The sequence below is a fragment of the Chrysemys picta genome, chromosome 4 (genome assembly GCF_011386835.1).
Source record: "Chrysemys picta bellii isolate R12L10 chromosome 4, ASM1138683v2, whole genome shotgun sequence".
Lineage (NCBI taxonomy): Eukaryota > Metazoa > Chordata > Testudines > Emydidae > Chrysemys > Chrysemys picta.
This window is the reverse complement of record NC_088794.1, coordinates 32,664,768-33,137,565: the sequence shown is the minus strand read 5'-3', so window position 1 is coordinate 33,137,565 and position 472,798 is coordinate 32,664,768. Positions and strand designations below refer to the sequence as shown.

The window sequence follows — 472,798 nt, the reverse complement described above, 5'->3', positions numbered from 1 at the left end:
TGCTTTTGTTGGTGTAGCTTATTTTGGTTTGGTGAGTGAGCTGTGTTATAGAAGCAAAATCACATTTATGCTGGTATAACTCTGTCTAACTAGGGCTTTTGCTGGTATAGAAATGTCACAAAAAAATCACACCTGCTAACCAGCATTACTATATTAGCAAAAGTTTCTATTGTAGATCTGGCCTAAATGTTAGAGGAGACGTCGGGGTGAGAATGAGAAAGTATGGGCACTGACTAGGCATTGAAAGTGGAAGTCCTAGAATTATGGATCTCTTATTAGAAATGAAATTACCCATCCAAGAACAAGAGGGGACTTTTTATGGTAGAGAATTGTACCATCTTGGGTTTTCTAAGCTCCAAGTTATCACAAGACTTTGCAGCTTTTGACCTGGGACTCTTTCTGTAAGCACAGAATAGCAGTGAAGTATCCAGAGATGTTTGCTCTTAAATGCTGTAACCCAGTGGGAAGGCTGAGTGTTGGGGAACAGAACTGTGAATTGCCATAACCTGGGGCTTTGCTGTCTATGTATATCTAGGTTATTCTGCTCATCTTCACAAATCAACTCACCATACTGAAGGGAGAGCCAGCCAACTGGCAAAGCTGTTCTGAAACCCATCCATCTATCTCAAATGAGTACTCATTTCTGTTACCAAAAGAAAATTACTATGCTTATAATGTATTTCAGCAAGGCCAGATAAGCTTTCCTCAGATTATATAGAGAGATCATTTGAATCAGCAATCAACAACAGCAGGGATCCTGGGATAGGCAATACTGACTCTGTGGGAAGAATTAAGCCTGTTAAATCACTGCCACCTTCCTATTCCTTTTTTTTTTTTTTTTGCTGAAGATCCTCCATTCCAAATGCTGACCAGGTCCAACCTTATTTAGCTGTGATATCTAATGAGAGCACAGTCACAGAGGAAGTGTCACGGGTGCATGCTGCTTGCTGCTCAGTGGCGCCTCCTCATGGCTCAACTGGGGAATTAGCTCTCCATGGTCCATGCCTCTTCCTGCAGTCGCTCAGCCCATTGTCTCAGTCACTCACTCTGCGGCCACTCTCCTGCTAGTTCAGAGCTGCAGTGCTTCTCCTTTGTGGCTTAGCCCTCTAGCCAAGTCACCATCCAGGGTATTATCAGAGTCTCAGGCAGTCTCCACTGTGCTGACTGCGCCACTCCCACAGTAGCTGGTAGGAGAACCCGGGCCTGCCCTCTACACCGGATTTCAATCCAGGGACCCTCAAACCAGCAGTTTAGCTCTATCCCTCTCAGGCCTTACTGCACCTTCCCTGAATGGCTTCCTATCCTCCCCCTTGTATCAGGGATTGCAACTGCTGCCCCCTGCTCTAGCCTCAGCTCCTAGGCTTTATAGAAGCCCCACCTGTTCCTGCCCAGGCGAGCTTCATTCTCAATCAGTCTCATTGCCCCTTAGCTCCCCAGCAGATGCAACCTAAGGCTAGTTGCCCTCTCTTGCCATTTTAACCCCATCTGTGCTTGTGTGGGGTGAACACCCCATTACAGGAAGTTATGGCAGCAGAAAACCTCCCTAGTGATTTTTATATGAAGACAACCTGAAGCCTTTAAGTTTCTTTAAATTACATTAGTGTATTAATCTCTCTATTATAGTAGCATCTAGAGCAGGGGTGGGCAAACTATGTGGCCCGCGGGACTGTTCTACCCAGCCCCTGAGCTCCTGGCCCGGGAGGCTCGCTCCCAGCCTCTCCCCTGCTGTCCCCCCTCCCCCACAGCCTCAGCTCCCTCGCTCCGCTGCCAGCACAATGCTCTGGGCGGTGGGGCTGTGAGCTCCTGGGGCAGAGCAGCACAGCACAGCTGCAGAGCCCGGCCTGACCTGGTCTCTGTGCTGCGTGGTGGCAGTGGCGGTGGCGGCGTGGCCCAACTCCAGCCGAGCGGCGCGGCTGTAGTGCCACCAGCCACCGGTGCTCCAGGCAGCACAGTAAGGGGGCACGGAACAGGGGGGATTGGATAGAGGGCAGGGGAGTTCAGAGTAGTGGTCAGGGGGCAGGGGTGTGGATAGGGGTCGGGGCGGTCGGGGGAAGCGGGGGTTGAATGGGGGCAGGGGTCCCGGGGGGGGCAGTCAGGCAGGAGGGGGGGTTGGATGGGGTGGCAGGGAGCAGTCAGGGGTTCTGGGGGCAGTCAGGGGATAGGGAGAAGGGGTGGTTGGATGGGGCAGGGGTCCCGGGGGGGGGCCATCAGGGAATAGGGGGGTTGAATGGGGCAGGAGTCCCAGGGGGCAGATAGGAGGTGGGGGCCGGTCCACAACCCCCTCCCCTAACTGGCCCTCCATATAATTTCTGAAACCCGATGCGGCCCTCAGGGCAAAAAGTTTGCCCGCCCCTGGACTAGAGGCCCCAACTAAGATCACAACCCCATTGTGCTAGGCGCTGTACAAACACATAGTAAGCGCTGGTTCCTGCATTGCAGAGCTTGGAAAACAGACAAAGGGTGGGATGAGGAACAGAGAGGTGAAATTGTTTGCCAACTAAGGTCACCCAGTGGGGCAGTGACAGAGCCAGGAATGGAAATGGAGGTTACCTGTAACTGGAGGTACTTTGAGAGGGATGGTCCCTACCTGTATTCCACCCAGGAGATACGCATGCACACCATATGCCTGAGTCTGGAATTTTTTGCAAGCAGCATCTATTAACCTGCACATGCACCATACCTCACCTTGTGCTCTGGACCAAGGGCCTACAAGATGGTGCACGCCGATGCCTCTCCAGTTTCCTAGTCTTAGTGTAGTTCAAACAATCCGCAGCAGAGGGGATGGGGTGGATAGTGGAATACAGACAGGGACCACACATCTTGAAGAGCCTCCAGTTATAAGTAAGTAACCTATAATGAAGAGCCTCCATTTCTTCTTCGAGTGATGGGCCCTGTGTGCATTCCACACGTGGGAGATTAACAGGCAGTAGTCAGACAGAATGGGTGCAAGGACGCAGAAGTGATAGCTCTCTGTAACTATAGCTGTCCCCACAGCTGTATCTGCAGTTGATGACTGGACCAAAGTGTAATGTCTCGTGACGGTATGCAAAGAGCTCCAAGAAACTGTCCTATGTATCTCTTGGAGGGGTACATCTTTCAGCCATGCAGCCAAAGTAACTTGCCCTCTAATGGAATGAGCCCGCATCCCCTCAGACTGGAAATATGAGCTAGTTGGTAACAAGAGGTAATGCAACCTGAGATCCATTTTGAAACTCTCTGTGTCAATATAGCTTGACCCATTGATTGCTCTGCTATGGAAAAAAATAGTTTAGGTGTCTTTCTAACATCCTTTGTTTTTTTGCAGATAAAAGGCCGAAACCCTTCAGACTTCTAGAGAATGCAGCAGTGTCTCTTCATCTGGGACATGCAGTTTTCAAAAAAAATACTGGTAAGTGGATTTCCTGACTAATATGAAACTCGGACACTGCTTTAGGATCGAATTTGGGTGGGGTCATAATGAGACCTTTTCTTTATGATGGGTCTGCCATGAGCACTCCCAGCTCACTGACTCTTCTGGCTGACATTATGGCTATTAGAAAGGCCACCTTCATGGACAGATGGGCCATTGATCATGTGACTAGAGGCTCAAAAGGGGAGATTTAGTGAGCGATGATCAAACAAAATTGAGGTCCCACGGAGGTGTGAACTTCACCAATGGTGAAAAGGATCTGAGAATCCCCTTCAGAAATCTAGTTGTGAGAGGATGAGTGAAGGTTGTATGGTTATCCACCGGAGGATGGAAAATGCTGATCGGTGCTAAATGCACTCGCAGAGAACTGAGTCTGAGACCTGAAGACTTAACAACAAGTAGATACTCTAAGATACCAGGGATCCTGATGGATTCTGGAGACAAGCTGTGTCGGTGAGCCCAAGACGAGAAATGCTTCCATTTTGGTAAATAACAGCTTCTTGTAAAGTCTCTTCTGGTTTGGTTAAGGATGGATTGCACCCGTTTAGAACATGAGCACTCTGTTTCTAATGCCCATCCAAATACCAGGCCCTGAGTTGCAGCAATCTTGGATTGGGGTGCTTAAACCTGTGCTTGTGCTCTGTTAGAAGGTCCAGCAATGTAGGGATGTTCATGGCTGGGTGAACTGAGAGCTTCAGCAACTTCGTAAACCAGAACGGTCTCAGCCAGTTGGGTGAAATCAGGATGACTTGAGCTCTGTCTTGGAGGATCTTCTGTAGAACTTGTGGTGTCAATGGGATGGGAGGGAAGGCATACCCCAAGTGACCCTTCTATGATACCAGGAGGACATACCCCATTGAGCCCTTGCCCAGGACTGCTCTAGAGTAGTACCCAAGGTTTCTGTTCTTCTGTGAGGTGGAAAGATCCCAGGCCAGCATTCTGCATTGGGCGAAGAGGGTGTCAAAAATTGAATGGTGATTCTCCCATTTGTGATTTGCAGAAAAATATCTGCTCAGGCAGTCTGCTAGGGAGTTTCGCACTCCTGGTAAATATGCTGCTGATAGGGTTATACGATGGCTGATGCACCAGTTCCAGAGGATGACTGTCTCTATGCACAGAGGGAAAGACCTCGCTCCCTCCGCTTGTTTATATAAAATACCATTGTCATGTTGTCCAACATTGTTTGGAAATGTCTAGATTGAATGATCAAGTATCAGAGGGGTAGCCGTGTTAGTCTGAATCTGTAAAAAGCAACAGAGGGTCCTGTGGCACCTTTGAGACTAACAGAAGTACTGGGAGCATAAGCTTTCGTGGGTAAGAACCTCACTTCTTCAGATGCAAGTAATGGAAATCTCCAGAGGCAGGTATATATCAGTGTGGAGATAACGAGGTTAGTTCAATCAGGGAGGGTGAGGTGCTCTGCTAGCAGTTGAGGTGTGAACACCAAGGGAGGAGAAACTGTTTCTGTAGTTGGACAGCCATTCACAGTCTTTGTTTAATCCTGATCGGATGGTGTCAAATTTGCAAATGAACTGGAGCTCAGCAGTTTCTCTTTGGAGTCTGGTCCTGAAGTTTTTTTGCTGTAAGATGGCAACCTTTACATCTGCTATTGTGTGGCCAGGGAGGTTGAAGTGTTCTCCTACAGGTTTTTGTATATTGCCATTCCTGATATCTGACTTGTGTCCATTTATCCTCTTGCGTAGTGACTGTCCAGTTTGGCCAATGTACATAGCAGAGGGGCATTGCTGGCATATGGTGGCATATATAACATTGGTGGACGTGCAGGTGAATGAGCCGGTGATGTTGTAGCTGATCTGGTTAGGTCCAGTGATGGTGTTGCTGGTGTAGATATGTGGGCAGAGTTGGCATCGAGGTTTGTTGCATGGGTTGGTTCCTGAGTTAGAGTTGTTATGGTGCGGTGCGTGGTTGCTGGTGAGAATATGCTTAAGGTTGGCAGGTTGTCTGTGGGCGAGGACTGGCCTGCCTCCCAAGGTCTGTGAAAGTGAGGGATCATTGTTCAGGATGGGTTGTAGATCACTGATGATGCGTTGGAGAGGTTTAAGCTGAGGACTGTAGGTGATGGCCAGTGGAGTTCTGTTGGTTTCTCTTCTGGGCCTGTCTTGTAACAGGAGGCTTCTGGGTACACGTCTGGCTCTGTTGATTTGTTTCTTTATTTCCTTGTGTGGGTATCGTAGTTTTGAGAATGCTTGGTGAAGATCTTGTAGGTGTTGGTCTCTGTCTGAGGGGTTGGAGCAGATGCGATTGTACCTCAGTGCTTGGCTGTAGACGATGGATCGTGTGGTGTGACCGGGGTGGAAGCTGGAGGCATGAAGGTAGGCGTAGCGGTCGGTGGGTTTTCGGTATAGGGTGGTGTTAATGTGGCCATCGCTTATTTGTACGGTGGTGTCCAGGAAGTGGACCTCCCGTGTAGATTGGTCCAGGCTGAGGTTGATGGTGGGGTGGAAGCTGTTGAAAGCATGGTGGAATTCTTCCAGGGCCTCCTTCCCATGGGTCCAGATGATGAAGATGTCATCAATATAGCGTAGGTAGAGAAGGGGCATGAGTGGACGGGAGCTGAGGAAGCGTTGTTCCAGGTCAGCCATAAAAATGTTGGCATATTGTGGGGCCATGCGGGTGCCCATAGCGGTGCCACTGGTCTGGAGGTATATATTGTCACCAAATTTGAAATAATTGTGTGTGAGGATAAAGTCACAGAGCTCAGCAATAAGTTGTGCTGTGTCATCATCAGGGATACTGTTCCTGACAGCTTGTATTCCATCTGTGTGTGGGATGTTTGTGTAGAGAGCCTCTACATCCATGGTGGCTAGGATGGTGTTTTCTGGGAGGTCACCAATGCATTGTAGTTTCCTCAGGAAATCTGTGGTGTCACGGAGATAGCTGGGAGTGCTGGTGGCGTAGGGTCTGAGTAGGGAGTCCACATATCCAGACAGTCCTGGATAGGACTGAACAGATGGACATCATACCAAATGGACTGAAGGTGAAAAATCCATTGCTATCTACATACTGCACAGACCACAGTGAGAGATTATGCCATACGTTATCAAAGAAACTACCAGAAGGAGGCTGCCAGACAACTCTCCAATACCCAATTCTACAGGCCGCTTTCCTCAGATCCCACTGAGGAATACACTAAGAAACTACACCATCTACTCAGGACACTCCCTACACTAACACAGGAACAAATCAACATACCCTTAGAGCCCCGACCGGGGTTATTCTATCTACTACCTAAGATCCACAAACCTGGAAATCCTGGACGCCCCATCATCTCGGGCATTGGCACTCTCACTGAAGGACTGTCTGGATATGTGGACTCCCTACTCAGACCCTACGCCACCAGCACTCCCAGCTATCTCCGTGACACCACAGATTTCCTGAGGAAACTACAATGCATTGGTGACCTCCCAGAAAACACCATCCTAGCCACCATGGATGTAGAGGCTCTCTACACAAACATCCCACACACAGATGGAATACAAGCTGTCAGGAACAGTATCCCTGATGATGACACAGCACAACTTATTGCTGAGCTCTGTGACTTTATCCTCACACACAATTATTTCAAATTTGGTGACAATATATACCTCCAGACCAGTGGCACCGCTATGGGCACCCGCATGGCCCCACAATATGCCAACATTTTTATGGCTGACCTGGAACAACGCTTCCTCAGCTCCCGTCCACTCATGCCCCTTCTCTACCTACGCTATATTGATGACATCTTCATCATCTGGACCCATGGGAAGGAGGCCCTGGAAGAATTCCACCATGCTTTCAACAGCTTCCACCCCACCATCAACCTCAGCCTGGACCAATCTACACGGGAGGTCCACTTCCTGGACACCACCGTACAAATAAGCGATGGCCACATTAACACCACCCTATACCGAAAACCCACCGACCGCTACGCCTACCTTCATGCCTCCAGCTTCCACCCCGGTCACACCACACGATCCATCGTCTACAGCCAAGCACTGAGGTACAATCGCATCTGCTCCAACCCCTCAGACAGAGACCAACACCTACAAGATCTTCACCAAGCATTCTCAAAACTACGATACCCACACAAGGAAATAAAGAAACAAATCAACAGAGCCAGACGTGTACCCAGAAGCCTCCTGTTACAAGACAGGCCCAGAAGAGAAACCAACAGAACTCCACTGGCCATCACCTACAGTCCTCAGCTTAAACCTCTCCAACGCATCATCAGTGATCTACAACCCATCCTGAACAATGATCCCTCACTTTCACAGACCTTGGGAGGCAGGCCAGTCCTCGCCCACAGACAACCTGCCAACCTTAAGCATATTCTCACCAGCAACCACGCACCGCACCATAACAACTCTAACTCAGGAACCAACCCATGCAACAAACCTCGATGCCAACTCTGCCCACATATCTACACCAGCAACACCATCACTGGACCTAACCAGATCAGCTACAACATCACCGGCTCATTCACCTGCACGTCCACCAATGTTATATATGCCACCATATGCCAGCAATGCCCCTCTGCTATGTACATTGGCCAAACTGGACAGTCACTACGCAAGAGGATAAATGGACACAAGTCAGATATCAGGAATGGCAATATACAAAAACCTGTAGGAGAACACTTCAACCTCCCTGGCCACACAATAGCAGATGTAAAGGTTGCCATCTTACAGCAAAAAAACTTCAGGACCAGACTCCAAAGAGAAACTGCTGAGCTCCAGTTCATTTGCAAATTTGACACCATCCGATCAGGATTAAACAAAGACTGTGAATGGCTGTCCAACTACAGAAACAGTTTCTCCTCCCTTGGTGTTCACACCTCAACTGCTAGCAGAGCACCTCACCCTCCCTGATTGAACTAACCTCGTTATCTCCACACTGATATATACCTGCCTCTGGAGATTTCCATTACTTGCATCTGAAGAAGTGAGGTTCTTACCCACGAAAGCTTATGCTCCCAGTACTTCTGTTAGTCTCAAAGGTGCCACAGGACCCTCTGTAGATTGAGTGAGTGGAAGGAAGGCACAATAGGCTCACTTGACCACCTGGAATTCTAGTGAGTTGATAAGTTTTCTGGATTCCTATATGGTCCAGACATCTTGTACTATATGATCTCCTATTTGAGCACCCCAACCCAAGAGGGAGGCATCCAAATTGATGGTTGCTTCGGGAGTCAGTTTGAGGAAAGGGATTCCCACCCAAAACTACTCTGGTTTTGTCAACCAGATGAGAGAGTCTAAGGCTTGGTGTACACTAAGAAATTAGGTCAGTATAACTGTGTCACTCAGGAATGTGAAAAATCCACACCCCTGAACGATGCAGTTAAACGAACCTAACCCCTTGTGTAGACAGTCCTAAGTTGATCGCAGAATTCTCCCATCAACTTAGCTACTGCCTCTCAGGGAGGTGAAATAACTATGCTGACAAGAGAAGCCCCCACCCCCGTCAGCTTAGGAAATGTCTTCAGTGAAGCGGTACAGCGGTACAGCATTTTAAGTGTAGGCAAGCCCTAAAACTTTGGGCGGAATTGTCACCTTTCCATTTATGTTGCCCTTCTCTGGTGAGTACATGGAGAGAAGCCAGGCATGTGGGCAGTTAAGATGAAGCCTGGTGAACGGCATCATGTGTGTGAATGGAGGCCCTGTGGCCAAGGAGGGAGACAAGTTCTGATTGACGTCCTGGATTTGATAATGATCTGATATATCAGAGCACTCATGGTCTGAAACCTCTTGAGAGGTAGATACAGCGGCGGCTCCAGGCACCAGCACTCTAAGCGCATGCCTGGGGTGGCAAGCTGCGGGGGGCACCCTGCCGGTCCCTGTGAGGGCGGCAGTCAGGCCGCCTTTGGCAGCTTGCCTGCGGGAGGTCCGCCGGTCCCGCGGATTCGGCAGCAGGTACGCTAAAGCTGCGGGACCGGCGGACCTCCCGCAGGCATGCCGCCGAAGGCAGCTTGCCTGCTGTGCTTGGGGCGGCAAAAAAGCTAGAGCCGCCCCTGGGTAGATACACTCTTCCTGTAGTCAAATCCAATGTCGCCCCTATAAAATTTATGAACCTCTTGGGGATCAATGTGGATTTTTCATGACTGATGCAGATACACCCAGGGAAGCAAGAAGGCCAAGTGGAACACTGGTTGCCTGCTGGACTTCCTCATAGGAACTACCCATCAGAAACCAGTTGTTGAGATAAGGGAAGACTGTAAAAGTCCTTCTCTTCTCATCCAAGCTGCTACTACTGAAAAAACATGCTGTAAGCTAAACCAAAGGGGAGGACTCTGAAGTGGTAATGCTCTTGATCAAAGAGTAACCTAAGGAACCTCCTGTGGGTTGGGTGGATGTCTATGTGAAAAATTGCATCTTTCATGTTGAGAGCTGCAAACCATGTGTCCTCCTCTAACAAGGGAATTACTGATGCCAAGAATATCATGCAGAATTTTAGTTTCTTCTTTGAGTGCTGGTCCCTATGTGTATTCCACATATGAGTGCACCTGTGTGCCATGCCCCCGAGTCTGGAGATTCTAATAGGCAATGTCCATTGGTGCACACAGGCACAGTAGATCTCCTCATGCTCCCGACTGAGGGCAGAAGAAGCAGTGTGGGCCGATGCCTCTCCAGTTCCTTCTTACTGCCATATGACCTGAGCTGGAACCCCTGTGTCCACAGATTTCTCCAGCTTTTCTCTTGTGTAAACCTGTAAATAGATTTATAAATAGTTTTTATACTTCATAACTTTCATATTAGTATAGTTAGTATAGCTTGTTTTTGCCCTACTGGGACTTCTTCCCCGTGGTCTGGGACTACGTCCAGAGTCCCAGTGTTCAAGAACTGCATCTCCCACTCTTGCTCCTTTTCCATCACCATCACCAGCTCTACTGCTTGGGCAGGACACATCTCTCTGCAAAGTACAGTATGTCGTATCTTGTCGCTCATTTCCACCAAGAACTCATGAAGCTCATCAGCTTCATCTAAAGAAACACCTTATGGAGAAGGCTATGAGGTCCCACTCTGACATGGGTCGGGAGAACCCTTTTCCTGTACATTGGCCTCCATAGACAAGCAGCAGCCCTCCGAGCACAAGCTTAGAGGAACAGAGTCTGCAGTGTCTAAGCCAAAGGGTTCTTTCTCCAGGGCTTCCCATTGGAGTTGAGTGCACTCTCATGGTCACAAAGACAGATCCCCATCCAGGACTGTCCACAAGAGACATAATCCTTCCCTGAGCCCGTTGAGGTTGGATGAGCCTTTGTGCATGGATCCTAAGAGACCAGCACTGCTGAAAACCACCAGCAGGAGAGTAAAGCACGCAAGAAGAAAGATTTACTGGTTCCATAGATGGCACAGGCTCTGAAACACAAGGACTGTAATGTTCTGGTTCCATCTAGGAGTGCAAGTCCGGTATCATTGGTGCCAGCTCGTTCGTCCAAGGACTGGACTACCTCCCAACACATGTCGGAACCAGGGTCCCAACTGCTGGAACCCCCTATACACCGGGACTTATGGAGACACATACAGCACCAGAGGATATCTTTCCTCCCTCATCTTCAGTATGCCCTCCTCTTTGACTTGGCCCTTCTGAGGGACACTATTACACCAGAGGATGATATTACTTTGGTGTCTCAGGAACTGTCTCATCTCCAGCCATTGGGAAGGAGTGCCCCCACCATTAGAAGGGGAGCAATTTTTGGACTTGGATGAGTCAAATGTTCCAGCCGCTCCGCCATCTCCATGGAGAAAGCCCATCTCTGACGGGCAGTTGAGGAGATCTGGGCACTACCTGTCCAGATATGATTTCCTCAAGGACTGCTAGTACCACATGCCATGGGTTCCTGTTGCAGGGTGGCTACTCACTCCTGCCCTGAAGCGCTTGAAATCAGCCCTGGGAGAGGGCTGAGAATGCAAGAGGGCTGTTGCTAGGAAAGCAGCAAGCCTTGGCTGATTGGGGAAGCGGCTGCAGCTGGGACACGCCCCAATCAGGCCACAGCTGGCCTGTATAAGAGGCTGGGAACCAGGAGCTCAGCAGTCTCTCTATGCGTTCAGAGAGAGAAGGGCCTGGCTGCAGGGAGCTTAACTAAGTGCCTAGAGTGGAGCAGGGCTGGGGAAAGGCCAAGGGAACTGGGGAGCTCCGGCCTAGGAAAGACCCAGGCTGCAGGCCTGGTAAGGCCTATTAGGTACTGGGTTGCAGGGGGCAGCCCAAGGGTAGGCAGAGGCAGCAGGTCCAAACCCCTTTGCCTGTGATGAGTGGCTTACACTGCAGTCTTCCCAAGTGAATGGGGCTAGATAGACTGGGCAGTAGCTTAACACTGAGGCGAAGTGGGGATAGTGGGTGAGGGTTCCCCTGGGAGGGGGAGAACCAGAACTGCTGGGGTACTGCCAGGGGCCCTGGGAGGGACATGGGAGCCAGGAGTGGCAAGGCGGATCACTGGCCTGCAGAGGGCACTCCAAGGCTGAGAGAGCTAATTCCCGAGGACAACCAGCAGGAGGCGCCGCAGGGGTGAGTCCGCATGCTTACAGATTCCCAGAAATGGCTGACCCCTCTTTATTGGGGCCCATCGGTTCTCTATGGCAGATGCCTGGGCCTGGGCAAGGAATCTTACCACACTTCTCCTTCTCGCCCATCAGCTCCATCTGAATATGAGGAGGAGGATGTTGATCTAGATCTGCAGGTACCAATATGAATATCATGCTCATCTCTGGACAGTCACTCCCCCTCCTCTCCATCTCTGCTAAATGATCATAGGCAGTACCAGGAGCTACTACAGAGGATTGCCAATGACCTCCAGATACCGCTGGAAGAGGTCCAGGACCCACAATACCAAGTACTGGATATTTTGCAACCCACGGGCCCAAGTAAGGTGGCACTTCCAGTTAACGAGGTCATCATGGAGCTGGTTAGATTGGGCTGGCATACTCTAGCATCCTGCACCCCCACATCTAAAAGAGCCAAGAGGTGCTATTTTGTCCCCGCCAAGCAAGCTGAATTTATTTTCTGCCACCCCCTTCCCCAGCTCTCTGGTGGTACCGGCAGCTACAGAGAGGGTAGGTCACAACATCAAAGAACCACCCTGACTGACAAAGGCTCAAAGAGGTCAGACCTTCTGGGGAGAAAGGTCTTTTCCTCCACATGTCTGCAGTTCCGTTCCATATCACTAACTATCAGGTCTTATTAGCAAAATATTATTGTAACAGCTATTCCAGCCTGGTGGCCTTCAAGGACGAGCTTCCCCCTGAGAACAGAGCCCAGTTTCACTCCTTTCATAGAGGAGGGCAAATTAGTGGCAAGAACATCCCTTCATGCTGGAGTGGATGCAGCAGATATGTCATCCAGAGGCCTGGCCGCTGGTATAGTCATGAGGAGGAATTCTTGGCTACAGTCTTTGCATTTCCCTAGGGAGGTCCAGAATATCATACAGGACTTTCCCTTCGACGAGCTGAATCTTTTCAGTGAAAAAAATGGATGAGTCCTTACACTGGTTAAGAGTCAAGATTGACTCTGTGCTCCCTGGAGATTTACACTCCAGCCCATGGAGATGACACCAGAGACAAGCCTATAGGCCAAGGTCACCCCCTCCTCAAGCATTCTACCACAAGTATCCAGCTGAGCCTCCATGAAAACAACAGAGGGTTCAGAGGCCTCATTTTTCATCCCCTTTACCACCATGACCTCTACCCATTCCCAGCCACCTGCAAAGGACTACTTTTGACATCTTAGTTTAGGCCTGCGTACCACCACTGATGCCACCCACCTCTACCCCCATTATTTTTGGGGGCCGCCTTGCACTCTTTGCCCACAATTGGGACTTGATCACAACAGACAGTTTGGTCTTGGAAATTATCCATCAAGGATACTCCATTGAGTTCTTCTCCCTCCCACCTCTCAAATCCCTTCAGGGACCACTCTCACGAGGTGATTCTTCATCAAGAAGCAGACTACCTTCTACAACACGGGGCAAAAGAGCACATCTCACCTCAGTATCAAGGGAGAGGGTTTTGTTCCCTGTATTTCCTAGTCCCCAAAAAAGACAGAGGGTGGAGACCCATTCTGGATCTTTGGCAACTAAACACCTATATTTGAAAGTTGAAATTCAGGCTCATTATGTTAGCATCGATAATCCCCTCCCTACAGGAGTGGGTGTGGTTTGTGGCTCCCAACACGAAGGACGCATAGTTTCATGTAGACATTCATCCTTTCCACAAAAGGTTCCTGAGTTTTATGGTGGGCCAAGAACATTTCCAGTTCATAGTCTTTCCCTTTGGGCTAGCAACCAGCACTCAGAGTGTTTACAAAAGTTATCTCTGTGGTGGCTGCCCAATGAGACATCAGAATTACACAGTTTTCCCATATCTGAACGACTGTCTCTTGGTAGAGGGCAAGTCCGTGACGGAGTTTCTGCTTCATCTTCTAGCACCCTTGGGCATCTGCATAAACAAAGAAAAGTCTGTTTTATCACCCACACTGATGATTAACTTCCTTCCTACAGAAAGGTTTCAGTTAATGAGCAGCCTGATAGCATGGATTACTTGCAGATCAAGAACAACGGTCAGACTGTGCCTCTCGCTCATGTACTTAAATGATGCCATTCACCAGGCTTTGTCTATGATGTCTACAGGCCTGGCTCTGGTCGGTCTACTCACCAGACAAAGATCACATCAACTCCAGAGTGACTATTCTGCCAGAGTCATTGCCTCCCTTACCCGGAGAGAGTGAGCGTGGGCATTCCCTTCAACTCTCCCACCACCATTTCCACTTCTGTAACAGGTGCTTCCCTTCTGGAGCACTCACCTGACCAACCACTCTGCACAAGGTACCTGGACCCCATGGGAGGCCAGACTGCAGTATATATCAGTATACTGGAACTGAAAGCGGTCTACTTGGCTTGCAGAGCCTTTCTCCCCCTTATACATTCACTCCATATCCAAGTGATGTCAGACATCACCAGCACGGTCTTTTACATGAGCACACAGGGCAGTGCAAAATCTCTTCCACCTTTGCCTGAAAGCAGTCAGGCTGTGGAACTGGTGCATGAGAAACTGCAACACTATCCAAGCCATTTACCTTCCAGGGGCTCAGATCTCTTTAGCAGACAACCGGAGCAGGCACTTCTCTGCAGACCATAAGTGGGAAATTCATGACCATCCTGAGTGAAATATTCACTCAGTGGGATACACCTCAATGGGATCTCTTTGTGTCCCAAACAAACAGAAAACCTCCCCTGTACTGCTCCAGAGGACATACGGCCACAGCTCCCAGGGTGACACTCTCCTGTTACCTTGGACAAATGACCCCTTTCCTGCCATTCCCCTGCTTCCACATGTCCTGAGAAAGATCTGTCACAACAATCATTCTTCTAGCACCCAATGGGTCCAGTCATCCTGAAAATGTCATCCCACCCCTCAATCAAGATCCACCCATTCCTGAACCTCCTGATGCAGGACTGGGGCAGAATCAGACCCTCCACTCAGGCCTTGCTCCATCTCATGGTCTGGTGGTTTGGATGGGCATCGGAAATGGGACGCTTCTCTTCGGCACCCATTCAGGCTATCCTTACCCAAAGTAGGAAATTTTCAACTACCTGGGTGCAGAATAATCAGCCTTCTTCAAGCACTGCAGATAATCTAAAACAACTAGAGTATCTCCTGTCTCTAAAAACCTCAGGCCTTTCCATTAGCTCACTGTGGGTCCATCTTGCAGCGATTAATCCCTCTGGTTAGATGGATGTTCTGTTTTCACCCACCCAACTACAGTAACATTCATATTGGGCCTGGTCAGGACCTTTCTGCCAGTAGTCAAACCTACACCTCAATGGGACCTCGATCTTATCCTGTCAACACTTACCAGACCACTGTTTGAACCCTTGGTGACATGTTCCATGTCCCACCTGTCCATGACAGTTGCATTTTTAGTTGCTGTCACTTTGGCCAGGAAAGTAGGTGAGTTGGGTGCCCCTGGGGCAGACCCTCTTTATATGGTTCTTCACAAGGAAAAGATATGCTTTTGTCTCCATCCTAAGTTCCTCCCCAAGGTTATGTCTCAATTTTGTTTCAACCAAGTGTCCACTTACCTGATCTTTTTTCTGAAACTCCAGAGTTGGGAGGTATTGCCAATTCGGAGAAGGATCGGGATATCCTGCAGGGAGACTTGGATGACCTTGTAAGTTGGAGTAATAGTAATAGGATGAAATTTAATAGTGAGAAGTGTAAGGTTATGCATTTAGGGATGACTAACAAGAATTTTAGTTATAAGCTGGAGACGCATCGGTTGGAAGTAATGGAGGAGGAGAAGGACCTCAGAGTCCTGGTTGATCGCAGGATGACGATGAGTCGGCAATGTGACGTGGCCGTGAAAAAAGCTAATGCGGTCTTGGGATGCATTAGGCGAGGTATATCTAGTAGGGATAAGGAGGTGCTGCTTCCGTTATACAAGGCACTGGTGAGACCTCATTTGGAGTACTGTGGGCAGTTCTGGTCTCCCATGTTTAAAAAGGATGAAATCAAACTGGAACGGGTACAGAGAAGGGCCACTAGGATGATCCGAGGAATGGAAAACCTGTCGTATGAAAGGAGACTCAAGGAGCTCGGTTTGTTTACCCTAACCAAAAGAAGGCTGAGGCGGGATATGATTGCTCTCTTTAAATATATCAGAGGGATAAATACCAGGGAGGGAGAGGAATTATTTCAGCTCAGTACTAATGTGGACACGAGAACAAATGGATATAAACTGGCCGTCGGAAAGTTTAGGCTTGAAATTAGATGATGGTTTCTAACTGTCAGAGGGATGAAGTTCTGGAACAGCCTTCCGAGGGAAACAGTGGGGGCGAAAGACCTCTCTGGCTTTAAGATTAAGCTTGATAAGTTTATGGAGGGAATGGTTTGATGGGATAACGTGATTTTAGTCAATAGGTCAATAACGTGCCATCGCTGGTAATTAGTATCAATGGTCAATGCGGGTCTGGCTGGAGAATCTTGCCTGCATGCTCGGGGTTCAGCTGATCGCCATATTTGGGGTCAGGAAGGAATTTTCCTCCAGGGTAGATTGGCCGAGGCCCTGGAGGTTTTTCGCCTTCTTCCGCAGCATGGGGCAGGGGTCGCTTGCTGGAGGATTCTCTGCAACTTGAAGTCTTTAAATCACGATCTGGGGACTTCAACAGCTGAGTAAAGGGAAAGTGGGTGGGTCAGCTTTTGTGGCCTGCATCATGCAGGAGGTCAGACTAGATGATCATAATGGTCCCTTCTGACCTTAGAGTCTATGAGTCTATGAGTTTTCTTTGAAACTCCAAAGAAGGAAAAACGTACCTTGTGTCAAACTGCTCATTTCCAAGCAGCCAGGATTCTGCTCAAGGATCCTATGCAATGAACAGGTGTTGCATAACAGTGTGCATTTTAACAGGATTGTATATATAACCAGTCTGTTTTTAAAATGGACAATTTGAACATTGCTGTCACTGTTATTTTTATCCAGAAACTAGACTGATGTAACAGAAGACTGTTATATTTATAGACAAAATAGGGTGACAATATCTCAAGGTGATCAGCAATGGGAAATGGAGCCTGTTCTGTTTCAAATCCAGTTTAGGTTGATAGCAACTCAAAGGGCATTGCCACATGATGGCTCATTTGAAATATATAGGTGACCTCACCCAATTTGCTAGTAGATAGGGGTTCACATTACAAGTGTCACAATTTCTAGTTGGCAATCTCATCAAAGGTGGCCAGGGATTAAATGGGTCTGGAAATTGAACTATTCCTTCACCACTAGTGGTGGGTTCCTCCAGGTCAGGAGTGAGGCACATTGGTGGGTTTGAGAAAGGGTGCAGTGATGCCACTCATTGATGGGAGCAAAGGCACATTTAGGCCTGCTGTGGATTTTAAGAGTCTGTTCTGATAATGTTTAATAGCATAAACAGAACTGTGCATGTGTAAGAATTTGCAGAATAATGCTGTTTGTGAGAACAATAAAAAATAAAGTAACTAGAAAGCTAGAAAGGACCAGTTTGAACTAAAATTAAACTGTACTGAGGCAGGAGGAGAGTTAACATGGAAATTTGAGACTGATACATTGTATAAGAAAAGTTAACTAAATATTATGGATGTTTGTGTAACAAAGGGAGGTTGAAGCTGCATTGTCTGGTGCTGGAGGTGACTGTGATGAGATGGTCCTGATGAGTTTCCTACTTGTGAGTATTTGATCACTACTTGCTGCCTGCTTTGCCTTAGTAAATATTTGTTAGCCCTATCTGCTGAGTAAGTGAATCTCAATCCAACACTCACGATTCCAGTGTCCATGGGCTTTCAGTCTGGTACCAGCCCAGAACTAACAACTCTAAGTGTCTTCTAAAAGATATGCTCTTGTTCACTTAGGTAGTTAGGAAGAATAACTCTCTTCTCTGCAGGAATCACTGGGTGAAATTCTATAGCTTGTGTTACATAGATGGTCAGACTAGCTGATTATAGTGATCCCGTCTGGCCTTAGAATCTGTGAGATTCACTTAAAACCCTTCCCCTTCTCAAAATAGAGTGTGTTGGCAGAAAAATGTGAGACATTCAGTACAACTTCAAAGTTATTTTACTTAAAAAAGATACTCCCTAATCAGTCATCCAAAGTGTTACATGCTTTTGAGACAAGTGCATATGAAATGGAACACACAGGAGAAGGAAAAGGGTGTGACAAAGTGCGGATTTTCCCTTATGTTGTATGTGAGTCTTACTGTTGAGCCTATGTGAGTTTTACTGTTTTGCATGAATGTGTGCCTCAGTTTCCCTCTGTGCTGCATCAATACCTCGGTGGTGGGAATAGGGATGTGTGACTTTGGCTGAGATCTCTGGGGTAGGTGAGGCTGTTCCAGCTGTTTGCATGTATGCTATGACCAGTGCCCTTCGTAACCTGAGACCCAGGAGGGGGATGCAACCAGGTGACGACCAGGTGACTCTTTGCCTGGGAAGCGAGACAAAAACAAGGGGAGGAGCAACAGGGGTGTCTGAGGTCAGTTCACTGGAAGCTGGCAGTGTGCTTGGGGGACTGGAAGAAGGGGAGTCCAGGCCATCTGGCCCAGGACTCCCCAAGATGGACTTGGCTGAAAGTCACTGATTTCTGTGCTAAGAAGTTCTGTTCTACAGTGTGTTCCTGTCAACTAATAAATCTTTTGTTTTACGCTGGCTGAGAGTCCAATGATTAGTTACTCTAATTGTTAAAAAAACTGCACCTTATTTCTAGTCTGAATTTTTCCAGCCATTGGAACTTGTTATATCTTTGCCCGCTAGACTGAAAAGCCCATTATCAAATTTTTGTTCCCCATGTCCATATTTCCAGACTGATCAAGTCACCTGTAATCTTCTTGTTGTTAAACTAAATGGATTGAGCTCCTTGAATCTATCACTATAAAGGCAGGTTTTCCAATCCTTTAATCATTCTCATGGCTCTTCTCTGAAACCTCTCCATTTTATCAACATCCAGCATGAATTTTAGACACCAGAACTGGATACAATATACACGTAGTGGTCGCATTAGTGCCAAATACAGAAGTATTACAACCTCCCCACTCTTATCATTATTGCAATAGGGGAAGGTGAGAAGAAGGTTGTCCCACTGGTTCTGACACTAGTTTGTGACTCAATAAACATGGATTCAATTCCTTACTCTTTACAGGCTTCCTGTGTGATCTTGGGAAAGTCTCATAGTCTCTGTGCCTCAGTCTTCCATCTGTAAATTGGGTACAATAGCACATTTCTACCTCACAGGGGTGTTGAGAGGTGCTCAGATAACAGTGACAGGGACCACATAAGTACTGACTGTGGTATTTCTCGGTCTGCAACCATGATTATTACAATTGACTTATGTCACAGTTACAACATGTCTGTTCCATTTTACACCACTCTTTGTATTGAAAGGGGGAACTTAAAGGTGACCCAGCTAAGGAAAAAATTAAGCTTATGTACTTTTTCCCCCCTATGTGATTTAAGAAGAACTGAAAGGAGAAAGATGGCTGGAGAACTAGTGAAAGATTGATACCACAAAGACAAAGTTGAGCAATTGTGAGAAGGGATTCTTAATAGTTGTTTACTCCAATGTTTAATATACACTTGGGAGAAAGGATGTCATAGTTAAAGCTTTTAAAACCCTGTGTCTTCAATTAAGGTATGACACTTCTCATCTCTATGACCGTCGACATGTGTTCCAGCAAAGCTAGGGGAGACTGAGCTTGACATGCCTGGTATATCTCAGGTAAAATCAGGAAAAAAACCCCACGCCCTTAAAATAAACATCCTTCAATGTTTTCTTAATAAAAGAATACTTAAAGGGCACAAACTCAACATTTTTGAATCTTATTTGCTGTTCATCATTAACCCTTCCCCCCACCCCCCAAACTGCTAGCTACAGCCAGATTTAAACACAGCTGCTCTTTCTAGTGCAGAATGTAGCTGGGTTTCCCCATCTCTTGTGAATGACGTCATTGTATTTTTCTACAGAACCGAGTTAGGCAAATCATGGCATATAGACTATCCCTATTAACTAGTGTGTAGCACAAGTTTAAAATAAAAAAAATCCTTGTTCACCCTTGACATGAAACCCATAGTAATGTGTGTATATCTCTCAACACAATTATAGTTATATCACAGTTCTAATTCAGGTGTGGACCGGGCTATGCTTTTCATGGGTGTCCCTTTCCCTTAGCTTAATATGTTATTGTGAATCTTGAATTTCATACAACATAATGAGTACTACCCTTTACTCAAGTGCTGGGTCATCCAAAGCTGTAAAAATCCAGTCAATTGTCCCATTGGGATTCACTTTTGTCAGCAGATCATGGAGCTGCTAAATAAATCTGTTTTTAAAAATATTTTATTACAAAACAAAATCCACAAAATCTATAATACAAATGCAGAGTTTGTTAACTTTACAGTTATTTATACACAAAACTTCAAACAAAGGTATTGGTATCCTGAAGAAACACCACAACTTGCAATGTCAGGAACTGAAAATGATTAATATTTAAATGGTTTGTTTATTGGCTTTGAAAGCCTTCCACATCAAGTAGTTTTTTGAAAGGCTATTTTTTTCATTATGTTAATGCTAGAAAAACATACTTTGCAGAATAATTTTAATAACTAATTGGTTTCTGATTCAAGGACTTAAATTGTATGGTATTAATGACAAAAACATTTTAGTGACTACCTGAAAATGTTAACTTAGTCAAAAATACCTAAAACAAACTATAGGCATTTGTTTAAATTAACATCATGTATTTTAATAGATAGCATAACTCCTTTATATAAAATTATGGAAATCTGACCTTACAAAAGGGGTAAATAAGTAGCCGAAACTCACTTTAAAAAATGCAATTGAAAAAAAAATCACAGAATATTACAAATTAAGAAATATTTGCTCCAAAAATATCAATGTAATTATCAGAGTCCACATTAAGAAATACAAAATAAATGTAATTTTATTCCGTAATATGGGCATGTCTGTTTGGAATGAAAGGGGCACAAAAGCACACTGTTACACTAATATGCAACATTTTGTAAAAACTAGCCTCTGGGGCACAATCAAGAAATGATACTGGGGCACTTAATTTAAGGTGTTGTTTTCTCCCAGTCAATATGCTGGGCTGTTTAAAATACCCAAGGCACTAAAATGTTGGTTTGGTTTTCTTTTGTGACAATGAATTCTACAAAATGATACAAATATAAAGCTACACTATGTAGGTTGTTTGCAGAATACATATTTTAATATAAATATAAAAGATTGATGTGAGGGACTCTTTTTATCGTAACAATTCTTCGTAATCTTTGTATATTCACGTACATTTACTTTAGCAGCAATTGCGGTATATTTAGATAAGATAAAAAAAGCTGTCTGGGTTAGATTTCTCTTTACAATGCCCTCCAAATTTCACGTACAACAGCAAAGCGCTGCTCCTGCTTTAAGCAATTTTACTTTATCTGCATCAGATTGATATATTCCATTTGATATCACAAGTATTTTGTTTCTAATTGTAACCAAATACTTCAGTACATATTTACAGTGTTCTCCTGCAAATACATTTTACAAATTAAGTTAGAGTACCTCTCTCTCCAACACACACACCCCCTGAAGAAGTACAGATGTTCCTGATCTAGAGACAGGTGCTTCAGTTTTCAGAAATATATAGTGCTGGTGAATTAGTCAGTCACCTACCCGAGGTTTCAAATTTGCTTTCTGTCTCTGAAAACATAATCCAGACATGTCTCCATACCTGATGGTCAATCTAAAAATTCTGCTTGGGATTGATCAGTAAGGTCTTCAGTGTGTTGGCAGTCTGTTTCTTTGCCCACTGAAGTCAATCGTGCAGAATAGGGCCTTAATTCCCCACTGAAATCAGTCAGGATCAGGTGCTTGGTCATTATAGCTCAATAATGTCCATGGACCAACTAAGAGGTGGCAGGGTATTGCCATGAGAGCTTGGAAGTAAATTTGGGATCTTTGGACCTGGGAATGATGGTTTTTAATTTTGGGGGGCAGAGGACTATTGTATCAGACTCATTTCCACCAGCCCTACCATTAGGTCCAACACAGACAAGGGGCGATGGGCCCATTTCAGAGCCTTCTCAGGTGGGGTCATAATGCCACAGAGCTGTTGGCTAGTCTCAAAGAAGAAAAGAATACTAGTTACAACAAGGTATTTACAGAAAGCAGAGCAAGGAAACAAATGACAGGAGCTACAAAATTTTTATGCATATTAGTATTCGTTTCAGATACTTCTTACATTTTAAAATATAAAACTGATATCTTATTGTTAAATAAAATCAGAATAATGGCCCAAGGGTTTTTAATGTAACAACGTAACAAAAAGAAACCAAAATGCAGTATTTGCTATGTCTAAGAGACGAGCTGCATTAGAATTCTTGGGCATCTCACAGTGAGTTTTCTGTAGCCAGGATTATTGGTTATTCAGTGGCCAGTTAAACCTGCCTTCTCTGTAGACAAATTTTCTTTCAATCTTTTGTGTTTGAGTCAAATTTTTACTGAGGAACATATTCAAAATCATTTAAACCTATAAACTGTTGAATAATTGACCATGTAAACCACCATCCCCCTTTGGCTGTGGCTTGCATACAATGCTCTGTCCAAATAAGGATATTATTTATACTATGTCCCTCAGTCCTGCCTAACATCAAAAATGATATTTCAAATTCAGGGCTCCATGCCAAGCACTTTTGTGTGTTTTTAATTATTGGGAACATGCCTGCCTTCTGTTTTCATTTCCTGACATTAACGGATATCAGTTGTAGCTCAATTATAAGCACAGCTACTCACTTGGATTGGCTCAGTGTAATGCCCATCAGAGTAACTGGGATCAGAGGAGACCTTTCAAAATGCTCAGGGCAAACAAGAAGGGCAAATTATACCAGTGGTAACTGGTAAGTGCACTAGGACTGACAACAGACTCTGGTATTATAGAACTCCCCTTCCTAACGTAGTGCCTGATCCAACACTCACTGAAGTCAATGGAAGTCTTTCCACTGCCATCAATGGGCTCTGGATTAGCCTCTAAGTGGGGCTCCGGAGTGTTACTGTTCCCAGCTTCCCATTCACTAGTGTACACTAATCCACCACAGATCTTGGGGATGCACCAAATCCCTGTCTTGAAATGGAAGGACAGGCAGGAGGCACCACCTGGCACAAAGGAAGACAGAAGGCTGGTAGAAGATGGTAGAACTTTCCATAAAGATCGGGGACCAATGGCTTCTATAAATTAGTGCTAGACGTAACAAGGGCCTGGAACTGGGAATTTCCGAAAGATCAATACCAGGAGTGTAAAAGAGAGCGATGGGATCACCATGAGGAAATAAAGCAACACAATACTGGGGTGCTACCGTGAGGCAAACATCACCATTCGCTGGGATATACATGTTTGTATTGTCTTGGCTTTAGTGCTTTTTGGAGGTTTCTCCAGATTGGAGTGAAGCAGAGTTGAAATGGCAGTTGAAATCTCAACGAAGATTTCCAAACATGAACAACTATCTGTGGACTAAAGACCTTATCTTTACTGGGAATTTCAACCATGGGTGGCTGGCCACCCATCTAGCTGAACCAGTATAAAGCCAATGTACGCCACAATTTGCCCTGATGCACCTTAGCCCTGCTTGAAACGGGAGTAACTTCACTGGTGTAAACCATGATTTATAGCAGCTTTGTCTGTCTACACTACGGCATTACCCTGCTCCATCTATATCAACAGTTGTAACCAGGGCAAATCTCAGTGTAGCCACCACATAAGATAGTTCCTTTTACAAGTGTAAATAGAGTCTGTCTCTCTTTCATTCTCTCTCCACTTTCCTAGTACACCTGTCTGTTAAATATGGCACAGGATTAATTACATCCTTTGCCCATTACTAGCTACACACCAGACACAGGTCTGTCTTAGCTTAAACTGGCTGAAGTGCTAACACACTGCAACAGTGAATAATAATGATCACAAGGAAAATGAAAAACACCAGGCTAAATTGATTTAAGACCACAACTGCTCAAACTAAGACAATCCAAACACATGCATCTTCCTGCAGATTTTAAGAGCTCTCTCTCTGCAAACACTGTTGTCATCTTTCCCAAGGCACACTTGGTTAATAAAACTGGACGTACAAACTACCAAAAAACACTCTGCACATTTTATTTTCTGCTTGGTCAATATCCAATGGCCATAACCTATTATTTTCATTTAACAGTATCTCTCCAGTTCTCTGTCAGTCTGATCTGGAGGAAAATAGCACCTATTTTGCTCAGTTGAGGAGCCTGAAATTCAAAAGGCTGGAAGTACATTCACAGGAACAAGTTGCGTCATATTTCCAGGAAGCAGGGGCCCCTCTTACTGAAATAGGACATCTTTTCTAGGATACTGGCAGTGTAGGAAACCTGTGTCAGATGTACACAGTCTCCAGCAATTAGAAGTAATACTTTACATTCCATTTAAACAAAATGTTTAATTCTTAAACAAGTTCTTTTTAGGATCGATAACTAAGTCAATAATAATAATAAAGCAGGGCAGGACTTCTAAAAACACAGTCTCAGATATTGACCATCATCCAGTGTCTCAAAATAAGGTCACTTCTCAGTGAACTGGTCATCACAGCAAAAGGCTCTGCTCTTTCAACTGAAATTTAAAAGCTGTTTTCAAGCACTGTACATGCTTTGTTTATTCATACATATCCAGAAGTGTTTCCCATAGTCAGGTCTGAATTTGATGGTCAAGATAACTGAAAGTCTGAGCAAAATTCCTACAGTTTCCTTAAACTCAACCCCAAACCTCATAATAGGAAATGAGTTTTCAGATAAAGTGGTTACGATTAAAAAAAATGTGGTTCTCTTTTTTAAATGAAGTGGTTTATAAAAAAAAAATTAATGTAATCTTGCATCCAGCATCATCACAAGGACACACGAAATGTAACACTGCATATTTCTAAGCAAGAGCTGTAAAGTGACATTACTAAAATTATGAATTCATTAACAAATGAGGAACAATGATATCACACACTTAAATACAATGATGTGAGAAAAATACATAACTAGACTGTAGTCTCCAACTAGTGTAAGCTCTTCTTTAGACGAGGTATATTTTATGTAAAATATCCCATGGATTTCTATTTACAATCTTGACTGAAACATTATGACATGAAATTTGATCCTCATTCAGCCAAATAAGCTCACACCATTTTCCAGAGATCTGCCAAGAGTCACTCTAAGGTTAATAGACACTATGACCTCCTCTCTCCTGACATACTGCAGAACAACTAATGTTCATGGGAAAAAATCCATTTTGCAGTGTTCTTAGTATAAGGTTGATCTGCAAAATTAAACTCTTAATACTTTGTTCTGTTTTACTCCAGACAAACAAAGGGCCTCTCCTCTGAGCTAAATCCAAATCAGAGAGGCTAGGGATTTTACAAACCAAGCTAACAAACCCAAGCGCCTTCTCAGATTTTTAATAAAATGCCAGTCACAGTGAGCAAAATTCTGTTCTTGGATCCATGTGGATAGGAAGAGCAGACAGTGAGATCTGAGAATGTAGCAGGATCAGAATGTTTGGAGTTTAAATCCACACTGAGGATGCAAGTGAAGAATTTTGGCCCTTAATTGGAGGATTCCCCTTGCTCTTGCTCACTTGGTCTCTCTATCGCTCTCAAAAAAAAAAAAAGGGGGGGGGGGGCAAAAAAAAAAAGCTTGCTAAAATAAAAATCCAACTTGGGAGTTCAAAAACGAAAAGGTTTCATTTCTGTCAATGATGTTAAGTCTGTCAGAGGCTGACGGCATCTGTTCTTCAGCAGCTGTAAAAACAGGTGCAGATGTGTATAGCCAGTTTTTTTCTCAAGTATTTTGACTACATGCCCACATTATGGCTGCCATTGTAAGGACAGTTTCTAAAAGTGCTGTGCAATGGCAGAGCCCTTTTACTATAGCAAGGAGAAATATAGTTAATGTCTGTAAGTTTGGTAAAAGGAACTGATAACCACCCAGCTATCATCTTCTTAAGTCAGTGGTTCTCAAATTTTTGTACTGGTGACCCCTTTCACATAGCAAGCCTCTGAGTTGCGACCCCCCCCCTTATAAATTAAAAACACGTTTTTAAATATTTAACACTATTATAAATGCTGGAGGTGAAGCGGGGTTTGGGGTGGAGGCTGACAGCTCGCGACCCCCTAAGTAATAACCTTGTGACCCCGAGGAGTCCCAACCCCCAGTTTGAGAACCCCTGTGTTAAGTGCTACATGTTAAATGCCTGAAACAGATCTCTTTTGTGGTGTTGTCTTGGCATTACATCAGTTTCTACAATGTGAGAGTTAATTTTAAAAAGGAGAAAAAAATAAAAAAGTCCTTATTTTTGCTGCCTTTTGGTAAAATTAAACTCATTTTAATGTGTGTGGGTTGTTTGGTTGGGTGTGTGTTTGTTTGGGGTTTTTTTTGTTCTACCTCTATACATATTTAATCTTAAAACTTTCCTATTAAAATAAATCTGAGCTGGCATGTCACTGGAACCCCATACTCTGGGATCTGGACATCTGGAACTAAAGCAATTTGCTGAGCTAAATACAGGGGCGGGAGCTACATATACAGAACTGACTATAAATTCCAGACTTCAGGAAAAAGGTGACGGAATAGCTACCATTTTTCAGGAAAGAGGAGACTAACTTAGCTATAACAGACCTTTCCTGGCTGACCCCCACAATCTCTCTGGGAATGGCTCTGTGGCCCCATGCCCACCTAGAGTGAAGTGGCTGCTAGGAAATGATGGAGGAGCTTGTTTCATCACATCAAACTGGCAAGAGTGACTAGTGCTGAGTGAATAGAGGGCAAGGTTCAAAATCCAGGCCTCTTTTAGTGCCTGGGTTCCTCTGGGAAGCAACTGGCTCGTTTGCAAACTGGAACATTCAGGAGGGAGGTTGTTTGTTTGTTTTCATTCAACGCTCTAAACAAAAATATTATTTGGTTATTAATTTTTTGGCAGTGAACAAATTATTTTTTGAAACAAAATTGGTTTTGTTTTCTTTTTTTCGAATAACCTTTCTGTGTGTGTGTGTGTGTGTGTGTGTGTGAGTGTGTGTGTGTGTGAGAGAGAGAGAGAGAGACACACGTTGACATACATTTTACAGACTTAAAAAGGGGACTTTAAAAAACCCACAAAGGCTCAACATCCTCATTCCTCCCCCCCCCCACACCCCGGTCCCTTGGAGGTCTAGTCAGTTTCCTGACTTCAATTAAAAAAAAGGCAATTATGGCACAAAAGAATGGAAATTAAATTAAAAAAATCAAATTTATAAATATTCTTCCACTGTACACATTTTCACAGCCCCACCCCATCCATTTTTATTCACATTTTCTTTTTTTAAATTCCCACCCCTATTTATTTTTAAAATCATAAAATATATTTTAATCTTTGTTCATATTTAAAAATATTTACAGTAAAAGACAAGTTCCTTCTATTAAGGTCATGAGGAGTCTGTACAAGGAGACGGAGGAGGGGGGTAGAGGTGAAAGTAACTTCGCTCTGTGGCGGGAGATGGAGGGCAGCTTTCTTCTGCTGACATATACTGGCTGCGAGGCGTGGGGGGAGGGGGATAAGGGTCTGAGTCTGAATTTAGATCTATGTAGTATTTGTTGGCCTTCCACCGGCTTGTGGTGTAGTCGCTGTCGCACACATCTGTGCTGCATGGTGTCGTGGGTGGAGCTATCCCTCGTATAAGGTAGGGTCTGAAAAGTTAACAGCTCAGTGTTAGTAGTGTTCAAAATTCTTAAAACACAAAAAAAACTTTGCATGAATTTTAAATGTAGATGAAAGGTGCTGGAGTGAAGACCTCCAAAGCACAGGTGTTACAGATGGGATTTTTAAAGGAGCATAAGAGAATTAGGTGCCACAAACTAGAACCACTTTATCTTGTTTTACACAGGGTGCTGAACTGCCGTCAGGTGATAGAGTCTATTTTGGCTGGATAATAACCAGCAACCTAGCAGTGAGAAGCTCTAGACCCGATTTCTAAAGCCCCAACCAATCACTCACATAATGTTTTCATTTTTCAGAAATGAACAGTTGCATTAGGACAAGAGTACAAGCAAATAAAGCGGATGTTTGATATAGTAACAAGAGTAACCACAGTCTGATGTGCCATTTAATCAAAGAGGAAAAAAACAACCCCTTTTTCTCCTTTAAAAGGTGAAGCTTTGAACAAGATTGGGTTTTTTCCTAGGCACAAAACCAAAGAGACCCCAACCTAAGAAAATGCCAAGCTTTCCGTCTGATCTGTACCTGTAAGATCTTGTTGTTGAAGGAATGTTTGATGAATAGAACATCTCTGTGTTATATAAGGAGCGATCAGTGGCTGGGGAAGGAGGTGGGTTCAAAATCTGTGGATGTTAAGAACAAATAAGGCAGAGGTTCAGTTTAATTCATTATAGAACAATACTTAGAAACAGAGAGAAAAACAGTATAAAAATATCTCCCATAGGTTGCTATTATCTCATCCTTAGTCTAGCCTCCTCTCCTTGTTTTCACATGTAGCTTCATAAGGATTCATAGATTTTTTTTTTTTAAGGCCATAAGGGTTCACTGTGATTTTCTAGTCTAGGCATAGCACAGGCCACAGAATTTCAGCCACCGATTCCTGCAGCGGAGGGAATTACGATTCCCTACTACGTAAGTGAGAGGTTAGGTGACTTGTCCAGTGTTACAAAGGAAAGCTGTGGTGGAGCCAGGAACTGAACCCAGTTTTCCAGAGTCTTTACCTAGTGCCTTAATCACAAGAGCTTCCTTTATTTATGATCATATAGACAGATCTCTTCCTTGTCAGACACTAATGGACCTGGAGCCTCCTCCACCCCCAGCTCTTATCCTGTCCCAATCAATGCTACTCAGGAGCCTGAGTTCCTTTACTAGGACCAGTTCACTCCATGTTTTCCCAGTAACTTTTTTTACTACTATTTTGAAAATCACACCAGTTTGACAAGGTCAGCAATGCAAAGAAGCTATTAGCCATGAATGCTTAAAATCTCCCCCCATCCTGCACCCAAAAAATGATTGATTAATTAATTGTTGGCAGCCCTTACAGCCCTTAAGAAAATAGCATTAATTATGCTTCAAGTTTAACACAAACATGCAGTGGAAATCCCCCCACCCACTCCATTTTTTTTTTAAATATTCCAGTCTATTCGTTTTTAGAGGAACAAAGTGAGCAGTAACATTTCATGTATTTCATGTTCTTTCTAGCACAGTTCAATTTAACAACAATACTAATGGGTACATCCTTGCCTCCCAGTGGCGTGACATGCATAAATCACTGATCAGTAAGATGGGAATGTGCCGCTAGGTATTCATTACCCTCTTCAATATACACCCAATCCCTCCTCCCCCACTGTCAGTGGAAAGAGAACTGTGATCTTCAACACCAATAAAACACAGATAAAATAATAACGCTTTGTGCCTTTCATCCAAGGATCTGAAGGTGATTTATAAATATCATGTTAAGCCTCCACACCCTTATAAAGAAGGTAAGGGATCACTGCAGTCACCACTAAAATACAGCTACTTCTGGGGTAAAAGGCAGCAGTTATTTAGCACTGCACCATAGGGAGATGAAGAATGATGTATCCACTGAAACGGCACATTTTATTTGAGCAGGAATTTGATTAACATCTGTATTCTTATTAAAAATGCCAAAGGAACTTTAATTATCACAAGTGGCCAGGACCTCAGTTTTATGCTGCATCTGAAAAACTGAACTTCCACCAGCACAGTGGTCTCAACATTGAGCTGGGGCATGTCATCAGTATTAACTCAGGGGGAAAGTACCACAACAACACTTCCACACTAACCCTACCAACAGTCTTGCATACACATCCAGCAGGAAGGGAGAAAAGACACAGCCCTATGGAGCTCCACACAATTACATCTTAAGGAATGATGAGCGATTGCCCAAGAGTACCCTATGGGAACACTTAGCAAGAAAGGAACAGACCATCCAAGAGCAGCTCCATCCACTCCTATTAGAGTTATCAGCTGAGTCAACAACACTTCACAATTCATATTAAAGTCAGCAGATCTCACTGAGGTTAGCTTTAACACCTGTGGCCAGAACCTCAACTGGTGTAAATTGGTCTAGCCCCATTGACTTCAATGGAACTATGTTGATTTACACCAGATGAAGATCTGGCCCCTGATCTTTATCGATTGCCAGGAGAACATCCATCAACACCACTCGTGTGTCTGTGCAGTAGCCACAATAACTAGGAAGATGACCAGAGACAGCTAGAAGCTCAGAGTTGTCTTGCCACAGCCTTTCTCCATAATCTTAAACTAAAACTGGAGGATTAGCTACCAGATCATAACTGGCCAGAGCGTCAGGGTCAAGTGATGGTTTACTGAGTAAAGGCTGCACAACAGCTTCCTTAACAGAATCTGGCATCTCACCTTCCCTAAGGGAGGCATTCAGTCTCCCTCAGCAATGAACCCTGTTATTCCCCACAGGCCTTCACAAACGTGGGTCCGAAGGAGGTGATGTGTAAAAAGGACCCCCAGCACCTCAATACTTCAGTGCAGAGCACTGGCCTAGCTCAACCAGATATGACCTTACATTTATCCCTTCCATGCTCATAAAACCAGGCATCTTGGCCCAAATCCACTCCATTTTTTCCTCACTGCAACCGGAAATTTCCTCATGTCTGGAGGCACTTGAGTCAGGTACCAAGTGAAGGCAGCTTGGATTAACTAAAATGGCCATAGCTCAAAACAAATCCCGACAATATGGTGGAGGCAAAGTACCTCTTGCTGGCCTCTCTTTGTGCTGCAGCATAATGCTTTTGTTATGCAGTTAACCTGTCAGTGACTTCAGTGAACAGACTCACTAGCTATCTTCCTGCTGCTTCATAGAATGAATGAATGAAACCCAAACTTACACAGTGCGACTCTTTGGTCCCATTTAGTGGCTAGTGAACATAGAGGTTTATGAGTCTGCCACAGCCTCCAAGCTAATGTTCCCGGTCCTTTAGCTCAAGCAGTAAAGGTTCAGATTTTATATCCAGAGAACCCTGCAGATGACTCAACCAAGGACTATGTTACAAATGGTGGCTTGCATTGGGGAGCTCAATTGTTGTGGACCTCTGTGTTAGTGGGAGGTACACAAAGAGCTGCACAATCTGCTATGATTGTCTTGTTTAGGTGGAGCTTGCATTGTGGATGGAGCGGAGCGGAGTGGTGTAGGAGAATACAACCACTTATTTTTTTGTCCAGTCTGCCCCTGCTAGCTAGTGGCAATTTAAATGTTAGCACTGTTCAGTATATCGCTGCTGATCATTTTAGCAGATGTGCCCAGCTACTCTGAAGTGACATGGAGAGATTGGGATCATCAGCAAAACTTAGAGCACACCACACTTCTTCCCCTCTCCACTCATCAGATCTCTGGTCATAACTCTCCATCCCCAGTGCTTCAAATATCAGACCTGTGTTTGCAGCTTATCTCTTTGGTGCTTTTTTATTGACCTCAATTAACACAGTGAAGGATAACAATGAAGTAGGAACAATTAGAGCCTGACTACACACAGGTTTTGTATTGGTCTAACTATATCTGTTTTGAAATGGATATATTTAAAGTGGTACAATCCCTGAAGTTAGAAGAATGAGCTATGCTAATATAAGCACCTTTACACTGATATAACTTTATCCACACTAGAGGTCTGTACCACTTCAACTGTATCAATTTCCAAAACGGTATAGTTACAGCAATATAGAACCTGTTTACAGACCACTTCTTAGGCTTCCTTGCTCATTTAGATTGACATATGTAAACTATTTACATTTTTAATCAGTAGGTGACACCCATGTGTGCACTATTTATCTATTTTAAAGTTGACCAGCAAATCCTGGTGGTTTTCCTGCCCCCACGAATATTGAATTAAAAGGGCTGCTAAGTTGGAGTTCCAAATATCTTTACAGACTCTTGACTCACTCCTTTGTTGTCCTAGTGAGTGGGGAAAAGAAACCAAACCAAGCTTTTCTGTATTGCAGAATCCAATAGACAGTTCAGTTGTATTCACAATTTTTCCTCACCCATCTACCCCCTTAAAAATTAAGAAATAAGATTATTGTTACTGCTAGACACAAGAACAATACATACTGGCTTCCAAATTCTTTTTTGATTTATTATAACGTATTAACTGTTTATATGTAAACATGTGTACACCCACCTCCCTTTACATACTAATTTGGCTCTCAACTGCAGTATGGACCATCTTAATCATTTTTGTCAAAGAACTTCTACTGCTTAGAGAGGCTGGCTCTGAAAGCTCATGTAAACAGAAGCATAAATGCATGTATTGCTTGCTCAGTGATGCTGAGAAGCAGCAAAATAACTGTACAACAAGATGCTGGTGCAAATAATCTCTGCATCCCTCTCCCATAAGTCACCAATGCCCCTTCCTCATTGGGTTTTATCATGCATCTCTCCCTTTTCATTTCCTAACCTCTACAGGCTTATTTCCTCACTGATGGAAATTTGGTTTCGGGACTAAGAATCTCATTTTCTAACAGTAAATCATGTAAAATCCAGAACCAGACAGCTGAAAAACCACAAAATGTTTTAAGCTTCAGCAACATACAATGGTGCCACTTTGTTTTTCTGGTGCTTGCATTTGGTTTTCTGAATTAAAGTTGAACACTTTGGATAAACAGTGAGCCAAGCTTAGTTTTTGAGTGTTTTCTTCCCCCGGCTGTGTTTTGTTGGTTTTCTCACTCCTGTGCATGCTTGATGCTTGTGGGATTATGCAGTGCCAAATGTCATCAGGTCAGTGACAGAGTTCAGCAGAGACAGAGGACTAGATATTTACAAGTACTCGGGATGTAAGAAAACCCATACAAAAAAAAAAAAAAAAAAAAGCACAGGAATGTCCTGGAAGAGCATCTTTTTAATAACACAACATGGTAAAGACCACGAGCACGATGCAATGCTCACTGGAATAAATGGAAGCCATTCTATTGAATTCAGTGAGCACTGGATTGCCCCACTGCTAAATGACATCATCCAAGACAGTCTTTATTAGCATTTCTCTAGTAGCACAAGTTTTAATCTGTCAGTTTTTTGGACAGAAATGGGAGGCCCTTTATCTCCTGTTGGACACATTTTCAAGACTTACCTGTGGGTAGAAAGTGGCTTTAGTGCTAGATGAACTACTAGAAGAGGCTCCAGTAACATGGTTTCTGTCATACAGAGGGGCACCGCTACTTCCTCCCATGAGGCTCATGGAGCTAATCATAGACTTTCCACAAGAGATGCCTGCAAGGAACCAGGACAAGACAAGGATACATGATTAGCTAACTACAATCTTATCTGCCATTGTAACAGAGAGCCAGATCCTCAGCTGATGTGAATCAATGTAGCTCCATTAGCCCTCACTGTCTGAGAAAGTAGTCTTGTTAATTTAAAGCTCATTCCTTTCCTTATTAAGAACAAAATCTTTCTTCTGCTACCAGCCAAGAGTACAACTCCGTTTTATAGCTTCCTCCTCAAGTCTTCTTGCCAATGCATGGATGATTCGGTTTATGATCCTCTACTCACTTTGAAAGTCAAAGGATACGGCCATGTCACAATCCAAAGTCACAATTTTAAAATAAATTAAATTAATGTATCAGTCACTGTTGCCTTGAGCCAGTGACTGACAGCAGCTGGACAATAAAGGAGTCTCCCCAAAGTTTTCTGTTTAAATTGTTTTTTGACCAAAAATTGGGTTTTTGACTAAATTTTTTTGCGAGAAGCATCTGCTTTCTACAGAAGATTTCAGTATTTCATGGAGAAAATAAAAGCTTGAAAACCAAAATATTTCCATTTCGGATATTTTGCCAAAAAAGCCACATTTTCCATGAAAAATGTTGACAAAAGCAAATTTTTTTTTTCAGTTTTGTCAACATTTTCCATGGAAAAAAATCCTATTTTCTGACCAGGTCTTGTCTCCATAAAAACTCAGAGGACTAGTTTCATAATGAGTATATGGTACAATATCAGCCTCTTCGATGATCAGGGAAACATTTGGTTTAGAAGTCACTTTTGAAGGTTTTGCCACACATGAAGTACTCATGGAAAACATGGTGTTTCATTCATAGAGATGCAGCCTACACAACTTATATTATTTTGACAATCAATCATATCAGGTGGCACGAATCCCTTTTGGAGCTGTCATGCTCACAGCCCATGCTGCCTTCTTCCTGCATAGTTCCAACATCTAGGGGCAGATTACCGTTGGTATAAATTGTCACAGCACCACTGGCTTCAACGGAGCCAGGAATTGAGGTATGTCTTCACTAAAGAGTTAGTCCAGGTGATTAGCACCTGGGTCTGAACACTTGGGTTAGTCTATTCCAGGTATAAGCAGTCACACTGCAAAGCCATATCTAATTTACTGTGTCCTCATTGGGGCTGCATTCGCTTGTGTCTCTAGAGGGCTTCTAGGGGTGTACCCTGCGGTTCTATGTGCTGTCGTGAGCTGAGCAGCTCTGCTATTCTTTTCCAGTGAATTGTGGAAGAACTTGTCTGTCCTTCTGGGCACCCAGGGCGATCGTGGGAAGGCACTGGAAGACTATCAGCACTCAAGTGATTTAGGCTGAGTCCTCACTGCAAAGTGGTTGGGTTATCAGTCTGAGTGACAGTGGCGCCTGATCTCTAACCTACACCCCCAGCTGGTCCAGCTAGCCCTGGTTTACGTACCATCAAACTTGGGTAAAAGAGTTGTGTGTGGGGATGGCAGAGGGGTTAGAGGCAATGCCCAAGAACATACCCATGATCTCCATAGTAACTATTAAGGGGAAGATTTAAAAAAAAATTTAGGCATCTCATGGAACTTTCAAAAGCACCCAGGTGTCTAACTTCCACTGAAAGAAACCTATCTGCATCTTTTGGCACCTAAAAACTTTTGCAAACGTGGCCCAATGGGCAGATAAGCACCAAAGTCCCACTGAAAGTCAATGGACGTTTGACATCTAACTTGCTTTGGTGCCTACAAAAACCAGCCCTACAGTTAGTATCCTGTAAAAATAAAATCCAGGTAACATAATAGTACTGATGAAATGCAGGATCCTTACCATCCTTACCAGTAAAAGTGCCATGCTGAGAACTCCCTGGAGCTATAAAATTAAGAGGGACATGAGGGGTTCCGCTGACATATTCATGCGGAAAAGGTCCATTGGGTCCAGCATAGCGCTGACACACCACTCGCTGGCAAACAAAATACATTCCTCCCATGACCAAAAGGGACAGTATGATACCAATGACAGGTCCAATAGCACTAACGTGGGGTTGAGGTTCATCTGAGGATGTGTTTTTTTCTGAAAAAAAGAAAAAAAATTCATTACATTGATGTATATGATGCTACTCTGGAAAAACCTCCATACTTGCTCCTAAAACCCCAGGCCAAGGGGAACAAGATAGAATGATCATACAATCATTCACACAGTGCACTATGCAAATATTTACATTACATTCACACACACACACACACACACACACAGTGTCCCTCAGGCCTTCTACATTCTGAATTATTGAGCAAGATTTTACATCTCCTCTCCTCCACCTATAGTGGCTAGGGACCTTCCGACCTCACCTACACTTTGCCCTCTAATAATTTACTGGAAGCCACTTTTAACTAATTTTTAAAATTGACTAGATTTCAAGCTGAAAGAGTCCCTTTAAAACATGAGACTTTTTCACTGTTGTAACAGCAATGATATAAACTTGTTCGGCTGGAAAAAAGTTAGCTGCCAGAAATATCTTCATACCATATTCATTATATCTATGGGGGAATTCAACCCTAACCCAACCTAAGGTCATGTTTGCTGTACAGTCATGCAAGCATTGAATCACACGTGAATCACTTTACTCATCTGAGTAGTCCCATGCAGGATCAGGTCCCTAATTTATAAAAGAAAAATCAGAGCAGACTGCAGCACAGATTAATATGGAGTACTGCACACTGGGCCTGAGGTCACTGCCATGTTAAAGATGAGAATGGCCAGAGAGCTGCACTGTAGAACTAGATCCTTAGATCTATCAGTGGGCAACCTTGGACATAATAGAGGGAGCACACGAGAGACTTGTGTTATGTGATGGGAAGAAGAGTGTCCTGGTCCATGACTGGGACTCTTAGGGTATGTCTACACTGCAATGTAAGCCGCGAGTTAGCAGAACTCAAGTTATCCCACCTGGGCTTGTTAACCTAGGGCTTGAACAGCTACACTCCTTTGTAACTCTAGATTAGGAATGGTTGAACTCTTGGTCCCACCCTGGGGATCCAGAATCTACACTGCATTATGCGGGCCGGAGTCCAATCACCCAGACTTCCTAGCACCCTCCCAAAGTGTGGCCATTCTATCCCTTTGTTCATGGTGCAGCATGGGAAAACTTGACTGTCCAGAGGACAAAGAAACTCGCCCTGTGGTATTGTGGGCTACTTTTGGTGGATGTCAGAGCACAAGTCCAGAGGGGCTGAGTCTATACTGCAAAGCAGTAGGGATTGAACCCTGACTCCTGGCTTGACTCAGGATAGGACCCTTCATCCCTGTGGGGACCTGGATCCAAGCCCTGGGTTAGCGTGATGTGTGTGTATACGGAAGGGGGTGGAGGGGATTAGGCTTGAACCTGAATGTGAACCCTGGGCTTATATTGCAGTGTAGACATACAATTAGACACTACAATAATACAAATAATAAACAATAACAATAATGCAGTTTATCTTCTGGTCTCTATTTTCATAGAAAGTTATCTGTGTCATTACTAAGTCAGTTTTAACTGAAGAATCAAATCACAGTTGGAATAAAATGAGACCACTTATATTGTAAACCAACACGTGCTCGCTTAGCCAAGAATACCTCCACATGTGCTATGCCTTCTGTTGAACTTATACAATAACATATCATGTTGAAATAAAATTATCATTAAAGGACAGGAAGAAAACCCATTCATTTATAGAGCTGTGAGAATTCTGCCCATCTTATTAACCGATGAACAGTTTAATTATTGAATAATGAATGGGACTGTTGATTGGCTATACACACATTGTTTTGATTTTTCAGTGGTTGAATGTATTATAACCATTAGTTTACTTTCCCTCCTAAAAACAAATAAATCTTTAGGATTTAAAATGTTCATTTTTTTTACATTTTTAGAAAATAACTGTTCTCACTTTTATTCTGAGGGGAGAAAGAGTTTTTCTGTCACATTTGTAAAAGTTTCTTTTTTACTCTTCAATGCAGTATAATGCCAAAGTGACAGCATCATATATGTTTGGTTATTGTTTTAATTACTTTGGTTATTGTTCATTTTTGTCATTGGCAGACACTTTCTTCTTTAAAACATGGTGATAGCTCTCCTGAAATTTTGCCCAACATCCCAAAAATATGTGACTTTCTGATTGAAATAGCCAACACACTAAAATGTATTAATCAGTATCATTAGCTTTCAGAGTTAACAGTGTGTTCTTGAGGCAACGGCGGGGCACGTCACACCTCTCCTTAAATTAATCCTGCACTGGGTCACACCATTGAGTCAAAGACTTATGGCAGGATCTGCAGAGGTGACGTAATCAGGAGCTGATTCGGCTCAGCAAACTCTGGTGTCTTTTTTTAATTAAATGAAATCTTAAATTCTGCAGAATCTCTTAGGTGGCCATGAGGGAAATGCTAGCTCAGCGTACCAACAAGCACAGGCTGAATCAAACCCATTCAGCAAGCTGATAACAATTCCTGCACTGGTTCATCGTTTGTCCTATTCCATTTGGCAAATCAATTATTTTTTTTATCCTTCCTGCGTTTTGAATGCAGCTGAGCATAACACAGCTATTCTGATTTAACAACTACTTCAGATTATATTATCAGCTCATCATGTCATGATAAAAGGATCTTCATGCCCCACTATCAACGACTGATGTCAACACAGCTCAGGGAATAACAGGTTAGTGTAACCATTGCTGCAGAGGCAGTAGGTGAGGGAAGTGTACTTTTTTCTTCCCGTGGTGTTTGTGTATTTTTAATTTCTTTGATGCAGCCAAAGTTAACATACGAAAACTCAGCACAAACTTGGGGCCAGATCCTCAGCTTGTGCAAATCAGATTAGTACCACTGAAAACATTGGCGTTATCCCCAATGTACACCAGCGGAGGATCGATCCAGCCTTCAGAATTAGAGTTTGAACCATTCTACCTATCAGATGATAATTTTAAAGGGGCACTGAATTAGATTTGTTTTAAAATGGCCAATTAAAAAAAAAATCCAGTTTCGATAAAGCATACTTTGAACACTAAGTCCTGAATTTGTAAAAGATTTTGTTGTTGTTCCCCCAATGGACATTTTTCATCAAGCAAGAAACGAACTGAGGATCTGATTGCAGGATCAGGGCCTTGTGTATGCATCCTTGCACTTGCCTGGAGACCAACTGTGGCTGTGCAGATTTAATTGCTGGATCAGGGCCTAACTGAATGCAGAAAAGAAAGAAAACTGGCTATACATAAGATGCTGCCAAATGCACAAAAAAACCTTTTTACTATTATTAAGGAGGAGGAATTGGGTGAGGACTGCAGGAAGGTTAAGGAGACTAGAGAAAAAGGGACAATTGGGGAACAGGAGAATATTCATCCTGAAGTCTCCAGGGTATGAGTTTCCAAATGAATTCATCTTCTATTGCTCTTCTCCTCTCCTAGGCCAACCACCTTTCCTGCTCCCACTTTCTTTTCTCCCCTAATGAGGCTTCTCCTACATTCCCAGCCTTCTCCTGTGCCCCTACTCCTATTGTGCTTTTGAAGAGCTCCCTCTCATATGGTTCGAAAGCCTCATGAGCCCAGCTCATCCTTCCAATGCTGCCCCCTGCTCTCACCTGTTCAACAAGTCCCGGTTGCTAATGAAACATGCCTCCCACTGCTGGTTCCAGCATGAGGAAGGGTGGGTCAGGAACCAACCAGAAAGAGATGGGATGTGTAGGATAATGCAAGCTAGGGGAGGAAGGAGCGAGGTACCCCAACCTGGCTCCTTCTCCCAATCACCCCTCCCCCACCTGGCACAACACCCCTTATCAGCTTCCTCTCACACTTGAGAAACTTGCCGATCCCCAACATATTAAATACCTGGCAATTAGCCAGCACCCTAAGACTGACATTCTTAGATGATCTGTAGCATTCGCTATATAAACTCGTGACTGATTTTGTTTGTTCATATGAGATTCCGAGAAGAGCGGTGTTTACGCTTCTATCCCACAGCAGCACTTCATAGCGAGGAGCTGCAACCATTCAATTAAACAGCCCCCTTTGTAGCTGAAAGTGGCTGTCCTTACTCCTCCCCACTATTCAAAAGCTTCATGAGCTGTATGCCCAGGCATGGAAGGTGGGGGTGGGATGGGAAAAGCGGGGGCAGTTTTGGGTAGAACAGAATGGAATTTGCATTATGCCTTCCATGCTTCTCAAAGCATTTGACAAAATAATGGGTCAACAGCAACTAAGGGCAAAATGGAGTAGTCATTAGATGCTCAGCCATAACTCAGATACAGCTTTGGTCATGAGAACTTCTGATTACAATTCAGCCAGGAAATCAAGGTCTTTCCTATGCTCTCTTGTCCTATCTTCACGGTACCTTGCTGGTGCCCTGGTCACAACATAGTCATCTCTTGACATAATTAGACCTTGATCTTGTAATGCAGATGGGGCTAAGTCTTGTTTTAACAGTGTTCCTGAACTGTGCAGCAGCCCTATGAATTGCAAGGCTACCAGTGAGTTGTAATCAGGCCACCAACAGGGCAGGTGTTACAGTATAGACGGGACTGAGTTTAGCAGCAAGCTAGAGCTTGGTCTATCCCCCTAGACTCAGGGCCAGCCATAGAAGTAACAGTCAATATACACACACTTCAAACCGGGGCAGGAATGTAATTCCTGCATGAATGCGGACAGCTTTAATCTCAAGGAAAGACCTCTCACCACACATGAGTTCATCGGAACCATCGATGCAATCTGGAAAGGAGTCACACTGCTGTTTTATGAGGATGCACTGGCCACTGGCACATCGAAACTGATTTGGGAGACAGATTGCTGCAAGGGAAAAAATAACCGTTTAGTTAGCCCACAAAACCTTAACGTAAATCAAATTATAACCTGCTCTGTGAAGTAACTGAACAGCTCACGAAACCCACATGTAACGCATACAGCACTTGCCGCGTACACTAAACTTTATCCACCTGGAAACTGAATATCTGCGTCACTGTCTAGTACTTAGGAGAAAATTGGTCAGCAAAACACACACCGTTTAGACAGTGTGTAATTCTGGCACGTACGAGCAATTACACAGCTGAAGTACACAAGTGTTGATTAACTTGAAAAAAAATTCCCCCCACAAAACAGAATATGCCATTAAGGCAACAGAATGGGGAGGAAATCTATTTCAGCTCCTGACAGTCCAAGGTCTTAGTCAAATTAGCCCTGTGCGTTTGTTTCCTGTGTTTGCTTTGGATTTCAAATAGACTGTATTTATTTTCCCTAAGGCTTACAAGTAGCTGATCAGATAACTTATGCAGTTATGGAAATGTATACTTTGAGGCATAGTAAAGGGGGTGGGGAGAGATGAAGAGGGAGAGAAGGGCTGAATCAACACGTGTTTTAAGCTTTTCATAACGTATTTTTGCGTTTTTGGTTTCAGAGTAAGAAGAAAGGTCTTTACATCATGGATGGCTGTTTGTTAGAGCCAGGCACGCAGGACAATAAATCTTACTATTGCAATCTGCTTCGTCGGATTTATCTTGGCAGTCAATTTCTCCATTACAGCGCAAGCGGGCATCAATACATTGTCCTTTCTCACACTGAAACTGGGCTGCTAAGCATATAGGACAGCTATCTTCATCACTCCGGTCATCACATTCTGGAAATCCATCACATCGCCATGCCATTGGGATACAGTCTATCTCCCCAGTCGCACAGGTAAACTGATCTGGGGAACAAGTTGGAGGTTCTGGAGAAAAGAAAAACCACGCGTACTCATTTTAGTCCTGATAAAAAGATTATATATAAAAAAGTGAAAGAGACTTTTCACAGATGGAAAACTTGTTACATCCATGCTGAAATTCCTCTGTGAAAATGGCAAGTTTTCATCAAGAGATAATTTACAGTTTTGCCCAGGAAATAAATGTTTCCCAATTTGTAACAAAAAACTGTGTATGCTGACAGAAGAGGCATGGTCTAGTTGTCTGAGAACTGGACTGGTGGCAGGGAACTCTGAATAAGTAACCTCGTGTTAGCAACTTCTTTTTCAAAGAGATTTTCACATGGATTTCATATAAATGAATACTCACGAAATATCAGTTTCCACTTGCAAAGCACAAACTGCTAGCTTCACACAACTCTAATCTCTAAATTACATTATCCTAGGATATTTCTGATCATGGTTTAGTATAATCTTTATAACAAAACTGGCATTTTGGGTGAACCAGTCACTAGTTTACCTAAACCAAATGTAACCCATGCTTACTCAGTATGTCTCTCTGTCCTTGTCTAGTGGCTGGTCTGTGTATAGATGTTTATGAGTCTGCTACAACGGTTTAAGCTAAGGAATCTGGTGTTTCTTTGGCTTGGGCACTAGAGGCTCATGCTCTCTCATCCAGAGGTCCTGGGAGCAATCTCCACCACTGCTGCCTCATCCAGCAGCATCGCATTAAACATCAGTGACTGGGTTAAGAACCAGCTGCCAGCTGTCAGCTGTCAAAGGCACTTAAACATATATTACAACAGAACAGCAAAGCCACTCCCTTTTGAATAATAATAATTAGCTTTCATATAGTACTTTTCAACTTTAGATCTCAAATGCTTTACAAAGGAGGTTAATATCATTATCCCCATTTTACAGATGGGGAAACTGAGGCATAGAGAGGTGATGTGACTTGCTCAAGGTCACCCAACAGGTCAGTGGCAGAGCTGGAGATTGAAAAGATGGTTACCTTTCGTAACTGTTGTTCTTTGAGACGTGTTGCTCATGTCCATTCCATTGTAGGGGTGTGTGCTCGCCACATGCACCAGTGCAGGAAGCTTTTCCTTCAATAGTATCCATAGAGGACCGGCTCTGGAGCCCTCTGGAATGGCGCACGTATGCCACAGAATAAGGGGTGCCACCGGCTCCCCCCTCCCTCAGTTCCTTCTTGCCAGAACTCTGACAGAGGGGCAGGAGGGCGGGTCATGGGATGGACATGAGCAACACAGCTCGAAGAGCAACAGTTACAAAAGGTAACCGTCTTTTCTTCTTTGACTGCTTGCTCATGTCCATTCCACTGTAGATGACTCCCAAGCAGTACCACCAGAGGAGGGTAAGGAGTTCATGGATGTGTCAATTGCATCACAGCTCTGCCAAAGCCACTGTCATCTCTGGCCTGCTGAGTGATGGTGTAATGCGTCGTGAATGTGTGTACCGAAGACCATGTTGCGGCCCTGCAAATGTTCTGGATAGGGACATGCACCAGCAAGGCATCTGAAGACGCCTGTGCCCTCGTCGAGTGAGCCTTCACTACTGGTGGAGGCACAGTCTGCGTCAACTCGTAACAAGTTCGGATGCAGATGGTGATCCAATGCAAAATCCTTTGAAAGGACACCGGAAGGCGCTTCATCCTGTCAGCTATCGCAATAAAGAGCTGGGTGGATCTGCGGAAGGGTTTGGTGTGCTTCAGGTAGAAAGCCTGAGCGCGCCTGACATATAGAGTGTGCAGCCACCTCTTTTCATTGGTCATGTGAGGCTTTGGACAGAACACCAGGAGGAAAATATCCTGGTCGACATGGAAGTTTGATACCACCTTTGGCAGAAAGAACAGATGGGGCCGCAGCTGGACCTTGTCCATGTAGAATACCGTGTATGGGGGCTCTGAAGTGAGGGCTTTAATCTTGGAGACCCGTCTCGCTGAGGTAATAGCTACAAGGAATGCAACCTTCCACAACAAGCGGGAAAGGGAACAAGAAGCCATAGGCTCAAAGGGTGAGCCTGGAGAGGACCAGGTTGAAGTCCCATTGGGGAACCGGGTCCCAGATTGGCGGAAAGAGTCTTTCAAGGCCTTTCAGGAACCCGATCAACATCTCATGCGAGAATACCGATCTACCCTGGATGAGATGATGGAAGGCCAATATGGCTGCCAGGTGCACCTTGACTGAAGAGAAGGCAAGGCCCTGGTGCTTTAAATGAAGCAGGTAATCCAGGATAGACTGCAGAGATGACTGAGTCTGGGAGATATTCTGCTCTGATGCCCAGCAGGAGAAACACTTCCACTTTGCCACGTAAGTTGCTGTGGTTGGGGGCTTTCTGCTCTCCAAGAGAACCTGCTGTACATGACTAAAGCAGGCTTGTTCCTCTGGATTCAGCAATGCAGCATCCAAGCTGTGAGGTGGAGAGAGGCGAGGTTCGGGTGCAGGAGCCAACTGTGCTCCTGAGAGAGAAGGTCTGGGCAGCTGGGAAGTGGCCATGGGGCTGCTATGGCCAGGTCCATGAGCATGCCGAACCAATGCTGGCGAGACCATGCTGGGCAATCATAATGACTCATGCCTTGTCTCTCTTGATTTCTGAGAGGACTTTGCTGATGAGCAAGGGCGGGAAGGCATACATCAGGTCTCCTGACCACAACAGGAGAAAGGCATTGGAAAGTGAGCCTCTGCCAAGGCTTTGGAGAGAGCAGAACTGATGACACTTTCTGTTCTGTCTGGTGGTGAACAGGTCCACTCGGGGAGTTCCCCACTTCTGGAATAGCATTCTGATGACCTCCAACTGAAGGGACCACTTGTGGTGAGAGAAAAAGGACCTGCTGAGGTGATTCGCCAGCATGTTCTGGACGCCGGGGAGGTGCGGGGCTTCCAGGTGGACAACATGCTGAATGCAGAAGTCCCACAGATGGAGGGCCTCCTGGCACAGAGCCAACGAATGAGCTCCCCTCCGGCCTGTTGACATAGAACATGGAGGCCATATTGTCCGTCAACATCTGCACCACCCGACCGGACAGTTGGGGAAGGAAGACACCGCAAGTCAGACGGATGGCTCTGAGGTCCCTGATGTTTATATGTAACGCGAGCTCCTCCCGTGACTATAAACCAAGTCTGTAGTGTACTGAGATGCACTCCCCAACCGAGGTCGGATACATCTGAAATCAGGGAGACCATGGGTCACAGGCTCGCGAACGGCATACCTTCCAACACCAGAATCGTGTTGGACCACGACTGCAGGGAGAGAAGTACCCGCAGCATGATCATGATGACCGTATCTAGGTGATGTCTGGCTGGGGAGTAGACACCCAAGGCAAGGAGACATTGCAGCACCGTCACTGGCAGTAAGAAGGAACTGAGGGAGGGGGGAGCCGGCGGCGCCCCTTATACTGGTGCACATGCGCACCACTCCAAAAGGCACCAGAGGCAGTCCCCTACGTATACCACTGAGGGAAAAACACCTACAATGGAATGGACATGACCAAGCACTCGAAGAACCACCTAGATTTCCTGAGTCCCAGTCCAGGACCTAGCCACTAGATACCACTACCTCCCTAGAATATGTAAATCAGCTGTGTTAAAGAACTACAACGGCTTATCACATTACACATTTGTTATAGTGAATATATAAGGCATCGTCTTATGTTAAGTGGTAGTGTCTGAAAAATCAATGAAATGTTAGAATTCTCATACTGATCTTCCAGGAGGAAGATGTAGCCTTCCTTGGAGGGAGGGATAGCTCAGTTGTTTAAGCATTGGCCTGCTAAACCCAGGGTTGTGAGTTCAATCCTTGAGGGGGCCATTTAGAAATCTGGGGCAAAAATCTGTCTGGGGATTGGTCCTGCTTTGAGCAGGGGGTTGGATAAGATGACCTCCTGAGGTCCCTTCCAACCCTGATATTCTATGATTCTAACAGCAACAATATATTCACATAATGGCTCCATGGTGACAATGTTACTGTACTTGTTGTGTAACAAATGCTGCATAATACAGAAGGGCCCAGCATGGCCATCTTGCAATACAGAATTCTCTTTTAACAGCCAGCATCAGAAAATCTCCCTCTTGGTGACAATGGGAGAAGTAATAATCAATAGGTGTTTTTCTTAAAGCCCCATCTCCCAGAGTCATGCGACTACATGAGAAATCTGATCGTTCATTTAAAATAAAGTTTCTAGCCCTCTTGGTTGTGGAGAAAAGCTTGAAAAAGTGTCCCAAGTGTATCCCAGCTGCTCAAAACCCAAAAGGCAAATAACAAGAACCCAACATTTATTATTTTTAATCTCATGATTTTTTAAGCTAATTTTGATTTTTGAGGTCTGAGTCATGATTTTTGATTGCTTGGAGTTGGCAATACTGAGTAACTCAACTGTAACCAATGAATTAACAGCTCTGAATAAACTAATATGTCACCTACACCAAATAACTGGGAAAACTCAGGAATTAAAACTAATCTGGATTTCCTATTCAGACACAAAATTTCCAGGCAATGCAGAAAATGAGAATGACCGGCTCTTCCCTGGAAGCTGAATTCAGCCATTGAGCTGCATTTAATATTGTACCCCGTTACATTGAGCAGATACAAATTTGGGCCTAAAACTGGTCAAAGCATCTGTGGGCAGACACTCTGCAACCCCTTTTTATCAGGCTACTGAAAGATACTGGCTCAGGGTTGCTAATGCTGCAGACAGGATGTGTCAGAAAGTATTAGCAGGCTCTGGATAAGATAAAAATGAATGAAGACCAAAAGGGAGGCCCTAAATTTGTTAGATTTATAGCAGAAGATAATGAATCAGTGGGAGGTAAGAAATGTCTCGCTGGCAATGTCTTGCAGGAGCAACAGATTGAGAAATATGAGTAGACTGATTTATTTATTTTTTGGCTTCCAGAAGTAACCACTACTGCTCTGAAACCACATAGTGTGTTGTGGTCATGGGAAAGAAAACAGTTTATAATGGAAATGACTTCCCCTGGGGAGGTCAGAGTTCAGCCAGCACATGAAATCTAGAGAGAAATGAATATGTTTTTTAAAAAATCTGGAGTGCAGCGATAAAGCTAAAATACTGAAGATATGAGGCCTCCCAGAAGAAGTGAGTTTGTTTTTTTAATTCCCCCAGCAAGTGCAGTGCTACAAATAGTGAAAACTCCTGGGATTGTGAAAGAGGCAGGAAAGCATAAAGTGAGGGATTAAGAGAGCTACTATAATGAACCGGGTCACTACCCATCTTGGGATCGCCAGAATTGTCTTGATTTTATTAGCAACAGAGTGCATCAAAGTCATGCTCTGACACTAATTTCTGGGTTTGCGAAATGTCGCATATGGTCTTATGACATGTCAGCACTGTCCTGTGGCACACTATGTCATCACAGCCTAATGCAACATGCTCACACTCTACCAAGCAGGTTTACAGCACAACAATCAAATCAGTCACATCAGACAAACTTCAGTAAGTATCAATACAAGTGCTAAATCTTCCGAGGCCCAGAGGGGCATTTTGCTGGCAATGAAGACAGAGACATAGATTCAAAGACCAAAACACCAGACCTTATGGAGTAAGGGCCAAGTTTTGACTATGGATTCACCAGATAAGTCCAGGGGAACTGTTTGTGTGCATCCAAGCACTGAATCTGGGCTCACGTTTCCTACAGAACTGTGTAGATAGCTTTAGTCAGAGCCTACATACATTCAGGAAAGTGCAGGTGAAATGACTAGGTTAAAGTTTATCACAGAGGAACTTGTGACCACACATTGGGAGGAGAGGGGGCAAACATGCATGTGAATAGAGGGGATGAAAGGAAGCACCACTAATGTAAATTAGCAGGAAGGCGAGTACATGAGCCTTTGTGTTCTCCGTTTCCCCATTTCCCCCCTCTCTTCTATTGGTTCTCGGTACTAGGAAAATAAAGCAAAGCAGATCTGAGTTCTCATACTTTGCTCTTCCTTATGAATGCACTTCCTGTTGACACAGATGGAAATTCTGGACATGGATGGAGACTGAAACATGGAAGAAGAGATCCACCATGCAGAGCTAAGACCGGTCTTAACAGAATACCTGTGCAAAAGTTACAAATACATACAGTTTGAGAGGGAGTTTCAGAAGCACTCAGCATTGGCTTAACTGCTCCTCCATTGAAGTCAATGGGAGTTTTACCATTCACTTTAATGAGAGCAGAGTTGACTTCTGAAAATCCCAACCTTTAAAAACAAAGATAGTTAAAAATAAATTCTCATTTGACTATCTGTTAACACTTAATAGCACCTTAAAAATATGACACCATCAAGCCCAAATCTGACTATGCGGCTTCCAGGAGCTCTGAGAGTCTTTATGGATGTGTACCCTATATAAAAAGCCCTATTAAGTTAATTCACTTACCTCCACATGTTAAGAGGTTCTGTAAAAGTACAAGATGATCTGGGCATGAGCATCTTGGGGTTCCATCTCCTTTTGCAATGCAGATGTGTGAACAGCCACCATTGTCACGGGAACATGGATGTGCAGCTGTATAAACAACACATGGAATGGAATACTGTACACTGTCAATAAATAAGGATGTTCAGGTAGTGCAAAGCTGGTTTCTGTAAGAACTACCAACTTTCACTAGACATGAACACAGTAAATGCATGACTTCCCAGGTCACTGCTCAAAAGCTGATTTATAGTCTCTCTAGGAAAATTGCTCCTGAACACCAAGATATATGGACTTCTCAGAAATCCTTTAAATATTTAGAAACTCAGATGCAAAGAAACTAGTTGAAGCTTCTTGTAAAAGACTATACTTAAAGAACGAGTAGACTTCATCTGTATTTCATCTGCGAACTGGACATCAAGAAGAGACGTGATACTTTTGTTTAAACCGAACAAAAGGCCTCTTCAGTACACTTAATCTCGAAGGACCCCAAAATTATTTACAAAACTGAAGTACACATATGTGTACACACAGAAAAATACGTATGTGGGCCAAGATTTAAAAAAAAAAAAAAAAAAAAAAAAAAAAAAAAAGTAGGTACAGTTGGACTTCTAAACCCACATTTAGGCACTTGGGTAAGTAGCCTGATTCTCAAAAGTGCTAAACACCCAGTAGCTCCTCAAATGGGCAACCTAAATAGACAAGACAGACAAAGAGAAGCAGACAGATGGCAGAGCTGGGAATAGAACCCAGGTCTCTTGAGTCCTAGGCCTGGTCTACACTGGGGGGGGGGGGAGGGGGGGGGGGGAAATCGACCTAAGATACGCAACTTCAGCTACAAGAATAGCGTAGCTGAAGTCGACGTATCTTAGTTCGACTTACCTCGTGTTCTCACGGCGCGGGGTTGATTGCCGCGACTTCCCCATCGACTCCGCTTCCGCCTCTTGCCAAGCTGGAGTTCAGCAGTTGACGAGAGAGCGATCGGGGATCGATTTATCGCGTCTACACTACACGCGATAAATCAATCCCCAATAGATCAATTGCTACCCGGGTAGTGTAGACGTACCCCAAGTCTAATGCCCAATCCACTGGATTACATCACTTCCTGTATGTGCTTACACTTAAGCACATGCTGAAGTGTCTTGTTGAAGCAGAGCCCATATTTGTTATGTCACAGAATGATGCATTCTTGGATCCAGTACTAGTAGGTTCTAAGATTTTTACAAAGGTGGGGGGAGTCCATATAAATATAGGTAATTATTTCTGTGCCAAACGTACACTCCATCTGCTCAGACTCGTTAATCAGGCATTTAGCACAGAAATCTGCCTTCACTTTTAACAAACATATAATTTTTATATATAGTCTTAAGATGCCACTGCATGCAGCATGGACTGTTGGAAGAGCAAAAGAAAAAAATTTTTTTTTTTTTTTTAAATTGTTCTGTTGCAACAGAGATTCACCTTTAAAGGACAAGTTTCAGATTTCAGCCCTGAAGGGCGATTCTTTTCAAGTGTGACTCAAAGTAGAAAGCAAGATCCTTGCCATAAACAAAATAAAGCACCCCCTCAATCTTTTTTTTTTTAAACCATTCATGATTTAGCATATGAAAATCATTTCCCAATTCTCTGAATAGTGCTTAAAATAAAAAAATAAAATCCTTTTGTTGCAGTAAAGTAATGGTACCTTTGAAAGACTGGGAGTGGGGAAAGGAGGTGCTAGAGAAAAGGCTAGGAATGGTGAATATTACATATTGTGAAAGAAAAGGGGTTAATCTTTTGCAAAATTCTAGAACAAATGCACTAAAATGGCTCCAATTCCCTTTTTTTTTAAATGATTCCTACACTCTTATTTTCAAAATTTTAGGGTTTCAGTGCTTATAAAACAAGGATTAGCAAGAGTGCAAGCAAACATCACACAGATTTCCCCCTACACAGTTCTGCCAATGCAGCCACCTCCTGCTATTCTAGTTAATGGCTTTTTCAAACGGTAGGGGTAATGGGTAGATGGAAAAAAAGATTTGAAAATATCAGGACATTTCTTTCCATGTGTCTTTCAATCTCCAGAGAAGTTATCAATCATAGTTTATTAGATGAGTAGATAAAAGAAACAGACATGATATCCTAAAATTAAACAAACAGACGCACAACCACCCCCTACTTCAGGTCTCCTTCCCTAGCTCCTTTTGTATTGGGCATATTTTTCCTTTCCCCACCACTCCTTTACTCTCCCTTATTCTGCCATTCTGTCTCTTTCATTCTCTGCATCTTTCCACAGTCTTTTCTTTCTCTCTCTTTTTTAATTCTCTTCCTCTTTGTGGGAGGTTTTCTCGGATCCTTCCCCTCCTCGATCCCCCAGTTAACATCTTCCTCTCTCCTCAATGGCCCTGCACCATCCTTCTTTCAGATGTGGAGAGTTTGACAGAGACCTCCTGTATCTCATCAGCACTTCTCTGTCAGTCAGCCAGAGGGGACCCATTACTACCATCCCTAGGGGCTGAGTGTCTCTACAGTTCTAACATCTGCTAGTTCCTGGAGAAAGAGACCAAATGTGGAACCAGATTATGGTATGTTTCCACTAACCCCTTGGTGCAGCTCCTTGCTCTGCTTGGTCAAGTCTTAGCCTCCTTATTAGTACTTACATAATGACATAAACATGCATGGTGTGTTACAATAACAAAGACAGAATCCCTGCGCTGAAAAGCTTGCAATCTAAATGAAGACAACAAAAAACAAGCAAGCCCAGAAAAACACCCCCTGGAGGGAGATGAAAAGGGAAGGACAAGGCTACAATTAGGTGATCACTTGGAAGGCCAACGCACACATCCTAAAATTAATGAAGGGTGCATCTCCCCCATATTTTTTTCTCTTTCCTCTTCTTTCTGGATCTCTCCCTTCTCCCAGATTATATCTGACCTCTAGTACCGCTCTCTAGGAGAAGCAAAGTAAAACAGACAGTCCTAGCCAGTTTTCACTGTTCCTTTTGTTGCAACCGTGTTTCATGCTGGCATGCCTGCTACTCCAGTATGTTTGTCCACCCTTGTTTCTAAGGTAGGGTAAGCAGGGCAAGCAATACATAGCTTCTCCTCCCTTACGTCTCTCCCCCCAGGATTACCAGGATCAGTGGAGATGTACTTCAGTAAACTATTTTAAAAGGAGCCCCCCTTCCACTCTTTGCAGTTCAACAAAAGCCCCCCTCGCTCCTTGATGCCTCACTCGTTTAGTATATGTAAACCACAGCTATTTTTCTTATAGCTATTCCCCTAATCCTATGTGGAATAACTCCCTTATGGTGCACAGTAAAACATGTTTGATCACAAGTTTGCAATGGTGAAAGGCTAGTGTAATTAACCTCTCTGAATCAAACAGCCTACATCTAGTTTTTCTTTGCGTTTATTTTCTAAGCAGCTTCGGAAGCAAATTTTGTATTATGCCTGTGCATGCTGAATAGATTGCTAACTACTACAACATCAGATAGCCATCTTTCTGTGCAGAGATTATTCATGACAGGAAAAGAGGTTTGCATTACCTTCTCTTCTGGGAGGTCCATCCTGCAAGGTGCTGAGCCCACTGGACTGGCCGCAATCCAGCTAAGAACTTATTTGAAGTCAATGGGGCTGGTCAGATGCTTAAGTGCTTAGCTGGGTTGAGGTGAGAGTGTTCAGCACCCCTCACATTCAAGCCCTAAGCCTGTATTTTGTGTACAAATTGTCATTTATTTACAGCAGAAATCTGTCTTATAAGTCTGTAGAACGCCTGGTGTATTTTTGAGTGCTACATAAATAGTCAATTTATATGTACCATTTTTCATGAGCAAAAACCTCCCTGGTTTCAAACAGTGCTTACTAAAAAACCCGGGTACATTCTGTTTAAGATGAACACAAAAACTAACAACAAGTCAGAAACCGAAGAATCAAAAATTCACATGCTGGGATACACACTGGATTCTAGAGAAACCAGGACCAGAGCAATCAAGAATACATGGCACTGAAATAAACTTACAAAATTCATCCATATCAACTTCTTCCACTGCATGAATGCCTGTCAAGTGAGCAATTCGGCCTTGGATTCTAGTCCTCTTGTATCCACTGGTTTTCTCAACTCTCTCAATCATCTGCTGCTGACGGTCAATCCAGTACAAGTGATTCCCCAACACAGTCAGTCCCATTGGCTGCAGGATGTTGGAGTCCTCCAGTGTCACACGGTTAGCTCCTGAAACAATCAAAAGCTAAAGCAAATATAGGTTTTGCAAAGACAAACTTTTGTCTCACCTTTTCTTTTCTCTTTTATAATAAAGTGCACTTGTTTCCAAAACACGCTTTATCCTTCAAACAATCTTATTATCATGAATGAATTTTGAATAATTTTTTTTTGATCCAGTGCAACTGGAAATGTTTCCACAGGCTAAATTAAAAAAAAAAAAAATTCACTTTCAAGCACTGACAGGCAAGCTCTACTCTCAGACATGTATATATTGAGCTACCAATGGGAACCATCTGTGGGCAGTAGAGGTTAGAATTTTCCCCTACAAGCTAAGGTCTCATAGAAGTTATTTCTTGAGAGAGGTATTCAATTGTTTTAAAATAGTACTTATTGAGTTTTCCAGTAAAAATCTACGTAGAACATTACATGCTTACGCTATTCTTTAACAACAGAAGCTGATAATTCATTGGCATCACAGTGACTGGTGCTATTTAAAAATCCTAGGTACATTTAATATTATATACATAAACACTCATACATAATACACACAGGTACATACATACACACACACACACACCATTAAAATAACTCAGTGTTAAGCACATTAAGGTTGCAAAGTTAAGCATTCAAAAGTTAGAAAATGCCAAATTTGAGGTTGCCCGTGTAATCTTTATTCACCCTGCTGGTGCATATACACTATGATACAGTCTTTAAATAAATGATCACAGTCTTTTTTCTACAGGATCCCTGCCTCATTCTGGGCACAGAGAATGAATCAGGGCTGCGGAGAGAATGAAGCTATTTGTAAGATCCCTGCTTCATTTCCTCTAGAAGCTGGAAGCTCTGTAGGGCACAGCGCAGGGGCCTGCAAATGGCTTTGTTGTTTTTTTCCCCAGTAGTGATTTCCTACAACATTCAGCAGCTCTTCCTATTTCCTGCTTTCTGCCCTGTACACCAGTTGTCAGCAGCAGATACCCCACTCACCCATCAACTTCCCAACTGGGCAAAAGCCAGCTCAGTTGCTGAGATGCAGGGCTTCAAAGCTCCTGCTGCAGAGGGCAGCCTCAGGAACAGAGGAAGGGAGGTACTGAGGGGGAAATGAGGCAGATGGTTTATTCAGGCCACAGTCAGTGCCTTGAAAATGGAGATGAAGAGAAAGTGCTTGATGGAGGAAGGCGGCAAAGCAACAGGCAGTGACAAGATAAGTCTGATCAATGATGGGGCATGAGAGTATAGATGAGCTTGGAAGTGGGGAGAGGCTGAATGGAGAGAGAAGCAGGCTCTAAGACAGGAAGGAGAAAGATGAGGGGACAGTGTGGAAAGAATGGACAAGACAAAGATGGTGAGGGGGAACACACTCATAATACAAAACCAGTGTCAGTATTTCAACAACGATCTCAGACGTCTTACTTCCACAGGAAAGAGATTCTAGGCTCACTTTCCAAGCGCCTGACCCTCATAAAGTAGTAAGAAACGGTGCTGAATTTAAAACTAACATTTCCAGGCATCTAAGGCAGAGCTGTTGTCACCTCTAGAGCATTTTACGGTGTTTGAAAATGGTTACTAAGAAGAACTGAGTTAACTGACTCTACAGACCAGGGCATACCCCGTTAACCATCATGTCAGCTAACCATGACTGAGCCCTCAACGCAGCAGGATTTAATTGTGGTTCGTTGACGTCATGCTGACCATGATTTGTCCTGGTCTGCACTGACAAGTCTGCTGTGGTCAGTGCATGCGAACGCTGTAGCATTTTGTATTGCAGCCCAGTCTACATTTAGACTGTAAGCTCCAAGGGGCAGAGAGAGTCTCTCCCTCTACATTTGTAGAATGCCTTGCATGAAACTGTCCGAGGCTTGGTTTGGGCCTCTACCTACTACGAGAATACAAGTTATTATTTACTACCACTACTACTAATAATAAATGAATGCAGTATACACCTGCAAAGGGAGAGGTAAAGGCACAAATACTGTTGTATGCTAAACAATGTCCATATGGATGCATCTGAAAACTGGCCACATTCTACTTCCTACCTCCATATACCATTTCCTTCATACTTCCTTTCACCTGCCCAATCATCCTAACTTTAGTGTCTGGAAGAAATGGATAAAAATCAAAGTGGTGTTTCACCTCTAAAAAACAACAACAACAACAACAATAAAATCAAATAATCTGTCCTATCATTCAAAACACTCTGAGCTAACATTTAAAATTAGTTAAAAGAAAAATACATTTGTGACTGCTTTTAACCTTTACTGTTGGCAGTCTGATAGTGTTTATTGTACCATTTTTGTGAAAGGTGCTTAAAAAAGTTGTAACTTTTTTTGTATTTTTTTTCCATAATGACAGTCCCTGAATCATTCTCTTACGTCAGAGAAACCACTTGCAGGCAGTTCCTGCCTATGTGCACCAGATGTGTTCCACAAGAAATGACAAGTGTAATGGACAATGTGAGTCAGCGGTATCTCTGCTCTAAGATTGAATTATGGAATAATGATAATTGTGACTAACTTGCTCTTTTCCTCTCTGGCATTTAAACTTTTTTTTTTAATGCCCACAAAATAAGATTACAGACTTTGGATACACAGTAAAAAACATTAATCATCACTAGATTCAAATAATTTGCTGAATAAATTACTTAAGAGCTCAGCCATGCATGCAAATATAACATTTCTTTCAATTACAGCTGCTATTAAATTTGTTCAGAAGATTACAGCACACAAAGACTATTACTATACTGCTAAAAGGAGCACTGACTGATACACGCAGATTATTTTAAATTAAAGGGAAATTATATGGAGGTCAGGAATTTCCAGCTCCTTCTGATTAATTCTCTCACACATTTAGGCAATACTAACTCTCTCCAGTGGGAAATAACTAGTGCTAGTAAGGTTTATGGAAGAAATGCATTCAATCTTTGTCCAGTGTTGACTGCTTCCCTTTGTACTGGGCCACTGAAAATGGGGTGGGGGGAAGGGGACCGCCTGTAATGCTGTAGTACCAGGAGTACATATCACAGTGTTGAGCAGAGAATTGAGAGCATACAGTAAAACCGATTCCAAAACCATGATCCATGGACCAACAGCTGGTGGTCCACAGAGAGCTTAGGGCCTCAATGCAAATAGTAGCCTCTCCATTGATTTCACTGGGGATTGGCTCAGGCTCTGAAGGCTGATCCTTACTTCTGAGGCTTTCCCCCCAAAACATGCAGATTTGAGTGATTTAGAAATGCAAAAGAACAACAAAAAATGGATGGGAAGAAGGTGCTGGACCTGCAGTCTGGGGGGACTAAGCGCTGGGACCTTGATCCTGCAAAACGTGGAACACCCTTAACTCACATTGGAGTCAATGGGACTGGAGTTCTCAGTGCCTCTCAGAAATGCTTGGCACCTTGCAGAACTGGGCCCTGGGTGCTGAGTCAGCACAGTGAGGTTCAGTTATGCTCAGACACCACGGTATTGGCCTACATTATAAACACCCAGATAGACCGATTTCTCAACAGAAGCAGTAATAAATTGAAGGAACCTTTTTATTCCACTAACAATTTTATATTTAAAAACATTAAACATTGGCCAAATTCATTTAAAATTAAAAATAAAGTTGATGTTTCCTGTCCTGAAATGGTTCAAGTTTCACATCATCAACAGCGTCTCCCCCTTTCACAAACAAGTAAGAGGCTGCCTCTCTCCCAGTGACTTACTGCAGCGGTGCCTGAGCTGAAGTCCCAGTGGGGATGCTGGCAGGGTGTTCTTTGCTAGGAGCTGTATAGCCTTTTGGAACTGTTTCCTGTACCCAGGTCTGAGACAGCCTGAGTTTGGTAGCTTGCAGAAGCACTGGAAAACTAAATGTTTTCACTTCCTTGGTAGGACAGAACTGTGTTGGGGATTGTGTGTGGAGGATGACTAATGAGTCTATACATGGTATTCCTTTGACCCCCATCCCTGTGGTATCTGAGGACCTCACAATCTTAACGTATTGATGCTCACAAATATGTCTGTGAGATAGGGAAGTACTATTGTCCTCATTTTATAGATGGAGAACTGAGGCATAGAGAGACTAAGGGGCATGCCCAAGATTACAAAGGAAGTCCATGGCCAAGCAGGGAAATGAAGCTGGGTTTCCCAAGTCCCAGGCTACTGCCCCAACCATAGGACAATACTTACTCCATGTGTGTTACTGTTATATTGTCGCTGGGTTATTTGATCATGGGTCATTTACAGCTCTAGATAGTCATCAGCGATTTTTTAAAAGAGCACCTCAGGGTGCTGAGAGCTCTGGATGGGCACCTCTGTATTGTAGTTTAGAAAATAAAAGAATGAATAAATAAAAATAGTTTCTCAGTAGTGTTCTCCTTCTGGTTAAGTAATAAAAATGATAATGAAAACATGTTACAAGTAAAAGTAGTATCTAATTTCCTTAGTAATTAAACACTTTGATTTCCAGTATGAAATAAATGTGTAATCTTTTTAAGGTGGAAATTAGAATTCAAATTAAAAAAAAAAAACCTTATGAAAAGCTTGAAGGACAAATAATTCCTCTATTTACATTTTCATCGAATACGAAGTATTTGTTCTGACCTCAAATAAAATTTTTCAAACTCTTTCAGCTATTTAAAAATAAAATAAAATAAACAGGTTATATCACCTGGCGGCAGACTGAAGTTGTTTGCGAAGTCTTATGAGATTCCAAAAAGCATCAATAACTCAAAGCTGGTGAGGGAAGGCAGGGCACGGGGGTAAACCCTTGGTTATGAAAACGAAAGTCCTACAGACAAGACCATGTAACACCTTCCCTGAAAGTTAAACACTGGACAGCTTAGTTGCTGTTCTGCCACTTTCAACACCGTGCTGTAAAATATCTGGATTTGGTGAAAGTTTAAAAAATGGGTCATCTCCTTAATTCTGCGAGAGGGAAAGGATACCTAGCACTTCCTAATCAGAATAAAATATACAACACAACCTTTTGATCTGATTTTTCATGATCACCTCAGTTTACAATTAAAATCCTTTTGTGTATGTGTTTTTGTTTTAACGTGTTTTGCCCAATGCACAATTTATTTCTTACGGTCTCATTCAAGCCAAGGTCCTTTTGGCTGTTGATTCTCTTAACGGCTTGCAAAATGAGAATACAAAGCATTTTTAAACACAAAAATGTGCTGTTAAACTTTTCAAAAATCAACAGCTCAATGGATCAAATTACAGTGAGCTCAGCTGGATCAAACATACCCATATCTCTCTGGCTACGAGAGGCATATCCTCTGGTTAATCAACATTACAGATTTTCTTTTATCCCCTTTCATCTTCTCTATAGCATCTTATTTTCTAGCTGTTTCTCCTTAACGTTCATCAAATAAATATATGTTGTAAGCACTGATTCAGGACTAAGCAGAGGAAGTTTAGTTTTTCTTGTAACACGATCCACCTAATTTAAGGTGCTACATCTGTAGTGTTTGGATGAAGTTCTTTAGGGGAACACAGACCAGCTACAATGGAAGCCACAGTGTGCTATCCCCTGCCAAAACTATGACTACTGCATGCTGGTCATCATTCACCTAGTACCACCTGAGTCCTAAGTCACTTCTTATAAACGTACCACTTAGCAAACAAAACAAAAAAAAAAGAAAAAAAATTAACAGATCGCTTTCCTGAGGAACCAACAATGCATTATAATTAGGGCTTCTGTTTTTAAGGGTTTATTAATTTCATTTTTGGTTTTTTGTTGTTTTTTTTAAAGCAATTTTTGAGTTCCATCTAGATGTCAAAAAATTGGGGGCTTTGAGGGCTCTCTCTTTGCATATGCACATAGTACTGGTTCAAAGAACATTACATTAAAGCACATGAGGGAACCCTGACTGGGCACCAGCAGGGTTTATATGGACAATTAATTCTCAGCATGTTGGTGCACTTTAGAAACCCCCTCCCCATAGTTTAGATGGAGCAATAATGCAGACAAGCCCTGAGATACAAACCAGGGAGGTCAAGTATCAGAGGGGTAGCCGTGTTAGTCTGAATCTGTAAAAAGCAACAGAGGGTCCTGTGGCACCTTTGAGACTAACAGAAGTACTGGGAGCATAAGCTTTCGTGGGTAAGAACCTCACTTCTTCAGATGCAAGTAATGGAAATCTCCAGAGGCAGGTATATATCAGTGTGGAGATAACGAGGTTAGTTCAATCAGGGAGGGTGAGGTGTTCTGCTAGCAGGTGAGGTGTGAACACCAAGGGAGGAGAAACTGTTTCTGTAGTTGGATAGCCATTCACAGTCTTTGTTTAATCCTGATCTGATGGTGTCAAATTTGCAAATGAACTGGAGCTCAGCAGTTTCTCTTTGGAGTCTGGTCCTGAAGTTTTTTTTGCTGTAAGATGGCTACCTTTACATCTGCTATTGTGTGGCCAGGGAGGTTGAAGTGTTCACCTACAGGTTTTTGTATATTGCCATTCCTGATATCTGACTTGTGTCCATTTATCCTCTTGTGTAGTGACTGTCCAGTTTGGCCAATGTACATAGCAGAGGGGCATTGTTGGCATATGATGGCATATATAACATTGGTGGACGTGCAGGTGAATGAGCCGGTGATGTTGTAGCTGATCTGGTTAGGTCCAGTGATGGTGTTGCTGGTGTAGATATGTGGGCAGAGTTGGCATCGAGGTTTGTTGCATGGGTTGGTTCCTGAGTTAAGAGTTGTTATGGTGCGGTGCGTGGTTGCTGGTGAGAATATGCTTAAGGTTGGCAGGTTGTCTGTGGGCGAGGACTGGCCTGCCTCCCAAGGTCTGTGAAAGTGAGGGATCATTGTCCAGGATGGGTTGTAGATCACTGATGATGCGTTGGAGAGGTTTAAGCTGAGGACTGTAGGTGATGGCCAGTGGAGTTCTGTTGGTTTCTCTTCTGGGCCTGTCTTGTAGCAGGAGGCTTCTGGGTACACGTCTGGCTCTGTTGATTTGTTTCTTTATTTCCTTGTGTGGGTATCGTAGTTTTGAGAATGCTTGGTGAAGATCTTGTAGGTGTTGGTCTCTGTCTGAGGGGTTGGAGCAGATGCGATTGTACCTCAGTGCTTGGCTGTAGACGATGGATCGTGTGGTGTGACCGGGGTGGAAGCTGGAGGCATGAAGGTAGGCATAGCGGTCGGTGGGTTTTCGGTATAGGGTGGTGTTAATGTGGCCATCGCTTATTTGTACGGTGGTGTCCAGGAAGTGGACCTCCCGTGTAGACTGGTCCAGGCTGAGGTTGATGGTGGGGTGGAAGCTGTTGAAAGCATGGTGGAATTCTTCCAGGGCCTCCTTCCCATGGGTCCAGATGATGAAGATGTCATCAATATAGCGTAGGTAGAGAAGGGGCATGAGTGGATGGGAGCTGAGGAAGCGTTGTTCCAGGTCAGCCATAAAAATGTTGGCATATTGTGGGGCCATGCGGGTGCCCATAGCGGTGCCACTGGTCTGGAGGTATATATTGTCACCAAATTTGAAATAATTGTGCGTGAGGATAAAGTCACAGAGCTCAGCAATAAGTTGTGCTGAGTCATCATCAGGGATACTGTTCCTGACAGCTTGTATTCCATCTGTATGTGGGATGTTTGTGTAGAGAGCCTCTACATCCATGGTGGCTAGGATGGTGTTTTCTGGGAGGTCACCAATGCATTGTAGTTTCCTCAGGAAATCTGTGGTGTCACGGAGATAGCTGGGAGTGCTGGTGGCGTAGGGTCTGAGTAGGGAGTCCACATATCCAGACAGTCCTTCAGTGAGAGTGCCAATGCCCGAGATGATGGGGCGTCCAGGATTTCCAGGTTTGTGGATCTTAGGTAGTAGATAGAATAACCCCGGTCGGGGCTCTAAGGGTATGTTGATTTGTTCCTGTGTTAGTGTAGGGAGTGTCCTGAGTAGATGGTGCAGTGAATGGCTATCCAACTACAGAAACAGTTTCTCCTCCCTTGGTGTTCACACCTCAACTGCTAGCAGAGCACCTCACCCTCCCTGATTGAACTAACCTCGTTATCTCCACACTGATATATACCTGCCTCTGGAGATTTCCATTACTTGCATCTGAAGAAGTGAGGTTCTTACCCACGAAAGCTTATGCTCCCAGTACTTCTGTTAGTCTCAAAGGTGCCACAGGACCCTCTGTTGCTAAACCAGGGAGGAGTGATCACTTACATAAACAAACTGCATTGGGAAAGAGGTGAAGTCAACACAAATTGATTAACCATTTACAATGTTTTTCCAGTGTTTATTGGATAAACGCCCTTTTTTTTTAAATTGGGAGTGTTTTATCGGTGTTTATCAGTTAAAACTGAAAATCGGAAGCCCAAATTATAATTTATGATTTGTATTGCAGTAGCACCTCCTGGCCCCAACGTGATAGGTGCTGACCGTACACAGAGACAGTCCCTGCCTTAAAGAGCTTACAATCCAAAAAGAAAACCTATCTGTCAACTAACTTCAACTCAACACTGCAAACATTCTAAGTCTGGGTATTTTTGGTGAATATTTTATATACGGTATATAAAAATAACAAGGCCCAATTCTTTTGCATAGAGGGGATTTTACAGGTATTAGTCTTGAAGCAGAAACCGAAGTCATGGCTAGGTTTCTTGAATGCTACAAATATAAGCAAGTGCTAATTGACTGGGTCTCCTTTCCCTCTTTAATGGGTGTAGCTGGATTTAGCTTTCTCTTTAGAGGCAATACCAACACAGATTTGTTCACTGCCGTCCTCCCAGGTGCATTCCCCTACAGCCCTATCTCCAACTGATTTTTCTCATGCTTCTTTGGTGCATCTCTGACACTGCCTTCTCCCTCTTCCCCGCCCCACTTTATTACGGTAGGGCCGAAGACCAGCCAAGAGTGGGACCCAATTTTGCTAGGCCCTGTACAAAGAGCAATAGTCAGTCCCTACTTTGATCCCAATGCTTGTGTGTTCTGCCACACGACCCTCTCTCCTTTCACTACTGGCCTACTCCCTCCCTCTCCGTGCATTCTCATCCCAGAGCAGCACTACTCTTTCCACGGGCTAACTAAATGCTCTCCTGACTTCTGGTCTCGCTTCCAGTTCTGACACTTTCTGTGTCTCACCTTTCCAACCCTTCCCTTCCAATCCTGGTGTGATCTATTGCCCAGCCATTCCCACATTTCTATTACTGTCCTCCTACTGTGCACTGTGTACTCTACTCTCTGAACCCTGACTTGGATTCCGCCTCCTATTTATGACTTTGCCTCTAGCTCCTTAGTCCCAAACTCATTGCTCCCCTGACTCCGTCTCCATATGCTGCTTCCTCTAATCCACAGAGGATCAGAAGTGACTGACACTGAACTGGAAGGTAGCAAACATGAATACTTGTTGTACTGGTTCTGCTACTGACTCGCCGAGGGACCTTGACCAAGTAGCCTAACTTCTCTATTCCTCAATGTCCCCAGCTGTACAATGAGAGCCCATAATGCTTATACAGCTTTGTAAAGCACTGAGATCTACAGATAAAGCCATGTCTAAAAGCCAAGTAGTAGGAGTATAATTAAAAGATGTGAAGTAGCATTGCTATAGCGCGAAATGTGATGACTTCATATGACTCCCACTGCTATGCTAAATCGGTATTCCAGACAAGCTATATTGTCACTCAGTTCAGAAGGATTAAAGTTTTTAGTGTGTGGGAAGGGTGCATGTGTGCGTGAATTAAATGACTCTCTTGGTCTTGGCAATGCCCCTTTAAGTTATTGCTACTCCAGTCACCTGCCATTGTCTGCACTGCCACTGATCAGCCTTTGGCGTTTAAAAGTCAGTTGTAACTACAGTAACTCCTCACTTAAAGTCGTCCCGTTTAACGTTGTTTCGTTGTTACCTTGCTGATCAATTAGGGAATATGCTCATTTAAAGTTGTGCAATGCTCCCTTATAACATTGTTTGGCAGCCGCTTGCTTTGTCCACTGTTTGCAGGAAGAGCAGCCCATTGGAGCTAGCTGGTGGGGGCTTGGAACCAGGGTGGACAGGCAGCCCCCATATCAGCTCCCCCCTCCCCTAAGTTCCCTGTGCAGCAGTCGCCCAGCGGGCTACCAATTGCCGGCAGTTCAGCTGTCCCGCCCCCCACTGCCATGTGCTGCTCCTGCCCTCTGCCTTGGAGCTGCTCCCCGAGCCTCCTGCTTGCTGTATGGGGGGAGGGTGCGCAGAAGAAGGGGGCTAATGTCAGGGTGTCCCTCTCCCCCCTGCTCCTGCACCCCGCTTACCCCCATCTCCAAAGAGCAGGGGGGACACACGACAGGGCTCAGGACAGAGGGAGCTTCCTGGCAGCAGCTGCTAATTAAGATCTCAGCTTGCTAATTAACTTAACAAGGCAGTGTACTTAAGAGTGCAGTCAGCATACTTAAAGGGGAAATGCGCATCTCTCTCTCTCTCTCTCTTTCTCTCTCTCTCACACACACACACACACACACACACACACACACACACACACACACACACACAGTGTGTGTCTCTGTCTGCCATGCTGTCACCCCTCCCTCCATTCCTGCTGCCTTGTAGAGCGTGAGGCTACATTAACAACAATGAGTTAACCCTTGAGAGCTCAGCCAATTGCTAGTTCATTATTTAGCAGTGAGGCATTCCCTGGGAAATATCCCACCATCTGACTTCACCACCTCAACCAAGCTTCACAATCATCATTGCTGTGTACAGTATTAAATTATTTAAAACTTAGAGCGAGAGCGAGAGTATATAGTCTTTTGTCTGGCAAAAAAAAAAACATTTCCCTGGAACCTAACCCCCCCTCATTTACATTAATTCTTATGGGGAAACTGGATTCGCTTAATATCGTTTTGCTTAAAGTCGCATTTTTCAGGACCATAACTACAACGTTAAGTGAGGAGTTACTGTACAGTAATTGAAAAAACCAGAACACACAGGTATGGTGCTAATGTCCTTTAAGAGGTTTATAGGCTCTGTCGATGTATGTGCTGCAAAGGAGAGAGCCCGTTACTGATAATTTCTGCAGCAACCTGCAGAAAATAGGCATTGCTAGAGTTAGAAGATGCCCTTCGGGTCTGTGTCAGAGAAGGACTATACACACTATAAATACCCAATGTTCAGCGTGCTTAGCTACCGCGTACCTGACAAATCACAGCTTTCAATGCGTTTGAGATCTGCGTCCACCCAGAAGAGTTTCCCAAGCTTGTTGTCAATTACCAGCGCCACAGGTCGGATCAGCCCGGTACTAAAGAGCACTTCTCGTTCCGTGCCGTCCAGGGCTGCGCGCTCTATCTTCGGGGCTCGCTCTTGCATGTTGGTGAAGTACATGTACCTGATAAAAAATATAGACACCAGCCTCTTAAACCAAGACTTTTGGGGGCAGGGGTTTAATTATAGTTGTATCATAGTTTCTTTTAAACCTAATGAGTGCTATTGAGCCCCTCTTCCCCAGGCTCAGTTCTCAGCAACGCTCACAAAAAATCCTGCCTTCTCTATAAGACTCCTCTCCTTTCACTGCATGAAAAAAATCCCAATAAGATTAACAAGATTGATGCTCCCAGAGGAAGAGAAACACTGCTTAGAATGGTACTTCTCTGAGCAGTTCATTTCACAGGTCAGGAATCACTACTGAATTCAGGTCTCCTGGTAGTCACCATATTCACTGTTCCTTAATCCTTAAGACTTTTTAAAAAAAATTCAAGTATGGATTTATTTTAAAATGGGTTGAAAGCATGGCTGGAAATGTGGAGGCTAATGAGTCAGAGTGTTTCAGGAATCATCCTGGAAAACCAAATTCCCATTTTAATTGCAAAAACACAGACTAAAGATTTCCTTTTCTAACTATGAAATATGTCCTTGCGAATTGGTCCCAATAAAATTGAAGACTTACCTATCTCTAATATCCCCTCCCACACTAGCCTCTAAAATGGGTTAGAGATATTAGGCACTGTATACAAACATACCCTAGTTGAACAGTAAGTCAACAACCCTGAAAATGTTCCACAGATTTTCTCAGAACCGCTGTATCCACATGGATATGGAATATTGTCACTCAACATCTGTCAGACATATGATTCTTAAGCCATTTTAATAGTAGTCAGGAAGTTGGGCATTTAACTTATTAAAGAGAATGGTAAAAGGGCTCATTCTTCACCTATGTCAAGCAAAAGCTAATAATACCCTGCAATAGAGACGTGGTACCCTGAATATAACCAAAACTGCTATGCAGCAAAACAATTCCTTTTATTTCAGCTGCTTGTGGAAAATCTATCCAGCACATCCTCCTGTTTTAAATTTATATCAAAAATTTTTAAAATATAATTGTAAAACATTCTTCAGGCAGAACTGGCCTTAAAATATACAGGTTCAAAATGTAAAGGAATACATCTGCTTTGATCTGATTGCACTAGCTGTTATTGTGATGTTTCCACACAACAGAGGACTGAATTGTTCCTGAACACACTATTTCCTGAAAAACTAAACATTATAGTCCAGATCCTCAGTTGGTGTAAAATCAACAGAGCTCTGCTGATTCAAAGCAACTGAGGATCTGGCCTTAAATGAATAAACACACTATACTTGTGCATACACACACACACACAACTATGGATACACATATGCACTATTCACTCAATCTCAAAGCATGGAAAAAGACTCACCCTCGCTCTGCATTGACTACTATGGCTCTTGGCTTGTCATGATCTCCTTTTAACACCATTCCAATTGGTTCTCCATTAAGTCTGTGAACACTGATTGAATTTGTGGCCTCACAGGTCCAGTACAAGGTATGGCTGTAAATATCAATACTCAGGTCATGCGGCTGCTTCTCTGGATTTTGGCTTTGGTTTGGAGTGCTCATGACAGTGAAAGACTATGGGACAACAAGAACAACAAAAAAAGAATACCCATTAAGACAAGAACTGTGAAAACATGTAATTTTCATTACGGGGTAATTTGATAATCTACAAATATCTGAAACAATCAGGAAGGAAATTATTTAGGGAGGAAAAACGAGAAGAAATAGAATGAAGCTGAGCGAAAAAAAATGTGCTATGGATTAGGGACAATATCTGGACAAAAAGTCATTAAGATTATGCAAAGTTTCCATCACTGGAATTAATCAAAATTAGCCTGAATAGAACAATGGTGAATGTGGCATAGGGAACAGTGTTTTGTATTAGCAGGGGAATGGGCTAGATGACTTAAAGACAAGATGATGCAGAGCCAACAACACTCTCTCTCTCTCTCTCTATATATATATATAAAAAAAAACAGGCAGAGCTTTATTCATAGCCCAAACTGAGTTAATGGAAAAAAGAAACAGCAGGGTTTGGAAAAAAATAAATAAAATACACTGCATTTTTACAATTCGGTTTTAATATTCTGAGATGTGCTTAAAGATAAGGTAAGGAATTATTTTTATGTATATAAATTTTCATCTTGATGGCATGTAATGAAATATAAATAAAAAAAAAAATCAAAGCTATTATTTTCCTTAGCCAAGAAAAGCTTTACCCAGAAATGGAAAAATAATATCCAGTACCTATGCAAAATTCATGGAACAGGAAATAGCAAAATTCAGCAAAACAAAATTAAAGAAAGTTGTAAACTACAAAGCCAAATTTCCGGAGAAGCTGCTGCTTCAAAGACCTTAACACCCTTTAATCAGTGCAATACAAGAGAAAAAACACAGCAAATTAATCTCCAATGCAATTTGCACCTGGGAAGTATCAGGGGGTAGCCGAGTTAGTCTGTATCTACAAAAACAACAAGGAGTCTGGTGGCACCTTAAAGACTAACAGATTTATTTGGGCATAAGCTTTCGTGAGTTAAAACCTCACTTCTTCGGATGCATCCGAAGAAGTGAGGTTTTAACTCACGAAAGCTTATGCCCAAATAAATCTGTTAGTCTTTAAGGTGCCACCAGACTCCTTGTTGTTTTTGCACCTGGGAAGTACCACCAAAGGGAAGGTTTCAGAGTAACAGCCGTGTTAGTCTGTATCCGCAAAAAGAAGAACAGGAGTACTTGTGGCACTTTAGAGACTAACAAATTTATTAGAGCATAAGCTTTCGTGGACTACAGCCCACTTCTTTGGATGCATATAGAATGGAACATATATTGAGGAGATATATATACACACATACAGAGAGCATAAACAGGTGGGAGTTGTCTTACCAACTCTGAGAGGCCAATTAATTAAGAGAAAAAAAACTTTTGAAGTGATAATCAAGCTAGCCCAGTACAGACAGTTTGATAATAAGTGTGAAAAGGGAAGCTACACTCCAACAATTAACACTTAGTGTCATCCAAAGAGCTTGTTCAGCACTTCCTCAAAAGTCCTCCGCCCCCAGCTAGTAATTCATTTTGACAACCCCCCACCTCCCCAAATCAAGGGCATCAATCAAAATAGCTTAGAACGTAAATTTTCTTTCTTGTTCAAAGGACATGAGTAATTTACAATGAGTTCTCTGAAAGCAAGAGAGATATAAGAACAGCCATACTGAATCAGACCAAAGGTCCATCTAGCCCAGTATCCTGTCTTTCTGACAGTGGCCAATGCTAGGTGCCCCAGAGGGAATGAACAGAACAGGTAATCATCAAGTGATTCATCCCCGTCACCAATTCCCAGCTTCTGGCAAACAGAGACTAGGGACACCATCCCTGCTCATCCTGGCTAATAGACATTGATGGATGTATCCTCCATGAATTTATCTAGTTCTTTTTTTTAACCCTGTTATAGTCTTGGCCTTCACAACATCCTCTGGCAAGGAGTTCCACAAGTTGACTGTGCGTTGTGTGAAAAAATACTTCCTTTTGTTTGTTTTAAACCTGCTGCCTATTAATTTCATTTGGTGGCCCCTAGTTCTTGTGTTATGAGAAGGAGTAAATAACACTTCCTTATTTACTTTCTCCACCCCAGTCATGATTTTATAGACCTCTATCATATCCCTCCTTAGTCGTCTCTTTTCCAAACTGAAAAGTCCCAGTCTTATTAATCTCTCCTCATATGGCAGCCATTCCATACCCCTAATCATTTTTGTTGCCTTTTCTGAACCTTTTCCAGTTTCAATACATCTTTTTTGATAGGAGGTGACAAGGGGGATCCAGTGGATATAGTGTATTTAGATTTTCAGAAAGCCTTTGACAAGGTCCCTCACCAAAGGCTCTTAAACAAAGTAAGCAGTATTCAAGATGTAGGCAAACCATGGATTTATATAGAGGCAATATGATATTTTCTGTCTTATTATCTATCCCTTTCTTAATGATTCCCAACATTCTGTTCACTTTTTTGACTGCCGCTGCACATTGAGTGGATGTTTTCAGAGAACTATCCATAATGACTCCAAGATCTCTTTCTTGAGTGGTAATAGCTAGTTTAGACCCCATCATTTTATATGTATAGTTGAGATTATGTTTTCCAATGTGCATTACTTTGCATTTATTAACACTGAATTTCATCTGTCATTTTGTTGCCCAGTCACCCAGTTCTGAGAGATCCTTTGGTAGCTCTTCCCAGTCTGCCTGGGACTTAACTATCTTGAGTAGTTTTGTATCTGCAAATTTTGCCACCTCACCGTTTACCCCCTTTTCCAGATAATTTATGAATATGTTAAATAGGATTGGTGCCAGCACAGACCCCTGGGGCACACCACTATTACCTCTCTCCATTCTGAAAACTGACCATTTATTCCTACCCTTTGTTTCCTATCTTTTAATCAGGTACCAATCCATGAGAGAACCTTCCCTCTTGTCCCATGACTGCTTACTTTGTTTAAGAGCCTTTGGTGAGGGACCTTGTCAAAGGCTTTCTGAAAATCTAAATACACTATATCCACTGGATCCCCCTTGTCCACATGCTTGTTGACCCCCTCAAAGAATTCTAGTAGATTGGTGAGGCATGATTTCCCTTTACAAAAACCATGTTGACTCTTCCCCAACAAATTATGTTCATCTATGTGTCTGACAATTTTGTTCTTTACTATAGTTTCAACCAGTTTACCCAGTACTGAAGTCAGGCTTACCGGCCTGTAATTGCTGGGGTCACCTCTGGGGCCCTTTTTAAAAATTGGTGGCACATTAGCTATCCTTCAGTCATTTGGTACAGAAGCTGATTTAAATGATAGATTACAGACTACAGTTAGTAGTCCTGCTATTTCACATTTGAGTTCCTTCAGAACTCTTGGGTGAATACCATCTGGTCCTGGTGACTTATTCCTGTTTAGTTTATCAATTTGTTACCAAACCTCCTCTAATGACACCTCAATCTGGGACAGTTCCTCAGATTTGTCACCTAAAAAGAATGGCTCAGGTTTGTGAATCTCCCTCACATCCTCAACTGTGAAGACCGATGCAAAGAATCCATTTAGTTTCTCCGCAATGGCCTTATCATCCTTGAGTGCTCCTTTAGCATCTCCATTGTCCAGTGGCCCCACTGGTTGTTTAACAGGCTTCCTGCTTCTGATGTACTTTAAACAATTTTTTTTTGCTATTACAGCTAGCCAAAGACTCAAAAAGTATTTCAAATTCTTTTTTGGCCTTCCTAATTATATTTTTACACTTCATTTGCTAGAGTTTATGCTCCTTTCTATTTTCCTCACTAAGATTTAACTTCTGGTTTTTAAAGGATGCCTTTTTGCCTCTCACTGCTTCTTTTACTTTGTTGTTTAGCCAAGGTGGCTCTTTTTTGGTTCTCTTACTATGTTTTTTAATTTGGCGTATATGTTTAAGTTGAGCCTCTATTATGGTGTCTTTAAAAAGTTTCCATGCAGTTTGCAGGGATTTTACTTTTGGTGATGTACCTGTTAATTTCTGTTTCACTAACCTCTTCATTTTTGTGTAGTTCCCCTTTCTGAAATTAAATGCTAAAGTGTTGGGCCACTGTGGTGTTTCCCCCACCACAGGGATGTTAAATTTAATTATATTATGGTCACTATTACCAAGTGGTCCAGCTATATTCACCTCTTGGACCTGATCCTCTGCTCTACTTAGGACTAAATCAAGAATTGCCTCTCCTCTTGTGGGTTCCAGGACTAGCTGCTCCAAGAATCAGTCATTGAACTTTATCTCTGCATCCAGTCCTGAGGTGATGTACCCAGTCAATATGGGGATAGTTGAAATCCCCCATATAGACAGGCAGTGTCAGCTTCATTTAAATCATGTCATGGAGGTCACAGGAGGCAAAGAACAATGGAAGCTATATCTAGTCTACCTCAAAATTAATTTCATTGTGTATTATTTTAATTATATGTTTTAGGAATCTGTTAAACTCTCAAAACTTGACACCTGTGTAACTGTGGACATTGTCTCTGAGTAGCAACACACTTTATCATCATCGTGCAAGCAATTGGAGTAAGAATTAAAGCCCTGAATGAGCAAAGCACTTAAGCATGTGCTCAAGCCCATCCTTATTCAGCAAAGCACTTGAGTATTTTTACAATTTGACTGCCATATATAAAAAGGGAAATAAAGATGTAGCAGGATACTGCAGGGCCCTCTTGGTTCCTGCCCCTGCTGTGCTGATGAAGTCACTCGGAGACCCTGGGATTCAGTAATGACTGGTGCCATTTATTTACAAGTTGTGCTGCCACCACCTTTTTACCATACACAGATTGAGTTCTAGAGTCTGCACCCAGGAGGGAAGAGCTATCTCTCTGCTTTCACTCCCTCTCCCAGCTTCCTTCCTCCCAGCCTTTTATACAGCCCCTGGCTAACTGGGCAGGAAGCTCTCTCCCTTTCACCAATTAGGTGCAGGTTTTCTCTAGCCAGCTCCAATTTACTTCCTTTAGTGGGAGCTGGCATGACAGAGGGCTGAGTCAGCAGTTCTTGCCCAGCACCCTGTCACAAAAGACAACCTGGGGAATTACAGACCAGTAAGCTTAACTTCTGAGCAAATAATTAAGCAATCAATTTGCAAACACCTAGAAGATAATAAGGTGATAAGTAATAATCACCATGGATTTGTCAAGAACAAATCATGTCAAACCAACCTAATGGCTTTCTTTGACAGGGTAACAAGCCTTGTAGATAGAGGAGAAGCAATAGATGTGGTATGTCTTGACTTTAGTAAGGCTTCTGATCCTGTCTCGCATGACCTTCTCATAAACAAACTAGGGAACTACAATCTAGATGGAGCTACTATAAGGTGGGTGCATAACTGGTTGGGTAACCATTTCCAGAGCGTATTTATTAATGGTTCACAGTCAAGCTAGAAGGGCATATTGAGTGGGGTCCCACAGGGATCTGTTCTGGGTCCAATTCTGTTCAATATCTTCATCAATGATTTAGATAATGGCATAGAGAGTACACTTATAACGTTTGTGGACAATACTAAGCTGGGAGGGGTTGCATGTGCTTTGGAGGATGGGATTAAAATTCAAAACAATCTGTACAAACTGGAGAAATGGTCTGAAGTAAATAGGATGGAATTCAATAAGGACAAATGCAAAGTACTCCACTTAGGAAGGAACAATCAGTTGCACACATACAAAATGGAAAATGACTGCCTAGGAAGGAGTACTGCAGAAAGGGTTCTGGGGTTTATACTGGATCACAAGCTAAATATGAGTCAACAGTATAACGCTATTGGAAAAAAAAATTAGCAGGAGTGTTGTAAGCAAGACACGAGAAGTAATTCTTTTGCTGTACTCGGTGCTGATTAGGCCTCAACTGGAGTATTGTGTCCAGTTCTGGGTGCCACATTTCAGGAAAGATGTGGACAAATTGGAGGAAGTCCACAGAAGAGCAACAAAAATGATTAAAGGTCTAGAAAACATGACCTATGAGGGAAAATTGAAGTACATAAAAGGTTGTTACACGAAGGAGGGAGACAAAATATTCTTCTTAACCTATGAGGATTGGACAAGAAACAAAGGGCTTAAATTGTAGCAAGGGAGGTTTAGGTTGGACATTAGGAAAAACTTCCTGTCAGGGTAGTTAAGCACTGGAATAAATTGCTCAGGGAGGTTGTGGAATCTCCACCATTGGAGATCTTTAAGAGCAAGTTAAACAAAGACCTGTCAAGGATGGTCTAGATAATACTTAGTCCTGCCATGGGTGCAGGGGACTGTAGCAGATGACCTCTTAAGGTCCCTTCCAGTCCTACACTTCTATGATTGTATGTGATGTGGTTTTTATGGCTGAGACTGAGTTCTTAGTCCCAGGAACTTTTATAAGGATATTATGCTCACCAAACTGTCATGTACAACGCTGATTTTTAAAAGTGTAATTACTGTGAAATAAAAAGAGTAAACTAGTGGTACCAGGCTAGAGTTTCTCTGTCTTTGTACAACTATCACAGTTTTGAGGTTTGTAGTTTGTAATATATAAGCCATGTGGCAACACGCCTTATTTGACAGTATTCTGTTATTGTTCTTTGTATACAAATTAAGATCCTGCAAATCCATAGGTACTACTCCCAGTGAGTAAATTTAAACAAGCACATGCGTTTTTGTAGGATCAGGGCTTAAGGTGATGGCTGCCTGGAAAACTTCAAGTATAAAATACATACTAAAAAAGATAATACACTAAATACACACACACACACAATATATATATATATATACACACACACATACACATACACACAAACTTGCCTGGGTACCATCATCTTTGGCTCTTTTAATAATGTTCTGACGTCCATCCACCCAATAAATCAGTTTATCTAAGGGATCATAATCAATGGCCTTGACATTTCTTAGACCATGCACCGGAAGAATGATATCTGGACTTTGCTGGTCATCTGGTATCATCCGACTGATTGCAGACTTCTGGCTAAACAGCAAGAAGCTGGTGGGTGCTGAAACAAGTCCAACAAAATGCATAAGAAAAGAAAATGCAACATAACCCCCAAGTATACAGGTAGCAATCATTAGCCATGTAAAAAAATATTTAAAGGAAAAATTCTACAGGACTGAAGAGAAAAATCTAGAGGTGTGATGAGCCCAACACTATCTCACTGAGATATTATTTCCCTTCACTATCATGGAATACTCAAAATTACATAGGAGGCAACATGTGAATGGCATGATAATGCAGTCAGGCTAATAACAGTGAAGTCAGGAATCACACTACAGTCTTAAATGCAGGTACTCTTATGTGTCATCCCTGGCTTGTTAAAGGTGACATGACATTCCCTTATTGCTTCTTTCTGATTCTGTACTTTTGGTGGTGGGGGAGTTAAGAGCTCGTTTGTTTTTCCCAAGCACATTTTCTTTTCCTGCTTGTTTTTTCATTAGAAACAAGCTGGACGAGCTATATGGACCATTGGATAACTAGCAGGATCATGACATCACACATACAGAGGAAGTGAAACCTGATTAATTGGGACGGGATGGGATTATTACCCAGAGGATTTAAAACCCTGTGTTTTTGTTTTTGCTAACACTTGTTTAACTAAAACACTTGGGAAAAAAAATACTTTTTGTTTAGACTGTCACTCACATCCACCCATGCATTCAATTAAAGGCTGGGAAAGCTTCTAGTACACATCTGAGTCACCCCAGAAACACATCCAGCAAAACAAGACAGACTTGACAGTGCTGCTATTTCTAAGGCTTTAAAAAAACAACCAACCTTTCAGCTCTTCATTATGCATCATAGAAAGGGCACAACCCCTTTTTCCCCCCGTTTGCCAGTCATCTTTAAAACCAATACCCTTGAGATGTATGTATATGAATCCTTCCCTTTCTATAGTAAAAGGCACCTGAAGCAGCAATGAGCTGCAAGTGCTTAAGAATATCATAAGAAATAAAAGGACATACAACTGCAGTTCCTGCTGTTGGGATCCAAGGTATAGTGAGAGGCACACCCACATCTATACCCATTTGGTATGGCAAGGCACAATTGTCCACAGTGCCCATTGTTTTGCATGCAGTCATTCAAGCCATCCTGGCGCGAAGAGTGAAAGACCAATATGTCCATCACAAAATCCAGATGTCCTTGAATTAGTGTCCGGTTCTTCCCATTGGTTTTGTCTGCTCTTTCTATACTATGAAGGTTCCAGTCTGTCCAGTAGATGTAATCACTGTACTGTGTTAGTCCAAATGGATGAGGTAGATCATCTGCTATTATTTCCCTTTCTTGACCTGAAAAAGTAACTTCATACTGTTAGCACTAATCATAAGCAGTAACCGAAACTCAGTTGCAAAAAAAGTGACAAAAGGGTTATTTAATCCTGTGTGACTAAAATGTAATTTTTTAACTCCTTTTATTTTTGAAAGATAATTTGCTACGGGTCAGTATCATGGAATTTGGGGTTCATAATTACACAATATCTTCCTCTGAAGAGGTAGCCACTAAGATCCAAATTCTGATGCCCTTACTCCTACCAAGTAATATTTTACTTCAGAGGTAGTACCACAGGAACTATAAAGTATCAGGGGGTAGCCGTGTGAGTCTGTATCCACAAAAACAACAAGGAGTCCGGTGGTACCTTAAAGACTAACAGATTTATTTGAGCATAAGCTTTCGTGGATGAAAAAACACTTCTTCAGATGCACTGGAACTACTGTCATTTTAAGAAATATTACTTTGTGTCAGAGGCTTAACACCCCAAACGGGATCCTGAGAAAGGTCTTTAAGAACACCCTGATCTCTGATAAATACTTGATCTGGATAAAAAATAAACTTAAAACACATACGAAACGAGTACTGTAAGCAACATGCTCCAAAGCACCATACAGATCATCTGGGGGAGTCAGTGATAAAGCTGATCCAGAGGAATTCTGAAGTTGGATTTAAGTTGTAAAAAACCCACAGTTGCAATTTAAGAAGATGCAGATATTCAAAATGATTTCCTGTATTAATCTGGAAGGAATCCTAACACTCCCACACATGACACTGCTTAATTACTAAAGTCCATAATCTAAGGTTTTATCATCTTCTGGAGCATCAGGTACTGGCCAAGGTGGACTAGATTAACCATTATGGAAAACCCCATAGTACTGCAGTCAATGGAGCACTGACAGTTTACACCAGCTGAGGATGTACTACTAAATGTCTTCATGGTTTAAAATAATCTTTTTGATTTGTGTGTGTGTGTTGGGGGTGGGGGAATTTAAACCACCTCACTCACACACACACACTCCTAAGATCTTTTGAATGCCCTGCTTTTTTTCATGAGTTGGCCTAGGCTAGGGGAGGAAAGAAAAGCTTAGACATGGGAGTACAAAGCCATCTTACTACAATTTTTTTTCTTTTAAATTTACTTACCCTAGGCAGAGAGTTACCAATGAACAAACTTTATTTGATCTAGTTGAGTTGAAATTTATGCTGTTTTTCGCTAGTTCCCAGGTTACATAAACAAAACCCCAAGAAGGGGGTGTTTTTACATGCTGTGTAGTGTCTGAGAGCAGGCTGGGAACACCCCCTGTTCACAAATTTAAGATTGCTTTAGCCACTGCTGCTGTGCACTGGGCAGACATACTTCATCCCACACCTCCTACCCAGATTCTTTTCTGGATAGGATCCTCAGTGTGCATCACTGCATACTGCACGCAATGTTTTGTCACTTTACTTTCATCCAGTAACACTTCCCCTACCCAATGAGTTTGTTAAAATTCCACCCAGAGTTCTTACTAACCTCCTTACATGTCATTAACTATGTGTCACTGTCAACTTCAACAGTTCACTGTCTGCTTCCTTCTCCAAAGTGATCAATGTATTAACTGACCCTAGTCCCAGTGTTAGCACCAGTTTAATTTACCAGAGCTGATTTAATCTCATTCCAGTCTGAGAAGCAGCTACGAGTACTGAATTTCCCCTCAGTACCACAAAAAGTTTTTAATCCATTCCAGAAATCTGCCTCTTGCCCTCTGGCGATTTAGTTCCCTTATCAATCTGATGAGGGATCCTATCGAAAGCTTTTATAAAAAATTTACTTGGAAGAAATAACCATAATAAAAATTTCAAGCAGTGACATACATTTGGTAGGGCATTTCTCATATACTTTCCACAGCGATGAATGTAAGAGTTACAATCACTGAAAGCCATTGGAAAAGCTGTGGATTATGAAAGTCTTTGAGAATCAGAGAGCTATTTTATGATGCTTCAGAGGTTGTCTTCTCTCCCTCCTTCTCCCTGCCCCCCCCCGGTAGCTCATTTACTTACATCCTCTGTAACAGCAGCTCAAGCACTCACTGCCAGCCGACAACGGCAATGCTAATATCACAACCAGGGTACAGCCCATCATGTACGTAAACCAGGGTTGATACTGATCCTAATGATATATAAGTGGTTTCTAGTTTTTCTTTTCCATGTGTTTTTACCTGTGTCCATACAGGATTATTGAAGTAAATGCAGCTATGTTAAATTCAACATGTTTAGCTCAGGCACGGTGCTGGAACAATTTTTATAGTGGGGATGCTGTGAGCCACTGAACCACACTATAAGCCCTATATATGAGGGAAACCACTTCAAGCAGGGGGTGCAGCACCCCCTGCAGCTCTAGCTTCAGCACCTGTGAGCTCAGGAGCGGATATTTGGGGTTCTGCTGCTCAGTACATTGTGAAAAAAAAGAGGCAGTAGAAAGTCACAAAGTACTGCAGCTAGCTACATGGTTTCCTAAAACACATTTCTTCAAGATGTGCCAGGGGCTCTTGTGTCCTTGTTGTCCAAGCCCATGACATGTCTTACAATTTTTATTACTTAAATAAGCAGTGTTTGCGCGTGATCTGAGCACAGAAAAAACATCTAAAACTTTCTTGAAGAAAAATAGATTTCTCATGTCCCCAAAACGCCAAAATAAAGCTTTACAAGTTTCATTCCAAAGTGTAGCTTTTTCATGGAAAATTAAACAAGGCCTGAAAATAAGAGCTTAATATGGAATTACCTGGTTCATCAACAATAATGTCACAGCAGCGACTCTGAAGTAGTTAATATAAATGCCATGATAGGTTTACCTTTTGCCACATACTTTTAATACAGAAATTCTAGCAGTATTAATTCATATCTAACCAAGACAGCATGGTCTATGGAAACGAACATGTGACAGGGAACTCAGGAACTCCTGGATTTTAACTCGGACTGCCATCAATTTGTTGTGTAGCATCAGGCAGTTCATTTAACCTCCCCAAGTCTCAGTGTCCTTGTCTAAAAAATGGAGATAGTTCTGTCTACCTCATCTGGCTTTCTGAGGAATTGTTAACTTTTATAAGGCACTTTAGATGTAAAGATCTGCACAAAGTGCTAAATACAGTATTATCAACTCCCTCCTTTATTCAATTAGCCATCTTGTCAATGTTAATGTAAAGATTTAATAAGCCTTAACTGCAGAAAACCTTTTGAAGTTCTAATAAACTCTCATAGGAAAACACATGTAAATGTTGGGAGATTAATTCTATAGAATGTTTAGCTAACTGTACAGCGTCATTACAACAGCCAAGAATGCAGGTCATAAAGGTGTATTTTGGTTTGAATTCTGATCTAGCAGAGCCAGTCTGTGGCTGGAATCTGCCCTGGATGGGGACAAGGTTGTGGAATTAGGCAACAGAATTAGGTGTGCAGACTCAGAGAATAGGGGCCAATTAAACTGGACCAAAGGCAAAAAGTTGTCCTAACCTGGAGAAATAAAGAGACTGAGACTGTCTCTTTGCTCTGGTAAAAGACATGGGTAATTTAATACCAGCAACAGAAGAAAGAGTAAAATCATCTCTCTGGTATAGGATTTTAGTCAGAAAAATAGAATGTTTGTTGTTTTACTTTCCCTGCATTTATAATTTTTAAAGTGCAGTTTCTCTGTTACCCTATGGGAAATGCTTTAGAAAGCCTGGTTCATTTTTTACCAATGTATTATTACTTTAAAGGTTTACCTCACAATTTTGTTAAACTTGCAAATAAAGTTTATGCATGTTTAATTTCATCATGATGTGTATTTTACTTTACTACTCTCCAAAATATTAATTAGCACACAGTAGAATGGTGGTAGGAAATTTAAGTCTAATTCAACCACTTCCAAAATGCATTAAATTGCTTGGATAAAAAAAAATATCCATGAGTTAACCCTTAGCTGTAAGCCTGTCACGCAAGAAGAATAACGGTTAGTTTGGAGGCAACCAACTCCAATTTTTAATTAAACCCTCTAAAAGAAAAATCTACCAAATTCCCTTACAGGGTGCTCACAGTTCTGTACAAAACACCATGATGTGTGTTTCTTTGAATATAACAGCAGATTACCTAGCATGTTTGATGACTCAATCATACTTGTGTCTAGGTCAGTCCAATATAGTCTTTGGTCTGCATAGTCAATAGTTAAATCATTGGCACGTCCCACTTTATCAACCAAAGTGATGCTGTTTGTCCCATCCATATATGCTCGAACGATCCTTGGTTTACCTCCCCACTCTGTCCAGTACATATAACTGCAATCAAAAACAGAAGAAAAACAGGCACCAGTTTATGATATGGATTCAAATCCAGCTTTGGTACCCAGGGCCCCAGAAACTTTAGCTGCTATGGTAACTGCTATGCTATCAATCAATTAAATTAAATACATAAATATTTAATTTCACTGAATTCAAGTTAAGCATGTGTGTGTGTTTTGATGGATAGGGCCAGAGTGCTTAGCACAGGACTGTGCAGGATCAAGCCCAGTACTCCTTAAGTCTGCTACTGTCCCAACCACTGCATGCCTCCTTGTGACTAATTGCTTAATTCTTTCAGATGAGAGATAAAACCAGGGCCCTGACCACTTGTGGTGCTGAAAGGCACTGTGGAATTTTCACAATCAGTAAGTGTATTAAGCTTCATGTCCTAATCAGATTCAGGTGTTGCAACCTAACTAAATTCCTCTGCAGTTACAACTGAATAGAAGTAAATGCCACTTTACTTCCTGCCATTGATATGAATGTGTTTGACATTTGAATTCCACCCCAGAAGTACTCAGATTTCAGCGGTCAATGAAGTGAATTCAACATGTTTTAAAACAGGGACGTGTCACACAATACATCCCCCGATTTTTCTAATTTACATTTGACTCACACTTACTGCAAGCTGGAATATCCCATGTAACTGTATGCAGCCAATTAGTGTGTGTTAAATTTTGCTTTTGTTTTTTGAAACAATAAAGACAGCAAAAGTTAATTGACAGGGATTTTAAATTTTTCTTTATAGCCCCTATCCATTTCCCAGAGGTACTATGGTGATTACCCCATTAATGGGTATAAAGTGCTTTGAGATTCCCTGATGAAATGGTGCTAGAGAAATACAAAGCATGCTGTAAAAAATATATGTTATTAATTATTGTTATGCTCATCGAACAATAAATAATGCTCCTTACCCTTTAGTAGGATCAAGAGCCAAAGACCTTGGGTTATCCAAATCCTTCCACACAAGAACCTGTCTGTACTGTCCATCCAGGTGCGCTACTTCAATTCGATTGGTTCCAGTATCTGCCCAGTAAAGGTTCTTTCCCATCCAGTCTACTGCCATTCCCTCAGGGTAGTCTAACCCAAACTCAATCACATGCTCAAGAGAGCTCCCATTCATGAATGCCCGGCTTATGGTCTGGAAAACAATGGTGTGAAAATATTACTGTACCTTATGGACACGCATCAAATTAGAGGATCAAAATTCTGACGGTTATTGTTCAACAAAAATTCAAATGTAAATCCCCAAGCATTAAATGCTGAAAGTATTTGCAATTTATATTTATATAATCTATCCTGATAACAGAAACATATTAATTCACAAGATAAAGAAGGCCTGAATTTTCAGAAATGACTACTGATTTTGGACACCCTCTTTGAGATGCATGAAGGGATGTGATTTTCAGAAAGTACTGAGCATGCACCCTCTCAATATCAGGTCCCTTCAAAGAGTTTCAAGGTAGGCACCCAAATATTGAGCCTCCCACCTCACATACCTGTTCACTTTTAAAATTTTGCCCAAATTCTTTTCTCTGTTTATTCTTTGTAGTGTTTTCAACCTATATAGGAATGTATCTTCATTTGGAGAAAAGGGAATTAGCTGATTGGTTTTCTTGTATTACTCAAAGCTTGTCTCAGCACTAATGAGGAATGTGAGTTGTATACACTTAACAGAGCCGGTCATATGCAGCAAGGAATATGTACATAGCACACAAGAAACCAGTGATAACAATGTGCATGTAAAATGGCCACCCCACAGTATCTAGTGATATCATCTGGAGCCAGAATACAATTTTTGCTCTCCATTTAGGGACCAAAGTCCATTCCGAGTAACCACTTTACATAGCTTATGTCTACATCACTATCCAATTTCATGACAACTTGAAAAAACTAATGAATTAACATACTGGGAGATAGGAGGACTCCAGGGAATGCTTTTCATTTCAAGGTGAGCGAGTTGGTGTGCGCGCAAGTGAGAGAGAGTGTGAAGGAAAGATGTTGCCTTCTAGTGGTTGACCGATAAAAAGGATAGCAGTAGAATGTTCTACGAACAGCTAAGGGAACACTAGTTCCATTTCCCAAGGTGCGTTGTTATTTATTTAGTAATTGTGTGTGTGGTCTGGAGAACATGAATTTATTAAATTGGCATAGTTCCTAGTGGAAAGGTGTCCACACACAAAACCCACTACCAGCATTGAACAGACACCCGAGTTAGTCTCAGTAGGGTATGGAAGCTGTGGAAACTGAACTATCCCCATGATCCCTAAAAGCGATCCCTGCCCTGTTACAGCTGAAGCACTCTGGCAGAAGAGCTTCCACAGTCTGTGGTGTACCTATTAAGAAGCTAAACAGAGGAGTTCATTTTCCAGTGATATCAATATGACATTTTCCACCACTGCTAAATTCATGTAAAAGAAAACTAAACAACAGTGATGGATGATACAACACTCTCCTTTGCCTACACCTGGATATAAACCAGAAATGTCACATATCAAATTTCAAACTGCTGCTGAAACACATTGATATTTTTTAGCATGAAAACTTTATAAGCTCCCTCACTGAAACGCAGCAAGTGGGAGCCACAGCTAAGGATAAGAGACCCAAGTTTATTTGCCAAATTTTAATACTTTAACTAGAATGGATTCCAAATCAAAATGAGGGTGGGGTGGGGGGGAGGAGAGATTAGCAAGTTTAGTAGAGTGCCAACCTAGGCATTTAAATTACATGGTATGTGACATGCAGAAAGCACGTCTGAAACAGATTAATTTATGGATTCAATGCATGTGGCAGCCAAGATTTAGACATTCGATATAATATGTGCTATATTATATAACAAACAGATCTTTGTTAGATTAAAGGGACTATACTGTGGCTTCATATTCAGGGAATTCAAATGTTAATAATACCTTTAAGCTAATATCAGTCCAATAGATTCTGTTATCAGACACATCAAAATCCAGAGCAGACGCCTCTTTGACACCAGTTAGAGGAATAGCTACATCATTATTGTTGGTTTCAAGGGAAATCCTATGAATTGCTGCTCTGCTGGTGAAAACAAGGAAGGCTTCAGGAATGATGCAGGTCTTCATGTCGCTCAGCAACTCCAGTCCTATGGGACAAGCACATCTAGTCTCCAGAGGTGTGAAAAAACACAGATGGCTGCAGCCTCCATTATTCTCAGCACAAGGATTGGTTCCTGAAAAGGAGACATTGGTCAATTAAAGATAAAACTGTCTGGGATGGAATCACAGGCAATGTATTTACAGACTTATGAGATAATGTATTACTGTAAATGTCAACGGGGGTCCAAAAACCAACTCAGATCTTTTCCTCTCAACCATGGATTTAAAGGCTAGTATTAGTCTTCTTATAATATCGATAACCTCTCCAAATATTTTCTTCTGTTTTTCTCCACAGATTTCATTCCTGTACTAAAAACACACAGTTGTGTTTGTTTTGTCTGTTTATTTTTGACCAGGCAACTGATCTTCATCTCAGTTGAATTTTTAAATGTGCTTGAGTTCAATGACATGCGCTGGTGAGGACAGAGCTCAACAACTGCAGCTCCTTTTCCCAGCTGTTAAATCCAATCAACTGCTGAGATTAATCATTAAGCATAATTCCAATAAGATCATCACACCCCCCTATTTTGGTCAAGTAAACCAGAGTGCCTATGAACAAATGCTGAGGGGTTGGCAGGAGGTGGGGTGGGGATGGAGATGGGAGCGGAGAGCCAAATGAATGCCCCTCTTCAGCAGTTGCAAACAGAGATATAGCCATTTTTAAAAAATTGCTACTATGGTTAAGTCTCAAAAGTCAGTCCAGTCCAAGTTTAGTTTTCTTTTATAGGGGACAAAGATTCCAGACCTGACCCTCAGCTAGTGTACGTCAGCCTAGCTCCACTGAATTCAGTGGAGCTATGTTGATTCACACCGGCGGATGATCTGGCTCTCCACCATGTATAACTATTTTCTTTGTTATGGTTATTTTGTGTGGCTTCATTGCAGAACTTTGCACCCTTCCAGGCCTATTTAAAGTGAGTGACCTTGATAAATAAGCTAGTATGATGATTTTTTTAAGCTGTATGTAACCAAAGTAAATATTCAGGGGCAAGCCGGAGTGATACTGTAAAATGACCACAAAAATATTTCTATAAATCTATTATCTTTATGCATACACTCATGGGCTTGGGTAGTTTAGCGCGAAATTTAATTTGCAGTGTCTGTCTGATACTGGAGCGTTATGGTATTTGCTGCATTAGGGAATTACCCATTTCACAGCATATTATGTTACAAACTGAGGGCTAAATTACGGTACCTACATGATTCACAGAAGGTATGGAGATCTGTACAAGAGAGGGCATGATATTGCTATATGCTGAGCATCTCCTGAGATGGTGCTCAGTCCTTGACCACTACAGTAGTATCTTCACTCACTCAGGTCAGAGCTCCACTGTGCCAGACAGTGTATACATGCGTGGAGTGAATGAGTTGCTGCCACTAAGAGCTAATGAAGTCAGTAAGAGTTCAGGCTGCTTGGCAACTCACAGGACATGCTCAGCACCTTGCAGGTTTCAAAGCCCCTGCTCTAGGGCCTGAAACCAGTTCCAGTGCTCCTATTCCTACACTGAAGCTCTTCTAGGATGAACTGAGAGTGAGATCAGGTTAGAGAACCCAGTTGCTGTTAAATGTGGCATCGTTCAATTTCTTTTTTAGTGCCATGCCTGGGTCTAGATTTAAGTGCCTCTCTTTGAGTTCAGGTGGCCTTGTTCTGACTGCAAGCCACAGAACAAATTCCTTAGTTGTTCTCCAACTGAACCCAGTACAGAATATTGTCCTACCTTGGGCAGGGCCGGCTCCAGGGTTTTGGCCGCCCCAAGCAGCCAAAACCAGCCGCGATCATGATCTAAAAAAAGCCGCAATCGCGACCTGCGGCGGCAATTTGGCGGGAGGTCCTTCACTCCCAGGCGGAGTGAGGGACCGTCCGCTGAATACCTGGACCTGCCGCCCCTCTCCGGAGCGGCCGCCCCAAGCACCTGCTTGAGAAGCTGGTGCCTGGAGCCGGCCCTGACCTTGGGGGACCCACAGTCTGAAAATCATCAGATGTTTGTGCTGGAAAAACAGGGTGACAATAGGAAAAACAAATGTGTCCCCCAAAGGAAACTGGGTTTTAAATTCAGTGTGCTCCCAAAAGATCTCACAGTGAGCTTCAGCCCACAACTTTTTCTCTGCCTCCCCAAACAAGAGAATCCCACAGGACCACTGGAGTCCTGGCTGGGCCTTCCCTCTGCCCTTTCTCAGCAATTTGAAAGGTGGTTCTTCCTCTCTTCTGTGGCTCTGATGTCACAAGGGCTAGTGTGTACGTCCTGCTTTCCCAGTTCTCAGGCCGTACGAGATAAACTGCCTGCTTGCAAGACTCCCACCTCTTATTCTTCCTCACTGGTCTGCTGCACAGAGCAGCTTCTTGCCTTTCTAGTAGTATGTACAGATTACTATGGATAAAGGCAGCAACAGTGTGACAGACATATGTACACAGTCTGTCACAGCCATGCGTCGGAAGCAAGAGGGGACACAGTGGAAGAGATCCTACTGTGACCAGAGGGGACAGTAAGGGATATGCACAGGGGATGCCAAACTGTATAGGGGTGCAGGTGTAAGAATTGGGGCAGACAGGAGCTTAGTGAGGGAAAACTAGTAGGGCTTAGTGGTAGTACTTGATTTGGATCTCCTCACCATCTCTCCGCTCCCACTAGCAAGAGTATATGAGCAAGTAGACAATTCCTCCTCCGTTAGATATGGAAATTAAATCCCTGTTACATATCACAACATGCGACAGAAGCTCTGCAAAGTATTCATGTTTACTGTCAGTAAGAGGTTAGGAAGACACAGCAGCAGGAACTACAGCATTTTGTGGAATTCTGCATATAAACCAGAGAAATCACGCACATCTTGTCATGTCACTCTTAGCTTGTGGCAGGATACGCCTTAGGTTGACCATTACAGAGGAAAAAGCATGGAAAAGATGTTTGACAAATGTCCATCAATTCACTGAAATGCTGTTAATAGGCTACAAAACCTTGCCTCCTCACTGACACAGTGGATGAATAGTTGCCTATTGTTTAAGAATAGCAGAGCAAGAAAACTGCTTCCATTTTGCTTATTGCATTAATCTGCAATTTCAGAAGAAATTATCGGGTGTATTTTCATACATGGTAGTTTTTTGATGGCAATTGTCATGAAAGCAGGCTTTTCTCTTGTGATATTTTCACTATGCTAGCTTCACAAAAAAAGGGAGTTTCCCTTTAAACAGCATTAGAACATATTAGAGCACGATTATTCCAAAAGGGTTGAATGTTATTGTTTAACAAAAGCAAAACCCTCTGGAAAAAGTGTCTCAATTTCATTTCACGTTGCTCATGCTTACCAAACACTTTGGTCACACTTGCTGCTTTGAGGCCCATTAGGTCTGGCAACTGATCTATGATGATATCCCTGCTTGCTCTTATTTTGTGAACTCTTTCAATACTTCGTCTCTGCCAGTCTGTCCAGTAGATGTAGTCCCCCAGCAAAGTAAACCCAAATATATGAGGAAGCTTATCTTCTAGTAGAGTTTTTCTCATTGTTCCGTCAACATTTATTACCTGTGAGGCAGACAAGAGGAGAGGAAAAACCATCACTTCTAATACAATAGTTGAAACAAATCTGATCATATTTTGACCTGAAGGTGCTCTTGCCACTCCAGCAAGCCTATCTAGAGACCACCTCTCTCTGGAAACAAGAACCTCATGCTCTGTACAAATGTATTTAGGAAATGGTGTAACACAAATTAAGTGCTAACATCTCTAGACAAAGAAGGAACAACTCTTCTACCACATAACATTTAAGGTGAGGAGGCAGACATGCAGTCTATGTCCACTATATTACCTATACATAGAGCTGGTCAGAAAATGGATTTCCATTCCGCAAAAAAAACAAACAAAAATTCATCCCAAATTGGGAAGAAAAGCCAAAATTCCATTATTTTTCTTAAATTAAATTCTGAAAAAAAATTATTTTGGGTCAACTGGAACATTTCATTTAGATAGATTTTAATTGCTTTATTTTTATTTTGATCTATATATCGATCTATAGCTATGTATCTATATAGTAAATTTAAAAAACAAAAAGTAATTTCAAAGTGAAAATTGAAACTTTCCAGTCTGAAAAAGTGTCCAAATGGGATGTTTCAACATTTTTGAACCCCCCCCCTTTTTTTTCTAAACAAAATCTCACAGAAATACACAACTTGGTGAAAAATTCCAGTTTCACTGAAACGGCATTATTGGTCAGAAAATCATTTTGACAAACATTTTTTGAATAATCCTAATTTAAAAATAAAAGGTAAATGGATTTAGTTCAAAGAGCAAATTTCAGATTGACAAGTCTGGAAGTAGTCATTTTCCATTTACCCTCTGAATTGACACAGTATAAGCAACAAGAAGAACAGGAGTACTTGTGGCACCTTAGAGACTAACAAATTTATTAGAGCATAAGCTTTCGTGGACTACAGCCCACTTCTTCGGATGCTTATGCTCTAATAAATTTGTTAGTCTCTAAGGTGCCACAAGTACTCCTGTTCTTCTTTTTGCGGATACAGACTAACACGGCTGCTACTCTGAAACCTGTCAGTATAAGCAATGTAAATCCCATGAATGTCACTCCTGGTCTGAAGTAGCCACCCCCAGGGTAGTTCATTCTTTATGTCCATTCAGTGTGTATTCCATGATTTCATAGCTGTGGAATCTTGCTTCAAAATGTAAGCCTTCACTGTGAAAATAATTGTTTCTAGCTCTTATGGTTGTGAAGATAATCTTCGAGATGTGAAATGAGTGTGAACCGATGCAGAGCTGTCTTCCTAAGATGACAGACAGGTTGAAATCACAGAGGTGAGACACCCCAAGCACCCAACAATGAACATTTAAGTGTCAACACTTAACTATTTCACTTCTGAATGTTTTAGCACAAACCTCCAGTTACGATTAACGTGTTTGTCCATCTTTGCCAGATGCAATGGAAGATACTGGAGCCAGATGGTTGTTGGGGAAGGTGGGGAAATTAGGAGTTTTTGCACGCACGCACACACATACTCACACTCCCCATAGCCACAAACACCTGGCTCGACAAAGTGGAAAGAGAGAGGAAAATGTCAATCATCTCCTGTGTGATCAAACTGCCTCCTATACCTTCTCAGGAATCAAAAGCCCTAGCTATCCCTTTCTATACAGTCGTCAAAGCCTCCAGTTTCCACCTTCTCCCCAATGATTATTATAATGTAAAAAGCAACAGAGGGTCCTGTGGCACCTTTGAGACTAACAGAAGTACTGGGAGCATAAGCTTTCGTGGGTAAGAACCTCACTTCTTCAGATGCAGGTGCAGATACTATTATAATGTAGTTATACATTTTGTAAAATAATTCTGTCTTACCTTGAAAATTTAGTGTGTGGGTGGCATAAAATAAGCTTGTGGTTGTAATATGAAACTAACACAGGGAACACTGTTCTGGCTACTATATATTTTCCAGTGTCATTCAATAAAAAACCTCCATCATTAAATTTAAGTTGTTGCAAAATATCTAGGCTGCCAGAGAAACCACAGAGAACCTTGCCACAGAACTCAGGCACAGCTTGCTGCAGAGTACAGAAGACCCTATATACGTGGCCATCCTACTGCCAATAGATGGTGGTAATGAGTACCTGTGAAACAGTGATCAAGAAGGGACAGACTTTGTATTTCATTATCCATACCCTGGGCCATTCAGTTTCTTTTATGTTCAGTATTTCTGAGATCTATCTAGGTAACTACATGGTCCTTATCACTGTAGCATTTGAGCATCACACAATCATTAGATTTTATTCTCAAGAACACCCCTGTGTGGGAGGAAACTATCCCCATTTTACAAGTGGGGAGGTGAGACATGGGGCAGATTAAATGACTTGTCCTAGGTTACACAGAAAGGCTGTGGCTGAGCTAGAAGTTTAACTCAGGTCTGCTGAGTCTCAGTCCAGTGCCTTATCCACTTGACTATCCCTCCTATACCAGATGGTCCTTTATCTTCTTAAAGTTATTCTATACAGAAGCTCCTTTTTACTATCATTTGGAGATTTTTTCAGCATCAGGATATTAAAATTGTAAAGCATGTGGAGGTAACCATTCTTTGTTTAATTATGTCCATTTTCTTGTGACTCAAAGAAAGATTGCCAAGGTAGATTCAAAATGATTCACTATAATCATTTGGCATCCATAACATGCTAACACCATTGTTGTTCCATTAAATGCCTGATTATATATTGGGGAGCCACAAGGCACCCATAAATTCTATAATAAGTTTCAATGTAAACAGCCTGAAAACAATTAGATGACTAGCTTGAATGCTGTGTGCATACAGCGTAGACACACGCAGACAAGCTTGTAACAGGTTGACTCTCAACTGTCAGGCTCCCATTAAGTTAGAACCTTGAAATTTACTGTACTCATTCTGATGGGCTTCTGAATATACGGAAAAAACTCTCAGATTTAAAAATTGACATTTCTGTCACAGCTCTGCAAAAGACATGCACAAATTTACAAATGTTATATGCATTTCTTTCATGACAAAGTTATGCTGGGCATGAGGCTTCCAGTTTGGAGATATTAAGGTATCCTATGGTCACCAGTTCCAGTTAATGGATTGTAACCAAGAAAATTCTTAAAGGCTAGCAAATGCACAATCTCATCCAGTCAAAGGGTAGAGAGCTGTCAACTACTGTACATATATCTGTACCATATATAGAAATCCCTGCTATAATGCATTGACTCCACCTTGCAGATTATGGTAGGAATTAAAGACATTTTAAAGCATTTTTTAAGTCTGAATGTGAATTTTAAGGCTACCTAACAGCTAAAATTAACTTAAATATACTGCAGTGTGTATTTACTGCTTACTGTATTAAATATTAAGGCAAAGCAATAGACGCCTAAAATCTGTCACACAACCCTAAATGTGTAGCCCCAACAGGAAATCACAATGTTCTGCTGAAGAATTAATGGCATAAACTCTACATGAGGGAGCCAATTATTGCCCATCTCTTCTTTCTGTTTTCTTGAAACAGGAAAGAATCTAAACACTTTTTGAAATTACATTTTTAAAAACAGAAAGGGAAAAGTGTAGAAAAAAGAGGAAGAGCAGACAAGTGGTACACAGGTATCATTTTGAAGCATGGAGATAATCCACTTGTGAGACACCCCGGAGCTATGCAAGAGAGGTAAATCAATGGACTCCTTTCAGATGAAAGTCTCCTGCTTGAGACAGCTAAAAATAACATTACAATTCCTTACACCGGAAAGTTTTGGGGAAGTTTTGTATTAACCATAATTTCCAAGCTACATGAGGTAGCAGAGATTTAAGATTAATGTCTTTATTTAGTTAAGCTAAATACAGAAAATTTCTTTAAAAAAAGAAAAAAAAGCCCACACAAAAAACCCCCCGTTGATGTCTGCGGTTAAAAGCCAAATGGTTCTGCAATTATCTCCATTACATCATGTCCAGGCAAACCTCAAATACTCATTTATTTAAATGAGTATCAATCCCACAGGCAATACTCTGGGCCAAATGCCGGGGGTTCAAAAGTTCATGAGCATACTCAGGTGCTGAAGCCAAGCTGGATGCCATATTAAGTAAATGAGATACAAATTCTCTTTACAAACAGGACAGGACAGTAGAAGACCTTTCAAACTAGCACATCTCAAAACACTTTACAAAGATGAACGGCAAAATGTCATTTAAGTACTGAGATCAGCTAGAATGCACTAGGCTAGGACTGGACCCAGCAGGGAGGGAAAATATATGTATTTTTATATTCACATACATTTCTACAGTCATAATTTACAAAGCCACCACTAAAATTAGAGAAAGAAAACTTGGCAGGCAATCCAGTTCCTTCCTGCTACAATATACAACACATGACACATAATGGAGTGGAGGTTAGAATTGTGATACTGGTCAGACTGCAACAAAGAATAAGTCTTATACCAAGGCTAGAATGGAGATGGAGAAAGTTCTTTCTTCTCTGCATCATAACTTCTACAAAATCATTATCAGAAGAAAAAATCCAGGCAGACAGCCAAGTGAATCCAAGCAGGAGATTGGAAGCAGGAGATTATTTTGGCTTTGAGGAGTTGTCTACTTAGTGGGCAATGTCACTGGTTTCAAACCAGTACAGCCCTGACGGTGACAGCTGATCCATGTCAATAGGTAGGGAGAGGGGGGTGAACAAGCAGTTTGGCCTCCTCTGCTTGATTTTTGCCCAGTTGTACTCATTGAGGTTCTAAATTTATCTGGCAGAACTTACTGGTAGTTGGATTCTAGTCCATTATAGCTGGTAAAGTCCAGCATGGAGGTATTAGGTCCTTTGTTGGTTAGATCCACGCTCAAGAAATCATATCTCAAGCCTGACAGTCTCACCAACTATTTCCCAGACTCCAATCATCTTTTCTTGCATGAGATTATTGAGAAGACTGTGACCAGGGCTGAACTGCTGGGGCTAGCTGGCTGACTGAGGTAATGTTAGAAGCCTGATGGGAAGCAACGGGAAGAGCTGAAGAAGATTGTAGTGGCACCCCGGGACGAGGAAGCATGTCTGAAATTTACAAAACAGGTTTGCAATGTAGGGGTTTTTCTGGGGCTGCTTCCAGATGCTCGGGTAGTAGCGGTGGTAAATTCCATCCACTCCTGAGAATAAGTGTACAAACATTCATCTTGATGTATTTCTTGCTACAGTGATCCAGGCCTTTATTACATCAAGAACAGACTAGTGCAATGTACTCTACATGGGGCTACATCCTAAATCTATGTGGAATACGAGGTGCTGATTTCAATTGTGTCAGGATGACATGCGAAGGGAGGTCATCTCAGGAAACCAGATCCCAAATCATTTCGGCTCTTTATAAGATAAAATCAACATCCGAACTTCCCCAAAAACATACCTATAATACCCATAGAGCCCCCATTCCTTTTGTATCTGAGCATCTTACAATCTTTGATGTGTTTATCCTCACAATACCCCACCAAGGGAGAGCTGTACTATCACCTCTGAGGCACAGAAAGACTGAGTGACAAGAAGATTTTGGTGCAGCAGAGAATTGACCCAGGTCACTCACATCCGAGACTAGTGCCCTAATCACTACACCATTCTTCCTTTAGTGGCAGCTAGTGTAGATCTCAGCTTATTGATGGTGTCATGTTCTGTGTGTGTTCTCCTCTGTTTCATATAGCTACATACATAGTATCTGTGCTGAGGAAGGCCACAGAAACAAGACTAATTAAATGTTGCAGCTAGTCTCCTAAAATAATATGACTCTCCCTTTGAGCATATTGATGCCATGTATTATCTCATGAAATCTGCCATCCTCTGCCTCTACTAGCCTCTTCTCAGACATAACATCTCCTCTGTGGCAACTAATTGAAACAGTGGGGATGTCAAATTAGTTAATCCACAGAGAGGCCAGATGCCAAGTGGCCAGGAAAACATTCATACTAACAGTTGCACAGCTTGTAAAAGCCCTCCATAAAAGGTTTAGAATTACACACTAGTTTGCAGATTGTGAGTGAAGGGGGGCTATTAGCCACAAGAAGCTAATAGTTCTCTCACAGGCTTAAGTATCTATCACTGGTCTAAGAGATAAACCTCTACCTCAATATAACGCTGTCCTCGGGAGCCAAAAAATCTTACCGCGTTATAGGTGAAACCGCATTATATTGAACTTGCTTTGATCCGCCGGAGTGCACAGCCCCGCGGCCCCCCCCCCCCCCCGCCCCCGACCTCCCGGAGCACTGCTTTACCGCGTTTTATTCAAATTCGTGTTATATTGGGTCTAGGGTTACCATACTTCCGGATTTTCCCGGACATGACCGGCTTTTTGGGCCTCAAATCCCCGTCCGGGGGGAAATCCCAAAAAGCCGGACATGTCCGGGAAAATAGGGAGGGAGGGACCGGCGGTGCTCGGTGGGGGGCTGGAGCTGCTGGGGCCGGCGGTGCTCGGCCGGCAGTGCGGGGCCAGGGCTGGGCCGGGGGTGCTCGGCCGGGGGCTGGGGCCAGGGCCGGCGATGCTCGGCTGGGGGCTGGGGCCGGGGGTGCTCGGGCCGGGGGTCGGGCCCGGCGGTGCGGAGCCGGGGCTGGGCGGTGCTTGGCCGGGGGTGCGGGACCAAGCCAAGCCGTGCAGGAGACGCCGGGGCCAGAGCCTCTTGGCCTGGGCCGGCTGACCGCCGGAGGGAGCTGCTCGGCTGGAGGGGCCGGACTGGGCCGTGCCCCCCCCCCCCCCCCGCCCCAGCTTGCCTGCTCTTTCAGGCTTCCCGCGAATCAAATGTTCGTGGGAAGCAGGGGAGGGGGAGGGGGGGCGAAGCGTCCAGGGGAGGGGGCGGAGTTGGGGCGGGGTCGGGGAGGGGCGGAGTTGGGGTGGGGCTGGGGCCCGGGCCCATGGAGTGTCCTCTTTTTGGACCCTTAAAATATGGTAACCCTAATTGGGTCGCGTTATAGCGGGGTAGAGGTGTATTCACCATTACGGAAGCATAATCTTAGTCTAGTCCAGATGGTGCAGGAAGACTGCTTGTAACAGTACTTTTCCATCTTCGTATTACCAAAAACCCCTCAACTGAAATACTCCAAGATGAGAGAGGTGAGCACCGTACAAGGTCAGCAGGGGACAGGGGGAGAATTAAGATCATCCCAGTGACCATGACAAAATTTCCATGCTTTTGATATTCGTCTGAAGCTTTGACTCTGAATCTTCAACCTAGTATTTGTGTCCTTTGAGAACGCTACCATGTCCTAATAAGGGTTTCCCCTTTTAAGTAACTAGATATTTATGGCCATAATTCCAGTGTAATTTTTGTGTGTGCGCATGGGCCTGGAATCAATATTACCGATAGGGTAAATTCACAAAAGGCTGACCACTGACATGCTAATGAAAAAGGAAAATGTGGTATGAATAAACTAAATCCAAATCAACCTATGGACAGTAACTAACTCTGAACTGTCAGTTCATTTTGTAGAGTTACTGTAATCATTTCACCAGACAGCAGAATAAACCGTTCCTCATGAAATGGGACCATGGCTGGACAGATCTCATGACAGTCATATAATGACCGTGTAATTGGGAGAGTTGAGTATAAGAAGTACCCAAAAAGATCACTTAGGAATTAAAAGGAATCAGAGATCACAAAGGTTCCCCCTCCACTCCCGCCACAAAATGCTCTGATGTCAGTTGGATTGTTAGCAACTTTAAGTCCTTACAAATCTGAGCCAAATTCAACCAGTGATAAATAAAAAGCTCTAGGATTCCCACAGCGTATATTTTAACACGAAAATTCAAAGGTCTAATCTCTTCCTGCTGAATGTGCACAGAAGCGAGACGTGGTCATTAGGAGAACCACCCCAGGAGCACTGTGCAAAACGTGTAGGAAAATAGTACAGAAAGTTATTTATGCACTGGCAACTTTACAGTGGGTTGTCGCTGTAACTGCTTCCTGCTTTGGCTCTCCTGATAACAAAGCTAATAATCAGGTATAAGAAACGAGCATCAAATCACAAGTCTGTATCTGCAAGTGCAAGCCAATAGCATAAAAAGTCTGGCTCAATGCACAAGTTCAGATCTAGCACTTTTATTTCCCAAGGAGTTTTTGCTCTGCACCAACTGCATGGCAAGACTGGGTGTGGCCCAAAAAGGTCAAAGAAATTTGGCCACTGTCCAAGAATAAACCCGTGATCCCAGAACCTGCTGTACTTTTTGTTCCTATGTCAGCCCACATGACCTTCTCCATCAGACATACATATTAAAAGCCTGATTATTTTGGAGACTTGAATGGCAAAGCTTTTAATAATGAAGCATCATCAAGCACAGATAAAATCCATCCTGGGTGGCATAAAACTATCAGACATCAAAATGTTTTAATAAACCAAGTTATACAGAAAGCACAATAAGCTGTGATTTTGTTTAGATGCTGCTGTTTCAATGTATGCTAAATGATTTAACAAATATTCCCCAATATAACATTCAAAAGCTCTAGGCTCTTTGAACAAGATTAAAGTAAAACAATGCAATTAAATTCTACGCATCAGTGTGATTCATGCAGTCCGATTACATTTCAGGTGCATCTGTGAAGAACCAAATATTCTGCATATACAGTGTATCTTTTGACATAACAACAAAGAAAAAGACAGAGCACTTGCCCCTATATTTAATTCATTAAGCTGAAACCAATTCATTGATTTGCCACAGACAAAGCTTAGACAACTAGAAACAAATACTTAGCAAGGCAAAATCACTAGCATTACAAAAAGGGCAATGGGCTGGCCTAGGCAGCCTAAAGGCCTGCCGCGCAGGGATCCTAGTTCAGGCTCTGATTTCTCTGAGCTGAATGAGCTTAGGATTGGTTCCTGGAGGGTAAGAGCTCAGCCCTTTGTAGGAGACAGTAATCTGGATCACTTTGAGAAATTCTCCATAGGGGCCCTGGGGAGACATTCTTATGGAACTGTGCCTAGACAAAACATGGGGAGGAGAGGCAAATTCCAAAGGGTCAACACCCTGCCCCGAAAAGAGAAGAGAGGCAGCTGTGAGCAGGCTGTCCTACATTCTATATTCAGCCCAGTTCAGGCCTTTCCAGCAGCTGAAATAGGGCTACCTTTCATCAGTGCTTCAGGATAAAAGCAGATTCCTTTTTTCTTTCTGGAAGGGCTTACTGCCAGGTATGTATTGACAGAAACTGGCACAGAGAAAACAGAATAAATTAAAGAACAGTACCAAAACCATCTACCTCATCTAGCAACATTGAAAAAATACATCTCTGGCCACTACCCACACAAACTGTCTCCTTGAGTCTCTTAGCAATCTGCTGGCTCAAATGGTTGGAGAGAATTGGGAATTTAGAGAGCAGCTCTTCTTTGTTCAGTTAACTTCTTGAGCATACAAATGCTTGTAAAAAAGGCCATCTTGTGACAATTTCAGTGCACCTTGACAAAAGCCAATCCATCTGGTAAAAATAAACTAACCTTTTTCTTTCTTTCACATAACTTATGCATTAGCACTGTCTGCCTGCCAGCGTACAAAACTGTGATCATTCATATTTGTTATTCTAACTTTCACAGATGATTTTAATTCTCCAAACTGTTATTAACAAACAAACCCAGCCATCAGCACCTATTTTATTTGTGAAAGATCTGCAAAGAAGAGCACAGACAGAACACTTAAGGCGTGTCTACACTTACATTTTATAGTGCTGTAACTTGCTGGTTCAGCAAGTCTGAACAAAGCAAGTCTGAGCGCTTTAAAGCGCTAGTGTAGACAGGCTCCGAGTGCTGGGAGCTAATCCCCTTGTGGAGGTGGATTATCAGGAGCGCGGGCACACGACCACACTCGCACCTCAAAGCGCTGCCATGGGAACGATCCCGCAGCAGCGCTTTGAAGTTTCCAGTGTAGACATACCCTTAGGATTAATCCATGAAACACAACTGGAGTAGAAGTCTCTTGTAAGGAGGTAACATATCTGCAGAACATAGTGATGATTGGTAGTATCTCAGCACTGGAAATAAGTTGAGACTGTTTAGTGATGCACCAAATTCTTTTCTGTGGAAGGCCTTCCCCACTTCTAACTTCACAACAGATCATCCTGTCATGCTGATTCACTCCAACAGGACAACATACTTATCTACAGTTGCATATCTGACCTAGGTAAGCTTTCATCCTGTGAAAAAAGCTACTTCTTGTGGCAGTGCTGGACACGAAAATTCTGAAACAGAGAGGATTTTTGGTATGTTTACCTGCATGCCATCACCCAATGTTCACTTCCTAATTGAGAGCTGTTTCATGGCTGGACTCTCACACTCCGAGTAAGCTTGTGGGAGCACTACCAAACAAAAACCACTGTGAAAGGGCCACCACTCAAATACTTTCTAGCATTTAATAAAGCCCTCCCCATTGATCACAGCTGCTGTAGGATCACCCATTTTGGGCTTTACATATCACTTTAAAATTTCACCCAGAAATATTACCAGAGCTGGTTGGGCACCCTGCTAGGGGCTGTGAAGAGAGTGCTTATGCTACCTGACCACATACCCTATTACTTTGTTCTTCATATTCATACTATTGATACAGCAGCTCCTAAATGTTCTCTTCCATGGCTTTAGCCTCACAGATCACCAAAGCTGTGTGTTCAGACCTCACTGATACATAGAATCATAGAATAGAATCATAGAATATCAGGGTTGGAAGGGACCTCAGGAGGTTATCTAGTCCAACCCCCTGCTCAAAGCAAGACCAATCCCCAGACAGATTTTTGCCCCAGATCCCTAAATGGCCCCCTCAAGGATTAAAAACTCACAACCCTGGGTTTAGCAGGCCAATGCTCAAACCACTGAGCTATCCCTCCCCCAAAGAGGGAAGAGTGCAAGACCACTGAGCTATCCCTCCCACATCAGACAAAGAGAGTGCAAGATCCCTGAGGGTAAGGGGTCCTGTTCTGAATCTGACTCTGGCAGAAAGAGTTTCTAAAATATAATGCTGTGGTTCATAGGAGGCAGAGAAGTTTTCTTCACCTTCACCACAGCCTAGCCTAGATGGAGTCGAGTGTTTCTTACCAGGAGTAATTTTCAAATAATCTTGTGAATAAAATCACTTGGATCCAGATGGAGCTCTCTGACCCCATGGTAACAGAATGGACATACAAAGAGGGTGAAACTCTGGCCCCACTGAAGTCAGTAGCAGTTTTGCCATTGACTTCAACAGTGTCTAGTTTTCAATCGGGGATTTTTCTGCTTCAGTTTTGGTCCACTCACTCAATGGAGCTTCTGAGATGCCGGAGGGGTGGGGGTGGGGGAAAGAGATAGATTCCAGCCTGTATGCCTCCTGGCTGGTGGAGGCCAGCAGGAAGATGATGGGGAACACTGCTGGAATCTGTTCTCAATGCCTCTTATAGAAGGCAAGGTGCCAACGTGCGTCAGAGAAGCAATTATTCAACCCTTGGTCATTTGACACAGGTGCTTACTTAGCCCCACTCCAAAGATTATAGAGGAGGCCATGCCCAAACAACTCTAGCAATGTCACAGGCCTCCGTGACCCCAGTCAATTGAATTTAAATCTAGGTACACAACAGAGACTGTATTGGTGGTGATGTTGTCTGATGATCTAGAAATGGATGAAGCTCAGGCATCCATGCCTGTTTTAGATCTATTATAGTATCTTCAGTGCCACTGACCATGAGGTGTTGATGCATATGCGGACCCTAGCAGAGGTTGCCAAGCTACTCGAATGATTCCTTCATTTCTTCCTGAAAATGTCCAAACAGCAGCATTGGGCATTTACCCCACAAGAGAGAGCTCCGAGGTATCACAAAGTTTTTTCTTGTCACCCTCCTCTGCAACTTGTATAAGGGGCAGTTTGAAGAGGCGAGAGATGGTTTATAAGTCTATGTATTCTGACCCTGCTCGTGCAGGAGAATGAATTACACATACAGGCCCAAGAGCCAAGATTTTTAGAACCAATGTATGGTTTTGGTGCCTCAGTTTGAGGCACCTTATAGGATACTGGTTTTTTTTTTTTTTACAGACAAGTGCTCAGCACTTTCTGAAAACTAGGCCCCATCAAAGAGGTTGCAAGCTGGGCACCTGAAAATTAAGATAACAAAAGCTACTTTCTTTGCTATAAAAATCTGTTTGCTTTGAATCCCGCAAAAGTTAGTTTAAGTTCTAAGATTTGTGCAAATTAATTCAGCCACCGCTGCTAAATATACAATCTGACTTTAATATCAAGCAAAATACCACAGTATCTTTCTGATGATTGACTAACTCTCAGTACAGCATCAGCTGCTGGTAGAGGCTCACAGCATGCAACTGTGAGATTCATGGGTAAAACTACATATTAAATCAACAGTGAAGGCAGAGGGGAGCATAGTGGAGATTCCAACAAGTAAAATATGTGGACTCCCTATTGGCACTTTTAAAACATGTGCTACAGTAGCAATGTGCCAAAATAGTTTGGGTTATCAGTTTTCCTCAAATTTCAGTATCAGATTCCACTATTACACTGGATACATGCTAAAGAAAGGGACCAAAATGATGCAGCTTGAAAAAATATATCACTGGAACCCTCTGAGTGTAATGTAAAAGCTCTGCATTAAAGCAAGGATAACCTGAACTGCACAGATTAAATGCTGTCATTTAAATACAAGCACTATCCCTCTCTGGGACACTGCTCTATAGGCATAGATAAACCAAAAGATTAGCAAGATTACAAAACATGCTTCTTCTTTTTAATTAAAGTAGTACTGTATCATTTAATGGGACAAGATTGTCATGGGAAAGTGACGGAAGAAAGAATGTGATGGAGAGAATTTTCTTAACAGCATTTTTTTCAAATATGAGGATAAGTTTAAAAGAACTGAACAAACATAAGCTCCAGCTGACTTTCCAATCTACCACCACTCGAGTCCTAGTCAATTAAACATAATTATAAACTGGATACTTCAAAGCCATGTGTTCAGAACTCACTGACTCCAGAACAATTTATTTCCCAATCTGCTTTTTCTCATATTATTTAAAATCTTAAATTACAAATGGAAACAGGCCATTTTGCTGGTTGCTAGTTTTTTTTTTTTTTTTTTTTAAAGAAGTCCAAATGTACTAGGGATGCATATTACATTTCGAAAAATCTAGTCATATGAAGTATAAAGTGATTTCCTGTTTTTCTGGTTGCTTTTGCAATTGAAGTAACGTTAAGTAGAATGTATTTTGATCAGAGTAGTTATTTCCCCTCAGAATATAAATTACATTAAGATACATATCTAAATAGCTTTTGTGCACATCTTATCACTATCTGAAATAGATGCTTGTATACAATGTAACTCCTTGTCTATAATTTTCATAACATCATGTCATCAAAACTATGACACCTGACGTTTTCCTTGGATTTTACAAACTCTTGGTAGTTCTAGAGAGAATACTGGGTTTCCAATTCAGCTTTTAAAAACAAAACCAACCACAAAATAAACAACAAGCTCTAACAAAGGCTGAACAAATGGGTAATTGCTCTTTTGTTGGAAAAGTTGCACTGACATGATTATGATCTTGAATCTATTTTACGTTCTATAAATCTTATCTAGGAACAGCTAATGTTCTCCATATGAAGCACTGTTACATTAGCCTGACATTTTCCGAACTTTGTTCTGCTTACAGGATATCAAAGGATTAAGGGTGCAGCCAGTCAATTCTGAAACTTCTTTCCTGTCCAGTATAACTGCAACACTATTGAATGCTTCATTCTTTAAAGGGAAAAGAAGTTCTACACAAACTGATTTAAAAACAAAACAAACCAACATATTGCAACTCATCTCTAGACAATATAAGCCATATACGGAGGATGATCTCAATCCTCACTTTTCTTTTATTTTAAATTAAATGTTGTATAAATAAGTAGTAAGTGGAAAATGTGCTGCTATTTATACTTGATACTAAATATCAAAGGACTTCAATTATTCACAAACCACCAACACAAGGATATACAACCAAATAACATAGTTACCATTCTTTAAAAATACAATAATGCCAGAAAGGCTGTTAATGCTCTTACCATATATATATTTCCAACTTTCTGAAGCTCTTAAAACTTAACTAACACCTTGGAAAAGAGGTAGAATTTCAATTTGTTACAATGATGTTAAAAAAAAAAACCACAAAGTCCCTATATGTCTTCACTCTCCTCTTCCTCACCTCCTAAAAAGTGCTTCAAAGTATTAGGGGGAAAATATTTTCCTTACTTTTTTTTGAACTTTAAAAGCATCTGCCAGTCTCATGAAAATACCATATCCTCTAAACATTCATCATGTATGTAATCCAAATTTTACCAGCAGGAGTAGCAAATTTATAAAAATATATCAATAATATTTAAAAAAGGTTCAACCTTTTTTAAATATACAACAAAATAAAATAAAATGATCAGACTTACAAAAAAGGTTTTTAAATCCAAGGATAAAACCAGAGATAGAAAGAACCCATTAAGTCTCATCTACTCTATCTTCTTGCCCATATTGGATTACTCTCTATAGTACCTTCTTAAGTCCTTTGTCTAGTCCAGTTTGAAATCTCTTCCAGGATGAGGTTCCCGCTGCCTCCCCTGGGTTTGGGAATTGCACAGGAAAATTTATCATTCATTTTCATTATCTCATCCTGGTACATCTAGCTGTAGCCCCTTAAATTGCTATGTTCTATTTATACAGAGAGAATTATGCCACACAGACAAAGTCATGAATCCCTGCCTCATAGACCTTACACTTCAAGGACCCAATCCTATAAATGTATGGGATTCCCACTGGAAGCCAAAAGGAGTTAAGAGCACAGAATATTTATAGGAACAGGACTAACCCTAAATTAGCTTAGTTGAAGTACCACTGTAAATGAATTGTCTCCATTCTTGGTGTTTACACCCCTAAATTTTGCAGATGATTTTATGTCCCCAATTAGTAATTGCTTAGACAAGCTATATTTACCTTCCTCATAAGTGAATCCAAACAGCCCTCCTTAAGCAAATAAATATTCATATTAGAAGGGGAGAGGAGATATCTTATAGGCAGGTTTGTTTCTGAGAAGTTAGAACCGTGCGTCTTCCCTCTTTCACTAAAATTTGCTTTTCCCCCTCCTCAATTTCTAAGCAGGGAAGATGAGTAAGTAACTTTCCCTGGAAAAGCCAAAATTACTGGGTGCAGCGAGATCATTGCAGTAACAGTCATGAAAGATTCAATTTGCATGTGTGCTCAAAAAAGAAAAGCCTCAAACATCCATGCACCTCTGTGCTCTCTGGCCCCAATTTAGTATATTGCCCACTTCAGAAAAGCACTTAAGCTTAACTTTTCATGTGCTTAAGTACTTTGCTGAATTGAGGCCACGTAAGGGCAGCACAAATTACACCACACATTGCTTTGGCAGATCCACTGTGACAGGCATTTCCGCATCATCATCTCCACCACATATAGTCAGTGTTGAACCTAAAACTCTGACCACACAAGTTTTGACACTTTATGCTCTTATTTATAAGGTACCTTACTCTGGATGATCAGTAAAAGGTGGGCTTCCTAGCCACTTCTGTACCAGACATAACATGCATTATCACAGTAAAAGCGATACCATTACATGAAAATAAGATTCATTTGAAACTGCAGTATAAAAACAGCTTCTCTAAGACATAATATGTTCTTTCTTTTTAAAATGTAGTATTTATTTTAACACCCTGGGCCACATTCCCTGCTGTGCCCAGGCTCTGCTGGATGCTTTGGGGGTGGTATGTGCATGGTTGTGCGTATGTGCATGCACACACCATCAAGGAACTAGTTGTGACGTCTTGAGCCCCACGCAGGCTCTGTGCTGGCCCTCACAGTTTAGAGCAGCCTTGGGGCTCCCCTAAGACTTCAGCAGCTGGGAACAGCCATCATAGAATCATAGAATATCAGGGTTGGAAGGGACCTCAGGAGGTCATATAGTCCAACCCCCTGCTCAAAGCAGGACCAATCCCCAACTAAATCATCCCAGCCAGGGCTTTGTTAAGCCTGACCTTAAAAACCTCTAAGGAAGGAGATTCCACCACCTCCCTAGGTAACCCATTCCAGTGCTTCACCACCCTCCTAGTGAAAAAGTTTTTCCTAATATCCAACCTAAACCTCCCCCACTGCAACTTGAGACCATTACTCCTTGTTCTGTCATCAGGTACCACTGAGAACAGTCTAGATCCATCCTCTTTGGAACCCCCTTTCAGGTAGTTGAAAGCAGCTATCAAATCCCCCCTCATTCTTCTCTTCTGAAGACTAAACAATCCCAAAAAGAACAGGAGTACTTGTGGCACCTTAGAGACTAACAAATTTATTAGAGCATAAGCTTTCGTGGACTACAGACCTGCGGGTGGCTATATTACAACAGAAAAACTTCAAAAACAGACTCCAACGAGAGACTGCTGAGCTGGAATTGATATGCAAACTAGACACAATCAACTCAGGATTGAATAAGGACTGGGAATGGCTGAGCCATTACAAACATTGAATCTATCTCCCCTTGTAAGTATTCTCACACTTCTTATCAAACTGTCTGTACTGGGCTATCTTGATTATCACTTCAAAAGTTTTTTTTTCTCTTACTTAATTGGCCTCTCAGAGTTGGTAAGACAACTCCCACCTGTTTATGCTCTCTGTATGTGTGTATATATATCTCAATATTTATTCCACTCTGTATGCATCCGAAGAAGTGGGCTGTAGTCCACGAAAGCTTATGCTCTAATAAATTTGTTAGTCTCTAAGGTGCCACAAGTACTCCTGTTCTTTTTGCGGATACAGACTAACACGGCTGAAACCTAAACAATCCCAGTTCCCTCAGCCTCTCCTCATAAGTCATGTGCTCCAGCCCCTAATCATTTTTGTTGCCCTTCGCTGGACTCTTTCTAATTTGTCCACCTCCTTCTTGTAGTGTGGGGCCCAAAACTGGACACAGTACTCCAGATGAGGCCTCACCAATGTCGAATAGAGGGGAACGATCACATCCCTCGGTCTGCTGGCAATGCCCCTACTTATACAGCCCAAAATGCCGTTAGCCTTCTTGGCAACAAGGGCACTCTGTTGACTCATATCCAGCTTCTCGTCCACTGTAACCCCTAGGTCCTTTTCTGCAGAACTGCTTCCTAGCCATTCGGTCCCTAGTCTGTAGCAGTGCATGGGATTCTTCCGTCCTAAGTGCAGGACTCTGCACTTGTCCTTGTTGACCCTCATCAGGTTTCTTTTGGCCCAATCCTCTAATTTGTCTAGGTCCCTCTGTATCCTATTCCTACCCTCCAGCGTATCTACCACTCCTCCCAGTTTAGTGTCATCTGCAAACTTGCTGAGAGTGCAGTCCATGCCATCCTCCAGATCATTAATGAAGATATTGAACAAAACCGGCCCCAGGACCGACCCCTGGGGCACTCCACTTGAAACCGGCTGCCAACTAGACATGGAGCCATTGATCACTACCCGTTGAGCCCAACGATCTAGCCAGCATTCTATCTACCTTATAGTCCATTCATCCAGCCCATACTACTTTAACTTGCTGGCAAGAATACTGTGGGAGACTGTATCAAAAGCTTTGCTAAAGTCAAGGAATAACACATCCACTGCTTTCCCCTCATCCACAGAGTCAGTTATCTCCTCATAGAAGGCAATTAGGTTAGTCAGGCATGACTTGCCCTTGGTGAATCCATGCTGACTGTTCCTGATCACTTTCCTCTCCTCTAAGTGCTTCAGAATTGATTCCTTGAGGATCTGCTCCATGATTTTTCCAGGGACTGAGGTGAGGCTGACTGGGGGCCTACCCTCCAGCTGAGAAAAGCTGGAGACAGCACTCCGGCCACACAACCTCAGTCAGATCCCTGTGTCAGGTGAATAATGTAGGAGTGGCTATGCCAGCTCAGGACGCCCTCACACTGGTGGTGGTTTCAACTAGGGTGATCTGGCCAGTTTCTGGCCCCTTTGCATGCTCAGAACAGTGAAAAAGGTCTGGTCACTAGAACATTCTGACTCTATTTTCCCCCAGAAGCCATGTATCTAACTAATATTTCTAGCAAATCTGAGGTTAATTAAGCTACCCCTTCAATGCAACGCAAGGCATAAGACCCTTTGTTTACGTGCAACATGAGTGAAATGTGCCAGGCTTTTTTTTTTTTAAAGTGTGAAATGTGTCTCATTGCAATGAGAAGGATGCCAGATGTTGTAAAATGGTACCCTCCCCTATGTAGTTTTGGACAACTAGTCCCATCAATTGTGTTTGCTCACTCCTCACACTCTGAAACACTCATGGTACAGAACATTCAAGACGTTTTAAAACTTACATTAGTAACTTGCACTGAATTATGTTTGGATAGCATGACTGACATGGCTATCTCCCGCAATATCCTGGACAAACCTTAGTCAATTAAGTTAAACCTTACTGGATTAAATTTAAGTATCTCAGGAGCTCATTGTAATTAAAAATGTAAATATTACATGTTGTTGTGGGACTGTATGTAACTTCTCGAGGAGACATGACTAATGTAAACCTTCGGAAGAGTAACGAGCTTCAAATGACTCTTTGAAACAACGAACTAGACGAAGGTTAAGTGGTGTTCCTAGCGAATACTTGGGAGGACAGGAAGGCAACTTCTCACTCATGGGAACCATCCTTTTGAAGCTGCACCCTGAGGAGAATTCCACTGTCTGCTGACCTGTTACATGTTACTTGAAGATCAGACCAGAAGCCCAAACTGGATAAAGGAGTGATTTACAGATTCCTGGGTGTACTTGTTCCGAGGCAAGGCCATTATGAACTTGTAAGCCCAGGAAAACCCCTGAAGGACTGTTTACCAACCAGAGCCCTCAGAGTTGGGGAGTGATCTCTCATTAGCTTTGAGCATGCGTGTAGGTTCTTTTATTGTTAATATGTTTTCTCTGTAATGCTTTTACCCTACGAATAAACGTGCTTGCTTAGTGTCCTGCCCGGAGGGGTTAAAAACAGCCCTGGAGAGGGCTGGGGAAAGTCTGATTGGGGAAGCAGCCTCAGCTGGGGCCACTCCCCAATCAGGCCGCAGCTGGCCCTATAAAAGGGCTGCTAGCTGGAGTTCAAGAGTCTCTCTCTAGATGCTGAGAGAGATGAGCCTGGCTGCTGGCAGCTGAGCAGAGTACCTAGAGTGGAGCAGGGCTGGGGAAAGGCCAGAGCTGCTGGGGAGTTCCGGCCTGGAAAACCCACAGGCTGCAGGCCTTGTTAAAGGCTGAGAAGGTATTGGGGTTGCAATGGGGCATCCCAAGGGTAGGCAGAGGCAGCAGGTCCAAACCCTCCTTGCCAATGATGAGTGGCAATTATACTGCAGTCCGCCCCAGTGAACGGGGGCTAGATGGTGACTGGTAGTAGCCAAGACTGAGGTGAGCTGGGGATAGGGGGTTGGGGGTTCCCCAAGGAGAGGAGACTCAGCGAGACTGCAGGGTACTGCAGGGGACAGAACCCCGAGAGAAGGGGCCCAGAGTCCAGGAGGGACACGGGGGCCAGTGGAAAGCGAGACATAGGCCTGCAGAGGTTGCTCCAGAGGCTGGCAAGCTAATTCCCTGGACAACCAGCAGGGGGCGCCGCAGCAGTGAGTCATCACCCATTACATTTAGAAAGAGCTGTGTGCTAACTTAACTGTGGGTACTTATTCTGTTTGTAGCCTCTGAGGAGAAGGCAAAGCAGACCTGCTGAGGCAGTCCATATTGCTGGGGGATTCACAGTGCAGCCAGGGAGCTGCGGTTCTATGATACTCTGAAATATACATACACCATATAATATACGTACACTATTAAAAGCCAATACACAATTTTCTGATCAATGCAACCCACAGACTCCTTTTACCTCCAAATAAAGCTAACATCTATGCCCATCCACATGCAGCAGAAAAAAGTTTGATAATAGAGATGAGCCTTTTAGGATTCTCTGAAAGGCAACTGACTAGGGTCTCTTTGGACCCACTTCTGTTGGAGAGAGAGAAAAGCTTTCCACATGTGATGTACCTCATCCAGTGCACTGAATGCCCCAGTAGCAACTATGTTGGTGAAACCAGACAATCACTACACTCTCGAATGAGCTCACAATGAAAAATGATAAATCACCACCCTGGGGTGAACACTTTTCACAAAAAAATCACTCTATATCTGATCTCTCTATCCTCATCCGAAACCTACACAACACCTTCAGAAGACGAGCCTGGGAGCTTCAATTCATAACTTTACTAGACACTAAAAATCCTGGACTGAATAGAGACACTGGATTTATGGTTTATTACAACTATCTATAATCCATTAACAAGCCCCCTGCCCAGTTTTTCCCCCCCATGACAGAAGATGTGCTGAAGGGTCACTTCACCATGAATGATCCCTTGAAATATGTGTTAACTACTTATGCTAAACAATCTGTTACAACTTGTATTTAGCTGTGACATTCTGAGTACATTTCTCAGACCTGAAGAAGAGCAATGTGTAAGGTCAAAAGCTTGTCTCTCTCGCCAACAAAAGTTTGTCCAATAAAAGATATTACCTCACCCACCTAGTCTCTCTAATACCTTGGGACCAACATTGCAACAACAACAATGCATTAAGTTCTCTTTTGGAAACAAATTCCTGAGCCAAGGGCTCTCCACTGAGAACCTGTATTTCGATATGTTTAAAACGAGGGACTTTGCGATGGTACACAGGGAGAGCGGCAGTTTTTCAGGTGGGCAAAATTCAAACCATATCTGTCATAGTTAAAATTAACAATGAACAGTGTATGCAAGCGTATCCAACCCATAAACCAATGATTAGAGGAGTTCACATCTATTTGATGGACATCCCTGAATACTGCATTCTCCATCTGGATCTTAAAATTAGCTGGATGATGTAAAATTCAATAGGCAGAGAGCATCCTACTTTGGAATGATCATGTATTTGATGAGGTTTGTGTGTAATATTTGGCCCAGCGTTATATGGAAAATATTTGCATATGGTACACAAACAGAGGAGTTGTTGTCAGGAGCATGTAATTGTTAGAACCTCACACTTTTAATCAAAACATGCACCTTTTTGGTGACTTTTCCCCCTAGCACACGTAAGCCAAACAAGCATATCCAGCATCCAAATTCCATAGCGATGAGCACAATACAGACAGATGAGACCTTCAGCAAATTAGTCATAGTTCAGTACAGTCATAGTTTTGAGGCGAGGCTACTACTAGCCTCTCAATTACATTGTGCCATACATCTGCTGATCTGAGATCATAATGGAGGCCTCTGACCTCCAGAGAGCAATGAAGTGTCCATCCGCTGGAAACTTAAATTAACTCTTAAATACTTTGAGCAAGGTTGGTCTTGTGGTTAAAACATTAGACCAGGACTCAGGCAATAGTTTTGCCATACACTCCCTGTGGGACCTTTGGCAAGTCATGAATTTTTTCATGCCTTAGTTCCCCATCTGTAAAATAAGGATAGTAAGTCCTTTCTCCCTTTATCTGTCTTGTCTATTCAGATTGCAAGCTTCATATCACAGGAAGGGATAAGTGGGTGGGTAATGAGCCAGGATTCTCACAGGCACAGTGGAAGATGTAAGGGAAGGAGTCTGTCCACAGCATGCAACGCTGGATGACAGCAGAGGCTCTTTCCTTCGGGGACAGTGGGAGTGATTTTATACTAAAAAAAATAACTATTAAGGGTATGTTTTTAATAATAAAATACATTACATAATTTAATAACTCTGGGCAATAGTTGACAGCTGCCCCTGAGGGTCAATAGTTAATTAGAAATAAAAATTATGAAGCTTATGCTTTCTTAGTCCTGTGTAAGAGCCCAGAGTTATTCCATATTTACATGAAATCCAGAAGAGCTTAAAAAGAGGAAAATGCTGACTAGAAACAGACATAAAGGAGACAAAATACAATAAACCGAATCTGCCTAAGTGACAGAAGTTAGCCACAGGGGCGACTGCAAAGCTATGCAATAAATAAGTATGAGGTGCATGGTCAAAGTATCTCACCTGGACTCTGCCCACTAATCCCTCATGCCTGAGATTACTGACACACCAGAACTCCAGAAGTAGCTTCAAACCACTAAACAAAAAACCTGCCAGAGTGACTTTTCCCTCTTTCACCCATAAAGGTGGAAGTGTCTCTTCCTCCAAAAGCTCCCTTGGCCTGGGACCCAGAATGGGTAATACTGAGGCCTGCACCATTGACAAGTTTAAGATCTGATCTCTTGTGACCCAGTAGGAGTAGAAATCAGGGCTTTATACACTGAGGAGGGTGAGAATCACATCTTTTGAAACGGATATACAGCACTTACTTCTAGCCCTGGAAGGTCCAGCCTAAAACCGGGACATGATTTTATTAGAATTATTTCATTTCATTTATAAAAGGAACTTTGTGAGTCCTCTTCTGTCTCTCTGCCAGGATAGCTACCCAGCCCTTCTAGCTGGAGTGCAACACGACTCTTCCCAGCAGCAACCCCCACAGCGATGGGGGATTGAGGAGCTGTTTACTAATCAACGGTGACACTGCATCATAGAATCATAGAATTGGAAGGGACGTTGAGAGGTCATCTAGTACAGTCCCCCTACATACATGGCAGGACTAAGTATTATCTAGACCATCCCTGACAGGTATTTGTATAACCTGCTCTTAAAAACCTCCAACGATGGAGATTCCACAACCTCACTAGGCAATTTATTCCAGTGCTTAACTACCCTGACAAGAAGATTTTCCTAATGTCCAATCTAAACTGCCCTTGCTGCAATTTAAGCCCATTGCTTCTTGTCCTGTGCTCTTAGGCTAACAAGAACAATTTTTCTCCCTCCTTCTATTAAAAACCTTTTGTGTACTTGAAAACTGTTATGTTCCCCCATCCCTGTCTTCTCTTCTCCAGACTAAACAAACCCAGTTTTTTCAATCTTCCTTCATAGTTCATATTTTCTACCCCTTTAATCATTTTTTGTTGATCTTCTCTGGACTTTCTCCAATTTGTCCACATCTTTCCTGAAATGTGGCACCCAGAACTGGACTCTCCAATTGAGGCCTAATCAGCACGGAGTAGAGTGGAAAAATTACTTTTTTTTTTTTTTTGCACAACAGTGTTACACTGTTGACTCATATTTAGCTTGTGATCCACTATGATCCCCAGATCCCTTTCCATAGTACTCGGTCCTAGGCAGTCATTTCCCATTTTGTATGTGTGGACCTGATTGATCCTTCCTTCCTATTCTATTTGTTTATATCAGCTGAAACTCTAACTGTATAATGTAATAGGAAGCTTTAGTGAGAAGGGAAACTTAAGCAGAAATAAAGGTTATAAAGTTACAAACAGCACTGGAAATGATCATGATTGCAATGTGCCTTCCATCTCCTGACCTATCCTATTTCAGGATTGGGATAATCTCCATATTAGATTCTCCTCTGCCTTTGGGTTGAACTCAAGCATGGTATCAGCTTAGCATCAGCTGCACCCACTTTCAAAAGACTGAGGAGTACTTGTGGCACATGCCCAAATAAATCGGTTAGTCTCTAAGGTGCCACAAGGACGCCTCATTCTTTTTGCTGATACAGACTAACACGGCTACCCCTCTGAAACCTTTCAAAAGACTGTTTTCTGTCTTGGCAAAAGGACAAATCTAGTGATTTAGCAGGTCTTTCCCATCTCTCTTTACTGTAATCCTATTAATACCCCATCAGAGAATTTACATTCTTATGAACATGGCTCTCACTGAAAAATGAAGAACTCTAATCATCAACTAAAATATAAACCTCTTTGCTAATGGCAGTCAGGCAATCAGGATGGAATATCACATTTCTAGTTCATAAGACATATAAAAAGGTGCCTAATGAAGGGTGTTGAGGGTGAGGAATGGGAGAACTAGAAGAAGGCACAAACACTGCAGCATGTTTAAGACTGTAGGGTTACTGTGTTCAAGAAACATTTTTAGAGCATAAGCTCTTTGGGGCAGGGACAGCCCTTCATAATGTGTTTGTACAACACTGAGCGTGACATAACTAGTTGTGACTTTTAGGCATTACTGCATTATAAATATTTAAGATCAACAAGAGCAGCATTGTCATCTAACTTTGTGCGCACGCTGAGATAGCTACAGTGACACAAGCCACCTGCTGAACTTTTCTGGAGGATGCATAAAAGTATGCACCCTTAGTGCAATAAAATAATTAATAATAACAACAACAACTCCTCACATTCCAAGCCCACCACTCCTTGTCCCAACAGAAAATTTACAAATTAAACAGAAACAAGTTTAAGTTTTATTTAAATCTGCTAGATTTTATGACTGCAGAGAAAACACATGTACGCACACGCCCCAATAAGTTTTCTTTGAAATATTATAAAACACTACAGGAAATACCTGGAATAGGCTTTTTTTTTTTTTTAAGTGTAGGATCACTGAAGAGCTGGGTTATTTTTGAACAAAGATATGCAACTCTGAGTAGGCATCTATAGTTCAAACAAAGTGTGCTCTGCAAAATGTAGTCTAAAAAATACAAATTTGTCCAATATCTATTATAGATGTTTTAACCTTGTGAAAAAAGTCAAATTTCACACTGTCAAATTTATAAGCTATAACAAGGCAACAAATCATAAGCCCATTTTTAACTCATACTCTTTCACTGGCCTAATGCATTATATTAAGCATTTAAATTTAATAAAAAAATGACAGCTTTTACTAACATTTCATAAAAATCCCTAGTGATTTTTAATGACAAATCTATTTTGTAAAGTTATAAAATCTTTCCATCTTTTCCTGTAAGATGGACATTATAATTTAAGTCATTTATACCATATTTAAAAAACTATAAAAAAATAATGCAGGAGAGCTGGATGGCTCAGGGGACTGGTTGTGGGATACCAAGTGTTTCACCTATAGCTTATTTTGTTCAGATCCAGCCAAGGTCGGGGCAGGTACCCATGTTAAGGCTTGTTCTGTGAGAAATGAGTTGATGGTCTCAGTACAATAAATGGAACATTTAATTTAGAAGGGAGTGAGCAGCTGGTAGGCTGCTCTCTGAGAATGATTCTCTGTATTGAAATTTGTCCCCGTCTTGGTCCAAAAGATTTAACAACCTTGTGGTACACTGAAGTGCTCACCTTGGCCTTTAGGAAGGCTCTGAGATAATGAATGGGTTTCATTTGGGTTTTTTTTTTTATTTGTCTCATTGCAGTTTATATACATGGGCAGTTCTGTAATATTTGAAAGATTTTAAATTTGGCCTGAAAATCAAGTAAATGCTGTTTCTATAAAGCACCTAAGTATTAAGATAAATAACTGAAGAAAATTATAGAAAAAAAATACTTTCACTCTAGTACCCTCTCCAACTAAGACAACTAAAGGAATGGGAATACAATGGTGCTAATTCTTATTTTTGTTGCTTCCTCTAGATATTAAAAACATTAGAATTCAGAGGTGGTTTTGTTTGTTTTTGGTACAATCTATGAGTTTTCTATTGAGGGGATAGAAGCCACACACTGCAACATTCAGCTATTAACATGTTTCCTGAAAGAAGATTTGTTTAAAAACACTGGGCCTGATTCTCCTCTCACACTAGTATATATTAAGGGCAACGCCACTGAAGCCAGTGGAGATACATAAGCGTCAGGGAGAGGAACACCACGCCCATTTTTAGTGAAGTTGTAGAATTTGGCCTCTACATATTTTAGGAAATCTAAACCAGAGGTAATTGTTTAGGCTGATAAGTTATCTGCCATAACTGGAATGGTTGAATGCGTGGCTAATGGTGCAACTATATTAAAAGTTTGGCAGCACTATCAGTTATTTTACAGATCTGGAAAGCAAGGAAATGAGAGATATGAAGTGATTTGCTATTATCATATAGTGAGACTCCATGTCTCCTGGATCACAGGCCCCTTAGCTCTAACAACTGGACAATGCTGCCCACTTTACCATTCACATAAAAAATGGTAAAATACTACTTAGGTAGACATTATATTTAAGCACAGTATACAATAACATTAGTAGTTTGATTATTTTTGTGAACATGTATATTACAGTCTGAATACAATCCTGTACTGTTGGATAATGCAATCACATAGAATCTGAGGCTGATGTTACATTTCTGTTTTGGGGTTTTTTTTTTTTTGATAATGAAAGTCGTGTTCTCATTTCTACACTGTATCACATACACTTCTATAAAATCTGATAAATGCCTACTGTTCAGTCAACCTCTTCTGCCAATACTGTGATCCTTCAGCCAAAATTAAATTGTATTTGAATGTTTATTGAATATTCACACACAAAATACATCCCCCTGCTGTTCTATCAAGTCTTTTATAAATGGATTTCAGGAGGAGGGGAATAAAAAAAGCAGAGCAGTGTTTCAACCCCCATTATTTACACTCCATCTTGTGCCCTGTAAATTCCTACACAATGTGGTCTCCAGCACATATGGAATGCATTGTGAACAGACAATTTACCAGCTGTGGTGGCCACTGTGAACCACAACATAGTTATAAAACAAGAAACTTCAATCCTAGTTTCAGTGCAATTATGTTAATAAGCCGCAAACATAACCATAACAAAAAATCTACTGTGCATTTGCGTTCTCTTTAGCTTGATATAATTAGTTGAAGGAAAATGCAAACATAGGGAGCTTTCCTAGAATTTGAACAACAAAGCACATTGAACTCTGGTGCAATTTAAATTTAGCTGCACTGTGTCAAATCAAGTTACATCATTTTAAATTTAATTTCCTCGTAGAGATTCCAAGTGTATTTCTGTAGACTTGCATCTGAAGAAGTGAAGTTCTTACCCACGAAAGCTTATGCTCCCAATACTTCTGTTAGTCTTAAAGGTGCCACAGGACCCTCTGTTGCTTTTTACAAGTGTATTTCAACGCCAATTTTATTTAGAATATAAAAAACAACCCCCATTGAAATTTCTAAAACACAGCTTTATTATTAGGACTACTTTAAAATATTATTTAACGACTAATGTGTTAACAAAATGTGGTTTGGGGCTTTTCTTAGCACTACCCAAAGATCATGCTCAGACTGTCTGTAGTTAAAGATTCTCCTACAGGCCACCCATAAGATGCACTGTTTTTATCTGGACAGGAAAAGTTTTCATATTTAAGAACACGCTCAGCAATAGCTCATAACAGATCACAGACTGTGGAAATCTATTTCCTCTTAGTGTTCAGTGACTATTACTAAATGATGCATCACTCACATACCAAACGAGAGGTACTATATGGTATAATCACAAACTTTGTCATGTTTTCCTTGTTCAGTCAGATGTATAGAATTAATTCACCTTTTTGTTTGCCTGCAAACATCACATTACTTAGCATTCACATATAATCATGGGGCCATCCTGCATTCTGAAAGCCAAGACTGTAGGATACTTAAAATCCCAGAATTTCCCTTGCATGATGATGATTGATGTCAGTGTCATCATGCCAAACTATCATCTCCTGACAGTGTCTTGTTGTGAAGAATTTTGTCTGGTGATGCCAAGGAAGCAAGGGGAAGGTGACAAACCCTGAAACCCCTAATATGGAGGAAAGCAGGGAGGAAAGGTAGTTTGTGGTCATCGCTCAGGACTGAGAGCCATGAGAGCTGGCTTCTGAAGGATTTCAATTTTAAGACAGATGTCTACGTAACACATATACTGTGGGGCTGTTACCATTTCCCTTTTGGCCTATTTTAAAAATATTTTCAAGCTGTAAAGATGTCCATTCCAATACTAGGGGTTAGAGAATTCCAAGATCTGTCACTGACTTGGTAGAACACATTGGACAAAAGAACATCCACATGCCTCAGTTTACCTCATTGGTAAAGTACGTCCTTAAAAGACTGTTGCAAGTAATCTCTGCAAAGCATTCTAAGGTCCTTGTATGGAAAGCTTTCTATAATTGTCAAGTATCCACCTCTTTTAGGAGATGTACAAACAAGACCACAGAAAGCAAGGGAAACAAAAGCAACAGACTTCCGTCTTGCTAGCAACATTTCACAATGGACTCAACTACACAGACTCATTTCTGAGAAAATCAATAAATGCCCCTTTTTGCAGAGTCACAAGTGGAAATGACTGAGAAACACAAGCTGAACAGGGTACTCTGGCTGCAACTTAAACTAAAACTCAGTTCTCTCTTTTCCTTGCTCCTCAATGTCAATCCTTTGGGATTTTTTCCTTATGCCCTCTTTTTGAAAGTCCTTATACAAAGAGGATGCTTGACTAATTATTTTTCATATTTTAGATTAAAAATACTACAAGGAACAGAGGCAGAGTGGATAGGCCTTCTGTGTTCTATTCCCAGCTTTGCCACTGACCCACCGTGTGACCTTAAAGCTTATCCTCTCTGGGTGTCAGTTTAACCCATTTTATAGGTGGGTAAATACTTACCTACTTCACAATGGTGTTGTAAGACTTAATGAATATTGTAAAGGGCCTTGAGATCCTTAAATAAAAGCTGGTATGCAGTAGAAGTATTAATGCACAGTTTGGGAAAACCCTGACAAAAGTAATATACTTTGTTCTTATATAGTGCCTTTCATTCATAGACCTGAGAGGGGAATATATAGCAGCAGCAGCCCCATTTTACAGACGGAGAAAGTGAGGCATAGAGCTTTTGTGACTTGCACAAGGCCTCAGAGTCGGTGAGAACCTAGGTTGTCTGCCCCTCCCCTCCTTCCCTCCCGTCTGATGTACTAGTCACTGGACCCTTCAGCATATACCACACAGACACACCCTTTCATATTCATCCACTTACAGACAAGGTTATATTCATATTCACCCCACCCCACAGAAAGTTTGAGAGGGGGCAGAGAAGGGAAGGAGGTAAAGTTTTAGAGAGAAACAAAAAGCATGCATTAATTGTAACCAGCTGTATTTTTGGGTCAGGCTTGCCATGTGCTTTGTGAAGTTTGCCATGTTAGTGTCAAATACCATTTTTCAATATTTAGTCAAAGCCGAATGCAGTCTACTTCAACATACCACTGCTAATATTTCACTCTCTTGCTTCTATTGCCAGCTTTAAAACACTAAAACAAAGCAGCTCATAAAAAAGGCTAGACAGTCTATTTTAGCTACCTTCTGACTGTTCATTTAAGAAGACTCTGCTTTAAAGTGCCATGCCAGCTATTCAGAATGAAACATGGTGCTGTATTCAGACTTCACACGTGCAAATCATTCCCTCCCACATTCCTGCTTCACTGGAGGGTAAAGTGCAACCCTGGAGAAAGTTGGCAAGGCTTCCCCCTCAGGAAATGTGCCTCCTAAAGGGCTGCTCTTGGTATAGGGCTACCAATGCCAGCTGAAAATACATTCATAGGTCTTAGAGCCTAATCTTTGCTGAAGAAACACATGGTAGTAATCACACAATTACCGTACTCTGTAATCAACCATATCTTTCATTACAATGTCCACCAACTTCACAGACATGCAAAAAGACCTGGTTTCAGTTTTCACAACCACAAACATTCAGCCTCTTTTCTACTGTTAGACTTAAATTTTGGCTAAAAGTGTAGGATCTCAACACTTGTGAAGTATTCTATCCTTGTTCCACGAAGGGCTCAATATTTCTTTATGGGCTATAGCCATTCTGTAGAGCTAGTGTCTCACATGGCACTTTTAGCTTCCAAACTGCTCCACTGTTCTAACAGAACGCATGGACTGAAAAAGGATAAAAGCTCTTTCACCAGTCTGATCACTTCATCAAAAGGCAAGGTGCTTGGATCTCTCCCTGTACACAATCGATCAGCTTCCTTTTAATTTACAATTGCCCTACAGGGATTAATTTCAGAGGCTACTTTGACAGCCCAACTCTATTAAAAGGTATTTTCAAACAGCTATTGTAACGTATGACCAAGTATTACTGTAAGACCTTTCAACATGCAATAAAGGAAATGTCCTCAAGGCAATTTTCTCCCATACCAGCCATTCAAAGGGCTTTTTAGCGCCCAGAAAGATGAATAACTTTTGTGCGCGATCAATGTAATGCAAGCCTATTAAACAAAACATCATGCCCACCATCACTGTGAAAAGCTCCCTTGTAAATGAATGAAAGATAAAGCAAATACGAAAGAATATATTTTTATAGCACTAATTTTTCTGTGGGAGTCAATACAACACACAAAGCCAGTTAGATCTTGTTGCAACCCTAACTAATCTTATTGACACTAGGAAAATTAGGACCTGTAATTCACTAGTAGTGCAACCCCAATGGTGAAGTAAGTTTAGCTGACACAGTGGTGAACACACCTGAGTCCTCTCTGAACTATGGCCTCTACTGCTAATACTACAGTCACAGTTGTCCTAGGACAGACATATACTCAGAGATGCGCCTCACTGTCAGAATAGCTGTTATGGACCATTCCATTGTGATTTTATGCTATGTGCCAAGATTCTGAAAGGTAGGATCCCACATGCACGCACAAAGAATATGCAGTAATTATGCAGCCAAATTTGTGTTTTCGAGTGAACGTATATAGTGACATATTATAAGCATGTGCAATTGCAGTAACTACATGAACAGATACAGATCCCTCCCCCCACTCCTTTCCCCATTTCACATGCAGACTTTTGACTCCATTTTATTAAAATGTGGTCCATAAATACATTGGGGCATTGGACAGGGGAAGAGAGAAGTGGACCTATATTGAAGTAAGGCCATGGATGCCCTGTAACACAGTTTACTCATTTTCTGGTGTGTCTTTCTTCACAGTGTACACAGAGTCTTGCATTTTTTTCTAACTAGCTGTGAATCATAATTCCTACCTGGGTGGTTTGGTGCCACAGTGAGTTAGTGGCTTTCACTTTCACTTCTGGAGACATGGGCTCAAATCCTAGTGTCAGTGGTGGAGAGTTTTGTTGCTTTCATGATCCTCACTCTATCAACATGACAAACTGTGGTCTCTGCTCAAGAGAGGCTGGGACAGGAACTGATTAGTTTCCAGGGTTTTCTAGGGATAAGTGAATATGAGTATGCTGTTCCAAGGATGAATGGAAGCTTTCTGCCAACTGGGAGGCATGGCCTGGTCACACCTCTTACATCTGAGCCCAACAGCCAGAAATGCTTTTTCCTCTCCATCAAGCCACACCCCCAAATTACCAACTCCAATCCCTGCACCAGAAGCCAGGACCTAAGCACATCAGCCACACCATCAGAGGCTTGTTCACCTGCACATCTACCAATGTGATATATGCCATCATGTGCCAGCAATGCCCCTCTGCCATGTACATTGGCCAAACCGGACAGTCTCTACGCAAAAGAATAAATGGACACAAATCAGACATCAAGAATTGTAACATTAAAAAAACAGTAGGAGAGCACTTCAATCTCCCTGGACACTCAACAACAGACTTAAAAGTGGCAATTCCTCAACATAAAAACTTCAAAAACAGACTTCAACGAGAAACTGCAGAACTGGAATTAATTTGCAAACTGGACACCATCAAATTAGGCCTGAATAAAAACTGGGAGTGACTGGGTCACTACAAAAAGTAATTTTCCCTCTGCTGATACTCACACCTTCTTGTCTACTGTTGGAAATGAGCAAGGTCCACCTTGATTGCATTGGCCTAGTTAGCACTACAAAAGTAATCAACTGTTGAGAATAGGCCACTTCCACCTTAATTGAATTGGCCTCGTTAGCACTGACCTCCCACTTGGTAAGGCATCTCCTATCTTTTCATGTGCTGTATTATATATATACGGCTTACTGTATTTTTCATGTATTTTGCATCTAATTAAGTGGGTTTTAGCCCACAAAAGCTTATGCCCAAATAAATTTGTTAGTCTCTAAGGTGCCACAGGGACTCCTCGTTTTTTTGCTGATAGAAACTAACATGGCTACAACTCTGAAACATGCCATCCTCAGTTCAGGAACCAGCAAGGATGAAGGAGTCAGGTGGGGGCCTAGAAGAACCATGTCAGAGCCAGCAACATGGAGCAGCAGTGGATTGGGGCTCACAATGCTAAGATGGACAGGAAGAATAAGCGCTCTGATGGAAGCAAGAGGGGGATTGCAACGTGCAGTGGTGGAGCTCACAAGTTCAGAGCAGGGCTGCATTAACCAACTGGGCCATGAGGTCTGGACCAGGAGCATAGCAATTTGGAGTGCGCCATTTTGGAAAGGTTAGCAGGGCATGGAGGAGCAGGAAGGAGAGCTGGGCAAGTTGACGCGGGTGGCTGCCAGACATTCAACACCTGCCAGGCACATCTGAGCTTCTATGTTCCAGTGAGAAGGGCTGCACAACTGGACAGGGAGAGCTGCCTCTGTGAAAACGGCTGCTGCACAGTGGGAGTACTGCAACCTTTGACCACTGAGCAGACGTGGTGCATTGAAACAGTGACACGAATGAACATGGGGCGAGGTACAAAATGTTAGAGTATCCTTACTCACTGGGCTAACAGAGGCCTGTATGGGAGAAGTCTTGTTCACTCTGGAGAAAGGAGGGCACCAGGAGCAGGTAGCAAAACAGCTCTCATGGTGCAATGGAAGGAAGGCAAATACTGAGAATATCTGTTCTCAGTTCATTTTTCTATGAGCACACTAAAACTCATTTAAAAAGTTGCAACTCCCTCATGTGCTTCCCAGCATGCCTACACACACAGCTGCTAAAGCCATTCATATATCCCTTGAGACCTTTTTAAGAGTTACAGTAATAATTATATTTGTATCTAATAGTAGGTAACTAGATAGAGTTTCTGGCCTTGTTCTTTACTTACCAAAGAAAAAAAATTCGGATTAATTTTCCAGTACTACCATACCTAAGTTGTTCCTACTTAGGAAAACAGAAAGGAGCATAAACTCTGGTATATACGTGTAATAGTATAAATTAGGCAAGCCAAAAAGGAATTTGAAGAGCAACTAACAAAGGACATAAAAACTAAAAGTAAATTTTTTTGAAGTACTTCAGAAGCATGAAGCCTACCAAATGATCTGCAGGGCCACTGGACAATCAAGGTGCTAAAGGAGCACTCAAAGAAGACAAGGCCATCATAGAGAAACTAAATACATTTGTTGCATTGGTCTTCACTGCAGAGGATGTGGTGGATGTGACAGTGTACCCCATAAGGCTTTATGGGGAGGGAGTGCTTTTAAATGTATGTATGACATAACTGGAATATGTTTTGTGCTGCCTGTGCCAGGTAACATATCTCCGTAAAGGTTATGGTCTACTATATCTATTCATCTTATTTGTACATATATATATATATATCATTTTCTACTTGAGGTTAAGAATATGGGCTGTATGCTTGCTTGGTTTCTAAGTAAGCTTTGGGAGGCATTTGGTCAGCTTCTTTAGGAAGGAATTCGCCAGGTTAAGTACCTGATCAGGAAACACTTGGAGAACAATGCATCTTGGAATGCTCCAATCCACATAAGAAGTCTTCCTGGAGACATGCAAGATACCATGTGGACAATGGCATCGGCCTGTAAAGACTGAGTCATGCAGGGGCATGTGACTTGCCCAGGTGACTCCAGAACTCCATCTTGGAGCTGGACTTTGCATAGGAGGGAGGAGGGGGGTCCCCACCCACAAGAGTCTATTTAAACCCGTGAGAGACCCTACCATTTTGTCTTCAGCTGGCTAAAGAAGGAGCCTCTCCACCCCCCAGGATACTTGAAGGAGACTGAAACAAAGGACAGTAACTACAGGGGGTGTGAGTGATTGCCGGACCCAGGCTAAAAGGAGATTAGCCTGTAAAAGGGAGCACTCTGGAACTGGTGAGGAAATTATCTGTGTTCAGTTTGATTAGGCATAGATTTGCGCACTTTATTTTATTTTGCTTGGTGACTTACTTTGTTCTGTCTGTTACTACTTTGAACCACTTAAATCTTGCTGTCTGTATTTAATAAAATCACTTTCTATTTAGTAATTTACTCAGAGTATGTATTAATACCTGGGGGAGCAAACAACTGTGCATATCTCTCTATCAGTGTTATAGAGGGCGAACAATTTATGAGTTTGCCCTGCATAAGCTTTATGCAGGGTAAAACGGATTTATTTGGGTTTAGACCCCACTGGGAGTTGGGCATCTGAGTGCTAAAGACAAGCACACTACTGTGAGCTGTTTTCAGGTAAACTTGCAGCTTTGCGACAAGTGATTCAGACCCTGGGTCTGTGTTAGAGCCAGACAGGAGTGGCTGGCTCAGCAAGACAGGGTGCTGGAGTCCTGAGCTGGCAGGGAAAACAGAAGCAGGGGTAGTCTTTGCACATCGGGTGGCAGCTCCCAAGGGGGTTTCTGTGATCCAACCCGTCACAGTGGACATCCCCACAACACAGCCATTGTTTTTAGGTGACATCTCAGGAACTGTCCCAGACTGAGGTGTCAACAGAGGTAGTTTTGGAACAAACTGATAAAACAAACAGTAATAAGTCACCAGGTCCAGATGGTATTCACCCAAGAGTTCTGAAGGAACGTGTCTATGAAATTGCAGAACTACTAACTTTGGTATGTAACCTCTGGCTTAAATCAGTCGCTGCACCAGATGACTGGAGGGGAGCTAATATAAAGCTGTTTTTAAAAAAAAGTCTCCAGAGGCAATCCCTGCAATTAGAGGCTGGTAAGCCTAACTTCTGTACCAGGCAAATTGATTGAAACTATAGTAAAGAACATAGACGAACACAATATAGTGGGGAAGAGTTAACACACATTTTGCTTCACCAATCTAGTAGAATTCTTTGAGGGGGTCAGCAAACATGTGGACAAGAGTGATCCGGTGGATATACTGTATTTAGACTTTTCGAAAGGCTTTGACAAGGTCTCTCACCAAAGGCTCTTAAGTAAAGGAAGCAATCATGGGATAAGAGGGAAGGTCCTCTTATGGATCAATAACCAGTTAAAAGATAGGAAACAAAAGGTAGGAATAAATGGTTCGTTTTCACAGTGGAAAGAGGTAAATAACAGGATGTGTACTGGGACTAGTGCTGTTCAACATATCCATAAATGATCTGGACAAAGGAGTGAACAGTGAGGTGGCAAAATTTGCAGATGATACAAAATTACTCCAGATAGTTTAGTCCAAAGAAGACTGTGTAGAGTTACAAAGGGATCTCACAAAACTGGGTGACTAGGCAACAAACTGACAGATGAAATTCAATGTGAATAAATACAAAGTGATGCGCATTGGAAAACATAGACCCAACATACAAAATGATGGGGTCTAAATGAGCTGCTACCACTCAAGAAAGATCTTGAAGTCACTGTGGATGGGTCTCTGAAAACATCTGTTCAAGGTGCAGTAGCAGTCGAAAAACTAACAGAACATTTGGAACCATTACGAAAGGGATAGATAATAAGACAGAAAATATCATAATGTCTCTATATAAATCCCTGGTACTCGCACACCATAAACATTTCATGTAGTTCTAGTCACCCCATCTCAAAGACGATATATTAGAATTGGAAAAAAGTATAGAGAAGGGCATAGTGAAGTATAGGGCATGGAAAAGGTTCCATAAGGAGAGATTAAAAGAAGGCTGGGTCTGTTCAGCTTAGAAAAAAGATAACGGGGGGCAGGGGATATGATAGAAGTCTATAAAATTGTGCATGGTGTGGAGAAAGTGAATAAGGAAATGTTATTTACCCCTTCATGTAACACAAGTACCAGTGGTCACCCAATGAAATTAACAGGAAGCACGTTTAAAATAAACATAAGGAAGTACTTCTTCACACAACACACAGTCAACCTGTGGAACTTGTTGCCAGCGGATGTTGTGAAGGCCAAAAATATAAAGGCGTTCAAAAAAGAATTAGAGAAGTTCCTGGAGGAGAGGTTCATCGATGGCTATTAGCCATCTGTTTAAAAAAAACAGTGTGAAATTTAAGAAACAAACATGAGAGGATAGTGATACCTGTCTGTTTTTGATCAGGCAGAACAGGGCCAGAGCAGCTTTTATTTTAGCATTTGAATTAAAAATCAGGAATAATTGTTTCACAAACACACCCCAAAATTCAAAGAACCTTGTTGTCAGAGTGGTTGTTTTATCACATCAATTTTTGTTTTTTGGTGGGGTTTTGGGGGGTGGGGGGCGGAATTAATGGCTGGTCCACAGCAAATATTTGGTACCTATCCTACAAACAACTAATCACCAATTTGATCCACATTGGTGACATTTTTTTCTGGGTTCCCCCTTTCGTCCTCCCCAGCAACCTTAGCCTTCCTCCCCTCCAATTCTTCACAAGGCTTCAGGAATGGGGAACATGGTGTATAAACTTTCCAGCAGACTCACCAACACTTATTTCTTTGTGGGATTCTGCAGGTAGAAAACACAGCAGCAGCAGAATCAGATGGTCTATTAAACCTATGGCTTCTGGTTTTAAAAACCTCTGAATCACAGCTATGCCAAAACTATAACCCTCTTCACTGAGAGGAACAGTCTAGCAAATAGAGTGCTGGACTGAGACCGGGGAAACATGGATTCTGTTCCCATCTCTACCACTGACCTTGGGTGAGTCACTTCACTTCTCTCGGCTATTTAGATTGTAAACTTTCAGAGGCAGAAACCACAGTGCTGCCAACTCTCGCAATATCTGGTGTTTTACTTAAATCTCCCACCCAACCTAATGCCTGTAGGAGCTGGAATCTCTGTGTCCATTTTAAAAATACAGTAAGTTTCTAGCCCTGTTGATTATGGAGAAAAGTTTGAAAATGCATCCTGAGTCTACCATAAAGGCTCAAAAATCAGGAGGCCAATGAACAGAACCCAGTTTTTAAGCAAATATTATGATTTTGGGGGGGCCTGTCTCATTTCTGAGTGCTTGGGTTTGGCAATACTTCAACTGTCTCACTATGTTTTCATACAGTGCCTGGCATAATAGCACCCCCCCGCCCTCCCCCACCCCCAAAATCTCAGTTGCAGCGACTAGATGCTACTGGAATACAAAAAGTAGTAGTGGTAGTAGGCTAAATCCAGAAGGTGTCACTCAGTCTTTATTTGGGCACTTTCCCAAGGTAGTTTCCTTTGAGTAAGGACTTCAGGATTTGGCCCTGTATTTATATATAATTTTTTCCCCCAGAAATGGGATTTCCTGATGCAAGATTCAATGACATCAATAACTGACCCATGGACAAATCAGCCACATGTGCACTACTTCTCACGCCAAACCCAATTTTCCCCTTGATAGCTAATAAGATTTATATACTGTGTGTCTCACTGGCTAATTATATCAATGAAGGCAACTCCCCCCTTCACTGCTTGTAGTAGGGACTTTCATTGCCTAGAGCTATACTAGTGCAGTTGCCTTTGCCAAATATTTGGAGATATTGCTAATGGCTTCATCTGAATTTAACACTGCAGCTCATACATACAAAGGGAGTTGTGTATTTTAATCTGTATTGCAAATGCTTTGAAGTTCATGTTTGTGATGAGGAATATGTTTTTATTTATACATACCAGAACTTCTGTAAGCGTTTGTGCTTTCCAAAAGATAAGATTTCCATTATCAAACAAACATGCTGAATAGTTAGAAGGCAGAAACAAAGAGGCTAACTAGAGGTCAGTTATCCTCTCAACCTGCAATGCTTAGCTCTTATATAGCTCTTATCATCCACAGATCCCAAAGCACTGCATAAAGGAGGATATCACTATCCTCATTTTACAGATAGGGAAATTGAGGCTGGGAGAAGTGAAGTGACTTGCCCAAGGACACCCAGGAGGCCAGTGGCAGAACCAGAAATAGAACCAGGATGCCTGAGTTCAGTTCAATGCTCTATTCCACTGAACAATGCTGCCTCACACATAATACAAGAATTTAGGAATCTAGAAAGGAGGGTCTATATTTTTAAAATGGAAGATTGAAGGGACATCTCTGTGTCAATGGCAGGCAGCGCCACAGTAGCCGGAATGAAGGAGTGAGGGGGTTAGACTGAAGTTATTTTGGAAGTGAAGTATCCAGTTGTTCCTTCTGCTCCATGGATGCGGAGGGTGGGGGGGGGTGGGGGGAGGGAAGGGCACAAATCCCAAAGAGCCATAGGCTACACTGCCACCTTCAGTTCCCTTCCCGGGCTGAAAGCCTACTAGTCTCTAAGGTGCCACAAGTACTCCTGTTCTTTTTGCGGATACAGACTAACACGGCTGCTACTCTGAAACCTACACACAAATGGTTACAGATGCCAGAAATCAGAAGTTTATACTAGAACTGGGAACACAACTGTTTAACTATAAAGCAGAGCAAACTGATTTTACTATACTAATCTCTTGGACATGTGAATTTGCTGCAGATTGTTTTGAAACACTGAATTAAAAATACTCCAAACAAGGCAAAATTCAGGCCTCAGATCTGCAAGGCAGAGACAGACTGATTATCAGCTCTCTCTACATGCAGCTCATTTAGGCAAGGAGAACAGAATACTGGAGCCCAGATCTGCCCTGCTGAACAAAGGCCATAATTTTACCTTCAAATTCTTGTTTTGAAGGTGCTGTTCTAGATTCAGTAACTTTCCCAATTTCAACACACCTCTCTATATAACCCACTGAGTGCATTGAAAGAGTTTCTGAGGGTCCCCAACACTGGAATAGCATAGCTGAACAAAGCCAGATTTCTATGCGGCTTACCTGGCACTCAGACCACCAGGATTCTGCTTCCTAGAAAAATGAAGAAAAATTTTGGGGGTGAGAGTGGGTTTTAGCTGTGATCCAATCAGGGGCAAATATTCAACACACTAGTTAGCCACTGAGAAAATTGCATCAATTACTTATTTATCTGTGGTACTTAATTCTGGCTCATCCCAAACAACATTTGATTTAAAACCTCTCCTCATGATCCTGCTGGCCAGGAATAAATTGTATATTATTGTTAGTACAGTACTGCCTAGAGGTTCTACCCAAGATGGAGGCCCCACTGTGCCAAGTGCTTGCCCCCAAGAGCTTACAATTTAAACAAGGCAGACAAAAGATGGATGGAAAACAGACGCAGAGAAGAGAAGCGATTTGTCCAAAGTCAGCCTGCAGGATTATGGCAGAGTCAGGCACAGAACCCAGGTCTCCTGAGTCCCAGTCCAGTCTCTTAGCCACCGGAGCACAGCCTCTCATTGCTTTAGTAAGTATGGGTGAATGTGGGCTGTGCTTGCATGATGTATGTCTGGATCTTACTAGTGCTAGGATGCACTCGCAGATTAGACAAAATCCCCCCCCCCCCCCCAATCCTAATAGTCTGTATTTTCAACTCTTCTTAGTATATCCCACAGCTTTTGCTGAACAGATACGGTGACAACTGCAGAGTATCTATAAACAGAACAAAATACAATTATTGCTTCTTTGAAGCTTGTTGAGCTGGTATGAAAACAACTGCACAATTGAAAACAACTGCACAATATTTCTCGGAGCTAGATTTTTTTAAATTGGTGTTTCATCTCATTTGAGCCTGGGGTCACGGCACCTACGCAGAGGAATTAAGGAGAAGAGACAGCTACAATGACTAGGGAAATATCAGTTTCCTGTTTACATTTGGGGAGGGTATTTAGACTTGACAGTTTGATAGATTTTTTTTCAAAGGTAAGGCAGCTTCCTGCTTTGGACCAAATTGTTTATATTTTAGTATGTTTTCTGTTGATTGAGAATGAAGTAGAATAATTTTAAACAAACCCTGCTCCTAATGCATTGTTCAAGTCCAATTCATTTTTTAAAAAAACATTACTTTCATGTAGAAATATCTGATATTTCTTAGGTAGAAGATGCAGATTATTATGCTGACAAATTATTATTATATGGAAAGGGATTATGTTCAAAAGGCGAAACAGTTACATTGACCAGAATTAGGGATCTTTCCTTGACCTTTCAGTGGATTGGTCCTAATGATGCTATGTGCTCTACTAATCGTATCTGTAAAAGAGATAGCATACAGCTTCGTATCCCCTGGACTCCAAATGGACACATTCCCTCATCTGATCCTTTGGTGAACTTCCGCAAGCAGCTATGGGCAACTATAAGGAAAAAAATTCATGTGAAAATTTTCACTAGTTTGGTAGGGTTTAACACCTTTTGAAAATTCCTCTTCCCCCTCCCCCCGCACTTCCTCGCTCATAATTGGTTTTCACAGCAAAAAATGAGAATATATGACAAGCTTTCTTTGTGAAAGTTTACAGAGGAAGAGGAAAAGGGGAGGTGGGGTGGAGGAGTGCATCTCTTTAAAGTCCATATGATCTCAAGAAATGTGCTTAGTTCTATCTAGATAATTCATTCTACTGTCCATATCATTGTAGTATTGGAGCCCCTAAAATTAATTCTCATGATAGCTCTGTGAGGTGGAAGATGGTGGTTTACCCATTTTACAGGGGGTGGGGCTGAGGGATAGAGAAAGACCAAGCATTTTGCTCAAGGTCACAAAGTTAGTATGTGGAAGAGCTAAGAAATCATCTCAGATCTCCTGAGTCCCAGTCCAATGCCTTAATCACAAGACCATTCAGGATCACTTCTGAGGGAGCTTGGAGGAGGGTATTAGGTGCTTTTTCTAGTTATATTTCCACACTGGTGACGATGATGGCTGGCAATGAAACAGTTATAGTGACCTGCAGGTGATATGCTAAGTTTGGAGTCCTCCCTGAAGACAGAAGAGATTTCTTGTGCATTAACTGCAAGTTAATGGCTCTATTGGAAGATTAGATTCGCAGCTTTTAAAGAACAGCCATTAGCCTGGCATAATGTTACAGAAGCTGAGGAGATTTGGGCAGAATCACTGCAAACTCAACAAGAGAAGGAACAGGCAACAAAACAACAGAGTAGAAATTAGAGAAAAGTATTGACAGTTCATGCCCAACAAAAGAGTAAAAAAACCCAAGAAGGCACATTCAACATGATTAGAAGCAGAAGAAGATGGACTATCTGTGATCAGAGGGAAAACAACCAGGAGGAACTCCACATGCCTGGAAGCATCAAATTTCTATCAGATACACAGTAGGGCAGCTGCAGAGACTGTCTCTGAAGATTCAGTTGGAGGAAAGAAATGGAACTGCCGGGGACTCATCTGAGGAAAGCTGTCCAACCCAACCTACATCAAGCATGCCCAAGGGAGGAAGACTAGGTTCCCAGTGAGAGCTATGTTAAGAAGAGTGGACAGAACGTTCTACAAGGAATGAAAGTACAGCAGGATGGCATGCTGCCTTCCTGGAGCCAAAATAAGAGGTGCGGACGCAAGATTGAAGGCTGTAAGCAAGACCGTGCTGGTGATGATACATATTAGCACAAATGACATCTTCAGGTATCAGATTATTGAAGATTTCAGGGAGCCGAAGGACAGGACAGTCCAGATGATTTTCTCAGAGAGGCTTCTAGTCCCACAAGCATGAGAAGATGTATGGCAGAAGATATGGGAGGTGAGCCATTGTGGTGTAAAGTAGAGGGTTTGGTTCTGTGGGACAAATGGGCCACCCGTTCCCTGGATGAGAGGGCACTGTACTACTTTCAATCTTCCAGGTGACAGACTAACCAGATTTGTCATAAGGGTATTAAACTACACTAAAATGGGAGGGTGTTAATGGTAAATATTGTACAAACGCTCAAACATACAACTCAAACTCAAGGGTGTCAAACACAAGGTGTCAAGAGCCACAAAGAGAAGAATTTTTTTATTTACTGTTTGCAACTGCTAAAAGCCTAGTATTAAACAAGATGAATTAGAAATGCTCATACATGAGAAAAAATGTTGACATAATAGGTATATTACTGAAACTCAGGCTATGTCTACACTGAAGCACAAGGGTTTCTCCTGTCACTGCAGTTAACTCACCTCCCTGAGATGTGGTAGCTAGGTCAATGGAAGAATTCCCAGCACTGTCTACACCGGGCTTAGGTTGGTTTAACAACATCACTCAGAGGTGTGGATTTTTCACAGCTGGATCAATCTAATTTTTTAGTGCAGACCACCCCCAAGTTGAAGGATTCACGAGAATGGAATGTTAAAGCCCCGCAATACGCTGTATTCAGGAAAGAGAGTGTGCAAAAGAAGAGGGGGGTGGCGCTTCTCTATCAAAGATGTCGTGACATTCTCCCTCTTGCACCCATCTCTCCAATTAACTGGCTTTAATAATACTTTGCACTTACATAGCACTTTACAAGCATTAGTCAGTGAGGCCTCACAATACTTCTTTCATGCTGGCAAATGCCACCCCCACTTTCCAGATTTGGAAACAGAGGCAGAGGAAGGTTACATGACATGCCCAAGGTCTCACAGTGAGTCAGCGTAAGAACCTAGGTCTCTGGACTTTCAGTCCCAGAGCACAAAGGGCAAATCGTTAAACTGAGACACAGAGCAATTAAGTGATCTATAAAGTGAGTGGGAATGACACTTACATAGGTACAAGGGCCTGTGGAGTTCTTACATTCTGTATATTTTTGGATTCAGCTATGGTTAACATCGTTTCCCATCTCTAAAAAAGGGTAATGATCTCTACCTTCCTCACAGGGGAGGTCTGAGCCATAATTGAATAGTGACTATAAAATGCTGTATGAGACCAGTTGTATTTAGTTCTCAGTAGGTGCGCAGAAGTGGGAACAGAAGACAGGAGTAAGAATGTAAAAGGTTAAACGGTTAACCATTAACCCCAGCGGTCCCGTGTCATGCTGGCGGGAGGGACCATAGCCCTGACCAGGCTGGAGTGAGCCCAGGCCCGGCCGCGCTGCGCCAGCTGAACCGAGCCAGACCCAAGCCCCGGCCACACCAGGCCCCCTCCCGCCAGCTACCTTGGTTAACAGTTAACCCGTTAAACAAAATATTTTAATCCTTTAACCGGTTAACTTTTTAAACCAATATTTACATCCCTAGTCAAGACATCTGCTTCCTCATCCTGAGCTATTCCCGTAGACCAGCAGTTGTCAACTGAGGGTCTGGGGCCCCCTGGGATCCGTGAGCAGGTTCAGGGGATTTGCCAAGCAGGGCTCGTGTTAGACTTTATGGGGTCCAGAGCAGAAAACCCAAGCCTGAGTCCTGACGTGCAGGGATGAAGCCAAAGCCTGAGCAACTTAGCTTTACTGGGCCCCCTGTGGGATGGGGCTCCGGGAAACTGCACCGCTAATGCTAGCCCAAACTTTTATATGCAAAAAACAGTAGTTGTGGCACAGGTGGGCCATAGAGTTTTTATAGCATGTTTGGGGGGAGGGGTGTCTCAGAAAGAAAAAGGTTGAGAACCTCTGCTGTAGACCATCACCACCTTTTCAACTTTTAGGGAATAGGATGGTTTTGTGATCACAGCATTGGACTGGGCCTAGGGAGACCTGGGTTTAGTTCCCACCTCTGTCTCAGACTCCCCGTGTGACCCTGGGTAAATCACTTAATCTCTGTGCCTCCGTTCTCCATCTGAAAAATGAGGGTAATACTTCCTTTCCCCTGTGTCTTTCTTATTCCGAATGGAAGCTCCTTGGGCCAGGGCCCATCACTTGTGTACGTACAATACCTAGCACAGTGGGGCTGTGATCCTGGTTGGTGCCTCTAAGTGCCACTGTAATATACATATTGTACACTTACAGCTATGAACTTCCCAGCGAAAGTGGTTTTTTATGAGTTTTCACAGATGGTGAAAAATATTTTTGCATTAAATTTGGTAAATTGTATTATTTTTATGGAAATCGTACAAACTCAAAAACCAGACACATGAAAAAAACCCCACAAATATTTCACTCAGCCATACCACTGAGCCACGCTCTTCTGTGCCAGATCCTAGCCCAGCGCCTATTCCATGCCAGTTTATATACTTACTCTGGCATTTAGGTTGAAGCTAATTGTAGCTTTTCTTTAAAGTCTGAATCTTTGACTAGTTTCATTTATCATAATCTCATACCAGCCTATAACAACCATACTCATCTGGAACGGGAAGGAGTTCATTCTGCATTAAAAAAAATTTAAACATCTGACAACAGACACTGATGTTTGCTCTGTATTCAGTGAATGTCTTCAATATGGCCACGATCCAATCAGGTGATCTGTGTTAACAGACCCTGGATCCGTGCAGATCCCTACCAAAGTCAAAGGAGCTTCACACAGCTCCTGAATGGAGGAGCATCTTGCAGGACTTACGTTCTTATGACATCACTCATGATTGCAGGAGAGTCTAGCACTCTCCTTATAGAAAGGGGACAAAACAGTTCTCTATAGGTAGGCTTGGAAGGATTAGACTTTTATCAGTAAAGGTTGGTAAACATAGATTTCACTGTACACACACAAACTGATGGAAAAATATGTCCATCAATAAGAGAAATTTACAGATAGGCCAAGAAAGAAAAATGCCACTGGAGAACTTATTAGAGTTTGATTTAAGGATATTTACTTTATATATTTTGACACATGATATCTGACAATTTATGTTTTAATGGTTATAAAAGCTTTAAACTTTTTGAACTTCAACCGCTCCTGTCATTAAAAAATTATTGCCTGACACATCCCATAAATTCCTTCAACCATGAAATGTAAATAGACAAAATATCAGAAAAAATGCTTAAACCCCATAATTTTGTGTAATCGTGCAAATATAAATCAAAATAAAAAATGCATAAAATAAACATCAATATTATCTGTTGAAATTATAAAAAAACCCACCAAACATTTAATTCTGCCAAGATTATTTTCCAATAAAATAAAACTGGATTTAAAAAACAAAACAACAAAACCCCACTTTAAGTATTAGAAGTCAGCTTTTAAAGTTAGATTGGAGACAGCTAAAACAAAGGAAAACTAAAGAATGTGTAATAAAGTAGTTACTAAAGACACTGGATGACTATAAACTATTGTTTAGAACACCGCATTGTTTTCCTAACCACTCAGGCTATACTGCAATTCCATTGTCAGCCAGTAGTGTTAGCTATAGGTTCTATTTGGGGGGGGGGGGGAAGCCATAACCTTCTGGAGTAGGAACATCTGGGCTTTGGAGCTAGATCAAGATTATACATAAGGGGGAGGGATAGTTCAGTGGTTTGAGCATTGGCCTGCTAAACCCAGGGTTGTGAGTTCAATCCTTGAGGGGACATCTTAGGGATCTCGGGCAAAATCAGTGCTTGGTCCTCTCAATGACCTTTCGGGGTCCTTTCCAGTTCTATGAGATAGGTATAGCTCCATATATTTATTTTTTTTAGGCAGAAGATGGGGTAAATTACTTTGGCCATCTATTTTTCCTACACATTGTCTGTAAATATCACCATTGCCATGAGAGTAAGGTTTTTTATTTTTTCCTGGTAGCTTTTTTGTTTTCTCTTTCTTCAACAAAAACAGCTCTTTCACTGGAGATATTTTATGATCCATTAAAAAGAAAAACTGGAATGTGAACTCTACTATGACTAGACGTGGGTCCTCTCTCTAGTTTAGAAATGAACAAGAATAACTCCACATTTAAATTAAATGTGGGACCCTACAAATATTAGGAATCTGAACAATGTATTTATTAATTTTTCTCATTTCTTCCATCTTTACGCTCTTCATTCGGTTTTCTTCCTCCTGTCTAACTATAAGGACCTCTTGTCCCCTCAACCTATGACTTGTTGGTCTCTCATTGCCTAAGTGTGTGTGGGGTGGGGGGGTGCGAGGGGGTGCTTGCTCAAGTTACAAGTGGGATACAAGTTACAGTGTTGGCCTAACTCTGCTCTCATTAAAGTCAATAATAAAGCATTGACTCCAATTGGAACGGAGTTAGAGCAACATTACGTATTTCTGAAATTAACACCCTTCAGCTCTCTGTTCCATTGAGGCCTATAGGGAGCAAACCGAGGGGGTTGATCCAGAACCATTATATCCCCAAAGTGGGATGGGGGAGGGATCAGTTTCATAGGCTTGAAATTCCACCAACAAAAGATTCTGTTTCTATTTAAATTAGGCATCTGTTGGTGTCCTCCAAGGAGATGGAGACGCAAGCATAATCAGGACAATGTAGACAATGCACGGTCCATTTACTGCTTCTCTATGGTGACAGAGATCATTTCCTTTGGTCAGCCAGACAGTTATTTCTCCCACCTATTTCTCCAAGTCCCTGTCCAAACTAGTGAAAGTAGAAGCTAATGACAAACAAACATTTCTCCACGACAAACCTCAGGAACTGACCAGTCAGGCAGGGAAAAATACAACGATCAATGTCTGCCTTTGGCTCCTCTGAAGTCCTTCCCCAGATGAAATAGCTTATCCCCATATAAGGACTGGGGATTTTCAGTGTTGAGACCTTGACATGATTCTCTGTGGACCAACTGCCATATTTAACTTGGAGAAGGGGCTGGGGGAAACGGCCTAGTCAGGTCTTCTGCAGCTGCTGAAGAAAGAGGATTTCCCTTAACAATTGCAGTTTGCTCTCATGGGTACGTAGAAGGAACTGGCTTCTATGGGCCAGAAGTTGTGCTGGCAATTTTCAGCTGGACAGACTCTTGTGCCACAGTAATTGAAATACACCTCTAACTCGATATAACGCTGTCCTCGGGAGCCAAAAAATCTTACCGTGTTATACGTGAAACCGGGTTATATCAAACTTGCATTGATCCACCGGAGTGTGCAGCCCCCCCCCCGGAGCACTGCTTTACCGCGTTATATCCGAATTCGTGTTATATCGGGTCGTGTTATATCGGGGTAGAGGTGTAATGAAATGTATACAGCGTCTTTTATCCCAAAGCATTTTACAAATGCCCAGCAGCACTGCACCACAGCTTAAAGCCGTAGCCAATTTAGGGACACACAATACCATTACCAACAATGGAATTTGGCCAGAACACTAACCTTAGCACCTCTACTCTTAAGAAAAGTACCAGGAGATTTTTAACAGACAACAAAATGGTCAGAACCTTGGGTTTCATGTCTCATCTAAAAGCAGAACATCACACTCTAGTGCAATCCTGGGGCAGTAGTTTGGGGCTGACTCACAGAAAAGTTTACCAGCTAATGAAGTCACCAACACCACTTCTTATTCCTTGGAAGTCTGTGTAAGTATCACCTATTTTAAATTTTCATATAGTGCCAATCAGTGTAGTAGCTACATGTGTCAACAATACTGCTACAGTCAAATTTAATCTTTTCATAAGTTCAAAGGTTCACTAGAACATTCAATATAATCTTAATAAAAGATAGGAACACCTTATGACTGGAGAAAGGGCGCAGAAGCGTTGCCATTTTAATCACAAGTTCTGTCTTGGAGCCATCTTACAAATTGTATCCCTTAATTTACAGATTTTCCACCTTTTTTTAAAATGAAAATACTTCAATCAAAACTGAGGATACAGTATTCTGTAAGCAGCACTATTATTAAAAATAATTTCAGAGACATTCAATCAGGCATTTTATTTATTTTTTTAAGTTACAAAGAATTTTATAAGTAACATCAACTCAAGCCAAGAAACCAAAGGAAATTCAGACAAACAAACAATTGGCAAAACATGAGTGATTTTTTTAAATTATTTTTTTAAACCATCCAGAAGAGGTTCACAAGGGTAAAATATCCTGTGAAAGAAGGTCAGCTTGGATCAAGAAGTTAAAAAAAATCAGAGTTAAAAAAAAATGTAACAGACGGAGTGGAGCTGTGAATAATCACAGGCAAATTTTACAACCATGAATGGATGGGGGGTGACGTTTACAAAATAAGCCGAAATAATGGACAAAGTAACCAGAGACAAGGCAATGGAAATGACAGAAAAGAATCCAATGTCTTCATACAATGGTTCACAGCAGGCTCCCAAGGGAAAATCAGAAAGGGAAAAGGCAGCAGAAATAAGTACAGTAGCTGCCAATGCAAACGGACAGCAGGGGGCCCCCTTAGGTGAAGGAAGTCATGCAATAAAAGGTGACAAGCAAAACATATGGAGCATCACACTGAAATCAGCATGCATACAAAATGTAAAAGATTTTCATCATCAAAATATCCAACAGGCTAGGATCAAGGGAGGGAAACTACCAATTTAAATGCAACTTCCTAAAAAGCGTGTGACAGAGAGAGAGAGAGCGACCAGAAAATGAAAAATCCAATTAGTGAAATGATGATCATGATTACTGGTCTAATGAGAAATTAAAAATTACAGCCTCCTCTTTTCTTAGCTTACTTGGAAATCCTTTCATCTGCTTTCCTTGGGCTGATGGAGAGAGCATTTTTCAAAAGCGCAGGGTCTTTCGAACTTTGATTTTTTTGTTGTTCAGTTAAAGGGATAACCAACAAATTCATATTATTTTCATGTTTTAATTCCTGTCTGATAGGCCTCTCTCTCTCTCTCTCTCTCTCTCTCACTCTCACTTTTATGTTAGCCCTAATTAAAAGAAAATATATATTTCCAACAGGGACTGTAAAGTTTTTGACCAGATAATGTTGAATTGTAAACTTTCATAATCATAAAAAAGATTAAGGGTAGGAGAACTCAGAAATAATGAACTCACACGAGGGGAATATATAGAACTCTTCTGTCAATATGCTGACTACGGAGAAAGAAGATACACAGAAAACCTGTCCCTGGAACTCACTGGAGGGCATACAAACTGGGAAACAAAAGGTCTGAGTATAAAATGAAAAGGCAACTTTCAAATAATATTTCACAAAACACCAGTGTTAGATACTGAAAACACAGTAACTTTGGCACAAGAGTCTTGAACATTGCCAGCTCTCAAACCAATCAGTTATTCCCCCACACACACTATACTTGGTGTCAAGACTAACAGCACTTCCAAAAGGAGAGAGAAAAAAATCTATGACATTGAATTTGCATAACTACACAACACAGGGGATTTCTGAGCATTTATAACAGCCAAATCAGCCAAAAAATCGTCTGAAGACTGCAACAGTAAGCTATTGGGGTTCTTATGTCGGCAACATCAGAAGTCTGTTGGGAGAACCAAATCTTTTATAATAAAAATCAATCACAATTCCCATTCTGTTTCACAAACCTTAAAAACCTGAGTGCCACTAATTTAGCCTTCTTACTGAAGAATGAATACAAGATAAAAAGGAGCCGACAGCTGGAATAAAGCCAAAAGAAAGCTTTCAGGAACAAAATGCAGGGAACAATGTTTGTTCTGCATTCAGAATTTTACATGAAACTCTGCAGACGAGACAGGCATATCTGGCCACATGGCCAAGAATATACATTTATTATGGAGAATACTGCCTTTAAAAGGAGAAATAAATTAGAGATTAACGCCTTTTATTCAAACTGCAAGGAGAAGAATTCCTGAAGCAATTCAATTCACCACAAGGAACAAGGTTTCTTTCAAAAGTCACCCTTAACTGGGAAGGGCGCTTCTTTACAGGGAGCCTGAGCGGAGAAATACACAGCTCATAGCTTTCTATTTATAGTCATTCAGGCAGTGAATAGTCTCATTCCAAATGCCACAAGGCATACTCACAACCTTTTATCCCGGGGACCTGATTTGTGTTTCATTTCAAAAAGTCCAGGACTATGGGAGGGGTGGGGGGAGGGAGGCAGCAATGCAACAGGCAACAGAAACATTCCCCCCCAAAAAACTTTTTCTGTTAATTTATTAAGCTAGAGTGCTTTACAAACTTTCTTATGGGAAAAAAAAGGGGTGCAGCTTTAGAACTGTGTGCATTTTTGCACATTAACACTGAATACCAGTGCCCTACAATTTAAGCCAATCTGTGAGAAGGAGGGAGGGGGGTGTGAGCATTTCAATTAGTTGGCTTTGAAGGACCCTTCTGAATGCGAAAGAAAGACAGAAAACACTTGTCAAATGCAAGTTCAAGTGAAAGCCACTTCTGCCAATAAAGTGTGCAGATGGCTGTGGGGGTTCCACTAAACCCTAACTAGGCCCCTATTATGTCTTTATTGCTAGCAAAAAAAGGCAAGGGTCACCTCCAGTTTAGAATAAGTTAGCTTCCTTTCCCACAGGATGACTCTGGTCAATCAAACCAGCAAAGGAAGTCTTCCCTTTGAGTGACAGCTATTCCATCAGTGCACCGAAGAACCTTTAGAAGGGCTAGAGAGACACACAAAACTTTGGCTTCATCTACACTAGAGAATTTTTTTTAAAATTTCCCACAGTTGCTAACACTGGTTCTGCCAAACTGGTGTGAGCAAACTTAGGAGCCCTAATATAGGCAGACACAGGCTCCCAGCAGTATTTTTAGCACTGTGTTGATTAGATTTGCTCCCAATGGGGTCAGAGGACATGACACTGAAAGCTGTGTTGACCTGCTTCAGCTTCAAAGATTTCCCTAATGTCGACAAGGCTTTTGGCACTAAGGTTCTTAAGTAACTCTGAACTAAAATGCATGTTACAGGACACCTTTATCCACTTATAATGTGCGTTGTACAGGAACATAGGAATTGCCACACTTGATCAGACTAGTGCCTCTAACAATCAGCTGCTCCCATGGGAAGTTGCAAGAAACCCCAAAGTAGGCAGATGTGAGATAATCTGCCCTTAAAAAAGTGTCTTATCCTACTCCCTAATCATTACAGATTGGCTTAAACCCTGATGCATGAAGTTCTCTCCCCTCCACAAATTCTTAAAGCATTTTCTGTAACTCTGAATGTCCTTACCCATATAACTGTCTAGTCCTTCTTGGACTCTTGCTATGTGTTACATATATACCAGGGGTAGGCAACCTATGGCATGAGTGCCGAAGGCGGCACGCGAGCTGTTTTTCAGTGGCACTCACACTGCCCGGGTCCTGACCACCGGTCCGGGGGGCTCTGCATTTTAATTTAATTTTAAATGAAGCTTCTTAAACATTTTAATAACCTTATTTACTTTACATACAACAATAGTTTAGTTATATATTATAGACTTATAGTAAGAGACCTTCTAAAAACGTTAAAATGTATTACTGGCATGCGAAACCTTAAATTAGAGTGAATAAATGAAGACTCGGCACGCCACTTCTGAAAGGTTGCCAACCCCTGATATATACACTATCTATATTGTGCATCTCTCTATTCCCAGTAAAAAAACCTTCAGTAGTGTTAAAGCTAAGAATTCGTATCAGTAACTTGAAAGTAATATTTGGCCCCTGCAGTTATGCCTGGGAGGAGAGGGGTGAAGAGGGGGGAACATCCTGTGACAATCTTAGACATGTATAACAAAGTGTCAGCTCTGTGATCACAAACACTAGAATACCTTACACTTATAAAAACAATGGCTTTGTTATTGTAACAAAAACAATGGCCTTTGTTCAGGAGCACACTGTAAGATTTTTTAAAATCCTGATTAACAACATACTTAGGGCCCTACCAAATTCACAGTCCATTTTGGTCAATTTCACAGTCATGGGATTTTAAAAATAATAAATTTCATGATTTCAGCTATTTAAATCTGAAATTTCATGGTGTTGTAATTGTAGGAGTCCTGACCCAAAAAAAGAGTTGGGGGGGGGGTTGCAAGGTTATTATGGGGTGAGGGGGTTGTGGTACTACTACTCTTATTTCTGTGCTGCTGCTGGTGGCACTGCTGCCTTCAAAGATGGGCAGCTGGAGAGCGGTGGCTGCTGGCCAGGAGCCCAGCTCTGAAGGCAGAGCCGCCGCCAGCAGCAGCACAGAAGGAAGGATGGCGTGGTATGGTATTGCCACCCTTACTTCTGCGCTGCTGCCTGCAGAGCTGGGCCCTCAGTCAGCAGCCGCCACTCTCCGGCCGCCCAGATCTGAAAGGAGCGCAGAAGTAAGGGTGGCAATACCGTAACCCCCCTAAAATAATCTTGTGACCCTCCTAAAACTCACTTTTGGGTCAGGACCCTCAATTTGAGAAACGCAGGTCTCCCCCGTGAAATCTGTATAGTATGGGGTAAAAGCACACAAAAGACCAGATTTCACTGCATTTTTCATGGCTGTGAATTTGGTAGGGCCATAAACATACCGAAAGTCATCATGCCACATTCTCCATTGAACCTACGTGTAACTTGCTAGCCATCTACATATACAAACCTCCTACATATTTTAGATCATGAAATTACAGCACTTGCATGACAAAAGCAAAGTAAGAGTGATGAAAAAGCCTCACTTACAATGTCATACATACAAGTACAGTGTCTGTTCCTTATTTAAGAAATCTGCTTCCTAGCTTCTTAAATCCCTTATGAAAAAAATGCAAATCAAATGGTGGAAGGATGTCAGTGATGTATATGGCCAGTGAACCAGAACAATAGCTTTTTCAAACTTAAGATACCCACAGCCAGACTATGTACTACATAAAGCCCCTAGAACACAGTCCCTGATCCAAAAACTTCTTTCAATGTAGTGGCCTAACCCTGCAAACTCTTAAGTATACTTCCAAGTATAAGGGCTTCTTTTAAAGTTCAGTCCTAAAACTGAATTTCCTGGGTTTCTATTATCTGTGAAATTTTGTTGTGTTGCTCTTTTCAGTAAGTACTACATTATTGTATTTGGGGTTTTTTTTTTTTTTTTTTTTTTTTTTACACACTCAAATTACTGATAGCTACTCTTACCTTAACCAAAGTTACTGTGATGGGATTTTTCCTACTGCTAGTAAGGGATTCCAGAAGTTTGCATTTGCTATTAACTAAATCCTATATTTGTATAATATCTACACTTTTCACCCCAAACTAACCCCGAACTATCCCAAGCACTATACAAACGGAAATTGTTTTATACCACCCTGAATGGGGTTGGGTGGGAAACTGTTTTCTTGTCCCATGAAAAAAATTGAGATTTCATATGTTCTTCCTGTTGCCCACTGGGACAAAACTGAGACTTTTTGAAATTTTTCACAAAAAACAAAGAAAAAGAGAGACTCCCCTCAGAACAGCAATTCAGAGCAGGGCCTTGAACCTGGGTTGTCCTCCTCCAATGCGAGTGCCCTAACCACTGGGTTTTCAGGGGCAAGTCTGTCCCTCTATTCTAGGCTGAGAAACCTTCCTAATAAAGTTTTATCAAAAATGATATGTTTCTGCGAGTTTCAGTTCTGTCGAAAAACCGCGTGGTGCATTGTTTTGGTGTAAGAGTGGGAGAGGGAATTAGCAACAAATAATGGGAAAAAATTTAGGAAAAAAAATTTAGGAAAATATCTAATTGTGAGTCCTCTACAAAAATGTGGAGTAATGTCCCAAGGGAAATGGCTGAAGCCCTCTCTCTTGAGTCATTAAAAATGAGACTGGACACAGCATTCATGAATACAATTCAGTCCTACTCTGGCAAATTAGTGAGTAGAGACAACCCAATTGGCCTTTTCCAGCTTTTATTTCTAGGATGCTGCAAAATGGCAGTGTGAAATCTAATTTCTAGAAAGATACAGCTGAAACGGCACAAACTCCAAATCTCTGCTCTGAGCCAACACATGAAGCTCATGGCACTGAGTTCTCTATAGCAGTGATTCTCAACCGGGGTACACGTACCCCTGGGGTACACAGAGGTCTTCCAGGAGGTACAGCAACTCAAAGGTAGTTGCCTAATTTTACAACAAGTTACATAAAAAGCACTAGTCAAATCAGTACAAACTAAAATTTCATACGATTACTTGTTTATACTTCTCTATATTCTATACAATGAAATGCAAGTACAATATTTATATTCCAATCAATTTACTTTATAATTATAGGGTAAAATGAGAAAGTCAGCAATTTTTCAGTAATAGTGTGTTGTGACACTTTTGTATTTTTATGTCTGATTTTGTAAGCAAGTTTTTGAGTGCGGTGAAACTTGGGGTATGCCCGACAAATCAAACTCCTGAAAGGGGTACAGTAGTCTGAAAAGACTGAGAGCCATTGATGTATAATTTTACCTTGAAAATCTCTATCTTAGGTATAACGTTAATGTAGCATTTTCCAAAGTGTGGGACTAGCCAGGAAGGGTGCAGAACAATGGCAGAGCAAGTTTCCCCCATCTTGCCCTACTAAAATGGTGTGAGTTAAAGGAGTAACCTGGGGATGGGTTTTTGTTTTACTGCAGGGAGGTTCAGCTTCAATAAATGTGGGACACACTAAAGATGGAAGGTACGTGCACATAGAAAGAACTTGTCCCCAACCTCTTATAAGAGAAATAAATTCCTTGCAGCTCCCTTCCCTCCTGCTGTAAACGTGATTCATGGAGCAACGCTAGCAGCAACTCCTTATCTTTCCTGTGGGTCAGAAGTTAACCGTATGGCAGCATTCTGTATTATTATTGGAAGGGAGAAGGGAAGGTAAGGAAACAGAAGCCAAAAGGGCAAGGGACTTAAAAAAACAAATTAAAAAAGTCCTGACAGCTACTTTGCAAATGATATGGTAAAGAAACACATTAATTAGATTAAGATATTATGAAGTTTAAGCACTAGAAAGTTATTAAATTCAAGTCAAGTTAACTATATTATCTTCTAATCTCATGCAAACCTAAAAAGCTCAAGATTACAAGTCATCTAGAGCAGGCCTGCACAACTCATCAAGTGGCGAGGGGCATATTACTCCAAAGAAAACACCTGAGGGCAGAACTCCCCCCCCGCCCCCCGCCCAAGGCCACCGGAACACCACCTCCCAGACCCCCCCAAAACACCCACACACACACCGGTTCATTGAGGGGCAAATCCCAAAGAGCCTTTATAGACCCTGGGGGCCAGCCGTGCCCAGGGGCTGCTCCCCAGACCAGGTTCCCCACTCCACGCCCCTGAACTCCCCTGGAGGGTGCACAGCCCCCCCGCGAGCCCTCCCCTCCCCTCCCCACCCCATCCTGGCGGCCCCTGCCCCGAGTCCACTCACTGGCTTTGTTGGGCTTGGGCCGCTACAGCAGCTCGGCAGGGAGGAGCCGCCTTCCGGAGGCACCAGAGAGCCAGAGTGTCCCGCTTGCAGCGGTGAGCCCCAGCCATGGAGGAGCCGGCGCAGTGCAGGGGGGCAGCAGCCCTGCAAAGGCGGCGGCGCGGCTAGTGGGGAGCAGCCATGCCCTCCCCCAGAGGGCTCCTGCAAGCTGCAGCAGATGCATGCGGGCGCCGGCCCCGTATGCACCTCCCAGCTGCCCCCTCACCACGCTTGGGCTCTGCGGCTCCGGGAGTGTGAGCCACCACTGCTGCTGCCCCTCCCAGAGCAGGCTCAGGGCCCCGCACCCCAGCGGCTCACATGCCCCGGAGCTGCAAAGCCTGAGCGTGGCGACGGGGGAGCCAGGGGGCGCACGGGGGCTGCCGACCGCATGCATCTGCTGCAGCCTGCAGGAGCCCCCGGGGGGGAGGGCATGCCAGGCCGCAGCCTGGGCAGGATGGTCGGGGGGGGGCGCGGCTGCTCCCTGCTAGCGGTGCCGCCGCCTTTGCAGGGCTGCTGCCCCCGTGCCACGCTGGCTCCTCCATGGCTGGGGCTCGCTGCCGCTGCAAGCCGATGCTCTGGCTCTCCAGTGACTCCGGAAGGCGGCTCCTCCCTGCCAAGCAAGGGCACCGCTTTTTTAGGGTTATCATATTTCAACAATCAAAAAAGAGGACAGGGGGAGAGCCCCACCCGAGCCCCGCCCCCATCCATTCCCTCCCACTTCCCACCCCCCTCAGAACCCCCAACCTCCCCCCACTCCTTGTCTCCTGACTGCCCCCTGCTGACACCTCCCCACCCTAACTGCCCCCCTAGGACCGTCCCCCCTACCTGTCCCCTGGCTGCCCCAAACCTTATCCACACCCCCGCCCCCAGACAGACCCCCGGGACTCCCATGCCTCATCCAACCACTCACCACCCCCTGACAGCCCCCCCACCCAGAACTCCTGACCCATCCAACCTTCTTCCTGCTCCCTGACTGTCCCCTGGGACTCCCCTTACCACCATGCCGCTCCATGTGGAGCTAAACCAAACAAGCTACAGAGCACACGGCCCCTCCCCTGCAGAGTGCTGCGATGCTGAGGTGGGGGGGAGGGGAAGCGGGGGAGTGACTCTGCCTGTTGGAGACCAATGGGAGCAGCTAAATCAGGCCCAGGCGCCCAATCAGCCACGCTGCACTCTGCGTGAGGGGAAGGGAGGGAGGAAAAATCCCGGACGCCCCCAACCACTGGGCGCCCTAGTGGTTGCACCGGCCCTGGGCAGACCCGACAGCCCCACCCCGCTGCTTGCCCGCGGGCCGCACAGTGAGCCCCCGCGGGCCGCATGCGACCCACGGGCCTGATCTAGAGAATGCTTTTTCCTAACCATTGAAAATACTACAGACCCATACCTGACACTTTTTTCAGGTAAGAATATACATGGGCTTCCCATATGGAACAAGGAAATGGGGAACACACACTGAAGATGAAGGAATTCCAACATAATTTCTACACTTAGCAGGCAAAGAAGCGTGGCTATAACCAAAGTAAATGTAAAATTACACTTTTTGAATACAGAAAGCAGCTCTCAATAAGGTAGCAAAGTAGAAGTCTCTCTAAAGGAGTGGAAAAAGGCGACCTGATGTCAGATGAAAATAGGGGTCGAGGAGGGAATGATTACAAAAATTGATTTTTATTTTTTTATATATATATAAAATTTATATATAATTTAAATTAAATATAAACTATTTTTTAAAATAAACCTATTTGAAATTGACAAAATATGTTAAGGCCTAAACTTACTATAATCTATTAAAATAATTTATATTAAATATAAAAATTATGTTAAGCAGTAAATGTTAGCTGCTGAAGTTTTGAAGAAAGTTAAATCACTGAACTGGTGGAAGTCACTGACTAAAGCTAGAATCAGAGTTTGTTGAAGTACTATATCAGTTTTTGACAGCGGTAGCCTCTTTTGCAGTCCACAGAATATTTTCTTCATTTCAATTAATTCAACTAGTTCAGTTCAATAACTAGATCATTCAAAGGTAAGAAATCCATTGGGAGTTGAAAAAGCAGGAACGTTTGTTTTCCTCTTTCAGTCTATGAATAAAAACTTGGTGTGAGGATGAGATCTACTAGTTCTAAAATCTTGAATGATATGGTGACCAGAAAAAATCACTTCAATTCACTTACTACAGATAATAAACAAGTAAAATCTTTATCTAGTAAATATAAAATGCATCATTAACCACTTTCTAACATAAAAATGTAAAAATTCAGAATCTGAATAAATATGAATTAAACTATATAATTGCTTTAATAAATGTGTATAGATATAGTGTATCCCCTTGGTTAGTCTATGGAAGCATCAAGTTTAGTGCAAAGGTTATTTTTAGTTGCAAATCAACATATTTTAATGGTTACCAACCATTGAGAACCAACGTATCTGGAGGAAAATAACTAAAAAGTACAAATGTCAAACTAGATTAAAAGCAATTATTTAAATCCAGGTTTCCTGCTTGCTGATTTAAACCATTATTAAAAGCAGTGATTTAAACCACTGATTTAAGTCAATCCACCCTGTGTCAGAAAGCCTAAAATAATTCTTGATTGAGGAGGGAGAGGCTCAAGAGTGCAATACTCAAATAATTCAACTTTGAAGTTTAATACATCCTCAGGATTTCCTCCTGATAAATATAGTAAAGCTACATATGAAGGAGTAATTCCAGAGGATTCCACAAAGGTCAAATTTAGAAACTGTCAGTGTCAGATGCTCAGGTTTTGATTCAGATTTTTTTTTAATTAAAAAAACCACTATATATTACACACCATGGAAAACTGACAAGAGTTAAAGGTTTTTATGATTTAGACAGTAACACTAACAAAAGTGTAAATTGTCTTCGAGGAAGACAACAACAGACTAGTGTAGATTGTATTGTGGGAAGGTCCAAATAAATCTATAGACCAGCAGTTCCTGAATTTTATTGGTTAACGTACCACCTTCTTAAAAAATTCTTGTAGAGTAGAGTGAACAGATGGAATATCAAGCTCACATACTATCAGCGGTACACTTATCACAGTTAGAGAATCAAGAATCTCTCATCTAGACAGTTCTTTCTCACTAAGCTCCAAATGACCTATGTATGACAGTCTCCTTGCTACATAGTTTGTGGAAGGGAATTGCAACCCCTGTTTCTTTTGACCAGGTGAAACCCATTACCTCACCGCTCACTGAGCCTCCTGTGAGGTCAGAATTCATGTTCTTTCTATTTAAGGCACAGTCTCCCAACAGTCCTCACATCCAATTACAGTTTTCTTAAAATGGAATAAAGTTAATTTAGCACAGGGTTAAAATATTATATATATATATATATATATATATATATATATATATATATATATATATATATATATATATATAAATAAAGAGGAAATCCCCAATTAAGAGAAAGCAGAATATAAACACAGCTAATCAAATAATTAGAAAAAGCAGAGCTAGGCTCTATGCTTGATTACTTAATCATCTAAAACAGGTCAGCCACCGGCGGCACGCGAGCCGATTTTTAGTGGCACTCTGCTGCCAGCCAGAGCCGTCGGCCCTGCTCAGCCCGCTGCCTGCCTGGATGAACGGAACCCTCGGCTGGCAGCGGGCTGAGCGGGGCCAGCAGCCAGGACCCCGGCTGGCAGGAGCCAGCGGACGGAACCGCAGACTGGCAGCGGGCCAAGCCACTCAGCCCGCTGCTGGCCGAGCCACTCAGCCTGCTGCTGGCCTGGATGAACAGAACCTCAGGCCGGCAGTGGGCTGAGCAGGGCCGGCGGCCGGGACCCCGGCTGGCAGGAGCCAACGGACAGAAGGGTCCCAGCCACCGGCCCCGCTGAGCCCGCTGCCAGTCTGGGGTTCTGGCCACTGGCCCCCTACCAGCCGGAGTCCTGGCCACCAACCCCGCTTAGCCGGCAACCTGTCTGGGGTTCTAGCCACTGGCCCCGCTCAGCCCACTGCCAGCCTGGGATACCAGCCGCTGGCCCCGCCCACCTCGCTGCACTATTATTTACTTTACATACAACAATAGTTTAGTTATATAATATAGACTTATATAGAGAGACCTTCTAAAAATGTTAAAATGTATTACTGGCACGCGAAACCTTAAATTACAGTGAATAAATGAAGACTCAGCACCCCACTTCTGAAAGGTTGCCGACCCCTGCTCTAAAAGATGATGAAAACCTTAGGTGTTACAATGTTTTGTCTCTGTAAGTTGCAGCAACAGCCTATCTATCTTTCAGTGTTCCAGAAACGTGCTAGTCTCTCTCAAACAAGGAGGTCCTGTTACCAGGGTTGGTCTTTTTGTTTTACAAGAAAACCAGATTTTTTCATATTCCCAAACATGCCCTCCCTATTCCCTTTGCATCAAAGGTATCCCAAGTTACACCATGTCATTTTTCAAAACTAGCAAGGGTCTGATTTATCCATCCTAACCTTCAACAGGTATTATTCATTATTTAAGCCCCAAGGCCAAGATGTAGCTCCTCCCTGCCCCAAAAAACTTACATTCCAGCAATTTACACTTTGACTGACCCTTCCAGTCCTAATTTGTCATTAATCTTAATGAAGCCAAGAATAGTTCTAATGATCCTCCAATAACATTTTAAGATAGTGATTAGTTTCCCCCAAATGACTCCTAATATTCCTTCTGCAATGCACATCTGGGCATGTTCACTAAGCAAATCTTTGGGAGCATCGCTCCAAAACTACCAGTACAGATTACTCCTATGTATGTTTAACACACAGCTCCTTGAACATAGCTGACTGTCATGGTAATATCTTGCATGGCCTTATTTCAAATAAAAAAAAAAAAACCACTTCTACAAGAAGTTCAATAGCTTGTGGATTCCTTAAGCAAACTATCAAAAGGAACAGCAATAACTGACATAGAAATAAACTAAATCCAAATATTAACCTAGTACACCCTACTACTCCCAACCACATAGGCATATTCCAGCGACAGCAATAGGAGCTGTGTGCATGGACTGAGGACAGTATAGATACATGTACCCACAAACTATATATCCTAGTCCCAGACAGCAGTGTCAGAAAACGCCAACCAGCACGAGAGCTGTAACTGTGCACACTGTGCACCATTAAAAATATCATCCCAGTTCGTAATAGCACATCTTCAAAAAGCCTAATATGGGGGCAGGAGGGAAGGAAAAACAACTACTAGAATAAAATACACAGTCCTATAATTTTTGTTCAGTAGCCAATTCTGAAATATACTATACAAGATTAATTAGTTATATGTTTTAAATATTCAGCATCTGCATTTAAAATATAAAATTTCAAAACCTCTTAACACAGTACTGAGAAATTGTGTTTCATCTTAGGAGAGGAAGTATTAAAACATTGATTTTCAGTTTATTTATAATTTTAATTAGCTGCTATTTTCACAGAACTGATCTTTTTTCCCTAGGGCTAATTTAATTAAAGGTGCACTGGCAAGTTAAAAGTCATTTTAAAAAAACATTATAAAATTCCCTCTACATTACTAACATCTCCTTAAATTAATAAAAGTAAATAATTTACTTATCACCATTTATGCTAACTGTTTGCTTTTTACTTAGCATGGACAATGAAAATAGTCCAATAGGTTTCACATTTCTTCATCAGTTTCTAGTCAATTTAACTTTCATGTTCTCTTGCACATGTATGAAATTTTAGTGTTCCGAGTATAAAGACCAACAGAAATCTTTAATCCCATGGTAATACTTATGTCTTAGGTTTTGTAAAAAATTAGTTTTACATGACAAATATTTTGGTCTGAGTTTTCTCTCTCATTTTAATTAGTATGTTGTTTTAGCTGTTTTAAATAGATTTGCCTCCTTTAACATTAAGAGATCCTTGTCATTCTACATTTTATTTTTATAAATGCATAAAGAATAATTCCAGCATCATTTGGACTACCTTCCATATTTTTAGTGATCCATTGTTTAAAAAAAAAAAAAAAGGGGGGGGGGGAAACAAAACTGATAACTTGATATCAGGAACAATTTCATGTACGAACTAAATAAACATTAATTTTTCAGCCCATCATTATGCAAATAGAAAAATAAGTTCCAATTAGGGATATCTGAAGAATGGTCAGGTTTTGGTTTGTTTTTTTGTTTTGTTTTTTAAAACAGTTTTAAAATATATTAGCAATACAAATGTTTTCAGATGCTACCCTTCTCTGTAAGCCCATTTCCCATATTCCACAGAATTTACATAAATATTTTAAATGTCATACAAAGTAATTCACTACTTTGAATATAAACTGGAACAAAAATCAAATTCTAGTTATCTCTACTTTCCGCTGTTAACAAGTGTGTCTTGGAAAGTTTTCAGGTGGAGGGCAGGACTGTCACCTGACTGTAGTAACTTAGTGTCATGCTTCACAGACTTTTTCAACATCATACAAAACCACAGAAAATTCCTACATATGAAGTGTGATTCTTCTGTGAAGATAAATGCAAGGCATTTGTCAATAAAAAAAGCCGAACAAATATAAAAGCAGAGAGGAAAAAAAAAAAAAGATTCTTCATAGCATTTCATCTAAAAATATGGCCTGACTACAAACTTAAATAAGATGCATACATAACAGGCACCTGAGAGTTCAGTAACTGTTAATTATGCAGTTATACCTTAGGCACTTTAAGTGAATGTTGAAGAAATTGTACACAGGAATCCTGGCTAACCACAAAATTGATTTTAAGGAGAACTAGGAAACTCTACACGTGGATGCCACTGGCTCTTTGCTTCTTTCTCGGCTGGAACCCTGTAATCCTTATTAATCTACTGTTTGTTCCTGGAAAGTACGTTTTTCTCTGTAAATAAAATCCAAAGTTTCCTTTGGATTCATTTACACTCTTTACTTGTGGGAGCTGAATCTGTAGGAATGATTTCAGAAGACAGGATTCACAATTTACTATCTAGCTGCCCTTTTTTTTTTTTCTTTTCTTTTTGCTTGAGACGCTGCCAAACTAACTAAGCAAAAAATTTTAAAAGCTGGAAACAATGTTACCACAGGGTGCCAAATTTGCAGTGAAAGCCCCATAGGCTGCTGTCACGCAAAGTTTGACAAGTCTTGCCAAATGGTTTATTCAGGATATAAACTGCTTGTGAAGTGACTGGGCCCTTTGTATTACAGCTGAATACTGCAGATGGGAAGATTTCTGCCAGGAAAGAGTAACTGCTGTTTTCACCACATGGAGTTTTATACACACAAATAAGAACATATTCTCTTGGTTTACAACACCGTTTGGTATCTTCTGTATAGCTTGGCTTTTTTTTTTTTTTTTTTTAAAGTTGTTTTGTTAACTACAACACCCAAAAGCAATAGCAAACCTGTTGGTAAAAAAATTTAAAATGGGGGGGGGGGGGAGGGACAACCAAAAAAACCCACAGCACATTACGAATCTAAAGCCTAACAAAACAGGACAGATGTTTCTACATGTCAAATTTCCAAGCTGCATGAAGATTAGTCACTGTTTAAGAACTTCGTGTATCATAAGGCCTTCCTAGGGATCATACGATAAGCCCTTGCAAAACTAAAATACTCTACATCAGCAAAGTATACTGAAGACAGAAATACCCATGTTCACTTTTCTTCTTAAAACTAAAAAGCATCTGCATATGTAACAAATTTAAAGCTTCACTTATCTCTTATCTACAGTACTTTTATAAATGCTTACAGACAGAGCTGTGCATGTTTTCAACACAGGACATGACACTGCAAACAACTCTTACTCCCCGGCATAGTACTTAGAACTGAACTCTTCTATGGACTTCAACAGCTTTATTCTCAGTAGTGAGCACTACACTGTATAATAAGTGTTTGCAGGATCATGCCCACAGTTGGAACAGCTGATAGTTTACTTTTAGTCAGGTTTTGTTTCTACACAGCATGACTAGTGTATCTGGGTACATGTGCATATGGATGTATGGAAGAAGAGAAATATTTGAGACATTCACTGTTCCTAAAGCTTAAAAAAGCAGCTGAAAAGAGGAAAGGTATTCTGAAAAATATACCTTTATATAGTCTGGGACACTGGTGTCCAAATAGGTGACTACTGGATGATGGACTGCAAACATCTAACAAAATCCAATTAGCCTCAAAGGAGGAGTGTTTGTTTGCAAAGGGAAGTCATGGCTTAGCAGCCTACTACTCAGATTTAAAGTACCAGGTGTGACGTTCTGTACCTTGGGGGAACACCAAGCACCCCCACGTTCATCCTTATAATATGATTGTATGGTATCCAATGCAAAGTTTGTCATGTTGGGTGTCTTCAAAAGGCTCATGATGCACTGAGCATTGTTCAGTATCAGAGGGGTAGCCGTGTTAGTCTGAATCTGTAAAAAGCAACAGAGGGTCCTGTGGCACGCGTCTTGCGTCTGATGAAGTGGACATTCACCCACGAAAGCTTACGCTCCAATACATCTGTTAGTCTTAAAGGTGCCACAGGACCCTTTGAGCATTGTTGTTATGGTAATGTTATAGGTTGTAATTTCATGTATATAGTTATATAGTTATAAGGCTGAAAAGCAAGCCCAGGCAAAAACTCTCTAAGAGCAGAGGGGCAGTTCACACCTCATCAGGGCATGTATGGGACAAACCCAGCCCAACCTCACAGGAACAAAGGACACTGGCCTAGGCAAAAACAAAGGATCTGTTGGACTCTCGAGTGAGTCACCTCCCTTGATTTGGTCAGTTTGGGACTGCGATGAGGTAATGCTCACCTGACTCTGAAACGTGGGAGCTTAGAGTAAGTTTTGCTTTTATTTCAGTTGACCAAATCTGACTTGGCTTATAATCACTTAAAAATCTATCTTGGTAATTAGTAAATCAATTTGTTTATTCTATCTGAAGTAGTGCATTTGGTTTGAAGCCATTTTGAATTCCCTGGAGAATTACTTTTTGAGTCAAAGATAATATTAATTAATAATAATTATTTAATACCTTTAATTTTCAAACTATTTTCCTAACATTCTTTTGGAAGTAAGCATGTACTTTGTACTGAAGACCCCAAATGATTAGCTGGTGGAACTCACTGGCACAAGATGCCATTGAGGCGAAGAGCATATCAAGACTCAAAAAGGACATTGATATGGCTAGCAAGAATAGCCAGACTTATAAGGATTTTTTAAAAACAAGAATTTTGGAAGGAATATATATTACCATATTTCAGACCATAAACCAATCTTTAATTATTAGGGATTTGGAAGAAATTTTCCCTGGGGCAAGTTATTCCATAGTCGTTACTATATGGTTTCTTGTATTTTCTTCGAAAGCAGCTGGCACCAGCCACTGTTGGAGTCAACATACTGGGAAAGATGGATCATGGGAAGCTGGGAATGGGCAATGGGATGGATCACTTGATGATTACCTGGTCTGTTCATTCCCTCTGGGGCACCTGGCTTTGGCCACTGTCGGAAGACAGGATTACTGGGCTAGATCAGGGGTCTCAAACACACGGCTCGCGGGGTTATTTCCTGCGGCCGCCAAGCTCCCCTCCCCCCGCTCCCCTTCTCCCCAGCGCGCCGCATCCCCGCTCCTCTGCCTACCTCCAGGTGCTTCCCACCTCCAAACAGCTGTTTGGCAGCGCTGAGAGCTTACCAGGAGGGAGGAGTGGGGAGCCACACGCTCAGTGGAGGAGGTGGAGAAGAGGCAGGGCAGAGGCAGGGATTTGGGGCAGGGGTTGGAAGAGGTGGGGCAGGGGTGGGGCCTCATGGAAGGGGTGGAGTGAGGGTGGGGCGGGGGGGGGCTGGCTTTTGTATCTTTATATGAAAAGGTGCCAGTGATGCGGCCCTTGGGCCAATGTACTAGTCCTCATGGGGCTCTCATGGTGATTCGAGTTTGAGATCCCTGGGCTAGTGTCATTCGGTTGCACAATCCAAGGAGCAGTTTATATGCCAGAGGCTGTGCATTGGTCAACCATGTAAGTTACCCATTCTAGGCAAAAAACACATGCACAAGAGAATTAATTCATGTTTTAAAAAAAAAACTGATGTATTTATAGAGAGCAATCATATCTCCCCATAGCCTTCATTTGTTAGGCTAAAAAAGTCAAGTTCCTTAAGTATCCTCTCATAAGGTAGGTTTTCCATTTCTCTAATCATTCTAGTAGCCATTCTCTGCACCTGTTCCAGTCTGAATTCATCTTTATTAAACATGGGAGACCAGAACTGTACACAGTATTCCAGATGAGGTCTCATCAGTGTATTGTATAATGACAATACCACTTTCTTATCTCTACTGGAAATACTTTGCCTGATGCGCCCTAGAATTACATTAGCCTTTTTCACGGCCACATCACATTGGTGGCTCATAGTCATGTTGTGATCAACCTGTACACACAGGTCTTTCTCCTCCTCTGACACTTCCAACTGACACGTCGCCACGTTATAGCAAAAGCTGTTATTGTTAGTTCCTAAGATCATGACCTTGCACTTAGCACTATTAAATTTCATCCTATATCTATTACTCCAGTTTTCAAGGTTGCCCAAATCTTCTCGTAGGATATTCTGGTCCTCTTCTGTACTGGTAATACCTCCCAACTTTGTGACATCCACAAATTTTATTAGCACACTCACTTTTTGTGCCAGGGTCATTAATGAAAACGTTAAATAAGATTGGTCCCAAAACTGATCTTGAGGAACTCCACTAATAACCTCCCTCCAGCTTCACAGTTCATCTTTCAGCATGATCTATTGTAGTCTCTCCTTTAACCATTTCCTTACTCACCTTTCAATTCTCATATTAATCTCCCATCTTCTCCAATGGGGAACTGTATCAAATGCCTTACTGAAATCCACGTAATTTACATTTACTGTATTTCCTTTGTCTAGAAAATCAGTTATCTTCTCAAAGAGATCAGGACGGTCTGGCACGATCTACCTTTCATAAATCTATGTTGTATTTTATCACAATTACACTTTACCATTATGTCCTTAACTACACTCTCTCTCAAAATTTGTTCTAAAACCTTGCATACACTTGAGGTCAAACTAATGGGCCTGTAGTTTTCTGGATCACTTCCCTCCCCCCTTTCTTAAATAGAGGTAATATATTTGTAGTTCTTCAGTCATAGGGTACTATTCCCAAGCTTACAGATTCATTAACAATCCTTACTACTGGGCTTTCAATTTCACGTGCCAGTTCTTTTAATATTCTTGGATGGAGATGATCTGGGACCCCGATTTGGTCCCGTTAAACTGTTTTGAGTTTTACTTCCACCTTAGATGTGATAATTTTTTTTTATTTTTTTTTAATGGAGATATCCCATCTCCTAGAACTGGAAGGGACCTTGAAAGGTCATTGAGTCCAGCCCCCTGCCTTCACTAGCAGGACCAAGTACTGATTTTTCCCCAGATCCCCAAGTGGCCCCCTCAAGGATTGAACTCACAACCATGGGTTTAGGAGGCCAATGCTCAAACCACTGAGCTATCCCTCCCCCCTACTTCTATATTCTTATTCCCATCACCCACCCTGCCACTACCTCCAAGCTCCTCATTACCCTTACGAAAAACCGAGGCAAAGTATATTTTTAGGGGTTAGGCCAGACCTAGATTATCTTTAATCTCCACCCCATCGTCAGTTCTTAGCAGTCCCACTTCTTTCCTCATTTTCTTTTTATTTACATGACTAAGGAAGTTTTTACTATTGGTTTTAATTTCCTTTGCAAGGTCCAGCTTTGCTTGGCTTTTGGCAGTTTTCATTTGTCTCCTACATTTTCTGACTTCCAAGAGGTAGCTTTCCTTGCTGATTCATTCCTTGTAAACTTTCTACTTTTTCTTAATACCTGTTTGACATGCTTGTTCATCCAGTTTGGTTTGCAACCCTTCCCTACAAATTTCCCCCCTTCCTTGGGATGCTGGCTTTAGGCAGTTTTTGCAACGTTGACAAAGTAATTCCAGGCATCCTCCACACTGAGATCCTTGAGTTCTTCAACTGCAGAGAATGTGTCTTGTCTATCCTGTCTCAATCCTGTCTATCTGCAAGCCAAAGCCAATCAACCATGCCTCCTTAGAATCCTGCTTTTACCAATTCTCAAATGTTAAGCAATGATTCTCTGTCTGAAATGATCACTTGTAGGAGTGCTCAGCGGCCTCCTTCCTGGATGGGCTTTTCCTTACAACTGTATATATACACATTACTACACCTTGAACAGAGGTGTCCAAGCTGGCCAAACATAAGCCTTTTCCACTGTATTTAACAGAGTGGGCTGAACGTATTGCATTATTTTTTAATAATGTTGCTTCTTGGAAAAATAATCACACAATAGTTTATCAGTTTCACGTGTTTTCACTATTAAGGAGTCTGTCAAAAATAAACTGCATAATTATTTATATTTCAACGAGGAAGATTTTCCCTTGCTTTCAGTCCCTCCCCACTTGCTGAACTGCTATGGTCTCTGCATGGACTTCTATGTAGCCAGTCAGAAGAATGGATTTTCAAATATCATGGTACATTAGAAACAATCCCTTCTCTAACACTTTCAAATTGGATCAAGTAAAATACACCTGGATACTACAGTCATAGGTGCTGTGAAATATGGCCCATCAAGGCCTTCCATCCACCCTGTGCCACTCAAGTGTTCAGCTAGGCACTCTGCATCTAGTACTTCAAACACAACTATTCCAACAACCAATGCCAACTCAAAAATGTTTTTTATACTCAAGCATGCTTCACTGTTTGCAAGATCCTCAGGCACACCCTCTGACTTTAAAAGCAATGAATTATGCTTATTAAACTGTGTGCACTAGTAGTAAATCCCAGTTTCTTTTCCCTTGCTTGCACGATGATACAGCACTGTGATGGTGTTTGGTACCAGGGTACTTTGCCAGTTCAGAACACAGTTCTCAAAACCAAATATGCAGTTCCTTTTTTAAGGAAAATATAAAGTGTCAATCTCTGTCACAGATATGTTTCCATATCGATGGGACAACGGACCCCCTCCAAAGTCCAAGTCTTAAACTTGTGTGAAAAGATAGTTCTTACCTTAGTTGTCTGGAAATACACAAGTTATGTTTATTACTTACTTCAATTTTGTCTGTCTTTGCATCTCCCCAGTAGAGTTTGTCTTCTTCAAGATCCAGTGCCAAGCCATTAGGCCAACCTAGAGAACTGTTCACTAGGACCCTCCTCTCTGAGCCATCCAGATAAGCACATTCGATCTTTGGATTTTCACCCCAGTCCGTCCAATACATGTAGCTGTAGGAAAAAAGCTTTAAATGCATATTGCATATGATTACAGTATGCCTCTGCTATTAAGATTGGGGATTTGTTCCAGCTGGTGAGAAAACTCTTCCCTATTAGTCTCAGGAGTAGTAATCAGACTAATTAACTCCCCTCGAAGTCAGGTAGTGACATTGACCTAAGGTCTGAGCATTAAAAAAACAGGTTCCTCACAATGGGCAGTGATACCCTTCTTTAGTACGGTCTATAAAACAAGGGGATAAAGGAAAGACTGACACAGTTCAACCAAACAGGCTATGCAAAGTTCTGTGATACAGAAGCTTGTGATGGCTGGTGGTTATGTAAGTGCACATCAAAGGACAGGGAGAAAGGCAATGATTTTGACACGAGACAAGGAGCACTAGCACATATGCTCTTTGGCTAATATGTCCAACATCTAATAATCTGCTATTTGTTATAGTCTCAGAGAACTGAAGATGGGGTTAACAAGCTCTTAGAAAAATCCACCACAGGAGGGGAGGGACAAAAAACAAAAAACTCACCCCATCACAGGATTTAGCACTATTGCTCTAGGTTCATCTAGATTTTCCGATATAAGGATCTTTCTGGATGTCCCATTCAACCGCGTTACTTCAATGCGATCTGTTCCTGTGTCAGTCCAGTACAGGTTCCTTGCCACCCAATCCACTGCTATGCCATCAGGATGATTAATTTCTGTGGTCACTAGGGTCTGTGCTCCAGAACCATCAAGGTAAGCCCGACGAATAGCCCGGACATCATCGTCAGTCCAGTATATGTAGCCCTCAACAGGATCATAGTCTATTGCAATCGCATGCCTGATATTGTCTATCTGCAGAATAATGTCAGTGAAGTCTGGCATGTCCAAGGAGATTCTTCGCAAATCTGTCCTTCTAGCGAGCAGCAAGACTTCCTCTGCACCTGGGAAAGAGCATTAACACTGTAATTTTGCAACTATAGAGTGCTCCTTCATCTGTCACAAGCATATTTAAACCATAATGTAGCAGTCTGATGACAGAGAAGGATTGCCGCACAGAAAACAAAGGAGTACTGCAATTAAAACAATGTGAGGTGTACCTCACTTCAGGGGTGCCCAAATATTGCCCAGGTAAGGGGCACACATTAGTAACTTGCCAGTACCCCTAAGAACTACACCTAATTTGCCTCAGGTTTAAGACAAAGATACAACCCCACATGCCACAGGCTTTAGTTCCATTGAGCACCACATGATGCACTTGAGAACTCAGTGGGACACGGTTTAGGGACTCATGCTGTATGGGTGGATAGAGCGAGGAGTGGTATTGCATTGAGGCTGCTACTACCATCCCTTCCAAACCAAGCTGCATTTCTGAACCGATGCTCCATGGAGCCATCCTTGGAAGTCTGGCTCTTACATCAAATCCTATTTTCCTAAGTGTAACAGACTAACAATTTCCTGAATTAACTTTATTGAATTAGGTTAATACCTTTGGGGTCCATTGTATTAAACATACAATTGTGTATGTGGAAGATGTGAAATTGTATGCATTTCCATGGGAAGGATAAATAGGAGAAGAGCAGGGGGTGATTAGGCCAATTCACTCAGGTTGTAACATCTTCAGAGAAACTACCCCCTTGGAAAGTTCTGCATATACTAGTTTTTGGATAAATAAAGGGTTTTTGGATAAATAATCTGGTTTTAAACTGGTTCAAGGCCTTCTTCCTGGTCCAGCAAATGGACAGGACCCCGGTTCACAGAGAGCGCTAATCCTTAGGGTAGGGTTGAAAGGATTGGGCCTGGCAGAATCCATTTTAGGGTCCGAGCTTAAGTCAAGGTGGGTATGCAGGGTTCGTGCCCTGTTTCTTTGCAGTGTAGACCCAGCTCCACTGGACTCATGCTCTGGGAGTCTGCCAAAAGTATCTCACAGTTCCACAGGCCAACTTTCTTTGTCCTCTGGATAGTCAAGTTTTCCCACACTGCAACATGAATAAAGGGCTAGAGCAGTCAGATTTTGGGAAGACGCTAGTCTGGGATATGGGTGGTTGGACTCAGGTCCGCATAATGGAGTGTAGACACTGGAGCCCCAGGTTGGGACCCAGGGTTCAACAATTCTTAATGGGATTCCAAAGGAGTGTAGACATTCAAGCCCCAGGTTAACAAACCCGGGGTGTGTTACTAACCCTGGGCTTACATTGCAGTGTAGACATACTGTAAGGGGAAATACAGGTGCATTTGCCCTGAACTGTGAGACTAAGTACCAAAATAAATATGAATTTGGGTTTTTCAGACCAGCAAAATGCAATGGCTATCACCTGGAAATCACTTTATTCATTGTCAGGGAAGGAAAAGCACAAGGGGTGGAAAATTTATATATTAAACCAGGTTAATAATGAAAGAGTATTATTTCCTTTGCTAAAACACAATGAAAAAAATCAGGAATATGTCTAGACATTTTATCATATTACACAAAATTCCCAACTGAGCCAGCCTTGTCCTATAGCTGAATGAGTGCATTACACACAGTTTTCACACACGCTACATACTACACAGGAAATGATAGAAGGAACATAAGTCTTGGGATTTCCTAATAAAAGTACAGTACATTAATGCTTTTCTTTGCTTCAGACAGCCAAATGGGAGAGCAAGTCACAACTACTGCAAGGACATCCGACTTGCCTGAAGATGATATGAATCTGACTTTTTAGGCTGCAGGACTGTGTGCGCGCAGGGGCATGCGCAAAGTTTTATTGCTGGTGAAGAAGGAGCCGAAACAGCCACCCTGGAGACTGAACTTCTCCATTTGTCCACAGAACAGGTCAGGAATGTATAGGAGCAGGGCAAACCTCCCCATGTGGCCCCAACAATTCATCTTGATCCAGAGGGACAACTTCGAGGTGAGAGACTGTCTAGTTCCTTCTAAATAACCAGTTCACTGCTTAGTTTTCTGCTGCAGATGCCAATTGTTGAGATGGTTTTCATGTCTTGACGCCTGCCAAATTGGAACTGGCCTGCAACCATCAATTCCATTTCATACAGGCCACTGAAAGACCAATAGATAGTAACCTTCAATCACTACCAGCTGGGGTTGTACTTAAAGTGGCAATCCTAGAAGTGAATCCCCTGAGCCATCCCAGTCCCTCTTGGAAAACGGTACTTCAAATCCTATTCTATACAGGTTCTTATAACATGCTCATCACCATGGTACCTGAGTGCTAATCCTCACAGCTATTCTCTAAGACACAGTTTTACCCTGACATGTGAGGCCAGAACATAAGAAACATGCAATCATTCAAAGGGTATCTGTCACACGTCAAACCAAATGCACAGCCAACTCAGAGCTGCACTGTCACTTGCTTTTGAGTTTGGTAATCAGAATTTGGTACCTGAATGCCCTAGCGAATAAGGTATAAAAGCACTGAGGAGAAAATGCAGTCAAGACTGGGGGTGGATAAAGTGATTTGGGGGGCAGGGGAAGGAAGGCGATAGGGAATATCTCCTCTGACCTCTAAACAACCTCAGAGTTTCGCTGAGGCTCTGAAGGGAGGCCTGGGTTGAAAGAAGGCTTTAATGATTGCGAGCACAATGAAGTGGGGGGAAATAGTAAGCTCAACTGTGGAGAGCTTCTCCTTCCCACCCCAAGACAGACAGACATTTGCCATCAGATTTCCTGAAGACTGATTTTGTTGGCTCCAAAGGCAAGCAAAGCAGAATACAAATATTTCATTGTAACACATGGTAGAATTCTAGCTTCTCAAGTTTTAAGCTTGTGGTAACTTATTAGGACACATTAAAAGGGGTCACTTTTTGGCCAGACCAGGGGAAGAGCAGTTCTAGGTGACGTGTCACCTTAAGAAACCACTTTTTTCCGCTGGACATGGCAAGGAGAAACAGGGTTTTTAAATTTTCCTTCTCTAAAGAAACAATATGTTCTTGTGATGATTAAAAGGGACTGCTGGTGCTGGACACAGTATTCGTTCTTAAATACTTTACCAATCTCCTGGAAAGAGATACCCTTTGCTAAAATAAACACTGAAATATCCTAAAGGTTATTTGATATTATAAATCATGCTTAAAATGGTGGACCACTTGAAACATCAGCAGAGAAAATAAATCAGCAAACCTGTACAAATACAGACCAGCAGCGGATGGAAGTCAAAACTAACTGGTCAAATTAACTGTCTATACATCCTGTACAACTGTTCCTCTTAGCCAGTACTATATATAATGACAAGTTACCTTATGAACATTAACCCCGTATGAGGGCAATGAACATTCATAAAAGGTGCAGTTGTCAAGTATTTCATGGCAATCTTTATACTCCGATATGCAAAGGCATCCAGATTTTAAGTGTTGTTTTAAAAATAAAAGCTTCTATTTTGATAATGGCATCACAAAAAAAAGTCCAAAGTTTGTGATTTTGTTCTCCAATGTCTCAAGGATTACCCAATAAACACCAGTCTTGGAGCTATGCTGACATCTCTGATGTTGGATTAGAAAATAGGTCAACAGTCTTGTTAATTTGAGAAATATGAAAGATTGCCATGTTAAACAGAAATGGAAAAACATCAAAATTGTAAATGAGCCTTATTTACAACGGCAATGGAAAGCAATACTTAAGCGCTTCATGGTTTCTTTTCAAGTCCATATTTTTACATTTCCTGTAACATTTTTGGTTTTATTTTTGTTTATTATTTGTATTACAATAGCACCTACAGGTCCCAACTGAGATCAGGCCCCCGCTGTGCTAGGTGCTGTACAAACAGGTGGTAAAAGACAGTCCTCTGCCTCAAAGAGCTTACAATCTAAATGGATGAGACAAAGGTGGGAGGGGAAAGAGAAACGCACAAAGATGAAACAATTGTGCCAAGATATCTCAGTCTGACAACGGCAGAGTAGGCTATAGAACTCAGGTCTCCCAAGTCCCATACAAAAATTCCAAAACATTTCCCGCCCCCTCCTGTTTCCCTTATTATCCATATTCCCTACAAGTGCTATTTTCGAAATGGAGCCCCCAATCAGTGAGAAATTAAAAACAAGACAGAGAACGGCCCTAAGGCCCACTGTAAAGAAAGTTTGCACCCTGATAGCCAACAAATAAAAGGGTATTAGCACAAAAGACAGCACCCTGTGACACAGGGCAGCAAGCTGTAATAGTGGAGAGCAGAGTGCATGCTTCAATAGCAGAGGCATATAGCTTTGTTTATGTTAGGGTCTAAATCAAGGCACATTTAATTACTTGCTACAAAGTATTGATTTGAAATTTTGACTTGTGGGGAATCAAAAGTAAATACTACATTAAATGTAAGTTAAGTAAAAATCAGGTTTAAAAACTCAACAGTTAGCCTTACAAAATACTAGAATAAATCTGTTTGATTATAATACTGAAATATTACATTTTTATTAAAAAAATTCTCAACTCCACTGCTTCAAAAACCAATAGAGGTTTTTGCCGCAAACATCAGCTGCTCTGTCACACAAAGCCCTTACAAATTCATATCAGAGTCTCTCCATTCCACTTTTAATTACATTAATGTGTCCATAATCAACCTGATCTGCTTAAATAATATTGAAGCATATTTAATGGAAAGCAGAAGGACACTGAATATGCATTTGATAACTGGTCATGTAGTAGAGAGGGATATTATATGCATTTCTAAGATACCCAGAGACTGCAATATTGGACATCATTGTACACAGATATAAACAGACTAGTCTAATCTGGTAGTGTAGCCTCTTCACAGAATTGATTGCATTTTCCCATTAATTCTCTTCTGTTTTTCTCTCTCCACAGTGAACTGGATCAAGGTTGAATGGGCTTGACACAGGAATTTCTGGGAGAAGTTCTCTGGCCAGCATTATGCAGGAGGTCAGGCTAGGGCCAGGTCTATCCAACAGACCTAAAATCCACCCCCCTGAGTGACACAGTTAAACCGACCTAACCCCCCATGTAGACAGAATTATGTTGACGGGAGAGTTTCTCCTGTAGACATAGCTACTTCCTTTTGGGGAGGTGAATTAACTATACTGATAGGAGCAGCTCTCCTGTCAGCGTATTGGCATCTTCACTAAAGCGTTACTGGTGAAGCTGTGTCACTGTAGTGCTGTACATGAAAACAACCACTAGGTGAGCACAATGGTCTCCTTCTGGCCTTAAAATCTATAAACAACACCAAAGCAGTCTTCAGCTCCCCAAGGCAGTGAGGACTCAGTTATTCTCCCAGTCCCAGTTACAGGTTCTTGCCCAGTCTATCCTTTCTCTCACACACATATAGATGCAGTAATGGCTGCATTAACTCTGATTGGATGGGACAGTATTCAGACAGCCACTGCACCTTCATCCCCACCAGCTGCATGACAACTCCAACATGATCGCATGCTTCCAAGAAGGAAAAGGGTCCCTTTCACACTCAACTGCCCGGGCTGTACTATTTATTAAACTCTCAAGATGCTCCACACCAGTTCTGCCACAGGTGGTATTCAGAGAAGGCACGTGAGAAAATAAAAAATTTGGACATTAGAACTTGGACATTAGAACAGTCATGTTCATTACAGTCATGAACATAAGAATATAAGAATGGCCCTACTGGGTCAGACCAAGGGTCCATTTAACACAGTATCCTGTCTTCCAACAGTGGCCAGTGCCAGGTGCCCCAGAGGAAATGAACAGAACAGGTAATCATCAAGTGATCCATCCCGTGTCACTCATTCCCAGCTTCTGGCAAACAGACCCTAGGGACATCATTCCTGTCCATCCTGACTAATAGCCATTGATGGACCTATCCTCCATTAATTTATCTAGTTCTTTTTTGAACCCTGTTATGGTCTTGGCCTTCACAACATCCTCTGGCAAGGAGTTCCACAGGTTGACTGTGTGTTGTGTGAAGAAATACTTCCTTTTATTTGTTTTAAAACTACTGCCTATTAATTTCATTTGGTGACCCCTAGGTTCTTGTGTTATGAGAAGTAGTAAACAACACTTCCTTATCTATTTTCTCTACACCAGTCATGATTTTATAGACCTCAATCATATCTCCCCTTAGCCGTCTCTTTTCTAAGCTGAAAAGTCCCAGTCTTATTAATCTCTTCTCATACGGAAGCCATTCCATACCCCTAATCATTTTTGTTGCCCTTTTCTGAACCTTTTCCAATATATCTTTTTTGAGATTGGGCGACCACATCTGCAGACAGTATTCAAGATGTGGGTGTACCATGGATTTATATAGAGGCAACAAGATATTTTCTGTCCTATTATCTAACCCTTTCTTAATGATTCCCTGCATTCTGTTCACTTTTTTCACTGACGCTGCACATTGAGTGCATGTTTTCAGAGAACTATCAACAATGACTCCAAGATCTCTTTCTTGAGTGGTAACAGCTAACTTAGACCACATCATTTTATATGTATCGTTGGGATTATGCTTTCCAATGTGCATTACTTTGCATTTATCAACATTAAATTTCATCTTGTTGCCCAGTCACCCAGTTTTGAGAGATCCTTTTGTAGCTCTTCGCAGTCTGCCTAGGTCTTAGCTATCTTTAGTAATTTTGTATCATCTGCAAATTTTGCCACCTCACTGTTTACCCCTTTTTCCAGATCATTTATGAATATGTTGAATAGGACTGTGCCCAGTACAGACCCCTGGGGGACACCACTATTTACCTCTCTCCATTCTGAAAACTGACCATTTATTCCTACCCTTTGTTTCCTATCTTTTAACCAGTTACCAACAATCCATGAGAGCACCTTCCCTCTTAACCCATGGCAGCTTACTTTGTATAAGAGCCTTTGTATAAGAGCCTTTGGTGAGGGATCTTGTCAAAGGCTTCCTGAAAATTTAAGTACACTATATCCACTGGATCCCCTTGGTACACATGCTTGTTGACCCGTTCAAAGAATTCTAGTAGATTGGCGAGGCGTGATTTCCTTTTACTAAAACCATGTTGACTCTTCCTCAACAAATTATGTTCATCTATATGTCGGACAATATTGTTCTTTATTATAGTTTCAACCAGTTTACCCAGTACTGAAGTCAGGCTTACAGGCCTGTAATTGCCGGGATCACCTCTGGAGTACTTCTAAAAAAAAATTGCTGTCACATTAGCTATCCTACAGTCATTTGTTACAAAAGCGGATTTAAATGATAGGTTACAGACTACAGTTAGTAGTTCTACAAATTCACATTTGAGTTCCTTCAGAATTCTTGGGTGAATATCATCTGGTCCTGGTGACTTATCGCTGTTTAATTTATCAATTTGTTACAAAACCTCCTCTAATGATACCTCAATCTGGGACAGTTCCTCAGATCTGTTGCCTAAAAAGAATGGCTCAGGTTTGGGAATCTCCCTCACATCCTCAGCCGTGAAGACTGATGCAAAGAATTCATTTAGTTTCTCCGCAATGGTCTTATCGTCCTTGAGAGCTCCTTTAGCATCTCGATCATCCAGTAGCCCCACTGGCTGTTTAGCAGGCTTCCTGCTTCTGATGTACGTAAAAAAAAAATTTGTTATTACTTTTTGAGTCTTTGGCTAGCTGTCCTTCAAATTCTTTTTTGGCCTTCCTAATTATATTTTTACACTTCGTTTGCCAGAGTTTATGCTCCTTTCTATACTCCTCATTAGGATTTTATTTCCATTTTTTAAAGGATGCCTTTTTGCCTCTCACTGCTTCTTTTACTTTGTTGTTTAGCCAGGGCAGCTCTTTTTTGGTTCTCTTACTATGTTTGTTTAATTTGGGGTATACATTTAGGTTGAGCCTCTATTATGGTGTCTTTAAAAAGTTTCCACGCAACTTGCAGAGATTTCACTTTTGGCACTGTACTCTTTAATTTCTGTTTAACTAGCTTCCTCATTTTTGTGTAGTTCCCATTTCCTTTAGCACTGGACTATTTTCTCGTTTACCTAACACTCCACAAAGAACCCCCCTTATCTGATGCAGTACAGTCAAAGCACAACAGTGGCTGATGCTAATACATGCTAGAATTCTGATGCTCTTTAATTTTCTCAGCCTTAGGGTAATGAGAACTAGGTGTCATTATTGAAGTGAACTGCTAGGCCTATATATGTTGGCTGTTTGACAATCCATGCTGCTGTGCTACATCTGTTCTTAATGAAGATACATTGCTCTGTAACCATCCTCCTAACAGCCATGTATCTAGGTCCTTAGACAACAGAGGCATGTGGATGAAGGCAGTGCAGCATGTGCCACTAAAGTTTCTCAATAAGTTATCTACACCGACTGAAAGCTGGTAAAGAATAATCGTTCTTGGCCAGACATTCAGTACTAAGATAGTTACAAAATCTGTGCATACACTGAACATCCTCTGTGAAAAGCTTAGTAGTTGCTATTATGCATGTATTTTGTTTTAATAATAATTTCTGCTAGAAAGAACAGGCGGGAGAGAGGCGTAGCCTAGAGCTTGAAGCACAGGATTAGGAGTAGCAGACTAATCTTAGTCCTGACCCTGGTTACCTCTGTGACCTCATAGACTCATAGACTTTAAGGTCAGAAGTGACCAGTATGATCATCTAATCTGACCTCCCGCATGATGCAGGCCACAAAAGCTGACCCACCCCCTTTCTCTTGACTCAGCTGTTGAAGTCCCCAAATCCTGTGATTTAAGGACTTCAAGTCGCAGAGAATCCTCCAGCAAGCGACCCCCGCCCCATGCTGCGGAGGAAGGCGGAAAACCTCCAGGGCCTCTGCCAATCTACCCTGGGGCAAATTACACCACCTCTTTTCCTCGGTAGTCTTTTCTGTAAAATGGGAGCCTATCCCTTTTACAGAGGCACTTTCAGCATTAACCTCAGAAGAGTGCTTTGAAAATACAAAACACTAAATAAATTTTATAGTATAACATCTCTATTGCAGAATGTGTATTACTAGACATTCTAGAACCTGTCTACACTACTAGAAACAGTCTAAATACATTCAAATGTTACAGCATTTAATCAAATGAATCTTTAAAACCACCATCAAATTAATCACTTTCATAACCATACAAGTAAGAAACCCTTAATAGGAATATCAGCCACTGTAACATGAATGTGTTCAGCATCACACAAACAAAAGCTTTCACATACAAAATGGAAACAACTCAAATATGAGGCTGAAATACAGGCTTAAAGTCGAACACAGCAAGTGAAACCATGGTGTAATGCTATATAAAAAGATCTCTATCAACCAGAGCCCACAGGGAAAAAAAGGAAGGAATGTATGCATACCACCACACACATTTGGTATAGACATTTTACAATGCAAAATCATGTAGGATAACTTTTTTACATTAGAAAAACTGGGATCCCTTTGAAATTTCCACTTTGAAGGAATCTGTAATGCCCTAAGTTCAAATTTCTGTTTTATTTTTCCAACTGGTATAACTTTAAGCTGTTTATTATTCTTGAGTCTCTCTTTTGCTTCCCGCTCCCTGAAGCTTTCTGCAGAAACTTCTGTGCAACTTTTGAGTAAATCTAACATCCATACAAGCCCATGAATTTTAATGGTTTGCATATAGAGGCAAATGCTAACTATACTGGAATTAAAAAAACCCAACACACAGCTCTGGTCATTTATTCTCGTTCCCCAAACACTATATTCTCTCTTTGTAGTTAACAAGAAGCCATGTAGAAACAGACCAGAGGGATCTTTTTTGTTTTATGGATGGAGTTCCACTTCCTCCACTCCTTTAATCCATTAATTTTAAAATTTAACACCCATGCTAGGTATAGTGTTTGCTCGGATTTTTTTCTTTTGTGCTTCTGTTATTATTAAAAATTCATGCTTCAATGCTGAAAATGGCAGCTGCATTCTATCTACAAAATTAATTCCAATCAGAGCCGACAGCAGCGAAGTAGCCCATCTCACCAGCTCGACAAGAGCCTTTTTTATTCTCCCCTTGGCCCACTTCACATTTGACAAGTGACAAGACATCTATAATACAGTAACAAATGCTCCAATTTATTACCCAACCTAAACAAATGTAGACTGCAGTGGTTGCTTTTGCTAATCCATGCCAGAAAACACCATGCTATTCCTTTCCCATTTGTCTGTCTGCTAATCAGGATAGAACAATGCTCCATTGTGGGTCTCTTTTCCCCTAAAATTTTCTTCTCCCTTCCCCTCCAATCTAGTCACTAGGAACTTCTTTTACAACCATGACTTTGCTAGGCAAAACAGAGAACTTGTAAACAGGAAAAACCTTAGTTCTGCATTGACATACAAGAAAGTGACATTTTAAAAATAGTTCATTACAAATACTTAGGTTGTCAGCAAACCTTTTACTAGCCATCTAAGTACAGACACCCCGCCACCCCAGATAAACCAACCAGACTTCAAGAAACCACACACAGATGAGCAAAGGATCTTGTTAGTTCCAGTAACACAATGAATTACCTGGCAAAGTTTCAAAGCATGATGCAGGAGAGAACAAACTTTGTTATTCTGTGTAGATCATGATAAATGTGAAAAAAAAAAGTTGCCGTGCTATTTAATAATCTTGCTTATATTCAAAACAATGACAACATTCAGCACAGTGAAGTTCAGCATTAGCTGCTCTTAACAGTCCAACTGCAGGAAGAGAGAAGTAAGACAGGGATTATGATAGGAGGTTTCATTTTGGTGTTATGATCTATGTGTAGGGCCCCAGTATTGTTGTTCTTAGACTTTTCCACCTAATTGAAAAATGTTTGAGAAACTGAATCAAGCTGTGCTAATAGCTAGGGTCCACATAAAAGGATTTTTTTTTTTTAAACATAAGAGAAAGTCTGCCATGGTGTTTACCAGTAGCTCTACATATCCCTGTACAGAAGATTTGATTTATTTTCAATCTCTGGGTGAACGGAACACTGATTTACTAAATGAAGGTGGCTGATTTGGGCTGGGGACACTCACTGCAGGAGAACTTCCTCTTAGACAACTGGTGGAGCAATAAGAGCACAGAAGACAGGAGATACACTTGCCTGGTTTATCTGACTGAGGAAGAGAGCTGCAGGGGAAAAGTAGTGCATAAAAATTAACAAAAAGTGAGTCCTAAGTGCCCTCATTTGGACTAGACAGGGGTAATCCTGCCTCCTGGATTATAATAGCTTTCCCTTGGTATGAGGGAAGCAGCTTTCTGTCATCTGAGTAAGTCATTCCATGTTGGTGACTTCATCAGATGTAATGTTTGTTGGATACCTTGTTTGTTTTTCTAATGAGTATGTGCCATAACTGTTTCTGAAATGGAATTTGCAGGTTCAGGGAAAATAGCTACCCTAGATGTTTGTTAATGAAGTAGTAAAAGTAACAGTGGACAAGGTTATTCATGTATAACATGCAAACGGAGCAGTTAATGAGCCATGTTTGTGCTCTGTATGTCCTCCTCTTGTCATAAGTGTTAATTTTCCCTGTGCCTACCTACATGTGATTTAGCTATGATCTTTATCGCTATGATCTTTAAATCATTTAATAAAATAAATGGGATACATCTTGTCTTCTTCCATTTTTAGTAATGGACAGAGGCAAAAACCAGAAGACTGTCCAATCATTAATTGGAGGTCTTGAGAATATTCATTAAAACTCATACTAACTAGTATTAATATACCAATCAATTAATATCATTGGTAGAAACCAGACATAGTGATTAGCACAATGTTCATGGCCACAACCATTAACACGTAATTAATCATAACCAAGAGCAATAATACTTTGCACTTCTACAGCACCTTTCATCCAAAGATCTCACAGCACTTAACAAGTAAATTTCAACTCCCTCTGAGTTTGGCTGGTCAATATTACCTCCGCTTTAAAGATGTGGAAACTGACTCCGAGAGATTAAGTGATATACTTGAGGCGACACATCTGGATATATAATTCAAGAGTCCCATCTACAAGTTTTCACTAACCAGGAAATAACATCCCTTCTTAAAGAATTTTAATGACAGTCCTGAACAAATCACGGCAAGAAATCTCCAAAGAAACTTGGGCACCAGAAATGGGGTATGCTCCTTGTCAAGGAAACAGCAAAATCTAAAGATCACCTTCAAGTTCTGCACAGAGATGAAAATTCCCCATCCTTTCCCCATCCTATTGACTCAGAATAAGTAAGCACTGTATTAAAATTGGCCTGACCATCCCCTATCACTAACCACTTGGTGATCAACAGAAGTTTGGTAGTCAAACCCATCAGCATGTAAATCAATAAAAGTACTGCATTAAAGGAAAAAGTCGTTGGGGGGGAAAAGGACAAAAATAGCCACAGAGAAGATATGTAGAGGATACATTCTTGATTCCCTCAGATCAGAACACCCAGGCACTGGGGGCAGATTTACTGGCTTACTGGAATGGATTTACTGGAACTGAGTACTCCTGAATGCTAATCCCAGCTGTCACTGACTCTCTGTGTGGCCTTGGACAAGTCACAATTTCTCTGCACCTTAATTTCCTTCTCTATAAAATGGGAAGAATACTTCCGTACCTCATATGAGCCCTTTGAGGTTAATGTTTATACAGTCCTTTGAAGATAAATTTTGAAGTGTTATCATTATTACATTCCAAGTATTACGCGTCCACAGAAAATTCACTTTGGAGCAAACACCAACCATTAAAAATGTCAATCCAAGAGGGAAACATTATAGAGAAAGTTATAAACAACTGTAAATTGGGGTTAAAAAATAAAAGCAGTGTCTCAACCTTTCTGTAGCTACTTTGACACTGTTAAATAAATTTGCCACAAAGAAAGAAACAGGCTTAAGTCTTCTACACAAAGGCCATACTGGAAAACTACAGGATCATTTCATATACTACTTCCATAAAGTCATCAAAATTGGAGACAAAAAGGACCCGTTTTGGTCATCTAGACCATCCCTTTGTGGGTATTTTCCTTACAGTACATTTTCTACTGACTTTGTTCTCTCAATCCCAGGCTTTTACTGTTCGCCTTTCTCGGTTCAGTAGCTCTTCCTTACTGTTATTTCACGGGGCACTTATTTTCTTCTTGTTTGTGCTGTTGTAATTCCTTGTCTTTGGTTACTATAGAAGAACTTTTGCAGCCTTACTGCATTCCCTGAAGATAGTCTCAGTCTTATTTAAATTTATATTGTAGCAGCGGCCAGAGGCTTCAATCATGTTGGATCCCAATGTTCTAGGCACCGTACACAGTCAAATGACAGACCCTGCAGCCCAAAGAGCTTATGAAATAAAAGGCAGAACAAAGAAGTAGGTGCGTAGTGGGAGATAAAGGGGTGTCTAAGCACATACGAGATGTGTGAATGATTTTTAGCCAATCAGTCACAGTAACCAAATGTATCTCTTCTGGGAGATCATTATGTAATCAAGCCCCCTGGCTCCTAAGAGCTTCCCCCTGGGCAATGTCAGGCATGTTGTCCCAAAGGAGCACAGCTGTCTTGGAAAGTCATGAATGAAGACAGTTTTTGATTAAATCGTGTCCTAAGCTGATGAGGGCCTTAAAGATAAAGACCAGGGCCTGGATTTAGCACTAAAAGACAGTGGCTGGTGAAGTGTGCTGATGTGATATGTCCTTAGTTTTTTCTCACGCCAATGACTCACTTTAGTTCTATTTTATATAACACACTGCTACATTTGTTAAGGCTCTGCTTGAGATACCAAGCATGTGGGCTATTTTAAATTAGACGTAATATAACATGGTAGAAAATGGTTACAAAGTTGAACCTGCCTACAGCTGCTAGGACAAAACCAAATCTATAGGGCCTTCAACAATACGGCCACTCTCACCCTGCCTTGAGCAACAGATCTGTTTCTGCCTTCAGTCACTATAAACAGGGTAAGAATTCTGAAGGCTTTCCATGCAAAGAAGGAGAATAAATAGTATACACTGGACATCCTAGAGTTTGTTTAGGTCAGAGCTTAGACTGCCCAGATAAATACACAGAATTCTTCCTTTGGGGAAATTTTGCACAATATTAAATGAAATACTACGATACCACATTTAACCAAGTATTGACGTTTACCTGGTGATGACTCTGGATTAGTTGGTGTAACAAAAACTCAGAAAGAACTCATTATAAAACAGTATTCATGACAAAACAGGCTCTAGAAATGCAAAAAAGCTTCTAGTCATAGATGGATAGATAAAAAGGAGTGGCAACAAAATTGCCTAATATGAGAGCGCCAAATATGTACATCCTGTAGGATAACAAAAAAACCCCTCATCTTTGAAGAAACCTGAAACTCCCGCTCCTGAAATATCTAGACACAAAAAGAAAGGAATGAATCTTATGTTTACATTAATTTAATAAAACAGATCAAAAACTAATGATATATGTTACAGTTAAGCTGAGCAACGATTGTAATAAAGTTATATGCTTAATACAAATTTTCACAGAAATACTTTAACAAAATAATTTGCTACAGTATTGTTAAACAAAATTCAATGTATCAACTTACTGAAAGTAAAAATAATATTTTAAACTTGTGTTGTAATGTCAAGAAGCTATTTTGACTCTGAGCTAGTTCTCACCTAGTTTTGCTCCACTGAAGTCAATACAGCCATGTTAAGTTATGCCAGCTGAGGATCTGGGCTGTTTTCTAGTTACTACACCTTTAATTTACAAGTTAGTTACAGCCGGAATACAGACTGAGCTGAACAAGCAAACTGGGTAGCAGCTTGTCAAAAGGCCGTTCACTCTGTACTTGATCTATTTTATTATACTTATTATATATAAGTTATATATTATTGTATATAAGTTACTATAGCCTTGGGTTTTTTATTCAATAAAAGTAATTTTAGTTAACTGAAGCTACAATTGGCTTATATGGTATCAGAAGATATAAGAAATTATCTTACAATGAGAATGGGATCCTTCGAAATAGCAAAGCAAGCTTGTGAAAGAAGAGGGCCACTTTGGGGAAGAACAGAAATGAAGACGTTAAAATGACCATTTATGGGGAAAACGGGCTATTCCCACTTTTATGGAATAGATGAAAATTCTCATAGATAACTCATAGACTTTAAGGTCAGAAGGGACCATTATGATCATCTGGTCTGACCCCCTGCATGCTGCAGACCACAAAACCGTCCCTACCCTTTCCTTGACTCTGCTGATGAAGTCCCCAAATCCTGTGTCTTAGTGACTTCAATTGGCAGAGAACCCTCCTGCTAGAGATCCCTGCCCCATGCTGCGGAGGAAGGCGAAAAACCTCCAGGGCCTCAGCCAATCTACCCTGGAGGAAAATTCCTTCCCGACCCCAAATATGGCGATCAGTAAGACCCCGAGCATGTAGGCAAGAGTCTCCAGCCTGACCCTTGTTAGCCATTATACTGTTTACCTACCATTGCTTGGTATTCCTCAGCTAATATGTTTTACCATTAAACCATTCCCTCCATAAACTTGTCTAACTTAATCTTAAAACCAGACAGGTCCCTCGCCCCCACCGTTTCCCTCGGAAGGCTGTTCCAATATTTCACCCCTCTGACGGTCAGAAACCTTCGTCTAATTTCAAGCCTAAACTTCCCCACGGCCAGTTTATATCCATTCGTTCTCGTGTCCACATTAGTACTAAGCTGGAATAAGTTCTAAAGTTTACGTAAAAAGCCAGCAGCAATATTTTTATGCCAACAACACTGAAGACTGCAAAAAAGAAAAGATGCATTTTCCAGAACTGAGAGAGATATAGGCAGCTGAACATTGTTTATAAAAAGGAACCCAATCTTGGAAGGAGATGGGGATATGGCTGTGGCATTTGAGTGTGGGACCCTACTGGGACCAGGGTTTAATCACAATTAGCCGACAATGTTGAAAACGCTATGCCATTATCTACTCTCTTCACAATCACATTTGAACGTCATTAAACTGAGTCATGTGGACAAGCCACAAAAGAAACGTTCAACATTCTGAATGCGCAACTCTGCCTACGTCACATGGAAGAAGGAAGGACCACACTACAAGGACGGACGGCAACAGGAGTCATTATAAGACAACAGCAAACTGGAGCGCCAGAGTGGTAGTAGAAGTGAACATGCAACTCTTGCTTGTCACGCACCACAGCAGGGAAAGCAATTCAGGAGAAGGACGCCTGCAAGGATAAGGAGAAAGAACCCATTCTAAAAAAATGCCTCACTGTATTCAGATGCCTTGTGATTTATACCATTTCTCAGAACTGTTTGCAATACAGAGTAAGAGGGACAAATGGCTCCCCCTATCAGAGACACAACATAAGCCATGAACGTATCTGCTTGGCTTTCTCCTAACATTTTAAACTACTTTTAAGTCAACAAAACAACCTAGTAAAGAGTTTCACCCAGGGACCCTCCGGGGAGTGAGGGAGAGAGAACAGAGGAGAGCTTCTTGAAAGGAATCCTCGGTGATGAATTTGTGACTCAGAGATTATAACACTTTTGTTTCTAAAGAAGGAGATTATAAGTTTGACGTTTTAAATACAAGTATTAAATTCAGCACTGTTGTGATTCAACATAGCACTGAAAGGATCAGGCTGCAAACAGAAAATTACCCAACATTTCTAACTTAAAAACTGAGACAACTCTGCTCATCTTTGCCTTTCCAACAGCCTGTTTGCCACTCTTGGATTGTAGTGGTAATTGATCCAAACTATGCTTTGCTCTGAAGTATAGAATATGTATGTTTATAAAATGTCTCTTAAGAAAAGGGAAAGGAGAACTTGCTTTTCAGGTCTTTAATCATTCATGTCAGAAAGTAACTTAAATAAGGACTTGAAGAGTTAATAAGGCAGACCTAAGATAGGCATGCAATTTGGGTAACTGCATGAGTGAAAGGCTAATTAGATGCAATTATACATGCATTTTGAATCTTTACATCAAGACTGGAACTTTTTCTAAAAGGTATGGTATAGCTCAAGCACATGTTATAGGCTTGACGCAGAAATTACTGGGCGTAATTCTATGGCCTGTGTTATGCAGAAGGTCCGGTTAGATGACAACGATGGCCCCTTCTGCTCAGAAAATTCATATATTTTTAAGGTGAGAATTCCATACTTAACTTGTCTGAAAATTTAACCCAATTTTTCAGTCTTGTGATGTAAAGATATTTACCAAAAACCCCTACCCTACCCATCCCCCACCAAATCTAAAAAAGCTGCTTATTTTAATACAATAAAAGCATTGTGTTGGCTACCGAGGATAAAATATTACTCTATAATAAGTTACGGTGCTTAAATAATTAGTACATCTTTTTAGTCAAGTCAGCCTCTTTGAACTTCTTTTATTACAGCATTTGCTTCTAATAGAATCCACATTCCATAAACTGTTCAAATCCCAGATATAGTTATGGTTGGCATTCCACTCCAAATCCTTTTTTCAGTTGTTCATAACTTGGTTAAAATTGTTCCTTTCGGGCATCAAACGTCTCATACCTGGAAACCAGATTTCAAATACTTTTCAAGCATTGCACATTGTGCTTTTACAATTCCGCTTTTGTGGCCTGGGGTGATGCAGAGGGGGCGAGAGGGAAATCATACCCTTGCAAAAGTTTCAGGTGACTGGGGCTTTGTTTTAACTTTTCAATGTGGCTTTTTTTCCTTTTAAAAACATAAAAACAAACCCTGTTCTTGTATTGCAGACTCTTCTACACAGCGGTTCTCTGGGTGCTAAGAAGCACTTGTCATGTTGTCAATGAATAAAGAAAACACCATACACAAACAAAGCAAAACAGACTTTTATTCTCTTATGCCTGGAATGAGGCAACACCGGAGCAGCAAACACCACTTTAAGCAACTACACTTTCCTGGACAGCTTCTTGTGCTCAGTGTCAGCGTTCCAAACTCTCCCCATATTTTATATTTATTATTATTAATAAATGGCATTCACCACAGAGTTGGAATCTTTTTATGATATTTTGATTTGTCAAATAATGTAACTGTATAGAGCTGGAAATGTAAGAGGAAAACCAGGCTACAAGTACAACACAATACAGAAAGGAAAAACAAGAGAATAATAAACATTTCACCTACTGACTCAGCAGAATAGCAACAGTTATAGATGCACCATAGTATTAATCAAAAAGTTATCAGAGTCTCACTGCATACATGCCATATCTTGTGGGTCTCTATTTTACTTCCATTTCTGTAACATCCAATATTGACTTGTAATTTACCCACTGGCTTTGACTGTGATATTTGGGACAGAGGCATCTACATTTTTTAATCTGTTTAGTAACATCGGCACGAGCAGCATACACAGCATTTTCTCAACAAAGTAGTGACAAAGAACCTAACATAAGTTAATCACAACTTATCCTACCCTTTTGTTGTGACATTACATTACTCACCCACAATTCCAGAATGGTAACATGAGAAAATGGACATTCTAAAGATAAAAATAGCAAGCATGCATATAGCATGTTACATGGACAAAGTACTGAACAGGCATTAACTAGTTAATCCTCACTGGACCTCTGTAAGGTAGGTAGGTAGGTAAAGCAGCATTATCCCCATTTTACTGAAGGGTAAAAACAAAGTTGAAGTAGTTTGCCCAGGGTCACAAGCAAGTCAGTGGCAGAGCCCCCACTTGAACTCAGGATCTACAGATTCCCAACACGGGGCTCATTCCCCCCCAGACAACACCGTCTCAACAAAGAACTGCAGAACCCATAGTTCTCACATACTTGTATTCGCCTAATCTCAAAGGATAAAATCTTTAAGGGTGCTTACGTGATTTAGGAGCCTGTGGGTTTGTCTACATGGGAAAACTTACCAGCATAGCTATACAGTACAACTACATGGCTATAGCTATGCAGTATAACTCCCCATGCAAACACTCTCAGGATTTCAAGTACCATTTTTATCCCAAAAGTACCATTGACCGTGATTGGGACTTCCAGTCTTAAGTGACTTTGGCACTTTTGAAATTTTTACCGAAACTAACAAGCGATAAAACGAAGACATGGTTAATTCTTTCATGTCCGCAGTTCCTGGTACTACCCTTATCTACGCCAAGAATCCATGCAAGGAATAAAAAGTCAGCTTCTTGCCACCAAGGAGTTAATTAATAAGAGTGGAAAGAGAAGCATGTGGATGTTGGCATAAGGCAGACAGGATCACAAAAGATGCAGAGCTTGGGAAAAAAATAATCCATAAAACTGAACCAAAAGGCCACATTCTTATGCAAAATCAAATTTCCTGTTCCCATCCAAATTTTTTGCCCCCTTTTGACAGAAAATCCTTGACAGAGTGTCTGGCCCAACAATGGAAAGATACAAGCATAGGCTAAAAAGTCAGTTATTTTTGTGCCATTAGCCAAAGTGCCAACTGCACAAGGGCTCTGTTTACTACTGCCAAAAACAAATCTGTATGAGTATTTAAAAAAAACATTTGTCTTGAACATTCAGCAATGTTTTTAAATCTTTCTTATACTGCAAGGGGAAAAATAAAGGTCTTTCAGCAGACCCAAGAATTACCTTGGAAGCATTTCAAATACAGCAGGAAGAGTTAATGAAAATGGCCTTTCAACCCTGGAGACTTGGGTTCAAATCCTGCCTTACTTCATGAGTGAAAGGAGTTTGTTGAGCTTACCGTAATGCCAATGGATATTAACCAGCATCAGAAAATGATTGCACTACTGCGTGCATTGGCAAAATATGCTAAAAACCCCCAATTCTATGATAGCAGCAAGTCTTTCAGTCCAGGACTGAGGTTTGGGGGAGGGATAGCTCAGTGGTTTGAGCATTGGCCTGCTAAACCCAGGGTTGTGAGTTCAATCCTTGAGGGGGCCATTTAGGGATCTAGGGAAAAAATCTGTCTGGGGATTGGTCCTGCTTTGAGCAGGGGGTTGGACTAGATGACCTCCTGAGGTCCCTTCCAACCCTGATATTCTATGATTCATTGGCTGAACTGTGCATGCAAGAAGCTAGCACTAAGCACTATTTCTTGGCTCTAGCTAGGAATGTTAATCTCTCATTTTTATAAATATTAAATTCACTTTTTAAAAGTCAAACTTCCTGAATAATAAAATCAAGATTTTTCCCAACAAACTGTGTGACTTATACTTTACTGAAACACTGCTACTGTTGTACTATTAGCCCCCAACTATTGCCTCTTAAGTAAACCTCATATGTGGCATCTCACATCTAACTTTGGAATTTCATCATGAGATCTCTCTCTAGTTTCTTACTTAGATAATTTTCTCTAGTTCACATTGTCTAAGAGAGCAAATTTCACAAGACTTCTGGCACAAAGCCTTGCCTTACTTTTTTTCAATTAAACATAATGCATGAAAACACGAATGAGGCAGAGTGATGAAAATTTCCTAGCATAATTACTTCATACATCTCTCCACAAAGAGCTGTCCCAGAGGGAAGAAAGGGACTATTCATCTTCAGCAGTAGAGAAATGGCATTACTGGTTTAAATCTTAATTTGGCATTTTTCTGTATGGATCATTCCATAATAACTAATTAAATCTGAGGTTGGCACAGTGGCTTAACTGCAGAGTAACACAAAGACCTGGATTCAAGCAACTGTCCCGCCACATGAGTTCCCAAAACACGTCAAAAACATTGTTCTTTAGGATACAGCCAAAAGGTAACAGCTGAGTTGCCCCTCCATCACAGCAGCAACTACTGACCAATGAATACAAGGGAACAAACCTCTACCTTTAAGTCCATTGCCCAGCTGAGAAAAACATGGTCCTGCAATGGCTTCCCTCTAACGGGCCTCATTTCAGAAAAGCACACGTAAGCACTCTGAAGTGCCACTGAAGATGGAATACTGACACAAAAAGTGTGATAGAAGCATCTGCATAGACCACTCAGAAGGGTTCTGTGAATCATTAATAGTCAGCGGGACACAAATTGAGAATCACAGCCTGAACCACTACTCAGAATTACAACAGATATTTCTACACCTCCCACACTAGCAATAAACTAAAGGGAATCATTGGTCTTTACTTCTGCTATGGCAGAAGCATGCCATTTTTGGAAAAGATAGATGCAACACAGCTATGTGGGTACTTACATGTGCAGCATCCCCATAGTACCTGAGGGCGCATTTATTCCCAGTGCCACTGTGAAATAGAGAAGTATTACCATTTCCATTTTACAAGAGGGAAGCTTTGGTCCAAATGGGTGACTTTGGGTGCTCAGTGCTTCTGAAAATCAGGCACAAAAATTGTCTCCTAAATTTGTGAACGCTGAGCCCCTCCACTCCCCAGAGAAATTAGGAAAAATCCGGGAAATTAAACCAATCAAGCCCCTCTTCAACCCTGGTACGTTATTAAGGGTCTACTCAAACTGGTTATTTAGCATGATTTCAAACAGTGAGGCCCTCAGTCAGAGTACATATGTAGACTTTCCACATATGATCCTCTCTCTCCTCCCATTCATGTTTTGAAGAGCAATGGTCTAGTTATCAGTGGCATCTGAATTGGCACCCATTGACTTGAATAAGGTCATTCACACTTCAGAGCTTACATTTCAGACTCTCCAAACTCAGGCAGTTATTACTGCATTTGTTATACTTGGGTGATATTTTCAAGCTTTTTTGTGCAACCATAATAGCTAGAGCCTTTTGTTTTTAACAAAAGCTGAGACTTCTGGAGAACATTTGGGAGGTCCATCTGTGCCCTGTTAACTAACCCTTTACATCCTCTGTTCCTATGCTGGGAAGCATGCCCCACATTTTAGGAATGTCTACACATTAAACTTAACTTGGAATAAGGCAGGGTGTAAATTTAAAGAGGATTAACTAGTCCTGATTAATTTGGAATAAGAGCATCCACACATGGAGTTAATCAGGAATGGTTATTTCAGAATAACTTTCTGTGCAGACAAAGTGTAAGTGACATGACCAAGGTTACACAGGAAATATGTAGCAGAGGCAGGAACTGAATCCAGTTCCCAGTCCAATGCTTTACCTACAAGATACCTAGTTTCTCTTCATACATACCAGACAGAAGGCACTTGAAATGCAGATGTGTGTTTTATAAATGAATAAACAGAATGGTATGGGAGATATTTCCAAGAGTTGGTGCAGCTGCTTATCCAACTATATATATTACTCCATCCATACCCAAAGAGCTGAGCACGTTGTTTATGGAATCATAGAGTCCTTATCTTAAGCATTTTGACTTAGATCTGAGCATCTCAAACAGACCCTCTTTATTCAAACCTTAATATTGAACTATTAAGCAGCCAACGCTGCTACTGTAGAAAGACAAGAAGAGCCTTACCTGCTTTACAGGTCTTGCCATCATCTTCCAGCTGCACTCCAGTGGGACAGGCACAGCTGTAGAAGGGGTCTCTGGGAGACAGCAGGCAAAGGTGAGAGCAGCCTCCATTGTTTTCTTCGCAGGGAGTATGAACTTCAAGAAATCACAAGAACTGGAATTTATTTTACTTCTCTATAGAGTGACAAAGTCCAACCAGACCACTATATACACCTCTACCCCGATATAACGCGACCCGATTTAACACAAATTCGGATATAACGCAGTAAAGTAGTGCTCTGGGGGGAAGGGGGGGAGGCTGCGCACTCCGGCAGATCAAAGCAAGTTCGATATAATGCGGTTTCACCTATAACGCGGTAAGATTTTTTGGCTCCCGAGGACAGCGTTATATCAGGTTAGAGGTGTACTGCAATAAATACCTCCCACACAGACATCACCACTCCCATCTAGTTGTGCCCAGTCTTAGCACTAAAGGATAAATAAGCTATAAAACAGCAATTTTTTAAAAGTGACTGGTGATTGTGGGTGCCTCTACTCCTAGGTGCCCAACTTGAGATAATTAAAAGGGCCTGATTTTCAAAGGGCAGGTGCTCAGCATTTTCTGACTATCAGGTTCCTTAAATGTGTTTTCAGTTGGGCACGAAATAATCAAGGCACCTAACAAAGCCACTTTGGCAAACTAAAAGAACGTTTTTCTATAACCAAACAACATGATATGAGGAGAAGGACTTTTGAGGGAGGGAAGGGGGGGGGTAAATAGAGGTTGCTACATTGTGGTGGTAGTAAAAATCTTTTCAGACCCAAAATCCTTCACAAAGGTGTAGCATTCTAGCATCTCCAAACATCTGACACAGTGGGGGGAAACAGAGGAATATCTTGCATTTTCATTCATTTTAGGAAAAGAGGCTACAAATGTCTGAACCTTTCCCTCTCCCCCTCTTGCCCTGCCACCTTTTTTAAAAAACAGTTTTGAAGATGCAAATGCAATAAATTGAAAAAAAATCTCTTAACTTTAACTGGAATAAATAATACCATAAGAGATACAAACCCCCTATTTAAATAATTCTAGAGAATGTTGCCATGTTTGAATGATTGCAAGCTGCCCAGGACTACCCAGAAATCACCCACATCACACACACACTCTATAGTGTATGTGCATGTGTGCGCATGCGAGCGCAGATATATAATTTGCAGCTATGCACAGCTCAATCCATCATCAAGTTCTGTGAGGTTTTTTGAAGCTGTTAATAAAAGAGCTGGGGTGATTTGGTTTGTTAGTTACTTCCATTGAGAGCCATGCAAAAGAAGAGGAGGAGGAATCTGAACCTGATCCCAGTGAAGTCAATGGCATCTGAGCTATTTCCAGCAGATGCTATTTCCTATGCACCACGTTTTCCTTGCTACTGGTCCAGAAATACTGTGACCCAAGGGTGGGACGTTTTCTCAGCTCAGAGAAATGACAAGAATTCAACACACACACACACACACACACAGCCCCCCCCACCCCACCCCCATCTGGAGCTCTGTGCAGTGGTACTACACATACCTCACAACCGCCACTGAAATCTTACACCTGTTTCTCAACTAAGCAGATCCCAAATTCCTTTGATTTACTTCAAGCCTGTTTACTGCCTTCCTAAAACTACCTTAAAAAACACAGCATTACATTCAGGGAACAAACCTTTCAGTTTGGTTAAATTTAAGAGTAAACCCAGAAGGCAGAGTTTCTGGTGAAGACACATGATACTTATCCCCCGGGCTAAATTACATGCATATTTCCCTTCTGATCTGATTCAATCTGTGCCCTATGTGCTTCGCAACAGGCTCCCCAAACTACTACTCCCAGGACAACGCAGGAAGAACACAGGCTAACAGCTCTGCGAAACAACACATACAATAAAGAGTCCTGTGGCACCTTAGAGACTAACAGACGTATTGGAGCATAAGCATAAATTTCCACCACATGCGTCTGACGAAGTGGGTATTCATCCACGAAAGCTTATGCTCCAATATGTCTGTTAGTCTCTAAGGTGCCACAGGACTCTTTGTTGCTTTTTACAGATCCAGACTAACGCTGCTACCCCTCTGATACTTAACACATACAATGGGACATATTCCCTTCTCCATCCTCTGCACAGAACTCCCACTGATGATATTAATGGGAACTCCACGCATACAGTATAAAGGTAAGAATATGGGCCCCAATGTTTGCTACATACAGCAGCACAGATCTTTCCCTTATGCCCATTCTGGAGCACTAAAGTGGTGATGTTAACTCATGAAATTGTGGTCACACATTGGCAATCAAATCCCCCCTGTAAAAAAAAAAAACCTAGAATCAAATCCCCCCTGTAAAAACAAACAAACCTCTACGTGTTAAATTCCTCTTATTGCTTTTTTTTTATTAAATTACTTATTTTTAAAATAAGATGGACAGAGCTAACATTCCCTGCCATTAATCTCCAGATACCAGAGGTTAAAATCCTAACAAAGGTCACAGGGTAAAATGAGCTTACTGGTCTTACCCCAGAGCCTTACCTTTGTTTGGATAAAAGTTTCTAACAAGCCTCATCTACACTAGGGATTTTTCCAATGTAACATTTAAGCAATGTGTCATAGAGACTTGATACAAGCAGGATGAGCGGACATGGTGTTTAAATACATTGTTGCTTGCCTGGAGCCTTGTCTACACTAGCATTCAGTAATGACTGTGGGAAATGTTGGGCAAAAAACCCGAGTATAGACATACTCTTTGGTCAGCCAGTGTCAATGGAGGAAAAAAAGTTTTAAGAACACATTCTGACCAGACTTAATCCTGGTTTGGCCCTACTCTCACTTGCCAGCCAAATTCTCTTAGAAACCACTGCAGCAGGCGTCACATTTTAAGGAAATTTAAAGCAAGCAAATGAGTTTATGAGGCTGAATTTAAACATCATGAAGGAGCGAAGTGCAAAAACAAAAAGGTTTTGCTTTGCAGCTCCTATTTAACCAAGTTATCCTCCCAACATCCCTCTATGGTAGGTTAAAATAAGTTTCACCTTCATTTTCTAGATGGGGATAACAAGGAAATGTCTATCCAGAGCCACCTAGCAAGACAGCGGCAGAGGATTAGAACTCAGGGAATGCCTAGCCTCCAATCCCACATTCAGTCCACAAGTTACAAATGACTTCCAAATAGTCAAGCTGTTCCACCATGGCTAAGCTTAGGCATCAGAAACTGGTGTGGCCTCACACAAAGGGATCCTCCTCAGATTCTTAATTTATAACAAGAATGATGAACCTGATGGTGAAGTCAATGGGATTTTTACCTACATAGGACTGAAGGTCTGGCTCCAGAATGTTTACTAGCTGCTTTGCTGCCAATCCGACACCCACACTATATATCCCCACAGGTGATATGCCTGTGAAGTCCTTAGATTTACATGACTAGGTCTGTATGTCCCAGATCTAGAAGAGCAATTAACATAAGTAACTAAGCTCATGAGTAGTCCCCACTGACCTCAATGGAACTCACGAATTTAAAATTACACAGTTGCTTAATTGTTCTGCTGGACCTTGGTTTATGTTACCAAAATGTAACATAATTCAAGCTGGGATTTTTGAAGACAACTAAAGGAGCTAAGTACCCTATCCCCCATTACATTTCCTGGAAAGTTTAGCATCTAATTTATTTTGGACCCTTTGAAGCTATCAGACCTAATTCACACTAACATTTTTATTAGTAACATTTTTCTCCACCAAAACCAATAATAATATACAGTGTGTTAGAGAAATTACAGAAAAACCTGAAACATACAGTATGGCTGCCGCTCTGGACTCAATACTTGGATGTCCATCGGTGAGTAAAGTGCATTCAGTATTTCTCTCTTTTTCTCTCCGGTCCTTTTGTCACAGGCATGAATGGAGCGAGTCTGCCAGTCTGTCCAATACAACGTCTCTCCAGACAGTGTCAGCGCAAATGGGTGAGTGAGACTCCCTTCCACAACCTTTTGCCTAGGGTTGTGAAATAGGAGAGAGAGAACATGAAACATTAATAACATCGATTCTGTAAATCACCAGACATGTAGGTATCTGGGCTTTTTAAAAGTCACATTTTTAATTTTATATATTAACCCTTATGCTTTACAACAGCCTCCACTGTTAATCTGCCATCTGTTCATTGCTTCCAACTCAAATCCAAAAAAGTTATCCACCTCATTTTACACATGGTCACTATGGTAGAATCCAGAAAAATGTTTCCAAATTTTTCCAAAACTGTGATACCAGAATGTAAGTTAAGCACAAATTTGACAGAATACAAACTTGACTCTCTTTAAGTGTATATATACATATATATAAATATAATGACCCAGTTTATGGCCAGTTTATGCCATGTAAAATATTCCAGGACACCATAACAGAGGGCACCTTACAAATGTATGCAATAAAAATGTATGCAGGATTTGTAAATGGAAAGTTAGACTATGACTGCTTCATAGCAGTAAATTTGGGAATATTTAGGCAATCAAGAAACAAAAATATATTGTGTTTCATAGCAACAAGAGCTCTGATTCAGTAACAAACTGACCCCCTGCAAGGCAACATCAAGGTTCTCTAACATAGCTGAACAAATGTCCGACAGTAGAGTCTTAGAAGAAATGGAGACTGCAGAACACTCGTCATTATTAAAATGCTAATTATTATTTTTGTCCTCATGCCACATCTGGAATCACTGCCCAGGTCTATACCATCAACTTCCAGTTCTTCTTTTGCCTCTTTATCAAGGCCCCACTCTTCATTACATCAAAGAAATGACTGAGGCAAGTGCCCAGATGTTCTCTTTTTAAATTATCCCACACCATCACTTCCCATCAAGAACAGTTTCTTTAGATCATCAACAGATTATACTTCTCAAGAGAAATTTTTGGATATCAGAGTAAGAACATCTGTGCTGAATCTCACAAAATCATGGGTCATCATTGATGGCATCTGGTATGACATTTTGGGGTGCTAATAAGAGCAAGTGTCTTCGCGACATGAAGACCCACCTCATCTCAGGATTAGGAGGAAGAATCATTACTGGTATTTCTCAAAACCTCTCACCCACTGGAGCGTCAGTAATTTCCTGATCTCCTCTCAAACAGAATTACATCCGTGGGAGCGAACCTTTTAATGCTGGAAATGCTGGTTAGCCATTACTTTCTCAGAGTTCTATACACTTTTTTCCTCTATCAACTGTGGTTTTTCTTGATCAATAGCTTTGTGGACTTTTAATTCTTATATTTCTAATTAAATATTTTATACGCACATGCGTGCTAGTGAGAGGCCTTCTTTATACTGGACTTCTGATATCCCCCATTTACTTGGCATTAAAGTTCTTAGGCCTACAGTAAGAAGAGGTTATACAGCTTGTGCAGTAACTGTGGTTCTTCGAGATGTGTCCCGCTGTGGGTGCTCCATTTCAGGTGCACATGCGCCTGTTGGGCCCTTGATCAGAGATTTTCTGTTAGCAGTGTCCATTTGGTCTGTGCATGCGCTCTACATAACTTTGTGCCATACACCCAGGGTATACAGAGCTGCACAGGTGAACTGCCCTCAGTTCCTTCTCTATCTGAATGTCCAACAAAGAACAGTCCAAAGCAGAGGGGAAGGAGAGAGGGTAGTGAAGCTCCCATAGCAACACACATCTCAAGGAACCACAGTTACTGTACAAGGTGGGTAACCTTCTTCTTCTTCTTCTTCTTCTAGTAGCATCCCTATGACTGCTCCATTTCAAGTGGCTCCCGAGCAGCATCCTCACAGGGAGGAGAGAGCTTTGGAAGCAAGTCCAAGACTGAAAACAATATAGCAGAACCAAGCACCACATCAGATCTGATGGCGTGGACCGAGGCACAGTGTTTAGAAAAAGCATGCACTGAGGCCCATGGAGCAGCTCTGCATATCTCAGACTCGGGGATGTTCTTGAGTAAAGCTCTGGAAGTTGCCTTTGATTTGGTAGAGTGTGTGTGCTATCATCTTTTGGGGGAGGCAGAACACTGGCTGCATCGTAGCAAGTAACGATATACCCAGAGATCCACCTCCAAAGTCTCTGTGTAGAGATCGCTGACTCCTTGGATCTTTCTGAGATTGAGACAAACAGTCTAGGTGATTTCCAAAATTGCTTGGTCCTATCTAGATAAAAGGCCAATGCCCATCTCACATGTAAAGTATGAAAAGAGGTCTCCCATTGAGACTAATGTGGTTTAAGGAAAAAATCTGGTACAAGAATGGCCTAGTTAAGATGAAAATCCAACAGCCCTTTGGGTAAGAATTTAGGGTGTGGCCATAAAGAGACCTTGTCCTTGAAAAATACCATAAATGGGAGGAGAGGGGGTGTCTCCCCTCTAAGCCCCAGTCTCCCCAACCCTGGTGGCCAATGTGATAGCTACTAGAAAGGCCGTCTTCATAGATAAGTGAAGCAAGATGACAAAGGTTCAAACGGCGGTCCCTTGAGGTATCTAAGTACCAGGTTGAGATCCCAAGAAAGAGTAGGATCCTTAACCAAATATGAGCAAATATGGAAAACTCTTCTAATGGGGGATGAAATGCTGATATTACAGCCAAATGAACCTTAATAGAGCTAATTGATAACCCTGATTTTTTCACATCCAGCAGGTAATTCAAGATGATTGGGAGTGAAGAGGATACAGGCACACGACAGTGACACCAGTAGTTGAACCTTTTCCATTTCTGAAGGGAAGTAATTCGAGTAGATTCCCTTCCACTGTTTAGTAATACCTGTTGTACTCCTGTCGAGCATGTGGATTCTAATCCTGTGAACCATCTAAGAGCCATGCTTGGAGGTGGGGGATCCCTAAGGATGAGGTGAAGCATGTAACCTGCATCCTGAGACAGGAGATGAGGGATGGTCAGAAGCTTGAATGCTGGTTGGACACACACATGAAGCAGGTGAGGATACCAAGCCTGTCTCGACCAGACTGGTACTGTCAGAATAACCCTGACCTTGTCCTGTCTGACCTTTTTTTATCACTCTTAGTATTAGAAGTGGTGGATGGAATGCGTGGAAAAGGCCCTTAAGTCCAGGGAAGGAGAAACACATCCCCCAAAGAGTAGTGACCTAGGCTGACTCTTGGGCAGAATAGTGGGCACTTCTGGTTGCTGAATGTGGCAAATAGAACCACCGGTGGAAGTCCCCACCTTTGGAATATCCCATGAAGAATCCGAGTCCAACTCCCATTCGTAGTCCTGGGAGAAACTCCCCGGCTGAGCAGATCAGCTATGACATTCCAGCTTCCAGGAAGGAAAGCAGCTGAGTTCTGAATCTGATGGGCTAACATAACAGTTCCATAACTTTATAGCTTTGGCACACAGAGAGGGGGCTCTTGCTCCTCCTTGTTTGTTGATATAGAACATGCAAGCCACATTGTCCATCATTGATTTGTCCGTGATTGATTTGCCCTTGATTGTGGGGAGGGAGGGGGAGGGAGAACTGAAGGTAGAATTCCTGACCACCTTGAGTTCCAACAGGTTGACCTATAGACTGGCTTCCTGAGGTGACCGTTGTGAGGATATGGAAGTGTGTTCCCCTACCCAACAGCCCATTATCACAGTTACTGCTTGAGCTGGGTGGATGGAAGAGACACCTGTGCAGACACTGAGTTGATTTTTCTAGCAGTCTAGAAAGTTCTTCACCTGGAGGGGAACCGTGACCTGATCTGCTCAAGTTATGAATCTGTCTGTGGGAAGGAAGGCCCTGATTGCCAAAGAATCCAAGTACCCTCCTATGAATTGTATTCTTTGTACAGGAGCTAAGGTGGATTTCTTTTTTATGTTTCGCTGGACAGCCAATCCTTGGAGGAGAGAAAGGCCATCTGAGAGGAAGCCTGTACTGCTTCGTAAGAACAGCCCTTAAGTAGCCAGTCATCGGGATATGGGAAGACTAAACTCACATCTTGACGAAGATAAGCAGATACTACCACTATAACCTTTGAGAACACCCTGGAGCTAAAAAGAGATGGAAGAGAAATACTTCATATTGAAAATGATCCTGGCCCATGTAGATATTTCCTGTGTGCAGGATGTATCGCTGTATGGAAATTGGTTTTCGGCTCTCTACTTACAGGACACCCATCTCCTGCCTCTAGAGAAGGAATTATAGCAGCCAAAGTCACCATCATGAACTTGAGAGTTTACTATCAGAGGGTAGCCATGTTAGTCTGGAGCAGTAAAAAGCGACAAAGAGTCCTGTGGCACCTTATAGAAGTGGGTATTCACCCACGAAAGCTTATGCTCCAATACGTCTGTTAGTCTATAAGGTGCCACAGGACTCTGTCGCTTTTTGAGAGTTTACGAACTTGTTCCGTCTTCTCAGATCTAAGATCGGTCTCCATTCTCCATCCTTCTTTAGCATAAGAAAACACTTTGAGTAAAACCCTTTCCCCCTGTGAGGAGAGAAAGAGTTCACTTCTTGACTCAGTATAGCCTCATGAGAGGGGGCCCTGAAGTAAAGTGGGTGGTACAGCCCAATGTTATAAGCTCCCAGGACCCACTTGTCCATTGTAATATGCCACCAAAACTGTTTGAAATGGGAAAGGTGGTCTCCAAAAGACGGAATATGGGTGAATGATGGCAGCTTGCAAACTAGAGGTGAGGGAGGAACTGAACCCTTGACAAACCCGTCAAAATTATTGTTTCAATGATGACTGGGTACTCGCAGAAGGAGGGTGAGGAGCTCTCTTCCTCTGGAATCTGTCTCTCTTTCTAGAGGGTTCAGTGGTTTCGTCAAATCCAGAGAAATGGGCAGGGTGCAATCTATGGGCAGTTTGAGATCTGCTAAATCTCCTCTTGTTCATGGGGGTGTATATAGCCAGAGACCTCCAGATGGCCTGGAACTCCTTCAATGTGTGGAGAGACTCATCCGCAGTCCCAGAGAAGAGCTTCCAACCACCACATAACAGAAGATCCTCACAATATTCTGAGCCTCTCGTGGGAACCATGACACCCTGCACATAACAACGGCACTGGAGATGAGTCTGACGGTGGTGTCCACAATATTCTGGCTAATAACTGACTCTCCATGATGACAGCCTGAAAGTGTTTTCTATGCTCTTGTGGAAGGGCTGCAAACTTACTGTAATTCGTGAAGTCATATTCGGCCATGATTACCTGATGGTTTAAGATCTGAAATTGGAGAGTTATGGATGAGTAAGGTTTTTGTCCAAAAAGATATAGCCTCTTCTTATCCTTATCATAAGGGGAAGACCTAGAGTAATGCTGTTTACCCCTCTCATTTACAGCATCCACTACCAGGGTATGAGACTGGTCGGGGGGGACAAAAATTCTGAGTCCCTGAGAGAAACATAATTTTTTTTTATCCACCTGCTTGCAAGTTGGCAGGACAGTGACAGGAGTTTGCCATACAGTCTTTGCAGCATCTAGGAGAGCTTCATTAATGGGTAGCTCGAGCCAGATGGGTAGTGCTGACTGCAGAATGTCCAGAAGCTTGTGTTGGGAGTCTTTAATCTCATCAAGGGGTATCCAGGAGTGTCAGCCATGCTCTTCACAAGCTCCTGGAATTGGTGAAAATTGTCGGTCATCGATGGTGGTGGAGGCATGACTGCCTCGGTCCAGAGACGAGGATGAAATAGAAATTTGAGGAGTGGCTTCCTTATCCACCCTCATCCCCCGCTATTCAAAGGTCTTCTTATGTTGGGGGTTTGGTAGAAGAGACTGTGTAACTCTAGCCTCTTGGCATAATGGAGCTGCAGGTTTGACAAATGGCTGCCGATACGCTGCCCAAGGATCCCAGTATAGCCACTGGGGGGGCTATGCGGGAGAGGGAGTGGCAGCCAGGATCCCACCGCTCCTCTCACAGACAAGGATCCTTGTCAAAATTTGGTTTCTTATGCTAATGTGAAGAGTAACCCCATACTGATAAAGAGGAGACTGACTGAATGTCTCCTTCATCCTCCTCAATGTCCTCCAATGGGGAGGCCCCAGTAGAAAAAGGTGGAGAATCTTGCGGTACCGGGGAGCAATGGCAATCCAGTGGCTGGATCTTGGCACCAAGAGTCATTCAATACCCAGAAGCACTGGGGACTCCAGCTTGTCTAAAACTGACTGGTCTCTGGAGTAGCAAAATTCTTGTGGTACCAAGTGGGTCAGTAGCGATGCAGCAATTGAGGTTGATAGCACTGTTGATCTGTAGGCACAGTGGCCAAAGGTGTCTTGATGCTTTGATTGTGCCAGTACGGACAATGCTGAGTGAGAAGGCACCGATGGAAAGTCTAATGTAGATGGTGCCAATCTAGAAGAATGTATATCTGGGCCTCCCTATCCTTCATAGATGGTAGCAGGGGCCTGCTGGAGCCTTGCTTCCCCGACGTGCTCCAGGATCTCCCAGCCCCACCACTAGCGGAAGAAGGGTCCTTTGCCTCCACAGTACTGAATTGAGAGGTCAAGGCCTCCAACACCGGAGATGTGGCAGGAGATACGGACTTTTTGGGAGCTAGCTACTTGTGGTGGGAGACGGAGCTCCTCCTCTTTGGAGCTTTCCCTGAGTCCTCCGAAGTCTTCTCCCTCTTGGGGGAGACCAAGCCAAAGGGGCACTGGAGCTGTCCGGAGACTAACGTACACTGGGGGAGGTCTCCTGACCTGACTCGGAAGCAGGTTGAAGAGAGCACTCCCTCATCAGAAGCCTCAAATTTAGTTTCCCAATTCTTCCATGCTCCAGATTTGAGAGCTACACAAAAGTTACCCTTTTGGGCAATATGGGACTCTCCCAAGCAATGGATACCCTTTAGAGTGGCCGTCGCTCACTGGGATAGCCTCCCAACAAGAGAGGCAGTATTTGAAAGCTGGTGAGCCAGGCATGCCCAGACAGGCCAGATAAATTCCCTTGAAAAAACTAACTTATTCTGCACTAACAAAAACTAACACTAACTAGAAACACCAAACTAACTAAAAACAACTGTAGAACATGGCATGGCATGCACAAGGCAGACACACTACAGCTCCTTCTCAGGCCAAGGCTGTAGAGAAGGAACGGAGGTGATTTGCCCGAGCAGCTCTATATACTCTCAGTGTTCGGCACAAGATTTTATAGAGCACACACACAGGCTGAACAGAGACTGCTAATGGAAAATCTCCAATCAGGAGCTTGAGAGGCGCAAGGGTACCAGAAGAGGAGAAGGATGGACTGAAAACCACACAACTGAGAAGTTTGGAGCTGCTTCTAAACTTGGCGTGTCAGGCCAGCTCTAACTTACAAACTTAGCCCTGGTCTACTCTACGAGTTTAGGTCGAATTTAGCACCATTAGATTGATTTAACCCTGCACCCATCCACACGACGAAGCCATTTTTGTCGACTTAAAGGGCTCTTAAAATCGATTTCTGTACTCCTCCCTGACAAGGGGATTAGCGCTGAAATTGACCCTGCTGGGTCGAATTTGGGGTAGTGTGGACGCAATTTGACGGTATTGGCCTCCGGGAGCTATCCCAGAGTGTTCCATTGTGACCGCTCTGGACAGCACTCTCAACTCAGATGCACTGGCCAGGTAGACAGGAAAAGCCCCGTGAACTTTTGAATTTAATTTCCTGTTTGGCCAGCGTAGCGAGCTGATCAGCACAGGTGACCATGCAGAGCTCATCAGCACATGTGACCATGGAGTCCCTGAATTGCAAAAGAGCTCTAGCATGGACCGAACGGGAGGTACCGCATCTGATCGCTGTATGGGGAGACGAATCAGTGCTATCCAAACTCCGTTCCAAAAGGCGAAATGCCGGAATAGTTGAAAAAATCTCCAAGGGCATGAAGGACAGAGGTTATAACAGGGACCCGCAGCAGTGCCGCGTGAAGTCTACCAAAAAAACAGAGAGGCAAATGGCTGCTCCGGGTCAGAGCCCGAGATATGCCGCTTCTATGATGAGCTGCATGCTATTCTAGGGGGTGCTCCTACAACTACCTAACCCCTGTGCTTCCCTCCTCCCTCTCCCCTCCCGGGCTACCTTGGCAGTTATCCCCCAATTTGTGTGACGAATTAATAAAGAATGCCTGAATTTGAAACAATGACTTTATTGCCTCTGTAATCGGAGATCAAAGGGGGGAAGGGGTGGGCGGTTGGCTTACAGGGTAGTAGAGTGTACCAAAGGGGAGGGTTTTCATCAAGGACAAACAAACAGAACTTTCACACCGTAGCCTGGCCAGTCATGAAACTGGTTTTCAAAGCTTCTCTGATGCACAGCACGCCCTGCTGTGCTCTTCTAACCGCCCTGGTGTCTGGTTGCGTGTAATCAGTGGCCAGGCGATTTGCCTCAACCTCCCACCCCACCATAAACGTCTCCCCCTTACTCTCACAGATATTGTGGAGCACACAGCAAGCAGTAATAACGATGGGAATATTGGTTTTGCTGAGGTCTAACCGAGTCAGTAAACTGCGCCAGCGAGCTTTTAAACGTCCAAAGGCACATTCTACCACCATTATGCACTTGCTCAGCCTATAGTTGAACTGCTCCTTACTACTGTCCAGGCTTCATGAGCCATGGGAGCAAGAGGTAGGCTGGGGTAGGTGCGACCGCACGGTGCTGCTGACTGGGAGAGCAGCCTGAGGCAGAAGCCTCCAGCTGGCATGATATTCCAGGCAGGACTGAATCTCCATTAGATGAAACTTAAAGAAGAGAATGACCTGGAGTCATTCCCATTTTTGTCCAGGCGCCCCCGACCGACATCACTGAGACTGGCCAGGAGCACTCATGTCTGCCCAGGTGCCCCTAACCAATCTAACCGAGGTCAGCCAGGAGCACCCACGGGACGACGACGATGGCTAGCAGTCATATTGTACCATCTGCCATCCACAAGGCAAGGCAAGGGGATGCTGCTGTGTAGCACTGCAGTACTGCATCTGCCAGCAGCACCTAGGAGACATATGGTGACAGTGAGCGGAGCGGGTTCCATGCTTGCTGTTGTATGTCGTCTGCATGGGTAACCCAGGAAAAAAGGCGAGAAACGATTTTTTGCCATTGCTTTCACGGAGGGAGAGAGGGAGGGAGGGAAGCCTGACGATATGTACCCAGAACCACCCACGACAATGCTTTTGCCCCATCAGGCATTGGGAGCTCAACCCAGAATTCCAATGGGCGGCGAAGACTGCGGGAACTGTGGGATAGCTACCACAGTGCAACGTTCCGAAAGTCGACGCTAGCCTCGGTACTGTGGACGCACACCGCCGACTTAATGCGCTTAGTGGGGACACACACAATCGACTGTAATTTCTAAAAAATCGACTTCTATTAAATCGACCTAATTTCGTAGTGTAGACATACCTTAAGTTCTGATCCTGTAACACACGCTCTGCAGGGAAACCCCCTGCTCGTGTGGGGAGTCCCATTCACTTTCACAGGGCTATTGCTCTGAGTCAAGCAATCAACTGCATGTAGTTCATTGCAGGATCTGAGCCCTATTCATCATTCTGCAGTGCTTTCCCTCATGTTACATGTCCCTCTTTGGATTGATCTCACATTCCTCAACCTCTGGATAAATATTATATCCCCAATCATCACAACAGATTAATCCTATTTTAATTAAACACTTTTTTTTTTTTTTGGAGGTATGCCACTGATTTGCGATGAGCACAACTGCAAACCACAAAATGTTATTTTACAACACATCTTTTGTATTCAAGAGATCCCAAAGTTTATGCACACAGTAACAACTTGGTGCAATTCAAAGCTCAGCAGTTTTTAGTGTAGGAACATTTTTATAGTAAGTGGAAAGCAAGTATGACAAATTTCCAGCTTGTTAAAAAAAACAAGTCCTAATTGCTTGTTTCTAGTGTTGTGAAAAAAATCACTCTATTCAAACTGCAAAAACGTTCCAGATCAAAGTAACATTGGCTAATATAGACATTCAGAATCTTCAAGCTAGTACTTTGAAAGTTCACAGAAGTGAGACATTCCCCAAGGAAGGGAAAAACAGAAGAAAATATTTCTTGTAATGAATGGCTTATCTACACTTACAGCACTGCAGCTGCTCTGCTGTAGCGTTTAGTGAAGACGCTACCTATGCCAACAGGAGAGCTTCTCCCATGGACGTAGGCACTCCACCCCCCTGAGCAGCGGTAGCTATGTCGATGGGAGAAGCCCTCCCGTTGACCTAGCGCTGTCTACACCAGGGTTAAATCAGTATAACTACATCCCTCAGGGGTGTGGATTTTCCACACCCCTGAATGACAGTTATACCAATATAAGTTTGTGATGTAGACGACCGCTAGTAGTCAGACCTTCATTTGCACCATTTGTGTGCAGGAAGTAGGGGAGAGAAGAGAGGTTAACACTGATGGAAGACAATCCTGTTTTAGTTTCATAAACATAAGCTAAATTTTCATAATTGTCTTGAAAAATTACATACAAATTTTTACATACACCTATTTGTATATGCCAGGGGTAGGCAACCTATGGCATGCGTGCCGAAGGCAGCACGTGAGCTGATTTTCAGTGGCATTCACACTGCCCGGGTCCTGGCCACTGGTCCGGGGGGCTCTGCATTTTAATTTAATTTTAAATGAAGCTTCTTAAACATTTCAAAAACCTTATTTACTTTACATACAACAATAGTTTAGTTATATATTATAGACTTATAGAAAGAGACCTTCTAAAAACGTTAAAATGAATTACTGGCACACGAAACCTTAAATAAGAGTGAATAAATGAAGACTCGGCACACCACTTCTGAAAGGTTGCCGACCCCTGGTATATGCAAAGCTCATATTATGCACATACATTAGGTAAGTATTTACACATGCATATGCAATGGTCTTTGTATGCAAAACTTTTATGTGCAGTTTTGGAGGTAGAGTTAAGGCTGCTTTGAAAATCTGACTCTGTAAACAATCAACAAGTGATTTCTCATAGTAATAAATCACTAAAAGAATAAAGAAAAACCTAATCTTTGGTATTCTTACCTTCACTTTCCACCCTTTGCTGTAATGCCTTTTCTAATAAGGATGATATCTGAACTTGTGTAACTTTCTAGGTCTGGAGCATTTGTATCTAACTATGCACTGTCTTTACTTTTTATTATTTCCATCCACAACAGGATCACCTCCCCCTGGATTATGTGCCTTGAACAACTGAGAGTTCCGGATGACTTACTTTCAAACTGAAGCCTGCTAACATACAGACAAATCACTCCAGTAATTTTAAATCCACTACACAGAATGCAAATTACTGGTTTACTTGAATTTTGAAGTGATAGGGCCTTTGGGGGAGGGAAGGGATTTGTAGAACTGAAGGATTTATTTCTTGACAAATTTCAGGTGAAATTTATTTTGTTTTGTTAAAAATAAAGCATATTCAGGAATAAAGCAGCCCAATGCTATTTCAATGTCTATTCTATAATTATATTCAAGTTTGAACTGCAATATACATCTAACTTGTCACCAGATGCCAAAGAGTTTACTTCATTTTTTGATTTTCTAAATAAATGTATCAGCGGGAAAAAACCTGAACAAAAATCTCATGAAGATGCACTATAAAGATCAAGATCAACACTCACCTTTTTTGATTAAAAAAAAAATACCACAGGCCTAACATTCTAGGAAAGAGAACTTATCATACAAATGGCAGTAATATAAATTATTTATAGCTGACTGAAATTCTGACACTAGCTTTACTATACAGTGGACTAGTGCCTTTATTCAGCTGCATGGACTCAAGGATTTTCTAGCAATGTGTGCTACATTGGGCTATCCTGACACCTGGTGCATATTCATGCTCTCCAAGACCAGCTACTAAAGTGTGCAATACAAGTGTATTGCTGAGCTACACTGATTTCACATCCAGAACGGGGACACATTAATTCAATATCTGTATTAAAATGCCATCTGATTTATGGTACAATATAACTGAAAAAGAAACCATGTGCTAAGCTGTCACAAGACAATTTGGACAGAGTTCCTTTGAAATGGAAGACCCTGCTTGGATTTGAGCATTCAGGAAACTCGCTGCCTTTCTCCTCCATAATATAAGCGAATTAAACACTACTTACTGACTATTGTCTGAACATCCTTACAGATGAAATAATTTGGAGTGAAGTCAATGGGCGTTGTGTGCACAAAGGAACCACAGGATCATATTTAAAATTGATAAATAACCAAAATACCCTCTTTTTAAAAAAACGAAAACATTTCAGATACATTAAATTGTGTAGAAATGTCAGTTCATCGTGAGATAGCACCCCCCCCAAAAAAACTTTGAATCAGCTACAAGTCTGAGATATTATCCCACATCTGAAAAGTTTCCCTCCCTCGTCACTACCTCTGTGGCTCCCTCTGTGTTACTAACTTTGTGAATATTATTAAAATTAATAATATCACACAGCTCTTTTAAAGCCCTTTGCATCAGTAAATCTCCAAGCGTTTTAACAAGGAATCTCAGTATCACTATCCCTATTTCACAGACAGGAAAACTGAGACACAGTATACCTTTCTCCAAAGCACTCTGGAATACAGTTCACATGAAAGATTTTATTTTATTTTATATTATACTGGTATAGAAAGAGGTGCATAATACAAAATCCATCTGAATTTTTAACAGGTTAGATAATTGGCTTCGTAAGAGGCAATTTTTGGTTATCTGAAACACATGAATCATGTATATTATACAGATGTATCTATAATTTCTATTTTGTCCTCACATTTTTTCTCCCACTGGGATAGCAGTTGTTGCCAACTTGAGGCTCTGTTCCGCTATGTTTTAACATGAGACCTGTAGTTCTCAACCCGTGGCCCAATCAACACACAGCTGCGGCCCATGTGACATCCTCAGGGTCATACAGATAGCGTGTGTGTACATATATATGTATAGTGTGTGGATGTGGCCCACATAACACAGAGAGCTGCATATGCGGCCCACAATAGAAAATAGGTTGAGAACCACTGCATTAAACAGTTTACATCTACAGGATACTTTCCTTTAGAGTGATGGCCACAATCTCAGCATCGCAAGTGGGGTTTCAGGACAGAGAGAAGATTCAAGCTGGACAATGGAATTCTGAATGCGTATGGTCCTTCATTTTAAACAAAAGCTGTGCACCTGTTTATGATTCAGTATGAGGTGCGCACACATAGCTTTGTATATATGCAGATAGTGCATTATGTGGTGTTAGCATTTAGGATCCATGGGAAAGATTTTCTAAGGTACAAAGGGGCATCAGGTGCCTTACTGCCCTTTTTGCCTTTAAAAATAAATCTCCCTCTATTGTAGTAATATTAAATAATTTAAAAATTAAAAAGGCCAAACAAATTAAGTTCACAGGAAGATTTACTTCTGTCATGCTCTGCTCACCAGAAGGATATCTGACTGCTTAATAAAGCACTTCTTGGATACCAAAGTTTGAGGCCTAAATAACTGGATAAGGTACTTTTAAATTAAGGTGGTGTGTTATCTCAAATCACACCAGATGGCCTTTTTTTAATCTGGCATATGTACATGTGGCTACACCTTAAAGCCATTGGGAGACTGAAACTGGTGCAGAATGCAGTGGGTTGCTTATTGAGTTGGGCATCTTGCTGGAAGCCTATGACACTAGTGGACTGGGATCGGCATTTGGTCTCTGGATGGATTTTAAGGTGTTGGTTACGATCTATAAAGCCCTAACAAGCCCGGGACCAGCCTCCCTGAGGGATTACCTCACTCCCCATGGCAGACAGCCAGAGCTGTGATCAGTAGGGATGCTCTAGTATGATCCCCTTTGTAATAAAACAGGTAAGGTGACTGGCAGGGCGTTCTTTACGAGGGCTCAGATTCTGGAACCTGCTCCCAACACTTGGTCCAAAATAGCACAAACTTGATGACTGGGCATGCTGCAAAAGACACTTGTTCAACAGGGTGTTTGGAGAAGGCTGAGGGATGCTCCCAATAATGCTGAAGGGGTGGGAAGGATTTCTGTAGGTGGCTAGCTGGCTGAGTTCCTGTTAAAATAATTACTTTCATGCTGCTGGAACTTTACTATATCATTAATGATGTGGTAGGGCACCTAGAGCCTTGGATAGGCATCTTTAATCATTTTAAAATATATAAATGTGCCTAGAGCAGAAAAATCATTCTGTGGGGGAAGATTGTAAGTGGCCTACTGTAGAATGCTGATGCAAATATTCTAATTATTCTTTAACAAAAATAGAACCAGTCTTATGAATGCCAGGAATCCATATATGTTCATAGGCATGCTAATGATAAGGTTAGCAAGATTGATAGGGTAGATATACATAGTTATAAATGACTACTGAAAAAAGCACTAGCATAAAATCAATGCTAGTTATGAAAAAGCAAACGTGCATGCATACACGCAAATGCACACACCCTTCTCTCACACGGATACAGACCAATGGGAAACATACCTAAAGGAACCATCCAGATTTGCTCTATGAATGAAACTCAGCTTTGCATCAGCCCAGTACAGCTTCTGCTCATCAAGATCTATCGTGAGTCCATTAGGCCAATAAATGTCTGAATTAACAATTATTTTTCGAGTGCTGCTATCCATTCCTGCCCGTTCTATTCTGGGTGTTTCTCCCCAGTCCGTCCAATACATGTACCTAAAAAAAAAAAAACAACAACAAAAATGCGTGTGTTAAGAAGTTAAAATGCTCACTCATTGAAAGTATCAATCACATCTTTTTCTGAAGTTTGAAGTATTATTTTTATTTATATTACTGTACAGTGGCATAATTACTCACATACCTCAAAGCTTTTACTACACACACACACACACACACACAAACTTAAACCAAAATTCCAGTGGTTCCAACAAGTTCCTGCAATCTAACAATGTATTTCATAAACTTACCACATTGTATGAGAGCTTACCATTCATCTCTCAATCTTAGAGTAGAGCCGGAACTTCAAAAGCATGTACAACTGTGTGCCTCATTCGCAGGTTCAACTACTACAACTTCATGTACTAATCACATTGATACATGCAAGCGACCAATTACACATCCAACTGGCCAATTAGCTCATACAATCATAGTAATTGCGCTCAAATTTTTGTAAGTCTGTAGACCACAAGGAAAGAATGAAGGTAAACAGCAGTGTTCCTTTAAACAAATAAAAAACTGAATGTTTTTGTATACTAGCGACATCTCATTTTAAAATTTTGGTTTACAACAGTCAGGGGTTGTTGTGTTTTGTATTGTTTTTTTCTTTCTCATACCCAGGCTTGAGTTCAAGATTCTGGTTTTCCTCAGTTAGCAGCTGATGATTTTGCTATCACCTAAAGCAGTATTAAAGAAAGAAAGCAAACCCTTGCTCTATGTTACCAGCATCAGCAAGGTCCACCTCAACAGCACAGAATCTGGAATACAGACATCACCAGGTGAAAGCCCTCCTAGTCCACCTTGTATTTATATCTAACTTTTAATTCTATGCGCATAACTCTGAAAGAATAAATGAGAAGCAAGAAACATTTCCCTTCCCTCAGTTCAAGTGGAGAGTGAGATTGAGGGGCAAGTGAGAGAAGAATGGGTGAAACTGAAAAATGGGAAGAACCATCTAAGGATAATGGCTACTGCTATAGAATATACCAGTTTATGTTGTCTCGGTCCTCATGTAGCAGGTCAGCTCTGCCCTATACTGAGTGGAATCCCAACCCTGTTCAGTTCCGTGTGATCGTTTCACCCTTCAGTGGATGATGCCCGCTGAGGTTGTAATTCTTTACACCACTATTATAAAACCTTTATAAAGCCATTTGCAAACAGGGAACACGCATTGCATCCCCTTGAAAAACTTACAACATAAATAATAGAAACCACAGGAAAACAGCATATATGACCACAAGAAAGGTAGAGAACATAAAGAGGGATCTGAAGTAAGAGAGAATGTGTGCGCAGAGTGGATGAATATAGGGAAAGTATTCCGGGCATAAGGAGCTGCTTGAAAGAAGATATGAAGCTGAGAGTGGGAAGAGGAGGCCAAGCACATATCCCCAAGGATAGGGTTGGACTGGGACTCATGATACACAAATTTGATTCCTGAGTCAGCCACGCTTCCACTGTGACCACAGACAAATCACTAGGGCCTTGTCCACACAGGAAAGTTCTTTCTGTACGCGCTAACATGTGACCTTAAATCATCAGAGTTATACTCAAAAACAACAAGGAGTCTGGTGGCACCTTAAAGACTAACAGATTTATTTGGGCATAAGCTTTCGTGGGTAAAAACCCCACTTCTTCAGATGCATGGAGAAGTGGGATTTTTACCCATGAAAGCTTATGCCCAAATAAATCTGTTAGTCTTTAAGGGCCACCAGACTCCTCGTTGTTTTTGTGGATACAGACTAATACGGCTACCCCTCTGATACAGAATTATACTGATAGTACCAGCCACGCCTTCCCTCACCCGCAGGGGTGGCCACACATTCTGGTGTAAGAGAGCTTTAAAAAAAAAAAGAATCTTGTATCACTTCAGGAAGGGATTCAAGCTAACACAAAAATGCCATTCTATAGACTGGAATAAAGGTGTCCACAACGGGGAAAAGAGGGTTAAACCAGTATAACTGGTAGAACTCTCATGTAGACAGGGCTTTAATCTCAGTTCCCCATCTGCAAAATGGGACTAATCATACTCCCTCCTTCTCTCCTACCCCTTGTCTTTCTTGTTTATTCAGACTGCAAGCTCCTCAGGGGAAGGACTGTCTCACAGTCGGTGTATTTAAAACACCTAGCATAACTGGCCCCTATATTTTGGGTATGGCCTCTAAATACCGAACAACAGTTTACAACTAGTTAAATAAACATCTAATCTAATGCAGTATCAGGGAGTTGAACCATTTTCCAACTATAGGTATAGAAAATTATAACGATGTTTGATAAAATATTATATATAATATTCAATGTAATAAAACAAAACAAAAAACCATTGAAGCTAGCTTCTGTATCACAGGAGACACAACAAACTACTGGAGAAAGAAATATGGGGTATAAATTTGCTTTATAAAGCACCTTTGGTGAAGTGTCCCCAAGGCATTTAAATAGAAATCATAAAGTGTGCCAAATTGGAAATAAATTAGAGCATGAACTTAATATGCTGGGTATAATTTGAAGTTACAACAGGATAGATATACTTTGAAACACAATGTTGGTTTCAAAAGCAGCACAGTCATTGGAGCAACAATCTATTTATGATTTGTAGCAAATGCCATCTGTTCAAATAAGTAATAAAAAATTATCTATTAAGTGTCACATTTTCAAAGATTCAAGATAATAAAGTGAAGCCATAGAAACCTTTGTCTTAGGAGGCAACACAGAAAACCACGTTTTCAAGCAGGTCCCATTTTCTTACCATTTCATTGATGTTTAAACAAGTTTACTATTCACAATCCTGTCCAGAGGACTTAAAAGTAATTCAATAACTGTTGAGCAGCATTTATCTTAGAACAAAGAGAAAAGATCACTGGGGGGGGAGGGTTAGCGCAGACAGACAGACTGGCCTTTGCTTGGTTTTGTTCTCCCAGGTGCACACATTCACGACTCATGTCTTTCTGTGTTAGTCTCCTGGTCAGAAATAATCAATTGTATTTGCAGCTGAAACAGGTCATGAAGAAAGGCTCAAATGCAAGGGGGGGGGGAGGAAGTAAGTTTCAAAATTCCCAAAAGATAAAGAGTAAAAATTAGGGTTGTCAATTAATCGCAGTTAACTCAAAAAAATTAATCATTAATCGCAGTTTTAACTGCACTGTTAAACAAGAGAATACCAATTGAAATTTAATAGAATACCATTTATTTAAATATTTTTTGATGTTTTTCTACATTTTCAAATATATTGATTTCTATTACAATACAAAATACAAAGTGTACACTGCTCACTTTATATTATTTTTATTACAAATATTTTCACTGTAAAAATGATAAAGAAATAGTATTTTCCAGTTCACCTCATACAAGTACTGTAGCGCAATCTCTTTATCATGAAAATGCAACTTACAAATGTAGATTGTTTTGTTACATAACTGCACTCAAAAACAAAACAATATAAAATTTTAGAGCCTACCAAGTCCACTCAGTCTTACTTCTTGTTCAGCCAATCACTAAGACAAACAAGTTTGCTTACATTTATGGGAGATAATGCTGCCCTCTTCTTATTTACAATGTCACCAGAAAATGAGAACAGGCGCTCGCACGGCACTTTTGTAGCCAGCATTGCAAGGTATTTACGTGCCAGATATGCTAACCATTTGTAGGCCCCTTCATGCTTCAGCCGTCATTCCAGAGGACATGCTTCCATGCTGATGACGCTCGTTGAAAAAATAATGTGTTAATTAAATTTGTGACTGAACTCCTTGGGGCAGAAATGCATGTCTCCTGCTCTGTTTTACCCACATTCTGCCATATATTTCATGTTCTAGCAGCCTCGGATAATGACTCAGCACACTGTTCATTTTAAGAACACTTTCGCTGCAGATTTAACAAAATGCAAAGAAGGTACCAATGTGAGATTTCTAAAGATAGCTACAGCACTCAATCCAAGCTTTAAGAATCTGAAGTGCTGTCCAAAATCTGAGAGCGAGGAGGTGTGGAGCATGCTTTCAGAAGTCTTAAAAAAAGCAACATTCCGATGCAGAAAGTACAGAACCCGAACCACCAAAAAAGAAAAATCAACCTTCTGCTGGTGGCATCTGATTCAGATTATGAAAATGAACATGCGTCCGTCCACACTGCTTTGGATTGTTATCGAGCAGAGCCTGTCATCAGCCTGGACGCATGTCCTCTGGAATGGTGGATGAGGCATGACGGGACATATGAATCTTTAGCGCATCTGGCATGTAAGTATCTTGCGATGCCGGCTGCAACAGTGCCATGTGAATGCCTGTTCTCACTTTCAGGTGACATTGTGAACAAGAAGCAGGCAGCATTATCTCCTTCAAATATAAACAAAACTTGTTTGTCTGAGTGATTGGTTGACCAAGAAATGGGACTGAGTGGACTTGTAGGCTCTAAATGTTTACATTGTTTTGTTTTTGAATGCAGTTATTTTTTGTACATAATTCTATATTTGTAAGTTCAACTTTCATGATAAAGAGACTGCACCTGTATTAGGTGAATTGAAAAATACTATTTCTTTTGTTTTTGACAGTGCAAATATTTGTAATAAAAAATAAATATAAAGTGAGCACTGTACACTTTGTATTTTGTGTTGTAATTGAAATCAATATATTTGAAAATGTAGAAAACATTCAAAAGCATTTAAATAAATGGTATGCTATTATTGTTTACAGTGCAATTAATCGCGATTAAATTTTTTAATTGTTTGATAGCCCTAGTAAAAATTATTTCTTCTACAGCACAGACTTGGTGTTTTCTTGGAGAGTTCGCGCTGCAAAGCCTGAGTGAATTTTACATTACCTTAAATCCCAGAGGAAACAAATCCTTTAGTTTCTTCAGCAGCATAGGAAATTATCAAGAAAACACAATAGAAAAATAAGAATTTGCCACACCAGATTGGACCAATCATCCATCTAGTCCAGTATCTTATCACCAGCAATGGTCCTTACCCGATGCTTCAGAAGAAGGTGCAAGAAATCCCATGCTGTCAATCATGGAATAACGTGGCTGTGTAGGGCCATTTTCTTTCTAACAAGGGTCAGTTAGTGGTTGGCTTATGCCATAAAACATGTAAGCTTATATCCCTGACATTTTTACCTAATGTAACCTGTGGAAACTATTATTCCCTTGTCCAAAAAAGGTCCATTTGTTTCCTCTGGCCTTGAAGAGAGATACGGGGATTGAGGCAGAAGCCAATGTATTGGAGTGTTCACATTTGATTACATTACTTGATAGGAGTGAGCAGACTGCATTGCACTGTTGTATGTGTCAGTTTAAACAATTCTAGGTTGTGGTGCTGTAGCTGTATTGGTCCCAGGATATTAGAGAGACCAAGGGGATGAGATAATATCTTTTATTGGACCAACTATCAATGTCAAATCCTTTTCGGAATCCCACTAGGCCACTGACCTCAAAAACTTTTGACAGTGAGTTCCACAAGTTAATTAAGAGTGAGAGAGAGGAGAGATTTTCCTTGGATTGGTTTTAATTTGGTTCCTTTTAATTTCATTTGATGCTTCTGCGGTCTAGAATTTTGATAAAGGAAAACTCCAATGTTCCATAAAGTACTTCCCAAATACATCTCCTATTGTGTCCCTTATTATGTGTTATCTCTGAATTACATAGTCTTAATCTTTCCCTCTCTTCTCATATGGAATTTTTTCCCTTGCTTGTAATTTAAGTTCATACAAAATATGTAAACAGAGAGAATATGTCTGAAGCTTACAAAATGCTTTTGGATGCTCAGAAGACATTGAAGTGCAAAGTATTCTTTATACGGCCTGATTCAAACTCCACTGAAATCAATGATAAACTTTACATGAAATTTTTTTTACACCCCTCAGCAACACTGCTAGGTCGACCTAAGATTTAGGTGTAGACCGGGCCTACATTAAGACTAAATGTGTCAGCTAACATCTTCCAAACTCTAGCCTCGACAAGGTCCACTGTGATTAGGCACTGCTGCTCTGAACTCACATATTTTGGGCGCGGCAATAGCCTTGATGCCAAAATGTCCTGGCTTCTGTGGATTTATACTAGTTTAATTGTATGGTAATTCTTTTTTTAAAGGAACCACCAATCCAGTGACAACTGTTACAGAAGAGTCAAGAATCTCTTACTGTGCCCAGCTGGAAACTTGCAAATTAAACATGACTTTGCACTATTTTAAATAGTTATAGCAGCCCCTCACTCATCATTAATATGTTTAGATTTATAAACACAAACCAAAAAGGAGCTCTAAGTGTCCATGACAATTATTTAAAAGTAAACCCAGATATAAACCCAGCAGCAACCTCCTGCATGTACAGCAGGAACTAATTAAATCTTACAGCAGAAGGAAACAAAGAAGGAAAAAGATGCCACCTTCCATAAAAATACCCCTTGAGCAACATCTTCAGATGAAGTTGGGAAGCAAGTTCCAAACCCCAGGGGGCCCTGAAGAAGCACATCCTGCCAGCAGCTGCCTTTTTCTTTTATATCAAAAGGGTTCCAGCTTGGGAGACTCTGATGACCCCAGCTGTGGCCATATAGCATGAGCTGATGCACGGTTCCACAAGAGGACAAGTCTCAGGCCATGCAGAGCTTTACAGGACTAAACCAATAAGTTACACAATACAACTGGAAACCCACACACTGCAGGAAGTTTGCTTGATTTGCCTGCACACTAACTATACTCCCAATATTTAGCAGATTACCAGGGACCATATTCATCCTCAGCCATGTGCGCCTGACTCCTGTAGAATTCAAGAGGAGCTGCACACACACAGAGTTCAATGGGAGCTACACGCAGACATACCCAACAATACAATATGATCCACGGGTAATAGAAACCTACAAGGAATGTCTAGCAATTCCCAGGGGCATTTATCAAAACAAATACCACTAGATCAACAGACAGTGAAATGGTAATGTTATCAGCATTTCTGCAATGGGTTATTTTTCTCCTATACTTGATCCCTTGTGTTTTTTAACCTGGAGTACAAAAGGTGCCATGTAATAACAACTTCTATTTTACAATCCAGTTACTATTATTCTGCATATCTGCATTAGGCATGAGTATTATTATTTTAAGGAGTATGTTGACTGGAAAGACAAAGTAGCTGTTTTTAAAAATGATTCCTATTTTATATATAATTATACAGCCCCATTACCACAGTATCTGCGACCACCTGGGCATTTGATGCATTTATTCTCATCACCCCTGTGAGGTAGGGAAGTGCCATTATTCCTGTTTTACAGATGAGGAACTGAAGCACAGTCAGGCTAAGTAACTGCCCAAGATCACATATGAAATCTGTGTGGAGCTGGGAACTGAACCTATGTCTCCTTAGTCCCAGTTACTGATCATTGGATCATCTTTCCTCCCAGCATAACATCTTCGCTGTTCTGATTTTGTACTGGTCAAATAACCACAAGTACTACACAGAGATCTATATCACGCACTAACTAATAAAATGTCACATTTAAAATCTTTGTCTATGTGAGAATACCAAGATCACAAAGTATGGACTTTTTTACCCTCCTTCTGTCTTACAAAAAGTGGCAAAATCAATTCAAATCAAATTAAGTATAAATCTGATGCTGGCTGAGATATTGTACGCCAAGGTGCAACCCAAAACAGAAATTATCTGGGAGAGTTAGAAATCCCAGGAAAAAAACAAGTTTATTATGGAAACACTGACATAAGCTTAGTTAAAGCAGCACTAGCAAACTCTGCTGGAACAATACCATTAAAACAAGAGTTTACCAGAGGAGTCTGGACATTAAAATAGCTCAGTGTAGGTCTGCGAAACAAGCTCAGAAATCCTCAGGCATTCTAGGAGACTGACATGCTCACAAATCTAGTTAAGTGCTGTGGAAAAGAAGCCAGCTGAGAGGGTCTTTTACTACTATTACCGCAACTAACCAAAGAACTGTGCCAAGGAAAGGGAGGGGGGAAAGGCAAGGAGTGGGAAGTTCATATAGAAGCCTGAAATTCAGAAGCAGGAGAATGGAAGAAAAAAACGTTAAGCAACAGGGCTTCCGACAGCAGCATGGACGCCTTGTAATTAACAAATCAGCATAGTCATAAAGCATGCCTTTTTAGCGTGAGGGGACGTGAATGTGTTACTGGAACATGAACACGTTGCATGTAATGAAAATATTTAAAAAAATTTTCCTGATGTGATCACAGTTGGCAAGATTGAGGCTTCAGGCCCACCCTCAAACTAACCCATGCATCTGCTAAATAAAAGAACATTGGAGGCTTCTATTGAACCTATCTTGTGCCAGTGAGACAGCTGTGGCATGGTACCTGAGAAATCTCAAGAGCAGAATTCAGTAAAGAAAAATCCACATGGGTAAAGCGATACTAAATTTTCCTAATTTATGTAATGTTCAAATACAGCTTTTACATTAAGCACTTTGCTTTTTCAAAGCACTGTATGCAACATTTATCAATCCTTATAGGAACATAAGTAAACAATACCTTCATTTTTAGGAACGGGTAAACTGAGGCAGAAAGCAGCAGTGAGGTGCCTAATATGACAGCAGTGTTGCCTAGTGGATCAGGCACTGACTGACCTCAGTCCTATCCACAGCTCTGCTCCTGGCCTGCGGGGTGAACTTGGCCGAGCCACTTCGACCCTATATGTCTCAGTTTCCCCATCTGTTAAATGGGGATAGTGATACCTCTGAAAAGCACTTTGAAGTCTACTGATTAAGAGAGCCAGCTATTATCATCATCATCATCAGAAATTGGCAGAGCTAGGATTAGAACTCAGCTGTTTGACTCTCATTCTCCCTCATAGGTATAAATCTTATAAGTGTTTGGCCAACATCCTTCCTGACTATGAGCCATTAAAACAATTAATCACAACAGGATGTGCAACTGCTCAGTAAATAATCAACTTAAACTCACCTGATAACAGGTATTTAAACCAATTTAAGAACACCCACTTAAGAAGGCTGCAATGATGTGTACACAAGGCCCAAGGCACCTAAAGATTTTTTCAACTGCTCAGCGCCCAGCATCTCCCACTACTCACAATGGAAGCTCAGCACTTGAGAAAATCTGGTCATTTTATTTAGGTGCTTATATGGGAGCTGTGTTCTTTTGAAAATGTGGCCCTGCTCGTGGGTGCTGAGCACTTAGAGATCTGAACCAAAGTGTCATTTACCATATTTTACAAAAAAAATCACTGGATAGAATAGGCTTCCAGGAACATTATTCGCTAGAACATATTATGGGTGTTAATTTTACAGAGTATCCAACCCTAAAGGATATACACAACCTGTGTGACTTTATGTAAACTAAAAAAGCACCAGAGCGCTTCCATAAAAGTTACAAGTTACAGCCACGGGGTAAAGATGCTTCAGACAATCATCCAAAGCTGACAATGTTTTAAAACAAACAGTCCCATAATTGTGCCTTAACAAACCATAGTGACACATTTGATTTTACGCACCCAGCTCTGCTTCCACGTGGAGAGCAGCTAGAAGATAAGAGCATGGTAACATTTGCCAGGCTTTGCAGAAATGATTAACATTCAGGTTACAAATAACTTTTATTTCTTTAGGAACCATTCAGACAGTTGCAGAGGTAATAAAAAAAGAGGCACTTTTAGGCAGCAGCACGCATTGCGATCCTTCAGCGATCAATACTCACCATAAATGTTTCACCAAATGAGCAGGGAATAAACAAGCTAAGGTGACTGACCCTACATTTATTTTACTTGTCCTTTAAGGATACGAGTGCTTCTCATCACCTCCTCCTCTTTGGGTTTTGGCCCTTTAGCTCTTTTCAAATTACATTGAAACAAAACTAGAACTACACAGACAGTACTGACTAATGCTGGCCCTAAGTTGAATCCTATTTTGTTAGACTAAACATATGCTAGGAAACAACCAACAACCCACAGGAGCTTTATCAGTGAGAAAAGGTATGTCTCTTTTTGAGCGCACAAACACTTCGGAACTATCAAGTCAAACTTTTGTAACCAAAAGCTTACTAGACTCAACGGAGCTAATAAAACCTTCCATTAGCTGCTGGTCCAGCAGTGAATTAAGCACAGTAGCTCAAAATTTCGTTACCGAAGCCCCTATTCAGGAGGATAATCAATCATATATATAGTCCCATTGAAGACAATGAGTAATTAGGCTGTGGGATGTGCTGAAGTATCATGCTGAATCAGGGCCTCAATGGAGTTTTGTGTGTCTGAAGAACGTGATTGATAGATGTCTGGAAAAATGGCCAGATTGCACTCCCAGGGACTCTATTTTGCATGCTTTAGCTCATTTAAAAATTCCAAGTGCAGGAGCAAAACAGGATGGAAACCATACTTCCTTTAGTATAAACCTGTGGGTCAATTCTTATTTCTGATATTTCATCCCTCCTATCATCAGAAAGCCGGAAGAGTTGTGCCATCTCCCCAAATGAAGCACTGTGTCACTAATCTTAGAGTCGTTCCCCCCCACACACACACACAAACACACACACAGGGGGCCAGACTCTCAGCTGTTGTAAATCCGCGTAGCTCTATTGACATCAATGAAGCAATTCTGATTTACACAAGCTGAGGATCTGTCCTGGGATTTTTCAGTTACGTTCCAGTGATGCTGAGCTTAATACATATTTAAAACTTCTGTTTTTTGCCCACTACCAATCCAAGGTTCATTTCTTTTAAAACACACACACACACACACACACACACATGCCCTAAGCCTGCTTGTTAGTGACAGAGATGGAAGAGAAAACACTCATTTAATAAATAATGGGAGGCGCACAAATACTACAGTGATAGGGATCTTTATAAGTAGGGCCCTACCAAATTCACAGCTGCGAAAAACATGTAACGGACCGAGAAATATGCTCTTGACCATGAAATCTGGCTATTGTAGGGGGATCGCAGTATTGCCACCTTTACTTCTGCGCTGTCTTCAGAGCTGGGGTGGCTGGAGAGTGTTGAGTGGCAGCTGCTGGCTGGGTGCCCAGCTCTGAAGGCAGCGCCACCACCACAGCAGCACAGAAGTGAGGGTGGCATGGTAAGGAGGGGGGTCATCGCTTTTTGCAGGGGGGCAGGGCCAGCCTTACAGGTAGATAATGTGGGCAACTGACCAGGGTGCTGTAGTCGGGGGTGGGGGGAGGTGGGAAGCATGGTCACAGCTAGGGTGACCAGATCACCCAGGTGAAATATCGGGACGCGGGGAGTGGGGGGAGGCGCCACAGCTCCATGCCCCGCCCCCCAGCTTGCCTCCGCTCCATCTCAGAGACACTCTACCGCAGCTCAGCCACCGTGGGCCCGTGCCCGCCCGGCTTGCCCCCCCCAAACACACACACACCCCTGCACAGACACCGGTCACCCCTCCCCACGCGCACACACAGAGCCCTGCACAGCTCCACTAGTCACTAGACAAGCCCCTTTCTCAGCTAGCAGCTCTGGCGTCCCCAGACCAAAGCTCCCCAACCCCCAACTCCTGTGCACCCCGTGAGGAAAGCCAATCCTCCTTTCCGGCTCCCCGGGGCCACTGGACTGTCCGGGACTTGACCCCAGGCCACATTTGAGTCCAACACACCCAGGAAGCAGCGCCCCGGGCCAACTTCCAGTGGTGGCTGGGCCCGCAGAGCCGGAGGGCGGCGCAGCCCAGCATGGAAGGTGTCTCGGGCTGGGCGGTCCGCGGGGGCAGGTTTGAGAAACCCCTTCCCGGGCTGGGGGCTGCTCCGGCTGCTGGCGTGCAGGGCCAGGCTGGAGGGGGCCGGGCAGTGCTGGGCGCGGAGAGCGGCGCTACGACGCGGCGTTATGACGTGGCGTTTGCGGGCCTGGGCTGGGCTCGGTTGCTGGCGGAGGGGCCCCGGGGCGGCTCGAGAGGCAGGCGAAGTCCCGGGAAGACGCGCGGCCGCGGAGGGGCTGAGCTCCTGCCTCGCCTCGGGAACCCCCGGCGGGGCGGCTGCAAACGCGTCTCGCTCGCCCCAGCCCAGGCCGGGCCCCTCCCGCCGCCGCTCACTACCCAGCCCAGTGTGCCTCATCCCTGCGGCGGGACGGGCAGGGGACCGGCTCCCCCACCTGCTGAGGAAGAGGCTCTGCGCGCCAGCGGCAAAGCTCCGGCTTCCGGTCCCTCCTCAGTCACCCGCCCCACACGCTGAGCCAGCTGCGGCCAGGGGAGCAGACCAGGCTGGCTGCAGCGTGCCCAGAGTGCTTGGGGAAGAGGCGGGCTCAGGGCAGGGATTTGGGGAGGGATCCAATGGGGGAAGGAAGGGGCAGAGTCGGGGCGGGGGGGGGGGCGCAAGCGCCGGAGCAGAGGGCAAAATTGTTTGTTTGTCCAGTGTCCTGGCCAAACATCAGTCGGGACACGGGACAAACAAGCAGATGTTGGGACAGTCCCGATCAAATCGGGACGTCTGGTCACCCTAGTCACAGCCAACCCAAAGTCCCTTTAGTCCCCAAATTCTGGGCCCAGAGTCAGAAAGAGGCTGGGTTGGGAGTGCCTTGGCCAGGGGCTCCTATCTTGTGCTAGTCCAGGCTGGGCTGGGGAAGGATGGGACTTCCCCTGCACAGGCAGCTCCCGGGGCTAGGTCAGACCCTCTTCCAGGAACCTCCCTTGGCTGCAGGAAACACCATGGTGGCTATCTGGGGGTCCAGCTCTGAAAGCAGTGCTCCCACCAGCAGCAGTGCAAAAGTAAGGGTGGCAATACCTCATCTCCCTACAGTAACCTTGAGACCACCCTGCACAACTCCCTTTTGGGTCAGACCCCCATGGTTACAACACCGTGAAATTTCAGTTTTAAATATCTGAAACCATGAAATTTAAGATTTTTAAAATCCTATGATTGTAAAATTTACCAAAATAGACCATGAATTTGGTAGTGCCCTAATTATAAGAACCTGGATAGACAGGTCACATCCTTGCATATGCTCCTTAACCTATTGCATGGATGAGGGCAGGACTCCCTATGGAATTTCCAAAGACTACACAGGCATGCACACAATCAATACACTTGGACAGCCTTTTCCCAAATCTCATTACAAGATATGGTGTGAATGCAAAAATTAAAAAAAAAAAAACTTTTATGAAACTTTCAAAAATCACTATCTTTTTTTAGACAGATGACAAAAAGTCACAGATATGTCCTCTTTCTGCCAGGTTCTAAGTGTCTGCTTCAAACCTTTATGGCGCTGGGAGAAATTTTCAAAACCACCTGAAGGGTTTAGGCGCACAACTCCCATTGACTTTAGCTTTTAAATCCTTTTGGTTCTTTAGAAAATCCAACCCTTATAACTGTTTATATTTAAAACAAAAAAGGTTGCCCACGCTGTTTATTATGGTTAAGGCTTAGATTATGTCATGGAGGTCGCAGAAGTCACGGAATCCGATGCAGGGACATCCCCTGTAGCTGCTCAGCCACTGCGAGCAACTGCCCCCCCTCACACACAGCTCCCAGCTACCGCCAGCAGGCAAAGGGATCCCAGAGCTGCTCAGCGGCTGCAGGCGCCCCTCCGCAGCTCCCCAGCCTCTGCCACTGGCAGGGGCCCTCCCACAGCTCCCCTGCCATTGCGGGTGGGGAGAACCCCCCACAGCTCCCAGCCCCACAGGGTGTCAGGGGGACCTTTCCCAACCACTGGGCAATGGGGTCTCTGCAGCTCCCAGCTGCTGCTGGGCAGGTTGGGGGCAAGTCGCTGGACCCTCTTTCCTTCCCATTTTGTCAGGGATGCTTTTAGTAGTCTTCTGTGATTTTTTGTTTATTGCCCATGACCTGTCCATGACTTTTACTAAAAATATCCATGACAAAATTGTAGCCTCAATTATGGTAAAGTGTGACATGTATCTCCCCACCACCACCACACACACACATGCCCTTTCTCAAAAATGGCTGACCTGTTTCTGCTCAAACTTTAACAGAAAACCAAAAATCACTCCTAGGCTAAGAAGAAATCAGATAAAAATGTTATAAAAACAGGAAAGTTATAAATCAGGGGTAGACAACCTATGGCATGCATGCCGAAGGCAGCACGCGAGCTGATTTTCAGTGGCACTCTCACTGCCTGGTCCTGGCCACCAGTCCGGGGCCTCTGCCTTTTAATTTAATTTTAAATGAAGCTTCTGAAACATTTTTAAAAACGTTATTTACTTCACATACAACAATAGTTTAGTTATATATTATAGACTTATAGAAAGAGATCTTCTAAAAACGTTAAAATGTATTACTGGCACGCGAGACCTTAAATTAGAGTGAATAAATGAAGACTCGGTGCACCACTTCTGAAAGGTTGCCGACCCGTTATAAATAATTGAAAAGACCCTGAGAATGGGCTTCACAGTTTCAGTGTGCTTTAGGATTGTTCCTGTAAAATGAGCTTCCCATCAATGCTCAGTAGAGAAGATAGTAGCACGTTGTTCATGGTGAGTATTTTCCCTTGAGATTTCTGAGATGTGATAAAGAATCATTATATTTAGAGAGCGTTTTTGTTTTGTTTTTTTCAATTTGCAGACATTAACCAAAGTCTCACAACAACCCTGTGAGGTACAGAAATATCACTCCCATTTCATACATATGAAAATTGGGGAAGAAAAGATTGGAAATGTATCTAAGGCTACACAGTGAGTCTGTGTTAGAAATGGAATTATAATTCAGGAGGCTCCTGGCTCCCAGTCCAGCACTCAAACCACTAGACCACACCCTTTTTATTTATAAAGAGCAATAAAAAAGAATAAAGATTCAGGGAAAAAGACATAGTTCTGGGCAGTGCAAATCATTCTGGGCAGTAGGTCTGGGATTCAGCATCTACCATGAATTACCATATGTGCATATGACTGAGAAAGAGCTGAACAGAACTGTTGCTATGAAATAAAATCTGATCTATTTTTGATTTCTTTTCCATCCACACGTGGTATTCTTATTAAACTACTGTCAGCATTTTTCCCTCTTGCGTACAATCTGATTTTTTTTTCATTCTTTCTGAGAAGCCTTTTGCAGAAGACAGGTATCTTGTCAGTCACTAAACAAACCAATTCTAAAAGTCTCAGGTTAGAGTCAAGTCATCTTCTGAAGAAGGAATTCATGTATACCTTTAGAGATGAAGCACCAAAGTCCCCATACCTTCAACATGAATCCTACTGAACAGCTTTACTCATCTTTATATTGAAGACAATTTGTACTATTGAGAAGGTATGTGGATGAGATATGTCTGCAATTTGTGGGATTCTTCCACTTCCCTCCTATGCAATATACACACAGAGGGCACAACAATTGCTAGGGACCTGATCCTGCAAACACATATGCACACAATAGTGAGTGTAAAAACATTTGTGCCATGGAGACTATGTCACTAGGAAGTAATGGAATCATAAGGAAGAAAGCGTCTCAGTAAGGAGCAGAAGATCATACATTGTCTGGGCACCAGTGACAAATCTGATAACTTCACAACATCTTTATTATTGTTTATAGTATATTATCACCACGAGGTCCATTCAAGATTGGGACCCCCATTGTGCTAGAGGCTTTATACACATATAACAAGAGTCACTGCTCCAAAGAGTTTCCCATCCTTTCTTATCTGTTCAGATTGTAAAGAGTATCATCATCCGCTTTCTACAGATTAGTATCTGATGCACAGAGACATTAATTGACTTGCCCAAGGTCTCACACAAAAGTTTATGGCAGAGCTGGAACCTGGACCCAGATCTCCTGAGTCCCAGTCCATAATGTATCATAACTGTAAGTCCACCTTTCCACGCCATCAAATATTGCATCCATCCTAGTCTTTTCCCTTAAGCAGGACTGTGACAGGGTGTACCTGGCCTTCCATGGCCCCCTCTGGAGGGCCTACAGTCCTACTACACCCTGCCCAGAAAGGAGCAGCTAAGGTGAGTCTTCCAGGCCTACCTAGAGAGATGCTGCATAGAAGCAGCCAATCAGAGCCCAGCAGGCTCAGATTAAAAGGAGCTGAAAGGCCTGAGCAGGTCAGTTCATGTCTGGGAGCTAGGAGATGGTACTGCCTGCTGGTCACAGGAGCTTGAGGGAGACCCAGAAGACAGGTTCTGGTGGCATTTGGCATTCAGTGAGGAGGAAGAGGATCTGAGAACTTCAGCCCTGAGATAAGGGGTGAAGAGAAAGAGGATACATGAGAAAAGGCCCAGGAAATAGCAGAAGTGAACTGCAGGAAGCGGTACACATGGCTGCTGTTTATAGTGTCCCTGGGTTGTGACCCCGAGTAGTGGGAAAGTGACCTGTGCCCCAAGAAGGGGACAAGGTTCCTTTAAAAGCCCAAATGAAGGGTGGGATTTACCCAGAGACGGGGTTGAAGACCCTGGTGAGGGAAGGTAGCTTGTCGGACTTTTGCGACCCCAAGAGGGGTTCACTTTTGACTGTGTGACTTGGCTCGAGGGCTGAGCCACTGAAGACCTGTCTAATGAGGTTGGCAACCTACATCGGATGGGGAAAGGATTGCAGCACCACACCCGGCCAACAGGAGGCACTCATGAGGTGTGTGTCATCTGTCACAAAGAGAAAGAACTATTCTGCAATTCAAAGTATAATTCATTTTTTTACATCATATTCATGTAAGAGACCCTGCTACCGTCCTTAATTTATTTCTGCTTCAGTGCTACCTAAAACAAAAGCTTTACAGGAAGTAGTCACAAACCAGAGTTAGGCACTACTCCCCATTTTTCTAGAGGTAACAGTTCTCTTTAGGTCAACTGATCATTAATGGAATGTAAAATCAAATCCATATGAGGTGGCAGCACATCAAAAGACATTAATCTACTAAGATATGCCTTAGAGGACTGAAATAAGGCATTAAAGTAAAGAACATTAGATAAATGAATTGTAGGAGGTGCTGAGTGGCTAAGGGCTTTTCTACAGACAGAGCAGCACCAGTTTAACTTACAGTGCAATTTTATACTGAATTAGCTACATCAGTTCAAAAGGCTGTGTGGAGACTCATTTCAGTATACACCAGTTTTATTTCACTTTAGCTTAAATTATTAGACACAAGTTTAAGCTAAACCAAAATACAGTAACTCCTCATTTAAAGTTGTCCCGGTTAAAGCTGTTTTGTTGCTGATCAATTAGAGAACATGCTCGTTTAAAGTTGTGCAACGCTCCCTTATAACGTTGTTTGGCAGCCGCCTGCTTTGTCCACTACTTGCAGGAAGAGGAGCGCGTTGGAGCTAGCTGGGGGGGGGGGGGGGGTTGGAACCAGGATGGACCGGCAGCCCCCCCATCAGCTCCCCTAAGTTCCCTATGCAGCAGGGAATCAATTGCCAGCAGTTCAGGTATCCCTCCCCTGACTACCGTGTGCTGCTCCTGCCCTCTGCCTTGGAGCTGCTCCTGGGAGCATCCTGCTTGCTGTGCAAAGGGGGAGGGAGGGAGGAGGGAACAAGGGGTGCTAAAGTCAGTTCTGTGTGCAGTTCTGGTCTCCCATGTTTAAAAAAAAAAAAAAAAAAAAAGATTGAACTTAAATTGGAACGGGTGCAGAGAAGGGCCACTAGGATGATCAGAGGAATGGAAAACCTGTCGTATGAAAGGAGACTGGAGGAGCTCGGGTTGTTTAGTCTGACAAAACGAAGGTTGAGGGGGGATAAGATTGCTCTCTTTAAATATATCAGAGGGATAAATACAAGGGAGGGAGAGGAATTATTCCAGCTTACGTAAACTTTAGAACTTATTCCAGCTTAGTACTAATGTGGACACGAGAACGAATGGATATAAACTGGCCGTAGGGAAGTTTAGGCTTGAAATTAGACGAAGGTTTCTGACCGTCAGAGGGGTGAAATATTGGAACAGCCTTCCGAGGGAAACGGTGGGGGCGAGGGACCTGTCTGGTTTTAAGATTAAGTTAGACAAGTTTATGGAGGGAATGATTTAATGGTAAAACATATTAGCTGAGGAATACCAAGCAATGGTAGGCAAACAGTATTATGGTTAACAAGGGTTAGGCTGGAGACTCTTGCCTACATGCTCGGGGTCTTGCTGATCGCCATGTTTGGGGTCAGGAAGGAATTTTCCTCCAGGGTAGATTGGCTGAGGCCCTGGAGGTTTTTCGCCTTCCTCCGCAGCATGGGGCAGGGATCTCTAGCAGGAGGGTTCTCTGCCAATTGAGGTCACTAAGACACAGGATTTGGGGACTTCATCAGCAGAGTCAGGGAAAGGGTGGGGACGGTTTTGTGGCCTGCAGCATGCAGGGGGTCAGACCAGATGATCATAATGGTCCCTTCTGACCTTAAAGTCTATGAGTCAGGGTGTCCCCATTCCCCCCTGCTCCTTTACCCCATTTCCACATAGCGGGGGGGTGAGGGGATGGGGACAACGACGGACATGACAGGGCTCAGGACCGAGGGAGCTTGCTGGCAGCAGCTGCTGTCTCAACTTGCTGATCTACTAAAAAAGGCAATGTACTTAGAGTGGGGTCAGCCCACTTAAAGGGGCAATGCGCGTCTCTCTCTCTCTCACACACACACACACACACACACACACACACACACACACACACACAGTGTCTGTCTGTGTGTCTCTGCCATGCTAAGAACATAAGAACGGCCGTACTGGGTCAGACCAAAAGTCCATCCAACCCAGTATCTTGTCTACCAACAGTGGCCAATCCCAGGTGCCTCAGAGGGAGTGAACCTAACAGGTAATGATCAAGTGATCTCCCTCCTGCCATCCATCCCCATCCTCTGACAAACAGAGGCTAGGGACACCATTCCTTACCCATCCTGGCTAATAGCCAGGATTAACTTAATGGACTTAACCTCCATGAATTTATCTAGTTCCCTTTTAAACCGTTTTAGTCCTAGCCTTCACAACCTCCTCAGGGCAAGGAGTTCCACAGGTTGACTGTGCGCCATGTGAAGAACTTCCTTTTATTTGTTTTAAACCTACTTCCCATTAATTTAATTTGGTGGCCCCTAGTACAAGAAATTAACTTTTCCTTATTCACTTTCTCCACACCACTCATGGTTTTATATACCTCTATCATATCCCCCCCGTTAGTCTCCTCTTTTCCAAGCTAAAAAGTCCTAGCCTCTTTAATCTCTCCTCATATGGGACCCCTTCCAAACCCCTAATCATTTTAGTTGCCCTTCTCTGAACCTTTTCTAATGCCAGTATTTCTTTTTTGAGATGAGAAGACCACATTTGTACGCAGTATTCAAGATGTAGGCGTACCATGGATTTATATAAGGGCAATAAGATATTCTCTGTCTAAGGCCTGTTCTACACTATGAGTTTAGCTCGAATTTAGCAGTGTTAAATCGAATTGACCCTGTACCCGTCCACACAAAAAAGCCATTTACTTCGACATAAAGGGCTCTTAAAATTGATTTCTGTACTCTTCCCGATGAGGGGAGTAGCGCCGAAATTGATATTGCCATTTTGAATTAGGGTTAGCGTGGCTGCAATTCAACGGTATTGGCCTCCGGGAGCTATCCCACAGTGCACCATTGTGACCGCTCGGATGCACTGGCCAGGTAGACAGGAAAAGCCCCGCGAACTTTTGAATTTCATTGCCTGTTTGCCCAGCGTGGAAGAGCACAGGTGACCACGCAGAGCTCAACAGCACAGGTAACCATGAAGTCCGAGAATCGAAAACGAGCACCAGCATGGACTGTACGGGAGGTAGTGGATCTGATCGCTATATGGGGAGAGGATTCAGTGCTAGCAGAACTACGTTCCAAAAGACGAAATGCCAAAACATTTGAAAAAATCTCCAAGGGCATGATGGAGAGAGGCCACAATAGGGACTCACTACAGTGCCGTGTGAAAGTTAAGGAGCTCAGACAAGCCTACCAGAAAACCAAAGAAGCAAACGGAAGGTCCAGGGCAGAGCCACAGACATGCCGCTTCTACATTGAGCTGCATGCAATTCTAGGGGGGGCCACCACCACTACCCCACCCCTGACCGTGGATTCGGAGGAAGGGGTAATCTCAGCCACGCCTGAGGAGTCTGCGGACAGGGAAGATGAGGAGGAGGAGGAGGAGGAGCTTGCGGAGAGCACACAGCACTCCGTTCTCCCCAACAGCCAGGATCTTTTTCTCAGCCTGACTGAAGTATCCTCCCAACCCTCCCAGGGCATTATCTCAGACCATGAAGCCATGGAAGGGACCTCTGGTGAGTATACCTTTGTAAATATAAAACGTGGTTTAAAAGCAAGCTTTTTTAAATGATTAATTTGCCCTGAAGGCTTGGGATGCATTCATGGCCAGTACAGCTACAGGAAAAGTCTGTTAATGTGTCTGGGGATGGAGCGGAAATCCTCCAAGGACATCTCCATGAAGCTCTCCTGGAGGTACTCCAAAAGCCTTTGCAGAAGGTTTCTGGGCAGTGCAGCCTTATTCCTTCCTCCATGGTAGGTCACTTTACCACGCCATGCTAATAGCAAGTAATCTGGTATCATTGAATTGCAGGACAAAGCCTGGCAGCGTATGGTTCTGGTGTTTGCTGGCATTCAAGCAACATCCGTTCTTTATCTCGCTGTATTATCCTCAGGAAAGTGATATCGTTCATGGTAACCTGGTTGAAATACGGGAATTTAATTAAGGGGACAAAGGTGGCCATTCCTACTGGGCTGTTTGCCTGTGGCTGAAAAGAAATTCTTCTCTCCAGTTAGCCAAGCAGTGGGGGGAGGGGTATTAGCGCTGAGCTTTTCACGTTTGGCTAGCAGGGATCTTCCCTGATACCAGCCACGCGGTGGGGGGAGGGGTAAAGCGATCATCCCAGAGAATTGGATGGGGGTGGTGGGGTTAGTTTGGCTTCTGCAAGGATCTTCCCTGATACCAGCCACGCAGTGGGGGGAGGGATAAAGCGATCATCCCAGAGAATTGGAAGGGAGGGGGAGTTAGTTTGGTTTCTGCTGCTGCACGTTAACAGGAAAACTGTAGCACTCAACGGGCTTTGCTTGGTATGTAGGAAAGGAGGGTGCTGCTTTTCTGAAGGCTGCAGAAGCCAAAAGAGAATGGCTTACCATAGCCGCATGCAAGCCGAATTCTGTTGCCCGGACCTGCTTCTGTGATCTCTAACACCAAAGCCGCAGGCACTCAATATTAAGATGCAAAATGCGACCTTGTACTGAAATCACATGTGCTGTGTAATGTGAATAGTGTTGTTCACCGTGAAAGAGTATAAGCATTGTTCTGTAAAATGTATCTTTTTAAATAGTTCTCTCCCTTTTTTCCCTCCCTCCCGCAGCTGCAAATTTTTCAAGCATCCCTCCTCCGTCCCGAAGGCTATCTCAGATAAGGCGGAGGAAAAAAAGGACGCGAGACGAAATGTTTTCTGAAATCATGGAATCGACCCGCAATGAAAGAGCTCATCAGAATGAGTGGAAGGACGCGGTATCCAAGTACAGGAAAGATGCCAGTGAACGTGAGGACAGGAGGGACCAACGTGAGGAGAGGAAAGATGCCGAGATGAGAGGTGGCGGGATGCAAAACTGCTGCTGCTGCATGAGCAAACAGACATGCTCCGGCATCTGGTGGAGCTTCAGGAACGGCAGCAGGATCACAGAGTACCGCTGCAGCCCTTGTATAACTGCCCTCCCCCCTCACCGTGTTCTATAGCCTTCTCACCCAGACGTGTAAGAACGCAGGGAGGAGAGGGGGGAGGAGGCTCCCCAGTGGACAGACCAACCAAAAGGCTGTCATTATACTGAACTTTTTTAGTGGCCTTTTCCTTCCCTCCTATCCTCCTCCCAAACCCCACCCAGGCTACCTTCTCAGTTCTCATCCTCTTTTTATAACCAATTAATAAAGAATACATGATTTTTAAATGATAGTGACTTTATTTCCTTTGCAAGCAAGCTGTGATCGAAGGGGGAGGGTGGGTTGCTTACAGAGAACGAGTCAATCAAGGGCAGGTTTTCATCAAGGAGAAACAAACAGAACTTTCACACCGTAGCCTGGCCAGTCATGAAACTGGTTTTCAAAGCTTCTCTGATGCGCAGCACTTCCTGGTGTGCTCTTCTAATTGCCCTGGTGTCTGGCTGCGCGTAATCAGTGGCCAGGCGATTTGCCTCAGCCTCCCACCCCGCCATAAAGGTCTCCCCCTTACTCTCACAGAGATTGTGGAGCACACAGCAAGCAGCAATAACAATGGGAATATTGGTTTGGCTGAAGTCTGAGTGAGTCAGTAACGTGCACCAGCGACCTTTTAAACGGCCAAATGCACATTCTACCACCATTCTGCACTTGCTCAGCCTGTAGTTGAACAGCTCCTGACTACTGTCCAGGCTGCCTGTGTATGGCTTCATGAGCCATGGCATTAAGGGGTAGGTTGGGTCCCCAAGGATAACATAAGCATTTAAACATCCCCAACGGTTATTTTCTGGTCTGGGAAGTAAATCCCTTGCTGCAGCCATTTAAACAGAGTAGTGTTCCTGAAGACTCGAGCATCATGAACCCTTCCCGGCCACCCCACATTGATGTTGGTGAAATGTCCCTTGTGATCCACCAGTGCTTGCAGCACCATTGGAAAGTACCCCTTGCAGTTTATGTACTGGCTGCCCTGGTGCTCCAGTGCCAAGATAGGGATATGCGTTCCATCTCTCGCCCCACCACAGTTAGGGAATCCCACTGCAGCAAAGCCATCTACTATGACCTGCACGTTTCCCAGAGTCACTACCTTTGGTAGCAGCACCTGAGTGATTGCTTTAGCTACTTGCATCACAGGAGCCCCCACAGTAGATTTGCCCACTCCAAATTGATTCCCGACTGACCGGTAGCTGTCTGGCGTTGCAAGCTTCCACAGAGCTATTGCCACTCGCTTCTCAACTGAGGGCTGCTCTCATCTTGGTATTCTGGGCAGGGGAAAGCAAGTCACAAAGTTCCATGAAAGTGCCCTTTACGCATGCGAAAGTTTCGCAGCCACTGGGAATCATCCCACACCTGCAACACTATGCGGTCCCACCAGTCTGTGCTTGTTTCCCGGGCCCAAAATCGGCGTTCCACAGCTAGAACCTGCCCCATTAACAGCATGATCTCCAAAGCGCCAGGGCCCGCGATTTGAGAGAATTCTGTGTCCGTGTCCATGTACTCATCACTCCCGTCGCCATGCTGCAGTCGCAGCCTCCTCCTCGCCTGGTTTTTCAGGTCCTGGTTCAGCATAAACTGCACGATAATGCGCGAGGTGTTTACAATGTTCATGACTGCTGTCTTGAGCGGGCTCCATGCTATGGTATGGTGTCTGCACAGTTTACCCAGGAAAAAAGGCGCAAAACGGTTGTCTGCCGTTGCTTTCACGGAGGGAGGGGTGAGGCTGTACCCAGAACCACCAGCAACAATGTTTTTTGCCCCATCAGGCATTGGGATCTCAACCCAGAATTCCAATGGGCGGGGGAGACTGCGGGAACTATGGGATAGCTACCCACAGTGCAACGCTCCGGAAGTCGACGCTAGCCTCAGTACATGGACTCACACTGCCGAATTAATGTGCTTAGTGTGGCCGCATGCACTCGACTTTATACAATCGATTGCCCAAAATCAAATTCTGTAAATTCGGAGTAATCCCGTAGTGTAGACATACCCTTATTCTCTATCCCTTTTTTAACGATTCCTAACATCCTGTTTGCTTTTTTGACTGCCGCTGCACACAGCATGGACGTCTTCAGAGAACTATCCATGATAACTCCAAGATCTCTTTCCTGATTAGTTGTAGCTAAATTATCCCCCATCATATTGTATGTATAGTTGGGGTTATTTTTTCCAATGTGCATTACTTTACATTTATCCACATTAAATTTCATTTACCATTTTGTTGCCCAATCACTTAGTTTTGTGAGATCTTTCTGAAGCTGTCTCCCCTCCCTCCATTCCTGCTGCCTTGTAGAGTGTGAGGCTACATTAACAACGTGTTAACCCTTGAGGGCCCAGCGGAGTGCTAGTTCATCATTTAGCAGTAAGGCATTCCCTGGGAAATACCCCACCCTCTTCCACCCTCTGACTTCACCACCTCAACCAAGCTTCACAATCATCATTGCTGTGTTCAGTATTAAATTGTTTGTTTAAAACCTTTACTGTGTATATATAAATAAAATATAGTCTTGTCTGGTGAAAATTTTTCACCTGGAACTTAACCCCCCTATTTACATTAATTCTTATGGGGAAATTGGATTCGCTTAACATTGTTTCACTTAAGGTAGCATTTTTCAGGAACATAACTACAACGTTAAGTGGGGAGTTACTGTAAGTCACTCAAACTGAACTAAGTGTTCACACTGTTTAACTAAACCAATAAAAGTTTGTAGCTAGTCAACCCCACCCTATTCTAATTGTTCCAATTATGCACAATACCTAATGAGAATTCAGAACTGTGCCTTTAAGAATACTGGCTTCTCCTGCCTCTTTGGCATCTTCTGTAGTAGAAGCTGATGGCAGGACCCAGTGCAGAACGCCAACTACCTCCTTACCATTGTATCATAAGCAGAGAATGGGCAGCAGGTACCCAAAGCCACTTTTCATGCATCAGAACAACCTCTTTGCCACTCCTATTTAAAAAAGAATGCAGTGCAGAGTCAAAACAAATAGCGCTACATGTTGCAGTTTAAAAACCATGAGAGGGTTAATTTTTAAAGGCAATCAAAGCTCTCAATAATTAGGACAGTATTCAGTTATTAGGGTAATGACCCAGTGACAGCTTGTAACATTGGTATCCCCTAGCAGATAGTGTTTCTATGGGGAGGGGACTACTATCTTGCATTTTCTCCCCTCTCCATGCAATTTCCATTCAACCTCGTTGAAATGCAGTTTTTCTATCCTGCTTCAGAACCATGAGTTATGTTTAGTGGTGGGTGTGTTTGAAATTGTCACCTGATCACGCCTGAGAGAAGAGAGTGGGGAAAAGAAAATAAAGAGAAAAACTAATTTGATATTTACAGAGATTGGTTGTCAGCATATCAAGGGCATCTAACTGAAGTCAGAGTGAGTAAGTTCCTTCCTCACCAAAACAAACAAAACACCACAAGTTCTTCAAGTATGCTGCTGTCTGCAGCTATACGGCCATACTTTATATCAAAATCTTTTTAGCATTGAGAGATTATAGCCATATCAGAAGGCTGGATATAAGACTTGTAACCAATTTTATGGTTGACTACTTTTCTTACATTAGTCACAAACAACTCTGCTTTTCATACATTCATCCCAATTACCCTGTACCAACCATTTAGCGAACAGTTTCAAAATAGATTTATACTCCAAGTTTATTAATGAGATTTATGTACTGAATAAGCTAATCTTTGCCTTTCCAGGAAGCACTGTAATCAAAATAGTTTCATTCAAAAGGTACATCTCCTTCATTTTAACTGTAATTTAACTTGCCATCAGTAATGGCATGCATTGCTCAAAGGAAAACTTTTCTGCTACAGTTTTTAATGTTTTTTCTATCCCACATTTGCAATATTTACAGGTCTGGAATTTCTATTGATTTTCTTTGTTTTTGCCCCCAATGGTTTGACTGGAACTAAAGTTAGCTTCACAACAGGTTGTCAAAACAAGCTTCATTGTATGTAGCACTTTACTTTGATTATTATTGGGCTGAGAATCCCATCATGGACCAGGACCCCACCATGCTAGGTGCTGTACAAACACAGACAAAAAGATATTCCCTGCCCCAAGCAGCTCACTATCTAAAGTATAAGAGAAGAGATGGATACAGACACATGGGGGAGTACAAGGAAACAAGGAGACAATATTCGTCAGCCTGATAAGCAGTGGCTTTAATGCACCCGCAACCTAACTACTGTCAAGTCTTTTTGTAGGCCTCACAGCAAAGGAGAGTTTTAAGGAGCATTTTGAAGAGATAATGAATTAGTTTACCTTACCATGCGGATATATTTTAGGCCTCAACCTGCACAGCATCTAAACATGTGCTTAACTTTAAACATATGAGTAGTACCACTGACTTCTACCCACATGCTTAAAATTAAGCACATACTTAAGTGCTTTGCTGGATTACGACCTTAGTATATTAGCATCGATCACCAATACAGCTCTGGACAATGTGTTTAAATTCTGTGGCAAATGTAGTGGAGAGCCACACCAAAACAGCTACAGGCTGGGTTTGTTGGCTTTTAGCTGCACTACGCTGGAGAGATGGGGTAAGTTTGTGTTTTAAAATGAGATATGCTTGGTCCTTTCCATTTAGATTACAAGCATTTTTGCAGGTCAAGCTCAGATCCTATGAACCTTTCCCTTTGAGAAGGAAATACCTGTGCAACCCACACTAACACAAGTGGCACTTTGTCCTCCTCCAATGGCCATTCCACATATCAAGATTTATGAGTCCATTACAGCCTTCAAACTGGTGGATTAGTGCAGGTAGCAAAGGTTTATGTTTTAGATCCGGAGGTCATAGGTTCAGTCCCCCTTGCCAACAACCCAGTCTATGCAGGGTCATCGCATTACTTTAGGATGTGAATGTGAATTCCTTTTTTTTTTTTTTTTTAAACATGTTTTGATCTGAGAGCTTCCTTTTGTTACAATAGAGGGAAAACTTTAAATCCTCGCCCATTAATTTGAAGTTGTATTAGTACATTGTAATTCTAAAGAAACAAAAATATATGAAAACCAGGAAATCAGAGTGAGAGTCCTTTGTGAAGCTTCTGACCCTGAATCCCCACCTGCTGTACACCTAATAAGAATATAACTGCATATGACGGTTGAGATTTTATTCAAAGCAGTGCAGAGAATTTAGCCATACATCTTCCATTAAAGACAACTCAGCTTCACTTATAGCCTAAGCTGGGATTTGAATTTGGATGTTCAGAAACAAAATACGAGTGCACTCACTAATCCACTGCACTCAATCTGCCCTCTTACAGCTCGTGCCCAATTTTAAAGAAAGTAAAACAATCTGCTTACCATCTCGTCAGTCTCCTTAGAAACCATGTATGCACAAATGGGATCCAACAAGCAGGCTTTGAAGTGCATGGGAAAGAACGCTATAGTACATATTAAGCAGCTGTATATTATTAATATACTGTCTCAGTGCATCAGAAAATCCTGTACTGATTACAAGAGTTTAATGACTTTCACTAGTTCTTTGAAGGATTTATTTTAATCTTTACATGCAGACACACATATGGTCCGACAGTCTCTAGGTGTTGGCCGTAAAACACAATTTCCAGAGAGAAAGGAATTTAGAAACACTCCCTGATCATCACTTCTAGAATTAGGAAAAGGGTAGAAGGATCAAAAGAGTAAGACACATCTCCATTATCTCACAGGCTATAATTCAAATTGATGCTGATATCACACACTATTTTTTTTTCAGCTTCAGCCCAAAGCTCTCTGTGTTTCTAGCTCAAAGCAGTGACCATTTTTTGGAGACTTATTCCCTGTTTACAACAGGATGGTGGTATAGTCCAGGAGTTCTCAATCTTCTTCTATCTGAGCTGCCCCCCCAACATGCTATAAAAACTCCACGGCCCACCTGTGCCACAATAGCTAGTTTTCTGAATATAAAATCCAGGGCAGGTGTTAGGGGGTAGCAAGCAGGGCACTTGCCTGGGGCCCCATACCACAGGGGCCCCTGCAAAGGTACATTGCTCAGACTTCAGTGTCAGCCCCAGGTGGTGGGGCTCAGGGCCCTGGATTTCAGCCTCCTGCAATAGGGCTTCAGCTTTCTGCCCTGGGCCTCAGCGACTGTAACGCTGGCCCTGCTTAGAGGCCTCCCAGAAACCTGTTCACGCCCCCCCCCCCCCCAGTGGGCCCCGGATCCCTGTTGAGAACCACTGGTATAGTCTATGAACAACAGGCAACTAGGGAATGTGAAAACAACATTGGCTGCCCAAGAGAAATATGTTTTCTAGTACCTGGGAGGCTAGGTTGCCAGACCTTGGGTAAACATTATTTATGTATGTGCTAGAACCTTCCAGAGCATTCAGTTATTCAAAATTCCATACCAGGGTGCAAGCACATATGCACCTGTGTCACTAGCACAGACTAGTTACATATATTAGATCTCATCCCGGGCTCTTTAATATACCCAAAATTATGGTACTCCCACATTTATTGAAAATAGACCGATGAACATTGTTAAATAGCAACTTGCACACTTCTGATCACCAAGCTACTTGGTTTTCCCTTTAGTCATTTGCCATATCAGGTCCCACTTTCCATTTGGAAATACAGAAGGAATATAGTGACACTGGCTGTGACACTGATGGCTGTTAGGAGGTCACAATGCCCCAAGTTTGAATCCATCTTAGGCCTGGTCTACACTAGGAGGTTATGTCAAATTTAGCAGCATTAAATCGAATTAACCCTGCACCCGTCCACACAACGAAGCTATTTAGTTCGACACAGAGGTCTCTTTAAATCGATTTCTGTACTTCTCCCCGACAAGGGGAGTAGCGCTAAATTCGACATAGACATGTCGAATTAGGGTTAGTGTGGACGGAATTCAACGCTAATAGCTCCGGGAGCTATCCCACAATGCACCACTCTGTTTACGCTCTGGACAGCAGTCCGAGCTCGGATGCTCTGACCAGCCACACAGGAAAAGCCCCGGGAAAATTTGAATTCCTTTTTCTGTCTGGCCAGTTTGAATCTCATTTCCTGTTTGGACATCGTGGCGAGCTCAGCAGCACTGACAACAATGCAGAGCTCTCCAGCAGAGGTGACCATGCAATTGCAGAATAGAAAGAGGGCCCCAGCATGGACTGATCGGGAAGTCTTGGATCTGATCGCTGTGTGGAGTGATGAGTCCGTGCTTTCGGAGCTGTGATCGAAAAAACGGAATGCGAAGATCTACGAGAAGATCTCAAAAGCCATGACGGAGAGAGGATACAGCCGGGATGCAACGCAGTGCCGCATGAAAATCTAGGAGCTGAGACAAGGGTACCAGAAGACCAAAGAGTCAAACGGACGCTCCGGATCCCAGCCCCAGACATGCCATTTCTACGAGGCACTGCATTCCATTCTAGGTGCGGCCGCCACCACTACCCCACCACTGTCCGTGGACTCTGACGATGGGGTATTGTCGACGGCCGCTTCCCCGAAGATGTTCGCGGAGGGGAAGATGAGGAAGGAGATGAGGAGGACGAGGCAGTCGACAGCGCTTTCAACGCTGATTTCCCCGACAGCCAGGATCTCTTCATCACCCTCACGGAGATCCCCTACCAACCCTCCCAAGGCGGTAACCTGGACCGTGAATCAGGGAAACATCAGTAGGTAAGTGTTTTAAACATTTATTTTGAACAAAATAGGAATGGTATCTTAACAATGGGTTTTTCATGATTAGTTTGCCCTAGGCGCCTTACTTTTTAGTCCTTGCCAGTGCAGCTACTGGAAAATTCTGTCAATATGTCCGGGGATAGAGCAGAAATCCTCCTGGGATATCTCCACGAAGGTCTCCTGGAGGTATTTTGAAAGCCTTTGCATCAGGTTCCTGGGGAGAGCGGACTTATTGCGTCCTCCATGGTAGGAAACTTTTCCGCGCCAGGCTAGCAGCAAGTACCCCGGGATCATTGCCTCACAAAGCATGGCGGCATACGGCCCTGGTGCTTGCTGGCATTCACGCAGCATGCGGTCTTTCTCTGTCTCCGAAATCCTCATCAGAGTGATATCACTCACGGTGACCTGCTTTGAATTAGGGGAATGTTAGTATTGGGACTGATTGCCTGTTTCTTTACATAACTGTAACCGGCCGTTTACAGCCACGCGGTGGAGGCGTGACGGGGCAGCATGCAGGGATCTTTCCCGGGGACAGCCGTGAGGGGGTTGGAACAGAGACAGAGTTCATGCTGGCCGGATTGTCGGCAGTAGGAACTGGCCAACGCTAGGAGCATTGCTTGGAACGTGAAAGGAGGGCACTGCTATAAATTAAGCTTCAAGCAGCCAAAAGTCTACGGCTTGCCATGTCCGCCTGCTAGCCGAATTCCGCTGTCCAGCCCTGCTTGTGTGATCTGTACAGCAAGACCCCAGGCACTCAATGGGAAGGCCGAAAATTCAACCTTGTACTGAGTGCACGTGTGATAGGTGCTGTGCATGGTCTTGTTCACAGAGAAAGACTATATTCATTGTTCGCAAAACTGTATCTTTCTGAGGAATTCACTCCCTTTTTCCCATCCCACAGCTGCGAGTGTTTCCCAAGCTACCCTGGCATCCCCCTCCCAGAGGCTGGCGCAGATCAGGCGCCGAAAGAGAAGGACATGGGACAAGATGATCTCAGAACTTATGGGCTGCTCCCGAGCTGAGACGGCACAGCAGACCCAGTGGAGGGAGAACATGTCGCAATACCAGCGATCACACAGCGAACGGGAGGCCAGGTGGCGGCAGGAAGACCAGCAGGCGACTCATGCTTGGTCTAATGAGGGAGCAAACGGACACGCTCCGGCGCCTTGTAGATGTTCTGCAGGACTGGAGGCAGGAGGACAGAGCCCCGCTGCAGTCTCTCTCTAACCGCCCTCCCCCGCCACAAAGTCCCATCCCCCCCTCACCCAAAGTCCCAAGAAGGAGGGGCGGCAGGGGCCGTGAAAACAGTCACTCCACCCCTGCAGACTGCTCAAGTAACAGAAGGCTCATTCCCAAGATTTGATAAGTCCTTTCCTTCACTCCAAAAACACCTCACCCAAGCCCCCGTCCCAGTTTCATCTCCTAACTGTGTAGTTGTTAATAAAAAATACATTTCTGTTAATTACTGTTTCCATCATGTTCTTTTAAAGGAGAGTGTGTTTGAAGGGGGGAAGGGGGTTGTTAATTGGAGAAGACAGTCACCTTTTCCAGGGTACAGACACGGGGGCAGGTTCAGCAGAAGGTCACACATACATTGCAGTCACTAGGCACCCTGGTCAGTCTGGGAGGTGGTTTTCCTGTTCTGTGTGGGGGGGCTATGTGAGTTTGTGGCAGGGGAGGGCGGTTACAGATCTTATGCAGCGGTCCTTAGCCTGGATGACAGAGCCCCGCAGCAGGGGATCTGTAACCGCCCTCCCACACCACAAAGTCACGTAGCCCCCCCACACAGAGTCCCAAAAAGGAGGGGTGGCAGGCTCCGTTGAAACAACCAGTCCACCACTGCGGACCACTCTAGGAGCAGGAGCCTGTCATTCCTCGAGTTTAGAAGCGTCCTTTCCATCACTACACCCGCTCCCCACCACAGTCTGCGTCCCAGTTTCAACACTTTACCACGAAATCCTTAATAAAGAAAACGCTGTTAATGAACAAAGTTTCATTTATTTTATTTTTAAAGGTGTGTTGGAAGGGGGTTGGTAACTGGAGTGGATAGTCAACATTAACTGGGTAAAGAAACAGGGGCAGGTTCAGCTTCTGTTTAAAAAAAACGTAATAGTCACAGGTTACCCTGGTCACTCTAGAACCTAGCTTTCAAAGCTTCCCGGATGCACAGCGCGTCCCGCTGGGCTCTTCTAATCGCCCGGGTGTCTGGCTGGGCATAATCAGCAGCCAGGCGATTTGCCTCAACCTCCAACCCCGCCATAAACGTCTCCCCCTTAGTCTCACAGAGATTGTGGAGCACACAGCAAGCTGCAACAATGGGGATATTGGTTTAGCTGAGATCAGAACGAGTCAGTAAGCTTCTCCATCTCCCCTTCAGACGTCCAAAAGCACACTCCACCACCATTCTGCACTTGCTCAGCCGGTAGTTGAAGAGTTCTTTTTCACTGTCCAGGGCGCCTGTATAGGGCTTCATGAGCCAGGGCATTAGCGGGTAGGCTGGGTCCCCGAGGATCACTATAGGCATCTCCACATCCCTAACAGTTATTTTGTGGTCTGGGAAGTAAATACCTTCCTGCAACCATCTAAACAGACCAGAGTTCCTGAAAACGCGAGCGTCATGAACCTTGCCCGGCCAGCCGACATTGATGTTGGTAAAATGTCCCCTATGGTCCACCAGTGCTTGCAGCACCATTGAGAAGTAGCCCTTTCGGTTAATGTACTGGCTGGCCTGGTGGGCCGGTCCCAGGATAGGGATGTGAGTTCCATCTTTAGCCCCACCGCAGTTTGGGAATCCCATCGCAGCGAAGCCATCTATGATCACCTGCACGTTTCCCAGGGTCACTATCTTTGAGAGCAGTAGCTCAACGATTGCATTGGCTACTTGCTTCACAGCAACCTCCACGGTAGATTTGCCCACTCCAAAGTGATTCGCGACTGACTGGTAGCTGTCTGGCGTTACAAGCTTCCAAAGGGCTATGGCCACTCGCTTCTGGACAGTCAGGGCTGCTCGCATCCGGGTGTCCTTGCGCTTCAGGGCAGGGAACAGCAACTCACAAAGTTCCAGGAAAGTTCACTTACGCATCCGAAAGTTTCGCAGCCACTGTGATTCATCCCAGACCTGCAGCACTATGCGGTCCCATCAGTCCGTGCTTGTTTCCCGGGCCCAGAATCGCCATTCCACAGCATCAACATGACCCATTGCCATCATGATGTCCACGGCGCGTTGTCCCGTGCTTTGTGAGAGGTCTGTGCCCCTCTCAGACCTAATGTCCTCACCGCGCTGCCATAGCCTCCTCGCCCGATTTCTCAGCATCTGCCTCTGAAACAGGTGGATGATAAGGTGCGAGGTGTTGACAACGGCCATAACTGCAGCGATGATGGCAGCGGGCTCCATGCTCGCAGTGCTGTGGCGTCCACGCTGTCAATCACCAGAAAAGTGTGCAAACTGATTGCCCGCCGGCGCTTTCACGGAGGGGAGGGCGGGAGTGAGAGTTCAATGATGACAGTTACCCAAAACCACCCTCGACACATTTTTGGCCCCAGCAGGCATTGGAGGCTCGACCCAGAATTCCAATGGGCAGCGGGGACTGCAGGAACTGTGGGATAGCTGCCCACAGTGCATCGCTTCCAATGTCGACACTTGCCCCATTAGTGTGGGCTCACAAAGTCGAATTACTGTCCTTAGCGTGGATACACACGTTCGACTTTGTAGTATCGGTTCCACAAATTCGCTTTAAGTAAAATCGAACTACTCTCATAGTGTAGACATACCCTTAGAAGCATTATTCCAGGCTGTCTGCAGATTCGGGCACCATTGCACTGCTTTACTCTCAAAGTTCTCTTCACACCCAGAAGATCTAGAAGCTAGGGTAAGAAAGGAAGGATGATCACAACTCCCCAGAAACCTGTTTGCATCCCAAGGCTGAGAGAACTCCTGCTTTAAACTGTTTACAGCCCTTTCAGTCTCTTCAAGATATTTGCATCTCTGCTAACTGCATCTTCCTACTGAAATGGAAGTTTTTCTTTTTAAAAAATACTGCTCCATCTGGTTCTGTAGGATCTGCATATTGCGATATGCACTGAGGCAGATTTAACAGATCCAGGATTTCTTATCATAGCCTTTTCGGTTTTTGACAATTTGCTTTCTCATAAGCTCTGATAGTAAATCCCCATTGGTGGGGCCTTTAGCTTAAAGAGCCTTTTCTTTAATTTTGTCTCACTGCCTTTTCCTGTTACATTTTTAAGTGGTCTGTACTGCTTCTAATTTCCTGTACTCTATGATGATCTCCCAGTCTTTGCATGTGTACGCATGCACACACACGCAACACTTGCTATCTATTTTTTTTCTTTTAAGTAACTAGCCATACCAAGCAACCTCCCTAAAATTAGTTTGGGCAGTTTCCCAGAACAGTAGTTCTCAACCAGGAGTATATGTACCCCTGCGGGTACACAGAGGTCTTCCCGGAGGTACATTAAATTCATCTAGATATTTGCCTAGTTTTACAACAGGCTACATAAAAAGCACTAGTGAAGTCAGTACAAACTAAAATTTCATACAGACAATGACTTGTTTACCCTGCTCTATGTACTATACACTTAAATTAAGTACAATATTTATATTCCAATTGATTTATTTTAGAAGTATATGGTAAAAATGAGAGAGTCAGCAACTTTTCAGTGATAGTGTGCTGTGACACCTTTTGTATTTTTATGTCTGATTTTGTAAGCAAGTCGTTTTTAAGTTAAATGAAACATGGGGGTACGCAAGACAAATCAGACTCCTGAAAGGGGTGCCTTAATCTGGAAAGGTTTGGAACCACTGTCCCAGAGGATAGCATCACTAGTATCCCCCCGTTTTATACACATTTTTGTTTCTATCTTTAGGTCCTTTAACATAGTATAATTTAAGATTCATTGCTCCTCTGCTTTGGTACAACTCACACAAGGGCATGATCTAACACTGTCCATACCAACTCGGTATACTTAAGATAGGAGTTAATGGTAGAAAAGCATAAGATCTAGGCTTGAGTATGAACACTGACTATATGAATAAAATGTAGTCTCTCTCCAGGAGGCTGTCTCTATATAGGCATTAATTGCATTTCAATTATACCTAAAAGCTGTATCATGTTTTTTCCCCTCCCATACACACACAGATGCTGGGTTTCTGACCATCTTTAAGTCTGGGATCCATTTTCTAAGTAGGTTTGGGAAACATGAAACTAAAAGGGAGTGACAGCACTTGCTAGTGTGGGCAGAATGCAAGCACCCCTATGCACCTCAATCTATACCTATCTATCGCATAGAACTGGAAAGGACCTTGAAAAGTCATTGAGTCCAGTCCCCCAAGTACTGTCCCTGACCTGCCATACTCCTGAGGGCTTGGCTACACTCGGGACTTCACAGCGCTGTCGCGGCAGCGCTGTGAAGCACGAGTGTAGTCGCGCCGCCAGAGAGCTCTCGCAGCGCTGTATGTACTCCACCTCTCCGAGGGGAGTAGCTTGCAGCGCTGCGAGCAAGTGTGCAGAGCTGCAGGCACTGATTACACTAGCGCTTTACAGCGCTGTACTCGCTGCGCTCGGGGGTGTTTTTTCACACCCCTGAGCACAGCAAGTTGCAGCACTGTACAGCGCCAGTGTAGCCAAAGCCTGAGAGTCATTCTAGGCCTCTTCTGAGCACAGTGAAGCGGTGACATGCTGGTGACAAATCACTACAGACAGCCAAACTCATTTGCACCTATAATCTTTATTTAGGATTTGAATCCCAGTCTCCAGAGGTAAAAGGCTAGAGCATTAGCTTACAGCTCCACCTAGCCCCACCCGAGGCCAGTTTAAGTTGTATTTCATCTTGTCTAGCTTTCCCCCTCCAATGTTTTCCAAGCAAATGTTGCAAAGGGGACCACCTACCCAGCAAGCTGCGCTGTCTGGCAGTCAGCCATTTCATGGGGGAGCTGTTCACCTGAACAGCGTGCAGTGAGTTCAGCATGCCTTCACTTCCCAGCTTGGGTTTTGTAACCCAGTACAGCATGGCCACTATGCACAGCTCTCATTTCAACTGCTGCTTTACCAGACTGCTGATGCACATACCACCAGCTCGGAGGCAGGAGGGCAGGGAGAGGGAATGGTTTTCCGCCATGAAAAGTGCTTTTCTGAAAATGGCAAGATTTTGCAGGATTTCACTAGCATTTTTGCAAAACATACATTCCATTCAGGCTCTACTGAAACTGTTTCCCGCAGCATCTTTGTCCTTTTTCAAGATCTGTGCACATGTGCTGCTGCTCTCAAACTGCTGCAGGAACATGGCAAGAGGAAGCAACAGGGGGCACTCTCCTGAATCACCTGAGAGCCTGAAACACAGGACCTTACAGCAGGGAGCACCAGCACATCTCAGTGGCGGTGTCAGAGGAGGTACATCACTGCTTTATTTTGCTGTTTCCAGGTTAATGACTATTTTAAAAAACTTCCATTAGACTGGTGAACTTGTGTGTCACTGCTGAATTCTCGTTTCCTCCTTGCACCAAGGGCCAGAGGAACAGGTCCCTTTGGGAGAAACCATCTAAGGCCAGCAAGTTCACTCCTTTTTCCCCACCATACAGGGCTGTGGTTGCCTGCCCGGCATCCACCAGTCATCTGGAGAATAGCAGTTGCTCAGTGGAAACAATGAGGAGTCCTTGTGGCACATTAGAGACCAACAAATGTATTTGGGCATAAGCTTTCGTGGGCTTATGCCCAAATAAATTTGTTAGTCTCTTAGGTACCCCAAGGACTCCTTGTTGTTTTTGCTGATACAGCCTAACATGGTTACCCCTCTGAAAGTCTCTCAGTGGTGGCTGGAGCATCACTTGGTATGATTGCAGTTTAGGATTTCTTTCGGGGGCATAAGCAACCACTCTTAGGGAGAGTTTAATTTGCATGTTAATTATAAATGTTCCTCCTTCCTGTTTTGGTCTCGAAAGAGTCTGGCATGTGGGACTGCTACTGAAGGAGCCTGGCAACTCCAGCTTGTATTATGGTAAATGGCCACAGCACAATACCAAGTTCTCTTTGCTCCTGTCTTTCTTTTGCTTGCGTTTTTGTTTTGTTTTGTTTTTTTACCCCAGACACTCAATTGAAAAGACAGGCTCTGCAGAGACGGATTCTCTCCCAGCTCACTGCCAGTCATTTCTGTGTTACTGAAATGCAGTGAAATTCCATTACTTTTATATTGAATTCTACACACCTATCTATTTTTTCCCCTCAACAACTCTTACAAAGAGCCTAAATTTATTGTGTGCTTTGGTTGGTGCTGGACTTTCTTAAAGAGGGGAAGGATATAGGAGCTGCTTAATTTAGAAGAGAAGGATAAAGTGACCCCTCACAAAGAACTGTGTGTGGACAGAGCCGACAGGACAAGCTGCAATCATGCAGCTTCAACATTTCTTTCTGTCCACACTGGCAATGCACCAGGATGCAAGGAATGGCTGCAGGTGGAAGCCCCGCCAAGGCAGTCTGATCCAGTGGACGGACGGACAGACGCACACACATCTTCTTTGCCTATTTAGATTATAAACTCTTTGGGGCAGAGACCCCCTCCTTTCTATATGTCCATACAGTGCTAGCATGATGGGGTCCTGATCTAAATTGATCTAGACATTCAGGCCTCTACCAGGTTCATTCACCTGCCAACACTTATATAATTAGATGACAATCTCGATTTCAACATATTGGCTTTTGTTTACCAAAGCAAAGCATGTGAGAATTCCTGTTTTGACTAAAGGAGATTTGCATACATTGCTGTCTACATGTATTAAAAAAGAAAACCACACACATCACGATCCAAACAAGAGTTCTGTTAACTTACCAGACAGGTTAATTGCAGGCATAGAAATTTACAACATTAAGACATATTGGAAAAGTAAGACTCTTACTGATTGAGTATTTTCATTGGCACCTAAGCTCGGCTATTTTATATATATTTTAATTTTGGCTCTGTATCTGGGTTGTCATTCCTTGCCACATTGTATTTAAGTCTAAACATATGTTCAGCAATAAAATACCTTGAGAAAGTAGAATCTGAAACAAGAGCTTATTAGAAACAAGAGATTATATTTCTTTTTACAGAGCCAAAAATCCCTCACAAAGCAACTGTGACACTCCAGCCATGCAGAGTCACGTTAATATTTACCCATGTGCTGGATCCAAGGCAATTGCCCTTGGCTGGTCAAGGTCTTGCCAGAAGAGGACTTTTCTAGATGTTCCATTGAGATTAGCAACTTCTATCCTATTGGTTTCTGAGTCCGTCCAATACAGCTTTTTCCCAATCCAATCACATGCCAGGCCATCCGGAGAAACCAGACCAGAAATAATGACATTCTGCACTATATTCCCAGTTTGGTTCAAGTACGTTTGCTTGATGGCTTCTTCGCTCACGTCTGTCCAGTAAACAATGCCTTGTGAGTACTGAAAATCAACCGCCGCGGCATCTTCTAAGCCGCTGACCACTATGGTGGACTCTGGCTTCACTCCTCCAGCATCCACCAGTCTGACATCCCGACGATTGGCGAAAAGCAGAAGAGGAGAAGCTATGGAAGGGAAAGGAAATCATATTAACGTTACCAATGCGTGCAATTTTAAAGTTGCAAGTATAAAGCAGAGTGTGTGTATCTCTTCCTTGGATGGTGGGAAGCTGAGAGAAGAAAGACTGAAGTTTCACACCAGGACTAAACATACACTACCCACAATACCTATGACCTATTTCAATATACCAGAGTGAAAAGCACAAGATTGGTCAATTAAGGAAAAACAAAGGGGTCCAACTCCATCTATCACGAGGCCTCCCAAATAACTGTAATCTAGATTACATCTATGCCTTTCTGCTCCTCGCATATCATACATCATGGGCTGAGCCAGGTCCAAACATGGCCTGGTTCAGAGGATTTAAAGAGAGCTTCTCGGCTCTCTATGAGCTAAGATCAAGCGTAGTACCTGTTCTTATCAGTTTAATATCTGATATGTCTTTTATTTATGGACAAAATTAGCGTTTCCTAAAGTAGTCAGGCAACATGACTACTTTAAACACCCTTTGGCTGTGCGCTCACAGCCTCCAACTCAATTGAATATGCTCCAAACCACATCATGGATTACTTTGGATGCTCTAAACCTCTGTCAGTCACGAGGCTGGGGTTTGGAACATACCAAGGTCCATGGTGGTTTAGAAGGCACACAACTGAATTGCACGGAGCAGCAGTGCCACATTAAGGCCTAGCACAAGAGCCATCACTAAAACACAGAGCTTAAGATACCAGACACAAAAAACTGAATCTCTGCTACATGAACATGGCTGGAAACCACTCTACTTAGGGGCCTACCAAATTCGCAGCCATGAAAATTACAGCATGGATCATGAAATCTGGTCTCCAGCTGCTCAAAGCAGCACTGCCACCAGCAGCTGCACAGAAGTAAGGGTGGCATGGTATTGTCACCCTTACTTCTGTGCGGCTGCTGGTGGTGGCACTGCCTTCAGAGCTAGGCAGTAGGGCTGTAGCCACCTCTTTCCCACCATCCAACTTCAGGCAGCACGGCCGCCAGCAGCAGCGCAAAAGTAAGGGTGGCAATACCATGACCCCCTAACAGGCTTGCAACCCCCTTTTGGATCCAGGCCCCTAGTTTGAAAAATTCTGCAGAGAAATCACACATCTTTTGTGGGTGGGTCATAGAATAAATAGCAAATTTAGCAGATGTGTAACACAGCCATGAAATTTATTATTTATGCCATGACCAACTCACGAAAATTGTGTGATTTCTCCACAATTTAAGTACACTCCTAACTATACTAGATGACGTGAGAAATCTCTTCAATGTATCCTTCCAACTTTCACTAAAGAAGCAGGGTCTTGTATTCTAAGCCATGGGCACTGACAGTCAGGAGATCTGGGTTTTGCTGCTGGCTGTACCAGATTGCATGGGACCTTCAGCAAGTGCCTTTGCCATACCTACCTCTGTAGGGATATTGCAAGACTCAATTTGCTAATGCTCATGGAAGCCCATAGAGATACAGAAACTATTATTACTGATTGCTATTGTTCACGTAAACTCCATCCCCAATTTAAACTCATGGCTTTGAGGTCCTGTATATCCTCTTCAATCCTCTTCCCAGGATCACTCTTGTCTGCTAGATCACAATAACTGTTCTCCAGAAAGAGTACATTTCCTGCTCATTGTATTACGCCCAACAGCTTCTTCCAGAAGAGGACAAGACCTAGTCCTCCTACAGGACACTCTCTTTCCCAATCACACCAGCCAGTTCATGTTAACAGCATGATTCCCTTCCCTCTGTATACCCCAGGGAGTTAAGGGTATCATCTTCCCTTCTGAGGGAAATAAAAAGCAGAAGCTTGACATCAGACTGGCTCCATAAGTGGCAGCCCAGTGCAGTAATGCAAGCACACAGGGTTGGCCCAATAACACCATCACCAGTTGACACAAATGCTAATATTTCAGAAGTGGGCACCAGTTGCTGTGAGTAGCAGAATTCTGCTTCTACTTAGTTTGCCAATGGTACAGTAGATCTCTACTGTAATCTAATGCAGAACTGTTTTCATTTACCAAACTATTTGTCACCTTGAGTCCTCCATAATTCCACAAGCTCAAGCAACAGCTGCCAGACGTCTATGGTAATCAATCGCTGGCTCCCCGACAAGACCTTCATCATTCCAGCTGATGTTTCTGCCTCCTAAATGCATTCACAGTTGAGATCCAAAAACTTGCCACTCAATTCAAGAAACAAACACTCAAAACAGACCAGCAAGGACAGATGTGTTATCTCATCTTCTATGGCTTCAAGCCTGTCCTATAAATATCTTCAGTTTCCAATTCTTGTTACAGTATATAATGTAGGATAAAGTTAGCTCTTGATATTGCCTTTCACATTCAATTCCTTCTGTACTTTAAAAAGAAATCAGTTTATACTCTATTTTACCAGTTGACTATGCTGGCAGCTTTGTGACATACTAATGCCTCTCTTGTGAACCCTGGCCTCCAGTTACACTCAATCCTCTAATAGCTACATTCATGGCACAGTGCATGCCATTGAAAAGGGTAGACCATAAAGCACATGTGACAGCAGCATATGTATGTGTGTGCAAGCAACTGAGCTCAGTTGATAGATTTTACAACTAAACTTCAGCTGAACTCAAATCATGCCTAAGGATTCAGGCTATTTTTCTTTTTATTATGCATAGTCTATTTAAATTTTTTTCCAAGTCAGGAAAAAGGCTGTTTTATTTTTCTTTTTGGAGGAAGTATACACTTCTGAAAGTAATAAGGAAAATTTAAATCAGCTGGTTGCTTGGTGAGGCTGGGTAGCAAGGAACAGGCAATTGTTACTATGCTTGTTTAACTGAAAATGTAATATCTGTCTTCTAAAGTATTTAACTCAAGAAAGTTTATACAGTTTGAGGAGAATTATTTGTTAGGAAATGAAATCCCAGTAGTGCTTCCATCTCATTTCTAAACTTGCCAAATTCTACCTCCCCGTCGCCTTTAGAACACTAGTTATAAATACCCATGAAAGCCCAACAGGTTGGTCACTGAAACAAAACATGTCTAAAATATGAAATGTTTTTATTCCCTGCAACTCACTGGGTTCTCAAAAGCATGTCTATTTTAAATGGCACAGCATCAAGCCTTCTGAACAACACTCCCACAGGTTGATGGTACAGGAGTCTATTCAGACTTTAAGTTCTTTAGGGGCAGAGAACTTTTCAGTTATGCGTGTCACTTTACATAAGCAGTGGCTATATGCAGCCTGCCTAACACTGAGGTCATCAAAAAAGCACATGCACCGATAAAAAAAAAAAAAAAATGTATGTACCATCTACCAAAAAGTGAGTTTTGGGTGGAAGTAGAGGAGAATGACGACATTCATCTGGACTTTTTCCCCCATACTGAAGACGACAGAGTGACTGTTACAAATACAATGAAGTCACGCAGGCCCAATCACCAGCAGAAGAATTCAACATCATTTTAGCTAAAGATCAGACCTGAACAGTGTCTAATCCAATCAATATTGATATTAACCCAGCTCTCCTTCCCTTTCAACAGGCTCCAGGCTACGGTGAGTATCAGTGGGCAAATAGTGTACAGATACACATTAAATCACTGGACTCCAGCACATCACTTCTCTGCTCCCAACACCTCCTGATTGAAGTGCAGCCACATTGTGTCGGCTATATACACCCAGCAAGGAAAAAACACTGACCAACTTGCAATTGTGTTTATAATTATACAAACTGATTAGTGAGAGTAGCCAGAAATTATTTTTTTTCAAGACAATAAAGATGGATTTTTATTCGGTTTCCATTTGCAAAAAGAAAAGTCACAAGTTAGTAGAACAGGGACAACTGGGGGGGAAAAATCACACCCCCAAAATGGTCTGTTTTGTTCAGTTTAGATTTTGACTAATGAGGTGCAGAAATCCATTTAGGAACAACAACTACTGAGATGAAAATAGTAAATAAATCACTTATTTTAACCAAGATCCATTTTTTGTTTGCAATCCTGCCCCCGGGGGGGGAAGAGAGTTGAGACTCTCCTGACTTTACAAATAGAATCAAAGACAGAAGAAGAGCAATGAGCTGCTCCAAATTCCAAGGCTCCAAGGTGATTAAATCAGGGTATATACCACAATTAAAGATGGTGGCAGTGTTCCGATATAGTAGGAGGTGAGGATAGTACTAAATTTGTGGGGAAAAGTGATCTGAGAGCAGCACACGGAGGATGTTAATCAGATCATCTTTGAAGCAAAATGCCCAAATGGACAATACCGACCTTATTGAAAATCTAGTTAATGGATTAATGTAGTTCTATGCAGCCAACAAAAGCAGGCTTGAAGAAAAATATAACTACTCATCATCTTACTACCTTAACTGAAGTCCCTAAGATGCTGTTCACCATTTGGTAGCATTTACTGCAACAACAATCTTGACATATAACTATTTCATAGTAGTTCAAAAAATAAATGGTGAGAAACAAAGCGAGACTTTTCAGGCACTGGAAAGTCAAAGTCCTACTCTGAGGAACCAGTAGCAGCAACAGATATAAGGTAGACCGGAAACCTGATTTACTGCTGCACGAACAGTAAAAACAAGCTATTTGCCAGGAGATTCAAGGTATTTTCACTGATCTGTTGGGGCACTTCTATTTTTTTCCTCTAACAAAAAGAATTCAGTTTGCCCACAGAACAGAAGCATTATGAAGAGTGACAATGGAAGCTTCCCTCAAACCATGCCGCTTATATGCCTCAATCCTGACCTGCAGGAAATACCTTGAGGAGTGAAAGAACAGTTCACTCTCCAGGACTCATTTGAGTCCTTGTTGTCTGAGGGCTGGTCTACACTACACAGTTAGGTCGACGTAAGACAGCGTATGTTAACCTAATGATGTCAGTGTCTACTCTACAGCCTTCCTCCCGCTGATGTAAGTGCCTTACTACACTAATATCATAACTTCATCTCCAAGAGAGTCGTAAGGCTTATGTCGGTGTAGTTAGGGTGAGGCAGAGTCTGTGTACATACTGCGTTCCTTACATCGGCTGTTGGCTGCCTTGTCAATTGCATGGCAGAAGTCATGAAACTGACAAGAAAGCTGGACAGCTAGAGCCCAGCTGCCCCCCGCTTCTCTGGAGAGCTGGGTGGCTGGACCCCGCTCCAGGTGGCAAATGGAGAAGTGAGAAGCCCCAGGCAGGGAGTGGGGGAGGAGGAGAAAGTAGTAGTTTTTGTTCACTACAGTCCTGAGCTGGATTTAAAATCTACAAGTCAAAGGCTCTGTACCCATTTCCAATTCTTTTCCATCATCCAGTCCTCTGCCTCATGTTTGGGCCATAAAAAAAAAACCTCCATTATTTCTAATGTTCAAGTGAACTGGATTTTTCTCATTTGTTCTAGACATAACAGGATACAATATTACTTCGTGGGGATATTATTGCATGATTAACAAGTCCCAGGTTCTCAACAGAGGATTTGGCTTGTAAACAAAACTATTGTGATCCATGATGCTCCTGACCTCTATAAATTGCTTATTACAGAAAAATGATTTATACTCTGAAAAGGGAAGAAGCATAAACATTAACAGGATAAGTGTGGAGCACAAACTGTTTGTTTATACGTTGTGTGTATTACCACCCAACTAGAGTGACAATACTTTAGTCTAGCTACAAAAAAAAAAAAAAAAAGGATTCTTTTTAATAAAGTTTGAACAGTTCATATTTTTCCTTAATAGGCAATATTTAAAACATCTGTACATAGCTTGAGCTTTCGTGATCCTTTTTCAAATAAAAAAATCTGAAACACCACGAACACTGTATCAAATAAATTCTGAACAGATAGCAGCCTAACGCTGCAGAAAATTACAGAAGTCCTATTCCAGTCCTGAAATAAACGTAATCATAAAGCTACCTCTCAACAACACTTAATTGTACAAGGAGGTATTATACTTTAAAAACAAACAAACAGATTTTCCACTGATAAGAAAAGTATGTGTTTGGCTTCATGTAACTATCTACCCATGTGTGGCTACACCATGAAATAGACAGAAAATACAGATCTGTACTGTTACCTGTCAGCAATGTGTTCTTGGGGAACCAGGGCGCAGTACCCAGCCCGTCTGACTCACAAAAAACCTTTCCCGCCCCCCCACCCCTCCCGCCTCTGCTTGAACCAAAACGGATCAGAAGACAGACTTACAAAGAGCAATGAAAAGGCCGTGGGAGACCCACCTAAACCCCTCCAGACAAGGGTGACAGGATTAAGGAAACTCCCCTAGCTTCATTTGCATTGGAGATGAGACAAGGAGGCATCGCCATTAGCATACAGAATGGAGAACAGAGATTCCAAGGCAAAAACCGCACTGAACTCTGGGACCAGCAAAGCAGGAAAGCGCTGCCTGATGGGGGATCTCTGCTCCAGATGTTAATGAACCCACGCCTGCACACACCCAGCTCAGCAGTTATCAGACCAATTCTAGTAATAAACCCTTTATTGGTATCCAAAATACTGAAGCTGCCTAATTGCATTGTGAGCTCCCTGGAATGAACACAGCCCATTGCCAGGAATGAGCAGTTCCTATTGTCTAGCCTGAACAAAACACCTTTGCTATATTCCCTTGAGCCATCAGTTTACCCATAAACAAATCCAGTGTTCTCCCTTGAACTATTGTTCTTTCCCTATAAAAACCCCTACCCACACTCAAGTAAGTGTTCCGATGCCTGGATCCAAAATCTGCATCAATTCCATTGGGACTTCATCTTCTCCTGACTGATCGTGCTGGGGGCTGTGCCTGTCTCCAGCACTCCAGACCCTCAGCTACCACCACTACCTGGGACCCCCGATCGATTCAAGCTTCACGGAGTGGTGAGAACCCAGCTCACTCTCTCTCTCTAGGTATAGCCTTCTGACTCTGACTTGTGTGATCAGTTAATTTTCTAAACCTGACTTTTATATCAAATGTTAAGTTAGATTTAATATTATAACTGTTGTATTTGTTTGGCTCCCCTATGGTTATTACCTGGCAATAAATAACTTTCATGGTTAAGCTGGTTGCTTCTCTTTCTCTCTCTCCCCTCCCCTTCTCTCCCCGCCACACCCCGTTGGCTTCCTTGTTCGTTCTGCAGCAACGCTCCTCATACCTAAGCTAAAGATCCCTGCAGTTCCCTGTGGGGTCCTGTGGGGTCTGCTCATCAAGTGGGTTACTACCAGAACAATTGTAACATGAAAGTGGGGATAGGGATGTGCTGAACCTGGGGCATATGAGGGTGCAGATTGAAAGTGCTGCTCGACCCAGCCTGCTCAGGCGTACTCTATTCCGGTCCGATGCCCATAGCATATGAGGGTGACAGCTTGCTGCTCAACCCAGCCTACTGAGTCCAGGGACATAAGGGGCCAGCTTGGGAGTGCTGATTAACCCGGTCCTCTCAGACGCGCTCTGTTAATGTGTGCACTTGTTCATCTGATTCCGGGGTACCTAGGTCCTGCAGGATAGCTCCATTGGGAGGGAACTTGCAGAAGTAGGGCTCCGTATGAGAACAAAAGTGACACAAGCAGTACATTGATAGAATCACAGAACCTGCCCCCCTCCCCCAGAAGAGTAACCCTAATAAATGAGCGTACTCCAAAGTAACAGGCAAATCTGGTATCAGTAGCTGCACACTCATTTTTCTACACACTCGCTGTTAAACAGAATATGTGGGGGAAGAATGGTTTATGGTTAAACTGAATTTGGACTCAGATCTGGGTTCAATTCCCAGCTCTGACATAAACTTCAAGAGTGACCTTGGACAAGTAACCTAGGCCTTGTCTACCACTATACCAGCAAAATCTTTTGCATGGACCCAGTTATATTGGTATAGAAGTGCTTCTACAGGTATAGCTTGTGCTGGGTCACTCGACTAACATAAGCTAGATTGGTGTAAGCATGGTTATACAGCTATAACCACATCTATCCTAGGGCTTTTACCAGGATAGTACTGTTGGTAAATAAAAAAATAAACCACACGTTCGACACAGCTGTGTCAATAAAACTTTTAAATGTAGACCAGGCTTTAATCCACCTCTCATTGTAAAATGAAAATAATACTCCTTGCTTTCTTCTGCCCTTTTCTGACTTGTCTATTTAGACTTGAACCTCTTTGGGAGTGAGGGTGGGCGAGGACTGTATCCTAGGGAGTGCCTCTTATACCCTATATGTGCTACTAAATACAATTATTAATAATGTGATTTTGAAGTTATGTAGAGAATTAATTGCTATACTTAAAATTAGATAGACCCCTAAAGAGGAGGCTGGCATACTTTATGGAGTTCCCCCATGGTTAACTTCTATGCTGCCAGGCAAAGCGATTTGGGTACAATTCCTGTGAAAATCCAAACTCTCATTTATTACCATGCAGAAACTCTAAGCTGCTCAACACAGAAACGTGGCTGAATGGGAAATACACCCAAGGGTCTTCTGTGCTCCTACACCGCAGCTAAATCAGATCCTAACACCACTAAATTGACTGTAGAGGTCAGTTATACTTCAGCACGAGACATTCCTCCCTCTTCTCCAAACCTGTGCATACCTTAAACCTGCAGCTCTTGAAAAGGTTTCAGACGAGGCCTGCATAAAGGACTTTATATTCCTACATGCCTAGTGTTTATTCTGCACTCTTTCTGTGTGGTGCCACTTTTTTTCTAGCAGGCTGTGTGGCTCAGCTCATGGGGCCAAGCAGCAGTCAGCCATGAGAAAGGCATATTTGCAGCTAAGTAGACAAGATCTCCTCCAGAATGAAGGGGTTGGGGAAAAAGAGAAAAGAATCCTCAAGAGCTTGGCTGAATCAGTCTGCACAGTCAAAAAAAACCCATGATCACGTACTGAGGCAGACAAGAGGGGAGCACGGCACATACACACAAAAATTTCCTTTTGCATTTTGAATGTGCCTGCTGTATATTCAGTGAGCAAAAGCATTTTTCCTTTTCTTAAAAACCCAAGACTCAACTTTCTGCATCCCAGCCCTGTTTACTGGCAGCTACTACTGTAGAGAGCCATAAATCCATTGATCAACTTCAAAAGACAGATTAAATGCTGATCTTCCCCTAATAAATGTAAAAATGGGAGGCTATCACTTTCATCCTGAAAAAAACAAAATCATTTTCAAAAGGTGAATGAATTCCCACTACAGTTCCAAAGTTATAGAATTTCATTGCTGCAACAGGGAGGCAGAGGGTACTAGTGTGAACAAAAGTCGTGGAATCCAGTAGCGGATTTACCATGGAGCCACTGGCGCCATGGAGCAGGGCTCACACTCCAGGGGTGCCCCGACCAGGCCCACTCTTCTCCGCCCCCCACTCTTTCCTGCGGGGGGCAGAAGCTTGGTGCTCCTGGCAGTGAGGCTCCTGCTGCAGTAGGGCAGCCAAGCTCCCCCTCCCCTGCCTCTTCTCACAGTTTGCTCCCTTCCCGCCCTCCCCTCCCTGCCGCCGATCAGCTGTTTGCCGATAAGCTGTTTGCCGGCAGGGGGGTGGGGGAGGAGCACAGCCGCAGCATGCTCACCTGGGGAGAGGAGGCAGAGAAGAGGCTGGGTGGGGCCTTGGGTGGAATGAGCAGACCTACTCTGACTGCAGAGCTGCGCAGCCAGGCTGAAAAAAGAAGATGCTGCTCAGCTCCTGGGACTTTGCAGCTGGACACCACCTTCTGTGTGCTGGGAGCCATCCTTCATCTTGTACAACAGTGAGTGCCCATGGTGGGGCAGGCAGGCAGGGGGACAGAGACAGTGGGGAAGCAAGGGGGTGGGATGGGGAGGAGATAGAGTGGTGGGGAAGGGGCATGGGATGGGGAAGAGAAGGGGATAGGGCAGGGATCGGCAACCTTTGGCACGCGGCCCGCCAGGGTAAACCCCCTGGTGGGCCAGGCCAGTTTGTTTACCTGCCGTGTCTGCAGGTTCGGCCGATCGCGGCTCCAGGCAAATGGTGGGGCTGCAGGATGAGGGATGGGCTGGCCGCAGCTTCTCGCAGCCCCCATTGGCGTGGAGCGGCAAACCACGGCCAGTGGGAGCCGCAATCGGCCGAACCTGTGAACGCGGCAAGTAAACAAACCAGCCCGGCCCGTCTGGGGGCTTACCCTGGTGGGCCACATGCCGAAGGTTACCGATCCCTGGGATAGGGGAAACGGGGACCCAGCATGCGGATCCCCTTTGCAGCAGCTGGGGCTCCCCTGTTAAGCAGGCCCATCAAACCCTCACCCTGACAAGCCCCACCTCCCCTGCATCTGTACCACCCTGATGAGCCCCCTCAGAAACCCTCCCACTGAGCCCTACACCTAGACCCCCACCCAAATGAACCCTGTAGATAAATCTCTGTATTAAGCATCTTCACATAACTTTCATATGACTTTGTATTATGCCTCTCTTTATAACCCTGTATTAAGCTATTTTCATACAACTTTGTATCAAGTCCTTTGATATAGGAACTTTGTATGAGATCCCTATGTAGAAAAAGTTATAGAAAACTTTGTGTTAAGCCTTGGTATAATGTTATAGCCCCTAAGGATAGTTAAAATAGAAGAAAAAGGTCTTTTTGCAAGGAGTAGAATAAGATTCCCCCTCCCCACACTCCCTTAATCAATTGGCATGTTGAATGAATGAGGTGTGAATGAGCAAGGCGTGGAAGGCAAGCACCTCCAGACAGCTAGTTGGAAAGGGGTTGGAAGCCAGACCCAAGGACAATCAAACTTGTCAAGTGGGCTCACTAAAGAAGAGCAAACATATTGACGGCCTGGGGGAGTGGGCGGGGGGGGGGGGGTGGGTTAGAATCAAGCACCTTCATTTGGAAACACCCTCTTTGAACAGCACCTTCTTTTGGAAACAACCTGTTTGAACAGTATTGGGACAACACCCAGAAGGAAGCAGCACAAAGGACCAATGGACACAGATTTTGAATCTGGTATAGATTTGCATGAGAGGGAAGCTGCTATAAATGTGAGGTGTCTTGCAGAGGACCCTGGGTCTTTTCAACATCGGAGCACTGATCAAGATCGGCAGAAGCCTGGCTCCACCCCTCCACTATCTAACTCACCTGGCCAGTGGAGTTAAGGGGAGCAACTAGTTGGTAACAACAACAAGACGGAGTGTGTGTGTGTGTGTGTGTGTGTGTGTGTGTGTGTGTGTGTGTGTGTGTGTGTGTGTGTGTGTGTGTGTGTGTGTAATATAGATCATATGCATATGATACAGTGTTGATTGATGCATGTATTACCAATGAATGTCGTGTTTGCCTTATTCCCCCTGAAAAGATCCTGTGCATCAACAACCCCACCTCCCCTGCACCCAGACTCCTCCCCACCCCACCGGCTGAGCTCCAACCACTTTCATTTGGTCCCCCCTGCAGACTCCCATTGCCCCTGCACCTCCCTGTGCAGCCAGATCCCGCACTGAGCTGCCTGCACCCAGACTGCCCCCCCAGAACCCTCTTACCCCCCCCCCCAGAGCCCTCTTACCCCCATCTGGATACCCCCACACTAAGTCCCTCTGCACTTGAATCCTGCTGCCGGGCTGAGCCTCCCGGCCCACATCTGGTGTGCCTGGCACAAAAGGGGCAGGGCCCCAGGGTGTTTCTGTGGCAGGCATAGCCCTTGTGCTGTGTCAGGGTCAGGTTCAGTCTCACTGCCAAGTCCCTGTCCCAGAGGGGTGGGGAGGCTGCAGGGTATTCTCCCACCTCCATGCAGCCAGTGGCCTGTGCTCCCCACTGCCATGGTGGAGCTTCCACATTTATTTATTATTTAAAAAAGTCAGAATTTTAAAATATTATGCACAGAATTTGATGCAGAATTCCCTCAGGAATATGGGGCACTGTACAGCTGTGATGGTGGGACCATGAAGGGGGTGCTGGAGAGTAGGGGATCTGTGGGTGGGGGAGCTGTGCAGGGGGTATGGTGTGCAGGGTGCTGTGAGGTTGTGGTGGGATGTCAGCACAAGGGGTCTCCAGGCAGGGGGCACTGGGCATAGGGATCTGTGGGGGAAGTCTCTGGGTGAGGGGGCACTGACATAAGGGCAGGGCACTGGGCAGGGGGGCAGTGTGGAAGGGGCACGCTAGCAGCGCAGGGCTGGGTGGGCCAGTGTGCATCTAGCAGTTTGGGGTTTGTAAACAGTGCCCTTGTGCTGGGCTGAGTGGGGCCACTCCTGCTGCGCTGCGTCTCATTGCCCCCAACCGGCCCCTTGCTCTGCGGACCGCCGCCCATCACATGCCCTATTTCCCCAATTGGGGCCCACAAATATGTTTGGCGCCGGGCCCACAAAAAGTTAATCAGGCCCTGGTGGAATCTGGACTCCTGGGTTCTAGTTCTGGCTCTGCCACTTGTGTACATTTGGGCAAGTCACTCCAGCAGTTTGTCCCCACACTCCAATACACATGGATAAAATCAATCCATGCATTGCAAATGCACCCTTCCCTGTGCTACTAATTACCTCAAAGGGGGTACTGTGAGGCTTAATTAATGGATGTTCACAAAGCATTTCAATATCTTCCAGGGGGAGGTGCCTTGGAGAGCAGTTTTCTACTACTGACTTTAATGGGAGTGCCATATACGAATGAAGGGGTGGGGTCTGGCGGACAGTAGGCCATTAAAAAAAATAGTGCTCCAATGGGTGTTTTAAATGCATGCTTTAAAAGAATATATTTTCTTCTCCTCCTTGTCTAGCAGCATTTGTTACTAATTTCCCCCTCCAAACTGTGAAAGGAAATGTCTGAGCTACCAACCAAGGATTCATTTACACATTTACTAGATTTAGATGGAATCAATGTTTGAAATTCAGAGGGAGAAAAATGATGGTATTTTAAATCTTGTAAGAATACCCAATATTTATATATAGAATTTGTAACAGATGTCAGGGGAATTTTTTTTTAATTTTACTTTTTTTTTTTTTTTAAACAACCTATATTTTAAACTGTTTACATGGTTACACTAAGCACAAACCAGTGCAAAGTAATCCAATCCACGCTAGCAGCCCAAAATATGAAATGTTTTTAGTGACAGCTTTATTTATACACACTAAGTATTACAATGAGTATCATATTGCTGAATACTAGAGACAGCTTGAAAATCAGTGATATATTTGCCAACAGGGTAGAATAAAAAGGAGCCTGTTTGCGTGCAGGCAGGCACCTACCATCCATACCAAAGAATGCTAAGGCAGCTTTAATTATAAATATGAGTAATTTGCCTTTTTTTTTCTCTTTTTTTTTTTATAAATAACTTAAAAGGACACCTGGCTTGGCTTGTAATATAAGAAGAGCAATTCACTTCAGGGCCTTTAAGGTTGGAATTTCCAAGGAGCCTAAGGGATTTGGGCACCTAACTCCCCTTAACACAAAGGTGAAAATTCCAATCTGTATTCCTAGATTAACTTTCCCACATCCAAATACTAGAGGTCAAAATCTAGTTTAGTTGCCAAAGACGAGGTTGGCTGTGTTAGATCTTCATGAACATTTGTGCATGTTGCAGAAACCTTTGCACAGTCAGGCATTATTATAAAGTGACTGTTCAAAAGATGCCAAAGACCACAAGAAGGGCTGTGGATGTGGTGGTTTGCCAGAGGCATATTGAGGGGGACAAGGGGAAAATACGCATCACACCAGCACCTGACCGCACTACACAGACTGTAGTCACCAGGACTAAAACTTACTAAAAATTCAAGACACGGTTCTATTTTATTATGAGCTAGCCCTGACCTTTACTAAAGCAAAGCTGCACAAACCCCAGTAATACAGAAAGCAAGATTGTGATTTGGATGACAGGGCTTCACAAAAGAGTAAAATGCCTGCATTATAATCCTGCACAGGCTATCGGAGATGTCTTGTTCTGCAGGATAATCAGGTACAGCATGTCATTTACTTACACACACACACACACACACACACACACACACACGCAGGTGGGTGGGGGAGATGGGGAATGGGCAAAATTTGGCTCAACCCCTCACTTGCTAGCCACCGCAGAGGATGTCAAATATATGCATCACCAGCAGCAAATTAATATTTCTTTGATCGGGGTGTTGCTAAATCTCACAATATTTTGTGTCTTTCTTAGAGCCCCAGTTCCAAGAGTCATGAATACATGACAGGTTTCAGCGTAGCAGCCATGTTGGTCTGTATCCGCAAAAAGAACAGGAGTACTTGTGGCACCTTAGAGACTAACAAATTTATTTGAGCATAAGCTTTCGTGGGCTAAAACCCAGTGGGTTTTTATCTAAATTTGTTAGTCTCTAAGGTGCCACAAGAACTCCTGTTCTTTTAATTAATACATGAGAATCTATTCTTTCATTTAAAAAAAAAGAGTAATTTTGAAGCCCTAATGGTCAAAGGAAAGCTTAAAGAAATGGGCCTCAAGTATACCCAGAAGGTTCAAAACCCAGAAGACAAATAAAGAATCCCAAACATATTTTCAATCTCATTATTTTGGGGACCTGACTCATGATTTCTGAATGCTTGGGGTTGGCATTACTGAAAGCCGTATGAAAGTTATCAGGTTCAAGTAAGGTTGTCATTCCTCCAGTCCAGACACACAAAAGCTCCTTCTTCATACCACTATATGAAGGGGATTTAATTAAAACCACTCAATAAATAATACAGTTGCTAGCGTTATGGTAGCGCCTAGAGGCAGTGATGAGCTGCCAAAATCTTAACAACCGGTTCCCTATAAAAAGTTCTGATTTAAGGGATGTGCCACAGTATGTATTTTTTGTACCAATAGGGTTACCATACGTCCGTATTTTCCCGGGAGGAATTTTTAAAATTTAAAAATTTCTCCCGGATGGCGATTTAAGAACCAAAAAGCCTGACATGTCTGGGAAAATACAGATGTATGTTAACCCTACCTAAAGTTCTTTTTTAAAAAGATGGGCCTGAACTAGAAATGAGCTCCGTTTCACATGTGTGGGTCCCTGCCACTCCCTGGGGGTGTGCTAGGGTAACCAGATGTCCCAATTTTATAGGGACAGTCCCGATTTTTGAGTGTTTTTCTTATATAGGCTTCTATTACTCTCATCCCTGTCCCGATTTTTTACACTTCTTGTCTAGTCACCCTAGGGTGTGCACATGTATGGGTCCCAGCTGCTCCCTGCCCCCTTCATTGAAGCAGGTGTGCAGGGTTACTGCCCTGGGAACTGCAGGGCACCAGTGGACGTGGGGCCAGCTGCAGACAGGGGCATAGGGCAGGGCTAGTTGGATGCAGGGGGTGCGGGGTTGGCTGCGGGCAGGGCAGGAGGTGCGGAGCTGCCTGGAGACAGGGGGTGCGGGGTTGGCTGGAGGCAAGGGGGTGCAGGGTTGGCTGGAGGTAGGGGCTAGCTGCAGGGGTTGTGGGGCTAGCTGGAGATAGGGGTGTGTGGGGCTGGCTGGCTTCAGGCAGGGGGGTGCGGCAGGGGTTGGCTGGAGACAGGGCAAGGGATGCGGCAGGGGCTGGCTGCGGGCAGGGGGTGCAGGGCTGGCTGCAGACAGGGCAGGGGGTGTGGGGCTGGCTGGGTTTGGGCAGGGCCGCAGGGGGGTGCGGCAGGGGTTGGCTGGAGACAGAGGAGTGCGGGGCTGGCTGGCTTCGGGCAGGGGTTGGCTGGAGACAGGGCAGGGGGTGCAGCAGGGGCTGGCTGCGGGCAGGGGGTGCAGAGCTGGTGCGGGCAAAGCAGGGGGTGCGGCAGGGGATGGCTGCAGGCAGGGGGTGCGGGTACTCACGGGGAGAGCGTCTTGGAGCAGCCCGAGCAGCAGGATGCAGCCCAGGCCCAGCAGAGCAGCCGGGGACCCACCAGGCAGTAGTGGGAGCCCCAGGGCCAGGGGAGCAGCAGCAGCAAGAGGGCCAGGTGGCAGCCCACATGGCTTCCGCAGCACAGCGCCCCCGGCGGCTGGGAGGAATTACACACTTCCCGGCTGGAGCCCATCAAAGCCGCAGCGCCTCCTTGCAGGGAAGCTGGTTAACAACCGGTTCTAAAACCACTTCAAAATTTCACAACCGATTCACGCGAACCGGTGCAAACTGGCTCCAGCTCACCACTGCCTAGAGGCCCAACCAAGATCAGAGCACCACTGTGCTGGGCACTCTGTGGATAGAGAGAGAGACAGAGAGAAAACAGTCCATGCCCAAAGGAACCTACAATCTAAACAGACAAGACTAAGGATGGGAGGGGAAACTGAGGCAGAGATATGAAGGTACTTGCCCAAGAGTACACAGCAGGTCGGTGGCAGAACTGGGAATAGAACTCAGGACTCCCAGTCCGATCCACTAAACCAGTGGTTTTCAACCTGTGGTCCACAGACCCCTGAGGGGCCACAGACTATGTCTAAGACTTCCAAAGGGGTCCACATCTCCATTCGAAATATTTTAGGGGTCCACAAATGAAAAAAGGTTGAAAACCACTGCACTAGACCACACTGCCTCTCCAGAATAATTTCAATGTATCTTTCCAATTTTAACCAACATTTACAGTGGCATTTTTTTATAAGTATAAAAAGTGGGTCCTAAGAATGTAATGTGGGTAATGGTTTTGGACTGTGTGTCTGGGATTCTCCTCTTCTTTCCTCGCCTCCCCGGGACTATGCAAATCTAGTATCTTTATCAATAGTAATCCTAAACATCATATGTCTTACTTATAGGAACAACCACATATTAGTAAAACTGTTAGCTATCTTTAAATATTGCTTTTTAATAAATGGACAATAAGTTTTTAAAAGTCCATGTTTCATTTTCTGAGTTGTGTGGAGTTTTTGAGTAGGTTTTTTTTTGTTTGTTTGTTTGTTTTTTGGTGGATTTTTTGTGCGTTAAATATAAGGTTTAAAGAAACGGAGATTTATTTCAGAGTCCTGGTTTTCCTTGGCAGTGTACAGTTTGTCACTGCTAACGTTATTATTTACAACAAAATATAGCACTCTGATTATATACAATTTCATTTCAATTGGACTGAATTAGTTTATTTCCCTGTAACAACCAATTATCTGAAGAGAATGTTCCAAAAGGGGCCATCAAAGGTGCTTTATAAAAAATATGCAATTTGGGGGTTTGTTTAGCTTCTGCAGGCCTGACAGGAACTACCAGAGTTTGTAGAGAAATGCTAAAACCCAGGAGGCTCTGTGAATTTACCTATTCTTGTCTCATCCAGCTCCTATTATGTTAGCTACTTTAAGTAAAGATTATCAAAAGAGGTATCAAAAGGGGAAGGGCAGCTGACTTGATTTAGCACAGACAAGGTGGCTGAGGTAATATCTTTTATTGGCCCAACTTCTGTGGGTGAAAGAGACACGGTTTGATTCAGTTCATGCAGCCTTCTGTATCAATGGTGTGCTTCCAGAAAGCAGAAAAGGACAGTGCCCCACATAGCATGCTGATGAAGTAGAGATACCCTATTTGTGGAGCACTGCTTTAAAACAAGACTCCTCCAACTTTATCACTGGTAGACGACGTATTAATATAGAGCATCTAATAGAGAGCATCTCATGAACAGTCCCCACGACCCCACCATGTTCACAACTGCATGAATCACCTTTCTTCTCCTTTGTGATCTCATTAATATCTGTGTAGCTAAAACAAACTGCTTACATTAGGAAAGTATAATATGTATAGTTGTCATTTAACAGCTGGAAAAAAAGAAGAGCCAATACCATGTGACCAGCCAACTCTCCACAGACCACCAAGCAAGTAAGCGACCACGGATCACAATTTGAGAACTGCTGCTTTATGACATTACAAAAACAGCATTTCAGCAGAGAATTCAGAGGCACTTACGTGGCACTGCAGTGAGACTAGACAACCCTGCCCGTCCATTTTCAGTTTCATTTCAAGGAAAGAAAGTCCTTGGGGAATAAAGCCATCCGCATCTGGTACATTTTAATAAATAGAGAAAACTTCTAAATGTTATTGCAAAACCATTGGCTCTTGGCAATTCTTGGTTTCTGCATTGTGCAACCTGTATACCTCGTCAGTTGTGAGAACTGCAACATGATGCCAGTCTAGCCCAACTCATGCTAGATGTACAACGGGACCTATCCACTCTCAACTCACTGCTCCTCTCATTTTTTTCTCCACAGTTCAAAAACGTGTGTCTTTCACATGAGCATTTTATGGAGAGTTAAAGTTATGCTCTGGGGTACCCCTAAATCAGGGGTTCTCAAACTGGGGGCCGGGACCCCTCAGGGGGTCACGAGGTTATTACATGGGAGTCACGAGCTGGCAACCTCCACCCCAAACCCCACTTGCCTCCAGCATTTATAATGGTGTTAAATATATTAAAAGGTGTGTTTAATTTATTAGGGGGGGGTCACACTCAGAGGCTTGCTGTGTGAAAGGGGTCACCAGTAAAAAAAGTTTGAGACCCACTGCCCTAAATGATTCATGTTAATGACAGGGCAATACATAAAAGTCGCCACCAGCCTCCTTCTCCAAGACCCCAGCTATTTGTGCTAGGATCCATGGATAACTGCCAATTTCAAAGAAAATTTCCTGCAAGGGACAATTGTATAAATAAATTTGGGACCTGCCGGGGGATTGGAGGGGACAGTAGGACTCATTTACCCAAGACCTGTGTGGTGAATGTTAGCACTTAAACTTTACTGAGCAGTAGGTAGCTTATTACCCCCACCTGAGAGATGAAACAACAACAAAGATATAGACCAACATCTTCAAAACTGGTTACCAATATTGGGTCTCCAATTTGAGACCCACTATTGTCTGATATTCAGAAGTGCCGAGCACTCTCTGGACAGGTCTAAACTACGGGGTTAAGTCGACCTAAGTTATGTGAAAAACGTAGCTGGAGTTGATGTAGCTTAGGTCAACTTATTGCATGTCTACAGCACACTGGGTCAACGGAAGAAACTCTTCCATTGACTTACCTTATGCTCCTCATTCCGGTGGAGTACCAGAGTCGACAAGAGAGCGATCTGTGGTTGATTTACTGAGTCTTAACTAGACCTGCTAAATCAACCCCTGGTGGCTTGATCACTGCAGTGTCGATCCATGGTAAGTGTACACATGCCCTCAGATTCCGAAAATCAGGCTCAAGAAGTCTCAAGCTGAACACCCAAAAAATGAGCAACCCCACAAATCAGCAGCCACTTCTGAAAAACTGAGCGTTAAGTGCTGAGTTAGCTATGGCTAGGAACTTCAAAGGAGTCAAAGGCCTTGGCTACACTTGCGAGTTGCAGCGCTGTAAAGCCGCCCCCAGCGCTGTAACTCACTCCCCGTCCACACTGGCAAGGAATTTGCAGTGCTGTATCTCCGTGGTTGCAGCGCTGCATGTACTCCACCTCTCCAACAGGAATAGCGAGTATTGCGCTGCCACTGCAGCGCTGCAGCGCTAGTGTGGCCGCCCAATGCGCTGTGAATGGCCTCCAGAATTATTCGGCAGTATCCCACAATGCCTGTTCTAGCCACTCTGGTCATCAGTTCAAACTCTACTGCCCTGGCCTCAAGTAACCAACCATGTGACCGACCCTTTACATTCCCCGGGAATTTTAAAAATCCCCTTCCTGTTTGCTCAGCCCGGCGTGGTGTGGAGTGCTATCAGTGAATCTTTCCAGGTGACCATGCCTCCACGCGCCAAGCGAGCCTCAGCATGGAGCAATAGCAAGTTGCTGGACCTCATCAGTGTTTGGGGGACGGAAGCTGTGCTCCAGCCATAGGAATTACGATACCTTCGGGAAGGTATCAAAGGATGTGATGGAAAGGGGCCATGATCGGGGCGCCCGGCAGTGCAGGATTAAAGTGAAGGAGCTGCGGAGTGTCTACCACAAAGCCCGCGACGCAAACGGCCGCTCGGGTGCTCCCCCCGCGACCTGCCGATTCTATAAAGAGCTGGATGCGATACTTGGGGTTAACCTCACCTCCACTCCGAGCACCACCATGGACACTTCAGAGCTGGTGGGAGGAGGGGAGGGAGGAAGAGGAGAAGGAGGAGGAAAACGGGAGTGATGGTGGTGGGCCGGATGGAGACACCCCGGAATCCCTGGAGCCATGCAGCCAGGAGCTCTTCTCGAGCCAGGAGGAAGGTAGCCAGTCACAGCGGCCGGTACTTGGTGGAGGACAAACAGAAGAGCAGGTTCCTGGTAAGCGTTGTTTTTTTTTTTTTTTTTTTTTCCCCAGGAAGGAATTTTTTCGGTGCGGGCTCTTTGGGAGAGGAGGATTAGGCATGCATGCCTAGATGCAAAATAGTGCATTGATGTGGTTTATCACATCGCAGTAATTGGCCTCGGTAATCTCCTCGAATGTCTCATCCAGAACGTGTGCAATGCGCTTGCGCAGGTTTATCGGGAGAGCCACTGTGGTCCTTGTCCCAGCCAAGCTAACGTGTCCGCGCCACTGTGCCGCGAGGGACCATTGCTGCACACAGGCAAGCTGTATATGGGCCAGGGCGGAAGCCACATTGCAGTAGAAGACCCTCCCTTGCTCCCCAGGTCACCCTCAGCAGCGAGATATCATCCAGGACGAACTCCTGTGGAAAATGTTGGGACAGTGTTCAGTGTAGGTGCCCCCTGAAGCTGTTGGCTCTCCCCAAGGCACAGAAACCCAGAGGACAGTGCAGCCCTGAAACAATCAGTCCCCCTTACTCACCATTTTGAGGCTCCCGTGGGATATGTGTGCTCTGTTTCGGACGGGAAAATTATGCTATTGTGTAGAACCTGTGTGTTTTCTACTCCTTAAGTGTGGGGAGAATCATTACTCTGTCTGGTATAAACAATGCTGCCTCTGTTAAATGTTGCGTTTTGCCTATACAGCTGCATCAACCTTGAGACCTCAGCCATCCCTCTTATCGCCTGCTCAGAGATTGCAAAGACTCAGGAAGAGACCGCGAAAAAGCAAAGACAACATGCTGCAAGATGTGGCAATCTATTAAAGAGAATGAGAAAGCACAGGACTGGAGGGAGAGAGAAAGCAGGATCCACCAGGAAAACACAGTGCACCGGCGGCAAAGCACTGCGCACCGGCAGCAAAGCACTGATAGGCTCATAAGCATCCTGGAGCACCAAGCAGACGCTATCCAGGAGCTGGTAGCCATGCAGAAAGAGGAGCAGTACCGCAAACACGACCCCCCCCCACCCTTGTCCCAAAACTCTTTCCATTGTGCCCCGCTGTCACCTACAACCCACTTTCCCCAACTTCCGTGTTCTTCACGCCACCCGCTGCCTCCAACACCAGTATCTTCAACACCCAGCCCGGAGAACCACAACCCTTACCCTCTGCACTCAACCCCCATCACCATGCAGTATAGCTGTCTTGAAGTGCAGCACTCACTGCACAGCACACCAAACAGGACATCCGCGAATCTGTGATTGTACTGTTCCCCACTCCACCCCCTTGTTTCTTTTCAATAAATGGATTCTTTTGGCTTTGAAAACATTCTTTATTATTGCATAAAGTAAAAGACTCCTTAGCCCAGGAAATAAACAGGCACTGCAAGTCTGCTTGTCTGCTTAGCAGACATTGATTCCTAAAGATTGGAACTACTGCACTTCACTCCTGTGCAGGGCACCAGATATCACTGCTGGTTTTCAGTCTCAAATTGCTCCCTCAAGGCATCCCTAATCCTTGCAGCCCTGCGCTGGGCCCCTGTAATAGCCCTGCTCTCTGGCTGTGCAAATTCAGCCTCCAGGTGTTGAACCTCGGAGGTCCATGCCTGAGTGAAGCTTTCACCCTTCCCTTCACAAATATTATGGAGGGCACAGCACATGGATATAACCGCGGGGATTCTGTTTTCGGCCAAGTCCAGCTTCCCATACAGAGATCGCCAGCGGCCCTTTAAACAGCCAAAGGCACACTCCACAGTCATTCGGCACCAGCTCAGCCTGTAGTTGAACCGTTCCTTGCTGCTGTCAAGGCTCCCTGTGTAGGGTTTCATGAGCCATGGCATTAACGGGTAAGCGGGATCTCCAAGGATCACAATGGGCATTTCAACTTCCCCTACCGTGATCTTCTGCTCTGGGAAAAAAGTCCCAGCCTGCATCTTCCTGAACAGCCAAGTGTTCCGAAAGATGTGTGCGTCATGCACCTTTCTGGGCCAGCCTGTGTTAATGTCAATGAAACGCCCATGGTGATCCACAAGCGCCTGGAGAACCAAAGAGAAATACCCTTTCCGATTAACGTACTCGGATCCTAGGTGGGGTGGTGCCAGAATAGGAATGTGCGTCCCATCTATTGCCCCTCCACAGTTAGGGAACCCCATTTGTGCAAAGCCATCCACTATTTCCTCCACGTTACCCAGAGTCACGGTTCTTCTGAGTAGGATGCGATTAATGGCCTTGCAAACTTGCATCAACACGATTCCAACGGTCGACTTTCCCACTCCAAACTGGTTTGCGACTGACCGGTAGCTGTCTGGAGTTGCCAGCTTCCAGATTGCAATAGCCACCCGCTTCTCCACTGGCAGAGCAGCTCTCAATCTCGTGTCCTTGCGCCGCAGGGTGGGGGCGAGCTCCTCACACAGTCCCATGAAAGTGGCTTTTCTCATCTGAAAGTTCTGCAGCCACTGCTCGTCATCCCAGACTTCCATGACAATGTGATCCCACCACTCGGTGCTTGTTTCCCGAGCCCAAAAGCGGCGTTCCACGGTGCTGAGCATGTCCGTGAATGCCACAAGCAATTTCGTGTCGTACGCGTTACGCGGCTCGATAGCATCGTCGGACTCCTCACCCTCACTGTCACTTTGGATCTTAAGGAATAGTTCGACAGCCAAACGTGACGTGCTGGCGAGACTCGTCAGCATACGCCTCAGCAGTTCGGACTCCATTTCCCGCAGACAGATCGCGCTGTACAGAAACCATTGAAAGATGGCGCCAAAGGTGGACGGAAACAAAGGGATTTCTGGGATGCGAAGCGATGCATCACGGGGCATTGGGACAGGATCCAGAATCCCCCGCACCCATGCCCCCTTCCCACAACCCACGGCACCAGAATGGGAAAAGGTGCTCTGTGGGATAGCTGCCCATAATGCACCGCTCCCAATAGCGCTGCAATTGCAGCAAATGTGGCCACAACAGTGCGCTGGGCAGCTGTCAGTGTGGACAGACTGCAGCGCTTTCCCTACTCAGCTGCACGAAGTCAGGTTTAACTCACAGCGCTGTACATCTGCAAGTGTAGCCAAGGCCAAAGGGAGTTTTTAGGCATCCAACTTCCATTGAATTTCAATGGTATTTGGGCACCCAACCACTTAGGCTCCTCTGAAAATGCATAAATGTTTAACAGTGAGAGTATTTAACCACTGGAACAAATTACCAAGGGTCATGATGGATTCTCCATCACTGACCCATTTTTAAATCAATACTGGACATTTTTCTAAAAAAGATGTTCTAGGAATTATTTTGAGGAAGATTTATGGCCTGTGTTATACAGGAAGTCAAACTAATTGATCACAATGGTTCCTTACAGCCTTGGAATCTATGAAAACCCCAGCTTAAATCTTGAGGGAGACCTCCAGTCCTGCCACTAAAAAGCAGAAGTCCTTTACGTGCACCGCACTGCTGTGTGTAGTCCACTAAGTCACACTGCCTCATGGTAGCGAGTTGCCAGTTCACATGCAGACAGCTGTCTAGGAGGGAGCTTGGCACTATTACCAATAATGATGGAAAGAAAAAGTACCCTGAAAATGGTAAAACATCCGATTTTGATCTCAAGTCTCCATCAAAAAATTATCCCTATTCAGCACTGATTTGTCTACCACAGAGCAGGGTTTGATCTTTAATTTGCTCTCAGGAGCCAGCTGGCAAATTTCCAGTTCCACCCTGAAACTTTTAAAATCCTCATGGGATCATCATTCGGATCCCAAGAGTCTGTTTCTGTCCTCCATAGAGCCAGCAGCAGCCTGAAGTTGCTGCAGCTCCACACATTCCTGGTATAAAGACGGGTTTATTCAGGTCAGTGCAGGGACTGACCCCAGGATCTCTGGATATAAAGGTATGAGCTTCCACTGATTGAGATAAATGACAAGGTACAATTAGCTTGGAGGCAACCACAGAAACAAACATCTATGTGTGGTCTAACCAGCCCCTTAAAGAGGACAGAGCCACACGGTTGAAGTATGGGGTACGACAACATTGATCACTAGCTGCCAAATCTCTCCCCTTCCCTCCATAAATTAAGAATGGTTCAATCCAACGTGGGAGGTCACTGCCCTATACAGACACCTATCATCTCAAAGAGATATATCTGGACTATAGACTATTCCATATACAGCTGTGACCACCACATAGGAGTCTTCCTCCAGTATACAGTAGCCACCTGGATACCTGTGACTGTATCATACTTACAGCTAATTTAGAGAGAGTCCACTGTAAGAGCCAGCAGGTGGATGGACATACTGGGTATGTCTACACTGCAGTTAGACATCCGCGGCTGGCTTGTGCCAGCTGACTCAGGGCTCGCAGGGCTCAGGCTAAGGGGCTGTTTAACTGCGGTGTAAACATGCAGGACCAGGCTGGAGTCCAGGCTCTAGGACACTGCAAGGCAGGAGGGTCCCCAGAGCTCGGGGTACAGCCCAGGGATGAAAGTCTATACCACAGTTAAACATCCCCTTAACCCAAGTCTCACAAGCTCAAGTCAGCTGACACTGGCCAGCCTGGGTTTTTTTAACCATAGTGTAGACCAGGGGTAGGCAACCTATGGTACGTGTGCCAAAGGCGGCACACGAGCTGATTTTCAGTGGCACTCACACTGCCCGGGTTCTGGCCACCGATCCAGGGGCTCTGCATTTTAATTTAATTTTAAATGAAGCTTCTTAAACATTTTAAAAACCTTATTTACTTTATATACAACAATAGTTTAGTTATATATTATAGACTTATAGAAAGAGACCTTCTAAAAACATTTAAATGTATTACTGGCACGCGAAACCTTAAATCAGAGTGAATAAATGAAGACTCGGCACACCACTTCAGAAAGGTTGCTGAACCCTGGTGTAGACATACACATCATGTGTAATTTTAACCCCTTTTTAGGAGCCATTGGGCCATAAAGCATGACACGGTTAAACTTATCCATACAGTCAAGTTAATGTCAAGTTGCACTAATTGAAGGAGGCAATCTGTTACTCTAAACTCCCTTTCATTTGTATGGGACTTCACCAGGCTGCTCTAGAACTAGCTCATACGTTTCCAGAGGCTATGTTTTGGTTCCACACTTTTCAGTACATCTGTGAGAAGACCACATCATATGGGCAATTACAGATGGCAAAGCCATTTAGCTACAACAGGGGTCGGTAACGTTTGGCACGCGGCTCGCCAGGATAAGCACCCTAGCGGGCCAGGCCAGTTTATTTACCTACTGACGCGGCAGGTTCGGCCGATCGCAGCCCCCACTGGCCGCGGTTCGCTGTCCCGGGCCAATGAGTGCAGCGGGAAGTGGCGCGGGCAAGGGATATGCTGGCCGCCGACCCCTGAGCTACAAGGACTAGATGGAGACCATTTAAGGGTAGGACTTTGGAAGTGCCGGATTGCTCACTATACATGTCTTTCAAAGAGATTTAAATGAAAAACAGATTTGAATAACAGAAGCACCTCTGCATTTCCTGTGGCGTATCAAGGACTATAGTGTAATGCACAACAATACATTTGAGACATTACCTCACCCACCATTTGAGACAAAGACATCCTTGACATTCTCTCTGCAGCACTCTGCCCTCAACACCCTGGCCCTGAAAAGCTGCAATACCAGTGGTTCTCAAACTTTTTTTAACTGGTGACCCCTTTCACACAGCAAGCCTTTGAGTGCGACCCCCCCCCCCTTATAAATTAAAAACACTTTTTTATATATTTAACACCATTATAAATGCTGAAGGCAAAGCAGGGTTGGGGTGGAGGTTGACCGCTCGCAACCCCCCATGTAATAACCTCACTACCCCCTGAGGGGTCCCAACCCCCAGTTTGAGAACCCCTGTGCAATACCCTGTGTCTTTTATGAGAGATACTATATCATCAAGACAGTGTTGTGTAACACAAGGAAAATATATTTCCTACCAAGGTGGCTAGAACGCAACAATTTGTGCAGTCTGTTCTGGGCACTGGAATACTGTGTGTTAGAGGACCACATACAGCAGTGCCTAGGGGGCTATGGCATCCCTTTAACTTCTCTACTTTTGCAGTTTTAAATCATCATGCGGGACAGCATAGCATCTCTTTTACCATAGCTTGTTTTATACTGGTTTTATTCCCCTTTGTGGCAACATGTCCTTAAAAAAAACATGCAAACAACTTTATTATTCATTACAATAGCACCCAAGAGGCCCCAACAAGATCAGAACCCTGTTGCACGAGGCACTGTATATGCACATGAGAGAATCCCTGCCTTGAAGAGCTTACTATCTAAATAGACAAGACAAAGGCCGAGAGGAGAAAGAGAGGCATACAGAGGTGAGGTGACATGCCCAAGGTAACATGGCAGGTCAGTGGCAGAATCAAGAAATGAACTCAAGTCTCCCAAGTCCCAGTCCAGTGTGCTGTCCACTGGATCATGCTGATCAGAAACAAGCATACCATTTTCAAGCTTCTATTTGCTAAAGAAATTTTGTAAGCTAAATCTACCTATAGTTGTAGAACAAACTGTTCTACTCATTAAAAGGCAGGAACCTTTATCACTGAGTAGCAATCTGCCAAACCAAAAAGAATAAATAAGTTTTAAAAAATGGAATAGAAGAATAGAAAGTTATTTTGCTTCCTTCACATACAGTTGATATCTGAAACCCATACAAAGGAATCCTGCAGAGTTTAGTCTAGATCGGGGTAGGCAACCTATGGCACGTGTGCCGAAGGCGGCACGCAAGCTGATTTTCAGTGGCACTCACACCGCCTGGGTCTTGGCCACAGGTCCGGAGGGCTCTGCATTTTAATTTAATTTTAAATGAAGCTTCATAAACATTTTAAAAAACTTATTTACTTTACATACAACAATAGTTTAGTTATATATTATAGACTTATAGAAAGAGACCTTCTAAAAACGTTAAAATGTATTACTGGCATGCGAAATCTTAAATTAGAGTTAATAAATGAAGACTCGGCACATCACTTCTGAAAGGTTGCCGACCCCTGCTCTAGATTCATATATTCCAAGGCCAGAAGGGACCATTGTGATCATGTAAGTCTGTATAAAACTGGCACAGAACTTCCCCCCAAAATGTTACCTAGAGCTTATCTTTTAGAACAATATTCAGTCTTGATTTAAAAACTGATATTGATAGACAATTCACCATGACCCTTGGCAAACTGATCCAACAGTTAATTACCCTTACTGTTATCCTTACTGTTAAAAATTTAGTCTAGTCATGGATTACCGTATATATTCATTCATAAACCAGATTTTTTTAGTAAAAAAGAGAAGCACCAGAGACGGGGGTCGGCTTATGAACGGGTATAGAGAGGGAGAGGTGGGACACAGCCCCTCCCCCCAACCGAGGGAGCGAGAGGCAGCACAGCCAGAAGGGAAGAGGCGGGGCCAGAGTCTCTCCGCTTCTGGCCACGCTGCTCTTCTCCCAGCCTCTGAAGCAGCTGCAGCTCTGGGTCTGGTAGGCTGCAGCCGTGCTGCTCAGCCCCACCCCCAGAGCAGGCTGTGGCCGCGCTGCCCAGACCGCCAGAGCACGCTGAGGCCGTGCCGCCCGGCCCAGCCCGTTGGAACACGCTGCAGCCATACTGCCCAGTCTGGCCCGCCAGAGCAGGCTGCGGCCACGCTGCCCAGCCTGACGGAGCAACTCCAGCCAGGTCAGAGACATCCTCCCCTGGCCCTCCCCAGATAAGGTGGGAAAGGATGGGATGTGGAGAGTGTAGGGTACCTGGGCTAGGGGTGGGGTCATGTGGGGGGTGGTCACAGGGGTTACTCCCCTGACTCCCAGCTTCTCCTCCCGAAAAAAATTTCCCCACCAGTTGCTGTCCTGGCCTGTCAGGGTAAGCAGTTGGCGCGCCGGAACACTTTGTTTACTTAAGTTTACCTCCGTGCCTGCGGACGGTCGAGGTAAACAAACTATCTCGGCCCGCCAGCAGCTTATCCTGATGGCCCGGGAGCCAAAGTTTGCTGACCCCTGAATTATAGGGTCGGTTTATGAACGAGTTATAAAAAGTTTCCATTTTTACTTATCCATCTGGGGGGGGGGTCAGCTTATAAACGAACTGGCTTATGATCAAGTATATACGGTAAATAAGAAATTACCTGAATCTTGGCCCAAAACACAAATCAAATCTTTGGGTGTTCAAGAAGTTTGATTAACTCCTTCACCTGCAATTTGCTACTGCAGCCTTTGTCTAGCAGGGTAAGCCATCAGCATTCTTTGCAGTGTTGACATACTAATGGGCATTAAGGGGAGGGAGAAATAATACAGCCACACCAAAGTACATTCTACCAGCGCTCTGTGTACCAATATCTGAGGGCTTGTCTACACTTGAAATGGTACAGTGGCACAGCTGCGCAGCTATAGTGCTTCAATGTAGACCTACCTACACCAACAGGAGGGAGTCTCCCATCAGTTTAGGTAATCTACCTCCCCGAGAGATTGCCTACATCCAGGTTATGTCTATCCTACAAGTGATACAGTGGCACAGCTTCAGCTACACTGCTATAGCATTATAATGTAGGCATTTTCTATAGCGAAGGAAAGGGTTTTTTTTAGTCGCTGTAGCAAATCCATCCCCTCAAAGGGAAGTAGCTAGCTTGACGGAAGAATTCTTCCATCAACACAGCTGCGTCTGCAGCATGGGTTAGGTTGGGTCAGTATAACTAAGTCTCTCAAGGGTGTGAACTGTTCACACCACGATCGATGTAGCTGGGTCAAGCTAGCTTTTTAACAGAGACCAGGCCTGAGACAATATCCAAGCACTTTTTTTTGGTTGACTGGCTGTTTTGTTTTTTTTACATTATTTTTTAATTTACCTTTCACTGTTTTGGCTGGCCCCACTGCAATATCATTCAAAAGGCTACTTCAGTAGTATTTCTGGTCATTCTGAAATCAGGGAATCCCAGACATCTCACGGAAAACACAGTTCTCATGAGATTTCCATCTCAGTCTTCTAGGCCAAAAAGTTTTGGATAAGCATCTGAATGTTGGTGGGTTCTTATCCAAATCAAACCCAATCCATGAACTAGCTTGGAAAAAATCCATTCACTAGCAGCAACCAGGAAGCTTTCCTGAAATACCTGGGGAAACGCTCACAAGCCCAAGATCTCAACACTTGCAAAAATAAAGCCTTTCGCTTAAAAAAATTAAGTCTCTAGCCTTTCTGCTTGCAAAGGCAATCTTCCTAATATGAATTAATACAGCACTGTCCTCTGGAGACTGCATATATATATTCCAGAAGAGAGATCCACAGCATAGAAATCAGTTATCTCAAGCATGGTCAGAAAATGGTAAATATTTTCACATAAAGTGGGGGGAGGGTAAATTTTGTCATGGAAACTCTTCGGTTTAAACAAAAAAAAAGTCAGTTCTGTCAAAAACCCAGGAAGTTTTTAATGAAACATTTTTTATGAAAATTTGTGTTATGCAAATATAGTTTTTAATTTGGAAAAAAGTTTTCCAACAAAACATTTCAACCAGCTCTACACCACTGCCTGCCTCTGCTGCAGTTCATAGCTCTCACAAGCAGAAACCATTTGCAGCAGCCAAGAAGATATGAAGTTTGATTTGGAGAAAAGGAAGAGAAACACCTACCAGCAGCCAACAGGTATAAACAAGGGGAGGAGAATCAGCAGATTTATTAGACATCCAATTAGGAATCCTGGAGCCTGTTAGCATCATACTCTGTGTTACAATAATGCCTAGAAGCCCAAACTGAGATCACAGCCTTATTGTGCTAGACACTGTACTCATACATCGTAAGAGACAGTCCCTACCCAAAAGAGTGTACAATTTAAAGACAAGACAAGACAAAGGAAGTATCTCTATTTTGCAGATGGGGAACTGGGGCACCAAGATTAAATTATTTGTCCAAGGTCACACACGGAGGCTGTAGCAGAGCTGTGAATTAATCCCTGCTCTCCTGGGTCTCAGCCCAGTACCTTAACTATACGACTATCCTTCCTCCCCTAGTCCCCCAGGTAAACTTTATGAACATCACCCTTCAATTCCCTAATAGCTGGGGGTTGGGTGGACTTGGCTTCTCACAAGGGTGACCCTGCTGGTACCTCTGGACTTGTCTACACTGCTAAAAAAGGTGCGTTCTCTACCTTGGGATAACTAACTCGTGTGACCTGTCACCAGGTAAAAACAGAGTGAAGACAAGACACTTTAGTTTCACCATGGCATAAATTCACTGAGGTCAACCCCAGGCTAGGGTATAGGGCTGACCTCAGAGAGTTTACCTCACGGTACAACTAAAGTGCCCGGTCTTCGCTCTGTTTTTACCTGGAATCTTTGTCTGTATTCATCACTGCAGTGCCTCCTTATGGCTGCATCTGGGGAATCTCTCTGCCTGGTAATGCCCCCTTCCACCTCTCATTCACACTGACACCCCCACACACACACACACACACACACACTCCAGAAGTTGCAGTTCTTCCTCTTCAGGGCTTGGGCCTCCAGCTGGGTCATTATAGTTTTCCCCTTCCGGGGTATCAAAGTCTCACTGGACTGGTTGACCAGGTATAGTTCCCAGCATTCCTCTAACTCACAGCTATGCCACTTCCCCCAGTGGCTAGTAGGGGATCCCGGACCTACCTGCTAGTCTGGGTTCCAGCTCAGGGACCCTCAAATCAGCAGCCAAGGTCTGTGTCATCTGAAATCTGACTGCTGTTTCTCTGAGTCTTTTCCTACTCCACCACTAGCAGGCTTCTGCTTCACCATCCTTCTGGGTAAATCCTTCCCACAGGGTGAGGATCCTAGGGCACTCCTCTCCCCCGGGTTTCCTCCTTTCCCACTCTAAACCCAGAGTGACTGCAAGCTGCCATACTGCCACCTTCTTCTGCCCTCATTGCTTGACCTTATACCAGCCCCACTTGCTCCTGCTCAGCTAGGAGCCATCCTCAATCAGGAATCACTTATTAAGTCTAAGCCTCCCTCTCTGGGGGTCTATCAGGTTACTTGGTCCCTTCTGAGTCTCATTAACCCTTTCACACCTGAACACCCCATCACACCTGATTACAGTTCACACACATTAGTTATCACATGGTAAAGAACACCCTCCCTCCCCCCTTTTCTTTTTGTGTGTGTGTGTACTGCGCGCGCGCAGTAAAGACAAGGCCAGTCTCTATCTCTCAAATCCCATTTGTATCTAGCATGAGCCAAGCCATTCACACATCCCGTGTCAGAGCATGGCAAGTAAGCATACCACACCAGTAGACAGCACAGTACTCGAGCTGTGTGTGCACTGTTTAGGTTAGGAGCTAAGCCAAGTCGTCTGTTGTGTTCTGGAAGGAAACATGGTGTTGGTCTAATTAATTGCCACAGAGGAATAATGTGAAGAATTTTGTGGTAAATCTCAGTCTTGAGCTTTAAGTACAAAAGTAGCCATCAAAATCCTCTAAAATAAATGTTATTTTAAGAGTTTAGGAATTTTCCTTTTAAAGCTATAACCAGTTGTTTTGTTTTTATGTTTTAATTTACCTCTTGATCCTTTCAGATGACTCTTTTACAAATTATTTGCCTAATTTGACTGTTTTTCCTTATTTCATAAACAAGAGAAATAATCACACTGCTGTCAAATCCTCTTATGCAGAGAAAACACAGAAGTAGCAGGAGACAAATGGAAGAGCTTAGAAAAGGTCCCATCTCAACTTCAGATGTTGCAGTTTCCTCCAGATACAAAGAGGAGAGAGAAACAGTCTATTATTCTCTTTCAGGTTTGCTATGACACACACAAGGTTTTTTTCTGTCCACAGGCTTGCCACCTGTACAAACAGCCAGGCCTACCATTGTTATATCTCAACACACCCATCCGCCTTAGTCACATGAAAGGAAAGTGAAATTTAACACAAAGCTTCCATACATCCTGGAAGATTTGTGTCTGAAATCACAGATACAAAGGACAAGACATTCCATGGGAAGGACCTTAGGCCTGGCCTACACTAAAAAGTTAGGTCGACCCAGCATGATCTACACCCCGAGCAATGCAGTTAAGCTGACCTAGGTCTGTGTGTAGACAGTGCTAAGTCGACAGAAGAATTCTTCCATCAACCTAGGGCTTGTCTTCACTAACAGGGAAATCGACTAGAGAGCGTCTCCCGACAACGCAGCGCAGTGAAGACACCGCGGTAAGTCAACCTAAGCTACGTTGACTCCAGCTACATTATTATTCATCTAGCTGGAGTAGCATAACTTGGGTTGACTTACCCCGGTAGTGCAGACAAGCCCCTAGCTACCACTTACCAGGAGGTGGATTACTTATGCCTATGGGAGAACCCCTCCTGTCAGCATAGATGGTGTCTACAGTGAAGCACTACAGCTGTGCAAATGCAACTGTGCTGCTGTAGCATTTCAAGTGTAGACAAGCCCTTATACAGAGGGAGCAAGATACCTACACAGGAAATGACAATTACCATTTATATTATAGTAACACCTAGAGATCAAAACCAAGATGCCCAGTGTGATATGCACTGGTTACACACATAGTAAGGGATTGTCACCACCCTGAAGGGCTTATGATCAAATAGACCAGAGAGACAAAGTGTAAGAGAAACCAAATATTGTTACCCCGTTTTACAGCTGGGGAAGTGAGGCACAGAGATTAATCAACTTGCAGTCACATGCAGTCTATGGCTCAGCCAAGAATTGAACCCAGATCTTCAAAATTCTACATCAAGTGTCAGCCATACAGCCATCCTCTCTCTCTTTTTGGGCTGAATAAGATTAGACCTTTTTGCTGTTGAATAGTCTTCCAAACGAACATTCACATGGTACTATGAGACCTATGTTCTTTATCGTGGCAAATGGAAGAAGAAATATTTTAGTCACTCTAACTTCCTGGCCCCTTGACAACCTCTTCAGAGACACTAAAAAATTAGGAGGACTCAAGGATGCATAGCTAAAATAATCCAAAACTGAGGTTCACTGAGGATATAAACAGCAGGGCACAGAATGGGTTAAAACCTACCCATCACCAAAAACAATTCTTCACAAATACACTATTTCTGCAATGCCTACAAGAACTAGCTTACTAAACTGCCTAGTTATCTATGGGTTTGTCTACATGGTGCATTAGTCCACACTAGAGGGATGTAAATTCTAGTGTGCACTAGTGTGTTGCACATGAGCTAGCCATGTGGCCCCTACTGGTGTGCACCAAAAGTTCCCTAGTGTGCTTTAATATAGCCCCGTTTCAAACCGTACTACATTAACGCGCACTAAGGAACTTTCAGTGAATGTCAGCAGGATCACACAGGCCCATTAAGGCACAACACTCTGGTGCATACTAGAATTTACACCCCTCTAGCACAGATTAATGCATCGTGTACACAAGCCCTATTTTATTTCTCTCATGAGTCAATTGCTCATCTCTATGGAGGGAATCAACCAAATTTTGGAAGGGCGTTGTACAAGGATGTGAAAATAATTCTGGGAAGTGGTATCAGAGAAAAGAAAAGGCTGAATTGGAGAGAGGTGCATTATGTTTTTACATTAAAAATGTGCAAACTAAGAAGATGCATGACAGTCACCATCCTGATCATTCTGGTTTGTATGCATCCTTTTCCTCCACCCTTCATGTGTGTGGCTTTTAGGCTGTTTTCACTGCTAAAAGACAGATCTTTACCTCAATGTAGCTAGGTCAGATAAATCCCAGGTGAGGGGAAGGGATTGTAATGAATGACCAGCTACACGGAGATAAAACTTGCTTTGTCTTCACTAAGATTTTACATCAAGATAGCTAACTTGATGTGAAAAACCACACCTCTTTTACCACTGAAGACAGAGCCTTGTTTTACACTTAAAATTTAGATCAATCTATCTACTTCATTCATGGGTGTGAAAAATTTACACCCCTGAGCACCTTATTTAAACTGAACTAACCCCTGATGTCAAAAGAAGAATTCTTCCATTCACCTAGCTGCCGCCACTTGAGGAGGTGCATTATCTACATCAACAGGAAAAAAAACTCCTTCCATCAACGTAGGAAGCATCTATGCCATGGCACTGCAACTCTGCCACTGTAGCTCCTGTAATATAGACATGCCCATAGTCTTGGACTACACACCTCTCAGAACAGGAACTATGCCTCCTTTGGTGTTTTGAAAACACCTAGCACATTTCGGGGGATACTGTATTCCAAATAACATCTAACTCTACACAGTAGCCTGGGAAAGGAAGTATGTCATAGGGCTCCCCCACCTGGAATGCCCTCCAGTGGCAGGCTGCAGTAGTCAAACATCCCTGCCTCAATTTCCCCTCCTTCAGAGTCTTCAGTAACTCCAGGTCAGGCTCTTTTGCTTCAATCATACCCCTTCTTGGGACCAATTTATTACAAAAACAGTGTCAATAGTCCAAAACAAAAATTCCCCAAATAAGTCCATTTATCACTCCCTGTGCATGTAGTCATTAAAAGCACACAACACCTAGTCCTGCGACTCTGGCATCTTCTGCCAAACCTGAGCTCTTCAGTCCTCTCCTGTTTTTACCATAACAGTCACGCCAATGACTCCAGCTGTAGTACAACCGTGCTCTTCCCAGCAAGAACCGCCTCCCACAGCCTCTCTGCTGGGAGTTCATCCTCACCAGGGGAGCATCTCTTACTCCTCCCAGCCCTCTCACCATTCTCCTAGGTCCAGCTCTCCAGTGTGGAGATGTCAGCTGATATGTATGTTCCTCTGCTGTTCTCCTGCCTTCAGCCTTCCCCAGGAACCTCCTACAGCTTCCTTCAAGGACTTCCTGATCGTTGACTGCTCTCGCCTACCAATCTCTCCTGACTCTCTCAGGCTGTTGTCAAGCAGCTCTCACATGCCTCTTTTCTTAACTGAACCAGGCAGTTCTGATTCACTGGATCTCTCTTCCCTCTAGGGCTCAGGAACCCTCTCTTTTAAGCCTAACTGGAGTCAGCTGACAAGTCACAGATGCACTGGCCTCTTCCCACAGGGACAAAGTGAATAGTGTACCAATTGATGTAACAAGGGAAAATTAAATAGGCAGGAAGCAATTAATACAGATTAAACAAACATCAGAAGTTGGAGATGGTAAAGACCCATCAGTTCATCTATTCCATCCATTTGCCACTGCAATGTACTAGTTGATAGTTATGTACCACTGCACTCTGATGGATGGAATCAGACTTGGCCAAGTGTTCGCGTGATATGTCTCCCTCTAGTGGCTGCCCTATAAAAATAACCTATAAGCTAATACAGTTAGAGATTTCAGTTCCCTTTGTTCAAATTACAGAACCTTGTTTTTGGATTAGGTATTCCTGAATTCTTATCTCCATAGTACAAGTGGCTTAATTATTACTTATTATTTATATTAGTTGGCAAATAGTGGTTTATGTTTGAGGCTAAAGAGTCATAGCTTATGTTTTTAACCTGTCAATGTGCCAGTTATTTTTAAGTCAGGCACAATTAAATTGCATCAATATTAAAAAAAAAAAAAAAAAAGCCCTGAAGCAGATTATAAAAGAAAATGAAAGCTACTCAGGGACTGACTTTGTCCCTTTCAAAGATCTTTCCCCCCTAGGTACATACAATAATAGCAAAACACAGAAGCAGACATCTACCTTCTTGGATTACAACAAGGGCTTATGAAGGCTATTTAACCAACACATTTACATGCAAGAGGGGACCAGCTGTTCTTTCTACATGTTTAAGATGAAAGACTTCTTTCAACAAAAATATTATGACCCACATTTAGGTCTTATGCAATTAATCCCAAAAACAAAAGACATCTTAAATCCCATTAGTAAACTGTAGAAAAAGTGAACATGTGTGTCTGCACACAGATATTACACAATCCCTCTCCAAGCCTACTTCTCATTTGAAGCAGTCTGAAAAAGACAAAGTGAAGTGTCAACATATTGTCAGACTGCAGCAAAAAACAGATACCTATGGTCCTTCCCACTCCCCTTCTGCACCTTCGCTATAGTTTTTAAACTGGATCATGAAGACATTTTTATTCATTTTTGGTTTTGTAAAACCCATTTTCTCCCCTTTAACAAAAAATCAAAATTTGGAGCATAAAGTACTCAACAGTAGCCCTTTCAAAATAATCACTTTGAAATAAATAGATATTTTGACTAAATGGTTTTTGTTTGGATTTTAAACACCCCAGGATTGTTTGCAACCTCAATATTGCAACTTTCTGCTAGTGTAGAATTGCAAGGTGAAACTGACCAATTTATTTCATTGTCCAAGAGAAGTAAGATGCAAAAGTAAACAGCATCAGGAGTAAAAGGGAATTTAGACATTTGTTCTAGATTTAATAATCTTGTTGCTCCCATCCCCTTCACCTCTGCCCCCAAAATCTACTCATCTCCATCTAGGATTACCAATTTTCTAATTGCACAAAACCGAACACCCATGCCCCACCCCTTCCCTGAGGCCCTGCCCCTGTCCCACCCCTTCTCTGAGGCTCCCCGCATTCACTCCAAGCCCCTCCCTCCGTTGCTAGCTCTCCCCCCCACCACTCACTTTCACTGGGCTGGGGAAGAGGGATAGGGGTGCGGGAGGGAGGGAGTGCTCCATCTGGGGTTGTGGGCTCTGGGGTGGGGCTGAGGGGTTTGGGGTGCAGGAGCAGGCTCAGGGCTGGGGGTTGAGGTGCAGGAGGGAGGCAGGCTTTGGGGTGGGGCCAGGGATGAGCGGGTTGGGGTGCAGGAGCGGGCTTCAGGCTGGGGTCGAGGGGGTTGGAGTGCGAGAGGGGGATCAGGGCTGGGGTAGGGGGGTGGGGTGCGGGCTCTGGGAGGGAGTTAGGGTGCAGGAGGGGGTTTCCAACCTTGGGCAGGGGATTCTGGTAGGAGTGCGGGGTCTCAGAGAGTATGGGTGCGGGAGGGAGATCAGACCTGGGGCAGGGGTTGGGGTGCTAGTGGGGGGTGCAGGGTCTGGGAGGGCGTTAGGGAGGGGAAGGGGGTTCTGACCTGGGGCAGTGGGTTTGGGGTGCGGGCTCCGGCCAGGCAGCTTCCAGTCTGCAGCACAGTGGGGCTAAGGCAGGCTCCATCCTGCTCCCAGAAGCAGCCGGCATGTCCAGCCCCTCGGTGAACTCACAGCCAGGCAGCTCTGCGGAAATGTCCACATTTCCCGCACCCTCAGGCACCACCTCCGCAGCTCTGGGGGCGGGGACAGCACGCAGAGCTTCCCTGATCCCCGCTGCGTCTAGGGGCCGGACATGCTGGCCTCTTCCGGGGAGCTCCGCAGAGCCAGGGCAAGCCGGGAGCCTGCCTTAGCCCTGCTGCGCCACCAACCGGACTTTCAGCAGCCTGGCCAGTGGTGCTGACCGGAGCTGCCAGGGTCCCTTTTCGACCAGGCATTCTGATCGAAAACCAGACGCCTGGTGACACTATTTCCATCCTCACTCGCTGCTTCCATCTGCAACATGGCTCAGCAGACCCACTCAATTTTCTTGTCTTTTCTGCTGTGAGTGCTAATTGTGATTGGGAAACTAAGAACTGGACTCAAATCACCAACTCATTTCACTGAGCAGCCATTGACCAGAAGTCATTACCTTCTATCACTTTCCTCTTGCTCACCTTACAAATGGAACATGAAGCATTAAAGCAACTGCACATATTTTATTTAATCAATATTCTCATCATTTGAAAACAACCAACTTCCTTCATGTTTTACTTGAAGGCAATAAAGGAGTCTAAATCCTCTCAAGAATGTGTTGCACTGATTGCAACATGATATTGTTTTCCTTTATAAGGCTTCAGTATGTTATATTTACACACTTAACATAGTAATGATGAGCAAACACTTGACATCTTAATTACTAGCTATTCCTTTGAGGTCCCTTAAATCAAAGCTTTCACGGAGTAAAAATCTTGATTCATACAGTAATAATCCAAACATACCACAAAACAGCATAACATAAAAGGGAAAACATCCATGAACGGCAGTATACTAGTTAATCCATATATTTCACCCTCTAGGAACACCACACTATAAATACAAACACATGATACATTTTGGGGCTGCTTAGAAGCCTCTCTAAGATGCTATTCTTGTCACTAATGAGGTGCAGAACGGACTATTAAAGACGTTTTAAAAAATAACACATTGTTTTTAAATCATCTAAACTCATCCTAAGCAGGGTAATGTCTAAATTGTATGGAGACACATGAAGCTATCCTCTCCAAAATTAAATGAGTTACAAGCATCCATGAAATGCAGACTCAACCCTACAGCGTAAGTTTTATTAGAAAAAGAGAAGTAGGATTTAAATTAAACTTTACCCTATATCATAAAGCTACTTCTCTCTTTACTGACGCAGGTTGTTGCCAAGCAATGTATTATGAACGTGTGAGCAAAATCTGACCAAGCAGAGTGGATAAAAATCAATTATTTAAAAAAAAAATTGGATTTTTTTTATTTAAATCGGATTTTTTTGATAAAATGCTTTTTGAGGAAAAAAGATATCTAAAGATAGTTTTAATTAAGATATATCTTTGACTTATAATGTCTCATAATGGAATGGGGATTATAAATTCTAATTCTATCGTATGAAACAATATATTCACGTAATGTTTTAAGAAAAGTTTTGTAAATGAGTTACAATAGTTCATGTATTAAGGACCCAATCTTATGGGGCTCCAGGGGCTTCTGTATAGATTATTTAGGTTAATCTTTCTATCTACCCAAAGGGGCTCCGTGCTCAGTCTAGAAGATACCATCAGAGATGCTTAGTTTTGCAGTTCTCAAACTGTGGATTTGTGTCTCCAGAGATAACATGCTTGTTAACAGCAAAAATGTTTTTAAATAAATAAATAATATATAGAGGTGAGAAATAACAGACCTCAACCCTATTGTCCCTCTTCAAATTTGTGTACAGAGTAAATCCCTTACCTCTCTCCAAAAGTTTCAAAAAGTTCAATGAATAGAAGATTGTTGGGGGTGACACAGATCTGGACAAGGGAACAACTGGAGACAAATGTGAGAAGGGAGGGACAGGCAGTAGAGTCAAAAGTGAAACTGTTTGAGCAGCATATTCTAGAAGTCTTGAGGACTTTCTGAGTGTAGCCTTCATTGATTTGAGATCTACCATACCATTCTCTCACTAGAAGGGAAAACCTATAATGGCAGCAGGCCATAAAAGAGACCCAGTTTGCGAATAAGAACTATTCAAGAAATATATGTTTGCTGATGATGTTTTAAGGAAAGTCACACCAGTGAACTGGTGGAAGTCACTTAAGCACTTGGATTCAGAGACTGCTGAAGTGATAATCTCACTTTTAACAGAAGTAGCTTCTTCTGCCAGTGCAGAAAGAATATTTTCTTCCTTTGGACTAGTCCATTTAGGGTGACCAGATGTCCCGATTTTATAGGGACAGTCCCGATTTTTGGGTCTTTTTCTCATATAGGTTCAAATTACCCCCTACCCCCTGTCCCGATTTTTCACACTTGCTGTCTGGTCGCCCTAAGTCCATTCCAAATTGAAAAATTGTTTGGGACCTGAAAAAGCAGGAAAGCTTGTTTTTCTTTGCCAGATTATGAACAAACAGGAAAATGAAAGTGAAGACAACTGAGTTAGCTGCAGAAGCCAATATTTTAAGTTTCTCATGTTGACTCGGCTGACATAGTCGATTTAATTTTTTTTTTAATATTTCATTTAAATATTTTAGTTAAACAATTTTAACAAAAACAAACCTGATTTTAAAAACTTGAATGTTTAACTAAATTCAAAAATGCATATGCTTGTTTTGTTAAAATATTATGTTTGCTGTTGAAGAAAAAAATCCAGAATATATAACATTATTGTTTTAGTTAAATAAAACAATTTAAATGTCTGTCTGGTGATCTTCTCCTCCTAATACAGCATGGCAAGAAAATCCTCCAAATATTAATGTTTAACCTGTTGAATTGGAGATATTTATGAAGTCACTGGGAGGTGAACTATCTGCTTCAATTACCTTTGGTAAATGAAATAACCAAACAATCATTCATTTTCTGATATAGCTGTAAAACTAATCTGAAAAGTTTTCAAAATAAATCACTTTAAAAATGTATAGTGTGTACCTTCTAAAAATAAAACCTACATCTGTCTCTGAGTTGTGAAGAATATGTATTAAGGTCATAACAACCAACCAGAATGCACTTTTATGCAGGGGTGAAAGTAAGATGGTACGGGCCAGTACGGCATACCAGTAAAAAGTGACTGCCAGTACCGGCCCATACCGCCTTACTTAAAGCGCTGCCGGGTCCCCCGAGGGGGGAGTGCAAAAGGGGAAGTGACGTTAAAGCACTACCGCGGCAGCGCTTTAAGTAGGGTCCTTAAAGCGCTGCTGCAACAGCGCATTATCGTTGCTGCCCCTTTTGCCCTGCCCCCTGGCTGCCGGGGGGGGCGCGGCGCAAGAGGAGCAGCTGCCTGGGGCCAGCGATTTAAAAGGACCCGGTGCTCTGGCTGCTGCTGCAGTAGAGGCACTGGTGGCCAGAGCCCCGGGCCCTTTAAATCGCTGCTGGAGCCCTGGGCGGCGCGGGCCAGGCAGCGTGGAAGGGCTGGCTGGGATGCTAACCCCCAGCCCCGCCCCTTCCGAGGGGAGGAGAGGGGCGCGGAGCCAGCCCCTGTACTGGTAAGTTTTACTTTCACCCCTGCTTTTATGTAGAAATCCATGAGTAAATCGAGTCTTCCTGACTAGTGATTTAAATCACGATTTAAATCAATTTGATTAAATCAAATCCACCCTGTGACCAAGTATTGCTTTTGTCTTCCAAATACCGGGATTCTTAATCTGCGGGTAACATGCTTTTTATTCAGCAGAAGGGTTAGCTGGTTACGGCTAGCTAATCACCCTTAACTAGTTTTGCTGGCATGAGATGAGGATCTGCCTGATGGTGGAGCAGCTAGTTTCCATAAGTGAGATGCCCACTTGGCAGCCAATTCTTGACCATCATTATTCTTTCCCAATTACTTTGGGACAAGGGGCTCTAACTGCAGCAGAATCATTTAACTTACAGGTGGTTTTGTGATGTGGACATTTTATAGATATTAACTACTGATGCAGAGATAAAGTTTCTTGACACCTTAAATGACTGCTTCTTGGAGCAGCTAGTCCTGGAACCCACAAGAGGAGAGGCAATTCTTGATTTAGTCCTAAGTAGAGCAGAGGATCAGATCCAAGAGGTGAATATAGCTGGACCGCTTGGTAATAGTGACCATAATATAATTAAATTTAACATCTCTGTGGTGGGGGAAACACCACAGTGGCCCAACACTTTAGCATTTAATTTCAGAAAGGAGAACTACACAAAAATGAGGAGGTTAGTTAAACAGAAATTAACAGGTACATCACCAAAAGTAAAATCCCTGCAAACTGCATGGAAACTTTTTAAAGACACCATAATAGAGGCTCAACTTAAACATATACGCCAAATTAAAAAACATAGTAAGAGAACCAAAAAAGAGCCACCGTGGCTAAACAACAAATTAAAAGAAGCAGTGAGAGACAAAAAGACATCCTTTAAAAAGTGGAAATTAAATCCTAATGCGGAAAATAGAAAGGAGCATAAACTCTGGCAAATGAAATGTAAAAATATAATTAGGAAGGCCAAAAAAGAATTTGAAGAACAACTAGCCAAAGACTCAAAAAGTAATAGCAAAAAATGTTTTACGTACATCAGAAGCAGGAAGTCTGCTAAACAATCAGTGGGGCCACTAGACGATCGAGATGCTAAAGGAGCACTCAAGGACAATAAGACCATTGCGGAGAAACTAAATGAATTCTTTGCATCGGTCTTCACGGTTGAGGATGTGAGGGAGATTCCCAAACATGAGCCATTCTTTTTAAGTGACAAAAATGTGGAACTGTCCCTGATTGAGGTGTCATTAGAGGAGGTTTGGGAACAAACTGATAAACTAAACAGTAATAAGTCACTAGGACCAGATGGTATTCACCCAAGAGTTCTAATGGAATTCAAATGTGAAATCGCAGGACTACTAACTGCTGTCTGTAAGCTATCATTTAAATCAGCTTCTGTACCAATTTTTTTCACACAACACAGTCAACCTGTGGAATTCCTTGCCAGAGGATGTTGTGAAGGCCAAGATTACAACTGGGATCAAAAAAGAACTAGGTAAGTTCATGGAGGATAGGTCCATCAATGGCTATTAGCCAGGATGAACAGGGATGATGTCCCTAGCCTCTGTTTGTCAGAAGCTGGGATTGGGTGACAGGGAATGGATCACTTGATGATCACCTGTTCAGTTCATTCCCTCTGGGGCACCTGGCACTGGCCACTGTCGGAAGACAGGACACTGGGCTAGATGGACCTTTGGTCTGACCCAATATGGCCGTTCTTATGTTCAGCAGTGGTTCCAATGGCAACAGTCCTATAGTTACTACCCCAGAATATTTCAGTACAATACAGACAGCACAATGCAGGATACAGTCTGAACTCCCAACACCACAATTTCAATTCTCTTTACATTAATGCAGTTTATAAGGATTTAGGCATTTAAGATTAAACAAAGTGAATATGGAGCAGACACTAGGTTATTATAACTGTGTGCAATTGGGACCCGTGCAACCTGCTTCCCATTAAAAAGCAACAGAGGGTCCTGTGGCACCTTTAAGACTAACAGAAGTATTGGAGCATAAGCTTTCGTGGGTAAAAACCTCAGTTCTTCATCTCCAATACTTCTGTTAGTCTTAAAGGTGCCACAGGACCCTCTGTTGCTTTTTACAGATTCAGGCTAACACGGCTACCCCTCTGATACCTGCTTCCCATTGTTGGTGTTTGTAAGTTCTAGGGCATATTTGTAGCCTGCTTTGGGGAAAAGTGCATATAAATATGGACATATTTATACTATGTGGCAAACCAACATTTCTGTCGGTTCAGAGAGGGTTGGGCAATTAAGTCTATTATTGTTAAACCCATAGCGGTAGTCTGGAGTTCACAAGAATGTCAGAACTTGCAGAGTTTGGAAGTATTTTATTTAACAACCTCTATATTTAAATATCTCCATGAGCCAGAATAAATAATAGGTACTGCTAAGCAGCTTGCTTTCTTAGAAACTCATTCACATTCTTCCTTCTTCCAGAGGGTGTTCCCATCCTCAGGCCCACCTCAGAGGGAATATAATTAGAGCTGGAAGAATAATTGATTTTATGGGTCACTGACAGTTCTGAAAAAAAAAATTGGTCCTTATCAAATTGAAACTGAATTTTTTCAGAGGTTTTGGCAAATTGAAAAACTTGACCAAAAATTCATTTCCAGTCAAACAAAAAAGTTTCATTTCTGGACATCAACCTTTGCTTAATAAAAGCAAAGAAAATGAAGGGCTAAATTCCACAAAATCAGAGGAGATGGCAGTGGTCCCTTTATATCAGGGGAGTCAATAGACAGACCACAGGCCAAATTCAGACCACCAGATGCTTTTGAATAGACTTCGAAATCTTTTTATATACTTATAATTATCGTTGTCGTTTTTATTATTATTTTCTCTGGGGTCTGGACCTTGACTATACCTTGACCAAGAAATCTGGACCTCCACAAAAAAATAATTGACTCCCTCTGCTTTATATCCTATAGCCCAGTGGCTAAACACTCATCTAGAATGTGGGAGTCCCAGGTTTGAATCTTCATTCTGGATCAATGACTTGAACGCAGGCTTTCCCTCTCCCAAGTGAGCGCCCTAACCATCAGGTGACTGAGTATCTGGGGTTGGTCTCTCACAATCTCTCTTGTGAAGCTCTTTCACTCTGTACAAAATACTTGAAAAGTCATCGGGCATGAGACACTGTGAGAAATAGACTGTGGCTTGGTGGTTAGGGAGCTTAGCTGGGATGTGGAAAACCCAAGTTCAGTCCTTGCTCCAATGATTATTTATTTATACAGCCCAGAACATCTTCACCAAGGGAGATTCATCCCCAAATACCCAATAGTTCAGTGGTCAGGGCACTCACCTGGGAAGGGGGAGACTCTGCTCCAGAGTGAGGATTTGAACCCGGCCTTGAACCTAGATCTCCCCCTGCCCAGGTGAGTGAGCTAACCACTGAGCAATTGGGTTTAAGGACATTACTGCTACCAGCTGTTTTGTGAACGACACCTATACTCCCTTGTCCATCTAGCCCAACATTGGGGGGGGGGGGGACTATTTTGCAAATTTGTGTCGTATTCACTAATAGTTTTGGTCCACTGAAACAGCATTTATTGGCAAATAATATATTAGCCCCAAAAAACTGCCCCGCAGATTTCAGGATTCTTAGGGTATGCTTACACTGCAAAAAAACACCCATGGCAGGCCCGTGTCAGCTCACTCCCATTTGCGGGGCTCAGGCTGCGCGACTATAAAATTACCATGGAGACACTCACGCTCGGGCTCCAGCCCATGAGAGGGGAGAGTCTCAGAGTTCGAACTCCAGCCTGAGCCATTACTACTACGCTGCAATTTTTAGCTCTGCAGCCTGAGTCAGCTGACACAGGCCAGCCACAGGCTTTCTACTGGGGCGCAGGCACACCCTGGCACTAGTGAACCTGCTGAATGACACTGCAATAAGTGTAACAATAATGTAATTGCCTAAAATGATCAGCTGCCGGTTTAATTATTAACGAGAGTGTCTATAACTGGCTGATGAACCAAAAGCTATTGTTGGTTTTAATTTAAAACAACAACAACAACAACAAAGTCAGCCTTTGGAGAAGAAAATTGATTCTAATATATTAAAATCCAACTGTAAATTACTGATAACCTGGAGTTACAGCTGTCCTGTTTTGTTTTTTTAATTTTGTATACGGTTCAAATGTTTTCTCTTTGCTAGAGTCAATATCCTTTAAGAAGTATAACTCTTTCGGTAAAGAGATGTGTTCTGTTTTAGTAACAGAAAAATTTCAGAGTAGTCTCATTTTGAGACCAAGAGACTCATTCCTTTAATAAGAATTTTCAGAATTTCTCTGGAGGGCTGTTTCTGTAGTTTCAGATACTGGGAATAACACTTTAAAAGCATCACTAATGGTAGAGGTGCATCACAGAACTCGGTGTAACTTCACTCCAAAAGGCAGAAAGGTGGTTACAGGTCAAAAAAAATTTTTTTTTTTCTGAATGTATTTCTGTCACAATATTCTAAGTAACAGAACCTGGGAGGGAAGGAGAAGGTAACAGATTTCTATTTACAACAGTCTACACTGTATCTTTAAATGGTTCTGGGCTCTCCAGCTAAAAGAACCCCGCTAGCAACTGGTACTATTTCTGAGGGGGCTTTGAATAAGTCTATACTCTCTGCTTTAAACATTCTTTCCAAATAAGGTAAGGAAAAGGCACCTGGGTAGGGCCACTTACATAAGACATCGTCGAGAACAAATATGGTAAAGAACTAGCAGATTTTTCAATCTTACCTCCCTCTGATTACTCAGAGAAAAAGGGAAACGGTGCATTAAACAAAGACTACCACTTTCTCCACCCATTTTGACCCTCTAAAAGAGCCACAGTGATTGAGACTAAACCCAGAGTCCTCAAAAATTAAACCTTATATTGAAAGAGACATTGTCAAATGTGGTAAGAAAATGTGACCTTTCTGAACACTCACAGTGACCTGTTCCCAGTGTCCTGCTGATCAGAGGTTTAAAAAAAATGTGAAGATCATTTCTTAAGATAAACAATGGGTTCAGCCCTTACAATAACAACTAGTGCTAAGTTCCTCTCTGCAATCATAGCTGTGTGCACATGCTTCCCTCCACCCACATGTGACTGTTCTATTCTTGTGTGCAAGCCGTGCATTTAAAATTACAAAATTCTGCTTCCTGCACGCCGTGGGAGGATTCTTGTAAAATTCAGCATTCTACTCGTACTTCCCAATAAAGGAGCAACACAGCAAAGTGGGGACAAAACTTTGCGTATATGCAGTTGTAATCCAGAACACAGCAGCTGGCAGATCATATTTTTAGCCTATCAGCCTCCACACGTGCCCTTTGCTGCCTAAGACTCAAGTAAACATGCACAGGCTTTTCATTAGTAGTAGTTCATGGTCTCCCAATTGTTATAAGGCTTTACTGAATCAACGAGGTTCTGCAGATATCATGGCTTACGCAAGGAGCAATAATCGCACAGTCAGCAGAAGTGACCCAAAATCAAATACCATGCTGGTATTCATCAGAGGGCAAGATGCTATTTCAAGCCCTCTCTCAATTTGTAACATACATAAACAAATAGCTAGAGTACGGTTGTACAAGCAGATTGCCTATAACGTAAACAGTGATTAAACCATCATTTAAACTCACATATGTTAGTTCATTGCTTTTAATGCACCTATCTCTGCAGCATCTGGGCTCCAATTCAAAACCAAGCAAAATTATTTAAACTGACCACGACAGGCAGCATAGAACATCCCCTTAATTTACTGAAGGTAATAACTACTGACTCTACACCACAGTATTTACATGCTAAAGGCAAGCAATGGCCCATAGTCAAACAGCCACTTGGCCTAAGAGATACATCTTGTCACGTACTCTGAAGGTCAGTTACTTTGGGCATTTGCGGATTGTCAATGGGAGTGTCAGAAGCAGGCACATTTCACCAAAAACATTTGACCCTCAACTTCAAGAGTGTGCAGGTAGGTGCTTGCCCCAAGAACTCCTTCGCTGATCTCAGCAGCTGCACTGGTCTGAATAACTAACAATAGTGAACCAATTTATAACCCACCCTGAACAGCAGAATAGACCAAACTCTTGAAAATAAATCTATTATACAGTGCCCAAATTCCTACAGCATGCTTGTTAGCTTTAGTGCTGGTTTACATGGGGAAATGACAAGAATAAACTATTCTGGAATAGCTTCCCATGTGGTAACTTATTCCAGAATAAGAGTGCTTTTTCTGATTTAACTTAATCCACTAGCAAAGTTGATTTCTAAACCGCAAGATGTTACTAAGTAGATGACAAAAGAACCTGTTAAAAAAAGTCAAGATACCCTCTAGCTATTGTAATTTGCTTTAGAGAGAAACAAATTCCTTTATGTACCCAGATGACATTGATCCTACATAGTTTGCGTATTCAGGCAAGCGCAAAGCTATGGCACAATCCTTACCTAAATCTATCAAATACATTCTGGATTAGCCCTGCAGCATTTACACACATGCACCCACCATTGAAACCAATGAAAAATTGGTGTACGTAGGGACTTCACGATCAGGTACCGGAATAACTTGGGGCGCTAAATAGACTGTGTTATTCCTGGGGCGGGGGGGTCACACAGTGTTACTCCTGCTCCACAGTTCTCAAAATAAGGAACAATTCTCCACATCCTCACTCATCACCCACTGAAACTTCCTCAAAAAGATCAGCCTCAGGTGATAACCAGGTGAGAGACCAATGGTTACAGAGATTCCAACAAAAAGAACAGGAGTACTTGTGGCACCTTAGAGACTAACAAATTTATTAGAGCATAAGCTTTCGTGGACTACAGCCCACTTCTTCGGATGCATATAGAATGGAACATATATTGAGGAGATATATATACACACATACAGAGAGCATGAACAGGTGGGAGTTGTCTTACCAACTCTGAGATTCCAACATTCATTGTTAGGAGAAAACAAGAAGTGGCTTGCATCATTCCCTAGGAATGGCAAGATTCTGGCTGAGTGAACTCTGCCATTGAGGACCTCAGCACAAGAAGTGCTCTACCCCCAGATGCTCTGAGTTCCGCCCTGGGGACCGATGACCAAAGTATTCCCATCAACACTAATTGCCACAGCAGGATATAGTGGGGGTGGAGTACAGAAATCTCCAAGGTAACTGAAACACACACCATTTAAAGCTTTATGGATAATGACCAAGACCCTCGGCTGCACCAAAAAGTGAAAGCTAATTCAGAACACAGATCAAGGGTGTAACGTGCTCTTATCTGCCCACCTTGAATAAAAAGCAGGTCCCACTATATTGTTCATTAGCTGGAGCTCCAGAGTGGTCTTCATGCATAGTCCAAGTGGAGCTCATTACCTCTAATCTGAACTAGAGGTGAAAAGGTGTGAATGCCATTATTAGGCCTGTACACAAGAGGGAAGGACACCAGCCAGAGATGGGAAGGTGCTCCTCCCTTCAAAATAAGGAGCAGAAGTTCCCAAGACTGAACACCTTGACATTCTGTCTAAATATGCACATACATAATTGTGCCATTGGCATGGTTAGCTCTTCAGACACACAATCCGACAAGTTCCCTGCCCAGAATTGCTTACAAACCAACAAAAATACTGACAAGTTAAGAGGAAGATGTATTATAATGAGTGGATCTGGAAAAAGTGTATCAGGTTCCAGGAGGGACCTAGTATGGTGTGAAACCAGAAGCTCAAGCATGTAAATTGGGACAGGCTGCTACCAGACAAGTACAAGCCTCTCTGCATTCTCAAAAATCGAGGCGTCCTTGTGGCACCTTAGGCCTTGGCTACACTTGCGGATTCACAGCGCTGCCGAGGCAGCACTGTGAAGCGCGAGTGTAGTCGCAGCGCTGCAAGTACTCCACCTCTCCGAGGGGAATAACTTGCAGCGCTGCGAGCGAGCGTGCAGCGCTGCAGGCGCTGATTACACTGGCGCTTTACAGCGCTGCACTCGCTGCGCTCGGGGGGGTGTTTTTTCACACCCCTGAGCGAGCAAGTGCAGCGCTGTGAATTGCCAGTGTAGCCAAGGCTTAGAGACTAACAAATTTATTTGGGCATAAGCTTTCGTGGGCTAGAACCCACTTCATCGGATGCATGAAGTGAAAAATACAGGAGCAAGTATAAATACATGAAAGGATGGGGGTTGCTGTACCAAGTGCGAGGTCAGTCTAACGAGATAAATCAATTAACAGCAGGGTACCAAGGGAGGAAAAATAACTTTTGAAGTGGTAAGAGAGTGGCCTATTACAGACAGTTGACAAGAAGGTGTGAGTAACAGTAGGGAGAAATTAGTATTGGGAAAATTAAGTTTAGGTTTTGTAATGACCCAACCCCTCCCAGTCTTTATTCAGGCCTAATCTGATGGTATCCAGTTTGCAAATTAATTCCAGTTCTGCAGCTTCATGCTGGAGTCTGTTTTTGAAGTTTTTTTGTTGAAGAATTGCCACTTTTAGGTCTGTTATTGAGTGACCAGAGAGATTGAGTGTTCTCCTACTGGTTTTTGAATGTTATGATTCCTGATGTCAGATTTGCGTCCATTTATTCTTTTGCGTAGAGACTATCCAGTTTGGCCAATGTACATGGCAGAGGGGCATTGCTGGCATATATCACATTGGTAGATGTGCAGGTAAACGAGCCACGGATGGTGTGGCTGATGTGGGAGTCACATCCTATCTAATATCTCCCAAGTCCAGCCCAGCACTCTATACAGTAGGCAATACTGCCTTTCTTAAGGATTATGAGTTGAGGACTAAGGGCAGGGTTGGAATACTGGCCAAAAATTGTGCTTTGAACAACCTCCTCTACTCCCAAGTTAGACATCACACAACAGAACAAAACCTTGAAGTGGAGAAACTAGTTGACAAAAGGCCTCAAGTTGAGGGTACAGAGGTACTAGCAGCCCCTTCCAAAAAGCGTCTCCTCCCCCTATTTTATCCAACTGAGTCTAATCCAGACAGTTTAAGATCAAGTCCAACACATTAAGAAAGTTTTGTTCCTGCCTACGTCAGCTCATTCACAGCACTGCTAGGCACAAATGTATTTACCATAGGGAATAAAGTGGTCTGGTAGAACATTTTAGCTCTGAGTAACTATCAGTCTTTTTAAGTAAAAGCCAGGCATTTCCCAATTCGCTGGCTTATATAGAACCTCTCCAGTTTGCACAAAATGACTGCAAAACTTATCAAAACATTTAAATTTGCAAACACCAGAATGATGCAAGTATTAGCAGGCAGCTGCCACATCAGTTTTGCAATCACCATTCTGGATTTGTTTCATTGCAAGAGGGAAAAGTTCACCCCAAAGCGGCTGCCTTTTTTTTTTTTTTTTTTTTTTTTTTTTATATAAACCGTCTGTTGGGAGGAGGAAGAAAGGCACAAATAGCAGTTAGGTGCCCAACTCTCTGCCCTTTGAAAAAATTCCCACTTGTGTGTTTCATTTTTCAGTTGCAAAGGCTGATTTGGTAATAATGATCAATGGAAATTATTAGAGCTGGAAAAATATTTCAGAATGAAAACATTCAACATATTTAGTCTTTTTGGCCACAAGTTGTCCATGAACTAACAGTGATTTTTCCGGAATGTATTCATTGTTCATAGAAATTGTCAAATAATTTCTACAAACAAGTCCTGGGTTACAGATTGTTCATGAGTTTACCAGCTGCAAGAATTCTGTATATACAATTCAAGTGGTATGGGTTCGTTTTGCACGAAACACATAGCACGTTTCTGTTCCCTGACCAGATGAGCATAATTCTTACAAATCACAAATTCAAAAATTTGCCTGCTGCAAGTATTGTCCTGTGTTAACTTAAATTTTGCTGTTTCGTGCACGTTTCGGCCAGTAATATCATTTGCTAGAATGTTCATAGAAACCAAACACAGAAAGACAATGAAATCAATTTAAAAACCCACACCTTTGGGGGAGAAAAGGGGGTTTTCATTGTTCACATCCAGCTAAAGCAATGGCCAGATCTACTACATTTTCCAGTTGGAAATACAGCTTTCAAAAAGTCACACAGAGAAAGCTCTCCTTCCGTTAGCAGATTCCAAAGCAGGAGCTGCCACCTAGTGTAGTGGGGTTTTGTGACTCCCACAGGGAGCAAAAGATCTAAAATTTTTAGACTGGATTAAATTAAAATCCAGGCTCAGTGAATTTTGGAAGGGGGAAAGGAGGGAGGCTTGCAAATGATTAAAGTGCAATGTATTAAGGTTTCACTAGTTTTTCTTTTATTTCTCCCACCCTACCTAAATCTCACTACATGTAGCTCAGCTAAGTATGACCAGCTGTTGATTTAACTATTTCTGAAAGTACACATTCTGTCACTTGAACACCTGCAAGTTAAGTTTTGGAACCTGGGTAAGCAATATTCTTAACTGTATCCAGACTGTAAAAAGCAGCTGTTAAAACCCAGACACACAAAACTTTGCCATAGCTACAGAGATCTTTTACCCAACTAGTCTTATGCATACAATGTACAAGGCTTTATACCATCTACAGCTATACAGACCTCAGAAATGAAAATTCTACTCAGGGGCATTTTTAGCATCTTCACTCTCATTTGGGAACAAGAATGCCCAAATTGCAGTTTAATCTGCCATCCCTGCACATTCACACAAAATGTTCAGATAAGCTATCAATACAGATTTCCAAGACTAATTCATTTCCCTCTCTGTTTAATACATTATGCCTCAGGCAGCCAATGCCCGAATGTGGGATGCAATGTGTGACAAAACCCCAAAATGAGGAACAACAATTATTCCTGCTGGAGAGTTAAAACGCTGGGGCATTAATTCCTGTAGTGCTGATTTCTGTCTCTCTAACCCCAGTTTCATGATTATTTCTGAGTAGATCATTTTCAACAATTAAAATGAAGAGACATCAATTTTGTGTAGAACATAGGTAACTTTGGGCCTAAAATGAGTGACATGCCTTGAAATGAGGTACAGTTGAGCGGTATATTACACCTTATTTGAAATAACTAAAAATATTTCTAAAAACTGACGCTTCAGAAGCTACTTTAAATATCCATTTTAGAAATATTATTGTGACTGAAGATGATACTGAATGGTTTATAATACAATGGACAAAATTGTTGCCTTCTAGCACGGGGACGGGCAACTTTGGCACGTGGCCGCCAAGGTAAGCCCCCTGGCGGGCCAGGTCGGTTTGTTTACTTGCCGCGTCCGCGGCTCCCACTGGCCGCGGTTCACCATTTCAGGTCAATGGGGACTGCGGGAAGCGGCAGCCAACACATCCCTCGGCCCGCGCTGCTTCCTGCAGCCCCCATTGGCCTAGGACGGCAAACCGTGGCCAGTGGGAGCCGCGATGGGCCGAACTTCTAGACGCTGCAGGTAAACAAACTGGCCTGGCCCGCCAGGGGGCTTACCCTGGCAGGCCACATGCCAAAGGTTGCCAACCCCTGTTCTGGCAAATAAAAGATCAGAGTTTTCCAATTCAGCAGCTACAAAAGTTAGGCAAAACAACATTCTGATTTTGTATTCATCTACAGCATCTAAGAAAAATATTAAGTATGCTATGCATGCAGTCCCTTGTGTCAGAATTACAGGTCAGCCATATTTGGGTTATAACCTTCCACTCTTATCATGAGTTAACAACTCTGTCAAAAAGTACAAGGCTGAAGTTGGTTCCATATTCTCAGTTTCTTATTCAAAGGCCAAATTAATTCTCTTTTTCAATTTCATCCAAATAAGTTAAGATAGAATTTTATAAAAATCTATATTCATGGTTTTAAGAATACGCTTTTCTGAGATGCAAAGAAGCCTCCAATCCCATATGTTGCAACTGCCTCTTTTCTGAATTAAGAACTGAGATATGTGGATACATAAGAGACAAAATGCCTGGGGTAACCCCAAATGACACATCCCTATGATCATTAGACTGATACGTAGCTGGCACATGTCACTCCCTGAGCCAAAGCTTTATACCTGCACAAAATGCCAACACATATCAGACCACCAGCACTTTCCACAATGGACACATTCCTTGAATAAGGAAATGACTGACTATAAATGGCAAAATATTTTTCAGGTTACCTCAAATGACATTGACATAACCACTGGATCTGCCGGAAGACCCCAGAACATGCCACTCCCTGAACTGAGGCTTCACTCTGGCTGGCGCCATGCACCATTTGCAGAGTTTGAAGCTCTGAACAGTTTAATGGTCACACAGATGTTTCAGGTGAGGTAACCAGAGACATCATTTATACATCAGGTCAAATGACGCTGCTTATTCAAGCATCATTTTCAAAATGGAAATGAGACAGTCCTGGCACAGAAACAAAGCTTTGGGTCAGAAATGCCATGTCCAAGTCTCTTTGGCGCAGTCCAACTTCTGTGTTGACAGGCCACTTGGGGTGACCCAAGAGGCACCTTTTCACTTATGTCAATTGAAACCCTAGCTCCTTATTGAAAAAATGAGGTGATGGAGAGGCCAGTGCTGTGCATATAAATGAAGCTCTGGATCAAGGTGTGGCATACACAGGAATCTTCAGAATGGTCAAATGATTGTGTAGATGTATCATTTGAAAAGACCCAGAAAGTATTTTGTCATTGACAGCCGATTCCTTATTGGAGGGTCTGCAAAATGGAAAGTGCGAGTGTGCACACCGCACAGAAACAAAACTTGGGGCCAGGGAGTGATGCATGTCAGGTACTTCAGAGAAGGCTAACACTTGCAGAGGCATGTCATTTGGGGTGACCTCACAATTATTTTGTCATTTACAACACATGAAACCCAGTTCTTTGTTCCAGGAGCATTTGCAAAATGGAAGTGGGCGAGGGTGACAGCATTTTGTGCTGATATAAAGCTTTAGGTCAGAAAGTGGCCTGCGTCAGCTACTTCAGAACACACACCCAAGATGTATTTTATCACTTACAGTCAGATAAAACCTAGATCTTTATTCGAGAATAATAGGCAAAATGGAAGGTGGGGAGTGCAACATGTGGCAGCTAATTCAGAACAGTCTAATTCTCACAGGGATGTGTTACTTGAGGTGACCAACGTACTTAAAAAGACATGTTTTCAGATTGGTTTGGTCACTTTTAATTTAGAGAAGTGCCAGTGTGTTCATATAAAACTCCAATAGCTTTTATTTAAAAGTATCAAAATTTGCAGGTAAAGACTAAACATTTCTGTATTTTAAAACCAAACAAAATACTGAGTTTTCAAAAGCATACAGAATTATTGCTACATGTAATTAGCACACAACACAGATTCTAGATAGTACTGTTTAACATACAAGAACATTTGTTGACATGATATTCCATAAAAGCTCAGAAGGCAGGTCAATAATCCACTGATTATAGAAGTGCCATTTCCCCACCCCACCCCCGTTTCTTTTGCTTTGGTTTAAACTAGTATTGACACAGAAGAAAAGGAAATGGATATGTACAAAATTGTGTTATAGTAGGGTTACCATATTTAAAAAATAAAAAAAAGAGAGGACACTCCATGGGGCCCTGCCCCCGCCCCTTTTCCATCCCAACTCCGCCCCTTCCCCAAAGTCCCCGCCCTAACTCTGCCCCCTCCCCTGAGCGCCCCGCAGTCCCCCTCCTCTCTCCCAGCCACGCGAAAAGGGCTGCCCGAGCACTACCGGCTTCATGGTTTGCCGGGCAGCCCCCAGACCCTACGCCCCCGGCCGGCGCTTCCCCAGCGCAGCTGGAGCCCGGGAGGGGAAGCGCCCAGCCGGGGGCGCAGGGTCTGGAGGCTGCCCGGCAAATCATGAAGCCGGTAGTGCTCAGGCTTCGGGCAGCCCCCATGCCTCCGGACCCTGCGCCCCCGGTCGGGCATTTCCCCTCCTGGGCTCTGGCGGCTGCTGTGCTCCCTGAACTGGGCTCTGTAAGTGCCGAGCTGCCCGAGCGCTACCGGCTTTGGGCAGCCCCCATGCCTCTGGACCCTGCGCCCCCAGAGCCCAGGAGGGGAAGTGCCCGGCTGGGGGTGCCGGGTCCAGAGGCATGGGGGCTGCCCGAAGCCGGTAGCGCTCGGCTCTTACAGAGCCCAGGAGTCAGGGAGCACAGCAGGCCCCGGCGCCCGCTCTAAGTTAAGCCAGGGAGTATTTTTCCCGGACATGTTCGGCTTTTTGGAAATTCCCCCCGGACGGGGGTTTGATTACCAAAAAACCGGATGTATGGTAACCCTAGTTATAGTGATGTTAACTGTCTGACCAACCGACAAAAGCCAAGAAGTACAGTTAGTGCTTCCATTCTGTCCTCAGCATTTCCCCACTGTCCATAGGTTTGGAAATGTGTATTGGACACAACATTACACTGCCTCAGACTTTTTCAACTCCTAAATGTAACAAGTTACAATTAGGAGAAAAGGAAACCATGGGCCAAAGTTCTGTCTTCAATTACACCCATCCTTTAACTCCAAATCTCTCTCTGCTTTTGTAGGCTGAGATTCAAAAATCCCCTTAGCATTGCTGTAACACCATTACTCTCATGTCAATCAAGTACTTTCAAAAGTGCAGATAAGTGATGTATTCAAATTAATATCCACTTATTTTTAACTACAATAATATGTGTAATTTAAATCAGCTTATATCTACTAATACGTTTACAGGAGGAAAAAAAGAAAAACATGGAATCATCAGCATGAAATGCAGTGGAACCACCAAATAGCCCAATTCTGCACTCCTTACTAAGGCAAAACTTCCACTGAAATGGAGCCCCAAAATTAGTAGCAAAATACTTTTTGTATGACAGTGCCTACGGTATTTGCCTCTGGGCAGATCTGAAAGTTAATCCCATTTTATCATAATACTTTCCCTACTTTCTGTTATTGCGCAAAGTAAAATGTTAACATTTTAATCTTCAAGTTTTCACAACAGAAATGCAAGTTACAATTTAAAATACTAGCCACACCCACCCCAAAATACATGCTATTTTATTTGAGTTTTCAAGACAGGGTTTGGAACAATACTCTTGTCACACAATATTTTCATGTAACAGCTGACTAATCTAGCAAAGCTGCATGGTCTAGTAGACGGAGCAGGAGAGAAGGCACTCCCAAATTACACAGGGGATGTCTACACAGGAGCTGGAAGTGTAAATTCCAGCTTGATGAAACATTCCTAGTTCCTGCACAAGCACTCAAAAAGCTAGCACAATAAAGCAGAAGTATAGCTGCCACAACAGCACAAGCTGTGGGAAGGACTAGCTGCCCCAAGTACAATCCTGTCCAAGACCCTGGGTACTTACTTGGGGCAGGCAGCCCTTCCCACCATTGCAGCTACACTTCTATTTTTAGTGAGCCACCTAAAAGATCAGAGCTAGTGCAATGATGACTCCTCAAGCTGGAATTTACACCTTTCCAGCTCCCGTGTAGACATACCCATAGACAGCCTCTATAGGTGAGTCACTTAACCTGTCTTCCTGAGTTTCCCTACCTGTAAGAGGAAGATAACATCCTTATCTCACCAGGGTACTTAGGATTAGTTAATATTTATATAGCACTTTGAACTTTTTAAGTGTCAAGTATTATTCAGTAACTGCCATTATAACATTAAGCCACAGCAGTGTGTGCATTAGTAGTTATAGGTGCATGCTTTGGGGGCATTCAACCATCTGACAAATACACTGCTAACTCTACTATAGTACAACCCTGATTTTATGAACACCAGTCTTACAATCAGTTATTCAACAAAACATTGGGGGGGGGAGGGGGAATCACATAACAAAAAGGATGCCAATGAAGAAAAAGTCAACATCCTTTCACTTTCTGAAGCTTTCATTGCATTGGAAAACCTTTTGCAGAGGTTTGAAGGACAAGAAATAAGCAATGCAGTGCCTCATATCGCAACTTATGCACCATGCCCACAGTTATTTTGTGACGTTACAATTTTATGAACTTTCTGAATACCTTAATCCCCAGTTAGTTGATAAAACAGTGGTTCTACCATATTGCAACTGCTGTTGGGGCTAATTGTTGGTGTAATGTGCCCTCTTACTATTGCATTTTAATTAAAACCAATTTTGTAGTTGCTTCGACATTATGTTCTTCCACAATGACCCTGTGTGGACAGGTATATACTGGTTTAAAACTGGTTATAACAGTTTCACCACATTTACAGGGGGAAAGCCTAACTGCTATCAATCAAGTTTAAAACTGATTTAAGAAAACACACAAAAGGCACACCGGGGTTTAACTAAATCAGTTTAAAATCACATCTTTAGTTAAACTGTGTGACTGTGCACACTGGCCACGTCTATGAAACGTAGGAGCTAGCAAAGGGAGAACACACAAACAGAAAAATAGTAGCAAGAAGTTAGAACGCTTGTTTATTAACTTTTTCCCCTACCCCACCCCCAAGCCCCATTTTTAAAGTTCCCTGGAGCTCCTCAGCAGCTTTTTGTGGCCCAACAGCCACTGAGCAGGAGCTCGAGGGCAATTTGCAGCTGTTCTTTTTTCTACTCCCCTTTACCCCAGCACCCCAAAAGCTACCTTTATTATCCTTTGCCTCTACCCCTAGCTTTTCCCAGTCTTACATAACAGATGTAGGGATTTCCAGAAGTGTTTTTCCAGTTATGAAGTCCCAGCTATGGAATCTGTCAGGAAAGTGTACATATCTGTCACATCAAAAAGGGCCCAATTTCCAATTACCTTGTGGCTCTGGACAACCAACATCCCCAGCACTAATTATTTGTTTACTTTATATGTTTCTGGAAACATTTTGCTTGAAAGTAATACAGCACTTCCAAATGAGAAAGGAAAATCAACCATGCACCTTGACTCTCTAAGCACAATACACCTCTACCCCTGTATAACGCTGTCCTCGGGAGCCAAAAAATCTTACCGCGTTATAGGTGAAACCGCGTTATATCGAACTTGCTTTGATCCGCAGGAGTGCGCAACACCGCCCCGCCATCCCCCCCCCCCGCCCCCCGAGCACTGCTTTACCGCGTTATATCCAAATTTGTGTTATATTGGGTCACGTTATATCGGGGTAGAGGTGTACTACTACTACCCCCATTTTGTGTTGAATGCAACTGCATTTTTGCTGGCCTCTGGTACAATGAGGAGTTGTACTCTACCTGCATTCTTTAGGTGGAACTCCCATTGATATCACACACAGATCTAGAGTGCACAATAACAATTGTATTTCTTTGAACTGTTTTTAGCTTTTTGTTTTCTCTGCCTTAACACCTTCCATGAGACATTCTGCACCTGCAGAAGTAAAAGATCTTGCATGTTTAATAGCTCTAAGGCCAAAGACATAAGGAGAAATTATGAGATGTAATTTTCTTGCTCTATATTATGAGAAGTGCTATGCAATGAGTAGACTTTTCAAAATAAATTAAAAATCAATTCAACATTCTCTCCTGTGTAGTTGCAGGTCATTTTTAAGTGATACTGTGTAATAAGACATGACTAACATGCAGCTTAAAAAATAAAATATTGTTTTCATTAGAACTCTTTCTATACACTACAAATTCTGGACCTCTTTCATTTCATTTCTGCTTTGAGAGAGAGTGGACAGCTTGCCATACTCTCAGTCTACATTGTTGACTACATTTTAATGAGAAGCAAAACTACAAAATTATGCATACCTAATTTATAAGCCATATAGACACGGATGGGTATTTTTCAGTTTAACATTGTAAAACATTAATATCCAATGTTTACAAGTGGTAATAATCAGGAGCGCACAGTTTTTAAAAAATACCCAATTTGCTGCATTTGTCACAAAACTGCTTTGAACTTTATGATAAGAAGATATAAGGCATTAATGTTCTACAGATAATACAAATCTACAAGTTGTTTAAAATTCAAACCTTGATTTGTTAACTAATATGGTCTGAATGTGCAACAACTGTCTACGCAGATATGAGCTCAAGCAGCTGAGAAAGCGGTTCAATACTGCAAGCTGCAGTGGTGAAATTCATGCTAGGACATTGACCTAATACATTCCCACTGTTCTGAAGTATTGGCGTGATGTGTCTCAGATTTATGCACTACGTACAGATTCATGTTGAGTAATTTTAAAGCATCCAGAACTAACAGATGATATCATACTTCAAACTGATGCCTAAATTAAACTTGTTAAAGGACGGACAATTAAAGTCATTATCCTTTGTCTGCAGAAAGACGTTAGAGTGCTCTTAAAATATCTGAATGACAAACTTTATAGTTAAGTCTAAATATTTTCTTTCTTATGCATTTAGCAACCGCCCTTTTGTATCACATGTAGGTTACTGAAGCATCTATGAAGGCAGCCTGGTAGAATAGATATACATTGAAATTGCACTGAAACTCAAATGAAGAGTCCCACATAACCTGCCTCTCCCCAAATTTACTGTAACAAAGTCAACGTCTGTCATAATTTGGCTGGAATATCTGTACTTAATTAGTTTTAGGCTGTAACTGGAAATACACATTATCTAATGACCATGTTAAGTATATATCCAAATGTATCTTTTTGTTTCCTATAACATATCAGTCAAATATGCTCTCAGATTTAAGTAATCTCTTCTTTGGTCACAAGAGCCTCTCTTCCTCTTTCTCTCGCTCTCTCTCTATATATAACTCGTATCTCTTAATAACAAGCAACTGTTCAGAGCCCTAAAAGAAAAAAAGCTTTAAAACTGATATGTATTCATAACTTTAGGAAAATATGCTAGAATATTGCATACAATTGTTACCCACAAACTTTTGTGAACTCATGGTTTTTACTTCTTTGCTACTGGAGTTTAAGCAAATAATCACAACTAAGCACGATTCCAACTACTTTCTGATTTTAAAAAAATAATTAAAAAAATCAAATGATACATACAAATTCCACAGGGCAACACAAAGTACAAGAGTAAGACATCTTTAAAGGTCCTCTCCATAAAATATTTACAGACAAGATGAATACAGGACAGGCTAATATCTCCTCACCTGAAAATTCCTGTTGCTAAACATGCAAGAAAAATTTCTCCTTTCAAGGAAGTGTCCAACTGCAACATTTCATTATTATTTGTTTTGTCTCCCTCATTCACAGTCCATACAACAACCATCAATTCACACCTCATGCAGTTTTATCCTTATACTTAAACTTTAAAATAACAAACCTTGACTTTTTCATGTTCGGAGCAAGAACTTTACAAACTATTTTGTCTTTGTATATTTAAATCATAATACTTTAAACTTTTGCTAAAACTTTATAGGAAAAAAATCAAATTAAGTCCCCAATCCTGGAAACAGTTATGCATCTGCTTAACTTTAAGCAAATGGGTATTCCCATTTAAGTGATTTAAGCAGGTAGTTCTACTGAAGTCAATTGGATTACTCACCTGCTTAAAGTTATGCATGTGCTGTTTACAGAATTAGGGATCTCAAGGAATGGAAGCTTAAAACATAAGCTTCTTTACAAAAGTGTTTATGACCGGTTTATCTCAAACTTTGAAAAATATGCTTTGATCTTGTGAACTGAAATTAGGGCAATATGAATAGTGTTTGGAGGTAGTAATATGGGGTGTGTTACACGTTTCAGACATTTCTAGTGTGTTTACATAGTGTATATCAGCCATAAAACAGAAGATAACATATAGTTGAGGAAGCTTGCTCATACTTTTATAAAAAGAAAAAAAGTGACAGGTGAGCTGTCTTCAGAAGTCCCATCCAATTCAATTTACAGTAACACCAAATGTTAGTCAGAAAATAGAAGTAGTGTAATTAGGATTCAGAACTGAGCCCCATTAGCTAATTACAAAAAAAAAAAAAAAAAAAAAAAACCACAAGTGCATTTGGACAAAAGGCTTTTGCATGTCCCATAGTCTCTATAGAAACATCTTGATATATACAATCACTTCTAGTCTCAAAACTGAAAGAAGAGGTGATTAGTTGTGATTCAGGAACGTCTTATAAATGCTCTTTTCTGAAAACTTCAGAAGTGAACACTACACTTGTTTACTCTTTGAAATATGTTATTTAAAAGACGAACTGTCAACAAATTAATCTGAGGCGGTAACCCCAGACTTGTTTATGGCCTAACCTTCCCCCTTTCAAGCCTACTGTAGGTTGGACTCTATTTTCTAAAGTTCTGCATTTAAATTCAGAGTCAGCTGGGAACATGGATATCATTAAACACAGAGAAATGTCCAAAAGTGAACAATCAACAGTATGTTCTCTCTTTACATTTTGTGCAGCATTTTAAAAATTAATTCCAAGGGATTTAACTCTAGACATCACTGACTTTCTGGACTTACTAGTTTATGAAGAGATTCAATGTTTTGGGAGGAAAGGGACATCTCTTGTTTACAAGGGCACAAACAGTTTTTAAATGTACAGCAATAGATAGCCCTGACTAAAATTAGAAAATGATGGCTCTGGCGAAAATTGGTCAGACCTCTTGTATTAAATGACAGTTCTGATAATTACAGATGGTTTGGAAAAGTGGGTGGCCTAATAAAAAAAAATCCTAATTTAAAAAAGAGGTGATGTTCTGTTAATCTTGGCCACTCTGCTACATTTTCTAAACTACCTAGGAAATTGCAACTATTAAACCTCAGTTTGCTAAGTGCTGAGGTGAAGTATCAAGTAGATAAGAAGCAGCAGTGGCTGTGTCCAAGTCTCTTGTGTGCAACTGGGAGTCCCTGTCTGCAATGATACAAAGGCAGAACTAAAGCAGCATGCATTAAGAAAGCAGATGAGCAAATCCCAGACCCCTTTTCATGGCTGCTGGGGGGAAAGGGGATTTTTAAAATTATTATACTGTTACTTCAAAGTGCTGCTTAGAGTACTGCAAAGAGAGAAAACAACTGTCTTTATGCAGGGTTGTAAGAACACAAAGCCAACCATTTGTTTCGTGCACTGAATGGAGTGAAGATTATAAAATGTAATTGGAAAAGCCCCCTGCAAGTCCCAATGCTGAAATGGGAAAGCAAAGCTTGGGAGGGAAATAAGGACAGCCAAAACAAAAGTAGATCAGTGCAAAGTGAGGTTTGAGATTTTAAAACACACACGGTGGGGGAATGGGGAGATTCCGAGTTAAAGCACCCATTGATTTGAGATGGAATTGTGCCTGATGGACTGACTTCATGCTCAGACAAACGCTGGCTGCAGTTAAGGCTGGATGTTTCTTCAGGGTTTACTCTCCTTAGATCTCCTCAGAACAGGGTGTTTTTTCAAGTGTTACATTTCACAAGTCAAGCAAGTTTTTCCTTTTCAACTTTAAAAAGGGGGGGGGGAGAGAAAAAGCTTCTCTCCTTTCCCCCCCACCCCCACTCCAACGCTGCCAAAAGTTTGATTCCGCCTGTGATTGACACCCGACACCAGCTCCTCCAAACCCCAGAGAAATCACTGGCTGAGGCCGCAAAGCATTGGGGAAAAGAACAAACTTTTGTCTTGCTACTTAAAATACACATGTTTACTGAAGTCGCCTTTTACTTGATCCCCAGGGGAAACAGCTTTTCAGAGGCAGCTACCGCCACTCACTAGCCAACAAGGAAGGGAGACCCCCACAGCCTCCATCTAATACCCACCCACCCAAAAGGGGACACACAATCCTCGTGCCCCCCTCCAAAGGAAGGATCACCCACCACCTCTCCTCCCCCCTGTGTGTGTGGGACCCGCGGATTCCCTCCCCGTTCCTATCTCTTTTTGGGAAGGGAAAAACTCCGCACAAAACACAGCAACTTGCCACGCACCCTCCTCTCTCTGCCTCAGGCTTCTCTCAGGCATCCCTCTCCACCCCCCAGGCCTGCCCCCTCCTGCTCCCCCCAAGATCCCCGTACCCACACCCCTTCCTCCCCCTGTCCCACGCGCCCTGCACCTCCAGCCTGCTGCACGCTGCCCCCTTAGCTCCCTCCGTGCCGGATCCCCAGCCCCGTGCGCCCCGGTCTCACGCGCTCCGCAGCTCTCAAGTCTCCAGCCCCCCGGAGCAGCAGAACCCAGAGTTGGGAAGTTTCTGAGTCAACAACAAAAGGCAGCGGCTCCCCGCAGGGCCCGGCGCCGGGAGCGCCCCCCACTCACCCCGCAGCGAGCCCAAGTGGCACTGAAGCACCGCGGCGGCCAGCAGGAGCAGCAGCGGCGGCGGGGCCGCCGCCTCCATGTTGTGCGCCGCAGCAGCAGCTGCCGGAGCCCGCGGAGTGTCTCAGGCAGGCTCCATGCTCCGGGCGCTGCGCTCGGCTGGGAGCGGGAGGGAGGCGCTCGCCAGAGCCTCCTCCTCCTCCGTGCGCTCGCTCGCTAGTCTGTGCCCGGCCGCCGCCGGGGGAGGGGGCTGGGATCCTCCCTCCCGCCGCGCTCGGAGCCCGAGGAGGAGCCGAACGCCAGCTCAGGGACCGCCCCGCCCGGTGCGGGGCAGCAGCCTGCGCCCCTTCCAGCCCGCCTGGTGCCCGGCTTCCCCAGCCGCTGCAGTGGCTGTATGTCCCCGCCCAGGGAAGGGGGAAAGGGGGCCAGCACCATTGTCTCCGCTAGGCACCACTGCTTAGGCGCTCCACGTGCAAAAGTGCACCCCGCGTGGGAGGACATGGGGCCCCACTGCATGAGCATCCCATGCACAACAGTGTGCACCCCACGTGGTGATCAGATGGGTACTGATGCACGGATAGCCATGCACCCCACGTGGGCCTCCTGTGACCATCAGTGCCTGGGTACCCCCGGGCAACAGTGCCCCCCACACGGATATCCCATAGGCATCAGTGCACATCACACAAGAACCGGTGTTCTCTCTCATCACCAGTTGGGGATCACTGCCTCTTACCAGCATCTAGGCACTCCTGCAGGTGGTTAAAGAAATTGGTTCTGACGTTTTGCTTGGAGCCTTCCGTGGAGGCCTTTTATGCCTGCGTTTATTTTATTTTTTTTCCTGACATTTTCTTCTTCCTTTTCCTTGCTCCTTATTTTTCTTGAAAAGCCAACAACGTCTTTTAAAGTGCTGCTCTAGTAAAACTGATGTTTCTCCAGTCATATTGGCTCATTCCTTCCTGCCCCTGGAAGGGGTCCTCTGCATGGTTCAGTGTTACACAGACAATGTAATAACAGGTCACTTCCTCAACACTGTTAACATTCAACAACTCTAATAAAACTCTTCTGCATCCAAGTTTGTGGTTTATTTTTAAAAAAATCATATACCAGCAGCTGCTCAGTGTTGTCAGCCCATCTACACAGCAACGTTTCCCTGGGACTGTATAACACAGTAGTTAGCATTAACCTGACAATGTTAGAGCACAGTTTAACTTTACCTGTAGAAGGGGCACTGTTGGGATGGTGCCAAATTGGTGTGGCCATACTGAATGAATGGTGAAAACATGGCTTGACATGACTGAACTGTGAAAGAGAATTCTGGAAGCAAAATCCTTCTCTTAGAATCAGGCAGATGGCAGAGGTGAAACAGACTGGCTCCATGCCCCGTGTATGATCAATACTGATCTTTGAGTCAGAAAATATGTCCACTTGAAAGCAAACATGTGTAGAACATCCTGAGTGGAGCATGGGCTGACGGGCATCTCAACCCTGTTGAAGGACATCACGCAGGGGGCTGAAGTGAATGATTGATAAGGGATGAATGTGGGGTAATGTTCAGTTGGCACCATTCTGCAGTCTCCTCCTAAAGTATTAATTAGGTAAAAATTAGTAGCCACTCACCCACTGGGCATGCTTTTAAGACATGTGACTCCTTTGAGGAAAAAAGAGTATAAAAATCAAGCAAATTAAATTACTTTTGGGGGAATTCCTTAACTGACGCTTGAAGACGCTGCTAGACAGAGTAGCCAAAACTCTGCTCCGGGGGCTTGAGTAGGACTGTGAGCCAAAGGGGTTTCCAGGCAGCCAAGGCCTTGCCTTGAGGGAATCCGAGACAGACCAGAGGGATGAGGACAGGGCCGGCTCTAGGCACCAGCAAAACAAGCTGGTGCTTGGGGCGGCACATTTTTAGGGGCGGCATGGCCGGCGCCAGAATGCCGCCCCTAAAAATGTGCCCCGGCTGCCCTAGCTCACCTCCGCTGCTGCTGCCACGGCGCGCGAAACAGCTGATTCGCGCGCCGCTGCTCCCCGTCCCTCCCAGACTTGAGAGCCTGGGAGGGAGGGGGAGAAGCGGCGCCCGCGCCGCGGCCACTCAGAGTCTCCCCGTCCCTCCCAGGCTCTCAAACCTGGGCGGGGGGGAGACTCCGAGTGGCTGCGGCGCGGGCGCCACTTCTCCCCCTTCCTCCCTCCCTCCTTCTCCTAGGCTTGAGAGCCTGGGGGGAGGAGGCAGGGCTGGGGATTTGGGGAAGAGGCGGAGCCGGGGGTGAGGTAATTAAAGAACGGGCGGGGGGGGCGGCCAAAATTGTTTTTGCTTTGGGCGGCAAAAATCCTAGAGCCGGCCCTGGATGAGGAGATCAGACCTGGAGAGAAGAAGTCATCCATAGAATTTGGTAACCATCTTCTCTGTTTGCCAAGCAGGAACTGTGTGAGGCTAGCACTGTTTGTGAAAGAGAGGCTCGCTAAGAGGAATATATAGCTCTTACTGTATAGTTCTTTAATATCTAACATAGGAATTATGTGCTTAATGTAACCCTTTACCGCTCGTGTAATTCCTTCTCAAATAAACTGCAGTGTATGCAAGATAATTACTGTGGACCTTTTTCACTGGTATGACGGTACTCTGCTCCGCTGGGAGCCATTAAAGATCCATTCAGGGGTAGTAACAGGGACCAACCTGCGTTATAATTAGAACTGTTTGATAATGGTAGGGGTTTTGAGGGGGGGAGGGATGAACAGAATAGGTTTCATGCTGCAGATTTCAAAAAGGAACAAATTTTTATTTTATAATGAAAATTCATTAAAACTTTTGAAACTATTTTTTGTTAAAGTTTGCAGATTTCCCCACCACACACATCCTTTCCCCTCCATGGCTTATTTTTTCCATTCAGTGTTGCCACTGTAAAAGGAGGAGAAATGGAAGAGGGCAAGATAAGGGTATTCATTTTTTATTTTTCATTTTGGGGTTTCAAGAACATTTTCTTTAAATGAAATTTTGTAATAAAAATTCAGATTTTAACAATCATTTGTTTAAATCATTTCTACCAACTCTAGTTATAACCTTATTAGGGAATGAAGCTTTAAGACTTAAAAATTGTTGTGTAGATGGGCACTGTATAGTGTGCACTTCAGTGAACCGTGGTGGCATAACTTTTTGCAACTTCTGTCCCACTGTACCCCTCAAACACCATGTGCATCTCTTCAGGCTGTCCCCATGAGAAAAACTGTACAGCATTGGTTCTCAATCCTTTCCATACTGTGACCCTGTGTTAGAACGGAAACAGATTTCTGGACCTTCCTGCCATCTAGGTAAAAAGAAAAGGAAGATGGTTGCAATCCCTTGAAACCTGTTTGTGACCTCCAGGTTGTGAACCTATGCTATAAATAAGCAAATCAACATGTAACAACTGTTTATTTCAATGGCTGCTTTTCATTTTAAATACAAGCAACTTCACTTTCCTAATCTTTGGAAACATACTAATGTATCTATATTAGAGTCTTCTACAGGTGGTATAACAGTGGGTACAAAGGCCTCTCTCCTGCAACTTCAGGGGGTCTTGCCACACACCCAGGGATCCAGTTACAGGATCAAGGCTCCCATAATGCTATTACCTCCTGCCATTGCTCCACATGCAGCACATGCATTGACTCCTGGGAGAAGTTTTGTCTAAAAAAAATGGTATTAAGTTATTCTGAGAAAGATACCTGTACATTTTCAAGGAGTTACAATAGGGTGACCAGACAGCAACTGTGAAAAATCGGGACAGGGGTGGGGGGTAATAGGCTTCTATATAAGAAAAAGCCTCAAATATCGGGACTGTCCCTATAAAATCGGGACATCTGGTCACCCTAAGTTACAAAGAACTTATAGAATTGACTTTAAAGGTGACCAGCAAAGGAAAATAAGGTGTTTGTGCCCCATAGTCATAGTACTTATTTAAAAAAAAAAATCGATATTTGTTTAATTTGGTTCTTAACCTTAGAAAAATCTTGACTACTCTGTTTTTACTAGAGGAGCACTTGGGAGACTGGCAAACTAGTGTCTCTATATGTACAGAGCTCAAACTACCCTGGGCCCCACTCTGAACTAATCTATCTGGGTACTACTAAGAGGGCAACTGAGAGGAATAGTCAGACTACTTAAGGCTGTTTCATATATAATGAATATATAATTCAAACTCCAGGCCAGCAATTGGGAGAAAAGCTCTTTTTGTTAAAGATGATTCATAGATTTTTTTTCTCAGACCAAAAGGACCATTTTCATCAGTCAGTCTGCCTTCCTTCAAAAACACAGGCCATAGAATTTTACCCACTAATTCCGGCATTAATCCCAACAATTTGGGGTTGAACTAGAACATCTCTTTTAGAAAGACATCCAGTCTTGATTTAAACATTTCAAATGATGGAAAATTCACCGCATCCCTTGTTAAGATAAAACACCCTACCCCTTTAACTAAGACCTCATCCATATTCAAAGTAGCACCAGCTTAACTAAAGGTGTTATTTTAACTAGTTAAACCTGTACAAAACTTTGTGTTCACACTCAAACTGATTTAAAGTTAAAGTGGTGCAACCCTGAAAAGAGACCAGGCCTGAGAAGTCAGAAAATTCCCATTCCAGCTCTCTAGACCTGCAAGAAGTCCTCAGGCAAAAAACAGACAAGACTTTGACATTCCTAAAATTTCTGAGGTAAAACAATAAAAAAAAGATTATGAAAAAAAAAGTCACATGTTTTAGGAACTAGTCCAACTTTTCTTTGGAAGTCATCTTTAATGTAAGAAGGAAGGATTCCCAAGGAGAAGGTGGTCTTGTGGTCATAGCATTGAGTTAGGACTCAGGGACCTGCATTCAATTCCCTTCTCTGCCCTTCCTCGGTGATCTTGGACAAGTGACTTAATCTCTGTGCCTCAGTTTCCCCATATAAAAGAGGAGGATAACAATATTCCTTCCCACCCATTGTCTCTCTAGGCAATACGGTATGGAGGACGATTTGGGCATGATCAGGGGAGAAAGTGAGTGAGTCATCAAGAAAAACCCCCAGGCTGGGAACCAGCCAATCTGCCCTTTCTGTCAGTATTGTCATTAGGAATGGGGGAAGCAGAGAGGATTTTAAGAGTAAAACTAAGGAGCACAGCTTTAGCCATATTAGGCTTGAGTTCCCAGAGAGCCATCCAGGATAACAGGTCCATCCAGCCACAGCCAGAAAGTTAGCACAAGTGAAATATACTAGATGGTTTTTGCATATTAACTTCCCACAGATTTCTCTCTCCCCACCTCACTCATTTTATAGGATCCTTCTGTCCCAACTTCCACAGCTGTCTGAGTTCCTGTAGCTCTAAACCTTAACGACAAGTGCAGAAGCCCTTGAAGTGAATTTACTGCCTTATAAATGACACTCAGGCTTATTTTATGTTTTGTTAAATATCAGCACCAGGAAATTATCTTTTTTTCCTCTGAGGTTCCACTGCTTAGCGTAGATGAAAACACTAGATCTGCACATGCTGAAGATGAACTGAAAATTTGCCTTGCTGTTTTGCCAAGAGGATGGTGAAGTGAATAGAAGGAAATGAAGAGACAATGTAAGGTGTCTTCACGCTGCATTTTTAAGGCACACGATTGCATCATTTTTCTAATATAATATTTTACACTTGTGCATTTATGGCTGGTCCCCTAGAAACTAGAAAGCAATTACAAATCAAGCAAATTTAGAAAGTTATCTATCTGACCCTGTTTTCAGAAGAAAACAAGTTTACAAATAATCTGTAACATGTTTGAGATGACACAAGGAAGTGCTGGTTCCTCTGAACATGGGGCTCCTGCTTCTCTTCCAACACACAGGTAGGCCAGCTGTAATGCACACACAAGCTACATACTGCCAAGACTAGCCAGGCCTTTGATATGCTTTGGGAGGGACAACTGGATTTAGAACACATTATAGTCATGATAGGAAGAAAAGTCTGGATTTGTGGTTAGGGAACTGGCCTAGGGCTCATATGATATTGGTTCAATTCACAGTTCTGCTACAGTTTTCATCTGTGATGACCTTGGGCAAATCACTTAATCTTTCACTCTCCAATCTTCTGTTTGGATGTTATATCCATCTCTCTCTTCCTTTGTCGGATGGGTCTATTTAGAATGTGAACACTGTCTCTACAGTGCCTAACACAATGGGGTCCTGATGTTTGGTTGGTATTTCTAGCCTCTACAGGAATTTAAAAATATACTAATACTCAATGCTAAACACTACAAATTGCGGCACAAACATTAATTAAGCCACATAACACTTGTGAAGAAGGTACCATTAATCCCCACTTTAGACATAGGACAGCAGAGAGTAAGCCAAATTCTGCCTTTGTTTACATCCCTACAGGCTCACTGGGTTTGCGTGTGTGGGGGGGGGGGTAACAGCAGCATTTGTCCCAGAGGGATTCACTCACTTACCCCAAGCCTCTCAGCAAGTCAAGCTGTGTCTATATGGGAAAGTTTTCTTTGGTATAAGCGAAGGCGTGAATTTAAACTGATATAGTTCTTCTTCACTGCATTCATCCCATCAACATGGGGTCTGCTCTGTGAGTCCTCTCCCATCAAAGTGCTCTGTTTAATGCCACCTGCTCACACATCTTTTTTTATGACATCCCATCACTTCTTCTCAATGTAGCACCTCTGTCTTTTTCCTTCAGTTTTGATCAGTTGGATTGTCTGACCCATGTAGTGGACAGGATTGCGCTTTACATGACCAAGCCATCTGAGCCTGTACTTCCTCATTTTTTTGCTTATGGGAGTTACTTTAAGCATGTCTCTAACATACATATTCCTCAGATCATCTTGCTTGATTACCCCACTCACACATCTCAACATTAGTATTTCTGTGGAACAAATAATTTGCTCATGTTTCTTCTTTGTTGCTCAGCACTCAGCACCATAGAATAAAATTTGACAGACTACCATTTTAGAAAGCGAGATCATCCCCTTTAAGCTTTCTCGTGCCTTCCTCTCACATACTACACCACATATCTTTTTCCATTTGAGCCAGGCATTTATTATCCTAGCTCTAATTTTGTCCTCCATTTCCCCAGATTCTAGCACCCAGATATTTGAAATTTTGTATTTTTGGTAGTGTCTGCACATCTAACACAACACCTGGGCAGGGACACTTGGTGTCATTTCTAGAATAAGCAACAGAGGGTCCTGTAGCACCTTTAAGACTAACAGAAGTATTGGGAGCATAAGCTTTCATGGGTAAGAACCTCACTTCTTCAGATGCAAGTAATGGAAATCTCCAGAGGCAGGCATAAATCAGTATGGAGATAACGAGGTTAGTTCAATCAGGGAGGGTGAGGTGTTCTACTAGCAGTAGAGGTGTGAACACCAAGGGAGGAGAAACTGCTTCTGTAGTTGGATAGCCATTCACAGTCTTTGTTTAATCCTGATCTGATGGTGTCAAATTTGCAAATGAACTGGAGCTCAGCAGTTTCTCTTTGGAGTCTGGTCCTGAAGTTTTTCTGCTGTAAGATGGCTACCTTTACATCTGCTATTGTGTGGCCAGGGAGGTTGAAGTATTCTCCTACAGGTTTTTGTATATTGCCATTCCTGATATCTGACTTGTGTCCATTTATCCTCTTGCGTAGTGACTGTCCAGTTTGGCCAATGTACATAGCAGAGGGGCATTGCTGGCACATGATGGCATATATAACATTGGTGGACGTGCAGGTGAATGAGCCAGTGATGTTGTAGCTGATCTGATTAGGTCCTGTGATGGTGTTGCTGGTGTAGATATGTGGGCAGAGTTGGCATCGAGGTTTGTTGCATGGGTTGGTTCCTGAGTTAGAATTGTTATGGTGCGGTGCGTGGTTGCTGGTGAGAATATGCTTAAGGTTGGCGGGTTGTCTGTGGGCGAGGACTGGCCTGCCTCCCAAGGTCTGTGAAAGTGAGGGATCATTGTCCAGGATGGGTTGTAGATCACTGATGATGCATTGGAGAGGTTTAAGCTGAGGACTGTAAGTGATGGCCAGTGGAGTTCTGTTGGTTTCTTTTTTGGGCCTGTCTTGTAGCAGGAGGCTTCTGGGTACACGTCTGGCTCTGTTGATTTGTTTCTTTATTTCCTTGTGTGGGTATCGTAGTTTTGAGAATGCTTGGTGAAGATCTTGTAGGTGTTGGTCTCTGTCTGAGGGGTTGGAGCAGATGCGGTTGTACCTCAGCGTTTGGCTGTAGATGATGGATCATGTGGTGTGTCCAGGGTGGAAGCTGGAGACATGAAGGTAGGCATAGCGGTCGGTGGGTTTTCGGTATAGGTGTTAACATGGTGTTAACATGGCCATTGCTTATTTGTACTGTGGTGTCTAGGAAGTGGACCTCCTGTGTAGATTGGTCCAGGCTGAGGTTGATGGTGGGGTGGAAGCTGTTGAAATCATGGTGGAATTCTTACAGGTCTCCTTCCCATGGGTCCAGATGATGAAGATGTCATCAATGTAGCACAGGTAGAGAAGGGGCATGAGTGGATGAGAGCTGAGGAAGCGTTGTTCCAGGTCAGCGATAAAGATGTTGGCATATTGTGGGGCCATGTGGGTGCCCATAGCGGTGCCACTGGTCTGGAGGTATATATTGTCACCAAATTTGAAATAATTGTGCGTGAGGATAAAGTCACAGAGCTCAGCAATAAGTTGTGCTGTGTCATCATCAGGGATACTGTTCCTGACAGCTTGTATTCCATCTGTATGTGGGATGTTTGTGTAGAGAGCCTCTACATCCATGGTGGCTAGGATGGTGTTTTCTGGGAGGTCACCAATGCATTGTAGTTTTCTCAGGAAATCTATGGTGTCACGGAGATAGCTGGGAGTGCTGGTGGAGTAGGGTCTGAGTAGGGAGTCCACATATCCAGACAGTCCTTCAGTGAGAGTGCCAATGCCTGAGATGATGGGGCGTCCAGGATTTCCAGGTTTGTGGATCTTGGGTAGTAGATAGAATAACCCCGGTCGGGGCTCTAAGGATATGTTGATTTGTTCCTGTGTTAGTGTAGGGAGTGTCCTGAGTAGATGGTGCAGTTTCTTAGTGTATTCCTCAGTGGGATCTGAGGAAAGTGGCCTGTAGAATTTGGTATTGGAGAGTTGTCTGGCAGCCTCCTTCTGGTAGTCAGACCTGTTCATGATGACAACAGCACCTCCTTTATCAGCCTCTTTGATGATAATGTCAGGGTGGTTTCTGAGGCTGTGGATGGCATTGCGTCATTGATTTCTAGAATACTCCCTCATTTTCTTGATTCTGATATAGTTATACTGGTATACTCTGCCACGTGGACACTCATTCTGGTCTGAGCAGCTTTTTTTGGTTTAGTTTATGTTGCTTGGGAAGAGATTTAAGCTAAATCAACCAACCAAAAACTACCCCACGTTTATACCATAATAAGTGTATGCAGGTCTCTGTGTTATACCTGTATAACTATATCTGTATAACGGATAAAACATTCCATGGTAGACCAGGTTTAAGTGTCAAACCAAGGATTAGAACTCATGAGTTTCTGGAGCCTACTCCAGTACTCAGGATTTCACAAAACAGCACTATCCCTTCTGCAAAGAGCTTCTAGTCTAAAACAGACAAATAGGAGACACAGGCCAATAGTTCAAATACAGGGAAGAAAGGAGACATTGTGAATGAAGAGATTCAAGTACTGTGGGACCTAGACTTCCTGAAATAAGTTAGTTTAAGGAGAAGAAAGCAGGTAACTAGAAAAGGAAAACTGATATAAAAAGTGATGAAGAATGCCCCGTTAGTCTCCTTATGAAGTATACATAAGTGTTTTATGGATTAAGTGAGGTCATGAGGGTAAAGTGCTCTCTTTCCCAAATGCTCCTGCTGGAATAGAGGAGCTGACACTGACTGAACAAGAGAAATGTGGCACACACAGAAAGTTCTAACAACCCATAACAATAGTTCAATGGAGTTTTTTGGTGGAGATTCTTGGACTTCTCATTTCTTTTGGGTTGCCTCTAAATTGCCTGCTACCACAAACAGAGCAGCCGTGAGGGCAGCTTTGTGCATGGCACATTCAGGGAGCTTCACTTTCATACATCGGGCATGGTGGTCTATGCATAGTTGTCTATACAATAAGCATTCTTGGCTCTTGCATAGAACTTTTCCACCGTAGTCCTCACAGTGCCATACAAAAGAGGCCCATATTATTCCCTTTTTACAGATGAGGAAACCAACCCATAAAGGTTATGTGATATGCCTGAGGTTACACAATGAAGTCAGTGGCAGAAGTGGAAACAGAATGCTGTTCTCTTGACTCCCAATCCAGGGCTGTGCATGTTGGACCACACTGTCTTCTGTTTTGTGTGAAAGTCAGTGTTGCTGGGCATGGCTTTCATTGCACTTCATCACTACAAGCAATACTGACTGCAAAACAAGTCACTCTTTTGGTATAAGAATAAAAATATTCAAAAATTCAAATAGAAAAATGTCAAACAGAAAGGCAAAGACAAAATCATAAGCAAGCAAGTAGAGTAAAACTCCAGTCCCCCTCCTGCTCACGCACTATCACTTCCCTTACATGTGTGCAGGAAAAAATGGTCAGGGCCTAAACTTAGTCTGTGTAGTATGGCCTGAAGGTAGAAAGGGGGCAGGGGGAGAATATAGCAAAAGAAGGGTAAAGAGAAATCATAAAAGCAGAACTAACTGTAGAAACTATAAAAGTAGAATTAACATTTGTAACAGACTATAATTAATAGATGCCAGGTGACAGAGTAAGAAACCACAAAGGGCAAATATAAGGAAAAACAGAAAAGGCTTGTTCTGCTTTATTCCTTATATGGATGTAAAACTTTAAGAAAGTATATGTAATTTTTGTGGTTTTATCCTATATAATCTCTCGCATTTTATCTGGGGGGGTGAGGGGCTCGGCTGCCTTGGCTGACTCCCCCATGCATGCATGTTTGATTGATCAATAAAGGAGCCTCAGGCTGTCTGTTCCAAATCAATCGTGTGGTCAATTTTCCACAACACATGGACTCCACATAGTTCTCAAGTTTATTGACCAGGCCTGAGAGGGTGTGAGAGAAACACACCCGCGCTGTTTGCAGAATTCTAAAGCACTTTGGCTCTGAGCTTCAAAGGTATTTAGGCTCCTAACTCCCATTGAAATCAATGGGAGTTATGTGCTTAAATACTTTTCAGGATCTGGGCCTTTGTGAAGTGTGCATCCATTCCTGAAAAGCAGCCATCTCAGGGGTGGCTCACAGCTGCTGGTTAACACTGCACTACCACTATACACTATAGCCAGCCCTGAGTGCTGTCCATCAAAGGGGAATCCCTTGAAGAAGGGCCTAGCCTCAGTGTTGAAACCTAGAAAAAAAGGCAGCCTTAGATCCTACTCCCTTTTCTCCTCCAACTCTGAATGAATTATTAAACAGCCAAGAGCTGTTGTTGATATATCAAGTATCTGAGAACTGACAGCAGTGCCACGATTTATGGTACTGGCTTTACCGCTGAGCATAAGAGTATAAGAATGGCCATACAGGGTCAGACCAATGGTCCATCTAGTCAGGTATCCGGTCTCTGCCGCTGGCCAGTGCCAGATGCTTCAGAGTGAATGAACAGAATGAGGCAACTTCTAGTAAGCCATCCTCAGTCATGCAGTCCCAGCTTTTGGCAATTGGAGGTTTAGGGACACCTGGAGTATGGAGTTCTGTCCCTGACTGTGTTGGTTACTAGCCATTGATGGACCTATCCCCCATGAACTTATCTAGTTCTTTTTTGAACCTAGTTATACTTTTGGTCTTCACAAAATACCCTAGCAATGAGTTCCACAGATTGACTGTGCATTGTGTGAAAAAGTAGCTCCTTTTGTTTTATTATAAATCTGTTGCCTATGAATTTCATCAGGTGACTGCTAGTTCTTGTATTACATGAAGGGATACATAACATTTCCCTGTTCACTGTCTCCATACCATTCATGATTTTTCTAGACCTTTATCATATCCCCCCGTCGGTTGTCTCTTCAAAGCTGAACAGTCCCAGTCTTTTTAATCTCTCCTCCTATGAAAGCTGTTCCTTAATCCATAGTATTTGTGTTACCCTTCTCTACATCTTTTCCAATTCTAATGTATCTGTTTTGAGATGGGACAAACAGAACTGCATGCAGTATTCAAGGTGTGGGTATACAATGGATTTATATAGTGGCACTATTATATTGTCTAATTATCTTTCCCTTTCCTAATGGTTCCCAACATGCTGTTAGCTTTGTTGACTGCCGCTGCACATTGAGCAGATGTTTTCAGAGAACTATCCACTGATGTCTCCCAGATCTCTTTCTTGAATAGTAACAGCTAATTTAGATCCTTTCATTTTCTATGGATATTTTTTTCAATGCGTATTACTTTGCATAAATCAACATCGAATTGCATCTGCCATTGTCTCACCCACTCTAGGAAGGTCCTTTTGCAATTCTTCACAATCAGCTTTGGCCTTAATTATCTTGACTAATTTTGTGTTGTCTGAAACTTTTGCCACCTCACTGTTCACCCCTTTTTCTAAATAATTTATGGAGATGTTGAACAGCACTGGTTCCAGTACTGGTCCTTGGAGGAGCCCGCTATTTGCCTCTCTCCACTGTGGAAACTGACCATTTATTCCTACCCTTTGTTTCCTATTTTGTAACCAGCTGCTGTTTCATGAGAGGACCTTTCCTCTTATCCCCTGACTGCTTAATTTGCTTAAGAGCCTTTAGTGAGGGACCTCGGAGTAGATATCAAAAACTGCAATGCTACTGCAGATCAGTTTTATTCCACACCATTAGTTGGTTGACCCCATGTATGGTAGTAGTAGAAGGAGGATTCTTTTGAGAAGTCAACAACACAGGTAACCCTGTCTCCTTCTTTAGAGTAGTTTGATGCAGTGAAAAGCACTATATAAATCACTACATAATAATAATAATAATTAAGCACTCGCCCTTCCCCCTCAGACCATTGTTGGAAATGGATTTTGCACCAGGACATTCAGTTCACCACATGAAGGAATTAAGAAACCTTATGTCTCTTTCCACTGTTCCCTTTATGTTTCCTATGGGTGATGGATTCATTTATCTTTTGTGCAGTCGTGGCAGACACGCTAGACACAGAGACAAACTCCAGGCAGCAGTTTCTCAGTAGCAAAACAACCCACACTCATTGCTAGAGTCTGAGTGAACCTGGATTCACACTGACTGAGAGGGAGGCAGTGTGGTGGTATATGTGGGCAAGTTCAACCTAGGTAAGCCAGGGACCACAAAGCCTTCTTAGCACCAGAATTCACTTTTAGTGCTTGTTCGGCTTTATGAAGCAAACATTTCAAAAAGCAATGGTCTCTTAGTGGTGCTGTGGTGGCCGCACACATTGAAATATGCCACACTAAGACTCCACCCGCCTTACAATCATCACTGGGTTAGGGGACCCACTTACCACAGGACTAAGAAGTTTTAGTAACAGTGGTAGGGAAGACTGAGCTGTAACCTGTTCCTGTGATTGGATTACAGACAAGGCCCCTGACTAAAGACATTTCTTTGACATTTTCTGCAGTAGGAAAGTACCTCTCACTTCTGAGTGCCATTCAAGTTAAATAATGTTGTAACGTGGGGTAGTGTCATGTAGAGCCAATTATTAATATGACTCTTTTGGGCATTAAGATGCCTGGAATATATTGCTCTGTTCTGGCAAGATGGAAATTTTTCTTGTATACAGTGGGAAATTCACTCTTCTTTCGCTCTGAATGCCATACCTGTTTGAATATCAATATGGTGCTTGCCCAAACTGATCCTTATAAAATAAACACTATCCCTGCTATCTGCCTGTTTAGTGTTTTGAGGGTTCTTACAGAGTTTACACTGTGTGTTCATGGTGGATGCAGCTCGGGTTGCCAATTTTGGTTAGATATATTCCTGGAGGTTTTATCACATGACATAATCTTTGATTAAAGAGTAATTTTTAATTCCTGGAGACTCCAGGACAATTCTGGAGGGTTGGCAACCCTAGATGCAGAAGGGAGTATGTGGTTTAAGGGAAAGTATGTAGAATGGCAGAGATGAAAATTTAAAAATTGAAGACTATATAAAAAGTTGAAGACAGTATTTTATCTATAATTACACACAGAGATGCATGGCCTCGGAGCAGGTCCTATGTTTATAGTGTTGTCTTGTATAACCACAAGCACAGGGTCAGCACATTAGATATTTATAATATGCCCTTCATTGTGTTATCTATACTATATATCAGATGGAAAACTGAATTTTTGTTAATCTATATAGGAAATGAAGTTAATTTTATGATGATGCAACAGCATGAAACGTCTAGTCTTATGCAGTAGAACGTAATGTCCTGCAGATGGCAGCATTGGTGAGCTTCACTAGTTACTTGTTTAATTTGACTATTACACCATTAATTCAATACATAACTCCTGTACTTTTATATTCAGTTGTTAATGGGCACTTTTAGTTATAGAAACCAATTTTTAAAAGTAATTTACTTTTCACCATTTATGCTTTTTTTCCAGAAAAAAACATCTTTTGAACTTCACTCATCTTAGACAATGGACACAGACAAGTTAGTTTCATGTTTGTTTATATTATTCCTATGGTAGTAGCATCTAAGAGCCCACTCAAAGATCAGGGCCCCATTGCACTGGGCATTGTACAGATATAATAATAAAAAAAGACAACTCTTTCCAACAGAGCTTCATGATTCACCAAGAGTTAAATCTCTAGTGAAGACAAAGCTTAGGGTCCAGTCTACATTAGAGACTTTGGCCAGTATAGTAATGTCACTTAGGGGGTGCAGGTTTCTCCCTAGGGTGACCAGATCACCCAAGACAAATATCGGGACGCGGGGGGGGGGGGGGTGACGTGAGGGGGGGCGTGGCGGGGGGCGGGGCCAAAAAACCCACCCTTTCTCCACAAGCGCTGGAGGGAGGCCCGGGAGACGCAGGGGAAGCACGGGGCCGGGGTGAGTAACAGTCCGGCCTGGTCCCTTGCAGGCAGGACTCAGTTGGGTGGTAGGGCGAGGAGGGGGGCGGCCCGCGGGGCCAGGCGGCGGCTGTTCTCACCCCCGGCCAGCGGGACTCGGGAGCAGCCGCTGCTGCAGCTCCCACTGCCGCGGGGGAGGAAGCGGCCATGGCACTCGGCGGCTGCGGCTCTGGCGCCCCCGAACCCCCGAGCCGGGGCCTGCTGCGGGGACCCAGCAGCGCGTACGCTGGGCCCAGCCCCTGGCCAGTCGCGTCTGGGCTGCTGCCCAGCTGGTGCTATCCCGCGGCGGCCCCGGAGCGGGGGCAGCAGGCCCCAGCCCCCCGTCCCGCAGGGGAACGAACGGGGCTGGGCTGCCGATGCCTCCGCGGGGTTGCACCAGCTGGGCAGCAGCCCAGACGCGACTGGCCAGGGGCTGGGCCCAGCGTACGCGCTGCTGGGTCCCTGCAGCAGGCCCCGGCTCGGGGGGTTCGGAGGCGCCGCAGCCGCGGAGCACCATGGCCGCTTCCTGCCCCCGCGGCAGTGGGAGCTGCAGCAGCGGCTGCTCCCGAGTCCCGCTGCCCGGGGGGACAACAACAGCCGCCGTCTGGCCCCGCGGGTCGCCCCCCTCCTCTCCCTACCACCCAACTGAGTCCTGCCTGCTCGGGGCCAGGCCGGACTCTTACTCACCCCGGCCCCGCGCTTCCCCTGAGTCTCCCGGGCCTCCCTCCAGCGCTTGTGGAGGGAGGGGGAATGGTGAGCCCGGGGAAGAGGCGGGGATTCGGGGAGGGAGCCAATCGGGGGAGGAGGGGGCGGAGTCGGGGCGGGGGGGGGGGGCGCGAGCACTTCCGGGCTCTAGGCTCCGGGGCATTTCCTTGTTTGTCCAGTGTCCCGACCGCATGTCTGTCGGGACGCGGGACAAACAAGGAAATATCGGGACGGTCCCGATAAAATCGGGACGTCTGGTCACCCTATTTTTCCCCCACTTTCTCTATTAGCAGAAGCTCTAGTGTAGACACAGTTATACTAGCAAAAAAAAGTGATTTTGCTGGTACAACTTATTTCACTCGCCAAAGTGGTATAAACGACACCAGCAAAAGCATGTTTTAACTGTATAAGCTACGTCTACATGAGGCAGGTTTGCTGGTATAGCTAGACTGGCAAAACTTTTCTAGTGTAGACCTGGCCGAAGTGTCAGACAAGATACAAGTGGATGAAACAAACAAGTCGGTGGGGGGAGGGGGGAAGAGGGGAATTAGGAGGATGAAGTAACAATAAAACAGAATTTAGCACAGGGGTGGGCAAACTTTTTGGCCCGAGGGCCACACTGGGGTTGCAAAATTGTATGGAGGGCCGGATACGGAAGGCTGTGCCTCCCCAAACAGCCTGGCCTCTGACCCCTCCCACTTCCCACCCCGACTGCCCCCCCTCAGAACCCCTGACCTGTCCAACCCCCCCTGCTCCTTGTCCCCTAACCGCCCCCTCCCGGGACCCCACCCCCTGCTCCCAGTCCCGACTGCTCTGATTCCTATACACACCCTCACCCCCTAACAGGCCCCCCGGGACTCCCACGCTTATCTAACCCCTCCGTCCCCCGACTGACCTCCAGAACCTCCGCCCCATCCAACCCCCTGCTCCGTCTCCTGACTGCCCCACCCGGAGTCCCCCACCCCTTATCTAACCCCCCCTGCCCCAGCACCAGCCCCCTTACCATGCAGCTCAGAACAGCATGTCTGGCAGCCGCGCTGCCCGGCCAAAGCCAGACACGCCGCCGCACTGCTTGGCAGGAGCGCGCAACCCTGCCGCCCAGAGCACTGCCCGCACAGCGGCGTGGCTGCGGTGGAGGGGCCAGGAGCTCGCCTCCCCAGCTGGGAGCTCAAGGGCCGGGCAGGCCGGTCCCACGGGCCGGATGTGGCCCACAGGCCGTAGTTTGCCCATCTCCGGTTTAGCAGGAAAAGGAAAGTCTCAGCTCACTACTTGCCTTATACTTAGTTTCTGTTCAATTTCATTTTTAGGTTCCCATGCAATTTAGATTGCTAACAAACTAGGGAAATGTCAGTTATGGGTTTTTTTTTTTCGTTTTTTTTTTTAAGACTGTTTCCACTGAACTCAAAAAAATAAAATAAAAAAATAACCACAGCATCATTTCTATTGGCCTTGGGTTCCATAACCCAGTTTATGTTTATAAAATTAAATTTTGGACCAGATTCGCTCTGATAGTGCAGCTTTAACTACGTGTACCTTAGAGCATGCTGCACCACATCCATCAGAGACTTCTACATCGGGATGCTAGCATGTCTGGTCTTTACTGGACTCTATTGTCACCTATCTGTATCTAAAAATAAAGAATACACACTGTGTTCCCAATATGTGTTTACTGACGGTGTGACGTTATAATATACAAACAGATTTGGGGATGTGATGTTAAGAGAGAGTGTGTAAGTTCCACTCTGATTTTCAGGACTTCACAGCTTATTTTTAAGAATTGACTTAAGTCTAACATTTGGTAGATAGAAGAACAGGAGTACTTGTGGCACCTTAGAGACTAACAAATTTATTAGAGCATAAGCTTTCGTGGACTACAGCCCACTTCTTCGGATGCTTATGCTCTAATAAATTTGTTAGTCTCTAAGGTGCCACAAGTACTCCTGTTCTTCTTTTTGCGGATACAGACTAACACGGCTGCTCCTCTGAAACCTGTCATTTGGTAGATATAATCTCAGCCTGGGAACAATCTGACTTTATCAAAACTGCTCAGAAATGTAAGCTTTTAAGTTCAGGAGAGAAGAGACAAGATAGGTGTTCAGATTTTACATGCTTTTTAGAGCTGCTCTAGCGGTCACAAGAATTGTTATAAGCCAGGGTCGGCAACCTCTGGCAGGCGGCTCGCCAGGGTAAGCACCTGCAGGTTCGGCCAATTGCAGTTCCCACTGGCGGCGGTTTGCTGCTCCAGGCCAATGGGGGCGGCGGGAAGTGGCGCAGGCCGAGAGATGTGCTGGCCACGGCTTCCCGCCACCCCCATTGGCCTGGAGCGGCGAACCGCCGCCAGTGGGAGCCGCAATTGGCCGAACCTGCGGATGTGGCAGGTAAACAAACTGGCCTGGCCCACCAGGGTGCTTACCCTGGAGAGCCACGTGCCAGAGGTTGCCAACCCCTGTTATAAGCTATTATTCTAGAATGTTCAAGTGAGTGAAGGGAAAGAATATAGGTATGAACTGAAATGCTCTTCCTCTGACTGTATCACTACAGAAGCAATACAATGGGATCTAGAATGGATTGCAGTCAACCAGGGCCGGCTCCAGCGTTTTCGCCACCCCAAGAGGCAAAATAAAAAAAAAAAGCCGCGATCGGCGGCACTTCGGCGGCAGCTCTACTGCTGCCGTGTCGTTCTTCAGCAGCAATTCAGCCGCAGGTCCTTCCCTTCGAGAAGGAGAGAGGGACCCGCCGCCGAATTGCTGCCGAAGAGCCGGATGTGTCGCCCCTCTCCATTGGCCGCCCCAAGCACCTGGTTGCTGCGCTGGTGCTTGGAGCCGGCCCTGCAGTCAACAACGGTATATTGGCATTGTATGCGAAGAGGCGATATGACCCCCTAATAGAGTAAAGGGAGATCTGTTTGGGGCACTTTGAATCAGAGGCCTGCACAGTTAGATTATATGCATGGCCCGCTCTAGGTACCAGCAAAGCAAGCAGGTGCTTGCGGCGGCACATTTGCAGAGGCGGCATTCGGGCCATCCTTTTTGTTTGTTTGTTTTTTGTTTGGGGGCCGGCCCTGCGGGTGCTCACCCACATAGATGCTGTCCTGGCCCCCAAGCTGACACCGAAGTCCAGGTGGAAAAGCCGCAGCGGGTGGCCAAAGCTGGCCCCAAAACTGGGGTGCAGCAGCAGCAGCGCGTCGTGCGCGGGGGGTGCCCTGGGGCCGCTGTGGTTCGTGCCACCAGGCCCGGGCAGGCCATCCGGCAAGCTCCGACACATGGAGCATGGGACACTTGGGCTGGGGGCCGTCCCACGGGGCGCACAGAGCTGCCTACAAGTGCCGGAGGGCGGCCACCCCCCAGCGCTGCAGCCAGGGCTGGGCGAAGTGACCCGAGTCGCCCAGGGGTTGCGGCAGGGCAGCCAGGAAGAGAAGCAGCAGGGCCATAGAGGGGACCAGTGCCCGGGGCGCTGCCATGCGGGGCCCATGTCCCGCCCTCCCGGGCTCCGTCCCCCACTGGCTGCTCCCGCTGAGGCTGCCCTGCCCCGGCTCCTCAGCCCCCTGCAGGTGCGCTCCCCCTGGCTCTGCCCTCCCAATTCCCAGCCGGTCCTGGAGGCACAAGTCCCGGCTGGAGGGACCCTGGGCTGAGGCGCAGCCTGGAAGCCCCGCTGCTTACCTTGACCCTGCCAATGCCAGACCGACTGGAGGTGAGGGGGGAACAGGTGGAGTCATGGCCCCCCTGGGCGCCGGGAAGGAGTCGGGTGGATGCAGCCTCTCCCCCTGCTAGTGTCATGAGCGGGATGCTGATGACCCGCCCTGGGAGCAAGTTACCAGTGACCCAGGGCTGGGGCAGCAGGGTGTGTGTGTGTGGGGGGGGAGAAGAGCCCAGGGCTGGGGCGGCAGGGGAGTGTGGGGGGCGGGGGAGCCCAGGGCTGGGGTGGGGGGCAGCCAAAATTTGTTTTGCGTGGGGCGACATAAAACCTACAGCCGGCCCTGATTATATAGAAGACAGAGAAGGCAACCACTGTAAACAAACAAAACAAAAAAACACTATTCAGAAAATACTTCAGAAGTTTATAACTACAAACTTGATCAGCAATGATAAATCCCTTCACCTGCAACTTAGGCCTAGTCTACACTTACCGGCTGGTCCGGAGGCACGCCATCGATGTTCTGGGATCGATTTATCGCGTCTGGTTAAGACGCGATAAATCGATCCCGGATCGATCCCGGAAGTGCTCACAATCGACGCCGGTACTCCAGCTCGCCGAGAGGAGTACGCGGCGTCGACGGGGGGAGACTTCCGGCCGCGTCTGGACCGCGGTAAGTCCGGACTAAGGTACTTCGAATTCAGCTACGTTGTTAACATAGCTGAATTTGCGTACCTTAGTCCGAAGTCCGGACTAAGTGTAGACCAGCCCACAAATGCAAGAGTTCAATGCTCTACTGACAGATGCTGTAGTACTTTGGCTCCACTCACTCTTTTCCATTCAGCCAACGGATGACATTTATCACCCTAGTAGCCACATGATTAAATTGTCACCTTCTCCACCATCTTGCACTTCGTAAGGGAATTTATCCCTGTGCATGCTGAGTGTAAAACATTGTTAACATCAGAATTCTCCACTTACACCCATGGTCTCCTTTTATTTCACTTTTCACAGGCTTAAAATATTGCACAAGGTTGTAGAGAATCCTGTTCTTTATTCCACTGGCTAGCAAGGTAGGGTGACTCTTTGTAACTGATCCCATTCTCTGCTTCATACAAATCTGGAGGGAATCAAAATTTAGAGCTACTTAAGAGATAAAGATCTGTAGCAAAAGATTTTCATTTAAGTCAACAGGAACCAATAGTGGCAGTCACAATATGGAGCTGCAAACCTGGCTAGCTTGAAAATCTTGCCCTTGGCATGTAAACTGATGATCACATCTGACATGAAGAACAATTATGGCTGTTATAAAACACAAAAATAAATTTAGGTTTTGTGAAAACAACAAAGCCTTTACAACACTTGGACAACTTGAAGTGTCCAGGATTATTTTTAAATACTAGTGGAAAGAATTTTGTTGTTAACACAAATTAACATTCCCCTGCAGCATTTGCAACCCAAATATTGCATCATTGCACTAGTCAGTAGTTGGCAAGAAATTAAATTAAACCATCTTTAATAAACAGAAGTGAAACAGATTATCTGTACTGCCCAAGCTGAAGAACGAGCAAACAATAACCAAGCAGCATAAACAGAGAATGAATAATTAATAGAATGTTAAACTTCCTCGCTTTAAGTATCAGAGGGCCAGCAATGCCCCTCTGCTATGTACATTGGCCAAACTGGACAGTCACTACGCAAGAGGATAAATGGACACAAGTCAGATATCAGGAATGGCAATATACAAAAACCTGTAGGAGAACACTTCAACCTACTTGGCCACACAATAGCAGATGTAAAGGTAGCCATCTTACAGCAAAAAAACTTCAGGACCAGACTCCAAAGAGAAACTGCTGAGCTCCAGTTCATTTGCAAATTTGACACCATCAGATCAGGATTAAACAAAGACTGTGAATGGCTATCCAACTACAGAAGCAGTTTCTCCACCCTTGGTGTTCACACCTCAACTGCTAGCAGAGCACCTCACCCTCCCTGATTGAACTAACCTCGTTATCTCCATACTGATTTATATCTGCCTCTGGAAATTTCCATTACTTGCATCTGAAGAAGTGAGGTTCTTACCCACGAAAGCTTATGCTCCCAATACTTCTGTTAGTCTTAAAGGTGCCACAGGACCCTCTGTTGCTTTTTCCTCGCTTTAGTAATTTAAGGAATTATAATATATTTTAAAAGGGGACATTACCAACTTCAAATTTAATTCATTAAAATGTAGGTTTATAGTCATGTTCTCCTATTTCTTTCAATAGTTTTCCCCTATTGCCATGTGAAAGGCCCACATAAGCAACAGAATTTCATCAAAACAATTGCCAGGGGTGTCAGTTCCGGTAGAGGCTATAGCATAGACAAGGCTCTACCCCTCAGCATTTTTACCACATCAGTTAGCCCTCTCCTGAGCTCCACGTGGGGCTGGGAAGCCAGTGGATCAAGAAGTGTTCTCCCTCATTCTCTCCATCTATCCACTGGGACAGGGGTGGGTCTTTGTACCCGCAAAACAAAAAAAAGAGTCCAATTAGCTATAACATTCTAATGTCCTAGTGATCTGAAGGGATCTCCAGAGCCAGTTCTTTACCTAAACCCATAACTTAATTACCTTTCCCCCAACCTTAAAAAACAGAACAAAGAATCCAGAACTACTGGCCTCATCAGGGTTGTAAAGGCATCATCCCCTGGTGCTGCTTGGTCTTCTCAGAAGAGAGCTGCTGGGAAAGTTGTGGCTCAGCAGGGGACTCAGCTAGCCCCCTGTCATCTGTTACTGTTGGCCCCCACCACTTCTACTCAGTCCCTTCTTCCTAAGGGACACTGAGGCCTTCTTACAGGGCCACTCCTAAGAAATTCCAAGGAAGGTTCTAACCCACAGGATGTTCTTGCAGAGGGAGGTCATTGTGACTACACAGGCCTAGGATCCTGATACCATCATGGGATAAGGAGAGAGGTGGGGCAAAACTAGTTCTTCCACCAACCGTTTGGTGCTGCTGGCAGTGTCAGCCTCCCTCAAATTAGATTGGATACAGTGTTTTTTCTCATTTTTTCTCCTGAATGGTAAGGGACTTTTGCCATGAGCTGTCCAATAGCTGCCAGCTCACCCCAGCAATGACTGCATTTCAATACTAGGCAATATTATTTTGTTATACATCATTTATAAAGCACTTTAGGATGAAAGTAGCTCGATAAAATATAAGCTCTTCTTATGAGAAGGTCTCATGAACCCAAGAATAAAAAAGGAAAAACATAACGGGAGTTAAAAATTCTTAGCAGCGGGGAGAGAAGGAGATACAGCAAGCAGTAGCTAGATTCAAAAGTGTTCCTGGAAGCCTACAGCTGTGTGTGCCTTTGCCAAATATAAAGGGTCAACTCCAGAAAGGCAAGCTAGGGAAAAAGTTCGTATAAGAGGGCGGCTGTTCAGTAGGGCGGCTTATTAAGGACTAGGAAATTACAGATTATTAAGTACGCTGCCTTTAGAAGGGCTAAATCTTTGTGGTTTACCATCCAAAACCTACAGAGACACAGACACGTGTTCATTTAATCTGAGGCACTAGAGCTCATTCTTCCTGAGAAACTATGGCGCTCAGTAGTCTGTTTAATATGCCATTGATAGAAGGTGAGTAATATCTAAATCCCAGAGCTCTGGCCTTTAACTCTGGCAAAGAACTGTAGAATTTAGTCTACCAAGTACTTCAGCTTGGTCAAAGGGATATGTGTCACTTAAAACTAATAGGGGAGAACCAGAGGGCTGCAGTCCTGATTTTTCAAGTGCAGGAGCTCCGCCCCTGCCGGTGTGAGCCACTGACATGTTCCTGTATAAAATGGTGTCCTCCATGCAGTGTGACCTCACACATACAGTGTGTCTGTGAGGTCAAAACAGCGGGAACACTGTTCCCATCCATTCCCCACCCCACTGGCTCTCCTCCCATCTTTCTCTTGGCTGTGAAGTGGGTGTTGCCTTTGGAATATGGAAGTCCCCCCTGGGGAGCTATAGAAAGAAAGCAGCATAGCCACATCGCATGAAATTCAAGCCCACTGGTGAGCAGGAGGCCAGACCTACTACAGTTCTTAAACATTAAAAGATGCTATTGGGGGCAACAAGGGGTGGGGGGGAGAGAGAGGCACTATGGCCAGGAAGACCAACAGAGAAGCACTCGGAACAGCAGCAGAAGCAGCAGTGATGCTGCCAAGCCACCTTCTTGGAGTCCAGAAGTGTCCCCAGCACCACTCCTCCCTTTACCATGCACCCGGTAAGGAAGCCATCCTTCTGTCTCTACTCCTGATCAGCATAAGGTACACTGAATGATACCTGCACTGTAGCCATCTGGATACAGGTGCCACATCTGAAATCCTCATTTCTAAGGAATTCATCTCTTTTGGTTTACTCTTAGAGCTTATCTAAATGATTGATAATAGTGCTCTGAGACCCCAGAAGAAGAGTGGTGGTGGTGAGGCAGGGGAGCGGGGGGAAGGGGAGGGAAATCCTGAACAGCTGACTTGGTTGTTATTACACAAATAAAAAAGCCAAAGTTCCTAGCACTCCACTTTCCCAGAAACTCATGAAGTTACAGAGCCAGTTATGGCATTAGCCATTGGTTAAATGTTTACCTTGGCGCCACAACAGTCCTGGCTGGATCCGTCGATTGGCACCAAAATGTCACCTTAGGACCCCAGTGCCAGACCCATTGCAAAAGTGGTTGTTGCTGGGCTGGCTTCCTTTGGAGCCCGGGCATCACACTCAATTATTCATCCCTTTGCTTGCTCCCCATTACCACACCGTTGTCCTCTTATGGAAACGTTCTAGTCCTGGTTCTAATGCCATCTGCACTGAGATTTCTTATTCATTCATTACATAATCATCATAATGCACGCAGTCTTTCATCCCGTGGCATCCCAATGCACCTTACAGACTGTGGCACAAATTCAGTCCTGGCATAAGTGGGTCCAAACAGCCTTGACTTCAGTGAGAGTTGCCCCACCACTTACTTGGTTACCTCTGGGCTTGGACATGGCAGCCAAAAAGCTTCTCCTCTAAACAATATTTCTTGTTTAGCTAACCAATTGTCTGCCTGTCTCTTTAGACCCAGACTAGAATCTAAATTCTTTTAGTTCTACCTCCGTCTAGTGGTAGTACATTCCACTACAATGGAAGGATAGTTGTGGCGTTCACCAGTCTCCTGGTGGAGAGAGGAACCAGGTGCATTCTCTGATGCAATGCTGACTATAATTATCTGCTAAATTTGGATGACTAAAGTCCACCTCACAGGAACTCAGTATAAAAGCATGGGTCCGTGACGTTGCTCTCCCATGGTAAAAGCATGAGCCAGTCTGGAGCAGAGACTAATATTTTTAAAATGAGCAACAAATTCTTAAACATCACAAAACCACCAGACAGTGAAGAAAAAGGAGCCCAGCATCTGGCACAGCTGGAAAGTGCATTAGAGTCATTACAGGAAGAAGTCAGCCGTTCGTTGTTTCACTGGGAAAGAGCAGGGATAATAGGGCCCTGCCTGCATCAAACTCATTTACCCATCACCTGTACCATTTAAATGCTTGTTGATGTTCTCCAGTCCATTCCTCCCCCCCCCCCCGCCTTTGATTGCCTTCCTGTGGGCTCTGGCCTCTTTTACATTGGTTCTACTGTACTACACAAGGATTCCTTGTCACCAAGTCTTTCTCTCGCTCTTTTATAATGGAAAACAGCTGTGGCAGGCATGCCCCCAAACAAAGTCTTGTACATTCCTGGCGGAACAGCCTCCTCACCGCCAAAACCCCTGGACTTTATATTTACTACAGCAAATTCAAAACACATCCACTTTTCCTCCCTCAAGCTGTAATTTCCTCCCTGACAGGCCTGTCAAATTTAAGATTTCACATACTATTCTTATCTAAAGTCCCAGCTTCCCCCTTGCCCCACAGTTCTGTTAGGCTGACAGCCCTCCAACACCATGAATGTTGCTATAAGTAGCTTCTGAGGAGTGAAGGCAGCCCATTTTTCCTGTAGCAGAACACCACATATGACAGTTTGAAGTATGCGTGGGAAAATCAGTATGGTGAAATAAGAACCACAACTTCTGGCCAGGTAGAACCCATTTTGAAAGCTCACAAATGTGCCGATAACTTCCTCCCATTTTCCTACCTTAGTTGCATTTTCATTTAAGTGCCACACTTCCTGGTGGTTCTGTGCAGAAGCCAATGTGCCAAAAGGCTGTGCGAAAGCTTGTTCTCTTGGTATTTCAGGCCCTGTTCTTCAGGCTCACATGGTTTGGACAGTTCAGATAAAGTTTCAATAATAAGCACAGCCATTTTGGGTGCAAGTCTGAACCAAAGCCCTGTGAACCTTTTGTTCCTCTTCTGTGGTCAAATCTTGAGCTGTCCTACACAGGCACCAAAGCAATATAACTTCTTGTTGGCTATACAGAGGCAAAACCAGAAGAGAACTTGTGCAGGTCTACACCTGCCGTGAGCCACAGAGAAGCTCTTAAGTGGGTCTCTCTAGCTTATTGCAGGGCAGGGCCGCTGAGAGCAGGTTCAGGCCCCGGTGAAATTTTTTTTTCAGGCCCCCCAGCAAGGGTGGACCAGCTAAACAGGGCCGACGAGAGGGGGGCAAGCCAGGGAAGCCGGGCCCTGGGCCCCCTTCCGGACCTCCGGGCCCTGGACCGACTAAACAGGGCCGACGAGAGAGGGGGGGAAGCCGGGGAAGTCAGGGAAGCCGGGCCCCAGGCCCCCTTCCAGACCGCCAGGCCCTGGTAATTTGTACCGGCTTCCCCCCCCTCGCTTCGCCCCGGTTGCAGAGGAGAAATGTATGTAAACTGAGGACATACGAGGGATGTGTAGTTAGTGCGTCCACACTAACACAATGAAGGTTCTAGAGCTGATTGAAAAATCGGGTTTTTCCTCCTCCTCAAAAAGTGTTGGAGAAAATGAAAAGTTTTCTGTGGAAAATTTAGCAGAAAATTTTGATTTTTTTCAGTGAAAATTCAAACAGAAAAATATTACTGTCAAAAACTCAGATGTTTCTATTTGGTTATGCTGCTATGGTGCTTCATGGGAGTTGTAGTTCAATTGCTTCATGATCTCATTCTCTTCTATAGACTGGGCTCTCAGGTTGGAGTGCCTATCCCATGATGCATCCCAGTCTCTCCTGGCTGGTTCTCATGGGACATGTAATCTGGCCAAGGAGTTCAGCCGAGAGAGAAGAATGGAGAGGGGGGGTAACCAAACTACAACTCCCATGAGGCACCACAGCAGCATTTCCCAATCAAAACATTTCAGTTTTCAGGCAGGCATTCTGTTTTTTTTATGACAAAAATTGCAGTTTTTCTTGGAAAGCAGACACTTTTTGTAAAAGAAATTCATTTGTTTGAAAACCAATTTTGTGTCAAAAACAGTTTCAATGGAAAATTTTCAACCAACCTCAGTCAGGAGACTAGTATTTTATCCCTAGATCTGCCACTGCCTTGTGGTGGGGCTTCGGTGAGTCATTTCAGCTCTCTGGGCATCAGTTTCCCCAGCGGTGAAGTGGAGCTAACATCACTTACCCTCCTTTCTGAAGTACTTTTGAGATTTAACAAGGAAAGGAGCACTCTATGAATGCCAAACATTATTCTTACGAGGGGTGAGGGTAGAGGGGAAAAGTAGTCCATAGTCTAGGAGTACTCTTGGATTCCTCGCTGATGTCGAGCTCTCACTTTGCAGCAGCTGCAAATAACTCTCTTTCTACCACGTCCACTTGGCTAGGAAACTTCATCCCACCCAGGTGGACAAAGACCTGGCCTCAATTATTCACATCTTCATCACCTCTTGGATGAATTACAGCAATGCAACATACCTGGGCACGAAGGCTTCAGCACTTAGGAAACGCCAACTAATACAGAACGCCACAGCGTGTCTCCTCAGCAACACAGGCTATCGGGAATGTAGTAAGTGAAGGCCCTAATGAAGGCCCAGTATGAGGCCTGAGGCCTGAACCAAACTAAAGTAATGGTCAAGACTTTGCTAACATAAAGCAAAGTTAAGCTGTGAGCAAGAGGCAGGCCCTGCTCACAGAAGCTGGCAAGAAAAGGGCTGATGTTGCATAAATATATATTCATCTCGCATAGTTAAAGTATAAACATGGTACCAAGATACACTATACCGGAACATTCCACAGATAACATGGAACAGGCCGACCCATCCCATGACAGGGGCAAAAGGGTAAAATGATGGCTAGAGTTGTTTTGATCGAACCAACATGTACAAGGTGCGAGACGGCACCTTATTACATGAAGGGATTGCACCTTAATACATCAGGAGTGATGTGTAACTTGTTTGTACCCGTGTATAAAAATGTATCCCTGGGGTGGTGTCTTTGTCTGGCCACGGGGGCAGTGGAAAGTCCTGCCACTGAGCCGGGTCCTTGCCAAGAGGCATCTATTAGTAGTATGCCCAGTAGACTAAGTAATCTACGGGGAACTGCAATTGTGTCCGAGGTCGCAATAAACCTGGCCAAGGTGCCTTTGTACCTTACTAGACTCTGTGGTTATTGGGGGTTCTCGTCGGGTTTGCTGTGTCAGCTATCTGCGCAGAGCTGGGGCAGCACACAGAGGGAACACACGCATGCAGCCGAGTGATATCAACATAGGAGAAAGCAGAGCACCACACCGGTAGCATCTGACAACAGGGAATATCTCTCACTTGTCTTCTGCTCTCTATGCTGGCTTCCCAGAGAATATCAAATCAAGTTCAAGGTCTCAGTCCTTATCTCCAAAGTGCTCCATGGCCTGGGCCCAGGATATCTAAAAGGTTGTCTAAAGCTCTGGGACAAAGACCGTGTTCAAGAACTACGCTACTCTGGTGCAATGGAAGTCGGCACAATGAACGTAAAACTCGTCTACGCGAGAGACAGGATTTTCACTGGGGGCAGTCAGAGATTGTAGCACGAACTCCACTAAGAACGAAAGACCATCACAAACCTCCCCACCTTCTGCTCCAATGCAAGGCATTTTTTGTTAATCTTGCCTTCTCTACTATAAACACACGGCAATCGGTGTATATATTTTTTAAAAGACACGCTCTACCAAAACAAGACACCAGGAACACACTTCTCCCTCTGGAGAGATGATGAGAGAACAAAAAACATGTGACAGGTCACATGGCTTAATGCACTACTAGAAGGCACTCAGATCATATGGTGATGAGCACGGCATAAAAACCTAGATAGAATAGACAGGAGGCTGCCTCTGTTACTCCCTACCCTGTATCTGGCCTGACTGCCAGACTGGCTGAGCTTGAAGCTTCTGCCTTTCAGCTCTTCATGTTGTTTTCCCAAAGAGCAAAGCCTTTTTTACTCAGGGCTCCATTTTCCAGATCAGAGCTTTTGTGTTTTCTCACTATCAAATTATTAATTGGTTACTTAGATTTTGTTCACGGCCAAAGAATCTCCCGGAGCCTTTTGCCTCTCCTCCCCCCTCCCTGCCCCAATCCTTTTTATTTCTCTAAATGTGGTGTGTGGGGGGGAGGATGTGGGGGTATTTCTTTCAGCTTGTTGGTTTGTCAGATTTGCTTGGGTCTTTAACTGCTCTTGAACCATCAGCTAGGGTGGTGAACCAGACAGCAAATGTGAAAAATCGTGACGGGGGTGGTGGTGGTGGTAATAGGAGCCTATATAAGAAAGACCCAAAAATCGGGACTGTCCCTATAAAACCGAGACATCTGGTCCCCCTACCATCAGGCTTTGTGGGCCCTCACACCCAGGTGGTCACCACTAGGATGGAGGCTTCAGAATGTGGCAAATTAATTATAGAAGCAGAAACACATTGTTTAGCTCCAGGATCTAAAAAGGATAGCGCCTCCCCAAGAAAATGCTGCTATTTCCTTATGGTGTGTTACCCATTTAAGCACAGAAACGAGTGACCTGAAGGTGAGAGAGCTTCATGTGACACTACCACTCTAGCTGATGCGTGTCCAAGTGATCATTATTCTGTCAAGTTATCTCTGGGGATGGCTTCATTAGTTCCTATAAAATAAGAATATTTCCTAATGCAAAACCACATCCCCCAGAACTTAAACTAACCCTTTCTTCTCCTGCAAGATACTTCTCATTTTCAGTCTCTGCACCTTTCATTCCCTATAACTACCATCAGTGAATTGCCGTACTACCCTGAAAAAGGTGGTTTTCATGGTATTTCCAGCTCACCAAGAAGTTGGAAGCAGCAGAAACCTGCATCCATGAGGCTGACTAAGGTTGGCATCAGTATCCATATTTTGGGTGCTTAATAACCTGACCTGAACCCACATGCCGAACATCTTGAAAGTCACCTTTTGTCTGGTTATCTGTCAGGTTCTAGCAGAGTTCAATGGTTCTGTGACCAGAAGCTCCTGGTTTGGATTCTCAAACATGCTCAGCATTGGGCTAGCCCTGATCCCATGGGAGTCAGTAGCTTCTGAAAATCCCTGCCACCTTTGCAGTGGTTTTTTTGGCAAGCTAAACCCATCCGGGTGTTGCCACCTTCACCCCCACCAATAAATGGAAGATTATTGTTATTTTTGTCACCATAGTGTCAGTTTATTCTTTAGGCCATCACACCTCCACACAGTGAGCTGACAGGCCAGGTAGGCTCAGCAGAGCTCCTTCTATCTCACAGGAAGAGCTGCTGCCCACAGCTCACAAGAAACCTGGCTAGAAGATTTGCTGTTACTTGCAGGCTCCATACTCAGTGAATCTAACCACCAGGTGGGTGGGCCCACTAAATGGTTGAGTCAGATTTAGTATCTGGCCACCAGTCAGCAATTACAACAGAAAGCCTAGTAAAAGCCACAAAGGAGCCAGTGGTAATTCTTGACCTATTTCCTGTATTCTCCCCTCCAACATCTTTTCCATTACCCTTTAATATGTGGGCAGGGCCACCATGTGTGTTCCAAGTCTCCCATTACCCACATCCCTCCAGTACCCAGCTATGCCTCTCTGGCAGATTCTTGCTAGCCTTCGCAGAGTCAGACATCCAGAATGAGGAGGAGGAACAAAACCTGTCTGCCCCATTACCCCTATGCACAGGTACTTCACTTTGGCAACACTTTAGCCGTGTCTATAAAGTTACTGAAATTGAATGATCAGGGATTAGAAACAGCTCAGGATGAAGGAACTGTATGGCAGCGGCCTCAAGTAACATGATCGGAGGTGAAAGAAATGAACAGTGAGTCATCCTGGGAAGGGACAATACAAACACTCGGCTAAGGAGTCCAGGGGCAGCTGCTTTCTCCCAGCCCCTTTGTCAAGCAGACAATAGTATTGCCCTGTGTTGTTGGTGCCAAGGCGCCCATGCCAAAAAGGTTTCCACTACACATGCCAGAGAGGACTAACTCCTCTCTCAAATTATCTGCTGTCCCTTACCATGGGCAATTACCTCGGCAGCTGAAATGTCTGTGGTAGGGTTCACAGGAAGCTGCTGCATCTCACCTCTTATTTCAAAAGATTTGTGGAGCTGCAGAACACAGGGGCAGCTGCTACTGTAGTTTGGGGAAAAGGAGTGCAGGACAGCTCTTGGCAAGAACAAGTTTTAGAACAGAGACGGGAGCAGCCACGATCTCCATAAATGATAAGGTTTTCAGTGCTCCAAGACACAATCACAGCAGATTTCTTGATCTTTTATTGCCCTCATAAATTACATATTGGGTGTCCTCTTTCCTAAATCCCAGTAGGATCCCATAGAATGTAATGATTGTGTCCTCCCAATACAAACAAGACCTTATTCTGCCTTGTTATTCATGCAGGGCCGGCCCACAACATTGTGGCACCTGAGGCGGGGAGCTCAAATGACGCCCTCTCGCTTGGGCCAAAACTTTGAAAGGTCTCAATTCTGCCTTCTTCCTGTTCTACTCCTCTCATGGTACTGCTCTGCTACCTACGCCAAGAAAGGAGAACTAACAACTTAAAATGCCTTGTTCAAAAATTTTAAGTAACACTTAACTTTCAAATGCCTGAACAGCAAATGTAACTTTTCTTGTCTGCATAGTAAACACTGGCATTTTTATCGGTTTGAATAATCAAAGTGGTGCTTTCCGTGCCTTCCTGGTTGCAAATATTTGAACTGCTTCCTGCTGAAGGTCTCAGTCTGGGCCAGCTCATGCTCTATTGAGATGGTTGCAAGACCAACCAGCCTCTCCTGTGTCATTATGGAGCATAGATGTGTTTTTATTAACTTCAGCTTGGAGAAGCTGCGTTCTCCACTAGCAACTGTTACAGGAAATGTTAGAAGTATGCATAGAACATCAAAAGCATTTGGAAAGAGGTGGTCATCTTATTTGTGCACATATATTCCAGAACAGCCTTTGGATTTGATCCTGCTGAAATGTATCTTGAAAGGGCTTTCAGTTCATCACCTAAATCACTCGCATCAATATTGCGCATGTCATCATGTGTCAACACTGTCTCTAGTGCCCTGCATTGCTGGTGTAGGTCTTCTTCAGGTATAGTGAGGAGTTTTGGAATATCATACAACATCCCAAATAGACTGCTGTGTTCCTTGAGCTGCATGAAATGTTCTAACTGACTGTATTGCACAATCTAGCACCTGGATAAAGAATTCAACTTTGAATTGTTGTTTGGGGTCTCTTATGGGATTATTTCGTGCCTCGTAATGAAAAATGTCGTCTTCTTCGGTGACTCTTGTATTCTTGAATGGGTGGGAAAATAGCTTCAGTGTGAAGTTCCTCTGCCAACTTCTGTGCACTCTTCAGAACATTTTGAAATCCCTCATCTGACCGGTAAGACTGTAGGTATGACTTTGCTTTGTTCAGTTGTTCCATTGCTCCAGATATAATCAAGGTCAACACCTTGGAGTCTCCTGCTTACAACCTTTATTTCCAACAATACGTCAGGCCACAACACTAAACCACACAGAAATTTGAAGTTATGTATGTTTCTGGTGATTCCATTTCCCTCTGCCACTGTTCTCCCATGAACAGTTCCTGTCATAGCATTATCCTCCATAATGGAAACTATGGCATCATCTATCTTCCCAATTTGGTGTTTGATAGGCTTTATCGCCTCCACTCGACTTTCCCATCATGTGGCACTCAGTGGTTTCAGTGTCAGAGAGGATGTTCCCAGATGTTGCTTCAAAATTTGCCATTGATGAGTTGATGCAGAGAAAAATACATAGATGCTTTGAATTACATTAAAAAAATTCAGCAGCCTCACTAGAAGCTGATGCTGCATCACTGACCACCAGATTCAATGAATGAGAACTGCCTGGGACAAAAACTGCATGGGTTTAACTCTCGGATCCGTGTGTGCACTCCTCTGTCCTTTCCTCTCATGTTAGCACCATTATCGTAGCCCTGACCTCTCATGTCAGCTATCGCAATTCCCATATCTTCCAGCTTTTTAAGAAGCACATTTGTCATACAAGCTCCTGTAGTATCATCAATGTCAATAAATTCTAGAAAATGCTCTCTGACAGTCACCATTGCAGGAACATTTTCACTAGGTTCTGTTGTTGTTACAAAATGCACCATTAAAGTAATTTGTTCCATATGGCTGATGTCAGGTGTGCAGTCTAGAATAACAGAGTAATATCTTGCTGACTTCAGATCTGCCACAATCTTCTGTTTGACTTTTGTTGCCAGTAACTGTATGATCTCATTTTGAATAGTTTTTCCAAGGTAGTGGTGTGTGTACATTTCTTGGGTGATGACTCTTCTTAGATGCTCCTGGAGTACAGCATCAAACTCAGCCATCAGCTCCGCAATGTTAAGGAAGTTTCCATTGTATGGCACATATAGCTGATCTGCAGTGCCACGCAGTGCTAGGTTTTGGGTAGCAAGCATTCTCACAATGGCAATGAGCCTTTTCAGAACATTTTGCCAGTAAAGAGACTCTGATGCAATCTTCTCTTGATGCTGATCATCTATGGTGGCCTTTAACCTTAGTCTCATCTCAAGCTCTTTCCACCTATGGAATGCTCTCTGGTGATTTGCTGCCTTCTCATGGCATGCCAGATTTCTAGCCAGATTTTTCCAGTCCTTTGTTCCTGTAGAACCCAATGTGGCTGGAACATTAGACTGGAAGAGTTTGCAACAAAAACAGTATGCAGCATTCTGGGTTTTTGAGTACATAAGCCATGGCCTCTCCACTTTATCACCTTTGGGGATTTCACGCCAGTAATGTGTTGGATGGAAATGTCTATTTTCATTGTCTTTGGGGAACATGAAGTTTTTCACTTGCTGTGGCCCATGCAGTACAAGGAAGTCCCTCAAGCTACTGCTCAAGTGGGTCCACAGTCCTGGATCATCTAGACTTAAGGAACTAAACTCAGCAGCAGCTGTTTCTTGTGCCTCCACCACACCCTTCTCTGATCTACACTTTTCTTTAGGAATATGCATGGTTACATCCATTTGAGATGGAGATATGGATGCTGCAGTAGCTGCCAGGTCACCTGCACTCTGACTGACTGGAAGATCAGGCATCTCTTCACCACTCACATCCTCACTGGGGCCGGAAGGCTCACCGTGAACATTTGTGTCTATGTATCTCAGGAGAGCTCCTTCCTGCTTAGATAGAAAAGTTTCCTTTGCTTTCTTTCTTTTTCTGAATGCTGCCCCAGAGGAACGTTTTCTTCTTTCACTCATGACTGCTGTTCTGTGCCAGCTATAGTGGCTCTCAACATTCAATTGAAGGGGACAAATAAGCATGCTGGTACCAGGGCCTGAGTGAGGGAAGATATCAGCACCTTAAGGACCTAACTGGCTCCTCCTACTTCAGTTGACGGCCTGTTCTCCTCAAGTGGGTTCAGGGAAGCAGCAGGAAACAGGAAGCTCCCTGAGAAGCTGGTGTTAATCAGTCCAGGCTCCTGGGGGTGCTAGAGAGGTACAGAAGAGGCTCCTCCTCCTCTCTCTCCCTGCAGCTTCTGCTGCTTTCTGTTATTCCCTCTCACCTTTTCTCCTGCCTGCCAGTTATGTCTCTTGTGCCCTCCTTCCTCCAGCACAGCACTCCACCATCTCTGTGCATCTAGAGCAGAGAGAATACATATGCACCAGCAGCAGACACAGTTTTCTACACTCCGGGTCCTAGTGACACTCCCCACAGTCTGGCACCTGAGGCGGCCGCCTCAGTTCGCCTCATGGTAAGGCCAGCCCTGTATTTATGCTCTGCTGCACTGGAACAGCTCTTAACTGGTTAATGATTTCAGGCCCAATTCAGTACTGGTGTGAACAGCTGCAACTCCAATGAGGTCAGTAGAGCTGCACCTGCCTACACCAGGGTTGGATCTGATGATCTAACACTGGCTATTGTTTATTAAATGTACCTGAAAGTGGTGATTGGGATGAAAGCCATGCTCAGGAATCGGGATGCTTGGCAAATCCCTATGCAAAAGTGAATAAGAAAGAGCAGTCAGTACCGGGAGGCAAAAAACCCCTAGTTTTCCCTGAATTATGCACATGTGGTGCTGTGTCCAATGACATGGAACTGCCTTCCAAGAGGGAGACTGGCTGGTAGAGGTAGCTCTGTCACAAGCAATGACACCAGACCACTGCCCTGTAAGTACAGCTGTTTTCTATTGGGAGCCACGTTAGCCAGCTTGAGGTCCCTTATATAACTATAACACCATCTCACATTTTTATAGTACCTTTACTCCAGAAGTATCCAAAAGCACTTTATAAACTACATATATATGTGTGTACGGTACACACACCCCTGATCACTGAAATGCAGCCACCTCTGGGGTGGAATTCAGCAACTGTTTAGTGCACAGCCACATTATCTAACAGTTTAAAAAGAGAAGTTGGTCCTCCCAAATACAGCGAGTATGAAATGTTATTTGAGGTTAAAAAGAGAGAGAGCTTTACTCCAAATGGAAGCACCCACAGAGAAAGTCCCAGAACTGAGATCTCCTAGGGACTGTATGGAATGTACAACTTTGCTGGGCATCCAACCCCCAAATACCTCTCCTTAGTGAAGTATGCAGCCTAACTACCTTACCATACTCCACCTGGCAACAAGTTACCCTCTGGCTTCCCTCTCTGGATCAATAAAAAGTGATGATAAAGACTCTGCAGTTGAGATAGGAGTGGAGTCTTCAAAGCCATCTAAAAGATTAAGATGCCAAAATCCCATTAGAAATTATTGGGAACTGGGTATCCAGATCTGTTAGGTGGCTTTGCGTGTGTGCGTGTGCACGAGAGAGAGAGATTTGCAGTGTCGTTGTAGCCGTGTTGGTCCCAGGATATGAGATAGACAAGGTAGGTGAGATCATATTTTATTAGACCTACTTCTGTTTGTGGAAGGGACGAGCTTTTGAGCTTCACAAAGCTCTTTTTCACGTGTGGGGAAGGAAACCAGTGTTTGAGCTAAATACCAGTTGGGACAGATTGTTAAGCAAGGGGTTAACATGTTGTGGGAGAGGGAGACCACATAAAATAAAGTGGGCAATTGAGGGGGAGGAGGCAGTGGGGTGTGTTACAACTTGTTGTCAGGAGACAAAATCAGTGTCTCTGTTGAGTCCATGTTTTTAGTATCTAGCAGAGTTATGAATTAAATTCTATTTTGAATGCTTTGTGCAGGTTTCCTCTGAGGATGAGTACTGAGCACTCAGGTATGGCATGGTTGTTTTGTGCAAAGTGTTCACCCATAGGTGATATGGTGTTTTTTGTGTTTTATCTTTGTTCTGAGTTTGTCCGCGAGTGTAGTGATTGATTGGTTTCACCCACAGTTGTTGTTTGAGTTCTTGTTGCACGGGATGAGGTATACCACAATTGTAATAAGCATGTGTAGGACCCATGGATTTTGAAAGGTGTGTTGTGGGGGGCATTGATCATCATAGTAGTGGAGATATGGCTGTAGGTTTTGCATCCGTTGTTTTGGCGGGATCTGTGGACAGCTTTGAGTGGGTCCATGGGGAGCTCGTTTCTCTGATGATGAGAGCGACAGATGGATGAAAGTTAATGGAAAGAACATAATTTACCCAAGAGGTCAGAAATTATGAGAATGGCTTTAACATAATGAGATCTAAAAAAAAAAAAAAAAAAATTGGGGTTGGTTCTATTTGCCTTTTGGGTTTTGAGCCTTTAAGAATCACATTTTCAAGCTTTTCTCCTCAACCTTTTCAAGGTGAAAGCAGATAGTCTCAAGTAATCACCTAATTCCTAGAGATGGGGCTTAACCACCGCTCCCCCCATGTGACTCATGATAAAACTGAAAGAATTGGCAACATTGGAATTTGGCCGTGACACAGTGGTTAACACCATTTCGCTTGTGGAAAGAGCAGTGACAACAACCAAGAGATGTTTTCAATGCCTACTCTGGTAGGGTTGACGACACTGAATTCTCAGTCTCTCTTGCAGAGGACAGAATAGGTTCTTCAACATTTCCTTAAGCAGTGGTTAACCAAACTGCTAGGACCTGGCAGTACTAGGGAGAGAACCCATCTTTGTTCAAGGGGCCTGTACATTTCCATTCTACCAACCAAGGGATGTTACAAGAGGACAGTAGTGGAATAAGGATGCTATGCCTGGAACAACCATTGTCCCTGAGAGTGCCCACAATCACAGAGCCTTGTCTTCTCTTTCCATCCCTTCCTCATATCCCACTTTTTTGCATAACTTTCCACCACTCTGGACACAGTTCCCAAAGTTTAATACATGAAAAGAAAAATTAAATATAAAGGAACTGATGAAATGTGTCGATATGAAACAACAAACTTCTCATTGTTCACTATTGCAGTTCTCGTCCTCCCCTGCCCTTCTCCTTTGCTCATTCTCCTCCCTGGTGTGTTCATGTCTCATTTAAAGGGTAAGCACCGTGGAGCAGGGACTCCCTTTAGTAGCTTGTCCATCACCATGCATACTCCTGGCACTACATGCCTGCAGTGGATGATTGCAGAAGCAGCAGTCTGGGGGCTGCCACATTTTGGTAAATGTCAAGTTATTTCTCCCCTCTGCACGGCTTTTATCGTCAGCTCTTCTAAGACAATAGTCTAAAACCTACCAGCTCATGCACACTCCGCAAGAGCCCCCAGTTCACACCAGCTTAATGGATGGCTTGTCCCTGGCAGCCTTTTTCCACATATTGGCAAATATGGCCCCCGCTCTATGTAAAAATCTATTAATTACAATTAAACAGCAGCACCTGCTTTGGGAACCCAGTTGCTTTAATATTTCTACTATGGTAAAATAAGGAAAAACAACACATTCTTAGCAGCCTTATTAGAGACAGATTCACAGTGTCATTGGGTTGCAGGACAACAGGTGGATCTGTAACACCTGCTTTAGCAGACTCAGTAATACATCTATGTTTTAGGGCCTGATCTAAAGACTACTAAAGTCAACAAGAGTTTCCCCATTGGCTTCATCAGCTTTAGATCAGGCTAGTAGTCCCCTACTACTAGTAGCTCAATTACAATAGTGCGCAGAAGCCCTAGTGAAGATCAGGGCCTTGCTGTGTCAGGTGCTGTATAAACACCCAGCAGGAGGCAGTATCTAGACAATAGACAGGACAAAGGACAGGAGGAGGAACACATGCAGAAAACTGAATTGCCCAAGGTCACCCAGTAGGCCAGTGGCAGATCAAGGAGAAGAACCCAGGGCTTCAGAGTCCCAATTACATGCTGCACACTGCTGTCTCTCCAAGGTTTGATTTTGTATTTCAACCAAGCTCAAAGTCAATTGTTTGGAGAGAAAAGGTATTATCGAAAGCTCTCGGAAGTCCGTGACAAATTCTGCAGGCAACAATATTCTGGCCCCTCGCTGGGGAGAAGCTTCCTTTTGCCTCTTGCAAGAAACAGAGGCCTTCAGTCACCATCAGCGCTGAATAATAATAGTGTCCTGCCCCTTCCTAGCTCACATAGTCTGCTGCTCGCAGTGAGTTCGGGAAGGATGTGGTTCACCGAGAGTCATTTTGTGAATTCGCCCCAATTGCTCAATTAATTATGCTTTAGCTTCAACATGAGGAACTAGTTTCCACCTTCTGCGGAGCATCTATTTTTAGTAAAGCATCAATTTTCTCTCTGCTTCATTCTCCTTACTCACTGTTAGTACTGCCCACGCAACAAATCTGGGATTGATCTCTGTGTGCAGACAAATATTCTGGCTTAATCTAAGAAAGAGGCAGGAAGGGGAAGGGAAAGAAGATCTGAATAGCAAGACTGAGCTTCCATGTAAATCCAAGACAGTCACAGGCATCAAACAGAAGGGGGGTGGGAAATCCATGTGGATAAAAACCACATCTATTCTCCCCTCTTCCCAATCGCTCTGTTAGCACAAATTCAGAGGATTAAATTCATGCCTGTATTGTAAGAACAGAATTCCATACAATCAGAGATCCCCCACTAAGGATTTTGGCTGAAGATTATGCCGCGGCAAAGGACTTTCTGGCTGCTACCAAAGGTCCCTTCTAGGAGGGTACCAGCCCAGAGATGGAAGGCAGCCCAATGTGGGAGACAAGAGTTAGAATTTATTTGGGGGGGGGGGAGAGGGAGGAATCTTTTAGGCAAGTTTGGCGATTTCTGGTTTTGAATGATATGGGACAAGAGATCAATCCAGCCAGCATTGCATCTCCATATGACTGGCCCGTCTCCTACTCAGTCAACTGGACACCCATTTGGAAATAGACACTGGCAGTGCTGTGATCCAGATATGCCATACCTTAAAGATCCTGCTGTGAGCCTATCCCTGGCCCAGGGAGAAGAGGAAGGTCACAGGCAGCCAGGCATAAATCAGTCATTGCACCTGGAGGAGCATGGGAATGGTTCCCTTTTGGTGACCCACAGTCACAGAGTTTAAAGGCCAGAAGAGACTGAGACAGTGCTTGGCCTCGCAACAAATCAGCCAGAGACCCCTTCAGAGTGCAATCACCAGTACTTTTTATTCTCAGTGTCAGCTCCCACCGCCTTCTATTTACAGTCTGCTCCAAACCAGCCACCTGGGCGACAGCTAGCTTCTCTAGCCAGCAGGGATGCACAGCCTTTACAACCTCCCTTTCTGCCCCGTGGGCCAGCCAGCCCTATATAGTCCCCGGCTAATAAAGCCCACAGGTGCTTCCCTTCTATCAATTAGGCCTGGCATACTCAGCTAGCCCCAATTAATGCTTCTTAATTGGAGCTGGGCTACGAGGGACCTGGCTCAGGCCCTCCTGGCCAGCACCCTGTTACAGACAGATATGGCACTCTCCTGCATATCCTTGAGAGGCCTTATTCAATTAAGTTTAAGTATCTCTGGGGTCCATTGTTTTAAATGAATGGCTTATGCATGACTGTTCTACTGCAGGGGTGGGGCTACCACAGCTCCCCCAAGAACTAAAAACTCTGGGTGGTGATTAAGACAACTGAATTCAGCCGGATTGTAACCCCCCCTCCCACCCAAGAGAGCTACCATCACCTGGGGACGCTCGCATATATTGGTTCAAACAGACAAAGAAAGGACTTTTGGATAAATAGCCTGAGTTTAAACTGACTTGGGGTCTTCTTTCCGATCCAGCAAATGGACAGACCCTTGTGCCCAAGGGGTGGGAGACAATCCTTGCAGAATGGTTGGAAGGACTGATGCAGACAGGAACCCTTGTTGGAGTTGGGGAGAAGGTGTGATCTCTGGTAAGCTGTTTAGCATAGGTCTGGGCTCTTTTGGAGGTTATATTTATTTTCTCTGTAATGCTTTCACACCTTAAGAATAAATGTGCTTGCTTAGAAAGATCTGCATGGTAACTTATAACTGCTGGCAGTTACATTGTTCAAAACCTTCCAAGAGAAAGCAAAGTGAAAATGCTGGCCGGCTTAGGCAGCCTGGCTTGCTGGGAATGTCAGTGTAGGCAGGGAACTCTGCCGCCTGGAAAATCCCTGGTTGGGAGGGAGAGAGATGCAGGTCTCCTCCTGAGAGAGGTGTGTGCCCTTGAGGGACCATGGAGGTGGAATACAGATGCAGTTACTCTGAGCTGTGACAGGGACGACCAGCTCATCTAGTCTGACCTCCTATGTATCACAGGCCACCAGCTCCAGCAACTGCAATTAGATCAGAGCATTATAGCTCACAGGGGACTAGACTATTATGTGCCACAGGCAGGCAGAGAATAGGAGGACCAAGGTGCATCAGTGCCTGAGGCCCCTGCAATGGCAGGGAATTGATTAAATCATGGGGTGTGGAAGCTCCATGTGAATAAGGGTGAATGGACGTGGGTGGGGGGAGAGGAGGGAGCTACTGAGAATCCACTGCAGGATGGGGGCGGGGGGAGAGCAGCTAACTTCAGGCTGGGAAGGGGCATCGTGTCAGTTCCTCAGTGGCTAGTGCCCTGTGCATCGATGCCCCCTCCCTCTGGCCAGGTGCTGACACCCTGTCCTCTGCTTTGGCCCGGTGCTGGCATGTGTGTTCCTGCCTCTCCCCAAACAAGTTATCTCCACTGGGACCCACTGTACCTGGAAGGCAGGGAAAGGAGAGGTGTTCCTACCTGCTCCCCGGCAGCCAGCATGTTCTTGTGTGCCGTGGGGGTGGAAAACACTGGGGGAGTTGGAAACATAGATTAGTCCCTCCCCCACCATATTTCCATTGCAAAGACACTAGCACCATTCAACTCTCCATCCCCAGCTCTGCCACCTTTGGAAATGTACCATGGGTGTAAGACACACCAAAGTTAAGGTGGGTCAGGGAGGGAGCAGAGCCATGGTCCCAACCTGAATTGTGCCCCACCTAGTGCAATGAGCTGAGCACGCAGGGAGGAGCAGGCTGTACCAGCGTGGTGGTGAAAGCGCAGCAGATGCTCATGCCTTTGTGACTGGGGAGAAAAGTGCCTTCAAGGGACTGAGACAGAGAGAGAGAGCTCCTCAAATGATCAGGAACCATTATAGAGGTCTCCTTAAAAAGCAGTGAAGAAAAACTGTGGCCTGGCCCTGGGTAGAAAGGAGAGAGACACCAGAGATGCCATCACGCTATGTAGCAATCAGACACAGGTGATGCAGAATGGCCAGCAATGATAAACCGGCACAGGGAATCAATCCCCAGATGCAGTGTGCAGCCCTCTCCTAGATGGATCTTACTCCCTGCTACATACCCAAGGAACATCTCTACTTTACACTGTCTCAACATTTGCCTAGCTTGCCATGCCAATACAATCTCCTTGATCTGAACTGAATTGCTTTCAAGGCTCAACCTAGCACTGTTGACCACAGGCAGACAGGCTGTTAATGGAAAGAAGGGCATCGTGGGATTCTGATCAGCCCCATCTGCAGCCACAGGGTTCGTTACATGTCTAGTCTTCACCTCTCCTCCCAGGCTTATCTTTCTTCATCCCCACACAGCTCACCCACCTTTTTGAATGGGATTTTACAGTGAGTTTAGTGCTAAACTGACACCCTCTAGGAATTATGTCCTCCGGCCACAGACTCCGCCTGTTCCCCCTTCACCTCCAGTCGGTCTGGCATCGGCAGGGTTGAGGTAAGCAGCGGGGCTCCCGGGCCCCGCCTCAGCCCAGGGTCCCTCCAGCCAGGACTCCTGCCTCCAGGACCAGCCGGGAATTGGGAAGGCAGAGCCAGGGGGAGCGCCCCGGCAGAGGGGTGAGGAGCCGGGGCAGGGCAGCCTCAGAGGAAGCGGCCGGCGGGGAACGGAGCCCCAGAGAGCGGGACGTGGACCCCGCACGGCAGTGCCCCGGGCACCGGTCCCCTCAATGGCCCCGCTGCTGCTCATGACCGCCCTGCCGCAGCCCCTGGGCGGCTCGGGTCACTTCGCCCAGCCCCAGCTCCAGCTCCAGCAGTGGGGGGCGGCCGCCCTGCGGCACTTGCAGGCGGCTCTGTGCGCCCCGCGGGGCAGCCCCCAGCCCAAGTGTCCCATGCTCCATGTGTTGAAGCTCACCGGATGGCCCGCCCAGGCCTGGCAGCACGAACCACATGGGCCCCAGGGCACCCCCCGCGCACGACGCGCTGTTGCTCCTGGACCCTAGTCTCGGGGCCAGCTTTGGTCACCCACTGCAGCTCTTCCAGCTGAACTTTGACGTCAGCTTGGGGGCCGGGACAGTGTCTACCTGGGTGAGCACCCGTAGGGCCGGCCCCCAAGCAAACGAAAAAAAGGATGGCCCGAATGCCACCTCTGCAAATGTGCCGCCCCAAGCACCTGCTTGCTTTGCTGGTACCTAGAGCCGGCCCTGGAGCTAAGGAAGGGCTGAAATGCATGGGATTTAAAGATAGCAGCTGAGTGAGTTCAGGAGAGCAAGGACCAGATTAGAGTCCCTTGATGAAAAATCCTCCAACTCAAGGGGCCTGCTAAGGGCCGAGGAACAGGGGTTGAGGTGTTGGTGGACAAAAAGAAGGGATTAAGCTGAGAGGGAAGGAGACCTGAAAAGTTTTGTGGAAGAATCTGAATTGTCTGAGATTTGCTCATCACTATTTAGATTCCTGTCCCTTGTGTCCTTGAGCCTGGGTGAGAGTGCCAGCCAGGGAAAAAAAGTCACCTTCAATTGACAGTCTCCCATCTTCATAATTCCACAAACCTATCTATATGGAGGTAGCTGCATATGCCTGGACTGGATTCCACGGTACTGATCCAGCAGCAGGTAAATCTGGATATCAGCCAGTGGCCCCCAAATTACTATCCCCACCAATAATCTGATCAGCTCTCGGTCATTGCAAATGAGATGCTTTTATGATGAATGCTTCAGTGTGTCCTTGGCTTGTTGGGACCTGCTGGTTGGCTGTAATGAAAGGCTGCAGATAAGGAGAGAGACTCACTCAGCACTTAGCTCTTTCCACAGTTCACTGGTTTCTCCATTTACTGCCTGATATTTCAGCAGAGTAGCAGATGAGGAGCCAGGCCAATGATAGTTCTGCTAGTGGGAAACATGGGACATTATTTTCCTATTTCTTTCTGTGTAAGGCAAAGAGAAAAGACAAAACATACAATCAACCAAACTCTGTGGGCCGTTCACAGCTGTTTGCTTGCCACAGTCCCTCTTCCAGAGGGTGGAAGGGAAGAAGCTGTTTCAGAGCCCTGGGCTGAGGCAGGTGTATTTCACTGGTGGACTCCAAAGCCACCTTCAGGGTGGGAAGAGCCTGCTCTTGACTCTACAATTCGGCAGTCACAGGCACTTCTAGAAGGTGCCATTAACGAATGAGAGTACTGCAGCAACGGGCCAATGAAGGAGGGTTACCGCACCCCACCTAAAAGTCTAACCTAGAGCCACGGGCCGAATGCTGTGGATCTTCCACTACTCTAGGTGTGGTGATACCAACTGGTATCACCCCACCCACTCCTGCTTTATTAAGTGTTCTAATTCACTTTGGTGATCCCTCTCCCTCCGCTGCACTGTAGATGAGAAAAACAAATCTAAAACACTTCCTTCTCGATTTCAAATTCCCAAGCCAGGCAATTTTTCACCAGAGAAGATGATATGCTTTGCACTCTGGGAAAGAGAATATGAGTGGAAGAGTGTGTTTGTTTGGATTGGTGGGCACTGGCTGGTAAATGTCTAAGCTCTCTGAAAAGCATGAAATACCCTATGCTATGTGCATTCTCCTATCAGCAAATTTTTGGATGACAGAAGCATATCGTGAGAGGAAGGCTGGACCCGTGGTCCAAGCATGCAGCTCTGTACTCGGAAGATCGGACTTCAACTCCTAGCTCTGCTGCAGCTTTCTTGTGTGACCTTGAGCAAATCACTTAGGCCCAGAGTTTCAAAATGTATTTAGACTCGTAGCTTCTATTGGCCCTGGGTCTTAATCTCTTTTGGTCCCAATTCCTCATCTGTGAATGGGGTATAGTAATACATCCTTTCGTCCACCCTTTGTCTTCTCCATTCAGATTGTAAGCTCTTCAGGACAGTCTCTTACTTGTACAGCCTGCAGTGCATTGCAGGCCCTGATCTTCGTTGGGGCTTGTAGATGCTACTGTAATACCAATAAATAATGTTATAGGGCTGAATTTGACCAAAACTGTCTAAGAAGTCTAGCAATGCAAACACCAAGTGTAAACATTCCCTTTCTTATTCTATTTCAGATTTGAATTTCTCTCATTCCCAGAGAACAGCTCCTTGGCAGAGACATTTCAGTGGCCCTCAGAGAGAGGGGATTTAAATCTCCCATCATGCAATCAGTTCTCAGAAGAGAAAAGGCAACTTTGGTGGAAGTACTCTCACTATTCTAACCAAGCACCCTCTGACCTCTCTGAGCCTCATTCAGGCCCCATTCGTTGCTGATAACCATGTGCATTTCATCTGAAGTATAAATTAAATTATTTCACAGGTAGTTTCCCCCCTCCCCTTTTCAACATTCTAGTCCTTTGCAAGGGGGTGAAAAAAAGCAAGCCCAACAGAACACTCCTAATCTAACAACATTACTGTTGGCTTTTTAATTATAAATGTAATTAATGTGACTTAATTGCCGCTTAATAAGCTTTCTTTATTAACACCTGTGGCTGTACCACTTCAAGGTGTGATCTTGTCAGATCTCCAAAGCTAAGCCGAGATGGACTGACTCAATACTAGAGTAGGAGGCATTAAATAAATAAATAAATCCCTGGTGCTGCCAGAGGTGGCATCTGCACTTTGGTAGGTGGCATTCTTGTCTAGCCTGAGTCTAGTACTAGGATAAACTCTACTGTAGGAGGTGCCATTTTTAGATGAGACAAAGCAGAGAACTTGACCTCTGTTAGCACTTTTCACAGGAGTCAGTGTGTTAAAAGTCTATTGTCTGGGCCACATTCTAGTTGGAGAAATGACTGTTCCTTTTGCCTACTTAAAATTTCAATTGGATCCAGTTTTCTCCACTCCTCTTAAGAACTATTGCGCAATGATGCTGTGTACTGTTAAGATCTGTCTATGCTAGAGAACTTTAGCATCCCCATAAGTACCTGGACTGTTTGTAAAACATTCCATGTCCTCCCCAAAACATTCTCAGACCTGTTATTTATTAGCTGTCAAGGCTGATTCCCCACTCTGAACTTTAGGGTACAAATGGGGGGGCCTGCATGAAACTTCTAAGTTTAACTACCAGCTTAGATCTGGTCCGCTGCCACCACTCCCAAAGCTAATTCCCTTCCCTGGGTAGCCTTGAGAGACTCTTCACCAATTCCCTGGTGAATACAGATCCAAACCCCTTGGATCTTAAAACAAGGAGAAATTAACCATCCCCCTCCTTTCTCCCACCAACTCCTGGTGGATCAAGATCCAACCCCCTTGGATCTAAAAACAAGGAAAATCAATCAGGTTCTTAAAAAGAAGACTTTTAATTAAAGAAAAAGGTAAAAATCATCTCTGTAAAATCAGGATGGAAAATAACTTTACAAGGTAATCAAACTTAAAGAGCCCAGAGGACCCCCCCTCTAGCCTTAGGTTCAAGTTACAGCAAACAAAGATAAACACTCTAGCAAAAAGGTACATTTACAAGTTGAGAAAACAAAGATAAAAACTAACACGCCTTCCCTGGCTGTTTACTTACAAGTTTGAAATTGAGAGACTTGTTCAGAAAGATTTGGAGAGCCTGGATTGAGGTCTGGTCCCTCTCAGTCCCAAGAGTGAACAACCACCAAAACAAAGAGCACAAACAAAAGCCTTCCCCCCACCAAGATTTGAAAGTATCTTGTCCCCTTATTGGTCCTTTGGGTCAGGTGTCAGCCAGGTTACCTGAGCTTCTTAACCCTTTACAGGGAAAAGGATTTTGGAGTCTCTGGCCAGGAGGGATTTTATAGTACTGTACACAGGAGGGCTGTTACCCTTCCCTTTATAGTTATGACATTAGCGGAGAAGCACATAAGAACAATTGCAGTTAAAGCTACCTAACAGTTCCCATTCTTAAGTGGCCTTTTCAGTTGCTTACAACTTTGACCTTTTGGGCTGGAATGTTACCAGTCTGGTCTCTCCTTACTATTTTTGAAAAGTTTGGTTCAGTTGTTGTTCAGTCGAAGATGGCTAGGGGGAGGGAAAAATATGCGTTTGCATGTCCTCTTTCCTTAAGCAGAGACAGGAACAGAAAGCAGGTCTCCCGACCTGTTCCCTAGCCCCAGAGCACACTAACACTGCGGGACTGAAATACACCAACTTAGTATAGAAAACAGTGCTGGGTGCATGTAAAACTCTGCAACTCAAAGACTGGATTTCAGCCGTGCATATCTGTGCTGCCATATGTTACACCTGCTGGCACCAAGGTCTCAGAAGAGGATATCAGACTAAATGAAAGCACCCCCAGCCCAATTGAATTCCAATACAGATTACGAAAGTGGTTTTTGATTATAACCTGCCTCGAGTGCTCCTTTAGCAACACAACTCCATTTGCTTTATGGCACCACCCTGGTGTCTCTTTAAGGCCTGCTGAGCCTTGCTGCCATGCTCCCTGCTGTATGGTTCGTCAAATGCCCAGTGCTTCCTGCATGCAAAACAGCCACAGCCCTGTGCACATTTTCTCCTGGCCAGCCACAGAATTAAGGCGTGTTTCCTGGCAGCCAGTCTGTTGCTCTTCCAAACCATTCCAAGAGGTCGGTCCAGTGTTACAGCCAACACAGACTGCGGCTGAGCAGTACACTGAGGAAATGTCCTGGAACAGTTTCGTTTGGAGCTGACATCTTTGAAGGGGGGCTGACGCCTTGTGGAAAACTTAGAAACAAACCAGTCTGCTTCTATATCACATTAGCTTCTGGTTTTCCTCTTCATCTGTTCTCCTTGCATGAAAACATGGTCCAGTGGGTTAGAGCACTAGCCTTCGACTCTGGAGACCTGGGGTCTATCCTCAGCTCTCCCACTGCCCTGCACCCTCTGTTCCCCTCTCTTTTTCCTTACACCTTGTATCTGTCTTGTTTGTGAGACCAAGTTCTTCAGAGCAGGGCCTGTCTCTTAACTGTGCATACATACAGCACCTAGGACAATGGAGATCACAGTTGGGGCTTCTAGGCACCATCATAACATAAAAACAAAAGCCTTACTACATATGAGCAGTCTCGCTACGGCCCCTGCTCCTTTGCTACTGAGAGTCAAAACCCTCTGTCATAAAGTCATCAACTGTCCTTGCATCAACCAAACTGGCTCCCACTTGAGGCTGGAGCCTCCTGCATTAAGGAGGCACCCACTGCTCTTCTGCCCACTGTGTCTAACCTGCTCTTGGACTTCAGGCAATTGCAGCAGATGGATGGGGGGCCATGAAGCATGGACACCACAAATAAGGGCAGGGGATCCCAGCTGTGGGAAACAAGAGGCCATATGCTCTTGAATGTATTTGTTTGACACTTTAGGTCCATCTGAACTAAAGAAATGTGGCATTGCCACCAGGTGTTCAGAAGGCCGCAGTGCTTCTGGAAACACTTTGCCCCAAGCTCAACACTCATTGAAGTTGAAAGGATGCTTTAATTGGAATTGGGTTGGGCCCTCTGTGTCCACATACAGAAGTGCTCTTAACCTGGCACAAGGTGTTGCTCATAAATCACCGAAGCCACTTGAGAATCTAAGTCCCACCGACTTTTAAAAGCATCAACCAGTATATCCTTGCAAGTGCACCTCTCAGGAGCAAGTCTCACCAATGTGTTTGCTTGCTCTAGCTCACGGCCGCTTGGTGAAGTCCTAGTGTGGCCGGGAACAATAGAGTGCAGCTGGTTTTCCCATAATACCCACCCTTCAGCAACAGTTTTGGCAAATGTCTGCTCCCACCAGTTCCAAACAGTCTGAAAAGCAGAAAAAATAGTCTTGGCTCTGCTCATGACCCTGTCCATGCCCTGTACCCTCAGTGTGTCTCGGGCCAGAAATATTAAACAGGACGCAAAAAAAAAAAGCTGTCTTTAAAAACAGAAAATTAGACAGATTCTCTCCCCCTCTAGAAACTGATAGTGGCTCTTCGCACTGCTATGAATGGACATGTCTCCTTCTCACATCTGCATTCTACCAGTCAATGGGCCTCTCCTCACTACTGATGTCTCAGACCAGGATGTCATACACCAGATAAACAAAAGCCCTCTTGTTTAATAAGTCTAGCTTTCCCCCAGCCATCAGAGCACCTAGCAAGCAACCCGAAGGAGAAATCTCCTCTTCCCTCATTCTTACTGTTGCTATTGGACACTCTGTAGCCTCCTGCTTTGTACCGCAGAATCATAGAAATGTAGGGCTGGAAGGAACCTTGAGAGGTGATCTAGGCCAGCTGTGTGTGCTTCCACAGGACCAGGTAAACCTAGACCATCCCAGACAAGTGTTTGTCCAACCTCCTTCTTAAAAACCTCCAGTGACGGGGATTCCACAACCTTCCTTGGAAGCCTATTCCAGAGTTTAAACTACACTGATAGTTAGAAAGTTTCCCCCAATATCTAACCTACATTACTCTTGCTGCAGATTAAACCAATTACCTCTTGTCCTACCTTCATGTACCTGGAAAACAATTGATCATCGTCCTCTTTATAACAGCATTTAACGTATTTGAAGACTTATCAGGTCACCCCTCCTTAGTCTTCTTTTCTGAAGACTAAACATGCCCATTTTTTTAACCTTTTCCTCAGACGTCAGGTTTTTCTAAACCTTCTATTTTTGTTGCTGTCCTCTGGACTCTCTCCAATTTGTCCACATCTTTCCTAAAGTGTGGCACCCAGAACTGGACACGGTACTCCAGCACTCATCAGTAGAGTGGGTCAATTCCCTCCTGTGTTTGATTTTCAACACTCCTGTTACCTGATATTAGCCTTTTTTGCAACTGCATCATATTGTTGATTCCTATTCAATTTGTGATCCACTATAACCTCCAAATCCTTTTCAGCAGTACTGCAACCTAGCCAGTTATTCCCCATTTTATAGTTGTTCATGTGATTTTTCCTTCCTAGGTATAGCACTTCGTACTTGCCTTTATTGACTTTCATCTCGTTGATTCTCTAATCTGTCAAGGTTTTTTTCAATTCTAATCCTGCCGGCTTGGTGTCATCCACAAATTTTATAAGTGTATTTTCCACCCCATTCTCCCACGTCATTCGTGAAAATATTGACTAGTACCAGACCCAGAACAGACCCCTGTGGGACCCTCTAGATACACGCTCTCAGTCTGACGGAGAACCGTAACTACTCTGAATATGACCTTTCAACCAGTTGTGCACCCACCTTCCTGTAATGTTATCTAGACCACATTTTCCTAGCTTGTTTATGAGTCAGCCACGGATGAGGCTGGGGGAGCCCCCAGCGAGGAACGTGAGACTCTGTAGCTCACTTCTGATTGATCCTGGGATGTGACTGGGAGAGCCACCAGAAGGGAACGTGACTTCCTCGGCTTGCAGAGCTGACATCTGGCCCAATGGCTCACAGATGACAATAGCTTCCTCTCCTCCCACCCCTAACTCCTCCCTGCCTATTCTGCTCTCACTGGGCCAGCAGAAGAGACCATGATGTTGCATTGAAGCTTAGAAACAAGCCTCCAGCCCCTCCTGAAACTCATTTGTACAATGCAAGGCAGGGTGTGGGGGCGGCACAGGCTAAGATCCTCAATGTGCTGAGCCGCTAGAGCAGATGGGGAGGAAAAGTAAACACCAGCAGCGGATAACAAGAAACAGTTGGTGATGGAGTGCGAGTAGCAGCTGTTGCTCATCCTTTCTCAAGGTGGCTGAATGGCAACAGGGAGTTTCCCTAGATCGTACTGGGAGACAACACCCTAAGTTTAGCTTATTTTTCAGGAATACAAACCAACAATGAGAAACCTCAGCAAGTTGGGAGGCTCCAGTGGAATATGCACCTGAACTCTCTAGGGTTTGCCCAGATGACTTTTGTCGGGAAGTCAGCCTGGATATCTTGCCAGATCAGATTTTCTCACAAGATTCCAAATTCTTTCTAGGCTTCTGCTGGCTCAGGAATTGTTTATTCTCATGGAACTTCAGCACTTCTCAAAAGGCACAGACAACAGTCACAACTAACAAATGTGTTTGCCAAATACGTTGGAACTTGAGGAAACAAAAATTAGATTTAGATCAGTTTTCATTTTAAGGGAAAGCTCAGAATGGTCCCCACCTACAGCTCCGCCAATGCACCTCAGTCCTGACCTGTTGCACACCTTCTACTATACAGTACTGGACCCCAGACAGCTCTGCCAATACAGGTCATACCTGACTCTTAACTGTGCTACCGTATGGTAGAGGTATCCACAAATCGCATGGTATCCACAAATCGGGCAAAGAATACTTGCACTTGAAGAAAACATACACTTCCGCAGGAATACTGTGTGTGAGAAAATGATGAATGGCTAGGTGAAATGTATTTAAATATTCCTCTCCCAATGATATTTCATTCCCCAACACAGTGAACATTTTACCTACCAGGAAGGTTAGGACCAGAGGGAAGGAATGACGCAGACTAGAACAGGCAGAAGTTAAGGAGCCCTCTTCTATCCTAAAGCATATGGGTGGCCAAAGCCAAAGGTTGCATGGAAACAATTTTATTTTATCAGAGACTAAAAATGTCTATGTAAATACCATACAGCTGGCTAACAACACAGATTTAATCTCTGCCTACCCCATACAAGATCATAGGGCAAGCAGGTCAATTGCAGCCCAGGTTACAATTAAAGAGCACTTTGTGGTTAAAGCCGTTCCTCCCTTCCTTCTTTTATTGGGCTGAATATTTTCACTGTGCAGCTGCTTTTAGTATTCTTTCATTATTAAATTACAGCACGACCTCCCTAATTCACCCGAACGAGTGGGAGATCTGCTGAGAATGACTCACCACCTGGGAGAACTGGGGTTGGGGAGGAAGCAAACAAAAACTGTACAGCACCATTGGTCAGTTGAGGAGTGGAATTAAATTTTAAATCTCTGTAGCACATGTTCTGTGGTATAACGAAATCTCCCTACAGTGCATTGTTATCCAATTTTTGCTAGAAGTGGCACAAGAAGAATGCTAACAAAAGTTTTCGGAAGGCTATAAAACCTCATGTTGCAGGACTTAAGCAAATCTCTATTAGAGATCAGAGTGAGAATTAATGTAATTATTCCATATCTGCCTGCTGTGGGGTTCTTGCATTTCCCCTTAAAGCAGTTGCTACTAGCCATGCTGGTGGCAAGGTACTGGACTAGATGGACCTCAGGTCTGCTTGAAGCAGACAATTCCTAGATCATTGTACGGGTAAGCATGTGTACATGCACATTCTGGCATGGGCTGATTATTGAGCTTCTACTAGGGTGCAAAGTTCAAAACTTACCCCCATCAAGGAGTCTGTGTTTGATGCAACATGCCACATGTATATAGGCTCTGAGATTCCTATTCAGCAAAGTGCTTAAGGATATGCTCAAGTTTAAGCATGTGTTTTAGCCTAATTAAAGTCAATAAGACATAATTACACGTTAACAGTTTAAGCACATAGGGAGGTGCTTTGCTGAGTTGGAGCACACAAAGCAGTGCTCTTGTAGTAGGCTCACACTCCAAGCCCCTGTTAAACTGGAATTAAGGTTGCATGTTCATAGCAATAACATACAGGAGGAAAACCCTTCTTAAAACATTACAAAACCAGCTGGTAGAATACAAGGAAATTCCAAGTTAAGAATGTATTTTAAAACACTGAAAAAAGTAAGCAAATAAAGACTGAAGAGGTTTGATTTGCCTCTCATTATAATAGTTTTGTATCAGAATATCTAAATAAGAGGAGAATCAGGCCCTATGTCTCTCAGACAACCTTCAATCCGCCCCTACGTGCCTGCTTGACCTTCACTCAGATTCACAGGCACTTGAGTTTTGTCTACTCAGGGGAAGCTTAAATAGTCAAACTGATTCTAACATCAGGTCCTTTGAACCAGTGTTAAAACTGGTGGGAACCATTTAGTGCAGCAACCTAGCACTCTGGCAGCTCCAGCTCTTTTTATGACTGTTTCAGTTGGACTTGATTTTCAGAAGGTTGAACTAAAATGGTCATGGGAGGAGGGGGAGACTCAGCTCTGGCTGGAAAGCCTTGTCTACACAACAACTCACAGTGGTTTTAACTCTGGTGCTAGAACTACTCTAAATTTTCTGATGGCTTTCCTCAGTCTGGCCACAGCTTCAGGGGTTTCGGTCTGGTTATGGAGCATGCTTAAGGTCCTGTTTATACTGCAGATCAGATCTATCAGCTGTAAGTAGGTCTCCTGAGCTGACTGTAATTGTAACACCACCACTAAGTTGTGTCATCTGTAGGGTTGAATCTGGCACCACTGCAACTAAAAGCTTCTAGTGGTTGAACTAAAGGACCAGGTATGTCATCTCAGAGATAGTAGCAGACTTCAACCTCTGTACTTGGTCTAGCTACTAGAAGATAAAGAACTACACTGTGTCAGTTAGTACAAGTTACACCGTTATGGCCTTTAGAAGAGAAAGGATACCCACTATGGCCTTATCTACACTAGGAAATTTAGGGCCCCTAAGTTACTGCTGGTGCAACTCTTGGTGGTAGTAACAGTGGAAAGTGGAATGTAAATGGGTCTGTAGTGTTCTTACCACTGTAGTCAACCAGTCTTGCACAGAAGAAGGAAACACCAGAAAGAAGAGGACAACAGGCAACACAAGCATATGCTACTGGGATGGCTGCCATCTTGGTCAGACCAAGGAGTGACCCCAGGATTTCTGGAGCTAGGAACATGAACCCCCATAACATGAGTCAAAGAGTACATGTCCTGGATCCAGAAACTAACAGGCTCATAACCTCTGCGGGTCAGGTACAAACAGGACACTAAACACTGAGTTACGCTATCTTCACCACCCCCACAGTACAGGACCAAGTCTCTTGCTACTGTGTTTATCAGCAATCTGAATGAATGCCAGGAGGACAAGTTAAGAGTCACATCAGGAGTTGTACTTAGGTCAAGTGGTTTCCTGTATGTAATAACATGGGACCTACCATATCAGAGCAGACCAGTGGTCTCTTGAGCTTAATAACAACATCTCTCCAACAGTGACTAATATCCAATACTTCAGAGAAAGTTATTCTTAAAAAAAAAAAAGAATCCCTTGCACTTAGTTGTGCAACACTGTACCATCTCTTCCACCGCAGCTAGCAATCAACTTATACCCTGAGGCATGAAGGCTAATAACCCAGCCAGAATAAAAAGGGCTATTCTTCTTCATGGGAACATCTAGTCTTTTTTTTTTTAAAAAAAGAACCTTACATGCAGCTCTTTCCTGTTCATTTAGTCACAGTTTCCTTTCATAGAAGTTTAAAGGTCCTCCCAGGTCACTCCAATCCGTCCCTCTGCAAGGCAGTACAGTCCCTATAATGTGCTTTATCTAGCTTTCAAAGACCCATGAGGTTTCCACCACTTCCCTCAGGACACTATTGCACAATCTAACAGAGCTTTCTGGAGCAGCCTGACATTTCACAGAAGCCCGTCAGTCCAAACATGCAGCCCCTGCGAACAGCTGAAAAGAACTTCTCGCCCTTCGGTCCCACACACATTGATGGAGACGTTGTGTTTTCCATCTCACGAAATGCATGGGCTGTCCCACTGGATGCTGCTTCTGGATGCTCCCCAAGCAGAAAGTCCCCTGCCACAGCTCCAGTTCCCACTCTGGTTCAAATACATGCAGTTTTAACAAATGTTATCAGATCAATTTTAACAGTTCTATGTTAGGCTATAAATAGAAGCCAGGGTTGAGTGTGATTCAGGAGAAATGTGAAGATCATGTTAATGAGGCTTGTAATAGTCATGCCATTTCCTTAAATGTTGGATTCTCAGGGCTGCTGCGAGAGCCGTAAATAGGGCATTTAGGCACTTGGGGCGAGCAACCATATTTGTGCCCCCTACCGTTTTTCCCCTTCATTTCTCCGCTCCCTTTTTCCGCCCTCATGGCTTTGCGTCCTGGGTGGCTGTCCTGCTCATGCTGGTTATGGCTGTGGCTGAAAGGGAAGTGGGCAGCTGGGCACCCCAGCAAGCCTGGGAGGCAGTCAGCTTACTAGGTGGGCTGCTGGAGAACTTTCCCAGTGAGCAGGAAACCACACGGGCCAGTTGGCCAACCTGCCTGCTTTCCATCAAAACCTACAATAGAATTCAGTAAAACTTTCACCGAGTCCCTGCAGAACATTTTGATCCTGATGAATCAACATGTTCCGTCGGAAAATTTTCCACTAGCTCTAGTCATCACCTGAAACCCCAGTGAAACAAAGGTAGGAATATATCTATTTTAATATAAATATTTTATAAAAGTGTCTTCAGCCAAGCTTCTTCCAAGCACTTTCCATGTTCTTTGTGAAGGCATCACCATTTAGATGCTGTATGGTCCAACAGGCAGGGCACTGCCCTAGGGACTAGGACATCTGGGTTCTATTCCTCGCTGCCAATTACTGGCTGTGTGACCCTGGGTAAGCTACTTTGTCTCCATTTTCCCTCCCATATTTTGTCTGGGACCTCCAAGTACAACTGTAATAAAAACCATTATAGCTGATCCTGGCTCATGGCAATATCCATCAGACCACACACAGTATAAATCAGTGTACCAGAGTATCTTCCACATCCCGTCTGCTCATGGGTACCCTAAACTGGGCTAGTTAAATGTATACGTCACAGTTTCATTGGCCCACGTCCCTTCCTGCATGGGTATAATCATCTTCCATTTACCCACAGACACTCTGAAGCTCCGTTCGTGGATGCATGCTGCATAGTGGGTTGGTTCTACCTCAGCAGGTCAATGATTTCTGTTCGTATATTCAGTAGTGTTCGGTTTAACTGACGTAAAGCAGCTGGAGTGCTCAGCAGGTGCTATATACATTGGATTAAGTAACAATTCTAAGAATTGCTCTACACCTATGAACATCTCTGCTCGCTGCACTCCGGCGTAGCCTTCATATCCCTCTCTGATAACTGGAACCTTGGCGTCTGTGCATAAGCAAGCCACTGCAGATGGTAACCTCCACATATCCATCTGCCTACAGGCAACAATAACTAGTAAGCAGTATGTAGTGGCTCCCATGTACCAGTCTGCCCATGAATACTGAGAAGCATCCTGGGGCTGGATATCTGCCATGTATCCTCTGGCACTCAGAACCAGTAGGCACCACTGTGCTTTCAAACCTCTCTCTCACTAAAAGACGTGCTTATTGAAATTACAACAGCATTAGCCAAGGGGCAGTATCTGTAGCTGTGTTTTCATCCCTGGCAGCTCTGCCCCAAACATAGCGCCCAGCCCCCATCATGTAGAGAATGCTGCTCCTCACCTGCCAGAGAGATGAAAGAGCAGCACATAACCTCCTTTGCTCAAACGTCTCCCAGGAGCTCACTCGTTCATTGCCAGATCTACTTCAGAGTTGTCATTAAAACCCAAGAGGACCTCTATGGATCTTCTCCAGCCTTTCCCCTCAACCTCATCTCTCTTTGCTCTGGATTTTGGAGAGATCTGGGGCTAGAGTCACCCATAAATAGCTGTTTCATGCTGCTTCCAATTATGACAAGCAGCCATAGTATCTGAGCTCCTCACTGTGACAGGTTGGATCACAGAAACCCCCTTGGGCCGCCAACTGATGTGCCAAGACTACTTCTGCCCCTGCTTTCCCTGCCAGCTTGGGACTCCAGCACCCTGCCTGATTTGAGCCAGATCCGCTAGCCTGCTGCAAACCCAGACACAGGTCTGAATCATGTCCTCTAACAGCTGTAGGCTTAATTGAAAGCAGCTTAAGAAGTGTTCCTGTCTTTAACACTCAGATGCCCAACTCCCAATGGGATCCAAACCCCAGATAAATCAGTTTTACCTTGTATAAAGCTTATACAGGGTAAACTCAAACTGTTCACCCTCTATAAAACTGATAGAGAGATATGCACAGCTGTTTGTCCCCCCAGGTATTAATACATACTCTGGGTTAATTAATAAGTAAAAAGTGATTTTATTAAATACAGAAAGTAGGATTTAAGTGGTTCCAGGTAATAGCAGACAGAACAAAGTGAATTACCAAGTAAAATAAAATAAAACACGCAAGTCTAAGCCTAATACAGTAATAAAACTGAATACAGATAAAAATCTCACCCTCAGAGATGTTTCAATAAGCTTCTTTTTACAGACTAGTCTCCTTCTAGTCTGGGTCCAGCAATCACTCACACCCCCTGTAGTTACAGTCCTTTGTTCCAGTTTCTCTCAGATATCCTTGGGGGTGGTGAGGCTCTCTCTTGAGCCAGCTGAAGACAAAATGGAGGGGTTTCCCAGGGGTTTAAATAGACTCTCTCTTTGGGATGGATACCCCCCCCCACATCCCCATGTAGAATTCCAGCTACAAGATGGAGTTTTGGAGTCACATGGGCAAGTCACATGTCCATTGCATGACTCAGAACTTACAGGTAGCAGCCATGGTTCACATGCTACCTTGAACGTCCTCATGTAGACTTCTTATGTGGATTGGAGCCTTCCAAGATCCATTGTCCGTTAAGTGCTTCTTGACTGGGCACTTAACTTGCATGTTCCTTTCTCAAGAAGCTGACCAAATGCTTTACTAAGGCTACTTAGAAATCAAGCAAGTATACAGCCAATATTTATAACTTCAAGTACAAAAATGATACATGCATACAAAAAGGAGGAATGTATTCAGTAGATCAGAACCTTTACAGAGATATGTTACATGGCATATGTAGCATCAAACATATTCCAGTTATGTCCTATGTACATTCATAAGCATATTTCCATAAAGCCTCTTGGGGTGCAATGCCACACTCACAAATGTTTAATTTCCCCTCACAACCACCCCCTGAGGCAGGGCAGTGCTATTATCCCCTTATTAGGGACTGAGGCCCTGAGAGAGACACAGGGCACATCTATACAGCAAAAAACCAAAAGCCCTGCAGCAGCGCGTCTCAGAGCCCAGGTCCATTGATTCAGGCTCACGCTACGGAGCTAAAAATAGCAGAAACCAGACCCACCCCGGGTTTCGGAGTCTGGGCTCCAGCCTGAGTGGGAACATCTACACTGATATTTTTAGTCCCATAGTGTGAGCTCGAGTCAATTGACCTGGGCTCTGAGACTCTGCCATGGTTTGGTAGTAGTGGTGAGGGGTATTTGTTTTTTTTGCTGTGTAGACGTACCTTAAGTGACTTGCCACGGTCACACAAAGTCAATGCTGGAACAGGGAATTGAGCCCAGGGCCAAGCTAGCATGCTGCCTCCTGGACCCGCCTTCCTTGTGCTTAAGGCATTACACTATTATAAGGTGCTGCAAGGTGGCTAAGAAGCTAGAGAGGAAACACCAGCAGCACAAATATCCTCTCCTCCTCTTTATTTTGGACCCGGAGGCTCAGAGATTGAGTTCATTTTCCAGAAGGGACAAAGCACTTAGTTCTGATGGGCAGGGCCAGGAGTTATCTCCTCGTGGAGAACATTTTTTAAACTCCCTGCCACATGGTGAACTCCATAGGAAAAAGAATGCTCTCTAGCAAAACCTTTTATGAGCCAGGGACAAAAGCCACCTCTGGAAGGGAGATGTGAGCATTATCTTGGGAAGATGATCATCAGAAGTAGGGAATTCTCCCCCTTCCTCCCCCACTCCTTCCATCTGAACAGTGTAGGCTAAGATGAAAGGGACCTTTGTCCATGAGCTACATTGCACAAAGATTCCAAACTCCAGACCCAGTTAGTTAGAAAACTGCTGCCCATTACACAATGGATGGAGTCACCCAGTCAAAATGCTAATGTGACTGCATCACAGATCATAACTGCCCTTGGATCAGCTCATTGATTATACTTGTGAATGGGCAGCACTCTCTTAAAAAGACAGTGTTTACCCAGAACCATAGGAAATAAGACCAATTCCTGCAACTCTGATTGTCACTAAAATTGAAACCCTGTTAGCTTTCAGGATAAAACAGTTACTCACCTTCTTGTAACTGTTCTTCGAGATGTGTTGTTCATGTCCATTCCAATCAGGTGTGTGCGCGCCACGTGTAGGCCAGCCAGAAAATTTCCCCCTTAGCAGCGTCCATATGGTCAGCTTGGGCATCACCTGGAGTCGCACCTTCATGGCGCCCAATATAGCACCCTGCCGACCCCCCACCCCCTCAGTTCCTTCTTGCCGGCTGCTCCAACAGAGGGGTAGGAGGGAGGGTATTGGAATGGACATGAACAACACATCTCAAAGAACAGTTATGAGAAGGTGAGTAACTGTTTTTTATTCTTCGAGTGCTTGTTCAGGTCCATTCCAATCAGGTGACTCACAAGCCGAAGTTCAGGAGGTGGAGTCGGAATCATCCACTGTTTAGAGCACAGCTCATCTGAAGGTTGCATCGTCTCTGGCTTGTAGCGTGATCGCATAGTGCACCGTGAGAGTGTGCAACATGAAAGGACCACGTTGCCGCTCTGCAGATTTCCTGTGTGGTGACATGTGCCAGGAATGCTGCTGAGGAGGCCTGAGCCCTGGTGGAGTGCACGATGATTGGCTGAGCGGGCACTTTCACCAAGTCGCACCACTCACGAATGCATGACGTGATCTATGACGAGATGCATTGTGATGGGACGGGGAGGCTTTTCATCCTGTCCGCCACGAATAACTAGACGGACTTTCGGAACGACTTTGTTCTCTCTATATAGAAGGCCAGCATTCTGCGGACATCCAATGCGTGAAGCCTTTGCTCCCTGCCGCAGGAATGTGGCTTAGGATAAAACACTGGGAGGAAGATGGCCTGGTTGATGTGAAACTGGGAGACAACCTTAGGGACAAAATCCGGGTGAGGCCTGAGCTGAACCTTGTCCTTATGGAATACCGTGTAAGGGGGCTCTGATGTAAAGGCCCTGAGCGCCGACATTCTCCTAGCTGAGGTTATCGCCACCAGAAACGCCACCTTGTATGAGAGAGAAAGCAGGGAGCACGTTGACAGTGGCTCAAATGGTAGACTTGTAAGTCTGGAAAGGACCAGATTAAGGTCCCAAGATGGGATAGGCTGTTACGTTTGAGGGTAAAGTCTGTCGAGACCTTTAAGGAAACGGCTGACCATTGGGTTCACAAATACTGAGAGTGGCTGTCTGCGCCTGGATGGAAGGCGGAGATGGCGGCCAAGTGGACCCTTATGGACGACATAGACAGAGCCTGTTGCTTAAGATGGAGGAGGCAGTCCAGTATGAGTGTCACCAAGGTGAGAGTTGGCAACTGATGGAGCTGCTCCGACCAGATGGAGAACCTCTTCCACTTGGCAAGGTACGTCGCCCTTGTGGAGGGCTTTCTACTGCCAAGGAGAACTTGCCTGACTTGATCAGAACAGGACAGCTCCATGGCGTTTAGCCATGGAGCATCCGTGCTGTGAGGTGGAGTGACTCGAGGTTCAGGTGCTGTAGGCGGCTGTGATCCTGTGTAATCAGGTCTGGGACAAGTGGTAGGGTGATCGGAGTCGCCACGGACATTTCCAGGAGCGATGTGAACTAGTGCTGGTGTGGCCAGGCCGGAGCTATCAATATCACTAGGACTCAGTCCCTGTGGATCTTGAGGAGCACCTGGTGGACCAACAGAACCGGCGGGAACCCGTATAGGAGATGGCCCCCCCATGGAAGAAGGAAGGCATCCGCGATGGAGCCTGGGCTGTGATTCAGGAAGGAGCAGAATAGTTGACACTTCCTGTTGCATTGTGTGGTGAACAGGTCTATTTGGGGAAAGCCCCAGTGATGGAAGATTGAGCTCACTATGTTCGGCCGGAGGGACCACTTGTGGCCATGAAAAAAATCGGCTGAGACTGTCCGCCAGCTCGTTCTATATCCCAGGGGAGGTATGATTCCTGCAGGTGTATTGAGTGCTCTACACAGAAGTCCCACAGCATGAGGGCTTCCTGGCATAGGGGAGAGGAGCGTGCATCCCCGTTTGGTGATATAAAACATGCCGTGGTGTTGTCTGTAAGAACTGATACACATCCGTCTGATGTGGGCTCTGAAAACCTGGCCCACCAGGCGCACCACTCTCAGTTCTCTGACATTGATGTGCTAAGCTAGGTCCACCTGAGACTAGAGGCTCTGTGTCCTGAGGTCTCCCAAATGTGCCCCCCATCCCAGATCTGAGGCATCTGTCACCAATGAGAGGGATGGCGGGGGGTTAGTGAAGGGGACTCCTGCAAAAACTACCTGTGGGTCGAGCCACCACAGGAGAGCATCTAGTATTGGGCGAGGCAGGTTACAATGCTGTCCAAAGCGTCTCGAGCCGGTCAATAAACTGACACAAGCCATGACTGGAGCAGGCAAAGTCTAAGTCTGGCATGCTGTATTACGTAGGTATAAGTGGCCATATGCCCCAGAAGTTTCAGGCAGCTCCTTGCTGTGGTCATGGGAACTGCCTGAGGCCCCTTATGATGTTGCCCAAAGACCAAAATCTGGCTTCTGGGAGGTATGCCCTGGCTTGAGTCTAGTCTAGCACTGCCCCTATAAAACTCTATCCTCTGAACAGGGGACAGTGTGGATTTGGCCTCGTTGAGGAGGAGACCCAGTTCGACGAACGTCCTTCTTATGAAGCTGACCTGCTCCTCCACTTGAGATCTGGAGTGGCCTTTGATCAGCCAGTTGTCGAGGTAAGGGAAAACCTGAAGCCTATGGTGCCAGGCCCGCTGGAGGCAGAAATATTGGTACCGAGGCAAGTGCTGAAGGTGCTGGTTCCGGCGGTGCCGATATCGTCGATGTCTGTGGAATTGATGCATCCAGGGTGTCCAAAAGGGCCATTGTGATGAAGGTTGCCACTGAGGAGGCCATGGTACGGGCTAGGGCTGGGGTCGTGGCAGGATCTGGGCCTCCTGCTCCTATCGGAGAGACAGAAGTCCGCTTCCGACTCCAAGGTCTCAGAGTAGGAGGACCATGGAGGAGTGGTGCCCTGGGCTGCTGGAGAGCGGCGCAGAGAGGCCGGCGATCAGTGCGGCTCCCGAGTGGGTGGGCCTTGCTGGGGAGAGGTGCGTTGGGGATGGGGATCAGCTGCCACCAGCGCTGGTTTGCCCCTTGACTGAAAGTGGGCTCGTGCAGCCACTGGCGACTTGTCTCTCCCCTGCGGGGAGGATGGCATCATGAGGCACAATAGGTCCTTAGCTGCCTCAAATACCTGCAGCGTAGAGGGGAGCAGGAGGGGATCACCTTGACGTTCCGGGGATCGTGGGGGGTTTGGACTTAACTGAACCCCAGCCGAGGCAGCAGTCATCGAGACCCTAGAGGGCTGGAGGGACAAGGTAGCCTGGCTTGCGATGCTTGTCGATGCTGCAGGTCCCTTGGTCTTTAGAGGGGGAGACCAACCCCTCTCCGGCCTTTTCTTCTTTTGTGGCACCGGGGACTGAGAGTGGTGCTGCACCAAAGAGGGCTTTTTATGGGCAGAGCCATGCTGGTGCCGTGAGACCTTAGGGTCCTTGTTCAGTGCCAGCTCGCACACCATGGGTGCCGGAGCACTGCAGACCGAGAGGAAGTACTCGGCACAGGTTCTGCGGACCCGGGGTCGGAATGTGGCTGGAGTGCCGCTTTCATCAGCAGGATTTTAAGTCTTTGCTCCCAGTCTTTAAGGGCCTTATGTCGAAAACCCTTGCAGATCCTGCACTTGTCCTTTTGGTGGCTCTCCCTGAGGCACCACAGACAAGAAGAATGGGGGTCACTCTTGGGCATAAACTTGCCACAGTCTTCAGAGTTTGAACCCTGGAGACCTGGGCATACCCCAGAGTCGGGGAAGATGTTGGGGGTGGAAACCCCCCAAAACCACAACTACTACAAAAACTAACTACGATTTCTAACTCACTAACTATTTACACTATTTAACAATTAAACTGAAAAGGACACTGCCAAAGCACTTGTCACAAGAGTGAGCGATGTTCCAGCTAGCCGTCACCGGTGGTAAGAAGGAACTGAGGGGATGGGGGGGGGGGGGGTCGGCAGGGGGTTATATTGGGTGCCATGAAGGCACGACTCCAGGGGGCACCCGGGCCACCCCTACAGGTGCTGCTAAGGGGAAAATCTTCCGGCTGGCGTGCACGCAGTGCACATACCTGATTGGAACGGACATGAACAAGCACTCGAAGAAGAACCACCCTTCCACATCTCTTTCTGATTTATTCCCTACCATTCTCTGGGCCCCACGTTATGACACCTGTCATACCAGCTGAAGAGGCTGGGGGAAATCTTACCCAGGAGACTGTTAAGCCTCTTCCACATCAAGCAGAGAGGTCACTATGCTGCAAATGACTATGCTGGTGGTAGCTGCGTTCCAAGCCCGAGCTTAGGATGCCCAATACAGGAGCACTGTCACCTGTCCAGGCCACTTTCTTCACCTGTATGTTCTCACAGCTTTATCACCCATGGCATCCTGTTTGCATATTTGCAACGGTTGCTGTGAGCCCTCTGATATTTCTAAGATATCTATCATCATGGTATCGAGGCCTCTGGTACAAACCAGCACATTAATTACCTAGACTAATTGCAGGACTTTCAGTGTCTTCTACATTTCATAGAGATAAAAGAACCTGGGATGGTTACAGAACCAAGATCTCTCAGGCCACCGTCCAACCTACACCCTTGTGCAAACAGAAGAAATTCTGCTACGGTAATGCTGTAGAGATTTTACATGCAGATGGATCTGTTTCCTGAGCAGAACTTCCAGAGAGCAGAAGCTCCAGAGGAGAGTTCTGGTTTGTCCCACTGTAGCAGGGTGGTCACCCACTCCTGCCTTAAAAGGCTTAAAACAGCCCGGGGAGAGGGCTGTGGCAGGGAAGGAAAAGCGGGGCTGATTGGGGAAAGCAGCCTCAGCTGGGGGCCACGCCTCAATCAGGCCGAGGCTGGCTTAATGAGGGCCCAGTTGGCCTTTATAAGAGGGCTGGGGCCAGAAGCCAGAGACAGACAGACCCTCACCTTTTGAGAGGGAGAGACCTGGCTGCAGGGAACTGAGAGAAGGTACCTGGAGTGGAGCAGGGTTGGGGGAAGGCCAAGGGAGCTGGGGAGCTCTGGCCTGGAAACCCCTCAGGCTGCGGCCTAGTGGAAGGCCAATTAGGTACTGGAGTTGCCAGGGGCAGCCCACGGGTAAGCAGAGGCAGCAGGTCCAAACCCCCCTTGCCTATGATGAGTGGCTTTTACACTGCAGTCGCCCCAGTGAGCAGGGGCTAGATGGTGACTGGCAGTAGCCCATGACTGAGGCAAGGTGGGGATAGAGGGTTGGGGGTTCCCCTGGGCGGGGAGACCTTGAGACTGCAGGGGTATTGCCAGGGGGCAGCACCCCAAAGACAAGGGGCACCGGGAAGGGACATGGGGGGCCAGCGGCAGTGGGACACCAGCCTGCAGAGGGCGCTCTGGAGGCTAGAAACGCTAATTCCCAGAGACAACCAGCAGGAGGCGCCGCAGGGGAGAGTCCCGCACCGCATTACACCCACTAAAAAGACAGAGCCCAAGACACTAAGTTTGCATTTGGATCTAAACTTCACAAAGTTAAAGGGTGTTTGCAGAGCAAGGTGGTTAACTCAGGCATCTCTCTAATTGCCTCTATCCTATTCCAGACCGTGCTTCTACTGAAGACTATTACATTACACAGTTTACTCTATTGCCTTCCAATTTCCTGGACAGTTACAAAGCATTTTCTTAGGTCTAGCTCCACTTTTCTCAATGTTTAGCTTGAAGTCATTGCCTTTGGCTTCACCACCTTTAGCTACAGATTTTGACTAGAGTGCTCCCATTCATATCATGAAACTGACCTGTGTGATGGGCTGAGGAGACAGCGATCTTCCCTCATCTGTTAGCAACAGCCATCCTCACTGGGTCTCATCCTCCAGCCTCTTCTCCAGAGCCAGTATCAGCCTTGCTAAGGGTTCCAGGGACAGCCAGTTAAAGGTAGCACATTCAGTTACAATAAGGTATGGAGGTTCCTGAGTCTCTTCCAACCTCAGCTGCCAGGCTTTCAAGTCAACAAGCCCATTGCTACTTTGCTACCAGCTAAACACAGTTACTGGAGCACTGGAACCCCAAGCGCTGTCAGACCTGATGTCTGTCCCGGCTACATACTAATTCGTCTGCTTAAGTCTCTATTGTTTCTTGGGCTGAAAAACACAAATGGAAAGGAATGGAAATGGCAACCAAGCAGTGGGGAAAAAAACCCCAAATTAGTTAGAGAGCATATTTCCCTTCCAGTCTGTCTTGTAGGTACTTTATGAGACAGGATTTACTACATGGTGGAGACTGTTTAAGGTCCAGATCCCATACACATTTTTGTGCACATGAGATGTTCCATTGAATTCAGCAAGTTGGGGTGAATGAAATTACTCACATGCATACCTGCAGGATGGGGGCTTACAGATGAGACTCTTCCCATGGGTGCCTACGTGATTTAGGAGGATAAGATCCCTTAGCCATTTTGGAAAATCCCACCCCAAATCAGCAACATGGTAGAGCACCAAGGTTCATGGAATGAGTGAAAGAATTCACTGTTAACAAACCCTCTAACTTGGTTACCAAGCCTGAGTCATTTTGTTTAATAGGGTTTGACAATTACTCGGCAGCTTAAATGTGAACTTTGCCATATTAGTTTGAACAAGTTTCCCTTCCCCTACTCAGACTTCAGTGATCTGTACTCCTAACCTCATACACTTTTCTTGGGCTCCTGCCATCACTTGCATATCAGGGTATTTACGTGCACAGGCCCCAATCCTGCAATCTCATTGGGACTCCATGTGGGAGGAAAGGGTCCCCTGCACGGATGAGGGTGCAGGAGCAGAGCCCTTAATTTACTATTTCATCATTCCTTTCTCCCAGCATGCTGAAGTTAAAACATTTAGACACTGTGCATGAAGCACAAAGACAAGCTAATTTTTTTTAAAAAGAAGTTGTACGTTCCTGGCCAAGTGGTTTTCTTCTTTTTAATTGGGGTCAGCAGGATGTTGGATAAACTCCAGCCACCAGCAAAAGATCCTTCATTTAAACATACTCCATAACAAATATAATTCCAGCCAAGGGCCGAGAGGAGACTCACACTGGGCCAAATGGGAAATCCAAGGTCAGGAACAGACTCCTGCTTCCCAGAACCTCCGGGGCTACTTGTTGCTGGATGGAGTCTGAACAACATGTTTAGCTATAGCTGCACCACAGCACACCCTGCTGGCTCATCTCTGCAGAAGCAGCAAAATTGTTAAAACTATTGTCTCAGCCACAGCACCAGCTCACTTGACTAAAGAAAAAAGGATTTTAAAAAACCTAACATTTTTCTGTTTACTATTTTTTCCAGTGTCAAGGAGAATTTGCTATAGCGTGTTTAAACCAGAGTGAATTTATGACATTATGGTAGAGGACAGTCAGTTGGACTGCATAAGAGCATAGGAATGGCAATATCTGATCAGAGAGACGCGGGTGAGGTAATGTCTTTTACTGGATCAACTTCTACTGGTGAGAGAGACAAGCTTAAGATATTACCTCACCCACCTTCTTTCTAGAATATCCTGGGACCGACAAAAAGGGGTAAACAGTGAGGGCCAAATTTGCAGATGATACAAAACTACTCAAGATAGTTAAGGCGCAGGCAGACTGCAAAGAACTACAATAGGATCTCTCAAAACTAGGTGACTGGGCAACAAAATGGCAGATAAAATTCAATGTTGATAAATGTAAAGTAATGCACATTGACAAACATAATCCCAACTATACATATAAAACGATGGGGTCTAAATTAGCTTGTACCACTCAAGAAAGATCTTGGAGTCATTTTGGATAGTTCTCTGAAAAAACATCCAATGTGCAGCAGCAGTCAAAAAAGCAAACAATGTTGGGCATCATTTAGAAAGGGATAGATAAGAAGACAGAAAATATCATATTGCCTCTATATAAATCCATGGAATGCCCACATCTTGAATACTGTATGCAGATGTGGTCGCCCCATCTCAAAAAAGATATATTGGAATTGGAAAAGGTTCAGAAAAGGGTAACAAAAATGATAAGGGGTATGGAACAGCTTCCCTATGAGGAGAGATTAATAAGATAGGGACTTTTCAGCTTGGAAAAGAGACGACTAAGGGGGAATATGATTGAGGTCTATAAAATCATGACTGGTGTGGAGTAAGTAATATGTAAAAAAAAGTAAATAAGGAAGTGTTATTTACACCTTCTCATAACACAAGAACTAGGGGGTAATTAAATGAAATTAATAGGCAGCAGGTTTAAAACAAAAAAAATGAAGTATTTCTTCACAACCTCACAGTCAACCTGTGGAACTCTCTGCCAGAGGATGTTGCGAAGGCCAAGACTATAACAGGGTTCAAAAAAGAACTAGATAAATTCATGGAGGATAGGTCCATCAATGGCTATTAGCCAGGATGGGCAAGAATGGTGTACCTAGCCTCCGTTTGCCAGAGGCTGGGAATGAGCGACAGGTGATGTATCACTTGATGATTTCCTGTTCTGTTCATTCTCTCTGGGGCACCTGGCATTGGCCACTGTCGGACGACAGGATACTGGGCTAGATGGACCTTTGGTCTGACCCAGTATGGCCGTTTTTATATTCTTATGACACGGCTACACCACCACTGCATTACAACATCTGATCAGATCAGTGGTCCAAATCGTCAGTATCTTCTTCCCATCAGTGGCCTACACTCGATACTCCAGAGGAAAGCGGGGGAACTTTGCAGTAGACAGTTATTAGACTACTAGACTAAATTGTCAAAGAGGAGTCCAAGCTAAGCTTGAACTTGATAAGCTGATCATCTCTCTTAAAAACAAAAGAAAACAAAAAATTTCTAAGTCCAGGTTTTGCTTCTCTTTTTTCCTCCCCCTCATTTAAAGGGAGGAATGCTCTTCATTCTACATCCTGCTGCTTTATAAGGGCTCACGTCTGAGGTGCTACGTATGCTTCCTGCATCCTAGGGCAGCACACAGCAAACTTACTTTTCATTTTAAGAGCTCTTCCCCCTATTCCAGATGGCAGAGGGGAGCAGGGAAAGCAAATAAAAAGACAATGAATGAAGACATGAAAAGAAAACCCTGGGAAAGCTGGGTGGAGGGAATTTCTAATTTAGGGAGTAGGGGTGTGTATCAGTCAGCTTTCATTGTAACTCAAATGGCAGCAACCACCATTGCAGGCAATTCAGAAGACTGTGGTGGTGGCGGCATCTAGGACTCATCGCTGCCAAATTAAATTCCAGGATGTTACTATTTTTCCATTTAGAAAGATGTTTGGAGACTGGCTAAAGTCAGATGTGAGTCAGATGTTCTCTGCTTCCCAGCAGCGGTGTTTCTGGCACTCGTAAGCAGTTCATTACCCAGACAACTTGATAGGAGACAGTCACATTGTTCTATTGCGCAATTACTAGAAGTGAGCTTGCAAACAAAATTGTTCAATTTCCCCCTTAATGTCTTTAGCTCGCCACTGGAACAACTTACCTAGGAGGCATAGTCAATTTGCCATTGCTTTAAATCAAGACTGGATGTCCAAGAGATATGCTATAACTGAAACAGAAGTTATGGACTCCATGCAGAAATTACCCAATGTTTTGGGCTTTGTGTGCGCGCGCTCTTGTGTTTCACAGTAGGTCAGACTAGATCCTCATAACGATCCCTCTAGCCTTAAAAAAAAAAAAAATCTATGCAAACTTTTTGATGGAGACAAGAAGAGGAGAAAGCAGCAGCATAGGAGTCAGTCACTTGGGAAGTGACTAGTCTCTGCTTCCTGGAGGAGAAATTCCAGCGAACCCAGCTTCGTGGCTAATGGCAAACATATGGTCTATTCAGAGGTGAGCAAGAGGAAAGGTTAGCAATGATTTACATATTAGGATTTTCCATATTGAGATTGAGCAATAGAGCATTATTAGTACTATTGTAGTACCAAGTGGTATTAGGAATTTGTATTACAGAAGCACAAATCAAGATCAGGGCCCAGTTGTGTTAGGTGCTGCGCACACACATAGTAAGAGCCTACAATCTAAACAGACAAGAGAGTACTACCCTCCCCAGATTTCAGATGGGGAAGTGAGACACAGAGATTAAGTAACTCGCCCAGGGTGCCTTTACCGCAAGGTGGCCGTCCTTCCTCCTCAAGCCACAAATAGATGAGATACCAAATTCAACCTTCTAGGAGTCAAAGAGCAAGCACACACCCTCTTCAGAGATTCTGACGCAATTAGAAACAGACAAGCCCAGGCGCATGGGAGGCCTGATTTATTTGGGCTTTTGATAACTAGTTCAGGAAGGACCTTAAGAAAAACGATCCTTCCTATAGGTGAAAAAACTAGCTGAAAAAGAGGACTCAAAGAGCCCTAGTGAAAGGCAGCTCCGCAGGGTGGACAGCAGTGAATGTGTTAAGTGTATTGAGAGTTATGATTCAAAGGGAGAAGTGGGCAGCGAGTTGGGGAAATGATGGCCGATATTACGGCTTGTTAAAAAGAGCAAGTTATGAAGATGGTAGGACAATCCAGGCAGATTTAAGAACACTGGTAGGTGAAGTTCACTTTGGATCACTATATAAAACTGATAAGAACAGATACGACACTTGACCAGAGCTCAAAGAGCCGGAAAGCGATTACCATCTTGGCCAAAAAAAATGGCTCACCTGATTGTATGTGCTGATGTGTTTTGAACCTGAAGGATCTGCTGAGGAAAAAGACAGGAGGATTACATCCCTGGTGCTGCTATATCCCCTTTACTCTGCCACAAAGGGACTTGGACTTGCCTTCAGCAGACAGCTAAGGACTCACCCAGCATGGAGAATCCATTTTCTATGCTGGTTCCATGACACCCAGTGCATCAGAGCAGCCCCCCCGGGGTACTTTTAAGTTGTGCCAGGGCCAACATGACCTAGTTACCCCCAGAATCAGGCTGCAGCTGTTGCAAAGTCAGTTTTTCCCCCTCTGCCCCCAAGGTGTGTTGAGGGCTACTTTGGCCTCAGAGGTTTGTGGACGTTTCCTCTGACAGATAACTCAGAACAGAGACGCTCATACAGCAGATCTCCTTCGCAGGCATAGAGTCAGACCCAAATACTTTAGATGACAGAAGTGAGATCACACTACTAGTGGCTCTATAGCACCAAGATAGGTGTAGGAGAGTGAGACATTATTTTCTGACTGGTACATCAACACCTCAATTGTTAACGTAGGTCCCCTATGCAGGATCACAGGTCTGTGATGTTGCCCTCCATATGATTTTATGAAAATATACTAATGTGTGTGAATATAATGTAACTGGAAGATGCTTCATGCAAAAGGTTTCTTGTAAGGTATCATTACAAAGCTTATAATCTACTGAGTGTGTTCATCCTATTTATATGAATGTATCGTTCTTGTATCTGAAACTAGAAATATGAAATATAACTGAGGTCCTATTGTAATTATGCAAAGTGTGGGCCATTAATGGTAGTTTGGAAGCTTGATGGCTCCCATCAACTAGGACAATTGACTGTAGATGGCTCTGTTTATTTGCAAGCCTTCCTGTGAGTCAGGCTGGGAAGAATGAAGGCTTGGGGTCTCACAGGACAGGTGACCATGTCACCTGGTACTGGAATCCACCTTAAACGTGGTGCTTTTCCATTTAGGAGGAGAGATGGGGACCCAGAGACAAAAGATTCCCACCTTGTGCCAAAGCTATAAAAGGGGGGTGGAACAGACCAAAGGAAGCGGCAGTCATGACAAATCCCCTAGCTACCACCTGAGCTGGAACAAGGACTGTACCAGGAAAAAGGACTGGGCCCGACTAGGAAGGAGTCCAGTCTGTGAAAGAAGCTTATTGGAACACCTCTGAGAGTGAGATTTTATCTGTATTCAGTTTCCTACTGTATTAGGCATAGACTTGCGTGTTTTATTTTATTTTGCTTGGTAGCTTACTTTGTTCTGTCTGTTATTACTTGGAACCACTTAAATCCTATTTTTTATATTTAATAAAATCACTTTTTGTTTATAAATTAACCGTAATTAATTCCTGGGGGAGCAAACAGCTGTGCATCTCTCTCTATCAGTGTTATAGAGGGTGGACAATTTATGAGTTTACCCTGTATAAGCTTTATACAGAGTAAAACTGATTTATTTGGGGTTTGGATCCCATTGGGAACTGGGTATCTGGGTGCTAAAGACAGGAGCACTTCTTAAGCTGTTTTCAGTTAAGTCTGCAGCTTTTGGGGGATGTGGTTCAGATCCTGGGTCTGTGCTGAAGCAGACTGGTGTGTCTGGCTCAACAAGGCAGGGTTCTGAAGTCCCAAGCTGCCAGGGAAAACAGGCTCAGAGGTAGTCTCAGCACATCAAGTGGCAGTCCCAAGGGGGTTTCTGTGACCCAACACAGGGTCAACCTTTGGTCTGTCTTCAAATTACTCCCTGGGATCCTCCTGTATAACCCCCATGAAGGCAAGAGAGACAGATGCAGGAGGGTAACAGAGACCAAATGTTATCTTCACTGTAGTGGTCAGTGATTCAGTAAGTTTGGTAAAAGAAAATTAGCTGTTGCCCTAGGAGGCAAGTTATCCTGTCTGGCTAATGTGTGTATGTTCAAATTACTTTTGGGGGGAGGGATAGCTCAGTGGTTTGAGCGTTGGCCTGCTAAACCCAGGGTTGTGAGTTCAATCCTTGAGGGGGCCACTTAGGGATTTGGGGCAAAAATCAGTACTTGGTCCTGCTAGTGAAGGCAGGGGGCTGGACTTGATGACCTTTCAAGGTCCCTTCCAGTTCTAGGAGATGGAATGGGATACTTATACAGTGCCCAAAACTGAGCTAGGTGCTTTACAGATATATAGCAAGACAAAGCTGTACCCTGGCGAGTTCTCTGAATTGAGATGAGACAGAACCGTTATTATTAGTGATAACGGAGGATTCAGAAAGAACACAGCTCAACTTTCAGTGAGCCAGGCGGAGATTTTGTAGCTTATTAATTTTAAACTGAGCTAACCTGCTATGGAACCACTGACGTACAATCAACATAGCCAAGTGGCACTGGGCAATTCTAAGTAGGACCACACTTGGTTAAATTATCCATAATGATTGACAAAGATCTCTGGCTTGTGTGCGGCAACACATACAAAAGCAAAACATGCTGGGGGTGCATTGCAGTATAGTAAAAAAAATTTCAGGACAATAATGCCAGTTCCACCTCTGGTCTCCTCAACTCTAAATAAACTAAACAAGGTCAGGCCAAGTCAGTCGTTGGATGGATGGGAGACCTATGTGGAAAACACAGGGCTGCCGAAACTGCGGAGTGCCTGTGATTAGCACACATTTCACTCTGAGTCAATACCAAGTCTTATGGTGGTGGTTTCTTTCAGCTGTGACGCAAAAGCAGCATTCTGGACTGTGTCCATTAGAAATCCCATAGGACTGTTGAGACAACAGGGTCACGGCCAAATTCCAGCTCAGGTTTTACATCATACTGAGCTTAACGCCCCCTGCATTTTCAGTTTGGAAAAAAGTTTTCTTCCCTTCCTCCCTAAAATACACCATTTAAAAAATGTTTTTTATGGCTCATCCCATCCAAAAATCAGTACAGCACTGGTGTGTGTTCACACAAAAGGGCAGTAAATCAATGCCTCATCATAAAATGGTGTACGGCCCCAGAGAGTGTTGTGTGTCCAGTGTTCGTCTTCTTCTGTCAAAGCCGTCCACAGAAGACCAAGGGATACGGTTAGATGCAAGGTAGCATTCGCTGCAGAAATAAAGGTTTTGCCAACATTTTCTTGATAAACAGAATTAGAGGAGATTGGACGGTCATATTTGAATATATGGAGAACACAGGGAAAATAGATCAGCTCTTACTTTTAAAATTGTTGCCCAATACCAGAAACAAGTGTCATTTGAGGGCATTAAAGGGCAGCACTGATATTATTTCAAAGAAACAAGTAGATGTACATCCTGCAGCAAAGAATTTGCTGCCACAGGCAGGGCTGGACTGGGGCAGAGGCACTATAGGCCCATGCAGAGGGCCCTACCTGCAGGAGTCACATGATTACATCAGAATCTCAGGTTTCATTTTCAAAATAAATTTCTAGACCTCACGGTTGAAGATTGAAATGTGACTCAAGTGTAATCAAATCAATGCTGTGAGATCTGCAGGCAGCTTGAAACAATAGCTTAGAGAGGGATGAATTGCCCAATGCATCTCAGTGGGATGTTAACAGCAGAACCACTTGGGGGGTGGGGGGGAAGAGGAGGACCTTGCCAACACCATTCCAGCAACAGATTATGCGGTGGGAGGAGAAAAATTCTGGGTCAGTGCCTGGAGCTGGGAGGAAAGGGAAGGGTGGGTTGCAGTTCCTGCCCACCATGAGGAACGGCCATCCAAAGTTAAACTATCTCAAAACCCCGTACTGAAGAATTACAGGTGTTTGAGGAAATGACGTGTATCCATCTACAAGGAAATCCTGATCTGCATGGGGATTGCACCCATGCAACTGGAGATCATGTTGAGTTTTGTGCCCTACATTGACCTTATGTGAGCAGCAGGAAAAAAAAACCCCAAATAACCTGAAATGTGCTCTATTCACTTGGCATGCAAGCACATCCAATGCATGTGTGTTTTAATTTCAAACTTATCAGGAGACAGGCAAACCAGTTCAGTTACAAGACATATAGCCCCATCCTCTGAACATTTGCCCAGCAGAAATGGAACTGAAAACAAACTTTTTAGGTTTGAAAAAGTGTAGTTAATGTCACCACCCACCCAATTCACTCTCATTAATCGCATACCTCTGCACTTTGATTCTGGCCACAAAGCAGCAAAATGCCATAAGAAAGGCTGGAAATGCCACAAGAAAAACCTGACTAGAAACAGGAAATACTGGAAATCTTACAAGAAAAGGCCTGCTCTTGTGGGAAAGTTTCATCCAAATTTTGTGGAGTCAAGAAGTTTGGATGAACAACTAGACCAAGTCCAGGCGTTCTGAGGTTCGCCTGTCACTAAGCCCTAGAGCATGTGGGAAAGAAACGGATTCTAGTCAAAGGTAGGCTGCCACAGCTAGTAAAAATGGCAAGCACGTGTTGGTGCAGTTTTCTATTAATGTTAACATTTCAGGCAAAGGAGATTTTAGTCAGCTCAGAGCATTCGCAGAGGATCATTATATGTATTTACTGCACTCCCTTGACGATGGTCCTGATGTAGGGTACCTCAGGAAGAGGCCAATTACTTTTCAGAAGGCAGTGGAAAGCAAGCCTTCGTGCTTGCCAACATCCCAACCTTGCACTGGTTTTGTGGCTAGGACAATGTGGAGAGCGCATGCTTTCTTTGGCTAATGGGCAGGAGGCCACACTCCCGTGGGCCGGTTGCAGGATGAGGTACCCAGTTGGAAACGACAGTGAGGATCAGATCCATGTTAGCTTTCACCCCAAATCTGAACTGAATGCAAATGCAGACTCCGATCCTGCATTGAAGTCAACATGCTCTGTGCAGGTGAACAGGACTGTGCACGTATGGCTCATTTGCAGGATCAGGGCCTCAGAAAACGAAGGCCTTATCCTGAAAGATTAGCATTTCTGGTGAGCTGCTGCATGCCATCAATGGGCTTGAGGGCATTCAACCCTATGCATGGGATTGGGCCCTAAGCTTGGACTTGTCCTGCTGAGCTAGTTCTATAAGCCGCGAAGAAATACCAGCTTGCTTGCAAGATGCGTTTTGAGGGCAGGATGGGGAGGGGAATATAGACAAATACAACATTGCATGCCCTCCAGGTCCCCTTTTATTGAGTGAGTGAATACAAAAATAAGATCATATAGGTGCACAAACACAATGATCTGCACCTTGGGAAGAATCATCTTAAATCAGCGGTAAGCAGAGTGTTAATAGCATCTTGTAAACCTCTCTCTTTACAAGCAGGAAGCTTCCTGAAACATGATGCTCACTTGATTAAAAACTCCCCAACACAGTCAGAGTAATACTTAGTAGTTCTCATCCCGTGAGCCCAAAGTGCTTCATAGAAGGTGGGCGAGCATCATCATCATCCCCATTTTACAAATGGGAATGTGCTTGAAATTAACAAAACCCAAGGAACTTAAATCAAAAGTAAACACAGAGCTTAGGAAGCACATACCATTCTTAGAGGGCGATGGCTCACCCTGGTAGTTTCATTTTGCAACGCAAAAATCATTGGCAGAAGCACAGTTGGAAGAGTTCTAGAAATGACTACCGCTCTTATAGCAACCTGTTACAGTTGATAAAAAATAAAAATTTATATAGTACATGGCATTTCTCCTAAATTGCACCAGAAGTGATTTGGAAGCACTTTCAGTTTGTCTTGTATGCAAACAGGGGAAAGAGCAAGTCACAGGCTTTCCATCTCCTTAATACATATTTAAGCCTCTCTCGGCACCCCTGCTCCTGCCTGTCACATTTCTGAGTCCGCATACATGCCATTGATTAAGTAGTCCACTTGTGTATAGTCCTTTTTCTTGTAGCTTTCATAGGCCTGCATGGCAAATAGAACTAAGACTGTTATGAAAAATATGATCCCAAATAGAAGTACTGCCAGGAGTGAACTGGTGTCCACCAAGTACTGAGTCAGAGGCCCAGTGGCAATCAGCAGATTGTCATAGTCTGTGTTTTGCTCATCTCTGCCAACGCCCAAGGCTGTTGTTTTGGGTGCATTTGTTGGACCCATGGTGGTAAGCTTAGTCAAGAAAGTACTATGTGTTGTTATCACCCCAGGCCCAGTGGTGGCCTTTGTTGATGGCTGGTTAGTTGCTGAAGTCTTTGTTCGGACTGGGATAGTAGGAGATGGCTTACTCGTGATATTCTGGGGCCTTTTCACTGTAGTTGTCAGGAGCTCAAGAGTTGATGAAGTAGCTTTGATTGTTGGCACTGTGGGACTGGCACTCTTTGAAGATGGATTGGTGACTGCAGAATCTGGGGAATGTGTTTTCAAGTCCTGTAGGCTGTCGGTGGTTGTCACTATAGATAAACTTGTTGTCAATGGGCCAACCCCCACAGTAATAACTGTGCTAGGGGTGGGAGTGCTGCGTGTGGCAATGGTTGCATTGTGATACTTTGTTTGGGACACTGCAGTCCTCACTTTCGATTCAAAAGTAGCAATAGTAGTTTGAGACAAGGGTGCTGGTGCCTTTGTAGTTCCTGAAGTGAACATCTTATTACTTGTCTTTTCAAAGGTGGCTGTGGGTGTGGAGCTAGAAGTATCGTTATTTGAAGTGAGAGAAAAGGCAGCTGGAGATGTGGTGCCGGTAGGGATAGTGGGATTAGCTGTCAGAACCCCAAGCATCTCTGCAGTTTCATTACCTTTGGCTGATGGAGTAGCTGTACTTATCTCACCTGGGGTTCCCTTGGTGGATTGGGTGGTTGTGGCTTTAGTGGTGGTGGTGGTTGTGACAGTAGTTGTAATTACTGCTGGTGGGATCGTTCTGTTACCTGTCATTACAGTCCTTACTTGAGCTGATGGTGAAGGTGGTACCGTTGCTTGACTCTCTGTCTGGTTCTCTTGGCTTGTGTTAGATTCTACTTGCCTGCTGGTTCGGCCAAGTGGCTGTGCTTCTCTTTTCTTAAGGACAAGTTCTTTGAAAACAAAAACAAAAGTTCAAAAACCAATGGGCCTAATTCTGATCTCATTCACACTGAAGTCAGTCAGGAGTATCTCCTGAAGCAGATGATGTGCAGCTTACTTCAATGGAGTTACGCCCTATTTCAGGGGTTCTCAAACTGGGGGTCATGACCTCTCGGGGGGGTCACAAGGTTATTACGTGGGGGTCGCGAACTGTCAGTCTCCACCCCAAAACCTGTTTCGCCTCCAGCATTTATAGTAGTGTTAAATATAAAAAATGTGTTTTTAATTTGTAAGGGGGGGGTGCACTCATAGGTTTGCTGTGTGAAAGGGGTCACCAATACAAAAGTCTGAGAACTACTGCCCTATTTACTCCAATGTAAATAAGATCACAATCAAACCTAGCATATCCTCTATTATTTGCGTAAAGCCCTCTCATAAGCTGAATCCTTTCCTGGGTTACCCTCTATGCCAGACACCTCTGTCATTTGTCTCTCCAGGACTGGAACCCTCTGAATCGCTCAAAGGAAGGTAACACTTCACCGCTCAAACGGTTCTCAAAAGCAGAGCAGCAGTACCCTTCACTCTGACCTAACCAGTGACAGAACTCAAAGGCCTGTGCTCTTATACGTTAAAAGGCACCATTCACGGCCTTTATTTAGCTCCATAATTTTACCCCTCTTAAAACTTTTTGAAAATTTCCCCTTAAATACATAAGGTGCCTCAGCTGATCATCTGGCTTTTAGTAGCATGAATTCTATAAGCACTAAAAGAGCTAAGCCGTTAAATCCTCAAGCAACCTTTCACAACACAAAATGAACCATGGATGAGCTCGAGGGAGTTTTTTGTTGTTGTTTTTTAAAAACTTGTCTACAGAGGAATTTTTAAACACGTTTCAAGATTGGTTCCCCAATTGCCAACAAGCTCCATTTCGTTATGGTGTCACTTTTAATTAAAATTGAAGCCCCTGCTGTTGTAAAACCATGGCTAGCAATTGCTACTAATGCCTTTCTGATTACCCATGCAGCCTGCCGCTTCTGGCATGACATCCTGGCAGTCAAAGGAAATCCAATCCCAAGATGTTCTCCTTTCAGGGTTTTTTTTTTTTTTTAAATTATTATTTATTATTATTATTAAAGTCCTTCAGGTCCAAAAGGACAGAGTATAGGGTGTGATAGGTGTGCCTAGTGAGCCCTTTCACAGGGACAGGCTAAAAATCATGTTTCTTTAAAAACCACACTATGTTCTTTCAATATTACAACTACCAGAAGACACAATGGGACAAATCTTCCAATGGACAGATTCTAAAGTACAAACATATCCTGTGCTCCCCCTTCTCAGCCAGAGGTGCAGCAAAGCACTGAGTGTACAGTATTTAGTATGACAGGTTTCAGAGTAACAGCCGTGTTAGTCTGTATCCGCAAAAAGAACAGGAGTACTTGTGGCACCTTCGAGACTAACAAATTTATTAGAGCATAAGCTTTCGTGGACTACAGCCCACTTCTTCGGATGCATCCGAAGAAGTGGGCTGTAGTCCACGAAAGCTTATGCTCTAATAAATTTGTTAGTCTCTAAGGCGCCACAAGTACTCCTGTTCTTTTTGAGTATTTAGTATGATGCAATCTTTTTATCGTAAAGGTGACTGGGCTATCTGGTTTTACCAAGAGCCCTACAGTGTAGAATTACCTCCAAGTAGATCTTTAATGTCCTGAGCGCTGGAATTCTGACACACATACAGATGGCGACAGTGTAAAAGGACACAGCGATTCTGATAGAACACTGACCAGTTGCAGTAATGATTACCTAAAACACAAGACAAGAGGTTACATAAATGGAAGGAAGTCCTGATTTTAAAAAAACATCAGACCCAGTGTGGTCCTGGGATTTTACCGTTAGCAAAGCTATTTAAAAAATAAAATCTCACTGTGCCATGAGTTTTCCTTTACACACAACAGAAAAATGGACCAAAATGTGCTATATGCAAAGCTCTCTACTTTGTGGTTTCAATTCCACGTTAACTTGAACGTCCTACAAACTTGGTAACAGGAACCTCTGTTATGAAACCCAATCAGCATTCCAGCAGGATCACATTCAGACTTGGTCCACGTGGCTAGAATTCCAGTGAAACCAATGGAGCTGCACTAGATGTGAATTTGGCCCAGGTAGATCAGTTCACAGAGCTCCCCACTTGAGTCCACTGGAACCAAATATATCACCTTGAGTAGCCCAACAGCACTGCTACTGGCCAATTAAGAAAAGCATTAGAGGAGTCCTACCTGACCTTATCTGCTGGAAAGTCACATCATCACTAAAATTCTTACCCCTTTTAAGACAGTGCTGAGAGAGAGAGAGCGAGAGAGAGAGCGCGCACACTCTCTTTATTGGTGTCCTTCCCCCACACCACAAACTAATGCACTCTGGGGTGTGAAGTCCCAGAGTCTGTGAAGTGATCGTGAGAGTGACCCTAAGAGTATGTCTACACTGCAATAAAAGACCCACAGCATAACTGTGGCTGGCCAGGCTCAGGCTGGAGTCCAGGCTCAGACTCCCTGAGGGGACAGGACCTCAGAGCGCAGGCTCCAGCTGGAGTCCGAATATCTACATTGCATTTTTTAGCCCCACAGTCCAACCCCAGATCAGCTGACCCAGGCTCTGAGACTTGGTGCCACGGGTTTTTTAATTGAAGTGTAGAATGTACCCAAGAGCCTTTCAATGCCCACTGGCAAAGGGTTCACTACCATGTAAGAGGAACTCTTATCAGGCCTGAAACTCTCTACACCTAACACATGGCCATCATATTTACCTATAAAACACATGTAAGATATCAAAGGAAAGCCGGTGACATACTGGCCATTAATATCACTGTGAAATGTATATAATCAACAAAGAATTATGGATACTTACTGATATTATGCTTTAAAGTCTGTAACCAAATAAAGGGAGAAATAGATTTCCTTTCAGAAAGAAGGAGGACTAGTTATCTCCCTGTCTCTAATGCAAACTGAGTGTGGCGATGCCAGAGGCAATGGACAGTTCACTTGCATTGGAGTAAAACAGGAGAGCAAATTAACATGAAGATGTGGAATCACAGGAAGACAGGTTCATCCTGACTCTAGTGACAAAGACAAACTTTGGGGAAAATAGGCAGAAGCAAGAAAACATTTTGTTATTCTAATGAGAGGACAAAGAGTTCAGCGCTATTAGCATTCTGTGAATGGGGTGGGTGATGCTGAAAGGTTTCTTTAGGTAAAAAGCTTCTCTTAGACAAGGATTGTAACTCGTTGAATTAAGTTTTAGTCTCCAGAAAGTGTGATTATACTTTTATTTGTAACCATTTTCCTGTTTCTATTATCTCTGCTTAGTATCACTTAAAGAACAGATTCATAAATTTATTCTGGTTTTATCATAAATTCATCTCAGTTTGGCTTAGGGTGCACACGTCCATCTAATATTATATTAGCTTCTGGAGGGTCCAGGAACTCATAGACTTAAAGTCTATGAGTCTATGAGTTCCTGGACCCTCCAGAAGCTAATAGAATATTAGATGGACGTGTGCACCCTAAGATGAGCCAAGTGTGTATTCTGTCTTTTCTGAGACAGCAGGCTTGGTATTTCTGTCAGCATCCAGTGACAGGGGCTGGATGCTGCAAGGAGTTGCTTCTGGAGGGTCCAGGAACTGAAATACACCAAGTGTTAACCTGTAAGGCAAAGTGAGGACTGGCAGAGTCCTAAGGAGCTTGTTTGGCTGACTAACAGCCTAAGGTGGCAAGGAGCTGTAACACAGCATAGCAAAAGAAGAATTTGTTGGTGCTAAGGCAGAAGGGTAAGTGTGTGATTTACAGTTTTAGACCTTCAAGAGAGTGCGTCAGTAACCTAATGAAAATATAGTCAAGTGAACATGGGAGGAGACTGTACAGGATGGCTGGCCAGAAAATGGGGAGTGCTTGGAACAAAGTCGCGAGGGACCAGTCAGGCAGTGTCCAATTGGTCAGTCAGAAGCCAATTACAGTGTACTCATTACTCCTGACAGAATTCCGCACCCCTATGGGGGTGCAGAATTCATATGGCCTGCATTTTTCTTCCCCCCCCGAAAAAATGCAAAAAAGTCTGTCAGGGGACACGCGCCTCTTCCCCAGCAGCACATCTGTTCCAGCGTGCCTGGAGCAGCTTCAGAGATGGGAAGGAGAAGCTGGGCATGCATGCCTGATCACTGTGGGGAGGGGGGGGGTGGAAGGGGGAGCTGGGCAGGGCATACGTGCATGTGTGCCAACAAGCGAGAGAGAGAGAGAGCGCGCACCTCTGTCCCTCCCACTTGCTACTGTAGCTCGCTGGCATGGAAGGGTAGGGCTTTTTATTATGCACGAGGCAGGCTAGAGACAGAAACGTAGCAGCCTGCCTGAGTTAACTGATCTCATTGTCTGAGGCAGAAATGTAGCAGCCTGTCTACGTAGTAACACTGTTAATGTTCCTATTGTTAGCTAACGGTTTCCATTCTCAGTCAATTCCCCCAGGAGCATAAAACCGGTGAAAGTGTTGAGGTCCCTGCATTGCCAGAATGATGTAAAGGAGCCTTATTATAAACGACAGTAAGGGAATCCTCAGCTAGGAAGGTCTATGTGCTTTCTCACTTTTTTCCTGTGCCAAAGTGGCACAATGGGGTTAGATTACAGCTCAGGATTTATTTTACTTACCCATTTGGGAAAAAAAAAAAGAAAGAAAGAAGAGAGCAAATAAAACATCTGCCAAGCAGTCAATAAAATGTCAGGACAATCAGAACCAAGCACTTCCCAAAGTACCCAGCCAGGTCCAGGACAACGATTAGAAAAAACTGTATGACTTTCATGTGTGAAAGTCTGAGCAATTTAAAATGACTTTAAAATTATTTGCTGTTTGGTGTTCTGTAATGTAATTTAAATGAAAATCCAGGATTACAACTGGAATGCAGGATATTAGTTACCAAGTGTTTGTAACTTAACTTTCATGTGTTTAGGAAATGTTGAATAGTTACTGTGACTTTTTTCTGTATTGTAGTTTAAACTAATTACCAAAACAATTGAAATTGGTGTGATTATATTGCATTATTTTGACAAATATGCAGAATTTTGAATCTTTTTGGCGCAAAATCCAGTCAGGAGTAACTCATACATACTGCTATACGGAGTGATTCACCTTCATACACTCTTAAAAACATTAAGTGTGAACAGGGGGAAGAGCAATCATATGCTGCATGTAGTGTGTTTTTTGTTTAAAGTTATCTCCAAAGCCACTGGTCTTCACCAATGATTAAGACCATGGCAAGCCTGAAAGTATAAAAATAAGCCATTTAGGTTACCTGAGATTAAAAAAGCATCTAGAAAATTTCTTAACTTGTGGGGAGGGTGAATAAAAGCCTTTACATTCTTTGGCAGCTCAGAAAACAGCCCAGTGGAATTTCACTAAGTTGCTTGGAGGTTGGGGCATTCAGCATTTCTCAGAGTCAGGCCCTTAAGACTCTAAGCCCCGCTTGGGCCAGAAACGACATCTTCAATTCAGTTGTATAGGACAGAACACACCTCAGTGCATGGCAAATTATAACCAAATCGCATGTGTCAGGGCAGAAGCTGATCGTGGCAGGGGTTAAGAAGGAATTTTTCACACCATACATTACGTGCACAATTGGTCAGGTGTGTAAGTTTCCCAGTCCTACCCTATCACAGAAAACCAGGCTAATTGGACTGAACTGGTATCACAAATCCTGTAATACCTGTGTTTGGGGGAGGAAAAAGCCCCAAATACCCAACAACATATTTTCTATCTTGTCTGTATACTCAGTCAGTTACTGGAGATAAAAAAACGGGACACTCAAAGATATTTTAAAGGGAATCGTGCAGGGGCAGGACCCAAGATCTGGCCCTCCACAGGACGGACTTTTTTTTTTTTAAAAACACTGTATTAAAAAAAAAATTCAGCCTCTGAGACAAGGGACAGAACTGTGAAGATCTCTGCAGACAAGCAGTAACAAAGCCCGCAGGTGTGCAATGTACACTGAGAGCAAGGATGCTGGCTTGTGTGGACATGCTACACTGTCCCTCCATTCTCTTGTACTGGGTAGAATGTCCCATAATTACGACACATTAGCTCTGCTCTTCTGAGCCAGCTGGGAATTGAAATTCCTTGAAATTCTGTGCTCCAAAACACAAATATTCCCCCGTTTCAGCCTCCCCAGCTGGATAAAAAACTCCAGAACTGTGCAACATACACAAGCCAATCCCCTCCCAATACCAATCCCTCCCACTAGAGTCATTGGTTTTGCTTGTCCAGTACCTGGGAATTCCAGGCCCCAGCCTCCTTGCCAAAAGATGAGAGATTTCTCCATCATTATTTCCATCATGGTAGCATCGTGAGGCATTAGCCTAAACCCCCTTGTGCTAGGCATGTACAAGCATATAGCAGACTGTCCCTGCCCCAAAGAGTTTACAGTCCAGTGACAACTCTTCCCCAATGAAGATGCAGGTGTATTGGTTTAAAGTGCTTGATCAGTATAGTTTATTCCCACACGGGAAGGGGAATAAGCTATACTAGTATAAATCACTTTCATACCAGTCTAACTGCTTCCACACTAGGGCTTAGAACAATAGAACTATATAGGTAAAAAAATCACCCCTGAACTGGCATAGTTATAGTGGTATAACTTTTCTAGTTTAGACCAGGCCTAACAATACAGACTGATACCTGCATGCTGCTAAAATCTCATGCTTTGGGGATTAAGTAGGGGTCAGGAAAGGAATCCACTCCCTCCTCCAATGTATTTTGGATTTGGGGTTTTTGGTCTTCCTCTGAAGCATCAGAGACGACCACAGCTGGAGAGGAGACACAGTGGGCGGAGTGGGACGGTGCTTTAAGAAGGTACTGAGAATGCTCAGGATCTAATTGATCGTTATTTTCTGGGTCAGAAAGGAATTTCCCCCCGTCAGACTAGTGGTGACCAGAGTTTTTTTTCCCACCTTCCTCTGCAGCATGTGAGTGAGGCTGACTTACCAGAATTATCTAGGTCTCTCTCACTAAATCAATTCCCTGCCATTACAGGGGCCTCGGGCACTGGTGCGCCTTGGCCCCTCCTATTCTCTGCCTGTGGCACACAATAGTTTAGTCTTCGGAGGTCTGTAACACTTTGGGCCCAATTTTAGTTGTTGGGGTTGGTGGGGAGGGGGGTTGCTGGCTTGTGATATACAGGAAATCAGCCTAGATGATCGGGTAGTCCCTTCTGGTCTTAAACTCTATGACCTTGTGCTCCCCTCATCCATTTGTAACAATGAGCTATCGGGGGAGGGGGAGGTTAAAAAAATAAAAAGTTTAATTGGGGAGGGTAGAAGCATGGAACAAAAAGATGTATTTTTGGATATGTAGCTCTAGTAATATCCTTAAAAATAACCAGTGAAAAAGGAAGGGGGATTCATTCCTTTCTTTCCAGATCATCTTTCAGCACACAGTACATTCTTGCAGGAGCAGAGGTGACAGAGAAATCTGGAGAGAGTACACCATCCATCCTGCATCTACCATGACCAGGGTCAAACTGTGCCAGTCTCGTATGAGATACCAAACCAGCACATCTCTGATGGCACCATTGGTTTCTACAAAATTGGACAGATTAACCCTTCCCCAAAGCTCTGATTCAAAGAAGCATTTAAACACATGAAAGTACTGTAAATTCCAAGCATTCAAAAAAATCAGAAAGGCCCCCCAAAATTAGGAGACTGGCTTAAAAAAAATCATGTTTTCAAAAAGAAAGAGATCCAAAATTTAGTATTTTCCTTACAGTTCACATGCACCAGCTTTTCTCTGCAGCCATGAGGGACAAACATTTCTTTAAATGAAACTGGGATTCTCATACAATCACATGACTCCAGGAGCAACAGGTGCTCTGTAAATCAATAAAATCAGCATGTAGGTGCAGTGTGTCCCCAAGTTGACAGCTGGAAGGGCAGAGGCCAAATTTTTCCAACTTTAGGGTTTAAGTTCAGAACCTTGTAAGTGATTGCTCTTAGTGCCATAGTGCCTCCTGCTGTTAGGGTGTCGCAGGAACTTCGCCTCTAGAACCTCCCACCCAGCCCAGCCAGTGGCCACTTCCTGGGCCCTGTGATGTTCTGTCTCTGTCCAAATCTTCCATGGTCTGGCCTGGCGTCTAGCCAGGTCCATTAGAAGTTCAATCCCCTTGCAGTTGGACATTTGGTTACCCTGGAAGTTCAAATAAATATCCAAACTAACAGTTCCTCTGCCCCCCTTTAGCTACACCGAAGTTCTCTGCTTCTTGGCCCCTACTCCTGGGCCCTGCAGAGCTTCTCCTACGTGGCTTCTTCCCAGCAGGTTCCCCCCCCACACACACTTCCCAGGAACTCCAACAGCTTCCATCAGGGATTTCCTTACAGGCCCTATCTCAGTTCTTCTCTCCTCACCCCCCAAACATGAGCCTGACCTGCTTCCTGTGGGTCTCCTCCAGCTTGACTTGCCCAAACACTTCCCAGAGACGGAAATCTCTTGGCTCCCCTCTAGACTGAGTTCACAGTAGTTGGCCTCTTTCTGATACCCTGCAATTGGGGTCACTCATCAAGTCTCCGTCATTCTCAGCTGGGGGATAGCTGTCCAGTCGCACACAAGGCTGAGCCCAGCTTGCTGGAAAGGGCCAGCCAGCCTGTGACATGCCTAAATAAATGGCCTGATTTTCAGATTTACCTGATACCTTTGAGGGAGGGGGAAAAAAAAAAAAAAAAGAGTCAAGCTACATACAGTATTTAGGTACCCATATTTGCAAATTTCTGGACATAAAATGCATTTTCATGTTCCCCAAGGGCATAACACCCCAGGGAATCCATGCATTATGGAAGCTGAACTAGACCCTCTCAGGAACACGTGAATATCTCACACAGTGCAGCACTGCTCTGATACTTCACAAAGACCAAAATTTTCGAAAGTCATTTTTTGGGCCCAAATGGAGACACCTCAAAAGGGATTGATCAGAAAATGCTGAACACCCATCCTCTGAAAACCAGGGCCCTTTACAGCATCTCAAGTTATGTACCCAAAATATCACTAGTCAGTCACTTTAAATTGTCAATTCTCTGCCAAGCTAGTGCAGGGTTAAGCAACTTGCTTCTTTCAAGACAGAAAACATGCAAGTGCGAATATTAGCGAGCAAAGATTGCTCAACCAGCACAGCTGTCTGCTGTAGCAATGTTCGCTTACAAACATCTGGCTGCATGGTACGTTGATAGAGTTAAGTGACCTCACACCAGTCACACGCACACTATCAGCGCATATGCCCGCTGCTTCTTATGGAAGCTAGAAAGGCCCTGGGAAATGGCTGCTCTGTTTTCAATTTAAAACAAAGCTGTCAGAAATTATTGAGCCACCACAGAACTGCACACAGAAGCTATAATTATAAATGCTTGTAAACAAATGGAGTAAAAAAAAAGAGAAATGTGGGGAGAGGGGAAAAGCCCTTTAAGAACATGGAAACCCAGACAGTTTTTATGCTAAAGGAAGACCAGCTCACCTGAAGGCGATAGGCCTCTACAAGCGCGTCTGCAATGCTTTTCACTGCTCAGCCAGTTTATTCGTATCACCCGAGTGCCTCTCTCCTTTAAGGTGGAAATTTTGTTTTCAGATATGCACAGGGAAATCAACAGGAAAAATACAACAGCAGTCCACATCTTGAAGGCTGGCCTTGGAATCACGCAATTCTTCCCTAGAGCCTGTTGTGCAGGAGAAGCATTTGCCAATTACCTTCAGGTCCTAAGCGACATATCTGTCAAACGGAAATATTAAAAAAAAAAATATATATATATATATATATATAGAGAGAGAGAGAGAGAGATCAAGAGGATGCATTAAAGATTTAAATCGTTCTTAACTCCTTTTCATCTGTAGATCTCACAGCACTTTACAAAGGAAAGTTAGCATCATTATCTCCATTACACAGATAAAGAAACATGCAGAGAGAGCGTAAGAAGTGACTTGCCCAAGGTCACACAGGTCAGCGGCAGAGCGAGGACTAGAATTCTGATCTCCTTAGTCCAGCACTTTACACACTAGATCATGCTGAAAACCGCAGGAGACAGAAGCTGCAGCTCCTAGCTCATAGTTTAGGAATGAATTTTCCAAAGGTCCCAAGTCAAGATGTTTTAAGGCCTACACATGCAAAACGTATGCTCCACACGGACATGAAAGAGCTATTGAAAATGTAGCAGATTCCTCCCTATGTCATTCTGATCATGTCTGGGGGAGCTTGTCTAACCACTGTTGAAGCAGGTCACGCAGAGGCTGGAATAGCACAACAGGAGTCAATCACAAACCATGTGAAAAAGGTGATGCGATGAAAACATGTGAACTAATTCCAGCAGATGTATCAAGATGTTAACTGATACCCCAAACCAACATCAAACCCATGGAAGCAGGCTAATCCAGGTACAAAGCTGCACATTGCTAAATTGGGGCTTTAGAGTCAGACAGGCTGGCGGGCAGTGTTCAAAACAGTGAAATTAAAAAAAAAAAAAACCATATTACACACATAGCAAAGAGGCTGAGCTCCACAGTTCAGATCAGGTATCAGAACCCACCCAAGGAGTGTGTGGAGAGTGGGTATACCATAGAGGAGGATTATCTGACCATCTTTCTGTCCAGTCAAAAGGGAGGTTTCCTCGGGATCCTGTTATAGTTACTGACATGATGAGTCTCTCCAATCAGTGCCATCCTTGTCGTTTGAGAATCTCTGAAGTTGAGGATTCTGAGAAAGCACTGACCAGTGCTTACCAGCTCATTGAACCTATCCATATATTGCTACAGTGCACCTGTGGCTGTGGAATCTGGGTGCTAATTTTTCTTGGCCATTTACATTTTCAGAATCTTGCACAAGGGATTAGATTCACCGAAACATAGGACTGGAAGGGACCTCGATAAGTCATCTAGTCAAGTCCCCTGCACTGGGGCAGGACTAAGTATTATCTAGACCATCTCTGACAGGTGTTTATCTAACCTGTTCTTAGAAACCTTCAATGATGGAGTCTCTAAAACATCCTTAGGTGATTTGTTTCAGTACTCAACAACCCTTACAGTTCGGAAGATTTCCTAATGGTCTAACCTAAATCTCCTTTGTGAAAATGTAAGCCCATTACTTCTTGTCCTGTCCCCAGTGGATGAGGAGAACCATTTATCACCCTCCTCTTTATAACAACCTTTTATGTATTTAAAGACTGTTATCTCTCGCCTCAGTCTGCTCTTTTTCAAACTAATCCCCCTCCCTCTTTTTCCCCCCGTCTTTCCTCATATGGCACATTTTCTAGACCTTTATAATTTTTGTTACTCTCCTTTGGACTTCCTCCAATTTGTCCACATCTTTCCCAAAGTGCAGTGCCCAGGACTGGACACAACACTCCCAGTTGAGGCCTTATTAGTGCCGAGTAGCATGGAAGAATTACTTCTCACATCTTGCTTACAACACTCCTGTTAATACATCCCAGAATGACATTCACCGTTTTTGCAACAATATTACATTGATGACTCATTTAGTTGGCGATGCACTATAACCCCCCCAATCCTTTTCTGCAGTACTCCTTCCTAGCCAGTTATTTGCCATTTTGCATCTGTGCAATTAATTATTCCTTCCTAAGTGCAGTACTTTGTATTTGTCCTTATTGAATTTCATCCTATTTATTTCAGGCTATTTCTCCAGTTTGTCGAGATCATTTTAAAATCTAATCCTTATCCTCCAAAGCACTTGCAACTCCTCCCAGCGTGGCATCCTCCATGAACTTTATAAGTGTACTCTGTATGCCATTATCCAAATCATTTATGAAGATACGGAATAGAACTGGTCACAGGAAAGATCCCTGCAGGACTCCATTCAATATGCTCTCCCAGCTTGACTGTGAACCAGGACTACTAAGTATGGTATGGTTTTCCAACCAGCTATGCACACACCTTGTGGTAGGTTCGCCTAGGCTATATTTCCCTAGTATGTTCACGAGAAGGTCACGTGAGAGAGTATCAGAGCCTTACTAAAGTCAATAGCTAAACAAATCCCCACAACAACCTATGAGGATGTAGGTCAGTAATTCTGATTATCCCCATTTTACAGTGGAGGAAGCTGAGGCAGACATGATGCCAATTGCTCAAGCCCACAGAGCAGTAGTCCAGTGATAGACAGTAAGTGACTGAAGCAGGAACAGACTGTCGCAGGGCATACAGGCCTGGTCTAGTCCTAAACCCAAGCTATGTCTCTATCATAGCTAAACCGACCTAAGCCTGGTGTAGACACCGGTAGGTTGATGGGAGAATTCTTCTGTTGACCTAGCTATTGCCTCCTGAGGGGATGGATTTACAGTGACAGAAAAACCCCTTTAGTTGCTGCAACTGTCTACACTACAGCGGTGCAGCACTTGCAGTGCTGATAGACATATCCAAAGTCACAATGCCTTAAAATTCAGCACATATCAACATCGATCCCAGTTATACTGTGAGGGTATGTCTACATTACGGGATTAATCCGAATTTATATAATTCGAATTTGGGAAACAGATTGTATAAAGTCAAATGCATGCGGCCACACTAAGCACATTAATTCGGCGGTGTGCGTCCATGTACTGGGGCTAGCGTCGATTTCTGGAGCGTTGCACTGTGGGTAGTTATCCCATAGCTATCCCACAGTTCCCGCAGTCTCCCCCGCCCATTGGAATTCTGGGTTGAGATCCCAGTGCCTGATGGGACAAAAAACATTGTCGCAGGTGGTTCTGGGTACAGCCTCACCCCTCCCTCCCTCCCTGCATGAAAGCAACGGACAGCAGACAACCATTTCGCGCCTTTTTTCCTGGGTGAACACTGCAGACTCCATACCACGGCAAGCATGGAGCCTGCTCAGCTCAAGACAGCAGTCATGAACATTGTAAACACCTTGCACGTTCTAGTGGAGTTTATGCTGAGCCAGGACCAGAAAAATGAGGCGAGGAGGCAGCGGCGGCGGCAGCGCAGCGACAAATGTGATGAGGACACGGACACAGAATTCTGTCAAACCGCGGGCCCCGGTGCTTTGGAGATCATGTTGTTAATGGGTCAGGTTCTATCCATGGAACGCCGATTCTGGGCAAGGGAAACAAGCACAGACTGGTGGGACCGCATAGTGTTGCGGGTGTGGGATAATTCCCAGTGGCTGCGGAACTTTTGCATGCGTAAGGGCACTTTCATGGAACTTTGTGACTTGCTGTGCCCTGCCCTGAAACGCCAGAATACCAAGATGAGAGCAGCCCTCACAGTTGAGAGGCGAGGGGCGATAGCCCTGTGGAAGCTTGCAACGCCAGACAGCTACCGGTCAGTCGGGAATCAATTTGGAGTGGGCAAATCTACTGTGGGGGCTGCTGTGATGCAAGTAGCCAAAGCAATCACTCAGGTGCTGCTACGAAAGGTAGTGACTCTGGGAGATGTGCAGGTCATAGTGGATGGCTTTGCTGCAATGGGATTCCCTAAATGTGGTGGGGCGATAGATGGAACCCATATCCCTATCTTGACACCAGAGCACCAGGGCACCCAGTACATAAACCACAAGGGGTCCTTTCCAATGGTGCTGCAAGCACTTGTGGATCACAAGGGACGTTTCACCAACATCAACGTGGGCTGGCCGGGAAGGGTTCATGACGCTCACGTCTTCAGGAACACTACTCTGTTTAAAGGGCTGCAGCAAGGGACTTACTTTCCGGACCAGAAAATAACCGTTGGGGGATGTTGAAATGCCAATAGTTATTATTGGGGACCCAGCCTACCCCTTAATGCCATGGCTCATGAAGCCATACACAGGCAACCTGGACAGGAGTCAGGAGCTGTTCAACTACAGGCTGAGCAAGTGCAGAATGGTGGTAGAATGTGCACTTGGCCGTTTAAAAAGGTCGCTGGCGATTGTTACTGACTCGCTCAGACCTCAGCCAAACCAATCTCCCCATTGTTATTTCTACTTGCTGTGTGCTCCACAATCTCTGTGAAAGTAAGGGGGAGACCTTTATGGCGGGGTGGGAGGCTGAGGCAAATTGCCTGGCTGCTGATTACGCGCAGCCAGAAACCAGAGCGATTAGAAGAGCACACCAGGAAGTGCTGTGCATCAGAGAAGCTTTGAAAACCAGTTTCATGACTGGCCAGGCTACAGTGTGAAATATCTGTTTGTTTCTCCTTCATGAAAACCCGCCCCCCTTTATTGACTCATTCTCTGTAAGGAACCCACCCTCCCCCTTCCCCCAGCTTGCTTTCAAACCAAATAAAGTCACTATCATTTAAAAATCATTTATTCTTTATTAATAGATTATAAAAAGAGGGAGGGGGAACCCGGGTGGGGTTTGGGAGGAGGATCGGCGTGAAGGAAAAGGCCACTAAAAAAAGGTTTAAAAAATGACAGCCTTTTGCTTGGGCTGTCCACTGGGGTGGAATGGGAAGGTGTACGGAGCCCCCCCCGTTCTTACACATCTGGGTGAGGAGGCTATGGAACATGGGGAGGGGGGTCATATAGGGGCTGTAGCGGCACTCTTATCCTGCTGCCGTTCCTGAAGCTCCACCAGACGCCGGAGCATGTCTGTTTGCTCACGCAGCAGCCCCAGCGTTGCATCCTGCCTCCTCTGATCTTCCTGCTGCCACCTCTCATCTCGAGCATCTCTCCTCTCCTCACGTTGGTCCCTCTTGTCCTCACGTTGGTCCCTCCTGTCCTCACGTTCACTGGCTTCTTTCCTATACTTTGAAACCGTGTCCTTCCACTCATTCAGATGAGCTCTGTCACTGCGGGTGGATTCCATGATTTCTGCGAACATCTTGTCTCGCGTCTTCTTTTTCCGACGCCTTATCTGTGATAGCCTTCGGGACGGAGGAGGGAGGCTTGAAGAATTTGCAGCTGCTGGAGGGAGGGGAAAAAAGGAGAGAATTTTTTAAAAAGATACATTTTGCAGAACAATGCTTATACTCTTTCACGGTGACCAACACTATTCACATTACATAGCACATGTGATTTCTGTGCAAGGTCGCATTTTGCCTCTTAATATTGAGTGCCTGTAGCTTTGCTGCTAGAGATCACAGACGCAGGTCCGGGCAACAGAATTCGGCCTGCATGCGGCCATGGTAAGCCATTGTCTTTAGGCTTCTGCGCCCTCCTTTCCCACATACCAAGCAAAGCCCGTTGAGTGCTGCGGTTTTCCTGTTAACATTGTTTTCTGCTGCTAAACTAACCCCCCCTGCCCCATCCAATTCTCTGGATGATCGCTTTATCCCTCCCCCCACTGCATGGCTGGTATCAGGGAAGATCCCTGCTAGCCAAACGCGAAAAGCTCTGGGCCAATTCCCCCCCCGCCACGCACTTTGCTAACTGCAGGGAAGGATTTATTTTCAGCCACAGGCAAACAGCCCAGTAGGAACGGCCACCTCTGTCCCCTTAATTAAATTCCCATATTTCAATCAGGTTACCATGAGCGATATCACTCTCCTGAGCATTACACAGCAAGATAAAGAACGGATGATGCTTAAATGCCAGCAAACACCGGGACCATACGTTGCCAGGCTTTGTCAGGCAATGATACCAGATTACTTGCTGCAAGCATGGCGCGGTCAAGCGTCCTACCATGGAGGACGGAATAAGGCTGCACTGCCCAGAAACCTTGTGGCAAGGCTTTTGGAGTACCTCCAGGAGAGCTTCACGGAGATGTCCCTGGAGGATTTCCGCTCCATCCCCAGACACGTTAACAGACTTTTCCAGTAGCTGTACTGGCTGCGAATGCATCCCAAGTCCTCAGGGCAAAGTAATAATTAAAAACCCTTGCTTTTAAAACAAGTTTTATATTTTAAAAGGTAAACTCACCTGAGGTCCCTTCCATGGGGTCGTGGTCTTGGATACTGGGTTGGGAGGGTACTTCAGTCAGGCTGAGAAAAAGATCCTGGCTGTTGGGGAGAACGGAGTGCTGGGTGCTCTCTGCAAGCTCGTCGTCCTCCTCCTCCTCCTCTTCCCCGTCCGCAGAATCCTCAGGTGTAGCTGATGAGATTACCCCCGCCTCGGAATCCACGGTCAGAGGTGGGGTAGTGGTGGCAGCCCCCCCTAGAACTGCATACAGCTCGTCGTAGAAGCGGCATGTCCGCGGCTCTGACCCGGAGCGACCGTTTGCCTCCTTTGTTTTTTGATAGGCTTGTCTGAGCTCCTTGACTTTCACGCGGCACTGTAGTGAGTCCCTATTGTGGCCTCTCTCCATCATGCCCTTGGAGATTTTTTCAAAAGTTTTGGCATTTCCTCTCCCCATATAGCGATCAGATCCAGTACCTCCCGTACGGTCCATGCTGGTGCTCTTTTTCGATTATCGGCCTGCATGGTTACCTGTGCTGATGAGCTATCTGTGGTCACCTGTGCTCTCCACGCTGGGCAAACAGGAAATGAAATTCAAATGTTCGCGGGGCTTTTCCTGTCTACCTGGCCAGTGCATCCGAGTTCAGATTGCTGTCCAGAGCGGTCACAATGGTGCACTGTGAGATAGCTCCCGGAGGCCAATACCATCGAATTGCGGCCACACTATCCCTAATTCGAAATGACAAAATCGATTTTGGCGCTACGCCGCTCGTCGGGGTGGAGTACAGAAATCGATTTAAAGAGCCCTTTATTTCAAATTAAATGGCTTCGTTGTGTGGACGGGTGCAGGGTTAAATTTGATTTAACGCTGCTAAAGCCGAATTAAAGTCATAGTGTATACCAGGCCTGAGCCTGCTCAAGAGATGCAAAAGCTTTGTTCTGGTGAAAGGTGCTATTTTGTGCCCACCGCAAACACACTTAGATCGTCTGCAGTCACAAGGGAAAGGGGAGCCTGCACCTCTGATTTTAGCTGCATGCTCTTCTTGAGCTGCAGCCTGTGGCGGACAATGTAGCACCACGTTTGCAAGCAGGTATTACTCCTCAGTTAAGAGTTCACACTCTGGCCCGCTCTCCTGCTGGTTAGAAATATTTCGGGGACTGACTTGGCAAGAGTCGACTTGTTAGAGAAATGCAGCTCATGAGCCCCATCTAGTCTTGTTCCGAGAGAACTGCTCCTGCTTTCCAGTTAGGATTTGCTAAGGCCCTGTTTACATTACGCACTGGTATAATGACATTGATGTTGCTGCTCATACAGACCCATAACGTAGGTGTGCTGCACGAGTAAGCAGCTGGAGTAAGTGCTGCTTTTTTTGCCCTCTTATTAAATTTTTTAAAACAGGAAAAAAAATACATAAACTTTTCATATTAGGCATTTGCTATAAAACTTTAAACATTGAATTATACAGAAAATGGTTAAAATACAAATCAATGTGTACTCTACAATTTACAAACAAATTTGCTTATAACAGCTTACAACTATAACTAGTTAAAGAAAATTATTAAAATAAGGAAGAATAGAATCATAATTCAGAGGAGGGGGAATAGAGACCGAAAGGGAAGGAAGTGGGTAGAGAAGTGGGGCCAGGCCCATGCACTTAAGATCATTCAGATACTTCCAGGAGAGCACCCTATCTCTCTGAAAATTTTTCTTGGGTATTTCTATTATGGTTTACAATTCTTTCCATGGTGGACAAGCTTATGATGTCTATGCTTCAGCCTTCAATTCTTGGTCGCTTTTTGGATTTCCATTTTTGTAAGTACTAATCTTTTAGCAATGATTAGTTCTCTGCTTAGCCAAAGTTTTTTGGATTTATTCAGCTTCCTGCGAACATTCATTAGGTTTAAAATTACATATTTAGCTAAAACGCAATTTTATCTGATCGGAAAAAATTAACTCTGCTATTCAGTACTGCCCAAAACCTATGGGTATAGGTGCATTCCTGCAGCATGCCAGCTGGAGTAAGGCCTGCTTTGCATAAATGCAAACCTTAAGAGTTGAGAAGCATCAGAGTAGCTACACTGATTTAGTTATCTGGGTGCAAATTTCTGGAACAGACAGGGTTTAGGTCTCAGCTCTCTCTAGTCCCATCAGCACTGCTCTCTCCCATCGGCTTAGAGCAGCTACATTAAAGAGCTTACAGCGGTGCAGCTGCATCAGTGCATTAGTCATTTTCCTAGCATGAAAAGTGTCTCAGTGCTGAAAGGAGGGAGTGTTCACCCGAATCTTGAATCCTCTGACTTATAGCAGTTTTTGTCCCTACCTCAGCACTATAGGAGCATTACAAAGGCAGTTGTAGTTGCACTGAAACGTTCCTCTTGCACTGCTCTACAGCCAAAATGCTTCTGAAATAAATGTAGTCAAACTGTACTAATTCTGGGTCACTGAGAATGAAAATGATGCTTAAAATTGTTGATTGGCTCTAGTTTTCAAGATATGCTATTGGGTCAGTATATACGACCCTTGACTTGGGAAAGGCGGAGGATAAGTGAGTTATAAAGGGAAGGGATCTCAATTTAAACCAGAAATGACTAAAATACATCTTTGACTGGATCTACGAATAAATCTATGACTGGGTTTGGACAGTACTTGCTGTTTAAGCAAAACAATGAATGATGTAATCTGAAGCTGATATTGCATCATACATGATATGAATTGCATCATGTTATTCCTAGAAGTCATGGATGATGCAATCATAACGAAGCTTACATCACTCTGCTGAACAAATTGCCCTATATCAGCTCTAGAAATCATACAGTGTCGTGCTCTCTTATTTGTCAGTGTTTGATTTTGCAAAGGGACACATTTCTGTTTAGCCAAAGTGAGTAGAGATGCCTCGTACTTGTGTGAACAGTGCAGGTAACTTCTGCTATGTTTGTGGTGAAGTGACTTTTGCATCACAAAAGCGCAGTATAACCACTACGGTTAAGAAAGCCTATCACCTTTATTTTGGCTGCAAAATTGGAGATCAGGACAAGAGGTGAGCCCCACACATATGCTGCAACACTTGTGCAACAAATCTTCGCCAGTGGTTGAACAGGAAAAGGAAATCTATGCCTTTTGCAGTGCCAATGATTTGGAGAGAGCCAACAGATCATACCAGCAACTGTTACTTCTGCATGGTGCCTCCAGTTGGGAAAGGTGTGTCAAAGAAGAAAAAGTGGACTGTGCATTATCCAAACACTCCATCACCTATACGCCCAGTACCCCACAGAGAAGGACTGCCGGTTCCTGATGCACCAGAATCATTTTCACTTGAGTCAGACGAAACTTCTGATCCTGAACCATCAATGTCACAGGACCTACGTTTTCTCCCATCTTCCTCCTCTGAACCACACCTCATAATACAAGGTGAACTGAATGACCTTGTCAGGGATTTGGAACTACCCAAGAGTAAGGCAGAGCTGCTGGGCTCCAGACTACAGAAGTGGAATCTCCTGGCAGGTGATGTTAGGGTTTCCATGTTCCGTGACCGTCAAAAGAATCTTGTCCCATTCTTCTTCATGGAAGGTGATCTTTTAGCCTGCAACAACATCGATGGTGTGATGGCAGCCCTCAACATCGTTCACGATCCAGATGAGTGGAGACTGTTCATTGACTCATCGAAGAGGAGTCTTAAAGCTGTTTTACTGCATAATGGCAATGTTTGGCCATCAATTCCAGTTGGTCATGCAGTCCATATGAAGGAAACCTATGACAACATGAAACAACTTTTGAGATGCATAAACTATGACCAACATCAGTGGCAGCTTTGTGGCGCTTTGAAGGTTGTTGCTCTCTTGCTTGGTCTGCAGACTGGATACACAAAGTACTGCTGTTTTCTCTGCGAATGGGATAGTCGTGCAAGAGATTCCCACTACATCAAGAAAGATTGGCCACTCCGACAGTCATTGGAGCCTGGGAGGGAAAGTCCACCACTTGTTGAATCAAGGAAGATTTTGTTACCACCCTTACACATCAAGCTGGGTCTGATGAAGAACTTTGTCAAGGCCATTGACAAAACACAAGCAGCTTTCAAGTACCTCTGTGGAAAATTTCCAAGGTTAAGTGAAGCTAAGATAAAGGCAGGTGTCTTTGTTGGTCCTCAGATTCGTGAACTTCTTCGAGATGATGCATTTGACCAGGCACTGCGTGGCAAGGAAAAGACGGCATGGAAAGCCTTCCAGTTAGTGGCAATACATTTTCTCGGAAACAACAAGGCAGACAACTACAGGTTGTTGGTGGAAAACCTCCTCAAGGCATACAAAACCCTTGGTTGCAATATGTCACTAAAGATACATTTTTTGCACTCATCTAGATTTTTTTTCCACCGAACTGCGGAGCAGTGAGCGACGAGCATGGCGAGCGATTTCACCAGGACATTGCAACAATGGAGAAACGCTATCAGGGCAAATGGAGCCCATCAATGCTTGCAGACTATTGCTGGACAGTGACAAGAGATGCTCCATTTAATGAATACAAGAGACAAGCCAAGATGCGCTGAGTAGACACTGAATAGGACTAAACTATGTACATAATAGTTTGCCTTTTGTTTCATAATCAATTTTATTTATATAAATCTTTTGCTGATTTTGAAAGTGTTACATAAACAGGACAGGTGAAATATTATCATGTAAAGCAACCATAAACACATGAGAAGACCTAGGTTTACAATTGATGATTAAAACTCTATCTACACAATATACATAGACATAAAATGTAAAAACTTAAATATCTTAGAAACAGTAGACAGTTGTTTTAATTGTCATATTTGAATTCAGCACATCAAAATACATAATAAATAGCAATTTTTATCTCTGAAGCAGACGACTTCTCAAAAATTGTAGACCAGTGTTATCAATCTACAATCTCATACATTAACAGGCTTTTACAAACATCAGGAGTTTTTGTTAAGTTTGCAGAATTCATGCAGGTTCACAGATCATGGAAAGAGACTGAACGCTCAGGAGTACTGACACAGGTAAAATAAATATAGTATAAAGAGCAAGTTTTACATTTTAGAGAGAGTCCCGTTAGTACTTATCAGTGCAGAAATATATAAGAGGTGACATTTTATAAACTCCTTAAGAAAATGACCTCAAGAATGAATTGGTTATGCAATAATGCATGCATCTATCTGTTTAAATAGAATGGTAAAGAATAACAATATTCAGCAGTGCTGAGAATTCATGAATACAAATACAAAGAGGTCCCTTATTTTATTATTATAGATTAGGTTTCCCTGCTTTACTAATATCTTGTAGCCACAGTAACTGATCCCCAAAGGGTAAACGTCTCCAGTTACACTATGGAAATGCAGACATATGAGCAATCCATTGAAACCTAAGATTTTAGGACCAATAAAGTAACTTTAATCTTAACTGACCCAAAGACGAATGCATTTTAAAGGCTAAATCAGCAAGCACACTTAATGGCGAGAAACTGTTACATTAGCTTAATGTAACTATTGGCCCCATAAGCACAGAGACACTTAGTTTCCCAGACTCTGCTAAGCTACCTGAAGTCCCTCTTGCCACATATGACTTCTGATCCACTTCACTGCATCAGCCCCAGGAATCATTTCACTGCAAGTGAAGAAAATTAAGTGGAGAGAGGGAAAGGGATGTGCTGATGTGACCATGGGTGTAAGCTAAACCTCAATGGAACCTGGAGAAGAACTCAATCCTGCTAACAAGGGCTCCTCTGCCAGGGTATTTTAAGGCCTTTACTGGTTAGCCCATTATTGGCCAGCAGGGGAAGATCAGCTCTAGAAGTCAGCTAAGGGTACGTCTTCACTACCCACTGGATCGGCGGGTAGTAATCGATCGGGGATTGATTTATTGCGCCTCATCTAGATGTGATAAAATCGATCCCCGAACGCGCTCACCATCAACTCCGGAACTCCACCAGAGCGAGAGGCGGAAGCGGAGTCGACAAGGGAGCTGCGGCCATCAATCCCGTGCCGTGAGGACCCGAGGTAAATCAATCTAAGGGCTGGTCTACACTGGGGGGGGGGGGGGGGGGGAGAAAATCGATCTAAGATACTTCGACTTCAGCTACACTATTCACGTAGTTGAAGTTGCGTCGCTTAGATCGATCCCCCCCCCAGTGCAGACCAGCCCTAAAACCAAATAACCTTGGTACTTTCCCTTACTTTAACAGGCTCTTAGGGGGATCAGCCAACACTAAAGGAATGGTATAGCCAGAGCCGGCTTTAGCAAGAGCGGGACCCGATTCCTGGGAGTGTGGCTTGCCACAAGCCCCGCCCCCAGGAATCGGGCTGCGCTCCGGCCGGAGCTCCAGCCGGGGTTGTGGGGCCCGAGCCGGGCCGAGCCAAGCCGCGGGGGAGCCGGGACGGACCCGAGCCGAGCCGAGCCGGGGGGAGCCGGGACGGACCCGAGCCGAGCCGAGCCGGGGGGAGCCGGGACGGACCCGAGCCGAGCCGAGCCGGGGGGAGCCGGGACGGACCCGAGCCGAGCCGGGACGGCGCGCTCGGCCAGAACCAGGGCCTGAGCTGCTGGGGCCTGAGCTGTTCGGCCAGGGCTGTGCCGCGCCTCCCCGGAGCGCTTCTCATGTCCCCCTCCCACACCCCTGACTCAGCTTACCAGGTGCTGCTGCCGCCCGCCCCTGCTTCTTTTCAGACTTCCCGCGAACCTCTGATTTGCGGGAAGCAGGGGCGGGGGAGGAGCAGGGGGAGGAGCGTGCAGGGAAAGGGAGGAGGGGGAAGTGAGCTGGGGGCGGGGTGGAGAGCTGTGGCACGGGGCCCTCTTAGCGCGGGGCCCAATTCAGCCGAATCGGCTGAATCGGCCTAAAGCCGGCCCTGGGTATAGCAAAGACATCGCTCTGCCCTGCCCTACAGGACCCATAGTTAACTAGAACCATAAAGACAGCTACTGACCCATAGCAAGACTTTTTTTAAAAATGACTTCTTATTCCGAGTGCCTGTTTTTGGTGCCCAGCTTGTCGCATCTCCAAGGGATGGATTTTCGGAGAGAGGGTAGGTACTCAGCACCTTCTGATAATCTGACCCTTTTAGGAGGTCTCAAATTGAGCACCTGAACACGGAGCAAACCAATATCACTGAAAAATCTTGTCTTAGGCCTACCGTGTGCATCCACTCCCCCAATGCATGATTATTCCCTAAGGCACATTATCCAGTGTTTACTCCCCATCCCCACAAAAAAAACCCACTCCCCCCACACCACAGGAGAGACTTGGAGGCAGATCCTCTGCTGATGTAAATGGGTGTGGTTTCATTAAAGTCAATTGAGCTATAAAGAAAGATTTACATCACCTAAGGATGTGGCCTGTACCACCCACTCCCATAGATTTCCCCTGTCTGTATGTATTTCCTCACTTTCTTTGTTAAACATTAGACTTACTAAGACCACTATTGCCATGATTTAAGCTCAGTTTTATTTAGCACCTTAAAGCTCTCCAATGGTCAGAGAAACCATCCCAATTACCATCCCTTCCAAAATAAGGATTCATAGCAAGTTATTGCAAATTAGCCTTATGTGAGCAAGAAGACTGTTGAAATGGATACCACTAAGGGTATGTCTGCACTTCGAGCTAGAGGTGTAATTTTCAGCTTGAGGAGACATACACCCGTGTCAAGCTCTGCTTCAGCTAGCCTGCTAAATAGAGAACTGGCTGGAAAATGCATTTTCAGGGCACAGAAGCTATATGGCAAAAAACTACTGAAAACAAAAGTTCTAAAAATGTCATTTCACCATTCCATTTTGAAAAGGAAATTTTGATTAGACATTTGAAATATTGTTCGACTCAATTAAGATTTTCTGATTTCTCATTTGGTCAAGAAAAACACAAGAAAATTCAGTTTTAGTTAGAAATTAAGGCCTTGGCTACACTCGCGGATTCACAACGCTGCCGAAGCGTGAGTGTAGTCGCGCCACCAGCGCCGCGAGAGCTCTCTCGCAGTGCTGTATGTACTCCACCTCTCCGAGGGGAGTAGCTTGCAGCGCTGCAGGCGCTGATTACACTGGCGCTTTACAGCACTGCACTCGCTGCGCTCGGGGGGGGGGGCTGTTTTTTCACACCCCTGAGTGCAGCAAGTGCAGCGCTGTAAAATGCCAGTTTTTTACTGGCCTAAGATTGGCCATCAAACCAAAAAAAAAAAAAAAAAAAAAATGATTCGCTCAGCTCTTCTCTGTTTCTCTTATTTTCTTTTAAGTGCTAGCTTAACTTCAACTCTAAAACAAGAATAGTTTTTTCCTCTTAAGTTATTGCTACGTATTTACAAGCTTAACGCCATTTTAAAGTTTCTTTGCTTAAGAAGTTACAATGCTCCTTTTAGATTTTATAGCTGGTGTGCATGTACGGATGTGTGACGATATGGCCCAGGGAATACAGCTCATTTCCCAATCCAGAGAACGGATAACCAGATGCAGATGCATGTTAATACAATCCAGAAGACATTTTTGTAATTCCATATCAAATATCAGAACAACCACCTAGTTTTTGCCTCATTCTCCAGCACAGTCCCACAAGGCCAGAAAGTGTTTCACGGTTACTTACAGCTCACTCTTTAATTAATGGCTGCCAGTTTCAATTATAATCAATGTCCCCTTCCCCTCCATCCCCACCCTGTGGCATATCTTTAGAGCCCAGAGTCCACACAGCTCCCTTGCATATTCAAAGATTCCTAGACCATTTACCCCACAGGGTGACAGCCGAAAAAGCACCAGCTTGGTCACCAGAGCAGCCCTAGAAAAACCCTCTCCCTGCACAGCCATAACTGCAATATGAGAGTGCGAACACTAATGCTCCTGTCAGAAAACAAGCTTCCAAAGATCAAGACAAAACACACTTTGGGTATTAACGCTCTATCCTATAAGCCTCCCCAAAGACATTTAAAGAACTGGGCTAGGAGTGTAATAAAAAAATGCAGAGATTACATTTACCATTTACAGCTACAACTCAGCAGGGAACAAGCAAACTGAAAAACCAGAAAAACTTGGAATCAACAATTGAATGACTTATGAACGTGCACTGCCCAGAAGCACGGCTTGCAGGGTTTAAGAAATGCTCCTCCCCTGCTGCTCACTTTCCTGCATTGAACCAAGGAATCTGTGTAAAAAAAAAAAAGTGAAAGGAAGGCAGATACTGATTATAACTATTATTTCAGGCCAGTTTTTATTAGGGTGGTGGTGGTGGTGGAAAAGGGAATCTTTGAAACAAAGCAAATCTTCCTATCACCCAGGCTCCAAAAGCCTATTAACTGAACAGCTGCCAGTTAAGCAGGTGAAAAGCATTGGTCTACTCTATCTGAAGATTGGGAAAGGTGGGCGGAGCCCACAAGAATAAAAGGTCTGCCCCTTCAGGTGAAGGAAAGGCCATAGAACCCAGATAAAGTACAGGGGTAAAAAAAACAACAGGTATAGTGATTCAGGTGATAGGTACAAAATGAGACTAGGAGACACCAAGCAGAGAACTTCAGACAATGCCCACTGCTCTGAGAGCCTGATCAAGGAATCAGGGGATGCCACCTAGAGAAACTCTGCCCAGAGGTATGTATGGACTAGAGAATGGAAAAAGGCCCCACAATCAGAGAACCTCCCTGTTGAGCTTACCCCCCTGGGACTGAGAGCTGGCCATCTTCGCCAGAGTCAGGAGGAGGCTGATGAGGCATACTAGTGATTTGGTAAGGCTATGGCCAAGAAGTGCATAGAGGAACAGGTGTGGGGAAACAGTGCAGCCATAACCTCAATAAGAGATTCTTGAGATGATGGAAGAGGGACTACAGCCTTGCACACTGCAGACAGGGATGCGCCTGGGTTTCCTTCTTGCCACAAAAGGGGCAGGCATCAGGTGTGTTGAACCATGCCAGTAACTACATCCAGTAGTCCATGGAACCAGGCTAAAGTAGAGATTAGCCCACCGAGGACTGTCATCTTCACAGGGTGGCAGCATATCCTGTCACCTGGAGTCGGGATGACATCTCTGGACACTGTATTCCTCTGTTTATCTACAGAACAGGTACAGCAGAGACAGTGATAGTACGAGCTTCCCTCCACGGTAACAAGCCTACTCTTCAGTCTACAGGAACAGGCCAACAGAGTGTAATCTCAGCATTCAGAAATGTGCTGTCTTGTGTTTATTCTGGTGTCTTTTCTGGAAACTCCAGAAAATACTTTGCAAGTTGTCACCTCAAAACAAATGTCTGAACATGCTTCATTCTTTAGAAAGCAAAAACTGAACTAAAGTTTGGTAAGGAAAAGCCATGTGTTTCATGGGTTGATTTCAAATGCAAGTAAAGGGACTATTTTTAAATGGAAGGGGGAAAAGCACTTGGGTAGGGCCTTTTTTACCGTCTTGAAAAATATTAATACAAATCACCTCAAACAATGACTTTTGGAGAGCGGTAGGGGCGTGTGCATGTACACACTTTATTTTGGATGAAGAATGACCAGAGCAGAGGTAAATCAGATCAACCTTTGAGTTCATAGGACTCAATCAGATGCATGGAGGAGGAGGAAGTGATGCGAGAAGATGGCTAGGGTTTAGATCAGTGTGAAAACATTACTCTGGCCATGATTTATAGTAGGGTTACCATATTTTGAGTGTCCAAAAAGAGGACACTCCACAGGGCCCCGGCCCTGCCCCCCGCCCCCGCCCCAACTCCACCCCTTCCCCAAAGTCCCCGCCCCTTCCCCTGCTTCCCGCGAACATTTGATTCGCGGGAAGCCTGAAGCAGGCAGCAGGTAAGGGGGGGGGAGGAGGCGTGGCCCAGTCTGCCCCCCCGCAACCGAGCGGCTCCCTCTGGCCCCCGGCCCAGCACCGCCAGCCCCCGGCCCAGCACCTCCCTATTTTCCCGGACATGTTCGGCTTTTTGGGATTTCCCCCCGGACGGGGATTTGAGTCCCAAAAAGCCACATATGTCTGGGAAAATCCAGACGTACGGTAACCCTATTTATAGCCACACTGGTACTTGTCGTCAAGTGAGAGTTATAACACTCGAAAAGTAGCAACAGCACTTAGACATCTGGGTTGGGAGCCGAAAAGAGTGCTATTGTGTTACTGTGTTTTAAGTAGTAGCCAACCCTTACAATCTTTTTCAAATCATTTCACTGTATTATATGAAGAACCCTGCCCCACAGCAAGTAAATATAGTTTGAATTGTGACTTCACCATCTCAGTTAAAAGGCCCCAGAGTGACTGGAAAAGTAAAAGCCTGCTTTGGCTCATAGAGCATATTTACTGTACACCACCAGACCAAGTTCCATCACGGTGTGAAAGGCAGCTTTATGGCTATTGCAGGCTTCCTTAGTTTCTGAAGTAAGTTAATAGCAAACAAAGAGGCTGCTCTTATAAAGTTCACTAATTAGACTTGCAAATAAACACAGTGTTTCAACCTAAAGGAAGGGCATGGCATTGCACAAGGCTGAGACGCTACTTTAGATTACAGGGTAGAGAAATCATTACTGGTGACCATGCATGCAGAAGTTGATCTACAGCTGTTCCTGGTCTGGAAATTGTTCCTTTAACCAAACTTCCTGCACTGATCCAGCAATCTGGGGTTGGCAATGTCTCCTATTAGCTTGTATCGAGAGCAAGTATTAACCCTGGGAAAACCAAAACGTGATAGACACATGAATTTCCCCTAGTTACGTACAGCTAATCAAAGCCAGGATGCACTAGGCGTTTGACGCCACCAGTACTATCACTCACCCTTTTAAGTGTGAGATTGTCATCTTGTGGGGAGTGGTTCAGGATCCTTGGAATTCAAATATGTTCGGCCCAGAAAGCTTTCTGGACCTTATCAGTTGTTCCTTATTATATAAAGCTATTATTACACCAAGATACAAGGTCCACACAAGGAAACTGCAAACGTCAGATGGTTACAGGCAATAACATGCCAGGATGCAATGACAATGCTAGTGCAGCAGTGCTCACCGTCTGAAGAATGCAAATCGTTTAGAAAGGGGGAGACTCTGGAAGCTCGTTCCCACCCTGTGTTTAACTGCAGGCCACCTTCCCGTAGTAGCACTATGGAATCTGGATAGACTTGTGGTGAACGCAGCACACTGGGATTCAGGAGATCTGAGTTCACTTCCCGGCTCTGCCTCAGACTTTCTGTGTAACTTTGGGCAGGTCACTGTGTGTGTCAGTTCCTAATCCATAACATGGGAATTAATAATACTCTCTTCCTCCTACCTCTTGTCTGTTTAGATAGTAAATTTTTTGAGACAAGGAATGTCTCACTGGGAGTTTGTACAGCAGCAGAGTAAATTACTGCTGAAGAATTCTAGTTGGAAGCACAGCCATGAACAAGAAGTGTTCAGTACCGTTTCAGAAGCCACGGATAGAAACTTTGACACTGGTTTAAAACAAACAAACAAACAAACAAAAAACCCCACAATGCTAGCAGCAGGGCAGCAAAACCACTGGTGGCAATTTTTGCTAAAACTCCTTAACAGCTTTAATCCACTTCAGCCCATTATTAATATCACATCAGGGGGAAAGGTTATGGAGGGGAGAGAAGGGACCTTTTCAGCAACAGTTCAATTTCCCAGTGCAGACAAGACAAGCTCCTTACAGCAGCCTTTGTATCATGTTAACTCACAGCTGGCTATAAATTGCAAGTATCAAGCACTTCTCTGTCATTTCAAACCCCCTTTACTCCTCCACTTCAGTAAGAAACAGTTAAGATGCAGATGTTCATCTGCAGTAACTGTGCATCTGTTGACACTCTGCACCCAGCACAGAATGACACTGTTTAGATGTCATATGCTATGGAGTGCATGCTACAGGGATCCCAGTGATCAGGGAGATGCTAAGCTCACAAAAGGAAGCCTGTCTCAATTTTCCCAGTGGAAGCACACACCAGGGTCTCTCTCCATTCATGCTTTTAAACCGGTAGATGTCTTTCACGAGGACACTTACTCTAATCAGGCAGAGATTAACAAAGATGTTGTCATCTCTGCCACATAAGAGGCAATTAAAGGAACTGCAGGAGTAAAAATGAGGTCAATATTCAAAGGGCAATATGCAGCCTCTGATATGAGCTCCTCTTCCCCATCACTTCAAGCTATCAGTGAAATTCTCCATATTAGAGGAGAGGGGAACAAATGCTTTAAAGCAGCAAGTTGAGAAATGGTGCTGATAGGTCACTCCTAGGTCACCGATACATCAGCCAGCTCATGTTGTTGATGACTGATAGTTATTGCCATCAGATGAATGTCCAGGGCCGTTGCACGGCAAATAAAAGACTGGCAATACACAAGAATCAACTCCACGATCAGTACCAATGGGCTTTTGGTAGTTTGCCTCAGCAGAGAGAGCAAAGATGGAATGGCCAATGGAGAATTAACTCCTCTTTCACTCCATGGTTTTGTCTCCATTAGGAAATTTAACAGAATTTAAACACAATGTTTAGCAATTGAATTAGCTAACAGGATGCTGACTGGTCAGTGCAGACAAGGGAAAGTTGTGGTCAGCATTACGTCAGCTGGCCAACGGCTAAACTTTTCAGGACCAGGCACTCAGATACTATGGTGATATAAAGAACTTGAATAAAATCTTCTTCTTCCCTACATCAATCATTCAGTCATGGTCAGCTTAATATCAGCTAGTCATATGTACTAAGAGCAAGGTGACTAATTGAAATCAATCTGACCACTTCCCTTCCCTTAACCAACCTATGGAACTCACTGCTGCAAAATATTATTGAAACAAACAGCTTAGCAAGACTCAAAGAGGATTTAGACCCACACATGTAGTAAAATACCTTGTGTACTTGTTCTAGCTAGGAAAGAACTACAAGAACTACAAACCATGTATTGGGGCACAAACTGATCACAAGCTGGGGTCAGGAAGAAAAGCAGGCTCTTCCCACACGTTCCTTTGAAGAACAACATTACACAGCTGACAGTCCATTATGTAGGGGTTTTTGCATTCCTCCAAATCAATGGGCCTGACCAGTTGCAGCAGGGAGGAGACCAGATAAGACAAAACACTGGTTTGTCCTGATATTACGTTTGTGATGTTTTTCTTGTATAATCTTTCTCCTCTGAAACATGCCCAGAAAAGATAGGCACATAATAGATCATAATTATGAAGACTGACTGTCTTTCCACAGAGATTATCCCACCAAGAGAAAACATTTTAATTAAGTTGCTGTAAATAATTATTTTCCCCATGTGTGAAACAGCTGCTGTAGCTTGCCATGAGGTCTCTGCCTATTGTTGAGCATCTGAATCTCCACAACAGTCTGCATATGACAGACTTGCCACTTTAAAGCCTACTAAAATGTTTATAGCAATATTATTTGTCTGTTAGGTGGAGCCAGCTGGACAAACAGGATTTTGAGAGAGTCTTCCTTAATGGAAGAAAACTGAACATATACCAAGAGTTATAAAGAAAGGTTAGCTCAAAGAGGCACGTGTTCAGTGCATTGGGTCCCAGAGTGTCATCAGAATTCACATCTGGCCCTCACAGGTGAGAATCACTATCCTAGAGTGTGAGGGACAAATCACTGTGTCCACAAGCAGACAGACTGCAATACAAATAATAATACAATAAATAAAGGTGGCTACTCCTGTACTTCCTGGAGGTTTGGTGTCAGGCTGATGCTATCCTTACTGAGAAGAATAGACAGGCCTGTAACCAGAGCTGATCCAGAGAACAGAAGGGTGTGCTGTCTGCCAGGTGCTAAGATACGGGATGTGGACCTGAGGCTAAAAAGGATCCTAACAGGAGCAGGAAAGAATCCACTGATTGTCCTTCATGTGGGAACAAATGATCCAGCTAGATTCTCGCTGGAACGTATCAAGGGAGGAGACTATGCCAGGCTGGGGAAGACGCTTAAGGAAATCGAGACTCAGGTGATCTTCAGTGGGATTCTGCCTGTTCCTAGAGAAGGGCAACAAAAGGTGGGATGTATGGCCACTGGGAGGCATTCATGGACAGAGGACTGTTCTCTCGGAATGGATTTCACCTGAGTAGGGAGGGAAATAGACTTCTAGGATGGAAGCTAGCACAACTGATTAAGAGAGCTTTAAACTAGGAATTTGGGGGAGATGGTTAGGGGATGTCCAGGTAATCTCCAAGCCAGATTTTAACATTGAGAGGGAAGAAAACGAAGTAAGAAAGGATACAGCCGTGGGTAGGAGAATGCACATAAGGAGGAAGGGTAGTGTAGATACCAGTCTAATAGGCGATACTGGCGGTAGAATGTCTGTGCCTAATCGGGTAAAGAATGTGAGCGAAGCCAAAAAGCAAAAATTAATATGTTTGTACACCAACGTGAGGAGCCTAGGTAACAAAATGGAGGAACTAGAGCTATTGGTGCAGAAAGTGAAACCAGATATTATAGGGATAACAGAAACATGGTGGAATAGTACTCATGGCTGGAGTACAGGTATTGAAGGGTATGTGCCGTTTAGGAAAGACAGAAATAAAGGCAAAGGTGGTGGAGTAGCATTGTATATCAATGATGAGGTAGACTGTAAAGAAATAAGAAGTGATGGAATGGATAAGAGCGTGTCTGGGCAAAAATCACATTGGGGAAGAAAGCTACTAGAGCCTTCCCTGGGATAGTGCTTGGAGTGTGCTATAGACCACCGGGATCTGATTTGGATGTGGATAGAGACCTCTTTAATGAAGTAAATACTAATGGGAATTGTGTGATCATGGAAGACTAACTTTCCAGATATAGACTGGAGGACAAGTGCTAGTAATAAATAAAATAATAATAGGGCTCAGATTTTCCTGGATCCGATAGCTGATGGATTCCTTCACCAAGTGGTTGCTGAACCAACAAGAGGGGATGCCATTTTAGATTTGGTTTTGGTAAGTAGTGAGGACCTCATAGAAGAAAAGGTTGTATGGGAAAACCTTGGTTCGAGTGATCACGAGCTAATTCAGTTCAAACTAAATGGAAGGATAAACAAAAATAGATCTGTGACTAGGGTTTTCGATTTCAAAAGGGCTAAATTAAAAAAACTGGAGGGTTGCTTCATCTGCAGCTGGCGGCAATGGAGGAGGGAGAATGGCGAAAGTTAACTTAGATTCTATGGAGAACATGGCATCTTTAGCGGCATGGGTTAGTGTATTAGTTACCCTGGCTAATGCAGAGGCACACACGTGTGTTTTGTAAAAGGCCCTGTGCGTGTCAAACTTCTGCTTTCAATAAAACAAGTAAAAAAAAAAATCAAATCATCCCTCTGCTTTGCTCGGCTCCCTGTTCTGGAAGTATATGTGGTAGAAAGTGCTGCTCGATTTTCCCAGGTAAGAGTCACCAGGCAGCCATTTCATTTATGAAAACATGGCTTGTGTTGGAATATTTGCACCAATCCAGTTTAGTATAAAGAAAAATGAACTGCCAAAGGCTAACTGCATAAAGCTGGGATTTGAAGATAAATGTGTCAACACGAATACCTCCAAGGAATGAAAATGTGCATTCAAGCTGCACTGTTGCCTTCCCCAGCCTAATCGTGACTGAAAGGTGCTAGTGAATTTGCAAATGTGCTGTCATCATGTGGAAATGGAAGACCTTATGTGGGGCTTTTCACACTGTATGTTTCAACTTTTAACACAATGTTAACTACTGCCACTCAGGGCATAGCAGCCCAGTGGCACCAGCATAAACTTAACACACACAAGCTAGTATGGCAGAGGGTGTAGGAGAGATGCCATTTTAGTTCAAGTTTTGGCTTCTCTGCAGGTCCCACAAAACCTGGCACACCGTAGTACAGGTACTTCTTGCTTGTCAAGAGACAGTGGCACCATAAGCTATAGTCAACAAGTCTCCAGTGGAAATACAAACAGCGTACACATACATAGCAACAACTTGTGCCCAAACAGCTACTCACTAAGACAGCTAGTAGTCATTTTTACAAGAATGCTTTCAGCCAGAAGGGGTATGGTTAGCCAAGTATTACTTTGGAGCAAATAAAACTTAAATGGCCACAATTCTGTCCCTTAGGTATTTTAGCACTACACACATCTATCAATCAGCCATTCCCTAGCATGCGAGGGAGGTCACTTGAGGTAAGGCAAAAAGACTCAAACCTTTGCAGTTTGAGGAAATATTAATAGCCTCTTTTGCCATAAATATAGGAACAAACCAAAAGATCCCCTCCCCAAACTTTCAAACCTTGGAAATCACATTTCTAACAGCAGCAAGTAAAAGCTGCTGGCTCCCAGCTACTGAGCATGAGAGATGTGGAAATCAGAAGTAGCAAATCTGTTTTTCTCAACAGAAATCTCAGGAGGGAAAAATCTTATGTGATAGCTACCACATAACTAGGGCCCTACCAAATTCACGGTCTATTTTGATCAATTTCATGGTCATAGGATTTTTTAATAATTGTTAATTTCATGGTTTCAGCTATTTAAATCTGAAACGTCATGGTGTAATTGTAGGGGTCCTGACCCAAAAAGAAGTTGTGGGGAGGTCACAAGGTTATTGTAGAGGGGGTTTCGGTACTGCTACCCTTACTTCTGTGCTGCTGGTGGTGGTGGTGGGACTGCCTTCAGAGCTGGGCAGCTGTTAGCTGGGAGCCCAGCTCTGAAGGCAGAGCTGCCGCCAGCAGCAGCACAGAAGTAAGGATGGCATGGTATGGTATTGCCACCCTTACTTCTGCGTGGCTGATGCCAGGGTGCTGCCTTCAAAGCTGGGCGCCCGACCAACAGCCGCTGCTCTCCGGCCGCCAGCTCTGAAGACAGCGCAGAAGTTAAGAGTGGCAATACCACAAACCCCCCTGCGACTCCCTTTTGGGTCAGGACCCCCAATTTGATAAACGCTAGTCTCCCCAATGAAATTTGTATAGTATAGGATAAAAGCACACAAAAGACCAGATTTCATGGTCTGTGATGAATTTTTCATAGCTGTGAATTTGGTAGGGCCCTACCTATGAATCCTTGTTGACATCTAGATACTTTTCATCCAGCTATAGATTCTTTGTAGCAAAGAAAAAAGTTCTCCAATCCCTGCATAGTCTGTAAATTGTATCAGCGTACATGGGCTAGCCAAACTAGTTTAAAGATTGGGTGTGTATTATCAATTCTTACCCGCCCCTTTGTCTTCCACAATTCTTCCCTCCCCCCATTTCTAAAGTGAATTTAATTCTCATTGTAGATGCAAACTGGTAAACCTGGAAATTAAACTATTTGGGTCTAATTCACTAACGCTTTGTGCCTTACACAGCCGTGTACAGCAGCACAAAGTGCCTATAAACTGCTACCTTCTGATTTATTGGTGTTTCACGTTCCCTTTCTGCTATAGAATATCAGGGTTGGAAAGGACCTCAAGACGTCATCTAGTCCAACCCCCCTGCTCAAAGCAGAACCAATCCCCAGACAGATTTTTTGCCCCAGATCCCTACATGGCCCCCTCAAGGATTGAACTCACAACCTTGGGTTTAGGAGGCCAATGCTCAAACCACTGAGCTATCCCTCCCACCAGGGTCAGCGAACGCACAAACAGGAAGGCAACAGAAAATTAGGCCCGTTTTTGGAGTGGTTTATACACAAATCTGCAACAGTTCAATGCAAACCCGTGTGGATCCTCTTAAGTTGAAGAGTGGCTTATTTCGGGTTAGCTTAACCCTAAATAGCTAAACCAAAATAAGCCTGGTTCAAACCAACATAAGAGACTTCACACAGCCTCTGCACTGTTTGAAATTGCAGTCAGTTAAGCCAGTATCACCCTGCACATAGACAAGCCCTTTATCCTCACTAGAGGAACTACACAGGCAGAAGCAGCTGCAAATGCTTCCTTCATCCCACTCAGAACCGGACCTCGAAGGACCAGCTCTAGAAGCAAGGCACAAGTCCAGCTTAGGCACCCATTCATTCATTGGGCTCTGCTAAAGATGCCAACAAGGGTGTCACAATTAGTACCAGGGATAGCTTATACGACATGGACACCGGTTTAAGCAAACAGACCAGCTGGCTGGAGGAAACAGCCATGGTCCTTATACACTTTGGCTGTACACAGACCACTGAGCTGGAGGTAAAAGGCTGCATATCTCAATCTCTCCCCACACACTGTTCCAGTTATCCTACTATGAGCAATCCTGAGCAGTGGGGGAGGGCAGAGTAGTCTACAAGATAGACACATCCCAGGTACAGGGATCTTTCTAGTGTCACTTGATGAACCTATGCCCTCCTCTCTCTCTCTCCTATATTTACCCAGCAGCAAAGCTGACAGAATGGAATTCACAGTTTCACAATCTTTGAATGTTTTACCCTCCTTAATGGGACTGGGCTGCATTTTATATGCTGCAGTCTATTCAGCTCATGGGGGTGGGAGGGAAAAATCTACCACAGTGAACTGCTCTATGGATTCCACCACCATACGGAAAGAACAGGGTAGCAAGAGGACTGTGGCTGCACCATGCTCTTAGAAGGGAAATACATCTAGTAGTTGCTGGGATCTGTGTCGGGAAGGCCTATATACTGTGATCACACCATCACTTACAGGACTGGCCCATGCAATCTTGGGAGGATTAACAAAAGGATTCTGTAGGGTACTCCTCAAATTCACATATAAACATTGATTATATAATACACACACACACACACACACAGTAGGCGTGTTATTTAAATATACCTGTATCTATTTGCATACCTCCTCCTGCTACGGTAGAGGGGATGCCAGATACTTGTGCTTGGGTCTGTACATATAAACTTTATTTGGACAATCGCACAAATAATTTGGGGTCTGAAGATGGGCAGTAATATGGTGGAATGCTATTTCCAGCTGTAACAGCTTTGAGCCCACCCAAGAATCTAGAGATCTCCAGACATGAGCTACATAGACTCAACAGCAAGATCTGGGGTGGAAGGGAGGGTGAGTGCAGGGAAGTGACCTTAAATAACCTGTGATCTTTATGAAAAGATTAGGGACAAGCTTTCAACCTAGCAAGTCTGTTAACATTTTCACACCTGTCTTTGCAACAACAAGGGCTGAAAACTTATTGAAAATGGAAATTCACCATGATTTGTGTCAAGATTTTAGCACTCCCCCGTTTTCCCCATGGATATTCTCTTTTCAGTCGTACTGAAAGATTTTGTTTTAAGAACACTGACACACACTTCAATCCCTCCCCTCCCCTCCAAATTAAACCAGAACTCCTACCCTCAGTAGACCCCAAAAGTGTCAGAAACACAATGACCTCTACTAAGGAGCTGGCCCTTGCTAATGATTTTATGCAGAAGGTGCTCAGATACGACAGTGATGTGCACAGTATAAAACCCCCTTCTATGGAATATTTCAGATAGACTCTCTTTCCCTTTCTCACCATATCAAACCAAAGTGTATTATGCAAAAGGATCTGGAACCCTTCCTCTGCTCCAGCCCCACTGTCTCACTTTAGGTTGCTGTACGGGCAGTAGATGAAGCAAAGCTATTGGTCTTCTGCAGGGAGCTGCATGAGGGCAGAGTTTGGCAGCCAGTGCAGAGCGTCAAGATGAAAATCGCCAAGCATCAGATTCATGACTATGTTAGTAAGACACACACAAGACCAATGAGGCAGGTCCAGCCTCAGTTTTGAGCTTGGAGTAGAGATGAGCAACAGCACAGATTCACTCTCTGGGACAACGACAATCCTTTGGGATTTCATTTTGGCATGGTCTACACAGGTAAAATGTATACAGACATAGCTATATCAACCAGACATGCAAAAAAGCCACACCCCCTAGCAACATAGCCATGCCAACAAAAAAAACAGAGTAGACACAGCTCTCCTGAGAGAAGAGTACTTAATTAATGTTATTGGGGAGGTGGCATTCCTCCACTGGCAGAAAAATTCCTGTTGGCGTACACTGCATCTACACTAGGGAGCTATGCCAGCCTAGCTATGCTGACACCTCAGTCCCTGGAAAAATCATGGAGCAGGTCCTCAAGGAATCAATTATGAAACACTTAGAGGAGAGGAAAGTGATCAGGAACAGTCAGCATGGATTCACCAAGGGGAAGTCGTGCCTAACCTAATTGCCTTCTATGATGAGATAACTGGCTCTGTGGATGAGGGGAAAGCAGTGGATGTGTTATTCCTTGACTTTAGCAAAGCTTTTGATACAGTCTCCCAAAGTATTCTTGCCAGCAAGTTAAAGAAGTATGGGCTGGATGGACTGTAAGGTGGATAGAAAGCTGGCTAGATCGTCTGGCTCAACGGGTAGTGATCAATGGCTCCATGTCTAGTTGGCAGCCGGTTTCAAGCAGAGTGCCCCAAGGGTCGGTCTTGGGGCCAGTTTTGTTTAATATCTTTATTAATGATCTGGAAGATGGTGTGGACTGCACTCTCAGCAAGTTTGCAGATGACACTAAACTAGGAGGCGTGGTAGATACACTGGAGGGTAGGGATCGGATACAGAGGGACCTAGACAAATTAGAGGATTGGGAAAAAAAAAAAAAAAAAAAAAAAAAAAAAAACACCTGATGAGGTTCAACAAGGACAAGTGCAGAGTCCTGCACTTAGGACGGAAGAATCCCATGCACGGCTACAGACTAGGGACCGAATGGCTAGGTAGCGGTTCTGCAGAAAAGGACCTAGGGGTCACAGTGGACGAGAAGCTGGATATGAGTCAACAGTGTGTTCTTGTTGCCAAGAAGGCTAACGGCATTTTGGGCTGTATAAGTAGGGGCATTGCCACTAGATCGAGGAACGTGAACGTTCCCCTTTATTTGACATTGGTGAGGCCTCATCTGGAGTACTGTGTCCAGTTTTGGGCCCCACACTACAAGAAGGATGTGGAAAAATTGGAAAGAGTCCAGCGGAGGGCAACAAAAATGATTAGGGGTCTGGAGCACATGACTTACGAGGAGAGGCTGAGGGAACTAGGATTGTTTAATCTCCAGAAGAGAAGAATGAGGGGGGATTTGATAGCAGCCTTCAACTACCTGAAGGGGGGGTTCCAAAGAGGATGGAGCTCGGCTGTTCTCAGTGTTGGCAGATGACAGAACGAGGAGCAATGGTCTCAAGTTGCAGTGGGGGAGGTCTAGGTTGGATATTAGGAAACACTATTTCACTAGGAGGGTGGTGAAGCACTGGAATGCATTACCTAGGGAGGTGGTGGAGTCTCCTTCCTTGGAGGTTTTTAAGGCCCGGCTTGACAAAGCCCTGGCTGGGATGATTTAGTTGGGAATTGGTCCTGCTTTGAGCAGGGGGTTGGACTAGATGACCTCCTGAGGTCCCTTCCAACCCTGATATTCTATGATTCTATGACACAGTCTATGCAAGGATAACAAAAACTCCACAGGAACAACAATTACAAGAATGAACCAACGGAAAACCTTACTGAAAGTAGTACCCATTATAAAGAAATGTCTGTCTTAAAACAGAGAACGGTGCTGTAATTTCTTCAGCTATGCCTACTCAGAGATGTCATGCTGTTTTGAAAAGGTCACCGTACATTTTGCCCTTCAGGGCCATAACAGCATGTTGCAGAGAAGCAGGAACATGACAGCTGGAATGGGTATAGCTGAAGTGAAACTAGGGATAATTAGAAAAAGAGGCATAGTTTGCATTAATGCATCCTGTGCGCTTCCAGCGTGGCAAACATCACCTACTGCCCCGCATCCAGGCTGCAGCTGTAATGTCTGCACACATGGAAATAGAAAAGGGCTAGGAAGGTTAAACGCAGCCAGGCAGTGATGAAATCCCACATATTCGGTAGCAACATTTCTACAACTGCTTTATGGGGAAAAGCCTAACATGCAGCTCGGAGAATCAAACAGAGTCCCATACATTGCAACACTTATTCACTATCAGAGAACAAACATACTGTGAGGTCTCTTCCCACCCTGTAGTTGACTACTGAAAACCAAAAGCCACCACCATAGTCCTTTTAGGATAGAATCATGTGAGGAAGATATTCAGCGGCTATGAAATCTCTTTGCCTCACAAAAGTCTTCCTTGAGAAAATAATTAAAAATCCCCAAGCAAGTTTGTCAAAGGAAACTCCAGAGAGATATTTTTTAGGAGACTGTTTGTCTTAGGTGATTGGTAACCTTCTTTCCCATTCTAGGTCACCAGCTCAAGCCTGGCCCAGCTTGAGAGAGACCAGAAGTCCTTGTAGGCCATCAAAAGCCACTGGACATGGAATACTGTAGTATTCCTACTCCAGATGCCAGTAGATGGCTTCACAATTTGTACTGTGCAAGATCTGTATCAGCAGTCACAGCGAAAGGCCAAGGAGTGAATGGGGATAGAAAGATAGTTCTCTGAGCCTTAAAGACAGGTGGAAAGCAAGGCACACTAGCAGGACAACAATGGAGGAAGCTTGCACTGCTGATACCAAAATTTTGTAGGTGCTCTTTAATAACTAGAGCAGTGGTTTTCAACCTGTGGTTGGCAGAGCATGCCTAAGATTTCCAATGGGGTCCACACCTCCATTTGAAATTTTTTAGGGGTCCGCAAATGAAAAGAAGATTGAAAACTACTGAACCAGAGGACTTCAATCTTCAGGGATGTCAACTGAGCAGTATTAAATTTATTTAAACAAAACCAGAGACCTATTGTACCCTTTTAAAAGCTCATCTCCCCTGGCTCCTGGGTAATAAGTTTCAGCCTTTCCAGCTCTCTCATCCAGAGTGCAAGTGGTTCCTTACGGTTATCTGGGGTTTATACTTGTATCCCAAGGTCAACACTATGCCCAGCACTGGCAAGTGGTCAGTCTGTGCTGGGAGCATAGTAGTTACATTTGAAAGAGGTGCTTTGTCCAGGAGTTGGCAAACCATGCAAAAATTGTTTTTCGATCTATGCATGACCAGAGAACCGCAACAAAATCATGAGATTATGTAAAAATAATGGATTTGGTGTTCTTTTTAATTTGCCTTCTGCTTTTTGAGGCTATAGGATGCACTGGGGCTACATTTTGAAGCTCTCCACACCCACAAGGACTAGAAACTATGGCTGTTGATTAATTGCAGTTAACTCACGCAATTAACTCAAAAAATTAATCGTAATTAATTGCACTGTTAAACAATAGAATAACAATTGAAATTTATTAAATATTTTTGGATGTTTTTCTACATTTTCAAATATATTGATTTATATTATAACGGAATACAAAGTGTACATGCTCACTATCATTTTTACAGTGCAAATAAACAAAAGAAACTGTATTAAAAAACAAAACAATGTAAAACTTTAGAGCCTACAAGTTCACTCAGTCCTACTTCTTGTTCAGCTAATCGCTAAGACAAAAAAGTCTGTTTACATTTACGGGGGACACTGCTGCCTGGTTCTTATTTACAACGTCACCTGAAAGTGAGAACAGGCATTCGCATGGCACTTTTGTAGCTGGTTTTGCAAAATATTTACGTGCCAGATACACTAAACATTCGTATGCCCCTTCATGCTTCAGCCACCATTCCAAAGGACATACTTCCATGCTGATGATGCTCGTTAAAAAAATAAGGCATTAATCAAATGTGTGACTGAACTCCGTGGGGGAGAATTGTATGTTCCCTGCTCTGTTTTACCTGTATTCTGCCATGTATTTCATGTTTTAGCAGTCTCGGATGATGACCCAGCACATGGTCATTTTAAGAACACACTCACACCAGATTTGACAAAAAACGCAAAGAAGGTACCAATGTGAGATTTCTAAAAATAGCTACAGCTGTTGACCCAAGGTTTAAGAATCTAAAGTGCCATCCAAAAATCTGAGAAGGACAAGTTGTGGAGCATGCTTTTAGAAGTCTTAAAAGAGCAACACTCTGATGAGAAAATTACAGAACCCAAATCACCAGAAAAGAAAATCAACCTTCTGCTGGTGGCATCTGACTCAGATGATGAAAATGAACATGTGTCGGTCCACACTGCTTTGAATCGTTATCGAGCAGAATCCATCATCAGCATGGACGTATGTCCTATGGAATGGTGACTGAAGCATGAGGGGACATATGAACCTTTAGCACATCTGGTACGTAAATATCTTGTGACGCTGGCTGCAACCATGCCATGTGAATGCCTGCTCTCACTTTCAGGTGACATTGTAAACAAGAAGTGGGTAGCATTATCTCCTGCAAACTGTAACCAAACTTGTTTGTCTGAGTGATTGGCTGAAGTAGGACTGAGTGGACTTGCAGGTACTAAAATTTTACATTATTTTGTTTTTGAGTGCAGTTATGTAACAAAAACCATCAACATTTGTAAGTTACACTTTCACAATAAAGAGATTGCAATATAGTACTTGTATGGGGGAACTGAAAAATATTATTTCTTTTGTTTTTTACAGTGCAAATATTTGTAATCAAAAATATAGTGAGCACTGTACACATTGTATTCTGTGTTGTAATTGAAATCAACGTATTTGAAAATGTAGAAAACATCCAAAAATATTAAATAAATGTATTCTATTTAATCACGTGATTAATTGCGATTAATTTTTTTAATTGCTTGAGAGCCCTACTAGAAACTTATTTTTTCTTTAAGAATGGAGCGGATATCATTACATATCCGCTTGACTCCAGGACCTGGGGCTTTAAGGAAAACAATAATTACCATGAGACTCATGACAAAATCATGAGAGTTGGCAACACTGCCAGCTCTATATTTAGAGTAGACCCTGGGAAAGGATGACTCAAAGTCCTACAAAATCTGACATCTGATCATTACTGTTCAAACTGAGTGCATTTCTTACCACAGGGGAAGACTGAATGTAGGTCAGCAGGCCTCACCTAATTATTCTTGTAGTCTTGCTAAAAATCTTTGCCTCTGGCTAGGACCTTCCGTCTTCTCATTTTCTTACGATTGTAGTAAAACCAAGCCTTTTAGAGAAGTATTCATTTGCAGTACATTGCAGTTTCACATAAATTCCAACAGTAAGTTTTATCAATCATCATTTTACCCTGCTGTTTTTATACATCTAGTCAATTACTGAAAACGTATTAACTGTTAAAGACACTTGGGTGTTGCAACAGGATTGTATTTTTCATGCATTTAAAATCTAATGCGAACTTGAAGCTGTGACAAAATTGGGGGTTCTCTCTGTGCCATTTCTGAATTGTGGATGATTTTATGAAATTTTATCAGGACATTATGTAACAGAAAGCCTATATGTGTGTGGCTCCACCCTGAATTAGCCAGTTTGTCTCAAGTCTCTGCCAGACCAGAGACAAAGAGGAGTGATCAGCATGCAATGATTGTCTATTGGAAGTAAAATACCTTGGGACAGTGGGTTTGCTTTAGTTGGGAGAAGATACTTTCTCCTCTTTCCTGAAGGGAGGTTTGGAAGTAATGGGATATTGCCAGGGCTTGGTGTACAGCAGTGGTTCTCAAACTAGGGCCGCCGCTTGTTCAGGAAAAGCCCCTCACGGGCCGGCTTGTTTACCTGCCATGTCTGCAGATTCAGCCAATCGCGGCTCCCACTGGCCGCGGTTCACCGCTCCAGGCCAATGGGGGCTGCAGGAAGAGCGGCCAGCATGTCCCTCGGCCCGCGCTGCATCCTGCAGCCCCCATTGGCCTGGAGCGGTGAACCGCGGCCAGTGGGAGCTGCGATTGGCCGAAACCTGCGGACGCGGCAGGTAAACAAGCTGGCCCAGCCCACCAGGGGCTTTCCCTGAACAAGTGGAGGCCCTAGTTTGAGAACCACTCGTCTACAGCAGTACGTACTTACTTCAGTATAATTATATCACACAGGAATGTGAAAAATCCACATTCTTGAGTATTGTTGTTATACTGAACTGATAATCCCCTGTGTAGACAGCACTACGTTAGCGGGAGAGCTTTTCCTCCCAACACAGCTACCACTGCTCACGGAAATGGAGTTAACCAACGGAAGAGCTCTCTCCGGTCAGCTCAGAGCATCTTCACCAGACGTGCTACACTGGCGCAGCTGCGCCAATGTAAATTTGTAGTGTAGACCTGGCTTTGGAGGAGGGGGAAAAAAGAAAAAAAAAAAAAAAAAAAAAAAGAAGTTGGTGACCCCAGCAGGAGTCTATAAAGAACTGAGGTGCAGGGGAGAGACTGGGAGTGAGAGCCATCTTGCACTAGAGGAAGATGAGGATAGGTAATGGGGTGAAAGACCCTGCCTGCCTAAACACAGATGATCTCCCAAGGGAAGGGTAAGCAAATGAGGGACATTGCATTTAGGGACATTTATTGTTTTGTGTGTGTGTAGCCCACCGAGCTAGTTAGTATGTCCAAATCTAACTTCCTCACCCTCATAATACTGGGGTATATTTATCCTATGGGTTAACAGTGTGATTTGCACTCTCCTGTGCTTCACACAATTAAATATAAAGAACATAACAGACTGTACAAAGTGTGTGGACTGCTTCACAACTGCCATGTGCCCCTGAGAGAATTAAACTAAACCAGAAGCTTCACACCCTCTCTGGGAGAAGGGTGGATTCAAGAACTGGGGAGTCTGAAGGGTCAGTGCTGCGCCCAGTGGGGCTAGAAGGTTGGACAGTTAATTCCAACACTCGTAGAAGATCTGAGCTCTGAGTGTGCCCGGAGGGACCTCAAGAGTGACTGGACTCCATTCAGGCTCCAGAAACTTAACACACCCTGGAGATCAAGAGCACAGGGCAGTCCTAGTGGATGACCAGGAACTGGTGTTTGCTAAGATCTGAGAGAGAAACTTCTAACAAAAATGCTAATGTAGGTAGAGTTTCTGCACTTTATGACACCTTTAGACACCCTCTGGCTCCTGGGCTGTTCCATGGGCCCAAATGGCCCTTCTCATAAATTACAGTACCTTGGGGCTTCTGTAATTTGCACCAGTCTCACTGAGCTACTCTAGAGCAGCCCAGTATCTCCACAGCAGTGTGCTATGGGTAGGGCCCTACCAAAATTCACAGCCATCAAATCTGGTCTCCCCCCATGAAATCTGGTCTTTTATGTGCTTTTACCCTATACTATAACAGATTTCATGGGTGAGGCCAGCGTTTCCCAAATTGGGGATCCTGACCCAAAAGGGAGTTGCATGGGGATTGCAAGGTAATTTTAGGGGGAGGTTGTGGTATTGCCACCCTTACTTTTGCGCTGCCTTTAGAGCTAGGCGGCCAGAGCGTGGCGGCTGCTGACTGAGGGTCCAGCTCTGCAGGCAGAAGCGCAGATATCAGGGCAGCAATACCACACCATGCCATCCTTACTTCTGTGCTGCTACTAGAGGCAGCTCTGCCTTCTGAACTGGGCTCCTGGCCAGCAGCCACCCAGTTCTAAAGGCAGCGCCGCCACCACCAGCACAGAAGTAAGGGTAGCAGTACTGCAACACCCCCCCTACAATAACCTTGCAACCCCCCCCCCCCCACAATTCCTCTTTGGGTCAGGATCCTTACAATTACAACACCATGAAATTTCAGATTTAAATAGCTGAAATCATGAAATTTACTATTTTTAAAATCCTATGATTGTGAAATTGACTAAAGTGAATCGTGAATTTGGTAGGGCCCTAAAGTGCTTCTCCAGCTCCAGCAGCAGCTGTTCTTCCTGCCCTCCCAGCGGTTAAGTTCCCTCTATGCTGCACAGCCACGCAGCTGCCTATTAAGCCCCATGCAGAGGCTCAGGGGCGCGATGGGGAGGGAAGGGACTCAGGGCCACAGCAGGGCGGGACACGTCTCCCCGCCAGCCCCAGCACAGACCTGCCACGGCCGGGGGAGAGGCGCTTCTCCCTCCCCCCCAGACCAGGTGCTGCTGCAGGGGAGACAGCTGGGGGGGAGGAGGGGGAAGGGAGTCTTCTCTCCCCAGCGTAGCCCCCAGGCAGCCTGCACCCCAAACCCCTCATTCCCAACCCCACCCCAGAACCCCCCCCCGCACCCCAACCCTCAGCCACTCATCCGTACGCCCCCCGGAGCCCTCACCCCCCCCCCACCCCAATCCTCTGCCCCAGCCCTGAGCCCCTCGGCCCTACCCCCACCACATGAATTTGGTTATGTGCACCAATATGGAGGTGATGTGTCACACATCACCTCTATATTGTTGTGCACAAAGTTCATTCTGCACATGTGTGGGAAAAACTAGAGGGAACAGTGCCCAGCGGGGTAACAGATTGTGGACAGTTACTCAGGTGACCCGACACTGTCAAGTCTCCTTTTCTACCGGACTTTCTGGTTGAAAACCAGACACCTGGCAACCTCTAGGCAGGCCCTGTATGCCCTTGGAATGGCAGATGGATTCTGTGTCCCTGCCTCCGGCCCACTGGCTCAGCTCCAGGGGGCTGTAGTAGTGTGGCAGACATGAAATGGTACACTGTATTTAGAGGGAAAATCTCACAGGCAGATTCACTAATAATAAATGAAAAGACCTTCACTGAAAAAATTAAGTTCTATATGAAACTGTGGAGGAACTAACTGAGGTATGTGTCATAGAAGGCATCACTTCTAGCTCTCGGTCAATTTATACTCAGCCACTTATAACAGCCTCCTCCTCAGTGCTAGGTATTTCTTGTAGGCTTCAGACAATTTACAGGAGCTCTGCACTTCAACTGTCTGCATTGCGTTATTAGGTAACTGCTGGGGCAGAGCACACAACAGAATAAGTGCCCTGCAGCAAGGATTAGATGTTCACACCATGTTATTTATTATGACAACCGACTGAAAGGGAATTAAACCTGGAATACTGCTCAACAAATCCTTTGGCACCAATAGGTTGGAATAGAAAGCTGTTCCTTCCCGCATCTTAACAACTGCAACATCAGACAATTTGTCACCAGTAAAACTGTTTGTAGCCCATTTGTCTAAGTCTTGGCTTTTTGTACATGCTGTATATTTGTATGCGCATTTCCCTCTTCTATTCACCTTCCTGGAGCCAAAAAATGGCTGAGCTACTCAACAACTGAGATGAGCCCCCATCCCTTTCCCATGCCCCAACAAGGCCTGTGCACCGCCTTCCTCCTCCCCTCCCTTCATCCCTGGGGCACACCTCCCCAAGGCAGTGATCTGAAGCACCAGATAGGCTGTATCTGGATCTCTGTACTCACTCTCTTGAATATCCCCTTCCACAGAATTGTGCAAGCTCCAAGCATTACTGCTTCCAGCTTCCATCTATCAAGCAACCAGCAGCTTTGGACACCATATGGTACTAGAGATCACCATCCTGATATTGCATGGGCATCCTCCTGCAACGCCAGACTATGCCCACCTAAATCTTAAAGGGGTAGCACCTTTCCCACCAATTTCAATCAAACTTGAAGCCTGACCTCAAACTCATCTGAGCTCGGGAGCCTAATTTGAGACAAATTACAATGAATTCCCTTTATATACACCATCCAAACAGTGGAAGATGTGAAGCAGCCAAGTGTACCAGATACAAGCAGCATGTGGTATTTTACAAAACCAATAAAGCAAACAGTTTGATTTTTCGTGTAAGTTGAAGATGCAGTTATTCCCCACATAGAAACAATGCTGTAATGAACATCAGCTACAGAGTTTAAAGTGTAAAAGTAGAAATTCTGGAGTTGACTGAATATTTCTCATTTAGAAACTTCTCTAATGAGAGATCTATACCTTAACTCTTAAAAATTAAAATCAAGCTATACACACTTAGCTCTTTTAAATTGTTGCTCAGTTAGTTGTTCTAATTCAGCCATGCATGGGCAAAGGTTTTCATGCAGATCGCTTACATTGCCTTAATTTCAAGGCTTACGCCTACCATGCAAATCGTAATTAAATTTAACAATGCTCAGTCAGAGCTGCTGCTGACCAGCCAATATAGAGGCTGCTCATGTGGTTTTAAACAGAAAATAATGCAAAGGTGCCACTGAATGTAGTTCCCTCCATATTTGCATAGCGAAGGTAATGGTGTGTATATTTACATAAGTTTCAAGTGTGTCATGTGCACCTATTTCTGTGCCTAGTTGCCTGCACAGTACATGTGCATTCCTCTGCCAAGCTTCCACAAGCGCGCACACCACACACACACACACACACACAGTGTTGCAAACACTGCCCTCAATAACGCTTTAGTGCTAGCTACACAGATGTACACATGGAACTGCTTTTCTGGGAGCTGTGCTCAGAGACTTCACTTTGGGATGCTTATCACATGCTAAACCGGGACCCAGCACCTAAAGGGACTTTTGGATGTATATTATGTTGGCTTCCTGCACAGATCCGTCCTGCGAAAATGCTGCTTGCCTCTCCTCTTTTGCTGTAAAAGAATGAGAAGCATGGTCTACTGCCAGTGGTCCTCAACCAGAGGTACATGTACCCCTGGGGTACACAGGAGTCTTTTAGGGGGTACATCAACTCATCTAGATATTTGCCTAGTTTTACAACAGGCTACATAAAACACATTAGCGAAGTCAGTACAAACTGAAATTTCACGCAGACAATGACTTGTTTATAGTGCCCTATATACTATACACTAAATGCAAGTAGAATACATCTCTACCCCGATATAACGCTGTCCTCGGGAGCCAAAAAAAACGTACCACGTTATAGGTGAAACCGCGCTATATCGAACTTGCTTTGATCCACTGGAGTGCGCAGCCCTGCTTCCCCGGAGCACTGCTTTACTGCATTATATCCGAATTTGTGTTATAGCGGGTCGTGTTATATCAGGGTAAAGGTGTATTTATATTCCAAATTATTTATTTTATAAATATATGGTAAAAATAAGTAAGCAATCTTTCAGTAACAGTGCGCTGTGACACTTTTGTCTTTTTATGTCTGATTTTGTAAGCAAGTCATTTTAAAGTGAGGTGAAACTTGGGGGCACACAAGAGAAAAATCAGACTCCTGACAGGGGGTACGTACAGTAGTCTGGAAAGGTTGAGAACCACAGGGCTAAGGCACTGACGTGGGAGACCAGGGTTCAATTCACAGCTCCACCACAGACTTCCTGGGTGACCGGGGGCAAGTCACTTAGTCTCTCTGTGGCTCAGGTCCCCATCTGTAAAACAGGGATAGTAGCACTCACTGGGGTGTTGTGTGGACAAATACATTGAAGATCATGAGGTGCTCAGGTACTACAGTGGTGGGGATTATGCAATTAAGACTGAAAGGCACAAAGGTTACTGCCAAGAAGCAGCTAGATTTCCAAAATTCTTACTTCAAATCACTACAACAGATTTATTTTAATGTACCATTTATTGCTCGTCTATGTAGGTACTTATACTCCATTCAGCAGTGAAGTGTCTGAGTGCCTACTGTAATACAATAGGCAGCTTCACCCTATGAGCCCACAAGTCCCTGTGTAAGACCTCATACAAGGTGGACTGCAGCCTGGCTCTAATCTTAGCCTATGATCAGCAGCCTGGTTTCCATTCTAGATCCCTACACATGCCACTTCATCCTATGGAAACGACCGGTGAGCTACCACATTAAACTGCCTCAGTTGAATGCATATTGGGTCCTATAGCACAGCTGAAATATGCCTTGTCTCAGCCTGTAAGCACACTGCATGGCCATTCTTGGCCACAATATGTCCCTCTCCTTACCATTTGAGTTAGATTATGGCCAAACTCTCTACATGACACTGAACCTACACAATGTGTGTTTAAAATGGGTATAATAAAATAAAATACATCAGTTCCTGGTAAGAGTTTCTTTGGGTATACACTCAAAGTGCGATACTAGTTTGCATAAATATTGATCATCAACATGCATCCATTTCAAACATGGTATTTGAGTGCAAGACTTTCAGATTCTACTCTCCCACACCCCCAATGACAGATTTGTATATCAGCTCTTCCTGGGATTAGTGGTTTGTTTTTTTGTTAAGCGACCATCCTCTGCCTGGAGCCATTGTCAGAGTTTTTAAGAGGAACTAAAAAGCAAAAAACAACATTTGGTTTACCCTTTTCAATGTACAAAGATGATCTCAAACAATTAACAAGGGGGTGAAAGAGGTTCTTATTTGAAAAATCAAGAATATTAAATCCTCACTTTGTTGGAAGTCCCAGACAAGCTACTTGAAGCACTTTATTAGTGATGTCACATGAAGCTATGATCCAACGTGTCCACAAGCCTCAAAGAATCTTTTTGAGAGTCCCAGGACAGGTAGGAAAGTTAATTAACGGAGAGCTGAATGAACACCTTTAGTGAACACCTAGTAGGTTTCAAATTGCAGAGACCAGCTGTTTTCCAAGCATCTTCCAAAGTTAAACAATACATAAATATCTTGTAACCAAGTAGCTACTAGATTAAATAAAAAATGAATTTAATCAAAAAAGAAATGTTTTATCAACCAATTACATCTCACAGGAGAGAAAGTTTACAGAGAAAAAAATCAATTTCCAAAATACAGTCTTCATTAGGAATGGGCCCGTCTAGCCCTCACTGATGCAATAACACTAATGGCAGAAGCAATTCATTTCCTCTCCCAGTAATTGAAATTTCCTTAAGCAGAGGCTTCTGACATAAATTTTTCTAACAAATAAACCAGTCTTACAAGCAAAAGGTATGAAATTTAAAAAAAGTTACATCCACATTTTCTCATTTGTTTCCTTTCTAAAGTCCTTCTGTAACTATTGCTTCCGCATGGACACAGAATTCAAAATTGCATCAATCCCTATGAATCCCAACGATAGCAAAGGTCCGAATACAGAACCTCATACACCAGTTGACCAAACACCACCCACTGCAAATAAAAAGTCTAAAATTTACTCCAAGGCCTTACCTCTTTCTGTCCCAGACCACTAAGCACTACACAGAGCAAATATCTGAATCAGACTGACCTTCATCATGACAGCATTATACATATATTCAGATGCTGTCCTGACTCGGAACCTATACAAATAAAGATGACACTGGGTGGGTTACAGTAGTTATTTGGATTTCTTGTCCCAAAAAGTTGTATGGTGTTGCTGTAGACAACTAAATATCTGCTTGTGATACATCACTGAAGTGGCTGCTTGTAAGTTGAAAGTGAAGCCATTTCCATGTGTGAAAAATACTTGGGGATCCTTCATGATGAAAGGTACTATATAATCCTAAAAGGACATTATAACCCAGCTGCATCACATCCATCACTGAAATGGAGCAATATACTGAGACACAGACCATCAAAGCATCAATATCAACAGACTGAGAAGATGAAATAGGTTTTGCACACTTCATGCAGGCAATAATCAGGATTAATTTACAAGAAGGACTTAAGGGGACCAAAAAAAAAATTCAAAAAAAAAATAATAATTCAAGGATGGAGGGAGTCTGGTCCTTTAAAAGATGATCCCAGATTTTCGTAGAAGCGATTCAGCATGTTACCTAGATGGATGAGCAAGAAGTTATTTTGTTTTCGTTTTTTCAAGTTAATGATACCCCTGAATTCTGAAACAAAGACCTGCTGGAGAGAGAGAATGAATGATTTTCCAGATAATAGTCACAGATCCATATACTAATCTTTTTAAAAAAAGAAAAAGAAAAAAAAAGGTACCTGCTCAGAACAGAATGAAAAATATTCACACACCTGACACTCTTATGAGCCTTACTGAATAAGATTTTTTACCAAACAAATACAAAAATTAAACTTGCATGTAATCGCTCAGAGCAAGTCGGTCTGAGTAACCTCAACAGCAACGCCCAACTAATTATACTAACAAAGTGGTACAGAAAGGTTCATAGATTTAAGGCCGGAAGGGACCATTTGATCACCTACGAATAAGCTTTCAACAGCTATCTCCAATGGAAGCAACAACTGATTGATTTTTCCCCTCCAGATATTCACTTATGTAACTTTAGGGGAAATGGAAATATCTTCACTGATTAGTTATAAGATTTGGTTTCTTATTACATATAAGAAAAACAGATTATACATGTACTCACACTCCCATAGTCATGAACATAGCACAACTGTCATCTCCGCTTCTTGTGAATTTTAATTGTCTGCCTCCTTTTCTCAGAATTAGTCAGATAATAAAGTGTACTAAATAAGAGCTCAGTCCTGCAAAGGGATTTATCACATGGAAACATGTGCACAGACAGAATCCAAAGACTACTTTTTAATTATTAGCAACTACAACTAGGGCATCAAGCTTTTCAATATAAGCATGTATTAAGGTCATGCTTTCTAAGAACCTAAAGAGAAATACGTGGCTTCTCTGTTAAGCCATGGTGCTAGACCCCTACATAAAGATTCAGAGAAATTACTATTAATCCATGCTGAGAGATGATTCTAGTAAATCCTGGTTGAATCTAACAAGATGCTAGAGCATTTCTTGAGGTAAAAAGACACTAGAAACTACAATAGAGAGGGCCCCTGACAGGAAAACCCTCCTGGGAAAGCTATGCTTGAAAGGAAAGATTAGACTGATGTTTCTATTCTATTATTTAAGCTACTAATAAAGCCTCGGCTCAGGAAGGGTTACAGCAAGTAAGTGTGTGCATGACAGAGAGGAGCATATACTCTCTTCAGAGCAGTTCTTGCACCTTCTCACAAGGTGTTTCTAGCCCATTCCAGTTTGCATTCTTACACTGTCAAGACAGCAGCTTCCCATTGGTGTTAAGGTAATTATGAGAACAAAAATTTAATGAGAGAAAAAAAAAACTAATTTTCCTTTGCCATTAGATGTGATTATATCACCCAACTGCAGATCACATTCACAAAATTAGAGCAAAATATTATTTGTATTACAGTTGCAATTAGAGGCCCCAACCAAGATTGGGAGGGACAGTCTCTGCCACAAAGAGCTTATCTAAATAGACGAGACAGGATCCCCATTTTACAGATGGGGAACTGAGGCACAGGAAGTCAGTGTGTTTGTGGCAGAGGAGGGCATTAAAGCCAGGTCTCTCTCAAAATCCAGTTCAATGCCTACCTTCGATATGAAAGCACAGATCTAGCCAAAGGATCATTAAAGCAGTTTTAGAAACTTCTAGGAAAGACTGTTCTACTTTCCTTGTGTTTTTAATACCTAAAAAACACCCACTACGTTTAAGTAGCATTCTGGGCTTGAGGCAAACTGAGAAGCTGGGATATAGTGCAAGCAGCTCAGATGAATGTCACAGGAGTCATTCTGATGGCTTCCTGGACTTGATGCACAGGCCCCCCCCCAATTACTTCTCTTCAACCAGTATGCCTTTACTAACACTCATACAAACTATTAATCCCCTCTCCTCCATTAGGGATGAATTTCAACCCAAATACCCATTCATGTGTGTGTACCCAGTTCCTGTTGGACTTCCCTCTCCCCTTGGACTTGTTCCACAGCAGTTCTGAGTGGGTCCAAATGGACTCAAAAATCCTTTTGATGGTGGAAACTCACAATGCATGCACTCCTAACTGCATTCTTGCTGGCAGGAGGAATTTATTGGGCCTGCAGTGGAAAACAAAGTAAACATGAGCTAGGATTCAGAAGAGCTACAGTTAAAATCTTTCAACATGTACAAGCACAGAATAAATCCTGAAAATAATACTTTGTACTTTTGTGGTGCTTACACTCAGACTATGAAAGTATTTTACAAAAAGAGATGAGGTGGGGGAAAGTTTATCCTGTTATTCAACTGAAAGGGATGGAGGCCAGGATTCAGCAAAGCACATGCTTAAATCCTACTGAATTAATGAGATGTCCTGGTCTACACACAGAAGTTGCACTGGTTTAACTTAAATCAATTTAAAACCAGATTTAGCTAGACCAGTGTTACCCCTGTTTGGACACAGTGGAAGCTAAACTGAGGTAAGCATCCACATAAGGATTTGCATCAGTCTAACAGTTATTTTTTATACCGATTTAAGTTAAACCAGTATAACTTACGCGTATAGGCAAACCCTAAAGCATGCACTCAAGTGTTCTGCTAAATAAGAGCATAAGTGATGCTCAAGGTCTGGCAGCAAGCCAGTGGCAAAATGAGGAATAGAACCCTATAGAGTGCAGACTCTCAAGTTCTGTTCTGTTCCCCTGTGTGCTAACAGTCTCTGGGAATTTTCATATTACAGAAGCACCGAGAGGCCCAACTCAGAGATTGTAGCCCATTTGTGCTATGCACTATACAAACTACAAAAAGATGGCCCTGTGCCAAAAGCTTACCATTCATGTGTAACAACGGACAGGTGGGGCACAAGGTAACAGTGGGACAATTATGATTAGCATAAGCAGTGGAGGTCATTAAGAAAGTTTGATGAACCTCTCTCTTTAGGAGGCAAACAAGAAGTCTGTGAGCATATGAACAAACAGATCACCCACTTTCCTCCAAATATGTTAGAACAGAGCTGGGATGAATTTTAGTTTTATGGGTGAATGGTGCTTGCAAAAAATCAAAGGAAATTAAATGCAAAAGAAATATAAAATAAAGGTCTAGTTTGATTTAATTCTTCAAAAACTAGTACAGTAACTCCTCACTTAAAGTCGTCCCCGTTAACGTTGTTTCATTAAGTTGCTGATCAACTAGAGAACATGCTCGTTTAAAGTTGCGCAATGCTCCCTTATAATGTTTGGCAGCTGCCTACTTTGTCCACTGCTTGCAAAAAGAGCAGCCCGTTGGAGCTAGCTCGTGGGGGCTTGGAACCAGCGTGGACCGGCGGCCCTCCTATCAGCTCCCCACTCCCCTAAGTTCCCTGAGCAGCAGCCACCCAGCAGGCCATTCAGCTGTCCCTTCCCACACTGTTATGTGCTGCTCCACCTCAACCAAGCTTCTTCATCATCATCCTTGCTGTGTACAGTATTAAAGAGTGTGTGTGTGTGTGTGTGTGTGTGTGTGTGTGTGTGTGTGTGTGTGTGTGTGTGTGTGTATATATACGCACACAATCTTTTGTCAGGCAGAAAAAATTTCCCTGGAATCTAACAGCACCCCCCCCCCCCCCGCCCCAAATTTATATTAATTCGTATGGGGAAATTAGATTCACTTAACATTGTTCCGCTGAAAGTAGCATTTTTTCAGGAACATAACTACAACATTAAGCGAGGAGTTACTGTAGTACCAAGTCTAAGCCTACCCAATACAGCCTTACTTAGCTGTTCCCGCACACTGCGCCTGAGCTGCTACATAGGAGATGCAGTAATCTGAGGCTCCTCAAATTAAGGCTACAAGAGATGTACTTAGGCACAAGGGGACAAACACCACACACAGCTACAACCTTGAATTTTGAAGATTAACTTGCTTTTCAGACAGGTAATCAGATCCAACCCATAACTAACTCCTTAACAAAATTCACAACACTGAACAGATGCAACTTGAAGATACACATATGCACTGCGTGTCATGCTGCACATATGACCGAGACCATCTAGGAAGGCGCAACTTTGTTGTCCCTGGAGCAGAGATGAAGCTCTTTTTGTCTCCTTTGTGACAGTGGTATGCACTTGTAGAGGTTTTTTTTTTGTTTTGTTTTGTTTTGTTTTTTTTGTTTTTTTACTTAGTCAGATTGCAGCAGCCATTTTCGGCCACTGACCCTCAAATTTATTTCTTCCCATTTTTTTCTGCTGCCCAAGAACCCTGGCAAACTGTTTGGGCCAGGCAGGAAAGGATACTTCGGTATTGTTCTCTATTGCAATAGTCAGGAGCAATTGCAGTGCCTCTCTAATGATTCTGCTCCTTAACCTCTTGGCTACGTAGGGTGGTAGTACAGGTAGGATATTTGAGAAAAAATTAAGTCCAGACAAGTTCAAAGAGGTGAAATGACTTGTCCTAGCTTATTCAGCAAATGAATGGCAAACCTGCAATTAGAACTGTGGAGTTCCTGACCCTCAGTCCTCTGTTCATTCCTTCACACCATGTTGCCTTTCATGAACTATGCACAAGAGCGTACCAGGGACCCTCTCCTTTAAGCGTTCCCCCCCCCCCCCCCAAAAAAAAATTGAGGGTTTCTAAAGAAAGAAGTCTAACATTCCAACACACTTAAACAGCTTTAAATTACTGAGAGACCACCTCACCCAGCACTGAAATGCAGCCACTGCTGAAGCTGAAGCAGCCATTGCTTAACAGCACACATCAACAGACCAAAAAGAAATAGAGAATACAGTGTCCAACTGAAATTGCAGGGAGAATATTAATGTATCAATGACACTGCCACAAATCAATCTAGTATCAGCAATATGTCGGCCCCATCTTCTGGGGCAAAGATAATCTGATCTTAGATGCACAGCCAACGATGCTTCCAATAGTATGGACACTATTGTGGAGGCAGCAAAGTTTCTCTGTTCATTTGGATTCTGGTTTATACCCAAGAATGACTAGAGAAAAGCAAACTTTCTAGGGCTAAGCACACAGTAATGGATGACAACATCATAAAGGTCAATAGCTGAGTGCAACATCTCCATGAATGGAGCCTATGGCACATTGCATGAATGAACAAGGAAGCCAGGCAAAAAGAAGTTAGCAGAAACATAACATTTGAGTAAGGAGAGAAGAGTGAGGGAAAGTTTAGGAAGCCAAAATATTGACACTAGGTAAGGCTGAGATCCATTTCCCCTGATTGTGACTCCTACCCCCATTAAGTTTTCAGGAAAAGGGTCTTTCTGCCTAAAATGTATTAGGGTTATTCTTAGACCAGGGAGAATTTGAAGGGAAATCCAAGATGATCTGGACAGGTCATCTTGACTTATGTGAGCTGGGGAGAGGACGGAGGGGAACTCTGTTATTTCAACATTTTCCCAAGACATAATTAAGGTTTACAATACATATCCATTAATTCAGAATGACATCAGGTAGGCTGCAGGTATAAGAAAACTAACATTTGGAAGTGAAGAAAAACAAAAAAGGCTCCACAAAGAACCATAACTCTGCCCTGTAATGCTGCTTAGCCTCAGCTTGTCCAACCCAGGTACGCTCCTGGCAGCCCCTGCAATAGTATCCGAGGACAACTGAATAGCTAGTGCTCACATAACGCTTTACAAACCTTAACAAGTCTTCATTACACTCTCAAGAAACAGCTAAATATTAGCCCCAAAATGTCCAAGGGCCCGCAGCAAGTCACTGAGAGAACCATCATTAGAACTCAGAACTTCCTGTTTCCCAGACCTGTTTTAACTTGCATGATGTACTTAGTAAATGCTGTCTTCTACAGGCACCTATCAAAGACTAGAACCTACAGTAAATTTCACACAAGAAGCAGTCTCTGTTGTGTGCCTGGAGACATAATCATGCAAGATATTCCCTAGCACAGTGGTTTTCAAACTTGTTTTCTGGGGACAACCGTTGATGTCCACGACCCAATTGAGCTGGGGGATGAGGGGTTCAGCGTGTGGGAGGGAGCTCTGGACTGGGGCAGGGTGTTGGGCTAGGGTCAGGGCTCTGGGCTGGGGGTGCAGGCTCTGGGCTGGAGCCAGAGATGAGGGGTTTGGGGTGCAGGAAGGGGTTCAAGGTTTGAAGGTGCTCAGGGCTGGGGCTGGGATTTACCTCCAGCAGCTCCCAGTCAGCGGCACAGCCAGGGTGCAGAGACAGGCTTCCCTCCTGTCCTGGCACCATGGACCGTGCTGTGCCCTGGAAGGACCCACTACTGGCCACTTCCGGGGCGCAGTGCGGTGTCGGAACAGGTAGGCACTAGCCTGCCTTAGTTGGGCAGCACTGCCGACGGGACTTTTAATGTCCCGGTCAGTGGTACTGACCGGAGCAACCCAGTGCTGACGTGCCATGACCCAGTACTGGGTCACAACCCGAACTTTGAAAAATGCTGAGTTAAGAGATTCAGTGAAGTTGTCAGAGTGAAATCCACAGCAAAGAAATCTCTCTGCATGATGTTATATGTAAAAGCTTTGAAAATGGCTTTGCTCTTCTACTATGTGTCTAGCAGAGTCCTGTAGCTTTTTCTTGCTGGCATGTACAGGGTCCAATTAAACCCATTGAAAGCTTTAATTCGGATAAGCAATGATAAAGAGGTAGGTGAAGAAAAAGCCAACTTAACATTATGCAAGACACCCTTCCAGTAACTCTTAGGCCTTGTCTACACAGCAGTTTTCAGGTTGTCAATATAATAATACTCCTCTCGCCAATTTAACTCTCCTGCTACACTGCCATAATAAAGCCACCTTGACAAGTGGCATACAGCTTTTTGCGACAAAGTTAGAGTGACTCAGTGTCAGTGTAGACACCGTGCTTGCTTATGTCACCCTACATGGCCTCCAGGAGGTGTCCCACAATGCTCATCATGACCGGTCTGGTAAGCAGTTTTTACTCCGCTGCCCTGCAGCCAGGTACACAGACATGCACCCCTCCCCCTTTAAAGCCCAGGAATTGCTGGAACTGTGGGGAGAGGAAGCTGCGCAGTCGCAGCTCCAATCCAGCCGTAGGAACTTTGACATCTAGTAGCAGGTTGCTTGTGGCATGGATGAGAAGGGACACAAAAAGGGACACACAGCAGAACCATGCTAAGATAAAGGAGCTGAACACCATCCTTGGTAGCAACCCCATCTCCATCACCAAGAGCCCTATGGATACATCGGGGGACTGGATGCAGCAGCGAGAGGAGTTAACCCTGAGGATGAAGTGGCAGATGAGGAGGTCGAGTTGGAGGAGGATGTGGGACAGGCGACCGGCTCATCTGGTGGTGTGGTCAGTCAGGACCTCTTTTTGACTCTGGAGAGGTCTAGCTAGCCCCACCAGTCCAGCTCTGGAGTGCCCGAAGCAGGAGAGGGGAGCTCCAGTAAGTACTCATTTTAATTTGACAGTGCACAAATACATGAGGTAGAGGTATCCTTTATTTTGTTACATGATGCACATGGGAGAAGGGAACAAAATTAACAACACTGGATACTGTTTGCATCCTCCTGTGCAGCTATGCAGTAGGGACCCTGCGGAAAAGTTTGTTAATGCACACACAGATCTCCTGGAAATCCTCCATAGAGATCTCTAGGAAACTTTCCTGCAGATACTCTGCAATTCTCTGCCGAAGGTTCCTTGGCAAAGCTGCTTTGTTCCCCCACTGTAGAAAACTTTGCAGTTAAAATCAGCAATTTCTTCTTGAGGAACCAAGGCACCACACAGGTGGTGTGGGGGACCCAGTCTGAAGCCAGCATAGGGACCCAGTCTGAAGCCACACACATGCATGAGATGCACCACTGCATCTTCGGTTACCCTCAGTAGTGTGATTTCAGCTTCAATCGTCCTTGCCTGTGGAAAATGGTGACAGTATTCAGAATGGTGTCCCCAGGTTCTTATACAGATCCTTTGTCCCTCTGAAGCCACACAGACCCTTTGTCCCATCTGGCACCCTCACCGCCAGGCTGGATTCACCATGTGTAGTACTCTGGCAGTGCTGCATGCTTGCCAAGGGAAAGTGAGAAAGATGTGTATGTAACTTATAATTCAAGACTATAAATGCACGCACAATATTGACTTTTTTTTTGCGCTTCTGCAGATGTGCCTTTGAGAGCCAGCTCCTACACACCAGCAGAGAACTTCTCTCAGATAAGGAGGTGAATGAGGAATAAGGACGACATGATTGCAGTAATTTCCGAAACATTAGATCAGGCCGATAGCAAGCACAGAGCATGGAGAGAGACAAGAAACAAGAAACTACAAACAGATAGCCAGGAGAGGAGTCAGGGTCAGTAGAAGATAATAAAGCTCATGGAGGACCAAACAGAGATGCTGGAGGTCCCTGATTGCGCTAGATGTGTGCTCGACTTCCCCTGCAGCCCATACAGAACTGCCTTCCTTGCCTGCCCCAAACTCTCCACACACATTTCTCTCACGTTAACAGCATTTTGCAGTACTCCTTGCTCTCCACCCCTAGGGATATTTTCCATAATGACCACGGGACTTACACGCAGCTGTGAGAGCCTCACTTCAGAGTGCTGCTCACTGTCATGTCCCTTGTAAGAAATGTTAATCTGTGTATTGCTGATTTAATAAAAAGTGAATCTTACCAAGACAGTGATTCTTGATTTGTGACCGACACAGGGTGGTTTCAACAGAAATTCAGACATAGTGGCAACTGGCACATCTGCAGACTACAATTAACGCTCAAAACAGGAATCATTGCAGGGGTCATTCAAGGTGGTAAGTAAACAATGCCTCAATTCATTACAGAAAGACATTACTGGGGCTCCTTGTCAAAATGCTGCTTCAAAGCCTCCCTGATCCAAATAGCCTCTCATTGAGCCACTCCAATAGCCCTAGTGTCTGGCTACTCAAAATCAGATGCCCGGCAATCCACCTCAACACTCCACCCCGGGGAAGCTTTTCTCCCTTGGCTTCACAAATGTTATGCAGAGCACAGCAGGTTGCTACGACCATGGGAATATTTTACTCACTGTGGTCTAATCTGCCAAAAAGGCACCGCCAGCAGCCCTTTCATTTGCCAAATGCACATTTTACCATCATTCTGCACCTGCTGAGCCTGTTGAAATGCCCCTTGCTGCTGTCAAGGTTTCTGGTGTAGGGCTTTGTGAGCCATTGAAGTAAAGGGTAGGCTGGGCTCCCAGGATCACTATGGGCATTTCAACATCCCCTATTGGAATCTTCTTGTCTGGGAAGAAAGACCCTGCATGCAGCTTTCTATACAGGCCAGCGTTCCTGAAGATGCATGCACCATGCACCTTCCCATACCACCCTGCGTTGAGGTCAGTGAAACGATCCCGGTGATCGACCAGTGCCTGCAATACAACAGAAAAGCAGCACTTTCTGTTTATATATTCCATCACGAGATGGTCTGGGGCTAAAATTGGGATGTGTGTGCCATTTATCGCCCCGATGCAGTTAGGGAATCCAATTGCCACAAAGCCATCCACTATTTCCTGCACATTGCCCAGACTCACAGTCCTTCATCACAGGAAGGGATTAATGGCCCTCCACACTTGCATCACCGCAACTCGCACAGTGGACTTTCCAACTCCAAACTGATTCGTAACTGACCAGTAGCAGTCTGGAGTTGCCATCTTCCACACAGAGATCGCAACTCACTTTTCCACCATTAGGGGAGCTCTCATTTTGGTATCCTTGCAGGGTGGGGACAAGCTCCGCACACAGTTCAAAGAAGGTGGCTTCATGCATCCAAAAGTTCTGCGGTCACTGCTCGTCATCCCATACCTGCATCTCAATCCTATCTCACCACTCGGTGCTTGTTTCCTGGGCCCAATATCGACAGTCCACCGTGTGTAGCTGCTCCATGAATACCAACATCAATCTTGAATTGTTTCTTTCCATGGCACACAGCAGGGCAGGCAGCATGGATTCCTGTTCAGATTTGCAGCTCATGAAATACTGCAGGATTAGCCACGTTGTGTTCATAACGCTTCTCACGAGACTGGCGAGCACTGCAGGGTCCATGCTTTCAGGCAGAAATGGCAAGCACAAAGTTTACAGGGGCAGTTGAAAAATAGTGCAAAAAGGCAGTCAAAAGCCCTTGGAATTATGGGACAGAGAAAACTGCATCATGGGGGCAGTGATCCCACCTCCATGATGCACTGTGATCCATTCCCAGAATTCTTAGCAACAAAGATTTGGGGCTTTAAACACTGCTTAACTTTATAAGTATGTGTAGTCCCACTAGTTTCAACATGAAAACTCACTCATAAAATTAAGCACGTGCTCAAGTCTGTGCAGAAATAATGCCTAAAATTCTAAAGTTCAGACAATCTGAGGAAATACAAAAATTGAAACATTGTCTACAAGTCATTCAAAATGGAACTAAAAAAAAGAAAGAATTTTCTTTAGATCTTCTCCCCCCCTTTGCCCTCCCCCCCAAAAAAGGAAAATTTCGTTCTAAAAAGAAAGCTTCTGTGAATCTTCTATGTAAGTGAAAGCAGAGTGTTAGAAAATAATTTAAGTTGCAGTCTTAACTATAGAGTTCACAATCTGGTACTGGTAGGAGGAAACATTTACATTGTTCTGAGACGCTTACACCTTGTGGTTTAATTGCCTAGACACTGGAGTTGGTTAATGGACCTCTGACCACACCACCTACCAAATAATCAGTTTAGAATTAGTTTTGTTTTAAAAATCAGCTGAATAAAATCACCCCATCCTCAAAGGATAAAGGTCAGAATCCTACTGTCAGAACTGGGCAATACACGCTGCTTGGATAGTAAGCAAAGCCCTAATCAAAAACTGAAGGGCAAACCATTTTCACAGGATTCACATGCTGACATAAGACAAGCTTAACAGAATTTGCAAGCTATACTAACTATCCATTTCACACAAATTTATTCTTAGGTAGAGGAAGTGCTAGCTCATTGGGGTTCCTAAGCATGAATATTTTCACACACACACACACACACCAAAACCACATACTAAAAAAAGCAAATAGTGGGCCCCAAGCAATTACTCCGTCTGATTATGTCTAGCGCCGGCACTGCTCTTGGGCCTGGTCTTTGCCCATTTTCTAGTTGTCAAGTGTCCATAGTCACTAAGGCTCAGCAGCAGTGGAACTTCTGGTGAACGTGCTCTAAGCCAGGAGTTGGCAAACTTCAGCACGCAGCCCATCAAGGCGGGCTGCGAGACATTTTGTTTACATTGACTGTGCGCAGGCACAGCCCACCGCGGCTCCCCGTGGCCACGGTTCGCTGTTCCTGCCCAACGGGAGCTGCGGGGGCTGGGGCCGGCGTGTACTTGCAGACATAAACAAAATGTCTTGCGGCCCACAAGCAGGTTACCCTGTTGGGCCACCATGCCGAAGGTTGCCAACCCCTGCTCTAAGGTGACTGGAAAGAGCTCTCCCCTTAGCTTAATGAAAGGTTTCAGAGTAGCAGCCGTGTTAGTCTGTATCCGCAAAAAGAAGAACAGGAGGACTTGTGGCACCTTAGAGACTAACAAATTTATTAGAGCATAAGCTTTCGTGGACTATAGCCCACTTCTTCGGATGCATATAGAATGGAACATATATTGAGGAGATATATATACACACATACAGAGAGCATAAACAGGTATGCTCTAATAAATTTGTTAGTCTCTAAGGTGCCACAAGTCCTCCTGTTCCCCTTAGCTTAATTATTCTACCTCCTACAAGAGGTGGTATCAGCTCTTCTGCCGACATAGTACTGTCTACAGCGGCACTTAGCTCAATATACCTGTAGGTGTGAATAAGCCACACCCCTGAGCAACATAAATTATACCAATGTAAATTCTACTGTAGACAAGGAGTAAGCCCCCATATTAAGTGACAATCTTCAGTCTCAAGAAAGAGGGCCAAGGAATCAGTGAGCTTAGACCCTGAACTACCCACCTAGAAGTTGTACTTCTAGTTCAGTGCCCAGGCACACACTTGGACCCGGTCCCTGTGGAGGTACAGGGATAGCTGCTCAGACACTACCGCTGCAGCACCTGTGCTTGTGGGATAGAGAACTTCGGTCTCCAGACCACCTTTACCCAGCACTAGGTCCTGTCTACTGCCCTCCACGGCCAGGCTGGTGGCCTGGCGTTGCTTGGCCAGGACACGCATCTGAAGCAATGCGCCGTGGGGAGAAGACAGCCGCCGGCGACAGGTAGCTTCACACGCAGCGCGAACTCCGCCCCGTGCCAAAGCAGGGAGCAGCGGTGCAAATCCCGGGCACGCCCTCGCAGAGCCGGGGACAGGCGGCTCCTACATGGAGCGGGCTAAGCCAGGGGGCACGAAACGCCTCGCCCTCCAAACACGCCGCTCAGCGCCCGCCTTGGCTCCGGCCCCCTGTGGCAGGGGACACCCAGCGCGGAGACACGGAGCGGCCCCCGCCTCAGGGCGCAGAACTCCCCCTACCCCCGACCCGGGAGCAGCGCACCCGGCCCTGGAGGAGTACGGCCCCCCCCGGCTCGGTGCCTAGCCACATGGGGCTCCCCACCTCTCCCGCGGCACAGGACGCACTTACCTGGCCAGAGGCAGCCGCGCGCCCGGCCCCCGCTCCGACACCAGCGCAGCTGCCTGGGGACGTGGAGCTAGAATTGAAGAACCCTGCGCGGCGCCGGCCCCGCCACATGCCTCTGCCAGGCCCCGCCCGCTGCCGCTGCCGAGCCCGCCCACTTTCCGGTTCACCAATACGGCCTCCAGCCCTTGGCCACGCCCCTACTCCAGTCTCCCTGCCACGGCCCTGCCCGGCCCATACTTTAGCCCCGCCTCTTCCCCGGCGCACCGCCGGCGAGCGCCGCTTCCTTTTCAGAAGTTACGTTCCTGAGAAGGCGGGGCTGCGCGCGCGGCTGGGAAGCGGATGCTTGTTGCGGCGCAGACAGCAGCGATAGCGGGGGAGGGGGGAAGAGACAGGGGATGTGGTGGGGCGATTACCCCTGCGGTGTGAGCCTGAGTACCCCCCTCCCCCGGCATCCCGGTGGTTCCACCCGTCCCTCTGGCATCGCCCACTCTGCTCGCTCTCGGGGGGGGACTGGGTGAATCCTCTAGGGGGCTCCCCAAAGGCCTGGGGGGAGGATGCCCATGACATCCGGCTCTGCCCTGCTGGCCGCTCCAGCCCTGAGCCACTGAGGCCCAGGGATCCCGAGGCTGGGCACTGGCAGCTGGCAGCGCAGGGGTCGGGGGTGGACACCTCCCTCCCTTAGCCCACAGGAGCCTCGCAGCCACAACTTTGCTTTCCAGGGTCTGAACCAGCTGCCCTGGAGCCTCTTTATCTGCCCCAGAGGCCGAAGGACTGAGTGGACCTTGAAAAGTTTCAGAGTAGCAGCCGTGTTAGTCTGTATCCGCAAAAAGAAGAACAGGAGGACTTGTGGCACCTTAGAGACTAACAAATTTATTAGAGCATAAGCTTTCGTGGACTACAGCCCACTTCTTCGGATGCATATAGAATGGAACATATATTGAGGAGATATATATACACACAGACAGAGTTTATGCTCTCTGTCTGTGTGTATATATATCTCCTCAATATATGTTCCATTCTATATGCATCCGAAGAAGTGGGCTGTAGTCCACGAAAGCTTATGCTCTAATAAATTTGTTAGTCTCTAAGGTGCCACAAGTCCTCCTGTTCTTCTTTTTGAGTGGACCTTGGTGACATTTGAACCCAGGCTTCGAGGAGGTTGGGTACAGCGCAGCTCCTGCTTCTCCTGTTACATCCTTAGTCTAGCTAGGGATTTGTGGCAGAATGGGCAAAACACTGTACTATTAAAAATATACACAGTTATTCCCAAAGGGCACTAAGTCTAATTCAGCCCTGGCATCAGTACCCACAACTCCCATTGGTTTCAGTCAGAGCTTAACCTGCTTAGTCTGTGGCTCACAACTCTTTGGGGTTGTTCGTGTTGGTTTAATTAATAATTTTATAGCAAAATATCACCACCTCTCAGATTCCACTGCAAGAATTTTCATCTTAGGCACAAGTGACCTGTACTCATGTATTGGCATAGCAACTCTCAGTTTATTCCCCTCCAGCAGCAAGACCAGAGAGAAAACTCACTATCTGTCCAGGTCACCCTTCTACTGGCAGCAGGATTGGAGGCAGTGGAAACTGAAGGTTTAAGGAGCTACAGCCCATAAGGCCTGCTCCTGTGCTGTCATACAGAATCTAGCTCTCCTTCATACTTACAATTCTTTAGGGAAAACCTTTGATCTCTCTGCTAATGAATTATCTGTGTATTCCAATACTTATAAAGCAATTTCCCCACCATTTTTCTGAAGGAATGAGAATATACAGAAGTAATCGATGTTTTCTGCAGAATCAAAACAATTAAAAACTAATTTCATCACACTTTTCATCTTTTGAGCTACTAATTAGATTTTCTGTGTTCACAAAAGGCAGTCACAAATGATGTTTTTATTATGTGTAAGGCACCCAAAGTGTGCATTGCAAATTACAAAATATATTGCTCTTAGAGTTCAAGTTAGGATACACTGGACAATTTGGAGACAAGAAGATGTAGTCATACAAACGTATTTCATTTCTCCTTGTGTTTCTGAATTTCTCTAAATAGTTAGTAAGAGCTATTAAAGCTTATTAACTCCAATGCCCACCACCTCCTCAAGGTATTGCTTCCTGTGATTCCAGTCTAATACTAATATAAAATGCTAGCAAAATTTTAAGTGAATTTCACAGGAGATTAGGAAATATTGAGAAAGGGGGCAATAGGTTGGGGAGTATGTGTTCAAATTGCTAGGTTCACCCCTAGGAATATACACAGTGCAACAGGTTCTCATTCCATCAATCTTATTTGTAGGTTGTATAGGTGGTGGTGAAGCTGAAGCACCATGTACTCTGCAGCAATTTGGGCCTACATTTTGTACCATGGTCCCTGGAATCTGCAGCAGGAATGTCTCTGGCACCACTTTCATTTAAAATTTTAAAGAATGGAAGCTGTTACTGCATTAAAAATGAATAATACAATTGGTCCAGTAGACCCTGTGTTATTTCGATTGCCATATTTTCAGTTTTTGACATACCAAAGATTTATATAACCATGTATAACTGCATCTGATGGCTAGTTATTAGGGACATTGGAAGCTTTCATGCCCTGAAGTGGCATGGAAGGCATTTCGGCTTTGTGCAATAAGCACATTAGCTGGATGTTTCTGCTAAAAAATCAGCAATGACACAGTTAATTGCTGACATTTAAATTATCTTTGGCTTTCAGAATTTAACCCATTGATATAAAGGGAGCATTTCAGGATTTCTGCAGACTCAGGAAGATAACATTGCATTTGATTACATGCTGGTCATGGTTTCCTTTACAACCATAAAGTCTAGGAGCATAATTTTTTACTTAATGAAAACTAATGTTCTGATCAAATCTCTGCAGCAAGAGACAGATTCCATGGAATAGCAGAATACACCAGGCTCCAGTTAAGCCACATATGTCCATTTTAGGTCAAACACATTTTCCATAAATTCCACTCCCTTATGCATTTCCAGATGGCCCAGAGAAGAATTTTGTGAATTCAGCAGACCACTTCAAGTGCCTGGTACAGTCCATGGTGTGATATGCCATATACAGTCACGGTGACATTAAACATGTCAAGAAGGAGAATGCAATTAGCTCTAGCTATCTCAAACCATACATTGATTGGTGTTTACATTAACCTTGCAGTGGTGGCGCTGAATCTGAGATCATTCACGCACTTCGTCTAGAATTTTATAGCAGGCAATTTTATGAAGCAGACAAAATGCTAGCCTGGTCAATGTTATACATATTTTAAATCATGACTAAATGTATTACCTAAGTGTATCATTACATGCACTAGTGACAACTATAAAGATCTCCCTACCATTTCTGGGGGTGAGGGCGCAAGAGAAGTAGGGAAGACAGCTGAAAGAGAAATGAACCAGTGGCCTGTGTGGAGCACTGGGATAGATGATCTGGCAGGACCATGCAGTGTAGTAGGGTAAATAATCCAGAGCTGCTGAGCAGAGTCGTGGAGGGGAAAGCAGTTCTCTGGAAGAGGAAAGCAGCAGGGGGAAAAAGGTTTGGGTGACACAGCACAAGCACAGAAATTAAGTCTGGGGAGAATCCATATAGTGGGCTACATCCACCCTGATCGAATTGGCCCTGTCAACATTGGTTCTCCACTTGTGAGGTAACTCCCTTCTCTTCATGTGTCATCATATAATGCCTGCATCTGTAATTTTCACTCCATGCATCTGAAGAAGTCAGTTTTTTTACCCATGAAAGCTTATGCCCAAATAAAACTGTTTAAGGTGCCACCGGACTCTGTTGTTCATATAGTGACAAACATACTGAAAAAAAGAAGCAATAATCATGCAAATAAAGGCATTGTTAGGTTACCAAAGTCCCTCAGCTCATCATGTAATTCACATTCCTTATCTGTCATTTATGCTGGTATATTACACTCTGAGCACCCTGAAAGACATTATTTTGAAAGGTGTTCAAAGGTCTTTACAACATTCTGTGCAAGTCCACATGTCTTGTGTGAAAAGCTAGGGTGCTAAATTCTGCTGGCAATAACAGGTTCTCTTAGAATATAAATCAGGGATTAACTGGTGTTACCCTTCTATTTGTTTTGCATTTATTCCAAATTGTCAGGAGAGCAGATATTACAGGAGTAAAGACATGCAATCAAGGGGATTGGTCTGAATAAAAGATAAGAGATTCTTTAAGGATGCTGCTTTAAACAAAAATTGCTCTAATATAAATCTGAGTTTATAACCTATCTGGGGATTTGGCAGTGACCAAAAATCATAGTTTTGAGTTAAGGAAACAGTGTGCTTCTATTTCAAGAAAGGATGGTGACTTGATCAGGGAAGATTTGATCTTTGCTTTCAAAATAAAGTGATTTTCAAAGCAGTGCAGAGAACTCGGTCACACATCTTCCATTATGTTTAATGGAAGTTGTGGCTAAATCCTATGTGCTGCTTTGAAAAAAAATCTAAGTCAGTGTGCTTGTTCCCTAACAAAAAGAGGCCCCTGAAAATGGAATGGTTACACATGGAGGATCCAAAAGCCTCTTGGGATTGAGTGGTTCCTTTCCCCCTGTTGTATACTGGACTAGATGGACCACTGGTTTGATCTGAGGTAGCCGTTCCTATCTTCCCTCTCCATATCAGTGAAAATAATCCATCAAATGTCCAGATTATATGGGGTGAGTACAGCCCATTACAAAATAAAAATTAAAAGTTCTCAATGGGCCAGATTCACTTCTAATGTAACTCCACTGAAGCCCATTGAAACCAAAAATGAGTTTAGCCCACTGACTTTTTCTGTAATCTTCCTTTCACGTAGGACATGCCTCTGCCAACTCTCAGGCTGCAACTAGAGAAGAGTCTGGATAGAGCTGTTGACAATATGTTTGCAGAGTACTAAATACCACTGAACATGTTCTGTAAATATTTACACTTAGAGGAAAAGACATGGAGGGGCCATCTTTAGGGGTCAGAGGGTGAGTCAGTACCCAAACACTTACACAGTAACTCACCTTGGCATGATGCTCTTGAAATGCACCGAGCATGATGTTTTTATCTTGCATCTCATACAGTCATTCTCACAGCATTGCCAAATGTTCAAAAATCACGAGTGTGTTCCCCCCAAAATCACGAGATTGACTCAGTCTTGCGACTTTCACAATTTTTAGTATTTTTCTCAGGATCTCAGATGCTGGAATCAATGCACATGAAAATTTTAACTTTCATTTTTAAAAAAGAGTAAGTTTTGAGCCCTCATCATTGCTGAGAAAAGCTCATAAATGTGAAGCGAATGCACCCTGACAGCTGAAAAACAAGAAGGCAAATAGAAAGAAGACAACATTTGTGATTTTTTTTTTAATCATGACTTTAAGCCACTCATTATTTGCGGGGGGGAGGGGGGGGATTGCTGGATTCAGCTCAGGGTTGGCAATACTGTTGGCTTAAAATAATGAGATTTAAAAGATAAATATTGGAATATTTTTTTTAAATGAAAGCCAGTGAGACTTGATTCTCCAGCAGCTAAATGGGCTGGAAGCAGGCAAAGGCCAATCAGTAGGGTGACCAAATGTCCTGTTTTTAAAGGGACGGTCCCATTTTGGGGGACTTTTTCTTATATAGGCGACTATTACCCCCCATCCCCTGTCCTGTTTTTTCACAGTTGCTATCTGGTCACCCTACATCAGGAATCAGCAGGCCAGATACAGAGGGCTGGCTGCTTCTATCAAATGGCAGTTCTGGGTGAAGCCAGGAGAGGGGAGCACACAGATTCTCCCTCTGCCTTAGCCCAAGAAGCCAGGCCAGGTCAAAGGCTTAGCTCTGACTGCACTTTCTGCTTAGGGCAATCAGGGACTTGATTTATTTTGTGCAGAGTACAGCCCAGGCGAACCATCTTGCATTATATATTCTTTGACCTACTGAACATTAGCTGAGCTCACTTCACCAGGTGCCCACTGGCTCAGGCGACCTTGGGACAAGACCCTCCAGCACTTGTCTCCAAGTTTGTGGCACACCCGTTACACTACCCAACACTGATGGACTGGTGTAGCACAGTGCTCACAGCAACATCCTGCAGTGGGGTCAGTTACAGTATTTATGAGGTACTAGTGCCTGGTGACACAAATAGGCTTATGTAGTAGTTATTGTATCTCGTCTACGGACTGCAACCACTGGAGAGCAACACAATCATGCTTCCTTGACCAGCTGTGATGTGCATGCAGGGATGGGGTGGCTCTGGCACACTTCGTAACAAAGAACATGTTTAATAGTAGGGATGTGCCAAAACCAGAGGGAATGGGGTTGAATTAGAATCTCTGGATCTGAACTAGTCCCTGAGGTTTTCATTCGATGTTGGCGCCAAAACTGGAAGAGGCCTATTTGGCACTTCTGGTTTGGATTATTATTCTTCATTACTTATATCATGGTAGCACATATAGCCCCCGCCCAACCAGGATTAGGGTCCCATTGTGGTAGATGCTGTGCAGGCACACTGCAAGAGATAATGCTTGCTCCAGTGAGCTACAATCTAAGACCAGAGAGACCCTAGACTTCACTAAGAAAAAAGGTGTTTAACACTCACTAGCCAGTCAGAGTCAACTCTATGAGCAAAGCCAGTTAATATGTTAAAACTGCAGCTTGTCTTGTCTACACTGGGATTTTAAACACGCCTTTTTTCCTAGTGTAGATATGGCCACAGACAAAAAGTGGAAGGGTAAACAGAGGGACAGAGAAGTGAAGTGACTTGCCTGGGATGTGGCCAAAATTTAATGACAGCTGTTGGTGTCCCCTTCTGCTTCAAGGCATTTGGTGGACTCTTGTACGTCTCAGATGCATCCCAGACTCCTTTGTGTTGGCTGACACAACCCCTGCTACCTTCTTTGAAGTACTGCCACAGTTGATGCAAAGGATTCTGGGGTGTATTTGGGAACTATAGGCACCCACCACACAGGACAGAGCTGAAAGAGGGACATAGGGAAGGATACAGATTGGAGAATGCATGGGTTGCTGAGTTAGGTGGATTAGTGGGAGGAGGAGATCACGGAACAAGCAACCAGAGATATGGAAAATTGCCAAACCACATCTTTGCCTAGGGCTTGCCCTGTATATCCTGGAGCAGTTTTGGCCTAAAGGGATTAAAGTCTGCTTAAAATAATAATATTTCAACTTGAATCTGCATCCTTTGTACTGGAAGTAGGTTTTGTGCAGCTGTGACGAGAGGGAATCCAGCTCATGTGCTGCCTTCCACATCACCAGGCAAGAGTCTTTCCACAGCACCTGACTGCTGTAACATGCATTAGTTTCATGTATGATCTTTCCTGCCTCCACCCTCCTACAAAGAGGACCTTGATCCCATGCCAACAACACCTGGCATTTATGGGAGGCCAATGCTGGAGGTGACTGAACACTATGTAAATAGTGCTATAGACTTCTGATTGTGTCATTTCTCTGCTTTTTTTATGTGTAGGCATTTGCCTCATTGGATGTGCAAATAAATTTTGCATTGTTTGCCTGTTGCACACTAGCTCCATTGAACCACTTCCCCAGCCCCTCGCCCCTTAGAGAGACTGCAGAATGAAAGAACCTTTGCTGGTTATAAAGGAATCTAATACATGGGGTTTATTACAGTCCGGCTACCACTATAAACACGTCTACTGGCATTTGTGTTAGAAACTCCATTCCCCTCGCCCCTCCACACACCCCAAGGGTTTATAACTTGGATATTAAAATCTGATGTGAGCAAAAACTTGGCACACATGAACTCAGCCTGGGGCAATTTTTAAAAAAATGTTAAAGAGGGTTTTATTTATTTATAAAGCGTTTTGGCTGAATTCAGACATGTTTTAAAGCTACTCTAGTTAACTAAGATGCCATATTTCCAAGTGAGGACTGTTCACCCTTGTAGATTTAAAAACACAGCAATCTAAACAATAGAAGTATTGAAGGGGGAAAGGCAACTGCTCTAATGTTTACAGCATGAACAGAAAGACCTGCTGGCTTTTAAATGATGAACTTAATGTCAGTGAAAAGTGAGTAACAGCTCTGCAGAGTGACGTTATCTGTTTTTCCACAAAGCAGGTACAGTCAGGGAGAGGAACCCTTATTTATTTTGGTTTGATTCAGATGCAGTTGCATTCAGTGTGTTCAGGTTAAGTTCCAGCTCAAGTCACCAAAAAAATAAAATAATAAAAATGGTTTGGTTACTGGTTCAAATCAAACTTCAAGCTCAGGGGAAGTAAATGAAAAAGACAGTTAAAACTTAAAATGGAAATTATTTTGATTTGACCATTTTTTTAACTTTACATGAGTTTTCCTGTGTTCTGTTGTCAAACAAACACGATTTTTTTATGATCTAAGCAAATGAAAACACCTTTAATCTTTGTTCTGTCATATTGGACCTCTGCAGTGAAAGGATACATTTGAATTTGGGGCATGGGCCCTGCCTCATGTGGTGCAATGGGAGGGAGAAGCTGCCCCGGGGTGGGGGATGGATGGGAGGAGGCCTGTCTAAGGGCAGAAGGGTTGGGGAGCCATTACCTTTTTCCTTGGGCTTGAAGAGTTATTGCTAACTTCTGGGACCTTGGAGCATTCCACCTCCTCTCTCCAAGGAGAGTCTCAGAGATGGTTCAGCGTCTCTCTGGGTTCTCCGGCTGCCTCGCAAGGCGTGCAGACAAGCTCCTAAGTGTCCCCTCTCCCACACGCTTGTGGGCTGGCCTCCTAGTCTCATTCTCATCTCATTATACTGGGGCAGGCCTTTCTGGTAGCGATCACATGTTGTTTTGTTGTCTTGTTTTATAATTGAAAATAAGATCACAGTAGTTTTTTTGAATATTGAGCTTAAAAAATGCTGAACCTTAATTTTAACCAGTAACCTATTTTTTTTTTCAGTTCAGTTCTGGTTCAATAGGTAAGACAAAATTATGGTTCTCTGGTTTGACTCCCTGCAAGCTTCCCCTCACACAACCCTGAGAGTAGGTTTCACTCTGACGCAGAGAGAACACGGGCAGTGGTCAAAAGAGAGTTCAATCTCCACAGCCCATTCAGTTTTCTGCCTTCTGACAAGAGTGCTAGAGTTCAGTTCACTAAGACTTATTCTCCTTTTCTACCATCTCTCTCTGACTTTCTCTTCCCATCCCAGACAGTGGGGTGAGGCAAAGCTATGCAAGTCATATCTGGAAACCAAAATGAAGGGCTTGTCCCACACTAACCCAGAGTTATAGAATCATGACTGTATTCTGTAAAAATTGCTATTGAGCTCATGCAGACAGCCCCATAGCCAGTGAACAGCTGTCACTTTTGACAGGGGCTGGATTTGATCAGGTGGCTTAGAAGTAAAAACAGCTACATTACCCATTATAATTTCCTTCTTAGCCATCCAGTCCACCACCAAAGGTTATTTTTTGTTTGTATAGCCACCCACTCACTGTGGCACTCTGTCACCCTCTAGTGATAGCTAGACCACATACAGATGTTGATGAGCCTCGGCTAATGAGTCTTTTAGCTCAGGCACTAGAGTCTCATGCTTTAAGATCCCAGAGATTCTAGGTTTACGGTAGCCACTCATTTTTATCCCACTACATCTTAACCAATCTCACCACTACATGGCAATAAAGCAGCACACATACCTTCCCTTCTCATTTACAGTAATAATGGTCCTTGAAAGGGAAATTTTGCTGCTTGTAGATAGTTGCCACTACTTTCCCAAAGTTTTCTATTTCATATTATTGTAACCATGTGGCAAGGTAGAGCTTTTTACCTGCATTGCTTTAAGCCTACACAGGCCAATATAACAATTCCCTTTCTCCTCCAGTGTAATCTGGGAGGTTTTTTTTAATTTTCTCCTTCCTCTGAAGAATTAGGGATGGCTATAGCTGGAGGTGGGACATTGGCCAGGAAGGGCCAGGGCTCTAAGGTGGCACCAAGCATTTTCTCTCTCAGGTGCTTGGCTGGCTGCTTCTTGCTCAGATGCTCAGAGTTTAACTGATCGCCATATATGGTATCAGGAAGTAATTTCCCCTCAGGTCAGATTAGCAGTGACCTTGGGTGGTGGTGTTTTTTTTGTTTTGTTTTGTTTTTTGCTTACTTCCTTCTGCAGTGTGTGGGGGCAGGAATGGTCTCAGTTTTTTGTTCTGTTCCTAACAAATGAGATAAACCAAACATTCAAAAACTAAAACAAATTTGGGAAATGCTGTGGTGCCTCATGGGAGTTGTAAGTGAGAAGCTTCATGCCCCCATTTTCCCTTATGGAAATCCCAGGTGGACTACATCTGGTATGATGCACTGCAATCAGGAACTCCCATAATCCAGACCCATCTCAGCATAACATGGAAGATGTAGTCTGCCTCAGAGCAGAATAAGGGTGTGACGTTGCACCCCATAATGCTTTATAGAAATATACTTATGAATGTATATATGACATAACTGGAATATGTTTTATGCTACATATGCCATGTAACATATCTCTGTAAAGGTTATGATCTACTGAACATATTCATCCTATTTGTATGCATGTGTCATTTTTGTATTCAAAGTTATGAATATTGACTATGTACTTGTTTAATTTTAAGTAGCCTCAGTGAAGCAGTTGGTCAGCTTCGTGAGAAAAGACTATTCTCAGTAAGTGCCCAATCAAGAAACACTGAAGCTAACAATGAATGTGGAGATGCCAATCCACATCTGAGCTTTCCCAGGAATGTGGCCTGGCTGGTAAGGAACTCAGTCATGCATGGACATGTGACTTGTCCATATGACTCCAAAACTCCATCTTGGGGCTAAATTCTGGATAGGAGAGAGGAGGGGGTCTCCACCCACAAGAAAAAGTCTATTTAAGCCCCTGGGAGATCCCTCCATTTGGTCTTCAGCTGGCTCAAGAGATAGCCTCTCCACCCCCAAAGGTTACCTGAAAGAGACTGGAACAAAGGACAGTAACCACAGGGGTGGGAGTGATTGCTGGACCCAGCCTAGAAGGAGGCTAGTCCGTAAAAGAAGCCTACTGGAACATCTCTGTGGGTGAGATTTCATCTGTAATCACTTTCTGTATTAGGCATAGACTTGCGTGTTTTATTTTACTTTGGTAATTTACTTTGTTCTGTCTGTTATTGCTTGGAACCACTTATATCCTACTTTTTGTATTTAATAAAATAACTTTTTACTTATTAATTAACCCAGAGTATGCATTAATACCTGGGGGGCAAACAGCTGTGCATCTCTCAATCAGTGTTATAGAGGGCGAACAATTTATGAGTTTACCCTGTATAAGCTTTAAAGCTTTATAAGCTTTATACAGGGCAAAACGGATTTATTTAGGGTTTGGACCCCATTGGGAGTTGCGCATCTGAGTGTTGGAGACAGAAACACTTCTTAAGCTGTTTTCAGTTAAGTCTGCAGTTTGTGGGACGGTGTTCAAACCTGGGTCTGGGTTTGTAGCAGGCAAGCATGTCTGGCACAACCAGGAAGGGTTCTGAAATCCCAAGCTGCCACAGGGAAAACAGGCTCAGGGGTAGTCTCAGCACATCAGTTGGCAGTCCCAAGGGGGCTTCTGTGATCCAACCCGTCCCAAAGAGTATATGAGGCAGTTGAACTACAACTCACACGAAGCACCACAGTGACATTTCTGAACTAAAAATTTTGATTTTCAGCCAAAAATCTTTGGATTTTGATATTTTTGGGGCAAGAGTTGAAATGTTCTGTGGACTCCCCTGCCCCTCCTTATGGCCAGATCTACACCTAAGGTTAGCCCCAGCGTGCCAGGCTACTCATGTCCTGCAAAAATTCTTCAAGATAGGCAGAGTGATAATGCGGAGGACAAAGTAGTTATCCAGAGTGATCTGGATCATTTGGTAAGCTGGGCCCATTCAAACAAAATGCTTTTTTTAAACTCAGCTAAACACAAGGTCATACATTGGGAATAAGGAATATAGGTCATGTCTACAGAATGGGAGACTGGATCCGGAAAAGCAGCGACCCTGAAAAGGATTTGGGGGTCCTAGTAGGCGAACAACTTAACATGAGCATCCAATGAGATGTTGTGGCAAAAAGAACTAATGCGATGTTTGGCTGTCTAAACAGGGGAGTATTGAGTAGAGAGGTGGTTTTACTTCTGTATACAGCATTGGTGAGACCAATAGTAATAGTATAATATTGTATGCACTTCTGGTGTCCACAGTTTATAAAGCGCATTGAAGACCTGGAAAGGGTTCAGTCTCCAATGGCAATGGGTTAACTGGAATAGCCCTGTTGCACACTGTCTGTGAGCAGTTAGAAACCTTTGTTGTAGCAGAAAGATAATTGCTTTCTATTGCTGTTCTGAGGGCTGTTAAGGGATACCAAGCAAGCAGTGCGAACAGGTTTCCCTTTCTTTCCTTTTACTCCCATGACTTTTCCCATTTGGAGTGGGGAGTGAGGATTATTGGTCCATATGTTATTGGTCCATATGCTCAGCTCCTTTTCTTTAAGGACACACCCTAGCCCATTTCAGCTGCTGCCTGGAAAGAAGAAGGCCAACTTTTGTCACTCTTAAACTAGTGACCTTAGCTAGTCATATTTCAATGCCAACAGAGTCCATCTGGGATACTATTCCAGTGAAAGATATGTCGCATAAAATTGCATTTGATAGCAGCAGAGGTTCAAGGAGAGAAACTTGGGTGGCTCAGGTGGCTGCTAATGGGGTATTACACTCTTATCTTCACCCAAGTCAAGTTTAATACAAAGTGTTTTGCTTCCTAAGTCCTCCAACAATTAAAAAGAGAAGAATGAGAACGAGATATTCTCAAAGGGCAGAAAATGCATGCAGAAAAACTTAATAAGCAAACAAACTGCTCCAGGCCTTCTTTATCCATCATTAAGGTGCAAAATGGGTACACACCACATCTCCCACTCCCCTTGGTTGATGACTTTTATAGGCCAAATAAAAGTCTTGTCTCCAATTTTGGCCAGACATAAATGCTTCAATCAGTGATAAAGTGTGAAATCTGCAGTGAATATAGGAAACATGCATGTGAACTACTAATACCACATGTGATTCTGGATTCCAAGGCACAAGGGAGAGTTCTTCTAAAACCTGAGCTGTTGCACAACATATTAAGTGACAGTGTCATAATACACTGTAAAATACATCATGCGTCTGACGAATGGGTATTCACCCACGAAAGCTTATGCTCCAATACATCTGTTAGTCTTAAAGGTGCCACAGGACTCTCTGTTGCTTTTTGTAAAATACAGATTGATCTCCATGGGATTTCAGATGAACAAAAAACAGATAATGGCCCATATAACGACACAGGCCTCACCTCAAGTAGTGCCCCTTGTGCCATGGTTCAATGTTTTCAGAGGTTCTCATCTCTGTGCCCCCCTGGTGATCACTGCTTCAGTCCAGCAATGGCTTGTTTGTCTCTGGGTCTTCTGGGGCCTGGCCCTCTGGCTAAGTCACCTAAAAGTTCACTCCCCATGTGGGGTAACAAATGGATCCAACAAAGTCCAAAACAAGTGCCCAGACTTATAGTTCTTCTACCCCTTTGGCCTGCACTGAAGTCCTCTGCTTCCTGGTTGCTGCAGAGGTTCTCTTTTGTCTTACCTCCTCCCAAGAAGGATCCCCCACCACTACCTCCCTTCCACAGGGACTCTGGCAGCCTCATTTAGGGACTATGAAGAGCATGGAGAAGATCCCTATCTCAGGGCTCCTCCACAGGAGCTACTCTGCTCCCTGGGAGTCTCTTTTATTCCTCATTCCAGAACACTAGCACCAGGACTATCTCTCTGGACACCTAGCCCCTTATTCCAGGGGCTCACCACAGGAGTTAGTGGTATTGCTGTAGCTCAGCTCTCCAGCCACAGCCACCCCCAAACTGTTGGGCTTCTCCTGCAGTATGCTCCACCACTTCTGCTGTCTCGCTCTCTCCCCGTAGGCTGACTTCCCAGCTCTGTTTTATGTACCAAAGTCTTTCTTGATTCCCTGCAGCTGGAGTGATTAATTGTCATTGAGTTGCCAATGGGGGCTAGCTGGTAGGTCATAGGCAAGGCTGAACCCTGCTTGTCTTAAAGAACGAGCTTGCCTGTGACAGCCCACAGTTCATGAGTGGTTCATTTGGGGCAATATTTTTGATATATCAGTTCAAGCATGTCACACCAAGCCCCTGGCAAAAAAAAAAAAAAGTGCAAATATCAAAGAACTAGCTAAAATGTCCTGGCATAGTGACAGGTCCATAGTTGGCATTTGTAGCATATCACTATGCACCATGCTCAATCAGTTTATTAATCAAAGATAAATCTGCATGGTACAGAAAGGTTAATACATTAGCAAGCTGGAGAACAAACTTGCAGTGTTACTTCTTCAATGTGTTCCAAAATATGACATCAATTCTGATCATATTCCCCTTGTTTACAACAAGTAGAATATTCCACAGACCTTATACCCTCTTTTTTCTTACCTGGTTTCATACATATTTTGCAGGGCACAAAAACATCTGTACCAACCATCCCCTAACACACTGCACCTATCCATACCTAGCACCTAGTTCATATTTGGCAAGCCTCAGCAGAACATACATCTTGTTGCTGACAGATTCTATATATATACGAAGAACAGGATTATGCAAGTTTCATTTCTAGTAAATTTCCACAATAAAGTTTAGCATAATACAAAGCATTGTGGAAAATATATAATATTGGCTAACATATCTCTGTGCCCCAAGTTCAAAGGTCACAAGTCGCTCCCCAGGAGGATGAGAAGGCATCTAAACAAACAAAGCAGGACACTGGTTCGCTGTAGCTGTAGAGCCTCCAGCATGGTATTGATCATCTTCCTGTGCTGACTAAAGTAACACATGCCCACCAAGTCACCGACTGTGAAAAATATCAGAAGCAGCAAAGACAGGCTCCAGGAGCAAATCCACTTCTGTGGCTAAAGAGGCCACTGCAGAAGGAACTCCTGAGAGCAGAAAGGTTGAGAGTGTGTAGCTATTGACAGATGTCCAGTAAGAGGCAGAATACTCTCATTTGTCCGAGGTTTCAATCGTCTTCATCTACCCCAGTGGTTCTTCACCTCATCCCTATTGTGGCTTCCCGTTTCCTGTCAGGACCCCTAGAGCCTCCCTCCTATCTACCCAGGTCCCTCTCCCACTTAGAAGTATAGGAAGGCAGAGTGGTTGAGATCCCATGGTCTACCCTGACCTCTAGCATTCCCCATGTTTCATTAATTGGCTGGGGTAGTTTGTGGTTGTATTCTTTCACAGGCATTGGGTTTCATTTGCATTTGATTTTCAAAAACAAAAAGGGAAGACGAAAACCTGTTGCGTGGCATTCTTGTTAATCCTGCCCCCAGCTATGTGACTGGGTCAGGAAATTGTAATGGAATACTAACCTGTATTATGCAGTTCAGCCACTAGATGATGCTGTGTGTAACAGACCTTATTTAAGCTAAACTCAGGCATGCCTGTCAGAGTATTAAAGGATCTTATAGTGAGCACATCTGGTGTATCTCTTGAAGGAGGAAACTTTGTAGTCAGTCCATATCTGATACAGAAACCTGACCCTCTTGTAGTAGCCTTGCAACCTACCGTGTACAAGGTGTACACGACAGAAATAAATCCTGGTCTCTTAGCAGCTCTCCCGTGTGTCACACCCGTGTTACAGTACTTGCCAGGGACACAGTTACACAGATGTGAAGGCTTCTTTGGAGGCTGCATGGCCCAGAGGAATGCAATTATAAGGAAATAAAATAGTCCCCTGTGACTCAGGGGCTTAAAACTTGACATTCTGGAAGAGAAGATGCATTTCAGGGCACAGGTTCCTTGCACATTTCATTTGCAGAAATATTTTATGGATCCTCAGATGGAAAACTATATTTTTCAGGGACAGCTGCCTCTGGAGCTACTGTTAATACAGTTCAGTCACATACAAGAGCTAAAGAAAAAGGGAGCGGCTCAAACAGGCATCTAGCAACATGATTTTCCATTAACCCTTTCAGGTCCTTGGCTAGGAGATAACATACATCTGCCAAGTAATTCATTGCCATGTCAGGCAGCCTTGAACAGGTGACATAATTACAGCATTCTCAGGAGTTGGAGAGAAAGGATGGTCATCACAGTGGTTTGGGACTCAGCAGATCTGAATTCAACTCCTGGCTCTGCCACAGCCCCCCTGTGTGACCCTGGGCAAGTCACTGAGGGTATGTCTATATTGCAATAAAACACCCATGGCTAGACAGAGTTAGCTGACTCAGGCTTGCGGGGCTCGGGCTGTGGGGCTATAAAACTGCAATGAAAATGTTCGGGCTCAGGCTGGAGCCCAGACTCTGGGACCCTCTAGGGCATTGCCTCTCAATTTTTCTAGACTACTGTACCCCTTTCAGGAGTCTGATTTGTCTTGCGTACCCCCAAGTGCCATCTCACTTAAAAACTACTTGCGTACAAAATCAGACATAAAAATACAAGTGTCACAGCACACTATTTCTGAAACATTGCTGACTTTCTCATTTTTACCATATATTTATAAAATAAAACGATTGGAATATAAATATTGTACTTACATTTCAGTGTATAGTTATAGAGCAGTAAAAGCAAGTCATTGTATGAAATTTTAGTTCGTACTGACTTTGCTAGTGCTTTTTAGTAGACTGTTGCAAAACTAGGCAAATATCTAAATGAGCTGATGTACCCGCTGGAAGACCTCTGCGTACCTCCAGAGGTAAACGTGCCCCTAGTTGAGAACCAGTGCCTTAGGGTATGTCTACACTGCAATGTAAGCCCAAGGTTCAAACTCAGGCTTAAACCTAACCCCCCTTCTGTCTACACACAAATTGTGCTAATCTGAGTCAAGCCAGGACCCAGGGTTCAAGCCATATTGCTTTGCAGTGGTGGCCCAGCCCCACTGGACTCATGCTCTGGGAGTCCTCCACAAGTATACCACAATCCCACGGGCCGACTTTCTTTGTCCTCTGGACAGTCAAGTTTGCTCACACTGCACCATGAACAAAGAGCTACAGTGGCTACATTTTGGGAGGGCTCTAGGAAATCTGGGATATGCATGGTTAGACTCAGGCCCACATAATGCAGTGTAGATACTGAAGCCCCAGATTGGGATGTAAGGTTCAACAATTCCTAACCTGGTGTTACAAATGAGTGTAGGCGTTCAAGCCCAGGTTAACAAACCCAAGCTCTGCTAAATGTAGTTACACTAACCCTGGGTTTATATTGCAATGTAGACATATCCTTTGGCCCATATCCTCAAGGGTATTTAGTTCTCCTCACTTCTCCAGCAATCAATACAAGGATTTGGGCCTTAGTTTCTCTGTGCCTCAGTTCTTCTATCCATACAAGAGGAATAATAACATTTCTTTTCTCCCACCCAATGTCTTTTTCTATTTAGTCTTACTAATTGTTTACACAGCACCTTGTACAGTAGGACTCTGATTTTGGTTGGAGCCTCTAGCTGTAGCTGTAATACAAATAATAAACAAGTTTCAGTTATGAGATTAGATGTTTTTAAAGGGCTGGATAGCTTAATGACAAGCAATACCATGTAGCTATGAAGGGGAAGTAGCGATGTAGGTCACTGCATATGTGAGAAAAGAATTCCCCACTTATCACATTGCGCGTTCTCGTTCCCCTTGGTCTAATTATGTCACACTCTGTTATTATGTTAGACTCTGTTTCTTATGACCAAGGCCACTTGTACATGTGCCCATCCACATTGTGTAGGAAAGGGTTGATTACTATCTTTAATCTCCTTGGGAGGCTGCTGCCTGCTCCTGAACCCAGAATTATCACCTGGTGCCATAATCAATGAAAGGCAGGATTATTTAGACAAGATTCCACTCTGACTTCTGCTAGCTAGACTTCAGCTGTTGTGCTAAATATCAGGGGACATCACCCAGCACATGATATATAAAATGTTTACTGGCTGTATTTTGCCTGTTAGACTTTCAAGTTAATTTCAATTTGCTAACAGTTAGTCTCTTAGTGCTGTGAAATGCATGTCACTTTTACTAGTTTAAGTTTCAGTCAAATTGTGACTTCCCAGCTATTTCAAGAACCACTGTCAGGTAATTTAGGCTCAGAATTCCACCATGTAAATTAATAGAGGGAATGCAGCGAGTCAGCAGCAATGTAATAAAATTATGTTCCAGTTAGAAAGGCCTCTTCCTTAGGGCTTTATTCTTGAGGACTAGAGTGTGGTGTTTGCCAAAAGCAAACAGAAGTAATTTAACAGTAATAGGCAATAAAGAAAAACACTTCCCAGCGAGCGTATAACCCAGTCCTGTGGCCAGTGGAAGTCCTGCCTTTACCCGCTGAGATTACTAAGTAGGTGTCTGCAGGACATTCCTATATTTCCTCTGTGCCTGACCCTGTAAAGTTCCCTCAAGCTCATCAATTGCTCAGCCCCTAGCAGGATCATGCCCACTTACGGTTATGTGATATGTAAACAGAGTCCATCTTAAACAGGAGACATTTATTAAAGAAAATAGCTACAGACACAAACAAAACATGGTTCCACATAGCTTGAGTCCCAGCTTTGTCTCCCTTGTTTGCCAGTGACTACATCCTGTTTGGAACTCTATACGGCACACAATATACTGACGAAACATTTCATTATACTGACAGACTAATTGAGCCTTCACTCTCCAGCCCATCCTTTACATCTTTGTGAGATCAAGTAGACAGTTAGCTCTCTGCTTTCCAGAAAACAAATAGGACCTCTGCACCCTATAATATTCCCATTTTACACTTGCTACGCTAAATGATAGGGAATGGCCTCTGGCCTCTAAATGTATCCACTCTGTCATGACGAAACAATTTAAAAATATTACCCAGTGTTATGGATTTGAAGATTAGGTCACCAACTGGGCAGATATAGGACTGAGTCACCACTGAATTACTCCCCTGGCTAGGTTACATTGCCATGGAGCTGGTATAACTCAGTGGTGAATCAGGGCCCTATCTTTTGCTATGCATTAATGTGGGTGCAGCTCAGCCCTATGGGAACACATGCAAAATACTCAAGTTCAGAGGCTACTCTGAATGTGACCCAGAGTGTTTGGTGAACAGAAAGAACCCAGCTGCCTTCACTGGTGATGCTAGTGCATATCGAGGAAAGCGGTTTATTTCAAGTTCCATTAGGTTAGGAATTCAGGGGTGAGGAGAATGGGGTGCTGTAAAATGTTTCCAAGGACACACAGCTGGCAGGGGAAGAAATGCTATTTAAGTGTTACAGTGTTATAAATAAATGGGAAGTGAAAATAAATGCAATCCCGACGATAGCACTGAGGTGCACGGCCTGGTTGGAGCAACAGACAGCCTTTGTCCTGGGCTCCAGCAGGCTGCTCTCAGCCATACTCTTTTTATAGCCATTTCTGGAAAAAATGAAAAGGCAGCTATGACCTGGCTGGGCTCCCACTGGAAATCTGGAGGCTGGGAGGTGAGACGGAGAGGTGCCCTATCCTGTGCTGGTTTGCTGGCATCTCTCTCTTGATATTTCAGGCTTTGATCTCCGCTGACATAGCGTCTGAGCCAAAGCTCATTGAAGGATTGCCATCAACCTCAGTGGCCTTTGGCCCAGGCTCACAGTACTGAGATCTGGGTGAGCAATTATGAAACTATCCCCACTGTGCAGTTACCCCAAGGGTGAATTTGGCCCCACGTAGTTAACTTTCATCTTCTTCCACAAACACACCAACACTTGTAGTGAATCCAGACATTACAGCTGTCAGCTAAAGCAGTGGTTCAACTTTTCCAGACTACTACACCCCTTTCAGGAGTCTGATTTGTCTTGCATACCCCCAAGTTTCACCTCACTTAAAAACTACCTGCTTACAAAATCAGACATAAAACCCAAAAATGTCCCAGCACACTATTACTGAAAAATTGCTGACTTTCTCCTTTTTACCATATAATTATAAAAAAATCAATTGGAATATAAATATTGTACTTACATTTCAGTGTATAGTATATAGAGCAGTATAACCAAGTCATTGTATGAAATTTTAGTTCGTACTGACTTCGCTAATGCGTTTAATGTACCCTGTTGTAAAACTAGGTAAATATCTAGATGAGTTGATGTACTCCCCTGGAAGACCTCTGCATACTTCCAGGGGTAAGCGTACCCCTGGTTGAGAACCACATACACACATGACATAAGGTATAGATCACAGGACCTTCTGCTCCGTTAGCTGTCAAAAGCATTAGGGTGTACATGGTACATCTTCTTTATAGGTTACTTCCTAGAAGGCAAGATTCACAAACCCATATCTATCTCCCCCCTCCCTCCACCATTGACTTTAGTGGAATCACTGCAGCAAGTCCAAAACAGTGTATGAAATGAATAATCCCGGGCAGTGAGTGCATGTGGGCAGACACGTGGGCTGCCATCCCCTTTGTGCCACCACTCCCTGTCCCTGCTCCTGTTGGGACAGCTTAGCTGAAGTAGGGTTACCATATTCAAACATTTAAAAAAGAGGACACTCCACGGGGCCCCGCCCCCGCCCCTGGCCCCGCCCCAACCCCGCTCCTTCTCCAACCCCTTCCCCAAAGTCCTTGCCCCAACTCTGCCCCCTCCTCTGAGCACCCCGCAATTCCCCCTCCTCCCTCCCGCTCTGATCTTGGTTGGGGGTTGCTAAGTGCTTCCCTGCACCCCCCCGCCCCTGCAGCCTCTGTGACCCCTGCTCCCCACTCACCCTGCAGTCCCTGCACCCCCCCACTTGCCTTGCACCCCCCTGCCCCTGCAGCCTCTATACCCCTGCCTGCCCTGATCCTCCTCGCCCTGCAGCCTCTGCTCCCCCACTCACCAGGCAGAGGGAGAGCTGCGGGCTCCACGTGGACTCAAACACTGTTTTGTGCTGCTCTGCGGGGGAGGAGGAGGGACTCTGGCTGCTAGAGGCCCCAGTGGCTGCGAGCGGCTTTCAATCAGGTCCCGCCATCCAATCAGCCGAGCCGTACTCCGCATAAGGGGAAGGGGGAAATCCCAGACATTTCTACTTGATTAGAAATCCTCCCCCCGGACAGCCATTTAACGCTGAAAAAGCCGGACATGTCCAGGGAAACCCTGGCGGATGGTAACCCTAGCTGAAGTGCTCAGTCATGCAGAGGCTATTCAGCAGCGTTGCATGCAGGGAAGGAGGATGCTTCCGGCTGAATTATCTGCAATGCTCTCTTCTTCCCTCTAGATGGTGATGTGTCCAGCAGAAAGGCATTGCCAGTGTGTCTGTCAGGGCACATCAGCAGGGAGGGGGAGAAATGGCCTGGATTGAAGGAGGCACACAAAGAGAGGAGACACCTGCCTTGCTAACCTGGGGTGGGTTACCCTTCCAATTATTTGTCCTGTAGTAGCATTTGAGGGCCCCAGGCAGGATCAGGGCCCCACTGCATCCGGCACTCAGCACATGCATAGTGCAGATGGTAGGGTTACCATACGTCCTCTTTTTCCCGGACATGTCCGGCTTTTCGGCAGTCAAACCCCCGTCCGGGGGGAATTGCCAAAAAGCCGAACATGTCCGGGAAAATGGCGGCTCTGCTCCTCCCCGACTCTTCGGCTCTGTTTAAGAGCCGGGCTGCCTGAACGCTTCTGGCTTCGGGCAGCCCCGTGCCTCCAGACCCTGCGCCGCCGGAGCCCGGGAGGGGAAGTGCCCGGCTGGGGGTGCAGGGTCTGGAGGCAGGGGGGCTGCCCGAAGCCGGTAGCGCTGGGGCAGCCCGGCTCTTAAACAGAGCCGAAGAGGAGCAGAGCCTCCAGCTGCGGGGGCTCTGCTCCTCTTCGGCTCTGTGTAACTTATACAGTGTAAGTTACGCAGAGCCGCCGGAGCCCCGGAGGGGAAGTGGGGGCACAGGGTCCGGAGGCATAGGGGCTGCCCAAAGCCCGAGCGCTACCGGCTTCACGGTTTGCTGGGCAGCCTCCAGACCCTGCGCCCCCGGCTGGGCGCTTCCCCTCCCGGGCTCCAGCTGCGCTGGGGAAGCGCCGGTTGGGGGCGCAGGGTCTGGGGGCTGCCCGGGAAACCGTGAAGCTGGTAGCACTGGGGCAGCCCTTTCCCCCTGGCTGGGAGTGGGAGGGAGGAGGGGGCGGAGTTAGGGTGGGGAAGGGGCGGAGTTGGGGCGGGGCTAGGGGTGGGGAAATGGGCGGGGCCATGGCCCGTGGAGGGTCCTCTTTTTTTATTTATGAGATATGGTAACCTTAGCAGATGGCGTTCCTGGCCCCAAGACCTTGTAGTCTAAACAGACAAGTAAATAGACACAGGGAGAGGGGAGTGAGACACAGCATAGAAGGGATCAGGGGGACACAGTGAGCCCCTTCTGAGTCTTCTTGGAACATATATTTGTTGGTGTATTTGTTTATAGTATTGCAAAAGCTCAGCTGGGGCAGAGGTGCTTGGGGTTGCAGTGGGAAGAGGAAGGGATTGTTGGAGTAGGGGCAGGGCAATTGGTGGGGTGAGAAGGAGCAGAAAGGAAAGCAAAGAAAGGAAGATGAGAAGCACAGTGGGAAGAAGATGGGAAGGAACAAAGCAAGGGGGGCAACAACCAACAGCAAGAAAGCAAATTATGCTGTGAAGGGGAAGAGACAAATCTAGAGGCCAAGATTCAGAATTCAATGAACGTCTGGAGCCTGAAGGTTTCTCCCTACTGCTGCTCCCCATAGGAGCTGCTGGGTCTGGTTGGGACTGAGTGGGGCTAATAAGGGAGTGGGGAGGGCTGGGAGGTTCTGTCTTGTTCCCTCCACGTTTTAGCTGGTGCAGGCTGTTTTGGGAACAGAGCCCTGTAGTTTGCCCCCTGTCCGCTCTTCCTAGGGGCTGCTGTTCTGCCAGCAACCTATAACCCATGCCCTCCCCCTCCTCCTAGGCCGGGGGACATCACCTCAGACCATCCACAATCCCCACAAGCCATGCAATAAGAGGGGCCATTTCCAGACTGTGGGGAGGATTTGTTGAATCCCCAGTCAACATCCAGCAGATCCCTGCAGTACAGGTGGCTTTTCCAGAAGGGCTCCCTGCTGTGTGGCCTATTGCAGTTGCTCCCTATGCCCCCATTTATTACCTTTGATGCTGCATGCTGATTGCCCTTTGAACAAGAGTACCCTGGCCTCTGAGAGCAAAGGGCAAACTCTGGAGGAGAACACACCACGACTGCAACGTGGCTTTGCCTTCTAGTGCAAACAAAACGCCCAGCCCAGGTGTTACAGTGATTTCACTTACTGCCTCCCTGCTGACTAATGCACTGGCAGCCAGGTGCCTCCCCAACCTCACTGGGGACTTCCGACAGCTCCCAAGCTGCTAGCCCTCATTGGGTCCCTGCAGCAGTTGGATGTATCCCCAGTCCATTCTTTCCCTTAAAGCTAGGCACCTACTTCTCTGCTGATACCTGCAACAAGCTGGCCATCCCCGAATGCTGCCAGGCCTCACTGGGTAGTGGCAGCAGTTTGGCATTTTCCAGGCCTCACCCCTTGGGCATTCAGTGGAACATCAGTGTGGGAGATCCAGCAGAGAGGGGGTCAAATGAGTCTTAAATCCAAGTTTGGAACATGACAGCGGTTTTGTCCCACCCACTGGGTTTCAGCTATGCTCATTGTCAGCCCTTCTAACCTTCCAGGAATGCAAGAGACACACCGAGGCAGCAGCAGCATCTTCCTAAGCTGCTGTGGACTAGCTGTCTCAAGGACTTATTTCCAGGGCCAGCTTCAGAGTTCAAGGGTAACATTAAAAGAACAAACAGACAGAGAGGCGTAGTCCCTGCCAGTGACCTTTAGAAGGGAGGCTGCAGCTTTGTGGTTTGTATTTTCTGCACTCAGGCAACTTTCAGGGGATCATTTTATTCAGTTTAGATTTTAAAACCATTTCAACAGCGATTAGCCTCCAGGCTGAATTTTTCACAGACTGGCTGAGTAGCTGGGGCAAGGGGTAGGAGTAGGGAGAGAAATATTGAAATCAGCGCTCTGTCCAGCACCGTCTTTCAGCCTCAGGTCATGCAGTGACACGTCAGGATATGGTGATGTGATGGGACATGGTCTGGCTAGACCAGCCCATAGCTGGCCCACCCAAGCTAATGAGAGGCTCAGAGTTATGTCTATATAGCAACTAGATACCCGCGGCTGGCTTGTGCCAGCCAACTCAGGGTCACAGGGCTCAGGCTGCGGGTCTATTTCATTGCTGTATAGATGTCCGGGCTGGAGCTTGGGCTCTAGGACTCTGTGAGGTGGGAGGGTCCCAGAACTCGGGCTCCAGCCCAAGCCTGGAAGTTTACACAGCAATTAAACAACGCCTCGAGCCCGAGTCTGCTGGCACAGGTCAACCATGGGTTTTTCTTTGCTGTGTAGACGTACCCTCAGAGGTCTCACACTGCTGGCTGCTTCCCTTTGCCTGAAAGAGTCTGACAGGTTAGGTGCCCACTGTCTCCTCCTGCAATCAAATTTGTTTGTGAAGCAGGCCCAGCCTACCTCAAAATCCTGCCCAGCCTCTAGAGAGGGGGTCCTCACAATCAGAATCTCTGGCCAGTTATAGAGGGAGTATTGTCAACAGTCCATGGACAACTTGTCCCTCCATCCCCTCTTTGTGGTGCAGGAGCAGGAGCCGAAAGCTACTGGCAGGCAGTAAGGTTGGATTATTATTTCTTGGACTGGACCCACAGCTATAAGGGAACCAGAGGATTGTTCCACCTATGCTGTAAAGCACAATAGACAGGAGCAAAGCTGGAGCTGTGTACAAAGGCAGTATGTCTCCCGGGTAGGAGAGCCCTGCGGTTTCGTCCAGGGTGACACTTTGTTTAGTGAGCAGAAATGATGAGGCTTTCAGCAGCTATTGACTGGAGAAGGGGTGAGTGTTGATAGGCATGCGTGGCTGTAGTTTGCAGATCTCCTACACAATCCTGCAAAGCTTTCTGGAGGGCAATTCCTTGTGTATCTTCTGCTTTGTCACCCCTGACCATCAGGCCCTTGCCATTCCCTAAATCATCTGGTCCATGCCACTCACCCATTCCATGCTAGTCCCTGGGCTTCCCAGGCCATCCAGCCTGTGCCACACCCCTTTCTTACCACTCTCCCTGGGGGACCTTCAGAAAGTCACATCCCCCTGTACCTCAGTGTCCCTCATCTGTAAAGCAGGGCGGCTGAGTATGTGTTTGTTTTAAACCACACTCTCACTGAAGGCTGGAGAATGGTGGGTGGAGTCTCCCACATCCGAGTCAGTGCCTTAACCCCAAGACCACTCTCCCTCCCTGCCTGAGATGGCACAGGGTACGTCTACTCTGCAATATAAGCCCAGGCTCAGCATCACGCTTGAGCCCAAATCCTTTTCATTTGCACACAATTCTGTCTCACTTGGGCCTGGGGGCCACGATACTGTAGGGTAGGTGGTTTGAGCCCAGATCCCACTAGGACTCGAGCCAAAACTCCATAATTTTGCAGTGTGGATGCAACTTGGGCCCAGACTCAGGCCCTGAGAGTCCGCCAATGCTACCTCACAATCCAACGGGCTGGTGTTCTTTGTCCTCTCTATCCCAAGAGCAGCCAGTCAACTCTCAGGAACTGGAACCAACCCCTCTGTCCAAGTACAGCAGCTTGGTATTTAACCCTTCTGTTTTATTCTGACCCCTGAGCTGCAAACACTGTGAACCTTCTTCTGCGTTTGCAATGGGCACCGACCTGAAAGAAGTCCTTTGCCAAACATGCCAATCCCTGGTCATGGGAACACAGCCAGATTTTGGTGACTTTTTGGTGTGAGGTGAGCAAAAAGTTCAGTTTTAGCAAGAGTACCAGGAATGATTACACATACCAGGAGACAACCAAGAAGCTGGCAGTGTTGGGGATTTACCGGATTGGTGACCAGGGCAAGGAGCGGATTGAGCAGCTCAAGACCAACTACCAGAAACCCAGGGATGAGAACTGCACCTCTGGGAACTCACCGTGAGCCTGTTCCTTTTACAAGGAGTTTGACCATGTGCTGGGTACTGCGCCAGCCACTGAGCCAGTAATGCTTCCTGATGGCCTCATCAGCCAGTATGGGGATCTTCTGACCCCCAAACCCAGTATAGGACTGGAGGGAGCCAGCAGGGGCCAGCTCAGGTTAGTGAAGTGCCTCTGGTGCTGGGACCAGTCTCCAAGGAGGTTTTACCACTGTAGCATCTGCAGCACGTCCTGGGTCCTTGGAGGAGCTTTTTGATGCCTCCCTGAGGAGCAGCCTGGCATAGAACTGGCAGCAGAAATGGAAGAGACAGAGCTCACCCCTGGGGCCTGCTAAGTTTTTGGCTCCATGTTTGTTTTTATTAATATAGGAATGGGAGGGATTTCAGGGTTATGAACTAAAGGAAAAGCTATTGCAAACCATGGGCAGCCACGGCTATCCACTAATGGCAGATTGCCCACCTGCGCCTTGGCGTTCCCTCACACACCCTCCCAGCCACGTGGAACTAAAAATGGAGACCAGGAAGTCCAAACAGTGAAACAAGCATTTAAAAATGAACTCGCCAATTCTTGCTAAGATGTGCCAGGGAGTTAAAAATAAGAACTTTATATTGCTTCCCCTGTCAGTATGCCACTCCATGCTAACACCATGGTGTAACAAGACGCCTATAAACAGTGAACTGTCCTAAGGGTGAGGGGAGAGGTTGAAATGTAGTCAATTTATGCGAAATGTAGTCCATCTGTGACCATTGGACCATTCTCTGTGTACTCTTTTCACTACTATTAACCCAGTTGTGTCTACAAAGCTTCTAGGATCCAAGTGTTCCTCTCCCACCCACAGCAGTTCAGTTTTTACAAAGTATCATTTTTTGTCCTTGAGATTCCATAAGGATTTTTTGGTGCATGTGCTCATGCGCTGAACCATTTGTGAACCACTGAGACAATAATGTTCCGTTTGATGTCTGGTTGCAGGCACTTCAACCTCTGCTGGCTGATGTACCTCAGCCGCTCGTGCCCACTCCAGCAGAAGCCTGGATCTCTCTCCCACCATGGCCTGGTCCAAGAGGAAGTGTGTCCATGATGAACTTATGGTTGTCATTCGGGACAGAGCCAGCACACAGGTGCAATACGACAGAGAGAAGGATTCACATGTGGCAAGTGGAATGGTACCGTGAGGCTGCAGAAGAGCTTGAGGACAGAATTGCAGTGTGGGAGCAAACACTTGCACTGCAGTTCCTGGAAAAGCAATGTCAGTTGAGGGAGAAGACAGCACAACAGAAAGACTTGTTTGAGCGGCTGTTTTCGCTAATGGCGCAGGAGTGTAGGCTCCCGCTGCTCCTGTACCACAGCATGCATACCAGGAACACTCTGAACAATTCCCTGGTTTGGTGGCCCATGCACCCGGGCCTTAAGAGCAGCTGGACAGGACAAATCTGCCCCCATTGTATTTCCATCCCCATCCCCTTGCAGTCCATTTCTCCCCACCCCCCCCCCCGCCTGCCCGCAGGCCTCCATATCTGCACAGAGGCAGCAAGTGCCTGCTAAATGCATGAGAAAGGAAAAGGAGAACATACCAGGGGACATGCAAAATTAGGGTTTGAGGGGGTTGTTGATGGCACTGTTTAATGGTTGATGCATTTTGTTGTATTCCTGGTTGTGGCATTGGTTAATTACTGTTGTTTTGGTGTTCTAACAGCAGCTGGCCTGACTGGCTATGCTTTAATATTGTCATTTTTGTAATACAAATAAAGACTTTATTTTATTAGGAGAGTTTATTGCCATCACTAATCGCGTCTTATCATGTGTATTTTGAATAATAAAGATAAACACAGGGCAAGGCACAATGGGCAAGTTGTATCCAAACACAAATTTCTCAGTACATCAGTGTATGCCAGTCAGTAATGTAAACACAGTTTCCTCCCCATTACATTAACAGTCATGTCATCCAAAATACAAATTCATGGGAGTCCATACCTCCCTCCATTCACTGTATACAGTGACAGTACCTCCCCCCCACCCATTTCATTGTGTGATGTGACAATACCTCACACGCTGTAAACAGTGCTGTACGAAAACATTACTAAATGTACTATTCTCCATTGGCCCAGGCAAGTCCATAATATGGGAGCACAAAGCATCCCTGATTTCTGTTGCCTGGGTGCATCTTGCTCCAGCTGTGCTTGGTGCCCTTTCTGGTTGAGTGTACCTGTTCAGCAATCCATTACTGTCAGAGTTCCATTCCAGGGGCAATGGCTCACCTTTGGCTTCACAAAGATTGTGCAGAGTATAGCAAGCCTCAATAATGCAGACAGCATTGTGGAATCCAAATGGGGTTGTAGACAGCACCAGCAGGATTTCAATCTGCCAAATGCACATTCAACCACCATTCTGCAACTGCGAAGTGTAATTAAATCTTCTTTTGTCAGGCCCTCTGATCTCAGGTTATGGTTTCATAAGACAAGGCAAGAGGGGGCAGACAGGGTCCCCCAGAATAATGGTGGGGACTGTAACTCCACTTATGACAATGTCATTTGGTGAAAATAGTGTCCCAACCTGCCCATGAAGGTTGACTCCTGACTAGCAGAAAACCCTGGTATCATGAACTTTTCCAATGCAGCCCATGTTGGTGTCCATAAATTGGCCTGTGTGCTCCACAACAACCTGCATAACAGTGGAGCAGTACCCTTTGTAGTTTATATACTCATGTACTCCTTGAGAAGGGCAAACGAGTCCCATTAATAGCCCCGGTGCAGTCTGGAAAGCCCGTTCTCTCAAAACCGGATATTACTTCAGGGATATTGTCTATGCCCATCACCGTTGGGGAACTCATATGCCTGATTGCCTCAGAACCTGCTGCCACCACTTTACTCACAATTGATTTTCCAGTACCAGATTGGTTAGCAACAGATCTGTAGTAGTCTGAGGTAGCCAGCTTCGAGATGGTCATAGCAATTTGATTCTGGGCTACTATGGCCACCCTAATGCATGTGTCATGATGCTGGAAGATCAGGGCCAGCTGCTTATAAAGCTCCAGAAATGTAGCTTTCTTCATACAAAAGTTCTGGACGCACTGCTGGTCATCCCAGGTCTGCATGATAATGTGATCCCACTAGTCTGCTCTTGTGGCCCTGCTCCAGAAGCGCCAGTCTATGTAGGGGGTATCAGTTGCTATACCAATAGTCATGAGCAGCATCAGCCAGTTCCAGTCTTCCAAGTCTGCAGTGTCCTCCTCCTCCTGCTCCATCAGGTACCTTTGGTGGGTTAAAAAAAAACACACCACCAAAATGGCCACCAGCATCGCATAGAAGCTCTGCCTGTTTCCTGAAGCAGGAGCGAAAGCCCAAACAAGAGAAGTTCTTCCAATGGCAACTCCTCCATATTGCTAGTTCTGGTTGCTGGGAGCAAGCAAACCAAAATGACAGCTTGGCAGGATGTGCTGGAGGCTGTGACAACTTCCTGTCACATGTGAGTTGTACAAACAAGTTTTCTTATGCATTGCGGAAGGGTGCTAGGTAGTCTGGGATATGGTAGGTTGGACGTGGGTCTGTGTACTGCAGTGTGGACTCTGGCACCCCAGTGTGGTATCCAGGCTCAAAAATTCTTAAGTTGGGCCACCAATGACTGTGGACACTCAAGCTCTGGTGTTTCAAACCCAAGGTCCATGAACTCTAGTCCCACTAACACTGAGCTTACACTGCAGTGTAGACATAGCCACCGTTGCTACTGCTGTGTCAAAGTAAAGCTCCCTTTCAGATACAACTGCTGCCTGTGGAACATGCTAGTCCCAGCTTGAGTGCCAGCTCCCATAAAACACAGAACATTGAAAGGCCGGCAAAGGAGAGACTCTGCTGCCTCCACTTAAATCTGCTGCTTCCCAGGCTGTGTCTGCCCTGGATTTCAGTCACTATGGATGGCTGCCCACCTCTTCTACAATGACAATATAGCAGAGGGCTAAAATGCCTCCTTATTCTGACCAAGGGGAAATCCAGTCCCCCAGCCCCAGTTATACTTACTGGAGCACTCTAATTTGATCAGAGGCCCAGGGCAGTGTACAGAAAAAGCTCTCCAGTAAGATATCACTGAACACCTCTATGCAGCTTGATTCCTGTGCAGGCCTCCATAGTCTCCCTACCTCCTCTTTACTTTGTTTGCTTCAGGATAATAAAGCATTCTCCCCCCACCCCCATCCCATTTACACTGGACATGAGGTGGTTCTGCTTGGCTATATATGGCACAGTAACTTTGCCAAAAGGCCAGGAATAAATTATCAGGTGGTGGCACTGGATTTAACACGTCAGTCATTTATTCTGGCATACAGGGGTTCTGAGATTGACTCAGCTGCCTGTGTTGTTAAATCCAGCACAGATTTCGCCTGACACTGACGTGTCCAGTGCTTTAGTGACATTGTATTAAAGCAATGTTAGTTCTGCATAGGGAACAGCCCAAACGCCAATATGATTAATACAGCACCATAAACATACATCGTTCTTGGCACACATAGAGATAGGGTCCCTGCATTACCCAGGACTTAAGGCCTGATTTTCAAAAGGGCTTTTCTCCCATTCAGGCACCACCGCGGAGCACTTCGGACAATCTGGGCACTCAATTTAGGTGCCTGGATGGGAGACGAGCTCTTTTGAAAATCTGTCCCTTGCAAGCTAACTCAAACCAACAAAATACACAGGCCAGCCATTCAGATCCAAGAGCATTCATTTCAAATGCAAAGGCAGCACTGGGCCCTCAGCACAGAAAGGGCTTTGCAAACAAAGTGGGTTTAAGAAGGGATTTGAATGGGGATAGAGAGAGTTTCAACTGGAGTGTGGGGAGGGGAAGGCTGTTCCAGACATAAGGTAAGGAGTGGAATTCAGGCAGCCCCTAGCTAGGGCATTTTTGCTAAAAATCCTTTCCACCATCAGAGTAGAGTTTGTGGTTGGGGCTGTGAACCTCCTTGTGCTTTCCTAGCCAGGGGGTTTGTACCTCCTTGGCCTCTATAGGGACAATGGGCCCAACTCTCCCCGGCTTTGTACCATGTGTGGTCATTTACCTCTTTGCAGGGTAGGTTTGAGCCATTGCCTGATCAGCAGGGTAGGATTTCACATTCACTTTGCACCAGGGTAAAGGACTCTGTCCAAGGCATTGGAGAATCAGGCCCTTATTCTTCTCCATTTACTTTAAAAGGCTGGGGGGAGTGTCCAGCCAGTGCTGCATTCATTCTTCAATGGTGGTTGCACAGTGATAATACAGCAGCTAAATCGGAGCACGGATGCTGCAGAACTGCAGGGGGTTTGCCTTACACTCCCAGTCCTCTGACACACTATTTACCTTGGGAAAAATTATTGCCCGGGCGCCAGCTCCAGTCACTTCTTCTCATGATCTGCTGTTAGCAAAGGAGAAGGGTGTGCATAGATGTGTGTACGGGAGCTGGGCGTAGAGAAGGGTGATCAGAGCAGAACTGCTTAGAATCCCTCGCTGCTCTTTACACTGACAAATGGCTAAAGACAGACATCGCTGGTAGCGTGCTACGCAGGAAAAGGATTAACCCTGTAACAGGCAGGTGTCAACGTGGTGTTATTTGCAGTGCGATGTGTACACAGATGCTGTGCTCTGGAACCTTTTGGAGCCTGGGACTCAGCTCTGTGGTTCTGCCTCTTATTTTCCACTGCTTTAAATAAAATAAAGGGGGGGGGGGAGAAAAAACAGAACTGCCACACCATTGTGTTTTCTAGTGGCTAGAACGGCAAACCCAGAGTCAGGACTTCTGGGGTAGTCTACACAGCAACTAGACACCTGCGGCTGGCCAACTCAGGCTTGCGGGACTTGGCCTGCGAGGCTGCTTCATTGCTAGGGCCCTACCAAATTCACGTTCCATTTTGATCAATTTCACAGCGATAAGATTTTTAAAATAGTAAATTTCATGATTTTAGCTATTTAAATCTGAAATTTCATGGCGTTCTAATTGTGGGGGTCCTGACGCAAAAGGTATGGCCACCCTTACTTTTGCACTGCTGTTGGTGGGGCGCCGCCTTCAAAGCTGAGCGCCCAGCCAGCAGCCACTGCTCTCTAGCCACCCAACTCTGAAGGCAGTGAAGAAGTAAGAGTGGCAATACTGCAACCCCCCTACAATAACCTTGCAACCCCCCACTGTGACCCTCTTTTGGGTCAGTACCCCCACTTTGAGAAACGCTGGTCTCCTCCATGAAATCTGTATAGTAAGGTAAAAGTACACAAAAGACCAGATTTCAAGAGAGAGACCAGTTTTCATGGTCCGTGACGCGTTTTTAACAGCCGTGAATTTGGTAGGGTCCTATTTACCGCTGTGTGGACTTCCAAGTTTGGGGTGAAGCCCGGGCTCTAGGAGCCTGTGGGTGGGAGGGGGGGCAGAGCTTGGGCTCTAGTCTGAGCCCAGATGTCTACACATCAATAAAACAGCCCTGCAGCCCAAGCCCCGTGAGCCCGAGTTGGCTGGCATGGGCCAGCCCTGGGGTTTTCATTGCTGTGTAGACATACTTCTGGGTTCCTGGACTGACTCCACTACTGATTGACTGTGCGACCTTGGGCAAGTTGTTACAAGCAAAATTGCCCAGTGAGCACTGATTTTGGGGCACCCAGAAAATGGCAAACCATATTTCTTTCCTACTCTGCAGACATAGCTTGGTCCTAGGAGGTTCTGAGCAATTGCAACCCTCCTGTCAGCTTGAGTTACAGGGGCTCCACACAGCCCTGGTTGGCAAGTGAGCTGCTGATATAGGCCATGGCAGTTTTGGCCAGAGAAGAGCATTAGCTCTTGTGTCATGCACAAATTCCAATGTCTGTAGTTTAATTTTGCCACCCTGACTTCCCCAGGCCGTTTCAATTATGTGCAGTGTTGTTCTTCACTTCTCCTAAGCCTTTGGATAGTGCTGCTGGATCAATGGGAGTTAGGTGCCTAAATATCTTTAAGGATCTGGGCCTCACCACCTTCCACCTCAGAGGTGGGTGCATATCTTCCATGGGTGAAGCATTGCATATTTGGCTGAATTTTCAGCACTACTGAGCCACAGCTTCATTGGAGAATTCAGCGCCTCTAAAAAAAGGCAGGCATATAATCTGTCCTTGATTACTTGTCAGGAGTTATTATTCTGCTTTGAGAAAATTAGCCCAGCTATTGAACAACAGGAAGTGGCCACTAGCACATCACTCTGCTACTCAGGGGAGTAGACGGGGACATTCTTTTGCACAGTCCAGTTTGGCATCTTAGAAAGTTTTGCATGCTCATGTATCAGGGGGTAGCCATGTTAGTCTGTATCCACAAAAACAACAAGGAGTCCGGTGGCACCTTAAAGACTAACAGATTTATTTGGGCATAAGCTTTCGTGGGTAAAAAAAAGCTTATGCCCAAATAAATCTGTCAGTCTTTAAGGTGCCACCGGACTCCTTGTTGTTTTTTTGCATGCTCATGTGGCTAAAAGGAGGGAATGTTCCTGACCTCAGCACATGGTGCTAGGAAGCCAGCATCTAATACAGTTCCAGAGGGTGAAAGCTCACTGAGGTCTTGGGAAGAACAAGCTGAGCTGGATGGAAACTGACAAATTATGGAAAGCAGGGAACCAGGAAGTGCGAGAAACAAACCTGCCTGTAGAAAGGCACCGGGAGAAAAAGTAACAGGGGGATCCAGAGAGAGAAAAGCCAGAGCACTCAGTCAATGCAAACAAACAGTCACATTGCTTAATAAAGATGCTGTTTCCTATAGGAGACCGATGCCATCTCATCCATCTGGAGCCCCTGTTATAAAGCTCCCAGCTAACTCAGTGGCTGCAGACGTGACATCCAAAAAGGGGCTAGTCCAGCAGCAGGGGCAAAGAAAAGACAGCTCTGGAGACTGAAGGAAAACAAGAGGCCCCAAAGCAAAGAGGATTTGAAGAATGTCAGAATCACCCTGACAAGCCTCAACTGGGAACAAAACCCCATGCTGCTGCTGCCATTGTGTCTTCAGTTCCAGGCGAAGAAGGGGTCTGATGCATCAGACTGAAGTGTGACTTCCCAGGGAAGGAGATGCCTGGCAAAGTATGGCCATGAGAATGTTCAGATGTCACCCCCTTCCCCTCCCAGCTCCATGTTTTGGCCAGTATATTTCTCTCCACCTTTCCCATAGAACTGACCTGGGCTGGATTTGAACAGGAACCTACAAGGAGAAGGGCTCCATTGCCCTAAACCTTCAGAATTACTAAACTGGAGAGCCTGCTGTCCCATCCCTGCACAGGTGACTTCCATGTTAATAAGCATTAATACCAACAGGAGTTCATGCCTTGCCCCTCTGCACATAGTGGACTGGATGGAGAACCCAAGCCCTGAGAGCTCCCATAAGGATCCATACAAAGAATCTAATTAAGTTAAGGCTGGCTGATCTGTTTAAAGGTCATCAGCAATGAAAAACATAACTGTAAAGAGAAAGCCTGAAAGGTCTGATTAGTTGGATTGGTTTTCAAAGAGCACATTTCTTCCTTTTTAAAATTACTGGAAGCAATTCCTGAATTCTGCTTGGAGAGTCCCTACAGGACCAGAGAATTGAAACAAGAGCTTTCTTAGCATCAGTGGTGTTAAAACTTTCAAAGATCTTTTTTCCCCCAACTGTTTGTCAGGCATCTGAGTTAAATAAGTCTTGGCGAAAGCAAACACTATTTTAAACAGCCCTTTTCCCCATTCAGTTGCTCAGGTTTCACTTCCTTCGCTTCTGCAGTATCATAATCTTATTAGCAGCTCATTGGTTGGTTACAGAGTCTCCAAGAAAAAGAAAAGAAAACATGACTTAATTCCTAATGTAAAACACAAGCAGAAAAAACCCTATTTTATTTTTTAAAAGGAAAAACAATTTTCAGGCCTCCTTTAATCATAATATAAAAGCAAAAAGGGGCATAGCCCCTTGTCAGAAGGAGGAAAGGAAGGATTCTCCAGTGATTAGGGTTCTAACCTGGAATTCTGGAAATGCAGGTTCGTTTCTCTGCTTTGCTACAAGCTTATTGCATGACCTATGGCAAGTCACAGTCTCTCAATTCCCCCTCTGTAACAAAAGGTTAATAGCACTTCTCGACCTCACAGGGGTGTTGTGACTAAGGGTAAATACATTAAAGACTGTGAGGTGCTCAAATAGTACAGGAAGAGGGGCTATATAGATACTCAAGGTAGGTGACCTGAGGAGAGGGGCCATGACTATCTGCACATAGCCTCACCCTTGAAGGGAGAGTCACCTACAAGACAGTTTGGTTTAGCCAGATTATGCCTCTGTTTAATTTCTGCTAGATCCACCCCACTTTAAGATCTCCTTTACTAAAGGCAAGGTACAGCTCAAGTCACCCTGCAAGCTTCAGTTACTGAACTGCTGTTGGAGACTCTTCTAGTCTTGTATTTCCACCTATGGCATGAACATCTTCCCCCATTGTAACAGCAGCCACTGGCATCAGTGGCGACAGCCTGTTGCCCTTGTTATAAGTTGCCTTTTGTCGTCCTTTCCTAATTTTATATAACTGGCGTCAGGAAGCGTAGATCAGTCTCGTACTAGCACTCCTGTCCATTCCCCATTTATTGCAGCAGCTGTCATTTTAAGTCCTATTATGAGTTTTAAGCCCCACAGGGACGTTTAGGTGCTGGCCATCCATCAGGGAAGTCATATTGAAAGCCATAGGGCTGGCAGTTTAGATGTTCATCTGTAAACAGATATGTTACTTTGTGAGGCCCAAGGCTGTCTGAGCCATGCTGAAACATCTTGCTGCCAGTGCAGTTCTCAACAGGGGCACCAGGAAGCTTCCCTGGCACTTCTTTCTCTACCAGCATGGAAAGACAGAGGTCAGATAATTCACCAGCTGGTAACACTGGTCTACAATTTTTGACAAGTCGTCTGCTTCAGAGATAAAATGTGCTATTTATTATGTATTTTGATGTGCTGAATTCAAATATGACAATTAAAACAACTGATTGGCTACTGTTTAAGATATTTAAGTTTTTACATTTTATGTCTATGTATATTGTGTAGATAGTAGAGTTTTAATCATAAATTGTAAACCTAGGTCTTTTCATGTGTTTATGGTTGCTTTACATGATAATATTTCACCTGTCCTGTTTATGTAACACTTTCAAAATCAGCAAAAGGGTTATATAAATAAAACTGATTATGAAACAAAAGGCAAACTATTATGTACATAGTTTAGTCCTATTCAGTGTCTACTTGGCGCTTCTTGGCCTGTCTCTTGTATTCATTAAATGGAGCATCTCTTGTCACGGTCCAGCAATAGTCTGCAAACATTGATGGGCTCCATTTGCCGATAGCGTTTCTCCATTGTTGCAATGTCCTGGTGAAATTGCTCGCCGTGCTCGTCGCTCACTGCTCCGCAGTTTGGTGGGAAAAAAAATAAATAAATCTATCTTTAGTGACATGTTGCAACCAAGGGCTTTTGTATGCCTTGAGGAGGTTTTCCACCAACAACCTGTAGTTGTCTGCCTTGTTGTTTCCGAGAAAATTTATTGCCACTAACTGGAAGGCTTTCCATGCCGTCTTTTCCTTGCCACGCAGTGCCTGGTCAAATGCATCATCTCGAAGAAGTTCACGAATCTGAGGACCAACAAAGACACTTGCCTTTATCTTAGCTTCACTTAACCTTGGAAATTTTCCACGGAGGTACTTGAAAGCTGCTTGTGTTTTGTCAATGGCCTTGACAAAGTTCTTCATCAGACCCAGCTTGATGTGTAAGGGTGGTAACAAAATCTTCCTTGATTCAACAAGTGGTGGATGCTGAACACTTTCCCTCCCAGGTCCAATGACTGTCGGAGTGGCCAATCTTTCTTGATGTAGTGGGAATCTCTTGCACGACTATCCCAGTCGCAGAGAAAACAGCAGTACTTTGTGTATCCAGTCTGCAGATCAAGCAAGAGAGCAACAACCTTCAAAGCGCCACAAAGCTGCCACTGATGTTGGTCATAGTTTATGCATCTCAAAAGTTGTTTCATGTTGTCATAGGTTTCCTTCATATGGACTGCATGACCAACTGGAATTGATGGCCAAACATTGCCATTATGCAGTAAAACAGCTTTAAGACTCGTCTTCGATGAGTCAATGAACAGTCTCCACTCATCTGGATCATGAACGATGTTGAGGACTGCCATCACACCATCGATGTTGTTGCAGGCTACAAGATCACCTTCCATGAAGAAGAATGGGACAAGATCCTTTTGACGGTCACGGAACATGGAAACCCTAACATCACCTGCCAGGAGATTCCACTGCTGTAGTCTGGAGCCCAACAGCTCTGCCTTACTCTTGGGTAGTTCCAAATCCCTGACAAGGTCATTCAGTTCACCTTGTGTTATGAGGTGTGGTTCAGAGGAGGAAGATGGGAGAAAATGTGGGTCCTGTGACATTGATGGTTCCGTACCAGAAGTTTCATCTGACTCAAGTGAGAATGATTCTGGTGCATCAGGAACCGGCAGTCCTTCTCCGTGGGATACTGGGCGTATAGCTGATGGAATGTTTGGATAATGCACAGTCCACTTTTTCTTCTTTGACACACCTTTCCCAACTGGAGGCACTATGCAGAAGTAACAATTGCTGGTATGATCTGTTGGCTCTCTCCAAATCATTGGCACTGCAAAAGGCATAGATTTCCTTTTCCTGTTCAACCACTGGCGAAGATTTGTTGCACAAGTGTTGCAGCATATGTGTGGGGCTCACCTCTTGTCCTGATCTCCAATTTTGCAGCCAAAATAAAGGTGATAGGCTTTCTTAACCGTAGTGGTTATACTGCGCTTTTGTGATGCAAAAGTCACTTCACCACAAACATAGCAGAAGTTACCTGCACTGTTCACACAAGTACGAGGCATCTCTGTTCACTTTGATTTTTGCAAAGGGACACATTTCTGTTTAGCCAAACACTGACAAATGAGAGCACGACACTGTACGATTTCTAGAGCGGATATCGGGCAATTTGTTCAGCAGAGTGATGTAAGCTTCATTATGATTGCATCATCCATGACTTCTAGGAATAACATGATGCAATTCATATCATGTATGACGCAATACCAGCTTCAGATTGCATCATTCATTGTTTTGCCTAAAAAGCAAGTACTGTCCAAACCCAGTCATGGATTTATTCATAGATCCAGTCAAAGACGTATTTTAGTCATTTCTGGTTTAAATTGAGATCCCTTCCCTTTATAACTCACTTATCCTCCGCCATTCCCAAGTCAAGGGTCGTAGATACTGACCCAATAGCATATCTTGAAAACTAGAGCCAATCAACAATTTTAAGCATCATTTTCATTCTCAGTGACCCAGAATTAGTAAAGTTTGACTACATTTATTTCAGAAGCATTTGGGCTGTAGCGCAGTGTAATGAGGGGCCATTGTGTTACCTCTCCTTTGTGCACTTTGGCATGTGTGCTGAAACTGCTGCCAGCAGTGACTGGATTGCCTGCTGGGCGTTTCCATGTAAGTGCTGACAACCCATAATATTAACATTGGCCCTGCTGCACTCTAAACAGGAGGAGGAAGTAGGGTGGGGATGGCATGGGAGACCAAGGAAAGAGGAATCTGAGGGCAGTAAAGTAGGAAATTGGTGGTTGTAATGGAGAACCGACTGCCATGGAGCTGAAAGGGTCATTTCATTTTGAAGGGAGTCTTGCATGTTTCTTGCAGGTCCTGTGTTGTTCTAAGACCACAGCGCTTTTATTTAAATCTTAGTTAATGTTTAAGTAAAAAGTGAACACAACAGCAACCAGATCCTAATGTTAACTGCAGCCTGCAGCTCCCTGCACTCCAGAATCCTGCCTTCCAAAATGGAGGATGGACATGGTCATGTGCCAGTTTGTGGGGTGGCAAATTGTGCTTGTGTGCGCACCTGGTGGGCCTTCAGCCTGACCCACCCAAACCACAGCCCACCCCTCTGATCTGTCTCTTGGGTGCTGCTGTGTTCACCTCTCAGAGCCACAGTAGAGTAGGGTTACCAGATCTCATAAATAAAAAAAGAGGACCCTCCACGGGCCATGGCCCCACCCCTTTCCCCACCCCTAGCCCCGCCCCAACTCCGCCCCTTCCCCCACCCTAACTCCGCACCCTCCTCCCTCCCAGCCAGGGGGAAAGGGCTGCCCCAGTGCTACCAGCTTCACGGTTTGCCGGGCAGCCCCCAGACCCTGCGCCCCCGGCCGGCGCTTCCCCAGCGCAGCTGGAGCCTGGGAGGGGAAGCGCCCAGCCGGGGGCGCAGGGTCTGGAGGCTGCCCAGCAAACCGTGAAGCTGGTAGCGCTCGGGCTTTGGGCAGCCCCTATGCCTCCGGACCCTGCGCCCCCAGCCGGGCACTTCCCCTCTGGGGCTCCGGCGGCTCTGCGTAACTTACACTGTATAAGTTACACAGAGCCGAAGAGGAGCAGAGCCCCCGCAGCTGGAGGCTCTGCTCCTCTTAGGCTCTAAGAGCCGGGCTGCCCCAGCACTACCGGCTTCGGGCAGCCCCCGTGCCTCCGGACCCTGCGCCGCCGGAGCCCGGGAGGGGAAGTGCCCGGCTGGGGGTGCAGGGTCCGGAGGCAAGGGGGCTGCCTGAAGTCGGTAGCTCTCGGGCAGCCCGGTTCTTAAACAGAGCCTCTGTGTCAGTTACACACAGCCTAGGGGGCTGGAGGCTTTGCTCCTCTTTGGCTCTGTGTAACTGACACTGGGTCAGTTACACAGAGCCCCGGGGGCTGGAGGCTCCAGCCGCCCCCGCTCTGTTTAAGAGCCGGGCTGCCCAAGCGCTACCGGCTTCGGGCAGCCCCCGTGCCTCCAGATCCTGCACCCCCAGCCGGGCACTTCCCGTCCCGGGCTCCCGCGGCGCAGGGTCTCCAGGCACGGGGCTGCCCGAAGCCGGTAGCTCTGGGGCAGCCCGGTTCTTAAACAGAGCCTCCAGCGGCTGGGGCTCTGTGTAACTGACACTGTGTCAGTTACACACAGCCCCGGCGGCTGGAGGCTCCAGCCGACCCCGCTCTATTTAAGAGCCGGGCTGCCCGAGCGCTACCAGCTTCGGGCAGCCCCGTGCCTCCAGACCCTGCGCCGCCGGAGCCCGGGAGGGGAAGTGCCCGGCTGGGGGCGCAGGGTCTGGAGGCAGGGGGGCTGCCCAAAGCCGGTAGCGCTCGGGCAGCCCGGCTCTTAAACAGAGCGGGGGCGGCTGGAGCCTCCAGCCGCCGGGGCTGTGTGTAACTGACACAGTGTCAGTTACACAGAGCCGCAGCCGCTGGAGGCTCTGTTTAAGAACCGGGCTGCCCGAGCGCTACCGGCTTCGGGCAGCCCCCTTGCCTCCAGACCCTGCGCCCCCAGCCGGGCACTTCCCCTCCCGGGCTCCGGCGGCGCAGGGTCTGGAGGCACGGGGCTGCCCGAAGCCGGTAGCGTTCAGGCAGCCCGGCTCTTAAACAGAGCCGCCATTTTCCCGGACATGTTCGGCTTTTTGGCAATTCCCCCCGGACGGGGGTTTGACTGCCGAAAAGCCGGACATGTCCGGGAAAAAGAGGACGTATGGTAACCCTACAGTAGAGAAAGAAAGAAGTGGTTTGAGACATTGTTTCTTTCATCATTATGATGATGATCATCTTCCCCACTCTCTCCTTTCTGTGAAAAATTATGTAGTCTGGAAGGAAGCGACCTATCACTAATCAGCCCTTTCTCGACCCCTGTGAGGCAGGGATTTGTCATCCCCATTTACAGGGGGAGCAACTGAAGCAGGGGCAAAGTGACCTAGATCACACAGGAAGTCTATATCAGAGCTGCATTTTAAATGCAGCAGTTCCTAGCACAGCCCTTTACTGCATCAATCATTAGCTTGAGCGGAGTTCTTGCCACTGACTCAGCACATCCAGCTTTTAGACCTATGATTGAATCTATCAGAAAACCAGATACTGGCTTGTGAACTAACATGTTATAATAGGGACGACCTTCGATCTAGCTAAGAAAGAAGAACGATCACTTCATGCCCTAACTACTGAAGTTGATCAATCCCATAGGCTCACTTCCCTTTATATATAATCTACAACACTATTCCATGCTCCCTTTGTACTGGTATGCACATGGACAGCAGCTTCCACACTCATGACTTAAGGCCTGGTCTGTCTGGTATTTACAGATTCCGCTACATTGTATAACCCTTTCTTAGCTATTTAAATAGAATCACCTAATGTATTTCAGAAACTCTTCTGTGTTAGATGAGTTAGCAAGGAGAGTTCTTCTGCACCCGATACTTTGGATTGCATTGCCCCAGACATTTCAGTAGTCTGTAGCAGGAGCTGGTGATTTTGGGGAAAGCCACTCATCTCAACCTGGTGTGATCTGAAATTAAAAAGATGCAGTCTCCTCCTACCTCTTCCATTTGGACCTGCACTGAGATTGAGTTCCAGCTTGTACAGGACTTACTCCCAGGGCCGGCTCCAGGCACCAGCTCAGCAAGCAGGTGCTTGGGGCGACCAACAGAGAGGGGTGGCACGTCCGGCTCTTCGGCGGCAGGTCCCTCTCGGAGCAAATGACCTGCTGCCGAAGAATGAAGCGGCGGCAGTAGAGCTATTGCGATCACGGCTTTTTTTTTTTGCTGCTTGGGGCAGCAAAAACCCTGGAGCCAGCCCTGCTTACTCCTCACTCATCCACACAGAGAACACCTTTGGGGAAGTAGCCCAGTGTGGAGAGGGAGGCTCATCTCACCCCAGTGGCTGCCTTCGAATGGATGAAGAGTAGGGCTGTCCCAGCCCTGCTGCTATACAGATTTCAGCTAAGGCAGGAGATGGGGAGCAGGATGTGTTGCCGAGGGTTCTGAAGAGGTGTAACTCTGCGGAAAAAT

General features: G+C 44.1%; 3 protein-coding genes and 1 pseudogene across 14 annotated transcripts; 1 reads left to right on the top strand and 3 right to left on the bottom strand.

Moving 5' to 3' along the window:
* Positions 1-27,172: 27,172 nt before the first annotated feature.
* On the bottom strand, positions 27,173-293,392 carry LRP5 (LDL receptor related protein 5). Of its 7 annotated transcripts, none has more exons than XM_024109654.3 (23): positions 293,167-293,392; positions 230,211-230,607; positions 192,704-192,901; positions 178,128-178,324; positions 174,335-174,466; positions 151,727-152,123; positions 151,028-151,199; positions 83,223-83,439; positions 79,706-79,995; positions 77,711-77,937; positions 76,609-76,793; positions 72,198-72,521; positions 71,031-71,233; positions 64,097-64,308; positions 62,579-62,769; positions 51,295-51,504; positions 47,263-47,388; positions 40,659-40,895; positions 39,872-39,982; positions 35,001-35,243; positions 33,062-33,201; positions 28,188-28,285; positions 27,173-27,634 (listed from the first exon to the last, which is right to left on the bottom strand). In XM_024109654.3, the coding sequence occupies exons 1-23, from the start codon at positions 293,243-293,245 to the stop codon at positions 27,373-27,375; spliced, it is 4,848 nt and encodes a 1,615-aa protein (XP_023965422.1). In that variant the 5' UTR covers positions 293,246-293,392; the 3' UTR covers positions 27,173-27,372. The 7 variants fall into 7 exon arrangements, 5 of the variants coding, with proteins under 5 accessions (XP_023965422.1, XP_008171240.1, XP_065448068.1 ...); XM_008173018.4 differs by having other exon boundaries at positions 35,010-35,243; XM_065591996.1 differs by lacking the exon at positions 293,167-293,392 and adding an exon at positions 261,201-261,379.
* On the top strand, positions 230,969-231,109 carry LOC112060248 (U2 spliceosomal RNA; annotated as a pseudogene).
* Positions 293,393-366,869: 73,477 nt separating the features above from the next.
* LOC101950251 (uncharacterized protein C11orf24 homolog) lies at positions 366,870-452,182 on the bottom strand. 6 transcript variants are annotated; one of them, XM_065591994.1, is made up of 5 exons: positions 431,141-431,261; positions 416,241-416,376; positions 378,226-378,477; positions 370,383-370,499; positions 366,870-368,710 (listed from the first exon to the last, which is right to left on the bottom strand). In XM_065591994.1, the coding sequence occupies exons 3-5, from the start codon at positions 378,380-378,382 to the stop codon at positions 367,533-367,535; spliced, it is 1,452 nt and encodes a 483-aa protein (XP_065448066.1). In that variant the 5' UTR covers positions 378,383-378,477; positions 416,241-416,376; positions 431,141-431,261; the 3' UTR covers positions 366,870-367,532. The 6 variants fall into 6 exon arrangements, with proteins under 6 accessions (XP_065448066.1, XP_065448062.1, XP_065448064.1 ...); XM_065591990.1 differs by lacking the exon at positions 416,241-416,376 and adding an exon at positions 420,689-420,739 and having other exon boundaries at positions 431,141-431,247; XM_065591992.1 differs by lacking the exons at positions 416,241-416,376; positions 431,141-431,261 and adding an exon at positions 451,902-452,182.
* On the bottom strand, positions 378,543-390,558 carry LOC135982974 (pre-mRNA-splicing factor CWC22 homolog). The gene is made up of 2 exons (XM_065591995.1): positions 384,547-390,558; positions 378,543-383,592 (listed from the first exon to the last, which is right to left on the bottom strand). The coding sequence occupies exons 1-2, from the start codon at positions 385,013-385,015 to the stop codon at positions 383,207-383,209; spliced, it is 855 nt and encodes a 284-aa protein (XP_065448067.1). The 5' UTR covers positions 385,016-390,558; the 3' UTR covers positions 378,543-383,206.
* Positions 452,183-472,798: the final 20,616 nt, after the last annotated feature.

Bases quoted from the DNA above. Each gene is read 5' to 3' on its own strand.
- LRP5 (XM_024109654.3), bottom strand. From the start codon at position 293,245: ATGGAGGCGGCGGCCCCGCCGCCGCTGCTGCTCCTGCTGGCCGCCGCG. The intron at 77,938-79,705 runs GTATTATTAACA...ATTGTTTTCCAG, and splicing joins GGACTGATATTAGCTTAAAG to ACCATAAGCCGGGCATTCAT. The intron at 39,983-40,658 runs GTAAGATTTATT...TTTCCCTTGCAG, and splicing joins CGACGAAGCAGATTGCAATA to CAATCTGTCTCCCAAATCAG.
- LOC135982974 (XM_065591995.1), bottom strand. From the start codon at position 385,015: ATGGACCGTACGGGAGGTACTGGATCTGATCGCTATATGGGGAGAGGA. The intron at 383,593-384,546 runs GTGAGTTTACCT...CCCTCCCTCCAG, and splicing joins CCCCATGGAAGGGACCTCAG to CAGCTGCAAATTCTTCAAGC.
- LOC101950251 (XM_065591988.1), bottom strand. From the start codon at position 431,248: ATGTGGCGGGGCCGGCGCCGCGCAGGGTTCTTCAATTCTAGCTCCACG. The intron at 370,500-378,225 runs GTGAGCTGGTCT...CTTGTGTTTTAG, and splicing joins TAGAGGCCTATCGCCTTCAG to GTAATCATTACTGCAACTGG. The intron at 368,711-370,382 runs GTAATTCTACAC...TTGTTTTCAAAG, and splicing joins CATTAAAGATCTACTTGGAG to AACTTGTCCTTAAGAAAAGA.